The 474,724-nt window shown below is 39.5% G+C and overlaps 9 protein-coding genes, 3 long non-coding RNA genes and 3 pseudogenes across 18 annotated transcripts; 10 read left to right on the plus strand and 5 right to left on the minus strand.

Moving 5' to 3' along the window:
- Nucleotides 1–16,285: 16,285 nt before the first annotated feature.
- On the plus strand, nt 16,286–98,201 carry kmt2cb (lysine (K)-specific methyltransferase 2Cb). The gene is made up of 61 exons (XM_088338008.1): nt 16,286–16,998; nt 30,737–30,928; nt 35,650–35,738; nt 37,625–37,766; nt 40,098–40,304; nt 41,574–41,683; nt 42,312–42,421; nt 42,944–43,106; nt 43,205–43,376; nt 43,602–43,716; nt 44,215–44,390; nt 45,238–45,590; nt 53,055–53,114; nt 53,185–53,849; nt 56,397–56,519; nt 57,105–57,221; nt 57,388–57,492; nt 57,585–57,689; nt 58,048–58,229; nt 58,317–58,481; nt 63,060–63,166; nt 63,556–63,627; nt 63,739–63,951; nt 64,300–64,422; nt 64,653–64,784; nt 64,915–65,051; nt 65,926–66,118; nt 66,736–66,828; nt 67,016–67,060; nt 68,706–68,846; nt 68,916–68,948; nt 69,053–69,199; nt 69,284–69,425; nt 69,503–69,738; nt 69,826–69,899; nt 70,117–70,317; nt 70,545–72,467; nt 72,949–73,241; nt 73,310–74,838; nt 75,242–75,353; nt 76,321–76,387; nt 77,885–77,945; nt 78,033–78,265; nt 79,333–80,937; nt 81,227–81,418; nt 81,905–82,069; nt 82,150–82,279; nt 82,643–82,790; nt 82,870–83,054; nt 83,869–84,005; nt 84,307–84,559; nt 85,707–85,846; nt 88,638–88,742; nt 89,446–90,547; nt 90,640–90,776; nt 91,660–91,802; nt 92,417–92,591; nt 92,837–92,953; nt 93,050–93,123; nt 93,601–93,709; nt 96,345–98,201. The coding sequence occupies exons 1-61, from the start codon at nt 16,934–16,936 to the stop codon at nt 96,435–96,437; spliced, it is 14,733 nt and encodes a 4,910-aa protein (XP_088194134.1). The 5' UTR covers nt 16,286–16,933; the 3' UTR covers nt 96,438–98,201.
- Nucleotides 98,202–110,959: 12,758 nt separating this feature from the next.
- LOC148374564 (5'-AMP-activated protein kinase subunit gamma-1-like) lies at nt 110,960–163,249 on the plus strand. 2 transcript variants are annotated; one of them, XM_088338021.1, is made up of 16 exons: nt 110,960–111,220; nt 116,725–116,787; nt 121,214–121,460; nt 138,605–138,831; nt 142,841–142,892; nt 145,273–145,379; nt 148,539–148,620; nt 149,145–149,203; nt 149,294–149,339; nt 150,514–150,568; nt 150,642–150,768; nt 151,842–152,007; nt 152,082–152,119; nt 152,197–152,343; nt 159,172–159,265; nt 161,914–163,249. In XM_088338021.1, exons 1-16 carry the CDS (start codon nt 111,134–111,136, stop codon nt 161,943–161,945), a joined length of 1,629 nt encoding a protein of 542 aa, XP_088194147.1. In that variant the 5' UTR covers nt 110,960–111,133; the 3' UTR covers nt 161,946–163,249. The 2 variants fall into 2 exon arrangements, with proteins under 2 accessions (XP_088194147.1, XP_088194155.1); XM_088338029.1 differs by lacking the exons at nt 110,960–111,220; nt 116,725–116,787; nt 121,214–121,460 and adding an exon at nt 131,483–131,854.
- Nucleotides 118,464–118,628, plus strand: LOC148374565 (U2 spliceosomal RNA; annotated as a pseudogene).
- On the plus strand, nt 122,771–122,887 carry LOC148374566 (U2 spliceosomal RNA; annotated as a pseudogene).
- On the plus strand, nt 129,378–129,537 carry LOC148374567 (U2 spliceosomal RNA; annotated as a pseudogene).
- A 3,696-nt stretch (nt 163,250–166,945) lies between the features above and the next one.
- LOC148374568 (uncharacterized) lies at nt 166,946–170,451 on the minus strand. The gene is made up of 5 exons (XR_015850711.1): nt 168,886–170,451; nt 167,613–167,678; nt 167,443–167,522; nt 167,324–167,353; nt 166,946–167,250 (listed from the first exon to the last, which is right to left on the minus strand). It is a non-coding gene; the product is annotated as an uncharacterized LOC148374568 (long non-coding RNA).
- Nucleotides 170,452–173,386: 2,935 nt separating this feature from the next.
- bcl2b (BCL2 apoptosis regulator b) lies at nt 173,387–214,380 on the minus strand. Its single transcript, XM_088338062.1, has 2 exons — nt 213,462–214,380; nt 173,387–177,882 (listed from the first exon to the last, which is right to left on the minus strand). The coding sequence occupies exons 1-2, from the start codon at nt 213,999–214,001 to the stop codon at nt 177,745–177,747; spliced, it is 678 nt and encodes a 225-aa protein (XP_088194188.1). The 5' UTR covers nt 214,002–214,380; the 3' UTR covers nt 173,387–177,744.
- Nucleotides 213,289–221,136, plus strand: LOC148374570 (uncharacterized). The gene is made up of 3 exons (XR_015850713.1): nt 213,289–216,218; nt 216,563–218,345; nt 219,484–221,136. It is a non-coding gene; the product is annotated as an uncharacterized LOC148374570 (long non-coding RNA).
- Nucleotides 221,137–222,925: 1,789 nt separating this feature from the next.
- kdsr (3-ketodihydrosphingosine reductase) lies at nt 222,926–239,874 on the minus strand. The gene is made up of 10 exons (XM_088338050.1): nt 239,409–239,874; nt 238,993–239,082; nt 233,586–233,642; nt 233,446–233,511; nt 233,277–233,372; nt 233,006–233,197; nt 230,142–230,225; nt 229,990–230,073; nt 229,726–229,827; nt 222,926–227,647 (listed from the first exon to the last, which is right to left on the minus strand). The coding sequence occupies exons 1-10, from the start codon at nt 239,595–239,597 to the stop codon at nt 227,528–227,530; spliced, it is 1,080 nt and encodes a 359-aa protein (XP_088194176.1). The 5' UTR covers nt 239,598–239,874; the 3' UTR covers nt 222,926–227,527.
- A 2,830-nt stretch (nt 239,875–242,704) lies between these two features.
- Nucleotides 242,705–257,408, minus strand: vps4b (vacuolar protein sorting 4 homolog B). 4 transcript variants are annotated; one of them, XM_088338094.1, is made up of 13 exons: nt 257,075–257,408; nt 253,332–253,443; nt 252,271–252,371; nt 248,709–248,820; nt 248,484–248,628; nt 248,341–248,399; nt 247,416–247,535; nt 247,170–247,326; nt 246,908–247,056; nt 244,378–244,459; nt 244,081–244,300; nt 243,863–244,003; nt 242,705–243,783 (listed from the first exon to the last, which is right to left on the minus strand). In XM_088338094.1, exons 1-13 carry the CDS (start codon nt 257,093–257,095, stop codon nt 243,682–243,684), a joined length of 1,521 nt encoding a protein of 506 aa, XP_088194220.1. In that variant the 5' UTR covers nt 257,096–257,408; the 3' UTR covers nt 242,705–243,681. The 4 variants fall into 4 exon arrangements, with proteins under 4 accessions (XP_088194220.1, XP_088194229.1, XP_088194240.1 ...); XM_088338103.1 differs by lacking the exon at nt 253,332–253,443 and having other exon boundaries at nt 257,075–257,406; XM_088338114.1 differs by lacking the exons at nt 252,271–252,371; nt 253,332–253,443; nt 257,075–257,408 and adding an exon at nt 250,007–250,234.
- Nucleotides 250,013–260,338, plus strand: LOC148374573 (uncharacterized). Its single transcript, XR_015850720.1, has 4 exons — nt 250,013–250,404; nt 253,621–253,716; nt 256,874–256,951; nt 257,043–260,338. It is a non-coding gene; the product is annotated as an uncharacterized LOC148374573 (long non-coding RNA).
- Nucleotides 260,339–262,185: 1,847 nt separating this feature from the next.
- On the plus strand, nt 262,186–369,953 carry LOC148374574 (laminin subunit alpha-3-like). The gene is made up of 77 exons (XM_088338082.1): nt 262,186–262,605; nt 264,608–264,760; nt 279,623–279,740; nt 281,997–282,115; nt 282,192–282,362; nt 283,985–284,085; nt 284,464–284,579; nt 286,118–286,236; nt 286,441–286,531; nt 290,394–290,525; nt 291,410–291,451; nt 291,541–291,588; nt 291,780–291,914; nt 293,214–293,348; nt 294,630–294,764; nt 294,832–294,884; nt 296,371–296,470; nt 303,404–303,456; nt 303,552–303,657; nt 306,592–306,691; nt 306,779–306,935; nt 310,668–310,806; nt 310,923–311,065; nt 311,930–312,033; nt 312,118–312,259; nt 313,718–313,881; nt 314,204–314,312; nt 314,393–314,490; nt 315,901–316,075; nt 316,155–316,281; nt 316,449–316,597; nt 318,906–319,021; nt 319,619–319,830; nt 320,471–320,675; nt 322,014–322,158; nt 322,596–322,736; nt 325,743–325,904; nt 326,561–326,662; nt 326,744–326,827; nt 326,888–327,118; nt 333,748–333,861; nt 335,862–335,974; nt 336,045–336,125; nt 336,201–336,301; nt 338,719–338,775; nt 338,847–338,998; nt 339,663–339,773; nt 339,972–340,083; nt 340,653–340,817; nt 340,908–341,104; nt 342,022–342,138; nt 343,495–343,649; nt 346,929–347,070; nt 348,607–348,706; nt 348,772–348,888; nt 348,962–349,132; nt 349,557–349,708; nt 349,783–349,977; nt 350,046–350,194; nt 350,268–350,430; nt 350,522–350,649; nt 351,032–351,173; nt 352,504–352,599; nt 352,671–352,828; nt 352,893–353,010; nt 353,986–354,126; nt 354,200–354,330; nt 356,104–356,238; nt 356,312–356,432; nt 359,288–359,421; nt 360,690–360,870; nt 360,951–361,109; nt 361,189–361,354; nt 362,839–362,993; nt 367,156–367,249; nt 367,841–367,960; nt 369,177–369,953. Exons 1-77 carry the CDS (start codon nt 262,312–262,314, stop codon nt 369,314–369,316), a joined length of 10,209 nt encoding a protein of 3,402 aa, XP_088194208.1. The 5' UTR covers nt 262,186–262,311; the 3' UTR covers nt 369,317–369,953.
- Nucleotides 369,954–377,659: 7,706 nt separating this feature from the next.
- On the plus strand, nt 377,660–398,712 carry LOC148374575 (tetratricopeptide repeat protein 39C-like). 2 transcript variants are annotated; one of them, XM_088338163.1, is made up of 14 exons: nt 377,660–378,042; nt 383,961–384,009; nt 384,283–384,411; nt 386,491–386,605; nt 387,537–387,891; nt 388,968–389,136; nt 389,252–389,345; nt 392,454–392,561; nt 392,630–392,739; nt 392,805–392,928; nt 392,988–393,085; nt 393,153–393,257; nt 397,688–397,726; nt 397,792–398,712. In XM_088338163.1, the coding sequence occupies exons 1-14, from the start codon at nt 377,906–377,908 to the stop codon at nt 397,879–397,881; spliced, it is 1,722 nt and encodes a 573-aa protein (XP_088194289.1). In that variant the 5' UTR covers nt 377,660–377,905; the 3' UTR covers nt 397,882–398,712. The 2 variants fall into 2 exon arrangements, with proteins under 2 accessions (XP_088194289.1, XP_088194298.1); XM_088338172.1 differs by having other exon boundaries at nt 377,944–378,042; nt 384,258–384,411.
- LOC148374576 (oxysterol-binding protein-related protein 2-like) lies at nt 398,162–425,799 on the minus strand. Of its 2 annotated transcripts, none has more exons than XM_088338140.1 (25): nt 425,461–425,799; nt 425,316–425,401; nt 425,171–425,245; nt 423,680–423,791; nt 423,526–423,611; nt 421,246–421,290; nt 420,960–421,033; nt 420,275–420,338; nt 420,034–420,135; nt 419,829–419,954; nt 419,677–419,755; nt 419,490–419,596; nt 412,925–413,093; nt 409,550–409,742; nt 407,700–407,775; nt 406,614–406,748; nt 404,514–404,611; nt 404,257–404,439; nt 403,193–403,300; nt 403,039–403,128; nt 401,818–401,944; nt 401,611–401,727; nt 401,403–401,526; nt 400,287–400,377; nt 398,162–398,957 (listed from the first exon to the last, which is right to left on the minus strand). In XM_088338140.1, exons 1-25 carry the CDS (start codon nt 425,624–425,626, stop codon nt 398,855–398,857), a joined length of 2,736 nt encoding a protein of 911 aa, XP_088194266.1. In that variant the 5' UTR covers nt 425,627–425,799; the 3' UTR covers nt 398,162–398,854. The 2 variants fall into 2 exon arrangements, with proteins under 2 accessions (XP_088194266.1, XP_088194274.1); XM_088338148.1 differs by having other exon boundaries at nt 425,737–425,773.
- A 15,678-nt stretch (nt 425,800–441,477) lies between these two features.
- On the plus strand, nt 441,478–459,740 carry LOC148374577 (histamine H3 receptor-like). The gene is made up of 3 exons (XM_088355274.1): nt 441,478–442,871; nt 446,342–446,508; nt 458,168–459,740. The coding sequence occupies exons 1-3, from the start codon at nt 442,433–442,435 to the stop codon at nt 458,918–458,920; spliced, it is 1,359 nt and encodes a 452-aa protein (XP_088211400.1). The 5' UTR covers nt 441,478–442,432; the 3' UTR covers nt 458,921–459,740.
- The last annotated feature ends 14,984 nt before the right edge of the window (nt 459,741–474,724 follow it).

Raw genomic sequence — 474,724 nt, forward strand, 5'->3', positions numbered from 1 at the left:
GAAAAGTCAAAAATAGTGAGATATCTTGCAGAGGGATGCAGCACTCTTAAAATTGCCAAGCTTCTGAAGCGTGATCATCGAACAATCAAGCGTTACATTCAAAATAGTCAACAGGGTCGCAAGAAGCGTGTAGAAAAACCAAGGCGCAAAATAACTGCCCGTGAACTGAGAAAAGTCAGGCGTACAGCTGCCAAGATGCCATTTGCCACCAGTTTTGCCATATTTCAGAGCTGCAACATCACTGGAGTGCCCAAAAGCACAAGGTGTGCAATACTCAGAGACATGGCCAAGGTAAGAAAGGCTGAAAAACGACCACCACTGAACAAGACACACAAGCTGAAACGTCAAGACTGGGCCAAGTAAATCTCAAGACGGATTTTTCTAAGGTTTTATGGACTGATGAAATGAGAGTGAGTCTTGATGGGCCAGATGGATGGGCCCGTGGCTGGATCGGTAAAGGGCAGAGAGCTCCAGTCCGCCTCAGACGCCAGCAAGGTGGAGGTGGGGTACTGGTATGGGCTGGTATCATCAAAGATGAGCTTGTGGGGCCTTTTCGGGTTGAGGATGGACTCAAGCTCAACTCCCAGTCCTACTGCCAGTTTCTGGAAGACACCTTCTTCAAGCAGTGGTACAGGAAGAAGTCCGCATCCTTCAAGAAAAACATGATTTTCATGCAGGACAACGCTCCATCACACGCATCCAAGTACTCCACAGCGTGGCTGGCAAGAAAGGGTCTAAAAGAAGAAAAACTAATGACATGGCCTCCTTGTTCACCTGATCTGAACCCCATAGAGAACCTGTGGTCCCTCATCAAATGTGAGATTTACAAGGAGGGAAAACAGTACACCTCTCTGAACAGTGTCTGGGAGGCTGTGGTTGCTGCTGCACGCAATGTTGATCGTGAACAGATCAAAGCACTGACAGAATCCATGGATGGCAGGCTTTTGAGTGTCCTTACAAAGAAAGGTGGCTATATTGGTCACTGATTTGTTTTTGTTTTGTTTTTGAATGTCAGAAATGTATATTTGTGAATGTTGAGCTGTTATATTGGTTTCCCTGATGAAAATAAATAATTGAAATGGGTATACATTTGTTTTTTGTTAAGTTGCCTAATAATTATGCACAGTAATAGTCACCTGCACACACAGATATCCTCCTAAAATAGCTAAAACTAAAAAAGCCCCACTCCAACTTCCAAAATATTCAGCTTTGATATTAATGAGACTTTTGGGTTCATTAAGAACATGGTTGTTGTTCAATAATAAAATTAATCCTCAAAAATACAACTTGCCTAATAATTCTGCACTCCCTGTATATATAAAAAAATAAACAGCGCAGTGGTTAGCGTGTCTGCGGCACAGTTCTGAGGTCATGAGATCAAACCTTCCTGTGTGGAGTTTGCATGTTCTTCCCGTGCTTGCGTGGGTTTCTACCGGGCACTCCGGTTTCCTCTCACATTCCAAAACCATGCATGTCAGGTTAGTTGGCCGGTTCAAATTGTCTCTACGTGTGAATGAGGGAATGAATTTTCTGTCTCTGTGTACCCTGCAACTGGCCTGCAACAAGTTCAGGGTGTCCCCTGCCCACTGCCCGAAGATAACTGAGATGGGCTCCAGCACTCCCGCGACCCTACTGAGGATAATAAGCGGTGCAGATGATGGATGGATAGATGGAAAGGTGTATGTATATATATATATATATATATATATATATATATATATATATATATATATATGCCAGGCTTATTTTCAATTTTTTTTAACTAGTGTCCTCAAGAACAAACGGCATATACGGGTCATGCTCCACATTGGTGATTGACTCCTGACACACTTACACACCTACCCTGCCTGAACATCTTTTATAAATACAAAATGTGTAAACAGATTTTTTTTTTTACACACGAAAAGAAGAACCAGGATAACTACTCCTAATTAAGCTTAAACAAGACCAAAAACAAATAATTTGGGTGTCGAGGAATTAAGTTTTACAAAAGAGCTTGAAAGAGATAGTGTGTACAATTTAGCACCATCTAATGGAGGGGGAAAAAGTATTCGGTACCTACTATTACGAAAATTGATTGCAATTATATGTTCAAACATCCTCTAGAAAATCTTGGAAAGGTAGTACTCATCTCATCTCATCTCATCTCATTAGCTGCACCGCTTATCCTCTGTAGCAGGGGTCGGGAACCTATGGCTCGCGAGCCATATATGGCTCTTTCTAGGAATATCTATGGCTCAGAGACAAATTTGATTGCATGCAAAATTTCTCCATCATATTCGAAACTTGAGTTGTTCGTCCTATTCAGGTACACGCAAAGCCAATCCAGAGCTAAGTATTACGGCGCTACTTCGCAGTATATATAGGGCACGTTTTTCACTACAATTTACAGTCAAGGTGTCACACAAAAAAGGGGGGAAAAAAACTCGTTTTGGCTGTACAACGCTAAAGAATCCTTTATATAAAAGTTCACTATATAATCTGTGTTCAGTGTTCAGATACCTTATGATGAATCCACAGAACACACTGTAAATACGCCAAAACAGCGGAAGAGAACTTAGTCTTTTGATTGGGTGAGTGGGAGGGATGGGTGGAGCCATGCAAAAAGCGCAAGCACTCCCTCCCATCTCTCGCCCTACGCCATCTGCGCCAAAAGTGAGCTCATCAGGCTCCCTATTTGCAGAATGTTGTGACGTTTTTACACAATAACAACTTGCATCTGGTTTTGAAACCAATATGTATGAAAAAAAGTGTCAAAAGGAGTTTAACCGATCTTGAGTAATTGCAAGAAAGAGACAATTTTAAAGTGGTATGTTTGTTGATTTTGGGACAGGGGCTCTGGCATTATTCTCTTTTCATAATTTTTATCAAATCATCAAAAATAAATGTGCTGAAGACTAAGCTTTTGTCTGGGGTGCGGGTTTAGCAATTTTGTAAATTTGTCTCATAATATGTGGTGTGGCTCTTTCCCAAAATAAAATTAATATTTTTTGCTTTTATGGCTCTTTGAGTCAAAAAGGTTCCCGACCCCTGCTCTGTAGGGTCGCGGGGGTGCTGGAGCCCATCCCAGCAATCATCGGGCAGTGTGCAGGGGACACCCTGAACTGGTTGCCAGCCAAATATCAAAAAAGTTTTTAATAATGGGCTAAGAATTTTTTGGGGGAGTGCACAGATAAAAAAGAGAGAAACCCTCCACCGCTTGCTCATTCACTCCAAATACAAAGTGTTTATACTTTGTGGTAGGCTTACAAAATGTGTAGCGTCTGAGTCACTGTAGCATGAATGCTTTGGAAAAAAATGCCGTCTCTTCTTTTGCCCCTCATTAATACACATCATACATTTAAAGGTGCTTTTTTTTCAGCAGGGCAGTAAATAAGATAATCAAAAACCTCAGCTGACGATCATTTGTGTACTTTGACAAAAGAAGGTCACTGGTAAATGTTTATGCATGAAAACATTGCACAAAGTGTATTACCAAAGAACTGGATGTTTCCATAGTTATACTTGTAGTGGTGGGTTTTTACCAGTTGTTCCCACAACCGATTTCATTTAAGCTGTGCTGAGTGGCTTGTGTCGCTACGGGAGCATGTTTTGTTACAATCCTGCTGTTATTTTGTCCTGCTCCTTTGTACTCTACAACCAACATTGGGATGGGCAGAGGTGACTCAAGAGAACACACAGCCTAATGCACCACCTACCTGCATTTTATGCTTTCAGAGAGGCTGTGTACCTCTGTGGGTCAGAGGTTCCCTCTACTCTTCCTGCATTATTCGAACTGGCCTCGTGTTCTCACATTTTGATGCACTACATAGAAGTGAGCGCCAATGACCACAGTGCAAACACACAACTGTCAAGTCGGCTACCATGTGATCAGTGTAATACAGAAGGACTAGGTTCATGACAAAACTGGAGGGGTCTGGGCCAAGGCAGTTGGGCTATTTCTTTGGCGCCCACGTCTGTTACAGCATGTTCCTCTTTCCAGCTCCTACCTAAAGGAAGCCTCCCAAAACATCACAATTTACCTTTACTCAGATCCATTCCGTAAATTTTACCTTTTTCTCAAATCAGAATCAGTGTTCTCGTTTGCCCGCGTCCCTGCGTCCTAGACGCATCATTTTTGCTGGAGACGCATAGTCTCAAATCAACGTGTGTCCCCGGGACGCAACTTTTTTGACACAAAATTGTCATTATTAACCGATTACATTTTTTTTAAACAAAGATTTACCGCACTCCAAACTTTTCGTCAGGCAGATCCGGCAGATGTTTTGGTGTCGCGGTTCGAGTTTTTGTCTGCACGCCGATCTCGAGTTGTGTGGTGAAAAGTCCGTCTCTTTTTAGAGAACGGGCTTTTTCGGCTCAACTCATTCAAGAGAGCCGTCTCTCAAACGGCTCACTTGCTTTGATGCATTAAATTACGAATTATTATGTCGTATAAAAAAGTTAAGAAAAAAAGGAAATATATAAGGAGAAAATGAAAAAAAAGACAGGTTTGTGGTTATCCCTTTAATCGGTATATTACCAACAATAATTTGATGCAGAAAATGAATTAATAATTACAATTTCAACCTCGATAACACTAGATTTTGGGGACCCATAGATCTCTGTTGGGACCCATAGATTTTTGAGCATGCGAGTCCTCGGGACTCATCACTTTTCAGAGGTAAAATGAACACTGCAGATTTATTGACAGCATATTTTTTTCACGGAATCTGTGTCGTTGACTATAAATTTGTTGACTATAAAATGCACTAAATGTGTGAAGCAAAAAAAAAAAAAATGTTAAAAGCCAACAGTAAACTCTCAATAACTTTAACATGCACCCTATTTAATCCAAAAGACATGACAGCTGCAAAACACTGCCACAACTTTACCCAGATATTCATTTTTCACCAAAAATCAGATAATAAGATAAGCAATGTGATTGGCTCGGTTATCACTGGTAGCATTTTCAAATCTGACAAAGTACATCTTGTTTTGTATTTAGCTTGACGTCCCACATTATCAGTGGACAAGTGGTAACGTATATCTATGTAATTCTCAATGAGAGAAAGAAGCTCCACATATTTTCCTCTGTTTGGGATTCAAGGCTGTAATTATGTCCCCAAAATAAACGATCCTGCTTGCCCCCTAAAAATGACACACTCTTTTTAAGATTTCTCTAATTATTTATTTTATTTATTTTTTGGTTTTGTAGCTACCTTTCCCTGCAAACTTGTCGCTGAGCTTTAAATCTTTTGGTGAGGCCGAACAAGGGGGCTCGTAGTTCATGGGCTGAAAGTGGTCGACAAAACCTTTACTCTGTTGCGATTTCTTAACGATGGCTAGCTTCTCTTGAAAGGTCCATCTTAAAAATGGCTTTAACAGTATATCTGCAACCAAATCTTTTTTTTCCTCCTCCAGCCATTGGGGTTTGACAAAAAAGTTTTTGCATCAACACCACACATTATATTTGCTTGTGCAGTGAGTTAACGGCGGGCAGTTTGCACGATCGTTTGGTGAATTACCGCCCCCTTGTTTGTGAAAGTGTAAGGTTTCTCATTCCAGCAGGGCTATTTTGAAGGAATTCCAAAATTTCAACAGCGAATTCAAACCTGTTATGCTGCAGGACTCCTTCATAGAGAGCATTGAGGGCCTCTGGGTGGATTTATGAGCCTGGTAACAAGTAATGGCTGATATCTGATAGGTTAAATGCTTAAATATGAAGGCACATGTCTAGAAGCAGTGCAAACAGGGAGACACAATGAAAGCTGACAGGAAATGTTGTATTACTGTATTTATCAATTTGAGGCTTTCTTTAGGTACAGCACAAAAAACAACACAAACCATTGATTAAGAAATATTGAAGGACACCATTTAATTAGCATCACACGATTCCTATTTGTCAGGCCAGCAGAGGAGGCCTAGCAGGCCATCACGGCTAACCACTGCTGTTACAGTACTTCTGCTCAGTCTTAGTTGTGTTTTTTCGGGGGGCTCAAAAAATATGTTTTCTAGGGGCTAAAAAGAACTACAGCTTAATCCTTGGACAAATTATAAAAAAGTTCTAAAATAACTTTCATAGCAAAAAAAAAAATCACAGTTTTGCTGTACTCTGTTATTAATTTATTTGAAAAAAGAACATTTGAGTAAACAAGCAATGAATTTGTGAGGCATTTAATCCCTGCAAAATTAGCTAAATTAATTTCAAACAATGCATAAAGTTAAATAATAACTGATATATTTTACTCTGCAGCACGGCGGCGCAGTGGTTAGCGCATGTGCGGCACAGTTCATGTCTTGGTTCAAATCCAGCTCCAGACTTCCTGTGCGGAGTTTGTATGTTCTCCCCGTGCTTGCGTGGGTTTCCTCCGGGCTCTCCGGTTTCCTCCCACATTCCAAAAAACATGCATTTCAGGTAAATTGGCCGGTCCAAATTGTCCGTAGGTGCGAATGAGTGAGTTGTCTGTCCCCGTGTGCCCTGCGATTGGCTGGCAACCAGTTCAGAGTGTCCCCTGCCACTGCCCGATGATTGCTGGGATGGGCTCCAGCACCCGCGCGACCCTACTGAGGATAAGCGGTGCAGCTAATGAGATTAGATATTTTACTGTACTGCAAACACACCGGTTAAAACGTTTTGGGTAGAAAATGTAGTGAAATGCGTAAAATATTCATCAAATAAAAGTCCATTGTTTTACTGGCAGATATTCTTGCTCATCTCATTATATATTGCTGTATATTTTTAGATATATTTAAAGAGTCATGTTTTGTAAAATATATATTTTTTTATTGAATAAATGATTTAGCCATCTGCTATTTAGGAAAAAAAACACATATGTTAAACGACAATTTCTTTGTCTTAAGCCTATGATTAGTTTTTGGGTTTTTTTGCTATGGTATTTTACTCTGTAAGCTTTCTCGTGTTATTTCTCATGCTTCCAACTTTAATGGCATAGTTTGGAATATGTGCTTTTAACATTTCCAAATACGAGTTGACTCTATACAGTGGTGATGAGTGCGACTACAAAATGTCACGGTGTGTTCAGTGTTCCCGAAAGCACATCTAGACCCAGTTGAGGTTATTGTGATGTTGTTTCCAAAGCCTGCAGTAGTCGCTATACATTTTTAAGCTTAGAGCTACTTTTTTGTTACTGACTAGCGGGAAGGGTCACCAGTTTAATATGCATTTATAAAATAACATGTAATTACTATGTTGTTACTATGTTATTACTGGGTTTTCATATTAGAAGTTAAAATAGGCTCAGCCAACCACTAAACAGCAAGCCAGATAGGAATCAAGTTTCCTAGAAAATCACAACGACCTATGAAATATTTTCAGAACCAGTGGCAATGGGACTATATGGTGCCTGCGGGCATTAGGTTGGAAACCCCTGGTGTACTGGGGGCTTGCGTTTATCTGCCATGCTTCAAAGTTTGCGTGACCAACATTGGCTTTTAAGTCGAGTCAAGTCACATTTATTTGTATAGCCCTTAATCGCAAATTATCTTAAAGGAACGCACAGGCCACAAAAGCGTCTGTATACAAAATGTAGCGAACATCAATTAAAAAAAATGACACTGGTTACATGTAACATTGTCCAAAAGGCCATGACAGAAACAATGAAGCTTCCCAGCTGTTCTTTTTTTCCTACCTTCCCATGAACTTCACTTGTTTCCATAATTCCATAATTTTCATAACTTTGATGATTACCTTATACTTAAACCTCCGTTTAAAAAGCAAACAATGCAAGGCTGTCATTCCATATTGAGCCCAACTCCTCCTAGTTGTGAGTGGAATTAACTACGCAAAAGTACCTAAAATATTTTAACATTTTATTTCTTCATAATTAAAGATTAAGAGAGCATCTCTCTATCCTGAAGGCTTTTGAGGTCTGTTGTCTCTCTCGAGTCTTTAGCGCTCACACAGAGCTTAATGTTTTAGAACGTATTGTAATGAAGCGCAGAAAAATAATTAGCTTTTGTCCAGGGAATTATCATGCACTGGATTCATATAATGCTCATTGTCAAGCAGACAAAGAGCATCTGCCAGTGCCTGGTTTCATGTTTCAATATGAATATTATCCATCTGCTCACCTGGCAGCTGTCTGTCGTGTCTTTCTGTCAGTCCCCACCGCTTCGCTTTGTTGCAAATTGAACGGGGATTTTTGACAAGTCATAAAATGAAAAAAGGCTTTTCCAGTCCAAAGCTCATTTTGAAGCAGAACTTACAAAGTAAAAAATCCCAAAAGTAATAGCTTCACCCAAAAATTCTGGGGGGAAAAAAACAGGTACTTGCTCAAAACACCAACGTTCAGACGATCAATATCTGTTTGTTCTTGCCAGATGAAAAGGTTATAGATTTTTTGTGAATTAGTTGTTTTTATTTTGACCTAACTTTTTCTTTTTAATCAGTCCCACCATAGTTTTTTTTTTTCATTTTAGACAAGATTTGTTTGTTGCTGCATGATATGTGACAAACCAATTGAATGCAACTTGTACAAGTACAGTTGCCTGCACTTTAACAAACGTGTGGCTAACAGATTACAAGATGAGCTCTTTTTTTATACCAGTCACACAAGGATTTTGAAAAATTAAAAACTAATAAAGATTCTCAATGTTAAGAGCATAGCCAAGGGGCATCAATTAAGTGCAGCAATGTGAGCAGAGCTCCTTTAGCCTTTATCTAATCAGAATCAAATTAATTACATTCTTTTTTGCTGAAGTGGCAGTCTGGCAGGATTTGCACTCAGTTATCTGCAAATATATAGACTTTGTCAATGATCATTTGTGGGTGTGTGTGGGGGGGTGTGAATATTTGAATTAATGCAGGGTGTAACTGTGACTGACTGGTTAGCACATCTTCTTCTCAGTTCAGAGGTCCTGGGTTCAATTCCAGCTACCGGCCTCGCTGTATGGAGTTTGCACTCAGGTTTCTTCCCACATCCCAAAAACATGCATGCTAGGTTTATAAGTGGTTACAAATTGCCCCAGGGAATGAATGTGTGAGTGAATGGTTGTCTGTCCATGACATGTGGCCTATAATTGCATACCTGTCAACCTGCACGTTTTTGCCGTAAAAAGTATGTTTATGATGCATTTTAAGACGTGTACGACGTACAAGAATATCTGTACGGAAAAACACTTTGTCAATTATGGGTACCATCCGGTATACACGTACTGTCACGAAACGGCAAATCAATCAAGTCAAACGAGTTCGGCGCAGTAGCCTCTATCTCGATATCGTTTTTTTTTCGTTGCAAACAAAGTAACATCGGATTTCATGTGGTAGTTGTGTAGTGAAAGGAAGTCCGTCTCTTTAGAGAACCGGCTTTTTCGGCTCAACTCATTAAAGAGAGCCAGCTCTCAAACGGCTCATTGGCTTTGATGCATTATATTACGAATTTGTATGTTGTATACAGAAGTTAAGAAAAAAGGAAGTGTAAAAGGAGAAAATGAAAAAAGAAAGGTTTGTGGGTATCCCTTTAATCAGTATATTACCAACAATAATTTAACATTATGCAGAAAATGAATTAATAATTTGAATAAGAAAATGTATTATTCTACTTGATTATATTTGCTTGTGGTTTTTCCATCTACAGTGCATGTCCAAGCTACTTCATTTTTGAACTTTTTGTAATAAACCTCATTCATGTCGAGCAACTCAGTATCTCACAACAAAATGTTAGTTAACAATATATATGATATAAAGAAACACATGCACAATATAACATGTTAAACTACATAAATATACACGTTTAAAAAAAATATGGTGTAAGAATATTTTGTATTTTGTAAGGGAAAATACGACAGTTTGTAAGGGCATGGAGCCCTGGAGGTTGACAGGTATCTAATTGGATGGCAACCAGTCCATGTTATCCTCTGCCCAGAGTCTGAACTTGGCTGGGGTGGGCTCTCTTGTTAAACGTTTGTAAATTAATTCAATTATTTTCTATTTTTGGTGCCGATCTTTTAGTGAAACATAAAGACACACTGGACTCCCGTTCTTCACTTATTTTCATTTATTTTTATGAATACCAAAGTGTGCAGTTTACAAATTCAAACCCAATATCATGAAGGCCAAGCTAGTTATTTGGCTCATTCTTTAATTTAATAGACCGTCAGATCCGTTGATAATAATTCAAAAACAGATCTATGCTGCCCTCTGTCTGTTATTTTTCTTATTTCTTTCTCTATACTTTACTTTTTCATGAGAAAAGTGATGTATATACTGCTGGGTTCTCCAACCTTTTTCTAGCTACGAGCTATTTTTGGTTACTAATTAGGACAAAGGGAACCCAGTTTATTATGCATTTCCAAAATGACACTTTATCATATTATTACTATATTGTTACTATGTTATTACCAATTTAAATATTGGAAGTTGGGTTCGATAGACTCAGTCAACCCCCCCAAAAAATTACTAGATAATTACAATGACCCAGCACTGGAAAGCTGTTTTCAGATTAGGTCACTTTAGCTGTCCTTAGGGGGCACTACATTGGAGGCCCATAGTATGGTGTATACAGTAGTTGAATGAAACTGTAAAGTGGTCAAATCATTGTCTAAACAGGTAACAAGAGTTTTATTTTATTCGCATTCTGAAATTTGAAGAAACACAGTAATTAAAATAATGACTAGCTTGTGCCTTTTGGGGAAATATTGCATTTAATAACTTTGTTCAAGTCAAAGCATGTCACAGAAGAGATTGTGTAATTCTGGGAGAATTATAATGTAGGTAAAATCCATAGGATACAAAACCTCTACTAATCTATAAACGAATGAATTGAGTTTATTGCAGATGTCAACTTTAAGATAAAAAAAACGACGGCAGTGGTTACCGCATGTGCGGCACAGTTTTAAGGTCTTGGGATTCTCCTGTGTGGTTTCAAATCTAGGTACCGGACTTCCTGTGCGGAGTTTGTATGTTCTCCCCGCGTTTGCGTGAGTTTCCTCCCTCCTTTGTAAAGACATGCATTTCAGGTGGATTGGCCGGTCCAAATTGTCCTCAGGTGTGAATGAGCGAGCGAGTTGTCTGTCCCTGTGTGCCCTGCGACTGACTGGCAACCAGTTCAGGGTGTCCCATGCCCACTTCCCGATGATTGCTGGGATGGGCTCCAGCACCCCCGCGACCCTACTGAGGATAAGCGGTGCAGCTAATGAGATGAGAATATAAGTGTGTTTTGAGCCTAGATTTAAACAGTTCCACGGTGGTTGCAGATCGAATCAAAGAAGGCAATGTATTTAACAGCATCGGGGCCCGAATGGAGAACACTATCGGACCTGCAGAACTCTTATTGGCTCTTGGGATCACTAGTAGACCGGCATTTACAGAGCGAAGGCTCCAGACCGGAACATAAGAGGAAATTAAATCCGAAAGATATGAAACAACACTCAACACAATTTTGATCAACTGAAATGTATTACGGTAGTTATAATCTTATCTAAACAAAACAAAAAAACTATTAGAGTCATGCTGAGATTTGTAGAGTTCCTCCTTGCTCTCATTTAGGTTTAAAATGAGAGGATGTGATCTGTGCTGCCCATTGAGACATTTCTGATTAAGGGCTTTACGAAAACATGTGACATGAAGGAAAGTATTTGAGCAACTACCTTTACTCTTAAGGCTCAGTCCGATCACATTCATTTGGTTTTGAAAAGTTGACTGGAGATTTGAACTGGAGTTACAAATATGCTTAGATCCTACGTTATTACTGATATCCTGTATGCCACACACATTAAAAAATAACCAAAACAAATAGCATTTTAATGCAATTAATCCCCTAATTTAGAGTTTGAAAATCTGCATCGATGTTAGAAATGATTGTGTACCTCATATAAATACACAAGGGGTGATGGGAGGCTCTCTGACTCCACAAATCTCGCTTGAGCAACTTGGGTACGTCATTCGACCTTTTGAATGAGGAGATTAACGCAGAAATGGACAGACACCGCCATCTAGCAGCGAGATAGATCACTTGGTTTAGCTGTCAAATAGATTGTGCCGGGAAAGTGGACATTCAGCAAATAATTTAATTTTGTTGATTGAGTCATATGTCACAAAAAATACGAGTAAGTTTATTGAGGAAAATGTAATCGAATGAGCATGATCGCTCGTTTATTTGACTGACTAATAACAGTGTAATTTCAAAACCAGCATTGTCTCGGGTTTGATGTCAATATTCCTGTTGACTGAAGTAAATACATATTTACAGAGCGGTGGTCCATTAATGCCTACAAATCCTACTCTACTGGCCTAAAAAATATCACAATAATGTGATTTTAAATATATTTCTTTCCATGAATACTTATTAGATAATTCGAAATTTTCGTGTCAGCTTTATTTCATTGCATTTCACCTGGTTTTGCTGCTTCCAGAAGTATGTGGTCATATTTAAGTATTTAAACACTGACTTTTAGCCATTACCTATAGAGTGCTTCGAGGTCCTAAGATTACCCACAATGCATTGCTGGCGGGCATTTTGGAAGTCCACAAAGCTTTTCACTTCATTGTTATTGTTCAGCGAACCAGTTAGATTCTACATTGTAATGCCGAATACGTGCGTTATTGTTGGCTGTTGTAGCCGAGGGGAAAAAGGTGGGAAGGGCTTCTTTAGACTTCCGAAGTGTGTTTACGATCAGGGGATTGAAGCTCAGGAGAAAAGTGAACGACGAAGACGAATGTGGCTGGCAGCTATCAACCGGTCAAATTCGCTAAAGCTTGACTGTGTTCGTGTTTGTTCTGACCACTATCTGACAGGTAAATTGAATTATTTATGATGTAGAAATAAATTTTAAAAAGGTTATGGGACATGTGTACTTCATGTACATCTGTCGACACCATTCAAGTATGGCTAGGTTAAATACTGTAGGTGTTGCTTCTTGAGTAACATTTCTGAAAAAATATTCTTAAAAGATCTAGATGTTGAACAAGTATATACCAAGAATACATAGTAAATGTGCATTTCATCCACTTTGATGAGATATTTCTTCTCTCTCAGTGGATAACATTATTAAATAACTACTTCACCATACACATGTATCAAACAAACATGAAGTATGCGCTGTTTGCAATTGTATTTATTTTCAATCTTTGTTTGGATGAAAGGCTCATAATTAACACCTTTAATTTACAATGGCTGAGGGGGGCGGGATAGCGTTTTGAGTTTCAGTGTAGTATCATCCAACGTTCGCATGTTTTCGCCACATCACAAACCTTGACGAACACAGTAAGAGGATTCCTCAACAAATCTGTCGTAGGCTTCCATACTTTTGTAATTTTGAAAATCCTTCAGTTCACAAAAGGGACTTGGGTGGAAAATAAGATAGTTAACAAGTTCGATGTAAGTCACACACGGCAACAAATCGGGATCAGACTTCCAGTCCTTGTTTTTAATTTTGTAAGGATCCAATTTTCCTATAAAAAGCAACTTCGCAGCGTACCGCTCGCGTGCTTGCTTGTCTAAACTCTCCACGTAGTTTTCCATAGTGTTGATGGACAAAATCCGTACACAAACGAAGCTAGTTGAGTAAATAAATAGACAAACTGAGTAAATATTTGCTCCTCTCGCTATCACCGCTTGTAATCGACAGACTTCCAAGATGGCGGCACGAAGCCGTGTTACTATTTTTAGCACAAAGCGCGGAGCCCTCTATTGCCAGGGTCCGAAATCTACCCGGAGACTTTCACAATCAGTTCTGCAGATCCTAAAGCATAACACAACGATAAGGTTGTTATTTTAGCCGATCAGATTCCGAGTTAGCGAGCCAGCACCTTCTAGATAGATAGATAGATAGATAGATAGATAGATAGATAGATAGATAGATAGATAGATAGATAGATAGATAGATAGATAGATAGATAGATAGATAGATAGATAGATAGATAGATAGATAGATAGATAGATAGATAGATAGATACTTTGTTCATCCCCGAAGGGAAATTCACATTTCCAGCAGCATCCCTGAGCTGAGAACAATCGAGAACAATCGAAAATAACACGGGAGCTGCTGGAGTGGCTGCCATTCGTGACGGCGCCGGAAGAAAAGATTCAATTTGAATCATTTACAAACAAACAAACAATTGAATCATGTACAAACAAACAAACAAAATATTCATGTTTCAATAAGTGGAGTGTTAATAAAATATTTCTGATACTGATATAACCAGATAAAACTAATTTTAAGTTACCTGTCCAAATGAATGTTGTGCCATCTCACCTTTCCCACTCTCTCTCCTGCAGTTGACTTGCTGCTGCTCGCTCCTGAAACTAATACTTACCTCTTTGTGTATTGCCTGCATATGGCGACACCCTCTTTCAGCTTGTCTGTCAGAACCTTGATCTCCTCCTAAAATGCTTAATTACTCGTATGCAATAGTATAACTGTTTCGAGCAGTGAAATGACGCATTTAAGTGACATCGTACGGACACCGCATCCGTACGCGCCTACGACACATATTTGGTTCTTTGCAAGCTTTGGGAATGTTAAGGGGGTAATCAGTTGGACTGAAATATGACAGTAATTACACTTTCAGTTGCAGGAAGTTCTTCCCATTACAATTTACCACAGGGAATTGCTACCTAAATTTTTGCATGATCCATAATAAATGTCCATAATTGTTGCACAACCTACAGGGAGGCGATGAAGATTTATAGGCTAATGCCAAAGAAACTAATGGGAGCTGCTGTTAATAGGGAGGGAAGAAGAAATGCAATGGATTCTAGTGGCCTTGGAAAAGGTCACCCCTTTCACAAAGTATGATTGGCTACGGGGGTTAACTAAAATATCACAACAAAATCATGGAGAAAGAAATCCCCATGTTCACCGCTTCGGTCGAACGGACAAATTCAGCCCTAAATTGAATTAAAATGTATACAAAAAACACTACCGGATAGGCTCGACTTTCAGCATTGGCTTCAATGACAATCGAAAAGGACATCTTGGTGGAACTGAAACACATGGAGAATATGTACAACAGAGTGATTGAAATATTTTTTGAAGAAAGGAGAATGGATTTTGGGAACAAACAAAAATGATTATTGGTGAGTAAAATGTGGCTGTACAGTTTTACTAAATAATAATGAAATTTTATGAGATTATTGGTGCTTTTTTCGTATTTGTCGCAGAAGTAACTGAAGTAAATGTTTTATAGCCTTAAAATAGTTATTGAGGGTTGGATTGATACGGACGTAAAAACTTTATCAGGGCCTCAGTAAATACAGTGGTGTGTTCAGTTAAATGCACAACCCACCACTGTCTTTACACCATGAAATAAAACAATGTTTATATCAAATAGAAAAGCAAACAATATTTTAAGTTTCATGTTAACCTTCACCAGGAACGACAATGACATCTTTAGAGCTATTTGATATATATTGATATTGTAATTTACTCTCCAGGATTTGATTAAGTAACCAGTGACGTCACAATATATTTGTAGTGTTGTCCAGCAGGGGGTGCTCACAATCCAGGGAAAATGTGCCAATGTTTCGCCTTACGTTAAAATATACCGACCCACCCATACGACCGCTTTATTTTGTGTATTTAGAAGAATATAACGTTTTCGAACGATACACAGCACCCGATGCGTTCAGTAGTTTATGTATATTCACTTAAAGACCCCCCCCCCCCCAAACCAGGTCCTTTCAGAAATTTAACCCCTGCGCACCTGCCCGTGTCCTGGTTTGTCTTCTGCAAAACACAAATACGAATAGATTGCAAAATGTTTCCAGCGTGTGATTCTTTGAATTGAGAATGGAGAAAGAAAGACGTTTTCCCTGCGTCTTACGTTTAATAACGGAAAGGTTGGTGATTGTGTGTTGAACCTTACTCAGAAACGGAGTCGCTCGAATGCTCATTTCAGGTGACGAACTCCACCTGACCTGGCACATTAAGACGCACACGATGGAGTTAAAAGTAAATGTTATAACACAAATTGAATTTCAAATCGAACGAATGTGTAATTTGCATTAAGCACTCCTCTAAGTAAGATCCCTTCCACTCCAGGAACTACCGGACGCCATATCTTCTGCCGTGCCCGCCATTATTTTATTTACTAAATGCCGAGATCCCTCCGCCGGGTCAGAGAGTATTTTGAAGATATTGACATCCGGTTTTGAGGGGGTGTTTTTTTATGTGTGTCGTCGACGTTGTTTTGAAATTGCTGGTTTTGTTACAAACATATTAATCGCAGTTAACACCAACACTGAAAACTATATTCACGGTGTCATGTGGATCTATTTTTTGAGCGGTCGAGAAGAAGCCGTAGTTCGGTGCCACTTATCATTTAGCCATGGCCACAGTTTTGGACTGTACCAAGGCGCAAGCATCAACTTAATTTCTCTACATTTCACCGACGCCTTCTAGTTTTCCCCTTCCATGAGTCGACGTGGAGGTCCCACCAAGCTCACGTTTATTCGTTCATGTGTGTCGAGGTGCTTGTTACTGCGTGGCAGGGTGGCTGCGAGTGTCCCATAAGTGGCTGCTGGGTCCCACAGCTTGTCGCAGCTGAAGAAAATAGAACCAGTTGCCAACCGTGCCGTCGGCGACCCCCCTCCGAGCCGTCGCCAGGCGCCTCGCCACGGATTCGAACGCCGTCATGGAGCGTTGACTCGGATTTTTTGGGGGGATCTTGAACGCGAGATATTTCTTGCAACAGACTTGGGTGGCTAACGCCAAGTAGCTAAATATCCCCAACTCGTGCGACGACAGCTGTCATTGGAGAAAGGAAAGTGATCCCCCCCTCCCCTCTACTCCTCCCGAATGCGTGTGCTAGGGAAATGCTTTTTCTGGCGGATTTAAAGCAACACTTCTTGCATCAAATGGGCAAAGTTGGGAATAACATTGCGGCGCTGGAATATCACGATACGCGCGATGCGTTTTTGATAGCTGTGCTTCATCGGAGAGGCTAGCTAGCTCAATTAGCTCGCTGGCTAGCTGGCTGGTTGATCAAACCTTGATGTTTCATCCTCCCGGCGATTTTGGACATGAAGAGGATAACTCACGACTCATAGGGTCTTTAAGGTAAGGCGAATGAGTGGTTATGTTCCCAATTGTTTGCAGTAGCTCGGGCCAACCCAACAATATCCATCTCTGGATGTTGGGGTGGGGGTGTACGCTGTTTCCTCCTCGATCTGGACTATTCAACGAAACATTCTGTCGAGCGAATTTTTCATGTACTTTAATTCAAACGAAGTTACGGTGACTCCTTTAAACCTGCAGACAGTGATGGTACACGGGTTTTGTCTGCAATGTGAGCTGGAGACACTCCATTATGTAAGCATCCTCTCCTCTAGTTGACCAACACAGTTGCTTTTCATTCAATAGACCTAGCCTTTGTGTGTATATTAGTGTGTGTTCTGGTAAATACGGTCCAACGTTGAGATCTTGGTCATACTACCTTGTAAAGACCGTAAATTGGTTGTTTTACCCAGTGTAACTTGACATTGTTTGAATCGATGCACACTGTCATGCAAGAAATCCCTGCTTCGTTTTTTAGGTTGAAATCGTCAACACCCGGTATGATGTAGCCTATGCTGACATTAAGTTGACAATATGGATGTATTATTATTATTAATATTTGGCTACCAGAGCACAAGAGAAAGTTCATGTAAATAATTTGTGGATATTTTTTATTTATTTTGTATTTTAATTTATGTTTGACCTGTTTTTTCTGCCTTACTATGTTTGATTTTTTTTATTTTTTTTTTTTATGTTGTCATTGAATTTTTGTAATCGTACTAAAAGGAGGGTTTTCTCCTTTGAGGTGTCTATATAAAACAAAAGTCAAATACTTTCTCTATTAAGTTTGTCAAGAATGCCTAACACTTGGAAGGTCCCCAGGGGACCGGGTGGAAACATATGTTGGCCTGTAGAGGGATGGGCGCCACCAGGCTATGCTTGCCCAAGGCACACCACAGGAAATGGTGCCCCTACGACCCTAGTGGTTAAGGCATCCCACCAACTGAGTTCAAAGAGCTCTTGTGCTTTATTTTCATTTGCACCTATCCATTTTAATCTTTAAACAGATATTCGGTGTGGAACACAGGTTTGATAAAGGTGGACTGGAGGGAGTGCTGGAGAGTGACGTCATGCTTGTCCCTGCATTTCTTTTCTTCTGGTTGTTTTTTTGTTCGTGTTGCATGAAGAAAATAGTAAAAGTAATTAGAGGAATTCTTTAGGTAGAGTCCAAACAACAACCCAAAGCCAAAGAAAGATGAAATAAGAGTTTATTAGAGTTAATCGAAGAAATTCTTAAACTCGCACGCACATCATGAATTAACTGACTAATGATGCAATCGTGACTTAGCCAGGAGATGGTGTCCTAGAGTAACACAGTTCCAAATTTTGCACAGCTCCTTTTAATACTTGTTCAATTATGATAATCATCTCGTCTTTAATATTTTACTTAAATGTCTTTTCTGTGTTCACCCTCAAATGTCATCAAACAAAATCTGTTTAGCAAAATTATTTATTTTCTACCTCATGAACAATTAAATACATGAAAAAAATGACTGTCTGCTATCACCTACCCATAAAGATGAATGTGAGTTACTCTGCTTGTCACCGGGTGGCAGTACGTCTACTCAATACGGACAGGTTTTTATTGCAAACATTGTGTTTTTACCAATTCAATTGAAACACCAGACAAGGTCTCACAATCTATTAGTGTGCTGTGGTACGGCAGTTGAGAAATACTCTTAACTTAAAAAAGTTAGGTAATTTTTGCCAAGTGAGGAAATTTTGACTGGTTCACCTTTTTATGAGGACAACTACTGGGATTTGGACATCAGCCTTTAACTTTCTTGGTTTGTGATGGTGTTTTTGTTGTCATTCTTGGTGGTTAGAATATGTCAGGAAATGCATAATGGGTAGGTTCACACTGCAGGAAATTACGATTTATTTTGCACAAACACGACCTGTATCCGATCTGTTTAAGTCAGTGTAATTGGTGTGAAAAAAATGGATATGTGCCAGACATAAGCCACTTTCCTATGTTGTCCTAAATCTGATACATATCTGATCTTTTGGAATGCAACTGCCCTGCACATCATCGATATGCGAGAAATGTCACTATTTTGAGTTCAGCAAGGCAGGAGGAAGCATAGGAATCAACAACCATGGCGGATGAAAACAAAGCATTCAGTTCCTTACAAGCTAACTCCATACATTTGCTGCTCGATAACTGTTTTTGGCTGAATATTTCACTATTTGCAGCTTTTACTGTGCGCAATATGATTTTCTTTTCGGTGCCATTTTTGTTCAGCCCCTACTCAGTTTGACATTATCAACACAGGCCTAGAGCTCTGTCTTGCGATTAAGTGTGAAAATAACAGGTGAAATGATATAATAATGTGTTCCTCATTCCACTCATAAGGGTAAGTGTAAAAAACAACACGTGAAAAGATATAATGTTTTAGTTTCACTCATTAGTTGCACCGGAGTCTAGTCACACCCCAGGCCAAATGCTGGAAAAAATATATAATCTGGAAAATACAGCAGTTTGAAATGTGAACAATTTCACAAAAATGGCAATAGAGCATTAACCTCTGGAGTGTAATCGGAGCCAAAATCAACAGGTTTCTTCAAAAAGTTAAACGTGCATGTTTATGTGTTGGGCAAGGATGGTTATTGCTGCCTGGGAAGTTGGCTCACACAGCCTGGTTAAAATAATTGCCAGTTTGATGTAACCAAGCTTTTGGTGAAATTTCTGCAACAAAACAAATGCAGTGATGACACTACATTTTAACTCAACACTTACCAATTCTACACAAGGACTTGTTTAGTCAGTGTTACAATTTTAATGTCTCTTACAACCAATGTGCAATGGCACCAACAACTGTTTATTTCCTTCTGTTGTTGCACTCCAACACAACACGCTAGCAGTTTTTGTATTTGTGTGTGTTTGAGAGAATGCGTGCGTGAGTGCAAGTGCTCTGTGCCCAAGATGGGGTTAACAAAAGCTCACGTTTGCATGTGTACACTGGAGCCCGTGGTTGTAGTCGTGACTACCCTGTGGGGTCACCTTATATGCTTCCATTTTGGGTGTTATTAGCATTGCCTTCACATTAGTTGAGTCTAGTTGAGATAATATCTATTTCTGCTTCGTGTGTCCTGTCCATCTCAGCATCAAGGTAACACTGAAAAAAAACCAAAAGCACATTTTCAAAGATCATCCTATCATAGGTAAAGTTAAAATGATCGTTGTAGGGATCTTTGGTTACTTCACGATTTATTACAAACTGAAAACCCTAATCTTATAGATTTTTGTAATAACAGGGTTCCCACGGATCGTTGATCTTACAAGGCACTGAATTCATTATTCTAGAAATAAGGCCTTAATTTGCATTTAAATGTCTTAATGACAATTTCTAAAAATCTTAAAAATGCAAACACATCAATAAGATTTATATTTGTTTGAACTAAAGAGATTTAGATTCATCTATTTTCTATTTTAATAATTTCATGATTTACTTCCGTGGCAAAAGCGCATGTCCGCAATAATGGAACTGTCAAAACGGTGATGTGGTTTCAGTCTGGCCTTTCTGAGTAAACACATGTTTTTGGTCTACCCACAATACACAAAACAACTTCAGTCAGAGGTGTTGAAAACCCTGGGAAAGTGTCCATTTAATGAAGGTGGCTGTCCAACAAACGGTTTTCGACATGACTAAAAGTTGTGCCAGGTAATGTGCATGAGGCGCAATGTATTGGGTGCAATAAATATTTGCGTTTTTCTGTTTTGTTTGTTTCATTGCAGTTTTTTGTCGTCTTGGTCTTAATTTTGATTTCAAAAGGCATCGGAAGTCTTGATTTGATATTCCCTTAAGCTGCAGGAACTCAGAATACAATTTTGTTTTCCACTACACTTAGATCGGTGTAACGCTTGCAAGCCTGCAGGTCAAAGAATTGTACACACAAATGTGCAAATGAATACCTCAGCACCTGAATCACAAAACATGTTTTGCTGATGGGTATTTTTTCTCTTTTCTAAACATGTTTTCTTGAGTTTGGAATTTCAACACTAAATCTTTGCGTATCATAGACAAAAGCATGGTTCTCTCTCTCTCTCTCGCTCTCTATCTATCTATCTATCTCTCTCTATCTATTTTTATATATTGGCGCTAAACCTTTTAGTTTTCACTCACTGATGACAAAAATGCAGTTAAGGCAGTAAAAAATATTTGGTTAGGAAAGGTGTCCACGTACCACATAAGTCCCGGTGAGATTGATTGTATTTTCCCTCAACAGCGCGTCCAAGACTTCAAAGTAAAATAATACAGAGGTGGTATCGCCTACATGGCCTCACCCCTTTTTGATAACGCTGGGAGATTTTGATGAATAAAGTAGTTTGAGTTTCTTCAAATGTCTCGTTGATTAATTGTAGCAGGCGAGGCAGTAAATACAGTCCAGCCAGCAGTCACTTGATCTCTTTCGCGGGTTTTTATTTTAGCATTACACAGCTTGCATATAATGCTGCTTTTGTATAGTTCACTTCTGCAGTCAAATGTATAAAGGTTAAATTACTTTGACACATCTGTATTAATAATAAGTTGTTTGTTAGATATTAATACTTTCATTGTCACAGGCAGAAAATTGTATTTTCGCTAATAGTAAACCTCACATATAAAGTCATTTAACATACATATGTGATTAAAAATTAGAACAATAACTTAATTAATCGTCCACAACAGAATTGCAATGCATTCATCAAAAAAAAAAAAAAAAAAAAACAATTTTCTCGTTTGAATTAATCCATTTGGTTTGAAAACTTTTTATCGTGCCACTCTTTCATGAGTAACCCACAGTAGCAAACTGTAAACCTTTTTTTTAATAGGTTTCAATAACCAGGCTTCTAACTGGTTAGTGTGCCTGCGTCACAGCTAGGAGGTGTTAGATTTCATATTCTAGCTTTGCTGTGTGAAGTTTTAATTTTCTTTCTCAAGGCACTCTGGTTTCCTTTCTTATTCTAAAAAGTATGCATGTTAAGTTGGTTAGCAAGTTTATATTGTCGGCTTGACTGCAATTGGCTTGTAACCAATCCAGTGTGACCCAAAACAGCTGTTATGCCTTCTTAGAAACCAAGCCACTTTTCAGAATGAGGATGCCCAAAAATATATGCTTGCATGGTATCAAACACCACCTTCATACATTTATTTACATCCATTTCCTTCTTGACTTATTCTCACTAGTGCCCCAAGAGCGCTAGAAACAATTGTGGGTTTTTTGGGGTTGTTTTTTTTGGGGGTGGCGGGGGGCATGCAGTGTAATATCTCGCTATTCCCGCATTAACTTCTCTGTCTCTTTTTGGTGGAATTGTTGTGCATTCAGATTGGCGTAACAGTCTCAGAGAGTCTTTATAAAAATACAAGTTTATTTACAGGTTCAGTATTCACCGCTTACAGATCCCTTAAACGCGCTGGTCGTTGAGGCACCACTTTTGTGGTGTGTCTTGGGCAAGTACAGACTGGCAGCAGCCATCCCTCTCCAAGCATTTTTTTGGTAGGAAGTTGCTCCCCTGCATGAAACAGTACTGCTTTCCATGGTGTCAAGTAGCAGGAGAAGCCTTCTCATCTGATTCAGGCACAGCACCTTCATCATCTGGTCATGTTGTTTTTATGTTAAAAAAGGATCCGGGCAGTGGTGTGTGACAACATTGATACTAGGTACTAAATACTAAAAAAAATAATTAAGCGTAACCACTTTCCTGATCTCACGTATGACTTGTTCTTTTTGGAACCTAATTTTAGTGGAAATATAGAGATTAGTGTATTGTATTTTTCGTTATGTCGCCCTTTGGTATAATTTTGGCCATAACATATCAATGCCAACAAGTTGCATTTAATATGTTGTGCAATAAGTCAAGTCACATTTATTTGTTTAGCCCTTAGTCACAAAGTCTCAAAGGTCTGTGCAGGTCTTAAATATACTAGTAATAAGAGGGAAAATGGCCTTGTTGGCTGAACAATATTTGCAAATATGTTCAGTCTCAATTTATTGTGCCCTTGCTGAAGTTAAAAAGGACTTCACTGAATGTAAAGAAAAATGCCATTCTGGTGACTCAGATGCCTGAGATTTTACGTCACTAGAAGAGCAAACCTAAAGAAAAAATTGTGATTTCTATACTAGAAAATATAGTGCCCCGGTTTCCCCATTTCAGAAAGCTGTCTAAAAAGTTTTATTGCGGCTGAACGATGCATATAGATGAAACATTAAATTAAACTTTCATTTATGATGGAACATTTTCCCGAGTTAAATACTGGAAATATACTTCAAAATCAGCCACAAGAGAATGTGTCAAACCCCTCAATTATTTCAATCAATTTTAATCTACCGTATTTTCCGCACTATAAGGCGCACCTAAAAGCCTTTATTTTTTTCAAAAGCTGACCATGCGCCTTATAATACAGTGCGCCTTATTTATGGATCAATATTAATTCGCAAAGTCTTGCATTTAACTTGCAGCCGCCAACTAGATTTTCCCCCGAACGCCAAGTAGTCCGCGGTGCGTGCTGGGATTTATTTACCGGCGTTTCATTGGCTAACCAATGTGTCAATCATCATTTGAATCGATCACTATTGGCTAAAGTTATTCGGAGGTCAAGGAGCGGATCCTTTTTATCATTTACAGGCTGCCATTGGCTTGAACGGCAAAACAAAGCCTGCAATTGGCCAAAAAAGATGTGTCAATCATCAGTTGAATCGATCACTATTGGCTAAAGCTGTTCGGAGGTCAAGAGGCGGATCCTTTTTATCATTTACAGGCTGGCATTGGCTTAAACGGCAAAACAAAGCCTGCAATTGGCCGAAAAAGATGAATGTGTATAGCACGTGGTTTGACGGCATACAGAAAGCATTTTTTACTATACTGTATTTGTATTTTTATTCTCCTGGATTTACTACACTCACGGATATAAGAGGACCACGGCTGCACATTATTATGAACACAACGACTTCGGTGAGCTACTCCGGCTATATATCTTGTTTCAGACTGAACTCGATGTTTCTGTGATAAGCGGTGCAGATAATGGATGGAATGGAGTGTCTATTTTTAAATTAAACTCAATTCCAAGTGTTTGTCATATGCACAGTAAAGTTGCGAGCAAAAAAGAAAATAATAAGTAAGGAAAGGTTGGCATTTCTTGAATCCCAAGACTTTAACCTTCCGAATGATGGAACGATGCATTTGAGTGACATCGTACGGACACCGCATCCGCACGTGTTCTCGACACATATTTTCGTCTTTGCAAGCTTTGGGAATATTAAGGGGGTAATAAGTTGGACTGAACTATCTGACTGTTTTGTCCACGTTCCCATTATAGCGCCTTATAATCCGGTGCATCTTATGTATGTCAAAAATAGGACCAAAAACTATTTTTTTGGGGTGCGCCCTATAACCCGGTGCGCCTAATAGTGCGGAAAATACAGTACATTAATTTTGGAGTATAAATCGCTCCAGATTATAAATCGCACCAGCCAAAAAAATGCGTTATTTAGAAGGAAAAAACGCACAAATCACATTTTTGGGGGACATTCATGTCATCTTGAAATGCAATACAAAATAAAATGGAGAACAACAGGCTGAATAAGATGTCAGTTTGTCGCAAAATTGATTATACCACTCACATTTCTACATATATTTTATCATACTATTTAAATGAAGATAGATAGATAGATACTTTATTCATCCCCTAAGGGAAATTCACATTTCCAGCAGCATCCCTGAGACAACAACACTGAAGAAACATCTCTTGAACCAATGAAAGATGTTCTGTGTAAAGCTTACTGTATATAGCAATGTAAATTGATTCCCCCCCCTCCAAAAACTCAAACTATAGCCATGTATAGCTCCTGGTAGCAAAAGTGAGTACACCCTAAAGTTCAGCGTGTAGCCAATATGATTTTGCAGAACCAACTTAACTGTCCTGGCCATGGAGGTTACCAGAGCCTTCCAAATTGTCCACTCCTCCATGACAACATGACAGAGCTGGGGGATATTTGAGATCTTGTGCTTCTCCTCCTTCCGCTTGACAATGCCCCAAAGATGTTCTATTGGGGTTAAATCTGTAGACACCCACTTTACTCTTAGCCCCTTTAGAAATGTCTTGGTCATCTTGGAAGTATGTTTGGGGTCATTGACAGTCTGTAACTTTGCCCAGTCTCTGGAGGGAGAGGCTTGCTCTCTGCTCTAGTTTTTCAAAGTACATTGTTGAGTTTGTGATTCTCTTAACAATATCAGGGATGTGATTTTTCCGCTAATTCGCGGAATTCCGCTTTTTTTATCTCCAAAAATAAAATTTTAAAATTTCCGGTGTTTTAATTGGTAAAAAAAAACGATTTCGTCTCGACAGCATGCCATTTGAGTGTTTCCGTAACTGAAATGAAACGTACTTGCGATTGGTTGAAGTCTCGTGTTGACCAATAAACGCGCTTGTTATAGGAGTGTGCCATTGTTCATTTCTCACACGTTTTTGCCGGGTGTTTAAAGAAAGATGTCCGTGATCGAACGCAAAGATGCTCCGCGAGCTAAAGAAATTGATAAGATTGTAAAAAACAAGTTTCGATGGGACTGGTTGGAGAAGGAATTATCTACGAATGTTGGAAAGAAGACTGTGACGAATTTGTTCAATGACTTTATTCGGAAGATCGATCGTGCCGGGAAAGCACTTTGCATTTGGTGTCATGATACCATCGACTATGGTGGGAGAGGTTTCAAAGCTCTTGAAAGTCACGCAAAGAGCAAAAAACACGTGAAAGAACTCCAGTCAAGAACGACAAATTATTCCATCGCTGGAAGTTTCGGTGCCCAAACGAAAACTCCAAAACTTTACGGCCTCCATCCCTTATTGACATCACAATCGTAATTTTATATGGGATAGTTCAATATACATTGAAAATTTATGCTGTTGTCTTGTCTATTTCTTTGTCATCTGAGTGCATTGAAAGTACTTAAAAAAACCCATGAGCTCCGGGGGGGGGCTTCGCCCCACTTTTCCCCCCACCAGGGCACTGCCCTGGTCCTACCTGGTTCCCCCCCCCCAGCTAGCAATCACACCCCCCCCCCCCCCCGCTAATTTTCAGATAATTTCACTTTGGTCAAATCACATCCCTGCAATATGCATTCCCCCAATTTCAGTTGCACTCATGCAGCCCCAAACCATGACATTCCCAACACCATGCTTGACTTTTGGTACAACACAAGCATGTTTGTACACCTCACATGGTGGCCGCCACACATGCTTCACACCATCTGAGCCTAATAAATTAATATTTGTCTAATCAGACCTGAGGGATATCTTTCCAGTAGGTTCTGGCCTTTGTTTACATGCCTCGTAATTGAGTTGCACTAACTTTTGTGACATACTGCATGGTATACTTTTGTTACATGACTGACATGCCTAATAATGTCAGTAACAACACAACATATTTAGAGTTATTCGGATAACTCTAGCGTAACAAACATGCTAACAAGATAACCAAACTATCAGTTTCATTCCAAATCACTAAATCCAATGAAATCTTTATCCTCCGTGCCACTTTCTGATCTACGTGGCTTACGTCAGGGTCATCGTCAGTTGCAATTCCAATTACTTCAGCCTTTCTGAATCCTGACAGATGATTTTGCTTATCACTGAAGCACATGCCTTGTCGATCCATTAAATGACTTCCAGAAAAGTTGATTTAATTTTTGGTGCAATATTTGTTCAGCCCATATCAGTTGTTTTTACAAATTACCGGCAATTATGCCTAGAGTGCCCTTATTCAGTTTAGTGTGAAGATAACATGTAAAATATTATCAAAAAATTAAAACACACTAATAGAATTTCACATAAGTCGCACCACCAGCAGAACTGAGAAAAAAACGCCAATCTATAATCCGAAAAATATGGTGCACCAATCGAAATCAGACATTAGGGCTCGGTGACATTTAAATTTCTTATTAGACACAGTCTCCACAAGTGTGTTTTTTAATCTTGTTTTCAGACTGCTTCACAGTGATTTGTTCAGGAAAGGCTGGAGATTTGATACAATACCTTTAAGATGTTTGGACCGTGCCCACTATTGCACAACTCCAATTTTTGTTTTGAAGATTCACGTTAATAGATAAAAATGCATCTTGTTTTGACCAGCTTTGTGTCATCAGCTCTGCAATATTTTGCTTCATTGGGATGTTTCCATAGGGAAACCAATGCAACACTGGGAGAACATAATTAATGGCAGCATCCACACATTTTTCAACTGGTATTAACATGCTTGGCTTATAGGTTTCTTCTGGTTTAATTTCCTCTTCTGGCCCACAAATACAATTTTTATTCGGAGGGCAACTTAAGCTAAGAAACCTGCTGGGTGGAGTACTGACCAAACCTTGTACAGTTCATGCATTATGCGATGGCTAGTGTTTTAACACTTTAGGTATTTTTTGTCCCATTTTCACATTTGTTTGTTTCTGATTTAACATGCCAAACACTTTCATCATTCACATTGTGCCTGACTCCTGACTATTTTGATTATATCTATTGAAGTTTTGGCTTGCTAGTTTACTGCACAAGAAGCATAATAGGTGTTGTTTGGTTGATGGTGGTGGTCGGTCAAGTCGAGTCACATTTGTTTGTATAGCCCCTAATCACAAAATGTCTCAAAGGACTGAATAGATAGCAATTGCAAGATCCCCTGATCTTAAACCAACATGTGGGCAAAGAAAAACTCAAAACCTCAGCACGAAACAAATAAGAAACCTTGGGAATGGGCCTCAGAAGTGGCAATTCCCTTTCCAGGATGACCACAGTGCAATAGATTTAGCATTGGGTAACGGTACACAAAACAAAATGAACATCAATATAAGAAAACAATAGGTAGCATGTTGAAGTTTGTCCAGAAAGTGCATGACAACAACGCCTCAAGCCTGTAAAATACTCAAAAAAAGTCCTTGAAAGCAACGACATAGCTTTACATCTCTGCCGGCTGGTCGATGCAGGCTTTGTCATGCTTCAGGTCCAGACGCTGGTCCACTGACTCATCTCGAATCGTCCTTCTCCCTCGTAGCACCACCAGCCAGGCAGTCGGAAAAAACAAAAGAAAAGTATGAGATGGGCATAAATCATAAGCTTTTAAATAGAAGTGGGTCTTAAGTCTAGATTCAGACTCTTCCACAGAGGTTGCATATCTTATTTCCGGAGGCAGAGCATTCCACAGCACCAGGGCCTATCTCATTTTGAAAAATAGAGCTTATTGAACTGTTCAGTTTCTGCACTAAAAAAAACGTTATATGCGGCAATTATCTTTGATGCGACCCTCGTTATGTTGCTTATTAAGTAGAATACACAGCATTTCTTGGTTGATTCTGACTTGTAGCCTTAATCCCATTGAGAAATACCTCTCCTACAAGAACAATAGATACATGAATAATTAAATGTATTTAAAACATTACTTTGATTATATGCCCAACTATTGTTTGCAATTCCCGCTTTTATTTTCGACCCACGCAGTGTTTGCAAGGCTACGGTTGGCATTTAAACTACAAGTACATGCTAACAGCTGAAGTTTTAGAAAATAAGATATGTTTCCGATATAAGTAACACAGACTCAATAGCAACAATCATAAACTCTTAATTTATCTTACTTGATATGAAGTGTGCGCTGCAAAAGAAAAGCACAGCACTACAAAATGTTTATCATATTTATTTGTGTATAAAGTACCTTTTTTACTACCTTAAAAAAAAAAAAACACAGTTTGGGTGTCCATTACCCACAAGGTTACGATGTTTTATAACCGTATTTGCGCAAGGATTGATCAGTTAAAAATATTCCAGACAACAATCACAAAACATTACATTACCAACGGGAATTGAACTTTGGTCTGTGAGAACTCCAAATCTTAACCATCAAAATACCAGTGATATAGAGGACATATAAAAAGACATTCGATTATATCTCATCATCACACTATTTTTTTTACGGTAGCAGAGATGAAAAAAAGCACAACAAGGTGTATCTGATAATGAATCTGACTTTGAAGTACATTAAATAAATACTTTGTAAATTTAATGTTGGCATTTACTTTTCATAGTTTAGGCTGTCAATAAATTATTTTAATCGTGACTGCACATATTCAACAACATGTGTCACTTACTATGCTTTGAGATAAGAAAAAATGAACTTTATTTTAAACTGGTTTTTAATCAAAAATTAGGGTGCATGTTATAAACAAGTGTGTGTTGTATACAAACACATACCACAATATACACAAATAACATTGTTGGGATTGGAAAACGTAGTATGAAAGTAGCTGTGATGCACATTGCACTGGTATATCTAGTGATGCACCGAAATTAAAATCAGGGTCAGAAACCAAAAATTGAACATTTTGAAATGCTTGGCCGATAAACAAAAACCGCAGCTTGATTGAACTTTCGTATTTTAGTTATATTCATTTTGATTTTTTTTCCCCACATACACAAGGGGTTGTTAACATTTTTGAGCCAAGAGACAAAAAGCAAAATAGTTATTTCTTTTTTTCTTTTTCTTTTTTGAGAGAGAGCCACACCATATATATTGAAACAAAATTCAACAAAACCTCCAAACCCACTCTCCAGACATGAGCTAATTCTTCAGCACATTTAATTTGATGATGATTTGATAGAACGTAAGAAATGAAAAATATGTTCTCGTATCAATATCATTATACCACTTAAAATTTGTCTCATCCCACTACTGTTGAGGCTCTTTTTGACATTTGTCATTTTTGTCCTAAATGTTGGTTTCAAACAAGATGCGAGCAAAGATAATTTGAAAAAAATGTCACAAAATACTGCAAAAGAGGATACCAAAGTATTTCTCTTCAGTGCAGGTGGCGCTGGGCGCTGCGTATAGCTTCGCCCTTCTTACCACTCCCCCAATCAAATTGCTCTGGGTGCTTTGCTAGACTTTTTGGGTGTTTTGTGGTGTTTCATCATAAAGTGTCATAGATTGTTTAATGAGCTTCTGTATAAAAGATTCTTTAAAGATATATAGCCAAAGTGAGGTGAGGTCTGCTGGTGTGACACCTTGACTGTAAACTGTAGTTCATACCGTGTCCTATATATACTTGTCTAAATCCTACGGGTAGTCAGTGTTGTTTTGGTTTCGCACGTACTACAATTGGATCCCCATATAACTTTCGATAAAAAGTTATATTTCATCCCCAAGCCCGATATTTTCATAAAAAGAGCCATATATGGGTCGCAAGCCATTGATTCCCGAGCAGTTTAGTAATACTGGAATTGTATTCAAAAAAGTATAGCCAAAATATGTCAAGTTACATTTATTTGCATAGCCCTTAATCACAAAACATCTCAAAAGACTGCACAGATTACAATTACACCATCCCCTAATATAATGAGAGGTTGGCCTTCAAAATATGCTAACATGATGTAAATGCATTATTAGGAATCCGTATGGCTGCTGGGTGAAAATATCTTGCGCCTAATGATACGACCTTTGTACTCATCTTAAAATGGGCAAAATCCACATTTGAATGTCAGTGGCACCCTCAACATTACACTGGATAAGTGAATTTGTACTTTTGGGAAAGAAAGTGTTTTCTTTTGCAGTCCAAGCACTAGAACTCATATTTTTTTTTCAAATTCAGTTGATGCTCCTTAAAATGTAGTTTGCAATGTGGCATCAAAATAAACAAAGAAAATGCATACTGATGGGAACATTTCAGATTGGAATGCCCGAGAAAATATGACACCATCATAGCGTCTTTGCTTGTTTGTGTCAGAATGTCATCAGTGGAACAGACGGTGAAACCCTATGACCAGGGACCCTCACCACCTTCCAACCGTGAAGGGGCAAGATCCACAGAGTGTCCCACACATGCTGACAAGCGACCACGTGGCAGGCCACGCAAGGATGCTGGCACTGCCTGCCTACCTCAGGCACATCTTTCAGCCTCCTTTAAGAGCAGAAAAAAGTATGTTTTGGGTATATGTTAAAGATCTTTTTTTTTTAATTTAAAGAGACTCCTCGCTACTTCGCGCTTCAGTTATCCCTGTTTCACTCATTCGCTTAAAAAAATATGTATTCAAAAGAAAAGGATCATATGAAAAATAAACCACTTCCTGCACCAACGAGGAATGTTTCGGTCAGCCAATATTCAAGCCGATTGGGCAGCACCTCTTGACATCAGATTTCCGATGCCGATTGCCCAATTCATATCATAGCGTCTTTTATACTGTAATGGGACATATGCTGTATGTTTTAGTGCATCTTGCTGAGAAGAGTTTGTGTCCTGCTCCTTTCTTCATGCTGCCTAAACTATGCATATCTCTCCCTTTCTCTCCTTCTTTTCCTCTTTTTCTCTTTCTGTCTTTTTTTTCTCTTTCTCGAATTGGGCAAGGGCCCAAAAAAAAGAAACGTAGACTAATTTCAAATTTGTTATACCTTTTAAAACTGTTTTTTGTGTTTTCTTTCTCTAAGTCGGCAAAAACACAAACTGCAACAATATTTGGTGGATTTCAGTTTTCGCAATTGATTCCCATCCCCATTAACCACAAAAATCAAAGAATCTCTGTACTTTTGTTTAGTCTTTTGTCTTGGGCCTGTTTGATATTAGACGCTAACCTAGCGAAATTTGAAATTCTGGGGGTAGTCATTGTTTTAATGGAGACCGTTCTTTGCGAGTTTTATAAGAATGAACACAATGACCTGTGGAACAGTCCAAAGGCAAAACATGGGGAACAATCTGTTGGTGGAGAATCAAGAACTTAGTCATTTTTGCCGTTGTGGATAATCATAAAGAAGAAATGGTGTAATATCCATACATCTGCCTGTTGTGAAAATAGCTGGGGTTTTTTTTTCCCAAGAAAATTTTAATTCAAATGGTTTATATGGTAAATTAGTTTGTTGTATTAGAGAAAGCTTGTAATAGTTCTTGTTGTGTATGTGTCGATGCCATGACAGACTCTTGGCTGTCGTATTCACTGGTGAGAACCTGGACCACAATGTCAGGTTTTTGGATTCCATCACAGCTTGACCATCCCCCCAGATTAAAACTGCAATTTTTTGATGAGTCCATGTAATTGTTATAAATCTTGACGGTTAAAATTTAAGGAATGCCAGTCAAGCCACGACTGGCAATGGCCATTTGCTGACATATGAATGAAAGAAGAGGTAGTGTCACTTATGTGAGTCGTCATCTACAATTTCTTACATAATTGTCTACTTCCCTGCGGCTAACTAAATCAAAACTTTCTTGTAGTATTTTAATAATATGAATGATTTCAGCAGAACTCAATGTTAGACTCCCTAAAGGTTTTTAATTATGGATATTTTGTACTGTGCGTAGTGAGCTTTCAATGCTAAATCAGGTTGTTGCTGAATGGAAGACCATGAGGAAAGTTTGAAATGAACTACTTTACTTTTTTTTTTTTTACATAATCTGATAAAAATGCAGGAAAGGCAGCTCGACACCCATAATGTATCACCTGCCTTGATGAAAGTCTTTGACACAAGGAGCTGAAACTTAACCAAGTTAAGTGAACAAATCATTGCCCTGAAATAAGAATTTTGTGTTGATAAAAACCGCCTAATGTAATTTCCAGTACTTTGAGTTAGACTTTTATACTATATGTGCCGGAAGTTTTTTTTTTTTTTAATTAAAATCTTTTAAAACAAAAGTTTTAGCAAATATCTTGTAAATGATTCTGTTTTGACTGACTTACTAGTCAATACCTAATCAGTCATCAACCTAAATGTCTTGTAGAGATAGTTGTTTGAATGTATTTGTTTACCCAAGCTCCAATATCCTGGCAAGTCCATTCCAGAACCAATTGTCCCATGATTTCCAGGGAGCTTGCTGCTAGCTGGAACTACTTCCCACAGCCTTATTTTCACTTTTCTCCCCTCCACTGTTGCTTAGGTCTGGCTGGGCTGGGGAGGGGGGTGGGGGCAGAGATGCAAAGATGAAAAGTCACACCGCCTGCACAGCGCTCTGCTTGTGTTGCACTGAAAACGTTTATCAGAGGATATATACAAACTAATACCAAGACTAACACATAGTTGTGCACCTATGGTTTATTTTACACACAACACATTCAATAATGTTTCTGTGATGTAGTTATTTTCTTTATTTCTAGGCAAAAGAGGTTTTTGAATTTTCAAAACGATTGATACAAATCCAAGGTCCAATATAAATTGCAGTTTAGATTGAACAACTTGATTAAAATCTGTCACCATTCAAAGTTGAAAATACACTTCAATGACCAAAGTATTATATACAACAGGGGACACACACACATTAACATAAAAAAAGAAGCAATGATGCTATTGATCTCTGATCAGATACACTGAGCTCTCCCAAAATGATAATAAAAAGAAATCAGTCACCATATCTGGTTGGTCTTGCAATGATCTATATCCACCCAAAACAAACATTTTGGCAAAGACTACAGTTGTATGTCCAGCCAGGGAAGAAAAATCTCTTGCACACTTTCATGCCACTGGGACAAGTAAGCAGGACTTGTCCACAAAAGCCAATTGAGGAAAAACATAACATAATTTTTAAGTCTTTGCAAAAAATCAATAAATTCAGTACGCTCCTCTTCTCAGGGGCACATGACTAATCTCCAATATTCTCTTATTATTATCAAAATAAATGGATACATGCTCACCAGAAGCTCCTACATCTCTGTGCAACTTCTTGAATATACGTCATTAGATTTTGCATGCTGAGTACTTCTACGTCACTATTTATGTAAGGTGCGTGGGCAGTAAATGCCTGTAAAGCTGCAGAAGCAAGACCACAACATTTAGGTGTTCAAACTGTAGTTTACCCAGTAGCAATGGTTTTTGTTAAGCACTACAAGTAAATAACACCACTTTATTTCATTGTATTGAAACATATACATAACTTGCAGGAAGTACTATGGATATGCTTAAGTCGTGTGTTTTAAGAATTTTATTATGAGAGATTGTTATTCACTCCTCCCTGCAATTCTGCTTGTTTTTTTGTTGTTGTTTTTTTCTTAAATGTCCTACTCACGTCAAACTATGTACGTAATATGCAAGCTTTCAAAGACAACATACTTTCGGTTCTATTCGAACAGTTAAAAAAAAAATCCTCTAATGATGTGGCTGACTTCCTATCAAGCTTATGTAAAAGTTTCTAATTTGGCGACAAAGTAGACAGCTTTTTGACGCTGTATCTGACATGAGGACCCTCACAGTCTTTACCTTGTGCCTTTTTTGCGTACGTCTACTCCACAATTATACATAGGCATATAAAAATTGTGACCAATAAAGTTATGAAGAATAATCACATGTTTAACAGAGCCTGATCTAGCATCAAATTATGATGTAGTCAGGAGCCTTGTGATAAAATCCTAATTTTGATTGAGATTTTGCCATTTGCAACAAAGATTAAGTTTATGTAGATACAGTATATATTTTTCTGTCCATTTATTTATATTAATATGAATAGTAAATTCTATCTTCATAAGCAAACCTTTTGAATGGTAAACTGGGTCTTGGCGTAATACATATTTATAAACCAAATTATAATTGGTTATGTCGTTGTATACTTATGATTGATTATCAGAGTATTTTCATTAACAAATGCAGGGATGCACATATTTTCCTTTGCAACTGTGATTCACTACCTTTTGGCTTGTGTGTGTCATATTTATATAAGCCTTGTACTTAATATTACAATAAACTTGTCCTGTGTAAATTTTTGGGATGGTTAAATCCCACATAGGCTTTAGGTAAAGCTGGCAGGCAACATTTGGGTTTACTCTCTTACTTGAGAGTTGTTATCTTGAAATGGAAGTTATTTCAAGGGAGGAGTTGATTTGGCATCCAGCCACTTCAGATGTTTTATTTTCTCTATTCTCTGGTGACAACGAAAATGATGCCAGCCTATATCCTGCCATCTCCTTCTCCTCTGAGTGCATTCCAAGCACCCCTGAGACATAACTGCTCACATTTGGGCGGTATGTCCTTACCCGTTTAGCATGTTAACAGTTGTATCCACCACAATTGTGTTAGCCACGTGTTGTTTTCTAGATAATGTCAGCACAGCCGCTCAGCCGACAAGAGGATGCTGACAAGGCCTTCATGCTCTTTATTTATTGTGTGCGCGTATGAATGCAATTTGTATGAGGTAATATGCAATCAGATTTTCTGACTGCAGATTTATTTTTATTTTATTTTTTAATTCCCAATTTTGAGCGATTTCTTACATTCTTTTGGGTCAGTCTATTGAAGTGGGGTGACCTAGGTGGCTCTACTTGTCTTTTTATTGTATTTCTTTTTATGCACACAGTACATTGTTCTTTGCTAAATATAATATTTTACACTCGGATAAATGTTTTTCCTGGGTAATTTGACAAAATTCTACCAAAAAATTGTTGTTTCGTTGTTTATTTTTCTTTTTGCTACGTGTTCCATCTAAAAAGGTAACATGCAGATTGCAAAATGCCGAAACCAGAAAAACGTAATGACAGACACTAAGGCATGTACTTTTTTTAATACTTTTAAAATGTACCCTTCCCTAACAGCACTTATGATATTTATTGCCATTGACACATTTGACATTTAACTGCTCCTTCTTCTCCCCCACATCCAATGATTACAGTGGCAAAATCGAATTTGCATTTTTTGCATAAATTCTTATTTTCCTATGTTTTGTCCTAGGGGCCGCACAAGAGGTAGTGCTATCATGGATGAGGAAGAAAGTATGGACGGAATAGAGATAAAAAAGTCTATTGGCCCTCAGGACACAGGTAAGACTACACTTTCCTGGTTTTGTGAAATGCCTATTTAGTGGAAGATAGATGAGAGCTTTTTCATGGTACCGTGACCTTCCTCTTCATGGCTATAAATGAAAAGGTTCAACTTGAGTTGCATTGAATTTGTATTCCCCCTACTCTTAGCCTTTTACTCCCTACCTCCACCTTTTCTTTCACACTAAGATAGGCTTTGAGGGCAGCAGGATAAAGGCCTAGTGCCCCTTAAAAGCGTTTTAATATCCCATCATTCTCTCAAAACGTCTTAGTGCCTTTTAAAATGTGTTAATTAGTGTAGTATTGTACATTATATGGTTTTCCATTTGTACTTTTGTTTATTTTGCTTTAAGATACCCATGGAAGTGAGGATCTTCAATAGCTTGGAAAAAAAATCTATATATGTATATATAATATGTAAATATATATATATATATATTTTTTTTTTTTCTATTACGGACTGTTGCAATGTTTTTCACAACTGTCAAAAATACATTGTGATGGGCATTGTTTAGTGAAGTGAATTGTCTTATTCTCTTTGATATAAACCTTGCGAAACATAGTATGCAACACGATTGGATTTGGCTCTCCATAAGAGACATGCAATAAAGATTTCAAAGAGAAATAAAGATAAGACTACAAGTGTTGTAGAGAACGGCGAGACATTCAGTAATTGGCACAAAAAATAAATACCAGATGTGTGCATGGTTTGATGGATGAAAAATGAGATCGTTTTAATTAATCTAAAAAACATTGCTGTAGTTTCTCAGTGTCTTTTTTGTCATCTAGCATTAAAAATTGAATATGGATGTACAAGAGATTGAGCAATATTAGATTGTTAAGGACTTCACGTTATAAGGATCGCTTACAATCGAAAGATTTTTGGATTGTCTGCAAAGCATATTATTGTGTACAGAAGGGAGAGCTCTCTCCCAATTTTGCTACACGCAGATCTTTTGAAGTCGGTCACGACTCGCAACAGGTACAAGAAAGAATTGCTAAAAGAATTATTGAGTTCCAAAAACATGCTCAGCTTATTTGTAAACATTGTGCAATCATTTGATGTCTAAATCATCACAAAGTCCATCACAACGTCCCTGGTTCTAACGTGGGAATTTGTGTTAGCTTACACAAGGGCGAGCAGGTTGACTGACAGAAGAAGCAACAAATCAGCATGAATAAGGCTAGGTTTAGGAAAATCCTATTTTTTTTCACACCAAACCCACGTCACTTTTATATGTGGTTCTTAATCAGTTTCATATCTGATCCTTTGGAAGCTGACTGCAGTGTGAACAGACGGGATGTATTTACGCATACTACATGTTATCAAAAGGCAGAAGGAAACAAAGTAATCAACAATCATGGCGGACAAAAACACAGAGCATTCAATGGATATGGTTTAAGATTTAGGGGGGACATCTAACCATGTGAGCCTCCGGTTGATCTATAACTTTCAAATTGCTAGATGCGCTTCACCGTTTGCATCCATGAGTACATACATGAACACTGAGTGTAATGCGTGTGACATTACATGTGCTCTTCTGGCGTTCACACAGGACACAGAATAAAAGTCACAGGACATTGCATACAAGTTGCATTAAGTTGAAAATGTGAACAATCTCACAAAAACATTGAATTCTACCAAAAAATCAGATATGAGCGTTAAGCTCTTCAGCCTTAACATAGACTAAATATTCATCTTTTACATGCAGCTGTGTTTATTTAGATTTAATGAGTCAGAAGATAACACATGTATCCAATTTTTCTTTTTAACCGATGTAGTATTAGTAGTATAGCCAATATATTAGATATGACAGGTCCATTTCCATAGTATGATTTTTACAGACTGCTCATTCTTTTCGTTTTTCCATCACCTTTATAAAAAGAAATTCAAGCAGCGGAGACTGTGGAAGTGGTGAGCAGTGATGCGCCAGAGAAGGACATTCACTCTCCTCCACTGGCCCAGAGCGATCCAGTTGAGACTCTTGCAGAACCATCTGTTCCAGCAAGTAGAGGAGTCCAAAGCAGGTTAGCAATAACAAAGCCTTTGATTCTGATTTCATGTGAAATATTCTTTGCTTTCTGTGTTTGAGTAAATATTCAAACAATTTTAAAATTAAAATTTTAATTCATACTTTGGCCATGAATGTAACATTTTTAATATCTGCCTTGATTTTAGCCCAGTGATTTCAAACTGACTACCTGTATACTGTGCTTATTGTTGTAATTGTATTAGTGTGCAGTTCTCTATATACCAGGGGTCAGGAACATATTTACCCCAAAAACCATAATAGCAATATATTTCAAAAATATTTTCAATAGTTTTTGGGAAAAGGTGTACCATATATTTTTGGACAAATTTCAGCAAAACCGCCAAACCCGCTTTCCAGACAAAATCAAATTTTTGAGCGCATTATAGTTCACTGTGTGACTAAAGATGATTTGATAAAATTGATGTAATGAGAATCATACCCGTGCGTGTATTCCATGTCATCAAATATACCACTTTCAAGTTGTCTACCTCTCCCAATTACTTAAGATCATTGAGGCTGATTTTGCCCTTCATTTTTTTTGCAAACGAGAATACTGACGTATATACCTTTGGTGCAGAGAGAGGTGCGCTGTGTGCATGGTTCCGCCCACCTCTACTAATCACCCAATCAATTTGCTCTGTGTGCTTGGCTGGCGTTTATGGCTGTTTACTTTTTCTTCTGTAGGTTTTCATCATAAAGTGTCTCAACAGTAAAACTAAGTTTTTAATGCGCTTCTATTTAAATGATTTCCTTAGGAACATAAAGCCAAAAAGAGGTCTGCTGGTGTGACACCTTGACTGTAAACTGCAGTGTGGAAGTATGCTCCTTATATACTGGACCGAACCATTTAGATATACTGGTGCTTGTTAATATTCAGCACTTGAACTGACTTTGCTGAATATATTTGGAAGACTGGATGTATTTTTGCGTGAGTTGATTTTGTCTCCAAGCCATATGTACTCATGAAAAGAGCCATAGATTCCCGACCCATGCCATTAACCATTGATTAAAATTGTATGCTGTTCATTTATCCAAATAGATTTGGAACGTTTTTTGGAGCATCCATATACAAACGTTTGTAACAGCATTCTTAATTTAGGTGTAACTCCATTCTAAAATTAAGAGTTGATCGTTGTTGGGAGATGTCAAGCCTCTCATTGTTGCAGTTGAATTCAGTCAATTTTGGTATTGTCAATAGGCAGTATTTTTTTAAATTCATTTTATTTAAAAATCTGCATGCTTTTTGGTTTGAACAATTTTATTGACAGTATTAACAGCAAATAAACAATGTGAGGTTTGAACAATTTTTCTCGACAATCTTAACAGCAATTAAGCATATTTACAATTTCGTTATATCTGACAATATGACGTTTTAACAATTGTTTCGACATTTTTAACAGCAATTAAACACACTATTTCATTATATCATATCCCAACAATATGAGTTTTTATGGACACTTTTAACAGCAATTAAGTACATTCACAATTTCAATATATCATATTCTAACAATATGAGGTTTGAACAGCAGTTGACCAATGTGTAAAGGGCAATGCTATTGTGCAAGGGCATAGCTCCGGGATTCCATCCCACCCTCCCAAGCAGCATCCTCCTCCAGTCCTCTGCCCGAGGTGCTCAGATGGGTCCTCTCTCTTCTTACTTCTACCTTCCACAAAAATCTGCATGCACAGCTTACATGGCATTAATTTAGAATAGAATAGAATAGAATATACCTTTATTGTCATTGTTACAAAATGGGTTAACATATTGTGACAACGAAATTGGGCATGACACTCCAGTTTTACACATTCACAGTGAGGTATGAGCCAAGAAGATAAAGGAACAGATAAGATAAGGTTATAAAACAAGGGGGATAAGGCTATAGTTATAATTTACATGGTATTTACACAAGAAATGTCGGCATGTGGGATGTTACATATAGTGTTGTCGTGATACCGTTGGTATCGTAAGGGTTGTGCAATATTGCATTTGGTGCAAAGTCATCATAGTGCAAAAATAGTCAGCATATGCATTGGTGCAAACATAGACATCATAGTGCAGAAAAAAGGAAATGGTCAGACATTGTGCAAGGTGAGCAGTAAACGTAGTGCAGTCGACATGGCAAGAACATAGACATGAGTACCATTATATTCGTATGAGGTAGTGTTGGCACAAGTTTTCAGTTTTTTGTGCGGTGTCTGTTTGAGCTTCGTAGCAAGCCCTAAGAAATTGTTCAAATAAAATGTGTCAATGTAAGGGCAGAGTGTAATTGCTATTTTCTCCAAGAATTATTAAAAATACTTTTCTCTTTTAATTTACTTTTTACAGTGAGCATCTCTGTGCCTTTTGTTACTGCGGGACTCGTAGCCTGTTGGGTCAGGGAAAACTTCGAGTGTTCAGCACCACGCTGACCCTCGACGAGCTCCTCAGACATAAAGCCGCGGAGGACCCAATAAATTACGGCAGTAATGGCAATGGGTCCACTAAGCCACACGTGGCTGGCGAGACCACCTCAGGACAGCAGACACTTACCAAGTAAGTACCGTAAAATTCGTACTTTTGAGTGCACATGATTATAAGCCGCACACAATACATTTTTAAAGGAAAAACCGTTTTGTGCATGCATGAGCAGTACCTGACTGTAAGCCACATAGGCCCACATTGAAACATGACAAATTGGCAAAGAAAGACGGTACACAGTTTTATTAATATGTGGCACCTTAACCCCTTAACGTCCTGCTGGACTTTTGATAAACAAATACGTGTCCGTACGATGTCACCAGTCACTGAAATAAGTCATGCCATATATTTTGGAAAACCTAAACTCTTGGGATTCAAGATATTGTTTTTATTTCAAAATATACTAGAGAAACATCACAAACATTCTGAAACAAGATACCCGAAAACTTTAGAGCCGAGGTAACTCACCATTACGTCCCCTGGCCGCCTTTAACTTTGAATGTCCTCGAAAATTGCTTTGTTACGTTAAGGACAATCCATAGAATCCAACTGTAAAATATTTATTCCAAAACATACGATAATGGCGACAGATAAAAAGTCTCATCTCATTAGCTGCACCGCCTATCCTCAGTAGGGTCGCGGGGCAGATAAAAAGTGATCCGCCTTAAACATTTCTGCTTCGTTGGATGTTGGTGTTAGTGATCGTTTCGTTTCGCCACATCATTTCTGTTTACAAATAAACTGACTCGTAAGATTATTCCCAAAATGGTAGGTAGCACTCCGCTTTCGAGTTACCCATTTTCCATGATGAGGGTTTGTTCAAGCCAGTTTTATTAATGCACATAGCGTGAAGTTACATTACACTTGGGTCTTCCTCGACACATATTCCAAGTGTTTTTCTCTTACCTTTACTGCTCGGGCATCCCTGGTGACCATTGGAAAAAAATTGTAAATTCGCCACATGATTGCATATGCCGGAGGGTTGAAAGGTTGGGAAATAAGCTGTGGCTTATAGTCCAAATTTTACGGTAGTTTTTCTGGAATCCTTTTTGACTGATTAATGGTTGCTGACCGTCTAACTGAAAGGATTGTCGAATTGGCATTCAAATCAGGGTTGTCGGCTGTCTCCTTTCTGCAATTTGGAGCTGTCATCGTTCTAAAAAAGTTCTTTAGACTAAACAATAAGCAAGTATCTCTATGCATATGGCAGAGGCCAAGATTTGCTATCCTCGTCTTTCTCCTCTGTCCCTACCAAAAATTTGGAGTATCTTATTATTAAATAGAAATTCTGACATATACTAACACGATTTTTTAACTCATCGTCTATACATTTTGGTTTTCTAGCAGGTCTGCAAAGAGCGAAGAAAATCCAGACCCAGCAAGTCGAATTTGGGATGAGCTCTCTCACATCGGCCTTCCACAAGATCTCAATGTTTGGTCTCTCTTTGAGTCAGGTGGGTCCAGCTTTAATGTCTAACAAATAATTCAAATTAAAATAATTTGTATATATTTTACTTCTGAACACTATTTTTACCTCCCTGCTTCGCATTGCAAATCCACTTTCTTTGGTACAGTATCATAAAAACATCTTGATAGATGGGAATTAATCCATTTCTCCTCTCTAAAAAGTTTGCATTACATTGGTTACAATTATTAACAAATTTTATTAGCTTTCAAATTTAAAGCCTTAATTTGGGTGTAAATTGAGTTAAATCTTTAATTCCAAATACAGTTTTAAATAAGGGTTCCATCATTCAGTAAAAATGTACCCTCCAGTTCTTAGTCTTTTCTCATGTTGAAACGTAGAGATAACAGAGAATTTTGCGCCGAAATATTTGCAGCTCAAAAGCATATAAGCATATACCAGTGGTCAAATTGATACAATTTATACAATGAGTAGGTTATTTGCAATAGTTGTCTTTCATTGCCTTTGAGTTTGTTCCATTTATATTAGTCTTGGTCACAACCTTTGTTGGATTATTAAAATAAAAATGAGCATTTCTTTTTGTAAATTGTTTTTTATAATACTTGAAACTATTCTGTGATTGAGTTTCCTTTCTTCTGATGTTTTGCAAATTTCAGGGCAATGTTGGGCACATCAGAGTTGTGCCTCTTGGTCCGAAGGTGTTCTCGAGGGCGAGGGACAATCTCTGCTTAATGTGGACAGAGCCATTGACTCAGGGAGCACAAAGGTGAGTCGGACGGGAGCATCCGAGCCCTAATGCTTATTAACACAATCTTAATGTGCAAGAGAAGGCCAGCCTTCTTCACTGAGGCACAGTAAAGCTGATGGATCAGTCTTTCTGGTAAAGGTCAGCTCAGCACTGTGGCTCTGTCAACTGTGAAATGAAAAAGGTCATGCCACTCAACTGGGGCTGAGCTCTCATGGCAGCTTAGCCGTATAGCATGAGCTAAAGGTCTTTGCTGTGTTTGTGTTTGCCGCCTATTGGTTGTGCAGCCTGTCAGCAAATGTTCCACTCGAACTCGAGAGTGGCTATCCAAGCCCACTTATCGCACAAAAAGTGAAAAAGTACCTGCATGAGTTTTTTTTTTTACCTGAAGTGTTACTAACAAGGGTCTTGAGTTTGAGGTGAAAATTATATTCATGGATGGAAAGTTAAAATCAAGCCAGTCCATAAAACGCTCCCAGAGTATTGACTGTATGGTAGAAGAAAACAGATTTTTTTTTTTTCTGAGTTTATTTCTGCCCACAGCACTGTGCACACTGTAAGCGCCTTGGAGCATCCATCAAGTGCTGTGCTGAAGGATGTTCTCAACTTTACCATTACCCCTGTGCTGGGGCAACAGGGGCTTTTCAGGATATCAGGAGTTTGTCACTCCTCTGCCCAAAACACATAGATCTGGCCATGCAAAAATGTAAGCAGCACTTCTTCAGAGACACTGTTACCTAAAACAATTGTACTATCCTGTAATTTGTACGATTAAAATGAATCACCTTCATTTTTTTTCCACAGTTGGTGAAGATGCAAATTGCGCATTATGCGACAGCCCAGGGGATCTATTGGACCAACTCTTCTGCACTAGTTGTGGACAGCATTATCATGGGATCTGCCTTGACATGGCTGTGACTCCTTTAAGGAGGGCTGGGTGGCAGTGTCCTGAGTGCAAAGTCTGCCAGACATGCAAGTAAGTCACCTAGCCTATCATTGCGTCTACTCGTTTGGATTAACAAATCCCCCTTTTTTATCTGGAAATGTTTTTGTTTAAAGAAGTTAGCATTTGTGAAATGTACACCACAAGAGATTTTCTTCTAGAGTGGTCTAGAATTGTATTCATTGAAATAGTAACATCTCAAAACAGCTTTTGTAAAATATTTCAATTCACTCACATTTATAAACCTACATCATGCAGGAATCCAGGAGAGGACGACAAAATGCTTGTGTGTGACATGTGTGACAAAGGCTACCATACATTCTGTCTGCAACCTGTCATGGATGCTCTTCCCACTAATGGGTGGAGATGTAAGGTAGGAGAAAGTTCATTCTAAATTTGGAATTACACTTTGGATCCCAAGGCTGTCAATGAATTGTATTTTCTAGAGACACTTGTTTCTGAAATGACAAAACATGTAGAGGTACCAATGATGGCATTATCAACCATATGCTATTATTTTGGGGAGGGGGAAAGGGCCACCCAAAGGAAATTCTTATGTATTTGTACACATAAGTCTGTATACTCTACTAGTCTACATTGTTCTGACTTCAGGTTTCTATTGATGAAGTGTACTCATTCCGTTTTTCCATTGGCATATATCATTTACTTATCAGATTTAAATAACAATTTGGAAGAAGCTTAATTTTTATCAGGATATCTGAGAAGATTAAAAAAGAAAATAAATGTCACTTGCACGTTGCTGGGCAAATGGTCTTGTGCATCTAAGCAAAGCCATTAAAACAAAAGCATCACATTCTAAAATGGTAAAAACAAAGGGGCAATATTACAAAATTGTGTTTTGCCCTGGTAGAACTGCAGGGTATGCATCCAGTGCGGAACGCGAACCAGCGGACAATGGCACCATACAAGCCTGCTGTGTGAGAATTGTGTCCAAAACCAAGATCCTGCTAAAAGCTGTCCTATATGTGCCTGCATCTTGGATCCTGAGCATCAAAAAGATCTGCTTTTCTGCCACACTTGTAAAAGGTACGTTTTTTTGTTGTTGTATTTGTATGCATCAATCGCTGCTGAACCTCCCATTTGCCATTCATATGACTTGTATTTGACATCATTTACCATCCTTAAGCAACATTAAACCTTTTAATATTATCCGTGCATTGCACTGGTCTTCATTTAAAAAACGTGTGTGCAAAGACTTATGCTACTTTTGAGGTGGTTTTTGCAGATTAACTCTTGGATTAAGTTTCATAAATTAATTAAGAATACATGTTTTCCTAAGCATAACTTCTTTTTACGTCACTATTTTACCATTTTAGTGCAGCAAAGTAAAGCTACTCCCCTAGACGGATGCTAAAGATACAATGGATGCTTGGAATCGCTTGGCTTTTCAAATATGTGTTCTTAAGTCCCTGTCTTGAAACTTTATGGTGTGTGGCTTTGCCAGGCCACCGCCATGGCATTCAAAACATATTTTATATTCTTATAGAAACACTATTTGCAAATGTGAAAAAAGGCCAGATAGCTGGAATGATAAGCATGGCTAAGGGCTTTGTCAAAATATGTTGCAACTCAATCTGAATATCAACCAAACTGGTATTACCCCATCTACTGAAGGCTGAATGACCATTTCAAAAGCACTACATTCACTTTGTGCACACATCTTTGCAAGCATTGGCCTCATCACTGAAATATGGGCTTTAATGTGTTATCAAAACACTTTTTGGAAAATGTTTCAAATATCCACACATTTTGGTTTCCTAAAAGTAATGAGCCTATAGATGCCTCAAGTCAGACATTTAGGTATAGTAAGTCTTTGTGTCATACCACAGTGGATTACCTGTAAAGACTTTTTAACAAAACGTTTTTTCCCCAGATGGCTTCACCTTGATTGTGAGCGTCAGAACTCTAGCCATGCAGAAATCCAACCCAGAGAGGACTTTGTTTGCTTCAACTGCAAGTCTCCCACTGGAGTGCGGGTGCTTCTTGCAGAGGATATGGGTACTGGCCCGGAGCTTTGCCCTCAGACATCTTCAATGCACATAGACTCTGAAACTGGCTTAAAGCTTGCTCAAAAGCACATGGACCTAGAATCTGGCATTCAGCCAAATCCCGAAATGCACAATGAGTCCAAACCGGAATTACACGCTGCTCTGTCGTCCTCTGATCCGGAAAATGTTGAGGATGCTGTCATGGCGGAGAATCCAGCTATGTCTGGCCAAGATCATGGTAGGTCCTTTTTGGCAAAACGTTTCCAATCTCAAACTATCTTTAAATTTCCCTTTTTTATTTTTATGAAATGTGGGTTATAATTGTGATCCGAACCATCCATCCATCCATCCATTATCTGCGCCACTTATAATGACTAGGGTCACGGGGGTGCTGGAGCCCATCTCAGCAATCTTCGGGCTGTGGACAGGATACACAGAGACAGACCACTAGCTCGTTCATTCATACCTGGGGACAATTGCGACCGACCAATTAATCTGACATGCATGTTTTTGGAATGTGGGAGGAAAACTGACTGCTTGGAGGAAACTTACACAATCATGGGGGAGAACATGCAAACTCCACAAGGGAAGACTGCTGTAGCTGGAATTAAACCCTAGACCTCTACACTGTGGCGTTGCGTGCTGACCACCCAGCTTGTTGCCCTGCTGTCTTGAAACAACGCATTCAAAAATAAATACCTGTAAAATTCAGACGATAGAGCACACATGCTTATAAGCTGCACCCAGTACATTTTTAAAGGAAAAAAAAAACCAAAAACATTTTGTACATATATAAGCCGCACCTGACTATAAGCTGCATGTGCCCACTTTGAAACTTGAGATATTTACAAAAAAAGACAGTACAAAGAAGAGTTGCAACACAATACGGTACTTAACGGCAGGCCGTCTGACTTTTGATAAACATACGTGTTTGTACAATGTCACCAGTAAATGAAATACGTCATGCTACATACCCTTAGAAAAATTAAACTCTTGGGATTCAAGATATGATGACAATTTCAAAATATACTCATCAGATCAGTCTAAAACGAGATACCCCAAAACCATAAAGCTGGCGTAACTCACCATTATGTCCCCTGGTCGTCTTCATCTCCATTGAATGTCCGCCAAGATGGCTTTGTTACGTTAAGGACAATCCATAGAATCCAACCGTTAAAAATATTTAACGAAAACACGTAAATGCCAACATATAAATGGAAATCCGCCTTAAACATTTCTTCTTCATTGCACGTTGCTTCTTGGAATCCGTTCATTATACCACATTATTTCCGTTTACAGATAAATAGACTCGTAAAATTATTGCCAATATGGCAGTTAGCACTCCCCTTTCGATTTACACCTTTTCCACGATGAGGGCCTGTTCATGCTAGTTTTATTCATGCACAAAGTACGAAGTTATATTCAGCTTGCGTCTTCCTTGACACATTCCTATTGCCTCACTCTTATCTTTCCTGCTCGGGCGCCGCTGACGGCAGTTAGAAAAAAAAGCACAAATTAGCTGCACCGTTGCATAAAGGTGCAAGGTTGAAATCATGGGAAAAAACTTGTGGATTATAGTTCGAAATTTACGGTAGATAGAAAACAGGACAGTTCCTGTAATCTTTTACCAATAGATAAAAGCATTTGATGAACTTAATTTTGAAACGGTTTAAATTTTGTTTTAATTTCAAACTCCAAAAAGAGTCACTTTTGACTGTTTCTGTCCTGCTATTGGTCTAATGGTGTGCATTTAAATTATGTGCATTTATATTGCGCTTTTTAAGTCAATGAAGACTTCCCAAAGCGCTTTACAATTTGCTTCACACTTCCCCATTCACACATTCACACGCCATTAGCGGCCGTGCAGCCATGCAAGGCGCCAACCTGCTTATTGGGGGCATTAGGGATTCAGTCTCTTGCCCAAGGACACTTCGATATATAACACGGAGGAGCCGGGAATCGAACCTGCGAACCCTTGATCCCAAGACAAGCGCTCTAGCTCCTGAGCTAATGCCGCCCTAGAGTGGCATCCTTTTTGTTCCCCCACAATTTGTGATGGTGTAATTCTGATTTGTTTGACTGCCTAAAAAACGTTCTGTGTTTGGCTTAAGACACAGTCATAATATTTGCATTTTCCGGTTTGCAAAAAGGTTTTCGTGCTAGTTTTTACGTTCCTAGCACTGGCATCTGTCAACAATGCCTTTTTTGGCTTGACAATCACCTTTGTACTTAGCATGTTCTTAAAGGCTGCGATGTGGATTTCTTTTTTATATTTTTGGCACCTCGTATATTTTAACCTGCGTCCAGAGTCTCGAAACGTATTGAATATCCTGAAGAATACATGAAATATTTTTTCTAAAAAACAATAAATAAATAAACAAAGGGAAATGTGTAGTAGCCATAAAAAGTCCTAATCAAGCTCTGTGTTTACCTGTGAAGCTGGTAGCAATCTATTTCAAATTTAAGACCGCTGAGAATGTTACGCAGATTTTCATGCTCAATATCCTCTACAGGGTAATTAGATGCTATGCTAACACACACCCTTATGCTACAAACACACCAAACACGAAATCTCCCTTTCAGAGATTTACATGAATTTGAATTGTTGTTGAAAAACCCCATTTGCAATGAATGCCACATAAGTAATAGATATTTGTGCTGGGCATCTGGTTGGTACAGCCCCCACTGTCTAGACAAGGGGTCACCAACATTTTTAAAGCTTAGAGCTACTTTTTGTTACTGATTGGCGCGAAGGGCAACAGTCTTGATATATATCTGCTATTACTATATTGTTACTGTCTTATTACTAGGTTGTAATCAATAGAAGTTAAGTAAACCACTGAATCACCGTGTCGGTTGGATATAAGATTTACTGGAAAATAGCAATGACCCATCACTGGTGAGCTATTTTTGGCCTGTCCGTGTGCTACCCATGTGTGCAAACGGGGGCTACCTGGTACTCACGGGGATCACGTTGGAGAACCCTGGTCTAGACTCTACTGGAAAGAAAAATTTAGGCCGCATTCTAACTAAGATATCTGTCTGCAAACCTGCCACGGTGGAGAATGCTTGCCTGTTCATGACTGACTGCACTATGTGCACACTTTACTCTATCTGGAACATCAGTGGTCATAATCAGTGTCGACGTGTATTTCAGACACATTTTGTATCTATTTACATGCATTTATTTTTGCATACCATGACCTTAATTAGTAAATAAGAGCCCTCTATAAGAAGTGATGCCGTTTCTGTCCAGACTTACTCTTAGGCTTTCCTGTGTTAATCAAAGCCGTGTATTTATCGCGACATCTTCTCATTCACTGTAGGAAGTGGGGCCTGCTAGGCATTAATATGAATGAGGGTGTGTGTTTGGCTCGGTCAATAGCTAAACACCAAAGAGACTTGGAGGGCCATCTCCTAAATGACTCTTTGGCATGAGCACCGGATGAGCACCTGCAAGCTGCACAGTCACAAGTCCAGAGCAACAGGCCTATGGATGTTGGTTGTCATGGTTACTCCCTTCCTTGGCAGTGATGCATCGCAGGTGCATGGATGCTGGTGTCAGGATCAGTGTGACATGGGAAATTGTGGATGGAAATGGTGGGCGGCCCGGTAAAGACTAAACTGTGTGTACTCAGTGGCTGTCTGGCAGGGCATTTCTTTGAATCGGGCTTTCCTGAGTACTTCTATTCATACCAGGCTGGTAATAATAACTTGATACGGAATCCATCAACCAAAGACAAATGTTACCAGAAAAAAAAGGAGGGGCCGTAAACACAACACACTTATCCTGTTTTTTCAATGGTATATTTGTCCAAATTTCTTTTTATTTCCTGTATCTGTTCTTTGTTTTATTTTTAAAGATGTATTTGATCATGCTTATTTCCCTGCACCTGTTAATTGGTATAACAATAAGTTCATCGTTACTAACTTTGGAACTGTGTTATTAAGCAGGTTATGCACACACTGTGTATTTAAGTGTACGTTAAGACAAAGGATACACAACAATTATTGGGCAGATTGTTATCAAACCAGTAATGGCAAGATATGACTGCAGTTATCAGCCTGATAGCAAACAAATATACCTGATAATTGGTCACTTTTTTGATTGTGAAGTTTTATTTGGGCATAGCACAAAAGCGACATCACATAAAAAAACTGCATTTCATCTGTAGATAGATAGATAGATAGATAGATAGATAGATACTTTATTCATCCCCGAAGGGAAATTCACATTTCCAGCAGCATCCCTGAGCTGAGAACAACACAATAATAAAGCAAAAAGAATACAATATACAAACACCCAGTGTGACGTGCAAATGCCCACTGTAGAGTGTTACATAGTATATCTAAATAGTGCTACACAGAATACATATTGCAATAAAATTCGGTAATATGCAATGTAGGGGGGTGTGGTTTAATGTGGGCTTTTACTCTGCCTCATAGAGTTAAAGGGCCTCATGGCATGAGGAAGAAAAGATCTCTTCAGTCTGTCCGTAGTACAAGACAGTGACAGCTGTAATATACAATGATACAATATATTGTCATGAGCCCAAAAAGAGTAGGCTGAAGGAGTAGCTTTTAAATTCCTACATCCATGATTATTCATTTTGCAGGCGCGAGAAAAAATCAAAGCCAGACAAACTTTTAAAAGCCTTGCAAAAAAATGACATTTTAGCCCTGCAATTTTAAAGTTGACGCCTATTATAGCAAATAACACTTAAAAAAAACTGTTAAATTTTACGCATTTATGAAGAATATTTAAAGTATATATTTTATTCATATAAATTAGGGACATTTTAATGTCTTCTAAATAATTTTATAAATTAATACCTCCTCAGTGGCACAATCACTCTATTAGGGTGGGGTGCATTCTTTTAGTTGTCCTTAGAAAGTTTAACGTATAGCATTTCTCTATTTAAGTATGTGTTAACAATGCCCAGCTGAGTTCAAAGACCCTTTATACAAGCCCAAGGAAAAGTTATGTACCGTAAAATCTGGAGTATAGAGCGCACCACGTTTTACAGGCTTTACTGATTTTGTCCTTACACAAGCCGCACCTCTATATAGGCCGCATGAGCCCACATTGAAACATGTAACACTTCACAAGTTTATTCCGAATCTGACTTTAGGTGCCGAAATCGTGACTACAGATATAGTACACAATGCAATTACCGCAGTCGGCAACATGAACGGAAAATGATACCGGTAGTTACAATTTAGTGCAGACCTTTAAAGTCTGGGTCCCGTTAAAAGTAATCCAATGAAAAAAATGTATATTTCCAAAGTTAAGGGTGGGTAAAATAAATATCCACTATTGTCCGCTGCAACAACAAACAGATTTAACTCAGCTTCACCCCACTTCCCGTCAGCCCGCGTTTGCTCCGCCCCTTCTTTTTGATTCGACGGTAGAAAACATATCACAATAAGTCTCTAAAATAAATACATTACAAAAATTTACAGTTGCAAATACATATTATACACGGTTACACATATTTACAAAGAAAGACGGAACACCAAGAGAGTTTTCAAAGTTTTAATAATAATAATACAACTTTCATCCCAAACCGTGCCTGTGAAAGGTACCACCACGCTACTCCTAACACGCCCGTTACGCATGAAGCGTAGCTGTTAAAAAAAGCTGTACCGCAATTGCGAAATTCACGGTAAACTGTCCTCATCCTTCTCCTTATAACTGTCGCCATCACGGGTGTGTTCCTCATTATAGGAAAGAACCTTTGTCATACGTACAATTCGAACATAAACTATGAGGATGCAGTCTACCTCGGCGCACTTATTCCACCGGTCTAAATCTTACCGTTAGAAAAATGTCATAAATTGGCCGCTTCACTGAATAAGCCGTAGGGCTGAACATTTGGGAAAAAAGTAGCGGCTTATAGTCCGGAATTTGGACAAGTTCTCACTCCGACATTTTATTCAATAAGACAATGTCTTTGTCTTAGCCCTATGCTTAATTACTTTTTTTGCTATGGGATTTTACTCCGTCTCTACCCTTTTTAGTAATACTTCACATGCTTCCAACTTTAATGGCATAGTTTGGGACATGTGCTTTTAACATTGCGACAACAAAATGTCACTGTGTGTTCAGTGTTCTAAAAAGCACACCACGACCCAGTTGATGTTATTGTGATGTTGTAAAATAGTCATGTTCTTCCTCATACCTGAAGTATAATGGCAACGTTTCCAAAGCCTGCAGTGGTCGCCAGCATTTTTTTAAGCTTAGAGCTACTTTCTTTGTTACTGACTAGCGGGAAGGGTTACCAGTTTGATATGCATTTATAAAATGACATGTAATTACTATGTTGTTACTATGTTATTACTGGATTGTCATATTAGAGGTTAAAATAGGCTCATCCAACCACTGAACACTATGCCGGTTAGGAATCAAGTTTACAAAAAAAATCACAAAGACTTATGAAATATTTACAGGATCAGTGGCAATGGGACTATATGGTGCCTGCGGGCATTAGGTTGGAAACCCCTGGTGTTCTGGGGGCTTACGTTTATCTGCCATGCTTCAAAGTTTGCGTGACCAACATTGGCTTTTAAGTCAAGTCACGTCACATTTATTTGTATTGCCCTTATTCACTAAGTGTCTCAAACGAACGCACAGGCCACAATTACAATATCAACTGATTTGAAACTGACATGCGGGCAAAGAAACACTCCAAACCTCCACATCGGGGAAAATAAAAAATCGTAAGAAGCGACCACACAAGTTGTAATTACCCTTCCAAGATGACTGGGCTGCAACTGTTGTTGCATTGGGTAAGAATACAGACGCTGCCCTACTTACGAACGAGATGATCGTTCATAAGTTGAATTTGTTTGTAAGTTGCTTCAGTGCTATATTTTGTATGTTTAAGGTTTATATAAGTATGTTTAAGGCTTGTATAAGTAACCTGTATTGTTTTTGTTCTAAAAAAAATTAACATTTAATAAAATAATATGCTCTATAAAAATACATAAATTGAAGTTTAACTTGTGGAAGATTGGCTTCAAGAGTTGGGCTACTTCCTCCTCCGTGGTAAAAAGTGGGCAAAAAAAGCGATCAACCATTTTCTCAACTGCCTCAATCTTGCTTATTCCACTTTCATTTCAAAAGAAACGGTTTACCTTTTCTTAACACTTTCCTCCACCCATATTGAATGGATGCACGAGATATTAAACAATAAAAACGTTGAAATTCCTAGCGCGTTAGAGATACAGTACACGTAGTATGTTGACACACGATTTAGGAAGTAGAAGCCTGATTTTTCTTTGGGGTGGATGCTGGGTGACCTCTCACAGCGATGAATTAATAACAGAAAAATAGCTCGTACGGTGTCAATAAAGTACAGACATTGCAACATGTCATTGGCATTCTGGTTGCTTTCCACTGGGTTTCTTGTTCTAACGAGAACACTGAAAATGGATCACACTATTTTTGTCCATTCCTTTATGGGTTATAGAATTATTATTTGTCTCATTTTATTTCATTATACTCATGGTAGATAACGTCACAAAAAAATTGTCAGCAGATTACCAACTTTGCAACAATGATTGTTCACTTGTTTACCAAGGGGTCTCTCCCCACAGCAACCTTTTTGGTGTAAAATTGTTAACATAATTTCATAATTTTCTCATTTTTTTTCCTTTTTTTTGGACTTCTAATTCCAATTTTTACCCTTTTTCTTTCCAGACACTTCGTTGGGACCAGAGATTAAAATTGAGGTGTACAGATCCACAGAATTCAAACAAGGTTTGTTTCTTGTATGTTGAATTCTTTGTAAAATTATTATTCTATAATAACCACATGCTTAACTTTTCAGAAATTAAGCCAGCAGCAGGAACCCAGGTTATATCTGCAGACACTCCAGTGGTTTCAGTAATTCTGAGCCCAGAACGTCTAACTGAGGCACAACAGACACAGGAAACTGCTTTACTAACCAAGCCAGCAACTACAGAGACCTCCCCCGAGTGTGGTACGGTCAGCCCCAGCACAAAGGATGTTAAGGCCATCTTCTCAACCACCAAAGAACCAAGTACTGTAGTAGTACCTCTCAAGAATCAACTATCAGAAGCCCCACTATCTCAGACCCCGTCTATGGATGTAGCCATGGTTCCTTTTTCGAAAAGTACTCCTAAAGACCTTAAGGACAAGCCGGAGGGGAATTTATGTCAAAACTCAGCCTCTGCTTCGTTGGAGGAACACGACACAACACCAGAGATGTCACATCTTTCTTTTCACAGTCTGTCTATGGGGTTAAAAGCTCCCAGGACAACTGTAGAGCAGTTGACAGAGATGGTTGCTGCTCCTTCCCACTCCGTTCCTGTTGCCAGAGGGATAACTCCCAAAGACCCACCACAGATGTTTGGAGACCACAGCAATGTAATACCCACTGTTCCCCTTATACCACTTACCCCGAAGATTGGAATGGGGAAGCCTGCCATTACCAAAAGGAAGTTTTCCCCAGGGAGGCCACGTGTGAAGCAGGTCATTATTTAAACATCATACCAGTGAATACATTTCATTAAATGATGTGCTCTTACTGGTGCTGGCCAAATTAACAAATTGTTATAAAAAAAGACAGTTTACCAGTTTATGGGCTAGTTGAATAAATACTTAAATGGGTACTGAATATACTATCTCAATCGTACATATGACTGGGTGAAGCAGATTCATAGTTATTAAATTTATGATTAGAGTAATTGATGACACTCTAAGAATTGGGACTGAATGGAGGATAATGAATTATTACTTGATTATTTGTAGTCATTACAACCATGTAGTGTGGCTCCTGGTAGTGCCTCTCACATGACTTGTGGGTTGTGGGATCGATCCTCAGCCATGGCAGCAGCCAATTGCCTCCCACTGCTAAGCCAGCGCCTTGCATGACAGCGGTCAACCACCTTTTAATGTGTGGGCAAGAATGAATGACTAGGAGACATTCAAAGTGTTTTGGGCACTACATTGTTTTGTCCAAACACTATATAAATTAATTTCATTTACCATTTTACATGCCAGATTTTAAGCTATTTTTTTTATACATTCGAATTCTGCGTTCGCCTCATTAGTTAAGATTTACCACTGACCCACCACTTTCACCTGCACAATAATGTCAATGACCTAATGTGACTGGATGACTTTAAAAAAGGTGTGCTTTTTATCCGTATAGAAACAACCCATTCGTGTGTATATGTGCGTGTGTGCGTGCATGCGTGTGTGCGTGTGTATGTAAAACATGAATTTTAGGTTAATTGGCCAGTCAAAATTGTCCCTAGGTGTGAATGAGCGAGTTGTCCGTCTCTGTGCCTTGACACTGACTGGCAAATGGTTCAGGGTGTCCACTACTCGAAGACAGCTGGGATGTGCTCTTGCACTCCCGCGACCCTACTGAAAAGAAGAGGTGCAGATAATGGATGGAGGGATGGATATACACATGTATATTCAATCAACAGTAAAATAAAATATACAATAATAAATGAAGTGAAAGTAATATGAATCTTGTGAAATAGCAAATAATTTAGGCCCCATCACTCTATTTTCGTTGAGCTAAGAATTATTCATTAGGCATTGGCAATACAGTTAATATCCAGGAAAACCTTTTTTTTACCATTGCAATCACAGCCAAATCTCTAGTTATCATATGGTTTGCATATTTGTGCAACTACATGTTCTAATTTGAAACTTGCATTTGAACATGTTGCAGATTTTTGTTTTGTTTTCATTGCATTAACTCTTATAATATCTTCATCCTTAAATTACAACAGACTGTCACACAATAACTATTTCAATATAATCCCACCCTGATGTATAGACATTTTCTTCCCTCACAAATTACTATTATTTTCAAAAGATGTGTTACGCAAGATTTGGACCACTCTAAATTTTTTATTTGTCATCTGATGGACACTTTTCACTACTACTCTTATCCATTTTTGTCATTGTATGCAATTATGCAAGACTGGATCTGTCTAGAGCTTCTTTCCTTGCCTTGGCACTCTGCATGAATTGCATTTGACACTAATTGGCTTTTGCAGGTTGTTAAACTTTTTACTAAAATATTGACAGCCTAAATGGGGAGAGAAGAACAACCGTTTTTGGTATACAAAAGATTATTTTTAACCTTTGCAATTGTCCTACATCAAATGTTTATTTTGAATGCGTACAGTAAAACGTCCGAAATTGAACACCTTTCAAAATATTCAGTGACTTCAGTCCCCAAATTTACCTATCCCACAAAAATGTTCAGAAAAGAGCACAACTTAGTGGTCAGGATGCTAACATCAAAATTCAGGCGGCAGATTCCCTTAGGTAACTTCCCATGTTTTATGACAATCACGGACAAACCTTGGCTATATTGTGTTCCCTTTAAGCTATATTGCAGCCTCTAACATCTTTTTGGGAAAATATGTTCCTACCGAATGTATGCTCAACCAGGTGAGAACAAATGGCCCTCACTTAATCTGGACTGAACAAGAGGTGCAACAACTAATAGATTATCAACTTAATTGACAGCTCTATTTATAATTGATTAATCGTTTCGCATCACTTTGATTAGAAAATTCTAAAACTCACCTATTTTGTTTTTTATGTCGCTCATGTATCAAAACCTACTTTGCGTTCATGCTACTGATGACACAGTGTGTGCACGTACATGCAAAAGCCACAAGTAGCAAAACAGTTGTTGGTATCTTTCAATAGTTTAGCAATCAGTTCAGAAATTAAATGGTTACATGATTTAATTAATCTGTGCCACTCTTACCTTAGCAAGAAATATATTTTAAAAAATAAGCTTTCTATCTTTGAAGTATAATAAATAAATAATTATAAATAATAAATAATTCAAACACATTTTAAATGGGGGGGGGGGTTTTCCCCGTATATTCTTGTATGACTACATCAAAATCTCACCACATCTCATTCTAACATCATTCTTTTGTACATTTTGTTTCTTTGCTTGCTTTGTTTTTACGTTGCTGCATTTTGTTGCCCTCCTACCCTCTTTCTCACTCTCTCACCTCCCCTTCCTGGCTTTAGGGTGCATGGAGCCCCCATAGCAGTGTGAGCTCCCCCTTGTCCTGGTCCCCAGACCAGCCAGAGGGGTGGGATGTCCCAAAGACCAGGCACTACTCTGGCTGCCCCAGCTGGAGCATCAGAGTGGTAAATACCGTAGCTTACTAGATGGTCCCCAAGAGTGTTTCTGATTGTCACTCTGGAATTAGAAATAGGCAAAGTGAAAAATCAAACATCTTACTGAGTGAGAGGCAATGGTTGATTTGCCACTGTTTAAAAAAATGGTTGGACTTAAGTATATTTATTAACAAATGGTTCTTTGCTGCACAGTTATACTTTGTAAGGATTTTGCAAAAGATATTTAGACAAAAAAACCTTTAGTGATCAATTGCTCCCTGTTTCATAGTGACCATTCGCTCCTTGTTTCATCTGTCAGCATTTTGAATCATGGTTTTTTTTTTGTTTTTTTGTTTTTTCCCCCTTTTTTGATTTGATGTGAGTCGTTCTTAATAATAATAATGAATATCTAGGTTTTGTTTGCATTTGAACATATTTTACACCGGGCAAAGGCAAAGTTCCTTTAAAACTATTCCCTGTAGACATTTTGAACAATAGAAGTGAAAGACAATGGAAGGATAGATTAAAGAAGTGATTTGTTTTTTTCTACCCTCATGAGTTTCATATCGTCACTTTTTTTGCACACATTTCCTTATTGATATCTTGCCTTTACAGGGTCGAGGCTCGACCTTCCCAGGGAGAAGGCGGCCAAGAGGGGCAGGTTTGTCGGGTCGCACAGGACGTGGCAGGGCCAGGGGGAAGAATGGAGTGTGTCCCAGCATCATCCCTGGGGTCTGTGGTTTGATTAATGTGTAACTGTACAGAAATACATTAACAATATTTTAGCATGTAGCATTTCTATGTGTCTGATTTTTACTTTGTTTCCTGCAACATAACTGGGATTGTTAAAGCGGAATCATCTGACAATTTCTGACATTTGCTCATTGTGCTCCAATAGATAACTACTATAGAAACTGCGTATCCGATAAAGGAGGAGGAGGAGAATGCCATGCACAACACAGTGGTCATATTTTCCAGCAATGACAATTTTACACTTAAGCAGGTGAGTGCTCCATTTTATAAAGGTAACAAAAATGAACCCACATCAACTGCCTAAAAAAAGAAATTCGTGGCTTATGAAGTATTCCTCCTCAGGACATGTGTGTGGTGTGTGGGAGCTTTGGCCTTGGTGCAGAAGGCCGTCTTTTGGCTTGTGCTCAGTGTGGCCAGTGCTATCATCCCTTCTGTGTAGGAATAAAGGTATGCACATTTCATAACACGTAACACTTGTATAATGTTGTTAACCGAGATACACACATGCAAAGCAGGGGGAAATACCACATGCGATATACAATAACATTTTAAGCAATTTAACCATCTGGCTTTTGATTGCGAGCCCTAGAAAATGATGGCATTTGTCATCACTACTGTTTACCCAAATTAAGTTTAATGCAGGACCTCATCTCATCTCATTAGCTGCACCGCTTATCCTTAGTGGGTCGCAGGGGTGCTGAAGCCCATCCCAGCAGTCATCGGGCAGTGGGCAGGGGACACCCTGCACTGTTATATCTTATGTCTTCAAATTATCGATAATAAACACGTTTTTTTCCCTCTATAGATCACAAAGGTGGTACTGAGTAAAGGCTGGCGTTGTTTAGAGTGCACAGTGTGTGAGGCCTGTGGCCAGGCTACTGACCCTGGACGTTTGCTTCTTTGTGACGACTGTGATATCAGCTATCACACATACTGCCTCAACCCCCCATTGCAGAACGTACCAAAAGACAGCTGGAAGTGCAAATGGCAAGTGAACTGGAATTTGTGAACTGTTTCTCCTTCTAAGTTACCTTTGAAGAATGACCTTTTTTTTGTTATTCTTTTCCCCTGCAGGTGTGTGTCCTGTACGCAATGTGGTGCCACTACACCAGGTCTGAGGTGTGACTGGCAGAATAATTACACCCAGTGTGCTCCCTGTGCCAGCCTTTCAACATGCCCTGTCTGCCTCATCATGTACAGCGAAGGCACTATCATTGTACAGTGTCGACAATGTGACAGGTTTGCAACCTCTCAACCAATCAAAATTGACAGTTTTAAATTGTTTATTTGAAGTTTTTCTAAATTAAATTGGCAAAAAATGTTTTAAGTTTTATCTTATTTTTTTCTTTTGTTTTATTAATTTTCTTAGAATTTGTCTCTAATGTGCATAAAATCACATTATTTCTACCGTATGCACTCATGCACACAGTTGTCCCAATTTAACAAGGCTTGTTTCATATGCTTACCCCTCCCTTCAGGTATCACATATTACATTTGAAAATCATGATGATGATAAGAATAGTAACTATTATAGTAACATTATTTATGGCAATTATAATTTATAGGTGCCTGTCTTGCAAGCATTTAGTTAAGTAATTTCATAAAATTATTTTCTCACTATGGTTCCAAATTGTCTATTTTATTCATACAATTTTAATATTTTTTTTTTCTTCATAAAACAGTTACTCGACCACCCTGCCATTTGAAAAGAGTCATGACCCAATCTGCTGGCTCTACCCATGCAGTGGGCCAAATAAGTATATACCGTAAATTCCGGACTATAGAGCGCACCTGATTATAAGCCGCACCCACCACATTTTAAGTGGATAACCGCTTTTGTACTTACACAAGCTGCACCTGTATATAGGCCGCATACGCCCACATTAAAGCATGTAACACAATCACAAAATTAACCCAAACCCTACTTTAAGTCCCGCGATTTTAACTGAGCATAAAGTACTCAGTTTAACAACCACAGCCGGCAAAGTGAACGGAAAATGATACCGGTAGTTAATATATGATGCAGACCTGCAGAGTCCAGGTCCCGTTAAAAGTAATCCAAGGAAAAAAAGTGTATATTTCCAAAGGTAAGGTTGGGAAAAATATATATCTACTATTGTCTGCTGTGTCCACAAACACTCACCTCTACCGGTCCCCACTTCCCGTCATTCCCCGCGTCTGTTACGCCCCTCCTTTTTAATTGGTCAGTGCAAGACTTATCAGAATAAGTGTCCAGAATAAATACAAATAAATACATTACAAAAATATACAGTTGCAAATACATATTTTACATCGTTACACATATTTACAAAGAAAGACGGTACACCGAGAGAGTTTTCAAAGCTTTAATAATAATATAACTTTCATCCCAAACCGTGCCTGTGAAGGGTAGCAAAACGCTACTAACAACACGCTTGCAATAAAGTTAACGGGTCTGTTAAAAAAACATACTGTTAATGTAGAAACCACGGTAAACCATTCTCATCTTACTCCCTTTAACTGACGTCCTTTAAGTTGTCCTCCTTTAGTATGGGAAAGAGACTTTGTCATATAGACGTCGTCCCCCTTATTCAAAAACACGCTAGCAACGCGCTCGCAAGGTAAAGTTTGCGTGCAGTAGCTCTGTTTCCTTCCTTATCCGACTGCTCGATTGCGTTTAGCTTGTAAGCTGCATCATGTGCCTTGAACTTGAGCGCCGCTGGCGGCTTTTAGAAAATTACATAAATTGGCCGCATCACTGAATAAGCCGCAGGGTTGAACGTTTGGGAAAAAAGTACCGGCTTACAGTCCGGAATTTACGGTAGTCAACCGCTAAGTTTTCCTACTTGAAACTTAGAGAGACCTGTAATAGTCAACATGGATAAACCTCAACCAGGACAGAATGAAAAAAAAACAGAAAATCACATCGTTCAATTTTTAAAGAATTTATATGTAAAAAAAAAAACAGCTCGGTGGCCTTGGGGGTATAGCGCCCGCCCCGAGGCTGGGAGGTTGTGGTTCAAGCCTTGGCCGAGTCATACCTAAGACTTAAACATTTGTACCCGTTGCCTCCCTGCTTGGCATTCAGCATTAGGGGTTGGAATTGGGGAGTTTGGTCACCTAATGACTCCCAACACCTCAGTTGGGTTGAGCGAGGGGGCTGGGAATCCCCTCCTCTGTATCAATCTCCCAAAAAGAGTCAGAAATGACTCTAGCCACCTCCCACTAGGGCGATATGGCTGTGGTATATAATATATAATATGTAAAAAATGGTGGAAAATAAATATTTGATCAATACCAAATGTTTATCGCAATACTTTAGTATGTACCCTTTTTGGCCACTGGTTCTGATAATGGTAAAAGGAGGAGGCTAATCATTTTCTCTAACTCTTCAGAGGCTTTTCGTACACTAGTTTTTTGTCTCATTCCTCCATGCAGATATCCTTTAGAGCAGTGACGTGTTGGGCCTGTTGTTGGGTGACATGGACTTTCAACTCCCTCCACAGATTTTAAATGAGGTTGAAATTTGAAGTCTGTGCGACGCCACTCTAGAGCCTTGGAATGCTTGTTACAAAGCCACTCTTTTGTTGTCCTGTTTGTGTTTGGGATCATTTTCATGCTTAAAGACCTTGCCACGTCTCAGCTTCAATGACCTTGCTCACTCAAAATCTTTCGATACATGGGTCCATTCATTCTTTCCTTTACACGGATCAGTTATTCTGGTCCCTTTACAGAAAACCAGCCCAAGAGCATGATGTTTTAACCCCAATGCTTCACAGTGATTATTGTGTTCTTCTGAAGCAATTCAGTATTCTTTCTCATCCAAACACAAGAACATGTATTTCTACCAAAAGGTACTGTTTTGGTATCATTTGACCATAACACACTCGCCCAGGCTTCTGTTGGATGATCCAAATGCTCTCTAACAGACTGCAGCAGCCCTGACATGTACTGGCTTAAGCAGAGAGGACACGTCTGGCAGTGCAGGATTTGAGTCTCTGGTGGCGCATTGTGTTACTGATAGTAGCCTTTGTGACTGTGGTCCCAGCTCTCTATCGGTCATTCACGAGGTCCTCCCATGTGGTTCTGGTATTTTTGCTTACCATTCTTGTTATCATTTTGTGCTACAGGCTGAGATTTCACATGGAGCCCCAGATCGGAATAAAGTATTATTGGTATTCTTCCATTTTCTATGAATTGCTCCCACTGTTGTATTATTTACACCAAGCAGTTTACCTCTTGCAGATTCCCTCTTCCCAGCCTGGTGTAGGTCTACAATTTTGTCTCTGGTGACCTTGGACAGCTCTTTGGTTTTGGCCAAAGTGGAATTAGTGCAAATAACTGAGGTTGTGGTCAGGTGTCTTTTATATCAATAATGAGTTAAAACGGGTCCAATTAATACTGGTAACAAGTGGAGCCTTGTTTGAAGAACTTTGTTCTCTTTGAAAGCCAGAATGCTTGCTTAGTTTTAGGTGACCAAATACTTATTTTACACACTTATATGGAAATAAACTATTTAAAAATCAAGCAATGTGATTTTCTGTGTTTTTTTTCATGTTCTGTCTCTTATGGTTGAGGTGTTAACAATGTGGACAATTACAGGCCTCTCTAATACTTCAAGTAGGTGAACATGCACAACTGGTGGTTGACTAAATACTTATTTGCCTCACTGTATGTAGATCTCATTAGCCTGCTTGTGCTGATGAGTCCATGTGCATATCAACCAAAACTATTAAGATTGGACACTGAAGCGCTGCACACACCTTGTCTTCTGCGTGCAACGCCATTGGAGAACAGTATTTTGCATTTGTCGGCAGTTGTGCAAAGACACGTTTTAGAGGAAAACAGTGCGGCGCACAAAAGCGTTGAGTAGCAAACATGTTGGATAAGTTTGGCTCTGTCGCAAAATTTCTCTTGTGTGCAGAGCATTGGAAAATATCTACCTGCTCTTTTCCACAGCCCATTCCTTCTAATTACAAAACACAGCAATGTCAGCCTCTATGTCTAAAATAAATGATTTTTTATTTGATTTAAAAATCTTGACAAACACAAGTCAGAAAACACCCTACTTTTTTCTTTTGAGCAGTACTGAACAGTACAACATTATGTGCTGTTCTCAATAATCGCTGTCTGACCCTGTGGTAGTCGCCATCTTTAATGGTCATATGTTTCGAAAACACTTGACCTGTAAAACTTGGGCTGAAAACAACGCCGACGGTATCCATTGCCAAATTTGCTACTCTAATGAGGTCAAGTGTGCCCAGGACTTCAGTAGTTTATATTCAAATTAGGGAAGAGTTGAAAATTCTTTGGCATCCTCTCTGTGGTTGTAGAAATGACAGAATGAGTGTAAAAGGGTTATATGCGTGCATGCACTCTGTGTTTCTTACAAAACCACTCTGTCACAGCTATATTCAGATATAAGATTAAATAAAATAAAAAGCACAATGCAACCCTAAACACATAAAGTAAATGAACGACCGAATTACAAATTGTTGGAAACTCAATGGAATAAAAGGGCCAGAGACACTGGCAAGCACATGCACAAGACTCACATGGGTCATTAGTGAGCGAGCGAGCGAGCTATTATGTTGTCCCCTTCCAGTTTCGCGCTTTGGTCTAAAAATAGAGGTTGAAGCGTATGATACATCATCATCGTGGCACACAAGGTGATGGAGAGGAATACAAGCGGGATTTACAACAGGTCAGGCAATGGAATGAGTCATAGAAATTGTACTATTATCAGAACCAATAGCATATGAATACATGCCCAGTGCAAATGTTTACCTGCAAGTGTCCTGTTGTAATTAGGCCCTAAACCTGTTTGTCCGTCCACAGGTGGTTTCATGCTTCATGTCAGGGTCTCCATTCAGAGGAAGATGTTGAGAAGGCAGCAGAGAACTGCTTTGATTGTGCCATGTGCCGAAATTTTAAGACTACTAAAAGTAAGAACTACCTAGATTCATAAGACAATTTTCTTTTTAATTTAGTCATCTATATATTTATATGTTCTGTACAATTGCAATAAATCTCCAGTTTCATTTAAATTACTTGTCATGGTTTTTTTTTTTTTTTTTTTTCAAATTTCTTTTCATCTTGTTGTAAACTAACATTTCAAAGTAAACAAATGATGCCTGTTCTGTGTTCATTATTTAAAGTTGTATTCAAAAATATTTTAAATACACTTTTGACATAATTTCACACTGACCTAACCCATCTGTAGTTTTTAAATATAAGTGTTGATGTGAAGCACAAATTTAGCCCCTTTTGAATTGAACACTGTTCATTTTGTTATTTATTTATTTTTCCGATTGTTATTCTGTGTATTGCACAGTGTTGACCAAACCAAGGGACACCATTGAGCCTGCGGTCATGACACAGATTGTCACCAAAGCAAGAGAAATGGGTAAAACAACAGTAAATTTTACAAAGACTCAAAAAATTGATGTTTTGGTGACCATACATAAGTATTGCCTGATTTATTTGCTAAAGATATTCAATGATTTCATCTACTTAGATCTATCAAGGACCTACACCCAGGATGGTGTCTGTTTGACAGAGTCTGGGCTTTGTCAGCTCCAGAGCCTGTCCGCTACTGCATCACGGCGTCGGAAGACCAAGCCCAAGCTCAAACTGAAGATAATCAACCAGAACAGTGTGGCGGTCCTTCAGGCTCCCTTGGACCCCCTTTCAGAACACTCCCGAGATGAGGACATGGAGGATGCTAGAGGTAACTGACTCGCATATTCTTGTAATCACTACCAACATTCCAGGTGACTCTTAATACATTTTAATACTTTGTATGGGTTACTTTATTTCAGTGGTTCAATAGAAAAAAATGAATAAATGTTGTGACACCATTAAGGGGTAATAAAAGGACTGAAGATTAAAACAAGAAACAGATGCCACTAATTTAATAAGCAAACAAAATTAACTTTATTTAAATCAGGCTAATGTCCGTCCTTTGACCGTGGTTGAGATGGAATTGACCCTTTTGCTGCGGAGAGCAAGGCAAAAAGTGGCAATGGTTTTCTCCGCAGCGGAGCTGTCATTCATCATCAGTGTTTTCTTTATCTAGTGGAGACAGAGCTCCTAGATTGCGAGGGCAAGTCGGACTCCAGCCCAGAGCGTGAGCCTGTTGAAGATGACTCCAAGGGGGTCGACGGCAGCAAGAAAAGGAAGAGGAAACCGTACCGGCCTGGTAAGACACCTGATTAAAGGAGACAGCTCCTCTGAATCGTTAAATGTGACAGTGCAATTTTAAAGGACGACCGCAATTGCTGTGACCAGTGTTAAATAAACTGGTCTTTAGCAGTCTTTAAGTTTGACCAATACAGGTATAAATCCTATTATGATTGTATTAAAAAACAAACACACGCAAACAAACAAAGGTCGCCGATGTTGTCAATTTACCTACGGAATCTTTTAAAGGCATTGGTGGCTTCATGGTTCGCCAGAGAAGTCGACCGGGCCAAGGTCCTGGCAAGGTTAAACGGGCACTCTGCAGAAAGGATTCATCTGGTTCATTATCCATGTCAGAGTGTCACATTGGAAAGGAAGAAGGTTTGTGTAACAGAAGTACTACAGAACCACTTTTATTTAGCTTTATTAAAAAAGTTTTGGTCATTTTTAAGTTGAATGAAAAACAAATTCAATGTGTTGTTTGTTAAAACATGTTTTCTTCTGGTTTTAGTTGGTGGGTGGACAGAGTCACTGCCTGACACGCCTGTGAATGAGACCCCTCCAGGAATAGAGGTTGCAGAAAAAATTAAAAAGCGTTACAGAAAGAAGAAAACCAAATTGGAGGAGGCTTTTCCCACCTACCTACAGGTCTGTTTCATTAGAGGAATTAATTTGTAAAAATAGCAATCATCATTGTAGTTCATATTATCCTATGTGTTTTACAATTTTCATTTGGTATACATGCATGTTAAATGCAATAAATCATACATTTATTTAAAGCATCTTCCCCTTAAATTTTAAAGCGAGAATTAACAGAATTGCGAGAGAATAGGAAAATGAACTTGTTTGAAAAATGCTTTGCCCATATTGTGTCGTAAGATTTTGTATCTCATCCTAGGAAAGCTGGCAATTAAAAGTATATTGCTTGGAAACCCCTTAGTGTTTATTTTTTTATTTTATTTTTTTTTTCAACAAGAAGGATGACTTGTAATATTATGTATCCTCTTTAATTTGCACCCATCTGAAAGTAAAGTCACTGAAAGAGCTGAAATTGATTTAACGCCTACATTATGTCTCAAGATTATACTGCATTTCACTGTCTCTTGATGTTGTCCAAAACATAGATATGCGATGTGCATAAAGCCAAAAGCAAGCTGTCAACACTGCTTTTTATCCTACCACAATGAGAGCAGGTTGTTCACTGACAGACCTTAAGGTCCCAACTCCACAAACTACATTTCATTCATTATTAAACCAGTAACACATTCGGCTTTTAACGTTCTTGTGCTTCTGGTAATGCCTCAGTTATATGTCTCAAAAGATTGTGTTTGACGTTTGGGGAATAAGTGGTTTTAGGTTTGATGGTGCCGACAAAAGTGGAACCAGTTTTGTTAATAATATCTGTTTTATCGTCGCTGAATGCATCTTTGAATGATCCCTCTGGGCGTGGTGTCTTTTGCCATGATAATGTCAAGATGTAGTGGGACAGTTCTTGAAAAGCTTGCTTCACCGTCATGTTTAGGAGGCCTTCTTCGGAAAAGACCTCCTGGACAGAAGCAAACAAAGCAGGCAGCAAGGAGTCGAGTCTGGTCTCATCGAAGAAGGGCAAAGCCAGCTCGAGAGGAAGCAGCTGACCGGTGGCTTCCTGAACTCCTCTGCAGACCCAATGCTCGGTATTCCTGCTACATCCCGTCCCACCAGACCAATTGCAGCACGTACGTACATTTTATTTTAATTTAATTATTCAGGTACTCTTGTGAAAGTCAGATCGACAGTTGAAAATCATTTGAATGACTAGCACCTCAATGGAATTTCAAAAGTGTGATACTCAGCTATATTATTTCTTCAAACTGTTATTGTTATATTTGTTACATTAACATGGTGTCGTCTTTATATCAATGCAGATCATGTATTCAAATTACATTTCTATTTGGTTTAAATAACTGCTGAAACAACATCTCTATAAGTTCAGTGGTGCGCTTCATAGTTGTTTTTAAAGGTACATAATTGTTATACCACATTGATGCAACATAAGCAAGTCAACATCGTTTTGCTCTCAAGCGAAACTGTTGTAGAAAAACGAGGGCTAGGGTATTTGATGATTATGTCGATTAAAATTGTTCGTTTTATCCGGTGGTAAAGGACTGGTCAATTTTATTGCCCCGCCTCTGGTGATTACTGTTCAGTATTTAGTCAATGTTACATTCCTTTTTTTTCTTTTTTTTCTTTTTTTTTTGGTCTTCAGGCCCAGTTTCATGTCCATTCACCGTCCATTTATATTTTGTGATATTTGTTTTTTGTATTTTTTTTTATTCTTTTAACCCATTTGCAGAGACTCCCGAGGAGCCATTAGTTGATCTATCTGAGGTTTTGAATACTGATGCAGACATCTTGGGAATGTTCGGAAAGCCAAGCAGTGACTCTGGTGCGTCTTAAACTCAATATGCGGTTGCAGTAGAAATCTAAAACGGCAAAATAATTCATGCATGTTTCCCCATCAAATTTAATAAAGTTCATCTTTGATTTAATCATTTTCAGTGTATTTCCCAAATCATGTTTTTGTTTTGTTTACGTTTTTCCACTCATGTTTTCTGGTTTTGGGTTCTTTTTAGGTCTTGATTTTTGCCCCCTCCAGGTTGATGGCTCACCTCTTTTTGGTAAGGGTTTACCGGTCTGTTAGTCCACTCACTTCAATGCAGTATCCCTTTAAGACAGCTGTTTTCTATGTGACTTTGCATGTAGGGTGCTTCATACTGCTTTTTGTACCTCTCAAATTGCTTTAGCACATTGTTAGTATTGAGGGAAATGTATGTGTATTTAACTTTTCATGGTCTCACTAAAACCTTTTAAGTAAATATACAAGATGATTCTAAAAAAAAGTTTAAATTTAAAATCTCCTTCACATATCTCTAAGGCAAATGTTTTGTAGCTTAATTAATCCAATACAGATGTTAAGTTATCGATAGATTTTAATTGTCAATTTTCATTGATTATCAACATTGTGAATTTGTGGATGAGCAGCTTCTATTTATAAAATAAAATACTCAAATAATACCTGCAGTTAGATTACACTATTAGCCGTGCAAATCAAACCATAGCTGCAATGTTTAGCTCCAGTTTTTCCAAATGTAAACAATTTACCTGCGGTAGGCACTACAGATTAATTTTGGGGCTACTTTTCAACATTTAACTGTTGTAATAACCTCCTTTGTTGCACGGAAAGTCATAACTCTGTTTTTTGGTTGTTTTTGAGTATGATAATCAATTTCAGTGTCTATTACTTTTTCGGAAGATATTGAAAAGAAAGTACATAAAATAAATTGTCCACACCACATACAATAAGTTTTGACACAAAGCTCTGTCTTTACTGCCATTTTGTTGTACAGTACAGAAGATAATGACTCATGCTTTCACATGTAAATCATAAAACAGGTTCAACACAGTTAGTGCAATCATGTTTATTTGTATAGCCCATAATCCTAAAAAGGTACAGATGCTACCCTACTTACAAACGAGATTCCGGACAATCGTTCGTAAGTTGCTTCAGTGCTATATTTTCTCTGTTTAAGGCTTGTATATGTAACCAGTATTGTTTTGTTCTAAAAATAAAAAATATCATAAAATAATATACTCTATTAAGACAATTACATTTAAGTTTGACTTGCTTTGGAAGATGGGCTTAAAGAGGTCCTCCTCCGTGGTAGAGTGGCTGAAAAAAAGCGATCCAACCATTTTCTCAAACGCATCAAGCTTTCGTATTCCACTGTCATTTCAAAAGAAACGGCTCTCCTCTTCTTGACACTTTACACCAACCATATTGAATGGATGCACAAGATATTAAACAAGAAAAATGTCAAAGTTCTTAGCGCGCTGGAGGTTCAGTACTGAATGATTACACAAGGACAAGGAAGAGGAAGTTTTTTTCTTCGGGGCGGATGCTGGGTGACCTCTCACAGCGCCACCACACGCCCCGGCAATAGCGGAAAGAAGCACTACAGTAATGTCCTGTACTCGGAAAAAGGTGCAAACGATACAAAATCTAACTTACAGTAAGGTATGGATATTTTTTGACATCCCGAAAAAAATGTGTCAACGGTTTTCCGTAAATCGAATGGTCGTAAGTAGGGGAGCGTCTGTACAAGCTCAAGGAAGCTCCATTCGCTTGTCGAATCTGATTGGTCTTGAACTTTCCTGTTTTTTTTGGGGGGTTTTTTTTTTTTTTTACTTATTGGTGTTAAGTCCTAAAAATCTCGAAACCAAAATCCTGCTATTGTTAGTGGTGCCTGTGTCTGTGTTTTACAGCTGGTCTGGATGTAGGGCACGTCACTGACATTTCACCAGTGACACCACACTCTCAACCTGGTCGCAGGACACCTCGAAGCCTTCCAGAAGAACCTTTGGATGGAATTCTTAGTCCAGAGTTAGACAAAATGGTCACTGATGGTGAGTTTAGGTGATAATTTGCTATGTTGAGTTAAAATTATAAACCAAACCCTTGTCTTTTCTTTTTAGAGTCAATACTCAGCAAGTTGTACAAAATCCCAGGTCTGTAACTAGATTTCATGTCAACACAACCAAGATTATTTGTGGGTGTTTTTTTTTTTTATCAATGGATTATATACTGACTTATATACTATTAATAATGTTAGAGCTGGAAGGCAAGGATGTAGAGGATCTCTTTACTGCTGTCTTCAGCCCCAGCACAATACAACCACCCCCACCCCATGTGCCTCATCCTACGAGTCTTCGGCCCCTCCCAAACACACCTGGCACTGGTATTCCTCATTCCAATACAGGTACGTTGCTTGCTACATTCATGGGTCTATTTCTGATTATTATATATTCAAACAAGCTAATGCTTCTTTTTTGACACAATACAGGAACTCCAATGTTCCCAAGGATGCCGATGATAAATGGAATGATGAGTCCAGGCCACCGTTTCCCTTCAAATTCAGGAAGAGGGCCTTTAATCCCAGAAAATTTTTCCCCTTCTAACTGTATGCCTTTTGCTGACAATCCCAGGTGATGTACTGATGCTTGTACTGGATGGTAGTCTTTTGTTTTTAGTTGTTTTTTTTTTAAACAGTTTGCCTTTGCAGGGATAGAAAAATATGTCACATGTCTAGAGAAGCAGTCATACCGTGGCCCTCCTCTGCCCATGTGTCTGGCTCCACACCGCCTGGATCACTACCTGAAGGGGAAACTGAGGCCATGTCAAATGCCCAAAGGAGTACACTTAAGTGGGAGAAGGAGGAGACACTCGGGGAGCTTGCCACTGTAGCACCTGTCCTTTACACCAATATAAATTTCTCTAACCTCAGAGAGGAATTCCCAGGTTTGTATATTGCGTTGTAATTTATTTTCTCAGTCTCTATACGAAAAATAAACTATTAAATTTTTTTATTGTTTCAATGCTCAACAGACTGGTCCACCAGAGTTAAGCAAATTGCAAAATTGTGGAGAAAAGCTAGTTCACAAGACAGGGCCCCTTATGTGGTAAGATCAGTCATACCTCATATTATCATTAAAAGGATGTTTGCCAGTTATTTTTTTTAAATGTACATCAGATTTATTTATATCGTACGAAGTACCTGGTTTCCCTAAGAACAAAATATTACTAGACTTAGCTACCATACTCTTTGCTACCTGTGATATGTTAACATGTATTATGGTCAAACTACGATATAAATTCAGATGTATTATTGCATTTCAGCAAAAGGCAAGAGATAACCGAGCTGCCCTGCGTATCAACAAAGTCCAGATGTCCAATGAGACAGTGAAGAGGCATCATCCACAGCAGCCACAGCCCCCTGAGGTGTTTGATCCCAACATACCACTAGACACAGAACTGCTGTTTAAAGACCCTTTGAAACCAAAAGAGTCAGAGCATGAACAAGAGTGGAAGTTTAGACAGGTAAGAGGGTATGCAATTAAGTCAGGGGAGCAGCAGGTCCACTTAATATTAAGGCATCTAAGAGGTGTTTTTTTTAAAAGCTCCCAAAACAACTGCATTATCCCTCCGCATTAACCCTGGTGACATTGGTGGTTAGTAGCCCCAGTTCATTTTTTGCATGAGATTAGCAAATGGTATTGTTTGTTTTCAACAAATTATCTAATGCCATACTTGTTCTTTTCCCACAGCAAATGAGACAGAAAAGCAAACAACAAGCAAAAATTGAAGCTACTCAGAAACTGGAGCAAGTCAAGAATGAGCAACTACAACAGCAACAGCAGCTGCAACAGACCAATATGCAGACTGAAGGGGAGAGCAGCAACAGCGGCAACCAGAGCCCAGCCTCGCTACCCAGCAATGGAAGCACATCCCCAATGCAACAAATAATTGCAAAAGATACCTTTGCTAGGCCGCAGTTACCAGGGACACCGACATCTGGTCCTTCAGATGATGTGTTTTTACGACCCCCTCCTCCTCCTCCTTCTGTTTCTTCCTCCCAGCCTCAATCACCACAGGTTTTTTCACCTGGCTCCTCTGGGTCCAGACCTTCGTCTCCTTGGGACCCATATGGAAAGATGGTTGGGACACCAAGACCGCCACCTCTTGGGACAAATGCATGTCGTAAAATGCCAATGGAGTCCGGTAAATCTCCTACATCTATGTTGGAACAGCAGGACAGAGGGAGGCCGTCTCCTGCTCACGACGCCTTTGGTTCTCCAACAGCCATTAGGAGTGATCCTTATGCTAAACCTCCTGATACCCCTAGACCATCTGGGGAAATGGACCCTTTTCTTAAGCCCATTGGGCCACCCAGAGCTAGCCATGGGGCTCAGGTAAGACCCTCAATGGGCTCTCCAGGCAGAGATCCATACTCTAGGCCCATGATAAGAAATGAGGCTTATCAACGCATGGCTCAGAACAGGATGATTTTGTGTGACCCTTACTCAAGACCCTTATTGGCACCCATCCCTGGAAGTAATGAGTCCGGTTCGCTGCCACTGTTCAAGACGCCAATGCCCCCACCGCAAACTCATGAAGCATTATACCGAGCAGGGCAACATTCTGCCGAAAGGTTCTCTCAGAATCAACAGACTGAACCGTATTCACAGCCTCCACACACCCCTCGACCTTCAGGAAATGACAACTTTACCAGTCCTCCACGGATGAGCCAACATCAACCTCAAGCACACCCATTTGCTCAGCAAATTCCTCAAATGTCTAGAAATCCTTATTCCCACGCACCCTCAACTCCAAGGCCGGACCACTTCACATACGACCCGTTTTCTCAGCCTGCAGGGAACCCTCGGCCTGAACAGAGTGCTCAATCCCGCCCATTTTTTGAGCCATATGCTCGGCCTCCTGGCACACCACGTCCACACGACAACTATAATCAACCCTCAACCAGCCCGTCTTCGGATCCCTATTCTCATGCGCCTGCTACCCCTCACCCCGGTGGAATAAGCCTGTTCTCTCACCAGTTACATTCTGCCCAAATTATGTCACCCTCCCACTCTGTGGATCCTTATGCTCAGCCACCAGGTACTCCCCGGCCTGTTGCTGTGGAGAGATTTCCAAAGTCCCCGGGTACAAGTCGAGGACCAATTGACTCATTCACTAGTGCACTTGGGCCATCAAGAACCGGGAGTAACGATATTTTTTCCCAGCAAGGAAACACTCGGACAATAATAAATGACACATATGCTCAGTCTCCTGGGGCCCTGCATCTTGGGCCTGATGAAGTCGGTAGAAATGGATTAAGGACAGCCCCGCTGGGAACTCAGGACCCATTCTCTAGCCCCCAAAGAAGGCCTCAGGAGTTTTTCCCTCAGCCAGGCTCTCAAACGCCTAAACATACTTGTGCACCGGATGATGCATTTACCAGGTCACCCTCAAGAAGACACAGCCAGACACCTGGTCATGACCCATTTGAACAAGCTCCTATCACCAATCTTCCACAGTCTGACAAGATTGAAGGCCAGGATCAGACAAGCCTGGGTAGCAATGCACTTTTCACTCAAGAACCAACTCAGCTTTCAAACAATGCCCAAATGATTCCTGCGTCCTCCAATCCTCATCTTGCCATGACTGATAATGAAGAAAAACTCAGACAGGTACACAAATTTGTATTTTTTGTCTATTGTCTGGACAACGTTTTAAGGAGAACTTTGATTCATTTTTAATTTAATTTAAGTGGGGATGTATGATCTTTATTATATTAACATTTAAAACCACCAGTATACATTTCAAGGCCAAATACGTGTTTTGTTTTTAGTTTTTAAAACAAGTCAAGTCACATTTATTTGTATAGCCCTTAGCCACAAAATGTCTCAAAGGACTGAACAGGCCACAATTACAGCATCCCCTATCCTCGTTGTACCAGCTAAAATGTGTTTTGCAAGCTAAAAACCAACTATCATGACTCTAATAAAACATCAAACTTTTGCTGTTTTCACATAAAAAACTTCAATAGTTCTGATATCGCTTAAATACGCTTTCATATTTAAGGAGACCGGACAGTCTCACATATGTTTTGCATGACTTGATAAGCTTTGTTGATGACAAATTAAAAATTTCTATGCTTTTGTTTTCTAGCGGCAACGAATTAGAGAACTAATCCTGAAGCAGCAGCAACAAAGGAGTGCCATTCGACAAGAGAGGTGTCCTCAAGAGCACCCTGTCAACTTGGCTCCGAGAGCACCACGACCGTGGCCCCAGGAAGCCACTGGTCAACAAAGGGATACGTTTAATCGTCCACCTCCACCTTATCCAGGACAGGGACCCATTAGAGGGCCAATGAGGTTTCCTGGACCTTTTTCCCAAGGACATGGACAAGTGCTGCGAGGCTCACACCCAGGAGATCCTAATCTGAGACAACAGGGACCAAGGTATTTTTGTCATTGATTTTTAGATTAACATGTTCCTCTTTTTTTACACATTTGTTATTTTGTTTTAGGTTTTCATTTCCAGCTGGTACACTAAGGCCTCATTCAGCACAAGAACTGTTTCCTCGTGGACAGCATTCAATGCAAGATCTTCCTCTTCAGATGAGACGATCCATGTCTGCAGAAATGGCAAAGGGAATTGGCGGTAATCCTATTGCTCTGCCCCAACATTTCCCACCACATGGTGTCCCAGTGCAGCAGCATAACATTATGGGTCAGCCTTTCATTGAACTGCGACACAGAACGGCAGAAAATAGGCCCCGTATGGCATTTTCACCAGTTGCTATGCAAGGACACAACATGGATCCCAACATCCAAGCGCAAAGGCCACACTTCTTTCCAGGGACACTAGACGACAGGTTTCCCATCATTCATGGGCCGCAAATTTCAAACCAAATTTCCAGCCAAATAACACCTGCACCCCTCTCTTCCAGTATGGACAACCTTCATCAGCAATGCCATGTGACAGCAAACGCCACACTCAAACATTCTCCTCTTATGAGATCAATGAGCCAGCCAGCTCCAAATGAGACCCAGAATATGTCTACATCAGTCATCCTGTCTGCTCCCCCAGCAACACAGAATGTCACCGTGGCCATCAGTGAAACGGGAGAGGAAAAGCTCGATGTAGAGGAATCTGCAGTTAAAGATTTTGAAGATGTTGAGGTGAAAGACCTGGTAGATGCTGACTTAGAAAACCTGAATTTGGATCCTGATGATGGTAAAGACCTGGATTTGGAGACAAATGACCTGCACCTTGATGACTTTCTAACATCTGGGAAATTTGATATAATTGCTTATACAGACCCTGATCTCGATGACATAAAAAAAGACATGTTCAATGAAGAACTAGATCTCAGCGATCCCATAGATGATAATGCTGACACTGATGAGATTAACAAAAATTCTGAACCCAATGAAAGCATAACCTCATGTAGTCCGCCAAATGCAACAGTGAAGACTGACTCTACAAGCGAAACATCCTCTCCCAATGTAAAACTCGACACTTCAGAGAGTGAGGACTCAGCTTCTATGTCACATAGGAAGGAAATTAAAACAGAAATCACAGACTGTCAAAAATCCCCCGAAATCACTGAAAACACCATGGAATCAAACCAGCAAGGAGCCCACTCTGAGTCTACCACTGTGCTATCCAGTTTACTTGTTAAGCAGCCGCCCATAGAGCAGTCGTTAAACCCAATTGTTGAATCTGTCACTCAAGATGGTAACTTCCTGCCCAAGCAAAGCCAAGTCACAGAGAGTGAGAATGCCCCCACTCCTTCTGTGAATCAGCCATTATCCAGCATCACAGTAGCTGGAGAGCCTTCAAAAACAGAATCTGGAGAGGATCTTCAACTAGAGCAACAGGTTCTGAACCAGACCTTGGGTCAGCAAGGCCAGCATCGTCCACTTTTATTGGAAGAACAGCCTCTTCTTTTGCAAGACCTCTTAGATCAGGAGAAGCAAGAGCAGCAGCAACAGAGACAGATGCAGGCAATGATACGACAACGATCCAGTGACTCTTTCTTCCCCAACATTGGTAATTTATTTGTTCTTGGTTACAGGTGCATCTTAATCCTTTGAATTGTCAATGTATTTACACTTATCCCTACAGTCAACAAAAAAATAGGAAAATAATTAGAGACTGTCAGTCTCAAGCCTTTCTTTGTCTTGAATGTTTTTTTTAAACATTTAACATTTCACTTATATAATTTATGGATTGTGAGTTCTGGGTTGTCATTTGTTAAAAGAAATTACAACATTTAAAAAAAACTAAGTGTTTCATTGTATAGTGTATTGAATATTTGAGTTTTGTGTTCAGATAAACATTCTTAAAAGTTTATTCAATATTAAAATGTTTTTAAATGCACATCTTGAGTTTCACAGCAAGAAATCAAATATTCGAACAAACCTTTTCTAACTGATAATTTGTCATTGTTAAGATTTCGACGCAATTACTGACCCAATCATGAAAGCCAAGATGGTCGCACTGAAAGGCATTAATAAAGTCATGGTTCAAACCAACATTGGAATGGCTCCAACTGTCATGAACAGGTAAGAATTTTTTGTTTTCCCTGCATCTTATATCTGTGAAACATATACTTAATACATTAATCATGTTGAAAAAGCATTATTATGACTGAAATGTCAAAGATTTTTCTACATCATTCGTGCTCCAACACTGCTTAGATATGTACCAAGAGCCCTCGCTATTTAATTTAATCTGTATCCATTAGCATTTATAATTTCTTCAGATCATAGCCTTTTGGGTCAGTTACTTCATTGCGAAGGATGAAATGGTGTAACACAGAAGCTGCATTTGTGATTCAAATTAGAGATTGCAATCACCTATAAAAAAAATCCAGGGCTGCGCGACGGAGCAAGTTCGGCGGACGCGGCGAGAAAAGGCGGCGGGCGTGATCGGGCTACCCCTGTAACTGGGGGGAGCCCGCTCGTCTGACGACCCCAGTAGCGCGCCGCGAGACAGGCGGCCGTCCGCGCGCGGCGGACGTGCGCGGGACCACCGTAACTGTGTCGGTATCGTGCGTATCGCGCCCGAAAGTACCCGCACCGCGGGGTAGGGGCTCGCTCGCGGGAGCGACCAAACGGCACCCGCGGTGCGGCGCAAGTATAAACCCTGTCGTGAATTTGTCTCCGATCGTCCCGGGCGGATGTAAAATCGCCCAGCTGTACGACTCTTACGACCCCCGCAACCCTAATAAGGATAAGCGGTGCAGATAATGAGATGAGATTTTTTTAAATTATTATTATTTATTTTTTGGGGGGACGGTGCGCCGCTACTTCCCGGATTTTCACTTATCGCGGGTGGTTTTGGTCGCCATTAACCACGATAAACGAGGTCTAACTGTATTTTGCACGTTAAAAAGTCAATGGAATATTAACTCCATCACTTTTCTATTGGATGGGTGGCCTGAACCTATACTATCTAATTCTACTGTGAACATATTATTATTTCTATTGTAAACAAAAAATATAAAAATGTTTTTTTCCTGTTTTACAGGTTTCCATCTGGCCCTATAGCACCTGGTCCTGAAAGTACATCTCTTCCCCTACAAGTTGCCGAACAGGTAATACTAATGATCGTACTGCACAAACAATAGTCTACTAATCTACTAATGTCTTTTATTTCTGACGTACAAAAAGGTGTACAAATACATTAACTTTAACTTACCTGGGGTTTTTACCAAATTCGTAGTGGCAGGCTATAATGTGATTGAATATGTAGTATGAATTGTATATGCATTAAAATAAAATTCCCTTAAACACGGAAATTATCAATAATTAGAAATTGACTTTCTCCTTAAAGTTTATTTTGTCTGTCTTTCTTTGAAAAACAACAACAATCCACCTTAGTTGAAACAAATAAAAATACAATTCTAAAAGTTCCTGTTTATTTGTTGGTATAGAGCATCGATCGGGAACCTATGATTCGCGAGCTGTATATGGCCCTTTTCATGAAGACATCTAGCTCGGAGATAAAATGGAACTTTGGCAATTTTTCAATATATTGCATGCGTTGAGCCAGTTGTCTCACATGCGAGGCCAAGAAAATAATGAAGGATTGAAGGTTAGGTCCAGTATATATGACAACATTTTAACGGCAGTTTAGAGTCAAGGTATCACACTTAAAGACCCCATTGTGGCTATAAATTGCTAAATAATCCTTTATATGGAAGCTCATTAAACACTATATGTTCATTATTGAGACACTTTATGATAAAAAGCCAAAGAACAAGCCTTAACCCAAAGCAAAAGTTTTACCCATAAGCAAAGAGGTGTAGAGCAATTTGGTTGGAGCTATACACAGCGTGTGTGCCGTCTGCACTGGAGACGGATTGGTGTCCTCGATTGCAGTATTTTGTGACAGTTTTACATAAGAGCTTTGCTTGCAACTTGTTTTTGAAACCATTATAAAGGACAAAAATGACAGTCAAGATGAGCCTCAACACTCTAAAGTAACTGCTGGAGGGAGACCTATTTTAACTGGTATATTTATATTGATATAGAACGCAGGCTCTGACAGAATTATTATTAGATAGATTTAATCCAAAAAAGTCACACAGTGAAATTAAATGTGCTGAAAAACTAGTGTTGTCTGGAGTACGGATTTGGCAGTTTTGTTGTATTTTGTCTTAAAATGTGTGGTGTGGCTCTCTCAAAAAATAAAATCTAAGAATTTTTTTCTTTTAAGGCTCTTTGGGTCAAAAAAGTTTCCGACCCCTGGTATAAGGCTTGTCGGCTAATCCCCCCCATTTAAAACTGTTTACTAACAGAAATAATGGCAACTTCTGTAAATTTATCCTACCATACTCCTTGGAGGTAGGAACCCAGAGACAATCTAACAACAAATGGAAGGATAAGGACTTCTATTGTGCAAAATGCATTTACAAATCATAAGAAATTGATACATTGTAATACAGTATGTGAAATTAATTGGATAAATAAGGATCAAATAAAACCATTAGAATAAAGCAATTTTTGGTTATGATCATAGCAAAACAGTCCCCTGTTACACAAATTCTATATAAACTATACACTGTACTAACAAACATCTTTACCACCAGGATGGCAGATTAACACAGGTACCAAGACCAAATCCACCTAATTTTGGACCAGGATTTGTTAGTAAGTTTCCAGATCATGTATTTGTTTTAAGGTTTTATTTTCCTCCCTCTTGTTCTGCCAAATTGCTAACAATAGTTACTTTTTCAGACAACGCTCAAAGGGCACAGTATGAGGAATGGTTACAGGAGACTCAGCAACTACTTCAAATGCAGCAGAAGTTTCTGGAGGAAAAAATTGGAGCTCACAGGAAATCTAAGAAAGCTTTGTCCGCCAAGCAGAGAACTGCAAAAAAGGCAGGGAGAGAGTTCCCTGAGGAGGATGCTGAGCAACTTAAGCATGTTACAGAGCAACAGGGCGTTGTCCAGAAACAACTAGAGCAGGTATGAACAACTTGAAATGTCTAGCGCCTCACTCACTCCTACTTAAAATTCAGGATGCAAAGTTTGAAAAGTATTCTTCAAACCTCTAGAGCCACTTAACAAAAACAAAACCTACATAACAGGGTGAGATCAGATATAAAGAACTTTGTTCACTAAAAGATAATCCGCAATATCTGCAGTGACTCCAACCTGTAATGTCTTGGTTTTTGGGTTTGACATCCTTTCTTTAGTAGCCTTTATGAGTCAAGTCAAGTCATTTTTATTTGTATTGCCCTTAATAACAAATAGTCTCAAAGGGCTTCACAAGTTATTACACATGAGCAGTTTAGGTTATTCATACGCTATAGAGTAGAAGTGAGTTTTAAGCTTAGATTTAAACATTTCCACTGAGGTTGCAGATCGGATCTCAGGGGGAAGAGCATTCCACAACACCGGTGCCCGGATAGAGAACGCTCTCGAACCAGCGGAACACTTCTTGGCTCTTGGGATCACCAGAAGACCGGCGCTCTCAGAGCCAAGGCTTCGGGCCGGAACATAGGGGGAGATCAGATCTGAAAGATATGAGGGGGAAAGTCCATGTATGCTTTTGTATAATAATAAGAGAACCTTGAAATCACATCTTAGGCTCACAGGGAGCCAATACAGGTTAGCCAAAATTGGGGTGACGTGATCGGATTTTTTTGTCCTAGTTTATAGCCTCGCTGCGGCATTTTGTACCAGCTGAAGACTCTTGAGTCTGGTCATCGGAAGACCGGAGAGTAGTGCATTACAGTAATCGAGACGGGAGGTAACAAATGCGTGAATTATAATCTCCGCATCCGACTGAGACAGTATAGGACGAATTTTAGCAATGTTATGAAGATGAAAGAAAGTGACAGTTAACACGGATGGATTAAAAAAAAACTGGTTCTAATTTCTAATATATTATGCACTGCATTATCATCTACAATACCATGTTGAACCTTTTTGTCAATACCTGGGTTTGATTGTTAGATTGTGGCATGCTCTAACTTTCTATTTATCCTTCTATCCCTAGCCATTTTAACAATATATCTATTATGTTTTAGATCCGGAAGCAACAAAAGGAGCACGCTGAACTCATTGAGGAATACAGAGTGAAACAGCAGCAAAACAACCTAACACCTTTGATACCTGGAATACATGCAGGACCAGGTCCTAGTGGCCTTGTTCCAGGTGTGCCACCAATGGTCCAACCCCAGGTGAACCCCATGATACAATTGCCATTGAATTCTGGCTCAGCAAGCGCTCCTCCACAAATGGCCAACCCACCTCCAGGCTGGCACCCTGGCACTCCTGGAATGCCACCTATAAGGATCCCACAGGTACATGCAGCTAACCCAGTTCAGCCCCATCAGATGGCGATGAGTAACTTGATTCAACAATCTCAAATGCCCGCCGAGTCCCAGTTAGCAGCAGCTCCTCAAGTAGCTGCTAAACCTATACAGGGGAGTGGTGTGAAATTTGATGATAACAATCCATTCAGTGAAGGCTTCCAGGAGCGAGAGAGGCGAGAGAGGCTCCGGGAACAGCAAGAGAGACAAAGGGTGCAGCTCATGCAGGAAGTTGAACGCCAGAAAGCTTTGAAACACCGTATGGAAATGGAGCAACAAGAAATGATGCGGCCAGATGGTAACATGGTGCCGCTATCTCAGATGCCGTTCTTTAATTCAGAGCTGCCGCAAGAGTTCATGCAACACCAAAGAGTTCCTGTGCAACAGCAACAACACCCATCAGTGTTCTCCCAGCAGCAAGGTTTGTGTTCATCGACTGGCACCTTTGTGCAAGGTGAACGACGGCCCTTGATGGGAAACGGGATGATGACAACAGAAATGGGGTCGAGTTTAGGGGCTGATAAAATCGGCCTACCAACAACAAACTATCGCCCGGGTCAGCCCAGACCGCGTCAGTTCAGTGGACCAGGAATGATACCTCCAATGACAAGCGAAGGTCAACCTTTTGCGAGTGACTGTGTTACACCTCTTCCATCCAACTTCCCCGGCTCAGGCCAATCATTAATTCAACTGTACTCCAACATCATACCAGACGAGAAAGGAAAAAAGAAAAGAACCCGTAAGAAGAAGAAAGACGAGGATGCGGATTCCATCAAGACACCTTCAACGCCACACTCGGACCTCACTGCTCCCCTAACCCCGTGCGTCTCTGACACTTCCTCCACACCAACCAGGAACCTCCATCTCTTAGGAGAGCACGACCTCTCAAGATCCCCGCTTGCATGTTCTACTCCGGGTAACTCTGAGCTAGAGAGGCAACTTTCTGGTGCTCAAGCTGGACCTTTCCTGGATGCAGCAAGGGCACAGGCTCAAGAACATGACAGAATACTTAGCAACATTAAGTTGGAGCAGACTGACAGCAATGAATGTCATGGGGCAAGAGAAGGACCTATCAGTGCTGATGTGAGCTATGTGAAAGAAGAGGGTGTCAGCAAAGGGAGCATGTCACCCTTACCTGCTGTACAGAGTCCAAACAAGGAAGAAACTGGCAACGAGCTACTGAAGCACCTACTTAAGAACAAAGGTGCGACTCCACCCGAGTTCCTCCAACAGCAGTTGGAGGAGAGCATGCGATCAGAAGAGGAGGAGCCTGCTGACTGCAAAGCTTTCTTCAGGCAAAGTTCTGTGGACAGCAACGGGGTCAGTCCTTATATCTGTTGGTGTTTTATGGTTCTAGAGAACAATAAGAGAGTGGTTAGCATAGTGACTCATCCAGTACCATAAGTACTCCTCTCCTTCCTGTTCAAACACTTGATTGACATATGTCTCTAAAATATTAGAGATTTTAATTTTAATATAGTGCACTGACTTGTATTGTAATTATCAGTCACATCTGTATCTTAAATATTAGTTCATGTGGTTGAATACGCATTGAGTCAGTTATTTGACGTACATTGTATAAATAATATGTATTTATTTTTGTTCTTAGGCGTGTTCTGATGGCACTCTTGACATTCAAGGACTTATCTCCAACGAGCAAGAGAGGAAGAAAGGAAGGACCAAAAGAAACCCTAAAGGTGGGGAGAAAACACCCTCTCGCTACAAAAAAAGGAAGAAGGAAGGAGATGAAAGGCAGCTGCTGCACTCTGGCGCTGACACAGTGATGACCCAAATAAAACAGGTAAGGTTAATCAACTCTTGCAGACATTTGAAACCGTTTTACTGAATTAAACAAAGTCTGCTCTGGCTTAAAGGTATGGTTAAAAGCTAGTATTTTGACAAAAGTAGTTTGGAGGATTCATATTTTGTGAGCTTTGTAAAATACTGCTCTTAGGGTCATGGTATATTAGAAGTGTAGAGAAAGGAGTGTGTTTTATACTTGATTTGATTGTTTCTCTTATTCCATTAATTTCTGTTCAAATGTTGTTTTTTTAAAGTTAAGTTAAGGTGTGCTTGTAATTATATAAAGATGAGCTACAGCTTATACATTCTACACCCATTTTTGATATTGCAAAACATAACATATTGTAGTAAACATTTAGCTACACAATACAAAATATGTCAGAATAGGAAATATTTGACACAAAATTCATCAAGACAAATTAAATCCTTTTAAAATGATTTGTTTTAGAGGTTTAATTTACAGTCTGATTCTGCATGTCCACAGCATCTTTCTCTGCTCCCCCTCATGGAGCCACTCATCGGGGTCAACTTTGCCCACTTTGCTCCCTATGGCAGTGGTCAGCTCAATGGAGAGAACCTGCTGTCAGGCACCTTTGGCAGTGCTTCACTGGCTGGCGTCTCCGATTATTACTCCCAACTGGCATACAAGGTGTGATTTGCCTTCACTGGTAATGCTTTGGGACTGGTTCTGTTCAGTCTGAGTTGACCTGAACTTTTTTTTTCTTAAAGCAGAGTAACCTAAGCAATCCACCGACACCTCCTGCTTCTCTTCCTCCCACGCCACCCCCTGTGAATCGGCAGAAAATGATTAATGGCTTTGCTACAACAGAGGAGTTGGCCAGTAAAGCTGCAGCTATGGGTAAAATACAGATGTTTACTCTACAGGTGGTTGGTTGGTCTTTGAATTTTTTTTAGGTTTTAAATGCAACAAGTCATAAAACGTAATTATGCAGCACAATGCATGCAAGCTTTACATCATTATTTGCCTATAATCATTTGATTTAGGTTACCTGACATGATACTCGTATGAATATTGAATGCAAATGACATTTATAGGTTACAAAATATGAGCAGTGTACAATTTAGCACAGTGGCATAAACATGCTCTTTCACAGTTCAATTCGGTGAAAGCTTTATTACCATGAATATTTTTTCAATTCCACCACCTTGCAATTTTAGCACCCGAAGATCAAATCATGACTTTTTTACACTGTATATGCAGTGTCCAAAGGCCTTGTCCCGAAGCCACTACACGTCCCATTTAGAACCGAAGAAGATCTGCTCGCTCGGGCCATTGCTCAGGGACCCAAAACTGTGGATGTTCCTGCATCCCTACCAACTCCTCCTCACAACAACCAAGAGGAACTTAAGTATGTGACACACAGTAAAACAATCAGTTCTTTGTTTCTATACATAACGACATGGGTTTGACTCTATGGAATGCAACAGTAACAAAGGACAAGAGCTTTGTAAGGAAAGGGAAACACCCGACAGTTTTGTTCCATCTTCATCGCCGGAGAGTGTGATTGGAATGGAAATCAGTCGATATCCAGATCTATCACTGGTGAAGCAAGAACCGTCATCACCGTGCATTTCCCCTGAGCTCCCTATTCTTCCTGCCCCGGATGGGAAAGGTGAGTAATAGTAACTACAGTGGAACCTCGGTTCTCGACCATAATCCGTTCCAGAACCCTGTTCGAAAACCAATTTGGTTGATCACCGAAAATCGTTTTTGCCATTAAAAGTAATGAAAAACCTTTTTAATCCGTTCCAACACCCTGAACGCTTACAATGAACGTAAACATGAAGCTAACCCAGGCTAATCTTACGTATGCGTTAGCGTAATCTTCCGTACGAAAGATTACGCTAACATGAACGTGTACAACTAAAAAAATCAGGTCGTTTACACGTCATTTAGCACCCGGGTATCCACAAAAAGTGAATAGGATTTCTTACCTTTGTGGTGCTCAGCAGAAGCCATGCTGTATGAATAGCAAGATCAGAAACTCGCACACCTTCTTCATATTTTGCTATTATGTCTTTCTTAAATGCAATAGTTGTACGCACTACCCTTCTTTTTTCACCTGTAGCAACTTTGCTGCTTGCACCGACCTTCTTCTGAGGCATAATTAGGGGCTAAAACACTCCGTTCACCGACATCTAAAGCGAAAGCAAAAAGAAGTGCGCGCGCACGTCATAGCAGTTCTTCACGAGGGGTGGGGGCAATCTACACCCGTACGCCGCTCAGCATCGCACCCTAGTGTACCGGCGTTCGAACTCCGATTTTTTTGAACGAAAATCGAAGCAAGAATTTCTCGAAATTTTTGGTTGAGAACCGATTTGTTCGAACTGAGATGCGTTCGAAAACCAAGGTTCCACTGTACAAGATACATTGCAATGATGATTCTCAGTTTAACATATGTAAAGTTTTACAATATTCGCCTCTAGGATCAGTGGTCAAATTGCAAGATATTAAGACTGAGCCTTCAGCAGCTTTCTTTGGACCCCCATTTGGTCCCATCTCTGAGAATTCCAAATCAGGGCTGGTTTCTGTAGCCATCACATTGAGACCAGCTGCAGCTGAGGTAAGAACTCCAAGTGCTTAAAAATGCATAATACCATCCCTTTCTTCTTTGCCTCGGACAATGTTGAGCTTAACAATGGGTTATTACCGAAAGGGCAGAGTCACCTCATCGTGACGCGCTAGAATTTAAAAAAAAAAAGGGAAAAAAGGTGCTATCCTCTTGTATTATCCCACTTGCTAATGTGCACATGTATGCAGTAACATATGTTTACTGTTGTTGGGTTGTGCTTGTTCTTTAATCGTAGTTGTCACATCCCAGTGTTTTAAAGACATTTTTCACATTTTCTTTTCCTCTGCTTCAGAACATCACTGGCGTAGTGGCAGCAATTTCAGAGCTGCTTTGTGTGAAGATCCCCAGCAGCTACGAGGTCAGCAGCACCTCAGACCGGGGACCCATATCTATGCTTACTTACCCACGCAGAGACCTCTGCCCTCCTATGCTTTTCCATGGACAGGGAGACAATGGTCGGCCAGGGCAGATGATCAGGCATGGTGGTGCAATTGGAATGATGCAACAGCAGGCGCACCATTTCCGTTTCCATCCCAACAGCCCAGGTAAGGAAAAGCCATAAAAATGTTTTTCCAATACAAAAGATAACTTGACACGTGTTTTCTGACAGATGTTAGATGTGTAGTACACTTATCACAAGTGACAATTCAATTACTTATTTTGTTATGGAGTTGAAGTTGCTCCACAAGATATTTTGTCCAGATATCTGTTTTTATTTGGGGTTATCGGTGTATGTATGTACCCTTAAAAAAACATTCTATGATTTTATAATGATACATTTTATAATGAAACCTATATATCTTAGCTTTATTGTGATAACTTCTCTTAAATTATCCATACTTCAATTTTCTAACCCACTTATCCTCATTAAGATCGCAAGAGTGCTCGAGCCCACCTCAACTGTCTTCAGACATTGGGCTGTGGACACTCTGAACTATTTGTTCTTACGAAAAAAAATTATAAAGATATATAATAAAATTGAAAAAAGTATTTTAAAAATAAAAATACATCCTACCCATGATGGATGCCAAAGTGTGTGCAAGGGATATATGTGAATGGCGAAAACTTGTTTAAAAATGACGGATATATGATGTGGAGAGGGTAGACCAGTGTATGATGTTGGGCCTCTCTGCTGATTAAGGGTTACATGGCGCAATAACTCACCCTCTGTTGTGCTCTGGACTTAATGTTCAGAGTCAGGTTGGGAAGAGCAAAGGGGAATGATTTTTTAGTGAAGTTGAGTGTGTTCTTGACTCTAGCCACCGCCCACTAGAGGGATATGGCCTCAGTATATAGATAATTAAATTCTCACCCAAAAGTAGGAGGTATTTCTGTGCTGCAATGGATTTGTGTTGCATTAAAGACCACATCTGCAGTTAGATTTATCATCTATACAAAGAAAAATCTAAAGCTAAAGTTTGTTTTGTTTTTTAATTACCTTAAAATGTTTACATTTATTTTTGAGGGGTTTGATGCACAATAATTTGCTGAAATTTTTAGACTTGTTTGAGGCAAAACACTCCTTTGGCAATGTTTTACTGAAGAATTGGCAATTTAAAACAGCAAAGAAATGTACAAAATGTATTCAGCTTTATTTGTCCGCTTTAAGATCTGTAAAACGGCTTTAAATTGTTTTAGTTAAACGTTGCAACATACTGCATAAACCATTTTTTGGTTGTTGTTTTACTTTAGGGGCTGCCATAGGACAAGGACCTGATCAAAGAATTCCTGGCAGTACCGGATGTAAACCGCAGTGGTGCTGCAACTGTAAAGTGGTAGTCTTGGGAAACGGAGTTCAGAAATCCATCAAAGATCTCCCCTCTCACATAAAGGTGGGATTTCATATGTGTATATAATTATTTACTCTTCATTACATTTAAGTCTTAATTTTGGTCATTAATACTTTTATCGACACTCAAATGTTTAATTTTCTGAATATTTTGTACACCAACACCAGTGTCTGAAACTCGTGACAAAAAGTTAACGGACACCAGGGCAGACGTCTCTGAAAAGTTGCCTGCCCAGTCATAAAGTTGCATGCCCCATTTTTCACAGCTTGAAACACAATAGGATGACTAATCGCAAAAAAAAAATAAAAACATTGTTGCAATGTATTGAGGATTGATGTTAAGAATATATAACAGAACAACCCTTTAAAATTAAGTTTATTATAAATCTACTTATAACATTCATAGCATGTATATGACATCGCACTTTTCTATCTGCCATCTGTCTGTACCTGTATTTACTCATCTTCATTCATGAAATTTTTGCGGTGTGTCGTCTGCTACAAGCCACATCAACTCCACGATGCTTTTTTTTACGCTTTGTAGCGCCATAAATATTGCTTGGAATCTTCTGGGGCGGGCAGCACGGCGGCGCAGAGGTTAGCGCATGTGCGGCACAGTTCATGTCTTGGGAACCTCCTGCGTGGGTTCAAATCCAGCTCCAGACTTCCTGTGCGGAGTTTGTATGTTCTCCCCGTGCTTGCGTGGGTTTCCTCCGGGCACTCCGGTTTATTCCCACATTTCAAAAACATGCATTTCAGGTGAATTGGCCGGTCCAAATTGTCCCTAGGTGTGAATGAGCGAGTGAGTTGTCTGTCCCCGTGTGCCCTGCGATTGGCTGGCAACCAGTTCAGGGTGTCCTCTGCCCACTGCCCGATGATTGCTGGGATGGGCTCCAGCACCCCCGCGACCCTACTGAGGATAAGCGGTGCAGCTGATGAGATGAAATGAGATGAGATCTTCTGGGGCTGAATTTTTGTCTTGATTCCTAACCACTTACCCATTTTCCTTGTGTTCTCTGTGCGTCTAGATATGCAAATGCACAACCTTAAAACGCTCGGGAAAGTCCAGAAGCACAGAGTTATTCGACGCGGGCTTATGATCGGCTGCAGAGTATGCAAATTGCTAAACGAACCGAAATTCCTAAATTTCCAAACCAAACGATGATTTCGAATTCGGAATAAAGCAAACGTTTAATTTGAAAAAAAAAAATTGTCGGCCACCCGGGCAGAGACGTTTTGAAAGTTGTACACCTGACGTAAAAGATGCACGCCCCGGGCGTCCGGTCAGACGTTATTTCAAACATCGCTAACACTTGTACTTAAAATGCTGCTGTCATTATTTGGGTTGCTGAATACTCTACAATTTTTCACAACCCAAATACCCCAAAATGACAGTTGGTCACTCAATAGGGCTCACATTGACTCACTTGCCCTAAAAACCCATTTTAAGGTGAACTATTTCAGCCTGTATTGTGGTGTATTTATGTTCCTAGTACAATATTCTGTACTGTGTGATTTTTTTTTTACGATGCCACTTCCATGCCGCACTTTTCCACACTGCTAGCCGGACAATGATGCCAGAAAATTTGCTTGCTTGTTCCAGTTCACAACACATCCTACAGGAAGCGGGTGGAATTACTTTTAATGTTGTTTCTGTTGTTTGACTCTCATAGCTGATAAATGTGAACACTGGTTACACATTTTAGATAGATAGATAGATACTTTATTCATCCCCGTAGGAAAATTCACACTTCCAGCAGTATCCTTGTGTTGAAAAATAAAATTACAAAGGAAGCAGGCGGTGATTGAAGTCCCCAGAGATTAACAGGATGGCCTAGGGGTGCTGTGTTTGTAGTTTAGCAACAGCGGAGTGGATGACGTCACACGCTAGGCTAAGTTTGACATTCCTGCAGCAGATGGAAATGGAAATATTTGTGTTTACATGCCCAGGGTTACACCACCTTGTGTAGCGAGTCCGCCTTCTCTCCGCTTCCCGCAGGCTTTTGTGTCTCTGTCTGCCCTAACAGCGCGGAAGCCAGGTAGCTCCACATTAGCGTCCGGGATGCTAGAAGTGAGCCACGTTTCTGTAAAATACAGCAAACTGCACTCCCTGTACGCTTTGATGTTTTTCACCAGCACAGGCAGTTCGTCGGTCTTATTTGGTAGAGAGTTCACATTTCTCTTGATTTCGGACGGTACCGAAGGCTTATATCGCCGCTAGCCGCTTAGCTTTCACCTTACCTCCATCTCTGCAGCCACAATAGGGCCAGTTTTTTTTTTTTTTACCTTAAACAAGACAAGATCTTTTTATTTTCTTGATTTTTTTTTTGGGGGGGGGGGGGGGGGGGGGGGGGGATGTGATCAAGAGGGAAAGAAAGAGCGGCCACTTCTGGTACTACTGCACAATGGACAGTAGCCGTGTCGTTTACATGATTATTTTGCATGAAAACTTCAAGCTGCTGCTGTATTTTGTCCTGCCCCAAGACGTTCACTGCCTCTTTAAAAATTCCCAAACCTCATTTGACCCGAATAGCCGAGTTTGTCATTACACCGCAATTGCTGAATACAAAACCTCATTTAGGGCTTCTTGCACTTAAGATAAATCATCCAAGCATCCAATCGAAAGGCAGGGACAGCACAGTGCTAAGCACAACTCTCAATATTGTCGGCAAATCATAGGAATGCACCACTAGGTCCCACACAATGGTCGCTTTAGAACCTCATCATTTAAAATGTAAATGCTGTTTTGGATTGTCCACTATGAATTTGTTTTCCTTTGACTTTCTAAATGTTGGTACAATTTTAGCTCTTTAAAAATCTATTTTTCTCATTAGGAATTTGTTGGCCGTTTTAAAGATGAGCTGGTCTTCTGCAGTCAGAACTGCTTCATTCTCTACTGCTCCTCACCAATGCAATTCAGGTCATCCACAGAATTAAAGGTTTGTACTAAATTTAGTTCAAGGGCCACAGTGTAGAAAAAACATTTACACGGGGAGGCTGTACTATGAAATGAATGGTATAAAAAGTGTGCCATAGCGGGAGGTTTGGGGTCTTTTCGTAAGATCACAATTAAATTATCATTCAGGGATTATAAAATAATTATTGGTGTTTTTTTTCCACTCACTAAGATTAAATCTTTTAGTGTTTATCAACTGTGCGTTTATTAAAAAAAACATCGGAATTAATTTCCACTCCAGTTAATCCAACTCAGAAACTCATGCAGATTAAAAAGTGACAAAAATAGCATACAGAAACTAAATGAAGTCTTTGTTTTTTTTTGTTTTTTTTTTTCATAAAATGTTTATCTGAAAATGGGAACTTTGCTTTTAGACTTCATACCTTATAAACCTTCTTCAAAAGCAGCCAAGTGCTCTTTTTAATTTTGTATTTTTTGCATTTCTTTCAACGGCACATTTACTTTTATTTCGAGTAAGATAATATTGTGACTGGTTTCTTCAATGTTCTCTGGTTGATAAATGGTGCTCAGCAGATACAGCTAAAGTGTATGCTTTGCTAGTTTCACATATCTGTATTAAATGTTAAGATTACGCAATTCATAGTCTATGTTCAAGGGGACGCGTTATTTATATCATCACCCTTTTTTTGCAAATCACAGCTGTTTTTACCTTTGATTCCACCCAGGACTCAAAGACCCTTCTTGCTGCCTCAGATCAGACTGAGATCTCGAAAGCACAGCACCAGTACAACAACAACATGTCGTCGATGGATGTCCATTGCTTAGCCCAGCTTGAGCCTAAACACTCTCCCCCGTCCACTCCAACAAATTCTTTTCCAGTGGCTGGTGAGACAGCCAGGTCCGATGCCATCAAAGTGACTGTAAAACTGAAGGCCCGGCCAAGGTCGCATGAGACTTGGCACCAGGTGAAGAGACCAAAAGGTCTCCGATGGAGGAAGTGGAGCGTCCAAATTGTGGTTCCTCGAGGAAACTCTCAACTCCCTGATGAAGATAAGATCGATGACCTCTTGAAGAAACTCGGTGCCTCCTTGCGGCCTCCTGTTTCATTGCGGGACCATAGACGCTGCTGTTTTTGCCACCAGTTTGGAGACGGGATCACAGACGGCCCTGCCCGTTTGCTTAATCTGGACTTAGACGTGTGGGTGCACCTCAACTGCGCCCTATGGTCCACAGAAGTGTACGAGACGCAAGCCGGTGCCCTTATCAACGTGGATCTTGCGCTGCGTCGAGGCCAGACTGTTCGCTGTGTCTACTGCCAGCAGACGGGCGCCACCAGCGGCTGCCACCGCTTGCGTTGCACCAATGTCTACCATTTCACCTGTGCCCTGCAGGCCCATTGCACCTTCTTTAAGGACAAGACAATGCTGTGCCATGCCCACAGACCACGGGGCACTGCTGGACATGCCCTAGAGCATGAGTTGCGCTGCTTTGCCGTCTTCCGGCGTGTCTACGTTCAAAGAGACGAAATGCGGCAGATGGCCACGGCTGTCCAGCAGCCCGAGTTAGGCTACACCTTCCGTATTGGTAGCCTAGTATTACACGCCATCGGCCAGCTCACTCCCATGCAAATGGCAGCATTCCACTCAACAAGCGCCATCTTTCCAGTCGGCTATGAGGCTTGTCGTATATACTGGAGTATGCGGTATGGCAATCGCCGTTGCCGTTACATCTGTTCTGTCGAGGACAAAGATGACCAACCGGAGTTTACCATCAGAGTCATTGAACATGGCTACCAAGATCTGGTTCTGACAGACACCTCCGCTAAAGGTTTGATCTCCAAAAACCGCACTTAGATATATATTGATATGTGGTAAGTATCTTTTAGTGTTTAACATTATTCTATTCCATCCCGATACTAGGAGTATGGAACAAAGTTCTGGGTCCTGTTGCAGAGAAAAGAACTGAAACTGGCACACTCAAGCTCTTCCCAGTATATCTGAAAGGGGAGGACCTTTATGGGCTCACAACGTCTGCCGTGGCCAAGATCACTGAATCGGTTTGTTGGAGATCTGAACTATCACTATTATGTCTAACACCTTTTGGTCGAGGGATACATTGGTTGCTTTTCCCAGGTCTGTTAAGAGTGAAATCATGTGCTGTAATTTTTTTATTCAAATTACATGTTGGTTGTCAACATTTTCCTTTTTATATCCCTGCGTGTTTCTTGCAATTTACAGTTATTTTTCCCACAAATTTAAGCAATAGTCGGGAAAGCTTGCACACATAGGGTTGAGTGGCATTATGACTGCACATTAACTGGGACGAGATATGATAGGATAGAGAGTGAAATAAGTATATGTTGAAACAAATCACATATGTAAACACAGCCTACCGTACTTTCAAGATTATAACGAGCAAATAAAACTATTGGCCTTCCTTCAAAAATGTGTGGTGCGCTGTACAGTGCATTGCACGCCCTGTGTGTATGTTGTAGACATGAAGTAGAGGACACCATGATAACTTAAGGGGGGGGGTGTGTGAGGTTGATTGGATATAAGTAGCAGTATCATTCCTATTGCCATGCTGTCTTCTTTTAACTCGCACTACTTCTCACATACATTTGTTCGGGTTGTTGGTGTAAGGTGGACATATTCGGGGACTCCACAAAAGTATCAGACGCCAAGATAACAAAAAGTGAGAAGTGCTGGCGCGTACAAAGGCTCGCACCCTTTTATTTACGTGGGTGGCAAATACAATGACACAGATACTGGGCCATATAGTACGGTGCACCTTTTGGTCATGATAATAGGGTAATCGTATGGCACATGACTTCACAAGCCATAAGATGATGGGATGTTCCTGATTTTGCACACCCAGAGTAAGAATCTTACACCTGTTCAACAATTACATCAACTTCAATGCTTTTCTCTGACATTCAGTTCCCAGGAGTGGAAGCCTGTGACAGATACTCATTCCGTTACGGGAGGAACCCTCTCATGGAGCTGCCTCTTGTGTTTAATCTCTCTGGCTGTGCCAGGGCCCAGCCAAAAAACGGCTCTTCCCGCACCTCTCTTGTAATAAGGTAATATTTAGTGAAAGAACAAAGCGTCACAACGTGATGTTGGTTTGTAACGACTTTCCCTTGCATTCCAAGTAACTTGTTTGATTTTATTTTATTTTTTTATGAAGTATACAAGATTCTGAACATGGTAAAGAGAAAGTTACTGCGGGAGGTAGTTTAGGCAAAACTATATTGGCATTTTCTTGATGCAATGACTCAAGCCAATAGCAGACTACCATTTTATTAGATGTCAACCAATTGCAGACATACATCTTAGAGACGTAATTATACCTATGTGCAAACACTGTAGAGTTCGATAGTTTTTTATTTTTATTTTTATTTTATTTTTTTATTTTCTGGCCACAAGAAAAGTGTAGTTGATGTCGTATAGTCAGACAAAATCCGTAAAGAGGGGGTGAAAAGATATATTTCATATCATTAAGTGAAAACATCCTGAGAAATGGTTGCCATATCCCAGAGCCCTACTGTGCTTATGAACTCTAGAATACAACAGAAAGTTTTTCTATTCAAATAAGTCTTAAATAAAAGCCAAATGAAAACTGGTAAGCACTGTATTTGGATGTTACACTAGGACCATCTGTTTTTAAAATTTGCATCATACGGTTCCATTAAAGGCCACAGGCGCAAGCTGTATCTGGAGGCAGTGCCCGGTCGAACCAGAATGTAGCCCAGGGAGAAAGTGGCGCCTCCCACAGCAAGCCCCCGGTGATGCACCCCCGATCTTCACAGTATCGCTGGATGAAAAGTGAGTGGAGAGCCAATGTCTACCTGGCCCGCTCTCGTATCCAGGTGAGTATCCATGATATAACTCCTCACACTCACTTCCGATTTACGTTGGTCTAAGTTTACAAAGAACACATTACTTTCTTTAGTTTGTTTTTTTTCTGTTGGAAACCCTAAACTCCCCCCAACATCTTCCATATTAACAGAATCAAATAAAATGTTGTAGAATTATAACTTTTCATTCAGATTAAACCCTTATAAAATATGTTAATCTTTTATTCTGGCATTATAATGTAATGACATGTTTTCAGGGCCTCGGGCTGTTTGCAGCTCGAGACATGGAAAAACAGACAATGGTGATCGAGTACAATGGAATCATCCTCCGTAATGAGGTAGCCATTAGAAAGGACAAGGTCTATAGAGCTCAGGTAAATACCATTGTGTTATAAATAAGCTGAAGGCTGACCTTACAAATAAACAATTATAATTTAAATTTATTTTCTTATGCTTTTCTCGTTTCTCAGAATCGAGCTGTGTTTATGTTCCGCATCGACAGTGAGCACATTGTTGATGCGACTACATCAGGAGGGATCGCCAGGTATGTGAAATTTTCCCGATACTGCTGCTTTTACAGTTTATATAAAACATTTTTTACTTAAGTGCTCAGCGTTGAATTTATCCTGCAGAAAGCTCCTTAAAATTGGTCTTATGTAAGGAAATTTTAAGGAATTTAATTGTTTTACTGTAAGAAAAATGTGTCTTTTGCCTCTGTTATTTAGTCTCAATGCACTCATGACTCACCTTGAAAACCAGTAGGCGGGTTGCCTCAGGTTGCCAAACGTAATGAATTTAATTTCGTACATGATGAGGATAATAGAAACCCTTTAATTATTTTCCTTGTTGCCTGTACATATTATCATAATTCCATGAAATATATATATGACATGTACAATCATATTCACTAAAAGAGCACACACATTTAAAGCTTGGATGATGAATCTGTTTTCATTTTACTGTTGTTAAAATTGATCATTGGTGCCCACATTTAGACATTCTTTTTCTTTCTGTTTTTAAGGTACATCAACCACTCTTGTGCCCCCAACTGTGTTGCCGAGGTGGTTACATTTGAAAGGGGTTACAAAATCATCATCAGCTGCATCCGCCGGGTTGAAAGAGGAGAGGAGGTGGATAAGAAATGTGTTCAAACAAGAGGAGCACTTTTTGTTTTCTGTTGTTCTGTTTGTTTCTTGTCTGTCAGTGGTCCAATAATATATGATGTAGGTTAGGATTTTAAAATATCCGTTCATTTGTTTTCTGTTAAATGAATTTTTTTCGCCAAAAAAGGTCCTCTGGTAACGTTCAATATTTTGCATGCACTTGCCGTCGTTTATTTAATCAACTATGTAGCAAACCATGACTTATAATCAGAGGTCTTTTCAGACACTTAAAGCCTAAACTCCTTTGCAAAAAGAAAAATACCTAACATATTTGTATGCCCTAAAAAGGGCAGATGGGTCTTTATTGAATTATTCCCACATCATTCGCATTTCATTTCCTACATGTGGGTGTGTGCAGAAATAGGATTTGGATGTTGTTTAAACGTGCAATTTGGTCATTCAATGTCCACAAATGTCGTGTAGCCCAGGTAAAAGCAAATTTTTCGTGCACAAACAGCCGCCATAGGCCATTAATAAGTTTAGGTTCACACTGCAGGGAAATCTTTTGGACAAAGCGTGTCCTGTATGCAATCTATTGACCGATAAACGTTCTGATAAACAAATGTTTCTCTATGATGTCACCTGAAATACAGTGGGACCTTGCTACTTCGCGGTTCGACGTTCGCGGGTTCAGAGCTTCGCGGGTCTAAAAAAAAATAATAATTATAATAATTTTTTTTTAGCATTTTTGAAGGGGCGTCGCTGCTTTATGGTTCCACGTTCGCGGGTTCAGAGCTTTGCAGGTCTAAAAAATAATAATAATAAAATAAAATATATATTTTTTTAAGCATTTTGGAATGGGCGTCGCTACTTCGCGGATTTTCACCTTTCGCGGGTGGTTTTGGTCCCCATTAACCGCGATAACCGAGGGATTACTGTATGTCATGCCACATATTGTAAGGCTTTAACTCTTGGGATTTAAGATATAGAATATAATTTACTTTTTTTGTCATTCTTTGTCACCATGCACACAGAACACAGCCAAACAGGGCGCCACCATTTTAGATCCAACTGCTGTGTTCTGAGTCCCCAATTCCAACCCTTAATGCCGAGCGCTTATAGTCTTTATTACATGTTTTACCCTGTAGTGCCATTTCTAATTTCGTTGCATACAATGTTTCACAACATTGATAATAATGACAATACAAAGGCTTCAATTCAACAAATTTGCCCCATTGATTTTCCATTGGATTGTTTTTCCTGAATAAGCCAAACCCCCTCCCCCATGCGCTTTTTACCATTCACTACTGATGAGTCATGACACACAACCAGCTTGTGCATTTACTATTGTATTTTATAGTTGTGAATACGGCTTCAACGCGAGAATATATGGTAGGGTGAATATCAGTTGAAAAAATTATTGTACTCTGTGCTTGAGATGGTGCCATCGTAACTGTATTGAGTTGTACTTTGTAGGGGCCATGCCAACTCTACTAGAATAATGTGATTAGCGGTTGATGCTAGCGGACTAAGGGATTCAGTTGAAATTCTTGAACTGTTTTTAATCAGTATCAGAAATGGGCAGGAGGAGGAGTACAGGAAATTGATTCAGGACTGTGTCCGATGGAGTGACGCAAACCACCTGCACCTGAACACCACCAAGACCAGGGAGATGGTGGTGGACTTCAGGAGAACCAGAACTCACCCGGTTCCTGTAACCATCAAAGGAGAATGTGTAGAATTTGTCCAGACCTACAAATACCTGGGTGTGCAGCTGGACAACAAACTGGACTGGACTGCCAACACAGAAGCTCTATGTAGGAAAGGGCAAAGCCGACTTTACTTCCTCAGAAGGCTGGCCTCCTTCAAAATCTGCAAAAAGCTCCTGAAAATATTCTATGAGACAGTTGTTGCAAGCGCCCTCTTCTATGCGAGAGCGTGTTGGGGAGGCAGCGTCAAGAAGAAGGATGCCTCTCGTCTCAATAAACTGGCTAGGAAAGCGAGCTCTGTTGTGGGCAAAGAGCTGGACAGCCTAACAACAGTAGCTGAGAGATGGGCACTGGAAAAGCTGCGGTCAATCATCGACAATCCATCGCATCCACTACACAGCATTATCTCCAGACAGAAGAGCAGTTTTAGCGACAGACTGCTGTCACTGTCTTGTACTACGGACAGACTGAATAGATATTTTCTTCCTCATGCCATGAGGCTCTTTAACTCTAACCGGCAGAGTAAAAGCCCACAGTAAACCACACCACCTGCATTGCATATTACCGAATCTTTTTGCAATATGTATTCTGTGTAGCACTATTTAGTTATTCTATATAACACGCTACAGTGGCCATTTGCCACGTCACACTGGGTATTTGTATATTGTATTCTTTTTGCTTTATTATTGTATTGTTCTCAGCTCAGGGATGCTGCTGGAAATGTGAATTTCCCTTCGGGGATGAATAAAGTATCTATCTATCTATCTAATAAGTATCAGAGTAACGCGCCATCTTGTAACGACGTTTGAGTTGCAATTCATAATGAATAACAAACGCGTTACAGTACTCTTTACCGAAAAAAGTAAATGCCTTCCTGCATTTAATTTGTAGCGTGTTACTCCCAACACTGATCTCCAGTCACTCACGTATTTCTCTTTTCTCCATTTTTGTAGCTGTGTTTCGACCACAAGTTTGACCCTGTGGTCAGTCAGCACAAGGCGGTGTGCCACTGCGGCGCTCCAGAGTGCAGAAAGTGGATCTACTGAAAGAAGTGACGACAACGATGACTAAAAGGAAAAAAAGCATTCCCTGCTTTATGGCCTCGAGAACGCTCGATTTCACGTCAAAGTCGTTTAGTCAAGGCATCCGAGTTGGATGGACGTGAGTGGAAATAGGTAGCAAGAGGTGACGTGTGCCATATGTGTCAGGCTGTAGTGCAGTGTTGCTACGCCTGTTTGTTTGTTTGTCTGTCTTTTTGTCTGTCCGTCTATCAATAAATGCGTGTGTGGCATGTGCGAGGTGTGGAATTCACCAACGAATGGGAAAGCACTGTGCAGCGTGCGGCCTTATTGCTTACTAAGGGCAGGCCCTTTTTCGTGTGTGTGTGCGCGTGTTGTATACGTGTATGACTAAATGTAGACATCACTGAATGAGGAATGTACAGCAACGAATACTGCGAAGGGAATATTAACTTGCACTAAAAAAACAAAATCGAAAAGAAAAAAAAAACACGGATACACACACAACTTTTAAAATACTTGATTCCATGAGTCAGTTTTATCAAAGGTCTCTGTCATGTGATTTGTGCGGAATTTTGTATTTATTACTGAGTGAATGAATTGATTCTTGACATGAGTTGAAGAAGGCTAAATTTGTGTGTGACGTTGAAGACTTGCTGTTACTTTTCTTTTTTTTTGTATAAATGTACATAATGAAAAAGTATAGGAATAACTGACCAAATACTACCTTAACCTTCTCAATGTTGGATGTTTTAATTTTTTTTTTTTCCTCTTTTCCTTTCCGTTCTGTCAATGAATTTTATTTAAGATGGATTGTTCTTTCTGTTTTGAGAGTATATATTATGATTATTCTGTACAGAATTTGTAAAATAATCACAATAATTCACAAAGTATTTTTGTTGTAAAAGTAAGGTATTGTAGCTGTAGTGTTTTGTGTCTTACACACACACTTTAACCACTCAAGCAAACATGGAAGAAAAAAAACTATTTTTGCTGTTGAAAGATAAGAAGGAAAATATCAAGTCTCCCAATGGCGACAGGTTGTCTACGTCTGTTAGCTGTGAATCGGGTTTGATTTCAAACGAACTGTGAATTAGGTTTTGGAACCCAAAAGGACAACTTTGTAACTTTTTAACAAACGAGATCGCAGATGTATATTTGTTGTTTTTGTGTTGCTTTGAAAACAAGGTGCAACTTTCCGATGGCGACAACTTTGACAGTTTTGTGTGTTTGTGCGCGCGCGAGTGACTTTGTGCACTCGCGCATGTTTGCGACGGAAAGGATGGCCGGGTAACTTTTGCCACCGTCGCGTCTCTTTTGGATATAAAATGGCATTGTCTTTAATCAGAACTATTTCTTATACTGACACACAGTCACATGTCACATGCGTAGAAAACGGGAACTTTTTTTGCGTGCACAATTTCAAGTCGACTGTAAAATTTTTGAGACAGTCTTAGAACTTGTAATGTATATGGCATGTATTTTTTTAACTTTCCGAAGACTTAATTGTATATATTTTCTCAATGAATGGTTGTAACAAAATTGTTTCTTGAATGTTTTTTTTTTCTCATGACATCATCCTGCCAGTGCGTTACATTTTCTTAGTCCTGTAAAGTAGTCTCTTATTTTTGTTTTTGTTTTATTGTTATTCTTCCTCACTTTTCCCCCCCTACACACACCCTTTTCCCACTTTGTTGCCGTTTATGAAAATGCCTTTTGGAGTGTACAGAGTACGGAGTTTGTGGAATTGAATTTAGAAACATTTACAAAAATAAACTATTTTACATGTTAGCAATTCTTGTAAGTCACTTGTAATATTTTGAGTCATGTTCTAAAATGTATTCGTATGTACTTAAAGATAGCTGTGTCACCACCTTTTGGGTTGCCAAGTTTTGGAACATGATAGCTATTTTTTACTGATTAACATGAAGGGCTACATTTCTAAAGTAGCCACATATGTTAATACTATTTTGTTTTAATTTTATTACCAGGTTATAATTATTAGAAGTAGCAGCGTCAACCACTTAAACTTTGTTCTTAAAGATGCTGATTATGTCAATCATTTTTCATGCCAATTGGCAATCAAATTTCCTATAATCCATAACTGGTGAGCTATTTTCAGAACCAATCTGCATGCTATTCAGATGCTCTTAGGGGCCCACTTGGTGTTCACGAGCACCATGTTTGAGATGAAGTGTTGAAACTTAAATAAATAATACGTTCTCCCTAAGAATTGTGAAAAAAAAATAATTGAAAATTAATTTTTGAAATGCAAAACTCAACTTCAACCTGGCGTACACATGCGTTTAAATCAGTTTTGGTTATATTAACGTAGAATATTCTGCTTTAATGGTCAAGTTAAGTCAAATTTATTTATAAAGCCTTTAATCACAAAAATGTCTCAAAGGACTGCAAAGGATTACAATGACACAATTACCTGATCTTAAACCAACATGCGGGCAAGGAACAACTCAAAACCTCAGCGTGAGGAAAAGGAGAAACCTTGAGAAGGGACCTCACAAGTGGTATCCCCCTTCCAGGATGACCAGGATGAATTGCATTTAGCGTTACAGTATACAAACATAGTGAACACTAGGTAACATGTTGAAAATTTGTCCGGAAAGTGCATGACAGCAGCGACGCCCCCAGCCTGTAAACTAGTACAGAAAGTCTATGACGGCCACGACGCAGCTTCCAATCTCTGCCAGCTGTCCATGCAGGCGTTGACATGCTTCAGGTCAAACGCTGGTCCGTTGACTCATCTCATATCGCCCTTCTCCTTCGTATCACCACCAGGCAGGCAGTCAGAAAAAGACAGGACAATACAGAATATGATGTGGGCATCAATCATAAGTTTTGGAATAGAAGTGTGTCTTAAGCCTTGATTTAAAAACTTCCATTGAGGTTGGCAGGGCATTCCATAGCACCGGGGCCCGGATGGAGAACGCTCTTAAGCCTGCAGACTTCTTGGCTCTCTGAGTCACAAGTACACCGGCATTTTCCGAGCGCAGACTCCGTGCAGGAACATTGATAGAAATCAAATCAGAGAGATAAGAGGGTGCAAGTCCATGCAAACATTTGTATATTAATAAGAGAACCTTTTAAGTCACATCTTAGGTGGACTGGGAGCCAGTGCAAGTTGGCCAATACGGGAGTAATTTGCTCAAACGTTTTGGTCTTGGTTAAAAGTCTAGCTGCTGTAAACTTTTGATGCTAGACATCGAGAGACCAGAAAGCAATACGTTACAGTAAACAAGCCGAGAAGTAATTAACGCATGAATTAAAACCTCTGCATCTGATTAAGACAGCATCGAACGAATCTTCGCAATATTACGGAGGTGGTAGAAAGCTATTCTAGTAATATTTTTCACCTGTGACTTAAACGACAGATTAGGATCAAATATAACACCTAGATTTTTGACCTAGTCACTATGGGTGATATTACATTTGTCTAGGTTCAGGGTAGTGTTTGAAAACAACTCACGACAGTGAGCTGGACCAATAATCAACATTTCAGTTTTTTCTTGGTTAAGGCGCAAAAAATTAAGTGACATCCATCTTTGAATCTCAATAAGGCAAGCCTCCAGATTTCTACAACTTAACCGTCCAGTTGTCTCCAGTGGCACATACAGTTAAGTGTCATCTGCGTAGCAATGGAAACTAATATTATACTTGCGGATAATTTCACCAAGCGGGATCATATAAATACTAAAAAGAAGGGGCCAAGTACAGAGCCCTGTGGAACACCACAGGGGACATTAGATTGTTTAGAGGTCAGATTGCCATAGTTAACACATTGCATCCTGTCTGATAGGTAGGACCTAAACCATGAGAGAACAGTTCCTAAGATACCAATGCGTTCCAGACGAACAACCAATATGTTGTGGTCGACAGTATCAAAAGCAGCGCTGAGATCCAGCAGCAGTAACATTGATGAGGCACCGGAATCTATTGCTAAAAGGAGGTCATTGGTTACTTTAGCCAGGGCTGTCTCAGTAGAGTGATTTGCCCTAAATGCTGACTGGACGGTTTCAAAGAGGTTATTTTCTGACATGAAGTCATTTAACTGCTGTGCAGCGACCTTTTCAAGTAATTTTGCCAAAATAGGCAGATTTGACACTGGCCTATAATTACCTAGGCTTTCTGGGTCAAGGTTAGGTCGCTTAAGTGTGGGTTTAATGACGGCACACTTGAAGGCTACAGGAACAATACCCGAGGATAGCGATATATTAATATTTAAAACTGATAGTCCTAAGATCCCAAACAAATCCTTCACCGGTGATGCTGGTAACGGATCAAGCAGGCAAGTAGTTTGATTGGCCCTACTAACCATCTGTGTTAGACTATCAAGGGACAAATCATTGAAACTGGAGAATGTTTCTGAACAACCGCCGACACGGTCCTTAACTAACACCTCCACATCTTTGAGATAGGAGGAGGTTACAGAGCGTTCTTTTAAAATTTCATTCCTGATTAGTTGAATCTTTTTATTAAATGTCATTAGCAGAACAAGTAGAACTATTTGGGCTAAGTTGTTGTCTGGTAAGTTTCGTCAAACAAAAGTTTCGGATTATTCTTATGTTTAACAATAATCTTAGAGAAAAGGATGCTTTAGCTGAGGCAAGAGCTACTTTATATTTCAGCAAGCTGTCACACCAGGCCAGTCGGAAGACCTCCAGCTTTGTAGTGCGCCATTTTCGTTCAAGTTTTCTGCAACCTTGTTTGAGTGACCTGGTTTCTTCAGTAAACCAAGGTGTATGCTTCTTAGGTCGAAATTTATGCCTTAGGGGCGCCACAGAATCAAGAACATTAACCAAAGCAGTATTAAAGTTGTTTGTAAGTATGTCAACAGACCCAGTGTACGAAGGGAAGGCTGCAGTTACCATAGGTAATAGTTCTTTTAAAGCTAATGCCGTTGTAGGGCGGATATTGCGACTGCTAAAGCCTAAATTTTCCTTATAAAAGTAAACATTAAACAGCAACTCACACTTAACAAGATAGTGACCAGAGATGGCATTAGGATACGGTAACACTAACATTTGAGGCTACTAAGCCATGGGTCAGAACAAGATCTAGAGTGTTCCCATCTTAATGAGTGGGCACATCAACTATTTGATTGAAACCAAATGTATCAATCAGTGACTTAAAAGCAATTGCAAGTGAATCCAAATTTTGCATGGTTGTGCCAAGTGTGAACTTACAAAGTTAGGGGGAGAAGCCTCATTTAACACTATGAACTCATTTGGTTTTAACCAGGTGTCCAGTTCTCACAAAGGCCAATAAGGTTAAGATTGTGTTTATTAATAAGGTCATTGACAAGTAAAGCTTTGGAGGCTAGTGATCTAATATTCAGAAGGCAATGGGGCCTTCTTCCCACATATGTCAACATCATTTTTATCTAAAAATATACCATGTAATAAGTTTTTATATTTATCAAAGCCAGGATAGCAAAGTGAAACCAAATATCCACATTAAACAAGAGTTCTGGTCCCAAGATGTTAAAGCTGTTAATATATCAATGCCAGTTCATCATTTTCAAATTGCCAATATTTGGCTAGGATGGCCCAACTTGTTTTAGGCCTGATGGGTAATAATTTCCCATTATATGCAAAAACATATTTACTTTAAAACCTTACCATATACTCAATGTATACTGTACATTTATGTTTTTTTACTGAAAAGCTTCAGTAGTGCCAGATTTAATGTGCACTATTGTATATTGCAGTGTTTTTCAGCCAGTGTGCCGCAGGACATTCCAGTTTTCTCTTTGCAAAAAAGATTGCCATTGTTCAGTAGTGTTGCTTTCTTCCCGTGATCAATTAACATTCATCCATATCAGTAGATCGCTCTATCATCTCATTATCTGGACCTCTTATCCTTATTATTCGCGAGCGAGCCCCTAACCCGCGGGCGGGTACTTTCGGGCGCGATACGCACGACACCGCGACAAGCCGAGCGGGTCCGGAGCTCCGCGCGGAGGCCGGCCTGTCGGAAGCGCAGAATCCCCCCCTAACACCTTTTTTTTTTTTGTTTTTTTTTTTTTACCATTACAGACCGCAAAGCTCTGAATCCGCGAACCGCGAAATAGCGAGGTCCCACTGTATTTTGCTAATTTTCAGTATGTTATTTTACTAGGGGGGGAAACAAGATTAACAGCTTAGAAAAACAGGTAAAACTCCTCAATTACAACAAACTCATGAACTCAATTAAATAACCTGTGTTACTTCCTGGATCAAAAATCATGAATCAGCTATCACTATCAACATTGACAAGAGGGTTTAAAATTAAAAATTAAAAATGAATTAAACTGGTGCCGGGAATGAATTTTCCAATATTTTGACATACAATGTGCCTTTAAGATTTTTAATGAAAAAAGTGTGCCCTGGCGCAAAAAAAAGGGTTGGGAAATACTTATATGTACTGCAATAGTGAAATGATAGCCTTCCTTAGGTTTTATCCAATGTTCCCCCCTAAAATGCGTGCGTGCGAAATTGTGAAGGCCAACTCCCGTAACATCTGTCTTGGTTTAGCCAATCAGAATTGAGTTAGAGTCTGGAAGCCCTTTTGAGGACCTTGATAAATGTTACCGGTTTCATGAACTATGATTGGCTAGTAGGCGGTCAACCATCAAAGCAATCGCGCTAACAGTTGTTGGAGCTGGTCAAATAAAATAATACGGTTGTGTTGATTTAACAGCAAAAGGTCAGACAACAAGCAAGCCTTTCGCAAGCGGGATAAGGTTTTGTCCGTCACTTTAAGCCTAAAAGGTAAAATCTGAAGGCTGAGCCCAAAGAGATCTGAATTTTGGGCCTAAGGGCCTGAAATGTCAATCATAACATTCGGATTGGACCAAAAAACTACAATAATCTGTGGTCTGTGCAGCCCGGTGAGACTCCTTGTGATAAAGGGTTATACAAATAAACATGACTTGCACTGCCCTGTCATAAGCGGGAAGAAAGCCTACCCTGCGCATAAAAGTCAGGGCTTGAAATTGCGAAATGAATTCATTCGCAAATTTGTCCAGAATTACACTGTATGCAGTCAAAAACAACGTGAGTTCCCTCTGAGCTATTTTAGTATTTTCGAGTCAAGTTTGTTTGTATAGAAATCCAGAATTCAATGTCAGCACGAGATTGAGTAAATGAAAGCAGGCGTGCATATGAGCTCGAGTGATTCAGAGCAAGAGATTTTTTTTAAAAAAGTTGTTATAATTGCATTATTTTATGACTGAGGCATTAAAATGTAGAGGCACAATGTGGTTTACTTTATTTATCGCCTGCACGGTTATAGCACGTTGCTACGTGACCTTTCTTACCTATGTGGACATGTCAATGTTGCCGCGCAAGTTAAGTTTTGATTTTGTTCTTAGAGAAGCGGCTCTTTCGTCTCAGCTCACTACAAAGAGCTCAAGTCAAGTCACATTTATTTGTCTAGGCCTTAATCACAAAAATGTCTCAAAGGACTGCACAGGATTACAAAGACACCATTGCCTGATCTTAAACCAACATGCGGGCAAGGAAAAACTCAAAACCTCAGCGTGAGGAAAAAAACCTTGAGAAGGGGCCTCACAAGTGGTAATCCCCCTTCCAGGATGACCAGGTTGGAATAGATTTAGCATTGAGTCACGGTACACAAACATAGTCAACATCAATAAAAGAGAACACTAGGTAACATGTTGAAATTTGTCCGGAAAGTGCATGACGGCAACGACGCCTCATGCCTGTAAACCAGTCCAAAAAGTCCAGAACAGCAACGACGCAGCTTCTCGTCTCTGCCGGCTGGTTGATGCAGGCGTCAGACGCTAGTCCGCTGGCTCATCCAGGCAGTCGGAAAAAGACGGGACAATACAATGTATGAGGTGGGCATCAATCATAAGCGATTGAATAGAAGTGGATAACCAGCAGGATTTTATTACAAATACTGGATCATTTGTGTGTACCATGTCATGGGAAACCTCAGAGTTTCACTGAGGTTGCAGCTCTTATGTCCGGAGGCAGAGCATTCCACAGCACCGGGGCCCCGGATGGAAAACGCTTTCAAGCCTGCAGACTTCTTCTTGGCTTTCTGAGTCACAAGTAGACCAGCATTTTGCGAGCGGAGGCTCCGTGCAGGAACATAGGGCTAAGCCAAATCTGAGAGATAAGAGGGCGCAAGTCCATGCAAATATTTGTATGTTAGTAGGAGAACCTTAAAGTCACATCTTAAGTGGACTGGGAGCCTGTGCAAGTTGGCCACTACAGGAATTAATATGCTCAAACTTTTTTGTCTTAGTCAAGAGTCGCGCTGCCCCATTCTGAACCAGCTGCAGACTTTTGATGCTAGACATCGGGAGACCAGAAAGCAATACATTGCAGTAATCAAGACGAGATGCAAAAAGAAAAAAATGGGGCAAAGGAAAAAAAGCAGGAAAAAGGGGAAAAGCAAGGAAGAAATTAAATATCCAGGACAACCAAGAAAAGTAAGTAACAAAAGAAACTAGACAACAAAAGAAAAACGAAGGCAAGAAAAAAAGTACAAAGCTAGGAAAAAACAAAATGTGGGAAAATGGAAACAAAAGAAAAAGAATAAAGAAAAAGAGGAAAATAAAAACGAAGAAAGTAGTAAAAGACACGTTTTTGCGGGGTATCTTTGAACTATTTGTGATAAAATACACATTTTTACTGCGCAACCAACTAAATGAATCCATAAAATGTTATCATTCTGTGACTTATACTATACTTATTAGAAAACGCAAATGTAACAATTGTTGTAAAACAACCTACGCGTGGGCTTTGCAACCTTTCCGGTATTTTCAGTAAAATTTGAATAACTAGTATTGCTGGAAAGCTAGCAGAATTTAACTGGATTTGATCTCAGGTAATGGACATGATAGATAATGATTTGGCTTTCGCACGCAAGATTAATGTCGCTTATTATTGTGTCTAGCTGCGCTCACAGACTTTGTGTGATTGCTCGAACTCGTAGAAGTTTCAAGGGAACATTGGTTGTATCCAAAGAATGCTGTTTATCTGCCTTTGAAGGTCTTGAAAAAGTACGTGTTTATGATTTTGATATTGCTCGTTCACTGGCGTCTATCTAAAAAGGGAAAAACATGTTCACGGTTCTTGTAAAGAATATTGCAAGGGAAAATGTTGACCCTCTAGCTCACAGGTGTCAAACAGGCGGGCCAGATCAGGCCCGCTAAGGGATTAAATCCGGCCCGCGAGACAACACTCAGTGAAGCGCAAGAGAAAAACAAGCTGCAGGTTGAAATATATCAACTTGATGTTGCCAAAGCCAGGTGCCTCAAACAAAGAACACTGTACTTGTATTTCTTTTTCTATCTCTCTCTCTCTCTCTCTCTCTCTCTCTCTCTCTCTTTTCCACCCCTTTTCTCTGCCTCTTTCACTCTCTGTGTCTCTCTTTTTCTTTTCCTTTGTTGCTCTTTGTTTCCTTCTCTCTCTCTCTCTGTCTTTTTGACTTATTTTGCTCTAACTTCCTTTGTTCCTTTTCTCTCTTTTCTCTTTCTCTCTTCCTACCCTTCACGCTTTTTTTTCTTTTCCCTCCTTCTGTCTTTCTATTTCTCTTTGGATTTCTTTCTTCCTCTCCCTTTCTTTTTCCCCTCTCTCACGACTTTTTATCTCTTTTGTTTCTCACACTCTCTCCCTCTCTCTCTTTTCCTTTCTTTGTCCTGTCGTCTCTCCTTTTCCCTCCCTTAAAGCTCTTATTTCTTTATCTCTCTTTGCAAAAATTGTTCAGTATCTTTGCTGTCTTCCATACATCAGCCGAGTCACCATAAAGGTGGTGTCTCATCTATTCTCATCTCATTAGTTGCACCGCTTATCCTCAGTAGGGCCGCGGGGGTGCTAGAGCCCTTCCCAGCAATCATCGGGCAGTGGGCAGGGGACACCCTGAACTGGTTGCCAATCGCAGGGCACACAGGGACAGACAACTCACTCGCTCATTCACACTTAGGGACAATTTGGACTGGCCACTTCACCTAACATGCATGTTTTTGGGGTGTGGGAGGAAATCGGAGTGCCCGGAGGAAACCCACGCAAGCATGAGGAGAACATACAAACACCGCACAGGAAGTCTGGAGCTGGATTTGAACCCACGCAGGAGGTTCCCATGACTTAAACTGTGGCGCACATGCGCTAACCACTGCGCTGCCATGCTGCCCAGGTGGTGTCTGTACCTTCAAAATAATTCACTTGCTGACTCCATTTTCTGGCAGCAATCATCATTGCACCTGACTTTCTTAGACGCAATGGAATATTAACTCACCTTCCATCTTTTTGTGGGGTTTGGGTTTACATTTGGCCTGTTTTTGGAAAATATATTTTCCTCCTTTTACCATTTTCATCCAAAAATCAAAGACAATTTTGAGCACGAGTGCAAAATCACTCTCCTCCCCCCATCCTTCTCACCTACCTTTATGATTTTAATTTTCATGCTGTTCTTACTCAGCATTCTTTGTAAAATTCTAAGAGGGGTTTTAGTGACATCTGGTGGCGAAAACCTCGATAACCAGCAGGATTTTATTACAAATACTGGATTTTGTGTGTACCTTGTCAAGAGAAACCTAAAGGGACATTGTGTATTAATTAGCGCCATCTATTGGTAAAAAAAACTCACGATTGATTTGAATGATCAAAAATACATGATCTTTCATGTAAGTGTGCAATACGCGTGTGTCAAGAAATGTCTATTTATTTCACATAACATGAGGCTCACCTAGCGGGAGCTGGCATCATTGTCTGTCATCTTGCTGCTACAGGTACTTTACCCCCCAAAATCCAAAAGCTTTGTAAAAGTCTAAGTAAAATCAATTATATAATAATAATGATAATAATAATAAAAAGAAGAAAATTAGAGCAGTTTGGTAACTTTGAGGCTCTGTAGTTTGTAAACTTACTCATGCTTTGTAGAACTCATTTTTCGGTTGTACCACACCAGGCATGGATAAATTACGGCATGCGGGCCGCATGTGGCCCATTAGCCTTTTTTATCCAGACCGCCAAACAAAAATGGTCAAAATATAATGATATATAATAGTACAAAAACTTCTAATAAAACAAATGTAACTACAAAACAACGTATCCAATTTTGTGCTTGAAAAGCCAATGTAATATTTTGCTTACATTCTTAAAATAAAACATAAAATAAAAATACTATAAAAACACTCTAAAAAATAAGCCTGCAGAAATATTACAACAGAAATACTACAAAAATGATTGTATCCATCCATACATCCAATTACTACACCGCTCATCCTCACTAAGGTCGCGGGCACAATTACAGTAATATTAGAATAATACTTAAGAAAATAACAATATGGAAATACTACAAAAATACTACAGAAATACAATAAAAATACTACTATGGAAATACTACAAACCCACTATGTGAGAAATACTATAAAATACTCCCAAAAAATAAAACTACATGAATACTACTGAGCAGCACGGCAGCGCAGTGGTTAGCGCGTGTGCGGCACAGTTTTGAGGTCATGAGATCGAACCTTCCTGTGTGGAGTTTGCATGTTCTCCCCGTGCTTGTGTGGGTTTACTTTGGTTTCCTCCCACATTCCAAAAACATGCATCTCAGGTTAATTGGCTGGTCCAAATTGTCCCTAGGTGTGAATGAGAGGGTGAGTTGTCTTTCTCTGTGTGCCCTGCGACTGGCTGGCAAACAGTTTAGGGTGTCCACTGCCTGAAGATGGCTGGGATGGGCTCCAGCCTCCCCGCAACCCTAGTGAGGATATGCGGTACTGATAATGAATGAATACCACTAAAATCTGACTGCATAAATACAACAAAATACAACTAGTAATACAGTGTACTACAAAACAAAAACAGGGATACAATATTTTTTTGCTTTAATTGTGAGCATTACACAACCAATTTGAGGAAAAATATCTATTTTAATAATATACAAGTCAATATAACAAGTTAATGTTTGCATGTATATTTATTCATAAATGAAAAAACTGAATAGGTTTTCAAAATCGGCCCCCGGGCCAAATGTTTTTAACCCAATACGGCCCGTGCCTTCAGATAGTTGCCCACCCCTGTACTATACAATACGGCGATATCTATTGGTTATACATGACACAGTGTTAAAGTATAGAGTTTATAACCTCACCCCAACATATAAAATTGATTCCGAGCTGACAGCAAAGCAACAGAAATAGTGTACAGTCAGCGGAGATTTGGATACCGGTAACTTTTCAGGATCAACAAAACTATATTTTGCTTATTTTCCCAACATTCCTTATAATGTGTACGCCAAACAAATGAAATATTTCCTCGCATGAAAGACTTGTATGACAACACGGTGTTTGTCATGAAACTGTGCTGGATTGTAAACGCGCCAACTTGGTTTTGTGATTGAGATAATATGCCGCCAAAACCACTGATGAATCTTTGAGATTAAGCCGCAATAATTGTTGACAAGGATTTTTATTTTTCAATCTTTGATGATAAAACCTGTGAGAACACACTTAAATGAACAGAGTGTCTTATTTAGCGTCTCCTAGTGGTTTAAAATGAATCCTTCAAAATACACAAAGTGTATTCCAAAACCTCGCTGAGTAAAAAATAGCAAGAAAAATGGTGCAGTTTGGTTACTGTGAGTCCCTCTAATTTTTACTCTTCCCTGTGTAAAACACACTGTCCCTTTAAAGAGTATATTGCCAGTATTTAGCTTGCCTATGCATTGTAGAGCGGCCGTCCAACCTTTTCTATACCATCGATCGGTATATGTTCTGAAAATATTTTCTCTCCCTGGCCCAAGATCTGCTTGAACATATTTATGTTTTTTCTAAAATGGGATTATAAATGTACATGCATGTGTAATCGTGTGCAACATTTGCCCTCATTTTAGGTTGCATGACGCAATACAGCGACATCTATTGGACAAATAACCCACATTGTCCTTTTGAATGGTATAACATTTAAATCATATTACACAAAAAAATGGTATTGTATTCAATAAGGGTAGGCGGATCGATCCAAATATCAGCTTTGCCACCCTGGACCAAGAGGACACAGAAGAACAAAACCCAGAGCGGGGCCCCTCGGCGAGGAAGCCTTCTACACGGAACCAACGAGGCCCAGATAGCCATTGGTTTGGTCCCTTCCTGTCAAGCAACTGAAAAGTTTACAAGGTCAGTCTCTTAAAGGGTAAAAAAATCCAGCTTTCTCCATGGACCATGTGGCCATCACTGCTCCCATGTGATGCTGACCTGAAGGTAACGCGACAAACCGTTCTTGGTGCTTGGTAATATAAATATACATCTGCGAGTTTCTCTTGTCAACAACATCCTTTGTTCTTTCTTTTGATTCAATTTTCCTTGCCATGTGAATAAATTGTAGTTTGTTTAGAATCAAACCGTGTTTGAATTATTTATTTGCGTGTGTGTATATATTTTTCTTTTGGACTGATCAGATTTCAGACCCCGCAACAAAAATGACTGAAATGTGATTGGTTAAATGCTTAGATATGAAAGCAGCACGACTAGGCGGGAATGAATACAGTAAGCTTACAGACAATTTAGAATTACATATATTATATTATACAATGGGCAGCACGGCGGGGCAGTGGTTAGCGCATGTGCGGCGCAGTTTAAGTCATGGGAACCTTCTGCGTGGGTTCAAATCCAGCTCCAGACTTCCTGTGCGGAGTTTGTATGTTCTCCCCGTGCTTGCGTGGGTTTCCTCCGGGCACTCCGGTTTCCTCCCACATTCCAAAAACATGCATTTCAGGTGAATTGGCCGGTCCAAATTGTCCCAAGGTGTGAATGAGCGAGTAAGTTGTCTGTCTCTGTGTGCCCTGCGATTGGCTGGCAACCGGTTCAGGGTGTCCCCTGCCCACTGCCCGATGATTGCTGGGATGGGCTCCAGCACCCCCGTGGCCCTACTGAGGATAATCGGTTCAGCTAATGAGATGAGATGAGATATTATACAATAGGGCAGCACGGCGGGGTAGTGGTTATCGCGTGTGCGGCACAGTAGCTGGATTTGAACCTCCTGCGTGGGTTCAAATCCAGCTCCAGACTTCCTGTGCGGAGTTTGTATGTTCTCCCCGTGCTTGCGTGGGTTTCCACTCCGGTTTCCTCCCACATTCCAAAGACATGCATTTCAGGTGGATTGGCCAGTCCAAATTGTCCCTAGTTGTGAATGAGCGAGCAAGTTTTCTGTCCCTGTGTGCCCTGCGATTGGCTGGCAACCAGTTCAGGGTGTCCCCTGCCCACTGCCCGATGATTGCCGGGATGGGCTCCAGCACCCCTGGGACCCTACTGAAGATAAGCGGTGCAGCTAATGAGATGAGATATTATACAATTCCATGTATTATATAGTCCGGACAAAATAACATTACATCACACGATATTTTTCAGCCCAGCAAAGAAGGCCTGGCCGACCCTGACAGCCCAAAACTTCTATTTGGCTTTGGCTCCCTCCTTTTTGTGATGCGCCGCGTTTTTGGAATCACCGTAAAGCCTAAAAATGACCAGCAGTCGAAAACGATTGGTCTACTCGCGTCCTGCCTCCCCAGATTGGCCCAGCCTATTTCCTGGAGGAGCGGCAGTTTGCGGCACAGGCAGCCGCCACACTCACTTTGCCTTCTGCTATCCCGTCCGCCGATTCAGCAGCACCTCGAGATTTGTTGATGGTCGTCAATCTTGTTTCCGCATTTAAATCTGCAGCACGCATTTGGCTCCCCCTCGCCTGCTTGATAAAATGGGGAGCACGGTGATGGAGGCGGTTGGAAAGGGAGGCTCCAAGAAGCTGCCCAAGAGGAGGAGAAGTCTGCGTATTAACATGCCCGTAAGTCGCTCGAGTGGACTTTGGCCGCTTGTAAAATAGGACAGCAGCTAATTAAAAGAGTGCACGCGACGCATGGCTTTAATTGACCGCTTAAAATCCCAAGCGTGTGTTGTTTTTTTTTTTTTTTACATTGCAGTAAGTTTATATGTAGGTTGTTAATTAACATAACGCAGGTCCCTTTTTAAGCACATTTGTTTGTTTTCATTGAGGCCCAACACAATTTTAAAATTGCAATGACAGTGGCGTGCGATGATGTTTGTGTCTGGTGAGGTATAGTCAGGTTTACAAATAAATGAACCTCTTTGGATCACGATAACAAGAAAGCCACATTTAAAACGTAGCAGACATTTTTTTTTTAATTGTCTTACCTTAACCTGTAAATTAACTCTCTGCTTTGCTCCTTTTGAATAAAAGCATCATTAGATAAGTAATCCTCTATTATGAAAAAAGGCCATGCAGAAAAGAAAAATAGCGAGTAGCTTGACATACTGTTGGCTTGCAATCACGCTTCTATTGTTTCGGGATAGGGCAAGCCCCGAATCAGAATCCTTGTTCTCACTATCACCCTCTACCTGGTAGAGCTTTGCCACCCTGGACCAAGGGGTGGGCAATTAATTTATATCAGGGGCCGCATGAGAAACCTGAATTGTGTCAGAGGGCCACCAACTTTCTTTCATTGTAAAATGCTCAAATTAAATATTTTGAATAGCTGATGCTGATAATCAGAAGAATATAGTACTCTGTAAATATTTATATTAGGCTATGTGAAATTGTGGTGTATTGGTTAAATAAGAAAAACAATCATTGAACCAGTGCAATTTATTTTTAACTTGTTAATTTCCACAAACAATAACTTGTAATGTTCTCCACCTCATGTTACCTCTTCAGTGAGAATAATCCAGTCTGTTCTGGGCTTGAACAAGGGCATTGGAATCTGGCGGAATGTCTGAAGTGGCTATGCGAAGGACAGCTGAGAGGTGGTCAACAGTCATAGAGGATCTATGTTTGGATTTATTAAACTTCATAACTGAGAATGTCTGTTCACAATGATAGGTAGATCCAAAGAGGACTAGGATCCTCTGAGCATGCTTCCTCAGGTGTGGAAAGTTCTCCTCTTTGAGGGAGTAAAAATCCAGCAGTGAGACTGACTTGAAGTGATCTGCCAGAAGTGTGTCAGACTGCAGATCTATGAGTTCCATCTGAACTTCACTTGGGGCATCATCCACACTGCAGTTGAAGGGAGAAGAGACCATGTGCATTTCACTCTCAAGAGTTTTGAAATGGCCTTGAAAACTCTGCATGCAATGTTTCTAACATGGTTGAGTACTTTTGGAGGTGATCGCCTGATCTTTTGGTCTCCTTATGTGTTGGCAAGTGGGTCAGAATGTTGTCCTTCACTTGGCTTGAGAGAAGCTGCAGTTTTCTCATAAAAGCCTTCACTGCACTGTACATCTCATGCACAAAAAGGCCCTTGCTCTGCAGTTTGACATTAAGTTCGTTCATTAGTGCAGTCACATCCACAGTGAATCCGAGGTCTGCCAACCAGTCTTCATCTGAAAGTTCTGAGACGTCATGACCTTTCTGAACACAGAACTCCTGAATCTGGTTTCTCAGGTCCCAGACACTTTTCAGAATTTTGCCAAGGCTGAGCCACCTAACAGTGCAGTGATAGCTTATGTCACCATGTTCAGCCTCATTTTCCTCCAACAAAGCAACAAACTGTCTGTGATTTAAAGCTCTCGCTCTGATGAAGTTAACCATTTTAGTGACATAATCAACAACATGTTTCATTTTTAACACTGTCTTACACAACACTTCCTGATGTAAGATACAATGCAAAAATGTCAATTTCTGATCAGGGTTAATTTCTGTCACTTTATCCTGCATTCTCTTTAAAAGTCCAACATTTTTCCCGGCCAGATTTGGACAACCATTTGTTGTCACACCTGCAAGCTTGTTCCATTTCAGTTCTAACATGTCCATACATCCATACATGCATTTACCTCTCTGAACAAGTCATTACCTGTGGTTGTCCCTTTTATTGACTGCATGGATGCGAACTCCTCCGTGATTTGAAAGTCTGCGGTTATCCCAAGTAAGAAGATGAGCAGCTGGGCGGTGTCACGTACATCGCAGCTCTCATTCAAAGCCAGAGAAAAAAAGTCAAAGTCCGCCGCTCTTTTCTTCAGCTGAAGCTCTAAATTTCCCGTGATTTCCTCAATCCGCCTCGTTACAGTGCGTCGGGAGAGTGAAACGTTCTCAAACGCGCCCTTTTTTTCTGGGCACATCAGCTCAGCAGAGTCCAATAAACACTCCTTAATAAACTCTTCGTCGGAAAATGCCCTACTTTTTCTGGCGATTTTATGAGAAATTACATAACTTGTCCTGACGGCTGCATCTCTGGAAGTGTGAAGTTTAGTGAAAAATCCTTGTTGGGTTTGTAGTTTTGCTAGCAATGCATCAGACTCCCTTGCACGCTCTTCACCAGACAGGTTTCTGTATTCATCTTCATGTTTGGTCGTGTAGTGGCGATTCAAATTATATTCTTTAAACACAGCAACCTGTGTACCACAGACTAAGCACACTGCTTTACCTTTAATTTATGTAAAGAAATATTTGGCAGTCCATGTCTTGTTGAAAATACGGCATTCATTATCAACTTTTCTTTTCTTGGGGTGTGCCGACATCTTGAGGGTACCCTGGCGAACAGTATCACCTTCACTCACTCAAGTGTATACGCGCGTAAAGGCGCTACGTCTATGACGTGTATATGTAGTCAAAATAAAATTTCAAAATAAAAGTTTTTTTTTTTTTTTTTTAATTTATGGTGTTTATGATTGGTCTTACGCGGGCCGGACAGGGACGTACAAAGGGCCGGATGTGGCCCGCGGGCCGTAATTTGCCCAGGTCTGCTCTACCATGAGGCAAGAAGATTGCATGCCTCACTCTGCATCTGCAGATGCTCAGGACAGTAATATGTTGATATGGTTCATTTTAAATAAAAGTGTCAAAAGATAGGTAGTCCTCTCTTATGAGACAAATCCGTGCCACGGGAAAAAGTTATTGCATTGCTTGACTTGTTATCATTCTAATACTATCACAAATTCCACTGTTTGGGGCTAAGGTATGGCAAAATCAGTATCCTTGGTCCCACTATTGACCTCTGCCACGAGGCAAGTGAATTGCGCACCTAACTCTGTCGGCAGACGTTTAGCATAGTAATGCGTTAGATGCTAATGATATCGATAATAGTTATGATGTGAAAATTCTGTGATTTAAAGAAAAAGGAAATCCCAAAATATTTAAGTTAAATTATAAATCATTTGAACACCGAGTAAACATAACCATTTGGTTGTTGTTTTTTAAAATTTGATTTATATGCTGACAGGTGATGCAGGGCCTCACTTGCCTCAACTAAATGCACAACACTTAAATATGAATACCTGTAGTTGTCATGTACAAATGACTAGGTACCAGCCAAGGGGAAACCTCAAAATCAGGTTTTATAGCTACTACAGGAACGGACGGACATTTCTATCTTCTGTACTAAAGATTTCCCATGCATGATTCAAAATAAAGCAAATCTGGACAGGCACGAAAAAAAATACAATTTATTTTCGTAATTTTGAATGGACAAAATTGCTAGTAATTCTGCTACCAAGGAGAGGAAACCTTCAACTATGGAACGATCAGTCTCATCAGCCATGCAAGTAAAGTTATGCTAAAGGTCCGACTGAACAGACTGAAACCACAGGCTGAAAACATCCTAGCCAAAGAACAGGCAGGTTTCAGGGAGGGAAGGAGCACCACAGAACAATTTTTTTTAAATCTGTTCATCCTATACGAGAAGTTTCGACAACACCAGAGAAACCTATTTCACGTTTTGTTGATTTCAAGAAGGCGTTTGACAAGAGTATGGCAAGACGCTTTATCGGCCACCATGTGGAAGTCCAACATAGGCCAGAAACTAGTTCAGACCATTGAACAACTGTATGCCAATGCCATCTGTGGGGTGCTGGTCAATGGTGCCATTGAAGCATGGTTTTGAGCCACAGTTGGTGTGAGACAAGGCTGCATTCTCTCTCCAACTTAATTCAACATTTTCCTGCAGAGCATCATGTCCGAAGTTCTGGAGCAACATGAAAGTAGTCAGTATTGGGGGACACAACATCACTAACCTCCGTTTTGCTGATGGTATTGCCGGAATGGCAGCAGACAAACAGGAACCTGGAGACCTGGTCAATCGCCTGGACAACGCATCAACCCAGTATGGGATGGGAATAAGCACAGAAAAAAATAAATGACCAACGATCCCCAAGGTATCACCACAACCATCACCATCAATCAGAGAGCTGGTACCTGTCACCAAATTTATATATCTTGCAGCTGTCATATCCAAGGTGGTGTTAGAACCAGAAATCATGGCTCAAACCACAGCTGAACTTGCTATACTTAAAACCATCTGGAGGGACAAGAATATGACGGAAATGAAAGATCAGACTCGCGCAAGCGCTGGTTACTTCCATCTTCCTCTAACGCTTGCGAGACATGGACTCTTCCAGCAAAATTTGAAAAGAAAATCCAGGCCATGAAGATGCGATGCGACAGGAAACGTCTCGGTTTCAGCTACTTAGTCCATTTTGACAAACGAAACGGTGCGCAAGACCATCAATAGGCCCATCGGTTCCTATGAAGAACTGTTGCCAACTGTGCACAGGCAGAAACTTCAGTGGTATGGTCACGTCACAAGATCATCAGGACTGACCAAGATTATTCTTCAGGAAACAGTCCAAGTGGGCAGGAGGAGAGGAAGACCGGAAAAGAACTGGGCAGACAATGTCAAGGAATGGACTAGTGCCAACTTTGCCACGACCCAAAAACATTGTAAGGATCTTTAATACTTACGAAAACAAATTTACCAAGAATGTTTGACAACGCCATACTTTGACCTCTAATATACATAATTAATTTCCCCCTTTGCTCTATGACGAAAAAATGATAATGAAATGTAACCAACTCATTAAGTGTCATTTTAAACCTCCTTTGTTGTGTCTTCTAAAGTAATTAATTATTTGGCCTTTTGTTGTTATCACCTTTTGTGACCTGACAGACTTTTGAACTCCACCTGTATCACTGTAATGTGGACTTTAATCACATTCCTGATGGCAGGGAGCCATATTATTGGCCAATGCTGTTATGTTTCCCCTTGATTGCAAAACATTAGAAATCTTCTATTTTGACGGAAATAATTAAAAAAAAAAAGAGTAAAGCGTTCTGATTAATGTTGAGGGGTTTTCTTCGCATTGCTTTTGTTTTTTTCCTTTGTCTCAATGTGGAATGTCAACTTGTATCTTTGGTATGGAGGCAAGTATTTTCCCAGGTCATGGTCAAAGCCACTCATGTTTACAAAGAAATGCAATATTGTATTATTGTCTGGGACTCTGAGTCAAAACTGAAACATCTGACCTTTTATTTATTCTCATTGCACTTTTGTTTTTATGCAGGACTTCCTGCCATTTGGATCTCCACAGGTGGAAACGAGTTGCCTAGCTGGAAACCCAAACATGGTAAAAAATTACAACCACATTTTGATTGAATTGTAATGCTCCAAATTGGGATTGTTTGGTCTTGGTTTATCAGACTCGTTTTTCACCTACTGATTGTTCTCCGATTCATGACTCATTCTCAGAACAACGAAGGAAAATATCACAAAATAACCTTGACTAGTGCTCAGATATTAAAAACGTAGAGTGCTCTCTCCTTTAAAATTTAACATGATGTTTTCCCCTTTTTTTAAATTTTATTTATCAGAGCCTTTTCATGTCAGCAGTTAACATTTTTATGTGAGTTAATAGTTTTGCACTAAGCATTCAAAGCATTATCAGTTTGTTTTATTATTGCTTTTGTGGAATATGTGGTAGGTAATAAAAAACGCCGGTTCTTGCTAGCTATGTTTCACAGATAACTTGGTTGGTGTAGGCAGGGGTGGGTCGCCCCTGAGATGGCTATAAATAGGTGGATTTAAGTACTCCATTCAAATTTCACAATAACAACAGTAATCATAAGAGAATGTTTGGACTGGTGAAGCTGCAGAGAGCATTCCATAAATTCTAAAGAACACTTTTGCAGTACTTTCCCTTTAAGCTTAAGAAAACAAAGGATTTGTGAAGTCAATCCTTTAGTAGACGTAGGGCGTGGCATTGGACATCTTTTTTTTTTTTCAGAATCTTTTCAAGATTAGGCAGTACTCTTAGAAATGTTGGCTTCACTTGTAAATCTTGCTTTTCAGTTCTCTCCGTTTCATGTTTTTTTTTTTTTTTTTTTTTTTTCAAGGGCCAGCCCTTGTCTTCTTTGCGTAACGTGCATGCACTGCACAATATTGATTAGCTCAAACAAAAGCAGACTCTTCTCATTATTATTCCCCAGCCATTTTTTGTCAGAAGCAACGCCAATCAGTGACTTTATAACTAAAGTACCTTCGTTGTTTGTGCCATATCTCACCACCTTGCCCCTTCCCCTTTGCACAAGCTGTCTATCGTATCTTGCACAATTGCAGCGAGCGAGTTTCCTCGCAAACAAAAGGAGATGGGCGTGTGCGCTCTTTGATTTGGGTCCTTCGCTGGTTTGCATGAAAAAGCGGAAATGATTGTGTGGATGGCGCCTCCTTAAGCAAATCTCTTGGGACAACCGGACATAACAACGCTGCAAAAGAGTACTTTTAGATGATACATATGCCACATACTGTAATAAATCATAATGCCTTATGTACAATGTGTCTGTTTACATATTTTTTTGGAGGCATCGGCCAAATCCTTATCCCATTGCAGAAAGCAGCAGTAGTATAAAAGTTAAACCCCCACGTTTGAACAATGCCCTGCCAAAGATCCAGTTAGAAGATTGCGGGGGGAAATCTAATCAATAAGCGGGTAAATTAATCTTCTTTCAAAGCACTTATTTGTTCTGTCGGCAGAGAATTTGCTGATTCTTAATATAATTTTTCTCATTTTACAAACAAACACTTATTTAAATATGGTCTAAAATTATTGAGAACAAATATTTTCTATATTTGGTCCGCTACATCATTTAATGTCGCCTGCAAGACAATGCTGCGAGAAGAATAAGAGAAAAATGAGCTGCATCGCTTCAAACAATGTCTTGCCATTTTAAATATGTGTCACTAGGAAAACACCCATTGTAGCTATATTTGCAGACTACCATTAATCAAAAAGAGTACTTTGTGTAAACCGGTCTCGATGTTATTTGACTTAAAATAAAAGGACGCTCTGTTTAAGGCAATACAAAGAATACAACATTAAAAGAAGTTTAAAGGAGATGGAATAAGAGCTTGCTCTGTCCACTCCACGCATCGGCCCGGTATTGCAGTACCTCCGGGAACGGTGCATTCGCAATGATCGCAGCAAGGCTTTAGGGCTAGGACCTCAGCTTGGCCTTTTGGCTGAGAGTAAGTGTCCCGGCTCCTAGGCTTTGTAGCGTATTATGAACTGACCGATAACGGATAATGGATAATGAATAACGAAGATAGAACAATAACCTTTAAAAACCCCATTAAAAAAAGTTTAAAGGAGCGTTCATTCCTTTCCATAATGGATAGGAAATCTCCCAGCCAAGTTCACATTTTCAGGTAAACATTTTCATTAAAATAAGCAGAAAGATTTTTAAATCATTAAAATCAATTAACTTTTAAATTAGTGCTTGTATGCTATTTTGTCACTTTCCAGTCTGCTTGAATTTCCCCGAGTTAGGTAACTGAAGTTGAAATTAATTCCATTGGTGTATTGGGTTTTTTGTTGTTGTTGTATATCTATAGTTTTTATTTTCAGAATAAAAGAAAAATGAACCAAATTGGATAGTTTTGTAGCGATTTTAGTAGTATCTTCTTTTTAGAATTTTTAGAGTAGTATTTTTGTTGTATGCACACGTAGGGACAAAATTGTCAATAAAATATGTTGACCATTGACGTTTGGCAGGTTACATGAAGAAGTCTGCCTGGCTGCATGTAGTTCGCAGGCATTAGCTTTCCCACCCCTGATATAGAGTAACAAAGATGACTCCGATCAATTCTCTTATCCCTATTTAGTAATTTCAGGTCAGAAAAACATTTTCTGCGTGCATAATGCGTGTGTTGAGCACAATTTTAGGTTATGTAAGGATGCCAATTCATGAAGCCATGACAAGAACCTTATGATCAAGATTGTAAAAAAATCTGACTAACCCCCTAAGGAAAATTCAGTTTGAAAATAAATGATGTTCAGACCGGTAAGGTCGCTCGATCAGCTGCTTCGGTTGCTTTGCTATTGGCAAAAGAAATGGCTGAGCATCCCTTTGTAGCGTCAAAGCATTTTGTGAAAATGTTGTGTGACGATTGTCAGCATGTGAGCATGATGGTTCTCTTGAGGGCAAGGATATTTATTAAGAGACGAGTATGATCTTATCAGGGTTGCTTCAATAAAAAAACATCTTAAAAGGGAGAAGATATTCATTCAACTGGAATGCAACGCAAAGTCTTCTGCCAAGGGGAAATAAAGTGTTTCTACTGGTTCAGTACTCGCCTCCCATTTTTCACCAACTGATTGTTCTCTGATTCATGACTCATTCTCAGAAATACAAATGAAAATATCACAAAATAACCTTAACTAGTGCGAATATTGTAAAAATGAAGAGTAATCAATATAGCCCAGAAGATCATTAGCGGCTTTCAGTCCAGTCTGGAGGACATTTCCAGCTTGCGTAGAGCCATCAACACAAGGGTCTTCTTACAACGGTCACCACCCTTTGACTTGTTGCTCTCTAATTGGCACTACAGGTCCAATAATACAAGAACAACAGGCTCAAAGGGCGATCACCACCCTAAACAAGCAGGGAAAACTAAAAATATATATCTTGCGACTTATTTGGGTATTGTTTTGTTGCTTCTAAGTGTTATTGCGCCACGTTTTGTTACACGGCTGTTATGATGCACTGTTCTTGAAAAAAGAAATCATTGCACTATTATTATAACCTAAGCCAGTCTTGAAACCAAGGTAACAAACTCAGTTTGGCTCTCGGGCATGATCCAGGCTTTCTGTTTTCAGGTGGGCTGGATCAGTAAAAGAATGTAATTGCCAAATGTTTGATTTGTTTTTCAGTATTCTGCCATATCATTCAGCCTCCCCTACATATTACACGGCTGACAAGGGATCTTTTCCAAATACAACACATTTATTCACAAACAATTGGGAAAGATCTTTGTTTGGCATTGGATGTGTTAACTGGTTTATTTTAACAGTTGAGTAAAAGCAGTTTTACACTTGAACCAAATCTCCATGCTATTAAAACTCAACACTGCTCTCTAGCGGCAGGGGTGAGCATTTGTTTTGCATTTCTTAAAAAAAAAAAATAATCGTAACTTCTCATTAGAAATAACCAAGGGACTCACTTGTTTTTCTGACATGCTTAGAAATTTATGGCAGACCGAAATAAATCGTCCAACAGGCCAAATCCTGCCTGCAATTCATATGTTCGACATGTCTGCTCTAATGACTCTTTTGTAAATAATGTTGCCTATTTATTGTGGAGGTATTTGATCTTCTATTCCTCTTTAATGTCTTTCCTACATGTTTACCTTGGAGCACCATTTCTCATCGTGTGGCATACATTGTTTCACAGCGTTTACAAAATGACGATAAACACAATTTAGTTCAATTAGCTCAGGCCAAACAACAATAAAAAGCTGTTTGCTCCCTGTTAGCTTAGCGCTTGGTGGATAATGGTCCACCTGGTAAGCATTTCTACAAATCAAATTGGCAATATTGTGAGATGATGGGTATCTGTGAAAAGGAGAAGCTACAGCTCGTATTTACAAAAGTACAGCTAGCATTGGATGTTTCATCACTTTCCTGTTTGTGCTTATAACCCCATCGCTGCACTCGATTTTCACAAAACTCTCACGTGCAATGGTGCCGCATAATAAAAATGCAATTGATGACGTTGCAGGAGGAACCTCGCATGTGTTCAGCTAGCCCAGCCAAAGGAGAGGTGGCCACCAGCCCCGCACCATTACTGCATTCAGCCCAAGCGCAGAACAAATCTGGATCGGGCTCCCCGAAGAACCTCTTGCCCTCCTCTTGGTATCAGACATCTCCAGCCAAATCCCCGCGCCGCCTCAGCTTCAGTGGCATCTTCCGCTCCTCGCCCGGCACCAGTTCCGCTAGCATCAAGATATTCTCCAGAACCCGTAGAGGTAAGCCCAAAAAATGAAGTACTGTATAGTAATGCCTCTTCTTTTCGCAAAGGTTGCGTTCCAAACCCTTGAAGTGGAAACCTTTGTCTATTTTTTGATTTCTTTATTGCACATTAAAACCGAAGAACAAACAAGCTTCACAGGGTAAAGCATTTGTTTAACAAATCAGAGTACTGTACAACACAAAGACTTACGCCACGGGCAACTCCAGTGTGGAAAAACAGTCCAACCCATCTCAAGAACCCCTGTACCAGAGCCCAAGCTGTGTGTGGAAGTACTTCTTGGAACTTCTCAACCTCACACACAAACTCATGCTCCTTCCCGGCAGAAAGGTGACATTCTATGTCCCAAAATCCAGTTTCTGTAGCCGGGACCCCTTCTTTTGGCTCCTTTCTGCGCACCCGACCAGTTTAGCACCTCCCACCGGTGGTGAGCAGCCACCAGGCGCTCGCCAGCTAACCTGACCTCCAAGCCTGGCTCCAGAGGGGGGGCGCTGGTTACCCGAGTCCGCAAGGAAAATTGTGCTCCGATGGTTTGCATCCGAAGGGGTCTGTAATCTGTGCTAGCTTCTTATTCATAGCTGTAGTCAGCAACCACCAGGCTGCGCACCTTTACCACGGCTCTGAATCGGGCTGCAAAAAAACAAATAAAAGGTACCTTATTTTCGAAAGAAAAGTTGCCTTATTTTTTGTTTGCACCATATGTATATGGCACCTTTTTTAACTCACAAAAGAACTCAAAGTTTGGGTTTTACAGCAGTATATTACCGTAATCGAACGTTGATTGTTCAGTCAAATTCAAAATTCAAAAACATATCGCTCACCACATACAACATTGGATGCAACGGGAATCGACCCCCGATCGCAGCCGCGTAAGTGCCAAATTCACTAGACCACTACGGATGTAGTGAAATAGGAAAAGGCATTCAATTTTATAATCATTACACTATTTTGACTCACTGTTACCATGTCGTTGACTACGTGAGGCCGTGATTAAAATTGTCAACGTAAACTTTGAACACCGTGCCAAAATAAAATTTACAGTGAATAAATTCAATATCTTTCAAAGTCTTTCAAATTCATCATCAGAACACCATAGAGTTCTTTCCCTCGTTGTGCTTTTTTTAGTTTTTCAGGGTGACTTTACAGTTGGCTGTGGTACCATGAGTACAAGTAGTGTGATGATGGGGTAAAATAATGCTTCTTCCTTGATCATATACATCTCTAGTGGTCTAGTGACTAAACAGTATTGGCTAAGGCTAAGCCGTCCTCATCTTTGATGCCAGGTCCTTAGCTTGGCCTGCTAGGACCTTAACTTGGCCGCTTGGCCTTTTGATTTTTGCATTCCAGAGATGGAATAAGAGCTTGCTCTGTCCACTCCACGCATCGGCCCGGTATTGCAGTACCTCCGGGAACGGTGCATTCGCAATGATCGCAGCAAGGCTTTAGGGCTAGGACCTTAGCTTGGCCTTTTGGCTGAGAGTAAGTGTCCCGGCTCTTAGGCTTTGTAGCGTATTATGAACTGACCGAAAACGGATAATGGATAATGAATAACGAAGATAGAACAATAACCCTTAAAAACCCCAAAACCCCAATTATTATTATTAATATTATTCTTATGATTGTTATTTCTGCTGTTTTTGTCATTGGGTCAGGCTGCCAAATTGTTGTGTGACATTATACCACAGTAAATGTTGGGGACAATGGATTTAGGGCACAGTCGTAGTTGTGGTCACCCCTCGGTGGTTGTCTGACTCCTTGCTTGCAATAGATAAATAGATGCTTTCGTCATCCCCATAGGGAAATTCACACTTCCAGCAGTATCCTTGTGTTGAAAATAAAACGATAATAAGTAAAAGGAATATAATACATAAATACCCAATGTAACGTGTTGATATAGAGTATTTAAATAGTGCTACATAAAATACACACTGTAATAAAAATTGGTTAATATGCAATGGGGGAGGTTTAATGTGGGCTTTTACTCCCCCGGGTGGAGTTAAAGACCCTCATGACATGAGGAAGAAATGATCTCAGTCTGTCCGTGAAACAGACTGTGACAGCAGTGTCACTGAAGCTGCTCTTCTGTTTGGCGATGAGGCTGTGTAGTGGTTGTGATGAATTGTCCATGATTGACTGCAGTTTTTTCAGTGCCCGTCCCTCAGCTACAGTTGTCAAGCTGTCCAGCTCTTTGCCCACAACAGAGCCCGCTTTCCTCACCAGTTTATTAAGACGAGAGGCATCCTTCTCGGCGCTGCCGCATAGAAGAGGGCGCTTGCCACAACAATCTCAATGAACATTTGTAGGAGCTTTTTGCAGATGTTGAAGGACGCCAGCCTTCTAAGGAAGTAGTCGGCTTTGACCTTTCCTGCATAGAGCTTCTGTGTTGGCAGTCCAGTCCAGTTTATTGTCCATTGGACAAAGTCCTGAATTAATTTTGGGTACTCCTCATCCTGCCCACTTCTAATAAAACCCACGGTAGCAGTGTCATCAGCAAACTTCTGCACGTGGCAGGACTCAGAGTTGTACTGAAAGTCCGACGTACACAGGGTGAATAGGAACTGAGAGAGCACGGTCCCCTGCGGCGATCCTGTGCTGCTGACCACAGTGTCCGATGTACAGCCCCCCTGTTTCACATACTGGGGTCTGCCTGTCAGGTAGTCCGTAATCCATGCTACAAGGTGTGAGCTTACTCCCATCTCTGTCAGTTTACCACTAATTAGCAGAGGCTGTATTGTGTTGAAGGCACTGGAGAAGTCCAAAAATGTAATCCTCACAGCACCCTTGCCCCTGTCCAATACTATACTATGGAACAACAAAACCGTTATTACATGTGAAATTAACAAAAAACAAAAAGTTGGGAAGCTAGCCTCTGTTGTCTGCAGTGATTGCTAACAACCATCTGTCTCTGCACTCATCTGTACTAGCCACATTCTCAGACTTCTAACAAAACGCAAACAAGGAAGTGAAAGCCTCAGATAGTTGTCCACTGTTTTGTTTTTTGAGGTTTATACTGAGGCATGTCAGGCAAGTGATCACTTGTGCTGTGTGAAATGCTTCCTCTGTCAACACGGAAGAGGAAATGTTTCTTTTTTCTTAAATTTATTCACTCGGGCTATGACAGCAAAGCTTCGTAGTTGTATTGCTACACTGCGGGTTTGCCATTTCACATGATAGATAAAACGCTACACAAAACTCATACACATATCAAGCGTCAAACTACGGGAAGATGACTCGTGTATTTTGGCTCGCACAGCTACCATTCTATTGTCTCCTTCCGTTGGCAGAATTTAGTACTTCTCACATGGGCTTCTTAATCCTAAGTGGTTCCAAAATGGGGGTCCTAGTACTCAAAAGTAGGACCAATGCAAAATCGCATCACTTGCTTCTAGGGATGCAGGATAACTTTTTTTTTTCCCTTCCGATACTGATTACCAATAAATTCTGCTTTTGGAGATAAATACTGACAACGGATATATATTTTTTCTCTAACTGCAAGCTATAATGGAAAAAAACTGCGTGTCTTTCTTTTAGTTTAGAATCACAATAATATTATACAACTTAAGTTAACATGTTCCTAAAAAATAGTGTTAGAAAGTCAAGAACTTGATTTAATCAATCAATCAGTACTTACTCTGTCAATAATAACAATAATGTTTATGATAACATTGTATTATGCACATACATAACTGTTGTGATAGTCAAAACTTTAAAACGTATTTATCAAATACTCAAGAACAAACCCAAGTTACAGGCTTAAGTATTTGTGTAACAAAAAAGTACTGTAATTCATAAACATTTTTTTTACAAATAACATCTGTACTGTCAATTAATTTAAAAAAATAAATTAGCCGTTTTACTGCACAGAGATATTAAGGACATGATCCACTTAACATGATATTTAGTCGCCATCAAGTGAATGTTATTAAAAACTGCATTTACATTTTGGTCGGCAACCCTAAAAAGCTACAGTATGTGTTGGCGCAGCAATATTTAAAAGCCTTATAAGAATGAAAACGCATACTGTATCTATATATATTCAACGATAAGAATGTTACTATTTTGTCCTACAGAAGCCATATATTTTTCCATTATCAAACATGTTTGAGAAAGCCTCTGGCAGCAACTCTCCAGACCCACACGTGGCTCCAGAGCAAGTTGATCGGGTCGAGTAGTCAAATTTTGTTAGCGATAGAAATCATCTTCCGCTGCCTTTTTGGCCTGGCCCCCAATGTTTTTGTTGGTCTTAAGCGTTTTATTGACTTGATGGCTTTTCGAAAAACTTGAAATCGAAAAAGATTTTCGTGTACGTAATAAATGTCCGCTAAGCTGTTCTATGTAAGTGTACAACTCTGACTGCAACGGCATTGACGTGCAGGCAGACAAAAGAAGAAAAGGGCGGGGCCACTGTATAGCCAATCAGAATGCAGAACACATTGTTTAATGAAAATCTGCAAAGTAGCTAAACCTTGATATAACAAGTGTTTACTGTAAGTCATTATAGGTCTGTTCATGATGTAAAAATACATCACTTTTAAACATTATACAAGTGCTCCACTACTGAATGACATGGGAAATTGCACACATACGTTGCCTAAGAAAAATATATCAATCAGTCTTGTCAAATTGCATTTTATTAGCTTTAAGCATTAGCCACCAGTTTTACTAAAAGTACACAAATGTTGATGCATACAAAAGAATCTACGACAAGCAAACATAACAAATGTACTGCCTTCGAGGGCTTCCATCTTTGATACCTCAAATAGTACCAGTTATTAGTACCGCACTGTTGGTCTGAACTAGTATCTTGCCCTTGTTGTACTTCCGCATGGTGGCCCACAAGGTGGCTTACGATTCTCTGTCAAATGCCTTCTTCATATCCACAAAGATGTGTTGGAGGTTTCTCTAGTGTTGTTGAGACTTCTCGCATAGGACGAGCAGAATAAAAATCTGTTTTGTGGTGCTCATTTCCTCCCTGAAATCTGCCGGTTCTTCAACTAGGATGTTCAGCCTGTGAGTTCAGTCTGTTCAGTAGGACCGTTAGCATAACTTTACTTGCATGGCTGTTGAGACTTCTTTGGAGCTATTGTTCCGATGATTGCCATCCATTTTTTGCTTCCCTTCTACTTACTAAGGGTGGGTGGAATGATCTATGTAATTGATACTGAGTGAGTACTTTGATTGGATTGATACTGTCTTCATATTTTAACTTTCACTATATTAATGTTGTCAAACCTTCCTGTGTGGAGTTTGCATGTTTTCCCCGTGCTTGCGTGTTTTTTTTTCCGGGCACTCTGGTTTCCTCCCACATTCCGAAAACATGCGTTTCAGGTTAATTGGCCGTTCCAAATTGTCCCTTGGTGTGAATGAGCGAGTGAGTTGTCTGTCCCTGTGTGCAACCAGTTCAGGGTGTCCCCTGCCCTCTGCCTGAAGACTGCTGAGATGGGCTCCAGCACCCTCACGACCCTACTGAGGATGAGCGGTGCAGATAATGGATGGAAAATTCTTTTTTTTTTTTTTTTGACATTGTTATATATATATATATATTATATATATATATATATATATGTGTAGCATTTGTACTTTTGTTACATTGCTGTTTTTTTGTTTTGCCTCTCTTGGGTTTTTTTCTGTAACAGTTGTAATAGGATTATTAGTATTCATTATTTATACTGGTAAAGATTTTAAAAAAATTTTAGGCAGTTTTAATAATTATAAATGGACTCAATTATTCAATGATCATGAGATTTCCAAGCGAAAAGTATCAGTATCAAATCTGTTTAGTTCAATAATTAGTTTTCCAAATTATTTGCTCTTCGTTTTTATAGTAAAATAAAACGTTTGTGTTTATTTTCCAGGTGTGCAAGTTGAGAAGATATCGTTAAAAAAAATGAAAACACAAGTAATTTAAATGAGTGTTTCATTTCAATAGCAAAAGGTTAAAGTACTGTAAAATGAATTGTTTGATTAAATGTGAACCATAATACTTAAGATTAGCAAAAACAACAGAATGTCATGTCTAACCCTGTTGCATACAATGTTTTTCCAATATTGATATCGATGACAATAAAGCCAATTTAATGTAATTTAATACTTAAAATGACCATTAGCAGTGTTACTAACATCGTGGTTAAAGATGTAGTAAGAATAGTATAACAGCTGCAACAAATTACTTCATAGATAAAACGATGTAAAGAATTTAACGTTTATGTATTTTCTTGTTTATCTGTCTGAGGTGTATTTCCCATATTGGCCACCAGGAAGCGCCAAAAGCTGAGTTTAATTAGCTCACGTTGACATTTTGCTAACATCGATATAACTACTGTTCTATTTAGATGGTCGCCTGCTATTTTTGCATAATACTGAAGCCTACATTTTTTTCAGTTCTTGGCCTTTTTAGGACAAAAGCGTCATGCCGAAGCCCTAACCGTTGGTCTTTCCTCGCATGGCCTTATCTGGTAGCGACCTGGCTTTCCTGCTCAATCCTTCCCTTCCCTCCAGTCCTTTTTCTCTGTTTCCATGGTGTCCTGCTTGTTGTCAGGAAATAAATGGACTTTGCATTTCTGTGGTTAACTTTCCATACATGCCAACATCATGGTCCTTTTGAGAGCAAGTGTGATGCACCTTTGTATATTTAACGAAAATCTCTTGAGAGATAAGGCCATGATGGCAGCATTATAATTAAGGAGCCAATTTTACTTTGGAGCTGCCGGAACATGGGTCCGGGTGAGAAAGCGCTGATAAAACATTACCTTGTTTCAAAATATATTGAATATATATATATATATATATATATATATATATATATATATATTATTCTTCACAAATCAAGACCTAAGAAACTAAAAACATGAACAATTTTTATGAAAATAAATAATTCAGTAATCAATTAATCCTAAATTCGGGTTGGCTGCTCTTATTTTAAAATACTCGTAAGTAGAGGGAGCTGATATCGTTATTTTCAATTTTTCTTACTACGGGTACCCCAAAACACTGTTAAAGACTGGGCAAAAAAAATAGTGCGTTTTGAGCACTGATGACTCCATAGTTTGTGTCTTTTATTGCGTTTTTTGTCAATCGTTTTAGGTTGTATGATACAATAAAGGGACATGTAGCGGTCAAATGAAACACCTTTAATATTAAAATTACAGAATTCTCCGCATTATAAGGCGCACCACATTATAATGTGCACCCCAAAGAATTGTCTTTTGTTCTCTATTTTTTTCATGCATAATGCGGTCTGGATTATAAGGCGCATGAATCTGATACTACAGTAAAAGCTACTCTGTTTATCTGTGTATAACCGTTGGGCTCTTTTTACACTTATGGCAAAAATATCGCTCATTCAAATTGCATAACATTCTTTGCAACGGGAATGAAACCCGAATCGTGACAGTTAGGGGGCTGACATGTTTCCAATAGACCACGACTACAAATAGCATACGGAAAGGCATTAGAGCTAATCTCATTGTCACACTACTTTAATTAAGGTAATAGAAACACTGATTTGCATGGTGCATTCTTGTATGTTAAACAGTCTCCCCACATTTTCACCTGTGCACTTATAACATCTTGGTTTAAAATTTACGTTAAAAAAAAGCTTGTATAGTATTTTGTTGAAACACTTTGTTTTCTGTTTCTGTCTTTTACAACATTATTGACGTTCAGGTAAAGATATGGAGAGACTTTTCAACTTGTTAGAATGCACTATGCAAGTTAACGTTTCGGCACCGTGATTAAAAAATTGGGTGATAATGAGATAAACTCCAATACCTTTTTGTATGTTATATGTACCACTTGTTGCCTAAAGGTAAATAGTTGGCACAATTGCAGTGCCTCCGGAAACGATGCAATTAAGTCAGGACCTTAACTTGGCCTTTGCTTTGATGCCAAGTCCTTAGCTTGGCCTTGATGCTAGGTCCTTAGCTTGGCCTTCTTGGCCTTGCTTGGCCTTTTGATGCTAGGTCCTTAGCTTGGCCTCTTTGATTTTTGCATTTCGGAGATGGAATATGAGCTTGCTCCGTCCACTCCACGCATCGGCCCGGTATTGCAGTACCTCCGGGAACGGTGCATTCGCAATGATCGCAGCAAGGCTTTAGGGCTAGGACCTTAGCTTGGCCTTTTGGCTGAGAGTAAGTGTCCCGGCTCCTAGGCTTTGTAGCGTATTATGAACTGACCGATAACGGATAATGGATAATGAATAACGAAGATAGATCAATAACCCTTAAAAACCCCAAACCCCCCCCCTCACTGCCACAACCTGGGTTTGAAACTTGTTTCATACACTGCGTTACATGTATGATTTGGGCCAGTGATGATTTTGGATTGATCAATCATTGCTCAAATACAGAAGTATACAGTAAAACTTCTGTTGGTAATGCACACCTAGAAATACTGTATGCTTTTATCCACTGGATTCTGCGGTATAGAGAGCGTACCATTTCTGCGCTTTTAAAATTTTCTGAATTAGGCCACTTATTGCAGCGATAACAGAAATAAACATTTACAAAAATTAGTATTGAGTCTTTCTCAATGCTCTAAAGGAATTTTGACCCACCGTTCTTTGGAAAATCGTCTCAAATTTGCCATGTTGGAGGGTTTTCTAGCATGAACTGTTCGTTTAAGGTGACACCACAGCATCTCAATTGGAACCTTCAGTTTGCTTTTGTTTTGTTTGTTCTTTTTTAGAGCCATTTAGAGGTGGACCTGCTGGTGTGTTTCGAAATGTCCTGCTGCATGATCCAAGAGCACTTGAGTTTGAGGTTACAAACTTAAAATATTGTGCTAAAGGCTTTTTATTTTGAAAGGCCACTTTTCATAATTGAATGTTCGTTTTAGGGCAGTTCTGATTATTTGAATATTCTTTCTATCAATTTACTTATGGCACCGTTTGGGCTCCCATATGTCTCTGTGTAATATTTAAATTGGGTTTGATAATCTGAAACCTTTGTCAGTGATACATATAGATTATTGGGGCGGCAGTGGCTCAGGAGGTAGAGCGCTCGTCTTGGGATCAATAGATCGCAGTTTGAATCCTGGCTCTTCTGTGTTACATGTCAAAGTGTCCTTGCGTAAGACACTGAACCCCTAATGCCCCCAATAAGCAGGTTAGCGCCTTACATGGCTGCACGGCTGCTATTGGGAAATGTGAAGCACACTGTAAAGCGCTTTGGGAAGTCTTGACCTGAAAAGCGCTATATAAATGCAGATCATTTCATTTCATAGAAAAAAAAACAAAAATATCAGGAAGGGGGCAAATTGATTGTTTTTGGTTATGGAAGATTTATCTCCCCAAGGTTGTGTCACTTCCAGTGTTAAGGAACGTTACTGAAAAAAAGTTGTTGGTTACAGTTACTGACACCTAAAAGTACGCGTTACCCTGGAATTAACTATGTAGGTGCAAATTACTGTATAGATGCTCATTGAAGCCGACCCCCTAAGACACCCAAACACTCCAGGTCTTTTGTTTTGAAACCACTCAACAAGTCCTTCTCCATTTCTGTCCAAGGTGTTTGCTCCAGAATTGTTGCTCCAGACATGGATGGACAGTTCTATTGCAAAAATGAAGTTACCAACAAAAAGACCCAAATTCGACACTTTTACTATAAATTGTGTGCTCACGTTTGCCCTATTGATTTCCTTGTTTCTGTATGGGCCGAACCCCATGGTGGATCGGGAGTTTTAATGAAAGTGCTGATTTTGAAATGACAGTTAGATTACAAAATTTGATGTGCATACGTTACAGGACTTGTTACCAAGAAAAGTAATTGCATTACTCCAAACACTGGTCACGCCTTAGCAGAGTTCCCTCTCTGGAAGGTGGGAGTTGCATAGAGAGGAAAGGGAAGAGGGGTGCACAGACATCAACCAATAGCTCCCGTTTGCCCCGGCAGGTTGGCCTCCTTCTTTCCTTCCTCTCTCACTGGCACTCGGTATATTAAAAAGAGACGCCACCCACAGCTGCACCTGACAATTTATGACTCCGATGTGGCTGAGAGGTGGGAGGGGCCCCACGGAAAGGGGTGAACGTCAGAGAGGAGGACACATTTTGACTTGCAAAATTTGCAGCTCAGCTACTTGTCATGACTGCTTCTGTGGATTGTGGATTCTGCTTATCTGGATATTCAACATTGAACCTGACAAGAACCTTGCAGCTTTTGCCTTAAGTCCGTATAATCACTGGATCTGATTTAGAGGGAAAGTGCACCGTTTTATCTCTTGTGGCAAAGGAAGACCGAGCAAGCCCCAGTTGTTGTATGGCTACGCCGTAATGCTGATGGTCATAGCTGAGTTGAGCGTCCATGAAGAGATTTGGCAGCCTGAGGAGGAGCAAGAAACGCAAGGAGCAAGATGGGCTGGTGGGGAGGCAGCAGTCCGAGGCGTCCTGCCTGTCGGGTAACTCACGCTGTTGCATGTTTCGATCAAACGTGAAGTCAAATAAGTGCTCTTGTGATAAGTGTGGAAGAAACTCAAATGTGTGAGGAGAACATCAGATCTCTCTGACCACATGAGGACTATTTCAATAACAAACCGATATATCTTTTTGGTCGACTGGTTGGTTAATACATCACAGTTCTGGACCCAGGGTTCGTACGTTTTTTTTTTAATTTCTTGAAAATGCTTGACTTATACTGTTGTGCTTACAAGGATTGTAAAGTGCTTGAATTCTGGATGAGGTGCTTGTAAATGCTTGAAATTGTTGCCATTTTTCTCCACTAGCCTGCTTTAAAATGACGCTGACACAGCTCTCCAGTGGCTTTGCTTTGCCATTGCATTCCATGATGACTGGTGGCTGGCATTAGTTTGAATAGCATTGTCCTATAGAGTGTCATGGCCCCCTATGGGTCGCGTATTTTTTACCGAGATTAGTTTAAAATTAAATCGTAAATTTTTGTCTTTTAAAAGGTTAAAAAAAATACTTAAAATAGAAATAATCTACTAGCACAGACAATATTACTAATTTCAAATATTATTCTTAAACAGACATTGTGTATTATCTAGCGCCTCCTAGTGGTCTAAAAAACACTTAATTCTTTAAAAAAAATATTGATTTTAATAATTAGCAAAATACATACCATATGAACCTGCATTTTTTTTAGATACGCGTACTTTCATTCTTTTTAATATATTTTACATAATTGCTGCTAAGAGTACCCCTAAAAACCAAAGACTTTGTGCATGACTAGGCAAGAAAATGAAAATAAAATTGGTGCCATTTGGTCGTTTTGGGTCCCCGTAGTTTGTATTCCTCCTTGTTCTTTGTAGCACTCATTTTATGTTGCTCCATACTGTGACATCTAGTGTCCCTTTTGAAATAAGCAAATAATGGCACATAGCAGGTAATTTGACTCATTTTGTTACTCAAATTAGTTAAAAGTAAATTGATTTCCCTAAAGTTTTTTTTTTTTTTTTTTTCCCCAAAAATGATTGAAATATACTTCACATGAGAAAAACTAGTCTGTCTACAAATTGTTTTTTGGCACATAGCAGAAACATTTTCTCATTATTTTTATCAATTTTAAAAGATGAACCTCGAAGGTTGTTTGTGCTTTGCGATGGACTAGCAAAGACTTCAGGTGGTGACCTTGATGAGGACAAGCTGTATAGAAAGCAGACGGATGTTTTGTGGCTTTGGCATCCCAGTGGGTAGTGCTTAGCACGTCTGCCTCACAGTTAGAATTGCTTCTGGGCCATTTCCGTTTGGAATTTTCCAAGCATACTTTGGCTTCCTGCCACATTCCCGAAACTCTCGTTAGGTTCATTTAACACTCCAAATTGGTAATTGCGAGTGTTAAGTGAACCTTACACCAAAAATGCTTGCTTGGAGTCCAGCTCATAGATCAGAAATACTGAATTGAGTCATTTTTTGCTGTTTTGAGGGAAGCATAGTCATCCAGTAGTGAGGAGCTGAGCGCTACAGTTGAGAAACTTAGCCATATGTGGCTCTGTCTGCTTGTACAGCGTGGCGTGCTGACAGCCCAGCTTATGTCTTCAGCCATTGTCATGGGAAGAATGTGTCTTTGCTGTACGAGCTACGTTCATGAAGTTGGTCCACGATTCGACAAATTGACGTCAGCAGACTGTGTTTATATACACTATATTGTTTTGCAGTCATGTTTTTTTTTGTTTTGCTTTTCGTACAAGTACAGTGCTCACTGTAACTATAACTTCAACACTCTCTTAATTATGATTAAAGCATTGGCATGCACATACATTTTGAGGGGCAAGTGCTTAGAGGAAAAATGACTTTTTGCGCAATTCTTCACCAATTTTCTTTCTGTATTTATTCATTTATTGTCAGATTTTTTATTATTTTCAGTCTTATATTTTAATATTTTTTATATATTGGGGGCGGCAGTAGCTCAGGAGGTAGAGCGATCGTTTTAGGATTAAGGGATCCCAGTTCGAATCCCGGCTTGTCCGTGTTACATGCCGAAGTGTCCTTGGGTAAGACACTGAACCCCCAATACCCCCAATAAGCAGGTTAGCGCCTTACATGGCTGCACAGATCACGGCCGCTATTGGGAAATGTGAAGCACAATGTAAAGCGCTTTGGGAAGTCATTGACTTGAAAAGCGCTATATAAATGCAGATCATTTCATTTCATTTCATTTCATTTATATCTGAAGAAGATTTTTCGGAACAAGGTTTGCAACAATTACTCAACTGGTCCCATTTCTTTTCTTTTTTTAAATGATCCAAATTTGTCAATGACAACACTATGACAATGACAATGGTAGTTTTTCACTTTTTGTCTGTGGAAAAACTTTGCTTCTACCTCTAGTATTGTATAAAGGAAAGAATATTTCCAGTTGAACATCTGCATTTTAAAAAGGGGGACATTTCAGTGCTTTAATCCTTGTTTTAAATTTGTATTTATTAATACAAAAAGAATAACTCTATGTACATGGATAATCGTGCAATATTTTTACAAGGCATAGGCAGGCGTTATTAAGGTTAATACTTGAAAAAAACTTCTAAAAGGGATATTTTAGAGAAGATAGAGGTAGGATTTACCATTTGAATTACAGCAAGTCTACCACCCAAGAAATGAAACACTATTTGAAGGAAGAATTGACCACTAATACCTTCTGCAGAAATTGTTATTGGTAATGTTTATCATAATATTGTGTTTGAAAATACTGAGACCAGATAGAAGTCCAATTTTTGTTTGTTTGAAGCATATTTCTCTTCAATGTAATTATAAATATCTTTTTAGTATTTTTCCAAATTGACTACATATTTTATTTGTATTTCCAAACTGCTTCTTTTGAGCTGCAAAAGTTGATTGAAAAAAAAAAGCTAAATCATCAAAAAAGAAAAATAGTCAAACAATATTTGTATCTGCAAATCAAGAAAATTTGACCTAATTTTTTGCCAAATGTGGGCTTCGCATTTTAGAAATTTTATTCATTCATGGAAAGAAGTGATGCAGATTTAAATTGTGGCTATGGATGTGGTTTTAGGCTTTGTTGGCATTTTGTCACTTGTCATGTAGCTAAGTAATACAGAAGTTGATTTCCTGCAGTTTTGTCTTTTGCATATAGCCTTTATTTGGTGTACATGAGTTACAACGAGGCCCACGCTTCCTGTGTCCAGGATGGCGCACCACCTCGGCCACCATGCCCGCCAGCAGGCTGAGGGAAGCGAGCCCCCGGCCTCGCTGTTATCTCCTCCTATGGAATGTGCCACAACAGCATGGCTAAAATAGGAAGACCAAGCAAGCTGCACGCCAACTAAATGTCAAGCGATACCGCTGGCCCCCTGCTATCCTTTACAGCACACTAGACCTTAAAATATGACAATTTCCTAGAATTGTTGCACCTTGTACCTTTAGATATAATCCCCAAATAGACCATTAGCAAAACATCAAAGGAAAAAAAACATATCAGTTTGCTATTAAGTATGGTATGGGTTTTGGTGTCCTATTTAAAGAACACTCACGGTTGTTAAAATAAACATTAAAAAAGACGAATGAAAAACAATAAATAGCATACTGGGAAAAAATAGGAAAGACTGAGAATATAACCTGACCTGGGCCAGATTAGAGGTAAAGACAATGAACGGTATATGCTGAATACCATTTGTCACTCAGTGGGATGGCTTACATCTCAGTGTATATGGGTGAAAAAAAGGGCTGGGGTATGTTGATGTGAGGAGGGAGTTTAATTTGTTTGGACATTACGATTTGATGATAGCCTGGTTGGGGTACAACAAAAGCATGGTGGCCCACTATGCTTATACAGCATTGGTAAAAACTTTCAGTATTTTATACCTTTAATTATAGTCACACATGCTCCGTCTATATCCGTCTTTGCACAATTTTTGTTGAAATATGTTTAAATGTTGAAAAATGTCTGAGTTACTATTTAGCTGGCAGACTTACTGTATGTAGGAACAAAGTTTGGTTCAATGAATACAGAGTTTATAAGTCTTAGTTTAGTTATACGTAAAACTCCTCTATTAGTGTTGATAAAAACACTTTTATGTGCAATTTTGCATTTGCTTTGACGATGTTCTTTGATACTGTTGCGGGTACATACCATACTTTATTATTCCCCTTTGGCAACAATTAGTGGCTGAATAATTGTTTTGTGTTATGTCCCAAGCTTGTCACGACTATTTGTGTGTGTTTCTAAGTGGGGAGTTTGAGTCACCAGCATTTCCCTATCTCTCCTGAGATGTTCAGTCGGATTCATGTCAAGGGTGAGTGACTCAAGGACGTTTAAAATGTTGTCCTGACCTAAAGCCACCCTTTGGGTATTATGGCCATGTGCTTAAGGTCGTTGTCCCTCTTTAACTTGTGGGGCTGATTCATATCCATTGTATCTCCTATCCAGTCATCTGCATGTCAAGATCACTCACTAATTCCTGTCTTGTCTTTTAGTTTTTGTCAGCGTGATAATCAGTACCTTCTTGTGACGTCAGAGTTCAATCTTTGTCCCATAGAAACAAGACAAGTTTGACAATTGGCTCTGGGATCTTTAAAGCTTCTGACTTTAATCAGCTTGATAACAGCCTGCTATACTTTACGGGATTGGCGGCAAATAGTTTTCTATGTTGAAACATCCACTAGAGTTTTAATGGCGACGTCATCTGGTTGTTACTAACTTTCTTTGTGTGAGCTACGGTAGGGAAAACAACTTCAGGAGCATCAGGGCACACCTAAGCAGATTTTTGTGACTTTGTGGCAATGACAAAAGATGTGTAAACTTGTGTTTGTTTACCTTTTTTGCCTCTTAGAAAATTGGGTTTAAACTCAGTTCTACATTCTATCTGGAGCATGACGTTGATGCTATCTAACAACGTGACTTTTTTAGGGGGGGTCAAAGGAAATTTTTAACTGTAAAAATTTCGTGGTGTCATGTAAGACTTGAGGCGGCACGGTAATGAGTGGTTAGCGCGTCCGCAGCACAGTTCTGAAGTCATGGGATAAAATTGACCTACCGGCCTTCCTGTGTGGAGTTTGCATGTTCATCCAGTGCTTACTTTGCTTTTCTCAGGGCACCCCAGTTTCCTCCCACATTCCAAAAAAAAAACCATGCATGTCATGTTAACTGGCCGGTCCAAATTGTGCCTAGGTGTGAATGAATGTGAGTTGTCTGTGTGCCCCTACTACTGGCTGGCAATTAGTTAAGGGTGTCCCCTGCCCAAGATAGCTGGGGAGGGCTCCAGCATCCCCGCGACCCTACTGAGGATAAGCGGTGCAGATAGTGGATGGATGGATGTTAGACTTGAAGATTCTGTCTTGCAACAAGACATGCCAGTTTTATCATGTCTTTCTCAGTGAGATTTTTGACTCAATCAATTCCATTTTCACTCATGGATGAGGCCCTTATTTGCAGATATTTAAGTCACCTTGATCCTTATGGCCCGGTTCACAAATTTGATAAGCGGTTGCTCGCTTACATGTTTACTTTGTAAATAGAGAGAACATTTATGTATTTCACAGGCTCCTAAGAGAAGTAACTAGATATATAGATGAATAGATAGATATATCTAGGTCAAAAATGTTAAGGATAGGCCATGTGAGCTGTTGAGAGTGTATTACACTTGTTACTTATTGCCTGGTCGGGCAAATATGTTGGGGGTGTCACATGTCACGGCGCGAGGTTGTCCCTGACACCTCATGAGAGCGAATAATGTAGTGGTGGGTTTGTCATGTGACTGACACCATTGGCCTAAAGTGGGATCTGCATCACAGACAGCTGACTGGTTATGCAAGGACTCCCAGCATTGTTTTTTTTGTTTTGTTTTTTTTCAAATATTAAAGGTTGTGTGTCGTTTGAGGTGTCGTTAAAGAGTTGAAATGTTATGTTTTATTTTCCACTGTGCCTATTTGCTTTTATCATACTTTCAAAAAAAGCTGTTTGTGGCGGAACAAATTAGGTAGGAGGAATAAGGGTGTGGGGTGTGCTGGAGAGTTACGTCATGTTCGTCCCCGCGCGTTTTTTTTTTCTTGAAAATAAAAATGGTGCCAGGTCATCCGTTTCATGGGTAATGGAACTGGCGTTGGTGAGAAGGTTGAGAAGGTGGTGCTTGTGTGAGTTATGTAGCTGCAGCAGTACGCTGGACCTGCGGCCCCACTTTTGCTTCCTCTCCTGACGCTTCTTCTCTGACCTGTTAGCAATCCAGGAATTACCCGGTGGTCTCTCCAATTCTTCGGGGATATTGAATCTATGTCGGTAGCCGTTGTCCACGAGCTAATGTTGGGTGTATTAACCTGAAAAATATTGAAAGTAGGAAAAGGCCTTCTTCTACCAGAGTCCAAACGCCAATCCAAACCCCTATAAAGATGAAAAAGGAAAAGTTTATTTAAGTGAATAAACAAGAAACAAATGCATGTACTTGCAGGCGCATCATGAATAAGCTGACTGAGACTGCAATGACACAAGCTAGGAAATGGCGGAAGGGAGTAACAAAGTTCCAAATTCCATGCAGCTCCTTTAAATGACATTACAACAAAGTTCTGCATGAAAGTGGATGTTTATATCATCATTGTCTATGAGCTTGATTATAGTCTAGCATTCCACCGATGATTGTATCCGCAACATCCGTCCACACCCATTTAACTGTGATATCATCTGACTAAAACATTCCAAAGAATAAAAATATTCTGTTGTCGTTTTCTTTTACATATTTTAGCTTCTGGAATCCCTACGCCGCCTACCACCCCGACGCAGGTCTCTAGACAGCCTGCGTTTCCCCTGGAGGCTCAACTGGGTGGCCCCAGCCCAGAGCGCCTTAGGGAAGGCTCCCGTCCACGCTCTGTGTCTACGCCCCTGGACACCGGGCAGCGCTTCGGGTCCCCCGCCACCAAACCCCCCAAACCTTCTTCCAGTCCCGTGCCGGTGCACTCTACCTCACAACAAGTGAGTCAGCTTGTAAAAATGTTTCCTAATATTTTAAGACCTTTAAAGGAAGAAACTTTCTATTTAAAACTGTGTGGATGTCCCGTACCGTTAACAGGGCTTCAAAACACTACAATAAAAAAAAGAGTCTGTAACTCCTCATTATTGCCGTGTTATTATCACACGACCTAACCATATGAAGACATAAAACTGTTGTGAGTTGGAAAAAGTATGGCTTTATGTTCAGTGAAGAAACTTTTTTCACATAAGAGCAAGAAAACTTATTCAAGGGTCCCTCTGTAGTTTTGGAATTGTTCACAAGTGAACTAAAAGTGACATATGCATGTGAAAACTTACTTTTACTCCATTATTGTTGGACCTGTAAGGATTCAAATATATTTTTAATCTGAATATCGACTTCAACTGCTCTTTGGATGCAGTTGTACAAATTGTATCATTACAAGTACTTGCATATCATGAGTTAAAATTATTTATCAAACACTGTCCTTTCGTCAACTGTTAAGCAATTAATCTATTTGAATATATTTTCCTAGCCATGTACCCCTAACCAGCATTTTTGATTAGGGATACCAAGAATTTAAACGCCCAAAAGGATTTTTTTCAAGTTTGTTATGAAAGCCAAAATGTTTGAGGTTTACAAGAAAAGGACCTGATTTTTTTGGTGTTGTTCTAAAAAAAACAACTACAGTGTACGAACTACATTTTGGGCAACTTAACCCTAGTGGCGTATGTGTCCACTCTTTGCCCTCTGAATTAAATACATATTTAAAACAAAAAATAAAACACTTGGGTAACGACAAACAGGTCAAAAATCAACACATTGATTACTTGGAGGAGTTTCATTTAACTTTCATAGTTCACGGTTAGAGAAAATAAGTAATAAACTGGAAATAAACTTCGTAGTTGTTAAAACAAACTTACCCAATTGTTTGAGTAACACCTTTGGGTATTACCATCGTTCCTCTAGTTATACCAACTGTTAATGATTGCAATTGGTTCTACTCCTGAATGGTGTGCTATATTCTTTTAGAAATGTTTTCTTTATTTGAATTGGCATTAATAACTGTTCTGTGCTGTGGATACATTTAGAAGTTATCCGATTTTAAATAACTTCTTCATTTGTGCTTCTTGAATTGTTTTTTGTATAAATACAGATATAAACAGGACAAAAACTATTTAAGTAACACAATTACTTCCGATAGATTTAGTGTTGTTGGGGGAAACAACCTCACATGTTAAATACCATTGGATTGTGTGTGTGTATTTGCGTGCCCCAAGCACAAGTTGTAAATTTTATCTCCAGGATGTTATCCAGAGCTCAAAAGACATTAATGTGGTTCTACAGTAGCCAGAGCTCACTTCAAATGTGAGTCACGACCTTCTTTAACAAGTAGGGAGTTAGTGTCCTGATTTAACAAATAACCATCTAAAGAAATGATAGATGTTCACTTGGAGGCGGTCAGGGCTAATCAATACTTCATCTTCAGTGATGTCTGCCGCTGATATTAACACTCAAGGCCGAAAGATCTTGTTTGAGGGGCAGCGGGCAAGTGGCCCTGGCACCATTAGCAACTTGTGTACTGTAATTGTATTATTAGTGCTTTTTTCCAAGTCCACATTTTTAAAGCAATCACGTTAATGGATTGTAAACCTTTTGTGGGAGCATTGTGTGGCTCCCGGGTTGCTGCAGATTTATGGAAGTGGTTGGCGAGAGAAGCGCTGTGTCACTATTGCAATGTGGTGTGGGGGAGCATCCTGAGTACTTACCTCATTGCTGCAATGGCTTATGCAGTTTTAATGTGCTATCTAAAGTCCTAGATTTGCTGTATATTCACATTTAAGATAGTAGGACATTTATTTTTGCTAATACCGGTATGGGCTGCTTTCTAGTAGCCATTAAACAATCAGGATACTGAAATCAAAAGAATGGTTCATAGATCCCTTACCCACCTGGGCCGTTAATGCACCTCTGAAGACGTAACTCTGGACAGCTTTCTACACTGCTGTCGGATTCTGGTTTTGGGGTTGTGGAAAAGTGGGTACCTGTCAATTTCTTGACGTTGTTGGCCCATTTCTTTTTTGGTCTTCCTCTCTTTCTGCCCCCTTGGACTGCGCCATGGAGGCTAATCTTGGCCAGTCCTGATTATCTTGTGATGTGACCAACCTACTTCAGTTTTCGTCCATGCACAGCTGCCGAGTTCTTTTGTAGGGTCCAATGCGCCCTCTGATGGTTTTGCGCTGTGCTTAGTTTGTCACATGGCCTATGTAGCTGATGCCTAGAAGTTCCCTGTAGCATCGCATCTCCATGGCCTAGATTTTCCATACTGGGTTGATGCTTTGTCCTGGTGATTGACCAGATCTCTGAGTTCCTGTTCTTCTCCTGCCATTTTGGCAATATCATCTGCAAGATCAAGGTTATCTTCATGTGTTGGTCCAGAGCTTTTGTCATGATCCTCTCTAGGAAGGTAGAATAACGTTGGAGAGAATTAAACCTTGTCTCACACCGACGCTCCAATGTTAACATTGATCAGTGCTGCTCTGTTCACATCGGCCTAACGCTGTTCTATGAACTAAACCAGTTTTTAGAAATGGTACATAGCCAATACATATATTCAATATTCAGGAAAACTGAACCCCCACCCCACCTCCTCGCCCCGTACTTTCTCCAGTGACACTGTACTGAATGGTAAAAGGTAAGGGTCTGCATTTATAAAGCGCTTTTCAAGTCACAGAACACGTCCCAAAGCTCTTGACAACGTGCTTCACAGTTGCCAATTCCCACATGCACTCGCACACTGATAGTGGCAACAGCCTTGCACTGAATTTTTCACAAATGGTATTTACTTGTTTCACAACTTGAGGTTATACTGGAAGTTGTATGAGACTTACGAATTAGAAGATAAATGTTGCAGTTGGGAACATTTAGGGTTTCATAATTTTTAATCTTCGTTTTTACTTACACTACACAATACAGGGAAATCTAGTGGTTAGATATGTTAAAGTGTTTTTTTTAATTTCACTCATGGAAACTCATGAGAAACTGAAAAGTAACAAAATCATCACACAAAAACTCATTCGAGCGCAAATAACTGGGAGGATTTATCCAAAGATTTAAGTTTTTTACCTCTTTTTATTTTCATGACTTCTTTTGTAAGTAAATGTAATAAAAAAACACATAAAATGTTCTCTGGTTGAGTAAATGCTTTGGGAGTGGCGTCCGGCTTTGGTGACATCAAGTAGACACATTTGAAACTGCCATCCATTGCGGCTTATTTTCTCTTGTGCTTCTCTCAGTGTTGTCTTGTGGAATGGAATACATTTTTGTTGGCGGGTCTAATCCGGCCCGCAGGCTGTATATTTGAAACCCATGATTAAGCGTATTTTTTCGTTGGAACTCTCCAAGTCGAAGGTCCGACGTACCAATTTCCCAGGTTAATGGAATGCAGCACCAGCGGGCCCCGCCTTACGTCATACCAAGATGCAGCAAGGCATCCCCGGCTTCGCGATGCTTGGCAACAAGGGCTTCCCTAATATGGCGCGACAGTGAAGGGGCGTGTTCAAACGCGGCTTGAGCTTCTGGCTCTCCTCAACTGACGAGTCCTTTCGCCGCAGCGACTTGCAATCGCCAAAACAGGACGCGGGTCTTACTTGGACGACGACATTTTCATTCACACGCGGCTGTTTTGTATGGAAGCCCCGCCCGAGTCAAGTGCATTAGGACTTTTCCACTGTGACTTGAAGGGGGTGTGTGCTGTGGAAAGAATTGAAGTTGCTGCTGCTGCGGCACAGCGGACAAGTCCTCTCGACGCACGAGTGACTGTGTATGTTTATATTTAGAAAAAAACGGAGCGCTTCGGTCTTAAAAAAACGCCCCTGGCGCCGCACGTCGTCTTCGCCATTCACCGCGGGGGCTTCTGGGAAAAAGTCATGGCGACACTTTTTAGATCAAAGATTTCTTTTTTGAGCGTCACCAGATTTGATACAAACGTCCTGTTTTTTTCTCGTTTAGGTGTACGGTTTATCTGAAGTCATGCTGGAGAAACTTGAGCTTGAGGACGATGGTAAGTTGGACTTGGAGCGACAATAGAGCACTTTCCGTGTTTGTAAACAAATTTGAGGTAGCCAAGATGCGCGCGCATTGTTGGGGCAGTGTCGATATAAACTCATATTGTTGGGATATGATCTAATGAAATGGTGTGTTTAATTGCTGTTAAAATGTCGGAAAAAAATGTTAAAACGTCATATAGTCAGATATAACGAAATTGTGAATATGCTTAATTGCTGTTAAAATTGTTCAAACCTCACATTGTTTATTTGCTGTTAATAGTGTCAATACAATTGTTCAAACCAAAAAAAAAAAAAAAAAAGGCGAAACTCGTCTGTTTACATCGTAGCATCTCAAATGTGTTTTAGTGATTAAAGTTAACAACAACAAAAAACAGTTACTTTGGTCGGCGCCAAACATGGATTGTGGAAACCACTTTGTTGTGCTTTCTCGCCTCATATACAACGCTGTTCATAACGGGTGCATAACAAGTAAAATACCTTTTTATGACTGCCAGTTAAATGGAAGATAATTATTGCTGCGATGACCAGTTCATATATACAGTAGCTTAGTTAGTTCAGTTAAACATTAGAAAAATTGACTTTCCTATGCTTGCACCCAACTTAAATACATTTTTCGTGTTGGTGGAATCAATGTCATTAATAATGAAAATAAATCAAGTATCATTATTAATAACACTATAATAATGTATTATATAATATACTTGGTTAATGTCATTATTATAAAATGTCTACTAACTAGCATCATTGGTAGCAAACGTACAGTCTATAGATGGCCTTCGTAGCAAACACTTCTCCGACACTTATTTTACTTACACTTGGGCATTCAGGTAAATCCAAACGAGATGACCACGATAATTTACCAGATATGAAATGGGGACCAAAATGCTGGCACTCCTAATGACATCCAAGTCCGTTCTTTTAATGGCTTAAGCCACAGGCTCTAACGGTGCTTTTCAAGAGGCCTGGTTCCCCTTGAATGGCAAAAATATGATGTTCCATAAAATTGTAATTTGTGCAACCGTACACACAACGGCTGTTTTTGTACATTGCAACTTTTAGTAACACAATTTCATTCATAAATCTTCGCTCACTCCCTTCAAACTCGTACCGCTGCTCCCGTTATTTTGGGTCTACAATGTGTACAAATGTGCTGATCTGGCGATGTTTGTACTGAGGAGTTTGAGCAGTGTTCTTCTTTTGCATTGCACCTGCCGCTCCGAGTTCCGATAGGCCAAAAGGAAGGTTGAAATTCACACAGGGGAAAAACAGTTTGTTCATTTAGTTTTTATTAGTTTACCAACCAAAAATCACCACTTTTTTTCCTTCCTTTCGGGATTAAAAGGACCTTGTGTATTATTAATGTCCGAATAGTGGAAAAAAACTCAAACCATTAGAAAATACGATCCTGATTTTAGTAATGAGCTAAAATACATCACTATCATATACACATGCTTTTGTGTATATGATGTGTATTTATTTTACATAACATGAGTTGTGTTCGGTCGCACTACATAATACATCTAGTGGTCAAATATTATAAAGTGTCTCTTTAATGACTGCTTACGAATGTAAAATTCACCATTTCAAGAAACGACAAGACCATCCAAACTGAATTTTTGTGATTTATAAATTAAACCGACATCAGACACCCAAAATCTGTGTTTTGATGCATTTAAGAATATGGACTATTTGTCTTGACCAAATAAAACTTAATGTTTTTACACTCAGTAAAATACTTGGGTAAAAATTAAGCCAGAATTTAACCCTATTTAAAATGTTGTTGTAAACAAATTTCATAATTGTTGGGGGTTTAAAAAAAATATGACGCAATTTGGAGGGGTTATTTTGTCTAAAAGGAATGAAAATTAAAAAAAATGGCATGCTCAGTCTTCATATCAACAAAATGACCATTTTTAGAGGTTTTTTTTTATGTTAATAGAATGACCCAAATTTTAATGTTCTTGTTTTGAATGAAACCGCTACATTTCATATATTGCATCAAACAAAGCAACCCAATGTTGGTAGTAGATCAGTCGACACTCAACCCGCATTGGGTTACTTTCGACCCAACAATTATCTTGTTTATGCAAAGAATGGATGTCAATATTCACAGAGAAGCTTATAAAGTGTTCCAAGTGCGGCACCCATTTTTCCCCCTCAACATCATTGTCTCTTTCAGAGATTTAATGATCGGTAGCAGGGCACATTAAAGTGGGAGTGAGAGCACCCATGCTGTAATGGTTCTTCCGACTGTATAATACAACATGTTGTTTCCAAGTGCTCATTTAGTTTTCCCCGGAAAATGTCTCCCTGCTCTCACTTAAGTGTTTTTCTTGTTTTCCTGTTTTTCGTGTACGTGTGTCTTTTTTCCAGCTGCCGAGCCTGAGAATGATATTTACATGCGCTTTATGAAATCACACAAGTGCTACGACATTGTGCCAACCAGCTCCAAGCTGGTAGTTTTTGACACAGCTCTTCAAGTGAGTGCAAATTTATTTTGTTTTGTTCATGATAATGGTGAAGTTCTAGTGCATGCATTTTTACAAGAGGCATACTTGCTCTCACATTTAACATCGTACTCTCACACATACACAACTATACTCTCATACAGACACCGTCTTACCCATGCACAAACACTATAATTATATACAAACACTATATATTTGTAAATATTTTATTCTGCTGGATTTACTACACTCACGGATATAAGAGGACCATGGTTGCACATTATTATTGAACACAACGACTTCGGTGAGCTACTCCGGCTATGTATTTTCCCAGTATCTTGTTTCAGAGTGATATCGATGTTTCTGTGATGGGTCTTTTTTTAAAATTAAACTCAATTCCAAGTGTTTATTGTTATATGCACAGTAAAGTTGTGAGCAAAAAAGAAAATCGAAACTAAGGAATGGTTGGCATTTCTTGAATCCCAAGACTTTAACCTTCCGAATGATATTTGGAACGATGCATTTGAGTGACATCGTACGGACGCCTCATCCGCACGTGTCTACGACACGTATTTGCTTCTTTGCAAGCTGTCGGAATGTTAAGGGGGTAATAAGTTTGACTGAACTATCTGACTGTTTTGTCGACGTTCCCATTGTAGCGCCTTATAATCCGGTGCGCCTTATGTATGGAAAATATAGGACCAAAAACTATTTTTGGGGGGATGCGCCCTATAACCGGGTGCGCCCTATAGTGCGGAAAATACGGTACTATTATACTCTCTCTCACACACACATACACACACTAGTACCCTTTCTCACTCACCATTGAAATGGCTTTTACTATAAGGGCGGTTTACGCATCTAGTGTAATGTTCACCATTACTTTGGGTACGTTTGGTAACCATGGCGATTTTAGGTGTCTTTCTGTTAGTTAGACCAAACTAACTTCCTGATTAATACTGCATAAAATTATTATCCATGTCTGAGATTATTATAGTATGTGTGAAAGAGTAGTGTGTGTATGAGAGTATAAAAGTATGTGTGAGGTATTTGTATAGCCCTTAATCACAAAAAGGACTGCACAGGATTACGATAACACCATCGCCTGATCTTAAACCAACATGCGGTCAAGGAAAAAATCACAACCTCAGCATGAGGAAAAAAGAAACCTTGAGAAGGTGTGTGTGTAAGAGTATAGAAGTGTCTATGACTTACATCTAAAACGGCCTCACAAATGTTCATAGTGTGTAGGCATTATAATAAAACTTTCAGTTGTCATGGTCGTTAAAACATAACAATAACTAAACATTCCATTATGAAAGGAGTTATTGTCATTGTTTTTGTCAATTGATACTCAATTTTGTCTTATTTTAAGTGAGTTATTCTTGCCACAGCCTGGTTAATATTAAATGGGGGCAGAAATAATATATTTGACCTCGCAGCACTTTTTGGCCCTGGGCTGAAATGGAGATGGATGAGACCATCGTAAGCTGTTAAACAGTAAGCCCGCCACGTCTTTGAAGTGTATATCATCAACCACTGAATCCACAGAGACAAGGGTTGCAAACTCTTATCTGAGAGAAGTGGAAACAGTCCCTTCAGATTAAAGAAAATCCAGAAGTTTGGTCTCACCTCCCACAACTTCCTTCGCTTCCAATTTCCTATAGGAAAACTGCCGCTCGATAAAGGAAAACATGAATATAAACATCTATCCTCAAGAACAGCTTTGTAAAAAGTTATGCTGGTTAAGTGATCGGATTCAATGACTATTCCATGTGATCTTAAATGAGCCACACCTGCCTAATGCATGTTTAAAACACTCAAGTACTTTGTTAATTTTACACTTTTAATTCATATGATTGTTCTAATTTACTATGCTAATATTTATTTATTTGTTTATTTATTTTTGGTTAAATGAGTTTCTAAGGGTTTCACAGTAATTTTTGGTCCAATAGATATTAGACTGATAACAGAAAAATATGACTTCAACGTTATTTCTCCAATAGAATAAAATGATACGATTGTATTGTCTTTATTGTCATTGATCTTAACGAGGATAATTAGCGTGAAGGCGCACTATACATTGAACCACCCGACAATATGCATTATAATATTTTCAAGAATTTATGTTTCTTCTCAGAATATTTTAATTTTTGAATGTAATGTAGAGAAACACAACTTGGTCATGTGTTTCTCTCTCTTCCCCACTCTCATACTAAGTATCGGGACATCCCTATTTCAAACATACTGTAGATGGATTTTTAAAACTATCTTTATTTAGGGGTTTTAAAACACTAAAGAACTAGTGGTGTTGGCCCTTTAATATTAATGACTATTTTAAATGTGAGTTCATAATTGTATACAAGAGTATTATGTACATGATCTTTTCATTTTTGATTACATTTTATTGTATCCTCTTTTAAATTTATTTTATTAACACTGTACAGGGGGGTTGCAAAGAAAATTTCACTAGCGTTTTATGTCAATGACAAAAAAGACTCTCTTGAATCTTGTTTGTCTGGAAGTCTTGTCAACAAGTCTGGAACTAAAATGGTATCTGAATTGACTTCAAGGATGAGTTGCTGTTTACATTTAAGTGTTTGGCTTGCAGACTCTACTTCAAATAAACACTTCTGATTACAAATAAGCAGCTCACCGACAGGATTATTTGCCTCTAGTTGGAGGAAATGCCTTGCAAACTAAATGCTGCATCTTGATTGAGGGTCTGAATCTCAGGGCGCCGGGATGCTGAAAATATAATCACACAATCAGAACGTTTTCACCGCCCTTTGCATTGAGCACAGGACCTGAAGTTTAAACGTAAACAGATAACTGCCGCTTCCCAACGAACGTCAGTTCATCAACCGTTGAGTAAAACGGACGTTGAAGGGTTGAAAGACTTTGAATTACATGTTTTCACTTAGCTCTGCACATTATTTTCTTCATTTACTCCATTTTAATGCCAGCGCTCATTCCTCTCCGTACTTCTCTGTTCCTTGTTGCGGTGATGTTGGCTGCATTACCACATGACATTAATGTCTGTCAGATAATTTTAGTCACTATCAAAGGTTAAGTTAATTTTAAAGTGGTGGATCTGTCCGTTTTAAAATGTAGAGCCTTAACACTTTATCTTGTTTCTTGACAGTGTGTTTAAGGAAATCTAATTTTGTCATTCAAAATTATGTTTGACAGGTTAAGAAAGCCTTTTTTGCCTTGGTCGCCAATGGCGTACGTGCTGCTCCATTGTGGGACACAGAGAAGCAGAGCTTTGTAGGTAAGACTCTTAAATCATGTGGACTGAACCTTTATTTACATTATTTCGATGATATAAATGCTTTGAGTTTGAGTCTTTCATTCCAGTCGTCAGTGTCTGCATTCTTAGGTTTTCAATGTTTTAGACTGTGTCTCGCTCACTTGTGATGTCATAGTCATCATGTCACCGTGTCTGAGTGCGCTGCTGGTGAACGAGCACAAGAGAAACTTTGTATTATGCTGCCGGTCATGGCTGATGGAGCGTGGTTTTATTTACTTCATTAAAACTGCCACAAATGATTAAGAGGTTTCGACTGGCAGTCGTGCTGGTTGAATACACAACCAAAGAAAGAAACGTCATTGCTGCAAATGAATTAGCTTTGTCAGTTCTTCATTTTTCTTGGAGTTAAGTGCTTGTGCTAAATAATAAACTGAAGATCTGCGCTGACATAAGAAAGAAAAAGTATGGTGTGCTGCTCTGACATGCCCATTAAAAGTTGTTAACTCCCTGGCGAGCGTAAGTTGACGAGTGTTTTCTCATCACAGGCATGCTGACAATCACTGACTTCATTATCATCCTTCATCGATACTACAAGTCACCGATGGTAGGCCCGTTGAACAGCTACGGGTTGCTTTTCGTACACTTCAAACGCTCCTTTGTGTTGGCCTGACTTTGGGCTCCCTCTTTGTGCCAGGTGCAAATATATGAGTTGGAAGAACATAAGCTTGAAACATGGAGAGGTGAGCGTCACACAATCTCATGCAGAATGTTATGAAATCTAAAGCGGTCTGGCGTAGTTTTGTGAATAAAATATGCCACAAGGAATCCCTGTTGTTCCAAAGATGAGTTAAAACTCGACTTACTTTTGCCATGGCAAACTTATCGCAGAGGTAAATATTTTTAAAAATCCATCATTTTCGTATGGTTATTTATTAAATGTTTTGCTATTTAACTGGCTTGATTTTTTTTTTCCTACTCACACGTATGCTTGTGTACACATGGGTTAGGTTTTTTGTATAAATGTTTTCTAAAAAATATCAATAAAATCAACCAAATTGAGAAAAAACTACCAATTTGATCAATTATTCTGAAATTAAATGAGTAGAATTTTTTTTCTGCTCTATTTGTCTATCAACTCCTATAACTAAATAATACCATTTGTAACTGCAGCTACAACGAAAATGTCTTTTAGAAAAACCTGAAAAAAAGAATCATCCCTTGCCACCTTATACAGTCGATTGAAAATATTTTCCCCTTTTTTCGTTTTCCTTTCTGATCCCTGGTTAGCACATTTTCTTAAGTGTTTTAACAACTTGATAGCAAAATTAATCTTTATCCTATTTCTTCAGTTTATTGAATAGCTTTTAAGGTCATTAAATAAAATTTGGTGTAATAAAGCCCTTAAACTAAAAAGTATATGAAATAATACAATGCCCAAAGGCATTAATGTTTAAACACAAATTATATTAAAACTATGTTGTTAGTAATAGATTGTACGACAACTTTATCAAAAGTGTTTAACAGAATTTAGCAATAATAAAATGTCAATTTTTTTTTTACATTTGCTGATACCTACAGAAACACTTGCGCCATTTAAACTTACTTTTGAAATACATTACACAAAAAATCTGTACTTGGTTAAATGTAAGAAAATTAAGTATTACATTAAAATGTGTTGAACCTAAAAATATAATTGACTTTTGCTTCACAAATAAATTGTATCTGATAAAAAAATGTGAACAAAACAGTCACACTCGGGCAATAATTGCCTCACTTATTTCTGACTTCAACAAAGCTTTGCTTTTTTGTGTCTACATACTAGAACGACTTCTCAAAGTTCAGCAGAACGGGGGACCTAAATCGTAAACAATGCAGTATTGATTCTCTTCTGACAGTGTTTATTTTTCTCCTCAGAGGTTTACCTTCAAGCAACATTCAAACCTCTTGTCAACATATCGCCGGATGCAAGGTAAGCCATCTTCTCCTCCCCTGTTTTTTTTCATCTGGGCTTTGTCTCCATCATCTTGATTGTTTTGCCGCAGCCTTTTCGACGCTGTGTACACGCTTATCAAGAACAAAATTCACCGCCTGCCTGTTATTGACCCCATCACCGGGAACGCACTTTATATTCTTACGCACAAGCGGATCCTAAAGTTCCTCCAACTCTTTGTGAGTTCAACACATTTATCAATACATTTTTTTTCTATTCTTAAAGCATGTTTATGTTTTGATTCATGTTCACCTCAGTTATAGAGAAAATGCACTTTAGTTCATCACAAAGATTGAATTTAAAATTCTTCCGCATCATATCATCAAAGCATGCCTTGATGTAAGAGTGTCAAACAGAAAAACTGGCTTTAAATGATTTATAGTCTAGTAAACCTAATTTAACCCACAGTAAAGCTAACAAATATATTCCAATACGATAAGCTAAATAAAGCAATCTTTTTTATGGTACTATCGGTAATCATTTAAAGAAGGGTGCATCGTTTGTGCATTGCAAGTGAAATATTTTATCTCTGAAATATATACTGACTGAGTTCAAAGAGCCTTTATACAATGTACATATTTTTCTGTTGTCCCTACCTATTTTCACCTTAGCTTATAGCCTTAACCTATATTTTATATTTTTGCAAAAGTGGGCCAAATCCACTCCAGGGAAAAGGTTATGGCAACTTTCTATTATTCGCTAAACTACAATAAAATAAAGTGCAAGGAGTAGTCATACAATGGCAACAAAAGCACGTTTCCTGGTGTATGATACAAGAAAGACTCTAGATCATCTCAGGGGACCTGTATTTGCCCCATGCACCTTCATTTTGATATATTTGCCTTAATGAAAAAAAACTTGAACTTAATATTTTCAAGATATGCAGGGCCAAAAGTCTCATAATTAAAAATGAGACTGAAAGTTTAGAAAAAAAACGATATTGAATAATGTATAAATTAAATCCAAATAAACGGAAATAAAAGCAAGATATACATTCATAAAAATATTCCAATGATATTTCCTGTTGCCTTTATATATGTAGCATGGTAAAATGTATTATTTGAGAGCAATGTGTTTGGTCCTTAATACCAAGAACATGTTTGAAATAAACTCTTGTGTTTTCTTCACGTGTTAAATTCCAAATCCCAACCCTTTTGTCCTGTTGCCTCAGTGTTTCCCATAGTTCACTTCCATTCATCTGCCACCCCGTGGTGGCCTTCGTCTGCCTTTTTCTGTCTGACATTATGTCCAGATGTGCGAGATGCCAAAGCCGGCTTTCATGAAGCAGACCTTGGGGGAGTTGGGCATCGGCACGTACCAGGACATTGCCTTCATCCACCCCAACACCCCCATCATCAAAGCCCTCAACATCTTTGTAGAGAGAAGAGTATCTGCTTTGCCCGTTGTCGATGAGTCAGGTCAATAGAATATTCTCGCAGCCTCACAAAAAAGTGTTGCAACACTCACTTTGGCCCCTCACCCTCCCTTTTAGGCAAAGTCGTGGACATCTACTCCAAGTTTGACGTAATCGTAAGTGGAAAGAAGCGTGGGGCAAGAAGAGTCTGAACCACAGATTGGACCATTCACAAGAGCTCGTTTGTGTGCAGAACCTGGCGGCTGAGAAGACTTATAACAACCTGGACATCACGGTTACCCAGGCCCTCAAGCATCGCTCGCAATACTTCGAAGGCGTCATGAAGTGCTATAAAATGGAAACAATGGAGACCATTGTGGACAGAATCGTTAAAGCAGAAGTGAGTTATTTTCACTAGGCTTTTTTTTTCTCTATTATGCCGATAAATATGGATGTTGAGATTTCCCGAGGTTCTCCACTCAACCTGTTTTTTTTTTCCTTTGGGTGCTCTTGCCATGTGGTTGACTGACGGTTGAACATTTGTTTCTGGTGTTTTTTACACTCTCAATCCAAATTTACTAGCATAAACTGCAACACAAAACTGCAACACAAATGCAAAGTATGGTTTAAAAACGACCATTGTATTTGCCTGTAAATCCACTATCTTACTGCTTGGACATAATGGGAAGTACAATAGCTAAGGTGGGTAAAGGGCAATACATTTAAGTCAAGTAATATTTATTTGTGTAGCACTTAATAGATAAAGGTTTTAAAGGGCTGCCTAGACCATCCTTGCAGACCAATAATTGATTTAGCACACACCTCACTCCCTAATATATCCATCCATCCATTATCTGCGCTGCTTATCCTCACTAGATCCCAGCTGTTTTCGGTAATGGGCACGGGAGACCCGCAACTAATTTTTAGCTAGTCACTAGGCACACTAAGACTTACAACCATTAACACGCTCATTGGACCGGTCAATTGACCTGCCATGCATGCTTTTAGAATGTGAGAGGAAACTGGAGTGCCTGGAGGAAACCTATGCAGGCACAGGGAGAACATGCAAACCCCGCACAGAGAGGCTGCATTAGCTGAAATTGAACCCTGGACCTCTGCATCATGAATGAATGAATGAATGAATGAATGAATGAATGAATGAATGAATGAATGAAAACTTTATTTCGAACATAAAAATAAAAACAGGACAAAAACAATGAATCAACAACGAAATAATGTCACACATGTTCGAAAAGGGGTAGTCAGAAGCAGATGCTTATTTTTCCTACCCCTTTATCTTCCCTATAAAACACATTTTATATATAGCTCCTCTTATGTCCAATACAACAAAATCTCATGGATATACTTATTAAATAGGTCAGATATCAATAATTATAATAGTTACAATAATCACATACTTTATACACTAATCTTCGCAATACCCATCCCTCAACGTCATAATGCGCATAATGTCACTGCGGCACCAGTGATAATATCAATAAAAATAAACACAATACTTATAACAGTTCTGATGTGATAATAGAACAATAACAACAAGTTAGCCATAGTTTGAAGTGCAGTATTTCCAGTCTCCCTCATATCCCATTTTCTTCATCTCTGTATTTCGCCAGTAATGCTTTTTTATATTTAAATTTGAACACATGTATATTTGGACATTGTTTGATTTCATTTTGCAAATTATTCCAAAGTCTGACTCCACACACAGACACACACATACTTCTCCTGGTGGTTCTCACCTTTGGGATTTTGAATTCACCACAGCCCCTCAAGTTATAATTTCCCTCTTTCCGAGTGAATAATCTTTGTATGTTTTCTGGCACTATGTTTTTGTTGACCTTAAATAACAGTTGTGAAGTGAAAAATTTTATTAAATCATCCAATTTCAATAAATTGGACTGCATGAATAAAATATTGGTATGATCCCGATATCCTACCCTGTGTATGGTTCTTATTGCACGTTTTTGAAGGATAAAAAGGGGCTGTAGTGAACTTTTGTAATTATTGCCCCAGACTTCTGCACCATAGGTTAAATATGGCAGAACTAGAGAACAATATAATAAATACAATGCATTATAATGTAAAAGAACTTTGGTTTTATTAATTATTGAAATGCTTTTAGATACCTTTGTTTGTATGTGTCTGATGTGTGTTTTCCAACTTAATTTATTGTCTATTATGACCCCTAAAAACTTAATTTCTGATACAATGTCTATCGTGACACCATCCATTTTTACTTCTAAATCTTGATTTGCCTTACGATTACCAAAGAATATTACTTTGGTTTTATTTAAATTTAAAGATAATTTATTTATATCCATCCATACTTTTAGGTTAATTAGTTCACGATTAATACAGGTTACCAAATCCATATAGTTATCATTTGAATAGAAAATGTTAGTGTCGTCTGCAAATACTACTATTTTCAATAGTTTTGAAACATTAAAAATATCGTTAATATATAAATTAAATAGCTTTGGTCCCAGGATAGAACCCTGTGGTACTCCACAACAGATGTCCAAATATTCAGATGAAAACTCTTCCATTTTTACATATTGCTTCCTCCCCGTCAAATAACTTTGAATCCATTTCAAAGCCACTCCCCTGATGCCATATCTTTCCAGTTTTTTTAATAGTATATTATGATTAATGGTATCAAATGCTTTTTTTAAGTCAATAAATACCCCGACTGCGTATCTCTTCTTTTCTATACTGTGGGTGATTTCTTCTACTGCATCAATAATTGCCATTGTTGCTGATCTGTTTGCTCTAAAACCATATTGACTTTCATTAATCAATTTATGTTTATCTACAAATTGTTCTAGTCTATTATTGTAAAGTCTCTCTAATATTTTAGAGAACTGAGGAAGCAGAGATACCGGTCTATAGTTTGTAAAAATGTGCTTATTCCCATTTTTGTATATTGGTATAACTTTTGCTATTTTCATTTGATTTGGAAATGTGCCTGTTAGAAATGATAGATTACAGATGTAGGTCAATGGTTTCACAATGCTGTTTATAATTTGCTTAATTAGTACCATATCGATGTCAAAACAATCCATAGACGTTTTGTTTTTACAGTTGTTAACCACGTCTAAGATTTCTGATTCCGTAACCCCGGATAAAAACATGGTCTTGGAGTTCATTTTTATCAGTGACTCAAATTGTTTACCACTGCACTCTGGGATATTTGCAGCGAGCTCTGGTCCAACATTTACAAAATAACTATTAAAATTCTCCACAACTTGATTTAAATTATAATTTTCACTGTTCTTATAAATAAAATAGTTTGGATATGCATTGCTTACATTCTTTCCTTTTATTATACTATTTAATATATCCCAAATACCTTTGATATTACTTTTGTTATGATGTAATAAATTGGTATAGTATAATTTCTTGCTTGCTCTTAATATTCCTGTCAATTTGTTTTTATACGTTTTATACCGGGTTTCGGCTTCCTTAGTTCTTAGTTTAATAAATTTTCTATATAAGTAGTTTTTTTTCTTACAAGCATTATGTAAACCCTTAGTTATCCATGGATGGTTTACAGATTTATTCTTAATATTAATTTGTCTCATTGGGCAATTTTTGTTGTACTTGTTGGTGAATATTTCCAAAAATATGTCAAACGCACAATCCACATCATCTGTACCATATATATCATTCCAGTTTTGTTTAACTAAGTCATCATACAGTGATGTAATAGTCGCTTCAGTTCTAACTCGTTTGTAAACATAATCCTTAATTGATTCTTGTCTAGTAACCTTTTCATCATACACTGTAAATACTGGTAGGTGATCAGAAATATCACAAACCATTAACCCGCTGACGTTTGTAAATTCCATATTATTTGTAAATATATTGTCAATGAGTGTTGCACTGTGTGAAGTGAATCTACTAGGCCTTAATATAGTTGGGTACAAACTCATACTGTACATCATATTAATATAGTCATCAATGTTTTTATGTTTGTTTGGATTCATTAGATCGATGTTGAAATCTCCACAAATGAATAGTGTTTTGGCGCTTATTGTTGAATATGTTTTTTCAGCCCAGTTTGTGAAGGTTTCCAGATTTGAGCCCGGTGTTCTATACACACAACTGACTATAATATTTTTCCTTTTTTCATTTATAATTTCTATTGTAATACATTCAAGTAAATCGTCAATGACAAATGACATGTTTTGTAATATTTTCGATTTTAATCTTTTGTGCACATATATAGCTACTCCACCTCCTATTTTGTTTGTTCTATTTACATAGTTCAGATTATAGTTGTTTAATTCAAAATTTACACCCCTTCCCTCACTGAACCACGTTTCAGAAACTGCAATAACACTAAACGGGTTCTCAAATTGTTGTAAGTATTCAGTGATGTCATCAAAATTTGTGTACATACTTCTACTGTTAAAGTGTATTATTGAGAATTTGTCTTCAGATTTAACAAAGGTATTGTATTCATTTCCAGTATAATATTTGCAATTGTCTGAGCTAGCTGATATGAATTTGTGGTCAGGATCGAAGTCATCTAATCTTGAATTATTGGAGTCAGTGTGATTAACAATGCTCAGTTCCGGTAAATCATGGCCTAATATATTATGATGGATTTTTTTATTGTGATCTGTAATAAAGGTGTCCATATTGTCAGTCCAGGATGCCATTGTTACTCTTCAGGCAAATCTGTCCAGCTCCTGCAATTCTCGAACCCATAATATTTTTGCTTGTTCCGGGGTGCCGTTTAACTTTATGTATACTCTGCAGTTTGAAGTCCATGTTCCTTGTATTTTGTTCGTTTTCCTCAAAAATCGAGCCTGTCTTGCAATGTCAGAGTTTTTTTTGCTTAAGTGTTCATTTAAATAAACATTAGTCCCTTTTAGTTTTTTTCCTTGCTTAAGGATTTCATGTTTCCGTTTTCTGTTAACAAACCTTACGATGGTCGCTTTGGGTCGGTTGTCACCTCTTGTTAATTGGTGGCATGCTTCTATGTCCTCAGCATTGATGGATATGCCTTTTTTACTCATAAAAGCAATGACCTGTTGCTCAGCAGAATCCTCATCAGCATCTGTTCCAATATTTGTATTTGCCACAGCCTTGGCATAGGTCCGAGGTTTGATGTCCAGACCGGTGATAATGATGTCATTTATCCTGGTATACTGTTCCAGATCTGCTACGCGCCCTTCTAGTGCAATAATCCTCTTTTCTTTCTCAATGTTTTCGTTTTTAAGGTCTTTGATTTCAGCCATTAAACTCAAAATTGTGTCTTGTTGTCTGGTGACGATATCCATTTTATCCATTAAAAAGCCGAGTGACTTTTTAATTTCCTCGAGTTCCTTATCTCTGCTCGGCATCTTGAAGACTTCACGTTACTCTTACGGCACCGTCCGCTGATCGCATCACCCGATCGCCCGCTGAGTCTCAAGTTGTTATTTTCGCCGGACTTAGTTTCCCCGACTGTTGGTCGCTATACAAGTAGCGCCGCCATGTTAGCCAGCGTCAACAATGGCCGATGTCGGAAAGCAGGCGGATCGGCCTCCTCTGTCTATCCGCCGAATCAACGTCAACGTCGACTCCGTGCTTTAGGTTCTTTTCAAAAACCCACAGACGCCAAAATCGTGTCATTCAAGTGGCCATAGCAGATTAGCTTCACTCATTAGCTTCACTCGCGGTGCGGTGCGTTCACGTGTCAGCTGGACCTGAAGCATGATCATGGGGATCCCCTCTTACATTTTAAAATAATTAATTTGGTGCATGTTTCATTATTGGTAGACTTAATGACCTTTCCAATCTCGTATTTTCCAGACTATAAAGCACCCTTTTTTTATAGGTTAGGTGTCTTTGTGATATACACTTTGGAGTGACTTCTACATGGAAAATCATAAATTCTCAGACACAAAAAAAGCATATTTTTCCATGCTTAGCCATATCTTCTGCGCTGAACACTAGCTACATGTTGAGTTTGAATACTGGCTTTGTTAGTATTCTGCTCAGAAAGAGAACATTTTGGTACTCTCAAATTCTTTCTAAAGGAATTTTACACGAAAAAAGGGCTAAAGTGAGCCCCAGAAATTGCCTTATTTGAACCCTAACCCTTACACCACACACTTTTTTTCTGCAAGGTTGATACAAGTGCTTGAAATCCTAGGGAAAGCTTGAATTTTTTGTTAATGCTTGAATTTTGGGTGAAGTGCTTGCAAATGTTTGCAATTGTTAAAAATGACACTGACACTGTTCTCTGGAACACTGCTCTCAGAAATCGCTTTACCATTGTATTTCTTCTTGCTTCGTGATTAACGGCAGCCCCCCTTTATTTTGTATGGCGTTGTCATGTGAAACATCTTGCCCAAGAGGAAATGTGCCTCAGACCAAAATGCCAGGAGGCTGCAGTTTTTATAATTTAATAATGATAATACACTGTATTTTGAAGCGCCTTTCAGGACATATGAGTAGGACACAACAATAAACGAAGACTAAAACGAGACAAAACAAGTAAGTAATGAATAGCCAATAAAAACACATTATACTTAAAAGGGGCGGTGTGTGAGGCATATGGTCATGAATAGGCAAGTCTGAAGAGGTGAGTTTTGAGTCCGGATTTGAAGGTGGATAGGGTCACAGAATTTCGGAGGTCAGGCGGCAATGAGTTCCAGAGCTCGGGGGCAGAGCGTCTGAAAGCCCTTCTCCCCATGGAGCTGAGGCGGGCAAGGGGTACAGTGAGTTGGCGGGAGGAAGATGATATGTGGGTGCGGGTTGGCGCAATAAACGATGGCTAAAAAAACCCCTCACAACAGCTAAAACATATATACTTTTCACATTGGGACAGTCAACTCTCTCCACTCATATGAAAGGCAGCCCTCACTGACCTCAAACATTAGGGCCATATGGATTGATTCACCCCAGATTTCTTCGTGGAGAAATAAGAAAATTGGCTTTGAAAGTACTGAAAAAGTGCTTGACTTTGGCCAAGAAAAAGGTGTACAAACCCTACCCCTAGTGCATATGAGTCTTCGACCGCCATATTTCGAATGTCAATCAGAATAATTATACAGTAAACTTGTACCCATCCAACATGGGCACCCCTATTTGGGTTGTTTGGATGGTGTTCACTATAATGTGCTTGTAGAGTAAATGGGAAAGGATTTCTCACTGTATAGCTGATGCTCTCATTAAACCACTAAAGTTTGTCCCACGTCTTCATCACCCATTTCAGGTCCATCGGTTGGTGGTGGTGGACGAGCGTTCCAGCATTGAGGGCATTGTCTCCCTGTCGGACATCCTCCAGGCCCTGGTGCTCAGTCCTGCAGGTATCGATGCTCAGCATAGTTAACCGCAACTCCTCTCAGTGTTGGACACGACACAACACCCCACCCATTCCCCTACCAACTCCCTTCATTCCTGCCCCGCCCACACACTCGGTCCCAGGTAGGTAGCGTCTATGCCGCATCTTGAGCTGGCTGTGTGGAGGCATGCTGCAGAAAAATTGGCTGTGTGCACAAGGTTCAAGTGTTTGGGTGTTGGCATGGTGCTTAAGACACTTATTTTTTTTCGTGGCTGTATAAGGGTGCCTCTAAAGTAATAGCAAATTGAGTTTTTAGTTTAACAAAAAGTTTTGACGGGCTTTGGTTGAGTAGACCAGAGCAGAAAGATCCATTGCTGCTTGTTTAACCCAGAAGCTCCAGACTGACATGTTCACATAGAAGAAACTGACGCAAGTTCGTAGACATGCACTCTGCTTGGCTCTCCTTTACGCTGTGGCTTACAAGAATGCGGCTTCAGAATTATGAAGTTTTGTGAAATGCAAATTAAGAATGAATCTAGTCTTCTGCAGAAGTTAATCTTATGCTGATGACCAAAATACAATTAGTCGGACAGTATAAACCTTGTTATAGAACATATTTCAAACGTAAGCTGCTGAGTATGAAGTCTCACCTATGTGTGCAAGGCAAGAGGAAAACGGTGTCAGTTCGACCCATGGCTGCTTCACCAAGACAGGCCACCATGGGCCATCGCCACAAGACCCTTCCTGCCTGAGGAAAAATCCATTCTCCCCAAACTTGAATATCCTAATTTTCTCATTTTTGTTTTTTTAAATTATCACCTAGGGAACTTGTTTGGAAGATGATTGGAATGATGTTAGTAAAGCTGAATAATTATATTAAAGCCTCAAAATCTGTGGCATAAAAGGCTAGAAATGTTTGCTTTAGACGGCAGCAGGTTACTTTGTTTGTTTGGGTTTGAACTGTCTTTCAAGGCACCACTACTTGAGCTTAAATGACACACCTTGTGCAGAATCTGTTTCTTGAGGCTCAAACATGTTGGGGTTATAGAACAAAAACTCCATGATATGTCTTTCGACAAGAATATACTAAAATACACATCTCAAAGTATTGGGTCAAACATTATGCAAATTCGGTCCAAAATTGATTTATATAATACTTAAATTCATATAATACTTGAATTAATTTGGGTGAATGACCTGTTAGAATGTCTGCCTCACAGTTCAGAGGTCCCTGGTTCAATTACAACTCCTGTGCCTAATGTGTTTTCTCCAGGCTCTCCGGTTTACTTCTACATTTTAAAAACATGCATGGCCGGTTGATTGGTGACTCCAAATTGTATAGATTGTATAGACTCCCTAGGTATAGATGCGTGGGTAAATGTCTATATGTGTCCTGTGGTTAACTGTCAATCAGTCCAGGGTATGCTCTGTCCACTGCCCAATGTTAGCTTGGATTGGCTCAAGAGTCAGAATAAGAGGTTCAGAAATATGAACAAATGAAATCGTTTGAATCAACATTTTTAGCTGATTTTGATAAAACGCATTTTCATGTAATATAAGGTAATATAAGGGGATGGTGTCATAATAGTCTGTAGTTTGCAATAGTCTTTGATCTGTGCAGCCCTTTGAAACTCTTTGTGATTAAGGGCTATACAATAAACATGACTTGACTTGTAATGGTAGTCAATATGACGATATATTATTTTTTTACGGACTTCAATGAGATTCAGAGGTCCATACGTAGGCACATTGGATTGCTAAATCAATGGCTCTGCCAGTTTTGTGTTTTGTTAAATAACATGGCTCTCACAATGATTATTGGACAATGTGGAGCCACATAATAACAGAACATTGTGAAAATCTTGATAAAACACATAAAGGAAAGGCACCCATAAATGTATATTCTTATTAACAATGTGACTGAAATGTTAACTTACTTTTAGGTTATAGGTACGATTTTTGAAGGTCTTGGGAAAAAAAAGGGAAAAGAAAGATTCCCATTGTGAGGTCCTCTGTAAAACAGCCCAGGAAACTGGTACCAATTAACCCAAGTTGTGGATTAGTTCACTCTTGACCTAAACGTGGTGAACTTTGACCCAAGTTTAAAGAGTTATCTGTAACAAAGATAATAAATATATACAAGGTAATCCCTTGTTTTTGAAGTGGGTTGCGTTCCCAAAAATTACGCAAAATATATATAAAAAGTATAGGGGGCTTGTTACGTAGCCTGCAACCTGGCTTTTTCTTTCTTTCCCGAAAAGATCTCGGTCTCTTCCCGGACCTAATAACAATCCACAGAGGTCTCTGTGTAGATCAGCATTTTTGTACTCTTCTGAATTTCCCCAGTATCTGATTTAATTAAGGAATTTATTTTCTATGTTTTGCATTTTATTTTGTTGAACCTGCCCCCATGATAGCATTTGCTTTGTGCTGTCTGTTACAAAACACAACGTACAATAAAAATCTGCGACGTATCGAAACCACGGAAAGTAAACCGCGATACAGCGAGGAGGTACTGGATATATTTTGTATGACCTTAAGGACATCATATACAATGTTGAAAAGCAAATAAACTCATGTTCTTAATATATTCGAACATTTTTTGGTTGGTGATCTTGACTTAATGAGCTCCAGTGTGTTCCTCTAATGCTTTGTTTCTGTTATTTTCCTCAGACAGATGCAAGGAGGAGAACCTGACTGACTGAAGTGCAGCATCAGTACAGAGCAGTCGTGGTGTGAGCAATGAAAATGTTCAAAAAAGCAAGCAGATGTTGCGTAGAAACCAAAGACGAGTGAGAGCACTGAAGATTGCACTTGTTGAACAAACTGTAGGTTGACAGCTCGAATCAGAACAGTACATCTACATACAATACTCCGTGTACATAAATGGATATGAATACTGAAATAAAACAAAAACACTATTGTGGTCACCTTGCAAAGACCAGATCAAACGGGTTTGAAATTGTTGAGTGGTGTGAATCGTCTGCATTTTGTCCCACGTTCAAAAAAGAAACACACGTTCTGTCTAACTTTAGAGTCACTCAAGAAATGTATTCGAGACTTGATTTTCCTTCCCAGTGAATTTTCATTTCCGGAATATTGAAAACAAATGACAATATAAATACAGTCAGTGTTACTTTTTGCAACATGTCCTGTATCTTCAATTAGGACTTCTTTTAGTTTTACATTTTGATAAAAAGAAAATAAGGTCTTCAATTTGAAAATAGTAGTTCCATGTTTCTACAAGTTGTCAAAGATTTCTACAGTGCACCATTTTGAGTGGACAGGTGGTCATTTATTTCGAAGCAAATCAAAGAATATGAAATTGTGGAATAACCAAAGTTGTGATCGTCATCCGACAAGACACCTTTCATTTGTGTAAACTCATCTTGAATAGTACACAGTTTACAGCATGCATCTCTGTATTTCACTCATTTGACAGCCAACAAACTTGGGTAGGTGCTGCTGTTTAGATTAGCTGCAAACTTGAAAGGGCTAAGTAGTGACTAATTCAACAAAATAGCATTTATTCCAAACGTAAACCACTTTGTTCTTTGGGGGACAAGGGAACATTCTATGTGACGGATGTCTTTATATATGTTGAGTGAACACTTAGTTTATTTGAAGCAACAACCGCTATTTGAGAAAGTACGACACATTTTTTTTCATTGAACATTGACTCGTGTGTTATTTTTTTAATGTATTTCTTTTATTATTTTTTCTTTCAAAAAGTCCATGCCAACAAAGTAAAGATGTCCACAGCCGGACAAGAAAATCGTCTCTACGATGAACTGTAAATAGGATTGCTTTTGTGTAGCAGGAGGCTTTATTTTTTTATGAGTGCGTCGAATTGCATTTTCTGGGGTTATTTCGGATGTAAATATGCTGCTGAATCCACATGTAATGTATATGTGCATGCAAGAAAAATGACACTTGCAGCAGTATGACTGTTCTTGTTTTTTCTCCCAGTATTGTTCTGCCTGCGGAGAAATAAAAGACACTGAATGTACATTACAAGTAGTTATTTGTTTTATTTTGTCCATAAAGAGTTGTGCAAACTTAGTTTATTCTAAAGTATATCTAGGCAGCAGATAATGGGTAATTTATTGCAGTGATTTGTAGTTAGATTTGTGTTTGGTGAGGCACAGACTGATTTTAAAATAAATGAACTTGCATAATTTGATTTGCAGAGCAAGAAAGCAATATATAAGCTGTATCATAAAAGAAAAACAATGTATTGTCTTATGAATGAAGTCTATGTGCTTCTCCTTTTGAATAAGCATTGATCGACAGACATTCATCCATTAGGAAAAAAAAAACACTTGATGGCTCGATTAGCTGTTAGCTTGCTAACACTGTCAATATGAGACAAAAGAACAGTGAGCCTCATTCTGTCTCTGCTCAACACATTAATATGTTACACTTACTGTATTAATATTGTGTGAACAGTGATTTTGAATAAGAAAATACTAAGACTGGAGGTAAATGAGAAACAACCTTAACATTGAATGAGTATAACCATTTAATATATTTTATTGTATTTACCATGTCTCACTCCCCTACCTGCACCTCACTGGAGAAGAGTTACTTTAGTATGGAAACAAGTATTGATTCCAAAATATCAATTCATATAAAATTATAAATATTTCCCCCTTTTAGAGCTGTCCATGTTATTTCCTTGAAGGTGTCCATACAGAAAAAAATGAAGACCTTGATATTTGCTGAACCTTAGATTTGTGTTTTTCAGACTAGTGTGCCGAGAGACCTTGTCCAGCGTGCTGGTGGAATTGGCCCAATTTTATCTTTCCAAAAAATCAGGCCATTATTCAGTTTTTTTTTTTGTTTTTTTTTTCAGACGAATTGTAAGTCATCTATATCAGTAGGTGGCAGTAGATTTTTCAAGCTTTTTATATACTAATTATCTGCTCATGAGGTAGCACAGTACATTTAATAACTTAATTTGTTTAACAAAGCGGTTTAAGATTGCACTGTAAAAAAAATAGATAAAGCACACCATTCTTTTTAAGTATCATTTTCTTCTTTTTATATGCTAATTACCTACTTATGAGGTACTGCAGTGAAATATTTGACACAACTTCATTTTCAAACATTTTCGACAGACCGTGTGCCTCTGAACTTTTTCATAAATTAAATTGTACCTTGGTTCAAAAGGGTTTGAAAAACACTGCTTTAGACAAATAATTTTTGTTGTTGTGGTTTCATTTTTATTGTTTAACATTTGGGGTTTCAGAGTGGCCCAAAGACCTGCATTTCACCATAATAGATCCACTTCTGCCCATAATATGAGTTATTTCAATTATATTTAGCGCCAGCGAGTGCTCACAAAAATTCGTATTTTAATGTTTTTCCTAAATTAAGAAAAAACAAGAATACTGTGACATCTAGTGGTGAATTATACTACGTCTTATTACGGATTTTGGAGGTAGGTTAAGAAATCTGACAACAGAATGCATAAGACTTGCTCCAAAAATTTAAATATTTGATTTAAAAATATATATGTATTTATTTATTTTAACTTTGTTCACGGTAAACGCAACATTGAACCGCCTGGGTTGGTGAGGCACCACTTCCTGTGGTGGGTAGGGGGCTGCTTCCCACATGACACGCTACTTGTTTTTATGGATACCAGTAGCAGGAAAAGCCTACAGGTCTGACTCGGACACAGCACTTTCATCTTCTGGTCGCTTTTGCCTTTTTGGTCTAAACTTTAGACCGGTGGGGAAGAAGGGGGCGATAGGGGGGCGGAAGTTCGAACGTTTGTCTGACGATTTGTACTCAACGCGTGCAGCAGGACGAGTCAACGGAAAACGCATCAGGTTTCGGTAGCATAGACGGCAAAAGCTCAGGTTTGTAATTTTAAAGTTTATATTGTTCAGTTTTATGTTGTAATAAAAACGGCATTCTGGCAGTCAACCTCGTCTTGAGTTAAAGTCAACATGAAATTGAGGACTCGCCAGAATGCGCCGTGTTGTGTTGAGCTGTTTAGGGTGGTCCATTCACTTAAATATATATGTTACAAATGTATATGACTTTGTACCTGTGTGTGCGTGTTTGCGTTCGTGCGCGTGACATTGTGTGGGTGGCGTGCCCTAGATCACGTCCGCTACCATTTTCTGTGAGTAAATGGAAGAAAATGACTACGTGAGAGGGTAAACTTGCTTTTCATAATTTCAATGTTGTCATTTTTGTCTTGAAGTGGTCCTATTTATGAAATGCGTTAAAATGCTGTATTTCACATGGTGTTATTTTTTCGTTACAGGATAACGTATGGCCTTGGTACAGCAAACAAAAAAGAAGTGTCGGCAATATAGTGTGGAATATCTGAAATATGGATTTGTCACAGCACCACACAACCAACAGCAACCAATGTGTCTACTGTGTGGGAAAGTGTTTTCAAATGAAGCTATGAAACCTTCGAGGCTTTTGCAACATTTGAAGAAAATGCACTCTGATAAAGCAGACAAAAACTTGGACTATTTTCAGTCACTCCGAGACATTTTACAACCATCTACTGACGGCTTGCGAGCGTCATACAACATCTCTTTGCTGATTGCTAGATCTGGTAAGCCTCATTCAATTGGAGAAGAGCTTATTCTACCAGCAGTAAGAGAGGTTCTACACACAGTTGTGCTCGAGTCACCTGACCAAATTATAGAAGCTATTCCTCTCAGTGAGAACTCTGTTCAGAGAAGAATAGATGAAATGGCTGAAAATATTGAAGAAACATTGTGTAACATGCTTAGGACAACAGAATTTAGTTTGCAGTTAGATGAGTCCACTTTGCCAGGCAATGAATCGTTGCTTCTTGCTTATGTTCGTTTCGTCAAAGATGAAAGCTTAGTTCAAGAGCTGTTATTTGCAAGACCGCTAGAAACAGCCACAAAAGGGCAGTCAGTATTTTGTGTCGTTGAGGATTTTTTCAAAGAGAAAGACATCCCACTTTCTAACATTCTTGCTTGTGCAACAGATGGGGCACCATCAATGGTAGGTCGTCATCGTGGCTTCATTAGTTCCTTGAAAAAAGCTGTACCTGGAGTACTTGCAGTGCACAGTGTAATCCACAGGCAGCATCTGGTTGCAAAAAACCTGAGTGGGAGACTACACAAATCAATGAGTACTTTTATCACAGCAATAAATGAAATCAAGGCACATGCCCTCAATTCCCGACTGTTTCGACAGCTGTGCACTGATAATGATGAAGAGTTTGAACGTTTAGTGTTGCACACAGAAGTTAGATGGTTGTCAAAGGGAAACTGCCTGAGACGTTTCTATTCACTGTTTGATTCAGTTGTTGAATTCTTCCAAGACTCCAATTCTGTTCTGTGTGATGAACTAAGAAACATGAAGCGTGACATTGCTTATTTGGCAGATATATTCACAAAGTTCAATGAAGTTAATTTGCTGCTGCAAGGAAATGAGGCTAACCTAATTAAAGTCAAATCAGCTATTTCCACCTTCCTGGGCAAGTTACAGTTGTTTCAACAAAACATAACTCGCCATGCACTCTACCAGTTCCCAAGCCTCTCTGAATTGGATAAGGAAAAATGCATACCAGAGGATGACCTTCACGTGTATTGTACACATCTGGATGAACTGCACAGAGACATGTCTGAAAGATTTGAGGACATTTTATTGCTTGAAATACCAGACTGGGTGATCAATCCATTCCTAAATGTTGGCGGTAAAGAAACTGAAGTGGTAGAGGAAGAATTGATTTCAATTCAAAATGATATTGAGCTAAGGCCAAAGTTCAAAAAGTCATATCAAGATTTTTGGTTACAAAAAAAAATCCCTGACTGCTATCAAGTGCTGTGGAACAAGGTCAAGATGTACTTTATTTCCCTCCCAACATCATATTTAGTAGAACGGGGCTTCAGTGCAGTCGCCTTGCTCCTTTCCAACCAAAGAAACAGACTGAAAATTACTGACCGCGGGGATCTAAGACTTCTTCTTAGCGAGTTCCAGCCTGATGTTGAGAAGCTTATGTCCCTGCACCAAGCACAAACATCCCATTAATATTAAGTGTGAGACAATGACTGTTACTGGTGGAATGTTTTATTACCATTCTATGTTGCTGAAACAGTTAAAACTGCTAAAAAAAAAAATGGGTTTACTAAATTGGGTTTTATTTGTGAAATACACATTTGTGTTTAACCTTTCTCTTTACATATTGCAGCATACCAAATGTGAAGAGGTGTTTGTTTCCATATGTGTCTGTGTTGGTTGCTAGGAATCCACTGGGGAGCCAAGGGGGCACCAGCCTGCAAAAGTTTGGCAACCATTGGTCTAAAGCGAGGGCAGCGCAGTGGTTAGTGCGTGTGCGGCACAGTTCTGAGTTCTTGAGATCGAACCTTCTTGTGTGGAGTTTGCATGTTCTCCCATTGCTTGCGTGGGTTTCCTCCGGGCACTCCGGTTTCCTTTTCCAAAAACACACGTCAGGTTAATTGCCTTGCCCAAATTGTCCCTAGGTGTGAATGAGCAAGTGTGTTGTCTGTCTCTGTGTGCCCTGCGACTGGCTGGCAACCAGTTCAGGGTGTCCTCTGCCCACTGCCTGATGATAGCTGGGATGGGCTCCAACACCCCCGCGACCTTACTGAGGATAAGCGGTGCAGATAATGGATGGCCCAAAGCGTCACCCTGCTCTCTCCTGAGCCGGACCTCGGCATTGACGGGCAGCGGCATGTGACAATATTGATTGCTTGGATACCTTAACCACTCGGGTCTTATGGGCACCATTTCCTGAGGTGTGTCTTGGGCAAGTACAACCTGGTGGCGCTCATCCCTCTCCAGGTCAACATGTATCCACCCAGTCTCGATCTTTGCTTATTAGGCAAATGTGCTAAGATCATAAATCACTCGGGAAAAAAAGACTGTTCCGAAATGCTTACTACTTTATCATATCGTACAATATGCAGTACATCACTTCTGGCTTTGATACTTTATTTGAAAAATAAACTTTGAATTGAATTTTCTATCATGTTCTTGATATCGATATTGTGAAACATCAATTGCAAGGAGATTAGACATGACACTCCAGGGTGAAACATCTAATAAATAATTTGAAGAGACTGCATAGATTAAAAGGCAGAACTGTAAAAATTACAACGAAGTGCTTAGAAAAACTGCCTAATTTCTTATAGAGATAATGCAATGGGAAAAAAGTGCATTGTAACATTGGTGCAACGAAAATAAGTGTGATAACATCTAGCAGCAGCAATTTTAAGAAACAATAGCCTATAATGTTCCGTCATTTGCTTTTACAGCAAATTAAAGGCTATTTTACCAGTTAAGGACTTTTAGTTTTGTATCTAGTCAAGTGAATTTCCCTTCGGGGATGAATAAAGTATCTATCTATCTATCTATCTATCTATCTATCTATCTATCTATCTATGATGTGCGTATTTAAATGAATAACTAGATTAAATCGTTCCTTTAAAAATAAAAAACCTAGATTATTTTAAATAAGTTACATAAATACATAAAGAAACAATTCATTAAAGTTATACCAAGAGAAAACTTTTTAGGAAGCTCTATAAAAGCTCCAAAAGTGGGAGATATGAGAAACATGTTCTGGACGTCGTTAGTCAAATCCTAGCATTGCCACACGGGGGCGCGGTAGCTCACCTAGATCTTGCCTGGGCGTTGCAGTCCAATTCCATCAATGTATGAAGAGGCAATGACCTGTTTGCACGTCTTCTCGGATTTCCATGCAAATGCGTGATTTCATTACTGCACATGATCTGCGCTCAGGAAAAAGTATCCGTCTTGTTTCGTTTCAAAGAGGCAGAGTGGATGTGATGGACTTCGAAATGAGGGAAGCAGACTGGACCCGAGTTATTCTGCACATTCTACTTTGATCTGCCCAATCCTCCCCTGTGGAAGCCTAGCCAATGCCGAAATACCCTTCCAACCCCCTAACCAAACTTGTAGCCCGCGAGCTAGAGAAATGAGGGGGGTGGGGGGTCTTCACCCACCTTCTACTATTCCTCAACTCCGGCCGGACTCTCTTTGGAGGAAAAAAAAAAAATCATGGGTTGATTTAAAATTCCTCATGCATTTTCTATGACAGAGAGAGGAGGGAATGCCTAAATGAACCCCCTCTCCCCCCCTTCCCGGCGTGAGCATTCTTACACTTGATCCCGAGGCTCATTTTCTTTCCACTCTTTCAACATGAGGGGTAGGCAATACTAGGATGTTTGGTATCGGTAAACACATGCTATTATCCATCCATACCGATCCACTTCAATAATTTTTGCTTGGAAATGTCATGATCATTGAATAGCCTAATTGGACCCATTCCACTTGATTTAGCAAGGCTAAAGTCAGGCATAACAAAGCCTGCAATTGGCCGAAAAAGATGTGAATCACAGTTTGGTTGCTTTACGGCCCGGAGAAAACTTTTTCCAACTGTAGTCTGTATTTGTAAAGAGGAATTATGGGGCTAAACAGACGGCTAGCAACAAGCAACGTCCATCGATGCAGAGATGCTTCTCGGCGGACTTTTTCTTTTATTTGTCGCATTAGTGTGTGTTTTGGAGTGTGTTAATATTTTATTTGGTTGTATTTACTACACTACCGGATGTAGGAGGACCATGGTTGCGTATTATCATCGAATGTAATGGCTGCAAGACGACTTTGGTGAGATACCCCGGCTTTATATTTTCCAAGTATCTTGTTACAGATTGATCTTTGGACTGACTCTGATGTTTCTGTGCTGAGTCGATTTTTCAATTCAATCCAAAGTGTTTATTGTCATATGCACAGTAAAGAACCACGTTTCCCTGCACAAGGAAATTCTTACTTTGCTGTCCACAAAGTTGTCAGCGAAAAAGAAAATAGAAACTAAAAAATGTTAGGCATTCCTTGAATCCCAAGAGTTTAACCTTCCTAATGATACAGGGAATGACGCATTTGAGTGATTAGTGACATCGTACAGACACCGTGTCTGTAAGTGTCTGAGACACGTATTTGCTTCTTTGCAAGCTGTCGGAATGTTAAGGGGTTAATAAGTTTGACTGAACTATCTGACTTGTTGACAATCCCACTGTAGAGTCTAAAATTCCGGTGCGCCTTTTGTAAGGAAAATATAGGACAAAAAATCTTTTTGGTGGGCGCGTTTTATAACCCGGTGCGCCTTATAGTCGTGAAACTATTTTTATGTTTTGTGTGTTTCAAAAACAATTGCGTGAAACGGTCACTTCATTAACACATAGACAATGAAACAGAACTTGTGAAGGGAAATGCATCCATCCATTATCTGCACCGCTTATCCTCAGTAGGGTTTCGGGGGTGCTGGAGCCCATCCCAGTTAGGCAGTGGGCAGTGGACACCCTGAACTGGTTGCCAGGCAGTTGGAGGGCACACAGAGACCGACAACTCATTCGTTCATTCACACCTAGGGACAATTTGGACCGGCCAATTAACCTAAAATGCATGTCTTTGGAATGTGGGAGGAAAACGGAGTGCCCGGAGGAAACCCACGCAAGCACGGGGAGAACATGCAAACTCCGCACAAGAGGATTCAATCCCATGACCTCAGAACAGTGACGCGGACGCGCGAACCACTCATCCGCCGTGCCGCCGAAGGTTGCAAATAAGAAAAATATGATTGGCTGACGTTATCTTTTTTTTTCTCACGTATTGCTGAAGTGTCGCTTTAAGACTCTCTAACATGAATTGGCTATTCTTTTTCTCCCAGCTGCCCCCCCCCCTGCAAATTTTTTCAATCAAATTCGGCCTTTAACTCAAAAAGTTTGCTGACCCCTGCTTTAGAGTGACAGTGTGTAATATTTAGCACGTCCTAGTGGTAAAACTCATTTTTTAAAGACAAAACGATGTTAAATAATGTATTTTTGCTTATAATATAAAGTGTCACAATCATGCATTTAAAAAAATGCTTGTAAGGTGAGGAATTTGCATTTATTTGACATAACATGGACCTTACCTAGAAGCAGAAGACTTATATATTGGCAATCTTGCTGCATCGGGTACCCAAAACCTCAAAAAGGCTTGTCAAAAAAGGAAAAGAAACACTGAATTTGCTCACTTTGAGTTTCTGTAGTTGTATTCTTTCTTGTACTTTTACCAATCATTTTTGTTCTTCTACACAGCACAGCGACATATAAAGTTTAAATAATATAGATTGTTCCTTTAACAGTATAAAAAATAAATAAATAGTTCTATTGTATAACGATGTCAACAAGAAACTTTTAAAAAGAAAAGTAAACAGTGCAAATTAAGAGTAAAAACAATGAGATCCCATTTGAAAGTTATAATGTATGACTAATCTTACAATCTTAAACACGATTATTATAGTGATTGTTAAAATGGGATCAGTATCGATAATATCCATATTTGGATCGGTCTTTCATTCAACATTAGTTTTACTGCATTATGTCTTTTCACAAATTCCACTGAGCGGAGCCGCGTCCTTTGAAGGCGTGTGTGATCAGTGCAAAGGCGAGGGGGGGGGGGGGGGGGGGGGGGGGGGGGTCAAGGCACCAGTGCAACTGGAAGGGGGTTGCAAAAAAACCCTGGCTGCAGGGCATTTGGAATTTTTAATATATATATTTTTTGCACTTGTCTAGCGGCGGGCGGATGGAGTCAGTCTGGCAAGTGCAGCGTTTGGGGACAGCTTTGATGTTCGCTGGCCCGGGCGAGACTCGCTTAAAAGGCGAAAAGACGGCGTGATAAAACGACTCCTCGTCACTTAAAGGACAAATTTCACGCATTGTTTTTTGCATTCTGTTTGCAACATGTTTGCGGCCAAATACCTCAAGGACCAAGAATTTGAGCTGTAATTTGGCTCTCCTTTTTGAAAAGGTGGTAGAGAAGGCCCCACCAAGTGCTTTCACAGGCTTGGGCATACAGCATTCAAAAAGAGAATTTCTGTTTTTAGTGACATATCAACAGTTGCTATACCTACCAATTATTGAGTTTTGCATTTGTTGCTATGGTATTTTTTACAGGTTTGTTCATATACCGGGAATCACAATTCTCAGCCTCGCTTGGTGGGGTCTCTTCTGAGGTACTGGAGAGTAGTGTTTTCCAGGAAGTCGAATCTCGGATTCAGGAGGATCAATGTGGTTTTGGTCCGGGCCATGGAACAGTGGACAGGCTCTGCACCTTTGGCAGGGTCCTCGAGGGTTCATGGGAGTTTGCCCATCCCGTCAACATGTGTTGGGTATGGTGTTCCTCGGATTAAATTCAGTAGTCTCTTCTCCTCCAAACACGAGAACCTGTGCTTCTACTTTTAAGTTCTGTTTCATCTGACCATAAAACATTCTTCCAGTCCTCTTTCGGATCATCCAAATACTCTCTAGCAAACTTCAGACTGCCTTGATCAGGCTGACACTTCTGGCAGTGCAGTATTTGAGTCCCTGGCGGCGCATTGTGTTACTGACAGTAGCCTTTGTTACTGTGGTCCTAGCTCTCTGTAGGCCATTCATTAGGTCCTCCATGTGGTTCTGAGAATTTTGCTCACATTTTACCATTTTGACACCTCCGGGGGGAATCTTGCATGGATCCCCTGATGAAAGGGGATTTTCAGTGGTCTTTTATGTCTTCTATTTTGTAATAATTGTTCCCACACTTGTTTTATTTTACTCATTGCAGATTCAGTCTTCCCAGCTTGGTGCAGGTCTACAATTGTTTCTCTGGTGTCTTTTGAAAGCTTTTTTGTCTTGGCCGTAGTGGAGTTTGCCGTATGACTAACTGAGGATGTGGACAGGTGTCTTTTTATCGAAACATTAGTTAAAACCTGTGCTATTAATGCAGCTAACAAATTTAGCCTTCTTAGACTGCGTTAGAGGAAATTGGACCCATTTGACAGCCAGAAATCTTGCTTGTTTGTCGGTGACCAAATTCTTATATTTCACTGTAATATGGAAATAACTTCTTTAAAAATCAAAGATTGTAATTTTCAGTTTTTTCCTTCCCCACATTCGGTTTCTTATCGTTGATATTTACCCATATTGACAATTACAGGCCTCTTACTGAAAATGTTTATTAAAATATACTTCTAGAAAATAGCATTGACAATAATCCCCTCTTTATATCAGTATTTGAAACAACTATTTAAGTGCCTGACAGAAACAAAAACAGAACTCAGCAAGGAGACTTGGCGGGTAGTCGACAAAAGTGTTTTTATTAGGAACAATGGGATCCCCTAGCTTATTGTGGATTATAGCAGTAAACAACAAAAACATTTCACTTTCTTTTTTTCCTCTTTAAGTGCTACACGTTTGCGATTATAGGTGTAAAACAGTACAGCCACCATAGTGCCTACATTCTTATATGCACAAAGAATACATTTGAACAATGAAAAACACAGTTGTATTGCTGTTTTAGCTGTGTCTGCATCTTGCATTATCGCGCTCTACACACAAAAACACTCAAACGCACACAGCAGAAAACGCCGCCGCCGCCAACAAAACATATACAGCATAAAGCGGATTATAGCACAAAGAACAAAGTGAAGCCGCATCTTTTTTTCCTGTGACCAGTTAAAATCAAAAGTCATTACGAGTCAACTTTGGTTCGCAGCTATCTAGGACGAGACTGTGGCAGTTTAAGCTTTATACGTCCGCGCAAAAATAACCGTGTAGCAGCCTCAAGCCAATACGGACACTTTAAAAAAAAATCACTTCCAAAACTCATGTGTTGTTACAATAGCAGCCAGAAATTAATGTTGTTACAGTGTTATTCCGTGGAGAGAAAAAAAGGTTAGTTAAAATCACTGACTTGACTGTTATCAATCTGGTACCTTTCAATAAATAGTAGGGCTGCAACAACAAATCATAACAATCAATTTGTAAAAGCGTTGGGAATAAGTTTCATCATTGATTGGTTGTGTCGCACAATGTACGTGCCACTCGGCACATGAATTCAATGCAAATAAGAATTGAATTTCTTCTAGATCCGGTGAGAAACTTGTAGCAGCACTTTGGTCCAGTAGAAGGCATTTCAAACCATATTTTGATGCATAAGGTCATCTGGATCCAAATCTGAATTTATTTCAAGAGCACGTATAGACACCGAAATGCAACTCAAGGTGCTGTTTAAAAACGTGAAATGTACAATAAGATAACATTTAATGAAGTACTCAGACTCTCCTCCATTGTTCCCTCTCTCAAAAAATGTCTTACATATTTGCAGTTATATAGCATACATTTGTATGTATTTCGGTTTATTTTTAGGCTATTTGACAAACGTTTAAATATTCTATGGTTTTTAGAATATTGTTTTTTTTTTTTTGCGCTATTTTTCTATCATTCCAAAACTTCAATGTTGAATAGAGGAAGTTTAAAACTTTTTTTTAATCTGATGCATTGATTAATCAAAATAAATAATCGATTGATTCGTCGATTATTAAAATAATCGCTAGTTGCAGCCCTAATAAATAGACAATGTTGTTATTTGTGTCCTAGGTAAATCAGACATATAAATATTGGGCATCAGTGTTCTTCCACTCATGCAAATGCTTTTTGTTACAACAACAAAAATGTACACACAACAAAAATAATCATGGATCACTTCCAGTTTTTTTGTTGGACTGAAACACAAGACACACGTCAATAAAACAATAGCTGTTCCCTGTCAAGAGGGACTTATCAGGTTTCGTCACACATGAACTGAATTTTTTTTTTTTTCAAAGAATAAATGTTTTGGTGGTTGGTAGCATCAGGTTGTTGTGATCTTTCAAATCCTACTGTAGGGAAAGTCACTAATAGAGCAGGTTACCAACAAATTGATTATTATGCTAATGTCAACAAAGACCTGTTATCAACCGTAAATGTTAAACGTGTTCATTATAAGCAATCGTAAATCCTTTAGCGATTGCAGATTGAATTCTGCAGCAGCTGGACTGTTCGTGTATGCGTTGAACTGCAGAAAAAAAAAAAAAAAAAGTTTAAGAAGTTTAGCGGCGGACCCTCTTTAGGCCAGGAATGCTTCTTTGCTAATCCCAGAGTTGGGAAATCTGCTTCTTCTCCTCTTGTGCTCAATCCAACGTGCTTCAGCGTCCGACATTCTCTTTGTGCCGTCCATACGTTCGCTTCTCTGTGCTTGAACGTTTTTGAGTCCAAGTCTCATTTGTGGAACTCCAAACATCCAAATGTTGGTGCACTATAAGGGCACAATATTGGGACACGTGTCCTCATCGCTGGATGAGTCAAAATCTCGAGAAACTCGCTTCCTGTCAGAGACCTAATTAACCCGCAAGAGAGTGCTTTCTTTTAGAAGGCCCATATCATTTAATGATTATAATCATGCAATTATGACATAAGAATCCCCTGTACAATCTACTGATTATTTTAAAGAACTGCAGACGCTCCCCTACTTACAACCATTTGACTTACTGAAAACGGTATACCTGTATATGGTCATTTTTTTCGGGATGTCGAAAAATATCCAGACATTGCTGCAAGTTAGATTTTGTATTGTGTGCACCTTTTTCCGAGTACAGGACATTACTGTCATACTTCATTCATTGGTTATTAAAATCATTGTTATTTGCAGCCCTAATTCTTGTATTTATTTTGTCTATATGTTTTATTTCCACATTTTTCCCCAAAACGATGCTTGATAAAAAACTCGTGGTATAGAAAAACAAACATTGTTTTCTAAAGTCATACGTAAAATCCTTTATCATCCATCTTTTTTATGCCTAAAGTTAGAAAATCTTATGATCTTGTATTTCTTAATTATTAACGCACATTGTAAGATTAGTTTGTTGGTTGGGAAAACAGCGCTGGAGTACTAGCCTGGGTAAAAACTGAATTGAGCTCAGTCACATAGGTTCCAAATTACTGCGGCTTTGTGTCCCAAAACTTGTGTCCTTCTCAGTACACACTATCATACACACATGCACACTTTCCACGCTAGTCCATTAAACATTCCGAGCAGCTGTTCTTCACAGGAAGTCCTTTGATGGGGGAGATGCCATGTCTAAGGGGGTAACCGGAGTCCACAGTTCAAACGTGGTCTTCCACCCTAACAAGCAGGGGCCCCGCAATCCTTCGTCCCCATCGCCTCACCTCCCACATAACACATGCAGCTACTGTCTGCACCAGGGGTCTCAAACTCAATTGACTTGAGGGCCGGCCGAGCTAGGGTCTGAGTGAGCTTGGTCCATATCGGGTTTTCTATAAGATAAGGTCTGATAAAAATGTAATAATAATAAAGGAATCCATCATTTACATGATTTGCACTTCCATTACATTATTTGATCTCTCTCTATTCTGTATTATGACCGTAAATGAGACCTAAAAAGCACAAGGATTTCTCTCTTTTTGTCCAACCATTTTTGAAAAAAAAAAAAAAAAGGTAACACAGTAAAGAAAAAAATAATTGACATAAGAAAAAAATTAAAAAGAGGGGGGAAGGAAAAGGGCAAAATAATAAATAAATAAAAGGGGGAAAAAATTATAAGGGAAAAATAAATAAAGGAGGAAAAGAGAGGAAAACAAGTAAAAAAAAAGAATTGGAAAAGGGGTAAAGAGAGAAAAGGAACAAAAAAAGAAGAAAAATATTACAAAACACAAAGAAAAATACAACGTACGGTGACTTAAAGTGACCAAACCACGACATTTTACTTTTCTATTCCTGCCCAACCTATTGTGAGATTTTTTTTTATACCCATTGCAGCGAGATGGCCGACATGCTATGTAAATAGATGCAGATTACTCGAGCTACGACTATTTTTACAAAAAAATGCACATTTATAATGACACTTTCTGTATTTCTGCTCATCTTTTAAATCATCATTGTTTTTGCTAATTTATGATTATTTTTCTACCACAATGAGGCACTAAATAATACACAGTACAAGTTTCTTTAAGCTTTCATATTATGGAGGGGCATCAAAGTAGAGGTAAGATCTTAAATTGAGGTTGGGCCTAAAAGGTCAATCATTGCGTTTAGGTCCGACTGGACCGCACTTCTGTCTTTTTTGTTTTTAAATGATCCATCTGTCATAACTCTTTTCTTTTTTTAGTGGAGGTTCCGTGTAATAAATTCTGCCCCCCTCATGTGCAAAAAGCCCACGTGCGCTCACTCGTCCCGTGTTCCCCCTCCCTCCAAGTGCTCACAAATAAAATATGAAAATTCTGGTTTTCTTTGAACTCTAGGTTCGGGCTTTAATACCCGCGTGCTGGGTGGGGTTGAATTTTTTTAAGGCCCAATATTTCCTCTTTCTCAAAGTATAATAATCTTTCTGTTTGCAATTGGGCCCCGGGCTGCAAGTCTGAGACCCCTGGTCTATGCTAACATGAGGTTCATGCTACTTCTAGCGGAGAAGCAGGTGGGGCTGGGAGAATAAAAGCCAAAAATCTTTTTGTCGTCCTCTGCGCTGACAGTATGATGACATGCAAGGTGTCATTGTTGAGAGTCTCTTCATTGAAGGGAATGCGGGTTTTGGGTGAGTGGGGGGCTAGGGGTGAAGTAAATGATAACTGTTTAAAGTATTGTGAAGGAGAAGGTGTCTCACTTCTGGGTGAGGTACGCGCCGATAGTGAGGCTGGCCGCCCCAAGTGCGGCCAGGCTGAAGACCGTCTTGATGGACGGCCACGAGCAACTGAAGACCGAGTCCCTCTGCCGGTCGTATAGCTCCACAAAAGCAACCTGTGTACATGAAAAAGGGGGGAAAAAACATGGTTTCATCATTTTGTCAAACACATCTTTTTAAGTGTAATGGCTGTTGCCAAGCATTCTACTTGGGCGAGGTTGTTGGGGCCATGGTTTGTTGAAAAGGAACCAGGGAGCCACTAGGAAGCGCCAAAGAGCTGCAAGCAGCTTCAGAGCCGCTTGTATATTAAAGCAGATGTTTATCGATTTTGTTGGTATCTATTGGAGGTGCCTTGACACGAAACCTAGCAAAAGACACTCGTGGAGGCCTAAAGTACAACTGTAAATTTTCATAAAAAACAGCCTATAAGTCACGCACACAAGGCTCACAAACACGCCCACTCAAACGTAACTTTATATTTAGATTAGACCAGTGTTTTTCAACCGTTTTTGAACCAAGGTACACTTTTGTTTATAAAACAGTTCCGAGGCATACCGTAGTCGAAAACGTTTGAAAATGAAGTTATGTCAAATATTTCACTGTACTACCTCATAGGCAGATAATTAGTATATATAAAAAAATAATACTTTAAATAAAAACTTTATTTATGTTTTTATTTTTTACAGTGCAATCTTTAACCGCTTTGTTGAACAAATTAAGTTATTAAATGTACTGTGCAACCTCATGAGCAGATAATTAGTATATGAAAAGTATATAAAAATCTACTGCCATCTACTGATATGGTTGACTATTACAGTTCCTTGTCTGAAGAAAGCAAAAATACTGAATAATGGCCTGATTTTTGGGGGAAAAGATAAAATTGGGCCAATTCCAGCGGCACACTAGACAAGGTCTTACGGCGCACAGGTTGAAAAACACTGGATTAGAAAACAAAATCATGACAAATCCCCGCACCGAGGAACATGTTTTTTTGGTAAAACTTTATTCAGAATGGGTCATAATTTCAAAGGCCTTGGCCAACAGTCTCCACTCGTCCAGAAATTTGGCCCGACAAAAACTTTCAAAACTAGACCTGGCACACTTTGAGTTTCAACACTGTCAAAAAAAGGAAAGAAAAAAAAAAAAAGAAAAAGTCGTGACCAAACCATAAAATGAACAGTGAGTCTTAAAGTAAAAAAAAAAAAAAAAAATCCATTTTTTTAAATAAAAAACATTTGGTTATGATTCATCATAATTTATGATTTAAATATATTTTAAATGATCAAATGACAAAAAAATATATATTCCACAAGCAGAAAAATAGGAAAGAAATCCAGCCTCGGGATTAAAAATGATGCATTGTAAATGTTTTTGCAATTACCACAACACTGCAGCGGTAAAAACAAAGTTTATTTAGATTATTGCAATTCATTCTAGGAATGTGAAATAGTCACACAGTCATCCATCAAAACAGTCTTGCTGGGAGTACGCGTGAGTGCACGGCCAGCTGAATAGTCACGTGGAGAAACATTCAACAGCAAAAACATTCCCCCTCATGACTTCACACTTGAGTGAAAATCGAGCAAAATGGAACCACAATTATCAACATACCTGCAATCCACGGAAGATAAACACCCATGGGAAAGAAAAAAAAAAGACTTGTTTTTAAATGTTATTCCTCTCAGCTCACCTTTCAAGCCGGGTGTTGTTGCGCCCGTGCTGCTAGCATTACATTTCACACACTCGCCCACACACGACCACATTCAACTTGAGAATCACCCAGAAACCAGCCAACACTGCTAACAGATGGTTCCTTTTTGTGGCATTTTACCATTTGAGCAAACACAAATACACACGTCTTTTCAGAGAGAAGATGCTAGATTGCATATTTCACTGTTTATGTGTATCACACACATATGTAAACATATACTGATAGCAGTAATAGCTGGACAGGAAGTCATGCAGCTAACTAGCATTGGGCAGTGTAATCCACTCAAACAGAAATGTGGTTCACTTCTTAGATAGATTTTCTCATTAGCGTGTGTTAGATTATTAAAACGTGTCACTGAATATGTTGGACGAGTTTTCAAGTTATATTAAGGTTATTATTTAACCTGCAGATCATTACTTTGATAATTACATGATTCATTATAAATGCACTTTACTTTATTCAAATGTGTGTACACACATATTCACTAGCTATATTCATTTTATATGTATGTATATGTATAATTTTGCTCATGTGGTGGAGCCGGCGGCCCATGTGATTAAGGGGTCCGTGAACCGTCACTCAGTTCTTTCCCAGTAATGTTTCTAAGTGGTGTGCAGATAGGTCTACGCTAATCTTATCATATAACCTTCAAAGTCCAGCTGGGTCCTGTCTTAACGGTTTATCAAGGTATGACGCTATTACTTACTGGAAAATTCCCAATGAAGTTTCATTTTCCAGCTAAATTTCATTTTGTCAATTCAGGCCCCTCTTTTATAAAAACAGTGGTCAGCCATTTCTCTATGCTTGCTTGTTTTAGTGAGGACTTTGTCCTGATCACAGTGTCCAGGATATTCTGTTTATTTGTTGTGTAACTTTTAAATAAGGGTCCTCCCCCGAACTGTTCTCTTGAGCTCGTTTTCTTGTCGAAATACTCGTCTCGAATCCTGGAAATTGAACACGCGGTAGTATACGTATAGTCTATGCCAACAAGTGTCAGTGTGTCATGCTAAGCGCTAACTATTTAACTGTATGTCGACCTCAATGTGAACTTTCACACGAATGTGACGAGTCACGTTGACATCGTATGATTCGCTGTCAATAATTGCTTTGTCTGTGTTGAGATGAAATTCAACAAGAATTCTATGGGTAAGAAAATTACAAATCAAAACATTTTGATGGCGGAAGGACTGATTCTAAGGCTTCATGATGAAATATAAAAATGTAGTTTTTTAATTAAAAGCATTAACCAATTCTACAAAATGAAATAATAATATTCAAGTCATTTGCAGAATTCACACATCAAACCGAATCATCCCTGCGATTGGCTGGCAACCAGTTCAGGGTGTCCCCTGCCCACTGCCCGAAGATGGCTGGGATGGGCTCCAGCCCCCCCGCGACCCTACTGAGGATAAGCGGTACGGCTAATGAGATGAGATGAGATGAAACCGAATCATTTCAAACTGCAGTTATGTGTGTTTGGTGACAGTAATATAAAAATCTCAGTTGATCTACGAGAGACAGACAATTGTTTATTTATAATGTTTGGGGCAATAAAAGATGTGCATACATGAAATTTTTGGAACGAATGAATTGTCAGTGTTCAATCACAATCAACAAACCATAGTGTATTTTGAAACTCAAATATCAGCAAACACATTTTAGTGTTGTACTAATGAACACAATCATTCAATGGGCCTGTATCACACAATAACTGTTTTGTCTGATTCTCGATATTTTTTACAAGCATTTTTGTAAGAAGGCTAAAAGAATGAAGTGTTTGCACACCGTTTGGAGGTTGCAAAACATTTGTTTGAATGCTTGATTTTCAGCATACTTAAAAATGTTGCGCCATTCTTCAGAGTTTCAGTAAGAACGTCTGATAGTCAGCAATTTTACATAGGATGCTCTTTTCAAGTTTGATCTTCTTGTGGATGATTCTGAAAGGGTCAGTGAGTATGACTTGATCACTAGATCTCACTGTATTGTAGTGCAACCCAAAGGGAGTGCTATAAAGCGTAACAAATAATACAAACTACCAAGAGTCAAAGTGACCAAAGCTCACCATTTTTTCTTCAAATTTTTTTTGCCCAGCTTTAAAACATTTGTTTTTTTGGGGGGAGGGGGTAACCGGTAGCAGTCAGATGGCGGACAATGTCAGCTGGCTCGAGGTGAGGCTCCTTTTTTGTCCAATAAAGGCAAATTTCTCCACATACGAGTATTTTCAAAAATGCACGTTGATATCATAGTTCATTTCTTTTGGTTTATTTTTTTTTTCAAATCAATATTGTTTAACGACTAAGAGGCGCTAAATAGAACTCACTGTTACTTTACTTAATTATTAATTAATACAAGTCAAACATACTGCACACTTTTTTATGCTCACAACTGAATAAATACTTGAGGTACCTGAATTGATGTGACTTTTTGTAGTCAAACATTCACATACAAATAATGTGCACATATAGACTCTAGGTCAAGGGTCGGCAACCCAACTTATTTAAAGAGCCATAACATCCAAAACTATAAAACAAATATGTCTGGAGACGCAAAAAAAAATAAAATTCTTACACAAACCTTTTGTTGAAATAAAAGAAAAGAGTATTCATACATACGAGTTAGTTTATTCCAAATCAGGGGTCTCCTACCTTTTTGAAACTGAGAGCTACTTTTTGTTACTGAATAGCACAAATGGCACCCTCTTTCATCTGCATTTTCAAAATAACATCTTAGCATGTTATTATTATGTTGTTATTATGTTATTATCAGGTTATTTATTTTTACAATTATTGGAAGTAGAGTTAAAATGACTGACTGTCAACCACTTGTAAAAATAATTTTACTAGAAAATCACAAAAACTTAGCACTGGTAAGATATATTCGGAACAGGTACGAGGGGAACCCCAGCTGTCCTCAAGGGACCCCCTGGTGCCCGCAGGCACCAAGTTGGAAACCCCTGTTCTAAATATTGTCTAGGCATTGGAAAATATTAAGCGACATAATTTTTAATAATCGTTGTGTCATCACAAATTATATTGTATGTACATATTTCCCTCACCCTTCTTTTTCTATTTATATACATATCTGAAAAACTTCAGGAAGCCAATAGGGCTTCTCATCTCTCATCTCATTACCTGCACCGCTTATCCTCAGTAGGGTCGCGGGGGTGCTGGAGCCCATCCCAGCAATCATCGGGCAGTGGGCAGGGGACACCCTGAACTGGTTGCCAGCCAATCGCAGGGCACACAGGGACAGACTCGCTCATTCACAATTTGGACCGGCCAATCTACCTGAAATGCATGTCTTTGGAATGTGGAAGAAACCGGAGTGCCCGGAGGAAACACACACAAGCACAGGGAGAACATACAAACTCCGCACAGTAAGTCCGGTAGCTGGATTTGAACCCACACAGGAGGTCCCCAAGACCTTAGAACTGTGCCGCACACGCGCTAACCACTGCGCCGCCGTGCTGCTTTTCCTCCAAACTTATTTTGGGGGATTTATTTTTTTGTTATATAATTATAAAACACATTATTGGGGCCCATGATGACAGATAGTCTTTTGTTGTTGTTTTTTATTTATCAAATTTACAAATGTATTAAAAAATACTACCACACCATAAACATCCAAATTAATTCTAAAATCTTTCAGCATTAGCACGAAAATGCATCATAAAAATATCAGTATATCAAGCATTGACAAATATTTTGAGAATGCTATAAAACAGCATTCAAGCATAAGCTTTGGAATTTTGATCTTTGGCATTCAACCCATTTTTATCTTATTTTTTGGGAAAAAAACCATGAACAGTGTTTTGTTCCCACTAATGCCGTGAACCCTAGACCGGTATAAAACGCTGTGCTTCTATAATGGTACAAAAGACTATCAAAAGCTCACATCTATTATTAATATATGCTTTGGGGAGTAGAGTATTTCCTGTTCCCCCCACCCCCTCTCTTCCTGTCCCATGCCATTCTCAAGGCGGGGGCAAGGGGTTCATTTAAGGGGTGTGTGGGTGGGAGGTGGTTTGCGTGGGTGTCACACAAGTGGAAGTATGAGCCCCAAGCCCTCGGGTGTTAAAACAGTCGCCACTTGTGAAACCGCACGGCATTTCCTGGGTTAACACTGGAGCCTTTAAGCACTTTTATTTTGGAAAGCTCCAAACCTCCGCCTGTTCTCCAGGATGCGGCTATTAATTAGAGAACAAGCTGCTCCAGTCAGACCTCCAGCTGAAGGAGGGAATGTTTTGCTTGGCTCAAGCTCATTCCTTCCTCTTTTTTTTGTTTCCCTACATGCCCATCCTGTAAAAATGCCATCTCAATGGTGTCACTAATACAGGAGGAGGAAGCTGGGAGCGCTGATGAGCATTAAGAGTCCACAAGGGCACGGAATGTCAGGTGGAAGTCATGAGACTTGGACATGTTTCACTTTTCCCTCTTTAAACTTTTGACCCACTTTGTTTAGAGCAGGAGACAATCTTGTGACTTTGTGAAAACACAAACGTTTTTCTGCTGACCTTTGCCAAGAACAAACAAGTTATCATGATCTGTTGATGTGACGAGAATGAGGGAGTCGGGAACTTATGGCTCGCGGACCAAATATGGTTCTTTTCATGATGACATCTGGCTTGCACCTTAAATAAAAACCATTGTAATCTACTTTGATTCTTCATCGGCCCATGATATATCGGGTTTCAACTACAAGCAGCTGAGTGGTTAGCGCAACTGCGACACAGTTCTGAGGTCATGGGATCAAACCTTCTTGTGTGGAGTTTGCATGTTCTTGCCATGCTCACTTGGGTTTCCTCCCAGATTCCAAAAACATGCATTTTCGGTTAATTGGCCAGTTCAAATTGTCCCTAAGTGTGAAGGAGTGAGTTGTCTGTCTCTGTGTGCCGTGCGACTGGCTGGTAACCAGTTCAGGGTGTCCCCTGCCCACTGCCCGAGGACAGCTGAGACCCTCTTGAAGATTAGCAGTGCAGATAATAGATGGATGGATGTTTCAACTATAGTTAACACGCATGGTGTTACACCCACCCTTTTTGACTGTAGGTCTCTGAGAAATGGAAGCTCATTTATCAAGCTATGTTTACTGTTTGGACACTTTATGATGAAAACCAACAAAATAAAGTGTAAACACACAAAAACGCCAACCAAGCACCCAAAGCAATTTGAATGGGTGAGGAGTAGGGGTGGGCGGATCTCTGCACATATAGACCATTTCCCCTAAAGACATCCATATTTCAGTCTGCTCACACTTTGTTTTAAAACCATTATTTTTTTGAATGGCTGTTGAATGTCACTGTTTTACTCACATAGTTTGAAGGACCATGTTGTAAGATAGATAGATAGATACTTTATTTATCCCCGAAGGGAAATTCACATTTCCAGCAGCATCCCTGAGCTGAGAACAATACAATAATAAAGCAAAAAGAATACAATATAAAAATATACAAATACCCAGTGTGACGTGCAAATGCCCACTGTAGCGTGTTATATAGAATATCTAAATAATGCTACACAGAATACATATTGCAATAAAATTCGGTAATATGCAATGTAGGGGGTGTGGTTTAATGTGAGCTTTTACTTTAAGTACACTGTGTTACACATTTTTTTACTAAGGCACGAGTTCTGTGCTATCTTTCAAACTTCATGCATAAAAGTTGTATTTTGTTGGGGCAAGCGGTTAATTTTGACAAAAAAAATAAGGCGCTTAGGGGCCAAGAACATTTTTGAAACAGAAAGGTACTTATTTGCGACAAAAGGCTACCGGTTGAAAGTTTTACAATGTTATTACTATGTTGTTGCTATGTTATCACTAGTAGGTTATTTGGAGTGGGTGAAAAACACACTTTGTCAATATATAAAAATATATAAAAACAATTATGATGTTATTGATTTAGTATGCCAGTTACAAAAAACCTTTCTAAAAGGTATTCCTAGAAAATCCATTATTGATGAGCTATTTTCATAAGATACATAGGTATTTTTGGGGGGCTACCTATAGTTGGTGGGATTTATTATGATGACTTAAATCCTTGGCAAGTGTGTCGTCCGTCATGAAAAAATTGCAGGTAATATATCAAAATGAGTTGTTTACATCAATACTGGCCTCTCATCATTTTAAAGTCCCTCCCACTTGTCCCTTTCCTCTTCAAGTGACCTCCATTATGGAAATATGAGACATGAAGGAATTTTAATCAGCAGCTGACAGCAAGAATACACATAAAGTTGAGGAGTGGGATGAGCAAGGACAAGAACAGCAGCATATATCACGACTACAATAGAGTGTATAAACTTCACGTACATCTTTAGCCTGCAGCAAAGCATCTGTCTTTGACAGCAGGTGTGCACCTGGGAAATGAAATCCGAAAGACTTCTCTGCGGTATTCTTTTTTTGGGACTGGGGGGGATCAGTGGCTTTTAAAAGGTCACAGGAGCCGGGTTGCCAGGTTGGCTGCGAAAACACGTGGGAACCTTCAGAGAGAGGCTACAAGTAAGGATTTCGGGAGAGACGGCTGAGTGTCATGGTTACCTTGTTCATTTGCTTTTCCCACCAGCATGCCTCCTCACATTTGCTTTTTGCAGAAGTACGACCTCCTCGGATGAAACATTCTATCAAGTATCCTCCCGTGACACTTACAAACAGATGGAAACGCTTACAAAATGGAAATAGTTGCGTGTTGTATGTTTAGAGACTTGCAAAAGTTACATTTTCAAACACAGTTTTTGTTGAACAAAGTATTACCGCTTTTGATTGACAAGAACCAGCTTTAATTAAGGTCTATGTGTAATTTCTTCTTTTATTTGAAAATTAAAAGCGGACAAACCCTATAATTATTCCAAACATTATCACATATGTGTCAACTGCTCAATGTTAAAAGAGTTATTATCATCTGAATCAACTTGTTGGGGCTGTTGGCCATCGCAAAATGCCAAATCCTCACTAAAAACAAAATCAACTTGGTGTTTTGCTACAGCTATAACCATGTTGAGACACTTCACTGTAAAATTTTTCTTGGTTGTGATTGTAGAAAAGTATTTAGATGTCAAACAACTGGAATATAACTGATAAAATTCAACGAATTCAGACACCAGGGCTTTAGATTTTTTGGATGGTCCAACTACGAGTTTGATTTTGGAACATACCATAAGTCCGCAAGCAGAGCCCCTTTGTACAAATGTCACAAAATACTGCAAACAAAAAGGATAAATATGTATTTTACATCAGCTTTGTAGAATGGTCATGTTCTAACTCTGGTAATCAAGAAGGCATGATTTGTCCTCTTTTCCATTGTTCATGCACTATAACATCTTTGACATACTGTATTTCAAATCTACAAACATTTGTCTTAAAAGTCCTCAAGTGCAGAGTTGAGCCTCTGTCATTTTTTTCACAACTGGCGCAAGCTATAACCTGTAAAAAATATCCAGGAAAAGGTTGAGGACATATGTCACTCTCAGATGTGTGTTCTGATGCATCCCGTTGGTTTAAAAACATTGAAAAAAACCCTAATGACATTTCTTCTCACCAGCCATAAAGTAAAAAAAGCACCACAGCACTACTTCCACTAGTGAAAGAAAAATCGTGGTACACTCTCGGCATAAAATGGTTTAATAGTGAAGTTTACCTTTGATCCACTCATTAAAGGGGCACAGGTTTCCGACTCATGGCGACACTAATATAATTTATTTAAAGACAATGCATTGCGTCAAAGTTAGGATATAATCATTTGAATGCTTACAGCTTAGAGTGAGAAGGCTTAAAATTAAAATATGCTTGTCCTTTAAACATATAGTATTGAGAAAGAGCCAGAATAAGACATTTGCTTGGGTCCTCTTTATGAGGAATCTTCTTACTTTTACAGGATGCGCTGGTTCGCACGTGCATTGCCCATCGGGAATACAGAAGTAGCGCTAAACCTTGGTTTAGCAAAAGGTTTGACTCATATAACTGACACTAGAAATGAAGAAGAATTGTCTTTATTAGTGAGGGGAGTGACATAAAGACATGACTTTTATCGGAGGTATATAATTGGAAGCGGAAATTCGGTCAATGTGCGTCATGGCGCTGCCCGTCGTCGCGGTGTTGACGTGTAGAGAGTTATTTTGGCTACCTACGCTTATAAACGTGCTTATTCCAATCATTCAGAACGCTAACCGTGACTCACTTGGGGCTCAAACACATTACAAGCTTCAAGAGTCTGTGTGGTAATTGCAGGCCGGCAGAGAGCACCGAGAAAGATGTGGGTTAAAGTTCAGCACATAATTAAAGGGACCCGACGCGGGTTGCCCGTACTAAAAGCGGTTTATTTCGAAAGCGTCCACACATAATTCGAGATATTGCGCGCGGTGCTTGTTGGCTCGCTTTGATTTCCTAATGAGCTTCGAGCTGACTTCTCCTCAGCTAATTAAAGTCGAACAAAAGGCTCAATTGCAAGAGTCAAGGGAGGGTACAAGGATTTTTAAAAACGCAAGCTCCACGTTTATTCCCTGAGTAATAAATCTGTTTCAATCTTACTATACTCGTAGGATTTTTTATTTGCTGACATTGCATTCATATAGAGTATTATATTCCCAAAGATCATGTTAACAAAAATTGACACGGGAGTCAGATTTGAGGCCTGCAACCCTGATCCAAGCCTCCCTTCTGTCCAAGCTGGCTCATTTTTCCTTCATTCAAGTATTGCCATGTTGCTCAAGTCTAAGCTGGTACGTGCATGCACTCATCATGTTTAAGTACAGTATGTTGATGAACCTCCGGCAGACACAATTGCAGGAAGAAGAATGACCTTGCGGCAAGGTCGACTTGCATCCTCTCCAGCGCGGGATCCGATGACGCGTTGCCAAAGAACAGAATAACGGAGGCAATCGGGGAGAGGCTCGTAAGACGGACAGACTGCCCCTTAGAAAGCAAAGGTCATCCTTCCTCTTTCAGGATTTACAGCTTGACAATGTCAAGGCATCTAAATAAGAAGAACCATTGAATCAGGGATGTGAATCAAATGCTGAAAGGAGGCACAAGTTCTCATCCTTGTTTTGCTATCTTGGGGTAGGGGTACATAAGGACCATGAAGATCTTTTTGTATACTGACCATTTGAACAATATACAGGCATTTTTAAATATGGGCGAAATATGTCCTGTTAATCGATTAGTTTTTTGGTTTATGGGCACCACAACAACAATAACCCATTAAAGTCGGCATTTTTTTTTCCTGTATTTTGGGATTTTTAACCCACGGAAATTTAAAAAATATAGAGTTTGCTCATTTTTTGAAATTCACTGTAATGTATCGGCCAGTCCGAAAGCGTATTGACAGTGTAAGTGTAAAGAGTAGTTAATGTCATAATTTGAAAAACAAAATGTCTGAGGCAACTTTATCTCACGCTCTCAGTTATCACATTTTGGCTAGAGTAAATATGATAGTGTTATTAGAAGGCATTTATTTTTGGGTTATCCAAATGAGTAGTCCTACTTTGTTTGAAGTTGGATACTGGTCTGAGGTTAAAAAATAAACATATCTTTTCGTAGTCACTTTCTTTTTTGTGTAAATGTGCAGTTCATTTTAGGCAGGAATGACAGCAAAAATAAGCGCAAGGCCCGTCAAAATTTAGCTCTGCTGGCCCCAGCTCGCTGCAATATCAGGTTGGGCATAATGGTTCGCAATATATTTTTTCAACCCACAATGCACTGAAGCCGTAAAGTACGAAGCCAATCCGTGAATCTGTAGGGTAAAAAAATGAATATACTAGCATGCAACGCTTGAAAGTTAATTTTATGCTTTAACACATTTTAAGTCACTAATATATTTTTCATCAATATGAATATATTGACCCTTTACATGCTTGACGTAACAATGTGACAACACCATGACAGACAGAAATAAACCATAGTTAACAGTGGGCGAGGCCAGTAAACAGTAGACAACAACAACAAAAAAGCTATACTATTCAACTCTATTGTCAAGAATGATTGAGGTTGCTCGACTTGTTGAAAAGCACAAAGAGTGCTATTCAGAGAAACTGAGGAAAGCATTAGTAGGGCTAGCTATCGACCCATACGGTCTTCCTCCTGACACATTTACAGGTCTAACCAAATCCTCCAGTCTGTCTGAACTCAGTCCACGCGATCTGTACCACTATATGGTAAATTGAGTATCCCCATGCACCGGTGCTGATCTAAAAGCTTATAAAAGTCTGGATGGTTACCAGTTATTTGTAGCTGGTATGTATTGCTGTGCTGAAAAATGCACCCCGGCATGAAATGTCCCCCTCACGTAAGTGTGACTAAAACAACTTAATATCTAAATTTTTGCGTAATGTAATCGAACAGTGAAACACGGGGCATTTGTACCTTGTATAGAAATCACTTTTGAGCATGTTGAAAATATTTACTTTGGCGAAGTGACGTTTAACATTCTGAACATTCGTTTTCCATTGTATCCATTGATAATTTGACCATTCATTTCGGCGTAATAAACTTGATGGTAGAGCACATGAGTTTTCAATACATGTGATATTCGGAAGATTTTTGTAATCTGTTGTTAATTGCAATAAAAGCATTTATGTAGTAAGAAATGGCAACGGTAAGACACTAACATAGATAGTTGGCACAAGCTATCATTTCGAGTGTCTTTGATATGACTCGTACCTACTTAACATAAAATTGCTCATAAATACATCAAATGGTACCTTGGAAAAAACGTTCACTGCAAATCCTGGAATACTTTGAGGGCTGCCAGTATTGTGCCTCTGCAAAACAACAGCCCCTCCATTTAATTGCAGTTAAACATCGTCATCTTCCGTCTTCATCAAAGGGGATCAAATTTCAAATCGGGCTCAGATCCTTGCCCACCGCACAGCAATAAATCACCATAGTTAAAAGTGGTGGTTGAATTATTTTGTCCTCGTTATTGATATTTGTTGAAACTCAAATGCTCATTAAAGTGCTGACCGCTAGGGTGCTTCTTGCCATCAGTCATGGCTCTCATTCTGGCAAGGAAAGCAACGTGAAATCATGTGCAAAGGGTCAATAGCACTATATAAATGGAGTATGTTGAGAGGATAAAAGCAGACAGTCTAAAGTTTAGTTTTTGAAACAAACTTATGGTTGATAGCTTAAAAACAGAGACGAACATATGCAGGGGTGGTATAAATAGATATGGGGCTGTCAAATACTGATGAATGACATTGTTCCGCAGTTGTGCAGCCTGCATGACGCCTGCAACTGTCCAAGTGGGTCAGTAAACAGCCTCACCACGGATGTGCAACTCGTGCCTCGCTGTAAAGTGGAACTCTTTCCACATTGGTGGCAACCTCGCAGGCTCATCAATATTCAAATGTGCGTCAGCAGCATTTGTGTGTTTACACAACACACAACTTCGTTGTTCCCCCCATGGGAGTGATCTGTTCTGCTGGAACACCAAACACGCCCACGTTCAGTGTCCTTCTATTGTCTCTATTGTCATCCAATTTCTAACCTGAAAAACTGTAACCGTACACAGCACAGGAAATCTCTTTTCCGTATGTAGAAATGTTTCCGTAGAAGAAAATACTCCATATGTTTGTGATGTAGTTCACACATTGAATGGGAAAAACTAACATTGAAGAAGGTCTTAATGGCTTATATCGATCCAACATGAATCGGTGTACAAGGTGACCTTTGCTGGCTTTGCCAAGTATTGTGCGATGGATGCAGACTGTTTGCTCTCCTGTCACTTGTCTTCCCTCCTCCTTCTTTTCATTATTTACTTTCTTGTCTTTTAGCATGTAGACAATAAATCATGTCAGCTATGAAGCTCACTTTCATTGTTTGAGCCAAGGACCACTTATGCTCCTGACCTTGAAGTTGAATGCATTGAGGCACAATGTCAAACCCCTGGCCCTGGGGCCATTCTAAGATGTCCATCACATCATCTGTAATCCACCTGCTCAAGAGATTTTACCATTTTGAGTCCTATTTAAGTTCATGGAGCAACTTTTTGCAAGCCTTTGGAAACACATAGCATCTTGGTAAGACTTGGGGCGGCAGTAGCTCAGGAGGTAGAGCGCTTCTCTTGGGATCAAGGGATCCCAGTTCGAATCCCGGCTCGTCCGTGTTACATGTCGAAGTGTTCTTGAGTAAGACACTGAACCCCTAACACCCCCAATAAGCAGGTTAGCGCCTTACATGGCTGCAAGGCCGCTATTGGGAAATGTGGAACACATTGTAAAGCGCTTTGGGAAGTCATTGACTTGAAAAGCGCTATATAAATGCAGATCATTTCATTTAATTTCACTACTATGCCTTTTTATTAGAGCAGCATGTAAGCAACTTCCATGACTACTGTACTACATAAGAGTGTTTCTGTGAGCTAGTGGTTAGCAGCTTCCCCTTACTCGCGAAGGGTCCCCGGTTCAAGACCGGGTGGAAACATTTGTGTGCCTGGAGAGCAATGGGTGCCACCAAGCTGTACATTATGTCCTTTGCTTTTGTTACATATTAACACGTCTCTAATTTCAGCACTTAACTTGATGATAATTTATTGTAATTAATTCATTATATACAATCCTTTGGGTTGCAGCAAAGGAAAATGAAGATATACGGACTAATGAGGTCCAGCTAATCTCTGGAAAGGGGGATGATGCTATACACCAAAAAACAACAGTGACCAGATGATGAAAGTGTTGTATCTGAGTCAGACCAGTGGGCTTCTCCTGCCACTGGTAAGCATGGAACGACGTGAGCCATATGAGTTAGCTTACAAGTCATATTTGATCCACAAGAAAACAGCAAATGTGCTTTGATTAACAATCTGACAAAGGGCACATCAATTGGACATCCCACTTTAGCGGCAGGTTTGTAAATTACTTCTTGACTCTGTCTAAAAAGATTCAAAGTCAACCGTGCTGTTGCTTGGCCACAGCAGGTAGTGGATGCAATTCGGACATAAAGGCTTGAGTGCTGCACCGCTCGCTATAAATAACGACGTGCTTTGACAAACACAATAAAATTTACAGCATCCGAGGTGGCCATTTGATAAATGAAAAACTTGCGCTGAGTCACAATTTTTTGGGCAGTAAGACCTCTTGTTTACCGCGCAAGTGGGTAATGGTTCCCTGGCAAAGACCATCAGATGCTGCCAAGACGCTATTGCAGATTCCAGGGATGCAGCCTTCTGCTGAGAAGGGATGTAATGTTCTGATGAGTACCCAGGAATACATCCATGAGTCTCTAGAGTGAATGGAATAATCTTTTGCCCGGTTTATGTTTACACAACAGCTAATGGTCCACGTTGCTCTAATTCACTCTGTACGGGAAGAGGAATGCGAGCCGTGGAAAATAACTCGAGAGCTCTGAGGTTGATCTCTTCAGATTGGAATGTCCTGATATTGAACCGTGGGAAGAAGCCAGGTCGTAGCTTCCGTGACGAATACCAAGTTCATGGGTGACGCTCATTTCGTCTGACATGAGAAGACTAAGAAGAGACTTGTTTGGACCTTTACTCAATTTGACAACACTTTAATAGATTATTATATTTTTATGTTCGAAACCACAAAGCATAAGGATTTAAAACCAATTCCTGGCAAATTTAAACATAAAACTAATTGGATACATCATGCAAAACATTTTCCAAGTGTATGTCTTTTTTGAGACATTCTCAGAGATTATTATTTTCTCAACACTTGGTGGGTAGCACTCTAAGGAACCAATTACTTAAAAGCCATTAAAAAGTCACTTTTACATCTCCTTAAAATGGGACTTGGTGACCTTTTTACGACCAAACAAAGCGCAATCTCAACAAGTAGTGGTTGTGGATGTAAGGTGGCTTGATAGTTCTCAAATTGAAAAAGAAATAACATTACTGATGTTTCTACTTTTATTGTGTTCAAGCGTTCTATTGACTCCTAAGTAACGCAACAGTTAAGGCTTGACATTTTATTCAAAAGAACCTTTCGAGAGAGTGATTGCTCAAGTTTTTTTTTCCAAGCTCTCGACAGTTCACTTAGTGTAAAGTCCCTTCCTGTGCCAAAATCACTGGGATGACATCAGCGTCTGGTTTTAGTTGGACTGTGGTAGAGCAAAGTATGGTTAAATCAAAGAGTGTAACTAGAAAAGGAGTGCAAGCAGGCCTAGCATGCACTCAAAGAGTGGAAACATAGCAACTAAGGCAGGGCGACAGTAAATTAGACATCGTAACTAAGAGATTTTCTATCGTTTGAAAGCATTTACTGAGATCTAGCCTGAGGAAAAGTTGAAACTTCTCAAAAGAAACACATAGCCTTTGATGCAATCTCAACAAAGCCCCCTGTAATTTAGGGGGATTCGCCAAACAAGCGGAATGCAACGGCTTCTGAGAGAGAATTCAACATGTCGGGCAAGAGAAAGTAAAGGAACATCAAAGTTCCGCCGTCTCGCCCGGTGTCATCTTTCATCCAGGAGGGGGCTATTCACTCACTCCCGAAAACGGGATGTGGTTTCAGGTTTGCCGCTATCGAAAGGGGCCCCAGTATGCAGACCGGGGTGAGGAAGAACGGACGTAAAGGAGTCGTCGGTGGGCGCCATGAGCAAAGTGCAGCAGAACGAAACCGATGTAACATCTCAGATGTCCGATAATGTCACAGAAGACAATTGAGCGTTTGAGGCTCAGCTCCCCCGAGAGCATCTTTGAAGTGGGAACAGAGGGGACGATGCGTTCAGAAGAAACCCCCACAAAGCTTCAGTGGAGGGCCTTTTTAAACGCATGCTTTCCAGAGAGCAAGTTCACTTTGGTACAAATTTTACTCAGTTTTCATTGAACAAAGTTGTTGAGGGTCACACGTTTGGAAATTGTGACTTAAGTTTGAATGATTCAAGAGGGGAGTGCGCACACACACATATATTTTTTTTTTATATTGGTAACAAAATACAATAATGGATAAATATGATGCACAGATTCGTAGAAAAGTCATGTCATGTTTATTTGTATAGCCCTTAATTACAAGAAGTCTGAAAGGGCTGCACAGACCACAGATTATTGCAAACTACGGACTATTATTCCTGTGATCTAAAACCTACACGAGGGCAAGGAAAAACTCAAAAACCTCAACATGAAGAAAATGAAGAAACCTTGACAAGGGACTGCAATTGAGGTAATCTCCCTCTTCTTGTAATTAGTTTGTTTCGCCAAATTATTTCCATTCACAAATACACAGATGTGCAAAATTATTCCAGAAAAAAACGATTTTTTTCTTAAACTCTTCGCTGCCTATCCGTGATTTTGTGCACATTTGTGTTCGATATTTTGATCCCAAAAATTACTGGAATTTTGAAGTGCACTGAGAAAGCTAATGTAGATTTTGTCAGATGGCCTGGTGACTGCTGACTTTGGACGTGGAGACTTGGATTTATAACTGGATGAAGTTTATAGGCAAGAAATTAAAATATTGTTGCTCCTACCTAGAAATAAACTGCATGTGTAATATATGCGAGTCATTGACGGATGCCCATCCTTTGACGAATGCTTTCGCAATTACAGCGAGTGTTTTATGGCACAACACCTCAAGAAAGAATATTGATTTTATGAATTGTGGGCATCCATCATCGACGGGCTAATGTGACCATTGAAATGCTCAGTTCCTACAATGCATAGGTTTGATGCTAACCAGCTAACTTATTCCTTGATAGCCTTTTTTCATTTGACGGGGTTGTTGTTTTTTGTTAGATAGAAAACTTGACAGAAATTGTCAAAATGTTCACTGAATGATCTGGGTATTGGCTGTTCTTTTTATACCCAGCGGTGGATTAGCTCTTTCAGCAGATTTGGGTTACTTCTAAGCCAATATTTTTTTAGATTATTGTCTTGACGTTTTTAAGTCCAGAAACAAAGGTTTATGAGTTGGGGGCTGCCGACAAACACTCGTCACTTCAACACAACGGGAAGAGAAAAAAAAAAAAAAGAGTAGACCAGTATTTCTATCTTGGAAATTGAAGCAAACAACACAGGCACGTATGGTAGAATTTATAAATACAAAAACTTCAGATTTGACGTATCTTTTGCTAGCCAGAGGGTAGACACAAGAACAGAATTGTTCTTGTTCTTGGTTTACATGCCACAGCTCCCACACACAAAACGTAACAAAAATATTCAGGTTGCTCTTTGGTGGACAGAGTATGACAGTCGTTGCCCATGGGCAGATGCTACACCCAAGAAAACTGGGAAGCTGGAAATTTCCATTCCTATTTGCAAACCAGGGACAATGGATTTAGCCGGACTAAAAGATGATGAAAAGAAAAATCTTGCATACCGCAATGTTAGCAGCGTACAATGTCACTGAAAAGGATTCCTTAAAATAGACACAATTCTAACAGCTGTTCAGAATACAAATACAGTTGATTTCAAAGCGAAAGACTTTTGGCAAAGAGAATGAATTATTTGTATAATACCATCAACAACCAAACCATGTCACATTTAATGTCATGGACTACATCTAAAGTGGTCTAGGTAGGAACATTTTACAGGAAAAACTAAAATGGTGAAATAAAGTACTAAAACTTAACCTCTTTTCCACTTCTGACCTTTCGATTTGAGAATACAATTATGTTGTTAAATGGGGTACACACATGCAAACTAAAGAAAAATAAACTGGGTATGTTGAATTATTTTATGAGAAGTCTTACTACTCATTCCCTATTTTCAAAAAAATCAAAAAAAGGTTTATATCTGCAATACCAGACAAGCTATATTTTAACCCTGCCTGTTAGATTTATTCTTCTAACGCAACTCTTTCAATCGGAAGATTGTCTGACAGTCTGGAGGCTTACTGGTCCTAAGCAGACTCCCCAAAATGTTCATGAATCGTGCAGTGTATTGTGCTGTATTGCTCATCCTGAGTATCACAAAAATTATAACAAAACCAGTAAAACACACTTATTTCCCCTCGCCGTGTGTGGGATGGCCCACGTTTTTAGATTTATGTGGAGCCTGCTTCACTTCATCAGCACTCTTAAAAACAATCAGATGAAGGCTGCCAATCTCGACTGAGATCGTCTCTGCCTCCCTTCAGGCATCCCTCACCCCCTCCCTTTTCTTTTCAGTCCGGGGAAAAGTTCAACGACCTCGCTTAGGCAACCAGCTGATTTTCACGGAGGGGAATGCCAGGAATGCATTGATGTGGGGAAACAAACAAACGGTTTGATACAAGCTAGCAGGGAGAGAAAGAACTTCTAGATAAGCTCGTCTACAATCTTTAGGAGAACATTCCCCACACAGTGGAACGATGTAACCGAGTAATTCATCTAAACATTCTTCAGCGATGATCTCATGCCATCTGACGCCATTTGTTTCTCTTTTGTCTGCAAGGGATGCAGCCCAATTGTGACGTCTTTGTAAAGGAAAAACGCATTCAAAGAATAATAAGTCACCTTTTGTTAGAGCAAAGGTGTCCAATATGTGTGCAAGGAAGAATTTTTGCCAGCTATCTTCATGTCATTAATTCAGAACTTCCTGATTGGTGTATTTTTGCAGGCCAAAGGTTAACAACACAAGACACTATCAAAATACCAGAGGTGTGGTGATTTCACTGGAATAACTTTAACTCCAGTAAACATAGTTCCTGATTGTATGACTTCAATGGTGCTTGGCAAATCAACCCAGCCCAGAAAATCATTGGCTGCTCTCTGCCGACTCTGTTAGACATCGCCTGCTGGCAATACCACAACTGATTAAAAATGTACTGGTTACAAAAAAACATTTTGTACATACATGAGCCATATCTAACTATAAGCCGCATGTGCCCACATTGAAACATGAGATAGTTACAAAAAGAGTTGATAATATACAGTTTCTTAACCCTTAAACGTTCTGACATCTATCTATCTATCTATCTAAAACAAAAGTTAGTATTACACCCGTTACATATGTATAATTTAAATTGAAAAACAGGTACTCATATCTTATTTCTCGACTTACTTGATGACATATTGGTTGAAATCAGAATTTTCCAAAAGGCTATTTTGTGAGACCCTTGATGTACATACATTGATGGTTGCACGAGTACATTGCTTTTTAGTCAGCAAAGACATCAGCTGAGAATCAGATGATTGTACAGTCAGATGACTATAAACTAACAACTTGTTTCTACTTTCTTTTTCTCATTTGGCAAGAAAATGTCTGCTTTTAGTTTTGTTTTTCTTTTATAGACCCGATCGCCCCCTTGCCATGTTTTGTACTTTCGGTACTGTCATGTTCACGAGAATTTTGATTGTGGATGTCTTAAAAACATGATGACACACATATTTTTAGGGATTATATTAGGGAACTCACAAGTTACTTTGTCAGATTACTGTTTTTCTCTGTACCTTGTTTCTTCACGGTCACTGTGTCTCCCCTTATTGCTCATCACCATCATGCCTTTTGTCTGGTAAATCCATTATTTCATGGTCTCACCGTCACAGCACTACTGTTATTGTAGTATCATCAAGGGTATATGTCCTGCAATGTTCCTTTTATGTTATTTTCAGTTCGAGCAAGTTAAGTGTCCTAGCATATCCTGTGCGCCGTTCTTTCATGTTGTTTTCAATTGATGTTTAGTTAGAGTTTCAACATTCTGTATTGGGGATGTATAGTCAAGCCTGTGTTAGCAGAGCTTTCATATCTTTAAATTCTCAAGATCCTTGTTCTGTTTCTATACACTATGCTATACAGAATCATTTTCTTTACATCTTTTACATTGTGAATTTCCCTGCGGGGATGAATGAAGAATCTATCCATCTTTTCCAAAAATCTTATTTTGTGTCTACTTTTAGGGTTTTGGACTCACCGGCCACACAGGAGTACAAAACCTATGATACACCCTAAAAACAGATACCTCTCAAATGTATAAAGCTGTTCTTTAACCTCTATCTAGTAAATCCTGTCCACTGTTCATGCAGCTAATATTTTCTTACTGATTTGCACAAAAGTCAGGACCCAACATAGGCCTAAATCATAAAAGAAACGCTGCCACACAAATAAAAATGTTTAATTGCACAAACAGGTTTATTGCAAGCTATTTGTGACCTTAAACTTTATTGTCAGGATCAAGGTCAATGGTCATGCAAGAATTAGACCCAGTTTTGTTTTTGAACTTTTAACCTTTTGTCTCCTACAAAGTGAAAACATTGGCACAGAATTAAAAATTAAAAAATAGTAAATAAGGAGTTACGTGCCAGCTAGATAATATTTCAAAGGGCGCCCATAAGATGAAGGAAAAATCATTCTTATTAGATACCCCCCTCCCTCTCCTTTTAATAGCTGTGCACCATCAAATGTGAAAGACAAATGAAGTACTTTATAGGTCAATTTGCAGACTTAATTAGAAGACGGTGGTAAGACCAGCCTTCTTCCTCTGCCCTCGTCTAGACATGTCAGCATATGAAATGTATGAAAATGGCAGACGTGAATTAAACCGTTGGAAAAATGTACATTGATTGAAAATAAGCAAAAGCTACCCTTCAAGCATTCTGCATAGTCAAAATGTGCTCTTCAAAACAGCTTTGAGGGGAATAAAATTAATTTGTCAAGTCCCCTAGTTTCCATTGCTCGCTACATTCTTTGAAGAAGATGGCTTTACTAGAAGTTGCGATGACATACCAACAACAAATTAAAATTTGCACATTGAGTAAAATTGATGCCCGGTGCCTGCGTTTTACTGTATGCCAGAGGGCTATCCACTGTGGCTTTGTAGAAGGACACCAGAAGTTTCTGTTTCAGGTTATATATTACACTTGACTTCGTCATTAATAATACAAAAAAGACATCTAATGCAAAGCAATAAGCCCTGTTCATAGCGATTAAAATGCCCAGAATTGCATTTTTGTTTAATACATGTGTAACAGTTCATTTTTGATTCGACCTACAAGGTTGTCCTATGATACTGCAACCATACCAAATGGAGTCCATTCAGTCATCCAAATCAATGGAGCATGTTCATGCGATGACATCCGAGCAAGGGCTGTGCTCACTTTGCGTTTACTGGAAAGATCCTATTTCCAGATGCAACCAAGGGCTCACATTATCCCTGAATTTTGGAGAACAATAATAATAGCATACAGTTGGTTAATGGCCAGTGTTGCACAGGGAAATCCCAGCTGTGGTACTGATACCGTGGTGCATGTGTGGTTTTGTGTGTGTGTATCCTGGCTCTGAGAGAGGGAGTAGGCACCCCGGGGCCATCTGCTCCCTGCCATGCTCACATGTCACCCTGTGACAACACGGCATTATTGATTCACACCGCCACATCCGCTTGTGTGTGTAGATGCCGTCGTGCCACACTGTCAGTTTGTATTGGAGAGTGTGTACACACACCATTTGTGGACAGCAAATAATTGATTTGCACCAGTACATCCGCTTCTATGTTTGCCAATGAGTGTTTGTGTGTGTATTAAAACTCTTGCAAAGATGAAAGGGGTCAATACACTCCATAAATAAATTCCCAGGACATGACGGATGTGAAAATTTACTCCATAAATGTTTTCATTGCGAAAATTTTGAAGCTTGTTGAACTAGCAACTGAGTATGGTCTCCCAGTACCTTGGCTTTCCTTGGGTTCTTGTGGACTAAAAAAGTTAGAAATGTGTTCATGTTAGAGTGAATATTTTGGCTTTGAATGACTGGTGATGAGACCGTGATGTACCTGCCGCTCTACCTGGGTCAGCCGTGAATCACTTCAGTTCACTGGCTGTCACCCCTCGAAATAGGGTTAGGCTTACCTGAATGACACCTTTTAGGTCATCTTCCACATAAATATGAAAATAAGTAATTGCTTCACATACTTTCGATGATCGGTCCCCGTTAACCCCCCGTTGTTGTTTTTTTTGCCAGTTAACCCCTTTTCCGCTGCTCGCCCTTTAATGTACCATTACTGCGTGCACCTGTGACAGAATGCCTAGGCATTCTTCACAAAAACTACCAAAGCTTTTCTTAACACGTAAAACAATACAGAGACTGACTTGCTAGGGTGCTGGTGTTCCTGCAATGATAATACAACTCAGGATGACAAAGACAAAACATCCCGTTTTCAAAATGCATTAGCTCTAAAAATAATTGGAATATGCTGATGAAACATATATAAATTTGATGAAAAAACAAATGCGCTATTTTTTTCACATTTGACATGTTTGAAAATGTAAGGTAACCATTAAAAGCAGAAATCAGAAAGTTTATATCAGCTCTAATTTCCAAAGTCAAATATCTGTTGTAGACCTTCAAGAAAGCAGGAAAAAAACTAGTGCCTATCTAAATGAAATCCAGGCAAAAAATACAACTTGGGGCAATAACTAGTAAATTCAAACCATGAAATCTCCCTGCCTTGAACAAACATGATGTTAATTATTTGGCAAGCTGCCAGAATGTGCCTTTAGCATCCATTTTTATTTTATTAGAAGACAAGAGATGAGCTTGTTGTTCTCATGTAAAATACCAACTATGTACATCATATGGATTATCAATCAAGTTTTCATTTATCTTTTTGATGCGGAAGGTAAATTACTGACTGTAATGGAAAAACTTTGGACATACAAATTCCTATAAGATATTCAAACACAATTTGTCGTTACAGAATACCGCCAGCTTTAAAAATCTGTAGTCTCGAAAATTGGCTGGATCGTTTCACGTCAGTACACCTGCTCATTTTCTGCCCCTAAAAATATCCCGACAGCTATAAAAGTACAAAAATAAATTAACCCTTCTGATATACACATAGTTGACCAAACCCTAATTTGCAAATGTGTTTTTAAATCGTTCCTAAAATAAAAGTGGACAGTTTAATCAATTACATGACAAGTTTATGAGCGTACCAGGAAAGATGGTAGAATGAGATGCCAGAATAGCAGTTTACATCAATGCTCACTAAGTGCTCCTTCATTGAAAGAGTGATTCCAATGGATGACACTGAAATCAAGCAAATACATTGATTTGCAAACAGACAAAAAAAATGGTTACGATGCCAAATCTGAGAAATCACGTACCCATTATTGCTCAGAAAAATAAGGTTTGCTTTGCACTTAACCGTTCTAGTCACACAAAACGGATGACCCTCAGGTGGGAAGGCCTTTAATTCTCTACTATCACCTGAAACTCCCTCTGTTTACTTGTCTCTTATTTACAAACATTCATAATCCAAAATAAGTAGCACATCCAAACAACACCCTAATACCCAGAGACCTGGCTTCCAGTGTCAGGTAACACCACAGATCCCTGAAAAATTCAAGGACATGCGAGAGGCTTCTAAATATAGAGGCGGCAGCATCACTTGCTCCTCTTGCAGAAGCCTAATTGTCGTGTTAGGCGTAAACCCTGCCCCCGTTTGCTGTAGTGCAATCATTATACTCTTATCAAACAAAAACACAGTCTGTAAGAAGAAATATACCAAAAGGCCGCTAACGAACCTTCCCAGACAGCGGATGAAAGGGTTTGTCCACCTTTGCCTGTCATGGGGGAGTTGGTTAACGAGGAGCCCGCTGGGAGACCAACTGACTTTGCCATGGGGCAAATCCTCGTAAGCTCTGCAGCATATCAATATATCAATCATATATATATATATATATATATATATATATATATATATATATATATATATATATACAGTACACACAGTAAAAGAGAAAAGCAAGGTTAAACATTTCTTCCGATCCTCAGTCAGGTTTGTGCACAAACACCCCCGCAAGTTTAAAAAAAAAAACAAAAACTGATACACAGTGCTTTCATCTCAATTGGTTACATGTGTTACAGTAACTTTTAAAATATATTTTGGAGCCAACAACTTAATTGATTATTGCATGGCTTTTTTGATTACTGCCCAAATTACGATCGTCTCTCAGGTCCTGTTGTTTTTCAAGGAAAAGTTATTAGCAACTACATCCATTTTTTTTGTGGATTTACTTTGAGGTTCATTGTTCCCTTAACCGCCTGGGATGTCAGCCCACCACTGAGGATTAACTCTGGACAGTTTTCTTCACTGCTGTCAGTTTCTGGCCTGTGTTTGGGTCATGGCAAAGTTGGCACCAGTCAATTCCTTGATGTTGTTGGCCCAGTTATTTTTCTGTCTTCCTCTCCTGCTGCTTCCTTGGACTGTACCCTGGAGAATGATTTTGGCTCCCCTGATGGTCTTATGACGTAGTCATACCACCACAGTTTTCGTTCGCTTACTATTGACAACAGTTCTTAGCAGGGTCCAATGTGTCCTCTGATGGTGTTGCCGCTGTTTCGTTTGTCTCATGGGCTATATAGTTTATGACTACAAGTTCCCTGTACCATCACATCTCCATGGCCTGGATTTTACTTTATAGCTTGTTCGTGAAAGTCAATGTCTTGAAAGCATAGAGGGAGATGAAAATAACCAGCGCTTGCTTAAGTCCAATCTTTGATTTCACTGCTATGTTCTTGTGCCTCCAGATGGGTTTAAGTATGGCAAGTGGGGCTGTGGTTTTAGAACATGTGGACATATTACAAATATTTTGCGGGGAGATTCGCAAATCTCTAGGGTAAATTTTAGACCATGACTAACTTTACAGGTAAAGACAACATTTGTCTCTATTGATAGGTGTAGCTTGGTCTCAGACACATGTAACCTTATGAACAGCAAGTTGTTAGTGCTTACTGAGCTATGCTAGCAAACAAATCTTCACAAATGGCCTGTTTTATGTGCACACACACACACACAAACACACACACATTGGTTAGGTTTGTCCCTGAATCATAAGCTGGCAAAAGAGCAAACAGGCCCACACCCTTCATTGGCCACTAAGGAAAGCAACACCCAGCTCATCTCCATTATTTATTTACAGTCTCGCTTCGCAAGCAGACATTCCTGCGGCGCTCCTGAGGAGAGAAGGCCCAAGAATAGTCACGTGGGAACGGGTTGAATTGGGTGCAGCAGTGCAAACAAAAACAAATCACTAAATCTTTGAAACATTACCAGAGTGAGCTTTTTATGGGGTGTTGCCCAGGTGCATACTTGAGACGCGTTCCCCAAACCCTCGGCACGTCTGGAATGTTTTGTCGAGGTGACTAAAGTAGGTGTCCAAATAAGCAATAAAGAAGAAGAAAAACTCTTCGAGTCTTACCATCATCATTAGGGGGTAGAAATCCTCTCGCGGTCTCTCAGCCTGTTTAAGACTGACGGCTCAGACAATCAAACTAACGTCAGAGGAAAACAACAAAAAGAATCCAGAAAGCATCATGCATCACTCCAACGTACACTACAATAGGAGTTAATGTCAATCCTTCATGTCAGCGTTTCCCAATTAAAGAGTCGTGGACTGGTGACTGTGGTTGAAGCGAACACTTGCTAACAGTTTAGTGTTGATGAAATGTACAAATACTTTAGGAATGGTATTAAATATGACTTCAAACTATTTTAATTAATTACTCTGCAGTGGTAAAACTTTAACTATCCATTATGGGTACTGATTTCAAGGCTAGTGAATAAGGCAATGAATCCCATTCAATATATTCAAACATGACAGATGTCCTTGCCTTTGCCACCATTTTCAAAATTTCAGTTTTAAAACATGTTTCTGCAGCAATTGAGATCAAAATAAAATTACAGAGTAAACTGGAAATACGTGGCACACTTTGGGCATCAAAGTGGAAAAAAGTCTTGAAGAGAATTAAGCGTGGGGCTTCTTCTAAAAGCATAGCCACTGCACAAAACGCACACATACTTGTAGTTAATTCAAAAGAAAAACATTTTGTGATGCCATAAAACACATTGATTACCCTTGCTTCAAGAAACAAAGTACAGTTATCACTTGTCGATTCAAAGAGAAATTCTTGTACATTTCATGAAAACATTGTTGGCAATCAGACCAAGGACAATGAATGTTATGCTTGTCTACAGTCTCCAATGGGCCCTCCAATGTCTTTTGGCTAGAATAGAATAGAATAGAATATACCTTTATTGTCATTGTTACAAAATGGGTTAACATATTGTGATAACGAAATTGGGCATGACACTCCAGTTTTACACATTCACAGTGAAGAAAACATTTTAGGTTTTCACACCAAATGCAGCAAAGAGTAAGATTCTGATACAACTATGTCTACACAGAGACAGATAAAAGATAAGTGTGTCCGGTGTTAATCTTGACACCCTGGTATGGAGATTCCATTCAACTCCCACCTGTTAGGACTCTGATGCGACGAGGCCTCTTTTAAACTGCCTGTCAAAGGCGTATCTTGTTGTCGTTCTGGAAGAAGGCACTGGTTGGGGTTCTCAGTCGACCCGGCAAAACTCACAATAGGTTGACCTACTGCTAACAGGGCTCAGCCTCAAATAGTTTGTAGTCTTAAAACGTAAAGTTAGCGATGAAAAAAATGAGCAACTATGATATTGACCACACTGACACCAAACCAGGAGTTGAAATTGGAATACAGTGGAACCTCGGTTTTCGAACGCCTCTCAGTTCGAACAAATCGGTTCTCGACCAAAAATTTCGAGATATTCTTGTTTTGCTTTTCGTTCAAAAAAATCAGAGTTCGAACGCCGGTACGCTAGGGTGCGATGCTGAGCGGCGTACGAGTGTAGATCGTGTAGATTGCCCCCACCCCTCGTGAATAACTTATGACGTGCGCGCGCACTTCTTTTCGCTTTCGCTTTTAATATCAGTGAACGGAGTGTTTTAGCCCCTAATTATGCCTCAGAAGAAGGTCGGTGCAAGCAGCAAAGTTGCAACAGGTGAAAAAAGAAGAGTAGTGCGTACAACTATTGCATTTAAGAAAGAAATAATAGCAAAATATGAAGAAGGTGTGCGAGTTTCCGATCTTGCTATACATACAGCATGGCTTCTGCTGAGCACCACAAAGGTAAGAAATCCTATTCATAATTATTTTCTTTATCCTTTAACTGCTCACCACTTTTTGTGGAGACCCGGGTGCTAAATGACGTATAAACGACCTGATTTTTTTATTTTTACACGTTTCATGTTAGCGTAATCTTCCGTACGAAAGATTACGCTAACGCGAAAGTACGATTAGCTTCATGTTTACGTTCATGGTAAACATTCAGGGTGTTGGAACGGATTAAATTGATTTTACATTACTTTTAATGGGAAAAACGATTTTCGTAGATCGAACAAATCGGTTTTCGAACGGATTATTGTCGAAAACCGAGGTTCCACTGTAATGGATAAATTGATAGTAAAATTTCCTCTCATATAATATATCAAAGGGTAGTCGAAACCTAAATACTAAACTGTCCTTATCTCCAATGTAATTAAAAACTTGACCGCTGACATTTCAAATTTTTAGCTTTGCTAGTATGGTGCTTATTGCTAATCGCATACTTTGCAGCTTCTCGGTGATTGCTGATATGTTATAGCTAGCTAGATTATCCCGTCATTTCTGGACGAATATTAACAAATGACAGTTTGACTTGTATTTACATTGTAGTTATCACATGCAAGTGATCTTTTTTTTTATACTAATAACATTATTGTGAATTATAAAAAAGCAAGGTCATGTGGTTTGTTGCTAAGCATTTTGGTATGCTTGGAATTTTCACTTCTATGCTTACAAAGCATTCAAACTTTTTTATTTCTTGGGATCTTGTACGCAGAACATTAGCAATATTGTGTTAGCCTCGACAAGCTTGAAAGATTTTGCTCAAGATGATCAAATGATTTTTTTCCCATCATTCAATCTCCACCAGAAAACCCCCTTTTGTGGTGTCATTCCAACATCAGTCTACATTTTGAAGGGTTAGCGTCCTCCTCCTCCTCCTCTTCCCAAATTCCTCAGACAAGAATGTCTGGAACAAGCCTCTTTGTGCTAAGGAGGATCTCAAGGGGGATGTCAGATCTCTTCACTCCAAAAAGAAACTCTTCATGTCAGGCCGGGCCCGTAGGAAAAAAGCTGCACTGGACGCAAACATGGCAGAAGATGGCAAGGGGATCAGTCCTAGGCTGCTAAAGGCATAATCTACTTCTCAAAAACTGCATGAGGGATGGCACAAGTTGTAAGCAAAGACCAATTCATTTTAATGAGTTTTTATTTTCCAGTTCCAAATCAACACAGATTGCGGCTAACTAGTGGGGGCGGCATGGCAACGTCTTGACCTTACTTTACATAAAACAAATCTTATGGTGCTTACTCCTGATGTAGCTGTAGTTGGATCTAGTTTGTACATACTCAATTTAATCTCTCAACCGCTTTCATAACCCAGTCATAACCTAAGGCACACTCCAGGTCGTCTTTACCTTGGCATCATTTCCTGGGGCTTGTTTGAATGGAGCCCATCTAGATGATGTTTGCCAGTGGTGCGTGAAATGGTTAGAGAGACACAAATTGGAGATAAGTGAGGTTTTTATTTTGGCCCTCCCACAAGCGTTTAAATGTGCTTCCTTTGCCAGACTTGCTGCACCGCCACTTGATGTGTCACCTAAATGGAGATTAATGACTTCCTCCGTTGTCCCGCAACTGCTCAGCCGCAGTTTGAAGGATTCGATGGTTGGTCGGAGGGGGCGGGGCTTGGCGGTCCAGATGCCTGCTGCATTGTGGCTACACTCGATGCTCACCTGTCAACTGGCATCAACCTGCATCTATCTCATTTCCCTCCTCCTGAAAAAGACCACCTGGCGGCCTGCTACATTCCTCTTGGAAACCTGATCCAAGTTTGTTAAAAAGGCGGCCATGCAGGTGCAGTCTTTTCTTTCCTCGCTGATAGATATAAAGGAGTACTTGTGGCACACTCAAAATGATTTTTTTAAAATGCATATGTTTGTAATATGTTAAGTCTATTTTACTAAAATATTTTTTTATTGTTTAAGACAATTTTAGGTAAAGTCATCGAGTAAATACTGCACTTTTTCTGAAATGCTTTTATCCTTGAAAAGCACTTTTCATTTAGCTAGATGAGTGTTTCATACTGGTTTTTGCAACGTCACTTGCTTTTATCGACGAATAATATAAATAGATAGACACAAATTTCACATCATACTGTATATATGGTTTGCTGAAACCAAAAAACTAGGGACACATGAAACCGAATCATTTTTATAAGGACAGCGTGGTATTTGTCCAATAGATCTTGCTGTATGTTGTAATGCAATAAAAATGAGTGCTGAAAAGCACAAGGAAGAATACAAATTACAAAGACTCAAACTGACCACAATGCACCATTTTACTCCTCATGTTTTTGTCCGGTGTTTTTTTTTAGGATTTTGGTACCTGTAGCAGCAAGATGACGGACCATTATGTCATATCCATTTAGGTGAGGCTCCTGTAATTCAAAATTATTACGGATTTCTTGACCAACAGGTATTTTAAAAAATGTATGTTTATATGATAATGTATTTTTGCTTTTTTCGAATCAAGCTTGTTTTTTTTAATGAATTAAGTTTTGTTTTCCATGAGTAGGTGCTAAATAATACAGATTGTCCCTTTAAGAAATACTTCAATACATTTGAATACTTTTTCCGAACATATGAATTAAAGAAATGGCAATTTTGTATTTTTGACATTTCTAGTTCATCATTAGATCATTTAACACCTCGTTATTTTGAAAATTGGTACTTTAACGGCTGTACATTTAAGTCTCGTATCAGCACGCTTTCATCCCAACTTCTATCAAAGGTTACTAGATTTTAATCATTGATAGAATACACAGGGTTCGCTTCATGGCCAAAATCAACCACTTTTACTGCCAATTTTCCAAATTTTCCAGGACTATTAAAACAAAATATATATATTTGCAAAGCCACAAATATTTCTAATCTTGCATGTGCATTCATCAAGACATATGTTTTTTAGATCTTGAGCAAATCGCGGGTATACTGGTTTTGGGTAAAATAGACAGTAAAATGTAGCTTATATTTTCAGTTGCAGGAGGTTCTTCCCATTAAATTTACTACTGGGAAATGCTGCCGTAATTGTTTTGCAAGTCCCATGATAAATGTCCCTAATTGATTTGTAATCCTGCCACTAATACACATTTCATAGTGCCTTGCTTAGGTGTAGCATGTCTCTGTCCTCTTATGCACGACTCATAGGAGGCAATGACGCCTCATAAGACAATGCTGTACAAACTAATGGCAGCTGCAGTTAATCACAAGGAAAGAAGAAATGCAATGGCAAAGCAAAGTCACCAGCGAGCAGTGATGATGTCATTTTTAAAGCAGACTTGTTGAGAAGCATGCAAAATTTCAAAGTTTTACAAACACTTTCCCCAAAAGTCAATCAATCTTCAAACCTTGAAAAAAACAACATTAAGAATTCAAAAATGTTCAAGGATTTTAGGCACCCGTATGAACCCTGAATACATATTCTTGTAAAATGTTTATCTTAATTTCTCAAATATCCGATTTTTTTCTTTTAATCAGACAACTTTTTTATGTAAGAACACAAGGAACACCAAAATAAAGTGAAATTTAACTGTAGCTGTTTTCTTCATGAAAGAATCCTACCCACCTGCCAGCACATCAACCGTCAATTTGGATGACTACAAACAAAAGCTAGTTTAAAAACGTGTGGATAAAATCGCCACCACACCGCTGTGGCCCCCCTGTCTCAATAGGATGAACTCACAGGTACAAAGCGGAATGTTCGGGACAAAAGGAAGAGCACATTTGCATGGGGGTAGTCAGCTCAATAACAGACCAAACAACCACTTTGTCGTGTCCTCAAGGCAAATTTTGTGAAACTAAAAGTAGATTTGCACTCTGTTGGTCCCAAAAACAACAGGAAACAGAGGCCAGGTAACTGACAGTAGTTTCCACACAGCTTTCATGCGTCTAAAAGTTGAATTCCGATAGCTTTCAGATTATATTTTTTTAAGAAAAAGAGGAAAACACGCTTTAAGAGACCAAATTGAATTCATGAAAGGCCAAAGACGAGTGACTGACGTTTCATTCTGATTGTGTGTCATTTGACAGATGGCTCATAAGTACCTAAATAAATAGATGGAATTGCTCCAAAAAGGGGCAAATGTGGCACATTTTTTAATCCAACCAAAGCAGATTACAGATTAAAAAAGGGGGTCATGTCATTAAGCGGTACCACTTGGAAGGAGGAAGTGATGTTAGGTCTGCCAGTGCCACCCATCCGGTTCGGGGTCACTGCAGGGCCTGGTCCAGATGACTTTTGTGCAAGACTTAGACTACACCCTGGAATGTCCGCCGGTGTCAGGAAATGATGGGGCCATGTTTTGAAATGTCAATTGACATGGGAGCCAAATGAAACAATCAGGAGGGGATTGGGCAAGGCCATGTTGCCCAAAAATAAAAACCTTGACTTTATTAGTCAGTTTTGAAGAGTGCAATTTTTAAAAATAAACCCAAAACAAAAACATGTTTTTAAATGATTAACAAATATGCCCAGTGCATAACATTAAGACAAGAACCAGGATTCGTACATCATTTTCATGGCCAGTTCAAGCACTTTTAAGGAGTCTTAAAGCCAATTTTCAATTTTTACATTAACATTAAAAGAACAAATCCGGTGTGAATCATGTACTTTGCAGATCCACAAGTATATTTGTGATTTTTTTATCTTGCGTGTGCATATAACAAGACATATGATATTTAGATTTTGAGTAAAACGCGAATATATTTGTTGATCTGGATACGTATGGTTAGCAACAAGCAGCGTTTGAGCCAAATGCAGCTCTTTGGCGCTTCTTGGAGGCTCCCTGGAGCTTTTTAAAAAATGTTTGATCATGGAAAATGATATGGTTTCCATAAGTGGGCAGAAGTTTTTAGTGTTTTCCAATTAATATACAAATATACACAGTATGTATAACCCCTGTTAAATACAGGGTTCAAAACACCTTTTTCATTCCCAAATTCAAGCACCTTTTAAGGACTTTCAAAAGCCCATCTTTTAAAATCCCTGCAGGACCATTGAAAGAGGAAATCTGGTGTCAATCATGTATTTTGCAGATCTACCAGTATCCAATACCTGCGATTTTGTTCTTGCGTATACATTTTTTGAAACATATAATTTTTACATCGGGAGTAAATAACGAATATATTTGTGGATTTGAACAATATGTATATAAAAAAAAAATGGGACAATTCTCTCCACATATAGGTGTTGAGTACAATGGTGGTAATATGAAATTTACATTTTAAGGAAGTTCTTCCCATTACAATTTACCACCGGGAAATGCCATCTCAATTTTTTGTTTGGCTCACAATTAAAATTTATAACTGATTCGTCATCCTTGCAGTAATTCCCATTTCTAATGCCCTGTTTAGGTCCAGTATACACCTATTCTACTGGCCGTGACTCGCAGGGGGTGATGATGCATCATAGGACAATGCTGTACTAACTAATGCCAGCTGCTGTTAAATACAAGGGAAGACAGGAAATGGCAAAGTGAAACTACCAGAAAGCAGACTTGTGAAACATGTGAACACTTTCAAGAATTTACAAGCACTTGACCCAAATTTCAAGCACTTTCCAATCCTTGAAAACACAACATTAAAAATTAAACATTTCTAAAGATATATACGAACCTTGTAACTAGCTCATACTGTATACCGTAGAGATATTACAATCCTGAAACTCGGTGAACATTCTGAATGGATCATCCACCAAACTGGTCATACAAACACATACATTGAAATAATCCAGACTAATCCATAGAATGCTCTCTCTCTTTTTCCCCATCTCCTCTCCACCATTATCGCCTCCCAGCTGTGAGGCATACTGGAAGATGACCTACATTATTGTACCAGAGACGTTCCCCGTTTTTCACAGCAGCTCATCCTAGCGCCAAAGAAAAGGAATCGGAGGGGTCGAACGAAACGTCTGGATTAACTTTCGGCGCTGCTGGAAAAACGCAAAGCCTTTGATATGCGGCGCAGGTTGCAACCTTGCAAAGACATGCAGGTACACACTCCAGGGGAGTGTTAAACGAGAAGATGGAATCCCTTAAATGAATCATTAATGATGCCCCAGTAGCCCATGCTCCAAAATGCAATATCCGCAGGCCAAAATCGATCAGATTCACAAATGTTATGTTCTATCAAAAAAAAAATCATAGAACAACTACAGGTCCGAATTGACTATATCACCACCTTGGACAGCTTCATACATTAAAGTTTCCTATTTCCAGCTATTGGAATAAGTTAGTATGTTAATTCATGAAATTGGTTTTGTATAGTCTTACGCTGGCATTAATGAACTGAAACCAAGCACAATTTAGTCAGACACCAACCCTGGCAAACCTACTCAACATTTCGATGCGTCGTATTGGATTGCAAGCAACATTTGCGAGTGACTGTCAAGAAAAACAAAGCAGATTTCCCTGACATCTGGAGCTACGATACCTTGTTGTCAGTGGAAAATACAATTCAAAGAAAGGGCCAATAAGAATCTTGCCATCATCTTTAATTATTTTTCTTCCGTACAGTTTTGTTGAGGCATACGATATAAAACCACCTGAAGTCTTGATTTTCTGACAAGTGTGCATTTGCACTTGGCCTCAGAAAAATCTATTTTCTTTCTAAGAACCAGGAAAAAAGTGATAATGCATTGATTGGTTTCAGCCGACAACAGAGAGCGGGTCTTGTTTTTCTCATATCGTTATCGTGCTAAAAACGTATTTTCCTTCTTTACTCTTTTTCCCCCCATAGAAAGAGAAATCAGAAAGACTTTTAAATAATCAAATCAAACATCCAAATCAGTGTTTGTATGCCATTTTTGTCACTTTCCGCTCTGCATGAGTTTCCCTGAATTAAATAAACTGAGCTGCGAAATAATTCAATCGCTGATATATATTTTTGATAAACACTACAAAAAAAAAAAAAACACTAGCCACTGCGGGCAGCACAATGAAGTACTTTAAAGTAAATGAATAAAATATAAAGGAGGCCTAAAGGAGAGCAAAATCCATGTGCCCAAAGTTAAAAAAAGGCCGGAAGCAAAAAAAAAAACCCAGTTAAAATTGAATTTTGTTTCTTTTAAACAACGGAAAAGTAAAATACCAGATGTCAATTATGTGGTTAAGTTGTCTGCTACTGTGGCAACACCACAAATGGATAGAATCATAATCAACAATTTAATTATATTATTCGATCTACGACATATCAAAGCAAAACATAGTGGTATGAATCAATACTACCATGTATTTACTTGGATCGGATCGATACACAGGCAGCACGTCGGCGCAGTGGTTAGCGCGTGTGCGTTTTGAGGTCATGAGAACGAACCTCCTGTGTGGAGTTTGCACTTTCTCCCCGTGCTTGCTTAGGTTTTCTCCGGTTTCCTCCCACATTCCAAAAACATGCATTTCAGGTGAATTGGCTGGTCCAAATTGTCCCTAGGTGTGAATGAGTGAGCGAAATGTCTGTCCCTGTGTGCCTTGCGACTAGCTGGCAACCAGTTCAAGGTGTCCGATGCCCACTGCCCGAAGATAGATGGGATGGGCTCCAGTACCCCCGCGATCCTACTAAGGATAAGCGGTGCAGATGATGGATGGATGGATAGACACACAAATTCCCAGTATTGTCCAACCCTTTTTGACACCCCTGGTCTGATTCAACCGGTCAAATGCTTTTTTTGCGTTTCCATCTATTTGATACAGTATAAAAAGCATAGGTGATAAGATATTGAAATCTTACTAAGTATTTGGTTTTTTTGAGGAATCGAGAACGCATTCGGTCGCTTCGAGTGCCGTATTGCAGCTCTAGTGACAGATGCGTGACAGTCTGAGAGGAGTCAGCAGGGCGGGGCTTGGACCACAGCGTCGGGAGGTGTGACGCAGATCGCGCTTTAATTGGTCTGATCAAATTGACGGCCTACGCCAAGCTCCAATCAGAGCGGGGCACGAGCGAAGGCCGCCCATCCTGTGCCTTCGTGCGTAATGGGAACATGGACAGCTTTTCCGTTGGCGAGCCTCAACTACAAACGGTGTATATAATGCAGCGTTTGAGGTCACATCTGCAAACACACACTAGCCTTTGCGGGTAGAGCAATGAAGGATTTGAAAATAAACGAATTGAACAATAAATGAACTACACTTAAAGACAGCAAATCACACCTACCCAGCCCCCGTTGTCTTGGATCCAGCTGCCGAGGGGTCCGTTTAAATACTCAGTCATCCACTCGGCAATCTTGTCCACTTGCGGCGTCATCTCCTCCTTGTTGGCGCACTCCGCGCACACGGTGCCGCCGAACTCGAAGAAGGCGATGATCCGGCCCCAGTTGACGCCGTCCCGGAACAGTTCGTCGATCACCTCGGCGAACCGCTGCTGAGCCGTCGTGGAGGAAAGGTAGAGCTGCCGAGACATTTCGGTAAAGTCCGGCTGGTAAAGTCTCTCCAGTTCGTCGCCGGCCTCGCGCAGGACCCTGTGAACGTCGGCCAGCGGGTGGGAACCTTGGCTTCGTTTGGGGCCGCCGTCGGGCCCAGCGTTGGCTTCGCGGCACCGGAGCACCAAAGTCGGCGAGGGGGGGACTAGCAAGCCGTTATCCGCATCGTTCTCTTCCTCCTCCCGAACGCCACCGAACCCCCATACGTACCCGCGTTTGGAGAGTTTATGGCAGATGTAATTCTCCACGATGGTTCGATTGGACTCGTTCGCCATCTGGGCTGAATTTAGCACTTTAGACTCTCAGATTCGGCTCTTAAATAGAAGGCATCGTACATCCATACGTGGCGCTGCTCTGCGCCGGGTTGATCCCAAAACTGGAGCGAGCCGACGCCTAAATCCAACGCTCGGGCCGGAAATAAGAGCTCGGGAAAAGTCCCCGCGAAAAGCTGCCAGGCACTGGCGAGCTTGTCTTTGCGTGGAAATCCAATACGCGGAAGAGGCGGGAGGGGTGCAGATGCACTGTGTACCCTGTGCGCATCGGACAGACAGACGAGGGAGAGTTGGGAGGGAAGAAATGGGAGCGCAAAGTTGTCTTCAGCAGAATCGCTGAATGTTGAAACGGCGTGCGAGATTCACTTCGGAGACCACTGGCTTGGAGTGATGCGTTGTTTAGGAACGAAACGGCTTTATGAGCCAGCTCTTTGAAGTGAAAGACTAGAGCGGGCTCCCCATCAATCAAGGGCCGTTTCCATTCGAAACGCTCTCTTTCTCTTGTTCTATCTTCATACCTGTCAACCTGTATGTTTTTGCCGGACAAAGTACGTTTATCATGTATTTTAAGACGTGTACGACGTACAAGAAAATCTGTACAGAAAAACGCAAATTTGTCAGTGATGGGTACCATCCAGTATACGCCGACTATCACGAAACGGCAAATCAATCAAGTCAAACAAGTTCGCTGCGGAAGCCTCTATCTCGGTATCGCTTTATTCGTTGCAAAACGAAGCGAGCGTTTTGATTCTACTGTGCACATGCGTCTGCCGCCTGGGAATTCCCATCATGCATCATTCCGAAAAAAATAAAACTATGGTGACGATAATTTTGTACGGGAAAATACGACAGTTTGTACGGGCATGGAGCCGTGGAGGTTGACAGATTTGTTCTCTTGTTCTGTCTTTCTTTTGTATTTCTCTTGAGTGTCTCTCTTTCTCTCCCTCTCTCTGTTTTTCTCGTTATCCTAGTCTTCCTCTTGCTCTCTCTTTTGTCCTCTTTCTCTGTACTTCTCTTGAGTACTTTTTCTTTCTCTCTTTATGTGCATTTATCGTTCTCCCTGTCTTACTCTCACTTCCTCTTGGTCTATTTTGTCCTCCAATTGTCTCCTTTTTCTATGTATTTCACTGTCTTTCTCTTTTTTCTCTGCCCAGTTTTTTTTCTCAAGTTATTTCCCTCTCTTGGTCTCTCATTCTCCCCCTTTCTCATTTTCTCTCCTTCATTCTCTTTCTATTTCTTTACCGTCTTTCTCTCTTGATTTATTTTTCTCTCGTTCTCATTATCTTTCTCTCTTGCTCATTCTCACTCTCCCGAAGGTGCTCGTGACTGGTCAATATGAGTAGCGTCATCTCTACAACAACTTGAACATAGAGAGGTAAATATCAACTACAAAAAACGGCCTCGAGAAATGGGGGTAAGATCCCAAAAAACAAGGGATTTCTCAAGTTGAAGAAAGGCTTTTCGTGGTTAATGGAGCTTTTGCTCATGGGTTGCAAGGGGTTGTTTTGTCCCCGCCTCCTAGGGCGAGAACACCTTGGCAGAGAGAAAGTACTCTCATTTAATGGCAATTCAAGGAAGTCTTAAAGTGCTCACAAAAGCTTGGGTTCTGCCTTGTCTTCAGTCCTTAAAAAAGGGAGGTTCTTCTTTGTCTAATTTCTTCGTCTTCTTTTTAGTGAGCCGAGCCAAAAGAGCCGGTTCTCTAAAAAGAGCCGAAATTGCCATCACTACTGGCTTGCTTCACTTGCTTGCAGGTCCCTCCTCCTTTTGCTGCTGCGCGATGCGGGTGAGCTATTCTTGACGTCACATGCGCAACGTGCAGCCTTTGGCTGCACTTGGGAGCCTCCATGCGTACATTAGGAAGTGCACAAAACATGACAAAATGCATTCAAATATATGCTCGAACGTGTTTTAGCGCCGAATCTTTTCAAACGAGGATAGTTTAGAACGGTGACGTGCAGTAAGGCTCGTGTCTGGTTGAGACACGGTTGGATTTCAAAATAAATTACTTAACTTACATCTTTTTCATCATTTGATTGACATAGCGAGACAGCAATTAATGAATTGAAGCATAGAAAAAAGTCTTTTGTTGTCTTAACTTATAAAGTCTGTGTGCTCTTGCTTTTCAATGAAAAGCATTAAAAGATAGAAAATCCTCCATTTTGGGAAAAAAAGACAATGAAAACTATCCTCCTAGTACCGCCACTAATTATACGAATCGAGGCTAAACTGAGCACGGCGGCACAGTTCATGTCATGGGAACCTGTCGTGGGTTCAAATCCAGCTCCAGACTTCCTGTGCGGAGTTTGTATGTTCTCCCCCGTGCTTGCGTGGGTTTCCTCCGGGCACTCCACGTTCCAAAAACATGCATTTCAGGTGAATTGGCCGGCTCAAATTGTCCCTAGGTGTGAATGAGCGAGTGAATTTTCTGTCCCAGTGTGCCCTGCAATTGGCCGGCAACCAGTTCAGGGTGTCCCCTGCCCACTGCCCGGAGATGGCTGGGATGGGCTCCAGCCCCCCCGCGACCCTAATGAGGATAAGCGGCACGGCTAATGAGATGAGATGAGGCTAAACTGCCAAATCTGAATCTTTTGTCTCACTATCCCACTCTCCCAAGAGGCAAGATAATTGCGTGCCTCTCTCTGCATCTGCAGACACTCAGCACAGCAATAAGTTGCACAATAACTGCATTTGTAATATTCGTAGTATAGTGTGGAAATTGAACGACTTTGAAAAATAAATTCCAGCAATTGGGAAGGAAAATAAGAAAAAGCTTTAACCCTGAATGAATATAACCATTTATCCACTATCTGCACCGCTAATCCTCAGTAGGATCACGTTGGTGCTGGAGACCATCGCAGATATCTTCGGGCACTGGGCAGGGGACACCCTGAACTGGCTGCCAGCCAGTCGCAGGGCACACAGAGACAGACAACTCACTCGCTTATTTACACCTAGGGACAATCTGAACCGGCCAATTTACCTAAAATGCATGTTTTTAGAATGTGAGAGGAAACTGGAGTGCCCGGAGTAAACCCACACAAACATACAAACTCCAACCAGGAAGGTTCGATCTCATGACCTCTAAGTTGTCCCGCGGACGTGCTTACCACTCATTTGCCGTGCCGCCTATAACCATTTAATATTTTTATATTACTCCCATGACTGCATACCACTGATTTGGATATAGATTCACTGTTGTTCGGTTAAGATCAAAATCCTGGTTCCTGCCTGTCCCTATCAAAGGTGGTGCTGGCACAGAAATATTACGGTTTCCATGGTTTGGCTTTGAAAACCTTGCTCCTGGCTGCAATAATTTAAAATCAACACAATGGTGCCAATTTGAACGTTTTTTACACACCAATCAAAAATGTCCCCTCCCTTGTTTCTTTCTTTTGAAATTAATTTAACATCAGCATTTAGAATCTATTTTACACAGGGGTTAAAAGTGTATATTTTCAAAAAGCCCTGTCTGTCATTATTGCCCTCTGGAAAACCATTTAATAATTAACCACCAAAATCAACAAATAAATAATTAAAAACTTGGGAGATGAAAGGAGCAGGACTTCTAGCACCACCTAATGTACCCAACAGGAGCAGGCTTCTGGTAAAGAGTCCGTACTCATTCTACCTCCCGGTCAAAGTATGAAAGCCAACGTACCTAACATCCAAATAAGTGGAAAATGGATAAATGATCCTCTTCTTTTTCGGTGAGAAGACGTCCAATCTTGTGGATGTAGAACCAGCTATGCCACATGTCCTTTCATCCAATACTGCTCATTTTTCTGGTGCAAATTAATAATCGGGGTTCATCTTTATGTAGTATTCCCTTTTGGGAAAAGAAAAAGAGAGTCTGGAATAGCCCATTTTATGCAGATGTGGGAAGCCCATTGAAAGGAAGATTAAATTCTCTTCCACACAAACAGAATATTTAAATCTTCTCCCAAAGAAAAAAAGAGACCACCAGGCTTCCAAAGGCGCTTTTCCCCTACACGGTTCCATCCTCCATTGCCTCTTTTGGTTTTCCATGATGAAAAAGTACCCGGTTCTTGGTCCCTGGCATCACTGTTCTTGGTACCACCTCTATCAAGCTTCCAAGATACATTCCCGGGGGACAAATACTTCACTCCAGCCACTGCCGATCATCGGTCAGAAAGGATCTTACCCAAGCGCTGCACCCAAAACAAAACCGCCATTGTGTGTCTGCATATTACCTGAACAAAAAGCATTTTTTTTCGAGTTATGGCTACCTGTAATTCTTCCCAGTGGTCAGTTGGTGAGGTGCAGCCAATGAATAAATTCAGCAGGAGCTCGATAGAACAAGATTGAAGTGGTCGAACAAGCAATAGGGTAAGCTAATGTGAAAGCTAACATTTTACATGAGTGTTCAGTGGTATATGATCTCAATTCAATGTTTGTTTGATAGATGTTCCACTTTTATTTTTAAGGCACATCCATTGCAATGCATTGTTGACTTTTTCCCGTGGCCATTTAATCTAATTCCATGAGCAGATTACTGAGCTATGGAAGTTGGTTAGAGCTCTTAACCACTAGGGTTGTAGGGGTACCATTTTTTGTGCTGTACACCCTGGTGGCACCCATGCCCCTCCAGGCCAACATTTGTTTCCACCCAGTCTTGAAGCGGGAACTTTTTTGCGTGTTAGGTGAATGTGCTGACCACTGCACTACATCACATATAAGATAAATCGACTTAAAGTCTTAACTTTCATTTTAAAAGCCATTAGAGTATGTGATTGTTTGTCATCGATCACATTTGCTCGTGTACCATGGCAATATAGCAGGGTTTTCAACCTTTTTTGAGCAAAGGCACATTGTTTTTTTTTTGTTTATAAATCTCGAGACACACAGGGTGTTGAAAATGTTTAAAAATACATTCCCAGCACCATTCTTTGTGAAGCTTAAATTATATAGTTTCCTAAAATTAAGGTGAAGTACAGTTCTTCTTTATTACATTTTGGTTCACAATTTTTCTGTAATTTTGGATTTTACTATATTTGACCTGTTTTTCATGTTTTAAATTGTATTTACTTTTTTAAAAAATAAACTTAAAATTTGAAAAAAAAATCATTTGCTATTTGGACACTTTTTTTCCTAATATATTATTTTTTCAGATTTTTTGGGGGATAAATTAAGAATAACTACAGCAGCTAAATTATGTGCACGATCTTTGTTTTGATCTTTTTTGCAGTGGAATCTTACTTCCTTACAGTTGACATTTTTATCTGGTCTTTTTATAAAATTGTGTGTTTTTAATCAAACCTGGATTGTTTTGACACCACTTATTTTAGTAGTAACAGTTTGAGTAAGTTTTAAAAGCCAATGTGTGTTTTGAATGAAAATGAATACTTTAATAATAATACAATTTAGTTGAAATGTATAATACAGCACATATCAAAACCTGTGTGATTAGTTAACTACATTTAGCCCCTACTATTGCATATTAGAATGTGCTCTTTGTGTATTTCAGATATTTCGTACTTTTCAAACATGGCGCCGGACACTATCCCACCGAGTTACCAAGTGGTAATGTCATCCTGTCATCTTTCCAGGCTTCAATACCACACAATGTCTGAGGAAAACAACCTTACCTCTGTGTGGGATGCACCTTTTGTGCACAAATCTATTTTTACTATTCTATTTTTGATAGAACTAAAACCCACTTCTATTCTATAGCTTATCAATGACTTATATTTCATGTTGACAATATCTATATTATTTGTTTTTGCAACATCCTGGAAGGGGGATTACCCCATGTGCGGTCCCTTCAAGGTTTCTTCCTTTCCCTCATGTTGAGGTTTTTGAGCTTTCCTTGCCCTCGTGTAGGTTTTAGATCAGGGGATGGTGTAATAATAGTCTATGGTTTGCAATAATCTGTGGTCTGTGCAGCCCTTTGAGACTCATTGTGATTACTACTATTATTATATCAGAACTGTTATTATAAGTGTTGTGTTTATTTTTATTGTTATTATCACTGGTGCCGCAGTGACATGCGCATAATGACGTTGAGGGATGGTATTGCGAAGATTAGTGTATAAAATATGTGATTATTGTAACTATTATAATTATTGATATCTGACCCATGTAATAAGTATATTCATGAGATTTTGTTGTATTGGACACAAGAGGAGCTATCTATAAAATGTACTTAATAAGGAAGATAAAGGGGTAGGAAAAATAAGCATCTGCTTCTGACTACCCCTTTTCGAACATGTTATGTGACATTATTCTGTTGTTGACTCATTGTTTTTGTTCTGTTTTTATTTTCAGTTTTCATTCATTCAAGGGCTATACAAACAAACATGACTTGAGAACATAAGTATTTTTACATACAAGTACTTCCAACCTTTGATTTTACCAAACTGTTTTTATAGCTTCTTGTAATTGAAACACTTAATCCCTGAACATTCAGAACCATGATGAAAATGCGCCTTTCTAGTTACAAAGTAAATGATTATTTAAATGGCAACGATTTAGTAATGGTGTTGAGGGCCTGTATCCGATTCCGATTGTGTAGTCAATGACTGTATATTTAATGCTAACAATATATGCATTTTCAACCTTTTCTTGAACACAAAAGGTCCATGAATGCATGGTTAAAAACAAATCAATAAAATAGAGAAAATAAATGTTGTTTTTCACATTAAAATCCATGATACTGTGGAATTTTTACTTTTACTCAATTCTTGTCTTTAAATCCACCATATATGTACACCGTAAACAAATATGAACTCACATTACATCTCAGAATACGCATAATATTGCCCAAAGATGTAGATCACAAATTCATTTACATCCATCTGTTTACTGTTGGCATAAAAAGCAGGATTGAGGGATTAAAAATAATGTTTTTTTTGTTTTAATGCTCTCTTGTGATTTACTTTACTGTCAGACAAAATAGTCTGCTTCTACCTAGTGGTGAACAGTTGATTACCCTCATAGATAGTTTATTTTAGGGACACACAATTGTTAATAACTTGTACAAATTATTATGAAACAAATGGAGTTAATTGGAACAAATAAAATTATTTCTTTTAAGTAACAGAATTGGCAGTGCCAATAGGTACTGGGCGGTTTAGAACCCAATAACGGTTATAAATGAATGAATAAAATAAACCTTATTTCGAACATGGGGCAGCACAGCGACGCAGTGGTTCGCGCGTGTGCAGCACAGTTCTAAGGCCATGGGTTTAAATCCAGCTACCGGACTCCCTATGCGGAGTTTGTATGTTCTCCCTGTGCTTGCGTGGGTTTCCTCCGGGCACTCCGGTTTCCTCCCACATTCCAAAAACATGGCATTTCAGGTGAATTGTCCCTAGGTGTGAATGAGCGAGCTAGTTGTCTGTCCCTGTTTGCCCTGCGATTGGGTGGCAACCAGTTCAGGGTGTCCCCTGCCCACTGCCCGAAGATAGCTGGGAAAGGCTTCAGCACCCCCGCGACCCTACTGAGCATAAGCGATGCAGATAATGGATGGATGGATATTTCGAACATGAGAAAAACAAAAATAAAACAAGAAGTTAAAAACAAAAATAATGCTAACGTAGTATGTAGGGAAAGGAATAGTAGAAGAATGCCTATTTAATCCTACCCCTTCGACTAACTTTAGTCGTGACTTATAGGTAGATCCCCTGTGTATTTACATATGACCAACACTATGCAAATATTTACATATTTGCATAGGGTCTGTGGGTGCACATTCGATTGTCATCATTATCATCGTGATCACCATCACTACTTTCACTGTCGTTATTATCATCACTTGAAATTGTTGTCTCCATAAATTTTCAGGACATTACCTGTGTTTGAAATAACGTCGCGGTGTGCATCTTTTACGTCAGGCATACAACTTACAAAACGTCTCTGCCCGGGAGGCCGACAACTTTTTAAAAAAAAATTTATTTATTTATTTTTTATTCTAATTTCGAAATCTTCATTCGTTTTGGAAATTTCGGAATTTCGGTTCGTTTGGCAAGTTGCATACTCGACAGCCAATACGAAGCTGCATCGAATAACTTCATGCTTCCAGACTTTCCAGAGCGTTATAAGGTCGCGCATTGCATATCATTTTCCAAAATAGACACACAAAGAACACAAGAAAAATCGATAAGTGGTTAGGAATTGTTAAGATTTGTCAATTTAATAGCGCTCCTACTCTTTATATTGCGGTAAGAAGTTGTCCATTGTATGACGTCAATACCCATGCACAATTTTTCCTTTTGCTAATTGTTGATCGCCATGTTGTATTGAATGGAGCCGTATTGTTTGCTTGATGTTGGGGAATAAATATGCTTAAAGGCTGAACCACAGTGTTCTGCTTATCTTCTCTTGCATAAGGAAAATGCATACTCTGACATATCCTTACCAAGAATCAAGCCAAAATCTCAGCCCCAGAAGATTTAAAAGAAGCTAACAAAATTTACAACGCTACAAAGCGTTAACATACATTAAAAGCATCGTGGAAAGAGGAGTCCACATGGCTTGTAGCAGACGATGGAACGCAAACATTGCATGAATAAAGAAGAGTAAACACAGGTACATACTGATGGCAGATGGAAAACAGCGATGTAATGCATGCAATGAATGTTATAAGTAGATTTACAATAAACTTAATTTTAAAGTGTTGTTCTGTTATATATTCTGATTATCAATCCTTAATACTTTGCAACAATGTTTTTTTTGCGATTAGTCGTCTTGTTGTGTTTCAAGTTGTGAAAAATGGGGCAGGCAAATGTATGGCCGGGCAGGCAACTTTTCAGATAGGTCTGCCCTGGTGTCCAGTAACTTTTTGTCATGTGTTTCAGACAATGACACTACATAATAAAGAATCTCTTATAATAAGAATACCTCTTGGCTCATGATGACAATTGTTTTTAAGGGATATTACCTTAAAAACGAAACACAGGACATTTAAATTTTCTCAGATGTATTTAATCACTGTCAACTGTCAGAATCAATATCACAGTCATATTTCACTTTTTACAGGTTGGTTTTCATAGCAATTGAGGTGAGAAATCTGAGGGGGTGAAAGCATGAACATAAATTATGTTTATGGTGATTATTTCATGACATAGCCTCCCAGTTCTAAGACTCTGATCCGGACAGTAAATGCTCAGATGTGGAAAGCGGCAGGCTTAGCTTTGCATAGCTTAACGGTATTAAAACAGCAGGCTACATGTTGGTATTGATTACAGGCGCATCTCAGTGAATTACAGAAAAGTGTAATTGATTGTGTAAGTGAAGCTTAATGTGGCAAATGAAAACCAAGAAATCCAATACCTCAAGGAATTAGATTATAGAAGGCTTTTCCAATAAGTGTGCCACTTGGAATTTGCCTAATTTTGTCCTTTCATATAAAGGCACCCAATTGTTCAGGATATTTGCTGAGTTCCAGTGATCAGCCAAGTAACCACATTTATCAATATCAGTTGGTGTGACATACGATATTGAAATCTTGAGTAAATATATCCGTGAATCTGAGCAATACGTGTGTAAACATTTTGGAGATCTCTCCTCACATAGTTGTTGGGTGAAATGCCGGTAATTGGTAACTTACATTTTCAATTGCAAGTTTTTCCCGTTACAATTTACCATTGGAAAATGCTACCTCAATTTTTGCATGGCCCATAATAAATGTCCATTATTTATACAAAATCCTTGCACTAATACACATTTAATTTCATTTCCCTGTTTAGGTGTGGCATGCGACCTTGGGTGCGACTCAAAGGGCGGTGATGCTTTTTAGGACAATGCTGTACAAATTCATGCCGGCTGCAGTTAATCAAGAGAGAAAAAGAAATGCAATGGCCGAGCGAAGCCACCAGAAAGCAACGTCGACGTCATTTTCAAGCAGACATGAAACATCGCAACAATCTCAAGCATTTACAGGCACTTCAACCCAAAATGAAAGCGCTTTTAAATCCTTAAAAAATACATTAAAATTCAAAAATTTTCAAGGATTGAAAGCCCCCCTACAAACCCGGCACGCATTGGCATTGTCGTGTAGTGGAGTTGGGGTTGTGAGTTGACAAGGGTTGTGGTAAATGTAGTTTTAAGTTTTCAGGCCACATGAAGTAATGTAGAGGGCCACATGAAGAAATGTAGAGGGCCACATTTGACTCACAGGCCATAAGTTTGACACAGGCCGTTTTAAAAATAATTTCGTGGTTCCGTTAGTTGCTGTATTTTTCAAATTCGGTGGAACAAATTAAAAGTCCGATTTTTGCATAATTTACTGAGATGTGCCAGCATGTGTTGCTACCATTACACAATAAGATGTCTGAAAACAAGGAACCTCAGAACGCCTTTAAACCCAGAAATAATAAAACGAGAAATTCATCAAACACGAGTCATGTCTTCTCACGGTCATGCTTTGGATTTATAGAAGGCGTTTTCAGTCAATGACAAAATGAATACAATGACACAAAAGTTGACATTTTGTAATGAAGAGGCTCTATCATTGGTAAACTACACCCGTCTGTCAGAGTGGACGGACTCCATTGTGGCTGCTTGATCAGTAGTCAGTTTAAGGCTTAGTTACAACAAGTCGTCGCTTATGCTCGCACGAAGGCGACCCCAAAAAATGCCTCAGAAATGTTGGCATTCAACCATCAGCGTACATAAAAAGACGAGACATATGTTAACACTTGAAATTACATTCTGGACCAAAGGAAGACTTGCAAAAAAACAACCCCCAATTTAATTTTTTGCCGGGAATTCAATATTTTAGATCATCTGTTATGGGGGAATCCCACTGGTTTATGGTAAGATTTCAAGTCATGAGTCATACATTTGTGGATAGAAAACCAATCTCTGACGCCCTCACTGGACTTGCACAGGTATTGCTTGAACCAGCAAGTCTTACATTGCCCTGATATAGGTCAGCGCCAACACTGAAGCATAAAATATGCAATGACAGAAAAAATGCACGTAAGGTTCCTTATGCACGCACCCTCTAAGAACAAAAATAATGTGTATATCTTAATCGAACAGTCACTTAAACTTCCATCCAAGAGCACTAGAACATTAAATGATGGTACCTGTTAAAATTAAGTGCCATAAGAGACCGGTATTCGTCTAATGGCTTTTTTTCTCTCCTGCAGAGTTGGCTCCAAAACAGACACGGATGCACTCAAGCAAACACAAACCCTAATTGTTCACTTTCAACCAGGCATTCAAATTTGATCGAGTCTGCAATGAAGTTTCCTTTTTGACATTTTAACTAGTCCAAATACAATACCAAAACTAAAATTAAGATGTCAATTTGTAAAAAAATGTTTGATAATCCACTCAACTCTTTCCGTATTGGTGCTGTTCATTTTAGGCAGAATGAAATAATGCCACCACGCACGACACATATATGCTCTCTTGGCCCCCGCTCTCAGCATTAGTTGACCGGGGATAACGGGTATGTCAGTGAAATTTATTTTAGGTGGGCCACAATGGCACGCTTCAGCATCCAACATCCCAAAAAAGCAATTTGCCAGGCCATACTCTTACCAAGAGTCGACCAGGAAGAAGGGATCACGGCCATGACCTTGCGTTTACTTTAGGCAGGCCAGAACGGCATGCCTTCTGACAGTCCCAGTTCACGGCAATATGGGATTGGCGATAATGGCCGCAAAAGCAAGTTTAATTTTAGGCGTAAATAACAACAACAAAAAAGACCCGCCACACACGGCACAATTTTTTTTTTTTCAGCCCCCGTTCTCAGCAATAATCGACTCGGGATGTTGGATCACGGCCATAGTTCAGTTCATTTTAGACGGGCCGCAAATCAAAGAAAAAGGCACTCTGTGATCGTGCATCCAATACACAAAGTGAATTTCTGTTCAATATTTTTTAACATTTTTAAATTAGTATTTTTCAACAGTTGATGCTGCTGTCAGTATTGTTCCACGGACAGACTGAGGAGATCATTTCGCCCTAGCAGAACTCCACCCGGGGGAGTAAAAGACCAAATTGAACCCCTCATTTGCATATTACCAATATTTTTATTAGTGTCTATTTTTCGGAACACAATTTAAAAGCTCTTTATTAACACATTATATTGGGTATTTTTGTATTCTATCACTTATTTTATTTTTTATCATAAGGATACTGCTGGAAATGTGAATTTCCCTACATGGATGAAAAAAGTATCCATCCATCTATCTATTCCTCGCCATCTAGCTCTCCTAGTGTACGTGTTAGTTAAGGTAAAGGTAATAATATAGCTTACATTTTCAGTTGTAGGAAGTTATTCCCATTACAAGTTAACATTGGGAAAGGCTATGTTCTTTTTTGCATGGCCTATCATGGATACGAAATTATTGCAGTCAAACAAATTACATGGTGCCCGGTTTAAGTGTAGCATGCATGAGGCTTCATGGGAAAATGTCATAGAAACTAATGCCAGCTGCCATTAATCACAAAGGAAGAATTGTAATGGCAAAGCGAAACCACCAGAAAGCATAGTCGGCGTCATTTTTAAGCAGACTTGTGGTGGAAAATGGCAACAATTTTCAAAAATTCACAAGCACTTTACCCACAATGAGAACTTTTCAATATTTGAAGGACAACACAAAAATTACAAGCACACGTATGAACCCTGTAGGTAGTAAAAATCCAAATACGGCCATAATCCACAAAAGTGCCCAAAGTTTCGGTACACATTGTAAAGCGCTTTGGAAGGTCTTCAATGACTTGAAAAGCGCGATATGAATGCAGTCCATTTACCCATCCATATTTCGTTTGCTGTTGAACCATGTACTGAAAATGTAGCTCATATTACAAAATGCACCTTTTTCCAAAGATGAACAGGCTACAAAATGGTCGTTAATGACTGTCTCCCATGTTTGTATTTGTGTGACTGTACGATACTGTAGTTAACGGTAGATACCTATGGAAACAAACACAAAACATCAACATTTCATTCCTACAGTGGCAAACTGTACCAGCATGCTTGGTGGAAATATGAGTTAGTGCAATTCTGGAATGAAAAAAAACAGTCTAACAGTCTACACGGATGCACACAGTCAGGGTTGCCGACTGAGTAGTTCGATAACGTGGTCTTTGCCTGCAAAGACGCTACAGTCGGAAAAGGCTGAGAATGCTTCTTTGTGAGGGAAACACGTTTGAAACACTATTTTTGAAGCACGCAAAGTGAGAACAAAAGATGACACATCAGTCTTGTTTGGATTAAAACCCCTGTGGGAAGGAATTTCAGATAATGTTTGGGACAACCGGTTTGACAGGATATTGCTTTTCCTGCTTGAGCAGCGATGGGGATGCCCACTTCTGTTTTCTATTGCCGGCCTCCATTATTACAACACCAAAACTCACCTGCAAAAGTAAGGCTGCTACGTGACAAGAAGCATGTGCACATATAATGCGAAACGTCACTGCACTGAGGGGGCAAGGGTGGAGGGTTACGAGTAGCGGAGCCGTGAAGATACGAGTAGCAGAGCCTTAATGAGTGAATCGTCTCATCAATCTTGCTGCTCGTGGAGTATTTTGGACAAGGAGAACAACGATGGCTACTCTCGCTTGTCAGCCGCCCTGGATTGCTCCCTCTCAATCATGCAGCGGCGCACGATACTGTCGAAACGTCCAAGGTAGAAGAGGGCGATGGTACGGAAAAGACCCATCGTTACGATCTTGAGAGAAGAAAAAAAACGATATATAAATATACATCACAAACAAACAATGGCCATTATTGGTTCAAATGATTAAACAACGTTTGTATTTATAAAAAGTGTCAATTAGGGCTGCAATGATGACGCAAAGTTTCCGACAGAAAATGATAGTAGAAATAGTCGACAAGGAATTCTATTTTTGACTATTGTGGAATCGTTTTTCCCAATAAAGTGAGGCCTCTACATGATTATCTCTGCTGAAAGGCGCTCATGCGCAATAGTGTCTCTGTCTTGAGTGGTTACATAAACATACAAAATTATGTCAACGTGAAGACCGGGCACAAACATTTCCTTTTTCAAGTTTGACATCAAATTAGCCTGGATAGAGCAAATAAAAAGACTACTTGCAAAGTTTGCAAAGCAGACCTTGCATATCATGGCAGTAGCTCAGTGACGGAAGAATATTTAAAGAGCATGATAATCAAAATGGAATCTGACTCGCCTTTGTAAAATTAATGTCAACATTCAAACCAGTACGGTTTTGATGCCATGCATTGTACATTTTACATGCCTATATTTATCTATAAAAGAGCGCTCGAAGATTACGCCAAACTGCCTGACAAACGTATTTGGAATTAAATGCATGAAGTCTGAAGAACAAACGTCAGTTGTTAAAATGTTAAAAAACAACAAACGTCAGTTGTTAATCTTGAAGTTAAATTGTTACAGACTCTGCAGTTTACCCCTGAATGTTCTTCACAAAATGCACATAATACATACATGTTTTATTTACTTTTCTACTGCTGCTAGTAGGTTTGTTCTTGGTCCACAGGGATCAAAAATGTTCTCTTGATTTAAATGTACTTTTTATTTGCCTGTCACTAAAGAATGGAAAGAGGTTTATGTATGGATTTAGGTCTCTACTGACTGAGCACTGTGCCTAATTGTTTTTGTACAAATCTACAGTATGTTCAATAAAAGATTCGTATGAAAGTAATCCAAATTTTTGGCCAATTATCAGGCATTTGGAAAAATTTCAGCGCCTAAAATCATGTTACATTAATTTTTTTCCAGCACTGTCAGTTTCAAATAATGTTCTTTTTAATGTAGGTAATTACATTAGTTAACAATGACTCAAGAAGGAAATCACTCAAATGTATCTGCAGTTTTAAAAAGAACACAATACATCTAATAAAATAAAAAACAATTTATTAACAAATAAATTGAAGCAGTATGGAGGATAAAAAGTGAGAAAAAGTCACAAAATCAAAAAATAACTTACAACTAACTTATTACGTACAACTAACAATTCATCTATTTGATTAGTTCTGTACCACAAAGGTCTATACTGGTAATCTTACGTATGGTTAATCGATTATAAACTTTAAAGTTACGATCTTGCTCATGAATAATGGCCACAAGGGAAACCAAAAAATAAACATGTTACAGTACTTTTCTACAAGTGTAACTGGAGCATTCCATGAACTAAAAAGCATGTTAGGGATGTTATATTGATGAGAATATTGATATTCTTTTTACAAACAAAACAGCATAAAAAAGCGCCATATAATGAAATAGTAAGTTAGTTTGTATGTATTTGGCGTGGAGGGCCAAGTATTTGGAAGCCCCTCGTTGATAACATTGAGGAATAGAAAACGTTTGATCGACACTTACCACTCTCGTTACATCAGATATGAACATCAGCAACATTATTAAACCAGCAAGAGTTTAATTCTATTAGTCTCATCATCAGACAGCTGCAGCTGGTCAAGAATGCTGCTGTTCAAGTCCTTACAGGAAATATGTCCGGTATTCGTAACTAAGGCATACTGCAAGCCAAAGAATTTACAAAAATAATTCTGCTGGAGTAAAGTTCAAGACCTTTCAAACTGAAAGATTCAATTGTATTCCATGTTAACAAAAACGTACAACTGTTGAAACCATTAATGCTTTGTGAACAATGCAGTCAGAATTTTCTATGACAGGAAGTACTGTACAGTTTAAAATCCATATTTAGACAAATATTAAAAACAATCAGAAAGACTGCATTCAAAAGTTATATTTCCACCAATATACAAAAATGTTTTTTTTTTGTATACCTGCTGGAGACCCTCTGTGATAGAGGTGAGAGGTGACATCCCACAGGTGAGCGCTGACAGCATGTAACCATCAGGACCCACGGAGCTGTTGAAGTTCCCCTGCTGCCAGATCCAAAACAACACTCCTTTCATATATAGTCATACAAGTGATGGTTTTCTGTTCCTAAACTTAACTTTTAATGTTGCAGAGTGTAACCAGTCACACAGTTTACGGTACAGACTGTATTTCTTTGGCCTGTAGGATACAAATTGCACACTTCTTACCACAGCATCTCGAACAACAATTTTGGCCACTTGTTCCGGCTGACAAACTCCCGCCGTTTCAGAGATTAGCCTGGTTTCTAGGGGCTAAAATAAAAGAAAGCTGATTACAAAAATAGTAAAATACAGAAAAACATTAATTGGCCAAAGTTTACTTTGTTCTTGTTTTCTTCAACCAATCCTGGTGTATCCGTGTCTGGTGGAAAGGCCAGCGTCACATAAATATTATATGGCTTTATCTAGAAAAAAGAAAACAATCAAAGCAAGGTTCACACATACAAGTATGGTGCTAATACGAGTAAAGTCACCCCTTCCTTTCCTCAAAACAAGCAAATGCAGGATTTTCCATGTACATACCCAAATAATTTTCCACATAGACATAATCAAATGGAAGCATAGTAAAACATTAAACTCCCAGCAGGGGCCACCAAAAGGGGTGCAGTTAGCTGACCGGAGGAATGACAAAAATGTGGTTGCCTATCATACCTCTGCCAGTGAACACGTTAAATTGAAAATGTTCAGCAGTTTACCCTCCAATTTTGGCAGTGTCGCAACGGTTGGCATGGTAGGACGCCCCAGTTGTGGTTGTGTCAAATGTGGAGATTGGTTTTTTTTGTTTACAGTAAATAAAAAGTGCAATAAAGTAAGCTTTTAATGCAACTGTGAGTTTACTAGAGTACTTTTGTATATTTCATTGGGGGCAGGTAAAGCAGACGTTGCTGGAAAAAGGCTTTGTTGTACGTTACAGGCACAAAATCAAAATGTGCAAAGGTAAACATGCCTCTTTGTCATATGGATAAACAAATCTAACACGCGAGCCAAACTAAGTTGGATAACTGATAATGAACTCTCATAATACATAAATGTCATCTGTGTAAAAAGACCAATTACCAGAAACCCGGCAGCACTGAATTTAAAATCTTATTTCACTGCTTCGCGAATGACACCCAAATATACCTTTGGAGCATACCTAACTTAACATTACCAACCCACCCTCATCTTGTGCCTTTCTGAAATAAATTATTGGATCATCAATAACTTGTTTAAATTAACAGGAATAAATGTGAATTCATTTTCATAAGCACCAAATCCACAGTGTCAAAAGTTGACAACTTCTCACTCTCTTCATTGACACAATAGTCCAAGGGTCTAAAACCCTTTACAAGCGGGATCTACTATTTGTTAGTAATTAGAGAAAAGGGCGCAGTTTAACATGCAATTCTAAAAAAAACTTATGATATTACCATGTTGGTACTATGTTACTAACATATTATCGTCAGTGGGATTTAATAGACTCAGTCAACTACTTAAAAAAATCATTTTACAAGAAAATCACAATGACCCAGCATTGGTGAGCTAGTTTCAGAACAGGTCAGCGGAAACCTCAGCTGTCCTTCGGGGGAACCTTGGTGCCCACAGGCACACGTTGGAGACCCCTGCCTTAACCGTTCCCTCCCTGTGGGGAAAGATTGTGGTTGTCCTCCTCGACAGTACATCACCTCCACTTTCGTATAAATAACATTCCAGGTATGCTTACTTTTACATTAGCTCCATCAACAATCTTCGCCCCTCCCTCACCACTGCCATCCTTGTCCATGGCCTTTTGTCACCTCCCACCCTCATTACTGCAATTCGCGCCTCTACGGTCTAACTTTTAAGTCTCTTCATAAATGTATCCTCACCAAAACCTGCTCTCTGCACCACATTACCACTGTCCTTCAACAACTCAAATTGCTCCTGACCAACAAAATCCTTCTCTACACCAATGGGTAAGACACTTTATTCATTCCCGTAGGGAAATTCACACTTCCAGCAGTCTCCCTTGTTGTTTATTAACAGATTAACATGACGCCCTCGGGGTACTTGTTGTAGTTTAGCGGAATGGATGACGTCACACGCTAGTCCAGAAGTTTGACGTCCCTGCAGCAGATGTAAATCTTTGTGCCCAGGGATACACCATCTCGTGTTAGCGAGTCTACCTCCTCTCCGCTTCCCGCAGGCTTTCGTTTCTCTGTCTAACGGCGCTGAAGCCGGTTAGCACCGGTAAGGGTAGCTCCGGGTGGCTACACGTTAGGGTCCGGGATGCTAAACGTGAGCCACGTTTCCGTAAAACACAGCAACTGCACTCCCTGTGCGCTTTGATGTTTTTCACCAGCACAGCCAGTTTGTCGGTCTTATTTGGTATAGAGTTCACATTTACCATGATTACGGACGGTACCGAAGACTTATAACGCCGCTAGCCACTTATCTAGCTCCGGCTCTCCGTCCACGATAGGCTCCCTCATCACGCCGGCACGAGAATTCGTCAGGGCAAGGAGTTGATTCCTCGAATAAATGCATTTTTAGCGTTTAAACCCATGTCCATAGGATAGAAAGTAATCCAAAGTGTAGTTGTCAAACAAGACGAAAAACACCGAAGATAGAAGCAGACAATAAAACAATAAATCACAAAAAGTGCGAGATAACAGAGGAGCTGCTGGAAAGGCTGCCGCTCGCCGCTTTGATAAGGCATCCATTAACTTCCCCCTCCCTTCTTTTCTGACCACCTTCACATTGCCACCCTATCCCATGCCCTCAGATCTTCCTCCTCCCTCTATCTCACTTTTTTGCTGCCCGTGTCACTCCATGGGGAGCAGAGCTTTCAGCAGCGCCTCTCCCCAGCATTGGAATGCACTGCCACCTGACCTCGGAAGTCTGCCACCCTGCTCATCATCCAATCAACTCAAAACCCACCTTTTCAGACTAACCTATCCATCCACCTAATCCAAAGCACTGCTCATAGTCCCTTTTTTACCGTACTTGTTTTTTTCTATTTATTTACTTATTGTATTATTGACATGACTGCCTTTGATTCTGTGTACAGTGACCATGGGTGTCGTGATGGTCCCTTCTAAATAAAATGTATTATAATTATAATTAATAAAGGTGTCAGTAAACCCTCCAGGGAAGATTACGTGACAGATAGTAAAGTGCGACAGAGGCGCCAATGCGGGAGCATAAATGGGCCTTAACTCTTCACCTCCATCTGTAGTGACTCTGCCAAACCACGCAAAGCAAACTTGGAAGGGGAGTAAGCCGTGTAACCAAACAACCCAATCTGGCCCGCCTGGGAGGACACGAACATGATGCGCCCCATTCTTCTCTCCTTCATAGTGGTGATGACGGCACGCGTTGGATAAACACTTCCTAGGTAGTTCACCTCCATCAGCTTCTGTAAGACAAGAGGATAAGCTTGTTAACAAACACCTATTGATAAAGAAAAACAGAGCACCTTATGGTCAAAAACCCACTTTAAAACGGTCGACTTCAACTTCTTCAAATTTTCCAGAAAACGACGTTCCGGCACAATTTACAAGCATGTCGACGGGACCCAATTTTTCCTGAGCCTGCGCAAGTACAACAGCCGATTTGAAATCATTTGCAAAGAAAAAAAGAGCTTACATCAAAGTAAAGCTTTACCTGTTTGATAACACTTTCCACCTGACGGTAATCACTGGAAACATCCACTGATATGCAAAGGACAACCTAATGAGAAATATACAGCTTTAAGTTATTTAAATGGTGCTTTTTTATGAAGGTACATTTGGAAAACATAATACCTGTTTGTCATTGATTGCGAATTTTTCCACCTCTTTCTTGGCTTGAATAAGCTTGGCCTGGAATAGAATACCCACTTTAATAATGTATTTCCTACATTGGTTTTCACTCTGATACCTTGCCACAATGAATTGAAGGACATGTAAATATTTTTGAGACAAATGTCTCCCCATGTAGACATTGGGAGAAATGACGGCAATATGCAGCTTACTTTTTCAATTGGAACAAGTTCCCATTAAAACTTACCACTGGGAACATTACCTTACTTTTTTGGATGGCCCGTAACAAATGTTCATATGTAATCCTTGCACTAATACAAATTTAATAGTGTCCTGTTGAGATATAGCATGCACCTGTCCTCTTGGGCTGACCCTTAAGAGGCAATTATGCTTTAAAGGACAATGTCATAGAAAGCAATGCACACTGCCGTTATTCCTAATAGAAGAAGAAATGCAATGGCAAAGCAAAGCCACCAAAGAGCAGTTTCAGAGTCATTTTGTGGCCAGACTATGGTGTAGTGTAATACACACCCCTTCCTGCGGTGTCACTGGATACTAATGTGCAGCCTTGTACTTGTGCTTGAGAACTACCGAGGAAGAAGTCAAGTAAACACTCTATGAATGTACCGTCCGTGCCTGTCTCTGAATCCTACTACAACCCTACTACATACACAACATATTGGCGACGAGGATGGGATGGATCGGAATCTCACAACCCCTTGCTTTGCTTGAAACCCCGGGTGAGCCTACGATGTTGTACATCACGTGGATTCAGATGTTCGAAAATTACCTGCTAGCATTGACTGCTAACAAAATGCCAGACAAACGAAAACGCGCACTACTGCTGCACTGTTTAGGCACAGAAGGGCAGAGAATTTTTCTTTCCCTTCCCGACACTGGCACTTCTTACAAATCCGCCTGTGATGCGCTAGAAACTTTCTTTGTACCAAAGATTAATGTCGTTGCTCAGCGTACCAAGTTCTGTCGGCGTGCTCAGAGACCGGGCGAGACCACTGCTAAGTTCATTGCCGCATTGAGGGAATTAATTGCTAACTGTGACTTTGGCACGTTTGCTGATGATATGATTAGGGATTAATTCATTGAGAAGATGTCCTCTTCGAGAATCAGAGAACACTTGTTGTTGGAAACGGACTTAAAACTTGACAAAGCAATCGCTATTGCTACACAAATCGAATCCGCTATGTCAGAAGCTAATGCTATTGCTCCTGTGCACGTGCCCGACGTTCCTGTGAAGCTTGTGCAACAAAGAGATAAAAGGAATCATAGCAGTACGCATACACAGCGCTCGAGAGATAAAAGGAATCAACACAAAACCTATTACAGTTGTGGCTCCAACTCTCATCTAGCAAATGACTCCAAATGCCCTGCTAAAAATGCAAAATGCAACCAATGTGAAAAAATTGGACATTTTAGTAAAGTGTGCCGCAGCTCAATTCCTACTCGATCAGTGAGAGAAGTTACTGTCCCAGAAGTTACTGTGTGTCATGTAGCCCCTACAGCTGCAGTCCCAAAGCGCCTTACGTGTACAGTTGCTCTCCATGCGAATGATGAACAGTCAATTACTACTGACCTGCTTGTGGACACTGGTTCAGCAGTCTCAATTCTGCCAGAGAGAATTTACAGACAATCATTCATGCACTTGCCTCTCTCAAAGCCTACTGTACGTCTGGTGACCTACATGAAGAAGCCAATTCCAGTGTTGGGCTGTCTTCAACTTACTGCTACATACTGCAACCAGAGTGCACATACTGACTTCTACATAGTTCCTGACGGTACTCCACTACTGGGAATGGACCTGTTCACTGCACTTCGCCTCCACATACAAGATGGGCAGATTACAACACCTGCTGCATCGGAGATGAGTCACTCTGTCAACACTACAAATGCTTTAGGCGTTGCTACAGGTTTTATACACAAAGTTAAAGTGCGTGCAGACGTCCCTCCAGTCCAGCAAAAGCTACACAGACTTCAATATGCCGTGCGTGACAAGGCGTCGGAGGAGCTGACGAAACTGGAAAATGATGGCATCATGGAGATGGTGGCTGCTGTGTCTCCTGATTTTGCTGCAGTCACTGCTGATGAGCTCTCCAGTGCATGTGAGGAATGTCCAGTGCTACAGAAGGTGCGACACTACATGCAGAAGGGATGGCCTCGTTAGACCTAAGATTTATGGCCCGAGCCCGAGCCCGAACCCGAGGCAATTTCGGGCCGGGTCGGGCCTGAAATGTCAGTCATACGGTCGGGTCGGGTCGGGTCCGGTCCTGCTTTTTTTTTTTTTTTTTTTTTTAATTAATTAATAATTATAAATATATGTTCATTAAAAATATATACTTAAACTATGTATGGATACTAGACCAAGGAATATAGTAAATCAAATAAATATTATTTGTGTACAATTAGTTGTGATTGCGGAAATCATAGCGTACAGTGACGTTGGTGACTTTTCCATCCGCATTAACAAACGCATTTTGTAAAATACGATCGCGCTTTATTGTTTAAATAAACGCGTTATATAGACTAGAATCTCCCAATTATTATAATTAGCTCGCTTTATTTTGTTTTAAAGCGTATTATATAGAATACGATCGCTTTTGTCGGAAGCGTACATTGACGTTGGTGACATTTTCATCCGCGTTAAAAAACGCAATTTGTAGAATACGATCGCGCTTTATTGTTTAAATAAACGCATTATATAGACTAGGATCTCCCAATTGTTATAATTAGCTCGCTTTATTGTTTTAATAAGCGTTTTATATAGAATACGATCGCTTTTGTCGGAAGCGTACATTGACGTTGGTGACATTTTCATCCGCGTTAAAAAACGCAATTTGCAGAATAAAATCACGCTTTATTGTTTAAATAAACGCGTTATATAGACTAGGATCTCCCAATTATTATAATTAGCTCGCTTTATTGTTTTAATAAGCGTTTTATATAGAATACGATCAGGGGGGGGGGAATTTGCATAGGAGTCGGAAAAGGGCACAACACGTCAACACCCCCTGAATGAAAGTGCTGCGCTAAAATCTTAAAGATGTACTACTACTGCTGCTGTGGATTATGGCCCAATGATCAAGTCGTCAAAATGACGGACGCCCTTAAATGTTTTCGCTACCTCAAAAAAAAAAACCCGTCAATGACAGATTGTCGCTTAATGTAACATCTGCAGTGCAGACACAGAAATATAAAAGATGTAAATGTTTATACAGTTTTATTTAACTTAGGCCTAGATGTTGTAACAAAAGGCAGAGTTTAATTTGTTATCATAAATCACCCCTTCTTATAAATAAAATATGTAATTTCGGGCCCCCTCGGGCCGGGCCAGCAAATCCAGTTAATTAGTCGGGCTCGGTCCGGGTCGGGTTTAATACCCCTCGGGCCTGCGTCGGGCTCGGGTGCTTTTTTTTGGCCCGATCTTACCTCTAGGCCTCGTACTGCAAAAGGCCTTGACCCCCTCATCGTGCCATACTTCCGTGTGCAAAATGAGCTTGCCTTGCAGAACAGTGTCATTGTGCGTGGCACTCATCGTGTTGTGATACCACAACGGCTACAGGAAAAACTGATCCAACTTGCTCATGCTACACACCAAGGGATAGTTCGCACAAAACAAAGACTGAGAGACTTGTACTGGTGGCCTGGAATGGATTCTCACGTTGAGCTCGCCATCAAATCATGCACCACCTGCTTGCAGCATGACAAAACCGCAACCACACGTACTGCCCCATTACAGCCTGTGCCTACCCCAACTGCTGCCTGGGAAAATGTTGCTGTGGACATTGTTGGTCCTATTCACTCTGCGCCTGCTGATTGCCGCTTCGCCATCACCCTTATTGACTATTACAGCTGATGGCCTGAGATTGCCTTCTGCTCAAATGTTACTTCTGCCTCTGTTATGACTTTTCTTTCAATTGTGTTTAGCAGAGAAGGTAATCCACAGGAAATTGTTACTGACAATGGCCCTCAGTTCGTGTCGACCGAGTTTGAAGCATTCCTTAGTGACAGGAACATCACACACCGTCGCAGCTCTGTGTACTACCCACAAGCCAACGGTGAAATTGAGCGTTTCAACAGAGTCTTCAAGGACTGTCTACAAACAGCCAACATTGAAGGTAAACCACTGAAAGCCTTCTTCACTGAGTTTTTACAGACTTACAGAGCCACGCCACATGCCGTGACTTCAGTATCCCCCGCTGAACTGTTGCATGGTAGACCACTGAATACAAAGCTTCACATCACAGGTCTTCACTCCATGCGTCCCACTGCTGACAAAGGCAACATGCTACAAAACAAACAACGGAAGTCCAAACGATACACCGACAAACACCGCGGTGCAAAATTACCCATCTTCCAGATTGGCTCTGCGATTCGCATCCGCAAACCTGGAATCATTGCCAAAGGACTCAAAGTTCACCAAGCCACTGACAGTGGTAGCCCAAAAGGGTCCAGCCACTTATCTGCTGTCTGATGGAAAGGTGTGGAATGCTTTCCACCTTGCCCGTTCTTCCACCTGTGCTGCTGCTTCAGCGCCACAGCCTGCTGATGCTTGCCTCCTGCCAAGCAACTAATGTGCTGAGCCACCTGAAACTGAAACTCTGCCCTCACCACATCCCTCTCCGATTGCACCGAGAATATGGCATGCTCCTGGATGGCTTCAAGATTATGTGACTTAAAAAAAAAAAAAAAAAAAAAAAAAAAAAAAAAAAAAAGATACAGAAAAGATGTGGTCATGTTTAAAAAAAAAAAAAAAAAAGACTTGATGAATGTTCATTGTTTAAAAAAATTGTCATGTTTGTTTATGATGTGATCTTCATACAGTCTGCTTAAGTGTACAAGGTTTACACACTTTTGCTTACCGATATTGACAGTATAGTTCCTTACATTATTGCTTACCTTTGATAAATATTTACCTCTAACCTGGTAATGAATATTGAAATGTATGTTTTCTATAAGCTCATACATGCCGAAGAGTTATTGCGTATTTCAGATTAATGCTACGTTTTGTGTCCTATTCTAACAAAAAGGGAATATGTGGTGTCGTGTAATACACTCCCCTTCCTGCGGTGTCGCTGTATACTAATGCGCAGCCTTGTACTTGTGCTTGAGAACTACCGAGGAAGAAGTTAAGTAAACACTCTATGAATGTACCGTCCGTGCCTGTCTCTGAATCCTACTACAACCCTACTACATACACAACACAGACTTGTTAAACATGGCAACAATTTCTAGAATTAACAAGCACTTTTCTAACATCAAAAACGCAAGATTTAAACTCAAGCATTATCAAGAATTTAAAGCACCCATACAAACGTTGTATAGCCTTTTAGTGAAAAATAAAAAGCAAAAAAAAAAAAAAAACACTTCCATGATTTAAATGTAAGTAAAAACCTACCCCGTCACGTGCTACCAACGTAATAAAAGCTCCTTGTCTATAGCACTCCATTGCTATACATTTCCCAATGCCACTGGAGCCCCCAGTCACCTACAAATTGGAAAGGGAAATATGAAGTCAGTGTTTTCATTTACACGCATGGACATCCGCAGCTGCAAAAATAGCATGATCCAAAATAGAAACCATAGCTTGGAGCAGAAGTGAAATGAAAATAAAAGGAGTTAAATTAATAGCGCTAGCTCTAGTGTCAATGACTGCAATGATTTCTGATCGACAGCTCACTGGCCATAAAGCAAGCTATGCTTCCGACGATCTTTTGACAGCAGGTGGTTAAGGTATTCAAACATGTGCTACTAAAGTGCGTTTGTAAAATGGGTACATATTCAACACGTGCAATGTACCTCCAGTAGACTTACCACAACGTGGGCCCCGTTCAGTTTAAAGGGTTTGGGGCTAATAAGAGGCGATATCATGTACAACAGCAGCACAAACGCGACAATGAATGCAGCAACGACGAGTAGCATGATGAAGGGGAGTAGCAGCCACCAGGAATGTTCGACAAGCCAACTCGTGATCGTTGAGCTCAAGTCTTCTTCCGAAGACATGGGTGATGACTTGGGCAGTGTTTAGCTTGTTGGCTAACTAGCCGGCTTGTTTGTCGGTGTGACAACACAGCATGAACAGGGTAGGCGGCCCCCAAACCAAGGCACCAAAATGCACGATTCGGTTTTTGCGTCCCAAAGTGATTAGCAAATATTTGGATATGTGCAACAGTAAGGTTTCAGGATTCGCTAAGTTGGACTCGGCGTGAAAAAAATAGTATCCCGTGCTAAACAAAACAAATTGTCCACCGAAAGAAGGCGTCTCTAGTTGCGTATGTTACATGTAGTTCTTAAGAGCAGCAGGAACCTCTACATACAACGAAGCAGTGAGCATCCAAGGACTACATTTCCCACAATGTAACGTTTCATTTCCGCTTTGGGCGTCTTGAGTCGCTGGACTTGAGTACATTTGGCAACGTTAAAGGTGGGGTGCATCGTTTGAGGTGTCCTGAAAAAGTTAAATATTTTGTCTAATGAGTATGTGTTAACAACGTCCAACAGATTTCAAAGTGTCCTTATGCTTTATTTTTCAATGTGCCGATCTATTCTTATCTTACTTTTATCAGATCTGTCCTGGACGGAACTCATTAGGTTGGAGGAAAGGGGGCTGGGGAGAGACGTCGCCTGACATTTGAGAGTCGCAAACCGGTCTCACTTTTTGCTGTTTATATTTATCCTCTTCGTGAATATGTTACTTATGTTCTCTCCTTATTACCCCTCCCTCCTCCAGCGCTGATACCATATACCGGTGTTTTTCAACCAGTGTGCCGGGGCACATTAGTGTGCCGTGAGACCTTGTCTAGTGTGCCGCTGGAATTTGCCCAATTTTATCTCATCTCATTAGCTGCACCGCTTATCCTCAGTAGGGTCGCGGGGGTGCTGGAGCCCATCCCAGCAATCATCGGGCAGTGGGCAGGGGACACCCTGAACTGGTTGCCAGCCAATCGCAGGGCACACGGGGACAGACAGCTCACTCGCTCAGTCACACCTAGGGACAATTTGGACCGGCCAATTCACCTGAAATGCATGTCTTTGGAAATCTGGGAGGAAACCGGAGTGCCCGGAGGAAACCCACGCAAGCACGGGGAGTACATACAAACTCGGCACAGTAAGGCCAGGAGCTGGATTTGAACCCACGCAGGAGGTTCCCACAACCTTGGAACTGTGCGGCACACGCGCTAATTACTGCGTCACCGTGCTGCCCCCAATTTTATCTTTCCCCAAAAAATCAGGCCACGATTCAGTATTTTTTCTATCTTCAGACGAGGAACTGTAATAGTCATCCATATCAGTAGGTGGCAGTAGATTTTTAGATACTTTTTATATACTAATTACCTGCTCATAAGGTAGCACGGTACATTTAATAACTTAATTTGTTTAACAGAGTGGTTTAAGATTGCACTGCAAAAAATAAAAAGCCCATAATTATTTTTAAGTATTATTTTAATCTTTTTATAAACTAATTACCTTCTTATGAGGTAGTACAGTGAAATATTTGACATAACTTCATTTTCAAACATTTTCGACAGACTGTGTGCCTTTGGAACTTTTTTTTTTATAAATAAAAGTGTACCTTGGTTCAAAAAGGGTTGAAAAACACTGCTATATACAAATAAATTAGGTTTATAGGTACTGTGGGTAAGAAACTCACCTGAACATGGTGCTTATTTTACTGAAAAAAAACAACGTCCATACTGGTGCTGGGAGAATGACCACACATACACACATAAAAACAATAAGCTTGGCTGATCTTTTGTTACATTTGATCCAATGCAGCTAAAATGAAGACTAATATGTGTTGATAACAAAGTCATGTTATTGGGTGGTAAAATGGTTGTTGAACATAACCACTGTAAAACATACTCTAACAGTAATACATTAGAGGCTACACACTAACTGCTATGGTGCAAGAGGAGAAGGGAAGGGGGCGAGTGCAGTGCTAGGAATCAGTGTTTTGGTTTTACTGTTTTTTTTAAATTTATTTTAAGGTATATATTGACCACAATTTCTGCTTTAAATTGCACAATCATTTGATTTTCTTTCTATGCATCACAAATAAAATAAATCAACAAAAAAATACATAACCCACTTTTTAAAATGTTATGGACAAATTTTTTTTTGAGTTAAATCTTTGAATATTATAAACATTCCGAATGTGCAAATTATATCACGGCCAAATTCAAACACTTTTTAAGGACTTTTAAAGCCAATTTTTAAAATCTGTATAGTACCATTCCAAGACATTCAGTGTGAATCAAATATTTTGCAGATCCACAAATATACAAATCTGTGATACACATATGTGATTTTTAATCTTGGATTATCAAGACATTTGATATTTAGATATTGAATAGTGAATTATTTGTAGGTCTTGAACGATACATGTGTATATACTTTTGAGAAAAATCTTCCCCTATATAAGTGTTAGGTATAATGAAGGTAATACATATTTTACATTATTAGTTGCAGGAAGTTCTTCCCATAAAAAAACACTACTGGGAAATGCTACCATGTTTTGCACACTTGATAATTCTTGCACTATTACAAACTTTATAGTGCCCTGTTTAGGTGTAGCATGCACCTGTCCTCTTGGGTGTGATGACACTTCATAGGACAATGCCATACAAACTAACGCCAACTGCCATCAATCATGAGGGAAGAAATGCAACGGCAAAGCAGACACAAAAGAGCAGTGTCGGCATATTTTTTAAGCAGACTTGTTATGAAACATGGCAACAATTTCAAGCATTTAAAAGTGCTTCACCCAAAACTCCAGCATTTTTCAACCCTTAAAAACACCATGTAAAAACGCAAGCATTTTAAAGGATTTCGAGGACCTGTATGAACTCCGTATACAATATGCTTAAGAATGTGCACCTCGTGTAGAAGTTTTACATGTCATTACTATTTTTCTTTCTACTTGGTTTTCTGTTTTTTTTTCACAGAATGTTCTGTTTTCTTAAATGGATAACTTTGTAGTGTTTAAATGTTTCATGCCAATTTTGTTTGCAAGGATGCAATACTCAATTAAAAAAAGCCTTAAAACAAAAACTAGGCAGAATTATCAAATACATTTGACGACTCAGTGAATTTGAAATGTACAATAAACATTGAGGATAAATGTATTTATATTTTATTTACATTTCAGAAATGAAAAAATGGGATACAACAAGTAAAAATTGACCTCAGAGACATTTTTTATGATAGTATAATGTAAAGACAAATTACCCCTCAAACGAAAAATGGCGGTAGTTTACAACAGTGTAAAGTAAGTTGTAAAAGTGGTGCCAACGCACTACTTTGATGTTTAAGCGCTATGACAAATTGAGACATACCCTTACAAAAATAAACAGCTTCTCTAGAAGGCACAGTGTCATGTTGAGTTGAAGATTTATCTGGTGCATGTACAAAGACTCCAATTTGAGGATTTACGGTCAAAATTCACAACCTTGGTTCAACTCTATATAAAGCTTATTTCAGCAGTTATTAACCACTGTCAAAACAATGACAGGTCCATTTGGGGGTAATTAAATAAATTGCAGTTATGTGACCAAAAGTTGCGGAATTCCCGTTTCAAATAATGCTGGTCTGGCACCTTTGGTGATCCATTCACTGCATATATCTGTGTGAGTAAACAATCCCCATCTATGCTCAAGTATAGCTCTTAGAATGTCTCATTAAGTCTAAAATTATATAAACAGCTAATAAGAATTCCAATGATGCTTCACTTCTCTCAGCCTATGTATGATACCAGAAAATACAGTATAACATACTTTTCACTTATACAAAACAGAGAAGAAGGGACATTTATTGGTTGACGCCAAGAACTACGTGAATGCAAAACCCATGTCCAAAGAAGCAGCCAGGGTATTTACCAGCTTTTAGAAGTCCAAACCCTTCTTCAATTTGTCATTAGGCTTTCATTTATTTTACTTGGGGATAAATGTGTGTCCAAAGTAATTTCCAACTGTCAGAAAGAGCACAGCTATCTTGCTCTGATTAAGATAAAATGGGAGGAGGAAAACACACTGTATATAGAAACTTACAATTCTTTTGCTTTGGTTTGGCCTGCTTAAAATAATTCTAACTAGCCTTCTTGTCCAAAGTCCTCTGTGAATTTTTTCAGTTTTCCCAAATCCTGTTCATTGACGGTGGGCTTGGTGTTGGCCAACGACCTCAGCATGTCAGCCTTTAAAGACCAAATCACAGACAAGCTTGATTTAAGCACAAACATGAGTAAACATAACACTGTCTTGTAGCGGACTCACCATGCAAACAGTGGGTTCCAGAAGCTTCTCTCCGGGGACGTCAATCCAAGTCATCTCAATTGCGTTTGGATCGCCAGGCGAGCAAGGCGTCAAGAGGTCTTGTTCAATTATTTGTGGATTTGATCTTGATGGTCCATTTACCTTGGGAAGAAAGTATGTTCATACAATGAAAACATAATCTTGTCATAAATAGGACATGCTCCATCAAACAAACATACCCTTTTGAAGTGGGTTGCTGCCTGGACCTTCCTGACAGGCTGCATGAGCGCATCTCTCACAATGATACTGATATCCGCGCCCGAGTAGCCGTCCGTTTTCTTGCCCAATGTGACAAAGTCTGAGTCGGTGAGACTGTTGGGGGTGGATCCCAGGTTGAGCTTGAACATGAAGGCACGAGCGTGTTCTTCAGGCAGCGGAATGTAGATCCTCTTCTCAAATCTAACAGGGTTTAAAATAAACATGGGTGAGTGCACAATTGTTTGCACTTCTCAGATTAGACAATTTGTAACCAGTACCTTCTTCTAATGGCAGAGTCAAGGGTCCAAGGGATGTTTGTTGCACCGAGTACCAGCACACCCTCGTTATCATTTCCAACACCTGAAAAAGGAGTGCAGTATCTTGTATGTATTGTTAAAAATTACTATTATATGCATTTAATACACATTACTTTTGGTAACTAACTTTTTAGGGAAAGACCAAGTGTGCTTGTTTATTTTAACAACATGAAAGCAAACAAGAATGGCATCAAGTGTAAGCATTGTAAACCTGACTTCCATTTATAGTGCTGCAGTTGCATTTTTTCTGCCCCATGTGATCCAGTTAGCAATCTATTGGTAACATTTTACTGAGTGATGGAAAGACAGGGTGGAAAGCTGTGAAGAGTCTAAAGTAAAGTTAAAAGTTGGCTAGAAGCTAAAATAGACAGTGAAAATGAAGTGTGTGATACCTTTTTTTTTAAATAAGAAAAGTGTCTTTTTATCTGAAAATTAATATATGTCAACTTAGAATTCTTATGTTTTGTCTTATTTGTTTCTGTAAGGCAGTGGTTAGCATACAGTGGAACCTCGCTAGTTCGCGGTTCCACTTTCGCGGGTTCAGAGCTTCGCGGGTCTAAAAAAAATACGTATTCAAAAATTAAAAATATCAAAAAATATCAAAAAATTAATAATCATGAAAAATATTAAATTAAAATTATAAATTACATTATTTTACAAAATTTGAAAACACAAAGAAATGCACGTATACGCTAAGCATCACGGGCATAAATGCAAGCTGATTGGCCAGCACTCGCTGAATACTCGACTCCCCATTGGCCCATTCACTACAGTAGCCCAAGCTTCTCCCGATGCCCATCAGTCCACGCTTATCTCGTATACAGTACGCTTCTCGCCATAGATCGCGGTTAGTTAGTCTTTGTCTGACGGTAATCTTTTAAGTGTAAAAGTTTTGTGAAGCCCTTCGTGATGCCTCCCAAACGCTCTTTATCCCTTGGTGCATCTAGTCAACCGAAAAAAAAAAAAAAAAAGTGAAAGATGTTAACAATTAACGAAAAAGTGAGTTTATTGGACAAGTTGATAGCAGGAAATAGCTATGGGAGCGTAGCCCGACAATATGGCCTTAATGAATCCACGGTACAGTACATAGAGAAGGAAGAAAAGAACACCCGCAAAACTGCTGCAATATCTTTCACGAAAGATGCCAAAATGGTTGTAAACACCCAGAATAAGACTATAATGTGAATGGAAAATGCACTGGTTATTTGGATCCATGATTGTAGGGCGAAGAAAATCAGCCTGGATGCAAACATAATCCGAAATAAAGCTAAATCTTTGTTTGATGCTATGGTGCCTGAGGGTGGTGACGACGACAACGTTCAAGATGAAGAAGACAACGGCGACGAAGATGATCCTCTGCCCGGTACCTCAAGCCAGACTAGCCCGCGACGACCACGTACGACTTTCATTGCCAGCAAGGGCTGGTTTGATAAGTTTAAGAGGCGAGTCGGATTTAAGAGTGTGTCGTTGTATGGCGAGGCAGCCTCTGCAGACGAAGCAGCAGTGAGGCATTATGTTGAGGATGTGTTTCCGGAAATAATAGAAGAAAATGGCTATGTCCCGGAGCAAGTCTTTAATATGGATGAAACAGGCCTTTTTCTGGAAGAGGATGCCGTCCCGAACATTTCTTTTCAAGGACAAACTTATTGCAAGAGGTAAGTTAAATGTTGTTTTATTGTTTAACACAAAAATATCTCTCTCTCTCTCACACATATGGTGTACTGTATACAGGGGGGTATACTGTATACGTGTTTTTAAGCATTTTTGAAGGGGCGCTGTTACTTCGCCGATTTTCAGTTTTGGCGGGTGGTCTCAGTCCCCATTAACCGCGATAACAGAGACTTCACTGTATTTGCCTAACACGCGAAAGGTCTTGATTTGAAACAGAGTGGAAACATGTTGGCCTGGGGAGAGATGGGCGCCACCAGGCTGTAATTGCCTGAGACACACCACAGGAAATGGTCCTACAACTCGCATGGTTAAGGGAACCAACCAACCACCATCTTATTTAAGTTAATTTCATATCACAGGTGTGTAAATTGCAGTGCGTATTGATGAGTGAGATCGCTTCAAAAAATGTAAGGGATGAGCATTGCGTGAAATGGAATTTTCTTATTTGCTTTTTTTTAAATCCAAGGTCCTTTTGTGTGACGTTTCAGAAAACGTATTAAATGTCAAAGGGGTCCTTAAATGGGAAGAATTAGTTGGCCATTTATAACAGTATTGTCGGCAGACGTGAAAGTGTGCCAACGTATTCATGTATTTCTTTCACATATACACTTCAGTGTTTTATCCCCCGTAAACAAAAAAAAGTGCAGCGTTCTGAAATCATTTAGTGACCACATGAGAGGAAAACCATTTCCTAACTAAAGCAGAAACTATTAGTGGCAACAAAAGATCCAGGTTGGTTGGAATGAGTTTCAAAACAATATACATTTCGCTTTACATAAATCATTATTTTTCAACAAGGCATTTGTATTATTTATATTACCTTGCATCTGCACAAGGAACTCTGTTTTGATACGTCGTGCTGCCTCACTTTCGTTCTCGCTTCTGGAGCCGCAGAGGGAGTCAATCTCATCAATGAAGATAATGGAGGGCTTATGTTCCCTTGCAAGTTCAAATAGATTCTTGACTAACCTGAGTTAAAGGGATAACTCAGTCAAGATGTGAATGTAGCACTGGGTGTTTTTTTTTCATACCCAGGTGTTTTTCTTACTCCAGTCTTAGTGCTTTCTCTAGGCAGAACTTACTTTTCACTTTCTCCCAACCATTTGGATACAAGGTCAGAAGAAGACACCGAAAGGAAGGTTGAGTTGTTTGCTTCTGTGGCAACTGCTTTAGCGAGATAAGACTTTCCAGTGCCTGGAGGTCCAAAGAGCAAGATTCCCCTCCATGGTGTTCTCTTTCCTAAATTGCAGAAAACATTCACTGGAGCTTAATTGGCTAATTGAAATGACAAAAAAAATCTTGTCTGCTAACGGAATTGGACACTGTACCTGTAAATAAGTGAGGAAACTTGATCGGAAGAATCACAGCTTCTTTTAGGGCCTCCTTTGCACCCTCTAAACCGGCAACATCAGCCCACTTAATGTTTGGCTTCTCCATTACAATTGCACCTGTTACAAAAAGCAAAATATAAATAAAATCCATCACTAACATTGTTTTGATGTTATAAACAGTAGCTGTTGAGAATATTTGGTACAGTACTAAAATAAAAATAACAAATATAAAAAGCAGATTGGACACTGACCCATTGTCCAATCTGCTTGGATTAAAATTTTGAAATAAACATTAGGCAGGCCATTCGAGACATGAACAGACACAAAACAAATCTTAAAGACTTAATTTGTAAGTATTGATAAGATTAGCTCAGTATTTACACATTGTTAACATTATAGAGTAACTTCCTGAACATCTGGTTCCAGGTGACATTACAAACAATACCAATAGACATCTCGTACATTGTCTTAGTCCTTGAATTGTCTTTTTTTTGTCATTGATAACATAGTAGTGGAACTTGTATGTAACAAGATTAGAAATGACATTCTAAGGTAAACATGTAATAAAGACTTTACAGAGAAAAATAAGGCAAAAGACTGCCAGGATAAATAAACATGTTGTACAACAAATATTTGAGGAAAAAGCCTCCACAGACAATGACTTCCCTTCCATGACAGCATATCAGTCATAAAACGATTTAAATTACCAAATCTCTTAAAGGCTATTTCTATACACCCGACCACAATAGTGTAATTTTTTAAACACAAATCTGTATGTGTTAAAAGATTGTTAATATGCTACATCAGAAAATATATGCTTAACTATGTTGGTACTTGAGCCTCAAATCAATTGTTAGACATTATTTATTTGGGAAAGAAAAACTAAATCAACAGACTGCGACACAGTATGGAAACAACATACCTGAGAGTTGATTTTGCATTTTCTTTTTCTCTGGATCATCGCCGTCATCGCTATCATTCCTAAAACACACAAAACAACAGAATGAATAATCAGAAGGCTGACCTGAATGGGTCCATACATACATGCCCTACCAACAAACTCACCCTTTGTCATCGGACTCTTTGACAGGTTTAGAAGGTGGAGCCTTCTCTTTCTTTCTGAGATACTCCTTTAATTTCTCTGCCCGGTCCAAATATTCGCCACATTTTGCACGGATGCTCTGTTTAGCTTTCTCACCTTGTGCTTCATCTGCAAACGGTTTGGAGAACATCAGGCAAAATTCTACAAACCACATTTTTTTTTATATGAGTGAGTGACGTGGGGCTTACATTTGATCACGTGGAGGAAGTACTGTATAGCAGCCTGGTAGTTTCGCAGAGCGTCCTCATAATTCTGAGCCTTATCCTCTTGCGCCGCCTTGCTGGCAAGATCGATGGCTTTCTATGAACAACAACAAACAAATAACTGTTTATTTACACATGACAACAAGAAGGCTACCCTTGTTTTTGTTTGTTCACTTTTCAACGAAAGTTACCAAAAGCATCATCGTCGTGTTTACTTGAAAGACTATCAAGACAAATCTGGAGTAGAGTGCGGCGATCTTAACCTTTGATGTGAGGGGTTTTGTAGAGGTTTATTGTTCTATATTCTTTATTATCCGTTATAATAATAATAATAATAATACACTACAAGGCCAAGAGGTTGAGTCAAGGTCCTAGCCACAGGGCCAAGCAGCGATCAGTGCGAAAGCACCTTTCCCGGAGGTACTGCAGTACCGGGTCGATGCGTGGAGTGGACAGAACAAGCTCTTATTCCATGTTTAACATAGACTGACTTCGAATAATTTGGGCATTTGTTGCTGAGCTACAAACGGTGCACATCCCTTTTGATAATGTTTTTACGCACGGGGGTTTGATGACACTTAGTGACGTTTTAGAACACACATGCAGACAAATTGTTAACTCTGACCTTGTTCTGTTATTCTTCTGTTTGAAGTGCTACGCTAATAGAGATGATTTGACTGAAATATGCCAAGTGCCCATTACATTAGTCGGGACTCCAGTCATACCTGACGTGACGCATAGAAGGGCACATAGTGGCTCCGTGTGACGACGTCAAGGTAGGAGTGCCACCACCTGACTACGGTGAATACTTCCTCCTGGCTTGTTTTTCTTAATCGTACGATTGAAGCTTTTTTATATAACAGCAAGTCGCCGATGGACAAAAAGGTCCATTTTAAATGTTACAAAATAACAGACTCACGGCACAGGCCAAACACATTATGCTAACATAGTTAGCAGCGATATCAACTCGAGTTTACGGTAGTAATTTACTGCCAGATACAACGTTTCGAAATATCACACCATAGACTTCCTTATTGGGCGTAAAATCATTTTGTCATGGCCAAATTAGTTTGTCAACAGACAACTCTCCACCAATAACGTCAAAAGTAGCAACGGCTATGATGGCTAATTAGCATTTAGCCTTATATTCGTTTTTAGACCTTTACACGGAGCTTTTTAATTAGTAAAAACGAAAGAAACAAACATATATAACTTTAACTCTTGAACGAAGTTAAATTACTCCCAAATTAATCTGGCATATTTTAGTCTGAGCATCCACTTACCTGTAAATTATTGTTGGTAGACATCGGGCCCGATCAAACGTTTAACTATCTAAACAATCGAAATACTTTTTTAAAACACTCTTCCTTTTAAACAAACTTTTAAAGTAAAGCTGTCAGCATATAAATGCAAGAAGATCTTTTGCTTGTTTTTTCGTTTCTGTAATCGTCCTCGGCTTGTTTCGAGGACGGAACTTCCGCATTGAAAAGCGTCTACTTGCGGATTGGGAATGTAATGACGTCATGACGTAACTGTCCACGTCATTCGACTTATTTTGAAACCCGTTTATTTTTTTCTGAAATATATTTTTGGTTTTGTGGCCACATTAACGACTGCAAACTTTTTTTTTCTCAGATTAATTTATTCCAGCCTCTAGTGGAAGACTTGGAGCTGAAAAATTGTAAGCCAATGACACACTCAACTATAAGAAATACACTACTGTATGTATCTACATCACCGACATTTCTGGGTATGTCGACCTAATTAATCTAAATTAGTGGTAGCTAGGCTACTCTTGTTAAAGTATTTTTTATTACATTTATTTATGTTGTGCAAATATACTCTATATCTCCTTCTTACTAAGGATGATTAATGACACAATTGTTTTCAACCCAACAATAAAACCAGTATAAGCGTTGGACTTGAAGTCAGCGAAGCAGATTTTAAGCCTGCATTTAGAAAAAAAAACCTCTCCCCCACTCCCACAACGTAATAGGTTACACCCATACATTGTCCTTAAACGTAACACTAAAAGTGTATGACATTAATCGATATTGTGTATTCTCCAGATTTGTATTTTTGTATAAAAAGACACAAGAAAGTGGCTAATACTGCCATTTGCTATCAATAATAACACCGTAACATACTGGATTGTTAGCCATCTACACGATGTTGATTGAATTTTCCCCACCATCACACTTACTTATTTCATTTGTCAAAATAGTCTTCATTTTACCGATCTGTACATGACATGATGTGAAAAATAAAGAGAAACTCAGAAGAAGTAAAGCGAACCAAGCTCAAACCTACTGATTGCTAGCAATATTTTCATAGGTTTTTTTCTGTACTGCAAATAAAACAAACACAAATGTCATGAATCCTGGATTTATAACAAATCAACTGAAATATTGAAATTATTTTATTGTTTTTAATCTTGCTGAATAATGAAAACCCAAATGCCCCTTCCCAAAATATAGTATAATAACAATCAATAGTAGTGGGATGTGCACCATAATCAGCAAAATTCGAATTAAAAGGCTTGGAAAATTTCAGTTGATTTGTAATGAACCGTTTTTGATTTGTAATTGCATTACAGGAAGTATATAACTTAAGAATATTAGTATTATCCGAGGCTATATATATATATATATATATATATATATATATATATATATATATATAGAAAAACAAGGAAAAATAACTATGATGTGTTCTTTATGAAATTGAAACACCACACTTCATGATGTAAATATACTTCAGTATCCCAATCTATTTAACACAGGTCTGCATCCTAAAATAAACAAAAAGAAAATTGCTTTAGTCACCAATGTTTATTAGGTCTATTATTAAGAAAGATGTTTTTTACATGTTTCAATGTAATGTGTGACTTAACAAATAAAAACTTGAGTGATCTTCCTTCCATCCAAAAGAAGCCTCCTCCCTATTGTGCATTTTACCTGAATATTTTAGATGATCATAAGCCATCCCACCATGAATCAAATACTTTTTAAAATAATTGAGAGCATTGTCGGACACCAAATTCCCGTCAGCCAGTATTTGATCCAGTCCAAAAATATCCCAGTCTGCCCTATCCCTGGACCATCAGTCTGCTCAGAAAAACCCTGAAGTATAGCCAGTCCCTGAAAGATCCTTACATGTGTTGAGCAGTTTCAAAGCCATTGGATTTTGAAAAGCATTTGTAAAAAAATACACATCTCTTAGAACTAATTAAGGTTAATTTTCTGACTTAGTACATCAGGTTTAACAAATTCAATCTTAAAAACAACACGTAAATTAAAATCGGACATACTGTATGTGGCTACATGGAACTAATTAAGGTTAATTTTCTGACTTAGTACATCAGGTTTAACAAATTCAATCTTAAAAACAACACGTAAATTAAAATCGGACATACTGTATGTGGCTACATGGCTGGTATTTCGGCATGTACATAAATTGAAGTAAAATATTTATGCCATCTTTGGTTATTTTTCAGATGCAGACCAGTGTCTTTTTTATTGCACAATAAACAGAATTCTTTATCAACCTCTTTATATTCTAGGTACTCCTGTAGCTCTTCGGCTCTGTCCATGTACTCCTTACATTTGTCTCTGATTTTCTGATTGCCACATTTACCCTGAGGTTCACCTGCCAGAAGGAAAGACATAATGTTCATTAACATTAGATTGAAACGCGAATCGTTTGTTTCATCTATGAATTTAACACAATATAGCTGCAATACGCATAAAACATTGTCACACTTATACATCTGATTACGTCACAAAAACAAGCAGAAAAAAGGAAAAGAAAGCATTTTGCTGTGCTTTCCCGGTACCAGTAGCCATTTTTCACAGGTTTGCCGTTCCTGCGACAAACATTTTTTTTAGAGTGACACATACAGGTTTGTGTATTGTTTGTGTGGACCAGGGATGTCCAAACTTGTCAGAAAGCGGCCCAGATTTGGTAAGCTGAAAATGTGTGAGGGACGACTATTCAGACAGGCATTATAATGACAGTCTTTAAAAAAAAAAATACCCTCTTTGAAAGGTTTGGAGTTCTTTGGGATCAGGCTTGCAACATTGTAGTTTGCGTTTGTAACATTTTCATTTGACATGCAGGGTCTCGTGAAAAAGTGCTGCTGAGCTGTTAAAACACCTTCCAGTTGCTTCACCTTTACACAAGGTTCATTTCCAGATTTTTATAGTCAGCATGTTTTGTCTGGAAGTGCCTCCTGATATTATATCATTTGAAAACAGCCACAGTCTCTTGGCAAATTTGGCAGACGTAGTTGTTTTGGATTTTGGTGAAAAAAATACTCAAATTTCCACTTGTCCTGGACACTGCGGCCACACAGAGTGAACTTTCTTTTTTTTTTAAATTTTATTTACTGTCACCATACCTTGGACATGCCTGGTGATGTGTTGAATTTACTCAATGATATTCTGTCTTGTCAAGTGGTTAAACATAATAAAATCACATGAAGATGGTGCAAAATAACACGCATGACACGTTAGGGCAAAATCGGCAATGCAGAGCTGTTTCCAATATTAAGTTGGCAACTCACTAGGCGATATCACATACACTGGGAGCCCTGTCATAATGACTTACGCTTTAAAATGTGAAGAAAGTACTTGACTGCGTGTTTGTAGGAACTAAGGGCTTCTTCATAGTTTCCTGCCTGGTCCTCTTGCGCGGCCTTTTGTGCTACTGATATTGCTTTCTGGAAGACAGAAATCAAGTCCTTATTCTTTGATTGTCCTTTTGAGCCACAAATGCAAAGCAAATCTTTTGAAGCAGACCTTTAAGCCTAGATTCCTAAGATGATATACACCCCGCCCTATCCCCCTCGACTCATTCCAAACGAGGTGTACCCCGAATCTGTGTTTTGCCTTCACAGCAACAGTCACTGTCCAGCATCTCATTCTCTGTCCCTGTTGATGTTGGACTTATGAACATAACAATAGAGACTACAAGTGCTGCACGTGAAGGAAAGGTGGGTAGAGGAGCCAAAGATTGTACCCGAGTAGAAGTACTGTTACAATATTATTACTCAATTAGAAGCAAAAGTAGTCATCCAAACACTTACTTGAGTAAAAGTAAAAAAGTACTTGGTGAAAAAAATTACTTAAGTCCTGAGTAACTGTAGAAACGTTGTATTTTTCTAAAACAACCAATCATATCATGAAATTATCAAAGTCCATCCAATCAACAAAAAAATACATTTAATTTAAAAGTGGATTAAAATAATCAACATAAATTCAAGTGCTTGAATAAACAATACAATAATAATAGTATAAATTAAATAAATAAATTAAGCACATGTAGCACCAAGTGGCACATTTAAAGCCCTGATACTTATCTTAACAGGCTCTGCAAGCAGAACACGCTAGCCCATGAACTCAAACAAAGGAGAAATTGCATATTGTAGCTGGTGTTTGGCACCCTTTTTGATGTGAGGCCACTAGTGCTCCTACTCTTCTGTGTTTTCATAGTCTATATTGCTAAGCCACATTTTCCTTCTGTTTCATTCGTAAACAACTCTCCCCTGCTGAAGTTGGATATGGTCGCATGAGGGGGCTGCTAGGTTTGATTGGTTAAACGTGGTAGAGGCTGGTGAAGTTCTGCATCAAAATAAATGGGCCTTAGCGGAGACAGACAGACGCGTACTTACGTGGAGTGGATTTATTAGGTAACCAAGTAACGACTTCAATGTTGCCTAATGTAGCGTAAAAGTACCGTTTTTTCTTCACAAATTTACTCAATTAAAAGTAAAACTATAGGGATTTAAAAATACTACTAGAAGTACAAAATTTCCCAAGACTTACTCAAGTAAATGCAACGGAGTAAATGTACTCCGTTTTTACCCACCTCTGATGTGAAGGAAGGGCTGCTTCTATACTGACAAATATTTGATACACACATTAAAAAAACACATCAGACACATGCAAACTAAGGTATCTAAAAGCATTTCAATAATTAATAAAGCCAAATTTATTTTAAATTATAATGCATTGTATTTATTATATTGTTCTCTAGTTCTGCCATATTTAACATATTGTGCAGAAGTCTGGGGCAATAATTACAAAAGTTCACTACAGCCCCTTTTTATCCTTCAAAAACGTGCAATAAGAACCATACACAGGGTAGGATATCAGGATCATACTAATATTTTATTCATGCCGTCCAAATTATTAAAATTGGATGATTTAGTAAATGTTTTCACTTCACAACGGTTATTTAAGGTCAACAAAAACATAGTGCCAGAAAACATACAAAAATTATTCACTCGGAAAGAGGGAAATTATAACTTGAGGGGCTGTAGTGAATTCAAAATCCCAAAGGTGAGAACAGCCAGGAAAAGTATGTGTGTGTCTGTGTGTTGAGTCAAACTTTGGAATAATTTACAAGATGAGATCAAACAATGTCCAGCTATCCATGTGTTCAAATTTAAATACAAAAATGCATTACTGGTGAAATACAGGGATGAAGAAAATGGGATATGAGGGAGATTAGAAATACTGCGTTTAAAACTATGGTTAACTAGTTGTTATTGTTGCTATTATTATATCGAAACTGTTATTATAAATATTATGTTTATTTTTATTGTTGTTATTATCATTGGGGCCGCAGTCACATTTGGTAACTGGGCGCATTATGGCGTTGAGGGATGGGTATTACGAAGATTAGTGTATAAAATATGTGATTATTGTAATTATTATAATTATTGATATCTGACATGTAATAAGTATATCCATGAGATTTTGTTATATTAGACACAAGAGGAAAGGAGGATTTGAAAAATGTATTTAATAGGGAAGATAAATAAGCATCTGCTTCTGACTACCCCTTTTATTTTGTTGTTGACTCATTGTTTTTGTCCCGTTTTATTTTAATGTTCGAAATAAAGTTTTCATTCATTCATACAAAAAAAGTGGTAGGACTTAATTTGACAATGCAAAACAATCAAGTTAAAGTAAAACTCGCTCACTCACCCATATGTCTGCCAGTTAAGAAGCTTGGAAGAGTCTACAGTAATTCACCCTAATTCACCGACATTGGCAATTAAACCACTTCCAATTGAGTTGTTGTTTTCTGTTCAGCCTTCGTGATCTTAAATGACATGGTAGTCCCTTTTAATTTTGTATTATTTTTCTCTCATCATTGAACGGAGGGCCAACAGAAATAACACTCCCATTTTTTTTCCTTGGAACACCCTTATTGACACATCAAGCTACCTTTGCATGGTTTCATTTGCGATCAGTGTTAAAAAAGTGTACTTCTTTAAAAGGTTCACGGATCCTTTTAACCACTTTGGTCAACAAGGCACCACTTCTTGATGTATGTCTTGGGTAAAAAACAACCTAATAATTCATTTTGTGATTATTTTTCCTTATCGGTCATACAAATTAATGCCAATTTTTACAGACCAATCATTGCCCATGAAAACGTTGCCCCCGATGATACCTCATGATTTGGCCAGAATACTTTTTCTTACCCGCCACTGATTAGGGTATCAAAATTGGCAGGAGCCAAGCTACTTCAGCCCACAAAGGGCATCAGTGCCGTACAAATACATTTTGTGGGTAGTAATATTGCGATTTCCGATGCATCCAATGCTAAGTAAAAGTGGTCAGCGATTATGTCATTCAGGATTATTTGTTGACTGATCAATTGTTCCTTTAATATGGTAATATATTCCCATAAAGCCTCGTGTATGATGCTCAACCAAACTTTTTTGGGGGTAAAAAAGTGCATGTGAATGCAGATAAATACGTTATAAGCGAAAGATAAAGCAACATTTTATTCTGTGCGGCCCAGTTCCAAACGGCCCCCGGGCTGGTGGTTGCCCACCACTGGCATCCAGTACTAGTCTTTTGATATATATATATTTTTTTTTCGACAATCATCAGCAAGACTGATTAATATCGCCTTCCCCATCACAGAGTATTTGTAATGGGTTTCGATCTACCTCCTTCACAAAATTTTGGTAAAGTACCGTAGTTATTTCACCGCTATTTAGGATCAGGGCTTTTTAGGGTGGTTCGTGTGGAAAATCTACGAAGTGATTTGGGTAGGTCAACAAAAAAGCACTAGCTTAGCTTATGATTATTATTATTATAGATGTGGTCATACCTGATTTTGTTTACCAGGTGCAGAATGACACCAACATAAAGAGGCTGGATTAGGTGGACCTTAAACCTTAGTTTAGGAAGTACCGTACGAGTACAGTTAAGTCAACTAAAGTCCTCAAACCTCTTCAATTTAACAAATCCTCGATTTGTAATTCAAATGAACATTACGATTCGTATATACTTTCAGACACTGCAAGGACTACGAGTTGTTGATCCTACCTGAAGATTTGTGGGCTCCATGTCGGAGTAGAGGAACACAATTGTTTTCTGAATTTGCAAAACTTAAGGACCTAAAGTTTAGGTCCTCGTTGGTGAACGTGTGACACAGACGTGCCACACGCCCAACAATGCTGTTCAGCCGGGTGAGTCACGGGTTGTTGTTGTGCGGCTTCCATACACAGATTCGCCTTCTTCTTTCGCTACCAATCATCGGAATTCAATCATCCACAAAACTTGCGTTATTATTTCTCATTCTGTACTTTCTAAATGTAAACAAAACGCATTAGTTCCCAGTGAGGAAATACTGCAAACTCGCTTTCTTTTTGAGTTGATACTACAGTAGAAATTTCAGTCTTGTGTTACGCCCCTTTACAGGAAGTTATACACAACGCCGACGCAAGAGGTCGCTAGGGTACTGCTTTTTTTGACAGTGCTTTTTGTAACGCTTTATTGACCAATGGCAATTTTAAATAGGGTAGAAAAGGACAAAAAGACTTAAGGCACTACTGGTTGCTTTGGCAACGTTTACTTAAAACATTCTCACATTAACGACTTCCATGAGGCAAATAATTCAGCCAAAAAACGTCATGTGTTGATTTGATTAGAGTTCTCTGTCCCCTAATATTGACTCAAAATTAGGCCGTAATATTCAAATAGAACTGATCTTACTAACAGTACTAATTAAAATTATTAATGAAGAACAGAACACCAGTAGAGTACGTCTGACATATCTACAAACCAGCCAAATTGTTGTTGCACTCCGTACACATGTTCCTGGCAAAACAAACGCCCATCTAATTGAAATTATTAATGAAGAACAGAACACCAGTAGAGTACGTCTGACATATCTACAAACCAGCCAAATTGTTGTTGCACTCCGTACACCTGTTCCTGGCAAAACAAACGCCCATCCATTATCTGTACCGCTTTTCCCCACTAGGGCCGCGATTCAGCTGGAGCCCATCCCAGCTAACTTAGAGCAGTGGTCGGGGGACATTCTAAACTGGTTGCCAGCCAGGCGGAGGGCACCCAGAGACATACAACACGCTTGCTCATAGCTAGCGACAATATGGGGCTATCAATTAACCTGCCATGCATGTTTGGTTTTTTGAATGTGGAGGAAACTGGAGTGCCTGGAGGAACATTCATACTCCACACAGAAAGGCTGGTAGCTGGTTTTGAACCCATGACCAAAGAACCGTGCCGCGGTATTCCGTTGCGGTCTCCCATCCAAGTACTAACCCAGGGGTGGCGAACAAGTTTGACACAAAGAGCCAAAATTTTTAACTGTGAGAGTCAAAGAGCCACACCACACACTCACCTGCCATGACAGACTGACACACACAAACACACACAATTAAAAACATATCATTTCACATAACACACTCCTCTCCTAACAATATAAGTATTGTTCTTGTGTTGATTCCAAGGAAAGTGTCCACCCTCAATACACACACAAAAAAAAACCTAAACATGACACAAGGCAAAGAGCCACAGTATATAGAAAATATGACGAGGCAAAGAGCCGCATTCTTATTGGCCAAGAGCCGCATGCGGCTCTAGAGCCACGTGTTCGCCACCCCTGTACTAACCAGAACCGACCCTGCTTAACTTTTGAGGTCGGGCATTCTCAGGGTAACATGGTCATAATCTACAAAACAAACAAACAAATCAAATTACGACTACAAATGGATTTACGAGTTCCAGAATAATTCTAGCATTTTCTTCATTGTAAATTAGCAGCATCCCTGCTTTTCAAGTAAAAAGAGCAACATATGACTCTAGTCGCGATTCACCTTGTTTTCATTTCTGAAATAGTCCTTGTTTACAGGACGAAAACTGTCGAATTTCACATGGGGAAAAATGATTTGATTTCTCTGAGATACATTGTACCTTTTGGGTTACAAAGGTTCTCTATCCTTATTGCTCATTTATTATACTCGCACTCCTCTCTAAACCAATCAGGTTTTTTCCTGTGTTCATGTAGTCTTGTTTAAACCAATCAGATATGTTGTTTCATTCTTGTGTTTTTCAATAAATGAGCCTCTAGCCATTGGGAGGGGGCGTTTTTTTTCCCCTCTGAGCCTATCTTGTAAGCAGACTTAGGGGAAAGCTCAGTGGGACGGACCTCCAATGGAAAGGCTATCAAAAACTTAATTTCTGACTCAGAGTGCGTTCTTTTTTTATCCTCATACAATCTCAAATTTTAACCATGACAGGCACATGTTTGTGTATTGTATTATTGAACTGTACAGCGTTTTTTTTCTTTTTCTGCCAATATTTTATTGTTTCCCTTTGTTTATTAGTGATTGATGTCTCTTGTTTGTGCGTTGTCCAAATGAAAGGCACAAACAAGGTATTAAAATGCTTAAAAATGAAAATGTTTTTGTATACAAAATATATGTTTTTGTTTGAGGGTATCAAAACAATGAGCAGAGCAAACAATTGGAGTGACAACATGGTAAACAGGCCTACAGAGCTTTTGTGCTTCAAGCGCAGTACAGATTTTTATTCGAATTACAGTTGTCTTTGACTCAGGACTCCAGGATAAACATGTCTTAAAGACAACGCTCAAGATAGATAAAAAACTATTTACAGGGTAATGGAGACTGGCTTGAGTTGTAAACTTTCAACACTAAAGCACTTGTGCATCAGAACAATACTGCAATGAAAAAGTAGTATAATGTCATTTAGTAGCAACACAACTCCAAAATAAGTTGATTGATAAATAAGATATGAATACCATGTTTTGTACACAGGCAATGAACGAGTGAGTTTTATGTCTCTGTGATCCCTGTAACTGGTTGGCAACCAGTTCAGGGGTGTTCCCTGCCCACTGCCCAGAGATAGCTGCGATGGGCTCCAGCACCGCTGCGACCCTACTGAGGATAAGCGGTGCAGATAATGAATGGATGGGTGGACAGTTCATGTATTTTTGCCTATTATGACAATCAATGTTTTGTTTTTTGTTTTACCGAATGGAGGTTTTTGTCATGGTCGCCTTGGCGACCGGTCTGCCCCGCCCCCTGGGCACCAGCTGAAGCAGTTCAACTAATCGCGTGTCTGCTATTTAAGGCTGGATTGTGGGCTTTGCGGGTGCTGGCTCATTATATACACATTCCCCGGTCTGTTATGCCTTGTCCTGTTTTAGTTTTAAACATTGTCTGTCTGTTATGCCTTGTCCTGTTTAGTTGAGTTGGAAGAAACAACTGTTTGTTTTGTCATGTCCCAGAGTTTTGGACAACTTTTATTTTGGTGAATAAAAGTTTTGGATCGTTACGCAATTGAGTTCTCCCTTCCTGCCTCCTGCCTCCGTTCCGGTCCGATCACTCCCTCCACTCCACCCCGCCTCGTGACAGTTTTTTGTATCCATTGGGGGCACTAAACATGACACACTGTCCCTTTCAAACATAAAGATTTGATTTTATGCTTATTATGCACATCTTTACTTCAATTAGTATGTAAAGTATAACCGACGCGAGCACAGGGAGAACATGCAAACTCAACACAGGAAGGCTGGTAGACAGTGTGCATCATTTGACCACTACTGTCACTATATTTTGTAGTGCATGCAACCAAAAATGAGTACTCAAAACACAAGGAACAATACAAACTATGGCGACTCAATGTGATCCAACTACATCATTTTTCCTTTATTTTTTTGCAACGTTTCGGTACGTTTTTGGGTAACCCTAGCAGCAAGCTGGCCGACAATTATTATAGTAAGTGAGGCTCATGTTATATTAATGAATGCAATTTTGTCTACCTATTAGTATTTTGGAAAAAATGCACATTTATATGATAGTTAACTTTTTTGTTTTGCTTATTGTTTGAATATTTCTTTCTCCCTCTATGAGGCACTATTAATACCATACACACTGTCCCTATAAGGGACCTTTAGCAGCAGCCGGCCAAAGAAATGTTGACCAGGGTAAGAGGAGTCCTTCATATTGTTCTTATATTATTATTATTATTATTATCATTGATTTAATGTAATATATATTTTTACATTATCATATTGTTATCTGGTTCTACACATACTCACGTTCATTTATACACCAGTCATTACCTCTGGACAGGTCCCAAATTAGGGTAGTGTTCTGCTCAGATGTACAAAAGGGAGTATTCGAGGAGCTGTACGAAATTTTTGTATTTGATTTAATACAATTCCACTTTTTAAAGAATACCTCAAATAATGACCTACATCTTTAAAAGGGTACACTCCGTTTTTCTATTTTGTATGTTTGTGGCTTTTCATTTAGGCACAGCACACAAAAAAACCCAACATAAATCATTAATTAACAAAAGAAAACGATAAATTATTTTGACAAAAAACAGCTGTCCAATACAGTACCTAAATATGCGCCCACAGGGAGTAGGTTGAATTGGAAGCTTTTAAGTGCCCACAACTCTTCCAAACAACAAAAAAACAGAACTTTTCAAAGGAAAATTAGAAAACAAATAAGTTACACTTTAACAGTATGAAATCTCTTGTAGTAATGTTTATTACCATACCAAGTTTATTTATTTAACCATTATTCCATCAATATTTTTAATCAATAAGTTGGAGCACGGCGGGGCAGTGGTTAGCGCTTGTGCGGCACAGTTCATGTCATGGGAACCTCCTGCGTGGGTTCAAATCCAGCTCTAGACTTCCTGTGCGGAGTTTGTATGTGTTCCCCATACTTGCGTGGGTTTCCTCCGGGCACTCCGGTTTCCTCCCACGTTCCAAAAACATGGATTTCAGGTGAATTGGCCGGTCCAAATTGTCCCTAGGTGTGAATGAGCGAATGAGTTGTCTGTCTGTCCCTGTGTGCCCTGCGATTGGCTGGCATCCAGTTGAGGGTGTCCTCTGCCTACTGCCCGGAGATGGCTGGGATGGGCTCCAGCCCCCCTGCGACCCTAATGAGGATAAGCAGTACGGCTAATGAGATGAGATGAGATGAGAAGTTTGATCATTACTTTTAATTGTATGTTTCAAGTACAAAGTATCTGCCAAGATTGCCATATGGTGACAAGAGGACCACACAGCGTGCGACACCTGAGAGCGACAGCGAGCGGAACGCCTCCAAATGACAACAGAAAACGTTTACAATAAAACTTACGTCCCCGGGGCATTTCCTCCTCGCCCTGGCGCACAAAAGGCAGGACTTTGCGATAGTGCTCTGCACAGAAAGACAGTATCGCGTGCAAATGGCGCAACCAACAAGAACGCGGCGCTGCTCTGCGCCCTGCAGATGACCAAACCTGCAATCAGGACTTTAGTCTGGATCATGGGTGGAGAGGTGAATGGAGTTCCCCTCCTTGCTGTTTTGATCTCGGCCATCTTTTGCAGGTGCTCGCGTGCCCAAGAAGCGTTCAATGGACTAACCGGCTTTAGTTTGAGCCCTCCGTATTTCAACCTGGCGAAAGGAGCGAGAATTTCCTCATCGGCGACCTGCGGGAAGGATGAATACGGCACGCCGAGGACTGATTTGTACTGTAAACTTTCCGGGGGACCAACCACTGGATTTTTTGGGCAAACTATTCAGGTGAGATTACGCGTGCAAAAATTGGACCACCACAATTAACTGTAGTAACAGGGACGCCACTCTGAACGTTTCCTGTTGCTCCATAACTGCCAGAAACCCTTGGAATTGCACTCCATTGTATGCGAAGGAAATAGCCTTCAGCAGAAGAAGTGTAAGGGCTCTCCATCACTTGAGGAATTATAGTGGCACCACAAAGAAACTTACACAATGTCAGCATTTGAATTCACTGTACAGAAGAACAATAGGTCAAATTCTTCGTTTTGTGTCACATTGGATCATGTGTATCCCGATAGTTTCCCCCTAAGAATCCATGAATTTGGGTTTATGAAAGGAATGTCAAACTCAGTTTGGCTCTTAGGTTCTACTGCCAGATCCAAACGTCTTTGTTCTGCAGCGTGCTGGGACAATAAAAGAATGTCAAAGTCAAATTTTTGGTTTGTTTGTTAGTTTTATACGTTATCACAGATGTAAAGTGATCTTTTCTAAACACAACACATTTATTCACAAACAAATAAATGTGGGTGGGAGGTGTTCATGTTCGGCATTGAATGTGTTTATTTTTGATAGAAATAACCTCGAGACTTGCTTGTTTTTTTCATATTCTCAGAAAATGATGGCAATCTGGATTAAATAATCCAACAGGCAAGGCCTGGCCCTTGGGCAATTATGTTTGATATGCCTGGTTTATTATCATCTACATGAATTTATGTTCAAGTTATGTAAAGCCTTTATCAGCCTGCATTTACTGTTGTCATTTTAATGTAATATACCATACCTGTCCACCTCAGACAACTGCTCCAATTATTAATGTGTACAACTTCCCATATTAAGAGATAGAAAAACCTTACACAAAACACTGCACTTATTTACTCACAGCACGACAGATTACGCAGAATACTGCTACAATATTTACCGTCTACCATGATGTCATCTGCTACCAGCGACTGAGATGATCCGGATTTGAGCCGAAACGGGCAAACTAAATAGCTCTAACAAAAAACGAAGTTTTGATAAATTATTACAAAAAATCTTTCCCGTACAAAAAAACATGTATCGCATACAAAATTTGAAATGATCAAAAACTGTAAAAATATGGGGAAAACGTACACATTTTCAGGTAAGAATATACTGTACATACAAATTGAAGTAAAGAAGTGCATAATAAGCATAAAATCAAATCTTTATGTTTGAAAGTAAATACAAAGTTAATTAAGGTTACACAAAAGTTAAATTTGCTGGCAAAGGATGCTTATAGTAAAGCTACAGTGTGTGTTATATATCAACTCTGACCTAGATGTCTTTTGGATTTTTGGCTGAATCAGGTCTTGTCCGTTCCTTTTTTGTTACTGATTCGCGCAAAGGGATACCAATTTGATATGCCATTCCATAGTAACAGTTTATCAAGTTACTATTTTTCGATGTTTAAATAGTCTCAGTGAACCACTAAACATCATGCCAGATAGAAATCAAATTTTCTTTGTAAATAACAATGACCCATGATATATTTTTAGAGCCAGTCGGTGGGCTACGAACGTAGTCTTACGATGCTACATAGTTCGGAACTGGATTTAGTAAAAAAAAAAAAAAGAAGACATTTCTAGTCGGTCAACGGTCTAAATCTAGTCCAAAAAGCAGTTAATAGTTTGGTTAGAGTGACCCTTATTGTAGAGAGACTTCCATCCATCCACCCACCCATAATCTGCATCGCTTATCCTCAGTAGGGTCGCGGGGGTGCTGCAGCCCATCCCAGCTATCTTCGGGTAGTGGGCAGGGAACACAGGGTTGCCAGCCAGTCGCAGCGCACACAGAGACAGACAACTCACTCGCTCATTCGCGCCTAGGGACAATTTGGACCGGCCAATTAACCTGACATGCATGTTTTTGGAACGTGGGAGGAAACCGACGCGAGCACAGGGAGAACATGCAAACTCAGCACAGGAAGGCTGGTAGACAGAAAATAATCGTGAAGCACTGTCTTAACCAAATCTTTGACATATCACAGGGCCAGTTCTGCGACTACTGCAACGCGGCTGACCAGAGCAAAGCTCACCCAGTGACCAATGCTATTGATGGGACCGAGCGCTGGTGGCAGAGTCCCCCTCTTGCCAAGGGGTTAGGCTACAATCAGGTGAATGTCACCTTTGACCTTGGACAGGTAAGAACTGCTTCGCAATATTTAGATGTTTTTTTTTCCCGGCTATTTCGCGTGATCAAAATTGATACATTTAACCCATTGCTCTTTCCTTTCTACTAAAAGGGACAGTGTGTAATATCTAGTGCTTCCTAGTGGTACAAAAAACTTTCATACAATAAACAAAAACAAATAATGATTTCAATACTAAATGTAAATAAATTAGCTATCATACCAATGTTAATTTTTATTAAAAAAAAAATCACTGGTCGAGAAATGTGTATTTCTTTTACACCGCGGAATCTCCACTTAAGTCGACGCCGTGTTTGTCTGGCATCCTGCTGCCACACTGTGCCATGTATCACTGGCCCTTGCTTGTACCAGACAGAACAGTGCCATCTAGTTCTCAAATGTTACACATTGGGGCTTTAAGAGTAGCCCATAATTGTTTTTGTTATTATTTTGACTTTCAGGTGGTGTGTTTCTCGTGGCCTGTTATTTTTGTACCTCAGACTCATATAACCATTTATGAATAAATGAATGAATGAAAACTTTTATTTCGAACATTAAAATAAAAACAGGACAAAAACAATGACTCAACAACAAAATAATGTCACTTAACATGTTCGAAAAGGAGTTGTCAGAAGCAGATGTTTATTTTTCCTACCCCTTTATCTTCCCTATTAAATACATTTTACAAATCCTCCTTTCCTATTATGTCTAATATAACAAAATCTTGTGGATAAACTTATTGCATAGGGCGGAAAACAATAATTATAATAATTACTATAATCACATATTTTATACACTATCTTCGCAATACCCATCCCTCAACGTCATAATCCATAGTCCAATCTCCCTCATATCCCATTCTCTTTATCCCTGTATTTCGCCAGTAATGCTTTTTTGTATTTAAATTTAAACACATGGATAGTTGGACATTGTTTGAGCTCATCCTGTAAATTATTCCAAAGTTTGACTCCACACACAGACACACACATATTTTTCCTGGTTGTTCACACCTTTGGGATTTTAAGATTTAGAAATAGGACAAAAAATTCCTTATTTGCGATCTTAATTAAGGAGAACCCAAAGCATGATGTTGGATATATAAATATGGTTCATTTTTTTCTTACATATGAGCTGCCTTTTGCGTTTATATTTCCTCACTTAATGTTAGCAATGACATAATATACTGTAGCTAAATTTAATACAGTTACATCTACATGGACGCGTGTGCAGCCTTTGATGTCGTCTGAATGTAATATATGGTAATCCTTTGTATTCGGGAGTATTACACGGTATTGCGGTGCGCTATAAAGGATGCATCAACTGCTACTACAGACACCTGTCACACAACCTTAAACAATTTAGATGACTACACAAGTGACCTGAAAGAAACTCATCTGCCATTATTGTATTTTAGGAATTTGAAGTCTTTAAAAGCAAATATTGTAAATGTCTGAAATGGAAAAGAAAATAACTTTGAGCAAGATACTCAACCCACTGTTACTCTTTATGATGCGTCAACATATTAGAAATTGACTAGTAAGAGCTTCCAGGACCTTCTTGTTTAGAAACTATAAATGAAGTAGGAAATAACGTCTTGTTATCATTTGGTGCTTTGAAGGATTGGTTTACAACTCTTTTTAGTGATATACCCCTAACCAATGTAAAGCTTTTTAAATTACTTATTTAGGTGGGATAATAATAATGTATTTTTTACAAGAAAATATTTGACTGGTTGACTTGTATCTCAACTGTTTGGAAAAAATAAATAACTATGGAAATAATACCCCCAAAATTATTCTCCATTGCAATAAGTCAAAGCGTGTTTAGAAGGTAGTAAAATAATAAAACTCATACATTTTATCTAAAATATTTTTGTTGTTGGAAGATGAATTTGCTAATTTTGTAGTTCTGAGGTCATGGCTTTGAATACTGCTACCAGCTTTCCTGCTTGTAGTTTGCACGTTCCTCCTGTGCTTGCATGTGTTTCTTCAGGTCACTCCAGTTTCCTCCCACATTCCAAAATCATTCATGTCAGGTTAATTGGCCGGTCCAAATTGTCCCTAGGTGTAAGTGAGCAAGTGAATTGTCTGTCTGTGTGCCCTGCAACTGGCTGGCAACCAGTTCAGAGTGTCCCCTGCCCACTTCCCGAAGATACCTGGGATGGGTTTCAGTACCCCCGTGACCCTACTGAGTATAAGCGGTGCAAATAATGGATGGTCGTAAAACATTTTGTATTGATTAATTTACATTCATACACAACACATTTGAGATTTGAACATACATAAAACAGATTTTTATAACAATAATGAGAAAAAGTACATTTTGCACTATTATGTAGACCCTTAGAAAAGAATGAATATCTGGTTACACACCAAGGTGAATTACTGCTATTTTAAAACATCACAAAGTTCAAAAAACAAACTGCAGTTGGATGCAATTGTTGTGTGATTTTTTTTTGTAGGTATGAATTAATTTGATGAAGCAAAATATATTGTAATCCCTGTATTTTATTATCAAACCTATTTTTGTGCTTCGAGTTAAACATATTCTACAGATCTTGATTAAAACGTTCGTATGTTCATTGATTAAAAAGTTGTGTAAACAAAGCCTTGCCTGAGATATTAGTCCTCTCATTAAAATGTAGTTTATTTTAGAATTAGTTTTTAATATGTCAAGGTTAGATAACTGGAACAAAAATCAATAGTTGCTTTGTGGCTTTTTGTAAAAGAAAATGCACATTCTGAAGTATAATTTACATTGCTGTAAACTATGTGGGCTCCAACAAGCTGAATGAGTTCTGTGGTTCCTTTCATGGCTAACACAGGTGGCTTTTCTATACGGCTGCTAGCAGATAAATAAGATAATAGTGCTGTTGATGTGTGCGCTGCGGTTCAAAGTGTGCTTCTCTTTTATAATCTTTTCCTTTTTTTTTAAACAAATCGTTTCCGCTGATCCTTTGAAAAAATATTTGATGGTCTGTCGAGTGTAAAGAAACCCATAATTTGAGAGGCAAGTATTTCTATTATATATTTTTTGGGGACGGGGTCTCTCAAACAGTATTTCAACTATAAAAGGGTGGTAGGTGAAAATCAAGGTTTAATGGGACTTATTTAATACTGTACTGTGAACAAAATGACGAATGCTTATTTTTGGACAATATCTGAATAAATACTTTGATTATTTAATTGATTATCGTGTGACTACAATATTTTCTAAAAAAGTGTGTTTACCAATTAGCTATTTAAAGGGCTAATTTGACCTTAAAAACAATTTAATCCAATAGATTTCCTAACAACAATATGTTTTATGGGCCACCACAAGTCTAAAAAAGGCATTTTGATAGAAAAATGTGTTTGTAGAGATTAATTTTGAAGTAAAATTAACTTGTTTTCATCTTTCAGGCGCTGGCCGTTTTGAGAATTTGTTGAATGCTTCAGCTATCGTCCCAATAGGGTTTACTTTCTTTCCAGAGAAGAAAAATGATTGGTCATCAGCTGAAGATTAAAAGTTTGTGATGGCATTATTTGTGATGAATCTACTGATTCTCAAAATGGCCGCTTTAGAAATTTATATAAAAATATGTGAATAATGCTACACAACTCATATTCTCAAAAGACAAAATGCTGTGTTTGGACTAGTATTGGGCCCATTTCATATTGTTCATAGGGAATCATTCTGGTTCACTTTCACTTTTAATCCTTTTATTAATAAAAATAGAGTCATTGTTCAGTCACACCTAATAGCCTATTTGGTCTGCTATTATGGTTGTTGTAATTAGTTAGGCCCAGAACGTGTAGTGTTTCTCCCCATAATTTTGCAAATTTGTTGCAAAATATTCCCTGCAGCTGTAGACTGGAGAAATTTAGTCAAAATTGAACCATCTGGCTTGTTTGCTGCAGAGTTGTGACGTCATTGAAGGAATACAACACTTTCAAAATTGCAAATCCGATCAACACAACATGTAAAGCCAGCTCTGAAACAGACAGTGATTATAGTGAACAGCGATTGTATAACGCTTATTTCCTCTTGGAGGTGGGCCATTGTGGCTTTTTTTTGTGTCTGCCGCATGTGTCTTAAATGGTATAATTTTGTCCAGGTAGCCCCCCATAAGCTTTGGGGCTGCCGGGGGCTTTACTGTTTTGTTTGCGCTCATTGTGTTGTTTCGCTGGCTTGCCTGCCGTTGGCGCGGGTTTTGCTGTGTCCCTTGATTTATTCCAGGGCTCCTTTGCGTCTGTTGCCCTAGCCATTGCTGCTTTTCATTGTTGGTGTCGGTTAGCCTGGCTGCTTACTGCGTGTTTTATGGTCGGCTGTTTTCCCGCCCTCCAACTACGGCACTGCGCAAAGGCATTCTCAACAAAGACTATCATAACTTGGCTCTAAATCCTCGTAACCTCTTTGACGATTGAACACATAGACCAATATAGTGACTGGCTCGCAAGACTGTCGGTGTTCTTCTGATGAGGTCACTGCTCGGGTTGTAAAAGACAAGACATGATGTCTTCAAATTTCATTATCAAAAAATAATTGGGATATACTGATGAAATTGATATATAGTTTGTGCAAAAAACATGTAAACATTTTTAAGAATTTTAGAATACCTTGAACCACGATTCTCAACATCAAAATACAAATTTATTTTTGCTGACTTGTCATGGTGCAACAATCTGCAACCATCAGTCAGGCTATTTTGCTGTATACAGAGACGGCATGCATCACGCATGCATCACGCAGTCACTCCATTTTTCAAAGGAATATATTTCAGGAGTGCCAAATGTGAGTCTGTTGGACTGCGTTGAGCTTCTGAGGCAGACATAGCAGGCTTTACTGCTGCTTGTGGTCCATCCGATAAGCCGGAGATTATTCTAAGATGTGCTTCTGAAGGGCTGTTGGACTTAAGTGATCTCAATTGCAATTGCAAAAAGTGATGCTTTTTTTCAAGGGTTTTAAAATAAATATTTAGAATTCCTCAATATCTTACAGGTTTTGAAATATAAGCCATTTTAGCAGTTTTGTTACTATTTAGCAATGCCGCTAGCTATTGCCACATGCCATTGCTATAAGCTGTTATTAATCAATAGTTACTTTCGCCATCAACTTGTACAATTTAACAAAAACAATTACAAGATAAAATATAAATGGGCACAGCTCCTTAGCTACTGTATAATGTAGACACATCTTTTGGTAACTATGGTGTCGTGTTTTCTTATCCTATCTAATGATGTAAAGCGCTGTACCAAGCCTGGGCAGAATGTCAACGTTAGCAGTAATTGTGGCCTATTACAATTTTCATCTCTTTTAAATAATAAACCCTACTTAATTAAAGATATGTTTACTTTATGTAAAAAAAATAAAAATACAAAAATAATAAATGGTTTTGAATCAGTCCCACTTATCACTGGACATTTTTTGGACATCGGATTTGGGAATAAATCTGCTGTGCTTACTTTCAACATAATTTATGTAATAAAATAGACAACTGAAATTGGGTTGTGTCCAGCCCATCCAAATTAGTTAAGAAAGCGTTGATGTTTTTACATTGGCCACCCCAAAGTCATGTAAAACAAAAATTCAACGCTTTAAAATTGATGTTATTTTATTCCACTTGTCGATGAAATACTTTTACATGTAGTTTTACGTTTTTGCTGAGTGAGTTTTAACACAAACCTCACTCAGTTATTGTGCAAAAAAATTGCCACTTATAAGTTGAGCCTAACTTGCTTAAATGCAACGATTCATTGGTCCGTAACTGTAATAATAATAACAATTGGGACAACACTCAAATTCAAGTCTTTCCACCCACAATTTTACTGTTCAGCCAATTTTCAAATTGTTGATTTTCAAAAGGACAAATTGATTTGATGTGTTGCCCTTCTCTGCTTTAGAGGTTGAAAGTTAAACTCTAACTTTGACACCCTGACTTTTAATCTGTTGTCATAAATGTTTGCCAGTGAATTAATGGAGACCCCGTTGCAATTTTTGGGGTATTTAATCATGATATCAGCTTTGTGGTGAGAGTGGTACTGAATTTCTGAAAGTCTTATAGGTATTAAATTGATTCCTAATTGAAATTGGACTCTTGGTTTTGAAGCATAAATTTAGCATAAAGTGATGTTGCTGACAAGTATTGTATGTTTTTTTGCTAGAAACAGCTTGTCCTCGACCCCTAACTTAAAATTCCGCTGCTTACCATGTTTTGGTTTTGTTGCTTTAATTGGTCTGCATTGCAGACTATATACGTTGCTGATCATTAAGGGTTTCCCTTTTTGTCCTCTCCCAGCAGGCGATGATGTGGAGTGTGCTTGTTTTTCAGTCGGTGTAAAAAGGGAGGTCGATTAGGTTCAGGTACAGGGAATGGCTTTGGCACAGCTGAGTGATCTGCTTTCAAGAATGCAATTTTAGGAGAATTCCCTCGGAAGCTAATCCCTTCAGTCAGGGCTCCACTTCACACCAAAGTTGCTGTGAATGTCGTATTTGCTGCCATTGCCCTCTTTGTGTCCTCCTGGGCTTTATTGTGTGACGTCCTTTCTGCGCTTGCAAGCTTTTACAAAGGTTTGCCCGCTGCCTAAAGCTTTGCTAAAAATTAACTAAAGTAAACAAATTTGGCGGCTATTTTGGGGTCGAGCGCTTCAACTACCAGGATATGGACGGACACTATAATAGTTATATTTATTATCTTCGTGCCTAAAATTGTAAATGGTGTGAAACGTATACGAAGTAAATAACTACTCTAAAGCCTTCAAGTTATAGATACAATGCAAGATTAATATATATATATATATATATATATATATATATATATATATATATAATATATATATATATATATATATATATATATATATATATATATATATATATATATATATATATATATATATACAACATGTTATGTTATTACTATTTTGTTACTATGTTGTTACCAGGTTAATTAATGGAAGTAGGGTTAAATAGACCTGGGCACCACGTTGGAAACCTCTGGTCTAAAACAATCCCCAAACCTTTTTATCTTAAAAGTGTTTTTGAACTGCACAGCAAAACAATTTTGAGTACGCGAAGGAAACGTTGACAAATATATAAACCACTTTTGACGATGCAGACTTTTGGGGTGTATTGTATACAGTGCAGCTGGCTCAATCCATTGGTTACTAAAGGGGCCCTATTGCTCTGTTGACGTAAGCGACCATCTTTAGAATAGCTTCCTCGGGCGCCAGGCCAATGTGGCAGATATTTACTACAGCCGATGGGAGGCTGGGAAAATGCATTACTGGCAACTGTTGGCCCAGACGTCTCTATAAATCTGCCGCTCCATTGTGGTAAAGTGTGTGAGTTAATTTAAAATCCAAGCATCTTTTTTCCTCCCCAGTAAATCCATTGTTATGCCTGTCATTTTTTGTTGTTGCTCCAAGAAATTATTTAAAACCCAACAGATGGATATAGGTTGATTATAGACTTTAAAAATAAAAGCAATGCAAAACTGACAAAGTATATTCACGTCATTCCCATCCAAACTGGTGCTACGAGACAATGCGCAACAACACTGTGATATGAATCCAGTGTTGTTTTTTTCCAGGATTCCAAGCACAGCTTTTGCCAAATGCCTAATTCCTCCATGGAGTCATGGAGAAAAATACACCAGACTAGTGGGCTCCCCGTACTCGGCTTTACACCTGTCACACGCACACTCAAACAGTTGCACTCATGTATTGTTGCAGCAGGCCTCCGACGGGCCTGATCCATTGTGACAGAAGGTGATGCTTCCTCTTCTTTGGCTGGCATTTCTTACTCACAGGACTTGTTCATGTCAGAATGTAGACTGTCCTCTGACTTCTTTTCTGGACTTTCGTAGATTTCTTTTCTGGTGAGCGTAAAGTGTGGAAAAATAATGCCAGTAGAATTCACCTGTTATCTGACTTATTTCCAGTTTATTTTGCTCAATAAAACACACTGACTTGTGGTTTTTATGTGCAAGCCAAAGAGTTCAGAAAATCATTGGCACCCAAGTACTGTTAAGGTACCGTAGGTTTCATAGCTTAATTCTAGAACAAAAATAATAAAAGTAGTAGAAAACTTTTCTGTCAGCTCAATAATTACACATGTAGGTCAATCCATTGAGGCCAAAAACAAAACCAAACAAGGTGAATCTACAATCAGTTGTAATGCTGCATGCATATTCGCTAAGCTCCCAGAGAAGGTGGCATTAATCCAGAGAAAATTTGCTTTAAATTCAGTTTGAAAACCTTTGTTTTCTTTATCATTTTTAGTAATGTAACTTTTTCAATAATATCAAATTTTAAAACATTTAATAAGTATTCTTTTCCACTCTAAAATGGTCTGCTGAAGAGGTAAGATCTTAAGATCTGACCTAATCAATGTAAACCAAAGCAACATGGATACTAAACTAAATAAAAAGAAGGCATTTGATGGGTCGTCATTGTTCTTCTGTGTCTTTCATTGTTTCTCCTTCTAAAAGTCCGTCACTGGATTTCTAATGCTGCTGTGGTTTATGGCCCAATTTTCAACCTGTCAAAATGATGGAAAGCCCTAAAATGATCCCGTAGTATGAAAAAATTCATCAATGGTGGAAAACTGTCGAGCAATGTGTTCAGACACAGAAATACAAAAGTTATAAATGTTTATACAGTCTTGTTTAACTTAGCTCTTGTTAAAAATTTGTTATCATGAATCACTTCACTTCCTCCCGGGTCCTCACAAATAAAATGTGAAATTTTGGGTTTGCTGCAGGCTCGGTTCTGCAAATTAAGTCAAGCTCTGGTTGGTATTTAATAACCGCGGGCCTGGGTCAGGTCAGGCTGGATCTATTCAGCCCCGATATTTCACCGATATTGTACCAAATTTTAGCTCACTAATATCTGATACTGATTTTGTCTGATACAATATCAGCTGTAAATATACACGCTGTTGTTAGATGTTTTTTTTTCTCTTTTAAATCAATCCTAGTTTCATTTCTGGTTAATATTCATAACATGAATATAGGTCCAGCTTCATTTTAAGTTATCCATGGCGAGAAAGCTAGATAAATCTATTTCTTTTCTCGAATGGTTGTTTTGATCATTGATTTTTTGCATGCTAGATTCAGACACAGCGGGAGAAAGGAGCAAGAGCCAAAACAGGAATTGACTGCCTGTATGCAAACACGATTTCTGAGATTTTAAAATCGAATTTTTTTTTTTTGTTTTTTTTCGATAATTGACCAATACCAATATCGGATCAGGACAACCCCAGATTTTACTTTAAATGTCTGTGATCAAAACCAGCATGAACAGTGGATGTAGAGTATAAATGAGCAGAGGCTAGTGGTTTCAGCTGGAACACTTCTTTATTTTTTTTATTTTTTTTTTTTCAATAGTGCAACACTGTTTAAAAGAAAAAAACGCATTTGAAAGTCGCCTGGATCATGGCTTCTCAAGCAGCAAAAACTCATACAGTGATATCTTTGCACCTTAAATAGGAGAAACACCACAGGTATAAATTGTAGCGTGTTAACTTTGGCTTAAATCCTTCAACTAACTAAATCAGTACAAACAAACTAAATAAAAAGTAACCAACCCAATATTATTTTCCTACGTTCATCAATTTGACTATGCAATTATTTTAATCTGTCAAAATGAGAGCCAAGTGTTAGGATTCAAACTTAGACCTTCAGATTGTGGTCGATCTAATGAACAGAAAGCAAGTTACACATTACTGTTTCCTCATGTGGGCAATCTATCAGCAGCTAAAGTTGCCCCAAGGTCATGAAACGGTCAGACATGCTTGTAAACAGAAACATTCAGAAGTGGCTCAGCCCCTTTTTTCTGTAAATGATGCCAGTAGGTTTAACATGTCTGAGGCTGTTCATGGGTGTCAAAATAGGTCAGGTGATCAGTTGTGACATGTATGGACGGTTTGTCGTCCGAGTGCATATCCTGTTTCTGACCTTGCATTTATGTCATAGCAGCCCACATACATCATTACAAGCAACAACAACCTTTGACCTCTTGTCACATCAAAAAATGGTCAACATTTTATCTTCTTTGCAAGTGTAAATGGCTGTGACGAACACTGATCTGCTGTCAAAACATTCTCTCTGTGCTTGCCTCCTCACAACCAAAGTGTATATTTGTGAGTGCGTGTTTTCATTTCTGAATTACTAAGCGCCGACAGCTCGCAGCCAATTTGTGTCCTGTGATAAATGAGCACCCTGAGGTGTTAAGTGCGGTGGGCCAGCCGATCCGTACGTGTCTTTCTGACCTCCAAATTAACTCTTAAAAAGTAATTTAACTAGAAAAGAAAAACTCATGCTTAATCAAATATATAACAAAGGCGTGTCAGGTGGTGAAAATAGGGATTCACATTCGGTATAAAAACGTTCAGTCAGCTGTTAGTGTTAATCACAGAACTCTGAATGAGTGGTGGCAATTTTTCAAACGTGCTTCTCAGAATAGTGACAAAAAAGGCCTTTTCAAATGACGTGTGACGGCTGAGATTAGCTGTCACCAGGAAATACTGTACCTCAGTCCAAAAATATAACACTGGTTACTACAACACAGCATAGCAAAGAACAATAATATATAATGACATCATTGAATTTGTTGGACTCTGGGTCAGCCATATTCTATGGGTGGGGTCATTACACTATTATTATTGTTTTACTGCCTTCGTCAAGCGCAATGTGCCAGTAAGAAATTATAAGATAATTTCCATAGAATTTTATTGAGAGGAATAAATATAATACAAAGCAGCAAAATCCGGTTTATCTTGTGGACTCATCGGTGCAGTCAAGAGTTCAGAGCCAGCCAAAATGTCAGACTCTAAGATATCACTCAAGTACTCAACCGTTCAGCAACCACATATACCAACATTTAGTATTGTTATTATTATTTTTTTATTAATGTGATTTTGCCACACCAAAATTTATAGCAAATTATAAAAAAATTAATTCCCAATATTGCATTAGATTGTATGACTGTATGATATCTAACTTGAACCACTAGGTTGTGGTGGAATTGTGAAATATTGGGTATGTTTACATACAGTGAATAGTTAGATTCAGATCAGAATTCAGGTTTTGGATTTACATGATGTGTAGAGAGTGACACGGTGGCTGGGTAGTTAACGCGCAGCCGCACGATGGAGAGGTTCGGGGTTCAAGTCCAGCCTACCGCAGCTTTCCCGTTTGGAGTTTGCATGTTCTCCCCGCGCCTGTGTGGGTTTCTGGTGCAGATAATGGATGGATGATGGGTAGAGGTACATTTGCCGCGTTTTTGCTATAGTGTCAAAAATGAAATGAAAATGTCCCAAAAAAAATGACACATTCAAGTGAGGGTTGTTAGTAGATTACCCAGAATTGGCTTTTCTTATTTATTTCTGTACCACAAGACAAAAGTTCTTGCGGCAACAAAGAATAAAAAAATACCCGAAGAACATATCAACCATGCTTATAAGGCATTGTATAAGCCAAATGGGTACATAAATCAGTATTGTATTTGTTAACAAAGTAACCCAACTCTCCCATTCGGACTATAACCAGTCCGAATAAGGGCATATTGCCTTGCCCTACAAACCCTGCATACCAAGAAGAATCTGATTAATCAAATAATACCATGCATTTAAACATACTGATGGTAAAATTTACGTGTGGGTGGCTGGGCCCGACCTGTGGCCAACAGCAGTTGCAACGTGACTGTTTATTCTATTGTTCTTGTTTTCAATGGACAATAAGGTAAATGCTTGACTATACATGTTTTTTTCCTGCATTTCAACTAAATGTAAAGTGTTGTGGCTGATTAACTACAGATTTCAATGATAAAAAACTTTTTTCATAATGGGCTTACATAAATGTTACATGCTACCCTCGCTCAAAAAAAGAAAAGGAAAAGATGAACCCGAACAGCGAATCTTAGTATTTGGTAGTTTTGTTTAATACCAACAGAATCTTAAAATCACATTTTAAGATGAAAGGGAGCCAATGCAGGGTAGCTAAAATCGGAGTAATTTGATCAAATTTACTTGTCTGCAACATTTTTTACCATCTGCAGGCTCTTGATGCTGGACTTCAGGAGACCAGAGGGTAGTACATTACAGTAATCGAGACGGGGGTAACAAACGCATGGATTATAATCTCAGCATCAGACTGGGACAGCATGGAAAAAACCTGTTCTAGTATTATTCTTAACGTTTAACTGGAAGGATTGATTAGGGTCAAATATGACAACTACATTTTTTACCGAGTCACTTTGGTGGAAATTATATTTGTCAATATTCAGAGCAGTACTGTACATTGTATACAGTATATGTATTTTTGTGTGTGATGGTTCTCTTTAGAACAACTATCAAATATTTAATAACTAACTTTTATGGAAGACCTTCTATTTTAATTGAACCGTAGGTTTCTATAATGATTCATTTTTTTGCATCTCCAGACATATTTGTTTTTTGTTTGTTTGTTAGTTTGTTTTTGGTACGTTATGGCGGTTTTAAAATTTTGAGTTGCCAACCCCTGACTTAGTGGGTAGATCAATTTCTTAGCCCATTTGGGTTATTTTAAACCCTCATGTTTTAGGGTAAGTGAGGTAACACCTTTTTAGTGCCATTTTTTCTAAACTCAGGACTGTCACTCACCCAAATCAGGAAAACCCCTGTGGTCTCCTTTCATGTTGGGTGTGTCAAGCTAATCAGAGAAAACCTCCGCTAATGCAACAGGATGGGCAAACAGCGGAACAAAGACAAACAACAGAGCTGAAAATAGATCCCAAAGTTTTGCGGGGGAGCTACCCGCCACGATCAGTAAAAAGACTGCCAGCAAGTCAGGGTAGTCAGAGACGTGCCGGCTGGCACATGAACCCGACTGAAATTCCGCTCATAGCGCCAAATTCCCTCCGCGTGCAGCCAAGCATGCCGGCCCGTCGAGGAACATATCACTAGTCGTAACTCACACTGGTGAAAATCTTCTCTCCCGTGTGATGGATACACAATAGATTAAGATGTTAACTATAAGTCAGGCTCCAGCGTCTCAAGAGTGTCTTTTAATGAATGGGGTTGTCTTTAAGTTCTACTGCATTAGGGTGCCACACAGCTTATGTGCCCAACCTTAAAAAAAACTTAAAAATTGGCTCTGTGCAGAGAGGTCTTTCAGGATACGACCATCCCTTATGTGACTTGGCCTGCTTTCAGGTTTGTCTCTGCGACTCCTCAGCCAGTTTAAACACACAATTAAACAAACCTGGACCCTACTTGTTGTTTGAAGTAGATGTGATACTCAGACAAACATGGAAACATCAAGCAATTAATGAGCACATCAATTCAGCTTGAAATGGTTCCAGGCAAATGGAATCGATGGGTATGTTCACATGCAAGGTGTAGTTGGATTGAAAACAATTTGGAACAATCACTAATTGATGACAAGTTACCATACAGTATAATGGTGTTTGGGAATAACCTGATTTGAAGCAGAACAAACGTCATTACGCAGATTAATGTGTCCACATTGAACCTTATACATTAAATAAAGGATGATTTTATTCAAGTCCCCTACCACAATCAATGTAATACCTTAGTTTCCTCCTTGATTCGTTGCAATGCTTGGAGGGTGAGGGCAGTGTGATTTCTCCGTTGCACTGTTAGGCCCTTGTGCTGTGCTTCCAATTATCATATTTTACGGCTTCCTCCCACATTTCAACATGCATTTCAGGTTACTTGGCTGGTCCAAATGGATAAAAATAACTAAAATGGTCTGTGGTTTGCAATGGTCTGTGGTCTGTGCAGCCCTTTGAGACTCTTTGTGATTAAGGGCTATACAAATAAACATGACTTGACTTGACTTAAACATGACTTCATCCTGGGACCTATCAGGATCAGCTTGATGTTGAAGAATCACATTAAGTACTTGAAAGATCCCTCATTTTTAGGAACTTTATGGACTTGACGCATGTTTTCCGGGAGGATTAGTAGGAAAATGGAATTCCTGTCATTCTTTTCTAAAACTGCTAACTTCAAAAGGAAAACTTATTTTACTGTCATTATTTATTTGTGCTGGTATATCTTACTCATCTGACCGTTTGTAACATGAAATGAAATGTGTATTTTTCATACAAACAAAGAGGATGTTTGCAGTGTGCAATCAATTTGATATTTTGGGTAAAGCATTTCACAGATGTGTTAAGACAACTTTGAAGTCTTTAAAGTGTGGAAAAGGGATAGTTTTCTTTGAAAAGAAACAAAATCCTTCCTACTGTTTTTTTTTTTCATTCAAGCACAAATAGAATTTAGACGAGTGTAGGCCTGCCACGAATGCATCAAAGGGAATACTCTATACACATTATATCTAAACAGAAGAGCACATAATATTCCTGCTTTGCTTTTCCTCAATCACTTTAATCTCAAATATTTCAGAAAGTACAGCCTGATTGTGCCTCCACTATTGACAAGTTAAATATTTCCATAGGATCTTTTCCAAGTGTTGACGTACCAAATAATCTTCTGTCCTTTGGATGTGCTCCAGCTGCTGGTCAAGTATAGGTACAGCTTTCCAATCATGGTTCAAAGACACACACAACCCGTGCCAGACTATGACAGAGAGATCCTCCAATTACTTGTTCATTGTGTCAAGCTGATGTCACGCTGCAGACAAAATGGAAAGCTGCGCTTTGCCAGAAACAATCACTGACAATGTTCCCCCCTTGCACGCTTTTGATGTGCCAGGGCGATAAAGTTGTCAGGCAGCAGGTAATGTGGGTTGAGTTTTGCTTGTTTTCGGACTCTTCAAAGACACTTTGACCATTGTTTTTCCTCATGTTGGTTAGAAGAAACTGCAAAAGAAAGTCATACAATTCACAATTTGTAATCATGTTCCCTTTCCATTCCTTTGGTTTTTAGCTGTTTCATGTCGCTTACATCATCATAAAGTTTGCCAATTCCCCTCGACCCGACTTGTGGGTGTTGGAACGTTCAGTGGATAACGGGAAGACCTTCAGCCCCTGGCAGTATTTTGCACGTAAGTTTAAAATCTGAAAGCTGATGATAAAACCCATAGGCGCTTTATGTTTACCGTAATTAACGTGCACTCTTGCATTACGCGCTCCCCTAATTCTTTTTGAGAAATCGATACAACATTTTGTTTAATAGCTCTAACTAAGTATTTTGGTAACAAACGTTATTCCGTGAACTATTGGACCCCGGGAGTGAGAGTGGCATTTCTTAACCACTAGACCATTGTGGTTAAACCCTGGAGATCAACATTAAGGAAGTACTTATGAAAATTGCAACAATTTTGAAATAATACCATCTTCACTGTTCCACGGTAAAATTACACCTTATTCTGTCTATATCATGGTACTACAACATTTTTTTTCACAAAATGACTACAGGCATTTTACACAAAAAAAATATATTTTTCAGAAAACCCACTGAACAAAATTAGAGAACAACAATGATTTTGTCATGGAAAACAAATTCTGAAGGAAACATTCTGAAGGTTTACAGCCGTCAGCAATTATAAGTGTACAGGCCTCTGCTGTAAAGGGATTCAGCATATCTGCAGTCACAGGATTGCACTCGTCCCTCATACACCTCTTGTGTGATTTTGGTCCAGTCTTATTCCAGCCTCCTCCACAGTTCGGTGATTGTAGTGGGTTTCTTGACCATAATCTTGTCACCAAGGATGTTCCAGAGGTTCTTTATTGGTTTAAGATCAGGACTCGGGGCAGGCCATGCCATTAATTCATTGTTTTCACCTTCAAGGAAATTCTTTACCTGTTTTGCTGTGTGCTGCCTTTCATCTGGAGGGACGAAAGCATGACTAACTTAGGTGCCGAGGTGCCTAACTTGTTTGGGTGTTTGGGCATTTGGGTTGGCCATGGTCCAGAAATGTTTGTGTTGTGCTTGCTATTTTTTTCCCTTTTTTATTTTCTTTGTTATTGTATGTGTTTGTCTTGCTGTCAGTCACCCCTCTTGAAGGATATGACCAAGGTATATAGATAGAGAGATAGTTTTACTTTGTGACATGGAGCATTGTCCTGCATGAAGACTGCAGGCCGCTTGGGTGATGAACGCAAGAAAGGAACCATATGCTGTTAAAGAAGGTTCTGATACATATTTGCATTCACTTCACCATGTAGCTGTCCAAGAAAACATTCCCCAAACCATGACATTTACTCCTCCACCTTCACTGACAGTTTTACACACTTTGGTGAAAGACTAAACCCAATGCGTCGACGAAGATAACGGTTCTCATCAGATCCAAATCAATTAAATTTGCTTTCATCACTATGGTTAACTCTGGACCAGTTCTATTCTGTCCATACAACATGCTCCTAAGCAAAGCTCAGACTAGCTTTTTGATTTATTTTACCTATCATATGGGCCTTTATTCCAAATTATCTTAAAACGGTAAGACACTGTATGGCAAGACAGATCCTTACCATGTTCAGCAGTTAACTGGCCAGCAATTCTATCTGCAGTATGGAAACGATTAACCAATGACTTTCTCTGCAGTCACCTGTCCTCTCTTGTATTTGTCTTCTGTGCACAACCAGCCTTTTGGAGAATTTAAATTAGTTTGAAGTTTTTGTAAAGATTCAATATTCTTAAAATCACAGATTTGGAACGATCAATTTGTTTTGCTGTGGCTGATAGGATCATCCCTTTCGTTTTGATCTGAACAACCTGCTGCCGGAGGCTTTCCATTACTTTAGAATGGCCCACCATATTGCAAAGTCAATGAAACTGGCAGTTAGAATGCCAGTTAAATAGGAGTTAAGAAATTTTGCTAAATTAGCATCATTAGGTGGGAGTCACCTAAAAATGTTCGCTAATTTTGACCAATGCATTTTTAGCAAAAAAACCAACTGTTTTTTGTTAAAATGTCTTATCCATTTTGTGAAAAAGTAGCATGGTATAGACACAACAGAATGTCCTTAAACTGTTATGCAGTGAAGATGGCATTTTTCAGAATTATTCAATTGTTTGTAATTTGTTCTACAGGTATAATGTTGAACTCCAGTGGATATGATTTAGGAATAGGCATTCGATTTCATGTCATGGTCACACTTTTCTTATCCACGTTATCCACAAATAAATGCTGTATATTAACCACTTTTCCAATAAGTGAACTTGTGATTAGTTTATCAAATTGTGAAATTGCTATACCCTATTTAAGGCAATATTCCACTGTGTTTTAGGGGATAAAAATATAAATGTATTATCTTTTTAAATGAATTGTGCAAACATAAGCTTGTTGGCCTGGATGCAGATTCACAGCATGAGTGCATCGAAAGATTTGGAAAACATCCAAATGCTCGACTTGTTAATGACGACGATCAGCTCTGCACTACAGAATATTCTCGAATTGTCCCTTTGGAAAACGGAGAGGTAAAAAGTTATCCCACTAAATTAAAAAAAGGGGTGAAAATTATCTGAAAAACGTAAATATCCTTGTGATGTCCAGATTGTGGTATCTTTGATCAATGGTCGGCCCAGCTCGAGAGACTTCACCCGATCACCGCGGCTGCAGGACTTCACCAGGGCCACTAACGTGCGCCTGCAGTTCCTGCGCACCAACACGCTTTTGGGCCACCTCATCTCCAAGGCTCAGAGAGACCCAACCGTCACGCGCAGGGTGAGACCCCTTTTTTATCAACAGAATCGGTGACGCAATCCTGGAAGCATTTACTAACATGTCGATCTATAATGTTGGAATCAATTTGTGATCACAGCTGCCCCAATGTATTCGACAAAGTCATACTGCAAGTAAAAATACAGTAATGATGACATAAAATCGAATTTTTACTCATGTCAACTCTTATTTCATAAGAACGATACATATCAATGGAATATTAAGTTAAAAACAAAGGAAAAAACAAGTAGAAAATATGAAAACAATTCTTAAAACGAGAAAAATTATTTGCCAATCAGATCATTTTTGGTGGGAAAGTATTGGTGAAATGAAAGAAAAGGTTGTGGTTTTTTATTGACACCACTTGTTCAGAGACATTTTTTCCAATCAAATAAGAAAAAAACCCAAACAAAACATGTTTTTCATTGGGCAGCGTGTGCGGCACAGTTCTGAGGTCATGGGATCCAACCTTCCTGTGTGGAATTCGCATGTTCTCCCCATGCTTGGCTTTCTTCCGGGCACGCCGGTTTCCTCCCAAATTCCAAAAACATGCATATCAGGTGCAGATAATAGATGGATGGATGTTTTTTGTTAAAAAATCGTTTTCGTTCATATAATTTTGCTATTTTTTTCTTGTTTTTCTAAAAAGACTATATATAAATAAGTGAGTATAAAGTTAAGAAAAAGTAAACCAAAGTAAATTATGGTGAAATAGGGAAAGAAATATCTGCCAGTGGGAAAACATTTAAATGGGTAGAACAGAAGCCAGTAATGTGAATCAATTTTTTTCACAATTTGCCCCTTTTCTGAATTCTATGGTTTTTTGGATATTCATCCCTCACAAATTTTTCATGCAGTTTTGAAATATCGAGTCAATTTATTAAGGCACAAAAAAAATCTAGGCCTATCTGGCCCAACGTGAATAAGTAATTGCCCGCCCTTGTTAAATCACAAACCAACTAACTGACTAACCACAGGCCTTACCCAGAATTGATTGCAATCAAGTAATCACTTCAGTTTAATCTGTTAGATAAAGTGAAGTAGGCTACAACATCTCAAAAACACAATTGACATGCTGTGATTCAAAGAAATTCCAGAACAAATTGGAAAAAAATGATTAAAATCTATCAGTCCAAAAAAGGTCACAAAGCCATTTCCAAGGCTGTAGGGCTTCAGTGAACCACTGTCAGAGTTATTATCCACAAATTGAGAAAACTGGGAACAGTGGTAAACCTTCAACGAACTAAGAATACTCCAAGAGTGCGACTACGGCTCACCCAAGAAGTTACAAAAGATAGTTGAAAAACAAGCCAAAGAACTGTAGGATTCGCTGACCTCAGTTAAGGTCAGTGTTCATGTCCACTATAAGAAAAGCACTCGTCAATAATGACTCTGTTTCAGGAAGCTCAAAGTAAATAGAGTTTGAGACCCCAGAGTGAAAGGCAAATTATAATCATAAACTTCCTGAATGTTGCCACATGACATTGAAGGGAGTTTGTTTTGACAGGTTTTTATAATTAAATGAGTCATCCCACAAAACTGTCCTTGGTAGTAGGGAGGGATTATTTCCTGTTACCAAGATACCGTGCCAAATTCTTCTAATATGGATTCTTTTGTTTGTTTAGTACTACTACAGTATCAAAGACATCAGCATTGGCGGTCGCTGCGTGTGTCACGGCCACGCTCAGGTGTGCGGGCCATCTCGAAACCACGAAAACCCAAACAAGTAAGTGATTCTTTAGAAAAATAATAAATAAATCAATCTATCCTCCCTTTGCTTCTCATTTAGGTCAAACGTTAACTTTTTACCATCATCTGCGTTTATTTATTAACTGAAATCTCATTTTACCTCATGTGCTTGGTTGTGGAATTTGCAATTGTGAAAGACTTGATTCTGAGAGTTGACTTTGTAAACAAACGCTGTCCTGCTCCGTAAAAGTGATACTTTAGTTAACAAAGAAGGTCTCTGTCTGCAGAAAAGATTAATGCACATTAGTTTTTGCATGACTTTAGTTAGTGTAATAAAAGCCAAAACACATAGATTGGTGAAATTGATATTGTATTTATATGGTGCTGCTGGTTTGCTCGTGTGTTCTATCTTCAGGCTTCTGTGTGAGTGTCGCCACAACACCTGCGGCGAGTCCTGTGAGCGCTGCTGTCCGGGTTTCGGCCAAAAGCAGTGGCGCGCCGCCACTGTCGACAGTGCCAACGAGTGTCAGCGTAAGTCACCAATTTCAAAGTCAAGCTTTGAGGAAATTGTTGGAGCAGTGAAGTATCGACCTTAAGACAATAGTATCATTCCGATCCAAGTACTTGCTTAGTATTGATAATATTGATATTTGGATCGATCCTCCCACCTTTATCATACACCATGAATAGTTGTGTTGTTGTTTTATAGACTTTAAGAAAGTGTTGTTTTTGGTCAATATATTTTTGGAGTCTATTTTATTGTATATCAATTCAATTATATTTGAAAAAAATATTTAGTTTACTGAATGATGGATTTATTTTTATTATTTTTTTCCAATTACTGTAAGTAAATTTAGCCAAAATTAGAAATTATAGGCTACAGATGGTGCCTGAATAATAGTAGATAATTTCATTTAATGTTTATGTTACAAGGAACTTTATATAAAACAAATTTGTCTTTTTTGCTTGTTGATAGTTAGTTTACTGATGGAATCATGCTTTATTTATCTGATCAATGACACGCGGATTCAAATACGTTGCGAAAACTAGACGCCACTCTTAAAGCACCCACTGTAGCTGGCTGTGTTTGCTGACTACCACTGATCAACCAGAGAACAGTGAGGAGACCCATCCCTATGTTCTTCTTTTTCCCTGCCTTATCCCTGAGTAATCAGCAGTTGGCCCCATACACACGTGCAACTGTGTAGAGTAAATCATGCGATGACAGTTCTACCTAGCCGATGTGTCGCAACACCTGTCGTTGGGAGTCATCAGGTGACCAAACCCCCCAATTCCAACCTCTAACACCATTCGCCAAGCAGGGAGGCAATGGGTACCAATGTTGTATAAATCAGCCAAGGCTCGAACCAGCGACCTTCCGGTTTCGAGGCAGGCGCTCGACCCCAAGGCCACCGAGCTGGTTAAACCCATTCTATTGTTATTTGACCTAAAATAAAAGTCCCAGACAAGCTGTTTAAGTCAATACAAAAAATAAGAAAACTATAAAAAAAGGCACCTGGGCTTTTTTGCTGAAGTTTGACGAAGCTTTAGCTCCTTACTATAATAGATGTGTAATCTAACAGCAAAGTTCACAAATTTAGGTAAACATTTTCATGAAATAAAAAGCAGAAATAAGGGCAGCATGGCAGCGCAGTTGTTAACGCATGGGTCATGAAATCGAACCTTCTTGTGTGGAGTTTGCATGTACTCCCCCTGCTTGCGTGGGTTTCCTCCGTGCACCCCGGTTTCCTCACACATTCCAAAAACATGCATGTTAGGTTAATTGGCTGGTCCAAATTGTCCCTACATGTGAATGAGCGAGTGGGTTGTCTGTCTCTGTGTGCCCTGTGGCTGGCCACTGCCCGAAGATAACTGGGATGGGCTCCAGCACCCCCGCGACCCTGTTGAATGAATGAAGGAATAAAAAAGCAGAAATACTTCAAATATTTTTTTCTTTTGTATTTGAGTATTTCCCCTATCACTTGACAAGTAGATTTTTTACTGTTAATGAATGTAATTGTAGTTGTGTGCGGAAATCCATTTGTCTGTGTTGGGGTTTTCCTCCTCAGCCTGCCAATGCTTTGCTCACGCTGCTGACTGTTATTACGACCCAGAGGTAGAATCCAGAGGAGCAAGTTTTGACATCTCTGGTGGCTACAGTGGAGGGGGCGTTTGCATCAATTGCCAGGTATGAAGCACTTGTTATGTCTAAACAGTGTCTGTTTGTGTTTTTGATGAGGAGGAAGAAAATTATTACCCTAACCTCAAATCATCCAACTTCCTATACTCAATGATTCTCCCCACAACTGATATTAAAATACATCAACTGAATACACATTATGCTTGCGACCAATGACTTTTTTGTGGTCATTCATTTTCGTTTCCATCTCAGCACAACACTGCTGGTGTGAACTGTGAGCGATGCATTGACGGCTATTTCAGACCTTATGGCATCGCCCCTGAGTCGCCCACTGGATGCATACGTGAGTCCAATTATTCTCCAGTGGAACCAGCAACACAGAAACTTTATTTCATTTTATATGTCATTATAAAAGCATATTTTTCCTCAGAAAATATATCATTATTTAAACCTTTATCGTGGGTCTCATGCAAGTGAAAGACTTATGTTACCATGACAACCAGTTACAGACTCAGGAGACTTCCATAAAAAGTTCATTTGAGAGTTCAATGCGCCTTAATGTACATGTATGTACAATTTTTTGCAAGATAATTCCGAGGTGTATATGTTTATATATACTATCGAGGTGCAATTCTGTAGTAAAGTGCGTTGTGCTGTGGGTCGCAGCCTAAAAATTTTGGCCTGCAGTTTGTAGTTTGTAGGAGAACAAAGCAAACACCTTATGAATTCCACTATGTTCTGACATTTCCATTAGCGATAAATTATCTCTGCTTACCTTTTATCGTCAGCATGCTTTCAATAGTAGGGCGTTCTCTTAGGTGTGCATTATTTGAAGGAGTCTTTTGATTTTCACCAATCTCAAACGGTTCTTTCGTTGGTAGTGTTCTTCAGTGTAAGGGTGGTTATTTTGTGAATTACCCTATTCCACACTTGTTTGTTCTCTCAAGTTACGGCTAATACAATTTTTTTGTGTCAGTTGGAATATACAGTTTTACTGATTACACTTGCATTACATTGGATGCAACAGGAATCAAACCCAGATTGCATTGTGGAGTGCGCTGGATTGTATCCACTAGGTCCCTAGAGATAAGGATGACACACAGAATATGTCTTAAGTCTTATCTCATCATCACAGTATTTTTGGAGTGAGTTCATTACCAAGAAATTCCAAACAAAATCTTAAATTCTGTGCTGAATGACGGTAGGGGCATTGTGGGAAGTAATTTGGTCATTCTGAATCGAATGAATAGATTAGCTTTGTAAAAGTAATTTTGTTCTCTTAAAATATATAAATTAACACATAGACTCAGGTATTCCAAACATGTATTACTTACAATGCTTAGTTAGAACTGAGAAAATGTGAAACAACATTCTCTCTACTCTTAAATATCTAGTACCCTGGCTAAAAAGTGTGATAATAAGACCTGTTGCCTTTTCTTGTGTTGTCTGTATCCCTAGTTGTCTAGTGAATAGGATCCGGTGCTCCCTCTTTTGTGATCTGGGTTTTGATTCTCGTTGCTTCCAATATTCCAAATTATTTTTATCTTTTTTCATCTTTTACCTTTACAGTCAAAATGTGTAACTAACCACGTCCAATTTCGTTGTCACAATATGTTCAACCCATTTTGTAACAATGATAATAAAGGTATATTCTATTCTATTCTACTCTTTTCTATTCTATTCTATTCTATTCTATTCTATTCTATTCTATTCTATTCTATTTTATTCTATTCTATCATGCAATTGTGAACAATTATCCATGTCCCTGGTGGTTAGGATTCATTGCTACCCGGTTTAATCCCAATTTCCACCATTATTCTGCAATTTTGGTCAGTGATAACATTTATCAAAGGATTTGTAATTGCACAAATATGGTAACGCATTTCCAATTTTGGCCGCATAAAAGATGCACTGGATTATCAAGCGCACGTTTACATTTTTGGCCAATTTAGGGTTATTGGGCGTTTTTTATAGTCCGGAAAAGACAGTAATTACATTTACTCCATTGTTTGTGTGGCAAGCACCTAGGGTGACCAAATATTTGTACACAAGCAGCTTTCCCTTACTGTTTTACTAATTCGGGTAACCAAGTAGTTTATTGTTATACAATATGACAAAGCCCCTGCCTAGAATTCTTGGATAATTTCTGAATAGTGCTTAATCCACAGACGTTAATCAGATTCTCCCCGCCGAGCTTTTCTAGTCGCCACTGAACACTATGAGAAATGCTGCAGAACAAATGAGGCGACAGGTGGTGATGTGTGCTGGAGCTGTTTGGATAAAAGAACAATGGGAGCCAGGGCTCTGCTCATGATACACAGCAGGTGTGTGCGTGCATGCGTGTATTTACAGCAGGATTTAAAACAGGACTATTAGTGTTGCTTTCTTTCTTACTTGAATCTCCTTCTTGGTCTCTAATGCATAAAAAAGGAAATACGAGCACGTCCAACATAAAATAGTTATATATAGAAATGTTCCTCATTGCTCTCAAGTGGGTCCTTCTCTTGTTTACGTTTCCCTTGCTCTTCCTGTCTGCTCCTCCTCATTGGAATAGCCCCTTTCGAAGTAAGGATTTAAAACGTATGGTGTACCAGGAACACAGTAAAAACGGGTTACAGAGATAACGTTGGGTAAAAACCATGCTTAGGCCTTCAACAAATAATGTTTTGGATACTTGACTATTCTGTCAATTATTTTACCCGTTAATGGCATACATTCCAAATGTTATAATCTCAGTCCTCTGTGTTCCAAAACGAGATATTCTAAGATTGTAAAAATAGAATAATTGCAAAATACTTTTCCTATATATAGAAAATTAAATTTTTATGTTTTATTTCTATACTAATATGTTTGCATAATGTTTCTGCTATATGTCATTGCACTTTGTTCATTGAAGCTGCACTTCCATTTTATCCCAGTCTACATGAACTACTATGTAAATTTGCTTATTAATCCATGTTCCCTTTGGGTTTCTGTTACTATTGTAGGAATTGTGTAGGACATTTTCCACTCTGGATATTACATGTTTGAGCGCTTGTCTTCAGGTAGACTAATCAGGACCATCAAGTAAAGAACTATTCGATTGAAAAAAACAGCTTCTTTCCAAAGGCAGTCACCCTCAATGCTTTGAAACTGGTATTTTATCTTGTAAATTTTCTTGAACCAGGATCAGGATGGCACTTTTTAATTTTGTTGTGCATTTGATGATACAATGATATGATGTTTCATTGATGTTACAATGACGAAATATCCTATTATTTAAACTTTTTTATTATTTAAAGTTTTTTTTACATGTTTATTCTGGAGTGCTTTGTCTAATCTTGTTGTAAAGAATGTTTTCTTCATTGTTATTAATTACAATAAAGATAAATCTATTGCATTTCAAAGTAAAAGCAAGTCGTCAATTCATAAAATTAAAGACCTTTATTGACATTTGATTTAATTCAAAAAGCTTCAAATTACCGATTATAAAGGTTTTTGAAAGATAAGAAATTTACCAAGTTTTAGCCCAATATTATTTCGACATATTTGATTTTCACATGACAAAAATGGGTTACTTGTTACTGTTGAGATGCTAACTTTCAAATCCAAAATGAATACAGTAATCCCTTGTCTGCTAAGGTTGCCCTCCAAGAAGGACCTATTCTAGGCAAAGTCTGCAAAGTAAAAATCTTTATTATTATTTTTTTATATGGTCCCACGCTGCTCTGGATGTGCACATGGCCCTTCCCGCGGATCTCCTCAGGTGCGTGCCCGTTGGGGCCCCGTGTTGATGCGGCGGCCTCGTGTCGACGCCGATCACTCCCGGTGGTTCGCCACAGTCAGCACCTAGCAGCTGGCTTAGAACTGGTGCGGACTAGGGAATTCCACTTTTTAATTAAAAAAAAGCATCACAAGTTCCCACTGTGGGTGTTGGGCCGGTGTGATTTCTGCCCAGCGCTTTGAATGTCAAAGTGTAGAAAGTCAATAAAGCGCATGTTAACGGCGGGAGTAACTGACTTTTAGCCAATCAGAATTCAGAGCACAATGCTCAATAAAAATCTGTGAACTGGCAAAAACCCAAAAACAAAACCGCGATAGAGCGAGGGATAACTGTACAATCGATTATTATTTGAAACAAAACTTGGTAATTAATTTGATAATTAATAAGCTGTGGATTCATTATTTATTAGGATTAACACAAATGCATCAATTTGTGTCGGCAGCCTGCCGGTGCGATGAGCGGACTGCAGCAGGCTGTGAAATGGGTTCCGGGAGGTGCATCTGCAAAGTGCAGTTTGCAGGAGAAAGCTGCCAGCACTGCGCAGACGGATACTATCACTACCCTCAGTGCATCTGTAAGCTCAAACTTGAAAAAATACAAATGTAAACATGAGTCCACTTGAATCCAAAACTGTTTATGTTTAATGGTAAGGAGTTGTTTCCCTAAAGTGACAAAGGAAAATGTTAGATCTGCCTTAAATGCACACACGTCACCGTTTTGGCCATTCGTCTTATTCTGGCTGCCCGAAAAGCTTGTAAGCCGAAAGCAACATTTTAGACGCACAAGTAGCATTTTCTCATCTTATCAGCGTCTCATGGTCATAAAGATAAAAGAAAAAAAAATCAAGGGTTAATTTCACGTTCCAATGTTTTGCTCTCTGTTTGATAGAGTAATTCAACTAGATTGACATTTAAGGTCTTACATTTCCATCAGCTTTAAATGTTAAATGACGTTAATAATCCTGTATCGCAGTTCAATAACACCAGAGATGCTCTGATTTTCCGCCCTGTTTTTTATTTCCTCTTTTTTTCCTCTTAGATTTGTATATTTTTCTATGTATAATTTTCCTCTCTTTTATTTTAGTGGGGTTTTTTTGGGGTCTTTGAGTTTGTCAGTACTTGTATGTTTACATGAATGTGAATTTTCAAAAATCACTTGAGAAGTTAGAAAGTGGCCTATAACTCTGAATTGGCATAAGGAGCCGTGCATTTTCTTTCTTTTTATAGAAACAACTTTAAAATGTGAATTTAAAGGACTCTATATTTTAATCTGCACCAATATTTATATTACATATTGTAATGTGTTGGAAATCAAAATGTATCAATTGTGAGATGTTTTTTCTGTGTTATGAAGCGTTTCTGTAATTATCTTCTTTGAACAACTAAAAAGTGCATGCTTTTGTACTAGATTTAAATAATGATTTTTTTTTCTTTATGTATTTGAATTTGGGCTAAACAGATTACCAGACAACAACTGTATCTCCTACTGGACCTATTATAGGTAGGCAAAGATTTGTTTCATCAGCATTAGTAAATAATGCTATTATAGTGTGCTAGCATTTTATTTTGCATTTCTTGTTCTCTGTTCAGTGCCTTTGAGCTGCCCTGTGGGTTATTTTGGCTCAATACGTTGTCAGAGTGAGTATGGTTGTATAACACCGGATAAACACACTTCTAATCCTATACCGCATTATTTTATTGTAAATTTTATGAGAATAACTGGAAATACAAATCCATTTATTAGTGACTCTACTGCACCTAAACTACCCCTACATTAGAAAAGTAGAGACTATTTTGATCTAACCATTTTTTTCCTTCTGCACATGCAGGATGTCAGTGTGACCATCGAGGCACAGAAAACGAGGTCTGCGACGCTTCAGGCAACTGCCTGTGTCGCCGCAATATAGAGGGCGAGCAATGTAACCGCTGCGAAGCCGGCTACCACTCCTTCCCAAACTGCCACGGTATGACACAAGCACACAAAAACTGCTTGTGTTTGTGGTTATGATTTGTATTTCATAATTACGAAGTGCTTTGAAAATGCGTGTCATGAACTTATTATCTAAGGAAAAATTTGACTCTTTGTCCTTTAAAGTTCTCAACTCCATCAGGTCACATGATATGCATTATATCAACAATAAAGACATACTAAAACTGTTGCTTTGTCTGCAAGGCCTAGCAGAGGCATTAAATCTACTAACTGAGAGAAGACTTTACTCAAGACCAGTAAAAAGCAGGTCTAAGTTGAGTTGTAAGTGTTAGAAAAATGGGACGGATTTAAAGATTAATAGTGACCCATTTATGGGTGGGTGATTCAGTTAAAAAGAGTATTTCCATATTTAAAATAGATTGTGAAAGTGACATTGAATTTCAGAGCATTGAATTACAGCTGCTCTGAAAGTACAAGAAGTAAGCTGTGTTCACTTCCACAATAGTGCAAGCACACCCCCAATTTGTGGGACACATTGGCAAAAAATAAAAAATAAAAACCTCCACGATATCACAAAATCTAAATTGAATATACTATCGATTTTTTTTTTATGTGTGATGGTATGAATTGATAAGGCTTGTATGTCATTCATTTACGTTGATTAGGGGCAGATACAGATAAATAAACTCTGAAAAACATAAATCTATGCGCATCTAACTTCTAGAACTGCTTTGGTTGGGAGAACAAGAAGGACGGATGGCCCGATCTGATCATTCAATCAGAAATTGGGCCTGATCACGTGGTTGCTGACTCACTCTTTGTCAAATGTGGTCTCCTGATTAGGACTTAGATGTATGCACTATTTTTCATGGACCGGATGTGGATGAGTGACCATCAGGACATCAATACTACCTGTATATCAGATGAGTTTCGTTATTCCTCACTATCTTTTTCTTTTTTTTAAATCTAATTTGGAAGCATCTGATCTGGACTCGATATCTGAATTCAAAACATGAAATTATTCTGACTTGGGCCTAAAAATCCTGTTTTAGACATCCCTAATAAGAACACTGCTGAGTTGATTACAATAGCGCAAGCACAACTATTTAAATGTACCTGTCTTTCAATGCTCCCATTAGGGTGTTTTTTTCCTAGACTTGCACTGAGCATAAAAGTAGGGCTGCATAAATCATTTGAGATAAATTATGGGTATTTTTTTTATGGGTTCTGATAAAAAAAAAACTTTTAAATTGTTAGCATTAGACAGATAAATGTCACAATTATCTACTTTTATATGCTGCAATGTTTATCTGTATTTTCTTCCCATCTCCAGCATGTGTTTGCGATGGGGCAGGTGTGACTGGGAACGACTGCAACAACAGTGGTCAATGTATTTGCCTCCCCAACTATGGAGGCCAGAGCTGCGACGAATGTGCACCAGGCTACTACGGCTACCCAGAGTGTGCTGGTGAGTTGTTTCAGAAGTAAATGTATTATTTCTTCTCTTGCAGTTCAACTCAATATCCCTTTGTTCAACTTTTAACCCAATGAGTCACTAGAAACAGTATAAAAAATGATGAAGGGAGATTGAAAAATCTTAGGTAGGCACTGTGACCCAAAATGTTGCACTGAAAGACAATTTAAGATTATCTTTAGCCGACAAGAGAGAAAAAACACATCAAGGCTAGACAAAGCTCAACAATATCTGTTTTTGTGTACAAGACAACGTTGAGGCTGTCTCTAATTTGTTTTATCTGTAAAAAAAAGTGTTTTGTGTGTTGGATAAAGGACAAAAATATCCACAGAAAACTGATATCTTTGGTCACATGTATTGTTGTAGAGATTAGTCAACTAATAGTCGTAATTTGGGCCTGGAGAAGCAAATCTGAGAGTCTGTTAAATTGCTGTATTGAAGCCCCTTCTTGCTATATAGGGTGTTCCAAAAGTCTTAGGAACATTTGGACATTGAATATCCCGGAAACTATTAAGGATTTAAAACACATCTGAATTTTAAATTCAGAAAGATTGTTATCTAAATTTTTACATGAAATGTTCAAAGATGCTAAATGTGATCAGCATTGGTCACATGACACACAGTAAGCCGATAGTCACATTCTTGCCAAAAGGGTCTCAGCATTGCATTGTCAATGATTGCAACAGCTTCTGTTATCTGTTATTTATTGCTCATCCACGTCTCTTGAAAAAGGGGGCACATAGACCAATCCTTTTACAAATCCCCACAAAAGAGATTGCTTGGTGTGAGATCAGAAGATCTTGGCGGCCAGGATATGAGATCGTGATCATTCTGCCCAGACTGTCCAGCCCTTCTGTCTGGCAATTATGATGTTTTACCATCCCATCTCACTATAAACTTTCTCTCTGATGGCTCCTTTCTAAAATGTCTGCAAAATACACGTTGACAGTCCACGGTTTAGTTTTTGCAAATCCAAGTATATAATATGCCTTTTCTGGTTGAGTGAGCGCCAGAAGAATACTCTTGGAACACCCAGTATTTGATTTCATTTTTACCAGAAAAACAAGTTTTGCTTCTCATGCATCTTTTGTAACCCACACATCCCTTTTTGTATTTAATACTGCCCCACGTACTTAATCAAATATGTTTACTGTCATAGATTGTACTTTGAGTGATCCAAAATATCCTGCTTTCCTTTTAAGGAATTAATATCCCTTAGAAAAGACAACTATGTATGTGAAGCTATCTGACCTTTTGAACACTTCATTTATTTAGCCTGCCAGTGTTCTTGGGAAGGCTCGTACAGAAGTCTTTGCAACCCGCTGTCTGGTCAGTGCCTGTGTCTGCCCGGAGTGGTGGGCCAGCAGTGCGACCACTGTGCTTCTGGACTCAACTTCCCCTTGTGCTCGGGTAACACACAAACAACATTGTTTTGCTTCAAATTTTGAGTTATTATTTTATCGCTTTGTGCTTGCAGCCTCCATCATTCAATGCAACCCACATGGGACATTGAGCACGGAACATCAAACGGTATGTGTGTTATGATTTGAGGATTGGTGAATTAACCCATTTGGGGGAGGTTCGAACTAGAGGCAAGGGTGCTCAAAAAGAAGGTGCTATCTGATAACATAACCATGATCAAAGTAGCAACGGAAAAAGTTGGCACGGAGGAATAACAAAATGTTACCAGAAACCAAAATTAACAAAGTCCAAACTAGAAACACAGAAACTGGAATTACACTGGGAAAAAAGACACTAGAAACAAACAAACTAACCTGACATGAAGGTGGATATGAAAATGACAATAAAGATCAGGATGACAATGGCAGACAAAATGAAAAATTGACAGTGACCTAGCAAACCTTTGGAGATCAAAATGTCTTTCATAGGGTGCAGAATAGCTGGGCACAGGTGTGTGGTGATTGGACACACTTGTGCCCCGTTCAAATCTCGGTTGGGTCCCTCTGGTGGTAGGAGGTGTGTCAGATCCGAACAATGGTAGAAATAATGCTAAGTATATAGTTTATAAACTCTGAAAATATGGAAGAAGACATCAATGAATTTTGAACTTGCAAGGAGAACATGAGAGAATTGTAGGAAAACCCCGATATTGCAAAATTTCAAATCTGTTCTAAGAGCCCAGCACTTAGCTCTTTCTTTTTACAAAATCTCCTATATTAAAAAAAATAAGCAAACCCGTCCTTATGGGTGTGGAAGAACAGCAATATTATTGGCCAATAGTGATAAAGATGTGAGCAGTGCACACTAGTCAAATCAACAAACAATATTGAGGTATAATAGTGAAATAACAAACTGACCTTTTCTGTGGCCTCTTATGAGGGTGTCCATTATTAAAACAGAATAAAATTATCAAATAATAATAATGATAACGATTATCATAAAATATTTATTTAACGATAGTCATGTCAAATCATGTTTTTTTATAGCTCGTAATCACAAGGAGTCTCAAAGGGATGCACAGGCCACATATTGCAGACTACAGACTATTATTACAACATCCCCTGATCTAAAACCTACATAAAGGCAAGGAAAAAATCAAAAACCTCAACATGAAGAAAATGAAGAAAACTTGAGAAGGGATCGCACATGAGGTAGTCCCGCTTCCAGTATAATTATGTTCTTACCTAGCTGAGTTGGGTACATTCCTACTGATTTTTAATCTTTCAGAAGACCTGACAAACAAATATATTTTTAATTTAGCTCTGTGAATGTTTTTGGTGTCTTTTTGATAAATTACCTAGCTGTGTTGCAAAAACTACATCAAAGCCAAATGAATAATTGAGTAAATGCCCCTTTACCTCTTGAAAGTTAAGACTAATTCATATAAAGGAAAGGAGACTTCCTTTCCATTTTGAAGGAAGCAAAATAGATGTTAATGACACACTTTTTCAGGTGGCAGACTCCCTCTCGTGGAGGATATTTGCAGTAGATACTCAATCATTGAAAAACTAGAAAATCCACACATTTAAGTTTACTGATACCCCCTGTTTTTCAGGGTTTCTGCCAGTGCCGACCCCACGCAGAGGGCTTCTTATGTGACAGGTGTAAGCCACTGCACTGGAACCTGGCAGCTGACAATACAAATGGCTGCGAAGGTAACGTTGATAGAAGACTTTTGTCACCAGTTCTTTTGTATATTTTTGACATCCTTGTGAAATGATCTGCATTTATATAGCGCTTTTCAAGTCAATGACTTCCCAAAGCGCTTTACATTGTGCTTCACATTTCCCAATAGCGGCCGTGATCTGTGCAGCCGACATGCAATGGTAAGGAACAGGGTCTAACACATACAGTAGAAACCTGTCCTGGGGTTTGTTTTTACGTTTGAGTAGAAACCCCTTTGGGTAAAGTCAAACCCACGGCTGTTTTTTCTATTTTTGGGGCGTGGGTTTGTCTCCCGTACATATTTCTAAATGATAAAGAAGGATCGTAAACATCATGCTTTGGAGTTTCTTATTTGAGCCTATGTAGAAAGTGTTCTTTTAAAATTTGCAGTTCTGTATTAAGTGTCTGCGAAGCGTGTCAGTTTGGATATTTGGATTTTTTTTCTGGAGACGCCCATTTACATCAATAGAATTACCGTAAAAAAACAAACAATTAAAAGTGCAACAAATCATTTAAATATTTGACTTATCCGTCTATTATTGGTCAATTTATCAGTTAATGAGATAAAATGTGTTTTTATTTCTATTCTCTGTTGAAAAACAGATCATTGCAAATAGAGATTGTATAAGATATGAGATAATTGTAATTTAGCGACCTGCACAGGGTCACACAATTTTGAAAAATGTTCATCATTACTTTTCTAAAGTAAAAATCAAAACGCTTTTCTGGCCCAAATTGTTACACCTCCTTAATGGTAACTTGCACTTCTACTAGTACTACTTTTTACTTTACTACTTTTACTCCAAAGACGGCCTCTTTGTTAGACCTCATCTCATCTCATCTCATTAGCTGTACCGCTTATCCTCAGTAGGGTCGCGGGGGTGCTGGAGCCCATCCCAGCAATCATCGGGCAGTGGGCAGGGGACACCCTGAACTGGTTGCCAGCCAATCGCAGGGCACACAGGGACAGACAACTCACTCGCTCATTCACACCTAGGGACAATTTGGACCGGCCAATCCACCTGAATTGCATGTCTTTGGAATGTGGGAGGAAACGGGAGTGCCCGGAGGAAACCCACGCAAGCACGGGAAGAACATACAAACTCCGCACAGTAAGTCCGGTAGCTGGATTTGAACCCACACAGGAGGTTCCCAAGACCTTAGAACTGTGCCGCACACGCGCTAACCACTGCGCTGCCGTGCTGCCCTTTTGTTAGACCTATAACACTGAATTTTTCAATTGAAGACTGGCCAGTAATGTCAACAAAAAACATACATGTGGACTGACCAATATTATTAAGAAGAAAAATAAATGTGTCTAAAAAGACTTAAGTTAATTTTTTTCTATATCAGTGAGATGAGCTAAACCCATCTCCTATTGTGAAGGATTGTTAAATATGGACACGTATTGACTGTTAAGAAGCACATATTCTGAGGATTTGTGAAATGTATTATTCAAAAGTATCTAAAAAGGTATTTAAATATTTGTTGATTGTTAATGCAAAATTGATTAGTTTTTCCACTTCTACACACAGTATAACTTTGGTGGCAGTTAAGAGTGGAATAGGATTCCTTATATTACATGCTGTTTGTATTGCTTTTAACCTTTGTGTAATTTATGATGTGAGTCAAATGTGCATTTTCCTCTCTTTTTCTTTGCTAAAGAGCTATTGGTAATCAATATCAAACCAAATACATCAATCTTATGACAATTAGAATAGTCTTTTTTGTTATTGATAACAACATAAGAGAACATAGTTTGAAAAGGAGATTAGACATGGCACTCCTGGATAAACGCATAATACAGATTTAAAAGATAAATAGGCAACAATATTTACAAGGTTGTGCCTCGAGACTGGTCTAAGTTGTAAGTGCATCGGAAATCTTGTGTAAGCTTCAGTGGTAATAGAACAGTGACGTGAAGTCAGGGGGGGCAGGTGAGGCATAGTAAGTATATAATTTTAAAAAATCATAAATTTATATCTAATCAGTGTTCAAATTCTTTCTTATTCAACTTCACAATTTATGGATTTTATTTTTCAAAAATGCTGAATATCCACATTAATTTATGAATATCATTAATATAATTTGTTCGTAACATATTACTCAGCTGAGCGTCTGCAGCTACAGAGGCGTGCAGTTTTCTTGCCTCGTGGCGATCGTGAGACCAAGGATTCTGATTTGATTCACATTTTGGCACCAAACAATAGAATTAGTGATAGTATTAGCAAGCTACAATAACAGCAAGTCAAGCCATCCATTTTTTTTTCTCGTTGCATTGATGCTTTTTTCCCAAAAAATGAGTGCTTAGACTTCATCTAAAACAGGTCAGGAACTAATGGCTCGCGAACCATATAAGGCTCTATTCATAAGTACATTATATGGCTCAGAGATAGCATTTGAATGCAGCATATTTCACTGTGATGTTCCCAAAATAGGTGGTGTGATTCCGATTTTAGTATATGCAAAGCAGAAGCAACACTGAATATGTGTGTGTTTGAGTCCTGTATATATGGGGCACTTTTTCAATTACGGTTTATCGTCAGGGTGTCAAACCGAATTACCCCGTTTTGGCAGTAAGTCCCTAAAGAAATCCTTAAAATGGAAGCTCAATTAACCATATATGTTCACTGTTGAGATACTTTATGATGAAAAATCTGTAAACATGTGAAAATACCAGCAAAGGGCCCGGTCACACAGCCGTTTGCGTCTGTATCGCGGGTAAAAGATTTTTTTGCCTGTGGTTGCCCGCGATGGAAAATGCGCAAAATTGGCCAACCCGCTGTTCATCGGTGGTATGCCCGCAAAACAGACGCCGGCGACTGTTCTGCTTCCTCATCGCGTCATTTCTGCATCATTTTCTCGTGTGGACCACGGGTATAAAAGCTCCCGAGCCGGTGTTGTGCCCAAATCCGACTCCTACGCAAAATACCCCCCCCCCCCCCCCCCTCGCGTGAACGCGCATTCTGCTGCGATCGCTTTTGTTGGAAGCGTGCATTGACGTTGGTGACTTTTTCATCTGCGTTAACAAACGCATTTTGAAGTATACAATCGCACTTTGTTTAAATAAACGCGTTATATAGACTAGGATCTCCCGATTGTTATAATTAGCTCGCTTTATTGTTTTAATAAGCGTTTTATATAGAATACGATCGCTTTTTTTGGAAGCGCAGCAGAATGCGCGTTCACGCGAGGGGGGGAGGATTTTATATACGGTGTGCATTACCGTTCGATTACGTTCACAACAAAAACAAAGACAGAATGGTTTAAGTTGTATTACATTCCCAACAAATGCAAGACGAAGTGGTTTTGGTTATATGTTCGCCATTACATTCCCTAAAAGTGATATAAAAGTGAGATAAAACGAGGTAAAAGTGGTTGTAGTAGCAAGGGGATGCAAATCTCGGCAGGGATGCATTTCTCGGCATAACACCGGGCTGTAGAAATCATAACCGCTCAAGACACAGTCCCGTGAAGATCAAGATTTTAAGCTATGGCACCGAAGAAGCCAATATGTTATTATTGTAATAGTTTTTCATTTTGATTTTATTATCTTGTTATGAAATGAAAAGAAATGTCAAGAAATAAAAATGGATTAAGACGAGGTCACTACGCTGACAGGGATCCATGTTCACCCCCTTGACGTCTCGAGCACAACTGACGTGTGCTCGGCAAATCGCGCTGTATATACGCGGAGAAAGGCGTTTGACAGTCACACGCGTAACACGCTAATTTCACGTAATAACACCGCGATACAGGCACAGAACATGCTATTACCATGCTCCACCCACGATTACCCGCTGAAATTTCCCGTCCTACCCATGTGTAACCACGCCCTGGCCGCGGCCAGAGCACGTCGTTCCGCGTCATTTCCGCGTCATTACCTCGTGTGCCGCCCGCGGTTAACACGTGCTCAAAGTTTTGAGCAGCTCAAAACTTTTTCGCGCGGCCAACCGCGTGTAAATTTCCGACCGTGAGTAAAGCACTGCTGTATCTCGTCTATATGGCGGTCTCAAAGCGTCCAACGGCGCCCAACAGCGTCTGCTTCACGGCCAGAACTTTGAGCACAGATACACTCGTGAAAGGCTGTGTACCCGTGCTCTAAAGTATTGAGCAGCGCAAAACTTTTTCGCGCTGCCAACTGCGCGTGAATTTCCGACCGCGTGTTAAGTACTGCTGTATCTCGTCTGTATGGCGATCTCAAAGCGTCCAATAGCGTCCGCCTCACAGGCAGAAATTTCTGGCCGTGATTCAGCCGCAAACGGCTGTGTGACCGGGCCCAAACAACTCAGAGCAATTTAATTGTGTGAGCGGTAGAGGTGGGCAGATCTCTGCACAAGGCGTAAGGCTCTCCCTTCAGTCTCTCGCTCAGTGCAGTCTGCTGTGAAGGTAAATATGATGATAACCTTCTCGTTTGCAGTATTTTGTGACATTTTTATAAAAGCACTCATGCACCTTGTTTTTAAAACATTATTTAGGACAAAATGAGCCTTAACACAAGTTACTGAGTGAGGGAGAGAGATTTTAAGTGATGTATTAATCGGACACAGGCTGTGGCATTGTTTTTATTAGATTAATTTTGGTCGAATCATCAAACGTTCACACAGTGTAATAAAATGTGGTGAAGAATTAGCTTATGTTTGGAGATTGCGTTTAATGGTTTCTTTGAATTTTGTCTCTCAAAAAATAATATTTTTAATATTTTTGCTTTTATGGCTATTTTGGGTCAAAAAGGTTTCCGACCCGTGATCTTTAAGTAAAGGTAAGACAATGGTTTTTTTTCTATGCTTTCTACGCAGTTTATATATTGCTTTTTTGATCAGTCAATTAATTGATGAATAAAATGTAGGTTCATTTATTTTTAAATCTGACTGTTCCTTAGGGGCCGGTCACACAGACATTTGCGGCTGAATCATGGCCAGAAATTTCTGCCTTTGAGGCGGACGCTATTAGACGCATTGAGATCGCCATTCAGACGAGATACAGCAGTGCTTAACATGAAGTCGGAAATTCGCGCGCGGGTGGCAGCGCGAAAAAGTTTTGCGCTGCTCAATTCTTCAGAGCGCGGGGTACACAGCCTTTCACGAGTGTATCAAAGTTGAACCACGGCCAGAAATTTCTGAAGCAGATGCTGTTGGGCGCTGTTGGACGTTTTGAGACCGCCATATAGACGAGATAGAGCAGTGCTTTACTCGCGGTCGGAAATTCACACGTGGTTGGCCGCGCGCAAAACTTTTGAGCTGCTCAAAAGTTTGAGCACGTGTTAAACCGCGTGCCGAACACGTGGTCAACACGAGGTAATGACGCGGAACGACGTGCTCTGGCCGCGGCCAGGGCGTGGTTACACATGGGTAGGACGGGAAATTTCAGCAGGTAATCGTGGGTGGAGCATGGTAATAGCATGTTCTGCGCCTGTATCGTGGTGTTATTACGTGAAATTAGCGTGTTACGCGTGTGACAGTCAAACGCCTTTCTCCGCGTATATACAGCGCGATTTGCCGAGCACACGTCAGTTGTGCTCGAGACGTCAAGGGGGTGAACATGGATCCCCGTCAGCGTAGTGACCTCGTCTTAATCCATTTTTATTTCTTGACATTTCTTTTCAAGATAATAAAATAAAAATGATGCCATAGCTTGAAATCTTGATCTTCACTGGACTGTGTCTTGAGCGGTTATGATTTCTACAGCCCGGTGTTATCCGAGAAATGCATCCCTGTCGAGATTCGCATCCCTACTTTTACCTCGTTTTATCTCACTTTTAGGGAATGTAATGGCGAACATATAACCAAAACCACTTCGTCTTGCACTTGTTGGGAATGTAATACAACTTAAACCATTCCGTCTTTGTTTTTGTTGTGAACGTAATCGAACGGTAAATCCCCCCCCTCGCGTGAACGCGCATTCTGCTGCGCTTCCAACAAAAGCGATCGTATTCTATATAAAACGCTTATTAAAACAATAAAGCGAGCTAATTATAACAATTGGGAGATCCTAGTCTATATAACGCGTTTATTTAAACAATAAAGTGCGATCGTATTCTACAAAATGCGTTTGTTAACGCGGAGGAAAAAGTCACCAACGTCAATGCACGCTTCCCACAAAAGCGATCGCAGCAGAATGCGCGTTCACGCGAGGGGGTGGGGAGGGGTGGATGTGTTGCGTAGGAGTCGGATTTGGGCACAACACCGGCTCGGGAGCTTTTATACCCGTGGTCCACACGAGAAAATGACGCAGAAATGACGCGATGAGGAAGCGGAATAGTCGCCGGCGTGTTTTGCGGGCATACCACCGATGAACAGCGGGTTGGCCAATTTTGCGCATTTTCCATCGCGGGCAACCACGGGCAAAAAAAAACCGCAAAACTTTAGCCGTGATTCAGCCGCAAATGTCTGTGTGACCGGCCCCTTACCAGACACGTAGCTCAGCACACGTCATTGTAAAATAAAGATTGTAAATGCCGTGCAATAAAATCCATAGTACATCCAATAACTGCGTGACCTGCACATCATTGTTTTTCATTTTGAAATTACTTAAGGAGGCAAGTGTTTTTAAAATCTGTTAACTTATATTAATTTATCTCATAGTCAGAATGTTTCAATGCTCACACGTGGCTTTTTTTAATATAAAAAGGAGCCACCTGGGCTGCATGTTTTTCCCTGATCCAACCCGTAGCAAGAATGTGACCTCAACAACAGGAGGGGAAAAAAACGTTTCTAAAGAATGCTTCTGGTCGCTTGCGGCTGGACATTTATGGGAATGTTTTTATTTCACTTGGTAGCCTTTAAACCTCCCAAGGAGCTTTAGTGTTTTGGCCCTTCACCCATGAAAGTCATTCTATGCTGTAATCAGAGCCTATTCTTCAGATCCTAACCTTTCTCTTTTCTCTTTTCTTTTTCTTTTTTTTCCTGTGTATTTAATTTCAGAATGCAGGTGTGATGTCAGAGGGACGCTGAGCGGGGTAGGAGAATGCGAGCAGGTAGTCAGGATGTCTGCTTATAGATAGACAACTTTGATATTTTCTTAAAATGCTCAGACTTCCTCATAACTTTTTACTGTTTTCTATATCGCCAGAGAAGTGGACAGTGCCATTGCAAGCCTCATGTGGGCGGAAGTACGTGCAACATTTGTGCTAAAGGCTACTTCCTGCTGCAGAAAGGGAATTATTTTGGCTGCCAAGGTGAATCCACAGTTACATATTCATTCTAAATCAGTGGTTTTTAATGTTTTTTTTAATTTACTGAAATACCTCTGTTAAATCATTATTTTACCAAAGTAATCCTAACCAGCTCACAGTTTCGGAGGGTTGGGGGTACTAAAATACTAATAATAAAAACAACACTTTTTTAAAGATTATTTGATGTGATTCATTAAACCTTTTAGCATTGTTTTATGATGGTCTTACCTTTTCCTACCTGGAAGTAAAATTATATGACAAACAAAATGACTATAAATTTAGGGGATTGAATGTAGTAAAGTTAAAATAATTATGAACTCATGTTGGGCAGCACGGCGGCGCAGTGGTTAGCGCGTGTCCTGCACAGTTCTGAGGTCATGAGATCGAACCTTCCAATGCGGAGTTTACATGGTCTCCCCGTGCTTGCACATTCCAAAAATATACTTGCCAGGTTAATTGGCTGGTCCAAATTGTTCCTCGGTGTGAATGAGCGAGTTGTCTGTCTCTGTGTGCCCTGTGACTGGCTGGCAACCAGTTCAGGGTGTCCCCTGCCCACTGTCTGGAGATAGCTGTGATGGGCTCCAGCAACCCCGCAACCCTACTAAGGATAAGCGGTGCAGATAATGGATGGATGAACTCATGTTAAGCTCGTAGGTAATTAAGCTTGTTATGACTATTTTGTCAAAACACTGTTTATTTTAGTATTCTTTATAGTAAACTGAGGAATCTATCTATGAAATCTATCTTCCATTTGCTATATAAGATAATTTACTTGTTTTTTTGTATTGTGTGAAAACATTAAAACAATTAAATTAAAGTACTAAAATGTAATGTTTAAAGTTAAAATTAGCTTAATTGTTATCATAATAGTTGTTATTATATATCACATATAATATTTTAGAGTTTTTAATGATAAAATAGTTACATACTTTCACTACATTAATATTTTAATGCTTAAAAAATGTTTAAAAAGAGAAAAAGTTATAGGCCAACTGAAAAACCTTTGTTGGGGGCTAGAGTAAACCTATAAACTATTAAAAGACGACTTGTAAAGGGTCAAAATAAGTATCCTTTAATAATTTAAAATCAATAAATTTCTTAACGGGACAGTGTATGATCTAGTGCAGGGGTCTGGAACTTATGGCTCTTTTCATGAGTACATATGGCTCAGAGTCAAAATAGATTTGCACAATTATTTATTGGCGCCCATCCCAGCCATCTCCGGGCAGTGGGCAGGGGACACCCTGAACTGGTTGCCAGCCAATCGCAGCTGCAAATCACATTAGTTCTCGCAGCTAGCTGCGTTCTTCATCGACGCACGAGCTGAGTGATCCACCGCTAAGAGTCGTACAGCTGGGCGATTTTACGTCCGCCCGGGATGATCGGAGACAAATTCACGACAGGGTTTTTATTTGCGCAGCACCGCGGGTGCCGTTCGGTCGCTTCTGCGAGCGAGCCCCTAACCCGCGGCGCGGGTACTTTCGGGCGCGATACGCACGACACCGACACAGTGACGTGGGTCCCGCGCACATCCGCCGCCTTTCGCCCGCCGTGCGCAGACGGCCGCCTGTCGTCGCGCCGCGCTACTGGGTTCGTCGGACGAGCGGGCTCCCCCCAGTTACGGGGGTAGCCCGATCACGCCCGCCGCCTTTTCGCGCGTCGCGCCGTGTGACGCCGCGTCCGCCGAACTCGCTCCGTCGCGCGGCCCGGGAGTGACCTCGGCCGACTTGTCTCAAAATATATGGTCTGGCTCTCTCCTTTCAAAAAATCAAAACATTTTTGCTTTTATGGCTTTTAGGGTCAAAAAGGTTACCGACCCTTGATCAAGCGCCTCCCTGTGGTAAAAAAAATCATTAAAAAAACAACAACATTGATTTAATTATTTAGCAAACATACATAAGCTATCATATGCATATTTTAGAATGCTTGTAAATTTAAAAATTTGCATTTAGTATACAAATGTGTCTCGCCTATTTTGGTCAATTTGAGTCTGTATAGTTTCTATTCCTCCTTAAACTTTTACTTATTTTTGCTTTCCCCACACAATGCAGTGAAATAAAGTTGTCAAATAATACACACTGTCCCTTTATGGTACTGGTATTATTTGATTTACAATGATTATATTATCCTAAAATGTAAAAACTACTTTATAATCACCTAACTATAAGTCTCTTTGGAGGATAATTGGCACCAGCCCAAAAATGCATGATTAGTAAAGAAGAAACATATATAATCCACGCCTGGAATATAAGTCTTAAAAAAAGAAAATAGCAATTTAAAACAAAAATAAAACCGAAAACACAATATGCTAAGGCTACAACAACGTGCATATCTTAGAAACGCTGGAATACGCCAGTAACGATGTAACATATCAGCAGTTATTCAGATAACTCTAGCATAAAAAACATGCTCACCAAGCCATCGGCTTCTTTCCAAATCACTAAATCCTAAGAAAACTTTTACCGGTAAACAACGTTTCCAACTCGGGACGATAAGCTACTTCCTCTTTCTACTTCTAAAAATATCCTTCCCACAACATATTATCATCACAGGCCTAGAGTGCACTTTTGCGATTCAGTTTGAAAGTAACTTGCGAAATTATACATTCCTGGTAATAACTATTTAAAACCTAATTATATAATAATGTGTTTATAATTTTACATTCAAGTCCAACTGGTGGTTAAGTCGCACCCCCGGCCATACTATGAAAAAATACGTAGAATCCGGAAAATACGCTACTTCCATTAAACTGCCTCTTTAAAATGATTTGATATCATGGGCGCCATCAGGCTGTACACAGGAAATGGTGCCCGTATGACCCTAGTGGTTAAGGGATCCAACTAACCAACGAACCCCCTGTAGTACCTTTATGTAACCGAATTTGGGAACCATAGTTGTAGATGAAAAATAATTCAAATAATGCTGAACCACTTGCAGCTTGTGGATGTGACATCGGTGGCGCCATCAGCACAACTTGTGACCCGAATTCTGGTCAATGCCATTGCCGTAGTAACATTGGTGGCCTCCAATGCACACAGTAGGATTTTTCATATACATGTCAATATCCTCTTGTCATAACTTGTATGAACATTTTTGATTTCAATCAATGGGTTTTCCTGTTTAGGCCTGCACCAGGATATTATTTTCCCAGCTTGCATCAGTTCAAGTTTGAGGCAGAAGATGGCACCACATCAAAGTCCAGGCCTGTGCGTTTTGGTTATGACCCCCAAGAGTTCCCAGGGTTCAGCTGGAGAGGTTATGCTGAACTGTCCCTTGCCCAGGTGAACAGTGAGCAAGCATTTTAATGATCTATCAAGAGGTTTCCAAACTTTTCAAAATGCGGGCCAGATTTGGTCATCTGAAAATGTGTGAGGACCGACGATTCAACCTGGCAATCTTTGAACTGACTTTAAAAATTCACCCTCTGTAAAAGGTTGGCAGTGCATAGTGATCAGCATCGCGACATTGTAGCTCACCTTTGTAGCATTTTCGTTTGACTCACAGGGTCTTGTGAAAAAGAGCTGCTGTGCCATTAAAACAGCTTTCAGTTGCACCACCTTTTCTCAGAGTTCGTTTCCAGTTAGCTCTTTGGAGTCGGCATGTTTTGTCTGGCAGTGCCTTTTGAATTTATATTCTTTGAAAACAGCCAGAGTCTCTTGACAAATTAGGCAGACTCACTTCCTATGGATTTCACCTGGTCTAGTGAGACAAACACTACTTTTATTGTTAATTTTCAAACAATAAATAATGAGTTAAGTCTTGTGTGCCCAGCAACAAATAGCGACAATTGATGATGAAACAATACCAAATCCCTTTTTACAGAGGCAACTAAAAGATGGGAAACGCTTATCAGCCAAAATGACTTTTCCCAAATTACTACAGTATAAAAAAAACATAATTAGGGAGGAGGCAACAAAATCATTCATCCAACAGTATATAAACCCAGTATTTCCTGAGAAAGCACTGTCCAATAAAATGTAATAATAATGAAATGCAATACAGTTTTTATCATTACACACATATATATATATATATTTTTCTTTGATACCATATTTCTCTTCTGGCAATTCAGTTTACCATTTCTCAAATGTCAGGTTCCTGATTTTAATATAGCCCCTAGTAGGCATATATCGTCCTTGGCTCTACTATCGTATGATCACTGGTACCATTACCTTAGATAAGGCTGTACCAATCACCTGAAGAATTCATCTTAAAGGTGGAGTGCATGGTTTAATAATAATAATGATAATAATCATGCATTTTATTTAAAAGCGCTTTTCAAGCCACCCAAGGACACTGTACAGACAATGAAAAATATTAAATAAAAACAAGACATAAAATCATAAAAACATAGGAAGTGGAGAAGCTATGTGTTGTAGGCAGTCCTGAACAGGTGTGTTTTTAGACGGGACTTAAAAGTGGAGAGAGGTGTGCAGTTTTGGAGGTCCGGAGATAGATTGTTCCAGAGCTTTGGAGCAGCCCGAGTGAAGGCTCTGGCTCCCATGGTGCTCAGGTGGGCAGGGGGCACTGACAGTCGGAGGGAGGACGAGGATCTGAGGGAGCGAGTGGGGACGTGCACCTGGAGAAGGTCGGACAGGTAAGGAGGGGCCAGGTTGTGAATGGCCATATACGTATATAGGATCAGTTTGTAGCTGATGCGATGTTGAACAGGAAGCCAGTGTAGCTGTTGGAGAACGGGGGTAATGTGCTGCTGGGAAGATGTTTTTGTGATGATGCAAGCTGAGGCATTTTGAACCAGCTGAATTTTATGGAGGGACTTTTGAGGAAGGCCGAAGAGGAGAGCATTGCAGTAGTCAAGGCGGGATGTGACAAGACTGTGGACAAGAATAGCAGTGGTGAGGGGGGTGAGGGATGGGCGGAGTCTGGTAATATTGCGGAGGTGGAAATAAGCAGTGCGGGTGATAGTGTTGATATGTGAGTGGAAGGTAAGCATGCTATGAGGGGATTGAGCTGGCAAGTGGTGGGCTTGGATTTGAGTATGAGGTTGGATAATTCAGCAGTCGTGGGTGGAGCAAAACTGGAGAAGAAGTGACAAGGAGAAGGAAATTCAGATGGGGAGGGAGCAGACAGGTTTTGATGGAGTTGGTGATGAATCTTAAGGATTTTGTGATTGAAGTAGTCCATTATGGAGTTGCAGGTTGTTGTGGAGTACAGGTGGAGGGGGAGAGAATTTGGTGGCTGGAGGATTTTGTTCATGACAGAGAAGAGAGTTCTTGAATTTCCTTCGTTGGAAAGGATGAGGCCGGAGTAGTAGCTGGATTTGGTTTGGGCAATTTGGTCCTTGTATTTAGCAGTATGGCTAATGTACACGCCTTATGGATGGTGTGGCCGGTTTTCTTATAGAGTCGCTCGAGTTGGCGGTTCTTTGATTTCATTGACCTAAGAGCGGGTGTAAACCAGGGGGCAGATGTGGAGAATGAGGCAGTCGTGGTCTTCAGGGGGGCAAGAGAATTTAGAATATTTGTGAGGCAGGCATTGTAGTGAGCGGTGAGGTGATCCGGGCTTGAGAGAGCGTCTGGGGGTGGGGAACGGTCAATAATGGAGCAGAGGGTGTCAATGTTGATATTTTTGGTATTACGAAAAGAAATGAGACGGGAGGTTTTGACAGCAGAGAGACAGAGTACGGTGTACTTAAAAAGTTTAAAATTAAACGTTTTCTCAAAAAGGTATATGTTAACAATGCCCAACTGAGTTCAAATATAACAATTTTAATCAGAAGATGGCGTCAGCAAGCAGAATACTTTGAAGTCACGGACACCACTCTCAACTGACATTACACGTTGGTATTATAATATAATCAAATTGCTTGTAGGACTTGACACGGTAATTTGGCCACGTCATACCTTACTATTATATGTAAATTCCTTCTCTGTGATAAATGTTGTGCCACACTTCTTTTTCCTTTCTGTTTCCTTGTCCTTTTCTGATATTCATGTGATACTTTCTTTCACTTACATAATTTGTTCTACAACCTTGCTGCTAATGACAAAATTATAAAAATAAATAATAAATAGACCTGTTTATGGCCATACCACCCTAAGAACCCCTGATTTTAGGAAGCTAAGCAGGGTGGGCCTGGTTAGTACCTGAATAGGAGACCGCCTGGGAATGCCAGATGCTGTATATCGGTTTATTTGGCCCATGCTCTGATGCGACAGCACTGACCGCACCCAACCCGGTACTGCCAGTGAAAATGAATTTCCCTAAGGGCATCACATAAATTTAATTTAAATAAAACACAACAAAATGTTACTGTTAAACTTATTGTCTAAACTTTTGACCGAGTGTCCCCCATAGTTAAGATCGTAAGCCAAAGTCCAAACCCTACCTGAAAACGCATTTGATGGGCAGTTATTGTTCTTCTTTGTCTATCTGCCTTTGTCTCTTCCTTAAAGTGCCATGCCAGATTCTTAATGACATTATGCTGCTGTGGTTTCCAATTTGTTATCATAAATTATCTATCCTCCTCCCAAGTCCTGACAAAAAAAATATGAAATTTCGGGTTTGCTTTGGGCTCGATCCCGCAAATCAAATGATTTCGTTTGGCCCGGGCAAGGCTGGGCTTTAATACCTGCGGGACTGGTACAGGTTAGGCTATATATTTTTTTTTTTTACCTCTATTGTGCCCTGCAGAATCAGTCAAAAGCAGCAAGAGTCATTTGTAGCTTGTATTCTTCTTTTGTGCAGCACTCTCTTGCTATTTGTTTCCAGCCAGAGGTGATCCTCACCCTTCCGCTTGGCTTTCCTGCTACTTTCCTTATTTCATTGCGCTACGCCACCCTACCAAACGAGGGAGGGGCCATGCGACTAAGAGCAAGGGTCAGGATGGCAGAGCGATCCAGCGGCTGTAAGTGGTGGGCTTCGCCCGGCTGTTTCTTCCGCTACCGGCATGCCATGTGTTTATCAACCCACTATAACGGCAACGGCTTTGCCCCTGACAACTAAGTCCTTCAATATCTCACCCAGACAGTTTTTTGGTTGTTGTCCTGCAGGACGAAGTCAAAGTTACAGTGCATGTTGAGCTGAGAAATTCCAGGCGTGACTTATTCCGTGTGGTTCTACGATTCAATAACCCAAGTGGTGTAGGTGTGACTGGTAGCATCATAGCCGCTAATAACAGAGCTGCTGCAGGTAAGGCTGCTTCTTGTGTGTGAAGCTTTGCTGTAAACCCATTCAAATGTCCCACAATCATTGACAAGATATTGTCATAAGCGTCTGATCAACTCACACTTTTTGACTGCCTACAGCATCAGAGCAGAGTGTTGACGTGATTTTCCCTGATAGTCCCCAACCGTCCTTCCTCACTGTGCCCGGGGACGGTTTTGCTGAGCCTTTTGCCTTGACAGCTGGGACATGGATCATCAGCATCAAAGCACCGAGGATTCTTCTTGTGAGTTGCAGGAAACGGATTAATCAGAGCAATCTGACTGGAATCTCAAAAACACAAGGGGTTATTGTCTTAATATTTGTGATGACCTAATGTCTGATTTGCAAAAAAACTCAACAGACCAAAAACAACCCATTGAGTTTTTCGATCCTGTCCAGCGAGCATTTATATAATCCTATCAATATCAATCATTTTTAGTTATTATGAATAACTTTTATAAAAAAAAGTGTGAGTGAGAGAAATCTGTGGCATTATTGATGTATTTCATAAAAAAATAATTCATTTATTTTTTAATGCAGGTAAAAGAAACCATGTTTATCTGAAATGTAAATTGCTAATTCATTCACATTGAATTTTTGCATTAAAAGAATAACATGAAATGGAAATATATAGATCATTGCTTTATTTCTCTTTTTTGGGGGGTGGGGTGTTAAAAAAATAAATAATTGGTTTACTTTATTAATTGTATTAAATACAGCATAATGGAATCAAGTTATTAAATGAAATTAACTGCCAATGTTATAATACTACAATAATGTGATTTGTTTTTATTACTAATATTGTAATGTATTTTTGTTATTAGAATATAATAGAACAGAACAGAATAGAATGGAATTGTCTCATTGTCATTTGTATCAACGTTGTGAAACATTATTCATAAGTACTTACTACTACCACTACCTTCTATACTACTACCACCACTACAATGAAAATCAAAATGTATTTGACCAATGAAATATTTTGTATCCCTCATACATTTTCACTTTTGATAAAAATGACCTAATCAGTAATGTGCCCTAAAGGCTAAACCTGTTGTGTTTTTCCAAAATATTTTGGTACAAAGATACATATGTCTGTGCCCCTCAGGACTACCTGATCTTACTGCCTCAGGACTACTATGAAGCACCACTTCTGCAGGAAGAAATCACTGAACCCTGCACATCTGCGCCAACAGCTCAAAGGCATAAAAAGTGAATGTATCTTCTTTACGTTGGACTCATAAAAGGCACCCAAACTTGTTTGGGGGTGGTGAAAATGATTGTTGTGTCTTCTAGCTGTTTGCTGTACAAGAACGTGCCCATGGAGGCTTTCGGCTCAGCTTTGGGCTCGAGCCGCCGAGGCCGCAGTAGGAGGCAGGCTCCGGTTCGCCAGCCTACGCCGGACCATCCGTACATGGCCTTGCTGCATGGCATGCAGGTGAAAGAGCACTGCATTCCTAGCTGCTATTTAGAGGTGGTCGGTATAAAAATATTATATATAATGGACGTAAACGTAATTTAAAAAAGAATTGAACGTGCGCCGTACAATCCAGATAAATGAAAATGCATACCTGAATATTTTCATACTGTATTTGTGCAATAACCTGCCAGTCATTATTTATTGCTGACCACATTTGCATAACAGTGGCAGCAACGGGGATCGAATCAAACTGTGTTGGAATATACTTTAGCAGTACGCTAAACCTCTTCCTCGCATCAAAACTCTGACGTTGCGATGTGGTCCAGAGGTTTATTAATTTGAAAAAGGTGTACAACTGAGAACAGACAAAGGAGCATTCCATGGATTGGTTTAATGTAGGACAATATTTTTGCGGCCCAACCCAATTATAACATCGACAATGTGGTACCGTGACTAAAAATAAGGTGATTATTACATAAAACCTAATGCCCTTTCATGTGTTGTTTATATCCCTTAGATGGCAGTGGATAAAAATTTGCTTTCTTGCTCTGTCCACTCCGCGCATCGGCCCGGTATTGCAGTACCTCCGGGAATGGTGCATTCGCAATGATCGCAGCAAGGCTTTAAGGCTGGGACCTTAGCTTGGCCTTTTGGCTGAGAGTAAGATTCCCGGCTCCTAGGCTTTGTAGCGCATTATGAACTGACCGATAACGGATAATGAATAAAGAAGGTAGAACAATAACCCTTAAAAAATCCCCCTCCTTGCTGCGATCCATGTTTGAATTTCCTTATATTCAAATTTTGCAATCGAGATCAGAGATATTTTTGACTGATCAATCAATGCACAAATATAGGACTTATATATTTATAGTACAGCCTTAGCCCTTACTGTAGTCTTAATTCTATGTACATTACAGTTCGTTGCATCTTATATAAGAAAAATTAAAACAAAAGACACATTTTTAGGGGTCCGCATTAAACTGCGAAAAATACAGTAATTTAGACGTTACTGCCGGTGTCTCAAATACAATTATTGGTAACATTGTGGAGTCAGCTGCTAGCTCCTAATACGTTGAGTGTTTGCATTAATGCATAGGGTTTAATCAGGCAAGATTTGATAAATGTGCTCATCAGTTTCACGTTGTTTTCTGAGAATTTTGATAAAATCGAGATTGCATTTTTTTCTTTCAAATAATGATAATATGATGTTTTTGCACATTAGCCATAGATATGGATGCAGTATGGGTAATGTACATGCAACACTTCACAGATCCTAACATGCTTAGCTAATGCAAACATTGTAATCTCCAGTGTTAATGTTTCTTTATGATACTTGGTACACATTTAGATGTAAAAATACAAATAAGTTGAGTAACAGTGAAATGAGATCTGACAGCACATTTTCATTTTCAAACCGAAAATATATATATTTTTATATATTTTTTATGTCTGTTTCGCATTGCATATCTCACTCAGTCTCAGCTACAGCTCAGTCTACGTGTTCCACATCCCGGACCTCACGTCCTCATCCTGGAGTATGCCAGCGAGATTTCCAATGTCCAGAATGTCAACATCCTGGTGGGTGTCCTGCATGGTGGACAGGTTCGAGTCCGAGCCACCGTTTACAGCTGTGACTACAGGTAAGTCACAAAATTTCAAGACGGTACATAAGTAGAAACCTTTTTAGACGAATTTGACCTCATACCACATTCAGCATAAAAGGGACAGCTGTATTGCAGTCTTTCTGGTATGTTTTGATTGATTAAAGGGACAAAATGTATTATGGGGTATTTCTTATTTGTGAGGCTTAACTAAAAGGAGTGTTGGAATTAATTATTTTAATTGGTGCCCTGACCCAGATCAAGCGAATGTTTTCAGTGAAAAAACTAGTTTTAAAAATGTTATTTTTGATCATTGATTTATTTCTATTGTAACTAATACAATTTAAAAATACTTGCGCAGCTTTTTGTGCCGAAGTGTTGTGATGGACAACAGGAATCAAGTGGCCGTGCTGCAACTCGCTCACAGGACGGTTCTCCTCCTTCAGACGTCCACCACCTCCTTCCTGCTGGTAAGATCCATTTTTGCCGCGATGCCGTCTCGGTTTTCAGAGATAATGAGTCATATTGATCCCCATGCGTTCGTGTGCAGCACAAAGTGTATGCAGTTCCTGCTCAGGAGTTCTCTTTGGAATACGTTGAAGCCAAGGTCTTGTGTGTCTCCACTCACGGGCGCTTCACTGAAGACAGGTAAGGCATCATGACATTTGTGAGTGTAGATCTTCCCATAAATTGACAGACCGGCACCTATCCATGATATACTTCACAAATGTGGCTGGTGGAATAAATTTGTTTTCTTACCCATTAAATCCATTCTACACTTCCTCATGTTGCTGCTCTCAGTGAGCTGCATGGACAGAGAGAAAACTTAAATGTTTAGAATAGTATTGTGCCAGGAGAAGTAGTGCTACTGCAGCTTTCTAGTGGTATACGTTTTTAAGAGACATTTTGTATTATTCAGCGCCTTCTATTGTTGAGAAAAACTTTTACAAATATGTATACATTGATTGGAATTATACAAAAAATTACACCAACTGTCACGTTAATATCACGTAAAATTTGGACTATAAGGCACACTTGATTATAAGCCGCACTCAGTAAATTTTAAAGGTAGGAAACAATAAATATTGTGCTCTTATTCAATGGCTTGATTCAAGTGGGGGGATTTTGTAAGGTTTATTGTTCTATATTCTTTATCAATTATCCATTATCCGTTATCAGTCAAATCATAATGCGCTACAAAGCCAAGGGGCCGAGACACTTGCTCTCAGCCAAGAGGCTGAGTCAAGGTCCTAGCCACAGAGCCAAGCAGCGATCAGTGCAAATGATCAAACATGTCGAAACAGATGGAATCTCACAGAGCAAAACTTTAGTAGGTAGAGAAGATATTAAGTGAGTGGCTGGAGAAAATGGTTCAAGGACAAGCTAAGTAAAAGGAGCTGTACGGAGTTTGGAACTTTGTGAGCTCATTCATGATGCGTGTGAAAGTATGTGAATTTCTTAGACTCACTCCAATGTTTTAGGTTGTATTTGAAGCAGGTCAAGCATTACGTCACTCTCCAGCACTCCCCCAGGCCCCTTTTCATTTGAACCCAATGTGTTCCACCCTGAACAGCTCTGCTATAATTAATATAAAAACAGATAGGCGCATTTGAAAATAAAGCGTAAGGGCTCTTTGAACTCAGTTGGCCACTATTAACACATATTTAATAGAGAAAATATTTAACATTCAACTTTATAAAGACACCTTAAAACCCTTACCGGACCTTTAAGTGAACCCACTGTAAAAGATCAAGCTGTGACGAGGATACTAACTAACCTAATTTTTAGCCAAATCACAATAAACACTCATTTTACTTTTATAAAATCATTGTCAAAGTCTCATTTTTGTTTTAGACAATTTTTACATCACTTGTATTGATTTTGTTTTGGTACTGTGGGTAATCATGCAAATGAGAACGTTAGCAACATCATTAGAAGCACCTAAACTAGTATCTACCAGCAATTTGTCACTACATAACCATTTTCCATAAGAAAAATCACAATATTTGACCAAATTGAGCTTGAGATGTCACGAGTTTTTATTTTTTACGGTTTTAGTCAGCATTGTGTCCTGCGCCACCTGGACAAGCCGTCACCTGGCTGGATTTTTCAGGCGGCCCGTGACGGGAAACTGAATGCCGCTCATCAACAAGGAGACAATGTGGACTGGCGCCAAAGACGACAGTCTGGCTCTTACTTTCAGGCTGCCGAGATCCTACTTAAATACCCTCAAGTATCACAGAATCACACCTAGTCCCTCTGACCTGGTCACATAGTCCATTTTTTAAAGCGATGTCTTTCCATCCATCCAGACGGAGATAAGCTTCACTCCCAAAGTGCCGCTCCCTGGCAGATATGTGCTTGTTGTGCATTATCGCCAACTGGAGCACATTTCTTTCCCTGTAGAAGTCCGTGTGGATACCGGATATAATTGGAAAGGTAGGTTTGGCTTTGACAGATTTATTACAAAAAAATGTATAAAGGGCTTTATTTATACTTTTCCTTTCCTATGATAGTTAAAATTTGACGCACAATTGAATTGTTTGTGTCATTTATGTTTTCCCAACTGTTGCTCAATTTTGGGGGGATTTTTTTTTTTTTTGCAGGTTCCATAAATGTATCGTTTTGCCCCTCCGTGTCAGGTTGTAGAGATGTACTAGTTGCAGAAGGGCATACCGTCCTCGACTTTAGCCAGCAATCTTGGCAGCCTCTGAGCATATCTGTGACTGTTCCTGCTCGGAAAACTCTCATCCTGGTCAGTGGTGTATTTATCTTCTTTTTGTAGCATCTAGTTACATAAAGAATCATTCTTACCCCATTTGCAGAACATGTTGCTCTTAAGTTTAATCGTTCTTATGTTAAATGGTAAATGGTCTGCCTTTATATAGCACTTTTCAAATCAATGAAGACCACCCAAAGCGCTTTACAATTTGTTTCACACTCACCCACTTACACACACTTAATGTAAAAAAATGTCAATGTCTTTATTATAAGCAAATGTATACCATCTAGGACAGCGGTAAATAACCTAAAATATTGTAAGAACCATATTGGACCTATTTCTATTATTTTTAAAATAACAAATTTGGAGCGGCAAAAAAAAAGAAAATATTTATGTAGACCCTTCGCACAGATGTGACCCACCATGTGACAACAACATGACGGATAGCAGTAAACCGTAGTAAACAGTGGAAGAGGCCAGAAAACAGTAGATTACATAAACCAAAAAAATGTCCACTGTTCAAAACCTTTGGAAATTACTAGTCAAACGAATATCGTGCAGATGTCGGATGAGGTAGCTCACCTTGTCAAAAAGCACAAAGAGCGCTATTTGGGGAAACAGTCTTCCTCTTGATATATTCACATATCTAACCAAATCTTCCAGTCTGCCTGACTTCAGTCCACAAGATCTGTAGCACTATATTGTAAATGGAGTATCTCTATATAATTGTGCCGATCCAAAAGCTTATAAAAATCTGGACTCACCAGTTCTTCATAGCTGGTACACGTTGCTGTGCCTCGTTAAAATGCATCCCTGGCCTGAAATGTCCTCCTCGCGCAAACGTTACTAAAGCGACTTTGTATCTCAGTTTGGGGGAATTTAACAGAACAGTAAAGCACAGGGCATTTTCACCTTGTATGAAAATCACTTTTGAGCATGTTGAAAATGTTGACTTTGGCGAAATAATTTGTCTCTTTTTAGCCGTCGATAATTTGATTGTTCATTTTGGCATAATAAGGTTTATGGTAGAGCACATTACGGTTTTCACTACATGTGATTTTTTTGGGAGGATTCCTGTAATCTGTTGTTAATCGCAATAAAGTCAGCTCATTTACACAGTAAGAAATGGCAACGGTAATGTAGCTAGTTAGCCCTAGCTAACTTATTATATTGAGTGTATTTGACATAACTCGTACTTACTTAATGCAAAATTACTTGGAAATACATCAAACGTACCTTGTAAAAATTGTTTGCTGCAATTCCTGAAATACCTCAGTCATACCAGCCTGCCAGTGTTGTGCCTTGGCACAAAACCAGTATTTCCGTTTGACTGCAGATAAGCATTGCTGTATTCTGTCTTCTTCAAAAGGGATACAATTTCAAGTTTGGCTTAGAAGCTTGCCCACTGCACGTGAATAAATCACCATGGTAAAAAGTGGTGGTTATATTCTTCTGTTGTGGTTGTTGGTATTTGTTTAAACTAAACTGGCATTTTAACTGCCATGTGCTCAAGTGCTTTTGACGTCCACCATTGCTTTCATTCTGTCATTGTCTCATACTTTTCCTCTTAGAAAAACTATATACAGTACAGTACTGTATTTTTATCTAGCATTTTTGAAAAAGGCAGCAGTGCGGCGCAGCACCGTGGCGCAGCGGGAAGCGCGTGCGTGGCACAGTTCTGAGGTCAGGAGATCAAACCTCCTGTGTGGAGTTTGCATGTTCTCCCCGTGCTTGCGTGGGTTTCCTCTGGGCACTCCGGTTCCCTCCCACATTCCAAAAACATGCATGTCAGGTTAATTGGCCGGCCTAAATTTTCCTTCGGTGTGAATGAGCGAGTTAGTTGGCTGTCTCTGTGTGCCCTGCGACTGGCTGGCAACCAGTTCAAGGTGTCCCCTGCCCTCTGCCCGAAGATAGCTGGGATGGGCTTCAGCACCCCCGCGACCCTACTGAGGATAAAGCGGTGCATATAATGGATGGATTTTTGAAAAAGCGCCAAAGAGCCACTTGGGAGCGCCAAAGAGCCGCTTGTTGCTCCAGAGTCGATTGTAGCTGACCCCTGATCTAGGAGATGGTTTTGGTCATATGAAGATATTTTCTACTGAGTTTAAGAAAGAAATACTGCAAATCTGCTGTATACAATTTTGCCTATTTGAAGTATTATTTCTGATATTTTACTAAACGATATTTAAAGGAAAAATATCTTCGAATTATAAAAAAATTACACTTAAACATGTATCCTACGAATGGGCCAAGATGTTTAACCAGTTGACAATAAATCAAGATTAAAACATATTATCACTTGTACTTCATTGTACTACTATCATTTTCTCCCTGCTAACAGGATCATATATTGTTGGTACCTGAGAATCGATACACGCCTGACATCCTGAGAGACCCACCTCTGGACAAATCTGCACTTTTCATCCAGCAGTGCCGAGGAGAAGGCTTCTTTATTGAGTTGGTGTTTACTTTTAAACCCAGTAGAATTACTTTCTTTTTAATTTGTTTAACAGCAGTTTAGTTGCACCATAGTGTTACGAAGTTAATGTGTAGTGTGCCTCAGAATCTTTTTTTTTATTGACAATAATACAATATTTGATGTCCTCCTGGGATTTTTTGAGTAACTGTAATTGTTCTTATCAATCAGTAGGAGGCAGCAGATCACTATTTGCTTTGTATATTGAGCAGTGTTTTGTAAAATGAACAATGCTGACTTTGAAATGGACGTTGGTCAATAATTGGACCACAACTTCAGACTATCTTCTGTGACAAAAGCACCATGAAAATTGATTTTTTACATGAATCATTTTATTTTGAATTAATTTTCAAGATTCCTATATAAAAAGAACCTGGTCTGTTTTGACATTTTAAACATTTAAAAATGAAAGCAAAGTCAATTAAGTCTCTTTGACATTTTGTACGAGTGGTAGAGATAAAAGGTTGAGAAACACTGCTTCAGGGCCTACAGAAAAGCAAACATCCAACTAACTAATGCATTCATAAATAATAGCCTCTCACTGTGATCTAATAGTCACATGTTATTTGTCTCCTCAGACACAGAGCATCCTCTCAATTTTGTGTAGATTCCGCACGCTCACTGGTGGCGTTATACAACGACGGAGCACTTCCTTGCAATTGTGACCGGTCGGGCTCCACTGGAGCTGCATGTGACCCAGTTGGAGGACAATGTCCCTGCCGTCCTCACGTTATTGGTCAAAGGTGTACAAGATGTGCCACGGGGTACTATGGCTTTCCCTACTGCAGACGTGAGTGAAACAAAAATATTATTTAAGATCCACTTGTAGTTGTATTAAAAGATTCATGCAATAATTTTGAAGCGGAATTACCGCATGCGCATTTCTGGGGCTATGTCAGTGCTTCTCAATTCTTTCTGGCCTAAGAAGGCTGCAATGCAAAACCCCCTCACACTCCTCTTCCATTTTATTCATTTTTTTCCGTTTTTTTTTTAAATTATTTATATATTTTTTTATATCAATAACTAAAGCGCTACTGCCAAATAAATTTAGCTACAAACTTTAATAATTACATCAAATAAAACCATGAAGGTTTATCAACCCAAACCAAAAATTTTTATGCTTGTATAATCATAGGGATACGTGAAATAATTTACCTACTAAAAAAAGGTTGCAAACTACTGTTATAAATGTTCCACCTTTCTTCTTCATTCCTGATCACGGCAGCTGGTATTAGTTTGTATGGAAGTGTCGTATGAAGTATCATCGTGCCCTACAGGTCGCGCCCAAGAGGTCAGGTGTCTGCTATACTTAAACAGGGCTCTATGAAATGTGTATTAGTGCAAGGATTTTGTATAAATCATGGACATTTGTGATTAACAGTTTTGCATCAAGAAGGTATCTGAACCCTGTTGATTTTTTCGCTCTGCAGCATGCGAATGCAGCCGGCGGCTGTGCGACGAGGTGACAGGCCGCTGCCTGTGTCCCCCTCAGACCATCCGCCCGACCTGCGATGTCTGTCGGAATCAAACTTTTAATTTTCATCCCCTGCTGGGATGCGATGGGTGCGACTGCTCCAGCCAAGGACTGCGAGCTGACGCTGAGCCCGGCTGCCATCGCATCACGGGACAGTGCAGGTGAACACTGTGATTGAATTTGAAACCATTTACTTTAGAGGTGAGATCTCATGCCCGGGTCGAAACAAGGCCTGAAATTAGGGTCGGGTCAGGCCTAAAATGTCAACTATTAGTTATCCACTCGTGTTCGGTTTGCAAAGCAACATGCATGCTCATCAGCAGGACCACGTGTGCTACTTTGTGTCCGACAGTGCCGAAATCACACTTGCGTTCTCCTCCCTCCAAAATATTTTTATTAAATACTGTATACTTAATTGTGTTATTATAAATACATACTTGTTAACTTTACTCGTAATTTTAGGTATTACTTGGTTCAATTAAAAAATATATTTAAGAAAATAATAATAAAATAAATAGGTAAGTTTGGCAGAGGTGTAGAGATGATGGATAACAGTGGAACGGTGTGGCAGGTAAGTCAATTGTTGTTTGCAGATGACACAACACTTGTGGCTGATTCTGAGGAAACATTGAGAAAGTTGGTAATGGAGTTTGGAAGAGTGTGTGATCGGTGTAAGTTATGTGTGCATGTTGGGAAGAGTAAGGTGATCTATTCACATGATGGAGTGGGCATGGCGTTAGAAATAAGGTTGCATGGACAGCTTTAGGTACTTGGGTTGTGATGTGACTGCCGTTAGTGGAAGGGAGTGCGAGGTATTGCAAAGAGTGAATCAAGGAAGAAAGGTTTTGGGTGCTTTGAGGAGAGTGATGAGCATCAAGAGTATGAGTATGGATGTTAAGAGGGGACTGTATGAGAGTGTGATTGTGCCAACTGTGTTGTATGGTGCAGAGACTTGTAGACTGAACGGAGATTTGCATGAAAGCATGACCAACTTGGGTGCCGAGGTGCTTAACTTGTTTGAGTTTTTGGGCATTTAAGTTGGCCATGGTCCCCCAAAAATGTTTGTGTGTGTTTTTTGCTACTTTTTCCCTTTTTTTTTTTTTTTGTGTATGTGTTTTTCTTGCTGTCTGTCACCCCTCTCGCAGGATATGACCAGGGTAGATAGATAGAAGTTTTATCATACAGGTTATCTTTTCTGTAAAGTATTCATAGTTTAACGCAAGCATTCTTTCTTTTTTTTATTTTACTAAAAACAAGTTGAAAAATATAAAAGTATCCAGCAACGGAACAGGATATACATTTTATGTATTTATTCATTTACTTTTAATACTAATTTCATTGGTGTACCCTGTATAAATATCTGATAAAGCGTTGCCTGGTGGGATGTTTTTTCTTATAATAAAACAATATTAACAATTTAGCTGGGAGTAGGGCATGCTTTGTTGTTAACACTTTTCAATGTTTTTGTTGTTTTTTTGATTCCTTTTAACGTAATGAAGCTGCAAGTCCAGGGTTGGCGGAAGGCAGTGTGATCGATGTGCTGAAGGTTATTACGGCTTTCCCAAGTGCATCCCTTGTGACTGCGAGCAAGGTGGAGTCAAGCACAACGTGTGTAATCCTGACACTGGGAGCTGTCTCTGCAAGGTAGCACAAATACAACAACCGTTTCGCCTTTCCTGTCCGTAATTTTGTTTACTGGAAAAAACTCGTTTAAATGCTAAAGAATCAAGCTTAGAATATACGATGGCTAATTTAGAGTACCTAGCGAAATTATTGCTTTATCTACAGTATATGTTTGAAGCCTGAAGTATGGCAGTACGTCAAAGTTTTTGGGGGCCCAATGCTTTCGCAAAGCACTGTGTTTACCATGAAATAACACAAAATATTTGATAAGTGAATATACGAATTCCTTAGTTATGAATGAAACCACTGTATACTGTATCTACTTCTGATGCTGCAATATTAAATATTAATATTATAGATGATTGATCAAATCAGTCATATCTTGCCACTGATGTATGTCACCAATGTAAAGAAAAAGAAAAGACTCCCTCATGAACTTGTATAATTCTCTTTGTTAGAAAAATGTAGCCGGTCTCAGATGTGACTCATGTCGGGAGGGCTCCTTCCACTTTGACCCGTCCAATGTGAACGGCTGCACCAACTGCTTCTGTTTTGGAGTTACTGACAAGTGTCAAAGTTCCAGAAAACGCAGAGGCAAGGTGAGTATCTCGTCTTAATGCTGTATGTTCAATGCTGAGAGTTTAAAATTACCTTTCTAGACTGTCAAAAACAATAAAAAATAAAATCAGTTCATATTTTTCTCATTTACTACGATATTTAACAGAATTAACAAGAAAAATAAGAATAAATGATATTTTAATTTCACAAATTTTAGAATTGTTTTTTAAAAATGTTTTTTGCATATTCTAGTAAAATAAAAATCTCATTTTATGTACATTTTTTCCTAATACATTAGAAAAATAAGTTGATACGGTGACATTTTCTTGTATAATTTATATTTTTCAGGGTAAAATACAGTAAATGCGCAATTTACTGAAAACAATGAAAGCAAAATATATGATCAAATAGCAGGTTACAAAAAGTAAATTGAAAAAAAAATCCTGTATATTTACACACTATGAGGTGCATGGAATCCAAACTGCAGGAGGAACTACCCTATCTATTTGTATGTTACCCAAAAATGGTGCGGACCAAAATATTGTATGTACCTGGACTTGAACCCGGGGCGCAGTGATCCAGGTACTCAGGAAATGTATGGCATGAAAAGCATACATCCACTATCTGCACCGCTCATCGTCAGTAGGGTTGCGGGGAGCCCATCCCAGCTAACTTCAGGCAATGGGCAGGGGAAAACCCTGAACTGGTTGCCAGCCAGTCGCAGGGCACACAAAGACAGACAACTCACTTGCTCGCTTATTCACACGTAGGGACAATTTGGACTGGCCAATTAACCTGATATGCATGTTTTTTGGAATGTGGGAGGAAACCAGAGTGCCAGGAGAAAACCCACACAAGCACGGGGAGAACATGCAAACTCCACATAGGAGGTTCGATCTCATGACATCAGAACTGTGCCGCACACGCGCTAACCACTGCTCCACCGTGCTCCCGCAAAGCATTTGATTTTATCTTATTGTCTCACCATTTTTACAGTGGCACAAACAAACGTTAGAGAATGGAAAAAAAAAATGAAAGTTGCACTGAAAGATATAAATAAACTCACGAAAGCACGATGAAGGAAACAACTCTGGTATACTGTATCTGATGATGAATCGGAGTTTGTCTCATCTCATCTCATTAGCCGTACCGCTTATCCTCATTAGGGTCGCGGGGGGGCTGGAGCCCATCACAGCCATCTCCGGGCAGTGGGCAGGGGACACCCTGAACTGGTTGCCAGCCAATCGCAGGGCACACGGGGACAGACAACTCATTCGCGCATTCACACCTAGGGACAATTTGGACCGGCCAATATCGGAGTTTGTGTTTATTTATATCTTTCACAACGACTTTATAATAATGATAATAATAATAATAATAATAATAATAATGCATTGAGGGAGAGTGAGGAGGAAAAATGAAATGAAAATGATCTGCATTTATATAGCGCTTTTCAAGTCAATGACTTCCCAAAGCGCTTTACATTGTGCTTCACATTTCCCAATAGCGGCCATGATCTGTGCAGCCATGTAAGGCACGAACCTGCTTATTGGGGGTAATTGGGGGTTCAATGTCTTACCCAAGGACACTTCGACATGTAACACGGATAAGCCGGGATTCGAACTGGGATCCCTTAATCCTAAGACGATCGCTCTACCTCTTGAGCTACTGCCGCCTAGGAGGAAGATTTCAGCTTGAGGGATGTCGTGACAATATGACTTTCTGTTTCTCAAACTCCAACATTTGTTTCTGGCACCCTGAGTAATAATAGTGTCATGATGAGATAAAATCTAAAGCCTTTTACCAGTGTCTGGAACTCGTGACAAAAAGTTACCGGACACCAGGGCAGACAACTCTGAAAAGTTGCCCACCCAGCCATAAAGATGCCTGCCCCATTTTTCACAACTTGAAACACAATAAGACGACTAATCGCAAAAAAAAAAAAAAAAAACATTTTTGCAAAGTATTAAGGATTGATAATTAGAATATATAACAGAACAACACTTTAAAATTAAGTTTATTATAAATCTACTTATAACATTCATTGCATGTATATGACATCGCTGTTTTCCATCGCATGAACCTGTATTTACTCATCTTCATTCATGCAATGTTTGCGTTGCGTTGTTCGCTACAAGCCACGTGAACTCCTCTTTCCACGATGCTTTTAATGTGCGTTTACGTTTTGTAGCGTCATCAATTTTGCTTCTTTCAAATCTTTCTTCCAGGGCTGAGGTTTTGGCTTGATTCTTAACCACTTATCCATTTTTCTTGTGTTCGCTGTGCATCTTCTTTGGAAAATGATATGCAAATGCGCGACCTTAGAAAGCTTGGGAAAGTCCGGAATCACAAAGTTATTCTGGGGATTCTGATCGACTGCAGAGTATGCAAATTGCTAAACTAACCGAAATTCCGAAATTTCCAAACCGAACGAAGTTTTCGAAATCGGAATAAAGCAAACGTTTGATTTAAAAAAAAACAAAAAAACTTTTTTTTTCTTGAAAAAGTTGTTGGCCACCCGGGTGGGGACGATGCGTAAGTTGTACGCCCAACGTAAAAGATGCGAGCCCCGGGCGTCCGGGCAGACATTATTTCAAACACTGCTTTAACTCGAAACCCGTGCTGTAATCCAGTTGCATACATTACAATGTCTTATGATTTTGTTCAGTTTTTGATTGATCAACCATCGTACAAATACGGTAGTAGAACATACAACCTCGTTTTGTAATGCAGAAAAAGAAAACTTTAAGCATTTCGAATTTTATCCACCAGTATTTTGCGATACATAAGGCGCACCTTCAAATGTCTGCCCAATTTTATCTTGCAATGTCAAAGATTTTTAGTGGAGCATTGGTAAGTGGGAAAGTTGACTGGAAAAATAGTTAAAACATATATAAGTATATATAAATAAATATTGCAAAAAAGTTATTCACACTGCACCTGATGATGAAGTGCAGATAGAACATCAATGGCCAAAACAAGATGACTGTTATCCAACCATTATTTTTGTTATTCATGCCCCTTTTCTCCATTTTTCCTAATGATAGTTTGTGGACATGCGCGGCTGGAGGTTGGAGAGTCTTGATGGCCATAAGATTGCGTCCGTATTGAACATGGCCAGTAACACGGTGGTGGCAGATGTCCAGGAGCTCCCTGCTCTCATTCAAGCTTTACACTGGGTTGCCCCGGCCTCATACCAGGGAGACAGGGTGAGTCCAGTATTTGACTAGGTTCATCTTATGTGAATAGTTTAAGGTGGGGTTTGCGACTTGAAATTTTGCTCTGTGCCGCTATCTCTTGTTTTAAAGTAATGAATGCAGCCTAAATAAGCTCACTCCTCAAGTACGAATAAACTCTACTTTTTTCATCTTTTAAGGGTTTGGGTTGTTGTCTGGACTGTTTTCTTAATTGTATTATTTTCAGGCTACCTCAACAAAAAAAATCCAATACTAGCATAAAACAACTCTCAATTCCTCCCCCATTTCCTGCTCCCTAATGTGTTGTGTGTCCTGGAACAGTGGTGCTCAAAGATAAAGGCAGATACTTAATAAAGAAAATAATCTACTTTCATCTTTTCAAGGACGCCTCAAACAATGTACCCCACCCTTAAGTTTACAGGCACACAATTGCAAAATATTTTCAAAGTTGCCATATAGACGTATTTTTTAGCACAACGTCAAAAATATTTGTGGTCAAGGAACAGTTTATATATATATATATATATATATATATATATATATATATATATATATATATATATATATATATATATATATATATTTGCATTTAATATGATTATTTCAGTGTATTGCTCTTCCGATATAATATATTTTAAGCTCTACAATTTCCCTCTTTTCCCTCTTAGGTGTCATCTTATGGAGGTTTCCTTACCTACCAGTCTAAATCCTTTGGCATACCCAGTGAGGGAATGACTCTGATAGACAGAACACCGGATGTTCTACTGACTGTATGTCAAGCTTTTGTTTCGACTCATTTAGTGGTTTTGATTGAAAAATATAGAGAACATATTTCTATGTTGCCACTCTAGAGTAAAGACATGACCCTGGTCCATTCAGCTCATCAAATCCAGTTGCCGGACAGACAGTACCAAGCAAGAGTCCAACTCGTAGAGGTAAACAAAACAACACCTGCTTTTTCTTCATTCATGAACCACCTTAATGTGGCCACACAGGGAAACTGGCGCCACGCTGGTACCAACAGGCCCGTGTCCAGAGAAGAGCTGATGATGGTTTTAGCAGACCTGGTACGTCTAAGGATCCGAGCCTTGTACTTCACCCAAAGTCAGCGCCTCAGTCTGGGCCAGGTGGGATTGGAGAAAGCCACTGATAAAGGCAGTGGCAGTCCCACCAACATCGTAGAGGTGTGTGATTGCCCTCCTCAGTTCATCGGCGACTCCTGCCAGGTGAGTCTTGGTTATTGGTCTGACATCCTGTTATATGGCCTGTTTTCTTTAATGTTTAGAATTAAAAATAAATTGGTGATAACGGATTTTCTGACGCTTACACAACAAATGGTATATGTTTTCAGTTAGGCACAGAACTTGTATTACTTCCCCACAATTATGACAACATGTGACCTGATCTATCGCATTGAGTCACAGTGAGGCTGATATCAAATTTGCATAGGATTTGTTTACCTACCGCCGTTACGCCGTGCGCTTTTTGTTTGCCTTTGCCTCTTTTTAGGTAGGCGATTGTAGCTTTTCATTTGTGTTTTTTGCCACGTGGGTTGCGGTTGGTATAATTTTGTTCGCATGGCTCCCTGTTAGTGTTGCTGTTGCCATGGGCAATTAGTATAAATGAATAACAACATTACAAACATAAAATAGGGCAAATTTTTGCAGCTGTTTGTACCTGTCCGCTGCCCGGTGGTTGCCGACCACTTTTTTAAGGGACCTTAGGTCATTTTGAGGGTATAGCATCCGCGTAATCGACAGCAACAGAAATGTCACCCAACTTTTCTTAATTTAGCTTATCTTCATATCGTGATAGAGAGAGGTTCGTCCATGGGCATTAGGTCTCCACTTCTTGACGATTAAGACTCACTATTAATACACCTCCTGGTTTTATTTTTCAAATGGCCGCTGTGTTGTTTGTCAGTAGATAGCTTTAAAAGTGGCTAAGCTCGCCAGGCTACAGCTAACTCGCTTGATGCAGGAACATTTTCGTCTTGTGGCGGCAGCATAAGCGCTGCATTGTGTTAGCTGTAGTTTGAGAGTTATCAGTGTTTCTTAGAGCTGGGCCAATATAGTAGATGTACATAAAATGATTTCACGGTATATAATTGTACGCCAGGGCCAGATGTGGCCCGCGGGCCGTGAGTTTGACACCTATGGCATACTGAAGACAGTGACCGGCAGTAGCTCAGGAGGTAGAGCGCTTGTCTTGAGATCAAGGGATCCCAGTTCGAATCCCGGCTCGTCCGTGTTACATGTCAAAGTGTCCTTGGGTAAGACACTGAACCCATAATTCCCCCAATAAGCAGGTTATATGGCTGCAAGGCCGCTATTGGGAAATGTGAAGCACATTGTAAAGCGCTTTGGGAAGTCATTGACTTGAAAAGCGCTATAGAAATGCAGATCATTTCATTCATTTCATTTCACCGGGGTGAGTCCTAATGTTTTTGGCTCGGCTGCGGTATCGCGAGCCAGCAGAGAGCAAGCAATATTTTTTTTGGGCTGTGTTGATGACTCCGTATGGTTTTTCTGTCTGCATGCCACTCGGTGACGCCGTATACTTATGTTTAGTTGAGTGATGAGTGATGACTGAACTCATGCCTTCTTGAATGTAAATGTTTTATCTTTGTTACACTGCATGTATTCATGTGATTTTTTTCCCCTTTCTTGCATTTCAGAAGATAAGTTATATTCAAATCATGACACAATAAAGTGATGATCATTGAAATGCAATCAGAAAAAAAGGCTGACGGGAACCAAACCTTATCTTGGGCCCGTCCTTTGACAACATTTTACATAAATGACACATTATTAGACACTCAACATACATGACTGTCTTACAGAATTTGAATTCTGTGACAAAGTTCTTTATTTTCTGTAATGCATTTAGATATACTGTACATATTTATAAACAGTACTTATACTCGGCATTTTGGAATTATTACAAATTATTACAAATCAACTTAAATATTGAAAGCCTTTTATTTTTCAAATATTGCTGATTATGGCGTAAATTAAAACATCCCATCTCAAATCAATAGAATGTCAAAAAAAGTATTTTCTTAATCTGTGGGCAATAATCAGCAATATTAAAATAATGAAAGACTTGCAATACTTGAGTTCATTTGTACAGAATCCATTATTGTTTTGTGCTGGATAAATGTATGACTTTCTTATAACTGTTCATATAAGCGTATCCAGTTACTTGAACACATCAAATAATAATTCGCCTAAAAATACATGTTGTAAGGAGTAGGCATAGGCCAATATCTTATTGTTTCACTATTTTTTATAACCAAATTTGGTTTTATGTCTAAATTAATATAGGTTTTTTTTGTCATGTATTTTCAAATAGTTAAAAGCTACCACCATCCAAATGAAGCAAAAAGTTGGTTTAATCAGGTGATATTTTTGTTTTTCAATGTTCGATTTCTTATTTGAAAAATTAAAATCTAAAAGAAATGTTTGTTGCTCGGTATTTGGTTAAAAAAAAACAGACACGGCAATAACAATAACAAGCACGGTCTTACACAGGTACATTTTTTGAGGGAAAATGGAACGGCAACAAACTGACGCCCCCCCCCCCATCCCCATCATTTTTGCATTAGCATTGATTAAAACTTTGGATCGAAAATTATGACAAAAATGATCACCCTAGGGCAGCACGGCGGCGCAGTGGTTAGCGCGTGTGCGGCACAGTTCTGAGGTCGTGGGAACCTCCTGAGTGGGTTCAAATCCAGCTCCCGGCCTTACTGTGCGGAGTTTGTATGTTCTCCCAGTGCTTGCGTGGGTTTCCTCCGGGCACTCCGGTTTCCTCCCACATTCCAAAAACATGCATTTCAGGTGAATTGGCCGGTCCAAATTGTCCCTAGGTGTGACTGAGCGAGTGAGTTGTCTGTCCCCGTGTGCTCTGCGATTGGCTGGCAACCAGTCCAGGGTGTCCCCTGCCCACTGCCCGATGATTGCTGGGATGGGCTCCAGCATCCCCGCGACCCTACTGAGGATAAGCGGTGCAGCTGATGAGATGAGATTATCACCTTAATAATGAGGCCATATTGATTCACTCAAACAGTTTTCCAAAAAGTTCCAGTCAATGCACTTTTGTTTACTTTTGGGATATGACAAATCCCCCTTTTTCTTTCTTTGAAAAGAAAGGGACCGTCAGAATGCTCACACTGGCGTAACTTTACAGTCACAGTCTGGCTCATTTTTTTAAACATCCTGAAAACACAGAGTTGCTCCCCTCCTAAGGTGTTGAGTAAATAGAGTTGTGTCATCTTGGAACAGCAAAACCTCCTCTTTGTTTTTCTCAGGTTGTCCCGACACGCCCGAACCAAAAACTTTACTGTCTTACCTGGGGGCCTAATTCATCAGGCTTGGGCGTAATGCACTGCTGGAAAATAACCAGCCGGGCAAAACCATGTGGCCTCGGGCTAGGATAGCATAAAATGCTCAATCACGCAGACATAATATTAGCCGTTATAAAACAGGGATCTACGCCATAGATGTCCAACTCGTAGAGGCTGTAAAGCAGGGGTGTCAAACAGGCGGCCCGCTGGCCGGATCAGGCCCGCTATGGGATTGAATCCGGCCCGCAAGACAACGCTCAGAGAAACACAAGAGAAAAACCAGCTGCAGGTTGAAATATACCCACTTGATGTTGACAAAGCCAGGTGCCTCTCACAAATGCTGTACTTGTATTTCTCTCTGTCTCTCTCTCCCTCCCTTTTTCTTTCACTCTCTATCTTGCTCTCTTTCACTCTCTCTTTTTCTCTTTCTTTGTTCCTCTTGTTCTCTTTTTCTTTTTACATTCTTTTGCTCTCTCTTCCTTTTTTCCTTTTCTCTCTTTCTCGCTGTTGCTGTCCCCTATCTCACAAATGCTGTACTTGTATTTCTTTCTTTCTTTCTCTCTCTTTTTCTCTTTCTTTGTTCCTCTTTGTCTCTGCCATTTTACCTTCTTTTGCTCTCTCTTCACTTTTTCCTCTTCTCTCTTTTCTCTCTTTTTCTCTCTCTTGCTTTCCCCTTCTCTCTTTCTCCCCTTCTCTTCTCTCTCTTTCTATTTCAATTTGAATTTCGTTCTTTCTCTTTCTTTCCCCCTCTCTCACTATTTCTCTTTTTATCTCTTTTGTTTCTCACGCTCTCTCTCTCTCTCTCTCTTTGTCCCGCCCCCTCTACATTTGTCTCCCTCTCTTTCTTATTTCTTCCTCTTTTTTTTCCTTTCTCTTTAATCTACTAGTCCGGCCCCCGAGACAATGTTTGTTCTATTGTGTGGCCCCCGATTTAAAATTTGACACCCCTGCTATAAAGGCATTCAATGGAAAAAAAAAGAGAAAGAGTGTTCACTCATTTTTTATACATGCATTCCATCTTAGCCGTAGGACGCTTTGTCAACGTTTTATGTTTGTTTTTCAGTCGTGCACACAAGTCAGATAGTGTTTTGCACAGCTGCCTTACAGTCACGGCGTCCTGGCGTTGAATTGCACATGAAAATGCGTACAAATGGGAATGGAAAGGCTACCTTTAATTTGCTGGATTTTAAGGAAGTTGGGTCTTTGGGTGGGTTAGGTTAACCTTAACGGACTCTTACTCATAAATGTGGGTGTGTTTGATTGTGTCGCTATGTAATAATTTCCCTCTGTGTGTGTTTGTGTGTGTCTGAAAGTCCATTGGACACACCTAAATGTGTGTGAAGGTCTGTGTTTCTTTGCACAATGTGATTCAGGTGTGACTCTCCTGTCTGAGAGTGTCTGACACAATTTTAAAACACTCACTTATTCATTTGCCAATTTTTTAATAAAGTGTTAGAGGTCTGGGATGTTTTCAAAACATTAAATGATTTAAACAGTTGATTTATTATGTCCCTCATTGACAGTTTTCGCCCAAGGTCACATGCATCCCCAAATGTAGACAGCTGGCCATATTGTATGGGTCCACCAGAAAAGGTTTGATGTTGTCACAGGTCTACACTACTTTTGTTGGATGTTCAAATATAAAGAGATGCAAGGCCGCTGGGTGGTTACCACGCAGCCCCACAGTGCGGAGGTCCAGGGTTTAATTCCAGCTACTGCAGCATCCCTGTGTGGAATTTGCATGTTCTTTTCGGCCCTGCGTGGGTTTATTTCGCGCACTCCGGTTTCCTCCCACATTACAAAAACATGCAGGTTAATTGGCTGGTCCAAATTGTCCCTTGGTGTGAATGTGCGGTGAATTGTATGTTTCTGTGTGCCCAGGGACTGGCTAGCAACCAGTTTAGGGTATCCCCTGCCCACCGCCTGAGAATGGCTTGGAGTGGCTCAAGACCTCTAATGAGGATAAACGGCGCAGATAATGGATGAATGAGTAAAGTGTTGTTTTTTTCTGACCACCGTATATTTATATGTACCGTACTGTTACCTGGTAAGTAGAGACCAGAGCAAAAACCTCACTTGCAATGCGCCCTTTCAAATATTGGGCACGCGCCATAAATAGCGATGAAAATACTGTGTGGTTTCTCTGGCGAAATGAGCTCTAAAAAAAGTCTGGCCAAAATGAGTGCACTTTTATCCAGTGTGAGATAAGCTCTGAACTAATGCAGTGTGACCCCCCGAAATGGCACAGGCTCACTAAAACCAAAATTTAAATACACCTTGCAGGTGATACTGCGCCATTCGTAAAATAAGTAAAACAAAAAGCAGAAGATCGGCAGTGTGTAAGATTTAATGCACTCTGCTTCTCAGCAATCAATAACATTAAAATGAGTCCAAATTTGGCTCATTTTTCTACCTTATACATACAGTTCTTTCTCTTTTTGTCTTCCAAATTGAACTCCTCTTGTTACCCAACTATAGGTGCTGAGCCCTTTTCTGTGTTTGTAAACAAGTCTGACGTAGCCAAGCTGCCTATGCAATGTTGAAGCAGAATTCATGTCAGTTTACAGCAGCCCATTGACACAAAAAGATCTTGGAGCATTGATAGGAAACGCTCAAAATCGCACAAAGTACGTGCTAACAACATGATAGGGACTTAACTTTAGTCAGCAATGTCAAACAACAACAAAACATGTTCTTTTGATTGGCGCTGGATTTCTTCCTTTGAAGGTACTGGAAAAATTGGCCTTGAAAGTGCTAGAAAAGTGTTGGAAATTGGTAACAAAAAAGGTGTACGAACCCTGAATAAAGTTAAAAAGGAATGAGAGCACACGTTGACACCTGCATGTGTATGCTTGTGCATCTTGTACAGTCAGTGCAAGTAGTCACTCGAAGATGGGGCGTGTCCTGATTGCCAGTGTGTGTCAGGTTATGTGTGTGTGTATGTGTTTAAGAGTCTGAAGCAGGGGGAAAGTGCAGCAATATTTCACACAAACTGAAGATCAAGGATGTCAAGTAGCTCGGTGGCCCAACGCCGGCGCACCGGATGCGTTCTACTCCGAGTAGTACTGCTGGGGTCTGTGATAGGGCTTTGCTGGGCAGGCAACAGGCCCGTTCAGGGAGGGTTGGCCCGACCCCGCTACAGCAGACACGACAGCCGCTGGAAGCTAAGACGGCAGGCGGACCAGTGGCGAGTGTATCCGAGGTTCCATGAGCAGGGGGGGGTTGGGGAGCAGGTGATCCGTTTTCCTTCCGTCAAAGACACCTCAGCCAGGATTCAGATCGAGGTATTAAATGGGTTGCAAGCTGGGATTTTTGTGGTGGCAAAAAGGGCAAAGGCCGTGCATGTGTTAATGTTTCCGCAAGTTCAAGTTCAGAGCTCTAATGGGTGTCTTCACACAAGAATTTTTACGAGAATCTCACTGAATGTGCCGTGAGATCATTTTCTACTGAATTAATGCTGGCTTTATTGTGGTGAAACCAAATGTTGTTTTCCCCCTGTATTTGTAGAAATGTGCCCCCGGATTCTTTCGGGATGGCAGCGGGCCATACTTGGGCCGATGTGTGCCCTGCAATTGTAACGGTCTGGCAGACGAGTGTGAGGACTGGAGTGGGAAGTGTCTGGTGAGTTGCATTCACAGTACTCTATTCCATGTAATACTCTCATTAAATGGTATTCCTTAAAAGGTCATATTTTGGCAATATTGCCACTAAAAAAAGGTGAAAACTCTTTGTTACTGATAAGTGCTAAGGGCTAATAGTTTGATATCCATTTCTTTAAAATTTGTTATTATAATGTTGTTACTATGATGTTACTATGTTATCACCAGGTTGTAATAAAAGGTTAAAATCGGCTCAATCAATCACTAAACATAATGCCATTCAGAAATCAAATTTCCTTGAAAATCACAGGTGGTCTAAGTGCGCTACCTTGTCCTCTCAGTTACCTCATTGGAGAACCTTGATTTAGACAATAAAGATTTTAGTCAATTTTAATTTAAAAAAAAACAACATTTTCCTACTAAACACATTTATTTAAACAAATTTTCGTTGTTTGTGAAATACATCTTCTTCAGACAATATTGTTCGTTTTTAAAGCATACTTAAGAGTGTGTGAAAAAATTGTCATATTTTTGGCCAAACCTGCTTAATACCCACAATTTACTGTTTAGTCACTATTTTTTATTATTAGAATCAGCTTCAAGTAATTCATATATTAAGTTGATAAATTTAGCACCTCAATTCCATGGATTACCATGTTTCTAAATTTTAAAAATGAAATTAATTCTATGAATTGTCCATACCCATCATTTAAATCTATCTATATAATCTAAACTACTCGATACCTCCTGAATTATGTGGGCCTGTGTGTGTTGGGGTGTGTGTATATATGTAATTTATAGGCTCCACAATGGGTAAACCGATTTTCGTGAAAAATTATACAATTATACTTTAGCTAGGGTTTGTGTCAGGGTTTGTGTCAAGGCATCCCCAATAAACACCAACAAAATCAATGAACATCTGCTTTAATGTACAAGTGGCGCTATAACTGCATGCGACTCTTTGGCGTTTCCTAGTGGCTACTTGGCATTTTTTCAACAAACCAAGCCCCAAACAACCTTACCCAACTAGAATGCCTGGCAACGCCAAGCCTGGCAATGATGAGCCTGGCAACGCCTGGTACAGTATTCGAATATGGAATTTACCAGTACAAGTTTCTAATTTTGAGTATTAATTATCCTAAAACCAAGTACCAACACCACATGTGAGTTTGAAACATAACATCCTTTCCCCCCTAATTGAATTTTAATGTATCTTTGGTAAAAAAAAGTTGGAGCTATCCCAAACAGCATTTATTTCATTCAATCGAATGATAAAGTATATTTTCTTAAAATTCTCTACTTTTGTTGAAAGCTCCGCCAGGAGTAACCTTATTGACACTGTTCCCCTAGTCCTACTCAAATACAAGAGTTTATTCATTTTTGTCTAGCCAATAAAGGATGAAAAACGGCTGACCCGAGAATGTATTGACAGTCGACAGTCTTCAAGCAAAAAATAAATACAGTGGGACCTCGCTACTTCGCGGTTCCACGTTCGCGGGTTCAGAGCTTTACGGGCCTAAAAATAATAATAATAAGATAAAATAATAATTTAAAGAAAAACACATTTTTTTTTTTTTAGCATTTTTGAAGGGGCGTCGCTACTTAGCGGATTTTCACTTTTCGCGGGTGGTTTTGCTCCCCATTAACCGCGATAACCGAGGGATTACTGTATTCCAAGAAAAATAATATCTCTAGCGTAACAATTTTAATGTTTATTGTCTCACGCCATTATCATATTTGTACTCTCCCCAAATATTTCCAATGTTGTGGTGGTTCTCTCCTTGCCATTAATTTCCTTGAGGAGAAGATAAGCCCGTGCATATTTGAACATGTCGACCATCTTCATGATGTCATCTTCAGGCAAGATGGGGCCTGCTTTGCAACGCTTCGCACATCAAACCGTCTTTAAATTAGTCTCAGCAATGACTTGGCGTTACAAAGAAAATACTTCATGGTTCGCTAAAGTTAAGCTTGCAAAATGCATGCCGAAAAGTCTAATTTTGTCCTCTTTGCGGGGCCCAGAATTGTCAGTACAACACAACTGGAGACAAATGTGAATACTGCAGAGAAGGTTACTATGGGAACGCGGCACAGAGGACATGCCAGGTGTGTCCCTGCCCAACGGCCACAAACAGGTGAGCTGAGAAAAACGGGCCAAAAAAATAGCACCTCTCTCATCCCATATCATACGTGATTTATTTCTAGCTTTGCAGTCGCATGCAGAGAGATCTACGGAGATTTCCAGTGCATTTGCAGAGCAGGATACACTGGAGATAAATGCGAAATGTGAGTCTTGTGTGAAAATCTGAAATTTTAATTTCTGCTCTTTTAACCGAAACCGCCATTTTATATTTCCTTTAGGTGTGCTCCTGGTTTCTATGGTAACCCACTGGTTCCGGGAGGAAACTGCCGTCCCTGTAATTGTATTGGAAATGAAAAATCATGCGATCCTAGGACTGGAGGTTACAAAATCGATCTTTATCTCTTTTTATTTTTTACTGGCATACTTGCGATTGTTTTTTTTTTTGTTTATTGTTTTTTTTTTCAATCAATTACCCCTTGCAAGCTCAAAGCCTTGTTGATTTGGAATGGTAAATAAAAGATTAAATAATTAGAAAATGATTTGATGTAATAATAAATAACTTAGATATAATTGTATGTAACTCTCTGGAAATTAAAATAATACTAATAATAATATTAACCAAAATTAGAAATAATCAGGCCTACAAATGTGTACACAGCCAAATGTCAGTTTTGAAAATTGAAGGGAAGACGTGGGATATCAAGTTATATTTTGTATTTCAAATAGTTGTGCTACCTTTTGTATTATTTCCCTCTTGAGCAAATAATAAACATATTTCATTTCCCTCAATCTCTCTTTGGCTGCTCTTCAAAAGAAGATTAAAATACTCACAAAGCAATTGCAACATTTGATAGATAGATAGATAGATAGATAGATAGATATATACTTTATTCATCCCCGTAGGGAAATTCACACTTCCAGCAGTCTACCCCGTTGTTTATTAACAGATTAACATGATGCCCGAGGGTGCTTGTAGCGGAGTGGATGACGTCACGCCAGTCCAAAAGTTCGACATTCCTGCGGCAGATGGAAATCTTTTCTTTGTGAAAATCCAGGGATACACCACCTCGTGTTAGCAAGTCCGCCTCCTCTCCGATTCCCCCCGGCTTTCATGTCTCTGTTTAGCGACGTTGAAGCCGGATTTCTCCAGGTGGCTCCGGGTGGCTACACGTTAGCGTCCGGAATGCTAAACGTGAGCCACGTTTCCGCAAAACACAGCAACTGCGCTCCCTGTGCGCTTCGATGTTTTCAAAAAGCACTCGATGATCCTATTTGGTCGTGAGTTCGCATTTACCATGATTACGGATGGTACCGAAGACTTATAACGCCGCTAGCCGCTTCGCTAGCTTCGGCTTTTCTTCCACCATGGGCCCCTTCATCACGCCGGCACGAGAATTCCTCAGGGCAAGGAGTTGAAATACACGCATTTCTTGTGCGTTAAAACCCATGTCCATAGGATAGAAGTAATCCATAGTGTAGTTGTCAAAACGGGAAGAAAAAACACCGAAGATAGGAGCAGACAATAAAACAGTTGGGCAGCTGCTGGAAAAGGCAGCCGCTCGTGGCAGCGCCGCTTTGATCTGTTTTGTTTTATTAAGTAAGCTATTTCCTTTTTGCTGGAGACATGTTAAAGTAAAGTCAAATTAAAAAGAAAACAACTTAAAATTAGAAAAATATTTTCTGCCACAGCAAAGCATTTTTTCACCTAGAACACATTTAATTAATATTATCATTATTAGTGCTAATTAGGAGTCACAGTGAATATACATTCTATAAAAAATATGTGAACCTTTATTCATTTTATCTACTTATATTTTTGTATTTACATATACAGTACATACATATGTGTACTTTAAAATTTCCCTGAAATAATAGCTCCTTTAACTCATTCATTGCCAGACATTTCATTCAAATGGGAGTGCGAGTGCAGGCCAATTTTGACCATTTATTTGAAGGCCTTTAGAAAATTAAATTTTGTAGCCATACAGGCATAGGACGTATGGAGAGAAAACTTTGTTCAGTAAACAAAAGTTGAACATTGCTAAGTTCCTTGAAATTACCCAGTTCCTAAGAAAACTTCTGGGGAAAACGGCTTTTTGTGAAAGGATGCATTTCAAGCAGAACTCTAATTTGTGATACCTCCAATAGCTAAACAATGCTTTCCATAAACACTTAGGCACTTTGCTTGCAAAAAACACATTTTTTTGCTAGAACACGGAACTTGTGCATGGTCAATGCATAATCTCTGCAAGAAGTTTTGAGCCCCCGATGTTTCAGTGATATTATCACACGATTGTGGTCACTCGGGGGCCAGCCACACACTTGCCAGATAGAGGAAGCAACACAAGAAAATGGGTCTCCTTGTTGTGTGGACAAATATCTGATTAAAGGCATTCCTGCCATCTAGTGCTGATTTATCATAGTGAAATTATTTCCAGAGGCTTTATGCCAAAGGCTTAAAATGTTTTTTTCTTTTTTTTTTTTCAATAAAAAGATAACACCTTTTTTTACGTTTCGGCACTCAGGGAAAATGCTTCTAAAAAGTATTTTTGGATACATGTTATGGCATTGAATGAAAAGAATAATTAAACCTAATTATTGTCTTTGTTATTATATATTTCTATACATTTATTGCAATATGAATTTTATTTGTATTTTTTTTTTCTATCTCAAGTACTCCCCAGAGTGCAACCATGTACTTCTGCTGCGGTCCATCAATTTATTTTGTTGCATAGTAACAAAACATTATGTTGCGCTTATAAATCTTCTATATCCTTTACATTTTTGCTTCTGCAGTTTGCAAGAGCACGCTGGAGCCTGGAGACATCAACTCAGCAGATGACAGTTGTCAAGGTAGAAGAAATAAAAATCTCAGAAACTTGTGCCTTTCCATCACGTGACTTTCAACGTTTTACTTTTTTCAGAATGTGATAACTGCGCCCAGACTTTACTACAAGACTTGGAGAAGTTGGACTTTGTTCTGCTGCGGCTCAAAACTCAGATGGACAACGCCTCTGCTAGCGCCTCCTCCCAAGAAAGCCTCAGGAAACTAGAGCGATCCTTATCAGATACCAAGGTAACAAAAAGAGTCCAGTAACTACAGTGAAGAAGTTTCACTTGGGATAGAGAATTCTGATTGACAAGTTGAGGCGGATTTGATCCCATGCCGAAAGCCCCTAGTGCAATGTACACACTTGTCATATATTCATACTATGTACATATTCAGCACTTACAAATGCACCTGTTGACACTTGTGCAAAATTCCAGGATGGGTGTGCTTATGCTAACATTCCACATAGAATCAGCAATGAGTAATCACAGTCTATTATGCTTATCATTGGGCCTCAACTTTAGACCTGGACAACACTCCAAAAATTGACTTTATATTTTCTGTTTTTCACAAAAATATGTTAATCTGAAATCAGCATCATATTTTGGTCCTACAAAACCTTTATTGGTTAGATCATCAAAGCATTTGTCACAAGACCAAGTTTATTTCAACAAAATCACATTTGTTAAGTATTGCAGGGAGATGGATTCAAGTAGAGAAAAGGGGGGAAATGACAGAAAAACAGGCCAAAAATCCAACCAAGGCATTGGCTCCGAGGCTCCCAAGGCTCCTAGGACAAGACTCTTTAACCACATATTTTTTTTGTTATTTAAGTATTTAAACATGTTAATTTTTTACACTCTTTCCATTCACCATTGTAATGTTTTAACTAATAATTATTATTTCCCAGAACCTGGTGAATACATTCAGAATTACTGTCAATGGCCAAAATTCCAGGGTGAAGCAACTAGAAGATGACATGTCAACTCTTTCCGAAGATATTGCCGCTTTACAAGACAAGGTAAAAAAACGTGTATTAATTTGGCTAAAATACCTTACTGTCTTTCATGTTAACAAATAATAGTAATTTTCATTCACTTATTTCAAACACCTACATTTGGCAGATTTGCCATTACATAAATATAAAGAATTATCTATTTTTGGAGCACGTAAACAAATTCATGAAGAACAAATGAGTCTACTTAATATGTTCACTTAGGCTGACAAAACAGCTGTTGATGCTGACAAAGCTGTTCTAGGTGTGGAAAAAAACAACAAGAGAGCTCAGGATTTGTCCCAAGAGATAAAGAACATGCTGAAGAAAATCCAAGGTGAGGCTCCTGAGACATTCATTACATGTGAACAATTTTGTCTGATTCAGATTCAGTTATACTTTATTGTCATTCTAGTACACGTGTATACAGAACGAAATGTCGATACATCTGACCCGCACAGTTTCCTTGAATGTACAGATATAAATAAAACGTTGTATTGAGTTGGAGGATTGAAGTACTAATAATATACTAAATAATTATGCTATGTATAGTATTATACAATAGTGCAAAGAGTGCAAGAGTAGCAGCTAACCAGATGTGCAAAATGGGAAGTCAGGTAAACAAGTCACTGTACAATAACAATAACACTGTAGTACTATAGTGCAGAGGAGAACAGATGTGCAAAGGAGTGGCTAGGTATATAGAACAGATGTACAGATTAGCAGCAGTTTAGACTTACTATGTGTGTGATTGACCATTTAACAGTCTAATGGTCAGGGAGACAAAACTATTGCAGAACCTGGTGGTCCTGCACCGCACACTGCAGTACCTCTTCCCAGAGGCTAGCAGAGTGAACAGTCCATGATGATGGTGAGAGGGGTCCCTAATTATGACTGTGTTTCCAGGCTTACTCGATCAACTGAAGGACGCAGATTCTGGCACCACGCTGCCTAGCGGGGATGCGGCCAAGATGCTTGAGGATGCTCAACGCATGGTAAAGGAGATGGAGAACAGGAACTTCACACCGCAGAAGACTGCCGCAGACAAGGAAAGGGATGAAGCCAAGAAACGTAGGACATACTTCATGATTGGAGAGTTAGCTTTAAAGAGACAAACCATAATAAATCATTTACTTGCCTTTATTTTACTTTCTTATCCAGTCCTGGACTACATTAAGGGAGACTTAAGTAAGCAATTGGACCAGAGCGAGGACTCGGCAGCAAAGATGAAAGAGCAACTAGAGGACTACGACGCTAAATTAAAGGAGCTTGACAAGTCTCTGAAGCATGCCACAGACTTAGTGAAGAAAGCCACCGCGCAGAATGGACTCAACGCTCAAGCTCTACCTGAGCTGCTGGTAACCAGACAAACTCCACATTCAAACAGTATTTTGTAGCTCAGCACTGAAACAATGATGGAAATGTGCTTTGTTGCATTATCCCCACCCAAAAGCATACCTACCTACCTACCTACCTACCTACCTACCTACCTACCTACCTACCTACCTACCTATCTATCTATCTATCTATCTATCTATCTATCTATCTATCTATCTATCTATCTATCTATCTATCTATCTATCTATCTATCTATCTATCTATCTATCTATCTATCTATCTATCTATCTATCTATCTATCTATCTATCTATCTATCTATCTATCTATCTATCTATCTATCTATCTATCTATCTATCTATCTATCTATCTATCTATCTATCTATCTATCTATCTATCTATCTATCTATCTATCTATCTATCTATCTATCTATCTATCTATCTACCTACCTACCTACCTATCTATCTGTATATTATAGTGCTAGACTACCTAAAGAAAAAAAGGAAAGAGTTTAATGACGCTGATTGTATCAATTTACTATTTAATTTTGGATTTTACAGGCCTTATTAAAAACAAAAACAAACGGTCATTTCATGCGGGGATGAGTATATTTGTTCAACGAGCAAAGTTTTTCTTTAAAAATGATATATAAATCCCCATTAAATGAAAGACGGCACCATCAGTAAACTATATTTTATTTAGCAAAAAAGGGCTAAAATAAATTCAAGGAAAAAATAAATAAAAGCAATTTTCTATGATTCACTAAACTGCACAAAAAAAGTACAAGAAACACCGTACAATGAAAATAAATACCGGATGATTCCTGGTGTATGAATCAAAATCATCTTAGGGACCTAAGAAAACCTTCTCGGGGGCCGGAAGTGGTCCGAGGGCCTTGACTTTGACATATGTGTTCTCAAGGGACATGTTTCTTATAGGATCGCATCAAGAACCTAAAGAATGAACGCAAGATTGTCAAGGACCAGCTGGCAACGGCGGCAAATGAGCTGAAGAAAATAGAAGATTTAGTCAAAGGACTGAACAACAACAAAACGGTGCGTGTCAAGTGTGTTGTGTATTTGTTTTGCAAGAGACAAATTCAGAACTGTCAAAAAGGTGGTGTGTGTTAACAAGTTTTCTCTCCATATGTAAATATATATTGTTGTACAAAGACTGACCTACAACAGGCAGCATGGTGCCATGAGCACATCCAGACCAAATAATATACAAGAAAGAAGAAATTGTAGCTATAACAAATTTCTCCATTTTGTTGTGGTTATGTAAAAGCAACTTATCTCTCTAGTGTTTTCCCAAAATTAATTTAAGATATTTTTCTCATAAGGGGAACACTACATTTGATACAGAAATGGACAGGTTTACAAAGATAGTTAGATCATGAACAGACATAACACGTGCTACCAAATAGTACAAACCTACTACAGTACACGAGTTTATAGCAAAATACGAAATAGGCATTTTCTCTGAAGTCAAGTCACATTTATTTTATTATATAAAACTACAAAAATTGAAAAGTAAAACAAGCAATGTTAACGTTTGTATTGAAAATTGTTAAGTCTAAACTTGAATAGACACTCTTAATAAGGAGAGAAGACGTCAATGGAAGGAGAAACGGGAGAGAAGCTTTCAATTAGGAAAAGTTACATCCCGTCTTTGTGCACTCTTTTATTTATTCTTCAAGGTTACAATAACATAATAATTCTAAGGGGTGTGTTATCAAGGTACAACAAACAACAAACAACAGTAATAGTCAAAATTAGGAACTGGCATTCTATGAAATCTCTCTAGCATGTGTCCAAAATTACAAACAAATTAAACACAGCAACAATGGTGTTTATTTATGGTGCATTAGTGATATCTGCTAAACAATTGCAGTAACAACAGGTTTAAAGCACTTTCAACCTAAAAAATGGCGCTCTTGGGAAAAACTATCAGAATGTTCACAATCTGTTTTAAAATATGATTTTGAAAGTTTGAGCGTTCAGCAAAGCATATTTCCGAGGTAAGTTAATTTCCTGTGACAGAACCTATATGTGACATCATAGGATAATCACTCATGATAGTTTTTTTTTAAATATATACAATGATCAAAGAGTTTGACTAAGAAGGAAGAACAAGGTTACATTTTAATAGCGTTGCTTCTTAGCCTTGATATTGTGAAACCTCCCCAAAGATGAACATTGACATTCATACTGACCTCTAAGTACACCCCGATGACTAAAAACACACCAAGAATTTGGGAATATTATTGCTAGCGTATGATAAATGATGTGAGACAAGCCGGCAGGTCCTGACATGCAGTCCTAGCAGATAGAAATCACTGCGTTTCTTCAATGCGGCTTAGGCGAGGTCTCAAGAAACTATTGAATAGTGTTTGCCTTTGCCCTCGGCAGGTGTACGAAAAGTTGGCCGCCGAACTGGATGGCGGCAAGTCAGACCTAACTGAGAAGGTTAGCCAGATCACCAAAGTGGCCGCCAAAGAGGACCTGGTGGCGGACGCCGAGGACCATGCCAGGAATCTAAAGAAATTGTCCAAGGAACTGGAGGAGTAAGTTCTTTAGCCGATAGAACATAAGGCTCAGGCAAGGGAATTTGTCCTCCGAGTCCGTTTTTTTTTACATTTTTCCTCTCCAACTCAACTACAGTTCATCAACAAGCTCTGTAGAATTCCGATAATGGTCCAGTTCATCGAATCAGTGTGTTGAAGGAGTAGAATTGGGAAATCGGGCAGGATCAGGTTTCTATACCCTGATTCTGAAGACACCCAATGCAACAGTGCCCCAAAATCCAAATATTGATGAGCCTCAAACTAAGAGATTTAATTAAAAGGAAATAGAAAAACATAATATATTAGTTGTTTTAAATCATGTTTTTTCATTTAAAATGTATTTTTTAGGTTTAGGTATGTACATTCTTTTTTTACCAGTATTTAGGATTTTTCCCACTATTTTCACTTATTTAGAGAAATTTAGAATATGGAAGTGTACATACTTATAGTTCACTTAAGGTATTTGCGCATCCATCAATTTAGTCGAGATACGTTCTGGACGATAGTTCGTAAGTTGAATTTGTTCGTAAGTTGCTTCAGTGCTATATTTTGTATGGAATGTATGTTTACAGCTTGTATTAGTAACTTGTATTGTTTTCCACTGAAAAATTAACGTTTAATAAAAGAATACGCTTTATAAAGATGAAAAAAGTTAAGGTTAACTTACTTTTGGAAGATGTGTCAGGCGGGACGGAAGGAAAACTGAGATCACTTGCACTCGTTTATTGTTTTTTATTGGAAGGAAGGAATGACAAGACGTGAATCTTCGATCCGTTGTTTGACAGATTGTCGAGACTTGACAGGCGGGTGAAGGCTTGGCGGGAATGGTCGCGGACAGGTGTAGTCGTCGTGTTGTTGGTTGGGGCTGGAGAAGAAGGGCGTCGTTGTGTTCGGAAGAGAGATCAGGAGTCAGGCGGGCAGGGTAGGTCGTAGGCAAATTCGGAAACGGGTCGGCAACGGAGATCTGGTAGAAAAACAGGAGGCAGGCAAAGAGTCGGACATACGGGCTTTCTGAGCGGATAGCAACAGATCGCATAGTATAATCGGATAAAGTGTTACCGTACAGGGTGCGCCAATCAGCTGTCTTGGCTGTTGGCGCCAAATCCTGAACACAGGTGTTCCCGATCCGGGTGATTGTGACAAGATGAGCTTCAAGTTAGGTGACTTCCTCCTTCCTAGTGGAAAGTGGCCAATAAAAAAGCGATCCAACCATTTTCTCAACAACATCAAGCCTTCTTTTTCCACTTTCATTTCAAAAGAAACAGCAAAACTCGCCTCTTCTTCACACTTTACACCAACCACTTTAAATGGATGCACGAGATATTAAACAATAAAAATGTAAAACGAAAGTATAGTATGTTTACACACGAACTAGGAAGAGGAAGCGGATTTCTTTTTCGGGTGGACGCTGGGTGACCTCTCACAGCGCAACCACACGCCGGTAGCGGTGGAAAGAAACACTACAGCAATGTCTTGTACTTGAAAAAAGGTACACACAATACAAAATTTAACTTACAATACGTCCGAATATTTTTCGACATTCCGAAAAAAAATGGTCGTATCGATCGTTTTTTGTAATGTTTTTAAGTAAGCGGGCGTCTATATATGCAGTTTTGCATACTTGCTTTTATTTTGTTGAATGTTATAAAACATTGATGAACGGGTTTATTTTCTATTTTGTTTTTTGGTCAAAAAGAGCAAAACGTTCTTTTTGTTAAATCCATGTTTTTCAGAGATGGGTTTGACATGTCAGAGCAAGTGTTTTATTGTTTGTGTTAGTTTTACTTTAGTAAAAATGTGGTTTATTTTCAAAAATATAATCCATTATTTTGAAATAATCATTCATATTTTTTAAACAATTTGTTAATATGTTTTTAAAAAAAGGCTATTCTTCACATTTGATTTATGTAAAGGCAAGTCTGGATCAAATTGGAGCATTTAAGATATTTAAAAAAAAACTTTAGTTCTTTCTAATAACAAGCTCAATGATAAATGATAAAGTAATTTTTATTTGAAATTTTACAATCATTGAGGTCAAGTATATTATTGTATTTGTTGTTGTACTATGCCAGGGGTGTCAAAGTCAAATGGACGGAGGGCCAAATAAAACATTTGGCTACAAGCAGAGGGCCGGACTGTCCAATCTTTACTGAAACCAAGATTTAACCTACTGAAAACACAACAAATATATTACAATATGATTGTATAAATAAAGCAATATTTTCTTATGACTCTGTCAGTCATTTTTAATTTCAGCAGGCACAAAATACAAATGTCCTTTATATAAAAAACTCATAACATATCTCATAACAACAACTCATAACCATTTTCTATCATTCAATCATCTGAAATTATTAAAAAGAAATATTGCCTCGAAATACAATAAAATAAAGTGCAAAAATCTCTTGTTACTTAAAACCAAAAGCAATCAACACACTGGACCTCATCTGTCCTGCTCAAATGTACATTGACTTTCCTTTCTGGGCTTTCTCTGGGTTAGTGTGAAAAAAAGGAATTACTGATTAACAAATAATAACAATCAAAAGTCATTTTCTCTGCTAAATAGGAGACAATTTTATCAAAAGACTGTTGTCCACATCAAGATCTATTTTCCATGAAAAGCCGAAAAACAAGAAACACTCCCAGGACAGAGTCGGCAAACAAAAACAACTTGGTCAACATAGACAATAAAGCTTTGAAAGTCCCGAGGGGAACAACAAAAAACAAGACCTTCTTTATGTGCATATTTAACTTTTAAACTTGAACTGAGTAAAAACTTCAAATGTGTAATTGCACAGGAAACATTACTGTATTATTACTGTATTTACATACATTTATATACAGTACTGTATTACTACAACTCTACATTACTTGTTTGAGGCTGACGCTGATACTTTTCCAGCTACCTCCGTGAACATGTACTCCAACTCCCACCTTGTTTGAAAGCCCCGGTTTTCAGTGTCCACCTTCCGTTTAGCCATTGTTGATGGGTATATGTTGGCTAATTTTTGCTGTTATGCTAATGACTGCTGCTGATCGACTGCTGAATAAATCAAACCGCCTCCCGCTTTGCTCCCGCTCGGCGCGTCCCCGTTGCATTGTGGGAAATGTAGTATTCATGCGTACTGCGGGCTGCTGGCTTGCAGCGGTCTGCGGGCCGGATCTAATAATATATTGATATCGTCACGCGGGCCAGGTAAAACCCTCTCGCGGGCCTAATGTGGCCCGCGGGCCTTGACTCTGACATATGTGTACTAGGAGATGTGTTTTTTTCCGCAGTGCCGTAAAGACGGCAAGAGATCGGCCCGAGGTTCGCAACGCTAATGATGCCATTGACGCCTACAAGAACATTACGGACGCCATTAAAGCCGCCGAGGCAGCCGCAAACCAGGCCAAAGAAGCCGCCGACAATGCCTTGAATGTAAATATCTGAATGTTCTCTCACTGTGTTTTTATATTGATATCTTATCATCAAATACATTTAAAAGAAAAATATAATTTTCATTGTAACACCACGAGACGTTTTATTCACATTAGAGTTTTCATTACAATGTTTTGGATCAAAATTACAACTTGGAAACTGAGAATTTATTTTTGGATTACCAAATTAATTTGATTTTAACGCACACTTTTGTGTAATAGGCACCGCTATTTTTCGATTACTAAAAATGTTGCTTCCTTTTTCTCAGCGATTGGTTGCCCCTGGAATTGAACTCGGATTGCGGTGGTGAGAGCACCAATTCTAACCGCTGGACAACCAGTAGTGTAGATTACATTCTAAATGGCAGTATTTTTTGTTTAATGGTCATACTACTTTGAGTCATGGTACCAGAGAATGTTAATTTCGGTTTGGTCCTCGCATGCAATGAGAATAAATTAAAATATATTATATGTTAAGAACAGTACCAAATTTATTGACATTGTAACATATGAAATCCACAACGAAATTAACATTTGTCTCTGTTACCGACTAAAGATAGTGTGATAATTCGATAAAAACTAATGCCTTTTTATATGTCATCTATATCACTGGTTGTCCAGTGGTTAGAGTTTGTCGCTCTCATGGCTTTGACCTGGGTTCGATTCCCGTTACAGTCACCGTTTTGTGATAATAAATAAATTCCACGGTAACATGGTAAAACCTTGTGTACAATGTGCACCCAAACTTTGAGGTTTTTTGGTGGTAAAAAAAAGGGTGTTATACACAGAAAATACAGTAATTGGTGGCGAGGTCACAATTTTAAACACAGTTTTTCCTGTGAACATTGTTTAATTGTATGTTTGTTGTAGAGTTTTTAAATCATCACTTCCAAGTCTCCCAAATTGTCTTGTTTTCCGCAGGATGGAAAAAATTACCTCAATCCCTTTTGGAGATGAGAGCAACTGTAAATTTAAGATTGACACATTTAGAAAACAATTACTTTTTAAATCAATCTTTGAGGGACAATTTAGATCATGAATAAACAAAGAACAGATATACGTTGGTTTTTTTTTGCATTACAGTGAAAACATCTAAATATGAAAAATTCCAATTTTAGATATTAATTAAATAGCCAAATATTCTATTAAAAGGACAATTTGCATTATTTGAACACGAGACGTAAAAAGTAGAATACAAACTACGAAGATTCAAAGTGACCAAACCGCAACAATTGTGTTCATATTTTTCTCCCAGCCTTTCGTTAGTTTTCTGAATACCCAAGCAAGATGGCGCACAAGGATGTCAGCTCCCTCTAGGAAGAGCTCACGATAGGAAAATAAAAAATGCAAATTCCTTGGCTGGCGTGTATTTTAAAAAAAGCATGTTTATATGATACTTAGTATTTTTTTAACTATTAAGAACAATAATAATACACAGTGTCCCTATAATTTTGATCATCATTGCATGATCAAATGTACATGTCATTATACAAAAATTAATACATTGCAATTTCCAAATGAATGTTTGTTTTATCAGAACGTGAAAAAACAACAACTGGCAGAAAGAGCAAGAGACCTGAATGAGACCGGCGGTGAACTGGTGCAAAATGCGCTACAAGCCCAGAGTTTGCTAGAAGGTAATCATCTGCTCCTCTCATATTCTCTTACAACCACAGGCTCACCTGTCCTTTCCCTCTCTCAGATGCGGCCAACGAAATTCCAGACATCAAACGACGCCTGCAGAATGCAGACAGGAAAAAGGCCGAGCTCGAGGCCGACCTTCTGGATGCGCAGCAGCAGCTGGACGACATTAGGAGAGGTAGCGCAGCCTCAGTTGTGACATTTGAGTTTGCCGGAATCTCAATCTTTTTGCTCTCTTGATCCCCGCTCAGAGGACATTTTGGGTATGATCGACGAGGCCAAGAGGAAGGCCGCCGCTGCTAACAACTCGGCCATCGACACCATGGACAAGCTGAATGCTATCAAGAGGGAAATGGACAAGATTAACATTGGCCCTGGAGATTCCAACCTTGACGGGCTTTTGGATGATATGGACCAGACAGGTAAGGAAACAAACAAAAATTGGCATTTAGGTCTGGGTGGTTAGCAGTCTTTGGTGTGTTACTAGTTACAGCTACTAGTTACTTTGTTTGAATAGTAATTGCGTAAAATAACAAAGTTATTCATGTTAACTATTTGATTACATAAAATTATAAGTGTTTTAAGTTTTTGCGTCATTATTTTAGCTGAATTTTGTTTTTTAAAACTAGGCTGCAAAACAATCTAGGCAATTATAACATACAGTGTGTATCCCATAAAATTTAGAAATCAATTTTATTTTTGTTTTTTTCCCCCAAAAAATCAGTGAATTCATTTTTCATCACATCAAAAAATATTTCAGTTTTAATTTTTAAATAGAATTGCCCAGGCCTTATTCAATAAGGATGTCATATTTATACAAACCTCTGTTTTGCTGACTGTTTTCAGTTAAGAACCTTTTTAGCACCATCCCATCATTGAACGACAAAATCACAGAGGTGGAGACGTTGACTTCGCAGTTCGCGCCACTAAAGAACATCACTGACAATGTCAAGAACCTCAAGGAGCTCATCAACCAAGCGCGCGACGCGGCCAGCAGGGTGACGTCTCCCTCCTCGCAAAAGTCATGCGATATCCTTCCAGCCTTGTAACAACTATCCTGCTTTTTCTCCAGATTTCCATACCTATGAAGTTCCCTGGCAACGGCCACGTGCAGCTGCATCCGCCCAAGAACCTGGACGAGCTGAAGGCCTTCACCGACTTGTCCCTGTCCCTGCAGAGGCCCGACGGCAGGGGTGACGGAAGACGTAGGCGCAGGCAGGCCGCCGACAAAGGAGACATGTTTGTCATGTACCTCGGCAACAAGGATGTGAGTAAAGGGGAGGGCGGGACTTTTGGACGGAGAAATTGAAATCTTGAAAACGAAACCATCTCCAGCCCTCCAAGAACTACATCGGTATGGTCCTGAGGAACAACGTGCTGTACGGCGTCTACAAACTGGACGGAGTGGAGCACATGATGAAGACAGACTCCATCACCACATCGCCGTCCGAGCCGGCCAAGTTCGACCAGGTCGACCTGCACAGGTAAAGTGAAGAAGTGGTGTGACTTTTTTAGACAAAAGTTGTGCATATGCAAATAACGTGTTATTGTTTGTAGAATATATCAAGATGCCGAGTTGATCCTCACCAAAGACATCACGTCAGACACTCCCGGGATTCCTATCCTGGCCGCCAACAAAGTCGACCAAACCAAAAACCTTCTGGAGCTGAGCCCAGAGGACTTGGTTTTCTATGTGGGAGGCTACCCTTCTGACTTCACTGTGAGATCACAACGACACCTCTCAGCAGAGGTCACGCAAATACAACCTGGTCTGAGATTTGAATCCGGCCTTGCTTTTTTTTTCTTTCCAGCCTCCACCGTCTCTCAACTACCCCATGTACAAGGGCTGCATCGAGATGGCCTACTTGAATGACAAAGTCGCCAGCCTATATAATTTCAAAAGCAAAGACAACATCAATTTAGAGACGCCGTGTAAGAGGTCAGTGGCAGTTAGTGTGAAACTGTGCGTGAAGTTGTTAACACATCATTATCTTTTCTGTTATATTTTTCGTCTGCAATTTAAAGGGACCATGTGTATTTTTTGACCACTGTATGTCGCTGTATTGTGTAGCGCAAGCAAAAATGAGTGTTACAAATCACAAGTAAGATTAAAAACTTCATACCATTTTACTTATATTTTTTTCACTCAACCTTTTGCACTGTTTTTGGGTACCAATAGTTGCAAGGACAATTACGTTAAATCAATATTAATGGGCCCTTTGTCCCGTCCAAAAATGTAGTGTATTTAAAAAGTAATACATTTTGTTTAAACTTTGAATCTGTTTTTAATATAATCGATGTGATTGTTATGTTGTACGTAGGTATGTCTCCCCATTGGGCTTTTACCTCCAAGGCACCGGTTATGGACGCGTGAATATCGACAGGAGGGGAGCAGCCCTCCGCATTGACATATCCGTCATGACACATGCAGAAAACGGGCTGCTTTTGTTCATTGGGAATGAGGTAAGTTATTCATGATATCAATTTGTGAAATATGCTCCGTGGCACTTTCTTTGCTAAAAAATTAAGAAACCATATCTTTTGAAAAACTAAACCTGAAAGTGTTTTGCGTTTAGGTAATAAAATATTAGGTACTGTATTGGGGAAAAAAATATCATTTTAGAATTTAAACTTGGGTTTTCCCAGCTTCAGTTTAACTAGACATTATTTTCATTTAATAGTTTTTGAGTTAGTCAGGTAATGCTAATTTTTGGCATGTTATTACATCATTTACAAAGGCTGTCTAAAACATGTTTTAAAAACTAATTAACCTTTAACTCTGGAATCACAACAACTTCAACTATCAAGTTTTGACTTTAACAGCATTAAGTAAACATATTGAGACCGTGTCAGTTTATGCCAAGTACTAACATGAAAATAGTTTTTTTATCCTGACATTCTTTTACTTTATTTTTCTCTTTTAAGTCATTATTAGGTCTTTATCCTGGAGTGACATGTCTAATGTTAAAACAATGTTCACTAAGTTTTTAGATTTTATAAGCAAAAGGTTTGCAGTGCTTGGCAATCAGAGTCGCGACCTCGTAGCTCGCCTTTGTAGCATTTTAATTTGACTTGCAGGGTCTTGAAAAAAGCGCTGCTACGCCGTTCATTTCCAGAAAGCTTTTTGTAGTCAGCATGTTTTGTCTGGCAGTGCCTCTTGATATTCTATTCTTTGAAGCCACAGTTTCTTGGCAAATTAGGCAGTTGATCAGGATTTCGGTGAGAAAATATCCCAATTTCCACTTTTCAGTAAGCGTTGTCCCACGCAATCAACTTTTCTTTTTTTACTTACACTCCCCATGTCAAAAATGAGGAGGTTATTATTTTTGGGGGGTAGAATTTTAAGTTGGAATTAAGAAAAAAAATTGTCATTGGCTTATGTTCAATGGTGTTGACATCTTGATTCAAAATTTCAAAATGGCCAAACCCAGAGATCAGCAAAAATTGGTGGATTTAATTTCTTAAACTCAAATTTTTCAAACACAAAAGGCCACATAAAGGATCCATACAAAATGAAAGGGAATCAAATCAAATCGAAATATCAACTTTAACATGATTTATTGCTTGTTGTGAATTATTTATTACGAGAAATGGAAAGTAAAGAAAAACATCATTTTAATTTTGAGCCACTCTAAAATATTTACGACTTGCTTATAAGCCAGTATCAATCTAATTTTCATAAAAACAGCATTTTTTTAGTCTTTTGTGTTCGGACTGTGACATGTAAAGGGGCAGTAAATCTGTTTCAATTCTGACACAAACCTTTGAATCACTCTTTTTCTCCTCGCAAAAGGAAAAATACTTCACTTTGACAATAGAGAAGGGTGTTGTCCACTTGCGTAGCAACCTGCTTTCAGAACCAGCCACAAACAACATAAAAACATTCCCGGTGAGTCCAAGCGTAACTTCAATTACATTGCAGTTTTATTGGTTTGGTCAAATAGCTATTTTTTTCCACAGAAACGCGACTGGGTGGATATCCTCATCATTTTAACCAACAGAGGGAAGTTTGCTGCCCGCATTGCCAACAAGGAAGTGGCCTCGGCTCAAGCCCAGTTCGCCAGCACTGACTTCACGGAGTACTACATTGGTGGGGCGCCCCTAGCTATGCGGGAAAGGTAAGCATGCGTTATAGTTGCTTTTTGAGCTCGGCGTCGAACTCACTTGGCTCTTTGCCGATAGGTACAACATCACCATGCAACCTTTCAAAGGCTGCTTGAACAACGTGAAGCTCAACCAGAACTTTAAACTCATCGACGAGGAAGTGGGCATCAGCAGAGGTTGCCCCAAGGATTCCCTGGTAAATCTCAATTAACCAGATCAGCGATGTTGGGAGCGTTACTGAAAAAAGTACAGTTACTAGTTACTTCATTCAAAAAGTAATTGAGCTACCTCCAAAAATCACGGACCACTTTACCACCAAGTTCCCGGGCTGTCATGGATAAGTACAGCCTGGCCGCAACCAATCCCTCTACAAGCCCTTTTTTGGGTAGGGGTTTGCCCCCCTCATTTGAAACAGATAGTACTGGTTTCCATGGTTACCACTAGCAGAAGAATCGCCCTGATCTGACTCATAGACCGCACCTTTATCATCTAGTTGCTGTTGTATTTAGGTGTAAAGGTTCATCTCACTCTTCAGAGATGAGCAAGACCTCAGCATTACTGACACCAAAAGGTAGCGCATCACTCTAAAAGTAATTATTTAGTTCCGCACTACACTCTAAGCAATTCGAACCCCTAAAACTGCCACATACTAAAATAAATAGAAGGAACAGTGTACACCAACCTCTGGAAGCGGTGACCCTTCAGATTTATTGGCCTGTGCTATTTTGAGAGCTTACAAAAAAACACAGCTGAGACACTTCATATCAATTTTGTCTTGTCTTCACACCACTTGAATATTTCCTTTCCAATTCCGAGTAATATCCAAGTTGTTTAAAAATTAAAAGATTTAGCATTTATTTTCCGTAAAATCAGTGCTCACGTTTGCCCCATTGATTTTGTTGTATCTGCATTGAGGGTCGTCTGTTTCTTAGAAAGGCGAAGACGAAACTGTTTATGAACAGAAAACGTGATTCGTAATCTGTTTCTAAAAAGTAGAGGAATGATGCACCATGTTGTAATGACAGTTGAATAACAAATGTTTTCAATTACACGTTACTGTAATCGTTATCAGGAGAAGTAATCACGTTCCAACACTGCAGATCAGTATCAAGAAATCAAAGGGCAGAGATTGGTTGCTCGTGATCGTTTATGGTTGGTCGTTTATGTGCAGACCTCCCGCAAAGCTGAGTTCAGCCCCGGAAGCTCCCTGTCGGCGGATCTTTCAGACTTCAGCCTGGCTGGCGACGTGTCGCTCTCACTGGGTTTCAGGAGCAGCGATAACGAGGGCATCCTGTTGCAATCCCAAAAAGCCGTCAGTCCTGGAACGATCGCCCCTTCTCTCGCATTGTCCTTAACTTACCTTCTGAATCGTTTTGTTCTTCCAGGCTGAGGGGATTCATCTGGCTTTAAGAAATGGCAGCCTGGTTGTCTCTCTCAACAACAAGATGCGGATTTCGAACAAGAAATACAACGATGGCCGCTGGCATTATTTGACTGTGTCTAGAAAGGCCGGCAGGTATGAAATGAACATGCTAGTCGTTTTATTGTTAATACAGAAAAATACGAATTGTCCGTAAAATAATTCAGCATACACAGTATGAATCACACAATGCCCAAAATGCATCATAATACAAAAACACTACATAAATTATGTTGGAATATAAGTGCAATGCTGATCCTACTACAAATACTCAACTCTTGTAGTTACTTATATTGTTACGGAGTAGGAAATTAAAACTATTAAGTAATTTAAATCAGTTTATTTTATTTAACATTATTCCAGATATTCCATTATACAGAAATACATTAAACGGAGATAACTTAAAACTATTCAAAACGGGGAACGATTATGTCGTAATTAAAGTATCCTTAGTTTTTCTCTGAGGTTATATGCAATAAAAGACGTAACCATTTTTCATTATATTTTCTGCACCCCCAAAAAATAGTCTTTTGTCATACATTAATCATATACAAGGTGCACTGGACTATTTCGGCGAATGGAATTAAAACTACAGTAAGAGAAACCATATTTATTTGATTGTTTTCTTTTGACCTAAGAAAAAACTCAAAGTTTGGGTGCGCGTATACACATGGTTTTACGGTATGCATCAAAGCAATGATGGACCAGTCGAGAAATATCGCTGGACAAAATCGCAAAACATTGTATGCGACGGGAATCAACATATGAAAATTATGAGATTTTACCTCACTATCACACTATTTTTACCCAAGGTGCCAGAGACGAGCGGAGAAGATACAAAGTTGTCCTCAAAGATACAAATCAAGGTTTAAAAAAAAGAACGATGAGGGAAACAACTCTTTGGCGTATCTGATGATAAATCTTGATTTATATCTTTCAGGACAACCTTCTCCTTTCTCCATTCTCTAAAAATCGTCTCTGGTACAGTGAATAAAAACAATGTGATGATGAGATAAAAGCGAATGCCTTTTTTAGATATTATCGACAACACTGGGGGTTTAGTAATTAGGACCCTGCACCTTCACCGTTTTGACTATTTTTAATCCTATTTCACAAAGTTTATCTTATTTTGGTTAGATTGATAAACTAGTGCATTATGGTAGAATACCTTGTTGAGTAATGCGTGTTTTTTTTTGTATATGAGGCGCACTGACTTGTAAGGCACCCATTCAAGTTTTTAGGTGTGCCTTGTACTGTAAAATACAAGGCATGTTACGTTCATGTGGGGAAAAAAAAATTAAAAAATGATAACATTGATTTTTTTTTTTTTTACATGAAGGCAACACTTTTGATTATTAACCGATTTATAGATCAATTTATTAAATAACTGAGGGATTTAGATGATACATACATTTTTAAAAAGGCCGATCTCGTCTTGCCCTTTTTGGCACTAATCCGGATCGTCTCGTTCACTGGTAGCGGACGACAACGTCATCCAAGATTGCTAATTTTGTTGCAGTATTCTACATTGTCTGTCTAGCAATGAAAAAATAGGTGCCACGTTATGTTTGTAAGGTTTATTATTGCTAATTGCTAGTAAGGGGAATTGCAAGCATAAATACAGGGAGCAATTGGCTGAGGTTGACAGGTATGCAATACCTTTAAAAAAATTGCTTCTGGTTTGATGATATTTTCCCATACATAGATATTACATAAATGTATAAAAAAGTCACTAATAGTATATTGTTTTGCCATTACATTGTTTGTCTAAACTTCTTCTAAATTTAGCTCTAAATTGATCAGAATAATCAGGTGTTACGATAATCAAATCCAACCTGGCCTAAAAACGGCGTCTACCGCCTTCTACAGGATGGAGATGCTTATCGACGACAGCGATAGCGGCGTGGAGCAAAGCGGGAGCGTGACCGTACCCGATTCGTCAGGAGCCATTATTCTGGGCCGTGACAAATTCAAAGGCTGCATCTCTAACCTCTATACCAGACGGTGATCTGCGTTACACAGTCTTGTCATTCCTGCACTTTCCAGTGTTTTTAAGCGCCTTTTGTTTCTCTTCAAGGCCCAGCCGCAAATACAGACCAGAGGACTTTACAGACTTCAAGTCATCTGGGGACGTCTTCATGGACGTGTGCACCCCCGACAGTCCAATCCAACAGATGATGGACCGCGTCCCCAAGAAGGTGAGCGCTGCTTTTACCTTTCACAAATCTTAATACATTTTTAAGAGCTGAGAGGACAGGAGACGTGCACACATGACCAGGAGTCAGTCCACTTGCCCAAACTGGAAGTCTGGTGTATGACACGGGCTGACCTGTGAGAAACAGTCTTCTTTCAAATACGAGGAACACTATTAAAAGAATGAACAAAGTGTCGTAGTTCCATTTGATCTTTACATGACTATGGAAATCTGTGAATATTTGATGGTTTACTAAAAGCAAAATAGTAATAGTGCCAAACTGAGTATCTGATAACCAGTACTGTATTTTCCACATTATAAAGCACACCAGATTATAAGGCTCATGCGGTACACTGGACTATAAGGCGAATTAAAGGAAAATTGCCATAAAAGCGACCGTATTGTATAATAGTTGTGCGCTTTATAATAATATACACTTATATATTTGTGCAATGATTGACCAGACGAAAAAGGTCGCTGACCTGTATGCAACGGGAAAGGAACCCGGTTCGCAGGGCCGCATACAGAAAAGGAATTACATCTTATTTCATTATCACATTATTTTTACGGTGCCATAAGCAAGTGTTAGATAATGTAGAAAACATAAAGTTGTCCTGAAAGATATAGATAAACGCAAGAAATAAAAATGAGGGAAACAACTCTGGTATATCTGATGATGAATTGGACTTTGTGTTTAATCATATCCTTCAGGACAACTTTCTGTACTTTTTATTCTTTAACATTTGTTTCTGGCCCTGTGAGCAAAAATAGTACGACATGAAATAAAATTGAATACATTTTTATATGCATCACCGGTTGTCTAGTCCTTAGGTTTTAGCTCTCACACCGCCGCAAACCACGTTCGATTCCTGTTGCATACAGTGTTTTGCGATTATGGTCAGCGATATTTTTGATCGATCAATCATTGTACATGTACTTTAGTACACCATAAAACCTCTTGCAACAATGTGTCCGCCGTATTTTGCGGTATAAAATGCGCACTTAGTTATAAAGTGTACATTCAGATTTCTAGGCGAGTCTGGGAGTTTTGAGTGCGGCTTATAGTCCATTCAGTTAATACGTTTTAGGAGAATTCCTAAGTACACATTTCTTCTTTGTCAGCCATCTTAGGTGGCCCCTACTTCCAGTTCTCTTAACCTCATTAAAGATATGTGATTTGATGTGTTTTACTGACTTTACTCTGCTGCCTCATTTCCAGAGATGAAGAAGGAGGAGCCTAAAGACACGCTGACAAGAGACTAACCATATGATTGTGTCCCATTCTTCTCTTTGCTGTCTTTATTTCAATAAAAGCATCCCCATACATAATTGTCCCGACTCGTTCAAAATTCAATAAATGAAACTTTGTTTGGTCTCTTCAAATGTCTCCATGATTAAAATGACACTCATAAATAACAAACTTTACTGAAATCATCTCATTGTCCTATTCTTTCATGTTAAGTGTAATGCAAAAGCAATCCAGAAAATGCTCAAACATTCAACAGTTCAATCCTAAATACAGTTTAGATTTTAACTTGACTCATGATGATGTGGTTCACTCACCTGAGGTGTGCGGGAAGCTTGGGTGCATTTATCTGTGAGAGATGACGAGATTGTCGCTGTTCAAACAAATGGATGAATACAAATGAAACATCTGAGTGACTCACATACGAATTCAACCTCACCCTCATATTATTTCAAAGTGAATCATACATTTTTGGGTGCTTTACAAACAGATCGGGTATTTTCCGAATCTGCATCATGTATTACAATGGCATTGTATTTTAAATGATTTGTTGAGTGGTAATAAAGTGTAATTTTCAGACATTGCATACTTGGCTTCTCAACTCCAAGTCCTCATTGGTTCAACATATCCAATTTCAAATTCTGACCCTCATGGACCAAACAGCATACAGTACACTTTTAAAATATGATTCGTGATGGCGGATTAACATCGTGGATCGTTGTAGCGTGAATCGTGAGCTGTTGTTGCTAAACATAACATAAACAGCCCTCGGCTCTTCAGAGTCGACACCTCAAAATACTTCAGAGGTTGAAATATCAGATTCAGTTTGTTTCTGGTCTCATCTCAAACACATTATATCATTTAGCCTTAATATTGTGCTCGGAATTGGCACCACTAACTGTTGGAAGCAGGTCAATTTAGACTCAGTATCACTCAGTATAGTTGATACAACATCCTAACAAAAATTATATGCATCATTAACCAAATATTTTTCCAATGGTATTTTGATTGTATGGCCCCTGAGACACGTCGTTTATCACATTTTAGAACCTTGAAAGCGGTCACTGGAGACCCTTGCACAACATAAGGGTTAAGTTCATTTGACATTATTTAGACTGGGGAGATGATAATTCACAAGTCACAGGCAGTGGCAGTAAAATCCAATCCAATTTATTTGTAAAACTCTTTTCAGAGAACGACTTGTAATTTAAAGTGCTGTGTAAAAACATTCAGTGTACAGTAAAACAATAAAATCCCGTCCTTTTTTCATCACCCAACAACCCGGGACACCTACTACACAGACACACACATTTAATGATTTTGGTCATCAAACTGAATGTTTTTGACAGAGTAATACACGCATTAATACAAAAACATTCAATATCTGTTTGTGTTAAAGAAAAACATACACCATAAAGGCTCCTACTTTATTTAATCATTGCTCATTTAGAACAAGGTTTGCCAAACACTCGTGGCCTCTCAGGCTTATCAATCCGGCCCTACATACGAAAATGGTGAAAATAAAAGACAATATCGTTTTTATGCACAGGAATCTATTGATAGGTTTCTTAAAGGGCCAGCTTTGATTACAGCATATTTGCTTGTGTTTTAAGGAAGCGGTGAGGCATGGACAGAATGAGAGCGAGACTCTGTGTGCGCAACCGGGCATGGTGACGGACGCGTATCGCATGGGAGGGCCCGTGAGCCGTTTGAGCTACAACTTGCCGCTGCAGGTGCTGCAGCCGAGGTGAGTGACTGGCAATTAGTTTTTGTTTGTTGTATTGCCGACCAGATTTTGAGTATAGTGTATCTAAGTCAGATCAGGAGGCTTCTTCTGCTACTGGTAACCATAGAAACCTGTAATGTTTCATGTGTGGGAGCAAACCCCAACCCAAAATACTGAAAGGCGCCGCCAGGCTCTACTCAACCAAAGCGCGCCTGGCTAAGGGATCTGTGTTTTCCTTTTCTTCGCATATGTTTTAGCTTCTGCATTTATCCTTGCTACCCCCAACACACACACATACAATAAAGTTTACAGTTACATTTATATGTAAATGGAACAGTTACATAACATAAAGAAAAAAGTCCCACGACCACTGCTTCTGTCAAAAGGACATTTTCAGCCCTACACCGGATTACATCTTATGACAAAAATACAACAAGGCCAGGCTAAACTTTCAGCATTACCTTCCATGGCAATGAAAAAGAACTTATAGAAGGAACTGAAACTGAGTAATTTGAATCTTCTTGAGGAAATAAAGGAGAATAGATAATGTGCACAAGTACACCGGATTTCTGGTGATTATATTTCTAAATCATGGGAATATTTGGAGTGTTAGAGAATGGTGAAAACAGAAAGTTATCCATGAAGATATAAATAATCGCAAGAGATTACAATGAGGGAAACAACTCTTTGGTGTATCTGATTATGAATCATACTTTGCGTTTATTCATATCTTTCAGAACAACTTTCTGTCGTCTCCATTCTTTAACGTTTGTTTCTGGCACTGTGAGTACAAATTGTGTGATAATGTGATAAAATGTAATTCCTTTTCATATGTCATCTGTATCACTAGTGGTTGGGGTTTGGCTCTCTTACAGCTGCGACCCTTGTTCGATTCCTCTTGTACGCAATGTTTTTCGATTTGGGTCAGCCAATGTTTTTCGATCGATCAATCATTGCGCAAATATGGTAGTACACCATATAACCTGGTTAAGTAACATCTCCACCATATTGTGGGTTATATAAGGCATACCAAATTATAAGGCGCACGTTCAGATTAACTTATAGTGCAATTTCAAGTTTTTATAGATTTTTTATGTGTCGCAGCTGCCGTGAATGTTTTATAGCCATAAAGTAGTCATCGAGGGTTGAATTTACTCAGACTTAACACTACATAGGCGTAGGTGTGAAATGCATGGCCCACCACTGGTATAACCCTAGTATAACTTCGTCCCTTTTAAGCTAAAGCTTGGTTTGTTTTTTACAATTGTGTATAAATGTGTTCCCCCAAGGCCACACTTCTCTCTGGACGTACGGACTCGATCTGCAGAGGGCCTTTTGTTCTTTGCTGCAACCCGTGGCGGCGACGCTCATCTGGCTCTTTACATATCTAAAGGGAGAATCCGACTCTCTGTGGGAAAATACAACGAGATCTTCAATAGGGAGAAGTACAACGATGGAAAGTGGCACTCTGTAAGGACAATAATTAAACTTTATTTTAATTTTTTGACTTTGTCCAGACATTTCTGTGCATATGCGATGGCTTCCTTCAGGTGATGTTCAGTTTGGAGAAAAAAAAATTCCGCCTGGTGGTGGATGGGATAAGAGCACAAGACGGCCAACTGAGTGCGGCTGATGTGACCTCCATGAAGCACTTTATGTCACCTGCGTACTTGGGAAGTGCCCCTGACACCCTCCACAAAGAGTTGAAGGTAAAATAAAATTAAAAATAAAAAAATCAAATTACGTTTTTACAGTTGAATTTTAACTCATTCTTCATGTCACTCGTAGTCAAAGAACCTCCCGAAGCAAACGGTTTCCGGCTGCTTGCGCCATTTTAAAATGAATGGAGCGCCCATGTTGAATCCCTCCACCAACCATGGGGCCGGGCCCTGTTTTGAGGGGCACACCCAGAGGGGGGCCTACTTCTCGGGGGGCGGAGCACACATCCTCGTCAGTGAGTCCTGTGTGACACTTTGAGATATAACGACAATGGTAAAAAGGCACCGTGACCGAAGGTCAAGGGAGGTTGGTGAGGCTGTGCCTCACTTGCCATCATGGAAATATACAATTTAAACTATACTAAATGGTTATATATTTGTTTGTTCTAAAGTTCTTTCTCATTTAACTTCACAATTTGCGGATATTCTTTTACAAAATCACTGAGTTTTCACATTCTTTCATAATTGTTATGAATGCAAATAGTATGTAACAGATTACTATGCTGAGCTTTGACAGATGTAGCCTGAGGCATGTATTTCTCTTGCCTCACAAGGATCATAGTGACTCCAAGGATTCTGATTTGGCACACAAATTAAACCCAAACAGTGTAATGTATTTATTTGTGAATAATACATCCCCTTAATTTTTTTAACAGAAATTTGTATTTGAAAAAAAAAAAAGGTTTTCTCAACCCAAACTTTGCAGTTGGATGCAACAGGAACCAAATCCTGGTTGCAGCGATGAGAGTGACGGATATCAACCTCTGGACCACCTGTGGTATGGATGACTTCAGATGGTACCAAAGAAAAATGTTGCTTTCTTTGTGCCTTTCACTCGTTTAGAACGACAATAAATTATATTCTTTTATTCTATTCTGAGCATTGTACGTAGATTTATTGTTATTCTAACATGTCAAATGCCCAACAAAATCAACATTTGTCTCTGGTACCGTAACTAAAGATATTGTAAAAATTTCATAAAATCTAATGCTTTTTGGTATCTCATCTAATTCACTGATTATCCAGTGGTTAGGGTGCGGCACTCTCACTGCTGCAAAAGGAGCAGTGTATAACTTTAAAAGTTAAATGTTGTTCTGCTACGCTCCAGTTTATATATTGCTTTTTTCATTTATTTGTAAATCTAACTGTGCTTCACCAGAAACAACCCTTACCGGACGTCGCTGAGAACGCTTTTTCAGCTCTCATGAAACACTCGAATTCGGATTTTAACGATATTGTTTTAAGGAGGGCAGCACAGCGGCACAGTGGTTAGCGTGTGTGCGGCACAGTTCTGAGGTCATGAGATCAAACCTTCCTGTGTGGAGTTTGCATGTTCTCCCCGCGCTTGTGTGGGTTTCCTCCAGGCACTCCGGTTTCCCCCCACATTCCAAAAATATGCATGTCAGGTTTATTGGCCGGTGCAAATTGTCCCTGGATGTGAATGAGCGAGCGAATTGTCTGTCCCTGTGTGCCCTGCGACTGGCTGGCAACCGGTTCAGGGTGTCCCTTGCCCACTGCCCGAGGACAGCTGGGATGTTCTCCAGCACCGCCGCGACCCTACTGAGTATAAGCGGTGCCGATAATGAATGAATGTATGTTTTAAGGAGTTCAAGACTAGTTCACAATAAAATTACCTTTGATGATAAAGTTTCCATCACTGGTAGTAAATGAGGTAAAATGACAAGGGATCCTAATACATGGACTTTCTGTTGCATTCCAGATGACTCTTTTGCTGTTGGGTCTGGTTTTGAGCTGCTTTTTAACGTTCGCCCGCGAACATCAACTGGACTCCTTCTGCATGTTGGCGATTCTAGCGCAACGCAACAAGGACTGACCACGGGACATTACGTCAGTGTTTACCTGCACAAAGGAGAGGTGAGGACTACCTTGAGAATACTATTTCCAGTACACGCAAAAATCTCCCTGACTGCATAGTAAATACTATGCCTTGGCAGAATATGGACAAAAGTCTCAAAATAGAACTCAAAGTGCCATCCACTGCAACCTTATCGAATGGAATTGAGCTTCAAATAACTTCACAGCGAGTGTTATGTCATTCTTTCAAAACTTATTCATAAGGTCCCATAGAAGGCATTAAATACATGTACTGTGAAAGAAAATAAGTAAAATGCATTTCAAACTACCATCATTTCCAGACTGTAAATGCATAACTAAGAAGGAATTTATATATATATATATATATATATATATATACAACGGGTCAGGTGTATCGACATTTCGTTCTGTGTACATTGTTACAAAGAATGACAATACAAAGGAAATTATTATTATATATATATATATATATATATATATATATATATATATATATATATATATATATATATATATATATATATATATATATATATATATATATATATATATATATATATAGTCACACTTGGAGTATATGTCGCATTTTTGGGGGGAAATTGATTTGATAAAATCCAACACCAAAAACATACATGTCATTTCGAAAGGCATTTTCAAATAAAATAAAATAGAGGGAAACGGACTGAATAAGTTTACTAACGTTACATGACTGACATGAATGCTAATGTCAGTAACGACGTAACATCTCATCTCATCTCATCAGCCGTACCGCTTATCCTCATTAAGGTCGCGGGGGGGGCTGGAGCCCATCCCAGCCATCTCCGGGCAGTGGGCAGGGGACACCCTGAATTATTAAGAGTTATTCAGATAACTGCAACATAAAGAACATGCTGACCAACCTATCAGAGTGACTCTAAATCACTAAATCCAATAAAACCTTCTTCCTCTGTGTCACTTTTTAACAATTCCCCCACACGGGAGGTAGACGATGCACCGCTTCCTCTTCCACGTCGCTTACGTCAGACTCATCCTTATCTCAGAGTTTTGCCCCTTCTTGCTAACTCCCAACTTTCTTTCACTATTTGCAGTTTGTAATCTGCAGGTTATGATTTTCTTTTCGGTGCAATTTTTGTTCAGTACTTCTCACTTGTTTTTCTACCGGCAATGTTGAAATGATCAACACAGGCCGAGAGTGCCCTCTTGCGGTGTGATGGAAAATTAACATAGATAGATAGATAGATAGATAGATAGATAGATAGATACTTTATTCATCCCCGAAGGGAAATTCACTTTTCCAGCAGCATCCCTGAGCTGAGAACAATGGAAAATAACACGGGAGCTGCTGGAGTGGCTGCCATTCGTGACGGCGCCGGAGAAACGATTCAATTTGAATCATGTACAAACAAACAAACAATTGAATCATGTACAACAAACAAACAAAATATTTATGTTTCAATAAGTGGAGTGTTAATAAAATGGGGGGAAAATAATTTCTGATACTGATATAACCAGGTAAAACTAATTTTAAGTTACCTGTCCAAATGAATGTTGTGCCATCTCACCTTTCCCACTCTCTCTGCTCGCTCCTGAAACTTTATCAAATAGTCCAAAATTTTACCTCATCTTCTCCGCTCACCTCGTCGTCCTCTTCTCCTTCCACTTCGCACTACAGAGACTTTTTAGCTGAGCCGTCTCTTATGACATGTGAAATGATATAAAAAATGTGGTACTCATTTCACACATAAGTCGCACAGGAGTATAAGTCGCACCCCGGGCAAAACTATACAAAAACTGTGGCTTATATTCGGGAAAATACGGGAAGTCCATAAAACTGAAAAGGAAAGGTGGATCATTAAAAAAAAGATTAGAAATAACTGCATAAAACCAAGTAAGCCTATGGAATAAGGATAAATCACACCAAAGAACAAGAATCAAAATAGCGGCACACATTGTCTCAAAAAAAAAGCATTGTTTTATTCTTTGATTGACAACCCCCAGCCAGAGTTGTGTTATTTCGTTTGGAACAAAACTCCAAACTTATTATTATTATTATTATACAAAACAACACCAAAATATGTGTCATCCTGTCTCGAAAAACCCTAACGAAAAATGAAACAAATTGATGTCGGTCCATTATTGATCTTATTTTTGGCTCATTTTGACCCAAGTGTTTTAGATTATAATGCAAGTATGCACGTCAAGTGCTGGAAAAAATTAATCGACTTTTAAGATTCATAGAAAATATGTATGTGAATTTTTTTAACCTTATATTAGATTTTAATTTGAATAAACATAAATGGACCGCACTTGAGGTAACTCCCCTTCCAGGATAACCAGGCTGCAATGAATGTTGCAATAAACATGACTTAACTTGACATTTAAGCACTGGGTGGAAATATCTAACATGTTATCTCACTTAATAAAAGGTAAAATAAATAAAAAAAATAAAAATAGATTTAAAAGAAGATATAATAATACATTAATACAAAAACTCCAGATGAGCAACTGAAAACAATTCTGTCATGAAATATAAAAATTATAATCGCTCAAAGTAATTTTTTTTGTTCGGTTGGTTTTTAAATCAGATTTATAAAATTTGTTCATAGTTCTTATTTTTCTAAAATAAGTTTTGTTCTATTTTAATTTTTTAAGGAAAATTACAATTCTCAATTCACTGTTTGACTTTCCTTCTTTTAAAAATACTGAATGTGAACGTATCAATTGAAGCCTGAAAATGTATTGGCGTTGAAAAATATGAAGATAAAGATACATTTTCCACTGTCATTTTTATTATTGTTACATGAATAATATGCATATTTAGTTGGTTTCTGTTCTAAGGAATATTGTACTTTTCTATTTTTTTTATTTAAAGAGACGGTGTATGTCATTTAGCGCCTCCTAAAGGTAAATAACAATATCGATATAAATGGTTAGAAAAAATACTTTAACTATCATATGAATATGCATTTTTTTGAAATAATAATAAGTTGAGAAATTTGTATTTTTTTATAACATGAGGCTCAACTAGTGGGAGCTGACATATTTTTGATGCTACAGGTTCCCAAAAAAACAACATTGCAAATGGTAAATGGTCTGCATTTATATAGCGCTTTTCAAGTCCTCCCAAAGCGCTTTACCATGTGCTTCACACTTACCTATTCACACACACTCACACACCAATAGGGAGTCAGCCATGCAAGGCGCCTATTTGCTTATTGGGGGCAATAGGGATTCAGTGTAATTCAAAGAACAATGTTAGAGTTTGGCCACTTTTAATCTCTGTAGTTTGGATTTTTTTCTACCACTGATCATTTGCACGACACAATACAGCGACATCTAGTCTTTAGAAAATATACACTGTTCCTTTACCGATATTTTAATTGACTTTCTAATTTATTTTGCTGCTATGTAATAACTAATAACATTCATCAGTATAATTACATTAGTAATGTTTTAAAAAACAAATGACGGCACAGTGGATGAGTGGTTAGCTGTCAGGACCACAGTTCTGATGTCCTACTGTTTAAATCCAGGTACTGGCCTTCATGTGTGGAGTTTGCATGTTCTCCCTGTGCCTGTGTTTCCTCCGGGCACTCCTGTTTTCTCCCACATAACAAAGACATGCATGTCAGGTTAATGGGCGGGTCCAAATTGTCTCTTGGTGTGAATGAGAGAGTGAGTTGTCTGTCTCTGTGCGTTCTTTGACTGGCTGGCAACCAGTTCAGGGTGTCCCCTGCCCACTGCCCGAAGATGGCTCGGATGGGCTCCAGCACCCCCGCGACCCTGCTGATGATAAGCGTTGCTGATGATGAATGATGTATGTTTTAAGGAGTTAAAGACAAGTTCATGAATAAAGTATCTGTCTATCTATCTATCTATCTATCTATCTATCTATCTATCTATCTATCTATCTATCTATCTATCTATCTATCTATCTATCTATCTATCTATCTATCTATCTATCTATCTATCTATCTATCTATCTATCTATCTATCTATCTATCTATCTATCTATCTATCTATCTATCTATCTATCTATCTATCTATCTATCTATCTATCTTCACAATAAAATTACCTTTGACAACAAAACTGCCTAAAGTTGGCTGGGATGGGCTCCAGCACAACCGAGCAACCCTACTAAGGAAATTTGAACAATACATGTTTCCTTTTTTTTGATAAATGATTCTTTTCCTTACCCAGGTAGTGGCGTTAGTCAACAACGGTAAAAGCGAGTTCATGGCATCCGTGCAGCCCAAAACGACTCTCTGCGATGGAACATTCCATAAAATTTCTGGTAATCACCCATCTTCAATCTTGCTTTCCTCAACTTGTACACTACTGTTCAAACGTTTGGGGTCGTACAGACAGTTTTGTGTTTTCTATGAAAAAGTCATACTTTCTTCAATGCCTGTGTTCTTATGCCCACATTAATCTGTGTTAACCAGTCTCGTATCTGGCTTTTTCCTTGCCACGCCTTTAAGGCCAGCTTTCGGGAGTGGCATCTTCTCTGTGGATGTACCTGTAGACACTGGTGTTTTGCCATTACTATTTGACCAAGCTGCTAGTTGAGGACATGTAAGGCATCGATTTCTCAAACTAGAGACTCTAATGTCCTCTTGCTTGGTTGTGCAGCGGAGGCTCCCACTTCTCGTGTTACTTTTGCTGGTTGCTAAAAATGGGCTTGTATACCCTTATGAAGAAATTTCATTAAAAAACATACATTTGCAGTTGAAATAGTCATTTGCCACATTAAAAACGTATCGGGTGTATTTCTGGTTAGGTTCATTTTATCTTAAAAAATAAGAACATTTCCAAGCTACCCCAAAATTTTAAACGGTAATGTATAGAAATCAATTCTCACCATATTTCTTCTTATATGCCTTAGTTATCAAGAGGAAGAATGTTGTGCAACTGCACGTGGACACAGTGGACACATACAAGATCGGACCTCCGTTTACCACCGCCACGTCGACCAAATCGCGCCTTTACGTGGGCGGAGTCCCTGGTAAGTGTCTGTGGACCAGTGGTGGGCTATCAGGGCCAGCAAGGCCTTCTCTGCTGGCCAAAAAGTATCTGAATCCATTGAATAATTCCAAATTGTCTTTTTGCTTCCTTTTGATGCTTTCCCTCCTGGTTGCGCTGCTTCCAGATTACAGCATTTAACCTAATCACATTTAGTCATTAGTTGTTGCTAGGTTCACAAAATCTGCCCAAAGGCCTTCACAAGCTTGTCTGCAGAGCGCCTTTCTTATACTGTTACATGGTTTCTGATTGGAGGATAGAATAAACCACGTGCACATAAGAGTATTCAGATTGGACATTTTATTTGGTTATATGGTGTGATATACACTGCTGAACACTAAAGGGCCCTCTAAACAAAGAATACACATGTAAGGGGAGAGTACACTCTTCCACTAAGGGGCAAGCTAACATAAGAATATACTTGAAGGCCGTACCTTTTTTATCAAATTCCTTTGTCAGGAGCAGAATGATTCATGTGATACACCACAGCAGCTCATTGTTTGATAACAGATAGGAGTCACCTGAAAAGCTTGCCAATGGCTTTCAAGTTCTAGCTCTATGTGATGGGTTAGCAAAAGGAGTTCTGGACACCATAGTGTTTCATTGTTTGATAACAGATAGGAGTTGCTTAGGAAGCTTTTTAATCAGAGCCATATTTTTTGGTGCCTCAGGACTTATTGTTTTGACCTTGAAAGTGTTTGCGAAATCGTAAAACCACACACTTATTGAGTATGCTATACAAATAAGGATATCAAAGGACAAAAATATAAGGGATAAGGGTAGAAGAGTATATAAAAACAAGAATATAAAAGGCACATTCAAACCATAATTTCCCGTACATATAAAAAAAAACTGTGACATACAAGAATGAACTTTACAGTTGTTATGCAAAACACATTATCCCTGAAAAACACAGGAAACAAATTCAAATATTTACAGCTGTAAAAAAAGGATAAAATACACAATTATTTTTACATTTTTCATACTCAACATATTTAAAGTGAACAACATTGAGTCTCTGTTAAGAACATGCATATTGAAAGAAAAAAAGCGTCTCAAAAGGGAATCGGCTCTTGATTGGTCGGGAGCCGGCTCCTGTCGTTCGCTTCCAAGAGCTGGCTTATAGATGATGGCTTAGGTGTGAAATGCACGGTTTGAACTCTTGCACACAATTTCTGAATGTAGTGCGATGTCTGCAGGAGCGACGTTGTGGCGACCACCCATCACTTCGTCCTTTGTGGGTTGCATCCAGGACATGGAAGTCAATGGCGAGTCGGTCTCTTTCGCCAGGTCGCCCTCGGTGGTCGGGCCCATCAACCTCAAGGAATGTCCGGGCTGAAAGCCACCATTGCGTTTTTTTTTTCTAGCCAAAATGAGGGACCACTTCCAAACAAGCATGTGCAATTGGTTACCAAAAGAACAAGGGAATGTGTGCAACATTTGTGTATACTGTACATGTGTGATTGTGAGCTGTTGTGTTTTGTGTGTGTGTGTGTGTGTATCTATTTATTTTGAAATCATGTACAGCACCAATTCCTCAACGCTTTTCCTTTTTGTTTCATGGTCAATCAAGGCTGCAGCGCACAGTAATTTCCACAGCACTTTATAAAGTAGAATATAACGTATATTGTGTTGGTGCTTGTTGGAGCCAAAGTGTGCTGTTGTTGGTGCTTGCTCCATTTCCTCCTTTGGCATGATTGATTCCCTACTTTATCATTTCTGGCCTCACAAAGGCCAAAACAATAACGTTTATCAATGTGTATTCTAGTTTGTTTTTTGGGGTTTTTTTTGCATTCCTTTTGCATGCATTCTTCCGAGTGGCTCGCAGTGCAGTTTACATTGGTTATCGGCGTGCTCTGACTCCCCAAAATGATTTGTGCAGCATTTAATGACAAAAATAATCCAGCAAATCTGACTTTTGTTTAAAAATGTGCATTCCTGTTTTTTTGTGACCACTGGTTTGTAACCGTTTTGTAATTTAGCAAATTTGATGATCTAATAAATGAACTTTGAAAAGGTGTTGTTGTTTTTTAAAGCAAATATCAAAGTCAAAGTCAGCTTTATCGTCAATTATCCAGCATGAACCGAGAATTGAAATGACGTTACTCTCAACATTCAGTGTCTAGAAGATAAATAAAACACTGTGCTAAGACACACTACACTAAGAAACACAAGTAGACAGTACGACACATAAATCGAGATTGTGGACGCATAAGTGTCAGGTTTAACCCAACAGATGTAAACAAAACCTATATACAAAAAAGACACAGAGAACGTGAGTTTGACTTACTTGCAAGGAGTAATGGCCATAGTCTACATAATGCAGACTTCTGGACACTCTAAAATATTCTTATGCTCCTTGCCTTTTTATTGTGTTCGGAAGGCCCTAATTTACATAAGGTCTCTTCTGCTAAAGGAAGGGGGAGTGACAAAACAAACAGTTGAGACCTGTTTATACGATAACATGTTATCTATAGTAAACGAAACTAGGTGAGCCTGCGGTCAGAGAGGTCCCTTATCTCGCCGTAGATAAGGTGTCATCCTGTTTCCTCCTTCTTCAAACACAAGCAAGAATGGCACACAGTATGCAAAGAAGATAATGCAACAGTAGAATAACATATTTACAGTTTAAATCCATCAATAAGTCATAAAGTGTAGTGCAAACATGGATTGAATATTCTCAAATGTCCTGAGCCAGGGTTACCGAAATGTTTTTTGACACATCAAACATAGTGTTTTATTATGCGCAGGTTAGGTAAGCAACCCCTATCAGTGTTGAGTTGTTCCATTTGACTTTAGTGCTCAATCCCATTACTCGCCCTTCCCCTTATTTTTACTTCTTGCTCTAGCAAAGCGCAGTAATGGAGGTAAAAAAGTCTGAACCATCCGCCAGACATGGGGACTTGAGACTTAGTGACTTGGACTCGAGTCGACTCGAGTCGCTGTTTTTATGACTTGTGACTTGACTTGGACTTGGCAATCTAAGACTCGGGACTTGACTTGTGACTTGACTTGCCCAAGAAAAAAATACTTGGGACTTACTTGGGACTTGAAGGTGAAGACTTGAGACTTACTTGAGACTTGCACATGTGTGACTTGGTCCCATGTCTGCCATCCGCAAACCATAGAATAAGGAAAAAGGGGTTAGGGACACGGCAGCGCAGTGGTTAGATAGATAGATAGATACTTTATTCATCCCCGTAGAGAAATTCACACTTCCAGCAGGATCCTTGTGTTGAAAATAAAACGATAATAAAGTAAAAGGAATATAATACATAAATATCCAATGTAACGTGTTGATATAGATTATTTAGATAGTGCTACATAAAATACACACTGTAATAAAAATATGGTAATATGCAATGTGGGGGTGTGGTTTAATGTGGGCTTTTACTCCCCCGGGTGGAGTTAAAGAGCCTCATGGCATGAGGAGGAAATGATCTCCTCAGTCTGTCGGTGGAACAAGACTGTGACAGCAGTCAGTCGCTGAAGCTGCTCTTCCGTTTGGAGATGATTCTGTGTAGTGGATGTGATGAATTGTCCATGATTGACCGCAGCTTTTTCAGTGCCCGTCTCTCAGCTACTGTTGTCAGGCTGTCCAGCTCTATGCCCACAACAGAGCTCGCTTTCCTCGCCAGTTTATTAAGACGAGAGGCATCCTTCTTCTTGGCGCCGTCTCCCCAACATGCTGCCGCATAGAAGAGGACGCTTACCACAACAGTCTCATAGAACAATTGTAGGAGCTTTCTGCAGATGTTGTCATAAGATCAAACTTCCTGTGTGGAGTTTGCATGTTCTCCCTGTGCTTGTGCGGGATATCTCCCACATTCCAAAAACATGAATGTCAGGTTAATTGGCCGCTCCAAATTGTCCCTAGGGGCGAATGAGCGAGTGAGTTGTCTTTCGATGTTTGCCTACCATGGCAACCAGATCAGGGTGTCCCCTGCCCACTTCCTGTAGATAGCTGGAACGGGCTCCAGCACCCCCGTGACCCTACTGAAGATAATCGGAGCAGATAATGGATGGATGGATGGGTTAGGGACACCAGCTCCTTTTTGCCAAGTCAGGTTGGCAACACTCTTGCGTCACCCCAGTCGCGTTCCCTTAACGTAGCCAACCAGCTAAAATCAATTGTAGAAGGGGAATGAAGCAATTCTATGTGTTATGTTATGTTGTGTTATTGAACATTCTTGCAAGACGAGGAAAAGCACAGAGGAGCAGGAAAGGTGGTGGCAGGAAATACGAGGAAGAATAAACAACAGTGAACTTATTTCTTTTGCAGGTTAAACACTACAGTTTATCGTTGTAAACATTATTGATGATTATGTTTAGAAGTCTTGTAAATTAACAAAATAGCAAATAAATAAATAAATACATAAAAGGAATAAAAAATTGTTGATATTTTAAGGTCACCACAAACAAAGCTCAAAGTGATCACATGGTAAGCAGGAAGTATTATCTAATTCCAACAGGAATCATTCCTATGCTCTCATCAAAGAAGTGAAAGGGGAGGAGAAAGCTAAAAAGGTGGAGTGACAAAGTGAAAGAAGAAGTAGATCTCGATCTTTAAATCAGATCGACCCATTATTGAGAAGTCATTGTTTCGTCCTCAACCAATATAATGTGATCATTTAAAAAAATGTGCTACGTCCCCACCAATGCCAAGACCAGACCAGATCTTCCATATATTTGAAGGTAGCTTTTTCCAGTTTCTTAAGGTATCCATTCATTTAGTAGTTAGACAGTCTTTCCATTGTTCTAAGCAGTGTTTCAAAGTGCTGTTGGGAGAGAGGCCTTGAGTGTTATCAAACCACATGCAGAATTCAGTCTGGTCAAAGTACTAGTATGAAAGTGGGATTTGGGGAATTTTCCACGGACTAATGTTTTCTTTTAGTTGTAACCTGCCGTGTCCCACCCCTTTATGTAGACATGATTGTTAGCCATTTTGAAAGTGCACTTGTTCTGTATTCACAAGACCAGAATTTGCCTCTTTTTTTCGTTTACTGCCGCCATCTCCTGGCTTGTGTCATCATTGCCTCTGTCAGCTCGTGCTTTTCCTAGACGTGCTTGAATAAGCTTTTTTTTCGTCTTTCTTAGGGTTTGAGTTGGTGTATGGACTGTACTTGAAGCAGGACATTTCTTATTTTCACCATTCATGCTACTCTGACAAATCAAAACAAACACCAAAAAATGCATGGACAAGCATGACATCACTCTCCATAGTTCACAATACACAATCCCTTAACCACCACAGTCATAGGGGCACCGCTTCCTGTGGTACAGTCTGGTGGCGCCCATCACTCTCAAGGCCGAAACACATAGTAACAACACAGTAATAACGTTATAAGTTATTTTATAAATGCATAGTAAATTGGGTGCCCTTTCCGCTAAGTGGTTACAAAAAGTAGCTCTCAGTTTGAAGAAGGTTGGAGACCCCCGAGATTGGTGAATTAGGAAAAAAAGCCTAAGTGCTCTTTGAAGTCAGTTGGTAATTGTTAACACATACTTAGGCGAAATAATATTTATCTTTAGACTTTTTTAAGGGCAACTCAAACAATGCACCCTACCCTCAGGGTGAAAACGTTAAAATACCTGGGAAGTGTTTCAGGGATGTCAAACATCTTTTTCTACTCTGTTCTCAGATGAGCCAGATCAGTAAAAAAAGACATTCTAAATTTTTAGCTTTGTTTTTCAGTGTTATGTTAATAGCCTACCTTACATATAGGGCCAAAGTGGGCCCCTTTTCAGTCCAAGAATTTTATACTGAAAGCTGACCCTCATAACTATGGAGGATGAAATTGAATAAATAGAACAGCATGGAGCTCTTATGAGGCATGCATTTTTACTGGAAATAAATTCAGGTATATATTGATAAGTTACCCGAAAACACTTTTAATTAAAAGGAAAATTATATAAAGATTCTGATGTAGATAAAAACATATTTACCTACAGTAAGTAGACTATCAGTAATTTTAAATCAATATTGCATCTGCCTTACCAACAGATTGTTAGGCTTAATACTAAACTCGTATAAGTCTTAAGAAGTAGCTTCACTACACACATTTGAAGTAGGCTACTTAAACAGTGTTCATTTTACCTGTGAAAAGTGATGGGTCCCGGGGACTCGCATGCTCAAAAATCTATGGGTCCCAACAGAGATCTATGGGTCCCCAAAATTTAGTGTTGTCGAGGTTGACATTGTAAATCGGCGACAAATATATAATATAAATATATATATTTATTCAGTTTTAATCATCTCAGTTTATTAGTAATACAAATCAGTTGTCACTTCAAGATTTTTTAGTTCACAACAATATTGCACATTATTCAAAATGATATTGCTGAAACAATCATATTAATCTATATTTTCATTCAGCTTTAATCATCAGTTAATTGATAATACAAAGCAGTTATCACTTCAGATTTTTCACTTCACAAAAATATTGTACATTATACAAAATAATATTGCTGAAATATTAGTCTATATATTCGTGCAGTTTTAATCATCACAATTAATTGATAATACAAAGCAAGTTATCACTTCAGATTTTCCTTATCATATATTCTTCGTGGTTTGCCGTCCCGCCACAGTTGTAATGCCTTCTCAAGGTCCAATCCATTATCATCCTCCTCATAGCGTAACCAGGAATATAATTGAGTCAATTTTGGCAGAAAAGTCCTTGCTAGGAGTATTCTTCTGTTTGTTTTCTTTCGTCGAATCGTTGGCTTCAACACACGTGTTTTCCTTTCCTTCGCGATCTTTTGGAGAATTTCTCTGCCGTTTTTTCGTGCCGGAATTATTGCCGTTGTTATGACTTTCTGCATTAAGTTTCGACTTATTACTCACACTGAAGAAATTACCAATTTTGTGTTGATTTTCATATAATACTAACTTTTTTCTGAGGCACACTTAGCCTTCACCTTCCCTCGACGACAACCACCACAAAAATGACGTAATCTCGAAACAACGAGATCTTGTTTGCTGAGATCGGCGTGCAGACGAAAACGCGAACCGCGAGACCAAAACAACAATGGCGGATCTGTCTGACGAAAAGTTTGGAGTGCGGTAAATCGTTGTTTAAAAAAAAATGTGATCGGGTAAAAATGACAATTTTGTGACAAAAAAGTTGCGTCCCGGGGACGCACGTTAACTTGACACTATGCGTCCTCAGCAAAAATTATGCGTCTGGGACGCAGGGAGGCGGGCAAACGAGAACACTGCTTAAAACATCAAAATATTTCTAAGCAAAGCACTCGTCTCTGCAACTTAGTTGATGACAATGTCATTGTCTGTAGACGCAAGAATTTCCGTTTTAGTGCACATCAGCATGAAGGCCTCCAAAAGTTCCTGAGATAGTGAGTTTATCAGCCTAGTTTTTACATTTTATAGCAGAAAAGCTCTGCTCACATGTAACCTGAGTAAAGAAAAGGCTCAACAGGAACTGATTTGCCAGCCCAATGTCATGGTAGGCATTTGTGATGATGTTACCGATCACCTTTTTAATTTCTTTTTGCTCCGTTTTTTTTTCCCAACCTTTTTTTTCTTTTCTAATATTTTCCTCTTATTTTTTCCTGCTTTTCCTTCCTTTATTCATTTTCCTTGTATTCTTTTGATTCTTCTAGCATTTTACATCTTGTAGCTTTCTTTATTATTGTTTTTGTTTATTTTCTTATTGTTGTCTTTTTCTTTTAGCTTTATTTGTCAATCAAAGGTAATTCTGTGCATACCGTTGCATAATAATTCCTAATATATGGATAAATGCATCATAAACAATTTGAAAAGCTTATTAGAGTGACGGGAACTACTTGTTAAAGTCAGCTAACTGCTAAATTCTGCAAACAGGCAACACAGCACACAACCAGGGACACACAGACGACAGGCAAAAAGTGCAAGAGGCGTGAAATAAATGATGACATTCCTTTTTTTTTTAGCGTGTTTCTTTTTCTTTACCTGCCTTTCGATACCTTATATCAGTTTCGCTGTTCTGTGTTAATTATACCACTACAGAGTAGAGTGGTGGTAGGCCAAACCAACTTCAAATTTGTGAGGGGAGAATTCCCCAAGATGGTAAAACTCACCTATTCTTTTGTGCTGAATGTGGCCGAATAGTGTATTAGAGAATGAATACAAGAGTAAGTTTAGATCTTATAACCACACATTTATTCACAAACAATAGGCAAACAAATGTTTTCATGTTTGGCACTGAATACGTTAAGTGGTTTAGTTAAACAGTTTTTTGAATGCAGTGCTTGCTTGATCCGAGGACTGACGGAAAACAGGAACGAGCGAGGCGGGAGTGACACATCCGTGTCGGACGAAGACAGGCGGGAATAGTAAGTCGTTTGGCCGGGGCTGGAGATCAGAGGCGATGTCGAGTTTGTCGTAGGCAGGAGGCAGGCAGGTAACGAGGCAAACGGGTCAGGTAACGGGGGCAGGCAGAACGGGCGTAATCAGGTCCAAAAACGGGTCAAAAACCAAGATCAGGCAGGAGAAAAGTTTAGCAGAAACGGAGTCGGACGGGAATGCTCACTGAGTGGAATACAACAGTTCGCAACGATCTGACAATGACTGAGAGGAAGCCGTGGGTTTAGAAAGGGAGTGTCAACCAATCAGCTGTTCGGGTTGTTGACGCCAATCAAGCCACCGCAGGTGCTCCAGATTGGCAATCGCGACAATTTTAAGACGTGTAAGACGTACAAGAAAATCTGTACGGAAAAACGCAAATTTGTCAATTATGGGTACTATCCGGTGTACACAGACTATCACGGAACGGCAAATCAATCAAGTCAAACGAGTTCGAGTTGTGTAGAATACCAGCTTTTTCGGCTCAACTCATTAAAGAGAGCCGGCTCTCAAACGGCTCACTTGCTTTAATGCATTATATTACAAATTATTATGTTGTATATGTGTGTATAAAGAAGTTAAGAAAGAAAGGAAGTATAAAAGGATAAAATGAAAAAAAAACAGGGTTGTGGTTATCCCCTTAATCAGTATATTACCAACAATAATTTAATGCAGAAAATGAATTCATAATTTGAGTAAGAAAATGTATTATTCTACTTAATTTTATTTGCATGTATTTTTTTCCTTCTACAGTGAACGTCCAAGCTACTTCATTTTTGAACTTTTTTTTTATAATAAACCTCATTCATGTCGAGCAACTTAGTATCTCACAACAAAATGTTGATATAACGAAACACATGAACAATATAACTTGTTAAACTACATAAACACGTTTGAAAAAAAAATATGGTGAGATTATTTTGTATTTTTTAAGGGAAAATACGACAGTTTGTAAGGGCATGGCGCCATGGAGATTGACAGGTATGCTTAGAGGAAATTGGATATTTTCACATTAGCTGGGAAATCTGGTGTTAAACTAGATATCTTTAAAATATAAATAAGAATAAAATAAACGTTTTTAAATTAATCCATAGTTCTCGAGTCACGAATAACCACTACTTCACGCCCATTTGTATGACACATTTAAAGACCTTCTTGTATTTAGAAAAGTAATATTCCTCAATGTTTTCATTGTTCTCAATTCAGTTTTTGTTTTGATCCTTTGTCTAATGTGATTACGGATCAAATAAAAGGTGGAGACCCAAAAAGTAGTCATGTCATATGACCACAATGACTTCACGTAAAATGAAGTGACGTTTTTAACGTAATAATCCCAATTCCAATGACGCGTGAAGGCACCACACTTCCTGCACTAGTGTGTCAGACTGGAATCGAAACCAGCAGCTGAGTGTCGTGCACGGAAGGCTATAACCCGAAAGACGTGCTCTTCAGCTCACCAAAGACCCAAATTTCTTGACAAAGCAGTCACCGTAAATCATCGACATGGGCGCTTTCGGTCGAAGCTGCGCTACCGGCTGACACTGTTTGCCCTAAGTGAAGTCAGCTGACTCAGGCGGGTCTTCAATGGCGGCTCAGGTGCAAGCTGCCTTGGAAGACGACGAACAGGAGCCTTTCAACGACGCCGAGTTGGCTCTCCGGGGCATCAACATGCTTCTCAACAATGGCTTTAAGGAGAGCGACAAGCTATTCAGAGCGTATCGGTGAGTGAGCGTCTGGCGCGTCTGCTTTTGTGTCTCGTCAGGTAACATTGTTCGCGATACACGTTTCCACGTTACCTGTGTGTCATGCCAGGTGACACCAATAACAGTTGATTGACCTTGTTTAACACCCGCCTGGCTGTTTCAGACTTTGGCAAGAACCGACTGCGTATAGCGAAAATCCGCGAATAATAGACTCAATACACACTACATTTGGATTAGGCTTTACCAAAAAAGCTTCAGTACTTCAATCAGTGACGTACAGGCAGGTGTGGCGTTGCCTGTTAACCTTGAAGTATAATGTCAAATATTTTACGTTATTATTTTATACAGCAATCCCTTATTTTTCGCCGGAGTTGCTTTCGCAAAGTCACTTGATATTCAAAACACACACAGTAGAAATATTTATGATTAAATACTCTACTCTACTTGGAAACTAAATACCTAACCCAATTTACCAGCTAAAACATATATTGAGCAAAGGAAAGTACTGTACTTTTGAAATGTTTTTATGTGTATATCATAATATATATATTTTTATTATTACAGTGGAACCTCGGTTCTCGACCATAATCCGTTCCAGAACCCTGTTCGAAAACCGATTTGGTTGATCACCGAAAATCGTTTTTGCCATTGAAAGTATTGTAAAATCATTTTAATCCGTTCCAAATCCTTGAAGGCTTACCATGAACGTAAACGTGAAGCTAACCAAGGCTAATCGTACTTTCGCGTTAGCGTAATCTTCCGTACGAAAGATTACGCTAACATGAACGTGTAAAAATAAAAAAAATCAGGTCGTTTACACGTCATTTAGCACTGGGGTCTCCACAACAAGTGGTGAGCGGTTAAAGGATAAAGAAAATATTTTTGAATAGGATTTCTTACATTTGTGGTGGTCTGCAGAAGCTATGCTCTATTCCCTCGAAAGAAGGGAAACTCGCACATCTTCATATTTTGCTATTATTTCTTTCTTAAATGCAATAGTTGTACGCACTACTCTTCTTTTTTCACCTGTAGCAACTTTGCTGCTTGCACCGACCTTCTTCCGAGGCATTAATTAGGGGTTAAAACACTCCGTTCACCGATATTAAAAACGAAAGCACAAAGAAGTGCGTGGTCAACAGTTCTTCACGAGGGGTGGGGGCAATCTACACCCGTACGCCGCTCAGCATCGCCCCTAGCGTACCGGCGTTCGAACTCCGATTTTTTGAACGAAAAGCGAAGCAAGAATTTCTCGAAATTTTTGGTCGAGAACCGATTTGTTCGAACTGAGAGGCTTTCGAAAACCGAGGTTCCACTGTATTATTATTTTACAAATAACTTCTGTACTGTCAAATTTCAATGTAAAAATAATCTTGCTGCATGCATTACACAGTGGTTTTCAACCTTTTTTTGCGGCACACCACTAACCAAAAATGTTATAAGATGACACTGAACAGTATGTTTAATTACAATATAATTCATAATACCCCAACTTTTTACAGCACAGACACTTGACAATGACATATTTGCAAAAAATGATTCATCAATGCTTTATAGAATTTTAAAAAGTGACATTGGATAATTTCTCACGGCACACTAGTGTGTCTTGCGGCACAGTGGTTGAAAATCACTGCACTAAGGTGCCAAAATTATTTCAGAACACTGTTTTTTGTCTGGGTGATAATTGGGTGATAATTTGTCTCCATCATGTGGACGCTATAGAAAAATGCTTTTGCATTCCTTTAGATAGATAGATAGATAGATAGATACTTTGTTCATCCCCGAAGGGAAATTCACATTTCCAGCAGCATCCCTGAGCTGAGAACAATCGAGAACAATCGAAAATAACACGGGAGCTGCTGGAGTGGCTGCCATTCGTGACGGCGCCGGAAGAAAAGATTCAATTTGAATCATGTACAAACAAACAAACAATTGAATCATGTACAAACAAACAAACAAACAAAATATTCATGTTTCAATAAGTGGAGTGTTAATAAAATGGGGGGAAAATAATACTGATATAACCAGGTAAAACTAATTTTAAGTTACCTGTCCAAATGAATGTTGTGCCATCTCACCTTTCCCACTCTCTCTCCTCTCACCTTTCCCACTCTCTCTCCTGCAGTTGACTTGCTGCTGCTCGCTCCTGAAACTAATACTTACCTCTTTGTGTATTGTGCAGTCCCTTCTCTAGACAAGGTCTCACTCGGGTACAATGACAGTGAGCTTGTGCACACTGGGCAAATACACTAATGTGCCCTGGCACACTGGATGAAAAACACTGATTCAGATAAATACATTCGGGTATTTTCACATTCCCATACCAGTCGGGAATATTTTTGTCCTCTTGTGTTTCCAGCGTACACTAAAATTCTGCTCACCTGTTCCACGGGAATGATAATGTGACCTGATGCATACAGCAGATTACGAATCTCACACAGATTACTTCAATATCAATTAGGCAGAAGTTGGCAACCCAAAATGTTGTAATGGCCATATTGGATCCATAAACAAAGACTGGAGCCGAACAAAATCAAAACACTTAAATGCCTATTCAGGAAGAAAACTTACTGTATTTGTCAATATTAATTAAAAACGTTTAGTGTGTCATGTTGCCCTCTTACAGAAACCACCTATTTTTCCATTGTCAAATATTTTTGGAAAAGCACCAGGAGCCACTTAGTAGCAGCAGCGAGCCGGATGCGGCTCCAGAGCAATTTAAATGGGTGAATAAGTCCAAATTTGCAACAGCCTCTTTCTCTGCCTTTTGTCCCCGGCCGGTGGTTCTCTTGTCGGTCACGGAGGGTTTTGTTGGTATGATCGCTTTCAGAGAAACTTGAAATTGAAAAATATTTGTGTGTACATATTGCAAGTTCATCAAGCTCTTTTACATATGCGTATAAGTTAGACCGCCACAGGATGTAAAAAGTCTATTATACCCTAAAAAAAAAATTATATATATATATATATATATATATATTTTTTTTTTTTTATTATTTGTGACAGCAAAAAGGAATAAATATTGGCGTATTTTGAAAACAATTACGCTTTAAATTGAACATTCATAAACCATTGAGGGACGACTTCGATAATAAACATAAAAGCATTTTCAAGATTTTTTTTAAACACGATGGTGATGATACTCTGAGTCGCTGGAAAATTGTTATTGGGCACAAATGCCTAGCAGCTGTAGTCTGGACACGCCTATTTTAAGATACTAGACTGATTTGATGCTACTTCCATTCAATGCATCAAAGAATGATTTTATCATTTTTTGTTGTTGTTGCACACCTAAACGTGGGTCGCATTACAAGAAATAGTGTTACAGTTTGAAACTAATTTTTCAGCAACATTTTTGGGGCGTATTTGAGTTAAGCCATGAATTGTTCAGACGAATCATAATACTTATGTGTGTTTGGGGGCAGAATACTCTACTACGAAAACAAAATGGAAAAAAGCAGGGAATATGGGAGCTTTATTGGTCAAAATGTTTGGTTTTGCACAGCGTCCAATCAGCTCAGACCAAATGTCCCTCCTTTCTCTTGGATGCAAACGAAAATAGTCACAGATTCAAATATGAAGAACTTCCCTTTTCAATTTCTTTAGATATCGGGGAAATATTGGCCTTATTTGTATATTTTCCTTTCCACTAGTGTCTATTCTAATATTTGCCATTGATAGATTCCACTTTACCAATAATGGGTCATGTTTCACCATGCCATCAGCATCTGATAGGCCACAAGGAGTTCTGTTTGTCTGGTTCAAACAGCCTCTGGCAAATGTTCACACAATTTGGTTGCTGATGTTTAAACAGCCCCATGACTAACAATATATCCCTCCCCTCACAAGAGAAGGCTTTCACCAATGCGTGCATTATCTAATGTGCAGGCTCCCATTTAAGGAAACTCGGGACTTGTTCATTTATTATTCTTAATAAGACTATTGGCGGTAGATGTCTGATTTATTTATCCATTCGTCTTGTTCAAAAGCTTAAACTTTCACAAAACTAAACCACTCTGGATGGTTTTGTCATGAAATTTTTTTCTTTCAGTCAGGAAATCATTATTGATCATTTTGTAGACTGCTGTGACAATATGGAAAAACCATACATGGCGTCTCTCGCCCCACTGATCGTTTGAATGTCATTTCTCTGTCTAATTGCTCAGCACACTTGGGGGGCTCCGCCTTTGAAGCACTTAATTATGCAGTACCCGGGCTGGTTGCTTGGCCTCCGGTTGGTCTGCATTAAAGGAAAAAGAATATTAGCCACCAAATTGACAATAAATCCCCTTCATCCTGGCAAATTCACAATTTGAAAATTTGATAAATTTTAAAATGAAAAACAATTGTTCATTACGGCAGCGCAGTGGTTAGCGCTTGTGCGGCACAGTTCATGTCATGGGAACCTGTCGTGGGTTCAAATCCAGCTCCAGACTTCCTGTGTGGAGTTTGTATGTTCTCCCCGTGCTTGCGTGGGTTTCCTCCGGGCACTCCGGTTTCCTCCCACGTTCCAAAAACATGCATTTCAGGTGAATTGGCCGGTCCAAATTGTCCCTAGGTGTGAATGAACGAGTGAGTTGTCTGTCCCCGTGTGCCCTGCGATTGGCTGGCAACCAGTTCAGGGTGTCCCCTGCCCACTGCCCGGAGATGGCTGGGATGGGCTCCAGCCCCCCCGCGACCCTAATGAGGATAAGCGGCACGGCTGATGAGATGAGATTAATTGTTCATTACTAGTTTATTATGGCTTTTAAGCAATTTAGTCACAAAGCATGTGTAGCAATGTTTTATTTTTGCCAAAGTAATGTTGTAGTTTGCTTTCTAATTGATTAAAAATTTGTTTTTAATGTCCAAACATTTCGCAGTGTACGCATTTTCAATCGATACAATTTTTTTTGTCAGTTTGGGTTTATTGTTAAGAATTAAATCCAATCTTAATTGTCCAGACTGACTGATAAAATCGGGATGTAATCGGCCAACCCTATTTCCCATTGACCTGTCAAGATGTTGCAGTACTATTAGTATAAACTACAATGGCTGTGCACAATCATTCATGTGAGACGCGAACATATTTTGGGGTCATTCACCTCTAGAGTGACCTACATGATTGGTTGTGACCGATTGTGATCCTGGCCAAACTTGCTCTGTCTGGGGAGTGTAGAATGTCCTTATGGAAAAGCTGTTGAGTGAGGAAAAAAACAAAAATGACAAGTTGGGTTTTTTTGAGGGTTAGTTTTGACATCTGGGCTTACCTACCTGACTGCCTGTGGCGCAGTGGTTAGCGCTTGTGCGGCACAGTTCATGTCATGGGAACCTGTCGTGGGTTCAAATCCAGCTCCAGACTTTCTGTGCGGAGTTTGTATGTTCTCCCCGTGCTTGCGTGGGTTTCCTCCGGGCACTCCGGTTTCCTCCCACATTCCAAAAAACATGCATTTCAGGTGAATTGGCCGGTCCAAATTGTCCCTAGGTGTGAATGAGCGAATGAGTTGTCTGTCCCTGTGTGCCCTGCGATTGGCTGGCAACCAGTTCAGGGTGTCCCCTGCCCACTGCCCGGAGATGGCTGGGATGGGCTCCAGCCCCCCCGCGACCCTAATGAGGATAAGCGGTACGGCTAATGAGATGAGATGAGATGAGATGAGATCATTCAGGTCTTAGAGAGTGGAATGTCTTTCTGGGCAAAATGCAGTCAATAAATCAAAATGTGCAGAATCCGCTTTTTGGGCATATTTCATATATAGGGTAACCTACATGACTTATGAAAGATGTTGGTCAAATCTATACTCCTTCTTTTCTTGGGTAGACAAACAAGAAAATAAACAGATATACAATATTCTATCATATCTTTTATCGATCATTATCACCAATCTCTTGTTTTTCAAGAGTAATGAACACTGTTGTCGAGTTTGTGGAGTGACGTTCATCGACCTTTCTTGCCTCTGCAGGAATCATAGCCCTCTGATGAGTTTCGGTGCCAGTTTTGTAAGTTTTCTGGTAAGTGTACTTACATTACTCAGCTTACTCTATATGGAATCTATGTGGCCAATCTGGAACTCATACAGAGTTCCGTTTGGATTGTGAGTTTATGTGCTCTAAACGCCATTATTTTAATTTTGAAAAAGTGCTTTTAATAGTGCTCTTGATACCATTTTTAATCCATTTCTGATTAACAAGATTGATTAATTCAATTTTATTTGGATTTTTTTCGAGTCAAATTCTTTAGATTCATTGAAATTTGTTAGTCTTTGGCTTTGATCTGCGGCACAGATTGCGATGATGACGTTTGAAGAGGAGAAGATGCAGCAAGCTTCCGAAGACCTCAAAGCCACGGAGAAGTTGTGTGAAAGCGAAAATGCTGGCGTCTTCCAATCCCTCAAAAACAAGATGAAACGCACTGTAAGAGCCAGACCATATATTTTGAGACACAGTTTAACAAAACGACCGAAACTTGCTCTCCAGACAAAAGCTTATTCTTCAGCATATTTTTTTTCACTCTGTGACATTTGATGATTTGATCAAATATATGAATTAGTGTAAATTCAGGACTATAAGCCGCTACTTTTTTCCCAAACTTTCAACCCTGCGGCTTCAGTGATTCAGTGATGCGGCCAATTTATGTACATTTTCTAACGGCCGCTAGCGGCGCTCAAGTGCAAAAGGTAAGATTTAGACTGCATACTCTTAGTTTGTGCACAAATTAATTAAGCGTAGACATATCCTCATCATGCAAATTGCAAAAAGAAAGGCACAACGCAACTTTCAAGCCAAACGCAATCGAGCAGTCCGACATAGAAGGAAACAGAGCTACCGCACGTAAACTTTACTTTGCGAGCGTGATACTAGCGTATTTTTGAGTAAGGGAGCGTGGGACGACGTCTATCTGACTATGTCTCTTTTCCTTACTGAAGGAATACGACTTTGATGACCTCATTTATAAGGAGGAACATGAGGACGGTTTACCGTGCTTACTTCAAGTACGGTATATTTTCTTAACAGAGCTGTTTATTGTGTTGCGAGCGTGTTCCTAGTAGCGTTTCACAGGCACGGTTTGGAATGAAAGTTATAATATTATTATTAAAGCTTTGAAAACTCTCGGTGTACCGTCTTTTTTTGTAAATATGTGTAACCATGTATAAGATGTATTTGCAACTGTACATTTTTGTAATGTATTTTTTTTAGAAACTTATTCTGATATGTTTTGTACGGGCAAATGAGAAAGAAGGGGCGGGGCAAACACGGGCTGACGGGAAGTGGAGTAAAAGTGAGACGTGTTTGTGGACGCGGCCGACAATAGTGGATATATATTTTTCCCACCCTTACCTTTGGAAATATACACTTTTTTCCTTGGATTACTTTCAACGGGCACCCGAACTCTTCAGGTCTGCATTACATATTAAGTACCGGTATCATTTTCCGTTTATTTCGCCGGCTGTTTTTTTTAGACCGTATCGGGTATGGATAAATTTCGTGTTTGTGTTGCGTTTTTCAATGTGGGCGCATGCGGCTAATATACAGGTGCGGCTTGTTTATGTACAAAATCGGTTTTCCTCCCAAAATGTGGTGGGTGCGGCTTATAATCAGGTGCGCTCTATAGCCTGGTATTTACGGTACTAAAAATACCAAAGCCTGTGCCCCATCTAAATGCAGCACTTAACATTTGCCCCGCTTAACAAAGTTACTGAAATGTGTTAATTTTGACCGTTATTTTTGTCATAAATACTGGTTTCAAGCAAAGTTCTTTTGTAAATATGTCACAAAATGATTCAAAGAAGGATCCCGATCAAATTGCTCTGGTTGCTTTGCTGGCTTGGTTTACACAAGGATCCCACAGATCCTTTAAGTCTTAAAAAGCATTGAATGAAAATTAGCGTGGAATCAATTTAGTCTCTGAGCTATACGTATTCATGAGAAGAGCCATATATGGGACACGAGCCCTAGGTTCCCAACACCGGTTCTAGCGTTAAAAAGAAACTAATGAGATAATAAGCAAAAATATATGAACTATTATATAAACATGCATTTTTTAAAATCCTCGTAGGTCAAGAAATTGTTATTTAGTTTACATACCATGAGGCTCACCTAGAGGTGAATTACATGATTGTTATCTTGCTCCTTTGGGTAACCCCCAAAAACCTTGTGAAACGCTGGGCAAAAAAATAGAAGTGATGCAGTTAGGCGACTTTTAGTCTCCATTGTAGAATTCTTCCTTGTGCTTTGTAGTTTTCAGTTGCCTAACACAATGCAGCGACATCTAATGGTCAAATGTTACAAAGTATCCTTTTAAAAAAAAGAACATTTTTTGGGGGATAAATCATCTTCCAAATTGGCAATTGACTAATTGAATTTGAATAGGATGATAATTTGAAGGCGCAAAAGTATGCATTTATGTTTTGTGTATTATGAGAAAGTCTTGCCAGTTATCAGAAATGTTTACTCTTAGTTTGAAGAATGTATTGATTATTGTTTTGAGAACAGGGCGAGTGTCGGAGGTCAGGAGCGGCCGCAGTGGAGCGACTCCAGAGGCAGATCATCATTGCTGACTGCCAGGTGTATCTTGCTGTCCTCGCTTTCACCAAACAAGAACTTTCGGGTAAATTATCCTGTCATATTCTTGATCCAGAATTTGTCTTATCATTCCTTGATTGACTACCGTAAATTACGGACTGCAAGCTGTTACTTGTTTCCTATGTTTATAACACTGCGGCTTAAGATTCGTGCAGCTACTTTTTTTTTTCTGCGAGGCAAATGGTCACAAGGTTGTCAGCGGTGACTTAAGCTTGCGCCGGGTCCTTCCTGCTGATCTTCACAGCTGCGTTTACCCATAAGGGCCCTGTTTCGACGCAACCATGCTCAAGGCCCGTTCCTGACAGGTCGCCTCAGCTTGCGATACAGATACGCCTACAAAACACTGTGGTGGCGTCCAGTAGAGGCTACGTTTTTGCCAACATTATTCCCATAATACATAACAGGAGCAAAACGGGGGATTTTACAGTTTGTACTTAAATCAATATTTATAACGTTTTGACTTTTGCACCAACAAATCAAGTCATCAATTTATACAACTGAAGAGAACAGCAGTAAGGTATAAAAAATGCTAAGTTATTCTCTCCATATGACAAATGGCGTCAATGTCAACTTGCTGGAGTTTCCTTTACGATGAACGAGAAAAGGCGAATGCAAGAGGCAGCCCCAATTATTTTCCGTAGTAGTAAATACTGTATCTTCTCGGCTTTAAAATTGCCATCCTGAATGGTCACATGATCTAAGAACAAGTGGCCAAGGCAAATTAGAGTGAGAGAGGAAAACAGCGCAGCTGATATCACTTCACCACTACCCTTGCTTTCCCTGTCCCCAATTTCTTTTACATAATGAGTTCACACTGAACAGCTATCCTAAACATAAGATAAAAGCAGATAGTGTAGCTCGTACAAAGCCTAAATTGAGATTCCTTCTTAAATTAATCAGATCCGCTCTGTAGTGTAGAATATATGGTAATATACAATGTTTGTTTCCATCCCTAGCTTACATCAAAGGTGGCTGGATCCTTCGCAAAGCCTGGAAAGTTTACAACAAAAGTCACAATGAGATCACGCAGTTGCAGGAGCGCAGGAGGCGGAGGAAAGCCCCCGAGCAGTCGCCTTCTGTTGCAGAGCCCGGTTCCTCCCGGCAGGCGGAGGCCATCGACCCCGAAGACCTGGACCGGCTGAAGGGCTCGGTCAGCTTTGGTTACGGCCTTTTCCACTTGTGCATCTCGATGGTGCCGCCTCACCTGCTCAAAGTTGTCAGCTTGTTGGGCTTCCCCGGCGACCGTCTCCAGGGGCTTTCGGCGCTGGCCTATGCTGGCGACAGCAAAGATATGAAGGCCCCCTTAGCCACGTGAGTGTGTGAGTCACTGTGTTTTGTGCAAGTCTTTTATTTTGATTACTGCCCCTATTTAAAAGAAAAAAAATCGTACAGTTAAGCATCTTACTTTTTTTGTATAAGAAGGACCAATCCAGCCATATGTATAAATGCCTCCAAATGTATGCCGTACAAATAAATGAACGCCTAAATAAATCGCATCATATTTAAATAGATATTTATTTTGTTATTTTGTCGTATATTTTGCTGTGTATTTTTGTGTGGGGTAGTTTTTCCACATCAAAATAATAATAATAATAATAATAATAATTTCCTTGTATTGTCATTCTGTGTAACAATGTACACAGAACGAAATGTCGATTGCATCTGACCCGATGCAGCCGCAGCCAAGAGAGGGCGCCGCCGACCACTTTTTAAGTCTTAGGAATGACTCGGCCGGGGCGCGAACCCGAACCTCCCAGTCTCAAAGCGGGCGCCTTACCATCTAGGCTATCTGGTGTAAAGCTTTGAATAACATTTTATTGCGACTAATGACACTACGCGCGACAAACTGCAAACGACAGACGACACAATAATCAACACAAAAAAATGACACACGACGAAATACACGATAGTGTACATGAAGTACACGACAATGTACACGACAAAACAGATGAATGAATGAATAAATAAATGAATAATTGGCATTGATGTAACACATTTTAGGTATCACGAGATTTATCTATGTATGACATCCATTTGTAGGTATTTTACACATTTATTTCTACACATGGTAGGATTGTTCCTCATAGAGCTATACCCATTGATTTGTCATTGATAGTTGGCGAGTTAAGGGTGATATTCTAATGATAATAAATTGTCACCTTTAAAGTGTCAATGTTGAAAAGTAACAGTGAATCCTTAGGAGTAGGACCCACATTATTTAAAACAAATTGATTTGAATTGATGTCCTGCCAGCCCCGTTGGAAACCAAATTACTATTATTTTTCCAGTCGACAGAGGCTCCATTTCTGATTCAGGTCATCGTAAAAAAAAAAAAAGACTGATGACGTCAAGTCAAGTTATGACGTGATGCGTTTTTGCACATCCAGGTTGGCGCTCTTGTGGTACCACACGGTGGTGCAGCCTTTCTTTGCCCTAGACGACAGCAACACCCACTCGGGTCTGGCTGAAGCCAAAGCCATCCTTCAGCAGAGAGAGACAGTCTACCCCAACTCTTCTTTGTTCAGATTTTTCAAAGGCAGGGTACAACGTTTGGAGGTGGGCGTCTTCTCTTGTCTTTCGCCACAGACACACACACACACACACACGGTTGTGCTGCAAACGCCAAATTGTGTCGCAAATGGCTCACGCAACTTCCTGTGGTTGCACACAGAGCCAGATGAGCGAAGCTTTAACGTCTTTCAACGACGCTTTAGAACTCGCCTCAGAGCAGCGTGAGATCCAACATGTCTGTCTATATGAAATCGGTAAGTTTTTCTTCCTCTCACACTTGTGAGTACCAAATTTCCTTCTAGTAATAGTGTGGAAAATATTGTGGCTCCACATGTTTTAGAGAGAAAATCACACAGTGAACACACAAAAACCTTCAAACTGACGATGAGTACAGCATTTTATGGACTGTAAATTGCCTTGGAATATATTTTTTTTGTACGGTTGAAGATGTCACTTGGGCTGCAACTAACAATTATTTTAACAATCAAGGAATAGATTTTTCTTTTAAATTGTTTTTATTTTTTAAAAATCAAACCATGAATTGGATTTAAACGAAAAACATTCCTACTCCTCTTATATTCAAATATTTAAGTTTTGGAACAATAGAAAAATATATTCTGTAATATAGAATAACAAAATCCAAGTGTTTGTAATAAAAGGTTAACAATAATAAAAAATGTATGCGATACACTAGGGCTGCATGGTTAACTAAAATCTAATCAATATTGCGATGTTACAGTGCGATTGTGTAATTGCAAGACACTGCGTGTTTTTTTAAGGATTTGTAGTGCCATGTTTGTGAGTGATCGATTGGTTGGCCAACCAGAATTGTCACGGTTTCCGGTTTTAACGTCACTTGCCAAAAAAGGCCCTCAGAAGTATAAGTCACACCAGGCAAGAAAATGCATTATTGAGGAAAAACCATGAATAAGTCGCACTGGAGTACAAGTTGCATTTTTGGGGGAAATTTATTTGATAAAACCCAACACCTAAAACATACATGTCCTCTTGAAAAGCAATCTAAAATATAAGAATAGAATAGAATATACCTTTATTGTCATTGTTACAAAATGGGTTAACATATTGTGACAACGAAATTGGGCATGACACTCCAGTTTTACACATTCACAGTGAGGTATGAGCCAAGAAGATAAAGGAACAGAGAAGATAAGGTAATAGGCTGAATATATAACGTTACATCATTGCTCTATTTCCCTTTTGTTATTGTATTATTAAAAGTTGTCAATAATCTCTACAGCCCTTTGAGACTTCTTGTGATTAAGGGCTATACAAATAAAAATGACTTAACTTGAAAAGCCTACATATTTTTAGATTACTCTAGCATAAAAACATCCTTATCAAAGTATCAGGTTAACTCCAAATCACTAAATCCCAAGAAACTTTCCTCCTCTGTGTAACGGTAGCAATGGGCCTTTTCAGCGCGTATAGCAGAGTATAGTGTTCTTTTGGGTGCCATTTGTCTTCAGTTGTTTTTAATACATTGCGGGTGTGTGCCAAAAATGATTAATCTTTAATTTGGAAAGAAAAAGCTAGTTTTTAAGAATAGAGGCTGACAGCTAATTGCTGCATGGAAGGAGACGCTTTTTTGGTTATAGAAAAAGACAATATTTTTCAGCATAAGGGGTTGATGACAAATGTGGCCATATAAAATCTTGCTAAATTTTGGCATAGAAGAATCATGGTTTTTGAAATGGGTAGTTTTCTGAATTGAAGAAAAGAGCTACATACAAAAGTTATGTTTTGCCAAAGTAAACCCTGGTTTATGGTGAGTAAGAAATGAATGCATGTTTTCAGCTTAGCTAAAAATTAAGCTAAATATTTCTGCACTCAAACTGCACTAAAATTGGACTAACACAACTTATACCAGTACAGTGGAACCTCTGTTTTCAAACGCCACTCAGTTCGAACAAATCGGTTCTCGACCAAACATTTCGAGAAATTCTTGCTACGCTTTTCGTTCAAAAAATCGGAGTTCGAACGCCGGTACGCTAGGGGCGATGGTGAGCGTCGTACGGGTGTAGATTGCCCCCTCCCCTCGTGAAGAACTGTTGTCACGTGAGCGCGCACTTCTTTTTGCTTACGTTTTTAATATCGGTGTTTTAACCCCTAACCTCGGAAGAAGGTCGGTGCAAGCAGCAAAGTTGCTACAGGTGAAAAAAGAAGAGTAGTGCGTACAACTATTGCATTTAAGAAAGAAATAATAGCAAAATATGAAGAATATGTGCGAGTTTCCCTTCTTTCAGCAAAACAGCATGGCTTCTGCCGACCGGTAAGCAATCCTATTCATAATTCTTTTCTTTATCCTTTAACCGCTCACCACTTGTTGTGGAGACCCGGGTGCTAAATGACGTGTAAACGACCTGATTTTTTTATTTTTACACGTTCATGTTAGCGTACTCTTTCATACGGAAGATTATCATAACGCGAACGTACGATTAGCCTGGGTTAGCTTCATGTTTACGTTCTTGGTAAACATCCAGGGTGTTGGAACGGATTAAAACGATTTTACATTACTTTTAATGGGAAAAACGATTTTCGGTGATCGACCAAATCGGTTTTCGAACAGGGTTCTGGAACGGATTATGGCCGAGAACCGAGGTTCCACTGTATTTCTATTTCTGTTAATAATGCAAAGTACAAAACAAAATGTATGCACCTTATACATATAGCATGTACAGTACAGTTTTGTCTGTTAATTAAAAAAAATTCTTCATGCAGGAACAGTTTTGCAAAACGAGATTGTGATGTAATGTCCAAAAAGTGCTCTAAATATTACATTTAATAAAATTCCCTAAATAAAAAAACACCAGTTGGGATTATACTTTTTTTTTTTACATTACTGTCATTTATTTAGGTAAAAAACAGAACATTATTATTTTATACATTAAGTGCTGTAATATATTCAATAAAATTCCCTAAATAACACTTTTGGGATTATACTTTTTTTATATTACTATCAATTAAGGAAAAAAGAGAACATTAGTATTTTATACATTTTCTAAGGGTATGTCTAGGCGTAATGATAGACGCGGCTTTGCTTCTCTTTGCTGTCACTGGTATTAACCCTTGAATGCATAGTTGGGATAAAAAAATGTCCCCATGTGTTGATATTCTTCCAAATCTTTAAGAAAAACAAAATTAATACCAACATATTCCACGTATTCCTCATAAATTGTGTATAATATGATGCCATTAGTTTATTTTTTTTCCCCTCCTCTTGCCGACTCCACTCAAGAAACGGAGTATGTACTGGTAGATCATGCATCCAAAGTATTTACAAAAATAACAATCTTCCTAGTAGTAGGAGTCGTGGCACATCATTATCCTGTCTTTTTTTTTAGGCTGGTGTAACATGATAGAGCTGAAGTACACAGAGGCTTTCGAGGCTTTCGACCGTCTGAAGAACGAGTCTCGCTGGTCCCAGTGCTATTACGCATACTTGACCGCAGGTGCCAACCTTGCCGGTTTGCTCCGTCTTCACCTCATGATCAACGCTTACCTGTGTTTTTTGTGGCAGTTTGTCAAGGGGCCATGGGTGACCTGCAGGGAGCCTTAGGAGTTTTGAAAGATGTCAAAAAACTCTTCAAACGCAAGAACAATCAAATCGAGCTCTTCTCCATGAAGAAGGTGCACGTGCGCTTGTCCTGCATCCATCTTAGATTCATTTTTTTTAATAGTTTGTGCCTTTACAGGCTGAGAAATTGAACATTCCAAGTCTGTCACAAGAACTGTGCATCCTCTCTATCTTTGAGATTCTTTATCTGTGGAAAGCGCTCTGCAATTGCGCCACTACCAAATTACAGGATATGATTCAAGGTAATTGATTATTCTTCAAAAGACTTGTTTGAAGAATCAACAAATTCTCGTTTTGTTAGTCCTGCAGGCAATTGAAGACGCTTCCTGCGCAGGGCTGAAAAACCTGCTTTTGGGCACCATCAGCAAATGTCTCCATAACACGAACGATGCCGTTCAGGTAGTCGTCGTATTGTCGCGATAAGAACAAAGTACAGAGCTGGCAACTTTAATGTTTTCATTTGCAGTATTTCAACATGGCCTTGCGCGACGAGACCGGCCTACTGAGCAACTCGTATGTGCAACCTTATGCCTGCTATGAACTGGCATGTGTGCTCCTCAACAACTCTGTGGTGGGCATGAGAACCAACTACCTTGGTTACGTGTATCGCATTTTCCAGACTATATGGTGCACCCAAAATTGGCAAGTGCGTGTCATAATGAATAGAATTTAATGCCGAGCGCCAAGCAGGGAGGCAACGAGTACAAATGTTGTGGTATGACTCGGCCGAAGCTGAACCAGCAACCTCCCAGTCTCAGAGCGGGTGCCCTACCATCTAGGCTACTGAGCTGGTAATGCCTTATATCCTGGAAAATATCGGTGGAAAAAAAATGAAATATGTTTACCTGTGATACTACACAACGTTTTTCATACTTTATACTACAGTATTTGTGCAATGATTGATCAATCAAAATACAATGCATGTAACGGGAATCAAAACCCGGCTGCGGCAGTGAGGGACAAATAACAACCAGTGATCAAGATGGGAGAAACCAGCAAGTTTTCCTGAAAGATAAAAACGCAAAGTCCAGTTCCATTTTTCGTGCTTTTTTTTTTTGCATTTTTAATCTTTCAGGACGACTTCCCCATTGTATATACTTACTAACATTTGTCTATGGCACTGTGAGTTAAAATGGTTTGATGTTGAGAAGAAATCAACTGCCTTTTCGTATGTCATCCGTATCACTGGTGGTCTAGTGGTTAGCTCTCTAGGCTCACTGCTGCAACCCGCTTTCGATTCTAATTGCATACAATGTTTTGCAATCTGTGTTAGCGACACTTTTGACTGATCAATCATTGCACTAATATGTTCACTATAAGTGAATAAAATGTGCAACGGTCATATACGAATAAACACGGTAGATCTCACTGTAGTTTTAATCCCATTGAACCTTATTGTCCAATGTGCCTTATATATGTAAAATATATGACTAAAGACTATTATAGTACGGAAAATACGATAATGGATATTTTAGCTTTTTGGTTTGAGTGTCAGCTACTTTAAGTAGAAGTGAAAAAGAAATCAAGAAAATAAAAACATGTTTTTTGTTAAAATCATAGTTTTTAGCGGTGAGTTATGTCCGCTGGCGAGCGCCTGGTGGCCGGACCCTTACCCACGGGGGCCGGCCGGGCACAGCCCGAAGGGACGACGTGGGACCCTCTTCCCATGGGCTCACCACCTGTAGGAGGGGCCAAAGGGGTCGGGTGCGCAGAGAGCTGCGTAGCAGCCAAGGGAGGGGTCCTTGGCGCGACGATCCCCGGCTACAGAAACTGGCTTTTGGGACATGGAACGTTACCTCTCTGGCAGGGAAGGAGCCTGAGTTGGTGCGTGAGGTTGAGAAATTCCGACTAGATATAGTCGGACTCACCTCTACGCACGGCTTGGGCTCTGGTACCAGTCCTCTCGAGTGGGGTTGGACTCTCTTCCACTCTGGAGTTGCCCGTGGTGAGAGGCGCAGAGCCGGTGTGGGCATATTAATTGCTCCACGGCTCGGCGCCTGTACGTTGGGTTTCACCCCGGTAGACGAGAGGGTAGCCTCCCTCCGCCTTCGGGTGGGGGGACGGGTCCTGACTGTTGTTTGTGCTTATGCACCAAATAGCAGTTCGGAGTACCCACCCTTCTTGGGGTCCTTAGAGGGTGTGCTTGAGAGCGCGCCCCCTGGGGACTCCCTCGTACTGCTGGGAGACTTCAACGCTCACGTGGGCAATGACAGTGAGACCTGGAAGGGCGTGATTGGGAAGAACGGCCCCCCTGACCTGAACCCGAGTGGTGTTTCGTTATTGGACTTCTGTGCTCGTCATGGTCTGTCCATAATGAACACCATTTTCAGACATAAGGGTGTCCATATGTGCACTTGGCACCAGGACACCCTAGGCCGTAGTTCGATGATCGACTTTGTCATCGTTTCGTCGGACCTGCGGCCGCATGTTCTGGACACTCGGGTGAAGAGAGGGGCGGAGCTGTCAACTGATCACCACCTGGTGGTGAGTTGGCTTCGATGGTGGGGGAAGATGCCAGCCCGACCCGGCAGACCCAAGCTTGTTGTGAGGGTCTGTTGGGAACGGCTGGCAGAATCTCCTGTCAGAAGAAGTTTCAATTCACACCTCCGGCAGAACTTCGCCCATGTCCCGAGAGGGCGGGGGACATTGAGTCCGAGTGGACCATGTTCCGCGCCTCCATTGTCGAGGCGGCTGATCGGAGCTGTGGCCGCAAGGTAGTCGGTGCCTGCCGCGGTGGCAACCCTCAGACCCGTTGGTGGTCACCGGCGGTGAGGGATGCCGTCAAGCTGAAGAAGGAGTCTTATCGGGCCTTCCTGGCCTGTGGGACTCTGGAAGCAGCTGGCAGGTATCGGCTGGCCAAGCGGAATGCGGCTTTGGCGGTTGCCGAGGCAAAAACTCGGGCATGGGAGGAGTTTGGCGAGGCCATGGAAGCCGACTTCCGAACGGCTTCGAGGAAATTCTGGTCCACCATCCGACGTCTTAGGGGGAGGAAGCGGTGTGCCATCGACACTGTGTATAGTGCCGATGGGGCGCTGCTGACCTCGACCCGGGACGTTGTGAATCGGTGGGCGGAGTACTTCGAAGACCTCCTCAATTCCACCGGCACGTCTTCCTCTCGGGAAGCAGAGCCTGAGGACTCTGGGTTGGGCTCTCGTATCACTGGGGTTGAAGTCACCGAGGTTGTCAAAAAACTCCTCGGTGGCAGGGCCCCGGGGGTCGATGAGATCCGCCCAGACTTCATTAAGGCTCTGGATGTTGTGGGCGTGTCATGGTTGACGCGCCTCTGCAACATCGCGTGGACATCGGGGACAGTGCCTCTGGACTGGCAGACTGGGGTGGTGGTGGTTCCCGTCTTTAAGAAGGGGGACCGGAGAGTGTGTTCCAACTACAGGGGAATCACACTTCTCAGCCTCCCTGGTAAGGTCTATTCAGGGGTACTGGAGAGGAGGGTCCGCCAGGAAGTCGAATCTCGGATTCAGGAGGAACAGTGTGGTTTTCGTCCTGGCCGTGGAACACTGGACCAGCTCTATACACTCTTCAGGGTCTTTGAGGGTGCATGGGAGTTTGCCTGTCCGGTCTACATGTGTTTTGTGGACTTGGAGAAGGCATTCGACCGTGTTCCTCGGGAGGCCCTGTGGGGGGTGCTTCGGGAGTATGGGGTACCGCACAGTCTTATCCGGGCTGTGCGGTCCCTGTATGCCCGGTGCCAGAGTCTGGTCCGCATTGCCGGCAATAAGTCGGATTTGTTCCCGGTGAGGGTTGGGCTCCGCCAGGGCTGCCCTTTGTCACCGATTCTGTTCATAACCTTTATGGACAGAATTTCTAGGCGCAGCCTTGGCGGGGATGGAGTCCGGTTTGGGGGCCTCAGCATTGCGTCACTGCTTTTTGCAGATGACGTGGTGCTGTTGGCTTCCTCAGCCCGTGATCTTCAGCTCTCGCTGGAGCGATTCGCAACCGAGTGTGAAGCGGCCGGGGTCTTGGGGTCTTGTTCACGAGTGAGGGTAGGATGGAACGGGAGATCGACAGACGGGTCGGTGCAGCGTCTGCCGTCATTCGGACCCTGTACCGGTCTGTCGTGGTGAAGAGGGAGCTGAGCCGAAAGGCAAAGCTCTCGATCTACCGGTCGATCTACGTTCCTACCCTCACCTATGGTCATGAACTTTGGGTCATGACCGAAAGAACTCGATCCCGGATACAAGCGGCCGAAATGAGTTTCCTCCGCAGGGTGGCTGGGTTCTCCCTTAGAGATAGGGTGAGAAGCTCAGTCATCCGGTAGGGACTCGGAGTAGAGCCACTGCTCCTCCGCGTTGAGAGGAGCCAGTTGAGGTGGCTCGGGCATCTAATAAGGATGCCTCCTGGACGCCTCCCTCGGGAGGTGTTCCGGGCATGTCCCACCGGCAGGAGGCCCCGGGGGCGGCCCAGGACACGTTGGAGAGACTATGTCTCTCGGCTGGCTTGGGAACGCCTCGGGGTCCCGTCGGATGAGCTGGAGGAAGTGGCTGGGGATAGGGATGTCTGGGCTTCCCTTTTAACGCTGCTGCCCCCGCGACCCGACCTCGGATAAGCGGAAGACAATGGATGGATGGATGGAGTTATGTTTTTCTTAATTTGGACAGAAATCTTTTCAATAACAATAGTAAGATTGCCAGATACATTATTTCAGGATAGTCTTAACTTGGTCATTCAAAACAAATCAATTCATGCCCACAAATAAATGACACCAAAATAAAATACTCAATGATGCTATTCAATGATTTTTTTTTTTGTTATTGTAAATTGGCCAGTTGAGAGGACAGTCCATAACGATACCAGATCTTTAAGGATATCAAGGCACTTATATCATAGCTCAAGCATCTCGAGTTTGAAGTTTTAGCTTTATGTTCCTAAAAACGATTCTGTAATTTAAAATTTTCAAATAAATTATCCACCAAATACGCTATAATCGTTGAGCAAATAGTGTAAATTTGAGATCACGTGACAATTTCCTTTCCTTTTTCTCAGTCTGCTTCCAGAGGCCACACGTTGATGCTTCAGGCAAAGGTATGGTGGAACAGTGTGACGTAGCAGACAAAACATTGTTTTCATGTCCACTTTGTCTTTTGCAGGAAGATTATGCCGGATACGATTTTGAGAACAGACTTCACATTCGGATCCACGCTGCTCTCGCCTACACGCAAACCGCAGCTCAATCTTGAAGTGCTCAAAAAAAAAAAAACATTGGAGACATTTTTATCTTTTGGTGGGGTGATTTTTAAAACTTGTCTTTCTATGGAAAATGTGTAATGACCCCTACAATATACTCCACATTTTTCCCTATGTGGAAATGTTTTGCACAGATTTGTTAGGAAACTTTTTATGGTTCAAGTTCACAAATGTCATTATTGCTGTTAAATAGGTGTTTAAAAGGTCTTCATTTTTTGTATGAGACAATGTTCTTTAAATGTGTTTTTTATAGCACCAGTAAAAGCACAAATGTTTCACTAAACAAATTTTATTTTCAATAAGAAAAATCAAAAGCATTACATGTTGAAAGGGCAGCTACAAACAAAGATTGTGGCAATGGTTGCATAAACACTCATACAATTACTGTATTTGCATATATTGCTAGGAATATGCATTCTCACACTTCACAGTAATTGTGTTAAAATTTAAAAAAAGTTGCACTCAATAACATTACACATGTTCCTGGCATGTATTTTTCTCTCCAGGTTAAATGACAACCAAAGTGCTTACAATATGCCATGAACGGCACCTACTCTGCACAAAATGCATTCTGGGAATCATTTCACTTTCACAGATTAAACTAGAGATCAGTGGACTACTTGGGAGAGACGATGCAAAATTGACCATTCTGTATTATGTCGAGTCACTAGAGTAGCTATTTATCATGTATGAAATAAATAATCCAAGCTATTGCCATCAGTGACTAGACCACAAAGAAGCACTAGAAAAGAGCCAATTTTAGCCAATTAGTATTCAGCTACTGGTTGTAGCATGCTCGCCAAGTAAACATTCCTGAAAATCTATATCCTAAAACCTCTCGGCTTTTTTTCAAAAAAAATGTCTCTACCTTATAAGTAAAACTTGTCATACTATTCATGTGGCACCACACAAAAGTCACTGTCGATTTGGACAGAAGTATGAAGGAACCTTTGCCGTTTGGTGGTGTTAGTAGATGTCGGGCAGCTGGGTAAATTTTCTCTCCCAATAAGCTTTCTTGTAGAGCCAGTCTTGAGCTTTGTTGTGAGGGTTGACGCCTTGTTGAAACCACCTACGGATGTTTAAAAACAAAGAAATTCCTATTCAGAAAGAGACTAATGACAAAGTTCTGCAAAAGTCATATTTCTTCACTCAACGCCAGAAGTCCGGTACCTTTTCGACTCATTGACATAAACCCCAAAACATTTTCTTTTGTTTATTTTGAAACAACCAGCCCAAATATTTTGAGAAGAAATTCAACAAAATTGCAAAACCCGCTCTCTAGATAAAAACGTATTCTTCAGTGCACCTTATTTTTACTGTGTTACGTTTGATCAAATCTTTGAACTAATAATGCCAGAGACAGTATCCCTTCTAAATATACCCTTTCAATTTCACTGGATTCAAAGTGCGATATTTTTGGGGGGGGTAAAACTGTCACAAAATTGTACAAACTAGGGTCCTGATTTTTTGACCTTAGCCGCGGAGGGCGAGAGATAGAAGGGATTGCTTGCGCTTTGTACATAGCTCCACTCATCCAATTGCTCTGGTTTGCACAGGGTTTTTGTGGATCCTTAAAGTCTTAAAAGGCATCAAATCCATTATTTTAAAAATAAGGCCTTAATTAGGATTATATCGTCTTAAACCCAATTTTAAAGTCTTAAATGTGAACACACAAATACAATTTATATTTGTTTGACTTGAAAAGTCTGGTCATTTTATCTAATTCATCAATATACTTTGGTGGCAACATGGCACGACCATAATATCTGAACTATTAAAAAGGTTTCAGTCAGGCCTTAGGTCTACCCGCAATACAACTTAACAACTTCGGACAGGGACTTTTACGCTGGAACATGGGAAAGTATAGATTTAATGAAAAGTGGCTGTGCGACCAATGTTTTTCGCCTTAGCTCAAAGCTGTGCCATGTAGTGTATATGAGGTATGATGCATTGTGTGCAAGAATTGTTATTTTTTTCAATTGTGCTTATTTTGTTGACTTGGTCTTAAATTAAGTCTCAAAAGTCTTGACTTTAAATTGCCTTATGCTGTAAGGACCCTGTTCCAGTTTGTTCTGCAGGTTTTCATCATAAAGTGTATTGACAGGGGATTTCGTAGGGATGTACAGACATAACAGTGTGTCGACATGAAACCTTGACTAAACTAGTGGAAAATGTGCCATATACATATGGGACAGTACCATTAGAAATATTGTGTTGTCTCAGCTTCGCGTGCACTCAACAGGATTTATACATGGAACATTTGGAATGACAGGGAAAAAATGTGTATGTTCTCCATTACGCTTTGAGCCAGATGTACTCATGAAAAGAGCCACAGGTTCCCAACCCCTGCTCTACACAATGTAGGTGTTAAATGCTAAAACACACAAGACCTTATTACCTTGTTTTCCAGTCACCTATAGACCCTCTGCGATTCTTTCGCACTGTCCTCTGTTTTTCTTCCAGCCGCTTCTTCTCTGCACTTGCTAAATCTGACATTACATACATTCAATTGATCGTTTTAATTACAATTACATGAGTTCACAAAAATACATAACTTCATTTGCTGCCTCTTCAGTCATGGATGTGGTTTACAACAGAGGACATTTCTTAACAGTGATATGTGGTGAAATTTGTACAATAAAACTAAAACTAATTCAGCATTTGACTGGCAGAGCAAGAAAGAACTAGACAAACTGTAGAATAGAAAATGGTTTGATTGTCTTAACTTATGAATTATGGCTTTGTTGCTCCTTTTGCATTACAGTTTAATTACATAAACTAACAAAAGATTTTATTGTCTTAATATTTAGGACTGATTAAGGGATACAATAAAATATCCTTATTAGAAATATTAGAATATCATGAAAAATTATACCAGAAGGCCAACTAATTCGCAATATTCAAAACAGGATTTGTAATATTTTAGTTAGTAGTGATTACAGAATATGAGACATTTTTTATTGCATTAGAGAAGATAAAGGATTTTAATCACAGTATTCTATTTTTTTCGGAGACCATCCATCCGTCCATTAGCTGCAACGCTTATCCTCAGTAGGGTCGCGAGGGTGCTGGAGCCCATCCCAGCTATCTTCAGGCAGTGGGCAGGGGACACCCTGAACTGGTTGCCAGCCAGTCGCAGGGCACACAGAGACAGACAACTCACTCGCTCGTTAAACACCTAGGGACAATTTGGTCTGGACAATTAACTTGACAAGCATGTTTTGGGAAACCGGAGTGCCCGGAGGAAACCCAGGCAAGCACAGGGAGAACATGCAAACTCCACAACCTCAGAACTGTGCTGCACACGCGCTAACCACTGCGCCGCCGTGCTACCTAGACATTTAATATATTTTTTGATTTATGTAACTATGTTAATTGATGAGGCACAGCCTCAACCACCCCCCCTTGACTGATTCAGAGCACAACGCAAGCTAATTAAAAACAAATCCGAAATGATTCTTGTCAAAGAGGTTTTAGAATAAAAATCAAGACTAAACGTGTACATGTTCCCTACCGATATCTCCGTTCTCCATGGCCCGGATGTCCGGTCGAAGACGACTGTCGGTGGATGGCAAATTTCCCTCCATATTCTTGTCCAACTCGTTGAGCTGCATGGTGAAGGTGGAGAAGGCGTAAAACTAAAAGTAAAAAAGGAAAATGGAGATGACCACAAAACAGCTTGACAAATGTCCTAGTTTTTGTTTTTTCTTAAACTTTCTGACTTTGGCCGAGTTGTCGGGACGAGGTGTTACTTTCCAGACCAACTCGCTTCCAGGAATCACTTGCACAGTTTCTGTGTCAGGGGGCGGCACATCCTCTGGCTCCTCATTAACGCTGTTCTGAAGTCAAGAAAGCAAACATGTATGCTCAGCTTCCAAACACAAAAAAAACAGCTGCATTTTCAAGGAAAAATCTAAAAAGACAATGACCCTTTTGCAGGCCTTCTTGTCTTCTGAATTCTTTCTGTCCGGCTTTTTGTGAGCGTCGAAAGTGGCGGCATCCACCGTGTATAAGCACTCGGTCCACTTGCCGTAGATGGCACACAGCTTCTTTTTGCTGCAAATATAAAATTGTTTTGAATAGAAGCACATATGACTTGCAAAATGAACACTTGGAAAAGACTGAGCTGGGCGATTTTGCCCAAAAACAAAAAAATATTGTAATCTGTAATATTTGACCACTAGATGTCGCTTCTTGTGTAGTGATTCTTTTCATGGTTTTCATTTTTTTGGGTGAGCCCTTAGCAGCAAGATTCCCTTTAGGTAAGCCTCACATGTTAAATTTCTTGACCTTTTTTTAAAAAAATGCTTGTTTATAGTTGATGTATTTTTGTTCATCATTTAGATTAATACTGTTTGTCTTTTCTTTACCACTAGGAAGCGCTAAATATACACAATATCCCTTTACGAACTTTCCTCTTGACTTTTTATACCCTCAACTTTTTAAAAGGACAGTGTGTAATATTTAGTGCCACGTAGTGGTACACAAAACTCATTCAGTTAAAAAAAAAAAACAATGTATTTTTGCCTTTGATTTAAATCAATAACTGTCATTCAAATGTTAGTTAATAAAACATCATAGGTCAAGAAATTTGTATTCGTTTCATAGTGTAATCCACACCTGGAAGTTGCTGCCATGTTTTTCTGTCATCTTGGTTTTGTTCGCAATACAGTGCCATCTATTGGTCAAATATTAAACACTCATGCTTTAAAGACAGACTTAAAATGTGAGGTACGTAACTCAAACCAGATTTGATTTGATCAAAATAAAATGATGCAAATGTTTTGAATTAAAGATATTTCGTAGTAGTTTTAAAATGCCGCTGTATTTGGAATCATCCCTCTTGAATAGACTGTCAATTTTTTGCCTTTCAAGTTTATGTTAAAATGTTAAGTTATAAATATAGGAAAGTGACAATTGACACACCCTTTAGGGCGGATCATCTTTTTGTAACATAGGATTATAATAATGCAAGGTCTCAGGGTGGGACCATTTGGACACATTGGGATTTTTACATCTTGATGGATTTTGCACAGTATTTTCCTGTTCTCTTTTTCTTGGTCTACTAGACTATAAACCCATCACTAAGCCTGGTTTGTATGAATTGCATAAAAATATACTGCACCACTTGTAGTGAGAACCGGATCTACCTTTTATCCAAAATGTATCCTTCCACTTTGTGGAGCTCCTTCCCAAACAGGCCGCAAGGTTTGAAAGTCATGCTGCAGCGCTCGCCCGTCCTGTCAGACATTTGCATTCTCGGTCACGCCTTTCATTGTAGTGCAAAGTGTGCTGCGTCGCTACCTGTGATTGACCACCTCCACGCTGCCGTACTGCTCGATCCAGAGCTGGCCTACGATGACGTTGTGGACGCAGCAAGTTGGGTTGGTCCAGGTGTAGGCTTCATTGTACCTTTGGACAAAGACATATTTTTCACAGGTGTCAAACTCACGGCTCGCCGGCCCAGCGTACAATTCTATCTGGCCCGTGAAATCATTTTAATATACATCTACTATAATGGCCCGGCTCTGTGAAAACCCTCAAACTAGAGATCCCACAATGCAGCGTTTCTGCTGCCGCCACAAGATTTTCCGAAAATGTTCCCGCGACGAGCGCAGCCACTTTTAAAGCAGGCTACAGACAATAAGTCAGCCATTTGAAAAACAAGACCCACAAGTGCATTTATAATGAGTCTTTAGTGATGCCCAGAAATGAACTTCTATCTCATGATGTAAAGGAAGGCTAAACGGAGAAAAACAGGGTGATGTTTCTGTTACTGTGGATTACGCGGATGATAAACCCTCACAATGGCTGAACAAAAATTTGATTAAAAAAACTGAGTCTTTCCAAACGAGGAGAGGCTGAATATGTGTTAGCTGACATTGCCTGTCAACCCGTGTGTCTTCTTTATGGAGCTAATGTGGACACACTTAAAGAATTAAACAAAACTGAGAAATTTGAAACGCCTGAATGCAGAGCAGATCATAAAGAAAGGTGAAGAGTTAAATAGGAATATGAGGATCCAGCATATGTTTTTCACCAAAGCAGTGAAAAGCACAATTTTATTTATATTTTCTTTTTTTTTTCATATTTAGAATTTGTATAATTTTGACAGGAAATATTTTTCTGGAGAGCAAAGTTTTTTTAAGTTATCTAATGTTTAAGTTTGTTTATTCTGGAATAATATTCCGGTCTATTTTAACATTATATTTTTGTGGAAAAAACGTCAAGTTTTAGTGTATCCAAAAATATCCTATTGGCCTGCAACCTAAGGTGTAGTTTGAGTTTTGGCCCTCTGTGCCATTGAGTTTGACGCCCCTTTTTTAGCTCGCTGACATTACAGAGCATAAGCGGAAGGCGACCCTCACATGGGAAGTTCCAGCGTGATGACCCCCTTGGGTTCGGCTTCTATGCTCTTGCCCCAGAGCTTTATTTTGGGGTAGATGGAGCCGTGGAAGACGAAATCCTCTCTGAGGCCCTCGGCGTGAAAGGCACTAACGGGAGGGTGGTGGCTCACCTGCTCAGAAACCCACCTGAAGCCCAAATCATCTCTGCGGGACATTGAGAAAGAGACTAAGTGTCTTTATTGTGGAGGCGAGCGATTCAAACACTTGCTTCAACTGACCTGACAAGCTCGTAGGTCTCGCCCAGCAGCGGGTTGAAGGGCTTGCCGGTCCTCTCCCACTGTGAGGCAACAGCTGACACAGCAAACGCCGCCACACACTGCAAAGTGACAATAGCCGATATTTAATTTGTTTCACAGTAAAAAACAAATGGCTCCTAACTTAAAATGCCTTTTGAACTTCATGTGTATGTAACCTCGCTACAAAAATACATAAACTTTCAAATCAACGTAGATTTAGGTCAAAATAATTTGTGTCATGCATAACATGAGTGGGCATAATTGTGGGCCATCTTGTTGCTACGGGTACCCGGAAAAGCAGTTTCGTCACTTGGAGTCTCCATAGTTTATTTTTTCCTTGTGCTTAGTTTATAGCACTGGTTTTCAGTTGCACAAAGCAATAGAGCGACATATTGTGGTCAAAATATAAACTGTGCCTCTAAGATAAACCCGTTTCACCATTAAACATTTCACTTTGCTTTCTAGCTCTTTTAAGGATTATGACAGTAGTGGGTGCGATACCCTCTTAATGAGTGGGAGATTATTATTATTATTTTAATTTGAAAAGTATTGAAGTAGTTCTATTGTTTTATTCATTTATCTACATGGTTGAAAACCAAAGAAAATTTACAGTGATGCACCGTTTGTCATGGGAGGTATCTGTTCACCGGTGCGCTTAATGACGTGAGTCACTTCCGCCCAAATCATATCATTGTATGGATTCAAGCAGAGTGATTTACACAACCTCATTCAAACACAGGATCTCCTTACTTTACAGGTGACGTTGTTTATACACTGATGATTTATACCATAAGTGGCATGTGTTAACAATAACTCTGACTGTTTGAATGCTGAAAATGAGTGCTTTATTTTGAGTTTGAAGAGGTTTAAAAGACCTTGATGGGTCTATTGAAAAATAAGAGTTCATTACGTAGACAGTTGAGTTTCACCTCTTCGATACAGCGCGTTTCCTTTTATTATTTTTATCCACGTGTATTGGTTTGGAGTTGATATTTGAAAGAGTAATGAACGATTGAGCACTTCAGGTTATTTTATTGAATACCTGTAATAGGATAAAAATGCACTAAAAAAACACTTGTTGAACTTTACAAAGAGAATTTGTCTATTTTGTTCATGGTTAACATGTTTCGTTATTTGACTTTACTGGAGAATGTTTGTTATTGATTAGTGTAAATAAAATACAAGCAAATGGATTCTAGCAGAGTGGTTTACACAGCCTTATTCCAGCACACGATCTCCTTATTTTACAGAAACTAGGTGAGTATGGCCTAGGCCAATTTAATTCAATATAATTGTGTGGTAACCCGGTGTTATCTAGAAACTGTAACATGGGTACTTTACTATATAAACACTATTATAGAATTATTCTCTACTCTATTTCAAATGAAACACATTTTTGCCCAGATAAAGACAATTGTATGAGTAAAATTGTTTTTTTTTTGTTGTTATTTCAGGAATTCAGCATGAGTATGTAGACCACCAGAGCAACAAGTTGAATTTTTATAGTAAAGACTGTTTAGCCCAAAAACTGTAAACACTGGCCTCCGCTTTCCTTCTTTTCATACACATTTGGACAAGGTTTTCATGACTTGGGCTCTTTCACCAGAGGTAAGTTTGTTAAAAAATGTTTACAATGATAATTCAAGATAATCTTTTTAAAAGTCAGACTTATTTCTAACTCAAACTATGGCAATTGAGGTTTTATTTTGAAATCTAATGATCTTTGAAAGACAGCCTACTTCCAGTCTGGGACAAGCAATTTATTTAGCTTGATGAAAGTTAGCATGTGGAGTCCAAGACAAATAGAATCATTGTGGCCTTAGACAATGACTTAATGCATATATTTTCTTACAGCATAAAGACAGCTCCACATGTTCATATAGAGGCCTGTGCCCAAATATGCTCAAGTCAAAAATAACCTAACAAAAACAACCAAGTTCTCATATGAGAACATCAAATTGATACTGATCAAGTCAGTAACAATCAAACCCAATTTCTTATTTTGTGATCCGGGCATCCAGAATTTTTCCTACCCTCTAAATATAAGGTACAACTAAACCGATGCGGCATTGGCTGCGTTACCTTCATCCGTTCGATAGAGTCGGCATTGGCGTTGGCCCGGTGGATGAGGTAGGTGTGCTCCATGTACTCGGTGATCCGCTGGAGGAAGCTCAGCGGCTCGTTTAATATGACCGGCATGGCGATCTTAGACAGCTCCTGAGATGTGACAGAAAATGTGATGTCAACTGCAATAGTGAATTTTTTTTCATTTGTTCCTTGCTCGCATGCCTGTTCCAGGTCAGAGGATGGTGTAATTGTGGCTTACCCACGTATATAATGCAAGCATATTGTAGTAATACCCCTGTTCTAATAATTGTACTAATTGTAAGGTATGTTTCCTGTGGAAACACATTTAAGATACCAAACAAATAGTATGTAAAAATATATTGAAAAAATAAAGACAAGAAAACCAAAACAAGAACTACAAATTCACCCATTAATCTATTGAGATACAAAAACAAAAAAAGTAAATGGCAATTCATTGTCAAGGTAAAAAAACACTGCATTTGAAATCTAGTGAGCCCCAACAGTCATCGCAATGTGGAGAGCATTCAAAGACCTTTTATTAAAAACATACAACTTTTTAATTGGAAAAGTAGAGCAAGATCACTTTTTTTAAACTTGAGCTTTTTTTGTCTCTGATTAGCGCGAACGGCTTCCAGTTTGATATCCTTTTCTAAAACAACAACTTATTACTAGGTTGTTACAATGTAATTCATGTTTTTACCAGGTTGTACTTGTAAGAAGTAGGATTTAGAGAGATTCAATCAACCACTAAAACAGCTGCCTTGTATTTTGGCACAGATTGATTTACATTAGATTTTAGGCCAATTTTAAAAACAATTTTTTAAGAGTTGATCATTTACTTAATGTCACCGATTTCCCATGCTAGTTATACATCGAATGTCCTGAAAATCACAATGACCCAACACTATTGAGCTAAATTCAGTGTTAGGGACACGTTGGTGACCCTTGCGTTAGAATTCATGCAAGTTCGGTTTGTCTTTATGAGGCTGGAAGAGGATTTCGAGTCCGCAATGTGCTCACATCAGCAGATACTAATGAATAAAATGAATACCGGTAATTAAGTCAGCTGGTTGAACTTACCATGCCGATGCATTTTTTCAAGATGCTCCAGATGCTGACATCATTTCGAGAGAACATAGGAGCCGGAAGAGATGTTCTGTGGAGCAGTATGAAGTGGGGCAAAAAAAAAATCAGCTACAACTTTGTAAAAGTTTATCATAATCAAATCACTGAAAGGACAACTCTGCCTTGGATGCAAGCAATACTCATTTTAAAAGCTCCATGCAAGATAATACAGGTGAGCGGTGTCACCCGAAACCTAAAAGAAAATGAGATGCATCAGCCCAGCAACAAGCTTTGTTACTATTACTTCAATTGAGTTTGAACATGTTGCGCTACCACTTTACAGCTTAACACACTCCTATTTGGAGAGAATGAGTATAGTATTTGATCACGAGCATTGACTAGCGCTAAATTTGGAAATTTAGAAATAAAACTCTTTTTGTCATTGTCAAGCGCATTCAGTGGTGTGTTTCTGCATCTCTGCTTTGCAATTATTTGTGCAGCAGGCAGATGGTGTCGACCCAAATGCACGCCATTATTTATCTTAAGTAAATAAGACAGAAAGAGGTTGGGTTGGCGGGGTGGCTTTTGCTCCATCTGCACTTGTAGGAACAGCAGCAGTATTGCAAGATGTACACACTCTTAGCTCCCAGTTTGTTTCCCCTAATGTGGGCCACTGTGTTTAATATTCAAGTGGCCCCTTTTTTTGTAGCTTGTTAGTCAAAATGTGGTCCCTTGGCCACACGTCTGATTTTTATCCAAAGACCCATGTAATAAGTTGTTTCAAATAGTATATTCAATTAACGTATTTTCTATTTTATAAAGGTGCATCTGTTTGTAAGCACACCCCCAAAAATAATCTTGTCATATTTTTTACACAAAGTATATTAGGCACACCGGACTATAAAGCACATGAAATTGAGACTAAAGTGAGAACGTGTGTATTCATGTACAATTGTTGGGTTGTACATGCATTGCCGTGCATATTAATGCAATTATTGAGCAGTCGATAAGTGTTGCTGACCAAAGGGAATCAAACCCGAGTAGGGACGGTGACAGCACCAGCTGCCCCACCATTAGTACAGATCTCATATGAAATCGAATTAGAGCTTATTATTTTTACGGTGCCCCAACACTCACTTGACTAGTGCATTCTGATAGGTTAAACAGTCTCTCTACTTCTACATCTGGTATCAATAACCACTTAGCTTAATATGTATAGATACACAAAAGGGCTTGTGTACTAGTGTTAAAAGACTGTTTTCTTCATTCTCCAAAACTCGGTGGTGGTCTAGTGGGTAAAGCGTCGATGCTCTCGCTGCCACTATTTGGGTTTAATCCTTGTTGCATGTAATATTTTACAATTTAAGTCAGCAATGCTTATTGATTAGATAAATCATTGCACAGTCATTGCACAAATGCAATAATATACAGTCAAATATATTCTGCCCACTGCCCGATGATTGCTGGGATGGGCTCAATGCGACCCTACTGAGGATAAGCGGTGCAGCTAATGAGATGAGATATATTCTGCAGTATAGAAGGTGCACTAGGTTTTAAGATGCACTCACATTACTTTTTATGGTGCACTTAAAATATGCCTGAAAATACAGAAGCTTTAATGAGTTGATATTTGAAGATAAAGCAAGGTTGGAAGGAGCCTCAGCAGAAATAAAAGACTGCCCCAGCAAAGCGCTCAGTTTCGGGGATGATTGGCAAGGACATCAAAACAGCGTAGATCAAACGCGTCGTTACAACTTCTTACTCGGTAAAATTGCTATTAAACTTGCATGCTGAGACATCAAGATTGTAGACTTGGAGCAGAGACTGCATCACAAAAACCACCAAAAAACAAGAGTATTTCCCACCTGTGCTTCTTGGCGGCATGGTTCTGGCTGCCATGGTTACTCTCCCCTGACATTCCGGCAACGCCCACGAGCGCTCCGGGATGGCAACGGCTGCTGCTGCTGCTGAGCAGGGGGGCGTCTCTCCCCTCGTCCTCTTCGCACGAGAAGCTGGCCACAGACAAAAAGCCGCTCACCGATAGCTCCGACTCGGACTCTGCGGGACACATGGAAATAAATTGCCGTCGGTAAATAAACAACTCAGTTTGCTCGATGACTCCTCCCTGTCCTCCTCCTCCTCCCCTGGCAGCCTGGCCCTACTTGAGTATCGTCTTCCAATGAGAACGTCCTGTGACGGTTTGCTCGCAACTCACCTATTTAAACCAGTCGCTCGGGCAAGCTTGTTTGTTACTTTTTTGGACAGTCATGATTCAAGCGTGTTGCGGGACAGCATTATTGCACGTTCATGAGCAATTGCCCACCAGGGTGTAAAATTATGATTATTTTTTTTATGTAGCTTTTCGCAGAAATTGCCCAGGAAGTGCTTAGCTTAGTGCCCACAGGGTTCAGAATTTGTGGCCAATACAGCCGTCCCAGAGAGGGAGACTTCTGATGAGCAAACACTTAGTCGGAAAAAGCAAGCCATCCGGATTTACTGGAGAAAGTCTTGCCTAGATGATGACGCAAACTTTGAATACACATGGGACATTGTACCATTTGAAAATAAAAAACAACAATTTAGTCAAACCTGCAAAATCCTGAATAAGGGTATTAATATGCTTTATCAGTATTTAATAAGGCATGTTTAAGGACTGTACTTCCAAAATTCTTTCAACATGTGAACTGTGCAACAAGGGAGGAAAAAACTTGGGACCGCGTATACAGCAACATAAAAAACGCATATAAAGCTTCCCCCCTCCCCCACCTAGTCAATTCCGATCACCTATGTCTGTCCCTCACCCCCTCATACACCCCCATCCGAAGAAAAACAAAGCCTGTAACAAGGACAAAACAAACGTGGCCTGAGGGAGCCCTGTCTCAGCTGCAGGACTGTTTTTGTCGACTTGCTGGGAGGTATTTGAACACCATGACCTACAGAAATTTACTGACACCGTTTTATCCTACATTCAATACTGCACGGATGAAGTCACAGTAAATAAAACAAATCAAGGTCTACCCAAACCAAAAACCCTGGATGTCCAGCGAGGTGCGCACCCTCCTCAAACACAGCAACACCGCCTTCAGATCTGGAGACAAGGCTCTTTACAGGGTGGCCAGGGCTGACCTGAAGAGAGGCAATAAAAAAGCAAAGGCAGCCTACACGAGAAGGATCGAACACCTCTTTGCTGGAAATGACCCGAGGAGGATGTGGCAGGGCCTTGAACACATCACTAACTTCGGAGGCCACAACCTGGCAACTGTTGAGGCTGATGCTTCACTAGCTGCGGACCTTAATCAGTTCTTTGCTCGCTTTGAAGCTGAAAGGCCACAAACAGCCACATCACACCCACCAACAACCAGCAGCAACACACTCACTGTTCCGATCCGCTGGCTGGGGTCTTCACCACCATCTTCAACCGGTCCCTGTCACAGGCGACCGTCCCACCTTGCCTCAAAACCTCCACCATCATTCCCCTCCCCAAAAAGTCAGCAGTGGAAAGCCTCAACAACTACAGGCCTGTCGCTCTTACGCCTGTGGTTATGAAGTGCTTCGAGAGGTTAGTGTCCAGGTACATCAAAAACTCTTTGCCACTCACACTGGCCCCCTACCAGTTTACCTACAGGGCAAACCGCTCCACTGACGGCGCCATAAACACAGCACTTCAGACCGTGCTGAAACACCTGGACCACCAGGGGAGCTACGTCAGAATGCTCTTTCTGGACTTCAGCTCAGCCTTCAACACCATTATCCCGGAGACCCAGGTGGAGAAACTCACACACCTAGGACTCTCTCCCTCCATCTGCCACTGGATAATGGACTTCCTCTCAAACCGCCCACAGTCCGTGAAACTCGGTAACCACGTCTCTCCCACCCTAACACTGAACACTGGCTCCCCCCGAGGTTGTGCACCGAGATCCCTGCTTTTTACCCTCTACACCTCCGACCCACCTCACAAACATTAAGTTCGCCGACGATATCACCTTGAAGATATATATACACGCGCACATGTATACACAAGCACACATATATATATATATATATATATATATACACACGCGCACGCCTACGCGCACACACACACACTATACATGATCACAAAGAAACAAATTAATAGTTGAAAAACATTTTTAATTAAAATGTGTTTAATTTCTTTTGACAACTTGTATTGTTTTCTATGATGGGAGACGGATTATTTTCTGGCAAGTTTTTCATTGGTATTTAAACAAGAACCAATTGATTATAATTTTGTGTCATTATAGTTATTATTTTATAATGGTATTGGTCAGTGCACATAGGTTGAACTTATTAAAACTATCATTTTCATTTCTTAATGTTGTATTTTTTTTCTATTTAAGGGGCAAAATATGGACCACTCCGAAGCATAAAAAACAAAAGTTGTTGTTTAATCAAAACTGATCAATTTCCTAGGTATATTTTACACAACAGCAACTGCTTTTCCTATGGAAAATAACACTCAATGATTTTACTTTTTTTTCCTTCCACATAAAGGACTAGTTTAGTTTAGTTAGAATTAACATTTTCTCAAATGTTCAAATAAGGTTAAGGGCACGGGGATAAAGATACGAATATTTTTGGTTTATACAAATACTCCCACCAGCTTCCCCTCTCAGTACATTCAGATCCAGAAATTTCCCACACACATTCCTACTTCAACATCTAATCCAATAACGCTCTCCCAACAGTCTGTCCATCTGCCACTACGATCCATGTGTACTTATAGACATTATTCTTTCTAAACATGCTATATCCTATCAGTAACTCCCGCTCCAGACCCATTTCAATCAGTCTCTCACCACTGTCATTCTCTCATGGGGCACCAAATCTTTTGAATAACCCCTTCCATCCTTACATCACCATGTCTGGCATTCAAATCTCCGAACAAAACCACATAACAATTCACTCCAAACTATGCAACAGAGGTTGGCAAATATCCCCAGAATTCATTCCTCTCTTCCTCACATATCTCAGCACCTGGACCATACACACTCAGAAACACCCATATCTTGCTTCTCCACCTCACCTTAACCCACACCAATTTTAACACCTTCCACTATAGTACTCTACCTTTTACGCTCTTACTAACTAACAAAGCCACACCTTTCCTAGCTCTCCCTGTCCTCACACCTGACACTCCCCCCACCACATCGCCAAAACATGTTAACATGGAAGTCAAATGTGTTTCTTCCCTAGCACTTGTTTATCTCGGACATACCAACCTGACACAGCATCATAGAAATCATCTTCAGCGAGAGTGCCGAGTGTTGGCGACCTCTTGTTCTTGCTCAGAGATTGCTTAAGTTCATGGTGCTCTGTCGCGATGGTCTGCAGCGCTTCCGTCAGAGCTCGGTTCTTCTCCTCCTCCTGCTCCAACTTCAGACTCCAAACCTGGGAAAGTGCCACAAGAACCGGAATATTGAACTCAGACAAAAACATACTGTTTGCTGGGCAGACCTCTCTACATTATATCAAACATGCCTATTCCCATCATTGTAATGGACATTTTTGAGTGCTAGTCAAAAACAAAGCAATGAGTGTGCATTGCCCACAATCTAACATTTTGCAAAGGTCACTTAAGTTTTGATAAATCGTGCACGCATTGTTGTGATCCTGCCATTAGATCAGACTTCTTCTGTTCAGAACCAAACACATTGATGCCAGCTATAAGAGTGACATAAGATTGAGTGTCCCTTTGTGCAACATGAACCACGCCACGGAAACAGCTTCAGTATCAATGATCAGTTGTAATGCAAATCTGGTAAAAATCAATTCCACCGCTATAACGGTTTAAAAAGGGTGTGAAGAAAATAGCATTTTTATGTAAAAAGCGCACCTCTAATTTTTTATTAAAAAATCAGTATAACATTTTGTGTGACTTTTTCCCGGCTCAAACTAAGTGTTGAAAGTGTCGATCGTTGAAGACACGCGGCTATGATTCAAATCATTTATTGACAACTATGAACCCAATGCATAGATAAAATTTACAAAACAATTATTTCATGTCCTTCAAAGTCCGATTCATCATCAAATACAGAGTTCTTTTCCTCTTTGTGCTTTTTTGCGTTTATTTATATTAGGACGACTTTCTGTTTTTTTCATTCACTAACTTTCATCTCTGGTACTGTAAATAAAAATAGTGTGATGATGATATGACTTCTAATGTGTGTTAAGTCAAGTCAAGTCACATTTATTTATATAGCCCATAATCACAAAAATGTCTCAAAGGACTGCACAGGATTACAATTACAAAATTGCACAATTACCTGATCTTAAACCAGCCATTACACACAAATACAGTACTACTGCCCGCGCGAACTTCACTGATTATATTTCATGCACGTTCTTAAATGCCTGATTCACTCTGGGAAATCTCATAATATTCCACTCCCCACCTCAAAACATTTGCTCCTTGGATGTATGCAATTCACGTAGGTCACCCTTTTTTGGGGCGGCATTAGCTCAGGAGGTAGAGCGCTAGTCTGGGGATCAAGAGTCCGCAGATTCGATTCCCGGCTCCTCCGTGTTATAGGTCGAAGTGTCCTTGGGCAAGACACTGAATCCCTAATGCCCCCAATAAGCAGGTTGGCACCTTGCATGGCTGCACGGCCGCTATTGGTGTGTGAGTGTGTGTGAATGGGTAAATGTGAAGCACAATGTAAAGCGCTTTGGGACGTTTTCATTGTCTTGAAAAGCGCTATATAAATGCAGATCATTTCATTTTTTTTACTTCAAAGGGGTGAAATTCTCCTAAAAGGTAAGAGATTTTCATGTCTGATCAAAAGTTTTAAAAACTGACACATAAAACTAACATACATGCATTAAAGCTCTCTCAGCTACAAAGTTTTGCCTCCTCCAAAACTTGGGTTATTCTTGAGACACCTCTTAGCTCACAGTTTGCGTTTCCTGGCACAAGAGCGTATCCAGGAAGTGAGCAATTTGTAGTGTAGACATTTGTTCCAGCTCTCCCCCCACCCTCTCCATGTCCCCTCCGAGGCGCAAAAGCCTCTATTTTAAGCCCCATTGATGTCGTGTGCCATCGCCGTGCCGACAGGAGAACTGGGAGGGATGCTCGTCCTTGGCAAACACCCTTAGAGAGAGAGCTAAGAGCTGCTGCTAAATGATTTTAGTAAAAGCCTCAAACAGCATATCCTCCTAATGCATGCAGACTGAACAGTCTGTAAGTGCGTGTATATATATATATATATATATATATATATATATATATATATATATATAAATATATATATGCCATGCACACAGAGAAAGAGTCCATTCAAAATGCTGATAGACGTAGTTAAACAATATAAGGCATGACAATAAAAGGGGGAAATCAGTGGAGAGTATAGCTGATACATTTCCCATGGGCTACAAATGAACATCAGAACCAAAATTTTATGTATAGAGTAAAAGCTCGTGATCACTTTGGTTGTACAAGATTGGTTTAAAAGCTGATCTATACTATTCTAATCAAAACAGTGTGAAAATAGTTTTTTGTCTCCTTTTTTGAAATAACAGTGCCTGTGACAGATTAGCTTCTCTGTGTCACCATGAAGCAGATTCATGATGGAAAACAACAAGGTTTTATTAGGCATATGTACTCACAAAATGCAAAAAAAATGACACGAAAAACAAATGCAGAAAGGCAGAGGGATAAGACAACAAAACTAGATACTAGTCATGTCTTGGTCTGATATTTAATACCATCCATCGATCCATTTTCTTCCGCACATCCGTGGTCGGGTCGCAGGAGCAGAGGCCTCAGCAGAAGCCCAAACATCCCTATCACCAGCCACTTTGTCCAGCTCATCCGAGGGGATCCCAATGCGTTCCCAGGCTGGCCTAGAGACGTAGTCTCTCCAGCTTGTCCTGGGTCTTCCCCTGGGCCTCCTGCCGGTGGGAGATGCCTGAAACACCTCCCTCGGGAGGGCGTCCAGTACAAAGGAGTCGCCTGGGGGCGTGCTCTCAAGCACATCCTTTAAGAAGTCCAAGGGTGGTTACTCTACTTTTTGGTGCATAAGCACAAACAAAAGTCAGGACCCGTCCCACCACCCGAAGGCAGAGGGAAGCTACCCTCTCGTCTATTGGGGTAAGCCCCAACGTACATCTGCTGAACCCTGGAGTAACTAATATGCCTACACACTACCATGGGCAATTCCAGAGTGGAAGAAAGTCCAACTGCTCTTTAGAGGTCTGGTACCAGAGCCCAAGTTGTGTGTTTGGAGGTGAGTCAGACTATATCAAGTCGGAACAAGCTTGGGCTCCTTTCCTGCCAGAAATGTGACATTCCATGTCCCAAAAGCCAGTTTCTGTAGCTGGGGATCGACGCGCCAAGGACCCATCCCTTAGCTGTTACCCAACACTCTGCACACCAGAAATTTCGGTTTTACCCAAAATTTGGTTTCTAATTTTTAAGATGAGTTTAAAAGCTGATACAATAAGTGATTGGATTTTACATTTCCATCATAAAAAATAGGACATAAAGCAATACACGCAATTAACAACCAGTACATTTGTCATGATGTTCGGAGCGTTTTGACTGATAATCAAGGAGAGAGCGAGAATCAATGGTTGCATGTTTGTCACTATTTGCTAATAATGTTGCTCTTCTTTGAATACTACGCTTGTTGGGGTTGATCTGCTTTCTAAAACATAGATTTTGAAAAATAGAGAGGGCTTTGAGGTGAACCCTTAGAACAGGTTAGATTTTTACATGTATGCTCCTTGCAAGTTCAAAATTTCATTTTTGTCTCCATCCCTTGTTTGAGTGTCTATTAAACTATGAACCCATAAAATCCCTTATAGTTTCACAGAGCAGTAATAAAGCACAATTTGAGCAACCTTAAATTGGCAGTATTGAATCATAATTGGGCTTAACTCCAGAGAGCTTTTCAAATTCGGTGACAGGTGGGACTTTTCGTGCAATTCTTCGAGCTGATTGGATGTTGTGTTATCACCACTTGTCATGGATCACCAGCGTAATATTACAAGCCTCAGTAAATTATCTTTTTGTTTTACGTTTACAAGAACATTACCTCACAAAGCAAGGTTAAAGGTGCAAATGAATAACAGCCACCAAATACATTCAATAATAGTATCTCCTCCTGTTTGTGTCCTTTAGATTTTAAGAATTTTGAAATAGATTTTTGCACATCAAATTACGACTTTCCAAGTGTACTTTAGACTTCCAATGGGGACATATCCATCCCCTTAAGACCTACAATGTTTATTTTTTGTTATTGGGAGGTACTTTGAAAAAAAAGTTTAAATGTAAATGAACATTATACATTTGTAGGCCACTGGTCCAGACATTTTGATGATTCAATGCATTGAAAATGGAAGGAAACCCCTTTTTTGTTCCTAATAAATGAGATATTGTACTTATAGTTAGAAAAATTCCTAACTGTCTGTAGCTTATTGCATAATGGGAGCGCATCCTTTCCAACACTTTTACGTAACGCTCTCCCACTTAAGTTTACAAGTTACAACAGGCTCAAATTTGGTCGTTGCCCAAGTGGGTCAGATTACGTGTATATTGCTGAGTGGCGACATCATGTTTTCTTTTTAACCCTTGAAGAGATTAAACGTGCTTCTCAATCGTTAATTTGTACAGACATTGCGACAGCATATGACAGGAGGAGGTTACATAAACTTAATGGGATAGTGGAATTAGTGTTAATGCCATATTACAGCCCCTCTCAACACTAGTCAAAATATAATCCATTTATTGTGATGAAGTGGCAGCAGTTTAGATCGTGAGGTCGTTTTCAAACAATAGAAAATAATTTAGCACGCATTGTTCTCTCGTTTCCTACGCTCCGTGCCCTGTAAAATTACTGATTTAGCTCTGGTTGGTCCTTCTGACAGGAGTGCAGATGTTGGCAACTCATGCAATGTTGATGTGCTCATGTAATGCACATGTCTTTGTGTACTCAGTTTAGTCATAAAAAAGAAAACATAGATAGAACCGAACTGAAGCGATTTATTGTGCACTGTAATGAAATACTGTACCATCATATCCATCAAAGACTGGAGCAACCTAAGAGGAGTAGAGCCAGTCTGTGTGGCAGTCATTAGAAATTTGAACACATTCATTTTTATATTTTAAATTCAATTAAATGAGGCAGTAAAAATAAAAGTATCAAACTAAAAAAAGACAGCAGATTGCGGAAAGAAAGACTGTCTGGAGAATCAGTTTTGCCGTTTTTTACCTGAATGAGAAAGCAGTCCTCGAGTTTCCTCTTACTTTGCTCCTAAAAATAAAAGCAAGCCAGCCAGCGTGATATCAGGACACTCGCCCGAAACTAGACTGGACAGTATGCACGCACGCTGCACACAAAACACCTTAGCTTCCTTCCTCGACAAGCCCCTGGACACTATGAATGGTATAAGTGAGCATGCACTGATCTGCGAGCTAAATGCAGACCAAAGCATAAAAGGGGATCTTTTGTCAGTGATTACCACACTGACAAATGCTACAACTATCTCCTCCCCACACGATGTCACATCCCTGCCACTGGGGCAAGCAGTCCAGGACACGTGTCTTTGACATCTTAAACCACAGCAAGTAAATAACGCACAACTTAAACACGGAAAAAAAACAATCATGTTAAACAAACCGGTATAAAAATGGTCCTGTGTTGATGTATGATTTGACCCTTATCCCCCAATATATTAGGTGTCCTTACTGATATGGGTGGGGGGACAACGATTAAAAGAAAGGTCTACAAAAGTGATTTAGTTAGTTATACCAACTAGAATCGACGTATTGGTACTTTATTTGCATTTCCAGCATTCTCAATGTCCTGCTGCATACTGCCACTAAGAGGTCAGTCAGAGTACTGCAGTACCACCCTATTCTGCTGTGGTAACATTTACACAGAACAGCGCGGATGTTATGAGTCAGGTACGAAAATGCGCTATTTGGAGCCGGAAAAAAAGGCAGAAAAAAGAAAACAAACACATTCAAAGAAGGACTGTTCTCATTCAATTAACTCATCTTGGACTTTTGCCTAGCATATATAATTTGTACGGTAATTCCTGAATCGATTACATTTTGATTGATTTTTCAGGTTTAATTCAGCACATTCAATTCAATAGCAAATAAAATACTGTACATTTATGTAGGAGCAAGTAATATGGCACATACGTCACAGATTAAAAAAACTAAGCAGAATTTTTTCTCACTTTTTTTTAATGTAAAGGACAAATTTACAACATTTTGTGTTATGCAGGTGTACACATAAAATAAATCAGTTCTCCTCCAGCTATCCTTAATGACTAGTTTTATAATGCGAACATTTTCATCAAAATGTTTATGTGCAAACAAAGTGTGGCAGACGGTAATATGAAATAAAACCTTTGACGAGTCCAGGAATACAGTACAGGACGAAAATGATTTTGTTTGTTGGTCCAGGCATTCGGGAACAGGCCTAACTGGAGAAACTGCATCGCATAAATACAGACGGACTAACTACAAAATGACTCAAAATGAATGTCAATAGGGAAAAGCTCAAAAAAAGGAAAAGTTTGACACTTGAGTTTTTAAATCTATATCAGATCAATATAATCTGGAACAATCTTATTGAAACATACACATTTTTCATGGTTTCTATCATCTTTTAGCATTTTATGATATTTTGCAAGATTATTAAAACCCCAAATATTCATAAATATAATAATTTAAAATATTTTTATAGCAACCACCACAAAAAAAAACAAATACATGTACTTTGCAAATGTCAAATCAATCTACATTGAATTAAAATAAGTCAAGGATAATAGTACCTCCTCTTGTTTGGACAACAGTTGAAGAAATAGCTGGAGCGCAGCGCAAGTTTCACTGGACAGCTCGCTGGTTTCTTTGGCTTTAAGGAGAAGTGGTGCAGCCAGTGCTGGTAGTGTACAAAAGAATTGTCTTACTAACTTTTACCTTTAAATTAAATTTATAACTAATAGTGCAATGTAAGCTTACCATAGTTTTCCTCATTCTTCACCATTGAAAGAAAAACAGACACCTCTTTTTCCAGCTTCTGCTGGCATGCACTGGCGGCCTACAAGTCATTGGAGAGAACATTTTGAGAACCCACATGATCTATCGTATATTCCAGTTTGTTTTACTTCTACCTGCAAAGCTTCACTTGTGTTTTTCGTCACAAATCGACAGTCACTGTCCACGTCACCTAAGCTCAATAAGCGTTTGCTCTGCTTAGTGCCATAAAAGGAGTGTGCCTCAAAGGCTTCCAACCATCTCTGCAAGGAGATTTAACGGCGGCATTTAAACATACATGTCACAGCAATGAAGCAACGCAGTAGAACAGATGCCGGTTACTTTTTGAGTTGCCACAGAGTCCGTCTTAGAGGGGACTTTAAAACACAATGTGGAGTTGTCTGCGCACTTCAGCATGAAGAAGCAATTGTCACATGGTTTGACCTGGAATGACAAAAAGTCCGTATCAACGCCAAGAAAATTGTTAAGATAACATTAGTCAGGCAAACGAGCAGTCAAACAGCAGTCTGTGCTCACATGCACATTTTCTATATCACAGTAGGATGCAATCTTCTCGACATACCATGCAGTAAGCTTGGGCTAAAGATTTAGAGCCCTGTTTTCTTACACCAACCTCCGATCCACCCCTAGAAATAGAAAGACCAATCTCTTAAAAAGTCACACCTGCCATTTGTTTAAGAAAACTGAATGCAAACTTCCCCTTTGAATCAAACTATTTTGTTGTGGCAATAAAATATTGGTTTTCTTGGAATGAAGTACTTTTCGTAATTGGACAGTGTAATGTTTGAACACTAGATGTCGCTGAAGTCTATAGTGCAATTGAAAACACCCGCTACAAACTACAACGTAGAATACAAACTAGAGAGGCTCAAAGTGACCATACAACACCATTATTCTTCTGATTTACTTGCCCGGTTTTGGCCAACTTCTCCAGTACACAAGCATAATGTCATGTACAGGTTCCAGTATTCCTTCAAGTGATGAAGTCAGTCACATTTGTGATAAATTTATTTTAAGGGGTTGAGTAGAAAGGAAAGAGAAGAGAGGGTTGTTTATCAGAATGCTGCCAGAAAAAGTGGACCTTAATAAAACAGATCAGACGCCATACATTTTTGATCTCCAATGAAAACAGTAAACATTCAAAAATGCTGACTGCGAGAGCTGCTTGTACACCAACAAAACTGTTGCAAACAGTGTACTTTTCATGATAAAAATGTTAAAGGCACATACAAAATTTGAAATCTTACTGTTTGGAGTACCAAGAAACCGTTCCTTCCTCAATGACTACCCAATGTAGACGCCAGCCAAATAAACGTGAACTCTGCGGGACGGAAAGAATAACTATAAACAACAAATTAATGTAATAAAACAATATCCAGTTTTGTCAAAAAAATAGTCATTTCAAATAAATTTACACTGCTGAAAACAAGGCTACGATTTTCAAAGCCACATTTCCACTCCAGGTAATAAGGTCTGACAAAGTTCATTGCTTGTGCTATTGAGAGACAAAAAGACACTTTGACATCTGTGTACCTTCCAAAGAGGGCCTTCCATCCTCTGCATTCTGCTCTTCGCCTCCTTTTTTTGAAAGAAAGTGACAATCGTCAGAGTGAGCAGACACTGCTATTATTTCCATCACGTTGAGGCTGAATGAGTTTGGCACACTGGTTTACTTTCAACAAGGGATCAGGTGTTTGCCCAACAGACATAGTGAGAGGCAAAAACAATTTGACCATCCCAACCAAAGAAAGTACTGAATTTTGGGGACTATAAATTGCTCTGGAGTTTAGGTCGCACCAGCCAAAAAATGCATAATTAAAAAGGAAAAACATATACAAGTCGCACGTAAAGTATAAGCCGCATTTTTGGGGTAGATTTATTTGATAAAATCCAACACCAACAATATGCCATTTTGATAGGCAATTTAAAATGCCTGGTCAGTAACAACGTAACATATTAAGAAGGCGGGACATTTCATTCAGGGGTACATTTTTCGGCACGACATGGCAAGGTTGAAGATATCAACACAGGTCTGTAGCGTCCTCTTGTGGTTTTGTGTGAAAATAACATGTGAAATGATATGCCGGCAATACAAAAATAAAAACAACTCAATGATTTAACAATGTGTTAATAATTTCACATACAGACGCTGCCCTACTTATAAAGGAAATTGTTCGTAAGTTACTTCAGTGCTACATTTTGTCTGGAATGTATGTTTAAGGTTTATACAAGTATGTTTAAGGCCTGTATTGTTTTGTACTAAAAAATAAACAAATAAAATAATATGCTCTATAAAGAAAAATAAAGTGAAGTTTAATTTACTTGTGGAAGATGGACTTCAAGAGTTAGGCTACTTCTTTCTCTGTGGTAGATAGTGGGCAAAAAAAAGCGATCCAACCATTTTCTGAGCAGCATCAATCTTTCCACTTTCATTTCAAAAGAAACGACTCGCCTCTTCTTTACACCAACCATATCAAATGGATGCACGAGATATTAAACAATAAAAACATAAGAGTTCTTAGCGCGCTAAAAATACAGTACACGTAGTATGTTTACACATGAATTAGGAAGTAAAAGCCGGATTTCTTCAAGGTGGATGCTGGGTGAGCTCTCACGCCGGTAGCGGCGGAAAGAAGCACTACAGTAATGTCCTTTCTCTGAAAAAGGTGCACCCAATAAAAAAAAAAAAAAAACTCGAACTTATAACAATGTCCGAATATTTTCGACATCCCGCAAAAAATGTTCGTTTCTACCGTTATTCTTAAGTCGAATGGATAAGCGTCTGTATAAGTCTTATTCTATGAAAAAAAGCGACTTATACTCCCAAAAATCCGGTATTCAAAGCCACATTGTGTTTCATCAAATCTAAAAATGTTAAGGGTTTAATTTTGTATCTTAGGACAGAAATGTGAAAGTGTGTCTCATCACCCAGTGAGCCTTATATACCGCAGAATACAGCGGATAAAATTGGTATTGTATGGAGAAATTATAACGACCATATTTGAGAAATTATTAATCAATATTCATCGCAAGATAAAACCGCAATACATTATGTGCCACAAGATTCAAACCCAGGTTGGTGGTCAGGGCATCAATAATTTACCACCAGACCTCCAGAGGAACAAATAAAAAAATTAATTTGGGGTTATCACATTATCACACCATTTTTACTCATGGTGCTAGAAACACTTATTTGGAGAGCGCACTCTGAAACAGAATCTCCAGTTCTTTACCAATGAATGTTAAAGAGAGAGAAAACAGAAAGTCTTAAAAAAAAAATACCTATACAAGCTCTTTTACCAACGTATACATCTTAATTCGCAACATTATTAACGCACAGGTGATGAAGAGGAGAGAGACTGTTTAATCTATCAGAATGCACTAAGCAAATCAGTCTTGTGGCACCATGAGTCAAAAGTTGGCACTCTCAATGTGCCTACTCCCGTTCGATTCCCGTTGCATACACTTGTCTTCCGATTTTGATCAGCAAGACTAATCGACGGATCAACCTTTGCAATATGCCGTAAGTATAATTCATACGGTAGCTCTTACTGTAGTCTCAAAGTCATGTGCCTTACAGTTTGGTGCACCATATATTTGTAAAATATGTCACAAAAGAACATTTTTGGGCGTGTGCCTTATAACCCAGTGCGACTTATAGTGAGGAAAATACGGTACCTGGATTTTAATACTTATTGGAAAATTCACACCACCCTATCTTTAACTAAAATTATTTTCAATCTTGTGTTTCTGCCAGGATGACCGTTAATAATTTTATACAAAATATTTAAAGTGACAAAACTTTGAGCATACTATCTCAGACAGAGCAGAGACATCCCCCTCTCTGGCGGCGTCCAGCAGGCTCTCCTCCCGCTGCCTCATTTCTCTCCTCTCAGCGGCTTGAAAACAGACAAATATAAAATCGAACGCCTTTGGAGAACCAAACTCACTTATGATGCCATTGTACCCTCGAGCATGGTCACGATTTCGTCGTCCTCTGTGATGTCTTTGGGCATCTGTGCCGTGCTATTGATGACGCTTGCCGAAGCGTCGTAACGCAGCAGAGACAGAACAATATCCTGAGGGGCAACAGAACCAAATAAAAAATAGCACAGTATTTGAAGATCGATGCGAGTTTGTTGATGCCATTATTGGAATAAAAATGTCAAAGCTCTGTTTGGCACTTCGAGTTTTCTATTGCTTTTTGGGTGACAATTGTTTGAAAAACAAGAACGAAAGAAAACTGAAGTTACATCGATCATATACTATTTAACATATTCTAGTAAAGTTAAACTATTCAGTACACAGTATTTCTAACAAAATCGAAAGGATAAAAACCTTCTGAAAAATTAAAGAGACATGGTATAATATTCAACCACTAGATGGTGCTGTATTGTGTAGTGCAAGTGAAAATGAGTGCTATTAAGCACCTGGCGGAATACAAACTTCTAAGATTTAAAGTGACCAAACTGTACCATATTACTTTTCATTTACATGCTCAGCCTTGTCCAACTTCTCCAGTGCGAAGCATAAAGGTTTTTTTTGCATTACCATAGCAACACATTTCTCGACCTACAATTATTTTTTTTAAAAAAGAAAGTTTATAAGGTAGTTCATGTATTTCTCCTTATTGTTCAAATATTTCTTGTTTTTTGGAATGTCTTTTTTGCCACATGAAGGTGCTAAATAATACACAATGTCCGTTGTAGTACTTGCTTATAGTCAAGTCAGCTGTGCCGGTTTAATTTCTGCTCCAAATTGTTTACGTCACGTGTTTTCAGATATGGTGACCATTTGGTGATTACGAAGATGACCACATATTTACACCTGGGCTACAAGAAAAGGTGGATGAGGGCTGTGTCATATAAAATGTCAGGCCTCTTTTTGGAGAAGATGGTGTCAGGGTAACCACACTGTGGAGAATAGTGCCAGATTGCAACACAAACACGTCTTTTTGTGCTGTCGTCAATGGTGGTTTCTGCAGTAACAGACCAAATTGCATTTACTTGTTAAGCATTCCTTGAGGGTTAAAGGAAACTTCAGCGACCTGACATTGACGCCGACGAAACAGAAATAGAGGTGTAGCGTTTTTGATGGACAACTTCAAATGCTGTACAATCTGCATGCATAAATCGAGGACTTGATGGAGTTGAATTAGGAAGTTTAAATACCGCGAGTATGTCGTAAATATTGAATAAAGTTCTGTCAAACCTCCCATTTTTTCTCCTTTTACGTATTACATGAATGATGTTGACAAACATATGGACTAATATCAAAAGTGTTAGTAACGTTTCCAGACATCAACGCATGCGTTGTGGAAGAGCAGCTCGCCATTTTCCTCGATGCCGCCCAAAAAAAAAAAAAAAAGAAGAAGCCGCACCGTATCAAAGGCTTCATTGTTTAAAATGTAGCAGCTTGTTGTCTGGAGTTTGCAGCATTTGTTTGGATTTTTGAGTACCTTTCTTCCCCTAATAGCTGCTTTGTGCAAAGGTGTGTCGCCCATGTCGTCCACCATGTTCACATCAGCACCTGCCTGCCAGGTGAACATGAAAAAAAACTGTTTAGGAATTAGATTTATTAAAAAAACGTGATGTCATTTTTACTTTTAGAAGCTGATCAACGACGTCCCAGTGTCCATGGTAACATGCCAGGTGAAGGGGCGTACACCCCGCGCTGAATTTTGATTTTGCTGCGAGGGAAATTCGTATAAATAAACATTATAAGTCACACACATTTAAAAGGACCTACATCGACAGTTAATGTTAAGAGAAGTGAGCTGTTGGATGCGGGACTTTAGGGGCAGCCGAACTCGAGAGGAACTCCCGTCTTTTGCCGACTCGAGGGGCTGTTCGTCCTCCATGTCGTCAAGTGAACCGAAAAAGCGCAAAACCTCCCCTTCTCGCACGTATAGCATACGTTTGTTAGGGTATCAAGAAACCGCGACGACAATGACAGATCCTTATGGAATATTAGAGACCTTACATTCGAGTTTTGGGGGGCCGACGCGAACAAGTTTAACCTTACTTTAGCAGTCCAATCAGCTGACAGCTGTGGGCTAAAGTGACGTGACCTCAGCAAGAGCTTCCCTTGGGGACTTGCGACGGGTGTTCTAACGAAAAGTCCTACCCTTTCCGTAGGCTGACCCAAAACGTATTTTGTAGCAATGAAAGAGTCAATTACCTTTGACTAAATATAAACTACAATTTTAAGTACTCCTCGCTTTAACTAAATGCTTTATCGCTTTCAAAAGCACACATGATTTATCGGTGAATATTTCCCGGGAAAATACAATCAGCCACGTGCGCGTGCATGTACGTTAAGCATTGGTAGGGCGTCTTGATGGGTAAGAAGAATTTCAAAACAACCTTTCCCGTGGAAATGAAAATGTTTTAATAGGTTTGGGATTCTGATTCTGTCTTTCGTTGGATTTTTTTTTTTACCATCTGACATTTATCTTTTGACAATTTTTTTAGACTCTTAATTCCTTGTTTTTCACCTTTATGGAGACCAGACGCCCAGAGTCAAGTCATGTTTATTTGTATAGCCCTTAATCACAAGAGGTCTCAAAGGGCTGCATAGACCACAGATTTTTGCAAACTACAGACTATTAAATGTTTTTGAGATGAAGTGTTTGAGGAGTATGTTAGGAGTGACAAGATTGGATAGATTGAGAAATGAAATTGTGAGAGACAGAACTGGAGTAGTAGTGGAACTGAGCAAGGGTGTGGATAAGAGAGTACTAGGTTGGTTTGGACACATGGAGAGGATGGATGAGGAGCGAATGTTGAAGAAGGATCTACAGAGCAGAAGCCAATGGAAGGAAACCAAGAGGAAGGCCGCGATTGACGTGGATGGATAGTGTTATGAATGCACTGCAGGAAAGAAGTCTAAATCTAGTGGAAGCTCTAGCGCTTGTTGGTAATGGGAATGAGTGGATAGGTGTTGTAAAAGAATAGTGGGATGTTTGGACACGTTCTAAGGGATGGGCAGGGCAGCCATATGATGCGTCAGCGGTAAATCAGTTGAAGCTGTCGGGCCCTGTTTTTGAACAGAAGAGTGTGTTGTGTCACCCTGACCCGAGTGACATGGCCGCTTTGTTGTGTCGCATTTCATCTGGATGAAAGCATGACCAACTTGGCTGCCGAGTTGCTTAACTTGTGGGTGTTTAGGCATTTGGGTTGGCCATGGTCCAAAAATCTTTGTGTGTATTTTTTGCTACTTTTCCCTTTTTTATTTTTTTTGTTTTTGTATATGTATGTCCTGCTGTTTGTCACCCCTTTTGAGGGATATGACCAGGGTAGATAGATAGATACAGACTATTGTTACACCATCCCATGATCTAAAACCTACTTGAGGGCAAGAAAATTCAAAAACCTCAACATGAGGAAAATGAAGAAACCTTGAGAAGGGACTGCACATGAGCTAATAGCCCTTCCAGGATAACCAGGCTCCAAAGGATGTTGCAATGAGAAATAAAACACAGATATTGGGAATTCATAAGATAGATAATATATGTGTGGTTTAAGATTAGATTTATACAGTTCCACTGAGGTTGTAGATCGAATCTCAGGGAGCAGAGCATTCCACATTACCGGGACCCGAACGTAGAACGCTCTCGAACCTGTGGTTCTCTTCTTGGCTCTTGGGATCACTAGTAGACCAGCATTTTCGGAGTGAAGGACAGGAACGTAGGGGGAATCAAATTTGAAAGTTACTAGGGAGCAAGTTCATGCATGATTTTGTATAATACCAACAGACCCTTAAAATTACATCTAAAGCTAACGGAGCCAATGCAGGTTCGCTAAAATCAGGGTAAAGAGATCAAACTTTCTTGTCTTAGTTAAAAGCCACGCTGCAGCATTTTGTACCAGCTGAAGGCTCTTGATTTTGGACTTTGGGAGACCAGAGAGTAGTTCATTACAGTAATCGAGGTAACGAGGTAACAAACGCGTGAATTATAATCCCCGAATCGGACTGGGGCAACATTGGACAAATTTTAGCAGTATTGCCAATTGGAAAAAGCTGTTCTAGTAACTTTCTTAACATGTGTTTGGAAGGACAGATTGGGGTCAAATTTGACACCTACATTTTGGACTGAGTCACTCTGGGCCATCACTGTCCCAAATAAAACAATTGCACAAGACTGAAAACACATTTTATTTCTTCCCTACAAGCTCAGTGAGAGTAAGCGGTGCAATAAAATGTATTAATTTTTTTTTCTTTATTCATATTTTTGCACAATGTTGCTGCTAATGTCATTGCACTAGTTTTCATTGTACTATTTTTCTGAAGCACGTACAGAATAAAAGCATTACTTTGTGAATATATTCTATCTATCCTAACTAGCTATCTATCTACCTTGGTCATATCCCTCAAGAGGGGTGACTGACAGCAAGACAAAGACATACAATAACAAAGAAAATAAAAGGGAAATAAATGGCAAAAAAACACACACATTTTTTTGGACCATGGCCAACCCAATTGCCCAAACACCCAAACAAGTTAGGCACCTCGGCACAATCACATACTCTTTCAAACTCCGTTACCAACCTTCTCAAAGTTTCCTCAGAATCAGCCACAAGCGCTGTGTCATCTGCAAACAACAACTGACTTACCTGCCACACTGTTCCACTGTTGTCCATCATGTCTACACCTCTGCCAAATAATCCATCCTAATATTCTTTAATATTATTTTCTATCTGATTTTTTCTCTTAAGTCCTTTGTTCCATGTTTATCCTGGAGTGCCATATCTCATCTCATTGTTAACGATGTACACTGTGTACACTTATCCTCAGTGGGGTCACAGGGGTGCTGGAGCACATCCCATCTATCTTCTGGCAGTGGGCAGGGGACACCCTGAACTGGTTGCCAGCTAGTCGCAGGGCACACAGAGACAGACAACTCACTCACTCATTCACACTTAGGGACAATTTGGACTGGCCAATTAACCTGACATGGATGTTTTTGGAATGCGGGAGGAAACCGGAATGCCCAGGGGAAACCCACGCAAGCACGGGGAGCACTTGTAAACCCCGCACAAGAAGGCTGGTAGCTGGTTTTGATGATCTCAGAACTAACCACTCAGCCGCCAATGTTGTTATCAATGATGATAAATATTCTTCCATTATATTATAATTTGCGACTTCGGTCCCTGGTTCGGCTCGCTAGTCTAAATCTGTGGTCTCCAACGTGGTGTTTTCGGGCCGGATCAATCCCGCTAAAGGAATGAATCCGGCCCGTGAGACAACACTGAGGGAAGCGCAAGAGAATAATGAGCTGCAGGCCGAAATATGTCCGGTTGATGTTTACAAAGTCAGGTGCCTCTCACAAAGACGCTGTACTTGTATCTCTCTCTCTCTCTCTCTCTCTCTCTCGCTCTCTCTCTCTCTCTCTCTCTCTCTCTCTCTCTCTCTCTCTCTCTCTCTCTCTCTCTCTCTCTCTCTCTCTCTCTCTCTTTCTGTCTCCCTTCCATCCCTTTTTCTCTTCCTTTTTGTCTCTTTTTCTCTTTCTTTGTTCCTCTTTGTCTCTTTCTCTCTCCCTGTCTTATTACCTTATTTTTCTCTCTCTTCCTTTTTCCCCTTTCTCTCTCATTCTTTTGCTTTCCCCTCCTCTCTTTCTCCCCTTCTCTCTTTCCTTAACCCACACTTTCTCTTTTTCTCCCACTCCCTTTCTCTCTCCCGCCCTCCCTCTCTTTCTTTTTTTCTTTCTCTCTAATCTACAAGTCTGGCCCCCAAGAGAATGTTTTGTCTATCGTGTGGCCCCCGAGTGAAAATGGGTTTGACACCCCTGATTTAAAGGTATTAATATATGTTATTGTTTGCTCAGGGAAGTGAATTGTATTTCTTCATTCGATTGCAGTTCTTATCACATGAACAACAACCTGAGTAGTGGCATCCCTGCTGGATTGGTGAGTGTATGTTTATCCATTTACTTGATGAGATGGATCTTTAAATTATGGCTAGAGAAGTTCTGGTTGGGTATAAGCAGTCGTTAGACGAGTGTTCTAAGCTACGTCACGGCAATAAATGTTCACCAGTTGACAAACAAGACACATAATCTGCTGGATTCTGGCAGCGAGTGAAACGCGTGTGTGTGGGGTAGATGTTAAGGTTAGGGTTGAAAAAAAAAGCTCTCTGGAACTAATTTCAGCCAGTGAATAGCACACTATTTTCATCCAGGCTTTTTAGCGCGCCCGGGGCATTCCTGAAGGTCGCCTTGCGTTAATGCAGGGTTTTACTCTGCCCCTCTATTTACTGGGAAACAGTACACACAACAAAAAACATTAAGTTGCTTGGAAAAATAATAGTTAAGCCACCAAAAATATGACACCTTTCACCTTCCACTTTCATTTAAACAGAAAATAACAACTGTGTAAAACCATAACAACAAGAAACTGTTAAATCTATCCAGTTTGAGCAACTGTTTACATGAGCGTGAAGTTTTACAAAAACTAATTGGTAAGTTGTATTCGTATCAATGAATACTCAAGATTTGAGTATTTTAAGTAGTAGCAGTCTGAAAGAAATGTATTGAATTTACATACGTAGTTGTGACTCCTCTGACAAAGTGCACATATGTGTGCAAGGATAATGAAAAACTACCATTCATTAAACAGCTTGTTATACATTTGTCATCCTCAACATGTTTGAGGCAAGATTATGGTTGTAAATTTAAACACCCTAAAGTGAAAATTTTTCATTGAGATAATCATTTATAGCACTCGAGGAAGAGAGGAAATAAAGTTTCAAAAGTAAATGTGTGCCTCACTTTTAACAGACAGAAGGATTTATTCTAGAATAGTTTTAACATTTGGGTGGTCTTTGCCATTTTCTGAATATATCACGAAGGGGTTGAAACACCACAGGATAAATGTTCAAGAGAGTTTTTAAGAGGCATCCGACAAAGGGATCGTGGGTGACATGAATAGAAATGGGGCCAATGTTTGAATGTATTCCTTTCACAATGATGTTATATAAGATGTGCTCAGTCTGATGTTTGCACACTTCAGGTCAGAGAGAGGGTACCACGCTGTGTAAAATTAAAAAAAAAAAAGCACTTCACAGTTTCCTTTAAATGTCAACCAGTGAGACGTGCAGTTCTGGGTCTGTTATCACGACGCCTTGTAAACACCTCAACAGATAGATGGGCCACTGCTTCTGAAACACAAGTCATACATTTCTAGACCAAAGGAGGTTTCCCATTTGAAATTATCCTAATTAGTATCACTGCTGTTCATGATATGATACAAAAAAGCACATGTGTCAAAGTACAGCGGGCCTCTGCGACCCCTGAGATGATCTTGATATATAACTGCAGGGGTCCCTAAACTTGTTCCTGTGAGGGCCACACAACTGTTCCCTTCCATGATGAGGGGCCGGGGTGGGTTTGTAGCTAAATCTTTTGCTCGACTTTGTCACTCCTGATATAGGGTAATAAACGTATAAAATGACTTACCAGATGTTCGGGAGACAGCATCGGTCCACTGGTTGGTACTTCAAACAAAGAAATAGTAAACAGATTTGAGGACATCATGTTATATCTTTCCAGTGACCAAAATATTTCGCAACAAAATCAAAGACACTCATCAATGGAATCGACTCTGTCAAGAAGTACAAAGCTCGTTTTTGTAACAGTTCTTACCGATTAGCTCGACAATAATTGTAAGCTGTCACACTTCTTAAGAAAAGGGGGCAGACTGTGAGCGCTCCAGAGCGTAATCCCTCACAAATGACAAGATAATGGAGGCAAATTGAGGCCACAGCTTTGTAAGGAACCAGGCGATAGAATCCCACTCAAGGGACATTTCGGGGATGTACCGGGAGAGACAGCTAGAGAAAGACAGTTGGGCTGTAAGACGGCAAAGAAAGGATGTATTAGCGTATGAGGCCAGCATTCCACCTCACAATAAGGGTGCGGAAAAATTAGATTGCCTGGTAATGCTAATGACCCAGGAGGAAAGTCAGAGGGGTTCATCTCTCAACACGGAATAATTTTTGGGTGGTAAAATTGGATTGGCTACACACTCCTTGTCTACTTGAATCTCAATGTAAGAATCATGTCCTTACAATCAAATGCTGTATTTTGATCAAGCGGCGCGTGACGCTATTGTCCACTTGATCGGATCGGTTTCTTCACCTCTTTTCTACGCATATTATCTAAAATTGTCTACGCAATCTGTTTTCTTGAAATAAATGTATGCCTTCATTTATATTCCCTCATTCATGTTCACGATGCTCAGCTCTTTTTTTTAATGGTCGTCCTCCTGATTTTTTACTTTCAAAACGCAGAATCACGGTCAGTGGCCCTGAATTGCAAAAGTAAAAAACAAAAACAGAGCGTTGTGAATTTCCCACACACAAATACATTTACTCTATATTATATTTAAAAAAAATGAGAAAAAAACATGTAGTGAAAATAAAAACAAGTAAAATTGTCTTCCACTGTTGCAGATAATGCTTATTTTAGGTAAATGGTAAATGGGCTGCATTTATACAGTATAGCGCTTTTCAAGTCAGTGAAGACCTCCCAAAGCGCTTTAAAATGTGCTTCACACTTACCCATTCACACACACTTTCACACACCAATAGCGGCTATGCAGCCATGCAAGGCGCCTACCTGCATATTGGGGGCATTTGGGATTCAGTGTCTTGCCCAAGGACACTTCGACATATAACACGGAGGAGCCGGGAATCGAACCTGTGACCTCTTGATCCCAAGACAAGCACTCTACCTCAGTTTTACTTCTAATGTTTTATTGTTTGGTATATTTACCGTCTTGTTTTGTATTTAAAAATGCAGTTTAAAAAAGTAATAATATAGAGAAACAAACAAAATATTTAATGTAAAACTGTCTTGTACCCTGGCAGAAAATATTGTTTATTTTATGTTTATAGTTGTCTATATTTTTCCTCAATTCTTGTAACTTATTGTAATCGATACCAACGTGGTCAGTCATGAAAGGCAGCGAGATCTGTCATAACACTCCAGGGTAAAACGTCATAAAAAAAAACTTTGAAAGACTATCAGGTTATAATATTACGCAATGAAAAAGAATTGTGCATTCTAACATTGTAATGTAATGTGGTGAACTCATAAGGAGGAAATACATAACTCTCAGAATACACCTTAAATTCTATTCTGGAGGGGATATTTTTAAGAGATCGGTGCTAGGAATCAAATGGGCGAAACTATTTCAACGAGTTAGGTTTTTTTTTCGATGCTGCATTGCTCACATTTGTGTTTGGTTTTCCTTTTATTTTTATGTAGCATTTTCATCCTATTTAGGCCTGTCTTATCCTGCTATAATCTTTGGGGCTGCTTGGGTTGAATTTGGGAGTGTTGGTTATGCCCATAATTTAAGTCACAATATACATATTACATTTTTGTTGTTGAGGCCAGTAAGCCAATGCCTTTATTTTTAGCATTTTACGGCCCAATTTGTTTCAATTGTTGGAAATATGTCAATCACGCCGAAAGGTTAGACACCCAGGCAATGATGAATTTGGATGATTCACCAAGTCTCGATAAGTGTGTTGCTCTGCGTTTGCATCAAAAGATATTTGTCTCTGTCAAAACAAAGCCTTCCCCACTCAATGCTATCAAGGCTGAGGATTTGGATAATGAACACCGCTGCCCTTTCACTACCCAAGTACTTTTGTATCACCAGAATAATTATACAATGTAACAACAATATTTTGTATAGTGTACTCACAGTATGCACACCTTAATTGTGAATATCATTCCTATTGGCAGCAAAAACCGTATCTGGCTTCTATCCATTTGTAATTTAATGTGAGCAATTATTTGCTATTGTGCTTGCACAAAGATGTGGACTTAAGCCCCCTTGCTCAATAATGCTTTCTAATTAAGGGAGGAGCGCGGTGACTCACGGATTAATGAAAAATTGAACAAGCTGGCGTCATGACCGGATTACTCCCACAGGACTTCCTAAACTCAACTAAATGCCAGCAGCAGGTAACATATTTGTCAGGATTACCAGAACAGAGCAGGAGACCCCAGAGCGTTCGTACAATTCTTTATTTGGGGAAGCGTAAAGGGTTAGCGGGAGACGCGATGACCGTCGAACGTCAGCAGCAACGCCGTGAAGACAACTTCGGAAGACGTAGCCAATCGTAGCGTGGGACGGAAGCTGGTCATGTTTACCGGGACTGGAGAGAAGATCGTAGCGTGGGACGGAAGCAGGTCGAGTTTACCGGGACTGGAGAGAAGATCGTAGCGTGGGACGGAAGCAGGTCGAGTTTACCGGGACTGGAGAGAAGATCGTAGCGTGGGACGGAAGTAGGTCGGATCGGAGGCAGGTCAAGAAGGCACAGGTAATCGGGAGAGTCATACGGGGTACAGAAGTAATCCTCAGACGAAGAGGTCTCGGCATAGCGTGCTTAAAAAGGGAACATAAACCAATCAGGAAGCGCATTCCAGCGCGCCAGATGATTACCCCAGGTGGCTCCACTTAGGTAATCATGACAATATTGTTGGACAGGAAGTGGCCCCAGTCTGCTTTGGCCTTGACATGGCTGCATTAATGTGAGAACTGTAATCAACCATCATGGTGTAACGCCGTGTTGTTAATATGGTTCTACGCAAGAGATTAATGTGATCTGACTTGATTCAATTCGAGTAGGACAATGGCTGGCGTATAAGATTACCATTTTCGTTGTTTTGCTCAACTCTCCCATAAATCAGATTGAACATGTGACTGGGATTATTAGAATATAACTTAAAAATTCCCCAAAACATAAAAAGATGCAAATGCTTTAATTAGTACTACACAGGATTGTTTGTTGACAAGGCCCATGTCAAAATAATGTGTTCTAAGCAAAATTGTGATCCATGAACTTTTACTCTAAATCCTAATCAATTTGTATGTATAAACAAGGCATCAGATTCGTATTTAAATCTGAACAAAGACAGTAATGAAAAGTTGTCTTTTTGTGTTTCCCTTTGTTCTCATCATTCCTGAACTCCTTCCAGCTATTTGTGACAAATATTTAGTGTATTCACTGATGTCATGACTGCCCATTGCCCTCACCTGTGCCCGCTTGTTTGGCTCCAGCTACTGCTCGTTTTCTGATTGGTTCCCCTGCTTTTTAAACTCAATGCTTCTTTTCACTCCTTGTCAATCCATCAGCAAACCTCCGCACAAGCAAGGCAAGCAATCTTTGACTCTGGCTCCCTTCTGTCCCGTCCTTTCCTGTATCCTGCTCATCTGCCCCAGGCTTCCCGATCGTCTCCGGCTCCCTGACTTTCTCCTTCCTCTGACCACGCTCCGATCTCCTGCCCCGGCTGCTCAACTCGTTTACGCCTTCCGACCACGCTCCGATCCCATGAGCTCCCTTGCTCCTCCTGCCAAGCGATTACCGAATTGCTGGTGTTTGTTTCCCTGCGCCTGACTTCTCCGGCTTCGCAATAAAGTTTGTTGTGAAACGCTACGCGTTTGGGTCTACCGTCTGTTCTGGTTCTGACAAGTGAGCTCATCTTTTTTTTTCCAGGAAAAGTTATGGTAATTTCATGGTTTCTTCCAAACGCCATTCATCAATTTTTATTATTGTCCATGGCATTGTAAAACATCATCAGTTGTGGCCTGGGCACCGGCTGATTGAAAGTACACATAATCCAAACATGTACGCAACTGCCAGAAGTTGTTCTTGTCTGCTTACTCTAAAAAAGGGTAAATCAGTTGGGAAGGAGTGGAAATACCAAATTTGTACTTCTCTTGCATAAAAAGGAAGATTATAAACCGATCTTTGTTGAACTCAACACTAATCGTATTAGGTCATGTCTATCGAATATAGAATAAGATCACAAGCCGTTTATTGTTGTAGTATCTAATTTACACAATGCATACTTCTGCAAATGAAACATAGCAACTCAGAACTTATCCAGATATTACAGCTGTATGACTTTGTGGGCCATGCTATGTGCTCCACATCACTAATTTAGGTGCCCACTCAACTGTAGCCAATATTTTGGATGAGAGGGATATTGGGTGGTTAAGCATGCTATTGTACTGTGCTTTTGTCACTACTCCAAAGCAACAGCCACATGCAAATACTCGAGTGGCAAAATAATGGAATGCCACAGCCTCAGTGTAATCAACAACACTACAGACAGAACCGCTGGGGCTTTGTTTCAGAGTGTCCTCCATATTTAAATCAGTTACTTCATGTCTTCCCAAATCCAACTGCAGTGCGTGCTTTCTTGTTTTACCTACTTTTAAACCCAAGGTGGTTCTGCAAAATCATAATGGCCACACAAAATATTGAATTTCAGAAACTTTTACTTTAAGGTGTAGTCACCTTTTTATAGCAGGGGTGTAGCTACTGATGGCTATATTTTTTGGGGGGAAAAATACATTTACACTGCTACATAAGCTTTACACAGACTACCTTTCATTGTGTCAAATAGTGTTTCTTAAGTGTTATTAAAAACAATGATTAAATCTCTGCAGAAATGTGAGGGTTGTACTCACTTTTGTGACATACTGTAAGTAATTTGCAAAACCGCATATTAGCAACGTGACATGTTAGTTAGAAAAGATCCCACCCAATATCAGATGTCTTTTGGTCATTGGATTTTGGAGTACATCTGGTCTAGTATCATTAAGAAATTAATTTGGTCCGCGATAAAAATGTAAAATGAGGTCTGTAACAGTGCTCCCAAAAATGCTTTAATGAACCTTTCAAGCAAATACATTTTAAGAGTACCTTAGATTTACATCTGACTGAAGGGAAACAGCATAGTTTTCAGATTGCCTATCTACCCATGATGAGGTCGAGCAGTATCCTAGATGAATCGATTATATTTGACCAGAAAACATCTTTATTAGCATTTGACTCGCCAACCACTTGACGGTCTAAGAATCTTTTACATTTGCTGGGATAGACTCCACCTTCCGCATGACATAATTGGGGCCAATAAGCACAGAAAGTGTATGCGTTGTTGCCTGTGTTGAAAAGAACACTTCCATTATCTGCCCGCAATTGTATTCCCTGATCACGTCAGTGTGTCCTATTTGGCTGAAAATAACGGTCTTTTTTGCCAGGCTCCTTGAGCAGCTTGCAGTGCAATCTGTAGTGTTTTTGATTTATTTTGGACCACAGCTGGGGTACAAGCGACATGGAGTCAGAATGCAAATGCGGTAGAAAAAGCCTCCAGCAGAGGACAATACAAATTGGTGGAGTCATGGGTGCGGTTCCCACCCCAAAAATATCCATACAAAGCATGTTCATTGATAATAACAAAAAAAAAATGTTGACTTGTGAAAAATATCGCATTGGACTTCTGCATGTGCCCTTGCTGAAACCCTAAAGAATACAGTCATTGTGTATTATGTGAATTTTGAGAGAAACAGGTAATTATTTGAATGTGGGCCATCTGGGAATTCAATATAAAGTATTTATGAATCTTTTCAGCAGTCTAAAAGCGTGACACGCTGCTCAATGGGTGCGGGATCTTGGCGATTCACCGCAAGGAAATTGCGAGTCCCTATCTCTTGTGTGCAAAAGCCATCTAATAATCTCATTTGTTCGATGAGAAATCTCACTCCCTGGAGCCAGGTGCACAACTTATTCACCATGCTGCTATCTGTAATTAACTCATGTTTCCATGGCATTACCACAACAGCCATCACCAGTTGGTCTGGTTATCAAGTGAAATTAGCCGGATAATTCGTATAAAGGTTAATGCGAAGGAAAAAAACAAGTCATTATTACTCTTGCAGCAGAGTAATGGCACTTACGGTGCTAAGTCACACATTTACAGTATGTGTTGTAAATGAAGTATGGCTTGTTGGTCAGAACAACTGGTTGCTGTGTGATCAAGAGTTGAAGACATACACATATAATGCAATTACTGTCAACTACATACACTTCCGTGGCAAGCGATGGCGGTGTCGGGAGCAGGAAAAAAACAGGTCAGTAGCCGGGATAGAAGAGTCAAAAACGTGGTCGGGATCGGAAACAAGATTAAAGCCAGGAGAGGAGAGTAGACGTGGTCGAGATAAAAATCGGATCGTTATCCGGGACTGGAGAACACGTGGTCGAAATCAAAACAGGTCGTAATTCGGGACGGGAGAGCAAATGTGATTGAGAACAAAACAGATCGTAGCTGGAGACAAACAGGAGCAAAAAAAGGGACAGGCGAAAAAGGGCTTGCCGTGTAAAAACAGAGATTCGCAGGACCGACAAAAGGGGACTGACAGGACAGAGTTTAAATACTGACAGAGAGCCAATCCGTCAATAAGCTGCACCTGGCACCACACGGGCGGGGCCAATCGGGTGCCATGGCAACCGTGACACTATATGAAATTCTATTTTAAAACAAAAGTATTATTACCCCAGTATTTTACCCCAACCCTGCTTACTTTGTCCCAATTGTACCTTTGTGTCTCAAAAACAAAATGACAATTACATAAATACAACAAAAGTAGTACAAAATTACTACAAAATTAAATATTAAATTTAGTGCTTAAAACAGGGACGTGAAATATCCTCTTCATTTAATTCTAAAAGGAAAAACAATACTACAGACATAATACAAAACACTACTACAGTACAGGTAATACTATAATACAAGAAAAAACTACTACAAATATAATACTCCATAACTACAATAAACTTACAACTACATTAATATTAAACAATGCTAAAGAAAAATTATAAAAATACTACTACTGGAACAATTACAAACATTATACAGAAATACTACTAAAATCCAACTTTGGTCATACTTAAAAAATACCACAACAGTAATATTATGGCAAAAAAAAAAACACGACTACAAAAGTATTGTAACAGAAATACTGAAAAAAAAATAAATCCTACACATTGTCCCAACTGGTGGGGTCTGAAAACAGACACTGTTTCCTCCAAAATGTTTGTGAGACCATGGTTGGTGGGCAGTATAGGAGGGTCTGGGGTTATGCCCCACTGGAATATTTTTTTTTTAACATTTGGAATTCAAATGCGTCGATCTGGTGCATTTTCAGAGCAAAATAAAGAGCTAGATCTATGATCAATTGTTAATTATTAAATCATTGATACACTAGTTCTGAAAGGCAACAACACAGCCAACAAGTCACACCCACGAAGCAAGGTAAATGAGGTAAATCTGCCCGTCGCCTTATTAGACTAAATATAACTAGTACTGTTCCAATCCTGTACTGTTCTAAGGTATCGGCAAGTAACCAGACCAGATCACTGATATGTGTTTTTTTTTCAATTCATTGTAATACGCATGTATGTATTTAATGTCAGTATTGTTGCTTTTTCATTCTTTATTAGCTCATGCTGAGGTTTTTGAGTTTTTCCTTCGCCCTCATGTTGGTTTTAGATCAGAGGAATGGTGTATTAATAGTCTGTGGTTAGTGCAGCCCTTTGAGACTCCTAATGATTAAGGGCTCTACAAATAAACATGATTTGACTTCCGTCTCCAGAATATTAAAAAAAACAAAAAAACAACAACATGAGCTTGTTTTAATACAGGAAGTGGCGGAAATGTTTTGAAGAGGAAAAAAGCGGTAACGCGATTGTGTTTCATAGGCATACTCACCAACACTAAGGCAGGAGCCTCAAACCTTTCTGAAACCGAGAGCTACTTTTCAAGTCAAGTCAAGTCATGTTTATTTGTGTAGCCCTTAATCACAAAGAGTCTCAAAAGGGCTGCACAGAATATTGCAAACCACAGACTACTATGACACCATCACCTGATCTAAAACCTACATGAGGGGAAAAAAATACACAGATGTTGTCAACCTAAAATATAGGTTATTCATATGCTATAGAATAGAAGTGTGTTTTAAGCTTAGATTTAAACAGTTCCACAGAGGTTGCAGATCGAATCTAAGGGGGAAGAGCATTCCACAGCACCGGGGCCCGAATGGACAACGCTCTTGAACCTGCAGATCTCTTCCTGGCTCTTAGGATCACTAGTAGACCAGTATATTCAGAGCGAAAATAAGGGGAAAGTAAATCAGTTTTTTGGGGATATTGTTTAGCGCAAAAGGCTACCAGTTTGATATAAATTTCTTAAATAACAACTTAACATGTTATTACCAGGTTAAAATTCAATAGACTGTCAACCACTAATACAAATTATTTTATTAGAAATTGACCTAGCACTGGTGAGATACAATATTTTCAGAATCAGTCTGCGGGTCAGAGGAGGTCTGACTTTGGAGACTCCTTAAGGAGAGGCTGAATGCATTGATACAGTATATCAAGGAGTCTGGTAATTGTATGACCATACCTGTCAACCTGTACGGTTTTGCCGTACAAAGTACGTTTATTATGCATGTACGACGTACGAGAAAATCTGTACGGAAAAACGCACATTTGGCAATTATGGGTACCATCCTGTGTACACAACTATCACGAAACGGAAAATCAATCAAGTCAAACGAGTTTGACGCGGAAGCCTCTATCTCGGTATCGTTTTTTTCGTTGCAAACGAAGCGAGCAGTTTGATGTAGTGAAAGTAAGTCCGTCTCTTTTTCAAGAACCGGCTTTTTCGGCTCAACTCATTAAAGAAAGCCGGCTCTGAAACGGCTCACTTGCTTTGATAGATAGATAGATAGATAGATGGATAGATGGATAGATGGATAGATAGATAGATAGATAGATAGATAGATAGATAGATAGATAGATAGATAGATAGATAGATAGATAGATAGATAGATAGATAGATAGATAGATAGATAGATAGATAGATAGATAGATAGATAGATAGATAGATAGATAGATAGATAGACTTCCAGCAGTATTACGAATTATTATGTTGGATAAAGAAGTTAAGAAAAAAAGTATAAAATGAGAAAATGAAAACAGACAGGTTTGTGGTAATCCCTTTAATCAGTATATTACCAACAATAATTTAATGCAGAAAATGAATTGATAATTTGAATAAGAACATGTATTATTCTACTTAATTATATTTGCATGTATTTTTTCCTTCTACAGTGAACATCCAAGCTACTTAATTTTTGAACTTCTTTTTTTAATAATAAACCTCATTCATGTCGAGCAACTCAGTATCTCACAACAAAATGTTAATTCACAATACATATGATATAAGGAAACACATGTACAATATAACACGTCAAACCACATAAATAAACACGTTTGAATAAAAAAATATGGTGTAGGATTATTTTGTATTTTGTAAGGGAAAATACGACAGTTTGTAAGGGCATGGAGCCGTGGAGCTTGACAGGTATGATATCACGAAGTAAATAATGACACTCTTTTTATATGAATTATCATGAGGTGGATTTATTGCGATTAAAAGAAGGGGATCTACGTCAATGAAATAATAAAACTATTATATCTGAAAACCAATATAACTACGACTTTATATGCAGTGACGCATTTCGACATTACAAAGCCCCTTCAAATGAATGGGTAATTGAAACAGTAAGTTTGTACAAAGTTTGTATAAAGTTCCCTGTATTGTGAATTAAAAGCCTGAATTAGAATGAACATGAGCTACATTTTCATTGATCAGAATGAGGCTCAACGCACTCGTCTGGCACTAGGGGCGTCCCCACAAATTCTAATTTAAAATATTGTATCTAAGTGTCCCGCTGTAAATTAATAAGAGATCCCAAAACTTGCGTGAAAAAAAGCTGCTTTTATTAAAGCGATAGGAATTTTAACGACAAGATACATCTTGCGTGTCTTCTAAAAAGCGAGCATTTACATGACGTTTTTGAGTGACGTTTTCTGGCTGAATCAGTGGGTGGCGCGTGAGCGACCGCTGGAAGTGAAGTGAGTGCTCGCTGCCTGCAGGCTGGCTTTGGTGTCTGCTGTAGTCGTCGCTCCACTTTCGTCCTAATCGACAGAATCTGCTGGACACTAAAAAGCTTTCAAACATCTCGGACGCATTCGCCGTGCCCAGTCGAGAATGTGTAGGACGGCGCACCTGTTGCTGCCTTATCCTCAGGTTTGAGGACGGAGGAAGGAAGATAGGGGGGAAGAAAGAGGAAAGGAAGGCGAGGGGTAAAGGAGGGAAGGACGAAAGGAAGAGAGAAAGGAAAGAGGAAAGGAAGGAAGAAAGAAGGCAAGGAAGGAAAGAAGGAATGTTGCACCCGTTGCCGTCTTATCATCAGGTTTGAGCACGGAGAAAGGAAAGTAAGAGGGAAGAGAAGCCAGACAGAAAAAAGAGAGGAAAGGAAAGGAAGGGGTAAATGAGAGAAAAGAAGGAAGGAGGAAAGAAGGTAGGACATCTGTTGCTGCCCTATCCTCAAATTTGATAAAGGAAGATAGGAGGGAAGAGAAGACGGACGGAAGAAAAGAAGGAAGGAAGGAGGGAAGAAGGAATGGTGCACCTGTTGCTGTCTTATCCTCAGGTTTGAGGACGGAGAAAGGAAGGTAAGAGGGAAAAGAAGACGGACAGAAAAAAGAGAGAAGAGAAAAGGAAGGGCTAAATGAGAGAAAGGAAGGAAGGACGCATCTGTTTCTGCCTTATCCTCAGATTTGAGAAAGGGAGATAGGAGGAAAGAGAAGAGGGACGTAAGGAAAAGAGGAAAGCAAGGAAGGAAGGAAGGAAAGGAGGAAGGAAGGAAAGAAGTAAAGAAGAAAGGAAGGTAGGAAGGTAGGACTATCCTTTTGCTGTCTTATCTGCAAGTTTGAGGATGGAAAAAGGACGGTAGGAGGGAAGAGAAAACGGACAGAAGTAAGAGAAAAAAAGCAAGGCAGTGGGTAAATGAGAGAAAAGAAAGAAGGAGAAAGGAAGGAAGGACGTGCCTGTTGCCGCCTTATCCTCTGTTTGAGGACGGCTGGGGGAAGGAAAAGAGTAAGGAAAGAAGGTTGGAGGAAAGGAGCCAGACGGACGGAAGGAGGAGAAGAAGGAGGCAAAGGGGGAAGAAGGGAGGCAAGCAACAAAGGAAGGAAGGACCACATGGAGGAGCGCATCCATTCCAACTCCAGCGGACACAACTTGGGCGAAGGCCCGGCAAGGGTGCAAGGCACGCAGGCGTTTTCAGGACCAGTTTTTGCCGTTCTGATGATGATGATGGTGATTTTGGTGGTCGTGACAGTTCTGGGCAACGCGCTTGTCATGTACGCTTTTAAAGTGGACAAAAGTCTGAGGAGGCAGTGTAATTACTACTTCCTAAATCTGGCCATTTCAGACTTCCTCGTGGGTAATTACAACTTCTGTCTTTTCGTTCTTATTCTTTTATTTTAATGTGACTTTTAAACGGGTTTGCTTTATACCACATTTTTATGGACCGATACGATACTCCAAACTTAGAATTCAGCGATACTTTACCGATCCAATTAGTCCATAAAATATTTCTTTCTTTAAATCAATTTAAATCCCAATATAATATTTACCTTTACTGTTTGCTACATGGCTCTTCACCAATATTTTAATTTCAGGTTCCTGATTTATAAATGAAGAATAGAAGGCTGACAATACCGTACTGGCATTGGCAAGGGCTTTGCAATTGATTAATTAGTTATTTTAAATATTAAGAGTTTGAGAATTTGCTGAATCATAAATTAAAATGTAACATTGGTAATTCAAAACGTTAATTTGAATTAGTCACATCGTGCTGAATATCAAACAACAGTTACTTACTATTTACTGTAGTTCATTGTGGCATGAATTTTATTTTAATTTTATTTATTTTTCTTATTTTGGTATTTATTATGTTGTGTATTGTGTCATTTTTGTTGTTGTTAATTTATTCATTTATTTTGTTGTGTATTTTGTCATTTTTCATATTCCGGGATTTATTTTGGGGGTCGTTTATCCTGTATTTTGTCATTTATCTCATTTCGGTATTTATCTTTGAGTGTGTCTTATCATATATTTTTTTGCGTACTATGTGATTTATTCTATCATGTATTTTGTTATGTATTTTGTCCCTTTTTTGGTCGTGTATTTTTGTCGTGTATTTTTTGGGGGGTAGTATGTCATCTACTTTTGTGTATTTTGTAATTTTTCTTGTTGTCCTTGGGCGGTAGTTGCCTGGCATGGCTGACGCTGCTATCGGTTAGTTAGTGTGTAAAAGGGAAAAGTGTGAAGCACATTGTAAAGCGCTTTGGGAGGTCTTCATTGACTTGAAAAGCGCTATATAAATGCAGACCATTTACATTTGCATTTACATTTAAATAGTGTGATAAAATCGAGATTTTAATCCGGCCATATCACCAAACCCTAGTATCTGTTACTATGATGAGTATCAATACAGTAAAAAAAGGATCGTATCGGCACGGATTGTTTGGGAATTAGAAATAATTGTTTTCAAGGGCTATAGTTACTTTCTTTTCAATTAATCGTCCTAATAATGACTGCCAGGGGCGTGCAGAGTGCTGGGGGCAGAATGCTGCTTCATGGTTGGGATAACTGTTGGTCGCGCTACTAATTAGTAGTTAGTTACAGTTACTAGTTACTTCTATAAAAAGGTTTTGCATTACCTGTCGGATTACTGACAGCCAAAAGTTGTGTGTTACTCCCAAAGTAACCTATCTAAGTTTCAAATAGTCGTAAATACTGCCATTGAAGCCGACCTGCTAAAACTGGTTGAATGTAGCCAAATAATAACCTCAACAGAAGAAAACATGTACCAGAGTTTCCCATAAAATTTTGTAAGACCCCGATGGGTGGACAGTCTAGGGCAGGCATGCCAAACATATGGCCCTCAGGCTGGATTCGGACCATTGGATGATTTAATCTGGCCCACACTAGTGCGTGGTGGTACACGTACGCATGCACAATTTGAAATGATCAACAAAACATGTCGAAAAAATGGGAAAATGTTGATGTTTAGAGTATGTTGTTGTATTTTTGTATTCGTACATTTTTGTTTATTATTACACGCAACTTATTAGTGATGTGATGTCAGGATTACCAGAACAGAGCAGGAGACCCCAGAGCGTTCGTACAATTCTTTATTTGGGGAAGCGTAAAGGGTTAGCGGGAGACGCGATGACCGTCGAACGTCAGCAGCAACGCCGTGAAGACGACTTCGGAACACGTAGCCAATCGTAGCGTGGGACGGAAGCAGGTCGAGTTTACCGGGACTGGAGAGAAGATTGTAGCGTGGGACGGAAGCAGGTCGGATCGGAGGCAGGCAGGCAGAATCACGTAAACAAGAAGGCACAGGTAATCGGGAGAGTCATACGGGGTACAGAAGTAATCTTCAGACGAAGAGGTCTCCGCGTAGCGTGCTTAAAAAGGGAACATAAACCAATCAGGAAGCGCATTCCAGCGCGCCAGATGATTACCCCAGGTGGCTCCACTTAGGTAATCATGACATGTGAATTACGGCACTTTTTAGAGAACTGCAGGTAGCCATTTGGTCTCCCAAATGGTGGCCCAGATTGTGTTGTTGCTTAAACCAATATATTCCCAATAATAATTTAAGACTATGCATTAAAATAATGAATAAAAAAATCAACTACAATATTATACTTACCTTTTTATATCATACTCACTTTTTTCACTCTACAGTGAATTTTTAAGTGATTTAAACTTTTTTATATTTAGCAACTTTAAAGTCAAGCAACACAAAATCGCTGAAAACAAACTACACAACAAAATCAAGTCTTCATTGCCAAGAAAAACTATAAACTATTATAACTTTTAACTATTTACAATTGAACGTTTAACCAATGTAGACTGAAACAACATAGAACATCTGCAAAACACTCAACAGGTCCTTTTGCTCATTGGGCTTCTCCCCTTGCATACCCCCTCCTCTGTTCAGCATTATCCTATCAACCAACTAACCTAAAGCAAGTGAGATGACATAAAAGCGAGCAAGCACACCATAGCATTTGCGATCTTTTAATAATAAAATATCTTTAAGATATTTTGATTAACTTGCATTTATTTACCGTATATTTAAAAATATTAGATTTGTTAATACTGTAATACAAATTAATGAGATAGCCTGGTGGGACCAACTAGAGCCTGGCAGCCCGCCACGGACTTCATACGGTGACGAAAATGCAATGTACACCAACCAGTGAAAGCACTGCATATCCATCTGTCCTCAAACCACATATCCTTTTATGGGTGTTATCCAATATGTTATCTTTTTTCTACAGGCATGGTGTATTGCAAAAATCTACAAAGAAAAAGACCTAAACTGGCAACATTCTACCGCAAATTCTGTAATAACGTTTTATTTCAATGTTTCTATATAAGCCACGCCCCTCCCCACACGCTGTTTATCATTCGCTGTTGGTGACACACAACCAAATGTGCGCGTACCAACTGACCACATAATTTCAGTATTTTGTTTTAAAGTTGTAATTACGGCTTTGACGTAAGCATATACAGTTTGAATATCAGTAGGGAGAAATTATGACACCTCACACTCTGTGCTTGACACGGCACCTGCGTAACTGTATTCAGTTGTATTAAGTAGGTATATATAAACTTGCAAATCCATCTATCAATTGTATTCAGCTGTTCCAAATCATTTTTTGAATTTAAAAATTTGTAATGACAGTTGGGTTACAAAATGCAATAAATACTGTGTTACTCCAAATACTGGTCACATCTTGAATTAAAACATAAGCCCTACTACTGCAACCCAACCATAAACAAAATTATCTCTGGAATATAAGAAAGTTGGTCCCCTCCCACCCTACTCAGGAGCATTCTGCATCCCAGTGTATATCCCTTACATCCTGACCGGCCGGTGGACGCTGGGCAGGGGACTGTGCAAGCTGTGGCTGGTCATGGACTACCTGCTGTGTTCCGCGTCTGTCTTCAGCATCGTCCTCATCAGCTACGACCGCTTCCTGTCCGTCACCAGAGCGGTGAGTAAAACCATCCCCTCACAGTTGTTAGACAGAGAGGACTTTGCAATCATTTTTAGGTATGCATTGAAATGAAGATTTGGGGCAGAAACAAAACAAAACAAAGAAATCTGAAAAACCTCTTCATTTAAGCTTAGTTGGTTCCAGGATCATACTCAAAGCTTGATTTGCTCGAATCACATTTTCTGGATATGAACTAATTGAAAAGTAAATGGCCCTTTCCTGACCTCCCAAAAACATATAAATGACCCCGAAATAACTATATCTTTCTGATCACAGAAACATATTCAAATGGTAATTAATTATACAAATACAGTAAGAAGACAACTTAGATGATATTAACAAAATAGAATGCGAGTTTATTATGAGAACTTTGTGTTTAGTGCAGAAGAAGGAGGGGTCGTGGGCCGTTTGCAAGGAAGAGTGACAGAGATCGCATACCTATCAACTTATATGTGTTCCCCCTATTTTATATGTTTGTTTTTCACCATTTCAAATTGGGTACGCTATATAACAATTTTTGTTCGTGAATTCAAAGAAAAAAAGATCGATCTTTAATCCGAATCGTCTCCGTCACTGGCAGCAGACGACATCATCATTCGAGATTGCTAATATTGTCGCCACATTCAACAAAATCTTTCTTTCTGTGAGGGAATAAGTCCTGCGTTGCGCTTGTAAGGTTTATTATAGCTTAATTAGAGGATTTGCAATCATTAATGAGGGAAGCAATTGGCAAAGGTTGACAGGTATGAGATCAGGAGACTGTTAATGATACATAAGCACTTACTGTACACTTAAAACTAGAGTTACCCTAACTTTAAATGAACAAACAAGTAAAACTTTTTCACAGCATTTTTTTGTTTTCTTTTGCCTCTTGTAGTTTGCAAGAGCAAACTGAACGCGATGATGCTGGCTGAGCTAATGCCGGCTGTAAGCAATCACAAGTGTTGAGCATTCTCAAGCGGTCCCTCTTGGTAGCCTCTGGGACCTCCCGTGAAATGGATTTCCCTTCATATAACGTGCAAGGTTTTTCTTGCAAATACAGTACAAGTCGTATTCTGAAATTCTCATATTTAGAGGTGTTTGTATAAAAAAGTACCTATGTACTAATTTGGCACCGTCTTTCTAATATAGTTAAAATATGAATTTGTCAAATACAAGAGTCAGTCGTAACTTTGTAAAGATTAGTGCTGAAAGTTCCTTTTTTTCTGTGTGATTCCACCAAAGTGGCTTATACTTGTAGGGCTAAAAGTGGAAGAATACACCAGGGCACCTTTCACTAAGAACCACGGCTAAACTGTTGTTTAAAGGTTGTATCTCAGTTAAATCACTCGCAGCAGTACAGTACCTTCATCATCTGGTTGTTGTTACGCTCTTGTTATGCTGCGGTGTATAAATTGTTTGACCATCTAAAATGTGTCATTTTCTGTGACCCATGAGAACTCGAAAGCTTTGAGTGTCTACAAAAAACACCCCAAAAACAATATAAGAGTGTGCTTTGACTAAAAACTATACTTCCCACAATGCCCTTTGACTATGGAGGCCACACCCATGCCAACAAGTGGAATTCAGATATAAATAAAAATCCCAAAATGTGCTGAAAGAGGAAATTTGAAGCAAATTTGTCTCTGAAGCATTAAGAGACAAATTCCCATCGCAGCATAGTTTGTTCACAAAATCCTACGATAATAGATAACCATAAAAAACTTTCTGATTTTGAAACTATTGTATTATCTGAGTTTTTATAAGATGACAAAATTTGAAAGGATTTACGTTAGAGCAACAAGCATACATATGTTTTCCATGCAACTGTAATTGTCACATTAAAAAGTTATAATATAGAGTACTTACATTTAATTTACATTGCATACAATAACTTTTAATTAAATTTGTGACATCTGGCCCTTTAAGGACAGCCGTTATGTTGATGTGACCCTCTTTGAAAATGAGTTGGACTCCCCGATCTAAACTCTATGCTACTACACATATTTAAAGATTTTCTTAAAAAAAATAAAAAATAACGCGGAGGGTATTTGTATTCAGCCGAAAAGGTTTTGCCCCACCTGCCAAACTGTGAAATTTCTGTGGGTTCATTCTTGACGGCTCAGCATGCCAGGTGGAGGGAAAGGGCATCGACCCCACCTCTCTCTCATTTTCCCATTCTGGCCCATCTGCACAGGTCAAACACGACTAACCCGGCTCGGCCCCATGCCATGTCCGAATAAGATGAAAAACAAAACTAGTTTTGCAAAAAAAAAATAAAATAAAAAAAATAATAATCCAAAAACTGCACATTTCCCGTGTGCTCACAAGGTAATGTTTTGTTCAAGAAAGGCCGCCCTGAAAATTTTGCGTTAGGTACCCAATTGTGAATCTTCTCCATTTGTTAGTATATAAAAAGGAAAAAAAAAACAATCCGCTGCCTACTGCTGGTATGGATGAATGTTACAGTTACTCATTGGAAGAAAGCAGATTATAAAACAATTGCATGTTTTTTTGCAAATATAGAAATTTGCAAAAAATATAGTGAGAAAAATAAATTGAACATGGATCTGTCCCTTGCACTATCTAACCATACCCACGCATTTATTCTCTAGTCAGCTATTTGGTCACATTCAGCGCAACAGATGAGGTAAGTTTTACTGTCTGGGGGAATTCCCCCATCCCAAATTTGAAATTGGTTTGGCTCACCACCACTCCTCTTTTCTGTAGTGGGAGAATGAACACAGAAGAGCGTGAATGGTATTGGTGAATGGTATGGTATGGAGTTGAGTATGACAGAGGGCAGGAAGGTTCCAGTTGGACTCGAAAAAAGCCAGGAAAAGAAAACGAAACGCGACTGTTATCATTCATTTCACTCATCTTGCACCTGTCATCTGTGTGTCCCCGGGTGCGTTTTGTGCTATGTGTTTGCAGAATTTAGCAGTTGGATAGCTCCTCTGACTTAAATAAGCTTGTAGTGATAGGAATTCCATCTCTTCTTAGAGAAGCGGCTCTTTCGGCCCGGCTCACTAAAAAAAAGCTGGCTCTTTCGGCTCCCAAACGATTCTTCAGATTGATTTAGCTGTTTTCTCTATATATTATACATTGTTATGTAACATTGTGCACAAGATTACTTTTGGGGGCAAATACAGCTAAAAAAAGAAAAAGACTGCAATACAAAATGAAACAACAGAAGAAAAAAGTACAATAAAGGCAAATAGACAGAAAAAATATAATGAAACAAGTAAAAAGCTGGAAGAATCAAAAGGATACCAGGGAGATTAGAAAAAAGGAAGGAAAAAAGCAGAAAAGTACAAAAAAAGGAGAAATGCTAAAAAAAAGAAGAAAACGCTTAGGGAAACAATAAACTAAAGTTAAAATAAATGAATGAAAAGAAGAAAAAAAAGCAGGTCCTCTCACAATAAAAGCTCCTCACAGATGCCTACCATGTCATTAGGCTGGCATATACGTTCCTGTACTCAGGTTGCTTGTAGCAGAGCTTTTGTGCTTTAAAATGTGTGAAAACTAGGCCAAGAAACTCATGTCTCGGGAACCTTTGGAGACAATAGTGCTGATGTACACCAAATAGGAAATTTTCATGTCTAAAGACTGATAAAAACATCACACTGCATGTGTGGCCCATTCGAAAGGTTTCTTCATTCGCCTCATGCTGAGGTTTTGTGAGTTTCTACATATAAATATGACAAGAATTAATATGAAAATAGATCCGTCAATCAGTAATAAATTACCCATAAGCCGCTAGAGCTTAAAGGAAGAGTGTGTAGTATTCAGTGCCTCTCACTGGTAAAACAAATGTCAAAGAATATCGGTTAATAATTAGCAAAAATGTATAGATTATCGCTTGTGCGGCACAGTTCATGTCATGGGAACCTGTTGTGGGTTCAAATCCAGCTCCAGACTTCCTGTGCGGAGTTTGTATGTTCTCCCTGTGCTTGCGTGGGTTTCCTCCGGGCACTCCGGTTTCCTCCCACATTCCAAAAACATGCATTTCAGGTGAATTGGCCGGTCCAAATTGTCCCAAGGTGTGAATGAGCGAATGAGTTGTCTGTCCCTGTGTGCCCTGCGATTGGCTGGCAACCAGTTCAGGGTGTCCCCTGCCCACTGCCCAGAGATGGCTGGGATGGGCTCCAGCCCCCCACCCCCGCTACCCTAATGAGGATAAGCGGTACGGCTAATGAGATGAGATGAGATGATATGTATAGATTATCATAAGAACTTGCATTTTTTTAAATATTCATAGGTCAAGAATAAGCCTACCTAGAGGGAGACTGCATTGTTATCTTCATTTTTACTGCTACAGGTACCCGGAAAAAAACAAAAAAAAGGCTGGGAAAAAAGAAAATAGAAGAAAAATGCTGCTTTGTAGTATGTGTTCTCACTTGTGATATTCAGCCCTTTTTCTGGTTGCACTACACAATCTAGTGGCATCTAGTGGTCAAAAAATTTCAAATGAATGAAACTGTACATGCATCACGGCAGCTGTGTGGTTAGCAGGTCCGCGGCACAGTTCTGTGGTCATGGGTTCAAATCCAGCCACCAACCTCTCTGTGAGGAGTTTACAAGTTCTCCCCGTGCTTGTGTGTGATTCCTCCAGGCGCTCTGGTTTCCACCCACATCTCAAAAACATTCAGGTTTATTGGCCGGTCTGAATTGTCCATAGGTGTGAAAGAGCAAGTGAGTTGTCTGTCTCTGTGTGCCCCGCGACTGACTGGCAACCAGCGCAGGGTGTCCCCTGCCCGAAGACGGCTCGGATGGGCTCCAGTACACTCATCACCCTAGTGAGGATAAGCGATGCAAAAAAGGGATGGATGGATGGCTTTAACAATTTGGGTGGCTAACCCCTGATTTAAAGGAATGTAAAAGCAGTTTTACTATTACTTTTACATGACAGCGACAAAGTATCATCTGAACTAAAATGGATGAAGTTCTAAATGTATACAGTAGTGCAATCAAGCAACAAGATTGTTTTCAAAATTGTATGGTACTGGTATTTGCTGAACAAATGCTTGAGCCTGTACAATGTTTTTTTTTAATTTGGTGTCAATGTTAGAGTATTTATTCATAAATAAATAAAGGTTTCTACTGTGCGGGTTTTGACTACAGAGGGACCTTTTTGGAACACGTTTTTTTTGCCCTTGTAGAGAAAATGCCCTAGTATGTTTACTTCTCAATCAACCTCCAAATGGGGAATGTGCATCTCAATTGACTGTCTTTTTCTTTCAAAGACACTTTCTCATGTCATGGCTGATGACCTTTTTGTCTGTCAGCGTTCAGAGGGAGGCTTTTAGGAGAACGCTGATTTCCCCCGCTCCAGGGGCAATTGATCTCTCCATGGTGGGAGGACGAAGGCTGCACGAGGAGGAGGGGGACCTCCGTGATCAAAGCCGGAAAATTAAAGACGAGCCGCTCGCCTTCTCTCTTTGTGGTGTTATTTGTATTTCAACGCTCTGATGTGAAGGAGAAATAACATTTCCTTTGTTTACTAAGCCATGCATCCTTCCATTTGGGCCTAAAACCACATCCACGTTATCTTATACCTCCCCAAATAATTACTGGGAGTATAGGTTAATTTGATGCGATGGATACTTTTAGTGGTAAAATCCCCCAAATTGTTTAAAACAAAAAAAATTGCATCTGTAGTAATTATGATTTGTACCTGTTGTCCTTGTGGAAAAAAATTAAATCGTTTTGTATATACACCCAGGGCCAGAGTGAGCCAAATTGGCCCCTGGAGTTTTATCTCCAAGGCTGGCCCGCTTAGTGATGGAGCAGGACTTTGAATGAATGGACAGCAACAAGCTCTTATGATGCATTTTTATTAGGATGAAATTCAGGTATGTTTAAGAAGTTACCAGAAAACAGTTCGCCATTGTAATTCAAAGGAAAACAATGTAAAGATTCTGATACAGATGAAAACATATTTACCTCTGTAAATGGGCGCAACCAGCCTGTTTTAGGGGCTCAAGTACCTCAAATTCAAGCCAAGCAACCCCCAAAATAGTAGAATTTTTAAAACTCTGTTTTCCGAAATGAAGGCTGAAGTATAATTAAAAATAAAAACTAAAATATATTTTTGAAAAAAGGAAAACAAAACACAAATGTGAACACCGCAGCGTCAAGAATACAGTACTCCACAGCCTTGAAATGATTCAGTTTATTTTTTTCCGAGCACCGCTATTGCTTATCTTTGGCTTGGCTAGTGTCACTTGTGGCATAGCGATGAAGTCTAACCACTCAGCTGCCGTGCCGCCCGTTAGAGCCATCCATTTTCTGCACCGCTTATACTCACCAGGGTGACGGGTGTGCTGGAGCCCATCCTAGCCATCTTTGGACAGGGGACACCCTGAACTGGTGCTTTTGTCAGTCTAGAGCGTTTTGTTGACGCAATGGGTTTTAGAGAAACTTGAAATTGAATTCCATTTGGGCCTAAAACCACATCCACAAGCCCTTTCAAGAATATATCCAACTCAGACCGCAACGGCATTGAGGCACAGGCAAACAGCCATAAATGGGGCAGAAACTGTTTAACCAATCAGAATGCAGAACACAATGCGCGATGAAAATCTGCAATGTAGTGAAACCACGATAAGTAAACCGCGATACAGCAAGGGATTACTGTACAAATATTTGGGTTAGTGGCAGTCAAGCATGCGAAAGTGATGTCAAATACAATGCATTTGTGAGCGAGCTGCAATTCCACGCCTTGAAGTGGCTTGACACAAGCACTAGCGTTTGTATTTCGGGCACGTAGGAGTAAACATCTTCCAAATCTTACACTCACCCAGTATCCTATTAACTCTGTCATGTGCGATCTGTTCCAAAATCCAAATGCACACACAATATGTCAAAATCCCCATTATACTAGAGACCGCATCAAACAAAATTGAAGGTTCTTTAAGCCCACTCTCACACTTAAAACGAATGGATTGCAAATATATTCAATGTTTTTTGTAAACACTGCGTGACCTTTTGTTTGGTGACGATGCTCCCCAAAGCCACATCCGAATAATAAAAGCTGCCAGAACCGCCCACTAAAAGCAGAGTATAACAAGAAAATGATGTTCATTAATATTGGATTATTTTGACCCTCACCTAAATTCAGCTGAAAGAGTCTAGCTGAAATGAATGTATCAGGGCTGAACAATGGGGGGAAAAATATCCCTTCCTTATTTAACGTGGTCAGTGGGTTTTATTTTTTATACACTGTCTATATGTGTAAGTAGTCACAGAAGCTGGCGATTCATTCATTCATTCATTCATTCATTCTCTGCATCGCTTATCCTCGGTAGGGTTGCGGTGGCCGGCGAGTCATTTTTCACTATGGCTCTCGTTTTGATCCCGAACCGTTTCCTGTATCGATCCCTGCTCCAAGCTCTGTTCTCCTGTCCCGGCTGCCCGTGTCCTGTTTCTGTTTCCTGTATCAATCCCCGATCCAAGAACCGTTCTCCTGTCCTGGCTACCCGTATCCTGATTCTGCTTCCTGTATCGGACCCCGATCCAAGCTCCGTTCTCCTGTCCCGGCTGCCCGTATCCTGATTCCATTTTCTGTATCCATCCCCGATCCAAGCTCCTTTCTCCTGTCCCAGTTGCCCGACTTGTTCCAATCTCTGACCACGCTCCGTCTCCCGTCCCGGCTTACTGACTTGTTCAGACTACGCTTTTTTCGTGAAGGATTCCCACTCCTGCTGCCCAGAGAGCACCAGATTGCTATGGTTTTCCCCTTGCCCTGACTTCCCCGATCCCTTAATAAAGCATTGTGTGAAATGTTACGCATTTGGATACCCTGCTTGTACTAGTCAGGACATCGTTTATATCCATACCACGTACCAATACCAGTACATTAGTATGATAAAGTCCCGTATCTTCCTAAAAGTAACAATTTTTCTTTTTCTTTTTTTTTAAATAACAAAACACCTTTAAATGTTAACATAATGACCATACACCGTTTCCTAGATCATAGATTCCTCACTTTTACATGAAAACTATAGTCTAGCTGATATTGGTATCAGCTAACAGAACAAGTACCAAGACTTTAAAATGGCGTTTTTTCAACCAATGTGCCAGCCAGCCATGGCACACAAGTTTGCCGTGAGACCTTGTCAAGTGTGCTGTAGGAAAATGGCAGATTTTATCTTTGCAAAAAAAAACCATGGCATTGTTCAGTATCTTTGCTTTCTTTGTGGGATCAGTCGAGTAACTAATGTTCAACCATATCAGTACGTGGCAGCAGGTTACTATTTTCTTCTTTCGATTAGCAATAGTCATATAATAATATAATATAATATATAATAATATAATAATATTTAACTAATTTTGTCTGATGAAGTGGTTTAAGATTGCAAAACATAACAAAATAAATCAAATTTTGGAAAAAATCAATTTTGCTGACTTTAGATATTATTTAATTATAGATAGAAAATATTTTTTGTCCAATGGCAGATATGTTTTTGTTTTGGTTATTTATTTTCCATTTAAAAAAAAAATTAAATACAAAGATCCGAGAACGTTCTCCATTTGGGCCTCGTTCTGTGGAAGGCTCTGAGATCTGATCTGCAACCTCAGTGGAACGGTTTAAATCTAGTCTTAAAACACATTTATATTCTATATATTAGGAATAGCCTATGTTTCATGTTGACAATGTCTGTGTTTTGTTTGTTGATGCCCTTGCAACATCCATTACAGTCTGGTCATCCTTTAAGGGGGATTACCTCATGTTTCAAGGTTTCTTGATTTTCCTTGCCCTCATATAAGCTTTAGATCAGGGGATGTAGTCTGTGAAGCCCTTTGAGACTTCTTTGGACTTTAGACTTTGGAAAACATGCTAATCTCTAAAAAAAAGAGCAAACATGAAACGAATTAAATATATTTTTTAAACATTTTGGATGAATGGTGTGCCTCGACATATTTTAACAAAAAAGCGTGCCTTGGCTCGGAAAATGTGGATAAACACTTCTTTAAAGGGAGAGTGTTTTTTATTTAGCGCCTTCTAGGGGTAAAAATTAAAAACCCCTAGTATTGATTTGAATAATGAATGTAAATACCTCACGATTACACAAACTTGCGGTTTTTAAATTTGTATTTATTATACTTACTGTGAGGCCACGCCGAGAGGGAGCTGACAAGATTTTCCGCCATCTTGCTAAGGACAGCCAAAAAAGACAAAATTTTTGTAAAAAGCTAGGCAGTAAGAGAGAGAAAAAACGATGCAGTTTGGTCACTTAGAGTCTCCGAAGTTTTTAATCTTCTTTGAGCTTTGTAACAATTGTTTTTGCTTGTACTTGTTTCTCCCTGAAGATTTTTAGAAATGTATGAAAATGGAAAAACTTGTGAATTTATATTTGTATTTATATTTTGTTTGGTTTCTGTTGGAGGACAAATATCAGAACCATCCTTAATGTTTCAGTGTTTTAAAAATACTTAAATTTTATTTTAAACAACTATAATAAATCCCTATTTTCTTTTGATTTAAAATGGAATTATATATTTAAGTCTTAATTTTTTTCAACTCCGGACATATTATTTTTTTGTATTTGATGCCATTATGGCTCTTTATGCCATCATGGATTGCTGGCCCCTTCACTACACTATAGCAAAAATGGGTGGTAAATAAATTATTCTATCCAACAATTTATGCACCAATTGAAATGAACAGCCGAGTTTATTCTTTTCAAAACTTGTCTCGCTTTTTTGGAGTACTACATACGTCTTTAGATCATTATGTCAGGTAAACGTCAGTTAGTTAGCCTCAAGGGTGGCTACACACACTTTAGGTGAATTATTTTTACCGTTTTGATCGTTTAATGTACTTTAATCAAGACACACACACTCTTTGATTCATTGGCTTTTCTTGTACTAATCATTTACTGAAGAAGCTTGAACAGAACAAAAAACAATAAGAAGAAAATAAAACAAAACAAAACTAGAAGTTGAAAACTGGCACCATTTGGATAGACAACAACATTGGCTTGATTATAACGTTATTGTATTTTGACAGAGTTCCCCATTTTACGTAACACCAATACCAATACCTAGCAATAACGAGATGTTCTGCAAAGTTCTTCGTCGATGAAAATGAAGGCCCAGTCTTTAGTCCTCGGCTGTAAAGCGATGAGGAATCCTGGTAGGCTTGAGAGCCAGTTGGGACGAGGACTACCAGATGCAGAATGTTGAAGGAGAGGTTGACTGCTGGTGGCTTGAGTTCTCTCTGAAGTCGTTGGCTTTGTCCCACTGGTTTGGCCACTAGCTTGATCAAGCTTGGCTGCCGACCTGGCAAGGCTCGCCGGCTGCCTGTTGAGCTAAGACCTGGCCAGGACCAGCCAGGGCCTTGGTCTAGCTTTTCCTCCTGTTAGGACATGTCTCCTGCCTAGTGGCTGGACAAAATCAGACTGCCCCGACGAGGTGAGACGTCTAACAGCTATCGGTTACGGTCTCCTGGGAGGGGCAGACCCCCTGTGGTGGAGTGGTCGCGGCAACCTTTGATGGGCAAATGAAGCCATAGCCCGCCCTTCCCAACCTCACAATCCAGCAGTATCAGTCAGATAACATATCTATGTGATTGACTTAAAACACAGTACAGATATTTACTTTCACACGTTTTTACATTGTTTGATCATTTTCTGACATCGCAAAACAAGATTCCGACCAAACGTTGAATACTCCACAACACAATACAGTAAACTCTATTGGTCAAATGTTACAAGCTGTCCCTTAAAAAGAGCTTGTGTTGGCACAACAGCAATCCTTTTCTGTATCACAGTTTGCGGTTTTGCTACTTTGCAGATATTAATTGTGAATTGTCTTTCTTTCCAGTTTAGTCTATCAGCAACAAAGTTAGACTTCTCTTCCTGCTAAACTCAGTGTCTCCCTGGCGCTTTTTCAGAACTGTTTGACAATGATAAAGTATATGGTTTCTTTAGGACAGAAACAAAGTATCAAGTGAAGTAATGTGGATAGTGTCCTTAATAGTCAATTCAAGTCATGTTTATTTGTATAGCACTTAATCACAAAGAGTCTCAAAGGGCTGCACAGATCAAAGACTATTGCAAACTACAGACTATTATGACACCATCCCCTTATCTAAAACCTACATGAAGGCAAATAATACACAAATTATCAACATAAAATATAGGTTATTCATATGCTATAGAGTACAAGTGTGTTTTAAGCTTAGATTTAAACATTTCAACTGTGGTTGCAGATCGAATCTCAGGGGGAAAATCATTCCACAGCACCGGGGCCCAGATGGAGAACGCTCTCGAACCTGCGGATTTTTTCTTGGCTCTTGGGATCACTAATTTGTGCAATAACACGGAAAGATTATTTGTATAATTATAATTTGACAGTACAGAAGTTACAGTATTTGTAAAAAAAATGTTTCCAAAGTACAGTACTTTAGTTTGTTAAACAAATACTTGAGCCTGTAATATAGGTTTGTTTTTGAGTCCCAGATAAATAAATCGATCAATCAATCAATCAATCAATCAATAGATAAATCAAAGTTTCTATGTTTCAACTATTGCAGGATGTTCATAGAGAAAGAAAACAGGGATTACTGTGTACCTAAATCTGTATCAATACTCTCAGATCCCTATTGGTTTGTTAAGTATCAATGGTGATTTGGCCAGTTCTTATCAGATTCTGGTGTTTCTTTCTGCAGGTGAGTTACCGGGCTCGACAGAGCACGTCTCATCCAGCCGTCATCAAGATGACGGCGGTGTGGGTTCTGGCTTTTGTCCTGTACAGCCCAGCAATCGTATTCTGGGAGCTGGCAGTGGGCCGGAGCTGGGTGCCCAACGAAGAGTGTTTTGCCGAATTCTACCATTCCTGGTACTTCCTGCTGTGCGCCTCCATGCTGGAGTTTTTCTCGCCTTTCATCTCGGTGGCTTTCTTCAACCTTAGCATTTATCTAAACATACGTCAGAGGAGGCTGGGCCGCCAGGAGGCCCAGCTCAACCTGCAGCTGAACGAAACGTCCAGGCAAGGTGAAACTAACTCATTCTCCCGTGCCGAGGTGATTGGGGGGAAACTGGCTGTGAGAGGCTCGGTCCATTCCATGTCTTCGTCGCCCAATCTGGGCAAAACAGATCCGGCAAACAGCAGGGCGGCACAGCCTAACCGTCTGTCCAGAGATAAGAAAATTGCTAAGTCGCTGGCCATCATTGTGTGCGTGTTTGCCATCTGTTGGGCACCGTACACCCTACTGATGATCATCCGCGCTGCCTGCAGAGGGCGATGCATCCCGCATCACTGGTACGAGGTCACCTTCTGGCTCCTGTGGCTCAACTCTGCCATCAACCCTTTCCTCTACCCGCTGTGCCACAGCAGCTTTCGCAGGGCCTTTGCTAAGATTCTATGCCCAAAACGCCAGAGCTCCACTCTCCCTTTGACCGTCCTTCGAACGGGACATTGACCGTCGGACGCTTTAAAGTTGACTGCCCAAACTGTTAAGTATTCAATGTAACCCGTAAAAGGTTGTGTGTGAATCCTCAATTTGTGTTTTAAATATCTGATATGTTTCTGGTAGCAAATCCACTTTCTACGAACAACAACCCTAATTTTCAGACTATAAGCCGCAACGTTTGTCTCACAATTTCAACCCTGAGACTAATGTACAATTTTTTTTCTAACATCCACAAGGAGCGCTCAAGCTGAAAAGGTAAGAGGGAGACGGCTGGTGTTAAGGAGGATGCAAGTCACAACCGACAACAAAGAACATTAGATAAGAGGTTTAGCTTTACGGTAACGTGCTTTGTACATGAATACAATTAGCAGAAACTGATCCTCATCATGGAAAATGCAAAAAAAAAATAAAAAATCATGCAGCTTTCAAGTTAAAGACAATAAGGCTGGGCAAAATTAAGAAGGAAACAGAGCTGCTGCAAGTAAATTACGCATTGATGAATCAGTGGTGTGACATCGGAGAAGGCAGAGGGTAACACATTCTTGAAGGCTGGGCAAACGCACAGTGAGCCGATGACCAAGGCATTTCCACTGTGCACATGGGCATGTGCGGCTTACACTCAGGTGCAGCATGTGTATGTACAAAATGTCTTTCCCTCTAAAATGTATTGGGTGCGTCCTACAGTCATGCACGGTTCATAGTCCGTAAATTACGGTAATCAAAACAGAAAAATTGAACTAGTTTTCTATGAATTAATTATTCGTCTCTCACAAACATCAGCCTGAACTCTGTTATGTCACTTTATTTAAGTAAAGCAGTGTTTCCCAATATGTTGTCTGGTGTATCACAGAAAATAAATGAATTTTATTGAAATTTTTGACAACAAATTGACAGTTATTGGCAAAAAGTGTGCTATTCTCGAATATGTTTGCAGTCTTCCAGTCATCATTAGGTTAGCTATAATTATTTCTTATCCAGTATGTGACAGAGGATCACTATTTTTATCTAATGAGGAGGTAAATACCGGTAATTCAGGTTTTTGCTAATAGTAGTCACAAAAAATGTTGTTTTCCCATTTAAATAACTTTTGGTTGTGAAAAAGTCAAAATGTAGTTGTCTAATGGCAAATCTTTTTGTCCATTTTATGTACAATTTACCAGAAACAAAATATAGAAAAACTTGACGGATTAAAATAAACAACAAAATTAGTTACCAAAAATTGTTCGCTCCACTCTCCCGAGCCAAAGCCGTGGCAAAATGTATTCCTACTAAGGACAAAACAAATTTATATTATGGTCACCTTAGGCTAAATTTTAGAAAGTCTTGAAATTTCTAATTTAAAGAGAAAGAAACTAGAGAAAAAATATATTCTATATGCAGTTTACCTGGAGATTTACTATTCGCTCAACACACACACACATATATATATATATATATATATATATATATATATATATATATATATATATATATATATATATATATATATATATATATATATATATATATTAGATTAATCCATCAAAAAGTATAAAAAGAGCAAAATAAACATTTGTAAAACCGTGTGTTCAGTTGTTTTTCAAAATGTTTTACATTTATCAAATAAAAGTCATCTCACAACTCTTAACTAAAAGACTGCAAACAAATCAAGAAATAAACGGTCATTTGTGCAGTACAGTATTATTGTATTGTGGCGTAGGTCTTTCTATGCGCCACTAGATGTCAGTATTACCTTTGCAGCTTTTGCAGTATGGAGCGCTCCTCGCCTACAAAACATCGATGACCCAAATTGCTCTTTGTCAGACTGCAGTGCGTGTTTGAATTAACGCTTATATGAAATGATCCGCATTTATATAGCGCTTTTCAAGTCAAGACTTCCCAAAGCGTTTTACAGTGTGCTTCACATTTCCAAATAGCGGCCGTGCAGCCATGTAAAGCGCCAACCTGCTTATTGGGATACAGTATCTCATCATTTCATCTCATCTCATCAGCCGTACCGCTTATCCTCATCAGGGTCGCGGGGGGGCTGGAGCCCATCCCAGCCATCTCCGGGCAGTGGGCAGGGGACACCCTGAACTGGTTGCCAGCCAATCGCAGGGCACACAGGGACAGACAACTCATTCGCTCATTCACACCTAGGGACAATTTGGACCGGCCAATTGACCTGAAATGCATGTTTTTGGAACGTGGGAGGAAACCGGAGTGCCCGGAGGAAACCCACGCAAGCACGGGGAGAACATACAAACTCCGCACAGGAAGTCTGGAGCTGGATTTGAACCCACAACAGGTTCCCATGACATGAACTGTGCCGCACAAGCGCTAACCACTGCCCCGCCGTGCTGCCCGGGATACAGTATATGCAAAATAATTATGATATTATGTAATAAAAACAAATAATTTGAACCAACTTCTTTAATAATTTAGCTTTGGGAAGACAATGCCACCTTATTCTTCACCAACAAAAAAATGTACACATATCCATCAGATCTAATTTGCTTTTTTCAGTTTCTGTTCACAAACCACCACGCTATTCCCTTGAAAGACCGAAATATTCGCGGTACAAAAAAAGTCTTCAGTAGAAATAAAACAACCTACATTTGAATACTAGACAAAAATCCATAAACTATCATACCAATGCTATTTTTTTATAAAAAATCATACGTCGAGAAATTTCTTTTACATGATGGAATCCTTACCGAGAAGTCCTCGCCATGTTTGTTTGCCATCTTGCTGCAACACTGTGCTCTTGGAACTGGTCTACAATCGCATTACACCATACAGTGCCGTCTAGTGGTGAAATTTGCCACATTGGAGCTTTAAACAAGGTATCATCAATTAACTTTAAAAAATGATTTTAGTTCACAGTACCAATGATGTGCACTGACATTATTCTTCTCAGCGGGGCATTATTAATAGCACGGGTGCATCAACGTGATAAAATTGTAAGTTTAACATACAAATATTTTAGAGATGCTCACATAAATGCGAACTAAAACCAGTGCCACATAAACAGTGTAGCAGCAGATTGCCAGACAAACATGGTGGTGACCGTAGATAGGGATTCCACAATGTGCTATATGTACTATGTAAACGAAATGCAAATTTCTTGACCTATGATTTTTTTTAAATAAAAAAATAACATTGATATGATGGTTAGTTAAGGGGCAGCACGGCAGCACAGTGGTTAGCGCGTTCGCGGCATTGTTCTGAGGTCATGAGATCGAACCCTCCTGTGTGGAGTTTGCATGTTCTCCCCGTGAGCACGTGGGTTTCCTCCGGGCACTCCGGTTTCCTCCCACATTCCAAAAACACGCATGTCAGGTTTATTGGCTAGGTGTCATTGAGCAAGCTAGTTGTCTGTCTGTGTGCCCTGCGACTGGCTGGCAACAAGTTCAGGGTGTCCCCTGCCCGAAGATAGCTGCGATGGGCTCCAACACCCCCGCGACCCTAATGAGGATAAGCGGTGCAGATAATGGATGGATAGATGATAGTTAAGGTATTTTTGGCCTAGTATTCAAGTTTTTTGGAACTGAATGAAAGTTTTTGTAGCACTAGGAGGGACCAAATATTACACACTGTCCCATTGATATAAAAAATAATGTAACCAAATTTTCCGTAAGGTAAATGTGGCAATTTTACACAAAAAACAAACTGTCAATCAATATTGAACTTAGTAAAGTGTTTAATATCCATGAAAATTACAATTGAAATAAAAGCTCCAAAAGGGCAATCATTTTATGAGAAAATTGAACTTCTTTTGGTTTTTTTTTCTTCAATGTGAATTATAACGTAAAAATATCGGTTGGAATTTTAAGTTTAATGGTGCAAGTTTTATCAAAAATAACCCCCACCCCCCAAAAAAACATTAAGTTTTTATTGTTCTCAGTAAACTACCCAATATCTATGAAAAACATGATTAAAATAAAACCTACTCTTTGTGGGAGGGTAGCTGATCGAAACTGTTGACACTGGAGTTGTGCATATACTATTTCATAAAGCTGCTTGTTGAGGACCTGTAAAGCGTCCATTCCTTGAACTAGAGACCCTAATGTACGTGTCCTCTTCCTTAGTTGTGCAATTGGGGCCTAACACTCGTCCGTCTCCTCGAGGGGAGTGTGTTTATACTGTTCTCTGAGGGAATATAACACACCTTCAGTTTCTCAGATATTTCTTGCATGGTATAACCTTTATTTCTTCGAAAAAAATAGAACGTCGAGTATCAAATGAAAGATCTCTTTTTCTGGTCAGTCTGAAAGTTGAATCACACCTACAAATGTGATGCTCCAGATACTTGACTAGCTCAAAGGAAGGTCAGTTTTATAGCTTCTTGAACCAGCTAAACCTTTTTTTCAGCTGTACTTACATCATTGCACAAGTGTTTTTCTAATCACCTACTTAGCCTTCCAATGCAATTAGCAAATGCAATGTACTATTAGAACACTGGACTGGTTGCTGGAAAATGGGCCTCTGTATAACTGTGTACATATTGCATTGGAGACCACAAATGTTCAACTAAAATAGTCATTTACCTTGTTAATGAATAGGGTTTATTTCTCATTAGTTTCATGTTATCGTCATTTAAAAAAAACTGATTTGACTTTAAAAAAATATCACAGTTTTATTAAGTGACCCCAAACTTTTGAACGGTAGCGTAGCCTCACCGGAGTGATGATTGGGGCATCATGTTCATTTTGCAGGTGTCAGGTCTCATGAAGGGCTTCCATTGTTCAAATGGTCACATCTGGGCCGCTGGTCAGGTGCTGGGAGGACAGGCACAGTTGCAAGGACCGGGCCCTAGACTCCACTACTCTGTCGGGGGTTTGAGTGAGAACTCCCTCACCCTAATCACTGAAAAAAAAAGGGGGGGTTGAGTTGTTTGTTTGTTTGGTCCCATTTCCTTAGGGATGACGGCACTACATTTATCAGCAGAATTGAGAGGCTAGGTTTATTCGTGATAGCGAGGACACTTGCAGTGTGTGCAGCGGCAACAGCGAGAGAGCTGCTATTGATTTTGATGATGGATTGAAATGTCATGGCATGTGTGCCAGAATGCTAGGATATGGTTTAAATCTGCGTTGGGAGGCGTCACACGGATTATATTGGGGCGTTGTGGAAAAACAGGGTAGAAAGGTGCTATTTCAGTAAACATTTTTTTAGACCTAATTCACATTCACCGGTTTTATTGGGGGCGGGTTTGCATGTCTGCATCTGAGAGCTGTGGCCCCTAATGGAGAGCACCTGTGCCCTCTAAGTTTATAGAGCTGCATTAGAAGAGAAGCAGCCGGTGATCAGATGCAAGGGGGGAGCCTGTGAGACGACCCCTTGAGAATATCTCAACTCCTTTGTTAGAATGACCTAATGCTGAAATTATCTCTCGCTTACTCGCGTAAAACACACAGCCTTCAAAGCAGAGCCAAAATAAGATGGAAAACTGTGAGCCAGCCTGCTGTGATGTTCAGCATGACACAACATACTCTGAGCACAACAAGGCCACGCCTGCCATGTTGTGGCATTTGGCACTAAACTTTAGTTTAGTGGCATTTGGCACTAAACTAAAGTTTCTCAGATATTTACAACTACGGCATGACGGGCGGTGCGCCGCCACTTTTGGTCTGAACGCTGACCAATTTTTTTTTTTTACTTAAAAAGGACTTAAAGTCTAGGTGTGTATTTATTATTACCACGGGATTCAAACCCAGGTCACCGCAGTGAAAGTGCCAACCTCTTACGACTATCAGTGATATAGATGACATATGAAAAGGATTTAGATTTTATCTCATTATCACATATTATCTTCAGAGTACCAGAGACCAACGTTAATCATTGTAATAAATTTTGCATATTACAATGACATAAAATGATATTCTTGTATTGTATACTAGACATTGTATGCGACACATTATTTTGAATGCCACATGTGAAACGCACAACGAAATAACATTTGTCTCTGGTATTGCAACTAAAAATACTGGATAATGAGATAAAATCTTTTCACATATCATTTACACCACTGGTGGTCAAGTGCTCTGGCAACTAATATGAACAATACAAAAGAAAGTTCATGAATTGGTGAATAGTTTTTATTTACTTTCATAAAAACGTATAAATGACAATAAATAACATAAATAACGATAAATGGCATCACTATTTGTATAGAAATAGTGATGCTATTCATTTTCTGACTTTTGATCTTTGAATAATCCAGAGAGGGTTGTTTGGTTATTAAGTATTCATTAATAGTGTTTTTATCTATCTTATGACTTTTGTTCTGTGAATAATCCAAAAGTATGTTCTGATTATTGTTTTCTGGAAAACAATACATTTTCACATTTAGGCACTTTTTCTCTTACAAACTGACCTGGCCTTTCATCAGAGAAAGGAAGTTATCTGGCCCTCAGAGGAAAAAAAAATGGTGACCCCGCACTAAACCAAAAAGGCTGAAACGCCTCCTGTGGAGCGGAACTTCTTAAAGGTACTGTGGAGGTCGCGTCCTGTTAACGCAATGAACTTTTAATATTTCACGAGATCTCAAAAATACAGCCTCCCCCTTACGCTCTTCCTTTTCTCAACTCTTTTCTTCCTGCAGAGCATTTCCTGACTAGAGATTAAATAATTCCATCAGAATCCTCCTAGGATGGGTTACCAGCACTCGGCAATTAAACAATTACATTTAATCAGCATGGGGCGACGCTTCAAGTCACCCTCATTTCAGACGTTGATTAAAAGCAATTCTTCAGTGGTTATTGCCGTCGACGCCTGCAACTCGGCTCGGGTTTGCTCCTGTCTGTGCGGCGGGGTCAGGCCAGATAGCAATATGGCAGGTTCAGAGGTTGCTAAGAGGGGGAGGTGACAGGGTCAGAGGGGGCCGTAACTGCCTCTTGTGGCTAAAGCGGTAATGGCAGACCTTCTATTGTCGCTTAGGTCGGAGCTAGTTAGATTACTTGGGGGCTTTTCGACCCGATCGGAGAAGAGACTAGGAGAACAATAGAGCGGAAGAGAGCATTTAGTTACAGTACGCTTGTGGGAATCCAATTTCTATGTGTCGGAATGTAAGCTTGCTCATGGCGTATATCAGGGGGCAGAAATGTACCAGAACCAGAACCAGCTAGAGTTTGAGTTAGATCTAATTTACTAAACTCACTTTAAGGGTACTTATGGCTCAAAGAAAAAAGTGGTGACAGCAATCTTCTGTATGATTTACAAAATGGTCTATGTGAAGATAAAGCAATACAGCATGCTGTTTGTTAACATATGAGTCAAAAAGGTTCCCAACCCCTGGCGTATATGCTACATAACGATATCTGCTCAGCTATGAGCTTCTAAATCAGTCGTGGGACGCATTCGGTTAGATCACTTGGCAGAGGGGCCGAGCCAGGAGGAAAAAAAAATTGCACTGTGGGTTTAGATTTTTTTGTATTCGAAAAAGTCTCAAATCCACTACAACGAAAAAGAATAATGTAGACCTTTATATCTTTCTGATATGCACTTATGAATAAATCTTCATGCAGAAATATACATGAAGATGTTATATATATATTTTAAATTGTTTAGAAATAAATACATTTCATAAAATTGGATTTGAATCACACAGGAAAATAGAAAAAGTAAAACAATCCATTTCATTAGAACTACATTTGATATGCATTGAAAAGCTGAAAGTGAAATAGATAAGAACAGGGTTTTTTCCTGACAAAATAAGATAACTATCCTATTTAATGTAATTTACCTAAATATATCCGATTTATTTATTCTTAAATCCCGATGTGTGTGTGTGTGGCTGTATGTGTGTGTGTATGAAAATTATAGGCTACAAAACAGCTAAACTAAACTAAGTGTACTCAGTTTTACTTTAGGCCTCTGCTTTTGACTTTCTCTAGGTTTTATGTCAAGGAAACTCCAATAAAAATCAACAAATCGATAAACATCTGCTGTCGTGTGGTCAGCTTTTTTGGGGTCTTTAACACTCTCTGGCGGCCATACTGGATACTGCAGCTTCCAGCCACTCCAAGCAGCTGAATCATTTATTTGTAAAATATAATTTATACATTTTATTAGTAGTACTTTATTTACCATTATATTCAGTGCTTGAAAAAAATTACTCTGTTATTTCACGGCATTAAATGCATGTGCACAATGCATCTGAGTGCAAGGTACCTAATAAAGCTTCTGCACATAAAACCCAGGTGCTGCTCTTTAATAAGGTGCCCTGCTAAGCCCCCCTTGATGGTTGGCACCCACTCACAAAATACCAGCGCTGGCCTCCAATGTGGGTGGCTTTTGTAGAACAGACACACTAGGGAATAAAAACTGTTATTGTGGACTCATTTCATACACCTGGACGATCAAATGACCAACCATGTTAAAGTCAGGATAGGCAAAGCTCATTAACAAATGAAAAGGTTTATTTTGGGAGTTTCTATGATAATTATTTAATAATGATGGATATCGACTTTCATTTAATATATTTCAATACATTGTATGTACATGTGAGCTTTTGCTCTGCTTTATTTAAATAAACACCTAATCCCACAACCACATACAACACGTCTACTAACTTCTAAAATGTCTACAAATAATTGAAAATGTTGGGTTTATTCATTTATGTATATATACAAAGTAAGAAAAATATCTCTCTGACAAATATTTTTATATTATTTTGGAATAAAAAAAATATGAAATTACATGCCCACTCCTCTATTAGGTTTGTCGTAATACCACAACTGACCTGACCAAAAAACCCCACTTACAAAAACAAAAAATAAAAAAACCTACAACCGAACCCAAAACCAACCAAAATAATTTCTCAACCTCAAAATTATTCTTACTGACCGGCTAAAGCTCTTTCCTACATATTTTGTTCTATTTCTAAGCTTGTATTGGCAGCACAAAAACACAACAAAAGCAGCATGCTTGTCTTACTGTTTCTCCCCACGAAAAACAATAACTAAAGCAGCCAGGATTCTAACGATCCAACCTTCTGCCATTGACGTACTGGCTTCACCAACTCAGCCAGTTCTGCTCAGCAAGACTGCACTGCTGTGGTGGTCCTGCTGGTAACTGGCGATACCAACAAGACTCCAGCTGGTCACCAGCTATCACCAGCTACGAGCATTACAACAGCAACTTGGTCGGCAGCTCTGCAATAGTTAGTAGAGACAAGTACTGGAGTACATTACAGAGGTGTACCTAATTCTTCTGATCAGTAAACATACACTATTGTTCAAGAGATTGGGGTTGCTTATAAAAATCCTTACTTTGAAGGGAACACACTGCTTTGTCAATAAAGGTAACATTAAACTAACCAGGAATACACCCCATATATTGTTCACATGATTAACAATTATTTTCGCCGCAAATGTCTGTATTTATTAAAATATCTACATATCTGTATCGAGGTCAATTTCCAGCAGCCAGCACTTCAGTGTTCCAAAAATACACTGTGCTTGCCAGTTGCGTTAGAGAGTCAAGTCATGTTTTTTTGTATAACCCTTAATCACATAAAGTCTCAAAGGGCGCCACAGACCAAATCACTACATCCTCTGATCTGAAACCTGAAAGTTCATGAGGGCAAGGAAAAGCTCAAAAACCTCATGATCAGAAAATGGATAACCCTTGAGAATGGGGTCGCACAAAAGGTAACACCGCTTTCAGGATGACCAGGCTGCAAGGACATCAACAGACAATAGACAGACATCATCAACATTTAATAAATGGATGATTAGAAAGCCATTTTGCATTTCTATTAGCACAGCTGAAAACAGTTGAGCTGATTTAAGATTCTATAAAACTGACCCTCATTTGAGCTAGTCGAGTATTTGGGGAATCACATTTTTGGGTGCAATTAAACCTTCAAAATGGACAGAAAAACTCAACTTTTGTGAAACTCGAAAGTATATTGATTTTCTAAGAAGTGAAAGCTATTCCATGCAAGAAATTGCCCAGAAACTTGAGATCTCCTACAGTGGTCTGCACTACTCCCTTTAGAGAAGAACACCAATTGTAGAAAGAGAAAAGGGAGGCCTCACTGCACAACTATGGAAGAGGACAGTTATACTAGTCTGTAGTTGATGACTTAGAGATCCTCAACTAGCAGCTCAGTTAAATAGTACCAGCAAAACACCAGTGTCAACATTTATACTCTGATATGCTGGCCTTCACTGAAGAGTGGTAAAGAAAAACCCCTATCTGAGACTGGCCAACAAAAGTCAGGGATTCATATGTGCAAAAAACATAGTCATTGGAAGACTCAATTGATAAGTAATAATGTGTGACTGTTTAATTGAAAACACAAAATTGTCTGGGTGACCCCAGTCTCATTAACTGTAGTGTATGTATGTACATCAGCACTAAAGGCAACGCTGAATCTCCAAAAAACAGTCATTTATATTGCTCCAATTTTCCACCAGGCTGAAAATGTAGACTTATTTTAAGCAATGACGCATCATAGCACTACAGTAACAACCGTCGCCTCTAATGACATTCCCCTAATACCTCTGTGAAAAATCCCCTAGAGGGGAGCGCAACAAAAAGTGTTAATTACATGAAATATACATAGAGAATAAAGAGGGAATGTTTACATAACGAAGCCCATAAATATCAGGCTGAGAAGACATTGTTCCGCATCTCCTTTTAAGCATATCTCCTCGGGACGCCATTTTAATGACATGATGGTTTAAAGAGATGCCTGCTCCATCTCGCTCCATATTTAATTAACTTTTGCTTTTTCCCTCTCTTATGCGTGGAGCAAAGCAGAAGGGGAGTAGGGTAAAGAAAGCGTGGAGACAAACATGCATGATAGCGGGGTGACAACAAATAGCTGCGAGAACAGCGCATGAGGCTGTGGGAACATGAGCAGAGACCTTGTCACGCTTTTGTGAGCTGTTTACAATACGAGAGATCCAAGCGAAGGAGCACGCAAGGAGACGCTATTGGGGCGGCAGTGGTGAAGAATGGGAAAAATCCAAAAGGGAAGAATTGGAACGATTGAATTAGGAATGGGAAATGGTACAATATAAAGCAGAAAACATAAATGAATAAAACTATGTCAGGCCTTCGAGACCTCACTAAACATCAGTTCCGTGAGCATTGCTGGTTAGCATTAGCGGCTCTTCAGCAGAACTTCAAGCTGCTGAATCAATGTTTTGGAGCTTTTGTGTATTCTAAAATGCAAAAACTTCACTTAAAAACACGGCCAACTCAGTGTTTCTCAAGGCACACTTTCTTTTTTAGTCTTTTTTTTTTTTTTTTTTTAGCTTATTTCTCTTTTTTCATATACAACAAACAAAAAACAACAAAGGAGGAAAAAGGGGAAAGAAAAATAAAAGTTTTTCTTTTCTGACTAAGGGCTATACAAGTAAACAGGACTTGACTATCAATTGTGCCTCACAACATAATACATACAGGTCAATAATTTTAGTTAAACATTTCGGATTTTATCTGTTTTTATTCTTCAATATTTACTATACATACTTTTACTTTGTCCTTGTAGAAAAATGTGAAAAATAATATTAAATCGTGCACGTATCAACTACTAGTAAAACATTATCAGCTACATTCTAACGTTTTCTTTTAATTAGAAAATAATCAAAATATCAAAATTATGTGCAATATTTTTACTTTGTTATTTTCTGCAGTGTCTTCTTAGGCAGCTTCAGACCAAATAACTTCATTCCATTTATTTCCTTGTACTACCTCATGAGCAGATAAATGAAAAAAAAAACAATATTAATATACTGCCACCTACTGATATGGATAAAAATTACAGTTGTTCGATGATCAATGAAAGCAAACACAGAAACTGAACAATAAACTTAAACTTAATGTTGACACAATTACAGTCTGAAGCAATTAGAACAAAGAATAGGGTTGGATACAGAATGTCCAATTTTCAATTATTCTCAGGCTATGGTACAATAAAATGTATAGACTTTCTCAATGTATAAAACACTAGGGATGCGGTTTTGTGTAATAAACAGCAGACAACCTAATAGCATTCAGTTTTTAAAAATAAGAGAAATGATTTATGATTCGCGGTTTATTTATGTTTGAAACACATGAGGCGAGGACCAACATAAACTACAAGTATGCATCAGTTAAGTGTTCCAAACTATGGAATACAATTGAAGAGACAACAAGTGTACTACTGTGTTGGGATTAAAGAAACAAATAAAGAGGAAAAATGTCGGATGCCCACCTGCACATGGAACTTGAAGCATTTAGAAGAACTTTATATGTCATGTATTTGTCACGAGGGGACCGGACAAGAACGGAGGCAGGAAGGGAGAACTCAATTGCGTTGACGATCAAAACTTTTATTTAGTAAAATAAAAGTCAACAAGACAAGACAGAACAAACAGGCTTTAACTAAAAACGTGCAAACACAGGTTTCTTCTGACTCAAACAAAACAGGACAGAGCAAAACAGAACGGGAGATGCAGACAGAAAATGCAAATGTACCAGCACCCGCAAGACCCACAACCCACCCTTAAGTAGCACACACGCAAATTAGCTGATCTACTGCAGCCGTGCCCAGGGGGCGGGGCCAGCCGGTCGCCACGGCGACCATGCTGGACACGACAGAGCCCCCCCCCTTTAAGGGACAGCTCCTGAGGTCCCAAAAAGAAATTATTACCTGGCACCTCGGAATGGTTCGACGCTCTCGATTGGGGCAACCCCGCTCCCTCCTCCGAACACGCAGGAACGGGGAGAGGCAGGCGCCATCGGCGTCGGACGATCGAAATCGGCGCTCGGCAGGGGGGGGTCGGACGGAAGATCGGCAACGGAGTCGGAAGGGGTCGACGCTCTCGATTGGGGCAACCCCGCTCCCTCCTCCGAACACGCAGGAACAGAGAGAGGCAGGCGCCATCGGCGTCGGACGACCGGACTCGGCAGGGGGGGTCCGGCGGGCAAACAAGACAGGCGATTCAGACAGGACAGGTGGAATCAGAAACGGCAAAATGGGACAGGCGAAATCAGAACCGGCAAAACGGGGCAGGCGGAATCAGAACCGGCAAAACAGGACAGGCGGAATCAGAACCGGCAAAACAGGACAGGCGGAATCAGAACAGGCAGACAGGACAGGCGGAATCAGGACTGGCAAGCAGGACAGGCGGAATCAGGACTGGCAGGCAGGCGGAATCAGGACTGGCAGGCAGGCGGAATCAGGACTGGCAGGCAGGGGAGTCGGACTGGCAGGCAGGGGAGTCGGACTGGCAGGCAGGGGAGTCGGACTGGCAGGCAGGGGAGTCGAACAGGCAGGCAGGGGAGTCGAACAGGCAGGCAGGGAAGTCGAACAGGCAGGCAGGGGAGTCGAACAGGCAGGCAGGAGAGTCGAACAGGCAGGCGTCAAATCTTCCTGGGGCAATACCCAAAACCCCCCCTCGCACCCCGGAATGGGTCGACGCTCTCGTTTGGGGCAACCCCGCTCCCTCCTGGCTGGTTTATTCTGTCACGAGGGGACCGGACCAGAACGGAGGCAGGAGGCAGGAAGGGAGAACTCAATTACGTTGACGATCCAAACTTTTTTAGTAAAATAAAAGTCGTCCAAAACTCAGGGACAAGACAGAACAAACAGGCTTAAACTAAAAACGTGCAAACACAGGTTTCTTCCGGCTCAAACAAAACAGGACAGAGCAAAACAGAACGGGAGATGCAGACAGAAAATGCAAATGAACCAGCACCCGCAAGACCCACAACCCACCCTTAAGTAGCACACACGCAAATTAGCTGATCTACTGCAGCCGTGCCCAGGGGCGGGGCCAGCTGGTCGCCACGGCGACCATGCTGGACACGACAATATTTAGCTCTGTTTTTGCTAACTTAAACAGAATAGACGAAGAATCTGTCAAAATCTTAACGGTTAGGAGTTACTTCTTACTTATTAGTTGAATATTGTGTATTTTAGCAAATTGTTTTCTTAATATTTCTATCTTTGAAAATAAATGCAAATCATTTGTTCTTATCTCCTGGTGAGCCAAAATAACTTTTATGAGAAAAAGCATCACCATTGAATCAAAGGTAACCCTTTAAAACAATGGTCAGCAACCCTTTTCTGTACTACAAAACCGGTTCATTGTCTGATATTATTGTCATTGCTCACCAATAATATTATCAATAATAACAATAGTAATCATCATATTAACTTTCTGTGTTATCACAAAGGATTCAAACAAAATCAGAAAAGGCATTGGAATTTATCTCCTCATCACACTTTTTCCAGACTTTTAGGCGCATCTTCAAAAATACCACCCAGTGAAAGATTTTTCTTTCATATACAGGACACATTGAACTCTAAGGCAAATTACTTTAATACAGTTGATAATGTATTTCATACAACAGAAATACATTATTAGGGAATCTGGTTTCACAAATTAGAGGTCTAAATATAATGGAAGCTAGAGCTCTTGTTGGTGATAGAAAGGAGTGGAGAGGTGTTGTGAAAGGATAGTGGGATTGTGGACGCGTTCTTAAGGATGGGCTGGGCACCCGCATGATGCGCCAGAGATAAACCAGTGAAAGCTGTCGGGCCCTGCTGTTAAACAAAAGAGTATGTTGTGTCACCCTGACCCGAGTGACATGGCCGCTTTCTGGTGTGCCGTTTCATCTGGAGGGACGAAAGCATGACCAACTTAGGTGCCAAGGTGCCTAACTTGTTTGTGTGTTTGGGCAATTGGGTTGGCCATGGTCCAAAAATTTTTGTGTGTGTTTTTTTGCTATTTATTTCCCTTTTATTTTCTTTGTTATTGTATGTGTTTGTCTTGCTGTCGGTCACCCCTCTTGTGTCACGAAGCGTGGTGGCGTGGAAGGGGACCGGACCAGAACAGAGGCAGGAGGCATGAAGGGAGAACTCAAATGCGTTGACGATCCGTAAGTTTTATTTAATAAAATAAAAGTCGCCCAATACTCCGGGGCAAAACAGAACAATACAGAGTTCCTCCGGCACGAACTTAACGGGACATGGCATAACAGACTAAAACAGGACAAGGCATAACAGACTAAACAGGACAAGGCATAACAGACTAAACAGGACAAGGCATAACAGACCGGGACTGTGAAGAATGAGTAGTAGTGAACCCGCAACCGCAGAGCCCACCATGCAGCCTTAAATACAGACCCACCATTAGTGGAACTGCTTTCAGCTGTTGCCCAGGGGGCGGGGCAGACTGGTCACCAAGGCGACCGTGACAGAGCCCCCCTCTTAAGGGACAGCTCCCGAGGTCCCAAAAAAGAAAAAATTACAACCTCACGCCCCGGAATGGTTCGACGCTCACGATTGGGGCAACCCCGCTCCCTCCTCCGAACACGCAGGAACGGGGAGAGGCAGGCGCCATCTGCGTCGGGCGGATCGGAATCGGCGCTCGGCAGGGGGGGGTCCGGCGGGCAAGCTGGACAGGGGATAACAGACAGGCAGAACCGACGAGAACGGAACAGATAAACAGGACAGGCCGATGCAGAAGAGTCGCACTCAGGACAGGCCGATGCAGAAGAGTCGCACTCAGGACAGGCCGATGCAGAAGAGTCGCACTCAGGACAGGCCGATGCAGAAGAGTCGCACTCAGGACAGGCCGATGCAGAAGAGTCGCACTCAGGACAGGCCGATGCAGAAGAGTCGCACTCAGGACAGGCCGATGCAGAAGAGTCGCACTCAGGTCAGGCCGATGCAGAAGAGTCGCACTCAGGTCAGGCCGATGCAGAAGAGTCGCACTCAGGTCAGGCCGATGCAGAAGAGTCGCACTCAGGTCAGGCCGATGCAGAAGAGTCGCACTCAGGTCAGGCCGATGCAGAAGAGTCGCACTCAGGGGGGTCAGATGCAGA

This window comes from Urocampus carinirostris, chromosome 1, assembly GCF_059441175.1.
Source record: "Urocampus carinirostris isolate Australia breed hairy pipefish chromosome 1, RoL_Ucar_1.0, whole genome shotgun sequence".
Lineage (NCBI taxonomy): Eukaryota > Metazoa > Chordata > Actinopteri > Syngnathiformes > Syngnathidae > Urocampus > Urocampus carinirostris.

Excerpts from the sequence above, each read along its gene's own strand:
- kmt2cb (XM_088338008.1), top strand. The coding sequence starts at position 16,934 with ATGTTTCATCCTCCCGGCGATTTTGGACATGAAGAGGATAACTCACGA. Across the intron at positions 68,847-68,915 it reads AGACAAAATGGTCACTGATG|AGTCAATACTCAGCAAGTTG; the intron begins GTGAGTTTAGGT and ends TTTTCTTTTTAG. Across the intron at positions 84,006-84,306 it reads TGAGACCAGCTGCAGCTGAG|AACATCACTGGCGTAGTGGC; the intron begins GTAAGAACTCCA and ends CCTCTGCTTCAG.
- LOC148374564 (XM_088338021.1), top strand. The coding sequence starts at position 111,134 with ATGGGGAGCACGGTGATGGAGGCGGTTGGAAAGGGAGGCTCCAAGAAG. Across the intron at positions 116,788-121,213 it reads TAGCTGGAAACCCAAACATG|GAGGAACCTCGCATGTGTTC; the intron begins GTAAAAAATTAC and ends ATGACGTTGCAG. Across the intron at positions 149,204-149,293 it reads GATACTACAAGTCACCGATG|GTGCAAATATATGAGTTGGA; the intron begins GTAGGCCCGTTG and ends TCTTTGTGCCAG.
- bcl2b (XM_088338062.1), bottom strand. The coding sequence starts at position 214,001 with ATGGCGAACGAGTCCAATCGAACCATCGTGGAGAATTACATCTGCCAT. Across the intron at positions 177,883-213,461 it reads TCCAAGACAACGGGGGCTGG|GTTGCTTTTGTGGAGCTATA; the intron begins GTAGGTGTGATT and ends TCATGTACACAG.
- kdsr (XM_088338050.1), bottom strand. The coding sequence starts at position 239,597 with ATGTCTTCGGAAGAAGACTTGAGCTCAACGATCACGAGTTGGCTTGTC. Across the intron at positions 233,512-233,585 it reads TCGCAATCAATGACAAACAG|GTTGTCCTTTGCATATCAGT; the intron begins GTATTATGTTTT and ends ATTTCTCATTAG. Across the intron at positions 227,648-229,725 it reads TCACAGAGGGTCTCCAGCAG|ATCGTAACGATGGGTCTTTT; the intron begins GTATACAAAAAA and ends TCTTCTCTCAAG.
- vps4b (XM_088338094.1), bottom strand. The coding sequence starts at position 257,095 with ATGGAGCCCACAAATCTTCAG. Across the intron at positions 248,629-248,708 it reads CTTCCTCCACGTGATCAAAT|ATGAAGCACAAGGTGAGAAA; the intron begins GTAAGCCCCACG and ends AACCGTTTGCAG. Across the intron at positions 243,784-243,862 it reads TGGAACCCACTGTTTGCATG|GCTGACATGCTGAGGTCGTT; the intron begins GTGAGTCCGCTA and ends TGGTCTTTAAAG.
- LOC148374574 (XM_088338082.1), top strand. The coding sequence starts at position 262,312 with ATGACCAAACCTGCAATCAGGACTTTAGTCTGGATCATGGGTGGAGAG. Across the intron at positions 335,975-336,044 it reads TGCCCAACGGCCACAAACAG|CTTTGCAGTCGCATGCAGAG; the intron begins GTGAGCTGAGAA and ends ATTTATTTCTAG. Across the intron at positions 350,650-351,031 it reads TTAGAGACGCCGTGTAAGAG|GTATGTCTCCCCATTGGGCT; the intron begins GTCAGTGGCAGT and ends TGTTGTACGTAG.
- LOC148374575 (XM_088338163.1), top strand. The coding sequence starts at position 377,906 with ATGGCGGCTCAGGTGCAAGCTGCCTTGGAAGACGACGAACAGGAGCCT. Across the intron at positions 384,010-384,282 it reads CCAGTTTTGTAAGTTTTCTG|ATTGCGATGATGACGTTTGA; the intron begins GTAAGTGTACTT and ends TCTGCGGCACAG. Across the intron at positions 392,740-392,804 it reads AGCTCTTCTCCATGAAGAAG|GCTGAGAAATTGAACATTCC; the intron begins GTGCACGTGCGC and ends GTGCCTTTACAG.
- LOC148374576 (XM_088338140.1), bottom strand. The coding sequence starts at position 425,626 with ATGCTATACGTGCGAGAAGGGGAGGTTTTGCGCTTTTTCGGTTCACTT. Across the intron at positions 420,136-420,274 it reads TAGCCCAAGCTTACTGCATG|GTCAAACCATGTGACAATTG; the intron begins GTATGTCGAGAA and ends TTGTCATTCCAG. Across the intron at positions 419,955-420,033 it reads ACTCTGTGGCAACTCAAAAA|AGATGGTTGGAAGCCTTTGA; the intron begins GTAACCGGCATC and ends ATCTCCTTGCAG.
- LOC148374577 (XM_088355274.1), top strand. The coding sequence starts at position 442,433 with ATGAGAGAAAAGAAAGAAGGAGAAAGGAAGGAAGGACGTGCCTGTTGC. Across the intron at positions 442,872-446,341 it reads CATTTCAGACTTCCTCGTGG|GAGCATTCTGCATCCCAGTG; the intron begins GTAATTACAACT and ends CACCCTACTCAG. Across the intron at positions 446,509-458,167 it reads TCCTGTCCGTCACCAGAGCG|GTGAGTTACCGGGCTCGACA; the intron begins GTGAGTAAAACC and ends TTCTTTCTGCAG.